Here is a 576,716-nt window from a genome sequence, read left to right as displayed (position 1 = left end):
CTACTAAAAATACAAAAATTAGCCAGGTGTGGTGGCACGCACCTGTAGTCCCAGCTACTTGGGAGGCTGAGGCAGGAGAATCGCTTGAACCTGGGAGGCAGAGGTTGCAGTGAGCTGAGATAGTGCCACTGCACTCCAGCCTGGGTGACAGAGCAAGACTCAGTCTCAAAAAGCAAAGCAAAACAAAAAAAACCCCAAAAATACAATTCAGTGGTTTCCAGTATTTTCGCAAGATTGTGCAACTGCCACCACTGTCCAATTCCAGAACATTTTCATCATCCCAAAAAGAAACTTCATACTCCTTCCCTCTCCCTTTTCTCTCTCTCCCTAACACCAGGTAACCACTAATCTACTTTCTATCTCTGTGGATTTACCCATTCTGGACGTTTCATATAAATTGGATAATACAATATGTGGTCTTTTGTGTCTGGCTTCTTTCAGTTAGCATAGTGCTTTCAGGGCTCATCCATGTTATAGCAAATTGTTATGGTTTGGCTGTGTCCCCACCCAAGTCTCATCTTGAATTGTAACTCCTACAATTCTCACATGTTGTGGGAGGAACCTGGTGGGAGGTGATTGAATTACAGGGGTGGCGGGTCTTTCCTGTGCTATTCTCATGATAATGAATGAGTCTCATGAGAGCTGATGGTTTTAGAAACGGGAGTTTCCCTGCACAAGCTCTCTCTTTGCCTGCTGCCATCCATGTAAGACGCGACTTGCTTCTTGTTGCCTTCTGCTGTGATTGTGAGGTTTCCCTAGCAATGTGGAACTGTAAGTCCATTAAACCTCTTTTCTTCCCAGTCTCAGGTATGTCTTTATCAGCAGCATGAAAATGGAGTAATACGCAAGTGTAACTACTTCATTTCCTTTTTTAAAAAAACAGCTTTATTGAGATAAAATTCACAGACTACACAGTTAATCCATTTCAGGTGTATGGATTTTTTTTTTTTTTAAGAGATAGGGTTTCATTGTGTTGCCCAGGCTGGATTACAGTGGCTCTTCATAGGCATGATTATAGCAAACTGTAGCCTTGAACTCCTGAGCTCTCTTGATTCTCAGACCTCAAACTTTCAAGTACCTGGGACTATAGATGTGCACCTCTGCACCTGGCAAAGTGTACAATTTGATGGTTTTTAGTATATTCACAGATACAACCATTGCCACAGTTTATTTTAGAACATTTTTATCACCTCAAAGAGAACGTGTACCATTTAACTTTTACCCTGCTATCTCCCTGTTCCCCCCAAACCAAAGAACTACTAATCTACTTTATTTCTCTATATGTGTCCCAATTCTAGACTTTATATGAATGGGATAATACGTGAACTCCAGTTTCTCTGCATCTTCACCAACACTTGTTATAATCTGACTTTTTGGTTTTACCAGTCCTACTGGGTGTGAAGTGCTATGTCACTGTGTTTTTTTTTTTTCATTATTTCCTAATGAATAGTGATGTTGAGCATCTTTTGATGTGCTTATTGTCCCTCTTCTTCTTCTTCTTTTTTTTTGACAGAGTCTTGCTCTGTCGCCCTGGCTGGAGTGCAGTGGCGTGATCTTGGCTCACTGCAAGCTCCGCCTCCCGGGTTCACACCATTCTTCTGCCTCAGCCTCCTGAGTAGCTGGGACTACAGGCACCTGCCACCATGCCCGGCTACTTTTTTTTTTTGGTCTTGTTAGTAGAGACAGGGTTTCATCATGTTAGTCAGGATGGTCTCAATCTCCTGGTCTCGTGATCGACCTACCTCGGCCTCCCAAAGTGCCGGGATTATATTGTCTATTTTTATATTTTCTTTGGAGAAGTGTATATTCAAATCCATTGCCCATTTTAAAATTTGGTTGCCTTGTTGTGTTTGAATTGTAAGAGTTCTTTATATATTCTGGATATTAATCACTTATCAGTTATATGATTTGTAAATACTTTTTCTCATCTGTGAGTTTTCTTTTTCACCTCTTGATATTATCCTTTGATGCACAAAACTTTAAAATTTTGACAGAAATATCTGGACCTCCTGTTTGTCTAGTTTTTTCCTTTGGTTCCATGTACTTTGTTTTATTTAGGAAGCCGTTGCCTAATTGAAGGTCATGAAGATTATACCTGTATTTTCTTGTAAGAGTTTTGCATTTTCATCTCTTACATTTAGATCGTTGATCCATTCTGAGATAATGTTTGTGTATGGTGTGAGGTAGGCAGTCTAACTTCATTCTTTTATTTTATTTTTTTTGAGGAGGGTCTCACTCCTGTCGCCCATACTGTGCAGTGGCACAATCAAGGCTTACTGCAACCTTGACCTTCCTGGGCTCAGGTGATCCTCCTGCCTCAGCCTCCTGAGTAGCTGGGACTACAGGCGCACACCACCATGCCCAGCTAATTTTTTTTTTTTTTTTTTTGTAGAGACAGGGATTCACTATGTTGCCCAGGCTGGTTTCAAACTCCTGGGCTTAAGCAATCCACTCACATCGGCCTCCCAAAATGCTAGGATTACAGGTGTGAGCCACCACTCCCGGCTCCACATTCTTTATTAGGATTATGTTCCATTATTTATGACCAAAAAAAGTAAAATAACACTGGCTTTAAAAATGATATAAGTCTATTTTTTGTCTTGTATAAAGAAGTCCAGAAATAGCCTAGGACTGCTTTGGTGCTCTGCAATATCAGAGAACTAGTTTTTTTCTGTATTTGTTGCCTTGCTATTCTCAACATGTGGCCTCTTCCTCGTAGTCTTAAGTTTGCTGCTTGTACTCCAACCATCTCATATACATTTCCAGCCAGGAGGAGGGAGAAGTGCCTAAAGAATAATGTACCCAATTCTTTTTTTTTTTTTTTTTTTTTGAGACAGAGTCTCACTCTGTCGCCTAGGCTGGAGTGCAGTGGCACGATCCCAGCTCACTGCAAGCTCCACCTCCTGGGTTCATGCCATTCTCCTGCCTCAGCCTCCCGAGTAGCTGGGACTACAGGTGCTTGCCACCATGCCAGGCTAATTTTTTGTATTTTTTTAAGTAGAGACAGGGTTTCACTGTGTTGGCAAGGATGGTCTCGATCTCCTGACCTCGTGATCCACCCGCCTTGGCCTCCCAAAGTGCTGGGATTACAGGCATGAGCCACTGTGCCTGGCCCCCAGTTCTTATAAGGACATTTCCTAGAAATCACACCTAATACTTTTATTCATGTCCTTTGGCTTGAACTAGTCACATGACCCCACTTAGCTGCAAGGGAGGCTGGAAAACATAGTCTTCCTTCTGATATGTATTTAGCTAAAACTTATGTATTCTTTTACTGGGAAGAAGGAGTGAGAGAGGATATTGGGCAACAACCTCCCAGGCCTGTCACAATGATCTAAGTGAGGTTCTTTTACTCCCTGCTGCTGCAGTTTTCTTCCCCGCCTCTCTCACTTTTCCAGTGAATTATTATTATTAAGACATGATTCAGGGTCCCAGGGTAGGGATCACCATATACCCAGGTTCTTCTTTACCATCCTGGGAGAAGGACAGAGGTGGGGTGGAGCCAGTTCAGATCTTCCCAAAAAATGTGCCTTCTGCCCATGGTCATCCCAGGCTGAGGCCCAGGGTATAGGGCAGAGAGACTTGTACACATGCTGGTACCATTCACAAACAGAGACATCACCCCCTTGTATGTATGTATGTATGTATGTATGTATGTATGTATTATGGAGTCTTGCCCTGTCACCCAGGCTGGACTGCAGTGGTGCAATCTTGGCTCACGGCAAACTCCATCTCTCAGTTTCAAGTGCTTCAGCCACCTGAGTAGCTGAGATTACAGGCAGCTGCCATCGTGCCCAACTAATTTTTGTATTTTTAGTAGAGACAGGGTTTCATCATGTTGGCCAGGTTGGTCTCGAACTCCTGACCTTAAGTAATCCACCAGCTTCGGCCTCCCAAAGTACTGGGATTACAGGCATGAGCCACTGCACCCGGCCATGCATTACCTCCTTTAGCAGTCGTTGCCTTCTTGAAGTGGTGGAGGTCCAGGTATTTCTGCCAGCCATTTCTGGTCTGGTTCTGGTTGGGGAAGCACCTGTCAAAAGGGGCAGTCCTGTAGTTCTTGATTTTGGTCTTGATGTCTTTTGCCATGGTGCAGTTCTCAGCTCAATGGCTACTCTCTGCTGTCTTCTTTTTTCAGAGACAGGGTCTCAGGCTGGAGAGTAGTGGCATGATCATAGCTCACTGCAGCCTCAAACTCCTGAGCTCACATGATCCTTCTGCCTCAGTGTCCCTGGTGGGACTACTGGTGTGTACCATTGCACCCACCTTATTTTCTGCTTCTTATTGATAGTCTGGTATATAAAAAGGCTCATAATTCTCTTCCTATTGTATTATTTTTTTCATGTTATATGCGACATCTGAGTTATTACATTCAGGTGGTTCTTCTCTTTTAATATGGATCACTAGTATTCTTCCTTTCTCCTTGATTAATTTAGAACCTTTCTATTTTACATAGGCTACCCATAAGGTATTTGAAGATTTTCATGCTGGTGTGCATTTACCTTTTCTTTTTTTGCTATCCACATCATGCTTGCTGCCTACATTAGATGCTTTCAAAATGTACAGCACTGACTGCTGACTAGTGCTGCTGTGTGTCTTAACGCTTTATAATTTACGGTAATTGCACTTAGATGTAGTTGTAATGTGTGAACTCCTGTAGTGATGTAGAGAACACTTTAGTTGTATTATTTACTTTGTTTGGAAAATGGATGTGTTTGCCTGTACTATGTGTTCCCTCATTGTTTTAAAGCTTTAAATATATAATTGTGCTGAGCTTAAAATGGTATTAAAATATCTGTTGCATTTTATTCGATCAAAAATTCTCAGCACCTTTTACAGAATATTAATTGGCTAAGAGTAATACTGTTTGAAGCAAGAGGCTGTGAAAGGAAGAATAATGAGCCATGACTAAGGAGCTGTTTTTATTTAAATTGTCAAGATTCGTTGTATTTCCAGAGGTTCTGCCTTGATCAAAGTCTTTAATAACCACAAGTAAGTGAAAATGCATTTTTAACACAAACTCTGTACCGTATTCCATGAAGGTAACTTGAAGAGCCATTGCTTTTGTGTGGTAACTGATCTTACCAGAGTAGATTAGTTTAATTAATAAGCTAGTTTTTATAATTAAAGTGTAATTGGAAGAATAATTCATGAACATGCTGTTGATGGCCTGAGTGTTTTCACTGGTGCTACAGTGCTGTCATCAGTGTGTGCATTGTCCTGAGAGTTCCTCATTGTGGCTCCGGTAGGTGCTTAGAAGCTTTAGGCTTGACCTCTTGACCCACAGACACATTTCAACCTTGAATATACACTTTCCTCTGAGTGTGTGTTGCTGTGTTTGGATACTCTTACTAAATTATGACAGGTTCTTTTTTTATGGCAAGATATTTTATTTCCAGTATTTTAAAAATATTTGCTCAAGAATTTAGGAAAATATTCATGGTTCATTTTATAAAGTAGGAGCATATTCTTGATCTATCCAGAGAGGATGTCATTGAGAAACCTAAGGATATGAGGCTTCTGGCACTGGAAAATAGGGCTATTCTTCAAATGCCCCATTGTCATGTGAAAACAAAGCATAATACTATAAATGTCTTCCTTTCCCCCAGACTACTGCCTGTCTTTATGCTAGGTGAGGTTTGTCTCAACAAGTTTTTCATTCCAAAGTTAATATTTTCAAAAATAGTCTTTTTAATATTATTCATACCTGAACAGAATTATTATTGTAGATTTTCTGTGTGGTAGATTTTCTTACTGTGGCAGGTTTTCTGTGGCCTGGCAACATTTCAGGTTGTCTAGGCTGATTGCTGCGTGGATTTTTGATGTAAGAGTAGAATCGACTGAAGAATTCCTAACTTGAAAATTGTCTCATAACAGATTACATAATTTTGTAGTTGAATACACAAAATATGTGCAGATGATCATATTTAAATTTATTCAGGTCTCTTATACGTAGCGTGTGGACTTCTAAATATCCGTCACTCAGTCTCTTAGAGAAGAACCCTCTAGAAGACAAATAGAATTCCACCTTTAAAAATTGGAACACATTTGAACACCATAGAAAAACGATTGAGAATCATAAGGAAAGCATACCTGTAGTGTTTGTGGGCATGAATAAAGTTCAAGGAATGTAATGAAGTCATCTTGTCAAAATAGTGCTTTAATTTTCAAGCAGCCTTTTTGGAGGTGGGGGAGGAGTTTAAGGCAAATTGTCAAATTTCTGTTAAATGTTTGCAAGAAAATATTACCTTGTAGTTAATGTCTCTACTTTTCAGAGTACCTTCTTATAAGACCCTTCATGATAATAGGACAGATAATAATAACAAATGTTTATTCAGAGCGACTTACTCAAGGTCACATCACCAAACTCAGTGATATATTAAGACACAGGTCAAAACAACATTATTACATTTTCATTAGGGGCCAGGCAGAATAGTAAATTATACCAAACTCAGAGTCAGGTGGCAGGCTAAGGTGAACAGCTCCCTTGTCATTCTTTCTCTACATACCTGCCAAAATGATTATTTATTTATTTTTATTTATTTTTTGAGATAGAGTCTTGCTCTGTTGCCCAAGCTAGGGTGCAGTGGTGTGATGTTGGCTCACTGCAACCTCCGCCTCGTGGGTTCAAGTGATTCTCCTGCTTCAGCATCCCTAGTAGCTGGGATTGCAGGCACTCGCCACCATGCTCCGCTAATTGTTTGTATTTTTACTAGAGATGGGGTTTCACCATGTTGGCCAGGCTGGTCTCAAACTCCTGGCCTCAAGTGATCCATCAGCCTTGGGCCTCCCAAAGTGCTTGGATTACAGGCATGAGCCACCATGCCCAGCCCTCAAAATGATTATTTAAAAAGATAAATCAGCCAGGCGCGGTGGCTCACACCTGTAATCCCAGCACTTTGGGAGGCCGAGGTGGGTGGATCACGAGGTCAGGAGTTCAGTACCAATCTGGCCAAGATGGTGAAACCCCGTCTCTACTAAAAATGCAAAAAAATTAGCCGGGTGTGGCGGCGGGCACCTGCAATCCCAGCTATTCAGGAGGCCGAGGCAGAGAATTGCTTGAACCCAAGAGGTGGAGGCTGCAGTAAGCCGAGATCACGCCACTGCACTCCAGCCTGGGCGACAGAGTGAGACTCTGTCTCAAAAAAAAAAAAAAAAGATAAATCAGATCATATCACTCCATTGTGTAAAACCTCCCAGTGGCATCCAGTTGTTTATATAATATACTTATGTCCATTCCTCTCGGGCCATGCCATTCATTTAGTTCCTTCAAGATACCAAGCTCATTCCTGCCTCATAGCTTTTTAACTTGCATATGCTGTTCCCTCTGCATGGCTGGCTGTTTCTTGTCAAGTTCAGACAGTCATAGAGGCATGAGGTCTGAAGCTTCACTGCCCAGGATCAAGTATTTAACCTCTCAGTGTCTCAGTTTCCTCAACTGTAAAAAATTATGGATAATTTAGGTAAATATACGTCTTAGTGTTGTGAAGATTGAATGCATACACATACAGTGCCTCATTTATAATAAGGGTTGGCTATACAAGTCTCATTCGGATATCACCTCCTCAATGAGACCTCTTTTGGTCATTTAATCTAAATTAGCCACCTGGCCCCCAGGCACATAATGCTTATAGTTATCTGAAAACTTTTTATTGTATATTTATTTTCATTTTTATGTCTCTCCCACTATAATGTAGGCCCAAGAAAGCGAAGATATTTTCTGTCTGTTGTACTCCCAGTGCCTACAACATGCCTCATCACTATGCATTTGTTAAGTGAATTAATGAAAGTCAGGTCTACCCCTTTGTTTTTTTTTGAAGTGGGGATCGAGTCTTGCTCTGTTGCCCAGGCTGGAATGCAGTGGTGCGATCTTGGCTCACTGCAGTCTCTACCTCCTGGGCCCAAGTGATCTTCTCACCTCAGCCTCCGGAGTAACTGAGAGTACAGGTATGCACAACCACGCCCAGCTAATTTTTGTATTTTTAGTAGAGACGGAGTTTCACTGTATTGGCCAGGCTGGTCTTGAACTCCTGATCTCAAGTGGTCCTCCCGCCTTGGCCTCCCAAAGTCCTGGGATTGCAGGCATGCACCACTGCACCCAGCCTACCCCAGGAGGTCTTCATGAGTTCCATAAGACTGAAAGGCAATTTATGTTGTTTAGTTAAGGGAAGATGTTCACATGTATACCTAACACACATGGTAGGGGCTTGTTGGGAATGGTATAGAGAAGTAGTCAATAAAAAGGGGTTGAGCCGTGGTATAAAATACATATTTTACTTTTTTTCTGTTTTCTTTTTTAAAATTTCTGTTTCTTCTAGCTGGTGAGTTCACGTCCCTATACATAAGCCCATGAGCTTACTTGTGTCTTTAAATCTGAGGACAGCTGATTGCCCCTCAGCATTATAAAGTTAGAACTTTGGCCAGGCGGGGTGGCTCATGCCTGTAATCCTAGCACTTTGGGAGGCCGAGTTGGGCAGATTGCCTGAGCTCGGGAGTTTGAGACCAGCCTGGCAACATGGTGAAATCCCGTGTCTACTAAAATACAAAAAATGAGCCGGGAATGGCGGCGTGTGCCTGTAGTCTCACCTATTCGGGAGGCTGAGGCAGGAGAAAGCTTGAACCCGGGAGACGGAGGTTGCAGTGAGCCAAGATCACGCCACTGCACTCCAGCCTGGGCGACAGTGCAAGGCTCTGTCTCCAAAATAATAATAATAATAATAATAAAATAAAGTTACAGCATTATTGAGCTTCTTCTAAAATAGTGTAAGTAGAAAGTGCTGATATGCAATTAGATACTCAGCGGTATTTGACAATTTTAGGAATCAGAAGGATGGTGAGGGGTGGTCCAAGATCCAGAGTAGGTGATCTGAGACTAGGAATTTATGAATTGTCAACTGAGTCAGGTTTGAAAGCAATATTATTATTTCCTTATATCTGTAACTCAGCCTCTTTCCTCTTTCTCAAACTCTTCCTACTTTTCTTCTGTTATTCTCTTCCTATTCTTGTAATCTTTGTTGTTTCTCATTGTCTTCATTCCCATGTATTCCTTCTCATGTACCTAATGGAAACCCAAATGACATTTCCATTATTGTTCTTTGGTCCCTCGACCCAACATGCAAAATCAAATTTATTATCTCCACAGATAAAATTCCTCCTCTTTTCCCTATTTCTATTAGCAGAATACTGTTGTAATGACTGCCCTGGCTTAAAACCTTTAGTAATTTTTGACATCTGTCTCTCCTCCATCCCCAACAATCAAACAGAAACACATTCTATCTTATATAAATCCTGTCTTCATTCATTATTAACTCGACAAAGATTTGAGTTCCTGTTCTGTGCCAGGTACATTGTATGGTCGTTCCCTTCTTTGTATTTAACTACCCCAATTCAGGATATCAACACATTATACTTTGCCTAATGAAGTAGCTTTGTAACCTCCCCCCACAACCTCATATTTCTTTTTTCCAATCCAGTCTAACTCTACTGCCATGTTAATTTCCTTGTACTTGAACCATGTGATTGGCTAAACTGTATTGCCCTTTTAGAACATAGTTCACATTTTCTCACATCTATGACTTTGTTCATTTAAGTTATGTCTCCAGCTTCCTGAGGGCAAGAACTTTGTTTTATTTACTGTAATCCTCAATACCCAGACAGCACCTGGCATGTAGTGGGTACTCAATATTTGTTGACCAGGTTGGTCTTGAACTCCTGGGCTCAAGGGATCCTCCCCGCTTGGCTTCCCAAAGTGCTGGGATTATGGGTGTGAGCTACCACACCTGGCCCTCTCTGGAAGCTTTTTCTGATCTTCTGTGTATTTATACCTGTGACAGAACCCTCTTTCCTTTTTTTTTTTTTCTGTATCTGTGCTGACTTTGTATATATGATGTGTTTGCTGTAAGGTTAATATACATAGTAAATTAACAAATATTTATTAAGTTCTTTTTTAATTTCAAGTATTGTATCTGGGTACTTGAGACAAAAAACCAGTAGAATGGAGTTCCTTTCAGTGAATTTACCATCTACTGGGAGATCAATCCATGATAATAGTAAAAGTAAGCAGTGATAAAAGCAATCTTGGGATGTTGTGGAAGCCTAGCCCATTCGAAGGGGATGGATAATAAAGAGAAGGAAGTAGGATGGGGAAGAAGAGGCAATTCTAGGCAGTCACAGTAAAGAGCCGCATAACCGGTACCAGTGATTAGAGTGTGAATAAAGGGGAATGGTGAGAAATGAAGCCAGTAGTGAAGGGGCCGGTACTGTTGTAATTGAAGAGGCAGTGTTATATTGTTACTGTTATCCTTTTTGTTGGGGGAAGAGGAAATATTTGGATGACTGATTCCCTGTAGAACCATCAAGAGGAGCTGAAGTGAGCAAAGGCCAAGTAAATTTATGGACTGGTCATAAATTATTTTTTGCCATTGGCTATTTGTCACCATTGGCTGTTACCAAAGGGTATTTATCACCTTGGCTACCCAATTCGTTGAGAACTCTATAGATACCTAGAAGTCTACCCTGCATCTTACTACTTTGAGATGACCACTTAAGATTCTTAAGTTTTTTCTATTATTCACCCCCATGTTTCCCTCCCTCCCTCCATTCCCCCCTCCCTTCCCCCTTCCCCTCCTTCCCTCTTCCCCTCTTTCCTCCTTCCCTCTTCCCCCTTTCCCCCCTTTCCGCCTTCCCTCCTTTCCCCCTTTCCCCCTTCCTCTCCCTCCCCCCTTACCCCTTCCCCTCCCCTTCCCTTTCCCCTTCCCTTCCCCTTCCCTTCCCTTTTTCTTTCCCCTTTTCTTTTCTTTTCTTTCTTTCCCCTTCTTTTCTTTTCTTTCTTTCTTTCTTTTCTGCTGTTGAGAAGTCTGATGCCGTTTATTACATATCACAGTTTTGTGGGTGAGGATTTTGGACAGGGCTTAGCTTAGGGATTATTCTGCCTGCTCCATATGGTATTAACCTGGATCCATACAGTGTTAAGTGTCATCTCTTCGTGTTATTCAGCAGGTGACTAGGCTTGTCTGGGGTGTCCAGGATGGCTTTGTTCATATGCCTGGCACCTTGGTGTGGGGATGTCTGGAAAGCTGGACTCAGCTGGATTCCTCTGCCCTTCTGTGTAGTCATGAGACCTCTTTTTTTTTTTTTTTGAGATGGAGTCTCGCTCTGCCGCCCAGGCTGGAGTGCAGTGGCACGATCTCGGCTCACTGGAAGCTCCGCCTCCTGGGTTCACGCCGTTCTCCGGCCTCAGCCTCCTCAGTAGCTGGGACTACAGGTGCCCACCACCACGCCCGACTAATTTTTTTGTATTTTTTGTAGAGATGAGGTTTTACCTTGTTAGCTAGGATGGTCTCGAGCTCCTGACCTCGTGATCCACCTGATGAGACCTCTTTTTAGGATCTGTCCATCAGGGTAGTTGGACTTCTTACATGGGGGCACAGGGCTCCAAGAGACCAAAGTAGAAGCTGCCAGTCCTCTTAAAGTCTAGACCCTGAACTGGCATACCATCACTTTCACTGTTCTCGATTGGTCAAGGCAGAGGCCAGCTCAGATTCAAGGTCAAAGGAAATAAACCCCACCATTAATGGGAAGGAAGTGTCAGGTAATTTGCAGCGATCTTTAATCTGCCACATTACTCTTCCATGTGTTTTCCATTGTTTTGTTATATTTTTCTGTTGCTTGTACTCCTCGTTTTTAGATGATTTCCAAGATGAAGAAGGAATAGGAAGGCCTATTATTTGCCATCTCTAAAGCCTGGTAGTTTTTAAGGTGTCTGAAGATAATGGGTGTGGTAGAGACAGAGGCAAGGGCAGTTAATTAGCCAAGACTTGATGTTTTCCTCATCTTCTATACAGTAACTTTTTTTTTTTTTTTTTGACATAGTTTCACTCCATCATCCAGGCTGTAGTACAGTGGCACAGTCTTGACTCACTGCAACCTCTACCTCCCAGATTCAAGCAGTCCTCCTGCCTCAGCCTCCTGAGTAGCTGGGACTACAGGCATGCATCGCCATGCCTGGCTGTTTTCCTCATCTTCTACAGTAGGACGTAGGGCAGTACCTAGTACATATATAGTAAGCTATACAGGAAACACTTGTTCAGTTGATTTGAATTCCTTCATACCAGATTTTACACACACACACACACACACACACACACACACACACACACACACACAGAGATACCCATACCCACCCACATCCACCCCCACCACCCCTACATACCTGCTTAGACAGTAAGAGTTTTCAAGATTAGGTTTACTACATTGAAAATAAATCAATGAGAATTAAAGTAAAAATATGTCCAGCTAAAAGAAAGTTCATTAATTGATTGAAAACAATTTTTTAACAATTGTTTAAAAAAAATTTTCAGAAGAACCATACCATTTGGTCGCATAGAACCACCTTTTTGTCATGGGTCATGATAAAGAATTGTGCTAGTGCTCATGTTTTAGAGTTGTCAGTAGCTGTCTACGTTCTTCCATTCTTCTAACACATTTCATGCTGCTGTTTCTAGGTACGTATGTTGTTCTGTACGGGCAGAAGGCATGCAGCCCTAAAGCGGGTAGGGCGGAGAAAAGATGCATAATCAGGCCAGCAAAAGAGGGAAACAGATGGGTTGTGGGAGATGACCCTGCCCCCATGCTGTTTTTGTTCTGGCTGCTGTTGATCATATGTGAATCAGCAGCCCAGAAACTGGAGTTACTGATTCTTTGATAAAAAAAGAAAGTATGATCTTAGACTCAGTAGAGTTATAAATTACAACTCTAAAAAGTGATTCAAGTTTTACAGTAAATACAATTACAGGAGTATTCAGGAATTGGTAAAGGGGACTTAATTATGATGGCTATACCTCAACATTTTTGGGTCTTGTCTCTAGATTATCATAGTTTACGAGATTTTATCCTGTGGGCTCTTTCAAAATGAATAGAGAGTAGTGTGTTTGTTAGAGAAATAAATCCAATGTGTATATTTTATGCCAAATTAGTCTTTTGTCAGTGCTTGTATATGACTTCTGGTCTATTTTCTAATCTCAAGGTTAAGGAAACCTTGCTGTGTCTCACTGAGTCTTCCCATCATTCTGTGGAAGAATCTTACTTTTTAAAAAATACTAGGAGAATGTTATCAAACATATACAAATGTAGAGATAATAGCATAATGAATTTGTAAATACCTAATAACCAGCTTCAACATTATCAACATTCTGCCCCTCTTGTTTTATGTATTCTTCCTCACTCCCTGCCTCATGGCCTTGATGGAAGGATTTTATTGTATAGTATAGTTTAATATTGGTGTTTTAAAGGATGTATCCTGAAACTTTTGAAATCCCCTAAATTAACAAATAGCACTATATAATTTACCCAATAAAAATATTTGGTAAAGTGTGTGTGTGTGTGTGTGTGTGTGTATGTGTATAGATATATGTGTAAATTTTAAGTGATCTCTTTAAGCCCTTAATAATTCTGTAAATATGGAACTTAATTACAGAACTATTCTGAATCGAACACTTGCTAAAGCAGTTTTTCAGATTGCTTATTTCTTTTATTCTGGTTAGTAGTAGGCACAACCATGGGGTTCAGGTCTATAGAATTTGATATTCTTATTTTCTTTCTTTTCTTTTTGCATTGTAATATAGTATCAAACAGTCCTTTCTTTAAACTATTAAAAATGTATGTGTTCTGTCAGGCAAGGTGGCTCACGCTTGTAATCCCAGCATTTTGAGAGGCCAGTGTAGGGCGATCGCTTGAGGCCAGGAGTTCGAGACCAGCTTGGGCAACATAGTGAGATCTCGTCTCTACAGAAAAGTGAAAAAATAGTCAGGTGTGATGGCACACGCCTATAGTCCTAGCTACTTGGGAGGATCACTTGAGCCCAGGAGTTTAAGGCTGCAGTGAGCTATGATCATTCCATTGCACTCTAGCTTGGATGGCAGAGTAACATGCTGTCTGAAAAAAGAAAAAAAAAAAAGTATGTGTTCTAAGAAACACCTTTTTTTTCCCCCCTGGGATGGGTATCACTTCGTTGCCCAGGCTGGAGTGCAGTGGCATGATCACAGCTCACTGCAGCCTCAACCTCCCTGGGGTCGAGGTGATCCTCTTACCTTAGCCTCAGGAGTAGCTGAGACTGCAGACGCACACCACCATGCCTAACTTTTGTGTGTTTTGTAGAGATGGGGTTTTGCCATGTTGCCCAGGATTGTCTTGAGCTCCTGGGCTCTAACGATCTGCCCACCTTGGCCTCCCCAACTGCTGGGGATTACAGGTGTGAGCCATTGCGCCTGGGTGAAACATTATTTTTAAAACTTCCTTGGCTGGGCACAGTGGCTCACACTTGTAATCCTAGCACTTTGGGAGGCTGGGGCGGGTGGATCACCTGAGGTCAGGAGTTCAAGACCAGCCTGGCCAACATGGTGAAAACCCATCTCTACTAAAAACACAAAAATCAGATGTAGTGTTGCATGCCTGTAATCCCAGCTACTCGGGAGGCTGAGACATGAGAATCACTTGAACCTGGGAGGCAGAGGTTGCAGTGAGCCAAGATCGTGCCACTGCAGCCTGGGTGGTGGAGCAAGATTGTCTCAAAAAAACCCCAAAAAACCCCCCATAAAAAAAAACAAAACCAAAAAACCAAGAACTTTATTTTCTCTTTATGCTTAGCATTGGACATGGACTTGGGTTGGCTTTCTTTTGGGGGGCCATTTTTTTTTACAAAGTTTCTTTAAATCATTTTCTAGAAATACTGGTTATGTTCACTAAATGCATAAGAGCATCACAAACTCATGAAGTTAACTTCATGCTTCATTAGAAAAATACTGATACCATGTGATGGATTTTTATTGTCTCTTGGGAATAGTAACACATGTAAATGCTAAATCTCTGAATTCCAGCAATAATAATAATTCAAAGTAGTAGGAAGAAGTTTGTTCTGAATTAGTGAAAAGTAAATTAAATAATTTACTTCATTTTAAAGAATATATGGTTTTGGCGAGGTACAGTGGCTCATTCCTGTAATCCTAGCACTTTGGAAGGTTTAGGTAGGAGGATCACTTTAGGCCAGGAGTTTGAGACCAGCGTGGGCAACATAGCAAAAACCTCATATCTCCCCAACCCCTTGCAAAAAAAAAAAAAAAAAAAAAAAAAAAATGTCAGGCATGATGGTGTGCCTGTAGTCCTAGCTACTTGTGGGACTGATGGTGGAGGATCACTTGAGTCCAGGAATTCAAGGTTGCAGTGAGCTATGATCGTGCCACTGCACCCTAGCCTGGGCAACAGAGAGAGACCCTGTCCCTTAAAAAAAAAAAAAAGAAAGAAAAAGGCTGGACTCGGTGAGCTCTCATGCCTGTAATTCCAGCACTTTGGGAGGCCAAGGCAGGTGGCTCATTTGAGTCCAGGAGTTTAAGACCAGCCTGGGCAACATGGCAAAACCCCATCTCTACTAAAAATACAAAAATTAGCCGGGCCTGGTGGCGCATGCCTGTATTCCCAGTTACTCGGGAGGCTGAGGCAGGAGGATTGCTTGAGGCCGGGAGGTGTAGGTTGCACTGAGCCGAGAACTTGCCACTGCACTCCAGCCTGGGATTCTTTCAAGCTCAGTAATATAAGTTTACTTAGTGAATTTTTTTTTTCCCAAGACATCTAAAAATAATTGTGATAAAAAACATATGTAACTTTAAATTCACCTTTCCTCCTGCCTTGGGAGCTCTTAGATAATAAACTCACCTTTTAACCACTTTTTTTCCTTCTTTTTAAAATTTTTAAAAACTATTTAAAATTTTTTTAAAAAAGAGACAGGGTCTTACTATGTTGCCGAGACTGATCTGGAACTCCTGGGCTCTAGCGACCCTCCCACCTCAGCTTCCCAGAGTGCTAGGATTAGAGGAGTGAGCCACTGCGCCTGGCCACCTGGCACTCTTTTATATTACCCTGCCCCTGCTAAATAGCAGAAGATTTTACTTAATCTCACACCAAGTTATAGTATCAGAAATATCAGTTAAGTCTGAAATAATGGGGTTTTGCTAAGTTAAGAACTTTTTATATGAAACCATGATTCTAGCGCATCTGTTTAGCTATAGTATTTTAGTGGTATGAGGCTTGATGTTTCCTGTCCTTGACTTCCTAACATTATTTTTAGTGTTTCTGTATGTTTCATGCAGTCTTCCTTGTGTCATCCAAATTTTCCCCAAGACATGTCTGTCGTGGTTCCCTAGATTATCTTTATGTATCTTTCATTTGCTTCTCTCTTTGTTCAGTTAACAACTATTAGAATGCTTGTTTTGTGTTAATACTTTTGCAAGGCCCATCTACTGCATACAGAGTTGTTATTGTTGCAGTTAAATTTCTTAATTTTCTTATGAGAGGTCTGAACTCTTACAATCCATAATGATTTAACAGCTGTTTATTGAAAACCTGTTACTCTATGTGAAACCACTTTTCCTAAGTCCTAGGGCTGAAGTTTTGATACCATTCTATTTTCCTTTAGAATAAGGAGGTTAGTTCTCAAGGGGTCCTTGAATGTCATAAAGTTGAAGTCTTTTTTTAGTCTGAAAGGCTGCTGCTGTTAAAAGAAGCAAACATGCTCTTTCAGAGTCAGTGACAAAGAATATTCAGCCGGATGGATTAATCCTGTGTAACAGTTGTTTTTTTTCCCAGTACACACAGAGACATGGTTCAAACCATAATAAATCATAGACAAGATGGAAAAGAATTCTTTGAAGTTTAGATTCTGAATTTTGTTGGTAGACATTTGTTGTTTTGTAATTTCTAAAATTATTCAAACCCTAAAAGAAATCCTTTTCCCATTGTTTGCCCATGCTCAATTACCCTTGAGAATGTTGAGTTCCTAATACTGAGTTCAAATTTTTTTTTTGAACTTGTCTCCCTTATATCTTCTTCCAGTCTCTTTTGGAGTAGAGAGTCCTTAGTATCTTTTTTCTTCATAATAATATCTCCCTCATGTTAATTACTGTTATCTGGATCTTTTCCAGTCCAGTTTATTTTCTGTGAAATGTATCAGCCAGAACTACAGTCAGGTTTGGGCACACTATTGCTTTACTTGAAGTTAGATCATAATTGTCTTTTTAGTTTTTAGTGCCTTTCTTTACTTCATGGCTGTTCAATATTTTGTTGGTTTCTTCAACTAAAGCAAGTTAGATTAAAGTCCTCATAAAAGTTTGCAAGGAATGCCCAGGGGATCTCACTTCATAGATCAGAAATTATAGTCTTTTTATTATAAAAGCCATGTAAGTATTTTAGAGAAAATTTGGAACCTTAAAGAAAATTTTTTCATTGTCCAATCAAACAGAACCCCTCTTTTGTGTCTTGGTATACTTCTTAAAATCTTTTTTCTTTGTATAATATTTTAATATATGAGTATGTAGTTTTATGTCTTACTTTTTCTTAAGTGTGGCTTTAGAATAAGCATTTCCCACATTAGAAATGCTTTATAAAAATTATTCTTAGGGCTGGGCATGGTGGCTCACGCCTGTAATCCCAGCACTTTGGGAGGCTGAGGTGGGTGGATCTTGAGGTCAGGAGATCGAGACCATCCTGGCTAACATTGGTGAAACCCCGTCCCTACTAAAAATACAAAAAAATTTAGCCAGGCATGGTGGTGGGCACCTGTAGTCCCAGCTACTCGGGAGGCTGAGACAGGAGAATGGCGTGAACGCAGGAGGTGGAGCTTGCAGTGAGCTGAGATCACGCCACTGCACTCCAGGCTGGGCAACAGAGCGAGACTCTGCCTCAAAAAAAAAAAAAATTATTCTTACTAACTACATAGGATTCAGTGAGTGGAGATATATATATATATATATAAAATTTTTAAAAATTTATGAGGTTTAATTGGTTCATGGTTTTGCAAGCCTGTACAAGGATGGTGCCATCAAGGAGCTTTTATTCATGATAGAAGGTGAAGCAGGTGCAGGCATGTCACAGGGTGAGAGCAGGAGCAAGAGAAAGAAGGGGGACAGTGCCACACACTTTTAAACAACTAGATATTGGAAGAACTCACTCACTATCATGTGGACAGCACCAATCCATGAGGGATCTGCCCCCATGACTCAAATATCTCCCATCAGGCCCTGCCTCCAACACTGGGGATTGCATTTCAACATGAGATTTGGGTGGGACAAATATCAGAGTCATATCATTCTGCCACTAGTCCCTCAAGTCTCATGTCCTTCTTACATTTCAAAATACAATTATTTATTCTCAGTAGTCCCCCAAAGTCTTAACTCATTGCAGCATTAATTCAAAGGTCCAAAGTCTCATCTGGAGATAAGTTCCTTCCACCTATGAGCCTGTAAAATCAAAGACAAGTTATTTACTTCCAAGATACAATGGGGATACAGGCATTGAGTTAACATTCACATTCCAAAAGGGAGAAATTGGCCAAAAGAAAGGGGCTACAGGCCCCATGCAAGTCTGAAACCCAGCAGGGCAGTCATTAAATCTTAAAGCTCCAAAACAATCCTTGACTCCATGTCCCACATTCTGGGTACACTGATATAAAGGGAGGGGTTCCCAAAGCCTTGGGCAGCTCTGCCCCTGTGGCTTTTCCACGCTGAGGTTGCATGCTGCTGGTGGCTCTACCATTCGGGGGTCTGGAGAGCAGTGGGTTCTAGCTTACTTTACAAAAGGCTTTAAGAATAATGGTAGTTTGCCAGTGATGTAATTTAAAATATTAGCATCGGCATATACTCCAGTGGCATAGTTTGTCCGTGTCTATTAGACTGTTCTCAAACTGCTGCTATAAAGAACTGCCCAAGATTGGGTAGTTTATAAAGGAAAGAGGTTTAATTGACTCACAGTTCCACAGGGCTTGGGAGGCCTCAGGAAACTTACAGTCATGATGGCAGGGAAAGCAAACACATCCTTCTTCACAAGGTGGCAGGAAGAAGTGCCAAGCAAAAGAGGAAAAGCCCCTTATAAAACCATCAGATCTTGTGAGAGCTCACTCACTATCATGAGAACAGCATGGAGGTAACCACTCCCATGATTCAATTACCTCCCACTGGGTCCCTCCCACAACACATGGGGATTATGGGAACTACAGTTCAAGGTGAGATTTGGGTGGGGACACAGCCAAACCATATCATTCTGCCCCTGGCCCCTCCCAAATCACAGGTCTTCACATTTCAAAACACAAGTATATGTGTCCAATAGTCCCCCAAAGTCCTAGATCATTCCAGTATTAACCCAGAAGTCCAAGTCCAGAGTCTCATCTGAGATAAGGCAAGTCCCTTCCACCTATGAGCCTGTAAAATCGAAAGCAAGTTAGTTACTTCCTAGATACAATGGGGGGTACAGGCATTGGGTAAATACACCCATTCCAAAGGGGAGAAATTGGCCAAAACAGAGGGGCTACAGGCCCCATGCAAGTCCAAAATCCAGTGGGGCAGTCAGATCTTAAAGCTCTGAAATGATCTCCTTTGATTCCATGTCTCACATCCAGGTCATGCTGATGCAGGAGGTGGGCTCCCATGGCCTTGAGCAGCTCTGCCTCTGTGGCTTTGGAGGGTACGGCTTCACCCCTGGCTGCTTTCATGGGCTGATGTTGAGTGTCTACAGCTTTTCCAGGTGTATGGTGCAAGCTATAGGTGGATCTACCATTCTGGGGTCTGGAGGATGGTGGCCTTCTCACAGCTCTACTAGGCAGTGCTCCAGTGAGGACTCTGTGTGGGCGCTCCGACCCCACATTTGCCTTCCATACTGCCCTAGTAGAGGTTCTCCATGAGGGCTGTACCCCTGTAGCAAACTTCTGCGTGGACATCCAGGTGTTGCCATACATCCTCTGAAATCTGAATTGAGGTTCCCAAACCTCAATTCCAGACTTCTGTGCACCTGCAGGCTCAGCACCACATGGGGGCTGCTGAGGTTTTGGGCTTGCACGCTTCGAAGCCACAGCCTGAGCTGTATACCTTGGCTCCTTTTATTCATGACTGGAGCTGAAGCAGCTGGGACTCAGGGCACCATGTCCTGAGGCTGCACAGAGCAGGAGGGCCCTGGGCCCATGAAACCATTTTGCCCTCCTATGCCTTTGAGGCGCTGCTGTGAAGGTCTGTGACATGCCCTGGAGACGTTTTCCCCATTGTCTTGGTGATTAATGTTAGGCTCTTTGTTACTTATGCAAATTTCTGCAGGTGGCTTGAATTTCTCCCCAGAAAATGAGTTTTTGTTTTCTATTGCATCATCACGCTGCAGATTTTCTAAACTTTTATGCTCTGCTTCCTCTTGAATGCTTTGCCGCTTAGAAATGTCCTCTGCCAGATACCCTAAATCATCTCTCTCAAGTTCAAAGTTCCACAGATCTCTAGAGTAGGGGCAAAATGCCACCAGTCTCTTTGCTAAAGCATGGCAAGAATCACCTTTATTTCAGTTTCCAACAAGTTCCTCATCTCCATCTGAGACCATTTCAGCCTGTACTTCATTGTCCATACCACTATCAGCATTTTGGTCAAAGGCATTCAACAGGTCTCTAGGAAGTTCCAAACTTTCCCACAGTTTCCTGTCTTCTTCTGAGCCCTCTAAACTGTTCCAACCTCTGCCTGTTACCCATTTTCAAAGTTGCTTCCACATTTTCGGGTATCCTTATAGCAGCATCCCACTCTATCAGTACCAATTTACTATATTAGTCTGTTCTCACATTGCTATAAAGAACTGCCTGAGACTGGGTAGTTTATCAAGGAAAGAGATTTAATTGATTCACAGTTCCACAGGGCTGGGGAGGCCTCAGGAACTTACAATCATGGTGGAAGGAGGTGCAAACATGTCCTTCTTCACATGGTGGCAGGAAGGAGAAGTGCAGAGCAAAAGAGGAAAAGCCCCTTATAAAACCATCAGATCTTGTGAGAACTCATGAGAATAGCACGGAAGTAACCACCCCTGTGATTCAGTTACCTGCCACCAAGTCCCTCCCATGATATGTGTGAGTTATGGGAACTACAATTCAAGATGAGATTTGGGTGAGGACACCACCAAACCATATCATCATGGTACCATCTAAACTTTCCATTTTTTCTTCCATTTCCAGATTGCCATCACGAAAGCCAAAGTGGATTTCTCCAGTGTGGTGTGCCTGCCCCCTTCCGTCATTGCTGTGAATGGGCTGGACGGAGGAGGGGCCGGCGAAAATGATGATGAACCAGTGCTCGTGTCCCTATCTGCGGCACCCAGTCCCCAGAGTGAAGCTGTTGCCAATGAACTGCAGGAGCTCTCCTTGCAGCCCGAGCTGACCCTAGGCCTCCACCCTGGCAGGAATCCCAATTTGCCTCCACTTAGTGAGCGGAAGAATGGTGAGTAGATACAGAATTATTGCATTCCCTGATTTGAACCAGGATCTTCATGTTTATAATGTTACAGATTCATACTTTATTTGATGTTCCGTGAAAGTTCCTAATAATCTTAACATTTCTTGTAAAATAGATAGCTGTAAGTTAAAGTGATCATTGTAAGTCCAACATTTCCTGCCTGGATTATTATAATTTCTTTCTAATTTCTCTGCTTCCCTCACCCTATTCCTTCCATAAATTCATTAATTCAGCATATATATTCATTAATATCAATGTATTATAAACTATGCTAAAATTAGGGATTAAATGGTAAACAAGCCTCTGTCATTAGGAAACATACTCTATCGTATAGCCTTGTCAGAGTAATCTTTTAGGACTTCCTAGCTTACAACTTTTCAGTGATTGCCTTGTGGGATGAAACAAAAACCAAATAAATGTCTTGCCGGGTGTAGTGACTTAGGCCTGTAATTCCAGCACTTTGGGAGGCCGAGGTGCACAGATCACCTCAGGTCAGGAGTTAGAGACCAGCCTGGCCAACATGGTGAAACCCTGTCTGTGCTAAAACTACAAAAATTAGCTGGGCTTGGTGGCACGCACTTGTAGACCCAGCTACTGGGGAGTCTGAGGTGGGAGGATCGATTGAACTAGGAGGCGGAGGTTGCAGTGAACCGAGATTGTGCCACAGCTCTCCAGCCTGGATGACAGAATGAGACTCTATCTCAAATAAACAAACAAACAAACAAATAATAAATAAGTGAATAAATTTCTTGGCATGTTTTATAAGGCTTTGCAGAATCTGGTCTCTTTCTTTTAACATCTTCTCTTACGCCTCTATTCCTAGTATTTGTTCCAGCCCATTAAACTGTGTTAAGTACTGTTTAAAAACCATGTACTCATACCTCAACCTTTTTTTAATTCAAAAAATCTATAATTTGTTATGGAATATTTAAGATTTGAGAAAATGTATAAAGAGGCTGGGCGCAGTGACTCATGCCTTTGAGAGACCGAGGCGGGTGGATCTCCTGAGGTCGGGAGTTCGAGACCAGCCTGACCAGCATGGAGAAACCCCGTCTTTACTAAAAATACAAAATTAGCCAGGCATGGTGGCACATGCTTGTAATCCCAGCTACTCGGGAGGCTGAGGCAGGAGAACTGCTTGAACCTGGGAGGCAGAGGTTGCGGTGAGCCGAGATCGCGCCATTGCACTCCAGCCTGGGCAACAAGAGCAAAATTCCATCTCAAAAAAAAAAAAAAGAAAAAAGAAAAAATGGATAAAGAACAATATAGAAAATTGTGTGTTCAAATACCACCCAACTTATGTACTTTGCGTAAATCTTCATTACCCCTGGAGGAAACTACTAACTTGAATTTGGTATTTCATTGCCAAATATGTCTGTATTATTTACCCATGTGAATATATTCTTAAGCAATATATAATGTTGTTTCTCATGTTTTAAACCTATATATGAGAGAAAATTATGTGTTCTTCAGTAATTTGTTGTTCAGTATTCATTTTCCTTGTAAGTTAAAGATATTCTGTATTTTCTTCTAATTCAAGCTGTTAATCCCCACTTATTGAATAGTTCTACTTTTTCCTACTGATCTTTAATGCCTGCTGTATTCTGTCTGTGCATGAGTTAGTTTTTAGGCTCTCTTTTCTTTGACTGGTCTCTCTGTCCATCTCTGTGTCAGTACTACCTTATTTTAGTTATTGCCTAATAATTAGTCTTTCTGTCTGTTAGGACATGTATCTCCTTACCTTTTTCTTTTTCAAAGTTGTCTTGGCTATTACCCTTTTAATTTTCCATGATTTTAGAATTGCCTTACCAAGTTCTGCCAACAAAAAAACCCTTTGGGATTTTTACCTCCAACATTTTATTATGAAAAAATTTAAACGTAAAGTAGAAAGAAAAAAAAAAAGAAGTAGGAAGAATTTTACAGTGAATACCTGCGTGCCCATCTCTTAGATTCTACCTGTAACATTTTATAAAACTTGCTTTATAACACAGATATCTATCAATCTAATCTTTAAATTAAATTTTTTTTTTTTTTTTGCAACAGAGTCTCACTCTGTTGCCCAGGCTGGAGTGCAGTGATGCGACCTTGGCTCACTGCAGCCTCCGTTTCCCGGGTTCAAGCAATTCTCTTGCCTCAGCCACCCGAGTAGCTGGGATTACAGGCATGTGCCACCATGAATGGCTAATTTTTGTATTTTTAGTGACAGGGTTTCACCATGTTGACCAGGCTGATCTCAAACTCCTGGCCTCAGGTGATCCGCCCTCCTCGGCCCCCCAAAGTGCTGGGATTATAGGCGTGAGCCACCACACCTAGCCCTCAATCTAATTTTTTTGATGTATCCTGAAGTAAATTGCAGACACTAGTACTCCTGTTATGGAAGTATAACATAAATACAAAATAACCCACAACTTATAAGTGTTGTTATTATCACAAAGTGAGTACACCTGTTATTAACTACTGCTTAGTGAGGAAATAGTAGTAGTCCAGAACTTTCCCCACCTTGTGCTTCTTCCCAATCAATACTCCCTTCCCCTTGCTCAAAGGAAACTACCATCCTGATTTTCAACACTGTGGTTAGTTTTTAAACCTTATAAAAATGGAGTCATACAGTGTGTATTCTGTTGGTGGTTTCTTTTTGTTTTTGAAATTTGTTTATGTTGAATTGTGTGTGCTAGAGTTTATTTTCATTGCTGTATAATCAGTTCATTGTATGAATAAAATGCAATTTATTTTTCCATTTTACTGTTCCTGGATGTTTAGGTTGTTTCACTTTGGGGCTATTATGAATTATGCTGCTATGGAATTCTTGTATGTGTCTTTTGGTATACTCGCTGGGATTTTTATTTGAAATATGTTGTTTATAGGTAAGTGGGGAGAATGTAATCCCAGCATGTTGGGAGGCTGACATTTGAGGATTGCCTGAGCCCAGGAGTTTGAGATTATAGTGAGCTATGATTGCACCACTACACTCCAGCCTGAGAGACATAGTGAGACCCTGTCTCTTAAAAAAAACAAACAAAAACAGTGGGTGGGAAAATACACATTTTTAAATATTGAGTCTTCCTATCCATTACTTTGTTTTATCTCTTCAATTAAATAGGTTTTCTTTAATGTCTTACAGAGTTTTGTGAATGTCTCCAGAAAAGTCATACAAATATTTATTAGTTTTGTTCCTGGATATAATTTTTTTTTTTTTTTGTAGATGTAAGTGGTATATATATATTTTTGAGACAGAGTCTCACTCTGTTGCCAGGCTGGAGTGCAGTGGCGCGATCTTGACTCACTGCAACCTCCGCCTCCCAGGTTCAAGTAATTCTCCTGCCTCAGCCTCCTGAGTAGCTGGGACTACAGGTGCGCAACACCACACCCAGGTAATTTTTGTATTTTTAGTAGAGATGGGGTTTCACCATGTTGGCCAGGATGGTGTCTTGATGATCTCTTGACCTTGTGATCCGCCCACCTTGGCCTCCCAAAGTGCTGGGATTACAGGTGTGAGCCACCAGGCCCGGCCTTAAATGGTATATTTTTATACAATATTTTCTGTCCCATGCTGGTGTAAATAAATGTCAAGGCTTTTCAAAACCCCTATTTCTTTTCTACGTCTGTGTCCTCCATTTGGGATACGCTTTCTCTCTCTCACTCTTCTTGAAGCCTTTCCTAACTCATATTTCGTGTTAGATGCCCCTCTTTTGGTTTTCCCAGTTCCCAATTTTTTTTTTTTTTTGAGACGGAGTCTTGCTCTGTCACCCAGGCTGGAGTTCTGTGGTGTGATCTCGGCTCACGGCAAGCTCTGCCTCCCTGGTTCAAGTGATTCTTGTGCCTCAGCCTCCTGAGTAGCTGGGATTACAGACATGCGCCACCATGCCCGGATAATTTTTGTATTTTTAGTAGAGACGGGATTTCACCATGTTGGCCAGGCAGGTCTCGAACTCCTGACCTCAAGTGATCCCCTCTGCCCCTGGCCTCAACCTCCCACAGTGCTGAGATTACAGGCGTGAGCCACTGTGCCCTGTTGCCCTTTATCAACCTACTTCATCACCCTATATTGTAATTGGAATTCTTTACTCAGCAATGAGTGAGCCTTTGAAAACTGAAATCAGACACTGCTACGCTACTCTCAAAACTCTTCAATGCTTTTCTGTGAGGCTTATGATGAAATCATAGTACTTATGATGTGGCCTTGGTATTCTCTCTGACATCATTTCTTTTTTTTTTTTTTTGGGAGACAGTCTCGCCCTGTCACCCAGGCTGGAATGCAGTGGTATGATCTCAGCTCACGGCAACCTCTGCCTCCAGGGTTCAAGTGATTCTCATTCCTGAGCTACCGAGTAGCTGGGATTACAGGCGTACGCCACCACGCCAGGCTGATTTTTAAATTATTTTTATTAGAGATGGAGTTTCACCATATTGGCCAGGCTGGTCTTGAACTCCTAACCTCAAGTTATTCGTCCACCTTGTCCTCCAAAATGCTGAGATTACAGATGTGAGCCACCATGCCCAGCCTCTGTCTCACATCATTTCTTACCCTTATCCCTTAGCTCCCAGGCACACTGACTTCTTGCTGTTTCTTGAACACATCAAACCTATTCCTATCCCAGGGCCTTGTACTTGCTGTGCTTTCATTGAAGTTCCTGCACAAATGTCATTTCCTCAGGGAGGCCTTCCCTGCTTGTCTTCTCTAAAATAACACCTCCTGTTACTCTTGATCCTGCTTTTTCTTCAAAGCCCTTATTATTATCTGTCATTGTGTGTGTGTGTATATTTGTGTGTTTGTGTTTATTGTCTATTTTCTCCTCTTTAATAGTTATTTCCTGAGGGCAGAAACTTTATTTTGTTCACTGGCATATACCCAACTCCTGGATCATAATAGGCACTCAATAAATATTTATTTATTTTATTTTATTTTATATATATTTTTTGAGATGGAGTCTCACTCTGTCACCCAGGCTGGAGTGCAGTGGCGCAGTCTCGGCTCACTGCAAGCTCCACCTCCTGGGTTCACACCATTCTCCTGCCTCAGCCTCCCGAGTAGCTGGGACTACAGGCGCCTGCCACCACGCCAGGCTAATTTTTTGTATTTTTAGTAAAAACGGGGTTTTACCGTGTTAGCCAGGATGGTCTCGATCTCCTGACCTCGTGATCCTCCCGCCTTGGCCTCCCAAAGTGCTGGGATTACAGGCGTGATCCACCGCGCCTGGCAATAAATATATTGAATGAATCAATGAATGGTTTACATGTTTGTTCCACTACAGGTAAGAACTCTGTTTTCTCAGTGGAGTAGAAGGCAGCTGTTGCTGTTGGACCCAAGGTGTTTGTGTATCTTCAGCCTTTTTCTCTGAAGTGTTTCCACTTAGCATATAAATTAACTGAAATCTTTCCCAGCAACTCTAACTTTCCCTTAGTGTTTAAGCTCCTGAAAGAATAGTTTACAGTCATTGCTTTCTCTACTTTCTCATATCCCAGAGACTCAACTGCTTTATGGCTTCTGTCACTACCTGTCTTCAGAAACTGCCATTGCCACAGTAATTTGTGTTCTTTTTGTTGCAGATCAAATAAGCCCTCTTTAGTCTTTATGCTACTTGACCTCTTTGCATCATTTGACATGGTTGGCTTCTCCCTCAGACTTGAAACTTTTCCTCCACGGATATCTACGACTTAACTTTTTCCGGCTTTTTAAACTCTACCTTTCCAGCCACTCCCTTTGCCATTCAGAGCTTTTGCTATCTTTCTCTGCCTACCTCTTAAATTTTCTTACTCTCCAGCATTCAGCTCTGGAGGAAAGAGGCTGGTAAGAAGATTGTTGTATTTTACAGTAGGTTTTTGCATGGTCATTTGTTTGGGAGGTAATGATAGGAGCAGAAATGAAAAACCTTTGAGAAGATTGTGAAATTGGAAAGTGTGGAGTTCTAGAACAGAATAAATTCTAGAGTTAGAGGAGGTGCTTTTTCATGAATGGGTGTACCGTGTGTTGAGAGAGTGGAGTGAGAAATGTACTTCTTTGATCTGTTTCACATAGAAGCATGTATCATATAGAAATTCAGTGGTGGCCGGGTACGGCGGCTCACGCCTGTAATCCCAGCACTTTGGGAGGCCGAGGTGGGTGGATCACTTGAGGTCAGGAGCTCAAGACCAGCCTGGCCAACATGGTGAAACCCCTCCTCTACTAAAAAATTAGCTGGGCATGATGGCGGGTGCCTGTAATCCCAGCTACTTGGGAGGCTGAGGCAGGAGAATCGCTTGAACTGGGGAGAGGGAGGTTGCAGTGAGCTGAGATCACACCACTACACTCCAGCCTTGGTGACAAGAGCAAGACTCCATCTCAAAAAAAAGAAAAAAATGGCCGGGCGTGGTGGCTCATGCCTGTAATCCCAGCACTTTGGGAGGCCGAGGTGGGTGGATCGCCTGAGGTCAGGAGTTTGAGACCAGCCTGGCCAACAGGGTGAAACCCCGTCTCTAATAAAAATACAAAGATTAGCCGGGCGTGGTGGCAGGTGCCTGTAATCCCAGCTCCTTGGGAGGCTGAGGCGGGAGAATTGCTTGAACCCAGGAGGCGGAGGTTGCGGTGAGCCGGGAGATAGCGCCACTGCACTCCAGCCTGGGGAACAAGAGCAAGATTTCATCTCAAAAAAAAAAAAAAAAAAAAAAAAAAAAGAAAAAAAAAGAAAAGAAATTCAGTGGGTTAGCAGAGGTACCTGTGGGGCAGTAGGCAGTCAAGGTCCTGACACCTTCATTTCCTAAACAGAACTTGGAGCCTTAAAGAGAGGAGGTGCCTTTGGCTAACCCAATCTTTACTGGCCTAATTGTAAAACATTGATAAAAACTTTCAAGGTATATTTTAAAATATTACTCCTCTGTCTTCTAGGCTGAGAACTTAGGTCTAAAAGATAAAGTTGATCTGCTTGTGTATCCTATCTAGCCAGGGCTTGGAGAAGCCTGGAAACATCTGTCTAATGAACTAAGCCCTTAGGCTTCAGCTCAAGGAGTTCTGGCATCCATTGAATCAGTATATCATAATGGAAAGTGATTTCTTTTACCAATTATTTTATATATATAAAAAATATTATATATAATGTATAATAATAATGGAAAGTGATTTCTTTTACCAATTATATATATACCAGTTATTTTATATATATACCAGTGATTTTATATATATATAAAATTGGTAAAAGAAATCACTTTCCGTTATTTTATGTGTATATTTATTTATTTATTTATTTATTTTATTTATTTATTTTTTTTTCAAGACAGTGTCGTGCTCTGTTGCCTAGGCTGGAGGATAGTGCTCACTGCGGCCTCGATCTCCTGGGCTCAAATATTCCTCCTGCCTCACCCTCCTGAGTAGTTGGGACTACAGGAGTGTGCCACCATGCCTGGCTCAGTTTTTATATTTCGTATAGACAGTCTTGCTATGTAGCCCATGCTGGCCCTGGCCTGTATTTCCTCTTTTGTGAAGTGGCAAGTTAAGTCTTTTGCCTACTCTTTCTATTGTATTGGTTTTTTTCTTTAATAAGAGTTCTTTAAATATCTGGAATACTAGTTTGTTGTTGCTTAAGTGTATTGCAGACATCTTCTCCCACTTTGGGGTTTGTCTTTTTCTTTCTCTTTATCCTGTCTTTTGATTAAGAATCTCTAAATTTAGCTGGGCGTAGTGTATCATGCCTATAATCCCAGTGCTTGGGGAGGCCAAGGCGGGAGGATGGCTTGAGAGGCCAGGAGTTCAAGACCAACCTAGGCAACATAGTAAGACACCCTCTCTCAAAAAAATGAGCCGGGCATGGTGGCTCATGCCTGTAGTCCCACCTACTCAGGAGGCTGAGGCAGAAGGATCACTTGAGCCCAGAAATTCAAGGTTACAATGAACTATAATCATGCCACTATACTCTAGCCTGGGTGACAGAGCAAGACCCCATCTCAAAACAAACAAACAAAACACAAAAAGAATTTCTAAATTTAATGTAATTTATATGAGTCTTTTATAGTTTGTGAGTTTTGTGTCTTGTGTTTCTGGAAATAATTTTTCATATGGGAATAAGGTAAGACACAAGTTAATTTTTTTTCAAGTGGATTCCGTTTATTGAAAATACTCTTCTTTCCCCACTAATCAACAGAGCTACGTCTTTCATATATCAAGGACTTAGCTATGTGGGTATGTTTCTGAGCTTGCTATTTGGTTCCATTGGGCTATTTGTGTATTCCTGCCCTCACAGTTTTAATTACGATAACTGTAATAAGCCCTGTTGTATGGGAGAAGTAAGTCCTACCACCTTGTTCTTGTTCAAGAGTTTCATTCTTGTCTGTTCTTGGTCATTTGCATTTCCATATAAAATTACTCTGGGATTTTGATTGGAATTGCATTGCATCTATGAACCAACTTAGGAAGAACTGATATTTTTAGAATATTATACTGTAAATACATATTTTCCACATTTATTTAGATCTTTTGTAAGGTCTCCCAATGGGTTTTTAAAATTTTTCTCTGTGATGATCTTACACATCTTTAGTTAGATTTGTTTTTAGACACTTTGTGTGTTTTAATGAGATTGTAAATGTTGCCTTTTACAAAAATTTTATTTTCTAAATGTTGTTGTTGATCTCAGATATTGTTCTGAGAGATGTAAAGGTGCAGTTCTATGTGTGTCTGTAATCTGAGGTGCTGGATAGGATTGGAAGAGCTATGTAAAGAAAAGTAAGCAGGAAAATGGGAGTGAAAAGGGCCTTTCCTCTTTCACAGTGGTTTTTCTCCTCCTTTATGTAAGATTTAAGAAGTACCAGTTTGTTTTCACATGTGCAGCCTGTGGAATAAAGGACAGATCATGTATTTTTTTCTGTAAGGGTACGAACTGTATCCTTTCATGCCACAATGTTGCACAGGAGGTTCTAATTAATTGCTGGGAGAAGTAAAAATTTTGAGTGGGCAGTTTCTGATCCAAATTACAGTATTTCTTGGGGAAAGGAAAGAGATTTGTTAATTATATTCCTCAGAAAGCCTGGTTTTCAAGGATTTTGTAGATTAGGTCGCCCAGTTGAAAATCCTCCAATCTTAGGCATGTCAATTGATTAAATGATTCTGTTTATAATGTGACTTAGAGAATTTCGTAACCTACTTCATTCCAGTACTTAGAGATAATCAATTTCTCATTCTTACTTATTCATCACATGTTATGCTAGGCCCCTGGAGAATAGATACCAGATAGAGTTCCTGCTCTAACACAAAACAAAACAAAAGCAAAAGCCCAAATTCTAATGGATCTCATCTCCCAGAGAAAATCACTGTTAGTATATGGTTTATATCCCTCCAGTGTTCTTGCAAATGTGTGTTTTTAAAATAACTGAGCTAATACTACAGACCCAGTTCTGTGTCCTGCTTTTTTCATATTACTGAAATATTTTTATAAGTAGCCTTTTTTAATGGGTTGCATAACATTCTGTTCTGTGCCATCATTTATTTACTTTCTCCTTAGTTGGACAATTGAATCATTTTCTGTTTTTCACACTTACATTAATATTTGGATAAATATCTTTTAAAATGTTTTTTGCATTTCAGATTATTTCCTTAGAAGTGGAAATATTGGCTTAAATAATTTGACCATTTTAATGTTGGAAAAATTATTCTGTGATTATTAAGATCTTAACACTTAGCACAGTGTGCTAAGTGTTGGAGAGAGAGTAATGAACAAGATAGATAAAGTTCTTATTGTCATGGAACTTCTATAGTTCCATGAAAGAAAAAGACTCAACAAAGAGTTAGATGAGCTAATTCATAGTTAGAAACTTTGGTAATTGCTTTTTTAAAAAACAAAAACACAAGATATTATAACAGAATAACAGATCTAATAGTGAGGGTTTTAATGTAGCGAAGGCTTCTTTGAGGAAGAGACATTTAAGCAGAGATCCAAAGCATAAGTAGTGGTTTGACAAATGAAAGAAGTAATAGCGTGTGTGAAGACAGGGGTAGGGGGTGGGAGGAGGAGGCAGAGGTTATTGGGGAAAATTGTCACAAAGGAACTGGAAGAGTACCAGTATATCAGTGGAGGGAGTTTGGGAGGAAGTGATGTGAAATGAATACTTTATTTCAGACATAAAGTATGAATGAGCCATGATCGTGCCACTGCACTGCAGCCTGGGCAACAGAGTGAGACCCTGTCTTAAAATAAATAAATAAAAATCTTTAAAAAGTGAGCTTAAACTATAGCTGTCACCTAGGCTGGGTGCAGTGGCTCACGCCTGTAAACCCAGCGCTTTGGGAGGCCGAGGCAGGCTGATTATGAGGTCAGGAGTTCGAGACCATCCTGGCCAACATGGTGAAACCCTGTCTCTACTAAAAATACAAAAATTTAGCCGGGCGTGGTGGCAGGCACCTGTAATCCCAGCTACTTGGGAGGTTGAGGCAAGAGAATCGCTTGAACCCGGGAGGTGGAGATTACAGTGAGCTGAGACCGTGCCACTGCACTCCAGCCTGGGCAACAGAGCAAGACTCTGTCTCAAAAACAAACAAACAGAAAATACACACACAAACACACACACAGCCATCATCTATCCTGGGTCTAAGGAATAATATACCTGTGGTAATGTGTGATCCTCCCAGGTTTGCAGGTCTTGACTCAGTACTTCATCAGCAGTAGGTTGTGGTCACAGGAAATGGAAGCTGCCTCAGGACCTGTAGCAACTTGCCTGCATGCTGGGTTATGTTATCTTTTGAGTGGTGCCCAATACGAGGTGTCTAGGGGAAAGTCTTAAGTGGTTGGAGCCCATGACATTTGGGTACGATGACTAGATTTTTTGTAGAGCTGAGCCTCAATAAACTCATGCGTACGCTTGTGAGAACTCAAATCAGAAATGGGCACAGGAACTGGATTACATTTCTGTGCTCTGAAATCCCACAGAGTTCATAAAAATACATTTGTTGCTTTTGTGTATACATGTGTAAATTACATTTTATTATGGAAATTGATATTAGTGAAATTGACAGCTTTCTGTGGTTAAAGATTATCCTGTAGGTGAACCAAGGTTCTCTGTTTTTCTGATTTCTCTTATTCATTCCCTATAATTTCAGCATTTTCGTTCTCATTGACTTAATATTCCTGAGGGTATTATTGTGAATGTCTTTGTTTATGTTAACTCCATACTTCAATACTTTATGTAGTTTTCTAATAACACCTTCAGTATGTGTTCTAATGAAAATTTTAGCAGAGCACCTGCCCTTTCTGGGTAGGTAATTATTTTTTTTTGTTATGAACTTTTCCTATGCCATTTGAATTTCTGTGATAAATAAGGGCTTTTCATTCCACTTGGCACACATTTATGAATGCTGTCATGTATGTCAGACACTGAGCAAGATTTGAGAATGCAGAGGAATTTTTTGTTTGTATGTTTTTGGTTTTTTTTTTTTTTTTTTTTGAGACAGAGTCTCACTCTGTCACCCAGGCTGGAGTGTAGTGGCACCATCTCAGCTCACTGCAACCTTAACCTCACGCATTCAAGCAATTCTGCCTCAGCCTCCCAAGTAGCTGGGATTACAGGCATATGCCACCATGCCTGGCTAATTTTTGTATTTATAGTAGGGATGGGGTTTCACCATGTTGGTCAGGTTGGTCTCGAACCCCTGATCCACCCACCTCAGCCTCTCAAAGTGCTGGAATTACAGGTTTGAGCCACCGCGCTGCCTGGCTAGAATTAAGCCACGTGGTAAAGAACAATAATGGAGGCAGGCACAGGTGCTGGGGGAGCCTAAAGGAGGGGTAGTTAGCATATCCATGGAGGCTGTGAGAAAGGTGGGGAGAGTGCCGGGGATCAGAGAAGGCTTTATGGAGAAGGCAGCACCTTAAACTGAATTTTCAAAGAGAAATAACAATCAGTTGGTAACAAGGATGGTTTTTAGTAGAAACAAGGCCGAAGAGAAGGAGCACAGTGCTCAAGTACACACTACCACCTGTGAAATACTCCTTTCAAAAACTTTAACCTGGGCTGGGTGCGGTGGCTCACATCTGTAATCCTACCACTTTGGGAGGCTGAGGTGGGAGGATTGCCTGAGCCCAGGATTTCAAGAGCAGCCTGGGCAACATGATGACAACCCCCATCTCTACAGAAATTTTAAATATTAGCTGAGTATGGTGGCATGTACCTGCAGTCCCAGCTACTTGGGAGGCTGAGATTGGGGGATCGTTTGAGCCTGGGAGGTCGAGGCTGCAGTGAGCTGAGATCACTCCACTGCACTCTTGTCTGGGCAACAGAGTGAGACCCTGTCTGGAAAAAAAAAAAATAAAAAAAAATAACCGTGAAAATTTGAACACCGATTGTTTAACTGATATTAAGGAATTTATAAAATTTAAGTGTGAAAATATTATAGTTACGTTAAGAAAATAGTTGTTGTCGGCTGGGCGTGGTGGCTCGTGCCTGTAATCCCGCACTTTGGGAGGCCAAGGCAGGCGGATCAAGAGGTCAAGAGATCGAGACCATCCTGGCCAACATGGTGAAAACCCTGTCTCTATTAAAAATACAAAAATTAGCCAGGCGTGGTGGTGTGCACCTGTAATCCCAGCTACTCGGGAGGCTGAGGCAGGAGAATCGCTTGAACCCGGGAGGCGGAGGTTGCAGTGAGCCGAGATCGTGCCACTGCACTCCAGCCTGGCTACAGAGAAAGACTGTCTCAAACAAAAAATACAAAAATTAGCCGGGCATGGTCGTGGGCGCCCGTAGTCCAGCTACTTGGGAGCCTAAGGCAGGAGAATCGCTTGAACCCAGGAGGTGGAGGTTGCAGTGAGCTGAGATTGTGCCACTGCACTCCAGCTTGGGCGACAGAGCAAGATTCTGTCTCAAAAAAAAAAAGATTGTTAATAACTGCCAAAACTGTTAAACAACTTAAAACTAGGCTGGGTGCGGTGGCTTATGCCTGGATTCCCAACACGTTGGGAGGCCAAGGCTGGTGGATCACTTGAGGCCAGGAGTTCAAGACCAGCCTGGGCCAACATGGTGAAACCCCATCTCAACTAAAAATATATATAAAAATTAGCCAGGTGTGGTGGTGGGTGACTGTAATCCCAGCTACTTGGGAGGCTGAGGTATGAGAATCACTTGAACCTGGGAGGCGGAGGTTGCAGTGAGCCGAGATTGTGCCACTGCATTTCAACCTGAGTGGCAGAGTGAGACTTTGTCTCAAAAAAAAAAAGGCTGTGTATCCTGCAGTATAATGTCCCTTTAGAGTGAATTAATAGAGACTGTAGATCATATCAAATTTGTGTTGATTAGCTAGTTAGGATTAGAAGCAAAGCTTTTGTTCTATTGGAAATTAAGATCATTATCTCTGATTTCCTTGGTGGTATTAACTTGAAGTCATCTTCATTTGTGCAGAGCCCTTGTTAAAGTTTACTTTAGTTCTTTTTCTATGAAGTGTTACTAATTTGCACAAAAAATAATGGAACTGAAGCTTTCACAGGGGTTCAGACTTTTAGAATTGTGAAATTTGTTTTAAAGTCTGTTTTCACAATGAATGTTGCTGTGCTAATACTCTTGAGAGTAAATGCAAAATCTTAGCAATTGGGAAAGATTACATTGCTTCTTGTTTAATTTTTTAAAGATTACTGTTTAAAAAATTGTTTTTCTTTTATTTAGGTCTTTTTACCTCAAAGTGCCAGTGAGATAGTGGGTGTGGAATTGCTAAGAAAAAGTCAAATCAACTGAGATGTTATGTTTATTTGTTATTCCTATCACATGACTCTCAATATCTCCTGTGGTGCTGGAGTATTGACACTGTGGCATTACATTCTCTCTTCTATGGCGAACAGTTTTGGCAGGAGGGAGACAGCCAGCCCTCTGCCCTTCCTACCATCTTCTGTGCAGGAATCTTAAAGTTTATATTTATTTTCCTGTAAATACCGAACTGTGAAAACTTGTTTCATTTGAAAACCCTCATTACTAGAGAGACAAAGTAAATTTAACAAAGACCAGGTGTGGTGGTTCAAGCCTGTAATCCCAACACTTTGGGTAGCTGAGGCAGGGGGATCACTTGAGCTTAGGAGTTCGAGACCAGCCTGGGCAACATGGTGAAACCCCATCTTTACTAAAAATACAAAAGTTAGCTGGGTGTGGTGGCATATGCCTGTAGTCCCAGCTACTTGGGAGGCTGAGGTAGGAGAATCGCTTGAACTTGGGAGGTTGAGGCTGCAGTGAGCTGAGATCATGCCATTGTGCTCAGTCTGGGGGACAGAGTGAGACCTAGTCTCAAAAAAAAAAAAACAAAAAGAAAAGAAAAAACCTCTCACACAGCAAATTATACAGCCCACATAAGGACCAAGGAATGACTCAGTCTTCTCAACCTTTTAGGGATGCTTTTCCCTTAGTTGCTAACCTTTGACCAGACTGTCATGTAGACTCAAAGTTGAAATTTACCTGTTTTTCCTAAGTCAGTTTGAAAATTTGGTTGCCAGAAGGGGCCAGTGAGATGCTTCTGCTTTCCCAGAGCAGCATTTAGCCCACACTGGCTGCTACTCATTGCCTGTTGAGTCATTCCCACAGTTCTATATAGAGCTTTTCTGGCTTTTCTTTTAAACATGATGTTCTTGGAGTGAGAAAGGAAGGAAGTTTTTCTCTCTTGTACTGACTCTCCCTCACCCCAAATTTGCATTGCTTCTCTTTACTAATAACAAAATATTGCCTTCAGTCATTCTGAGACTATTGTCTCTCTTAAGGTCTCCTACTGCTTTTATTTACCATTTGTTTACTATGTAAGCATTAAGGTATTCGCTGGGCTATTGGCAGCAGCCAGCTTTCACATACAGGCTGATAGTTAACGAGAAAGATTGAAGAATTCTAGATAAACACACCAAACATGGATTCTTAGTTTCCAACTTTAAAAAATTCAGTCAGATAGACTGAAAGTAATCTTAATATCATTGTTATGAATATCAGTTAATGAAAGGTGCTGTGGGGAGCAGTGGCTCATGCCTGTAATCCCAGCATTTTGTGAGGTTAAGGTGGGCAGATCGCTTGAGCCTAGGAGTTTGAGACCAGCTACTCAGGAGGCTGAGGTGGGAGGAGCACTTGAGCCTGGGAGGTTGAGGTTGCAGTAAGCCACATTTGCACCACTGCATTCCAGTCTGGGCAACAGAGTGAGACCCTGTCTCAAACATACAAAAAAAGTAAATGAAATCAAATAACATCAGTATACTGTCTATTCACAGACCGTATATCTAATATAGGCACAAGTAAGAGGCTCTTTTAGGGGACTGACAGATCTGAAAGACAGATTACAGCTCTGGAATGTATTCAGATGACTTTTTGAAACAGATATTTTAATTGGAGTGGGGGTGGAGAAATAGTTGAGCTTCTGTAGTTAAATGTTCAACTTCCTTAGCCTGTTATCTATAAATACCACAGATAAAAAAGCCGTTGGAATTCTTTTTCAGAAAATTTATGCAGCTTACATTTTGTATATATGTGTTTATATGTGTTTAATCTTCTTCCCCACCTCTCATCAATGGGTCAGTAATTGGACTGCTTCTTTCATGAGCTTGAGTTGTTTGGATTGTGTTTAATCTGTTCCACTAAACTGCATTAACAGCAGTCTCTTATAGTGGGATTTTGAACAAAACCTCATCTTCTCTTCTTGAGAGGAAAAAAGCAGTTGATCTGTTTTCTGAAAGTCTCTTTATATATGTCTCTCCCCTCCCCCAGAGACGAATAGCAAGGGGAGGAGCTTGCTCACTGTTCTAACCACACTTAGTATGTCTTAACTGGAGAGCTTTTTGGTTTCCTGTCGGCAGTAATTCAAATCTGTGTCATCTTGACTCGCCTGAAGGGTGGATAAATTGGTAACTGCACTGAGAAGGGGATATTCTCACAGTCTGATTTGAGCATAAGGCATCAGATTGAATTTGTGAAAGCTTTCAAGACAGCTTTTCTCCTGTGACTTTGACTTTCTTCATTATATTTGTGGATTTTTGTTTCTGGAAGAATCCGTCATGACTCTACTGGAACCTGAGATGTTAATGATGGCAGTACAGTCAGGTAATTCACATAAATCCTAATTTCCTAACTTGCTAATAATTTCCTACAAATCTTATTTGCCACAGGCTTCTTTAAAAAAAAATGGGTCATATTTGTACTAGGAGTGGACAGAAATGGGGAGGAAGAAGTGTACTGCATTTTCAGTTTTTTATTAATTTTTCTCTCATTGCAAATTCTCGTTATTCTGACAGCTTTGAATTAGATGGTTACTGGTTTTAAGATTATTCAGTTGCGGAGACCTGTTTGAGAAAAGAAACTATTTGTCTTCTTTAATCAAGTGTTGTATTGTCTGTGGCACTGTTTTAAATGAAAGACAATTAAATTGCTTTGCTGTTTTATACATTGTTGTCTTTAATCACTAGTCTAGACTCTATGTTTTTATGAAAGCATCTTTAAATTTTTTTTCTTAGCTGTTCTTTCTTGTTTGTGGTATAACCTTTCTGTACCATCTTTTGGTTCTGTGGAAATGCCCTTAATAACACATAGGATTAGGACTAAATTTTGGAGATGGGTAAGTTTGAGCAAAGAGTCAGTCAACACAAGGCAGGATTTTTGAAATTTTATCTCTAAAAACAGTTTTCCAATTCAGAGTTTTTAAAACCCTTTTAAAAATATAGTTAGTTTTCAGTGGTTTCTTTTACTTTTAGTGTTTTTACACTTGGAAGTCAGATATCTAAAAATAGGGAATGTTCTTTTGCTATTTTTAGATCTCTACTAAAATGTAATCTGTAGTGTTTTCTTGTTTCAGAGCATATCTTAAAAGATTCAGACAAGTGGCATTTGGGGACCTCTTCCCCATCCACTGGCTTTCACTCAAAGGAAAATAAGACTTCTTGGTTCTGGCAGATACTGTCTCTGGCAGAATTGGTCTCACTGTTTTCCTTGGGGAGCATTTTAGGTAGTATGTTGAAAGACAGATATACATCAGTTGAAGACAGGATCAGATGCTATCTGGTTAATAAAGCTTATGATCAGGGAAGGGGCAAAGAAGACAGATACCACTACCATTTTGTTCTTTCTGGTTTTACTAATATGACCATAATGAGTCATTTTTTATGCATATAGGCTATGTGTTTCAGGTTGCCTTTCCTTTTCCTCCTACAGATCTATTGAGCTTTGTGTTCTAAACAAGATAGTGTGCTTATCTGAATGTTTCCCATCTGTCTTTGATGAAAAAGCTCCCAGTTAAACTAATTTGGATTTATTTATTTTTCCTGTCTATTCCAGTTCTCTGCTATGTGTGGGCAAGTGCCTATTTTATCTTGAGGGGTAGATTTTAGCATTTGAACTCTCTCCCTTTTTAAAATCACCTTGTTACTTACAGATCATCTCAGTCCAGTAACTTTTCTTTATAAAGGTTAAAAGATTGTTTGCTTTCTTCTCAGGTAGTCTCAGTGTTCTCAGCCTTGAGAGGGAAAGGGACATACTTAATATTTTCTTGTCTTGCTTGCTAAGAGCTGTTTTTCCTTCGTCATGTGTTGGGCAGGGCTAACCACCCATCTGTTGGACCAGCTACTTCATAAAACTTTTAAAGGTTGATAGTAGGTGAAATGAAATTGACAAGAGTGTTGGATGCAGGTAGAATGAAGGGTCTGCTGTAGTGTGTATGTGGACTTCTTTCTTTTGTTTATGTTCGTAAAAGTGGAGAGACTCTGGATATAGAAAGGGTAATAGCAAACTGATATCTCCAGTACCTGTCTCCTATATGATCAAAAACATTAACAATGTGTTGGTTTTGTAAAATTGCTACTGTTTTGTTCTGAAGTGCTGTAGGCATTAGCTGGATTGTAACAGTAATATGACAGCTGTATAGTAAAATACTGTCTTTCTTTATGATAGGAAATGAAAAAGCATCTGTTATGAAGCCTCAGTGAACTAAAAGCCATTCTCTGAAAAGTCAAGACTTTTGGGCTTTATCAGTAGATAAACATGAGCCATAGATTTTCTAACAATAGAATATTTTAACCTATATGAATATATGCTTTATAGGTGAGACTGCTATTTAATGAGAGTTTTAAAGTAACTAAACCTTGTTGACAGAATTCAGGATGGAAAGTTTTACCCTAAATAAAACTTCAGGATATTGAATATGATAGCAAAGTTCCAGGGTATGTTTTATATTTATGAACAATTTTCATTTGAATATTTGGAGCTTGGGGGTTTTGGTGAGACATGTTCATGTATGTTATATACAAACTTTCAGGCCTGGCATGGTGGCTCACACCTGTAATCCCAACACTTCAGGAGGCTGAGGCAGGAGGATCGCTTAAGCCCAAGAGTTCAAGACCCCATCTCTACAAAAAAATTAAAAAAAAAAAAAAAAGCCAGGTATGATGGTGCCCACCTGTAGTCAGAGCTACTTGGGAAGCTGAGGTGGGAGGATCGATTGAGCCCAGGAGGTCGAGGCTGCAACAAGCTATGATCATGCCATTCTACTCCAACTGGGGTGACAGAGCAAGATTCTGTCTCAAAAAATAAAACTTTCATCCTCCTCACTGCTGGTGGTCTCTTACTGGTCCTTTGGAACCAGCCAGATGTATATGTCTTCCTAATTAGATTATTAGCTTCTCAAGGGCAATATATTAATCTATATATTGGCTTCTGATACTGGCACATGGTACTTAGTATTTTTGAATGAATGAGAGTGATGAAATTTGGATTGTCATACTTTCCCTGATAAGTATAAGCTTTTAAATCAAGATTTTATCGAAGTATTTTGAGATCTGTTCTTATATTAAGAAATGAATCTTCTACCCACCATCCTGTATTTTAGCCAATCCTTGTCCAAAGCAGATGTTGTTGAAAAATAGCTTTCAAAGTTGGAATTCTTTTGCATCTCAGAATGTGCAGTATGTCATGTCTGCCTGTGATGTTTATTGCTGAATCTAAGTGTTCTAATCAAACCACAGTTAGAGCTTTTCTCACTACTATGGAAACATATCTGAATCATTTTGTTTAGATAATTAATGATCTAAGATGGACATTATGGGGCCGGGCGCGGTGGTGCACGCCTGTAATCCCAGCACTTTAGGTAGCCGAGGCAGGTGGATCATTTGAGGTCAGGAGTTCAAGACAAGCCTGGCCAACATGGTGAAACCCCATCTCTACTAAAAATACAGAAATTAGCCAGGTGTGGTGGTGCATGTCTGTAGTCCCAGCTACTTGGGGGGCTGAGGCAGGAGAATTGCTTGAACCTGGGAGGCAGAGGCTGCAGTGAGCTGAGATTGTGCCACTGCACTCCAGCCTGGGCGACAGAGCGAGACCCTGCCTCAAAACAAAAATAAAAACAACAAAACAAATAAGATGGACATTGTGGAATTTCAGAAGCTAAGTCTTAGGGAATATTGGGGCATGGTACTGACTCTGGTGTGTTTTAGAATGGAGAAATGCTAGGACTTGGCTCTTGACAGCTAATGTGTAAGGCTTTGACTAGACAGGCCCTAAGGTGTATCCATCTAGTGCAGTCCTCTTAGTTATAACAACAGCAGGACAGAATTCACTTGTAGAGAGAACAATTGAGACAGTTCCTTAGGTATGCTTTGGTCCCATGACATAAATCTGATCTTAATGAGGCATAGTTAGGGAGTCACTTTGTTTTTTCTCTCTCTGTCTTGTGCATGTATGTATGCACACCCACACATTTGTCCATGCACAGGATGTCTCTGGAAGGACCACAGAAGCTGGTAACACTGGCTGCCTCAATAAAGGGGAATAGAGAACTGGGGGACTGGGGTGGAAGAGACTTTTTGTTGTTATTATTATTAGAGTACTCCATAAATGCCAAAGAATATATAAAGTATTATAAGATTTGATTAATGCACACCTACTAACCAGCCTAAGAAATACAGCACAACCTATACACTCAAGTTTTCTAAGTGTTCTGTTTGATTTATCCTTCAGAAAATGCTTTTAAACTGTGTACTTTAAAATCTTTTTGGTTTTATACCACATACATGTTATCTATTTGAAAATATTTGTTTTATTATTAAAAATATTTCTTCAGCACTTTGGGAAGCTGAAGTGGGCAAATCACTTGAGGTCAGGAGTTCAAGACCAGCCTTGCCAACATGGTGAAACCCCATCTCTACTAAAAATACAAAAGTTAGCCGGGCATGGTGGTGGGTGCCTGTAATTCCAGCTACTTGGGAAGCTGAGGCAGGGGAATCTCTTGAACCCAGGAGGTGGAGGTTGCGGTGAGCCGAGATCGCACCACTGCACTCCAGCCAGGGCGACACAGCAAGATTCCATCTCAAAAAAATAAAAATAAAATATTTCTTCAGTCCATTTAGTCTCTCTTTTCCTTGATATCTGTGTACTTAAAATTCCTGCATTTTTTTTAACTTCTATTTCCCTAATCATTACAGTTTGTTTCTGCACTGTATGTTTTAGAATAGTATGGGTCAAGAGGGGAGTGGCAATTAATAAAAATGAGGTTAAAAGGAAGTATCATAGGGCAGATTGTGGACATATAAGTTTTTCCCTTTTTGATAGTATGTTAATTCTTTAAGGAAGGTGCCCCATTTGGGTTCACATCACTCACAGGTCTGTAGAACTGACGAAAAACTCCAGATTGCACTAGCAATACCTACTTTTTGGATCTCTTAATGCTCTAAATCTTTTGGCAAGGGCTACAATGGAAGAAGAAGAATTGTCTTGGAATACATTAACACTAACGATAGCTGATGAGCTTTTAAAAAATTGCAAAAAAAAAATCTCATAATGTTTTAAGAAAGTTTACAAATTTGTGTTGGGCCACATTCAAGCCATCCTAGGCTGCAGGATGGACAAGCTTGCTCTAAATATTAATGTAGCCTTTAAAAGAACATACTTTTTTTTTTTTTTTTTTGAAGCAGAGTTGCACTCTTATTGCCCAGTCTGGAGTGCAATAGCACAATCTCGGCTCACCGCAACCTCCACCTCCCGAGTTCAAGCGATTCTCCTGCCTCAGCCTCCTGAGTAGCTGGGATTACAGGCATGTACCACCATGCCCTGCTGATTTTGTATTTTTAGTAGAGACGGGGTTTCTCCATGTTGGTCAGGCTGGTCTCGAATTCCTGACCTCAGGTGATCCGCCCGCCTCTGCCTCCAAAAGTGCTGGGATTACAGGTGTGAGCCACCACGCCTGGCCACTTAGTTTTATATTTAAGGGATTTTAGAGTTTGAGAGAAACATTAGGTAGAAAATTCTTGCCCTCCACTTTAAGATGAGGAAATTTACCCATTTCAAAGAAACCATCAGAGGCCTCTAATAAATGAGATTGTTTATAATTTTTCCCAAAGATCTTGGTTTTCTTTGGGCTTTTCCATTGCAAGATTCTGTCACTACTCAGAATGACTCACATCTTAGGAGGTGGAGATAAAAACCAGTGCCTGGGTATTCACCTTCCACCCGCTGGGAAGTGGAGTCAGAATGCGACAGGCCTCATAATTCTCCAGTGGGCCTCCATCTTATCTTACTCTGTATTCCCTGGTCTTGGTAATCTCATACTTTAATGATGATCTCAGAAGACAGGTAGGTAGACAGACAGCTGTTGTCATCAGTATTCTGGCTTACATCTTCCTGCCCCTTCTGTGACTCATTGATTTATCTGAAGTCCCCTTAGAGTTAGGACGCAGATCAAAGAAATTTGAATTCATTTGTCAGTCTGCATCTTTTTTTTTCCTCCTTTTTGTTTGTTTTTGGATGAGGCAAGCTGTCAAGACCAAGAACTACAGTTTTAGCTTTATTAAAACAGTGCCAAATTAAATAAAGACGAGACTCATAAAGTCTTGTTTTTTTGGAACTTCACTTTTATGATTACCACATGCTTTTTTTTTTTTTTTTTTTTTTTAAAGATGGAGTCTTGCTCTGTCACCCAGGCTGGAGTGCAGTGATGCGATCTTGGCTCACTGCAAGCTCCACCTCCTGGGTTCACTCCATTCTCCTGCCTCAGCCTCCCAAGTAGCTAGGACTACAGGCGCCCGCCACCATGCCCGGCTAATTTTTTTTGTATTTTTAGTAGAGACAGGGTTTCACTGTGTTAGCCAGGATAGTCTCGATCTCCTAACTTCGTGATCTGCCCACCTCAGCCTCCCAAAGTGCTGGGATTACAGACATGAGCCACTGCGCCTGGCCCACATGCATTATTTTTTAAAAAGATTTTCTTTATAATGACAAGGAAAATAATGCTAAAAAACCACTCTGCCATCAATGACAAAAAAAAAAAAAAAAAAACTCCACTTTCTTTGCCTTGCACTCGTCAAGCTAAAGGGCAGTATCAGGCTGAGCTCATGGTATCAGAGGTCTGGGGCATTAATCTCATGGCAAAGTCGCATAAATGGCTGATGGTGGCAGTACGGTGAGTATAGAGGGCCTAGAAAAGAGGACTATGTGACAACTACATAGCGCAAACAAACTCAGTAGTGAAATTTTTATAGTCTGTCATAATTTAAAAGTATTTGTGTGTGTGTGTGTGTGTGTGTGTGTGTGTGTGTGTGTGTGTATGTATGTGTATCTTTGAGGCGAGGTCTTGCTCTGTCACCTAGGCTAGAGTGCAGTAGTGTGATCATGGTTCACTGCAGACTCAACCTTCCTGGCTCAAGCAATCCTCCCATCTCAGCCTCCCGAGTAGCTGGACCACAGGCGTGTACCGCTGCACCCCAGTATTTTTTTTTCTCCTCCCCTGCCCCAATAAGTTTTTTATTCTTTGTGGAAATGAGATCTTGGTGTGTTGCCCAAGCTGGTCTCAAACTCCTGAGCTCAAGCAGTCCTGCCACCTCTGCCTCCCAAGGTATTAGGATTACAGGTGTGAGCCACTGCTCATAAGCCCCTTAGCCTTATGTATATTGTTTGATTTTCACAACAACTTGTTGCAGTGTCTGTATCTTCACAATTTACAGAGGAAACTGAGGTTCAAAAGCTTAAGGACACACAGTAAGAGATGGAACAGGTGTTTAATTCAGCTTTTTGAGTTTAAACACGATTACATGATCCATTTAAAATTAATCAGGTCATATCCCTCCTTGCTCAGAACCTGCCAGTTATTCTCATTCACTGAAAAAGCCACAGTCCTCATACTCGTCTACAAAGTCCCACATGAACTGCTTTGTAACTCTGATTTTATCTGCTTCTCTTCTCTCCCTTGCTTGTTTTACCCCAACCATATTGGCTTTGTTTGTTGTCCCTGAGCACCTTAGCTCGCATATCAGGGCTTTTGTACTTGTTATTCCTTCTATTTAGAGCACGTTTCTCTGAGTAGCCTCATGGCTTGTTCCCGCATCACCTTGAGATTTTTGATCAGATGTTACTTTTGGGCCCGTTATGGTGGCTCACACCTATAATCCCAGCGCTTTGGGAGGCCGAGTGGGGAGGATCACTTGAAGCCAGGAGTTCAAGGCTAGTCGGGCATCATGGTGAGATGCTGTCTATGTGAAACAGCAACAACAACAACAACAACAAATTAGCCAGGCATGATGGCATGTGCCTGTAGTACCAGCTACACAGGAGGCTGAGTGGGGAGGATCAATTGAGCCCAAGAATTTGAGGTGGCAGTGAGCTATGACTGTGCCACTGCACTCCAGCCTGGGTGACAGAGCAAGACCATGTCTCTTAAAAAAAAAAAAAAGTTACTTTTTTAGTTAGGCACTCCCTGACCATCCTATTTTGTAAAACCTTGCTTTTATTTTCCTTCATACCACTTATTTGCAGAATAGATAGTTCATTTGTTTATTGGTTGTGGCTGTCTCTTCGTAGAATGTAAGTGCCACAAGGAGGATTTTTTTTTTCCTCTTTGATTTTCTGCCTTGTGTATAAGAATACTTCGTGTATCGTAAGCACTTAATAATTGTTGAATGGGTGATTTAGCAAAATCATTAGGATATTTTTTAGGTTAAGTATGTTCCTGAGACTATGCCTTGTAAATATTTGTATAGTGTGCCCTAACTGAAGAGGCACTACAGTATAGCGCATTGGTTTTCAAAGTGTGGTCTGAGGACCCCTAGGTGTCCTTGAAACATTTTCAGTGGATATGAATCAAAATTTTATGTATTTATACTAAAATGTAATTTCCCTTTCTTACTGTTGTTCTTTCATAAGTGTACATTGTAGTTTTGGTTTTTTATATTTTTATAATTTTTATTTGAGACAGGGTCTTGCTCTGTCGCCCCCTGCTGGAGTGCAGTGGTGGGATCTCGGCTCACTGTAACCTCTGTCTCCTGGGCTCAAGCAAACCTCCCCGACAGCTTCCTGTCTAACCCAGGAGTTCAAGACCAGCCTGGGCAACATAGCAAGATTCCATCTTTACAAAAATTTTTTAAAAATAATTTTTAAAATGTGGAATAATGTTTACCACTTATCTCTATAATTCTAGAGAAGTGGCTTTGAGGCTATACACTAGAATATGAATAACTTTCTCTGAGTAGTGAGATTTCATAGGGGACATTATATTTTTTCCATCTTTTGGGTTTTCCTGTATCTTTCTGATTTTCTATGATGAGCATACATTTCTTTTGTATTCCAATAAAGCTTATGTTGGCTGGGCACAGTGACTCACCCCTGTAATCCCAGCATTTTGGGAGGCTGGGGCGGGCGGATCACTTGAGGCCAGGAGTTTAAGACCAGCCTGGCCAATATGGCAAAATCCCATCTCTACTAAAAATACAAAAAAATTAGCTGGGCGTGGTGGCCCATGCTTGTAATCCCAGCTACTTGGGAGGCCGAGGCATGAGAATTGCTTGAACCTGGGAGGTGGAGGTTGCAGTGAGCCGAGATTGCGACATTGCACTCCAGCATGGGTGACAAGAGCAAAACTCTGTCTCAAAAACATACACACACACACACGCACAAAAATAAATAAATAAAGCTTATATTAAATTGTGTGTATGCACATACACAGGTAGGTACAGTTAAAAGAGGAAGAAGATGGATGGAAGCATAATGATTAGGAGATAGAGCTGTTAATTTGGAACCTCTGCAGTCAAAGTGCTCCCTCCACTGACCAAATACTGCATGATAAGGAGGCACTCCATCTCATTAAACTGTTCCCTCTGACCAGTTGAGTTTGTATAAATCTCTTTTACATTTTTGCCTTTGTTTCTATTTTGTAAGATTTATTGAAATTTATCTTTGCAGTGTTTGTGTTAGGCCATGTTCTTGGCAGAGCTGTGGCTCCTTCCTGTGTACACTCATTTACTCTCAATTTGCTGAACCTCTCAGAAGTTTTCTGTCAAAAAACAACACGTTAAATTTTTTGTTGGCTTTTGTTGGGTAAGAATAATCTGATTTGTTGTAGGCATAAAATGGTGGTGTTAGTATACAATGTTTTAATTATTTTTTTGTGTAGCTTTTATTTTTGAGCCAGGGTCTCACTCTGCTGCCCAGGGTGGAGTGCAGTGGCATAATCACAGCTCATTGCAGCCTGGACCTCCCCAGGCTCAGGTGGTCCTCCCACCACAGATTCCTGAGTAGCTGGGACTGCAAGTGCACATCACTAGGCCCAGCTAAAAAAATTTTTTTTAATGAGAGACAGGTTTTCACTATGTTGCCCAGCCTGTTTTAATTTTTTGAAAGTGCATTTCTGTAATATATTTTGCTCATTGACTATAGGGTGTGAAAATTGTCCTTAACAATTCATGATGCTGTATCTTTCTGATTTTCTATTTTTCTGTTTTTCCTTGCAAATAGGATCTTGAGGAACTAAAATATTAATTAAACTTGATTTTTTGAACTGTTTTCTTAGTATCTTCTCTTGGGAATCGATAAGATTATATTCCTCAAATCAATGCCATAAGACTAATTTATTTGGTTATGTAAAGTACTGAAAACTTAGGTATCGACATTAATTAGGTTACTCAAACAGATACTATGTCCATATTCTTCTAACACCTTGCTACTCAAAGTATGTTCCAAGGTCTGGCAGCCTTTGTATCACCTGGAAGCCTATTAGGAATGCAGAATCTCAGACGCCACCTCAGACCTGCGGAATCACAATCTGTTTTAAAAAGATGATTTGCCGGGTGCAGTGGCTCACAGCTGTAATCCCAACACTTTGGGAGGCCGGGGTGGGCAGATTGCTTGATGTCAGAAGTTTGAGACCAGCCTAGGCAACGTGGTGAAACCTCATCTCTACAAAAAATGCAAAAATTAGGCAGGCATGGTGATACACACCTGTAGTCCCAGATACTTAGGGGGCTGAAGTGGGAGGCTCACTTGAATTTGGGAGGTCAAGGCTGCAGTGAACCGTGTTTGCACCACTGTATTCCAGCTGGGCCACAAAGTGAGACCCTATCTCAAAAAAAAGATTGTCACATGCATATTAAAGTTGAGAAGTTCAGTTCCAAAAGATATTTTATTTTTATTTCCCAAGATGCTATGAGATGTGTTGGATTTATATGTGGGATTTATATGATGTCTAATTAGTATGGAAGAATAGGGTAAAACAGGAAACAAAAAAGAAAACCTGCTCCTAGTATAGTTCTCTGTGTTAGATAAACGTTCACAATTTGACAACTTTTTTTTTTTTTTGCCATTTTTCTTGATTTTTCAAAGAAAGAACAAATAGGCTTATTTTTGGCATTCTAGAATGTTTAACTGGGAAGGATCTTAGACATGACCTGATAACAAACCTTGGTTTTACAGGTGAACAGACGGGGGGCTAAGAATGTTAAGTGACTTACCCAAGATCATATAGCGTGGACTCCCTGTGACCTGATTTTCAAACTACTGATCTTTGGAACTCCTGTGCTACCCCTCTGTGTTGCTGAAGGCCATCTGTTCTTAGTTGGTTCTATTGATGTTGGTTGAAACCATCCTGAACATACCTGTGGCTGGGCACAGTGGCTCACGTCTGTAATCCCAGCACTTTGGGAGGTTGAGGAGGGCGGATCACTTGAGGTCAGGAGTTGGAGTCCAGCCTGGCCAACATGATGAAACCCCATCTCTACTAAAAATACAAAAATTAGCAAGGCATGGTGGTGCACACCTGTGATTCTAGCTACTCGGGAGGCTGAGGCAGGAGAATTGCTTGAACCCTGGAGGCAGAGGTTGCAGTGAATTGAGACCACACCACTGCACTCCAGCCTGGGTGACAGAGTGAGACCCTGCCTCAAAACAAAACAAAACAACCATCCTGCACAATTATGAGTGAGAGTAAATCCAACACATCTGACAGCATCTTGGGAAAATGATAAGGCTCACTTTCTTCTTTCCCTTCAGTGTGAACTCATGTAATAACTTCAGAGAAAGGCATTTCCCTGCTGTCTGGAAGTTGAACTCCTTCTACAAACTGGTGGAGCTTGCTGCCCAGTCCTGTGCCCTCCGAGCTGAGGGGAAGGCGTGGGGATTTTCTGTTCTACTGAAATGGCAGGATTATGTCATAGCAGTGGTTTTGAGTGTTTAGAGGTAGTGTTATTTTAATTATTTTTCTAACTGTGGTTTAAATAAAAACTTACAAATCAGGAAAGAACTGGCTATCTGTATGTTAAAAAAATTAAGAGAGGGCTGGGTGCAGTGTCTCATGCCTGTAATCCCAACACTTTGGGAGGCTGAGGGGGGTGGATCACGAAGTCAGGAGATCGAGACCATCCTGGCCAACATGGTGAAACCCCATCTCTACTAAAAATACAAAAATTAGCTGGGCGTGGTGGCGTGCGCCTGTAATCCCAGCTACTCAGGAGGCTGAGGCAGGAGAATCGCTTGAACCTGGGAGGCGGAGGTTGCAGTGAACCAAGATTGTGCCAGTGCACTCCAGCCTGGCCAACAGAACAAGACTCCGTCTTAAAAAAAAAAAAAAGGAGAGAGAGAGAGGGAACATTGACTCTTACCTTGTACCATACACAAAAATTCATTTGAGGTCGGGCGTGGTGGCTCATGCCTGTAATCCCAGCCCTTTGTGAGGTCAAGGTGGGTGGATCGCTTGTGGTCAGGAGTTGGAGACCAGCCTGGCCAACATGGTAAAACCCTATCAATACTAAAATACAAAAATTGGCCAGGCGTGGTAGCGGGCACACATAGTCCCAGCTACTTGGGAAGCTGAGGCAGGAGAATTGCTTGAACCCAGGAGGCAGAGGTTGCAGTGAGCCAAGATTGCACCCCTGCATTCCAGCCTGGGTGACAGAGTGAGACTCTGTCTCATAATTAATTAATTAATTCAGGCTGTGGGATACTGCTCAGCAACTTTTAAAAAGGGGCAAATTTTAAACGTTTTAGAAATAAAACACCCTGAACGACTCTTGAGAATTACTCTGAGTGAAAAAAGCCAATCCTAAAATGTTACATATTGTATGATTCTATTTATATAACATTCTTGAAATGACAAAATTATAGATATGAAGCACAGATTGGTTCTTCATATTGTCAGGGCCTATGGATGGTGTGGGGCTGAAAGTAGATGTGGCTATAGAAGGTCAATGTGAGGGATCCTCAGGGTGATGGAAATGTGTATGTTGACTAACAGTGCCAGTATTCTGGTTGTAATATTGTATGGTAGTTTTGCAAGATGTTATCATTGGAGGGAACTGAGTAAAGGATACATGAGCTCTTTGTATTATTTATTATGTGAATCTATAATTATCTCAGAATGAAAAGTTTATACATGAGCTGTTTATTATTTCTTATTATGTGAATCTATAATTATCTCAGAATGAAAAGTTTAAAAACTACAATTTGGCAGCTTTTTAAAAAGTTAAACATAGATCCTGTGACCTAGCAATTCTACTTCTAGATATATATCCTAGAAAACTGAAAACATTTGTCTGTGTATTTTTACACAGACAAATGTTCATAGCAGCTTTTTCAAAATAGCTAAAAAGTGGAAACAACCCACATGTCTTTCAGTTGATGAATAAACAAAATATGGTATATCCATACAATGGAATATTATTCACTCATAAAAAGAAATCACTGTTGATATATGTTATAAAATGAATGAACCTTGGCCTTGTGTGGTGGCTTATGCCTATAATCCCAGTACTTTGGGAGGCCAAGGCAGGTGGATTGCTTGAGCCCAGGAGTTTGAGACCAGCCTGGGCAACATGGCGAAACCTTTGTCTACTAAAAATACAGAAAAATTAGCCAGGCTGGTGGCGTGTGCCTATAGTCTCAGCTACTCGGGAGGCTGAGGCACAACAGTCGCTTGAACCTGGGAGATGGAGGTTGCGGTGAACGGGGATCAAGCCACTTGCACTCTAGCCTGGGTGACAGAACGAGACTCAGTCTTAAAAAAAAAAAATGATGAACCTTAAAAACATTTTCCAAATGAAAGGAGATAGACATAAAAGGCCACATATTGTGTGATTCCATTTAAATGAAATGTCCAGAACAGGAAATGGAGAGTGACTGCTGATGGATACAGGGTTTATTTTTGGGGCAATGAAAATGTTCTGGAATTAGTTGCGATAAACTATAGAATTATGCACTTTGAATGGTTGAATTTTATAGTATGTGAATTGTATCTCAATTTTTTAAATTGTGTGAGGAAAAAAATTCAGGTTTCTCTAGAGTGACAGCAGATCAGTGATTGCCTGGGGCTGGAAGTGGAAGGAGAAATTGAATACAAAGGGACACAAGAAAACCCTAGGGATGAAAATATATCTCTTTATTGTCGTGGTTATACAGGCATATGCAATTTTCAGACGCTTTGAATTGTACACTAGGTGAAGTTTATTGTGTCTGAATTGAAGTTCAATAAAGTTAGTTTTTAAAACTTATAATAAAGTTATCTCTAGTTGTTGTAAGCTTAAAATGACCTTTAGGTTAAAATTATCTTATCTCTTATTAATTATAAGGCCAACAACTATTGCAAAAATTACCTCATAGAGTCTGACTTCCGTTGCTAGTTTCTATCCAGTTTCCAAAGTGAAACTAGATTGATCACTTTCACTCAGACTTTGCTCTTAGGCGTTTGTACTAGCCTGACTCCATTATTGTACTTTTCAGAACCCATGAGTGGGTGTGATTGTGATAACATTTTTTTTAAGTTTATGGAACATTCTGTTGCTTTTATTTCTTTTTTGCTTTTATGTACAACAGAAAAATGTCTCAAATTGGGTATAACAAATCAGCGTGATTGCCTTTCACCTCCACTTTGGAGTGCTTTGAGCCAGTTTGGACACAAGGAGGTTGGAGTTAAAATGACTCCTGAAGGAAGTAAGCAAGCATGAGAAGAGAGGGCAGCACTGGTAGGTAACGCTAAAACAACATCGCCTTCATCTCTCAACCCTGATCTCTTTCCAAGAATTGAGCTGACTAAATGAAATATTACACAAAACCCTCCAAGGTTTGAGAAGAGTCCTAGAGGGTAGTCTCTAAGTGAGAAGGACCATCTCTATAGGTGGCCCTGAGTTTTATCCCCAAATTTCCTTCTACGCCATGTACCCATCCTCACTCATTTTTCGGGTCCCACCAAGCCTAAACTCAGGGGTAGTTTTCCATTTAAAATTCTGCCTCACAGGTGGACACATCTTTTTTATTGTTTCCCTTAAGCACAGATTAGACTAACTTTATTAAAAGAGACCATGCAGGAGCATCCCTTGAGACCGGGAGGCAGAGGTTGCGGTGAGCCAAGATCCTGCCACTACACTCTGGTTGGGCGACAGAGTGAGACCCTGCTTCAAAAAAAAACCCCAAAAACAAACAAAACCACCACCACCACCAAAAGCCTCCAAAACAAAAATCACAAAAACATAAAAGAGTCATATGTCTAGAATATCGAATTCTAAGTGGATTTTGTAAGAATTCCAGCAAAAATAAATATATTTAAAATGATAATAGCTAACACTTAGAGTTTACAGTGCATGAAGAGGAAAGACAGACACTGGTTTTTTTTTTTTTTTTTGGAGACAGAGTCTCACTCTGTCGCCCAGGCTGGAGTGCAGTGGCACGATCTTGGCTCACTGCAACCTACGCATCCCGGGTTCACGCCATTCTCCTTCCTCAGCTTCCTGAGAAGCTGGGACTACGGGTGCCCGCCACCACACCCAGCTAATTTTTTTTGTATTTTTAGTAGAGACGGGGTTTCACCTTGTTAGCCAGGATGATCTCGATCTTCTGACTTTGTGATCCGCCCACCTCGGCCTCCCAAAGTGCTGGCATTACAGGCGTGAGCCACCGTGCCTGGCCTGTTTTGTTTTTTTCTGTACTCTACTACTCCTTTCAACACTCCACCTCTGATGACATCAGATGTGTAGGTTTTGTTTTTTTTTTTTCCCTCACCAACAACCAATTCTCCAACCATCTGGTCACCAACTGGATATTCTACAATTTAACTCAATTATGACATTAATTCCCTGGAGTTAGTGCAGACCCCCACAGGTTAAGGGCTCAGGCCCACAAGATTTCCCTGAACTTCAGATGCCAATCGATAGTGGTGGGTCCTCGGGTTATCCACAACTTCTGTCTGAGTTGGCTACAAATCAGAGGTTTCCACAAGCCTCTCCTCAGGTTGGATCATTTGCTAGAACGACTCACAGAACTTATGAAGGCCCTTTACTTAAATTTGTCAATTTATTATAAAGGATAAAACTCAGGAACAGCCAAATGGGAGAGAAGCATAGGGTGTGCTATGAGGGGGTTATGTGATGCTCCCATGCCTTCTCTGGGCATACGACCCCCACAACACCATCTGGGTTTATCAGTCTGGAAGCTCTCCAAACCCTGTCCTTTTTGGTTTCTATGGAGTCTTCATCATGTAGGCATGATTAATGACATCATTGGCCATTGATGAGTAGGTCAATCTCCAGCCCCTCTTGCATCCCCAGAAGTCAGAGTATGGTGGGGCTGCAAGTTCTAATCCTCTAATCACATGATTGTTTTCCCTGGCAACCAGCCCTCATCCATAAGGGCTTTCCAAAGTCAGCTCATTAACATAAACTCAGGTTTGGTTGAAAGGGACCTGTTATGAATAACAAAAGACGACTCCTTTTACCTTTGTTATTCTTAGGAAATTTCAAGGTCCAATTTTAGGACCTCGGTGCCAGGAGTGAAGACGAAGACCAAATATATATTTATTATAAATCACAACATTGCAATGTGGCAGACCGTGTACCAAGCTCCTTACGTATATTAACTCTTACTCTTTGCAACAACTGTGTGAGATGGGTGCTCTTATCCCATTTTACGGCTAAGATTGTACCCAGCTGGCCTGGGTTAAGAATCTGTGCTCTTTACCACTATACTATATTGCCTTTCATGTGAACTTCAAGCCCTTTTTCGGACCCTGTATGTTAGCTGTTGATAGGCTGTTCTAACTTGTCTAGGTTCCTTTGCTCCATTCTCCCAGTACTTAGCCTACCTGACTTTTTAGTCCCCCTTCCCTTCCTGTTTTATCTTTCCCTGCCAGAACACTACAACGTAAATGTAAAAAACAAAAAAACCCTCCAACTTTTTCTTCTTTTAGAATATGTATTTTAAGGGGCCAGGCACAGTGACTCACACCTGTAATCCCAGCACTTTGGGATGCCGAGGCAGGAGGATTGCTTGAGTCCAGGAGCTCTAGAACAGCCTGGGAAACATAGTGAGACTGCCATCTCTACAAATAATGAAAAATTAGCCAGGCGTGGCAGTGCACACCTATAGTCCCAGCTGCTTGGGAGGCTGGGGCAGGAGAATTGCTTGAGCCCAGAAATTCGAGGCTGCCGTGAGCTGTGATTGCACCACTGCACTCCAGCCTGGGTGACAGAGTGAGAGCCTGTCTCAAAAAAAGGAAAAAAAAAAAAGAAAAAAATTATGTTGTCCTAGACCTTCTTTCTGCATAGGAATGGCCTTCTTTTTTAAAAAATAAATTTGACATTTAAAAAAAGCTCTTGTACGCTGAGCCCTAACCTTTGCATAGAAGCTTCCTTGTTTTTAACTGTGACTGTTGTACCTGTTCACAAGGATTAGAAGGGATGCTGTTTTGAATTAGTCTAGTAATATTTCTGACTCTATACCTATGGCCAAAACCAGTGTCATATGCTTGAAACTAAGCAAAACTTCTAGCGTGTCTTGCCATAAACGTACATTAGACATTTTTTCCATTGTAGCTAATAGTTTCTGTGGGTTGGAATTAAAATTAAACCTGTATGTATATCTTTAGAGTAGGAACATTTGCTGTGTGAAGGTCCTTGTTGGCTCTGGTAAGAAAGAAGTTCCCTTGCTTATTCTCTTCCTTCTCTTCTGAGAAGGCTTTCAGAAACTTTTTTCTTTTTTTTTTTCTTTTTCCTTTTTCCTTTTTTTTTTTCCTTGAGGCAGTCCCTCGCTCTGTGTCCCAGGCTGGAGTGTGATGGTGTAATCTTGGCTCACTGCAACCCCCACCTGCCAGGTTCAAGTGATTCTCCTGTCTCAGCCTCCCAAATAGCTGCGACTACAAGGCACCTGCCACCACAGCCGGCTAATTTTTGTATTTTTAGTAGAGGCAGGATTTCGCCATGTTGCGCAGGCTGGCCTCGAACTCCTGACCTCAAGTGATCCACCCACCTTGACCTCCCAAAAGTGTTGGGATTACAGGCATGAGCCACCGTGCCTAGCCCAGAAACTTCTTAACAGCTGAGTTTTATATCAGCTAAGTCAGTCCTTGAGATGTTTGCAAATAATCTTCCATTGCTTTATCCTGAAGATCCTCTTGCATGTAGGCTTTTGGTCAACCGATTCAATGTTACTAAATATATGTTTAATCCCAACTAAGGTAGGTAGTTTGGATGTTTTTAGAAAAGTTTGAATTTGAGGAAATAGTATATATATGTGTGTGTGTGTGTACAGAATTTGTCACGTGCTAGATGTTGCGTGGAAGTTGTTTGAGAATCTACTGAAAATGTGGTCGCCATCTGCACAGGGATTATATTCTGGTTTAGGTAGTTCAGAATAAGGGGTTAAATAATATCTAGTCCTGCAGTCAATATTTGTCCTTATATACTAGTAGGCGAGTTTCCTGATATGCATGGCTGCATTTTCTCTGTTCCTGCCTACCTCTTCAACTTTACCTGCTGCTGTTTTCTCTTTGCTTTCTAGGTTCCATCTGCCTCTCTGTTTTCTAGGTTCCTCTGCCACCTGAGTTCAAACGATTCTCGTGCCCCAGCCACCCAGGTAGCTGGGATTACAGGTGCATGCCACCACGCCCAGCCAGTTTTTGTATTTTTAGTAGAGATGGGGTTTTGCTCTATTGCCAGGCTGATCTCCAACTCCTGGCCTCAAGTGATCCACCTGACTCGGCCTCCCAAAGCGCTGGGATTACAGGCATGAGCCACCACACCCGGCCTAGTATGTGATTATTTTATGAGATTTTTGGGGGATTTTAAATGTATATTTTTCTCACTAGACTGTAAATGCTATAAAGGCAGGTGTCTTATTTTTATTGTTTTAGCATTTTATATCCAGGATTTTATTAGGGTGCTTGATACATAGTAAATGCTGAGTAAACATATGTTAATGAATGAAATAAATGAATATGAAATATTGGAGAAGGCCGGGCTCAGTGGCTCAGGCCTGTAATCCCAGCACTTTGGGTGGGTGAGGCAGGTGGATCACAAGGTCAGGAGTTGGAGACCAGCCTGGCCAATATGGTGAAACCTCGTCTCTACTAAAAATACAAAAAGTAGCCAGGCATGGTGCTGCTTGCCTGTAGTCCCAGCTACTCGGGAGGCTGAGGCGGGAGAATCGTTTGAACCCAGAAGGTGGAGGTTGCAGTGAGCCAAGATTGTGCCACTGCACTCCAGCCTGGGCGACAGAGTGAGACTCTGTTTTAAAAAAAAAAAAAAAAAAAGGAAGAAATATTGGAGAAATTGAGGAGAAACCATTTCATTCTGTGTCCAGGTCCTTCAACCCAACTATTTCTCCAAAGAAATGTTTCCCTGAAGAGCATGTACAAACCGTTCCTTTGTAAGAGGTAGGAAGGGCTGGGCCTGGTGGCTCACGGCTGTAATCTCAGCACTTTGGGAGGCCGAAGCGGGTGGATCACTTGAGGTCAGGAGTTTGAAACCAGCCTGGCTAACATGGTGAAACCCTGTCTCCACTAAAAAAAACATACAAAAATTACCCGGGTGTGGTGGCTTGCATCTATAATCCCAGCCACTCAGGAGGCTGAAGCAGAGAATCGCTTGAACCCGGGAGGTGGAGCTTGCAGTGCACCAAGTTCATGCCATCGCACTCCAGCCTGGGCGACAGAGTGAGACTCTGACTCAAAAAAAAAAAAAAAAAGAAAAAAAATGTAGGAGGGACATTTTTGTTTTTGGCCATCTGTAACTCCCCCCTCCCCACCATTCATTTTAAGAAACATGATTCTCAATTCTTAGGAAATTATAAAGATATATAAACCACAGTTTTCATATCCACATTCCTGAATGGATACACCTCTCCCCAGAGTTGAATCAGAGATTTCTCTTTTTAACTTTTATTATTTATTTATTTATTTAATTATGTATTTATTTGTAGAGATGGGATCTTGCTCTGTTGCCCAGGCTGGAGTGCAGTGGCGTGATCTTGGCTCACTGCCAACCTAGGTTCAAGCGATTCTCTTGCCTCAGCCTCCCGAGTACATGGGACTGCAGGCACATGCCACCATGTCTGGCTAATTTTTTTGTATTTTTTAGTAGGGATGGGGTTTTGCCGTGTTAGCCAGTCTGTTCTCTATGTCTTCACCTCACTCAGGTGATCTGCCTGCCTCAGCCTCCCAAAGTGTTGGGATTACAGGTGTGAGCCACTGTGCCTGGCCTCTTTTTAACTTAAAAAAAAAAAAAAAATTATTACTTTAACTAGAGACAGGCTCTCGCTGTGTTGCCCAGGCTGGTCTCAAACTCCTGGCTCAAGTGATTCTTCTGCCTCAGCCTCCCAAAAATGCTAGGATTACAAATGTGAGCCATCACGCCCAGCCCAAAAGTTGTCTCTTATTAAGGAGCTAGCACATATTTAAAAGCACTACATATTTTGCCTTACTGATTAGTGATTTTATTTTTTTATTAATGTACTTAGTTTTGTTCAGGATTTGGAGATCATTGTGGCATATTTAAGTCAAAGGACTCATTTTTTTTTTTAAATGGCAAGCATTTTGTTTTTTCCTTTTCTTTTTTTCTTTTTCTTTTTTTTTTTTTTTTGAGATGGAGTCTTCGCTCTTGTTGCCCAGGCTGCAGTGCAATGGTGTGATCTTGGCTCACTGCAACCTCTGCCTCCTGGGTTTAAGTGATTCTCCTGCCTTAGCCTCCCAAATAGCTGGGATTACAGGCACACACCACCATGCCCAGCTAATTTTTGTATTTTTAGTAGAGATGGGGTTTCACCATGTTGGCCAGGCTGGTCTCGAACTCCTGATCTTAGGTGATCCGCCCGCCTTGGCCTCCTAAAGTGGTGGGATTATAGGCGTGAGCCACCGTGCCAGGCCTGCAAGAAGTTTAACAGCTCAAACTCAAACCAAGAGTGTTAGTGTTTTAATATTTCTGCTTCTTGTCCGTTAATTCTTACCTCCTGCATCTCAGAATACTTCTAAGGTTTCTAAGATTGACACTTTTTGTGAGAGATTTGGTACTCCTGAACACTTTTGGCTTAGAGTACTCAGTTTCAAAAATTGTTTTCATAAGCTCATCAGATGGCTTTAAACTTGGTGTGGTGGTAGTGGGATGAAAGTGCCACAAACAGACTTCACTCCTTGTAAAACTTTCCTTTCTTCTAATTATTTTGTTACTTTAAGCTTTCTAAATTGTCTGTGTTACCTAGAAATTTCTTTTCATAGCAAAATAGTTACATAAAATAAAATTTAGAGAATTTATAGTTTAACAAATGTTCTTAACTAATCATGATAAAGATGGATCAGTTAAAGTTTACAAATTACTTTTAAGATGCACATTGCGAAGTGGTGGTGTTATGGGTATGAATTTCTTAGCTTTTCAGGATGTCATCCTTTTAGCCCTGTAGCTAAAACTCAAGAGGCTACATGTTCAACCATAAAACATTAGCCTCTGCCAACATTACGTCAGCTCCACAAAACCTCACTGGCTAATTATCCCTTGGGACTAGGACATGGATTTGGCAGCTTGTGAAAGCTGCTTTTTCCAATTTCTCCCTTACTGGCTGTGACATATCCCAAAGGAATGAAGTTGAGAAATAATCATCTTTCGAAAGCTCTCAACCTCTCATTCCCACAGTGGTTCTCATGGTTAGGGATAGATGATCCTTTCTTCCACTTGAGGAATCCCTTTAGCTTATGATGTATTCTTTCAGTAGTAACCAAGGTACCCTGAGTGGAAGGATGATGGCAAGGATCCTCATTAGGTATGTTTCTAGGTGATTGTCTATAAGGAATTTAATGCTTCTGTTAGGATCTTCTTTATATTACCAAAATTGAAGAAGCTGGAAGACCAGCATTGGGACCGATGTGTGGTTATCATCTGTGTCCATTGACATTTGCTGTAAGAATTAGTATTGCTCATTTAACATCTCCTTTTGATGAGCACCTGTAAAACAACTTTTTTGAGGACACTCTTGGATAGCAAAAAGAACTGTATGATCTTAATCTCTTTTAGCCTCAGTTTATTTCTCCTAAAATAAAGATATGGTACTTGGCCTTATTTTCCTCACAAGGGACCGTAAGGATGGAAGGAGATGACACATATGAACTAATTTCATAGTGACCTACTAGTCACCCTATATAGTGGGCCCATTCTAGGCCTCATCTCACCTGTTCTATGTTCCCTCCTCGTTCTGTACTACTTAGGATTTTTCACATAATCTTGGTTTACCTAAGCATAAAATAAATATATTGGAAAAGTATTGGATAGTGCACAGCCTTAAAAGGAAGGCTGGATAACACAGTTCAGAAAATGAGCAGAAACTGAGTGAGGCAAGACATAGTAAAGACCATGTAATGGGATCAGTTGGCTGAGGACTCTATCTAGCACTGCTTGCTGGACCTTCTCTGCCACTGCTGCTGGCCTGGTCTCCCATGAACATCTGTTACTATTGGCACTGCCACCAGTAGGCACTTGCCACAGTGCCATGAATAATTTCTGATTATATTTTCCACCTTTGTGTTATTCTTTCAATATTCAAAGATCTACATAGGAGGATCTGATTGACTTGGGTTATATATTTGTGAACTAGATGCCAGGGAACAGAGAGAGGGAATTTCTGTTACTGTCAGTTCCTGTAGTGGGAAAAGGTGACTGCCTTCCCCCGTCTTAGAATTTCCTCCAAATAGGAAAGGTATTCACATGTGATACATGTATATGTATCTATATCCCTGACCGGTTTACTGAGTTCTAGATTCAGTTAATCCACTAATTCTTCCCACCTGGACATCTAAATGACTAGTGTGCACTTAAAACTGATATCGCTATTCTCGGTGACTACTCCCAACCTGCATTCCCTAATTTATAGTGCCAGTTGCCCTAGCCAGAAAATTAGGAGTCAGTCTCAATTCCTCCTTTCTTGTCGTACTTGTCATATCTATTTGACTTGTGAGTTTTCTAGATTTTACCTCTACCTTGACTTCTTATATTTTGTCTCTCTGCCCTATATCATATTGTCAGCATTTTTCTCTGTGGTTTCAGGGGACTTGTTATTGGGCTCCCTGGCTATAGTTCAACTCTCCTCCAATCTGTCCATTCAGCTGCCAAGATACTTTCGCTAACTACCAATTCTAATCATTTTCTTTCTCCTGCTCAGAATTCTTCCATTTCTTGTGGGGTAAAACTTAAGCTATTTTATTTGTCTGGTCTCTGACTATGTGGTTATCTCATATCACTTCCAAACTCACAGTCCCCAGCAGTACTGACCAGCTTTTGGTTCCCAGAACACTTCGTGCTTTTTTTAAAAAAAGCACATATATTCCTTTGCATATAACCGTTCGTCTTTCTGCTTGCCAGCCTTCTGGCCTCACTTCAAGGGCTGTCTCTTCTGAGATGTGTGCTGTCTTTGATTCCCCCAGAAACTTCAGTGCCCCTTCTGCTGTGCTCTCCTTATGTTTACTGCATACCACCAAAGACTGATTGTTTGCTGTATTTTCATTCCTAGCAGGTCTCATTGTTAGAAGTATGGCCCCTTTAAAGCAGGGGTGGTATCCAATTTCTGTATTCCCAGTTCCTAACACATAGCAGGTACATAATAATTTTTATTTAATGATTCAGTGAAAGCACTTTGAGAAGTAAAGCACTGTACACATGATATTTTCATCACTGGCATTTTCTTGTAAGCATTTAGGACCTTTTGAACTCTAAAATTCTGTTTTGTATTAATCTGTTTCTGGAGAACATTTCGGGTTTTATTTCAATCAATTATTTATCTGCAGGTGGCCAGAGGTTCAAGAACCCTACCAGCCCCTCACATGAGCTTGCCTTCTTTGTGATCAGCCTTATATATTCCTTCACCGAGAAGTTGCTTAAATGTACTTTCCTTTAGTTTTCCCAGCCTCTCACCTAATGTACATTTTAATCCTGAATCATGATTTGCTTAATGTGTGACACCATTCCTTACCCCCAGCCACTAATTCAATCAGTTTACTTTAGTTGTCCTAGTTACCGTAAATTATACAGTGGCTGGGACCTTACACTGTATTGGTACTCCAGAGACTATCTAGAGAATCTGGAGACATATCTGTCAATTTGACTGGATTGCTGGTTCTGCAGTTCTTTTTCTCTCATCCCACAGCTCTCATTTGGGTTCTGTACTCCCACTGGGGGCCTTGGCAGAGCAAACAGTATTAACTTCACTTTTTTTTTTTTTTTTTTTTTAAAGTACTTGGCTGCTGTTTCTTGATTTACTGCAGTGGGAAGAATACGTTTTGATTTTTTTTTTTTTTTTGTCTTGTTCCTCCCTCTGAGGGAGCCTGCGTCATTGAGAAATGTTTAACCTCATGGCCTTGCACTGGGGCTGGAAATTTGCCTAAGGGAACTTGAAGTTGGCAGTATTTTTTCTCAAATTCCTCCTTATGAGGAGGGGGATTTCAGCAAGACCTGCCCAAACAGGAAGATGTTGGGAAATTTTTAGTAGCAAAGCTGTTGCCATTAGATTACTGAAAGTATTTGAAGAGTTTTCTGGAGATAAGCTTAGGTATTTTGAATTTCCACTAGGAGAAAGCAGTAGCTTCTATCAGGTATAAACAAAAATTCAGGCCGAGAAACTTAGCTTTTCAGTTGTGTGGTATGTTGTTATCAGAAAACTTTGACCAGCTGGATGAGAAGGAGAAGCTTACCAGAAAGTTTAGAAACTCTCACTTAGGGAAAATAGCCTCAGGCTGAGGCAAACCTCTTTCGGCTATGGGGAGAATTTGGCTTTTTATCAATCCTGGATTATCCTAAGAGTAGGTCATAACAGGGATATTTTTGACAAATCTTTCTTTCAAATACTTAATGATATTGGCATTATATTCTGTTTACAAAATACTTAGTTGACACAAACAAGATATTTGCCCAGTAAGAGTTAGAATGGATGATCTTTTGTGCCCAAAAGTGATTTCCCTAATAGGGGAAGGTGTGAACCAGGAAATATTTAGAATGTGACCACCTCTGCTTATTTTAATCTTTGTATCACAGATGAGGAAAAGTTGTATAGTTGTTTGCCAGTATGAAATTATAAGCTGAGCAGGCACTGGACCCTGGCAAAGGAAGAATTGTATAGTTAAACAATTTGTGGCAGCTTTGTGACTTCCTCGAAAATTGGAAATAATTACTCAGTACTAAATACAAATACAAGCATTCCTGCCCACTCTAAAAGATACTGTCTGCCATCTTTTCTTTCTGTGCAATGTATTTTCTGCTGTTAGCATGGATGTTTGAGGGTTGAGCTGTTGATACCAGCACCTTGTTAAAAGCTACCGTGAACACAAAGCATATGATAATCTTAGAAACCAAGTTCTTTTTTTTTTTTTTTTGGTAGAGGCAGAGTCTCGCTATGTTGCCCAGGCTGGTCCTGAGCTCAAGTGATTCTCCTGTTTTGGCCTCCAAAATTGTTGGGATTACAGGTGTGAGCCACCATGCCCAGCCAGAAGCCAGACTCTTACTTTGCAAAAAAAAAGTACCCTCAAACCACAGTTACAATGGAAAGAACATATTACTAACATTCTTCCACCTTAAAGAAACTTCCACTTGAGAGACAACCTCAATTGTGAAGCCAAAGATTTCAATATGAACAGAATACATTATATCCATAGAAAGTGGTAATGAGTCTAAATGAATCCTTTTTTTTTTTTGGAGACGGAGTCTGTCTCTGTTGCCCAGGCTGGAGTGCACTGGCATGATCTCAGCTCACTGCAACCTCTGCTTCCCGAGTTCAAACAATTCTCCTGCCTCAGCCTCCTGAGTAGCTGAAATTACAGGCATGCACCACCACGCCCAGCTAGTTTTTTTGTACTTTTAGTAGACATGGGGTTTCACCATGTTGGTCAGGCTGGTCTTGAACTCCTGACCTCAAATGATCTGCCCGCCTCGGCCTCCCAAAGTGCTGGAATTACAGGCATGAGCCACTGTGCCCAGCACGTAAATAAATATTATTGGGAATAGACAAACACATTTTTTCACATCCTATCAGCATCTGTGATTTATTTGAATTTTTGTTATTTACTTAATCAAATTGGGGACGAATCTAATTGTCTTCAATTGCTGCTAGGAGAAACTTATTTTTCCCTAGAAGCCACTGTGCTAATCTTAGTAACAGTACCTGTGCCCAGGTACTGTTCTACGTACTTTATATATAAATCAACTCTTTTTTTTTTTTTGAGGTGGAGTCTTGCTCTCTCTTGCTCTGTTGCCCAGGCTGGAGTGCAGTGGCTTGATCTCGGCTCACTGCAACCTCTGCCTCCCGGGTTCAAGCAATTCTCATTCCTCAGCCTTCCTGGTAGCTGGGACTACAGGTGTGTGTCACCATGCCTGGATAATTTTTGTATTTTTAGTAGAGACGGGGTTTCGCCATGTTGGTCAGGCTGGTCTCTAATTCCTGACCTCGTGATCCACCCACCTTGGCCTAAGGTGCTGGGATTACAGGCGTGAGCAACTGCATCTGGCCTAAATCAACTTCTTTAGTCCTTGAAATAACCCAGTGGTTCTTAATCTAGGACAATTTTTTTTTTCTTTCAGAGAGGGCCTTGCTCTGTCACACAGGTGGGAGTGCAGTGGCACCGTCATAGCTCACTGCAGCCTTGACAGGCTCAAGTGATCCCCCCAACTCAGCCTCTCTAATAGCTAGGACTGCAGGCACCCTTCTAATTTTTTGTATTTTTTTTAGAGACAGGATTTTGCCATGTTGCCCAGGCTGGTCTCGAACTCCTGGGCTCAAGTGAGCCCTGGCGCCCAGCTGGGAAGTTTGTTTGTTTCTTTTTTTTTTCTTTTTGAGATAGGGTCTCACTCTGTCACCCAGGCTGGAGTGCAGTGGTGCAATCACTGCTCACTGCAGCCTCAAACTCTCAGGCTCAAGTAATTATCCTGCCTCAGCCTCTGAAGTAGCTGGGACTGCAGATGCATGCCACCACGCCTGGCTAATTTTTTGTAGTTTTTGTAGAGATGGGGTTTTGCCTTGTTGCCCAGGTTGGTCTCGAATTCCTGCGCTGAAGTGATCCACTTGCCTGGTCTCCCAAATTGCTGGTTTTACACGTTTGAACCACCATGCCTGGCCAAAGGAGAAGGTTCTAAGATTGTAGTATGCTTCTCTTGGGGCATAGCAGCTTTTAACAAGGTGCCAATGGAGACCGTAATGTATCCTAGTCAGAATTCACCAACCATAATAAGCAGAATCAGCATTTCTTATATGTGGTCATTGAAGAATTAAAATAATGGTGTATTCAGCAATATTTCATTGACATATTTTATAGAGCACTTTTTGTGTGTCACATGTGCTTGCTGGTAGCTAGTACACTCGGTTAGCTGTTTGCTAATAGTATTATGCTACTATATTTTTAAACTCTCCTTAAACAGTGAAAATGGTGATAAATGGGGGTCATTAGTTTTAGAGACTTGGTATATAGAAAAACAGTAGTTGATAAATGCAGCAGTCAGAATGAGCTAGTTGAATAAAGTCATGATTCATCACCCCCCATTTAGAGAATTGTTATTATTTGCCTAAGATTCTTAACAAGTAGGTTGGAATAAGTCCCTGAACATCCAACCTCGTTGGGCACTGAAGAAGCCACATCTCCTTCAAATGCCAGTGAGATGTAGATTGTAAGATATTGGGGATAAATACCACAGTTTCTTAATAGTAAAGAGCTGGGTGTTCAGTTCCCATTAATGTGTAAATATTGCATAAAACTGAGTTATGTTGGGAAGTATAAGTGTGCATCTGTGCACAATCTTATTTTCTAGACTACTTGGCAAATTACCTTACCGCAGAGATCATTTTTGTGGGGAAGTTCACTACAGTGGGAAGCAGATCACATTCAAGAAGGGATTATATTTTATATACTATATTTTATCAAAGAATTGGTGTCATAATGCACTTTATTTATTTATTTTTTTTTGAGATAAGAGTCTCGCTCTGTCGCCCAGGCTGGAGTGGCTGGAGTGCAGTGGCACAATCTCGGCTCACTGCAAGCTCCGCCTCCCGGGTTCACGCCATTCTCCTGCCTCAGCCTCCCAAGTAGCTGGGACTATAGGCGCCCGCTACCATGCCCGGCTGATTTTTTTTGTATTTTTAGTAGAGACAGGGTTTCACCGTGTTAGCCAGGATGGTCTCGATCTTCTGACCTGTTGATCCACCTGCCTTGGCCTCCCAAAGTGCCTGGATTACAGGTGTGAGCCACCGCGCCTGGCCAATGCACTTTAATAATATAATCTATGTTATATCTACTTTTTCTTTATAATTGTCTTAGTTCATTTTGTGCTGCTGCAACAGAATACCTGACACTGGGTAATTTATTAAGAACAGAAATTTACCTCTCATAGTTCTAGAGGCTGAGAAGTCCTAAGATCAAGGAACCAGCAGGTTTGGTTGTCTTGTGAGGGCTGCATCCTCTGCAGGGGAAGAAGAACGCTGTGTCCTCATATGGCATAAGGCAGAAGGGCAAGCCACCCGAAAGCTGTGTGAAGCCTCTTTAATAAGGGCTTTAATCCCATTCATGAGGGAGGTTCCCTCATAGCCTAATCATCTTTTAAAGGCCTCACCTCCTAATACTATCACGTTGACAACTCCTGAATTTTGGAGGGGACATATTCAAACCATGGCATTACTTATTGAACAGTAAGATTAGCTACCATGTATTGACTACTTCTCTTGTATCGGGCACTTTAAGTAGTTATCTCATTTAACTCCAATAGCAATTCTTTAAGATAAGTAAAATTTTTACTTTGCAAGAAACTGGAACCTAGCTGATAAATGCTGAAGTTAGAGTTTAAACCCTTGACCTCAAAACACCTGACTATTAAACCATGTAGTCTCTTGATTAGATACAGTATGAGAGAGGATAGATAAGACTCATAGATAATTTTTTAACTTCATTTTGACATAAATGTTGATACCTACAGTCTAGTTGTTATCGTTACCAGGGGCTAATTTTGAGTTTGAGGTCTTTCCATTTCCCTTTGCCTGAAAGTTGGCAATGATGATAAATTACTAAGAATTCAGTAATTTGTGAGCATCTGTTGAAAGACAGTGGACTAGATGCTGTGAGTATCTGATAATGTTTATTGAGTATCCATTGCATAGAGCTCTGTTTTATTTTGTGGCCAAAAAAAGTAAACAACATGGCTAATCCTTTTCCTCAAAGAGCTTAGCATTCGGTTGGGGATAGATATAGTCATTATGCTACAAAATAAGAGAAACTTTATCCTGAAGGTACAGCAGGTAGAGGATCAGCTTTTTGAGGCTAATCAGAGAAGGTTTCTTAGAATAGGTAAGTTTTAAGCCATGTTTGTAAGATGATGGACATGAAGGGGTGGCAGGACTGAGTTTCTTCAAAGATACTATATCCAGAGAATTCATTCCAATTTGGAATGTTTCATAATTTAAAAAAGAGTGGCATGGCCTTTGTCACACATCTTGAGGTTCATTCTAAGTTGAGGATTCTGATCAAATCCTCTTCAAGTTTCTCACTTACATAAGTAACTGCCTTCCTCTTTCCTTGTCATTTAGATTGCTTACATTTGTGTGGGTGAAGTTTTAAGATCTAGTTTCAGAAAATAATTTTCAGTTCCTTGTTTTCATAAAAATATTAGAATTAGAAGTAATGTTAAATTGTTTTTCACCACTCATCTGGTTTTATTAATCGGAAAAGGTACTGTTTCCTAACAGAAAGGCTGATGTGATGTACTGACTTGTTTGGAACCAGCCATGGCCTAATTTCTGATTAGATATAGCATTTATCTTGAGATTATCTGATAATTTAAGTCTTTGTATTTTTTTAGAGACCAGGTCTTCCTCAGGCTGGAGTATAGTGATGTGATCATAGCTTAGTACAGCCTTGAACTGTTGGGTTCCGGTGATCCTTCTGCCTTAAATTTCCAAGTACCTGGGATTACAGGTGTGAGCTACTATGCCCAGCTACAAGAACTTGAGTCTTAAGAAATTTGAGAAGTCTAGGTTAATTTTTTTTCAGCCACAAAGCAATTAGGTAGTCAGTTATGAATTTTTATATCTAATTTTCAATTATAAAATATTTGTTTTCTTAAAATAATGAACTTATGCAGAGAAGGCTCATCATCCTCAGTTCAGTTTTGAACTTTCTTTACCATTTACATTTAAAGCTGTGAAATTAATTTTATATAAATTTAACTGAATCTTTTGAATTAATCTATGAAGTTTCAGGCAGTTTATTATTTTTTAAGTATCCTGGGAATTTTTTTTTTTTTTTTAAACTTGAGACAGTCTTGCTCTGTTGCCCAGGCTGAAGTGCAGTGGCACGATCTCAGCTCACTGCAACCTCTGCCTCCTGGGTTCAAGGGATTCTTCTGCCTCAGCCTCCTGAGTAGCTGGGATTACAGGCATGCGCCACCATGCCTGGCTAAGTATTTTTAGTAGAGATAGGGTTTTGCCTTGTTGGCCAGGCTGGTTTCCAACTCCTGACCTCAAGTGATCCACCTGCCTTGGCCTCCCAAAGTGTTGGGATTACAGGCGTGAGCCACTGCGCCCAGCCAGTATCCTGGGAAATACTGATGCCTTCTTTGCAGTACAGCCTTGATAAAGACTATTTGTTGTTGATCAATAATATTGGAGTCTCAAGCTAAGTATATGTGATAAAGGACACTCCACTCTAAAAATAACATTATGGGCTGGGCGCGGTGGCTCACACTTGTAATCCCGGTACTTTGAGAAGCCGAGGCGGGCAGATCACTTGAGGCCAGGGGTTCGAGACCATCCCAGCCAACTTGGCAAAACCTTTGTCTCTACTAAAAGTACAAAAGTTAGCTGCGCATAGTGGCACATGCCTGTAATCATGCCTGGCCCCCAGACTACATTTCTGATTTTGTTGACAGTTCATAATGTGGAGAAATTAATTGTCAGGTGACATCTGAACCACTTAAAAAGAGTAAATGGTGATACATTATGGGATGATCACACAGTTGGGGTGAAGCACAAATGAACAGATTTCTAGCCTTGTTAGTTCAGTTCTCCTGCATCTAAAGTGAAGAACCTGCCTTTGTGGTTTCTTTAGACTCTTCTTGATGATACACAGTACAGCTTGGAGGCCTTTAAGCAGAATAGAGCAGAGCAGGGAGGCACAGGTTGTTCAGAAGCTTTACTAGCTGCTGGTTTCCCTGTGTGTAGATGAGGGTGTGTGGGTGTATTGGGGAAGGGGGATGGGAAAAGTGGAGAAGAAGGGGGAGCAAGTAGGTATCCTCTGTGACACTAGGAAGGAAAAAAGATCCTAGCGTTTCCTGGAAGCGTGACAGTTAATCTACAGAGGACTGTCTTCATAAAGGAGATTGTAAACCACCAATAAAAGAAAGCAATATGAAAGAATGTTATTATTTCTCTTTGTAGGCATAGACTTTTACTTTAATGAAGCATAAAAAAAAAAAAATCATAGACTGGGCCGGGCGCGGTGGCTCACGCCTGTAATCCCAGCACTTTGGGAGGCCGAGGTGGGCAAATCACAAGATCAGGAGTTCGAGACCAGCCTGGCCAACATGGTGAAACCCCATCTCTACTAAAAATACAAAAAATTAGCTGGGTGTAGTGGTGAGCGCCTGTAATCTCAGCTACTAGGGAGGCTGAGGCAGGAGAATTGCTTGAACCCTGGAGGCGGACGTTGCGGTGAGCAGAGATCGTACCATTTCACTCCAGCCTTGGGGACAGAGTGAGACTCGGTCTCAAAAAAAAAAAAAAAAAAGGACTACTTGAAAATCTTGTCCAGGTTTCCTCTGCTTCTTAAATACTTGTTTTTGGGCTGAAGTGTCACACCTGGTTTTAATACAAAGGGAAATTTATGGGGAAAGTTTAAGTAAAATCAGTTTGACCCTTAAGGTGTCAGGTCACAGAGAAGACATTTTCTTTTTGTGTTTTATGTATGCCTTCAAAATCTTTAAATGACCAGTGTTGCTTTCAGAGTCATTTGTAAGAAATAAACATTTTAAGAGGTAGTTAAAACATTTTTGAAGATGTAATTATAGGGAGGAAGGAGTTTTAAAATTTGGTTAAAAATTGTTTTTTCACAGATAAGGAGGTATTAAAATTTTTAAAAAGTTTTCTTTTGGCTTGAGAAATATCTTAATTTCTGTGCTGCTTTTCTCTTGGAAGGCATAATTACTCAAGTTACAGCCAGTTAGGAAACTCTCCTTTTATCTTGATTTTTCTGTTTCAGAAAGTTCTGCTTGTAGTCTGTGGTCAGTCCATAGTGTGCTCTGGCACCTCTGCTCCTCAGTTTTGTGTTCAGGCTGCTTATCAGTGCTCTGTGTTGTCTGTGTTCTTTAAATGACTCAGTATTAGTCAGAGAATCAGAACAAGGAATCCAGGGAGAGATTGTGGCTGGTTCCCTATTTTGGGTGATAGATTTTATTTAATTTACTAGGTCATGTAATGCAGGCAAGATGTTAACAGTTTGAGAAATCCTAAAGGAATGTAAGTTCCAAGCATGACATCTTTACGAGAAAAACGGTTGCGAATTCACTAAGATGTGAATTTAGAAATGTTAAACAGATCATTTTTATACCTTTCTTTCCCTTTTTTTCTACCCTGTGAATATTTTTGTCTGTGTTGTGGGACATCATTGTCTGTTCTAAAAGTGGAAAATTAATAATAAAATAAAAGGGACGATTGGCTGAACATTCTGTATACCCAACACACTGATTATTGATTGATTGATTAAATTCACCCTAAAACCGTATAAATTTGGTCATATTATCTTTATTTTCAGGTAAGGAAATGAAAGCTCAGAGAGGTTAAGTAACTTACTCAAAACCAGAGTTGGCAACAGGTGATAAGAGCTAAAATTTAAACAAAGGTCCGTCTGATTTCAAGTGCAAATTCCTAGCCACTGTATCATCCTGCCTGTGGCCTGCTCCTGAGAGGTAGAGATCTGCATAGGTCTTGGCCATACAAAAAGACATCTGGTTGGTTGTCTTGGGTGCTTTGATGGTTCATTTGTTTACTGTCTGTGTCTGTCTTCTCCCTCAGCACCTACCATATGCATGACACATACTCAACAAATATTTATTGAATGAGGCTGGGGACAGTGGCTCATGCTTATAATCTTACCGCTTTGGGAGGCTGAGGTGGGTGGATCTCTTGAGCCCAGGAATTCAAGACCAACCTGCGCAACACGGTGAAACCTCATCTCTACAAAAAAATGCAAAAATCAGCTGGGCATGGTAGCTTGTACCTTAGTCCCCGCTACTTGGGAGGCTGAGGTGAGAGGATCATCTCAGCCCAGGAGATCAGGGCTGCAGTGAGCTGTGATCATGCCACTGTACTCCATCCTGAGCTACAGAGTGAGACCCTGCCTCAAAAAAAAAAAAAAAAAAAAAAAAAAAAAAAAAAAAAATATATATATATATATATATATGAAGTGTGTACCGTTAACTGTGGAAAATAGAAGCATGCTGACATTTTGTTTGGTAAATTTTTGTAAGTGCATGCTATATTTGTAAATATAGTAAAGTGCATTCTTTTTTTTGACACAGGGTCTTACTCTGTCACCCAGGTGCTGGAGTGCAGTGCTGTGATCTTGGCTTACTGCACCCTCCGCCTCTCAGGCTCAAGCAGTCCTCCCACCTCAGCCTCCTGAGTAGCTGGGACTACAGGCATGCGCCACTACACCCATCTAATATTTTAAAAATATTGTTTTGTAGAGACTGAGTTTTGCCATGTTGCCCAGACTGGTCTCCAACTCCTGAGCTCAAGCAGTCCACCAGCCTTGGCCTCCCAAAGTGCTGGGATTACAGGTGTGAGCTACCATGCCCGGCCAAGGTACATCTTAAACTAATATTTATCAGGTTTGTTTATGGCATATGTAGCCTTTTACATAAGAAGAAAAGATTTACTACCCCATGCGATTTCCTTTTTTTTTTTGAGACAGAGTCTCTGTTGCCCAGGCTGAAGTGCAGTGGTGCGATCTCAGCTCACTGCAACCTCCGCCTCCCAGGTTCAAGCGATTCTCCTGACTCAGCCTCCTGAGTAGCTGGGATTACAGGTGTGCACTATCAAGCCTGGCTGATTTTTGTATTTTTAGTAGAGATGGGGTTTTACCATGTTGGTCAGGCTAGTCTCGAACTCCTGACCTTGTGATCCACCTGTTTTGGCCTCCCAAAGTGCTGGGATTACAGGCGTGAGCCAGCCTGACCCATATGATTTCTGAAGATTATTTTCCTCTTCCTCACCAGCCTCTCTGCTGCTGTCTTTGTCCCTCTTTGTTTCCACACTGCTGTCCAAATGACCTTTCTCTATTTCTCTTTCTCTCTATTCTCCATTCCTCAAGTAATTGTTATTTTCATAACTTTTGCTTTTGTGCGTTCCTCTGCCTTTGGTTGGAATGCCCTTCCCATCTTTTTGGTTTGACTTAAACAAAAATGATTTTAGATTTCAGTGCAGGTGCCTTCTCTCCTCCTGGAGGCCTTCTCTAACTCTCCAGCCCCAGCAAGGTCCCCTCTTCTGTGTCCTCATCAGAGCACTTATCATGCTGAGGGATTGTATAAATAGTTACAAGGCTGTCTCCGTTTCTTGAACAGCCTGTAGTGTCAACTCCATTTGGGCAGGTGTTTCACCTTTCTGTGTCCACAACACCTGGTACTTGATAGGCAGACAGTAAGTATTGACAGAAAAATGAAACAAAACAAAGGGTGTAGCTTTTCCAAATCCCACCATAGATCTTAGAGAACCATTCCATTTTAGAGATAGAGGACACCTTGTCTACTCCAGCCACTCCTTTGTAGAGATTAGTAATATTGCTGGAAACCAGGACTCCTGACTCAGCCTGGTGCCCTTTCTTGAGAAAAAGATTTTTGGCTTATTATAAAGACAGTAGTTATTTAATGTAACAAAAGGGAGAAAGAGAAAATAGATTGTTCTATTCCAACCACCCAGATGGTGACTGTGCTTCTACTCTCTCCTGTGCATATATAGAAACATGTATATGTATGTGTTACATAATTGTGTGAGGACAACAGCTCAAATTTACTGAGTGCTTATAGAATGGGCACTGTTTTAAGTCCTTAAAATGCATTTATTATGGATCTGAGGTGAAACTGTTACTTTCATTTGACAGATGAGGAAATGGAGGCATAGAGATGTTAAATATCTCAAGGTCACAGCAGCTGGTAAGTGGTAGAGCCAAAATTTGAACCCAAGCAATCTAGCTGTAGAGCCTTATTATTATTATTATTATTATTATTATTATTTATTTATTTATTTTTTTTCTGAGACTGAGTCTCACTCTGTGGCCCGGGTTGGAGTGCAGTGGTGCAATCTTGGCTCACTGCAACTTCCACCTCCCAGGTTCAAGCGCTTCTCCAGCCTCAGCCTCCCGAGTAGCTGGGATTACAGGCGTGTGCCACCACACCCGGCTAACTTTTATATTTTTAGTAGAGACCGAGTTTCACCATGTTGGTCAGGCTGGTCTCGAATTCCTGACTTCGTGATTCGCCCTCCTCAGCCTCCCAAGTGCTGGATTACAGGCATGAGCCACTGCACCCAGCCAGACAGTGTACTTTTTTTTTTTTTTTTTTTGAGATGGAGTCTCGCTCTATCGCCAGGCTGGAGTGCAGTGGCTTGATCTCAGCTCACTGCAACCTCCACCTCCCCGGTTCAAGTGACTCTCCCCCCTCAGCCTTTCAAGTAGCTGGGATTACAGGCGACCGCCACCACACTTGGCTAATTTTTATATTTTTAGTAGAGATAGTGTTACACCATGTTGGCCAGGCTGGTCTCAAACTCCTGACCTCAAGTGTTCCATTCACCTCGGCCTCCCAAAGTGCTGGGATATCAGGTGTGAGCCCCCACACCCAGCCCAGACGGTGTACTTTTTTTTTTTTTTTGAGACGGAGTCTCGCTCTGTGGCCCAGGCTGGAGTGCAGTGGCGCAATCTGGGCTCACTGCAACCTCCACCTCCCAGGTTCAAGTGATCGTCCTGCCTCAGCCTCCCGAGTAGCTGGGACTACAGGCGCCCGCCACCACACCTGGCTAATTTTTTTTGTATTTTTTTTTTAGTAGAGACAGGGTTTCACCGTGATCTCGAGACGGTGTACTTTTTAAAGTATTTATTTAATTTTTATTTTTAGTAGAGACGGGGTCTCACTGTATTGCCCAGGCTGGTCTTGAACTCCTGGGCTCAAGCAGTCCTCTCACCTCAGCCTCCCAAAGTGCTGGGATTACAGGCGTGAGCTACTGTGCTTTGCCAAGCCTGTACTCTTAACTATGCATAATATCTTGTAATCTGCTTTTTTTTAAAAAAAAAAAAAGTTGAGATCAGTTTATATGCAGTAATAGTCACTTTTTTAGGGGTACAGTTCAGTGAGTTTTGCTAAAAGGTAAACCACCACCTTTTATCAAGACATATAGATTATTTCCATCACCTCCCAAAATTCCATCATGCCTCTTTGTAGAGTCTCCTTCCCTGTTTCCCAGCCCTTGGCAATCACTGATCTGATTTCTGCCTGTTGTTTTGCCTTGAAGCCTTCTGGCTTCTTTTAGCATAATAGTGCTTTTGAGGTTCATCAGTGTTGTTTCCTGTAACAATAGTTTATTGGGTTTTAAAAAATTGCTGAAGTAGTATTCTGTTAAAGGGGTGTACCATAAGTTTTTTTTTTTTTTTTTTTAGACTGAGTCTGGTTCTGTTACCCAGGCTGGAGTGCAGTGGCATGATCTCGGCTCACTGCAGCCTTCGCCCCCTGGGCTCGAGTGATGCTCCTACCTTAGCCTCCTGAGTAGCTGGGATTACAGGTGCACACCAGTATACCTGGCTAATTTTTTAAGGTTTTTGTAGAGAAGAGGTCTCACTATATTGCCCTGGTTGGTCTTGAACTCCTTGGGTTCAAGTGATCCTCCTACCTTGGCCTCCCAAACTGTTGGGATTACAGGCATGAGCCACCGCATCTGGCCTGTATATAATTTTTTATTCCATTCACAAGTTGAAGAACACTTTTTGACAATCACAAATAAAGCTGCTGTGAATATTCACATATAGCTCTTTTTTTAACCTAGTAGTTTTAATGACATATTAATTACAATTAATATAAAATAATAATATCTCTCTTTATTACTAAAGTCACATGAACTAAAAGGCATTTGAGTTTATTTTTATTTTAGAGACAATAGAAAAGCGCTTACTTTTCTCTAAGCCAATAGATAAGAGCTCTTTAATATAATTTGGTAGTGAAATACCACACACACGTGACACATATAAACCATATAGGCATAGAGACACACAGAAATCTAAGATCTTTCATTTACCAGTTTTCAAATAGTTTCTCTCTCCCACTTTAGACTATCAATTTCGATTACCTGCTTCATTCCCCTGAAGAGTTGTTAACTAGGCAACTCTAAATTCACATTTCCAAAGACACGCTTCTTAGGTGAAACAAGGTAGACAATTTACATCAGGCACAGAACTGAGACCTAAACACTATTATCCAAAGACAATGTACAGTTCTTTATGTGGATGTATGTTTTCACTTCTCTTAGATAAATACTCAGGAATAGGATTACTGGGTTTTATGGTAAGTGTAAATTTAACTTTATAAGAAACTCCCAAACTGTTTTTCTACGTAGCATTATCGTTTTCCATCCTCCTCAGTAATGTCTGGGAGTTCCAGTTGCTCCTCATCCTTGATGACAAATCATTTATTGCTGGTATTTGTATTCTGACAGTAGCCAAGTAACAATCTCCACATGCTCTTGCTGGAAAAATTGTTGCTTAAATTAAGGATTTCTCATGTAAATTTTTCCTCTTTCATTTTCCTTTTCCTTTTCTTTCCACTTTATAAATATTTACTGAGCAGCTTACAGTGCAAGGGATGGACGAGCATCAGTGATTTTACTCTCAAAGTGCCCCTGTTGGCCCTGTGAGTAGAGGTCATGACAGATGATTGTGACACTTTTGATTCTTATACTTTACCTAGTTTCCTAGTGGAACAGATTGATCAGCATAGAGGTTTTCATTTTTGTGTCTCTATACTGCATGCCTCGCTTAGCTTTCAAGTGTGAGGAACCTTGTAGGAAGAAGAATATGGTGGCACATCTGGTTCCAGCTGTGCTGTCAGCCTTAATATCTTCCCCCTTCTGTTTAGGTGGAAATGCCAGTGTCATGGTGGCCTTTGTTTTCATAATCAGCTGGGTAGATTTTTCAGTTGTCTGTTAGTGTAGCTGTCCTGATTTCCTTCCTAATGATTTGAATGATGGGACTGTGACATACAAGGAGTAAAATCAAATGGTGAGGTAAGCTGAGGTCAACAAGATAAGGGTTTGAATCCCAAATTTTGGTGGGTTGTCACTATCGTGCCAATATATTATCTCTGACTCTAGCCAGCATCTTAAGAGCCTATATTGTCTTTCTAAAGGAAAGGTCAAATATGTATTGAACTGTATCTTCTTTTAACTATTTTGTCAGCAAAGTGTTTACAAATTGGTGAGAAGTGTCCATTTGTTTTTTCATTCATTGAGTACACTTGCCAGTTAACCATTACGTTTATGGTTCCCACATCAGTACTGTGATAGGACTTTTTTCAAAGTAAATTCTTCCTGAGTTTTTCCTTTGGTACCTCCCCCCTCTGCTTTTTGGTATCTTTTATCTTCAAACATTTTAAAGATGAATGTGTCCAGTAAAATAGTGTTGTGTTATAGCTCCTTGTTCCACTTTGGGTGCAGGCTTTGTACAAGAAGGGAGGGAGGGCAAGAGAGAGAAGAGGGAACCTAGTCATGTGATACTGCTTGTCTGGCAGAAGCCTTTTGGTTCTGAGCAGAGAAACCAACTGTTTACTATTTTGGGTGAATGAGGTTGGTTGGTTGCTATGAGCATTTTCTCTAAGGGAACCCTCTCCTCTTCCAGCTCTACACATTGAAATCATCTCAGTCCTGCTTTTTGGCATTTGGATAGAAGAGGGAGGTGTCTGTGTCTAGGCCCAGTGCTGACGGGAAGAAATGTTTTGCCAGTAGAGTTACTGATTCTGACCTTCTGCTGTCACTGCTTTTAATGCCCCACTCCCTAAGTAAACTTGGGATCTAACTGTTCTTGCAACCCTTTGCACTGTAGAATGAAGTGCCCACTTTAACTTAAAGAGCAGGGCTAATCAGATCTTCGGCAAATAATAAATGGCCTCTTTAAGGAGAGAGGGAAGGAAGAGTGGTTTATTGCAGCATTGGCCTGTGGAGACTCGCATCTCCTCCAGCATGCTGGAGGAGAAGACCAAGATTCATCAGTCCACCTGCAGGATTCTGCCACTCTCGTGGATTGTCCTGAAGCCGAGAAAGGACAGCTGTTACTCAGCAGTGTGCCTGACCCATTATCACAGTTTGCGGGAAGGTTCGAGTATTTGTGCCTTTGGGATTTGCATGCTTTTGTTTCCTTTCAAACTTAACTGCTGTCTTTTATCCCAGTCCTATTTCTCTGTAGCCATCCAAGCTTTGACTTTGGGTGGTTTATTCTCCCAGGATTTGTATTAAAGTTTGTTGAGCACCCAACAAATTGATAACTGAACATAGTACTGTAGGGTGCATTTCATGACCTGGTGGAACAGTGATTAGGATGTTTCACTTTCTTACTCCTTTTTTCCCCACCGTGCAGAGCTCATATAGCCAAGCCTAGATTGTGGAATAAGGGAAGAAAAAACTTTTCTTTAATAAGGCGGAATTACTCTTTATGTGGGTCAGATTCAATGTTTTATCCATAAAATGCACTTTGGCCTTAGGTACTATACAAATGGGAGCTATTGATGATCATTTCAGTTTCTTCTGTCTGTTGAATACTTGAAAGTAGATAGATAACCCTTTAAGGTTTATAACACTAAGACATCATAATTTAAAATAAAATAACACTTGGAAGGCTTTTTACTTGTATTGCATCTTAGTTTTGCTTAGGGTGAACAATTTGGACTGGTCTTAACAATATTAAAAGAGTTTGCCTATGTGAACAGCCTTCTTTCATAGTCTTGGTTTTTTTTTTTTTTTTTTTTTAAGACAGGGTTTCACTCCTGTGGCCCAGGCTGGAGTACAGTGGCTCAGTCATGGCTCACTGCAACCTCCACCTCCTGGGCCCAAGTGATTCTCCAGCCTCAGCCTCCTGAGTAGCTAGGACTACAGGCGTGCACCACTGCACCCGGCTAATTTTTATATTTTTTGTAGAGATGGGGTTTTGCCATTTTGGCCATGCTGGTCTTGAACCCCTGGCCTTAAGCGATCCTCCCGCCTCATCCTCCCAAAGTGCTGGGATTACAGGCGTGAGCCACCGTGCTCGGCTTCTTTCATAGTCTTATACTGCAGGAAAAGAAAATCCTTTGGGAGTAGAATGGACACATTTGAGTTATTTAGGAAAGTTCACTTTTAAATTTGAGGAAAATTCTTTTAGAAGAGTTCTAGGTTATGAAAAAAACGACAATAGGAGCTTTATCCAAATCCTGTCAAATATGAATAAAAGAGAATTGTCAATATTTTCTTCTCCTATCTTGGAAACCCTAATTATCTACTATCAGAATTTATATACAACGTATAATAATTATGTAAATGCTACTTTTCTAAAAACTTAGACATTTCTTTTGAGTTTTCCAGATTTCTTTGGGATTTTAATAATTTTAACAGGATGATTTGAGCCTGTGGAGTCAGCAATGAATGGACACATCGAAGACGAGATGGAGTGATTATCTCCAGTTTGCAGAGAGAATATTTTTTTTCTTCTTTTCTTTTCTTTTTTTTTTTTTTGAGATGGAATCTCACTCTGTCGCCCAGGCTGGAGTGCAGTGGCGCGATCCCTGCTCACTGCAAGCTCCGCCTCCTGGGTTAATACCATTCTCCTGCTTCAGCCTCCCGAGTAGCTGGGACTACAGGTACCCACCACCATGCCCAGGTAGTTTTTTGTATTTTTAGCAGAGACAGGGTTTCACGTATTAGCCAGGATGGTCTTGATCTCCTGACCTCATGATCCGCCGGCCTTGGCCTCCCAAAGTGCTAGGATTACAGGCGTGAGCCATCGCGCCCAGCTGAGAATAGTTTTAAGAATTGGTTGAGAGGCAGTTGCTTTTTCTTTGAATATCTAGAACTGTTCTGGACTAACGTCAAAGAAACACCATGGCAACATTAAAGGGAAGATTATTTGAGAGGCAGGGGGATAGTGTGGCTTAGGACTTGGGCTGCTACCTTTGACTTTGTAATTCAAAAGATTGTAATGTTCCAGATTTTCAATCTGATCATTAAAAATATCTGTGTTACATGCAAAAAAACCTATAGGCAATAGAGATTCAGGCTTGTGATAAGTAGGATCAGAATGGTAATGTTAGATAACTACCCTAAGCAATTAACTACACTTTTCTGATTTTTTTTTTTTTTTTTTTTTTTTGCGACAGAGTCGTGCTTTGTCTCCCAGACTGGAGTGCAGTGGCGCGATCTCTGCCCACTGCAACCTCTGCCTTCAAGCGATTCTCTTGCCTCAGCCTCCCGAGTAGCAGGGATTACAGGTGCCCGCCACCACACCTGGCTAATTTTTGAATTTTTAATAGAGACAGGGTTTCACCATGTTAGCCAGGCTGGTCTCGAACTCCTGACCTCAAGTGATCCACTCGTCTTGGCTTCCCAGAGTGCTGGGATTATAGGAGTGAGCCACCATGCCCGGCTACTTTGCTGATTTTATAGTGTGCTTAGAACCTTTCATTTAGAATTCTGTATGTTGACTCAGTCTTGAAAGGACTCAAATTATGGGCTGGGTGCAGTGGCTCATGCCTGTAATCCCAACACTTGGGGAGGCTGAGTCTGGGAGGGTCACTTTAGCCCAGAATTTCGAGACCAGGCTGGGCTTCAAAGTGAGACCCTGTCTCTACAAAAAAAAAAATGAAAAAATTAGCTGGGCATGGTGGTGTACACCTGTGGTCCCAGCTACACAGGAGGCTGAGGCTGGAGGATTGCTTGAACCCAGGAGGTAGAAGCTACAGTGAACCATGTTCACGACACTGCACTCCAGCCTGGGTGACAGAACGAGACTCCGTCTCCATAAAAAAAAAAAAAAAATTCAAATTATGTCTTCTACAGATACACATTATTTTTTTAATTGCTGTCATTTTGTAAACTGCACAAGAGAAACAGATTTTGCCTCAAATGGTAAAAGTATTAAGAATATCTGATGTCCCTGCTTTTGGGCTGAAGCAGGTGTTCGAGGGACAAAGATCATTCTTCCTTGTAATACTCAAAGATACCCAGTGAAAATGATTGTGTCTTGTGTTTTATTATTATAAATTCTTAATATTTTCTTTTTTATAGCTTTATTTTCCTTATTAATAGACTTTGGCATCAATCACATCTGCATGAATTTTTTTTCAGGACTGAGCCATCATGAAACGTTGGTGTTTTATGATTTTATACAACCTCTGATACAGTATGAATGATGTTAGATCTATGAAAGATCTAACATCAATCAGTATTGGTATTGATATAACACAATATGTTAGCCACAAGCCAAATGTACCCATTGAGATTTGAAATGTGGCTAAAGCAGTGAGGAGCTGAATTATTATTACTTTTTTTGAGACGGAGTTTTGCTCTTGTTGCCCAGGCTGGAGTGCAGTGGCGCCATCTTGGCTCACTGCAACTTCCATCTCCAGGGTTTAAGTGATTCTCCTGCCTCAGCTTCCTGAGTAGCTGGGATTACAGGCGCCCGCCACCGTGCCTGGCTAATTTTTCGTATTTTTAGTAGAGACAGGGTTTCACCACGTTAGCCAGGCTGGTCTCGAACTCCTGACCTCAGTTGATCCGCCCGCCTTGGCCTCTCAAAGAGCTGGGAGGATTACAGGCATGAGCCACTGCACCCGGCTGAATTTTTAATTTAATTAAAAAAAAAGAGAGAGAGATGGGGTCTCACCGTGTCGCCCAGGCTGGACTCAAACTCTGGGCTCAATTCTGTCAGCCTCCCCAAGTAGCTGGGACATGTGCTGCTAATTTTATTTGATTTTAATTAAATTTAAATAGCATGTGTGGCTAGTGGCTGCCATATCTGATAGCACAGTTCTAGACCCTTCCCAGTCTGACCCTAGTCAGCCTTCCTTCTGTTACTCTTTTTCACAAACGTAATGCTCCAGCTAAACTGGGGAGTGTTGGCTGTGACCTTAACCTTGTAGATTTCCTACCTCCAAGTCCTAGCTCATGTTGTTCATCTCTAGTTTATGAAGGCCTTCAGATAGCTTATATGCTGTTGCCCTGTGAAGCTTACCTAATCCCTTTTGTACTCTAGTAATGTATTATCTGCAAACTCTTAAAGCACTTGTAACGCTATCTCTGATTGTAGTGATTTGTTTTTCATTTCTCATATTCTCTATTATATTTATAGATTCCTCAAGGGGCTTATGTGGTTTTGATGGTTGTATGTGTGTGATAGGTTTAAGTTTTTCTTTCTTCTTTTTTTCTCCATGGTGTCTAGCAAAGCATTTTTATACATGGTAGGTGGTTCATATGCATTAGGTGAGTTAATCTACTGAGATTGCTGATTGTTACTGTGCTTCCTGGCACTAGAGGGCAGTATCATATCCATAAGCAAAATATGAGGTATTTATCCCAAAGTGACAGATACGTTTTGAGCACTCTGTCCTAATTCAGTTTTATTCAGTCTCATTAACGATTCTGGCCTCCAGAAGGAACTCACATCTGTTCATTGTCAGTGATATTAATAAATAACCTTTTTCTATAAATATCTTGATTAGATTCAGTGTATGTTGGACCAGGAGATAGTGAGATTCTTTCTGAGAAGAAACTTGGTACATCTGAGAAACACCAGTCAAGGCATTAGGTGTCAGAGATTAATTCCTTGAGGGCAGAAGCCTTTTTGTGGTAGGCAGCTAATATCCCAGTAGTGGTCTGGTAGTCAAGAACCCAAAGTTCTTGGTTTGATCTTGCCAGTGGTGAACTTGGCTAAGTTGCTCTAAGCTTGGCACACTAGTTCTTCTCATTGTGTAGTAGTGGGTATAATGACTAATGACTGCAGTTCTGGCTCATAGGGTCAAATGAGATATGTATGAAAGTAGCTTTGTAAAGTATTATATAAATGTATAGTGGTGTTTTCCTTCTCAGTTCCTATGTCATACTTAGTACCAACGCGTACACAAAATAAGTGATTACTTATAAATATTTATGACATTAATTTGAAAATTTTAGGTAAGGGATATACTGTGGTAAAGGCTGTACTCACCAAGGCTGCATACACTGAGAGGTGATTATAGTCACAATAGTGGTTAACATATATCCTGTCCTTAGATGTTATTTAGCCTCAGAGTGAACTGTGTGATACACACACAAACACACACAAGTATATATGAAGTTTACACTCTTTTGTTAGTCTCTTGTGTAGTGAATTTATTTTTGTACACCTGCTACCCTTCTCTTTTGTTTGTTTTTGTTTTTTGAGACGGTCTCGCTTTGTCACCCAGGCTGGATTGCAGTGATGCAACCTTGGCCCACTGCAGCCTTGACCCCCTAGGCTCAAGTGATCCTCCCGCCTTAGTCCCCCAAGTAGCTGGGACCACAGGCAAGTGCCACCATGCCCAGCTAATTTTTTTGTAGAGATGGGGTTTTGCCGTGTTGCCCAGGCTGTCTGAGATCAGGTGATCCACCAGCCTCAGCCTCCCAAAGTGCTAGGATTAGAGGCGTGAGCCACACTGCACCCGGCTCCCTGTACCCTTCTTAATACGAACTTAAAGTGTTCGTAATGAGCCAACCGTTGTAAGGTTTTTGGACTTCTTATAAAAAGCCAGATTCAAATACAGTTGTTTAGACAAAAATGTCTTAGTATGGAAATATGCATGAGCATATTTTCCTGCCAGATTTGTGGTTAGAAAAGAAGCAAGTTTTCCTCCTAGAGTGGAAGGAAGAAAAAAACAATAAAGAAAAGAAGCAAGCTATTCAAGAAGAAGGTAGTATAGTGGTAGCTTTTTGTTGAGACCAGTCACCAGCCTGGAACTTTCTTTAGTAAATAATTAGATTCATTGAATAAAATGTTCAACCGAGCTTGATGCAATCTCATAGTTACAAAACACTCTTGCCAGAGAAAGTTGCAGTCTTAATATCCGTAATCGAATCATTTCCTGTTCAGGCTTGCAGGTGGGGAACAATCTGAAACTGCAGTCCTATAAGATTAGTTATAAAGAAAACGCCTTGGTGGGAGAAGCCTTGATGATAATATTGAATAGACAGCCTAACAAGTGTGGGGATGAAGAAGGTACACCAGGATCCTGGGACTAACCAGATTTAAAGGCGTAAGTCGGGATCTGCAAGCCCACTCCCTTGGGGTGATCTGAATAAAGCTACTCTAGGGCATTCAGGTATGTGCTGAACACACTCGGGCAGTGAGCCAGGCAGATGGCTCATTCCTGCACCGACCTTCGAAGGCCTGCCAGGTTGAAAAGCTACCACTGGGGAGGCATGGCTGTGCTCTAGCAAGAACAAGAACGTGCATTTCATGTAGCATTTGGTCCTTCCCAGTTGAGGGAGATGCCTTAGGACTAGGTTAATCTCTGAGTGCACTTAGGGCTTGGGATGTATTCTCACAGCCCTTGCTCCTCCTCCATCTTAGAGTTTATTTTTACCATCATTGCAACCTCCTCTAAGTGATTCTTCCAGACCCATAGTTAGCCTTTGAGATTCCGCAGTTCTCCTCCCTACTCTTCCCCACCTTGTCTTCATTGAGACCCACATTTTTAGGTTTGACTAAACCTTCCATCTAGGAATAGGTAGGAGGCTAAGCAATTTAGGCCGCATTCATGTATCCTGTCATTTGCTTCACTGCATCTTCATGGCTGTGGTAAAGGAAATTTAGGTGTGATACACTCCTTAGGCTTCACTGCCCTGCCCCCCTTTCCTTTTGCCCTTTTGATTTTTTTTAATCTGATACTCAGGCTCTCCTCCCCCCTTCACACACCATTGGAGTCTCCTAAGCTATTTCTGTCAGTTTAATGATCCCCAGCTGTTGCCACAGTTCGGGCTGTTTTCATGCCCAGGAGAAGCATCGAAGAGGCAGAGGAAAAGGGGTCTTGTTTGTTGTCTGTCCCACAGTGTGTAAAACAAATAAAATTCATTTTTCTGAAACTACTAGTGAGATTCCTTAGGGATGGATGTTAATACTGGGATGATTTGAAAATCAGGAGGAGGAAAAGTACATGGTAGTATCAGGGACATTTTTAAAATAAGCATTCTGCTGATAGGTGTGGCACTCTGCATCACTCAGAATTATGCTAGAAAATTGAGGTATGTGGTATGGAGGAATTATTTGATCACTTTGCATTCTTTTAGTTTTTTTTTTTTTTTTTTTTGAGACGGAGTCTCACTATGTTGCCAGGCTGGAGTGCAGTGGCGCAATCTCTGCTCACTGCAACCTCCTACTCCCAGATGCAAGCGATTCTTCTGCCTCAGCCTCCCGAGTAGCTGGGATTTACAGGCACGTGCCACCATGCCCAGCTAATCTTTGTATTTTTAGTAGAGACGGGGTTTCACCATGTTGGCCAGGATGGTCTCGATCTCCTGACCTCGTGATCCGCCTGCGTCGGCCTCCTAAAGTGCTGGGATTACAGGTGTGAGCCACCGCACCCGCCTCTACTTTTAGATTTTGAGCTGGAATTTCCCTTCTACTCATGTATGTTGAAGAAGTATCTAAATTAAAAGAATTCTGTAATAGGAAATATATGGAAATTGTTTCTGAAGTATCCAGAAAAGGCATTTATTTAAGTTCTGCTTTAACTTAATGCAGGTTTGTTTCGTAAAATTTTGTGCAAAACCTGCAGTAATGAAATGTTCCATTTGCAAATTCAACCACACAGACTTCAGGAAATACTAAGTTGCGGTACTTATAACATGAACTCTTCTACAGTTACACATACCTTTGCTTTTGAAAAGTCTTTACTAAACCTGGGGGATGTGGAGTGGGAAAATCCTACAGTAGTTAAATGGGCTCCTAATGTATTATAATGATCTGGCTTCTCCTTTATGTGTTTGATCTTGAGAATTTTAACCCATTCCAACAAGTTTAGCTGATTTGTAGCTTTTACGCTCAGACACTACATGAAGTTTAATTTTATGGATTTCATTCTTCCACAGAGAAGACAAATTTTGCTGCAGACTTTATCAAATTTTATTTTTAAATTTTTATCTTTTTGAGTCAAATAGCTAAAATTTTACATCATTTAGGACTTAAGAGTGAGAATTTACTGTTTTTTTTTCTTTATCCATAGAAAACTTGATACATAAACATTTGAATAAGCTTCAGATTGTTTGTCTATCTAATTATCTATCTATCTATAACCCAACCCATATGGTCTAATTTTTAATCACCTTTCTATTCCCTACTGCTTCCCATAGAAAAGGGCCAGGTGTAGTGCCTCATGCCCAATCCCAGCAAAGCCTGTAATCCCAACATTTTGGGAGGTTGAGGCGAGCGGATCACTTGAGTCCAGGAGTTTGAGACCAGCCTGAGCAACATGGTGAAACACCATCTCTACAAAAACAAACCCCAAAAAAGCAAAAATTGGTCAAGCATGCTACTGTGCGTCTGTAGTCCCGATTACTCAGGAGGCTGAGGTGGGAGGACTGATTGAGGCCGGGAGGTCAAGGCTGCAGTGAGCCATGATCGCACCACTGTACTCCATCCTGGCGACAGAATGAGACCTATCTTTTTATTTTAATTTTAAATTTTTTTTTTTTTAATTGAGACAGAGTCTCACTCTGTCACCCAGGCTGGAGTGCAGTGGCACTATCTCGGCTCACTGCCAGCTCTGCCTCCTGGGTTCATGCCATTCTCCTGCCTCAGCCTCCCGAGTAGCTGGGACTACAGGCGCCCCCCACCACACCCGGCTACTTTTTTGTATTTTTAGTAGAGATGGGGTTTCACCATGTTAGCCAGGATGGTCTTGATCTCCTGACCTCGTGATCCACTCGCCTCGGCCTCCCAAAGTGCTGGGATTACAGGCGTGAGCCATTGCGCCTGGCCGAGACCCTATTTAAAAAAAAAAAAAATTACTTTAGGTCTGTCATAGTAGCTCACGCCTGTGATTCCAGCACTTTGGGAGACTGAAGCAGGAGGATTGCTTGAGACCAGGAGTTTGAAACCAACCTGGGCAATATAGTGAGACCCCATCTCTACAAAAAATTTTTTTAAAAATTAGCCAGACATGGTGGAGAGCGCCTGCAGTCCTAGCTATTTGGGAGGCTGAGGTGGAAGAGTCACTTGAGCCCAGAAGTTTGACATTACAGTGAGCTGTGATCCTGCACCACTGCATTCCAGCCTCGGCAAGAGAGTGAGATCCTGTCTCTGTGTTTTGTTTTTTTGAGACGGGCTCACTCTTGTTCAGGCTGGAGTGCAGTGGCACAGTGGTGGCTCACTGCAGTCTGGGTCAACAGGCATACACTACAGGCACACACAACCAGATGTTGTCTCCCTGTGTTGCCCAGGTTGGTCTCCAACTCCAGCTCTCAAGTAATCCTCCCACCTTGACCCCCACAAAGTGCTGGGATTATAGGCACAACCCACTGTCCCTGGCCTAATTTAATTTTAAGGAAAACAATTTTTTGTCACTTTTGGTTTGCTCTAGAATGACTACCCTATTCCAAGTTTTGAATCTGTACAACAAAGTTGGGTGCAGAATGTCAGCATCAGTGATACCAGCAGGGATTAGCAAATGAGATTCAAGGCTGCCCATATTTTCTCAGTGAATGGGCAGAACTAATGCAATAAGGAAAATGCTGTTCTTGGTGCCTTTAACTTTGGAAGGGAGTGTTCAGATGGCCCTACCTAAAAGTGCTAAAGGAAGCACATTCCCAGTTTATCTCCATCCTGTTCAGGCATCTGGTGCAAGTGCATGCTATGCCCAGATCTTACATGATGGAGTTGGTTGCACATTGCTTTATAGATCCTCAGGAAAGAGACTGATGACATTGAAGTAATTGGCACTTTGGGATCTGTTTGCCACAATTAGAATAGGAGGTCACATCAAGGAGGGAGATGAGCAGCTACCCAAAATGAAGTGGTGAGCTTCAGATTTTTGAGGATGTGGGGAATAATTTTTATTTATTTATAGTTATTAATATTTTTATTATGACTGTGGCATAAATGTGATATAGCAGAAAAAGCACAAGCTTTGATATCAGGCCAACCTGTGTTTGAACTCTGGCTCTACCTGTTACCACCTGTGCAGCTTCTTCATCTATGAGATAGACAGTACATATCTCAAATAGCCATTGAGATGAAATGAGTCACCGTAGTAGTACTTCTACCCAGTGACAACGCAATGTAAGAGCTAAACACATTAGAGTCCTCATTTCTTTTTTTTTTTTTTTTTTTTGAGATGGAGTCTCGCTGTGTCACCCAGGCTGGAGTGCAGTGGTGCGATCTCGGCTCACTGCACGCTCTGCCTCCCGGGTTCCAGCGATTCTCCTGCCTCAGCCTCCCGAGTAGCTGGGACTACAGGTGCCCACCACCAAGCCCAGCTAACTTTTTGTATTTTTGGTAGAGACGGGGTTTCACCGTGTTAGCCAGGATGGTCTCGATCTCCTGACCTTGTGATCTGCCTGTCTTGGCCTCCCAAAGTGCTGGGATTACAGGTGTGAGCCACCGCCCCTGGTCAGAGTCCTCATTTCTTCTATTTTAGTTTTCTTTTCAAGGCAAGCCTTTTCTCAGTGCCTTTGCACTTGCAATTTCTTATGTCTGGAATACTCTCCAGATCATTTTTATGGTTTGTCATATTATTTAGGTTTCTGTCCAAGAGTCATTTGTCTCTTCAAAAGGGCCTTCTCTGTGTACCCTATCTAAAATTATCACCACCCCTGTCACTCTCTGTTCTCTTGTTCCACTATATTTTTCTTCACATAATGTACTCCCTGAAATTATAATATGTACACCTTATTTATTATGTTTTCCCTGCTAGAGCATATGTTCTATGAGGGCAGGGACCTCATCTGTCCATGTTGTTGTTTTATCGCCTATAAATATTGACCTTATCTGTTCATGTTGTTTTATCACCTATAAGTATCACCTATACATATTAGTTCAATAAATGAATGAACGAGCCAACTGACAATCTTCCTAGTGCCCGAAAAGAACCTGTGGCCGAATGCAGGAAGGAAGTTGTACCAGGAAGCAAATGCTCTCTGCTTTTGTGGAGTGGATGTTCCCACACTGAGAGCCAGATAGGCAGTAGTCCTGTGACGTCCTCTTACGTCCTTTTAGACTTCTTCCTGTCTCTCTGTCTGGGAAGAGCCCCTTTGACCTTTATTTAGTATTTGTTGTTATTTTTTGAGACAGGGTCTCACCCTGTTGCCCAGGCTAGACTGCAGTGGCATAATCATGGCTCACTGCAGCCTCAACCCCTCAGCTTCCGGAGCAGCTAGGACTACAGGCAAGGGCTACTACACCTGGCTAATTTTTTAAAAAAATTATTTTTTGTAGAAATGGGGGTCTCCCTGTGTTGCTCAGAAAAGTCTTGAACTCTGGCCGGGCATGTTGGCTCATGCCTGTAATCCCAGATACTCGGGAGGCTGAGGAAGAAGAATCGCTTGAACCCGGGAGGCGGAGGTTGCAGTGAGCGGAGATTGCGCCACTGCACTCCAGCCTGGTGACAGAGCAAGATTCTGTCTCAAAAAAAAAAAAAAAGTCTTGAACTCCTGGGCGTGATCCTCCCACCTTGGCCTCCCAAAGTGCAGGGATTACAGGTGCAAACCATCATGCCCAGCCTGAATAACCTTTAGATGTGACCACCGTTATCCTGTTAAAATCTCGATTCCTTTTGGAATTAGAACATAAGCATTGTTTTCAGTCTCCAGAGTTCTACTGTGTCATATACTCTACATGTTCCATACTATTCACTGAAATCACCTGGATTTTCCCCTAGTTAGTAAGTATGTAGATCACTTTTTTCCATCCATATCAGCATGTCATGCTGATAACACTATCAATATAGTGTCATTTTAAAGCAGAGGAGTGGGGGTGCAGTGTTTCATCATGACTGTAATCCCAGGAATTTGAGAGGCCAAGGTAGGAGGATAACTGGAGGCCAGGAATTCAAGGCCAGCCTGGGCAACAATGCAGGACCCCATCTTGACAAAACATAAAAAAAAAAAAAAAACATACAGAGAACTGGTGTGTTTTATGAGAAAAGAGAGGTGGTTGAAGATTCAGGCTATACATTCAGACAGAGCTGGATTCCAATTTCTGCTCTACCTTTTACTTTATGACCTTGAGCAAGTTGCTTAATCGGTCTAAACCTCAATTTCCTCATCTACAAAATGGTATAACAGTTGTATCGTCTGCATAGCTTTGTTGTGAGAATTAAATAAGATGATGCATGCATGTTTACACCATTTTATAAGTTATTACACAATATAGAGACCTTTCACTTGCATATTTTAGTAAGTTAGATTTTCATAAGCTTATTCTTTGAAAGTTACCTGGTTAGATGTATAAGTTGCCCAGGTTTACCAGCCCAGGAACCTACTTCATTAATCAAGAGCCTGCGTCCTTGACAGTATTCAGATTAAATAGAAGATATCTATTATATTTTGGTATTATAAGAGTATTCCTTATCAGAAATGTTTGAGACTACAGGTGTTTTGCATTTTGGATTTCTTTCAGATTTTGGAATATTTGCATTATATATTTGCTGGTTGAACATCCATATCTGAAATCTGACATGCTCCATTGAGCATTTCCTTTGAGCACCATGTTGATTTACAGGAATCATTTATAGGAATTGATAATTTCTTTCTCTCCAAGAGATGGCAGCATTTCAGTTTGAAAAACCTGACATTTGTTGTGTTTCATAATTGATTCATCAATTTTTCTAAAGCTAGAGGCAAATCCATGTTTTTTATTTTATTTTATTTTTTTAGGAGCAGAGGTTTAATAGGCAGAAGAAAGGGAAAGGAAAACAGCTCTCTCTTGTGAGAAAGAGGGGACTTGCGAGAGGAAAGGCCGGCCAGCAGCAGCGGATGCCCCAGATTTTATAGTCGGGTGTGAGGAGGTGGTGTCTGATTTACATAGGGCACACAGATTGATTTGATCAGGTGTGATGTTTACATAGTGAGTGGGGAAGGCTGGTTGCCCCACCCTAATCTTATTATGCAAATGCATTCTCCCCTTAGCTGGCGCCATCTTGTCTGCTCCTTACTGTATATGTGGCTGGCAGAGAAGGGAAGGTGGAGCCTTCATTTTGAACATGATTAGTTCCAGGTAGTTCTTTCCTGCTGGCATTCACCCGTGCAAGCGCTCAGCTTGCTTATCTATTTCAGCAGCTCAACTTTACAGGCTGCTCTTTGTTAGAAAATGATTTGGGGCTGCTTTTCATTAAAAAGGAAAACCTTACTGAGGACTTCCATACCCTCCCTATCTGCCTAAGTAATTTCTTAACTCCTGTATCATTCACTCCTCTGGAATGGTAATGCTAACTGCTGTTAGGGGGTGTTGGACAACTCTTTCTGGCTCCTTCCTGCTGAAAAGGGGCATTGTGTGTGGAACAGCAGCTAGGGCTCCTCCTGGGGTCAATCTAAGGGTCTTCAGATGAAAGGTGTGTCCATGTGTGATTCGGTGTACAGCACCATTTGGAGTTTGATTGCTGTCGGAGCCATTCCGATGGGTTGTAACACTGGTTTGCCTCCACCAGATGTTGCATGTTGTAACAATGAATGTTGTACCTTGGTATCCCAGACGAGGTCCCCAGTATGAAGTGGCTGTGTTGTCTGGGGTAAATACTTGAGATTCGTTGTCTCACGCCAAGAAAATTTAGGACATGGACACATACGAGGAGTTTAGGAGTGGAGGTTTCATAGGCAAAAGAAAGAGAAGGAAAGAGAAAGGGAAACAGTTTGCTCTCGAGAGAGAGGGGACTTGCAAGAGGAAAAGGCCCTCCGTGGGTTTTGAAAATAAACTTTATTTGGAATGATTTTAGACTTAGAAGAAAATTACAAAGATAGTACGGAGAGTTCCTGTGTATCCTTGATCCAGTTGCCCCTAATGTTAGCATCTTACATAACTATGGTACATTTGTCAAAACTGAGAGATGAACATTAGTACATTACTGTTAAGTAAACTCCAAACTTCATTTGGATTTCATTCGTTTTCCCACTAATGTCGTTTTTCAGTTCCCAGATCCAATCTAGGATACCACATTGCATTTAATCATAAGATTTGTAGATGGTTGGTCAATAGAATCCCAAGGAGAATTTACTTTCCTTTCTTCACCCCCACTTCCTCCTTTTTATCTTAACTTTGGATCTGAAGCTCAAGAATTTCAGCAGCTCGTTTCTCTGGCAAAAGATAAATGGACCTTTCTGGATCCTTTAACAACTATTTTGGTATTGATAGCTTAGAATTTCAAGAGCATGCTTTTTTGAACACTCAACTGTATATTTGATTTTAATAATGAATGGGTACTGATTCTTCTGCCTCTCTCTGAAGCTTGCTCTTTATAATTACCAGAGCCTGCTTCACTGACTACATGTTCCTAAACTGCCTTCCAAAGAAAAATAGTTCCCTTTCTTTTTGTTTCCCCTTTCCTTTTTCATTCCTTTCCCTCCTCTCCTTCCCCTTTCCTTTACCCTTCCTTTCATCTCTCCGCATCCCCCACCCCCGACCCCCACCAAGAACAACTTGGGATGTGATTTAAATAAGCGTGGCTTGATATAAGATCATTTTATCTTGCAGAATAAATTATCTTGTTGGAGGTGTGGTACCAGATTACTTACAGTTCTTACTTTGCCCTAGGGAAAATCTGATGTAAAAGCCTCTAATGAAACATATGTAATCTGTATTATAATTTTACAAATCACTTTTCATGTACATTGTGGTCTTTTGAGTTTCAAAGGGTATATGGATTAGTTTTCAAAATTGAATTATAGTGAGAAAATTGAGGAAAAAAAGATAAAGTTACTTGATTAGGTAGCAACAGAGCTAGGATTGGGACCTCTGTGTTCTGATTCTTTCTCTGATGTCTTTTGGTCTCCCCTTAGAGGTCATTTCTTTTTATTATTATTATTATTTTTATTTTGAGACCGAGTCTCACTCTGTCACCCAGGCTGGAGGGCAGTGGCGTGATCTCGGCTCACTGCAACCTCTGCCTCCTGGGTTCAAGCTATTCTCCTGCCTCACCCTCCCGAGTAGCTGGGATTACAAGTGCCCGCCACCATGCCCGGCTATTTTTTTTTTTTTTTTTTTGTATTTTTAGTAGAGACAGGGTTTCACCATGTTGGCCAGGCTGGCCTAGACCTCCTGACCTCACGTGATCTGCCTGCCTTGGCCTCCCAAAGTGCTGGGATTACAGGCATGAGCCACCGCGCCTGGCCAGAGGTCATTTCTGTAGGTGTATTGCATTTATTTGGAACTTATATATAAAACCAACCCCACATTCAGTGCTGTTAACCCTTTACCCAGAAATCAGTTGAGTTGACAGTAAACCCTTTCTGGTTAAGGATAGGGCTAATTATAAAATACATTGGGCCTTTACAATGCTTTTGTTTATATTAAAAACAAGCCAGAGAGATGTTTTTGGCACAGTGTACACTGTGCTTACCCATTCAGGCTGGTTTCACAAGTTGAAGGAAGAAAATTATCATGAAAAGGACAAGAGAAACTTAGTGTTTAGGCTGCGCGGTGGCTCATATCTGTACTCCAGCACTTTGGGAGGCCACGGTGGGTGGATCATTTGAGCCCAGGAGTTCAAGACTAGCCTGGGCAACAGGCGAAACCCTGTCTGTACAAAAAATTAGCCATTTGTGGTGGTGCGTGCCTGTGGTCCCAGCTACTGAAGAAGCTGAGGCAAGAGGATCAATTGCTTGAGCCCAGGAAGTTGAGGCTGCAGTGAGCCAAGATTGCACCACTGCTCTCCAGCCTGGGTGACAGAGCAAGATCCTATCTCAAAAAACAAAAAAGAAAAGAAACATGTTTAGAAATAACATTATATGTAAGAAGCAGGAGAGGAAACAATTCCATTGGATGCTCTAGGACAGGGTAGGGCTCAAGAACCAGAAAGCAAGAGAGGTAATCAAGCCAAGTTAGGGAACACAGAGACATCTGTCTTCTCTTTCGTATCTTTTTAGGCTGTATCAGGACAGACTCGTGGGCGCATATTAGTAGGGGCCCAGAGGAGTCTTACTTTTGGGGAATGTTATCAGGAAATAGCTTGAAACTTTAATACCAACTGATCATGAAGATAAAATACTTTCAAGACCCCCCCCCCTTTTTTTTTTTTGAGACGGAGTCTCGCTCTGTCGCCCAGGTTGGAGTGCAGTGGCGCAATCTCAGCTCACTGCAAGCTCCGCCTCCCGGGTTCATGCCATTCTTCTGCCTCAGCCTCCCGAGTAGCTGGGACTACAGGCACCCGCCACCACGCCTGGCTCATTTTTTGTATTTTTAGTAGAGACAGGGTTTCACCATATTAGCCAGGATGGTCTCAATCTCCTGACCTCGTGATCCACCCGCCTCAGCCTCCCAAAGTGCTGGGAATACAGGCGTGAGCCACCGTGCCTGGCCCAGACGCCATTTTTATGTACCCTAGTGCTATCCTGCATAGAAAGGATCTTGTTTCTCTTTTTCTCTGACTTCCAGTGTTGGGCAGTACCATCTTTCTGCTCTTATGATAACTGAAAAATACATAACTATTTTAATTGTTGTTTTAAAGAAACAAGCAATTCTTTTTATTTTTAATGTACACATGTGTCTCACACAAAAGGCCAGGTAAGACTTGAATTTGCCAGTAGTAGGGCATGCCCACTCTTGGCATGTGTGCTAGCTAATGTTACACTTGTCTAGATGTTAGTGTCTTTCTTAAAACATTGTAATTATTCACTTTTTTTTTCAGACGGAGTCTGGCACTGTTGCCCAGGCTGGAGTGCAGGGGCACAATTTCGGCTCACTGCAACCTCCGCCTCCCAGATTCAAGCCATTCTCCTGCCACGGCCTCCCCGGTAGCTGGGATTACAAGCATGAACCACCATGCCTGGCTAATTTTTCTATTTTAATTGAGATGGAATTTCACCATGTTGGCCAGGCTGGTCTCGAACTCCTGACCTCAGGTGATCCGCCCACCTCAGCCTCCCAGCATGCTGTGATTACAGGTGTGAACCACCACCTTAGATGGCTTTTGTATCTTAAAGACAGGGCCCCTTATTAGAGATACAAATCTGTGTAAGACATGGTTCTCATTCTCACAGAACTCCTAGCTCTAATGGATTCAAAGTGAATAATTACAATGTTGGCCGGGCGCAGTGGCTCACACCTGTAATCCCAGCACGTTGGGAGGCCAAGGCAGGGGGATCACCTGAAATCAGGAGTTCTAGACCAGCCTGGCCAACATGGTGAAACTTCGTCTCTACTAAAAATATAAAAATTAGTCAGGCGTGGTGGCACACACCTGTAGTCCCAGCTACTCGGATGGCTGAGGCAGGAGAATAGCTTGAACCTGGGAGGCGGAGGCTGCATTGAGCCAAAATCGTGCCACTGCACTCCAGCCTGGGTGACAGAGCAAGATTCCATCTCAGGAAAGAAAGAAAAAAAGCCATTTGAATACATGGATTGAATTATGGGAACAATCAAATCAGTTAGGATATAGTGTCTGTTTTCTTTGGAAATACTCTTCACACAAATTAGAACTTACTTTATGTATGTTTCCCTCATGAAACTGTAAACTCACTGAAGGCGGGGCCTTCAGTCACTACTGTATCCCCAGCAACAAACAGAGTATCTGGCATACAGTAGGCCCTCATATTTCTTGAATGAATGCAAGGAAAGAGAGGTTGGGACAAGGAGCTAAGGAAGAACTGAATAAGGCATGGATGTGAGGTAAGTATATGTGCTGACCAACTAGTACATGAACTCTAGAGCATCCAAGCAAGTGAGAGTAAAGTGAGTAAATGACACTGTGTGCCTTAACTTACTTGTTTTTATGACTTCCCCTGAAATCTCTACTTTTCAAAGAGTTTTAGTATCTTAAACAATTGACTGTATATTAATATAAAGAGCAATGTGAAAAGTTTATTATCATATAACATTAAAGAAGGAAATACTGGAGAGTTCAGGGCTCTCTCATATCCTTTTTTCTTTTTCTGTAAAATATTGATCACAACTTGAATTTATTTGTTTGTTGTCATTGATTTGATCTCTGTTGTTCCACTGGACTGAAAGCTTTATGTGAGCAGAGATCATAGGTGTATCTAGTACCTAGCACGGGACCTAACACAATAGTATTATGTTGGTGCAAAAATAATTGCAGCTTTTGCCATTAAAAGCAATGACAAAAGCCTCAATTACTTTTGTGCCAACCTATAGTTGTTTAGTAAATACTTGTTAGGTGAGTGAATAGAGAAGATCTCTCTCCACACCCTGATTCCCAATCCTTATATTGGTAGTGATGCTGGAAAGTAACCCAGGCAGCAGAACTTGAGTAGCAGCACCTGCTTCTGGGGACACCCTTCACCTACTTTTAATCATGCATTCTAAGAATGAAACTGGTGAGTGTTCTGAACAGCCTTTGGTTCTAATTGATAGGCCATGTGGTTTTACAATTTGGGTGCCACTAAATGATTTTTCAGGCATATAGGATAAGTAGAATGTAAAATACAGCAGTAAAATAGGTATAATTCACTGTTGCAAAGATGGGTATTCTAATTATCTGCATGCTGAGCTTCACTTAAGGCTAGCACCCAACCTGTTCCTTCTCTGACCTTCCTGGTAAAACACATTCCCTAGTTTGAAGCTAAAAGTATTGGTGTCTGTTGCTGAATTAAGTTGCATTTGCTTATTTTTTCTGGGACTGGTGCCTGAAAATTAGAGAAAAAATATACCAATTATTAGCAGATCAAGCTTTAGGAATTTATAGGAGGCTATGAACTTAGAGTAAGGAAATACTATCCGAAACTACTTTTAACAGTTAATATTGGCTGGGTACAGTGGCTCACACCTGTAATCCCAGCACTTTGGGAGGCCGAAGTGGGAGGATTAACTGAGCCCAGGAGTTCGATACCAGTCTGGGCAACAGTGAGACCTCATCTCTACAAAAAAATTTAAAAATTAGCTGGGTGTGGTGGTACAAGTCTATAATCCCAGCTACTCAGGCGGCTGAGGTGGGAGGATTGTTTGAGCCTGGTGGGTCAAGGCTGCGGTGAGCCGTGATCATACCACTGCACTTCAGCCTGGACAACAGAGTGAGAACCTGTCTCAAAAAAAATAAAAACCAGTTAATATTTATTAGTAAATGTACTACACTGTATATAAAAGAGAACTTAGAAGATACTGCATCATATCGTATGCATTAAATTTAGATAGAAAATTCACAGAAGTGCATCTAGAGATAACAGATTTTATCTCTTTATTGGGTTGTTCTTTAGCCATTTTCTTCCCCTTGACAAACCTTTAGTGGTAGTCTACAAATACATTTTATGGAAGAAGTATGTTGGAAAATGAAATTTCTCTCCTGTTGGAAACTTTTGAACAAATTAACAATTTTTAGCCAGAGCTTGGGGGTCCATTTTCACTGCTCTTTGTCCTCTGCTCCAGGAGCTATGTGTGAATTTGTTGTGGTCTCTGTTGCCCTGTGTCCTGCAGGTCCTGGGAGGTCCATAGCTAAGATGCCAAGACACCATGGAAGCTGGGAAATGTGTTGATAATTTGTGACAGTGGATATCCCTGGTCTGTATCCTGTTCTCTAGATGTCTGAGTTTAATGCTAAACTTCATGAGATGGGAGTTGACACCTCCTAGAAGTGTTCACATGATTGTTTATTAAATTATTCGTTTGTTAAAAAGGAATTTGAGAAAAAAATTATTTGTTATTCATTCTTAAGTTTTTCAATGTGAAAAATATTAAAAATGATCATGGAAATAATAACATGTTTATTGTCAAAAAATTTTAACTTAAAAACTGAATCATTGTTCAAAACACAGCAAAAGATGATGTGCCTTAAAACAGTATCAGAGGAAAGGCTACTTGCTGCTTATTAGGTGGATTAAACCTGCTTCGCACTATTTACTTGCCATGATCTATCATTGGCATCACGAACATGGGTGGAGCATATTTAATTTCTCCATATAAAGTAAGCTTAAATTAGGCCAAATTAGCATTACATAGGGTAGCTCTTGACATGGCATTGCGTTAGAATTACCTGCTAAGCTTTTTAAAGAGATGAGGTCTAGGCCCCATTCCAGACCAATTAAAAACCTTCCCAGATGATTTCATTGTGAAGGGTAAGGGTTGAGAATCACTGGAATGAGAGAAGGATTACAGGGATAAGGATACAGAATATTTGGTTCCAGTCCTGGCTTCATTTCCTAGTATTTTGTTGAGGAATTTTGTGACTATATTAATAAGGCATATTCACCTGTAGTTTTGTTTTGATGTCTTTCTCTGGCTTTGGAACCAGAGAATAATACCAGCTTCATTAAATGAGTTGGGGAAGTGTTTTCTCCTCTGTTTCCTGGAAGAGTTTGTGAATGATTGGTATTCTTTTTAATTTTTAATTTATTTTTTTGAGACAGTTTTGCTCTGGCACCCAGGTTGGAGTGCAGTGGTGTGGTCTCAGCTCACTACAGCCTCGACCTCCCAGATTCAAGTGATTTTCCTGCCTCAGCCTCCCGAGTAGTTTGGACAACAGGCACTTGCCACCATGCCTGGCTCATTTTTGTAGAGGCAGTTTTGCCATGTTGCCCAGGCTGGTCTCGAACTCCTGAGCTCAAGCAATCCACCTACCTGGGCCTCCCAAAGTGCTGGAATTACAAGCATGAGCTATCACGCCCAGCCAGTATTAATTCTTAAGTATTTGGAGAAATATATCAGCGAAGCCTTCTGGACCTGGGCTTTTCTTTGTGGGAAGATTACTATTTCAGTCTCTTTACTTGTTATACATCTATTCCGATGTTCTATTTCTTTCTTCAATTTCAATAATTTATGCCTTCCTAGGAATTTGACTATTGCATTTCTTTTTCTTTTTCTTTTTTTGAGATGGAGTCTTGCTCTGTTGCTCAGGCTGGAGTGCAGTGGCATGATCTCGGCTCACTGCAACCTCTGCCTCCCAGGTTCAAGCGATTCTCTTGCCTCAGCCTCCCAAGTAGCTGGGATTACAGGCGTGTGCCACCACATCTGGCTAATTCTTGTATTTTTTTTTTAATAGAAACAGGGCTTTGTCATGTTGGCCAGGCTGGTCTTGAACTCCTGACCTCAGGTGGTCCACCCTCCTTGGCTTCCCAAAGTGCTGGTATCACAGGTGTGAGCTACCACACCCGGCCTCCTTTTGCATTTCTGATTTTTTATGTATTTTCTGTTTTTTTCTTGGCAGTCTAGGTAAAGGTTTATCAATTTTGTTCTTTTCAAACAACAAACTTTTATGACTATTGATTTTCCCTGTTGTTTTTGTTTTTTGTTTTGTTTTGTTTTTTGAGACGGAATCTCGCTCTTTTCACCTAGGCTGGAGTGCAGTGGCACGATCTCAGCTCACTTTAACCTCCGCCTCCCGGGTTCAAGTGATTCTCCTGCCTCAGCCTCCCGAGTAGCTGGGACTACAGGCGCCTGTTGCCACACCTGGCTAATTTTTGTATTTTTAGTAGAGACAGGGTTTCACCATATTGGCCAGGCTGGTCTCGAACTCCTGACCTCAGGTGATCTGCCTTTCTCGGCGTCCCAAAGTGCTGGGATTACAGGCGTGAGCTACTGCACCTGGCCTGTTTTTCTGTTTTCTGTATCATTGCTTACCACTTTAATTTCCTTTTTTCTACTTAGCATGGTTTAATTTGCTCTTTTCCTAGTTTCCTTTTTTAAAATTAGCTGAATTTCATATTCATCTAGTTTCTTAAGGTAAAGGCTTACCGCATGTATTTCAGATCTTCTTTTCCAGTGTAGGCTGTGAATTTTCTAATATAAACCTATGAGTTTCCCTCTAAGCACTGTTTCAGCTGTATTCCAGAAATTTTGATAAATTGTTTAGTTCAAAGTACTTTCTAATTTCTCTCATTCTCTTTTGACCCATTGGCTGTTTAAGGGTGTGCTCTTTAATTTCTGCATATTTATGAATTTCCCAAATTTTCTTTTGCTGTTTATTATGTTTCTTTCTTTATATATATACATATATATATATAATTTTGGAGATGGGGTCTTGCTGTGTCACCCAGGCTAGAATGCAGTGGTACAATCTCGGCTCACTGCAACGTCCACCTCCAGGGTTCAAGCAATTCTACTACCTCAGCCTCCTGAGTAGCTGGGATTATAGGCACCCGCCACCATGCTTGCCTAATTTGTGTATTTTTAGTGGAGATGGGGTTTCACCATGTTGGCCAGGCTGGTCTTGAACTCCTGACCTCAGGTGATCCACCTGTCTTGGCCTCCCAAAGTGCTGGGATTACAGGCGTGAGCCACTGCGCCCAGCCATATATTCTTTATATACATAATATTTATAGAGATGGGGGTCTTGCTATTTTGCCCAGGTTGGTCTCTGACTCCTGGCCTCAAGCGATTTTTCTGCTTCAGCCTCCCAAAGTGCTGGGGTTGTAGGTGTGAGCCACCATGCCTGGCCTGTTTTTGATTTCTAATTTAATTCCATTGTCATCACAGAATGATTTTAATCCTTTTAAATGTACTGAAACTTGTTTTATTGCTTGGTATGTGTTGTGACCTGGGGAGTGTTCCATGTGTGCTTGAAAGAGTGTATATTCTGCCATTGTTAGGTGGAGTGTTCTATATGTTTGTTAATTCTGTTTGGTTGATGGTGTAGTTCAAGTCCTATATGTCTGCATTAGTCTGTTTTGGGTTGCTAAAAGGGGTACATGAGGCTGGTTAATTTATAAAGAAAAGAGGTTTATTTGGCTCATGGTTTTTCAGGCTGTACAAGCATTGCACCAGCGTCTGCTCAGCTTCTAGAGAGGCCTCAGGAAGCTTTTACTTATGACAGAAGGCAAATGGGGAGCAGGAGTGTCACAGGGCGAGAGAGGGAGCAAGAGAGATCCCATGCTCTTTTAAACAACCAGCATGCACATGAGCTAAAAGAGTGAGAACTCATTACTTGCGGGGAGGGCACCAAGCCACTCCCAGGGCATCTGCCGCCATGACCCAGACACTTCCCACTAGGCCCCGCCTCCAACATTGGGGATCATATCTCAGCATGAGGTTTGGAGGGGGCACACATTTGAACTGTTTCAATATCCTTACTAATTTCTACCTAGTTGTTCTGTCTATTGTTGAGAGTGAGGTAGATTGCGATTTTTAGAGGAGATAAACTCAAATACTCCTTATTCAAAGTTAGTTAAATAAGCACCATGCAATTTATTAAAATGTAGAAATGCTCTAGTATTAGTTGTACCTTACAAATGCCAGAAATGACATCTATTAATTTACTTTCTAGTATACTGGGGCTATTTTAATGTTTTTAGTGTGAAGGTCATTGTTAATTCTCATGAAAACGGATGCTTTCAAACTTGGCTCCAACCAGACCAGTCTTTCAGTTGATTGTTTCTGGATAGCAATTTCCCCCCTGAAGTGTGACAGCCTCCAGAGTTGGAAGCCAAATATCTGAGTGGGGGAAGAGAAAAGATTTTTGAGAAGGCTTGTCTGCATTTTGGTCTCCTCAAGCATATAAACCTCATTAATTTTCAAATGCAGCACTGTTTTGGCTGGCATATAATTTCTAGTCCAGGGGCATTTCCTTTACTCATCAACAAGTTTATTTTGGAGCCTTTTCTAACATAAATATTCTGAAAAGTGGTGGCCAAGTTTATTGTCATTTGATTAGAAGTTTCATGAGAAAAAGACTTGTCAGTATTCCTGAGTTACAGCTCAGTTAATGAAATGTCCCTACGGTCTGAGAATCTTCCTTGAGAGGACTTAGCTGGACAAAAGATTATGTGGAGGGAGGGGTCTTGTTTTTTTGCTGTCCTGTTCTTCCCATACTAACCCCACCTTCCTATTCTTTTCTGCTTCCTCATAATTTATACTTTATCTTCTGATTGTAGAAGTCTTGGTGGAATCAATACATGTATAAGGTAGGAACAGCTACCAACTGCATGTTTCCTTTCTAGTGAAATCCAGGACAAATGACCGGTGGAAGAGCTAGGCTTGAGAACTCCACTTCTTACTCCTTTCTTGTTCCAGTCTTGATTGACCCAGCTGTTTGATGTGTTCATTTCTTGGGTATTACCCCTCGAATCCTATCAACATCCTTCCATGGTCTTACAGGGCAGAGATATATTAAGGTCACTCCTTGGCTTTTCCCCCACCCCCAAAGTAGCTAGTTATTCAAATAGCAATTGATGCCTTTGTTTGAGGCAGGTAAAAAACTTGATTATTTCCATGGAGAGTGAAGAACCTAGGGTTTTTCACTTTATGGTTGAGTTTCTTTTCTTTTTATTCCATTCTTTTCTGGCAGGCAACTCAGTTGATTCACCACCCGTCAGCTCTAAAGACATCTGTTCATCTATGTATAGGTTGTTCACACAGGCCCATTTAGAAACATGATATATTAAATTTGTGGAAATCAGTAACAGTAAAGGATTAAAGACTTATGCTTGTATACAAATAAATATTTTTGTTGAGTCTTTATTGGCTTGGGGAATGATGAGCAAATCTAAGTAGTGATATACAATGACATAGAAAGATGTCAAAATTCCTACTCTCCTAAATCTCCATAGGCTTATACTGTCTGTGAAAAATCACCATTTGTTTCAGATATTTCTCGGTGAGAGTGGATGTGTATTAAATTTATGGCCTCTGAAATTTATTCCTGATTTTGGTAACTTTGGCAGTGAACACAGAACATATGGCTCTGTGGTATTTACTGAAAGTAGGTTATTAAATAATTGCTTCTAAAATGAATAATCCTAAGGTCTGGAAATGTAAAGTCATTTTGTTTAGAATGCTTAGAATTAAGAGGAATTAATAGACCAAGGAAACAAAAACTCCATATAAACAGCTGTTTCTTTATAGTTGGAAGTCTTAGACGATGGATCATTTTTAGTCGACACAGATAAACATAAAGCAGATAAATTATAAAACAAAATGAATTATAGGTTGACTGCCATAATTCTGAGTTTACCGCTTCAGTCTTTTTTCCCCCTCTTTGTAACCATTGAAGGTTATGCAGTGCATAAAACAACACATACCTAAATCAGGTTATTGCAGTACCCAAGATGATACTGATACAGGATAATTCTGTTAATTTGAGTGGGGAACTTTGTCAGATGTCAGATAAGCACAGAGTTCAAAGTTAACTCCTGGGAGGGACAAGATGGAATTTTCAGATAACTGAACTTTAATTTCATTCAGTTTTAGAGATGGAAAAGGTTTATTAGATAAGCTTTCGTCTTTGTACTGGAGCTGTATATGTATGTGTATAAATATATATATATATACATGCATAATATATACACGGTTGTGTATATGTGTATGTATATATAAGCTGAATATGCCTTTACTGTAATCTCCACAGAAAACTTGAATCAAATTTATTAAATGTGTTAGCTTTCATAAATTTAAATTTTTGCGTTCATGAAGCAAGAAGTTTTTCAATCAAGAAGTTTATGTAATATCCCTATGGCCCTATTTATATATGGTTTACTTAAGAAGGCTAGTGGTTAATATTTCAAAATTATTCTTGGATAATAGCCATTGCTTATGTTATTGTTTCTTTGAAGTGTTCAGACTTACTGAATTGCATTGTTCCCTTATTCTCTGAAATAAAATTAATTTGTCACATTTAATAATTTTCTAACAGTTCATCTTACACTGGGCTTTAGAAACACTCTAAAAGATGACAATTATTTGCCCTTTTTCTTAGATTTTATCCTGCTTGGCTCTCCTTTTTCTTTCTGACAAAGAGGCACATTGCATATGATCAGGTGCCTCCACTTTAGAGTCACAGAAATGTGGGTATGAATCCTAGTTCCAGCACCTTTGAGCTGTGTGACAGAAGGCAAACTTTTAAAGGTCTGATTCTTAGTTTCCTCATCTGTAAAATGGAGATAATAACTGTAGCATGCTCACAGGGCTTTTTTAAAGGATTAAATAAGTTAAAAGCATGACAGTCACTTAACACAGGGTCTGACACATAGTAGCACACTCATTTATTATTTGTGTTTTATTAATGCAATTATTGTTGCTGATCTATGGTTATAATTTTTTTCTGAAATCAACTTCCTAGAGTAAATTTGTTTTACTGAAGTTGATCACCTGAATTCCTTTCACTCTGGTCGAACCATCCGTTTTAGCCCCTTTGTCTGTCTCACCAGAGAATAAACCCAGGTGATCACACTCCACTCCTGTTATCACAGTAGAGCAGGCTTTCAGAAGATCTAGAGAGGCAAAGTAAGGAGCCCAGGTTTTGGAATCAGAATGCTTGTCTCCAAATCCTGTTCTACCTCTTATTAGTGGGATAGCCTTAGGTGTATTACTTAAACCTGCTGGGCCTCACTTTGCTTCTTGGTAAAATAGGATTAATAATACCTATCTTGGCCAGGCACAGTGCCTCACACCTGTAATCTCAGCACTTTTGGGAGGCTGAGACGGACAGATCACTTCAGCCCAGGAGTTCAAGACCAACCTGGGCAACATGGTGAAACCCTGTATCTACAAAAAAAAAAAAATTAAAAAATTACCGGGCATGGTGTCATGCACCTATAGTTCCAGCTACTCCAGAGGCTGAGGTGGGAGGATCTGTTGAGCCAGGGACGTCAAGGCCTTGGTGAGCTGAGATCGTGCCACTGCACTCCAGCCTGGGTGACAGAGTGAGACCTTGTCTCAAAAAATAAAACACCAAAATGTATCTTCATATGGCTGTTACGAAGAGTAAGTTAAAATATAAAAGAATGTAAAACAGTGTCTGGCACAGAGTACGTGCGTCATAAATGTCAGCTATTATTGTAACTCCTGCTGTTTTTATCGATTGAGTTCTCCAAGGCTTTGTTCTTAACAATGTTAATTTGTAAAATAATAATAGCCTCTTGGTTCAGTTTCTCAGACTGTTTGTAACATCCTTTTGAGAACCAGTTCAGTACAAGAAACCATTGTTGAATGCCTACTATGTATTAAGTGCTATGGGGGACATATATCAGTAAGGGATATTCTCTTCTCTCCAGGAACTTATAAACTGGTAGGAGAAGTAAGATGTTCAAGGGCTACTATTACACAAGGCAAAATATTATACTTTTCCCTAACATATAAAAGGTAGCTCACAGGAGGCCTAGAGTAACTGAATGCTGTGGAGTGAGTGGGGAAGTTCAGATGAGCAGGGTAGGCATTTCCAGGTGAAGTGAATAAAAGAAGTAGGAAAAAATTCACGGTATTTGAGGAAGAGTAACTGGCCAGGCTTGATTAAGATAACTTGAAATGGGAGAGAGACACTACAGGCAAGGACACAGCCAGGGAGCTACCACTGCAGCATGGGAAAACATGGCAGGGTAAAATTGATAAGAGGGGAGTGTGAGTGTGAGGAGGTAGAGTTGAAGTTGGCCCAGACATCTAAAAAATACTGGGAAAGTTAGTGATATCATTAAAGAAGTAAGAAGGATGGGAAGGGGATTAGGTTTTTGGGAGGAAAACAAGTTTGGCTTTGGATCTACTGAATTTGAGATGTAGGCAGGCGCATGGTTATGGTTCTGCGATTCTTGGACGCCTCCCTAAAAGCTGCTCTGTGGATAGAAAAAGGCAGATATTAAGATGATTCCCAGTAGATTCTGGTTCCTCTCAGATGTGACTTGGAAGGCCCCTACACCTGAAGACTTAATTATGTAAGGAGGCTTTCCTTGGCCCGTGGGATCCTCCCAACCCTCCTCCTCTGAACATTTTCTTTTTTTTCTTTCTTTTTTTTTTTTAGACGGGGTCTTGCTCTGTCGCCCAGGCTGGAGTGCAGTGGCACGATCTCAGCTCACTGCAACCTCTGCAGTTTCTCATTTAGTCTCTGAATGACAGCTGTGCCATCGTCATTCTGTGTAGTTTGTAGTTGTAACACCCTTTAGGTTTAACTGGCTTTTGAAAGAAAGATAGTTTTTTTTTTTTTTTTTTTTTTTTTTTTTCCTGAGACAGCATCTCACTCTCGTTACCCAGGCTGGAGTGAGAGAGAGTAGTGTGATCTCGGCTCACTGCAACCTCCGCCTCCCAGGTTCAAGCAATTCTCCTGCCTCAGCCTCCTGAGTAGCTGGGACTACAGGCGCGCACCACCACACCCGACTAATTTTTGTATTTTTAGTATAGATGGGGTTTCACTGTCTTGGCCAGGCTGGTCTCGAACTCCTGACCTTGTGATCCGCCCGCCTCGGTCTTCCAAAGTGCTGGGATTACATGTAGGCATGAGCCACTGTGCCTGGCTGATAGTTGATTTTTAACTTTAAAAAAATCCCTATTAAGTTTTTTCATTAAGCAGTATTGCCAGAGTGAAAATAAGAGAAACACCCATCAGTCTCCCCTAGCCCGGATGTGCTTTGAGTCATCTAGCTCAATTGTTTCACCTCAACAGAAAAGGCTCTAAGTGAAGAGAAAGAAGAAAAACAGAGGCATATTAATGGTAAAATATTTTCTAGGCTAGAAAAAGGCATTGCTTGGTGAAATGGCTATAATTTTTAGATACAAAAGAAAAAGAGTTTACAAATAGTACTTCCTGATCTGTGTGAGTAGTTCTTTAATTCACTATACTTATGGTGGTAAACATTTGTTAAGCGTAGAGCATCTGGAAAGCTTTTTTTGCTGGGTGGTGGTCCTCGTTATGATATTTTGAGTTTGGAAGAGGTGTTTTTAAAAAAGTTTTAGGAGGAGGACTCAGTGTTTTGGAGGTTTTGAGCAAAAGGCAAGACTCTGATGCTTTGTGGATTGTTATCGCCCTGCAAGACCCTTCGCAACTTCCTCTCACCGCCCACAGCAGAATACGGAAACTCTGCTGTATCAGGCCACTTCTGCAATTACAGACAGTTGCACTTTAAGGGGACCCTTCTTTCACACTACATCCTTCTGTTTTTAGACTTTTTTTGCATTTGAAAATGTGTTTTTGGAGGTGGAATACCCAACTGACCCCTCATCTCTCCTCTCTCTCTGCTGCCCTGCAGTGCTACAGTTGAAACTCCAGCAGCGCCGGACCCGGGAAGAACTGGTGAGCCAAGGGATCATGCCGCGTAAGTGCCTCTCTCTCTCTCAGCATTTGGTAGATTGCTTTTAGGACATGGCTGTGTTGACCGAGTATGCCATGGGAAGCATCTAACATAAAACAAGGATGATGGGTTTTATTTTCCACTCTCTTCTTTCTCATGACTTTCCAAGTTTAGAGCTCAATCACTAAATAGTTAAGATAACTAATTGATCAAGTTCAGTGAAACAAACTGTGTTTAAAGGGTCAAACCTGGTTTAAATTAGGTGTAAAGGGTGCCACTGAATTTTCCTTTACTTTGGAATTGCACCTTTAAAAGAGTTTTCACTCTGTTATACTTCCCTTTATAGGAGGGGCAGATCTTGAGCTGGGGTATTGTGAGGAAGAACCACTTCTCCCATATGCTTTGCCTTCATGTTCTGGTTCTTAGGAAGAGAAACCTCTTTTCTGGTATTTTGAATCAACCACAGTTTTATGTAGAGTGAGATCCTGAGATACTCTAAGGCTGGCCTGGGCGTGAGCATGGCTGAGTAGAGTCGTTGATGGTGCTATCACGGCACCGGGCTCAGTGGGTGCAGAAGTCCATCCCTTAGGGGAAAAATGAAACCAAACCTTGGAATCTGTTAGAAGTAAGGAAATTTGCCTTTAATACCAACAGCATTATAAACGGAGCTGAAACTGGAGCTGGTGAGGTTTTGATCTTTCGGACATTTCTTTTTTAAATCATCAGCAAAGAACATAGGCTCTCTCTCTTTTCTGTTTGTATGTTATCACTACTTGGATACACTGTAAGTCAAAAAACAATCATACAACTTCTGGCTTCATGGTGGGAGAACTGATGTTTTTCACTTTAACTCATTGTCTGCTGGCTGACTGCTACCATATTTTCCTAGCTCTCATTCATTCATTCATTCATTCAAAATCTTTGAGTACCTAATATGTGATAGTTGATGCAGCAAGATAAATCCGGCTCTTGCTCTCAGGTGATTTATATTTAGAAGGGCAAGACTAGTAGTAGACAAGAAATTTCAGAGCAGGGATCACCTTGAAATGCAGTTGGTAAGTTCAGAGCCTGGTAAGTACTATCAAGTAAATTAACTGATTGGTGTGTTAATAAGTAATAGGAATAAGATGGGGTCACTTTGAATAAGATGTTCAAGAAAGGCCTCACTGAAGAGGAAAGATTTGAGCTGAGATCTAAAGGATCAGATGAAGCTGGCCATTCAGAAAGCAGGAAGAGGGCTCAGAGAGAAGAAAAAGCAAGTGTCTGGGCCTGGTGCAGGCCAGAAGTTGGTGTGTTTGGAGATCATCAAGTAAGCCAGTGTGGCTGGGGCATGGTGGAGAGAGAAAAGGGGCAAGTGAAGATGGGTAAGGTGGGCAGGGCTAGAGCCAGGGCATTATCACCCACATGGAGGAGGTGGATTTGGCTTTTAATTTTAATTTTTTTTTTTTAAGACGGAGTCTTGCTCTGTTGCCCAGGCTGGAGTGCAGTGGCACAATCTGGGCTCACTGCAAGCTCCGCCTCCCAGGTTCATGCCATTCTCCTGCCTCAGCCTCCCAAATAGCTGGGACTACAGGTGCCCACCACAGCGCCTGGCTAATTTTTTTTTTTTTTTGTATTTTTAGTAGAGACTAGGTTTCACCGTATTAGCCAGGTTGGTCTCGATCTCTTGGCCTCGTGATCCTCCTGCCTCGGCCTCCCAAAGTGCTGGGATTACAGCCTGAGCCACTGTGTCCGGCCTTCATTTTAATTTTTAAGAGATGGGGTCTTGCTATGTTGCCCAGGCTGGACTCAACCTCCTGGGCTCAAGCAATCCTTCTGCCTCAGGCTCCTTAGTGGCAGGGACTACTGGTGTGCATCACCATGCCCAGCTGGATTTGGTTTTAAGTGCAATGGGAAGCCATTGAAGGCTTTTAAGCAAGTCAGAATGGACCTACCACAATAGTGATAGGGTCCATTTCTAAGAGAACCTTATAACAAGTGTAAGAAGCCTGGGGTCTATTTCTTTTAACTTTTTTTTTTTTTTTTTTTTTTTTTTTGAGACAAGTTCTTGCTCTGTCATCCAGGCTAAAGTGCAATGGCATGATCATGGCTCACTGCAGCCTCCACCTCTCTGGCTTTCAAGCAGATCTTCCCACCTCAGCCTCCTGAATAGCCCTGGGACTGTAGGTGTGAGCCATCATGCCTGGCTAATTATTTTTACTTTTTATAGAGATGGAGTCTACCTATGTTGCTCAGACTGGTCTTGAACTCCTGGGCTCAAGCGGTCCTCCTGCCTAACCCTCCCAAAGTGCTGGGATTACAGGTGTGAGCCACCTTGCCCGGCTTGGGGTCTATTTCTATCCTAAACATCAGCCCAGGGAGCTTAAGTCCCAAATTAATCTTTTTGTTTACTGCAGTTCACTGCCAGACTATTTACCTACATTTTGCTGTCTTCTGTGGCCCTCCAGTGAAGGACTCTCTACCCCCAGTTCTTAAAGTGTTAGGTGGCTTGTTCATTGTATCAGCAATGTGATCAGGTAGGGCAATGCTGTGCTTTACAATACACTCCAAACCTCCCAGTCCGTACTGTGGAGAAACAAGATAGCTATCCAGTTTCTCATCTACTTGTCCCTTTCACCAAGGACATCATATACTTAGTGTCTACTTTGTGCCTAGGGTAGTCCTAGATGCTACCAAGATTAAAGAAGTAAGAGGCATGGTACCTGCCCTCAAGACATTGAACAGCCAAAATTTGGGCTGCCAAAACGTACCCATACACAAAATAAAGAGCAATTCAGTGCTGACACATGGGCTACTAACTGTAATTACAGCACTAATTCTGAGAGCATAGTGCTACTTCTCAGGACCTGTAGTATGTTCAGGGTCTAAAAGCAGTGCACAGATTGAGTGCCCTGCTTTCTTTTTCCTGTCTTTCCTGTAGTAACAGGGGCTACTGGAGATCATTGTTTAATAGGATTTATCTATTAGTCTCCTTACTTAGCATTTCTTGTAATATTCTATGTTGTTAAGACAAATGGGCCAGGCGCGGTGACTAACACCTATAATCCCAGCACTTTGGGAGGCCGAGGAGGGTGGATCACCTGAGGTCAGGAATTCCAGACCAGCCTGGCTAACGTGGTGAAACCCCGTCTCTACTAAAAATACAAAAATTAGCCAGGCATGGTGGCGCGCCTGAGAGGCTGAGGCAGGAGTATTGCTTGAACCTGGGAGGCGGAGGCTGCAGCGAGCCGAGTTTGCACCACTGCACTCCAGCCTAGGCAACAGCGAGACCCCATCTCAAAAAGACAAATGATGCTTTGGTTATTGCGGTTATCTGCTTATATGCTTGTATCTCCTGCTAGACTATGATCTCCTTGAGAAAGTATCATTCATGTATATATATATATATATATGTATGTATATATGTGTGTGTGTGTGTGTGTGTGTATGTGTGTGTATATATATATATATATATATATATTTTTTTTTATCAGTCCCGTCCCCAGTGCCTGGCACTGAATGAAGGAATGAATGAAGACAGCCAGTTGTAAAGTACAGTGTGTGCATGTGTATATGAGAGAGAGAGTCTGACAAACTGAAATAGATACCGCTCTATTGAAAACCTGTTGGAATTCTGGGCATGGAGTTTGAAACAACACTCCCATTCTGTCAGGAGCCCGGATTGTAAAATTGTCCTGAATATCTAATTGTATACTTTGGGTTGTTCTCTGTGTCTGTGAAGTGAGAATAATTGCCTTTCCTGTGGGAATAGAAATGACCTGCTTCTATGAGAATATTGCATTTTCCCATATACCAAGATCCACCTTCAGCTATGGACATAGTCTTGTTATCAGCTTTTCTAGAGAAAGAAGTAGGTAAGAAATGCTTAGATTATGAGAGAGAATGTTGAGGACTGGGAATAGTTTCAGGTGTGAATTTCCTCCTCATTTATGTCCCTGTTGGTACATGGATAGGGTCTGGTGTTCCCAAAAGCGAGGCTCTTTTTTTTTTGCCAGACCCCTACCTAGTGAGTAACCCTCCTTCACCACTACCCTGTGTCCCCCAACTCCTTTTGTAATCTCCAACATCCTCTGCCGTCCCAACACCCCGTCATCCTGCTGACTCCCACTAACCCCACTCCTCACCCTCCACTCCATATCTTTTTTTTTTTTTTTTTTTTTGAGACAGAGTCTCACTCTGTCACCCAGGCTGGAGTGCAGTGGCGCGATCTCGGCTCACTGCAGCCTCCGCCTCCTGGGTTCAAGCAATTATCTCGCCTCAGCCTTCCCGAGTAGCTGGGACTATAGGTGTGCACCACCATACCCAGCTAATTTTTGTATTTTAGAGATGGAGTTTTGCCATGTTGGCCAGGGTGGTCTCGAACTCCTGACCTCAAGTGATCTGCCCACCTTGGCCTTCCAAAGTGCTGAGATTACAGGCATGAGCCTCCACGCCCGGCCAGCCTGAGGTGTTTCTGAAAACAGCTCTCAGATTTAAGTTTGTTGTACAACTTAGGAGGTAGGCAGAGCCCTCAAGCCGAGGGAATGGGCACGTTAGTTATGGCTGTATTTTGTCTCATCATTTCTGGTTGATATCTTTTATCAAATTCTTCTCCTTTGAATTTTGCTGCCTCCAGGAAGGAAAAAAACCCATCTACCTCATCTTCCAGAACACTTGCACATAGTTACCATGTAGGACTGGCTGTCAGTCCTGACATCGTCATATCTGTAGGACACAGTGTGCTTCAGTGGTTCCCTTCCCTTCAGGGTTGTTCTGTTTCTATATGTCATTCAGTGTTGGGGTATGACCTTTCCATAAAGTTGAAGGGATTAAAGAATCCCCTAATTCCTATATACCTCTCTGTACTGCTTGATATGCTGTGTTCATAGCATCTCAACTGTGAGATATAGAAGTTGGTTTCTGATGTGCTATTAAACAAAATCATTTTGCAGTATTCTTTATTCTCATCATGTAAACATAAGTTTCAAATTTAACGTCACTTAACTCTACCAAATACAGAGTGCCAGATAGCAGAGGCTTGTATAGTCTAGGCCCTAAATTTTCACTAATGATGTCTCGCACATATCTTGAGGGATAGGACAGATGGCAGAGATAGGGAGCTGGTCTTGAAATCCAAAGATTAAGACCAGGAATGCCACTGTATCCAGGATGAAGACTCACAGAAGAAACTGGTCATATTTGGTACACTTTGTTCTCAAAGCTTCCCCTGCAGCCTTTCTCTTTGATGTTTAAAGGTGTACAAGGTCATAAGGTTAAGGTGAAAATTTAAGAAAAACGTTCTGGCATGAGAGCTGTTGCAGAGGATAACCTTTCAAAGGAAAACATGGAAGTTTTTCTGACCTAGACAAATCAGAAGAGGGTCTCCTGTATTCTTTCTGGATGTGAGAGAAGCTTGTTTGTCTCTTGTCAGTCTTTTATAATTGAGAATCCTTGAAATAAAGCATATAGTACCATGTTTCTAATGCTACAGTTAACCCTCAACTTATTATTTTCCCATGTGCAAGTAGTAGAAAAACCTTGAATAACACGTGAGGAAATAATTATTTTTGTCGTATAGATCTTCGAAGACCTTGCTCTGTCTTCTTGACAGAGCTTGTTTTTTTCATTTTTAATGATGTTCCTGTGTACCCATAGCAGAGTTAAAATTTCTTCTTAAAAGTGCCAGGATTGATTACTACGGTCTCTCTCTGTCTGAAGTTGCATTTCTCTCTCTCTTTTTCTTTCTTTCTCTTTCTTTCTTTCTTTCTTTCTGTCTCTCTTTCTTTCTTTCTTTCTTTTTCTTTTCTTTCTTTTCTTTCCTTTCTTTCTTTTCTTTCTTGACAAAATCTCACTTGCTCTCCCAGGCTGGATTGGAGTGCAGTGGCGCCATCTAAGCTCACTGCAACCTCCGCCTCCTGGGTTCAAGCGATTTTCTTGCCTCAGCCTCCCAAGTAGCTCAGATTACAGGGACCGGCCACCACGCGCAGCTAATTTTTGTATTTATAGTAGAGACGTGGTTTCGCCATGTTGGCCAAGCTGGTCTTGAACTCCTGATCTCAGGTGATCCGCCCACCTCAGCCTCCCAAAGTGCTGGGATTACAGGCGTGAGCCACTATGCCTGGTCCTGCAATTCTTAATGATGTTTTTGTTATTTGTAACTTGGGAATCGTTAACTTACATTATTCTTCACCAAATATGCAACCTAGGTTTCAACATTCTTTTTCCTGAGTACATGTGAATCAAATACATTTTGGTAAAGCTCTTTTAAAACTAAATTTTTAAAAAAATGGATTAGGTTTTGACTCACTAATGAGATGTTCAGGATTTAGTAACCAGTAGACAGAATCTAGGACCTTAGGCTAGCCCAGTTTGTGCAGAGATGACAAAAGAAATCAAAGGATACAGAGACTTCAACTTATTTTATGATAGGCTGAGCCGATACAGTAACAGTAATGGTGATAATAAAGATATAAAATGAGCCAAAAGAAAACTTTTTAAAATTTGTTTATATATATTTTTGAGACAGGATCTGGTTCTGTTATCCAGGCTGGAGTGCAGTGGCGCAATCTCAGCTCACTGCAACCTCTGCCTCCTGGCTCAAACCATCCTCCCACCTCAGCCTTCTGAGTAGCTGAGACTACAGGTGCGGGCCAGCACGTCCAGCTAGTTTTTGTATTATTAGTAGAAGTGCGGTTTTGCCGTGTTGCCCAGGTTGGTCTCAAACACTGGGCTCAAAATGATCTGCCTGTCTCGGCCTCCCAAAGTGCTGAGATCACAGGCGTGAGCCACTGCAACTGGCCTAAATTTAATTTTATTTATTGAACAATCCCCCAACCAGAATAGGTGCAGAGAGGCTCCCCTGAATCTTTTAAAATAGTATTTTTTTTTTTTTTACAGAAGTTTCAGTTTCACAGCAAAGTTGAGCAGAAGATATGGAGATTTTTCATATACCCCCCTGCTAAAAATTATAAGTAATTTTTCGTTTTTTAGTTTTTATAACCCCTGGAAAGATAAACCAACTTCCTAAATCTTCAGTGTTTCTCGTAATAAGACCAGAAGGGGTTATGATTTGACATTGTCACTATCAGGCTATCTTTATTAAATACTTCGATGGGCTGAGCCTGGTGGCTTATGCCTGTAATCCCAGCACTTTGGGAGGCCGAGGCCAGCCTGGTTACCATGGCGAAACCCAGTCTCTACTAAAAATACACACACAAAAAAATTAACCAGGCGTGGTGGTGCATGCCTGTAGTCCCAGCTACTTGGGAGGCTGAAGCAGGGGGAATTGCTTGAACCTGGGAGGTGGAGGTTGCACCACTGCACTCCAGTCTGGGCGACAGAGTGAGACTTCATCTCATACATACATACATACATACATACATACATACATACATACATACATACTGGGATACCATGGGATCTTTTTGTTGTTGGTGTTGTGTCCCCCAACTCCTGTTGTAATCTCCAACATCCTCTGCCACCCCGACACCCTGTCATCCCACTAACCCCACTCCTCACCCTCCACTCCATATGTTTTTTTTTTTTTTTTGAGACTGCATCTGGCTCTGTCACCCAGGCTGGAGTGCAGTGGCGCGATCTCGGCTCACTGCAAGCTCCGCCTCCTGGGTTCACACCATTCTCCTGCCTCGGCCTCCTGAGTAGCTGGGACTACAGGCACCCGCCACCATGCCTGGCAAATTTTTTGTATTTTTAGTAGAGACGGGGTTTCACCGTGTTAGTCAGGATGGTCTCAATCTCCTGACCTCGTGATCCGCCCGCCTCAGCCTCCCAAAGTGCTGGGATTACAGGTGTGAGCCACCGCACCCGGCCGCCATGGGATCTTTTCTCCAAGTTATGAATTCAAAAGAACTAGCTGCTAGACCAGCCCTGTCCAATAGTATGTTAAGTGAAGATAGAACTATTTCTATAAGACTAACCATTAGCCGCATGTGCTGTTGAACATACTTGAGTTGAAAAACTGAATTTTAATTTTTATTTAATTTTAATTAATTTAGATTTAAATAGGCACATGTGGCTATTCTAATTAAATAGTCACATTTGGCTAGTTGCTACTGTATTAGAAAGTGGAGTTTTAGGCCAGGCACAGTGGCTCACATTTGCAGTCCCAGCACATGGGGAGGCCAAGGCAGGAAGGTCTTTTGAGTCCAGGAGTTTGAAACCAGCTGGGGCAAGATAGACCCCCATCTCTCCAAAAAGTTTTTAAAAATTAACCAGGCATGATATCACATGCTTGTGGCTTCAGCAACTTAGTAGGCTGAGACAGGAGGATGGCTTGAGCCTTAAACCCAGAAGGTCGAGGTTGCAGTGAGCTGTGTTCATGCCACTGCACTCCAGCCTGGATGACAGAGCAAGACCCTGTCTCAAGATAAATACACAAATATATACATACATGCATACGAACAAAAGAAAGAGAGTCTTAGACCTTGCTCTGTTACTTAGGAGTTGGAAGACTTTGGGCAACTCAGTAACTTTTCTGAACTCCCAGTTTCATATAGTTGGGATAATAACCCATCTTAAAGGTTACCCACAGAATTAGTTACCCATGGAGTGATAACTTACCCACAGAGTTAGTTTGGAGATCAAATGAGATGATGTATTGTTCATGCTTTTGAAATGTAGGAAGTAATATTCTCATTTAAGAATGGAGGAGCTTGGATCCACCATCTTGATGTTGTGACTATGAAAGCAGCTTTAATACACACACACACACACACACACACACACACACACACACACACACACACACACACACACACCTACCTCTAAGTTATGTCAAAACTAGTATTTAGGAATGGAACTGGGCTGGGTGTAGTGGCTCATGCCTGTAATTTCAGCACTTTGGGAGGCCAAGGTGAGTGGATTGCTTGAGCTCAGGAGTTTGAGACCAGCCTGGACAACATGGCGAAATCTAATCTCTACAAAAAATACAGAAATTAGCCGGATGTGGTAGCAAGTGCCTGTAGTCACAGCTTAGGAGGCTGAGGCAAGAGGATCGCTTAGCCTGGGAGCTGAGATTGTGCCACTGCACTCTAGCCTGGGCAACAGAGTGAGACCCTGCCTCCCTCACACCCCCACCCAAAAGGAATAGGAACTGTTTTCCAATAAATACAGTTCTTAATTTTACTTTCTTTCCTATCAGTGGATTAAAAGACAATTGCTATAAATTGTTAGAAATCAAAGAACCACTAGTCAGCATGGTACTACTCTGTTAAGATCATTCTCCTTTTGGTCATATATTAGCAGGACTATCATTTTATGAGCTTGCCCTCTTCCTGGGAGTAGATGTTTCTTTTTAACCTCTTTCTCTTGAAACCAAACAAACAAGTGGCTGTGTTAGAAATGTTTTTAAATTTCTGGGCAACTTACCAAGAGACAGAAATGTTTACCAGTGGGAATGCAGTAGTGATTCCAGGGCAGATGAGGGTCTGGTTTGAGAGTGATCTGTCCTCCATCCCCACTCCTATTTTTTTTAACAAATTTTTTTTTTAACTAAAATTGTAGGTTTCAAGAAAATATCACTTGTTTGCTTTTAAGTGGAGTGTTACACTATCAAAGACATTAAGTCTCAGTGGATACTTCATCAGTGAGTGAGTTTGGGTGGGGACTAAGGCAAGGGCAAATACTCTCTCTCTCTGGGCCTTTATCATCTCTCATATGCTCTAGTCCATTTGGGAGTTACTGAAAGCTCTGTGTGATCATCTCTCAACTGCTGCCCCTGTGTGTCAAAGAAGTTTGGCTATGATCCACCCAGTGCCCCTTTCCAATAGGAGCCCAGAAAAGGCTTTCCCCAAACCCTGCAGTTGGCCCTCTGCCCCAGTCCGGTCAGTGCCCTCGGACTCCCGCTTCCGTCAGAGCTCAGTTGCAGGATATGGTGGTGTAACCCATTTGGTGATCGTTTTCTTATCTTTTCATTCTTTAAGAAGCAGAGAACCCTACCTAGTGAGATGATGTGTCCTCACTACAGGAATGTGACTGTGTAATTGTAGTTGAATCCCTAGTTTAAGTTGCATTTGATAAACATCACAGTGAAACATGTTTTCCAGAAGTGAGGCTGACCTGATCCCTAGAGTTGAAGCTGAGAGAAAATTGTGTTAGGTATGTGGCTTCAGGAATCTTCTCTTTTATCACAGGAGAAGGCACATCAGTCCCAGGCATTTTATGTTGCATTTGTGTCAATGTCCTTGTCTCGCTTCTGCTGTTGTAGAGTGTGTTTCTACCTCAGTGATCAGTGACTAGCATAGAACCTCCTTCTTGGCCAGTTGCCAACAAATCCTTAAATAATACTCTGCAGTGAGTGGTGTGTTCATGTTCTGAGTGTATTCATGGTTCAGTCCGAAGAAGAATCCAACCATGAGCTGTGTTGAATAGGCCATAAAAAGTAGTCGTCATCATCTTTTTTTTTTTTTTTTTTTTTTTGAGACGGAGTGTTGCTCTGTTGCCCAGGCAGGAGTGCAGTGGGGCGATCTTGGCTCACTGAATCCTCTGCCTCCTGGGTTCAAGCAATTGCCTCGGCCTCCTAGGTAGCTGGGATTACAGGCGCCTGCCACCCACGCCCGGCTAATTTTTGTATTTTTAGTAGAGACGAGGTTTCACCATGCTCGAACTACTGACCTCAGGTGATCCGTCCACCTCGACCTCCCCAAAGTGCTGGGATTACAGTCATGAGCCATTGTGCCTGGCCGAAAGTAGTCTTTTTGATATGAGTTCTTGTTACAGTTTGATGTCTAAAAAGTACAGCAGGTGTTAAGTTTCATTAATAATTGGTTATTGAAGAATCTGAGATATCCAAGGCTAACTTCTTATCAAGAGTAAAAGAAGGTTATAACGTCACTTGTAGGTACTACTCAACTATTTTACCTGAACAATACACATCTTAATCACATGCCCAAGGGGAGTCCTGATAGATAACTGATGATGGTGGTGATTTAAAAGTCTTCAGGCCAGGCGCGATAGCTTATGCCAGTAATCCCAGCACTTGGGGAGGCCGAGGCAGGTGGATCACGAGGTCAACAGATCAAGACCATCCTGGCCAACGTGGTGAAACCCCTGTCTCTACTAAAAATACAAAAAATTAGCTGGGTGTGATGGCACACGCCTGTCGTCCCAGCTACTCGGGAGGCTGAGGCAGGAGAATCGCTTGAACCTGGGAGGCAGAGGTGGCAGTGAGCCGAGATCACACCACTGCACTCCAGCCTTGGCTACAGGGCGAGACTCTGTCTCAAAAAAAAAAAAAAAAAAAACTTCAGCCAGGTGGGATGTTATTTGCAGGAGGGCACAGGTGATCTGGAATTTGTATTCTAAACAGATCACTTAGACATATTGATTATGGGGACTTCAGAAAGAGGCAGTAGCTTTTTTTAAAAAATTGGTTTGCACTTTGCCAAAAAGTATACTGGAGTGAAAATAGACTGATCCAGGGTCTTAGACTGGGCTGTGGTATGAAAGCTAGATATAAACATGCCTGGCCTATGTCAAAGAGAAGGCTAGAAGGTCAGATTCAAAATATTTGACCACTGGTATGTTAACCTTTTGGAATTCCCTGTGTCGATACTCGTGCTAAATGAGATTGTGTGCTCACCTGTCTCACTCTTGAGCCTCTTTGGCCATCAGTGGGTCAAGAGCAGGAGACGCTGGAGCAGTTTGCACTCTTGGGAAGGAAAAGATTGAGCATCCTGCGTCTCCACTTCTTACATTCATTCTTGGGAGTTGGTCTTCCTGCTGGTTTGGGTGGGGGTGATAGCCGGTGCCAAAACAGGGGTGGTGGCAAGCGTGCATACCAAAACAGGATGTGTATGAAGAACCCTTTATGACTGCTAGTTTGGATCGTTGCTTGCCCCAGAATATGCAGTCCCTTCTCCACACCCCGCCACCCAAATTCTTTCATTGATTCACATGAACTTAATTTTGGTGCTCATTTATCATGGTCAGTCTCTCGAACTGTTGACAACTCTTTGGTTGATGGTCTTTGTTAAAGGATTTTTGTAGGCATTTTTAGTGTGTCAGCTAAAAACAGAAAGACAAAAAATGGAAGTCAAGCCCGGTCCAATTAGCTCTCAGCATTTGACTCCATATACCTGCTGTTTCTTCCAGAATGGTAATAAAGGAAAAAAGCTACATCAGTAACAGCCCTTAAACTTAACATAGCTTCTAGCAGATGGCAAAGCACTTTCATTTTAATGCTAATAATTACCCAGTGCAGCAGTTAGTATAATTGCCATTTTGCAGATGAGGCTACTGAGCCTCAGAGGGGTCATGGGACTTGCTGTAGGTTACACGGGCACTGAAAGATAGGCAGACCCAATCCGGGTTTTCTGGCTACAAACCCTGTGCTAATTCCTGAAAGTCACAGTTTATACTGGTTCTTGTCCACATTGGAATTTTTGTGATGATAGCCTGCTATGCTTTCGCCAAAATTTCAACTTTAAAAAATCTTTGAAAATTGAAGAGGCTGGGTGTGGTGGCTCAAGCCTGTAATCCCAGCACTTTGGGAGATTGAGGTGGGTGGATCACTTGAGGTCAGGTGGTTGAGACCAGCCTGGCCAATGTGATGAAACCCTGTTTCTACTTTAAAAAAAAAAAATTAGCCAGCTGTGGTGGCAGGCGCCTGTAATCCCAGCTACTTGGGAGGCTGAGGCAGGAGAATCACTTGAATCTGGGAGATGGAGGCTGCAGTGAGCCCAGATTGCACCACTGCACTCCAGCCTGGGCGACAGAGTTAGACTCCATCTCAAAAATGAATAAATAAATACACTATTAAAAAAAAAAGAAAATTGAAAACAGCATCAAAGCTGGATCCATAGTTGGTGAGATCAGGTGGTGGAAGTGTCATTTGTAAGCGCTTCAGTACAAGTGCTTTCAGGTTGCTGTGCATTTGAAGGCCATGGGCATCTTTCTTCTTCTGTCATAATAACCCTTTGGTACATTAGAGGTTCTTGATTTCTTTTGTGCCATGTATTCTTCATAGGGAATCTTCCATATCCTCTCAGAGTTGTCTAAGCAAGCACCTAAAATTCACATAGTTCCAGGGATCTATAGCTGCTCTAAAGTGGGTACAGTGTGCTCTAGGTTAAGAGATTCTGATCTACCCGGATATGGAATCCTAAGAAAAATCCTATCTAATGCTAGTGTCAACCCTTACACACCAGTGACACAGCCAACCTCTTCTGTCACTCAGTGTGTGAGGGACCCTCTCCATTCCCTGCACTACCAGTGAACCTCTGTGCTCCTCACCTTTTGGGTGCTAAGACCAAGGACTACATTTCTGTAGCTGCTTTCCATTGGGTGACTACCATGCCCCTGATAAAAATATCAGGGTGTGGAATCCATCCCATCTGAATTAAGCCCTAGCCAGGGTGTGAGGAAGATGGCAAAAAGCCCAGATTCTCTGACTCCCAGAAAAATATGCATTGCAATGATCCTGAAAGGAGTCCAGGAAATTAAAACTCTTTACCCACACAGCCAACAGAATTGACATTTTGAATCAAGCTATTGAGAAAATTCAGCAAGTCCTTCTTTACTAAGTGTAGTTTTAATCAGCACCTGGTGTTAGAGAATAAGCAAATAAAATTCTTACTTGCTCACCTCTTCTTTGCCTTTGTTAGATTAGGGAAGCAATGTTTTCCGAATTTAGTGGCTCTAGCATTACCCAAAGAGCTTACTAAAGATTATTCTTAAGGCCTAGGAATCTGCATTCCAAGAGATTCTTGCACACCACAGACATTTTCATGCAAATGATTCTTGAACTACACTTGGAGAAACCCTGGGCTGTGGACTGCTGGCCTCTTTCCCCTTTTCATTTTTAGTATGGCACAGAATATTTTTATTCTCTTCTTCCCAAGAGTTCTGAAGTAGAAGATTGCCCTGTCCCCATGATTCAAGAGTTAATGGCAAATTTCCGTACTTTTCTTTTCTTTTTTTTTTTTTTTTTTTCTCGTTTGGAGACCGAGTCTCGTTCTGTCACCCAGGCTGGAGTGTAGTGGCGCAATCTCGGCTCACTGCAAGCTCCGCCTCCTGGGTTCACGCCATTCTCCTGCCTCAGCCTCCAGAGTAGCTGGGACTACAGGCGCCCGCCACCACGCCCGGCTAATTGTTTTTGTATTTTTAGTAGAGACGGGGTTTCACTATGTTAGCCGGGATGGTCTCAATGTCCTGACCTCATGATCCACCCGCCTCGGCCTCCCAAAGTGCTGGGATTACAGGCGTGAGCCACTGCGCCCGGCTGAGAGTTAATGGCAGATTTCTAAGACAGCTGACGCTTTTGCATGTAAGATGACTGGGTGCAGAAAAATTCTGAGCGTTCATCTCCAATGCTTGGAAAAGCCTGGCTTGCCTGCCTCTCTCATAGCTTTGTACCATATCGCTGGTCATTTTTGGCAAGTCAGTTAACTGCCTAAAGCTGTATGAGAAACTAATGCTAGGGCCAAAGGATGTGGCAAAAGACTCAGTTAACTTTGGATGGAGTTTGATTATACAGTGACTCTCTTTTCTGCTGTGCTGAAGGGAAAAGAAATAGGAGAGTTTGTGCCCCTTTGACATTTTCTGAGGTTAGATCTGAAGCCTTCCCTGCTGTCTCATTGCCAATATTAGAGAAAATGACAAGGCAGCATTTATTTCCAAAGGAATAGCTAGGAAAAGATGGACAAACGTGAAAGACTAGATTAAAATCACTGTTGTCTGTTATTTATTTGGTAACCCATCATGCATTTTGTTTCATCTTGGGGTTTTTTATTTAGAGACAGGTCTAGTTCTGTTGCCTAGGCTGGAGTGCAGTGGTGTGATCTTGGCTCACAGCAACCTTTGCCTCCTGGGCTCAAGTGATCCTCCCACCTCAGCCTCCCGAGTAGCTGGGATCACAGGGGTGTGCCACCACACCCAGCTAATTTATTTATTTTTTTGAGACAGAGTCTCGCTCTGTTGCCCAGGCTGGAGTGCAGTGGTGTGATCTTGGCTCGCTGCAACCTCCGCTACCCGGGTTCAAGCGATTCTCCTGCCTCAGCCTCCCGAGCAGCTGGGATTACAGGCGTGCACCATCACACCCAGCTGATTTTTGTATTTTTAGTAGAGATGGGGTTTCACCGTGTTGGCCAGGATGGTCTTGATCTCTTGACCTCGTGATCCGCCCACCTCGTACTCCCAAAGTGTTGGGATTACAGGCGTGAGCCACCACGCCCAGCCCCAGCTAATTTTTTTGTAGAGATGGGGTCTCGCTAGCTTGAACTCCTGGGCTCAAGCAATATGCCCTCCTTGGCCTCCCAAAGTGTTGGAATTACAACCACACCGGGCATATCACACACTTCGTTTTCTATACTCCTTTACCTTCTGCCACCTCTTGATGAAATATATGTAAATAAAAAGATTTGGAATCAAAAGAACCAGAGTCTAGTGTTCATTCTGTAGTTGATTAGGATGTGATCTCAGGAAAGTCATTTCCCAACTGTAAAATGTGGAAAATAGTAAGTACTGAGAAGCTGAAGTGAGGTAATTTCTAACACATCGTGGAGGTTATTGGGGAAAACAAGGAGACCATTTTCAGCAAACCTGTTTATTTATGTTACCTCAGAAGCCTTTTTGTCAGTGTCAAGGTTCGCAGGCACCATTCTACTTTATTTCTTCTCATTATAGTTCACAGTTTTACAGGGTCCTGTGTGGCTTTGTCTCCCTGTGTTTCCACCCACTCTTCTTGTTTTCTGCCACCCTGGCCTCCTTGATGCCATGCAGGCAGGATCCCACTGAGAGCCTTTGCACATGCTGTTCTCTGCTTGGAGGGCTGTCTCCCAGAGGACTGCAGGGCTCACTCCCTTTTTTTACATCTCTCCTCCAATGTCACTTTTTTTTCCTTTTTTCTTTTTTTTTGAAACAAAGACTCACTTTGTTACTTAGGCTGGAGAGCAGTGGCTCAGTCTTAGCTCATCACAGCCTCAACCTCCTGGCCTCAAACAGTCCTCCTGCCTCGGCTCCCCCAAATAGATCGGACTACAGGTGCGCGCCACCATGCCTAATTTTTGTATTTTTCATAGAGACGGAGTTTCACTATATTGCCTAGGCTGGTCTTGAACTTCTGACCTCAAGCGATCTGCTTGCCTTGGCCTCCCAAAGTGCTAGGATTACAGGCATGAGCTGCCACCCCCAGCCAAATGTCACCTTATCAGAAAGTCTTTCCCTGACCACTCCATGTAAAATGACCTCACCCCATCACTGTCACTTATAACTTGCTTTATAGTTCTTCATAGCATATACTGCCTCCTACTGTGTTACATGTTTGTTTTATGTATATCTTTCTTCAATTGAGTATAAGCTCCACGAAAACATGAATAACCCAACACTAAAACAGGGTCCGACACATGTAGGCTCGCAGATATTTATTGGAAGAATGAATGAGTAATGAACTGTTAGCACATCTGTAAGTAACCTCTTAGGGGACACATACCTCTGACTCCACTTTCTCACTTCTTATTCACTCTTTAATCTGTTGCAGTAAGTTTGTGCTTCCACCAATCCACTGGCATAGCTCTGAGGCCACTGGCTATGTCCTAAGCATAAGTGATTCTCTGGAAACTTTATAAGCCTTATTTTGCCTGACTTCCCCACTGTTAGTGTCTCTCTGTCTTTCTGTCTACAGGCTTTTTCTTGAAGCTTACTTGGGGTAATAGCTTTGCCTCCTCCCCTCCTGCCTCTGTGGCCCTCCTCAGATTCCTGTGCTGGGTGGGCTCTCTTCATGCCTGTCCTTGAGTTCTGTGATTCTCCAAGACAGAACACAGTTTCTCCCCCACTTCCCTAAGTTTACTCGCCCTGGATCACCTGTCCGGGAGTGTTAATAGCACAACCATTCACCCAGTCACTCCAATTTGTTCTTTTAAGTGGCCTCTTGAACATTACTAGAGTGATCATAAAAATGCAGTCCTTGCTATTTTGCAATTTTATTGAAAAAATCAATTTTGTAAAAATCAGTTCAGACAAGGATCATCAATAGATGCTAAAACTGTTATTAGGCAGTTAGTTGTGGGAAAACAGGATTTTCACGTGGCATCAAAATGATACCCCATAGATTATGTGTTAATTACAAAGACAGATCTGGTGTCACCTTTCAAACTTCTAGCACCATCACTGGTTATACAGCCTGATAACATGTGCCCCTTGATGTTAAGAAGTACATATACCTATGTTTTCTTCTTGCCAAAAATGTTTAACCTAAATCTAATCATGAGGAAGCAAATTTAGAATACAGAACATTGTGCAAGACAAACAGCTTAGATACTTAAGTCAGTGTCATGAAAATGAAAAAGGTAGGGGTACTGTTGTAGATTGTGACCAAATTGACAACAACCAAATGCAGTGCATGATTCTTGATTAAATCTTGGGACCAGGTGTGGTGGCTCACGCCTGTAATCCCAGCAATTTGGGAGGCCAAGGCAGGTGGATCACGAGGTGAGGAGTTCGAGACCAGCCTGACCAACACGGTGAAACCCCGTCTTTACTAAAAATACAGAAAATTAGCCGGGCATGGTGGTGGGTGCCTGTAATCCCAGCTACTCAGGAGGCTGAGGCAGGAGAATGGCTTGATCCCAGGAGGTGGAGGTTGCAGTGAGCCGAGATTGCGCCACCGAGATTGTGCCATTGCACTCCAGCCTGGGCAACAGAGCAAGACTCCGTCTCAAAAAAAAAAAAAAAAAAAAAACAAAACCCTTGGCTTGGGGGGAAAATCTAAACAGCTATAAAAGAACATTTTGGAGGCAATTGAGGAAATTCAGATATGGACTGTAGGTTATATTGAATTAATTTTTTCAGGTGCGATAAAAGTATCTTAGTTATGTAAGAAAATGTCCTTATTCTTAGGAAATGCACACTGAAGAATTTAGGGGTAAAATGTCATAACTGATATCTGCAACTTTCAAGTGATTCCATAAGTGAAGAAAATTACGGTATATGAGAGAAAGAGAATAAATATGGCTAAAAGATAACTGGTCAATCTAGGTCAGAGTTATAAAGCTGTTCATTATTTGTTCTTTCAGTGTTTCTGTAGGTTTGAAAAGTGCAAAAGTGAGGGAGGGAAGGGAGTTGTGAGAGTGTGTATGTTGGGGGTAATGAAATTAATATATGGCAGTCACCAGGTGTATTCTTGATAATTTTTATTTATTTATTTGAGACAGGCTCTTATTCTGTTGCCCAGGCTGGAGTGTAGTGGTGTGATCACGGCTCACTGCAGCCTGGACCTCCCCAGCTCAGGCGATTCTTCCATCTCAGCCTCCCAAGTAGCTGGGACTACAGGTGATTGCCACCATGCCTGACTAGTTTTTAAATTTTTCTGTAGAGTGGGTGCCGCCACATTGCCCAAGCTGGTGCCAAACTCCTGGTCTCAAGTGATCCACTGGCCTTGGCCTCCCAGGGTGCTGGGGTTACAGGTGTGAGCCACTGCACCAGGCCCTCATTTTTTTTTTTTTAAACATAAAACATCAAGTCAGAAGCAACTCCCCTGCCCACCTCCATGCAGTTCTGATTATATCCTTCCCTTGCCACATATCCCTCCTCTGATGAATGTGGTGGCTACATGTCGATCTCAGGATGCAATCCTTAATAGCACGTGAGAAATATCGTGCCACTTCCTTTGGGCTCCATGGTTTCTGATGAGAAATACGCTGTCATTCAAATTGTTTTTCTCTGACTGTAAATATTTTTTCTTTTAGTTTTCCAAAGTTTAATTATGGCTTATGTTACTATAAATTTTTTTCCAGTTATCTTATTTGGGGTTTAACTTGGCTTGTTGAATCTGTAGACTTACATATCTTGCCAAATTTGGGAAGTTTTCGGCAATTAATGTAAGAACTGTTTCAGCCCCACCCTCTTTTTCCTCTCTTTCATCACTTCTGTGACACAATGTTAGATTTTTTATTAAAGTCTCACAGGCTCCTGGGGCTCTGTTCTTTTATTTCCCTTCCCCAGTCTCTTTTCTTTCTGTTGTTCAGATTGGGTATTTCTATTCTGTATTCTGGTTCACCGAATCTTTCCTTTGTCTCCTTTATTCTGCTGTAATATGTTTGTAATATGTTAGGAGTCTCTGTATGTTCTTTCCTGTTTTAGCTGACCCTTTGAATCTGGTTCAGTAGGGAAGGTGGGGATGGTGCCATCTCGTTATGACCAGGTGGAAATAGAAGTTCAGGTTCCTCATTTGGCAGCCACTGACATTTGAGTTGGTGGTAGGAGAGGGACTTCTCATTCGGGGCGAGAGTTCCAGCTCCCAATGTAGTCTGTATGCACACCATGGTGGGAGTGCATGCTGTTACCACTGGGCAGTGGCGAAAGTCATGGCTCTCCACCAGCCCTCCTCTGACATCATCCAGCAGGGACTGGGAGAGGTGCCTTATGAATGCCAGATAGGGAGGGGTGTTTGTTACTGGCTGGTGGGAATGAAAGCAGCTTCCTACTTGGCCCTTTCTGACACCACCCCAGCCAAGGGTATTGGGGCATCTCATTACACCCTTGCAAGGATGGAAGTCTAGATTCCTAACTTGGCCTTTAGGGGGAGGTGGGAATGAGACCACCATTTTTTTCTGTGGTATTTGGAGTAGAACAAGTATCTAAAAGTTTTCTGTTGTGCTGGGCTGCCCTTTCCTAATCCTTTGGCTAGAGAGAACATATTTTGCTAGGGCTTTTTTTTGTCTGTACCCATTGGCATTTTTGGGTTGCCAACATCTTCAGCTTTAAGCCTGGATATATGAAGCAGAAAAAAAAAGGGAGGGGGTGGGGAACTTACCACCATGTCTCTTTTTTTGGGTCCCATGGTCCCTAGCTAGTTCTCTCCACCTTACAGAATCTACTTTTGCTTGTTTTATATAGAATGTTCAGAGTTTTAACTAGTACTTAGTGACAAAAATACAGAAAAATGTCTATCCCCTCTGAAGCAGAAGCCTCTACAGTAGTACATTAAGTTTTTTTTTGTTTGTTTGTTTTTGTTTTTGTTTTTTTTGAGACAGTCTTGCTCTGTCGCTCAGGCTAGAGTGCAGTGGCATGATCTTGGCTGACTGCAACCTCTGCCTCCTGGATTCAAGCAATTCTCCTGCCTCAGCCTCCTGAGGAGCTGGGATTACAGGTGTGCGTAACCACACCCGGCTAATTTTTGTCTGTTTAGTAGAGACGGGGTTTCGCCATGTTGGCCAGGCTGGTTTCGAACTCCTGACCTCAAGTGATCCCCCCCGACCTCGGCCTCCCAAAGTGCTGGGATTACAGGTGTGAGCCACTGTGCCTAGCCCATTAAAGTTCTTAATGGAGTGGGCCCAGCTTATTCTTCTAGCCACATTATCCTCACTTGAATTCCTTGGTTCAACCATATCAAACTACTTGTAGTTCTTTGTGCTTGCCTTGTTCTTTTATACCTTCATGTTTGTGTTCTAGTTCTTCCTTAGCCTCAGCTATCTCCCCACTCTTCCTTGTCTGGCTTTGGTGTTCCTATTCAATTCATTTACACACTGTTCCCCCAGGTTAAATTTTGCCTCTTTTGTCCTTTACAGCACCTTAAATTACCACTACTATTTTACTTCCATCTTATATTTGTCTCTTTTCCCCACTAGACCATCATCTTTTTGAGGACTGGGACCCCATCTGTATATTCTTATCCTCAGTGACTGGCATAGTGCTTACTTAAGGGCTGCTTATTGGATACATGGATGGATGGGTGGGTGGGCGGGCAGATGGAGGGATGGATGGGTGGAAATATTTCTAGTTTCTACCTCGTTTGTTAAATGGGTTTATTCCCATACACACATGTAGCCCTCATTGATATTCTGTGTATATGCTCCCTGCTTCCACACTGGAAAAAGAAACCCAGCAGGCTTGCCTGAAAGAAGGGCTGCTTGGACTGTGGCACTCCAGTGACCTCTATTAAGTGTATTATGTTCATAGCCTTTGAGTTCCTCTGGTTACAGAATTGTTGGTGAGCTTCTGGCGTATTATCAGAGATAGGAACCATCATTTTTATTACGATAACACCTAATAAAGCAACATTCAGACCTAGACACTTAATACATATTCCTTCATGATAGTGATGAGGAAATGAGGTTTCATAATGAATTGTTGTCATTCCTTGCTCAGAGGCATTTCTAGAACTGCTTGTGAATCCTAGAAGACTCATTTACCTACTTGTTTAAGTAAATCTGGAGCTGGCAAGGGAAAAGTGTTGGCTTGATGTCCTAAATTACCAAGGTAGGTTGGTTTTTAAGAGTGTTCATACTTACTCTTCAGTGCCAGATTAAATCAAGACCATTCTGGCCCTGGGGCCCCTGCGCTGTCATCACACATCTGTGTCGACACACTGAGCACAGCACTGAGCTCCTCCTTTGCTATATATTGGATGCCTGTGTGAGTGAGTGTGTGTGTGTGTGTGTGTGTGTGTATGTGTGTGTGTGTATATATATATATATATATATATACACACACATACATACATGTATATATTTTTTCCCCCCGAGACGGAGTCTTGCTCTGTCACCCCGGTTGGAGTACAGTGTCACGGTCTCGGCTCACTGCAACCTTCGCCTCCCAGGTTTAAGCAATTCTCCTGCCTCAGCCTCCAGAGTAGCTGGGATTATAGGCGCGCACCACCACGCCCAGCTAATTTTTGTATTTTTAGTAGTGGGGGGTGGTTTCACCATGTTGGCCAGGCTGGTCTCGAACTCCTGACCTCAGGTGATCCACCTGCCTCGGCCTCCCAAAGTGCTGGGATTACGGGCGTGAGCCACTGCGCCCAGCCTGGATGCCAGTATGTATTTAAAAATAAAGTGGAAACAGTTTTTCACCTTTTATGTCTTTAATTGACAAATGACCTCATTTAATTTAGACAGCAAACAAGTTAGGAGAGAAAGAAAATGGGTGCTGGAAAGAGGGAACAAAATATTAATTGGTAGTTGTAGCCAGCCAGGGGCGGGGTCCACATCTAGAACTGAAACTGTGATTAAGAATGACACACCTCTTGGCCACTTCTGTTCATTTGTTTTCTCTGGGGAGCTTGCTTATTTTTCCTTTCAGGATTTTCTGCACACTTCCTTTGTTCACACAAAGCCACACAAGAGCTCCAATGGAACCAGCTCCTGGGGCAGCAGGAAAGGATCGAGAACTGCCCTCTGATATTGAATATATATATTCTTATACACACACATGGCTCTTGCCTTTGCATTGGTCTTTGGGGGCTTCTCTTTCTAGAGACTGCTTTCTTGGAGTGTCTGGGAAAATGCAGTTTTGAGTAATACGCTGGCTCCTCCTGGCAAAGCTATTAAGGTAGCAGGGAGAGGGGAGATGGAGTCTAAGATGAATGCAGCCCTCGTAGTTGGACACACATTTATGGGGTAACTTTAAGTCCTTTTTTTCTTCAATTGGCAGAGGCCTAAACTTGGAAACCTATTTTCTGCTTCCTCGTGTCTTACCTCCTTGGCGTGGAACTTGAGGTGATCTGACTCCCCATTGTCATTTGCTCCTACAGTCAAGAAAGCCCAGGGCTTAACCTGTATCACTCTTACATCCCTTCACTAGGCTACCCTCCACATGGTGGCTTTTAACAAAGCTGGCGGGACACACACAGGAGTTGCCCTCTCCACCTCAAACCCCAGTGCACCAAGAGCACTTGCTGTGGCTACTCCAGCCTCTCCCCAGATGAACTGAGAGACACCCAGCAGGAAGTCCTGACACAAACCTGAAGGAAGAGGGGCCAGTGCTCCCTCCTCCTTTCACCTGGCAGAAGTAGCTGTTGAAATTGCTGAATCTGCTATCAGAGAGAAGAATTAAAAATGAGGAAAGAGGAGCACAGACTAAGCTGGCCTACTCAGGGACTGAGAGAAACTGACACATTTGTCAGAAGGTTTAGACAAGGGAAGAAAGGGAAGGCAGAACTAGACCTGGGTTGGGGTCCACCACTCGATGAATGAATGATCTGGCAGGTTACTGCATCTCAGCCAGTGTCAGTTTCATCACACATGAAATAACGGTCCCTGCCTCATGGGCTATGAAGAGGATCCAGTGAGATTATAATGTTATTATTACTATAAAATGAAACAGTCTTTTGGGATTGGTCATTATTATCTTGAATTCTTTTTTTTTTTTTTTTTTTTTTTTTGAGACTTTGAGTCTCACTCTGTCACCCAGGCTGGAGTGCAGTGGTGCAATCTTGGTTCACTGCAACCTCTGCCTCCCAGTTTCAAGCGATTGTTGTGCCTCAGCCTCCCGAGTAGTTGGCATTACAGGTGCCCGCCACCACACCCAGCTAATTTTCGTATTTTTAGTAGAGACGGGCTTTCGTCATGTTGGCCAGGTTGGTCCTGAACTCCTGACCTCAGGTGATCTGCCTGCCTGAGCCTCCCAGAGTGTGGGATTACAGGCATGATCCACTGCACCTGGCCCTATCTTGAATTCTTTTCTTGGTCTTCGTTTCTGGTTCTTCTGACCAGCTATTGTGTCTCAGCTTCTCCAACTTGTCTTCTAGTATCAGTGCCAAAGGCTGTTACGTGGTGAGCTCCAGGTTTTGAACGATGATTCTCAATGCTTGAGAGCCCTGGGGCCCCTCAGACGGGTCTCTGAACCCCTCTTCTGAGCCTTCTTTGCCTTGGTCTTTACCTAGTGCTGTGGCCAAGTTGACTCTTGTATGTTGCCTGGACTCAGATATGCATCTAAACAGTGTGTGTCATTGAACATTGAAGCTACCTTGTCCCCCTACCCAACAGTTTCTTTTCTTCTGTCTCTCTTTTTTTTTTTTTTTTTTGAGACAGAGTCTTGCTCTGTCACCCAGGTTGGAGTGCCATGGAGCAATTTTGGCTCACTGCAACTTCTGCCTCTTGGGTTCAAGTAATTCTCCTGCCTCAGCCTCCCGAGTAGCTGGGATTACAGGTGCCTGCCACCATGCCTGACTAATTTTTCTGTATTTTTAGTAGAGACATGGTTTTGCCATTTTGGCCAGGCTGGTCTTGAACTCCTGACCTCAGGTGATACACCTGCCTCAGCCTCCCAAAGTGCTGGGATTACAGGCTTGAGCCACCATGCCCAGCCTCTCTTCTCTAACTTTTGAAGAAGTTAAGAAATCAACACAGAGGAGTGGAAAGAACTCTAGGTTGAGGGTGATACAGAATTAGGTTATATCTTACAATTCAGGACACTTAAAAAAATTAGGTTATAATCTTATCCCTGCTATTTGCTTGCCTTTCCTTTTTGGCCCTGTCCTTATCTATAAAATGGGATATTACCTACCATGTAGAATGATTAGGAATATTAAATTAGCTAACAGGTTTAAAATATCTAGAACAGTGCTTTCCATACAAGCATCCAACAGATTTTAATCCCTTTCTTGCCATTACATGAAAATGTCCTTAATAGGACCAAATAGGAATTCATATAGAGTAATCCTTCCTTATTCCTGAGGAACACATGCCAAGACCCCCTAGTGGATATCTGAAACTGCAGATGGTACCAAATCCTATATGTACTGTGTTTTTTTTTTCTATACATGTGACCTATGACAAAATTCGATGTGTAAATCTGACATAGTAAGAAATTAGAGCAATTTTAACAATACACTGTAATAAAAGTTATGTGAATATGGGCCCACTCAAAATACTGTAACATTTTTGGACCTTGGTTGGCCTAGAATAACTGAAACCATGGAAAGCGAAACTGCAGATGAGGGGGACTATGTATGCTGTAGCCATTTCACCTATCACCTGTCCTCCACTAGTGGTGCACCACCCTTTGTACATGAAGATGATGTCCTCAAGATGTTCTGGTGAATTGTTCTTCTAGAAGTTGGGTTTGTGCCTTACCCTTTGGGGATAGCCAGTGTGGGTTGTTGAGGCAGCAAGTCAGCCAGGGTTTTAGACAGAGAATCTCTGGCTGTGGTACAGAAACTAGCTGGCCTGTGAGTGAATCAAGCCAGTGATTCAACCAAATTACAGCATTTGGTGACAGCAACACCTGAATATATCGACACATATACCATTTGGTTCAGGGCACTCTCACTGGTGCTTCTTCCTTACAAGGGTTCTGAGAGGTGGGCAGATTCTCACTCTGGAAGAAAATTAGACCCAGAAAGCAGTCAAAACCCATGTCACCCAGCAGTAATTGGTAGCACTCAGTACTAGAACACAGATCCCTTGACTGTCTATCCAGAACTTCTGTGACGTTTCGAACCCGGTTGAGAACCAGAATTCTGGCTGTTTAGATGAAAGTTTAGAGCTCTGCCGCAGAATCCTCCTGTCCTCCTGTCACTAGTCACCTTGTGTCCGTTTCTTACAGAATACTCACTAATTCATCGAGTGAATAATTATTGAGGGTATACTGTGTGCCTGGTATTCTAGGCACTTGGGGAATGCTGTGAGTGACTAAAAAAATAGACAAAACCCTTGCTGTGCTCTGATGGGGGCATGTTGTAAATGTAAATGTGGGAGACTGAGAGTAAACAAGAAAAGTATGTAGTATTCCGCCTTTTTTTTTTTTTTTTTTTTTTTTTTTTTTGAGACGGAGTCTTGCTCTGTCTCCCAGGCTGGAGTGCAGTGGCACTATCTTGGCTCACTGCAACCTCTGCCTCCTGAGTTCAAGTGATTCTCCTGCCTCAGTCTCCTGAGTAGCTGGGATTACAGGCACCCTCTACCATGCCTGTACAAAAATGTTTGTATTTTTAGTAGAGACGGGGTTTCACCATGTTGGCCAGGCTCGTCTCGAACTCCTTACCTCATGATCTGCCCACCTCGGCCTCCCAAAGTGCTGGGATTGCAGGCGTGAGCCACCATGCTCAGCCAGATACGTAGTATTTATATAAAGACTGTCAAGACAGTGATGAGTGCTGCGGAGAAAAATGAGGCAGAAAAGGAAGCTGGGGTGGGGTGTACAGTGTCCGTTTTCTCTTGATTCTTTGTACTTACTGTCTCATGCATGTGCTAAGCTTTCCAAGAGCCAAGGTTACGTGTGATGCATCACACCCGGGTTCCTGCAGAGCTGGACGTTTGGAGTTGAGCTAGCTTTATACAGTAGAAGCAGGTGCAGGGGGTGTCTATTTACCCACTGAAATGCCCACGACCTGCCCATGTAAGAAGTGGGGAATCCTGGATAGTGCCCAGGTAGGTTGGGGAGGTAACCTGTACTGGTTTTTCTTTGATGTTATTTGTTAAATCTAGAGCTCCCCCTTCTGTTAGAAGATGGGATCTCAGTAGTATTTTTAAGACTGTAGTTTCTTTTTTATCTTAAGATTCACAAAAAATTTTTAAAAATAAATACCACTGGGACAATTGAAGCTTTCTTCTGGGACTGCTGTTGCTGAGGCCCAGCCCCCTGCTGGGGGTGGAGAGGAAGGAGGAAGAAGCACAACGGCCCAGGCAGGATAGGGTCCTATCTATGCTCTCTTGCTACTTTTAGCAGCTCCTTAACCCTGCACTCCTACCGCAGCCAGCAGCCTAGCAAAAGTTATCTCTGCTCGCAGTTTCACAGCTCTTTGGAAATTCTAGGGCAGGAGAAGTGAAACTGACCACAGTCTTATAAATTTCTCTCTTATTGCCTCTGTTCCCTACTTGAAGTGAGTCAGGCCTTTCCCTCTCATCCTCAGAGTGTCTTAAGTTGCTATTTGTCCTTACAGCAAAGTTTTTGACAAAAGGAGTCAGACCCTCCATTCATGGTGCAGCCTTTCTGGAGGCTCTTGGTTTGGTCTTGCCACCTGAGTGTTGTTTGCAGAAGTCGAGACTTGTGGTCTTTGTGTGGTATCCCCAGAATAGAGCTGAGCCCTTCGTGTCAGCTGTCGGTTGTGTGTGTTCCTTCACATACAATTGCCATGGGGTTCTTTTAGTCCTTAGAGATGAAATTCAAGTTAATTTTAGCAGCACTATAAATAACAAGTGCAGTGAAGAAGGAAATAGCGCCGAGTGGACATATATCTTTTTGGTTTTAACTGTCCCATTGAAACAGTTTGGCCACTTTATGATTCCTCGTGAGGTTGAGGCAGTAAGGTTAATTTGGCATGCATCTGTGCCCCTTCCTGTGTGCAGGTGTCCTGAGAATAATGTGAGGCCTAGCAGGCGTTCTTGGAGTCCTAGCTGAAGGGGGATTTGCGGTTGACGGTCCAGTCATGGGCCAGGGTGTTTGTTAAAGTTACATTCCATGGGTGCACTTTATACAGCCCAAGCTTAGGCAGTGACAGTTCCCATTAGGAGTCATATTTTGGTTTCTACCAAGACTGTTTGAATGGGGTAGCTAAACCATAAAGATACATGCTTACTCAGGTGTCGTTGCCTTCACTTCAACTGATATTTATAGTACTACTAACAGTAACGTGATTTTTTTTTTTTTTTTGGGGGGGGATGGTGTCTCGCTCTGTTGCCCAGGCTAGAGTGCAGTGGCACAATCTCGGCTTACTGCAAGCTCCGCCTCCCAGGTTCACGCCATTTTCCTGCCTCAGCCTCCCTTGTAGCTGGGACTTCAGGCGCCCACCACCACCACGCCTGGCTAATTTTTTGTATTTTTAGTAGAGACAGGGTTTCACCATGTTAGCCAGGATGGTCTCAATCTCCTGACCTCGTGATCTGCCTGCCTCAGCCTCCCAAAGTGTTGGGATTACAGGCGTGAGCCACCACGCCCAGCCAGTAACATGAATTTAAGATGCCTTCTCCACTGAATATCGTAGCACTAGACATGATGCTTCGCTTGAAGGTAATCTTTACGGTTCTTCTCTCAACAGCTTTGAAAAGTCCAGCCGCATTTCATGAGCAGAGAAGGAGCTTGGAGCGGGCCAGGGTAAGGTACCTTTTTCCCCCCTCAGAACTCCCAAAGAGCATTTTCAGAGCTCATTGCATTGCTGGCTATATTTCCATTTAGAGCTTTCCATAGAACTCTGAGGCCAGAGCCTGCTAGACTCTAGGGCCAGCCCTGGCCTCGTGGTTTTAAATGGAAAGCTCTGCTTCTCCTACTTCATCCCTTCTCTCATTTACCTCCCATGGTGATTATATGGAACATGATTGGAATGAGGTTTCTCTTTTTGTACATTTAAGGATATGGAATGATCACCCGATCCTCCTTCCCTGAATTTTGGAGTGCTTTGGAGACCACTGGTATTTCCCCATCTTTAATTCCACTTAACCTTTTGTAGATGTTGGGACACAAACATTAGCCAATGGAAAAGCTTCCCAAGTCCGGGGTTACACTGGCCACACCTCACAGGATGGGCATTCCAAGGGGCAGGAAACCTTCTTGGTCTCCATCTGCCCAGAGTAGGTGGTATCCACTTGACTCTTGTGGAAAGCAGAAACTGGCCCACACTCCAAGCCCAAGTTTTCTGCCGCAGCACCTTACTTGCGTCCCCATCCCAACTCTGTTTCAGTTCCCCAGGGGCCCCTGAGGAATATTCTGCTGCCCAGTGTGGGTAGAGATGGGGAAGTCACCAGAACTTGCTTCCCCCTCACACTCCCTTTACTTTTTCCTTTCACATAAAATCATGGGAAGATAATCCCCCTAGACAGATCATAGGCTGCATCTCCTTAAGACCCACGGCTATTTTATTTTACTTTATTTTTTGAGACTGAGTCTCACTCTCAGTCTGGAGTGCAGTGGCGTGATCTCAGTTCACCGCAGCCTCCGCCTACCAGATTCAAGCGATTCTCCTGCCTCAGCCTCCCAAGTAACTGGAACTACAGGCTCCCACCACCACGCCTGGGTAATTTTTGTATTTTTAGTAGAGATGGGGTTTCACCATGTTGGCCAGCCTGGTCTCAAACTCTTGGCCTCAAGTGATCTGCCTGCCTTGCCCTCCCAAAGTCCTGGGATTACAGGCATGAGCCACCACACCCAGCCTCACAGCTATTTTAGAGTCTCAGAAATATTTACCTCCAAGACTTTTTTTTTTTTTTTAAACTTTCTTTCATTCCCCTCTCCCCAGAAAATCATGATTAATTCTTAGAGTAAGTGGGAAGAATGAGGTCATGGGTCCTGGGAACCAAAGGAGTAACAAGCAGCAGTGGTTTAGTTTGCTGAGAGCACTGGAGAGTACAGTGTTGGGGGAAAGGATGGCGTTGCCTGTGCGCCTATTCAGTCAGAAGACTGGGCACCATTTACTTGACTGCTTCTCAAATAGGCAGGGACTAGTAGCGCTGATTAGAAGAGTCTGTTTTATTGAGCACCTTTATGTAAGAGGTTGTATCTGTTTCTTTTTTATCCTCACATCAACTCTTATGAATTAGGTGGTATTATCCTCATTTTATAGATGCAGCTAAGAGAAGTTAACTCACTTGTCCAGCCAATAAGTGGCAAAGCTGGGAGTCAAACCTTTGTCTGTGGATTCTAGATTTTTTTTGAGCAAAATGATTTTATTTCCTAACACATGGTAACCATAACGTTCAATTTGCTTACCATGCACATCTGTTCACAAATGACTTCCACATTACAATAACTACTTCCATATTTACACATGTACTAAAAATTATCTTAGTTGAGATATGAAACATGAATATATTGGATTGGTTATAGCAGAATTTGCTTTACTTAATTCTAAAAGCTTAAAGCTTTGAAAAGCTGCTACTTTTGCATCTCATACTTCCAGATGAATAAGACACAGCAATATCAGCTCGTATTCAAGAGAAGTTTCATTTCTTTTTCTGGTGTTGGAACCAGCTGCCCACATCTGTGCGTGCTACATAAGGCAGCTATACATGGTGGTGGGAAAGCATCCACAATGGCTTCAGCTATGTCAGGATCACACTTGAGGGGCTCTGAGATGCTGTTGTATTTACACAACTGATTGTTTTGTTTTTCTTTTTTTGTAATTTTAGAGGTGGGATTTTGCTATGTTGCCCAGGCTGAATTCCAACTCTTGGGCTTAAGCAATCCTTCTGCCTTTGACCTCCTGAATAGCTGGGATGTGTAGGCATCTACCACTGTACCTTGTCAAACTGATTTTGTTCCTTCAGTTTTCTTCGACACAAATGTGCTTCAGTGGTCATGAATGCCTTTAATGATATCAGTTGCAAAATCCGTATCTTTAAATTTGGCCCTGAAATTTCTCTGGTTTTCCATCAGAGACCTTATACCCTCTAAACCATTCCAGAGTAGCCTCTAGGTAGTCAGGTTTCAGCCATTTGACATAATTAATATGTTTACTATTTGTCACAAAGGATACAACTCAGGAACAGCCAGGTGGAAGAGATGTGTAGGTATGTGGGAAGGGACGAGGAGCTTTTGTGCTCTCTCCAGGTGAGTGTGTCACCCTCCTAGCACCTCCATGCCTTTAACAAACCAGAAGCTCCTCCATATATTTTCTTAATCAGTACTATATTCTACCTCAGTCATGGCCACTGGTCAGAGCTTCAGATGGCTTAGAGAATAAGTCTTCCAGTGTCATCTGTGAAGACTTGCGGCACCTGCTCTACCAATCTCTGCTGCAGCTGAGGCAGTACTTCTGCCCACTGCACGTGGGGTGATAGAGCCAGAGCCCACAGTCACTTTAAACCATCTCCTGGATTGCTCAGCCTCCCCTGGGCTGGCACAGAGCTGCCCAGCCAGAACAACAAGGCAGCAGATGGCTAGGTGAGGACAAGTCTTTTTTTTTTTTCTTTTTCTTCATTTTTTTCCAGTCTTTACCTTTACTATATATAATGTCCTCCGAGGCTTCATTGCCTAGTGTCCTTTGGCTTGTCTTATCCTATGCTGGTCTTGATCCACTAATGTTCTGTGGTTTGAAAATGTTGGTGCAGAGGTTAAGAGCACAGACTCTATAGAGTCAGGTCCAGGGGAATATATATATTATAATTAGCCCCGTTTGGTGGGATGGCTCTGTGACTGTTGAGGGACTGGTTTAGTTTGCCCAGAGTCTCATAAATGCAGAAATTAGGACATTGGACTTTGAGGAACTAGAGCTTTGCTACCATGTGTCAAAATTAGTATTCCATTTGGCAGCCATTCAAAATGAATGGAAAATGCCCATGAGATCATGCAGTGTTACAGTTTTTTGGGGTTTTTTTTGGCTTTTGGTTTTTTTTTGTTTTTTGAGACGGAGTTTGGCTCTTGTTGCCCAGGCTGGAGTGCAGTGGCGCAGTCTTGGCTCACTGCAGCCTCCACCTCATGAGTTCAAGTGATTCTCCTGCTTCAGCCTCCCAAGTAGCTGGGATTACAGGCGCCAGCCACCACATCTGGCTAATTTTTGTATTTTTAGTAGAGACAGGGTTTCACCACATTGGCCAGGCTGGTCTCAAACTCCTGACCTCAGGTGATCCACCCACCTTGGCCTCCCAAAGTGCTGGGATTACAGGCTTGAGCCACCGTGCCTGGCCCAATGTTACATTTCTTAAAGCAGGATATAAAATCATATTCAGTGTGATTACAGCGCTGCAAAGTTAAGCCTATTTTCTGCATGGAAGAATAACTAGAAACAGATATCCCAGAATACTAAGAGTGGCTGATTAAAGTTTATTTTATTTTATTTTTCTTTCTAGTTTTCTAAATGTTCTTTGCTGGACATATATTACTTTTATGGTAGTAGAAGTAATAGTTTTTTAATAGATATATTGTCAGTCCAGCCTCAGAGACACAGATGGTCTTGAAGGATGGTGCCCTTCCTTGGCAGGTGCAGTTGGATTTTGGTGTGCTCTCCCCAGGCCTCCTCTTGCCTCTGAACCCTGCAGTCACCAAGTTAAGGTTGTGGGAACTGCAGAGGTGGTCAGCAGCTACCACGGCCAAGGCTGCTGTTGTGATCCATGCCATAAGCCTGTGACCTGGATTTGAGAGTTTCTTGGTGTGTTTTTTCTGTAGACAGAGGACTATCTCAAACGGAAGATTCGTTCCCGGCCGGAGAGATCGGAGTTGGTCAGGATGCACATTTTGGAAGGTGTGGAGATTGGAATTGCTTTTCCATCTAGATCCAGTTCTCACTGTGTGTACTCACTACTGCACTACCCATTTCCTTCCTGCCTCTTTCTTCTCCCATTTCTGTTGGCAGTGGGTAAGCCAGAGCCTTAACACCGTACGACAGCTGTGCCATGGTAGCTGCCACTGGTCTGAGGGACTCTCAAAAAGCACAGTCACATGCTGTTAGTTTGGCTTGGCCTCTTCTCCAGGGTCTCACCATCCCTTGGTGTGAGATCGCTTCTCTCTGCCAAAATCTGTTTTGTTTTGTTTAAGACACAGTCTGACTCTGTCATTGTGATTGTAGGCACAAGCCTCCATGCCTGATCTAAAATCTCTTTTTAAAATACACTTACTTACTTTTTTATATTCATTCATTCAGTCAGTCATTCACTTGGCATTCACTTGAGTGTCTGTGATATACCGTGCTCCACCCAATATTATTCTAGATGTACCCACCTGGCCCCAGCTGCACATGTCTTTCCCTTTTTTTTTTCTTCCCCCGCTTTTTTTTTTTTTTTTTTTTTGTGATGGAGTCTTGCTCTGCTGCTCAGGCTGGAGTGCAGTAGTGTGATCATGGCTCACTGCAACCTCTTATCTTCCAGGTTCAAGCGATTCTCCTGCCTCAGCCTCTCGAATAGCTGGGATTACAGACGAGCACCACCACACCCAGCTAATATTTTATATTTTTAGTAGAGATGGGGTTTCACCATGTTGGCCAGGCTGGTCTCGAACTCCTGACCTCAGGTGATCCACCCACCTCGGCCTCCCAAAGTGCTGTGGTTACAGATGTGAGCCACTGCGTATAGCTGTCTTTCCACATTTTTAGTGAAGAAAAGGTTTTGGCTCCTGGAAGCAGCATAAATATATTTACTTATTGTTTGTCTAGTGTTTTTTTTTTTTTTTTTTTTTTTTTTGGAGACGGAGTCTTGCTGTGTCACCAGGCTGGTGTGCAGTGGCACAGTCTCGGCTCACTGCAGCCTCCACCTCCTGGGCTCAAGCAATTCTCCTGTCTCAGCCTTCCGAGTAGCTGGGACTACAGGCACATGCCACCACGCCTGGCTAATTTTTGTATTTTTAGTACAGACAGAGTTTCACCATATTGATCAGGCTGGTCTCGAACTCCTGACCTCAGGTGATCCACATACCTTGGCCTCCCAAAGTGCTGGGATTACAAGCGTGAGCCACCACGCCCAGCCGTTTGTCTAGTTTTGAGCTGTTTTTGGGGCTGGAAGAGAACTTTTCTAGTCTGAGTCTCAAATTTTGCAGACAAAGGCACTAAAAACCAGAACAGAGATGTGAATTGCCTCAGTAACACAGCAAGTTTGAGGGAGAGTGGAGACCATTCTGTCATCTGTTGCTGCTTCCATTCTGTAGCTCCACCTCAGAAAGTCTTCTGGGCTTGCCTCTGCCTGGTTATAATTGTGTGTGACTGTGCACTGCCTGGTCACAGTGGGAACCCCTTCTCTTGTCTTTGTGAAACTTCAAGACAGGCCACTCTTCTCTGCTTGGAATATGCTTACCGTTCTGACAGTCACTCCTCTTGCCCAGGAGGAAGGAGAGCTGCTCTGGAGTTCCCGGGGCAGAACCACGTCCACTCATATATCTTCCTGCACCCCTTTCTCTCTCATGGGCAGAGACCTCGGCTGAGCCATCCCTCCAGGCCAAGCAGCTGAAGCTGAAGAGAGCCAGACTAGCCGATGACCTCAATGAGAAGATTGCACAGAGGCCTGGCCCCATGGAACTGGTGGAGAAGAACATCCTTCCTGTTGAGTCCAGCCTGAAGGAAGCCATCATTGGTGAGGAGGACCCAGCCACCCTGTGTGAGAGGCAGCTGAGATGCAGGAGGGGAGGGAGTGCCAGGCTGAAGCAGAATTGGGCTGAGGCTCTTGACTTCTTAATCTTTGACTTCCTGCTTAGCCTTGGGAGAACCAAGGCACAGAGTTTGAGAGCCTCATGCACAGGTTGTATGAACTTGGGATAGTGCCTGTTGCTTTAAGCAACAGGGACATACAACAATAAATAATAACAGAGGCCTTGCTCTGTTCACTTTCCATCTTTGTAAACTCGGGTTGCTTCCTCTTTCACAGAGTAGATAGATGTCAGGATCAGTGTGTGTGAACATGTGGAGATGCCAGCAATTAGAAATCTGTGTCATACTCTTTATTAGTGAAGTCTCTTCTTGGAGACTGGCCCTTTCCACGGATATTTCACTCAACAAATACTGATGGACCCAAACAGTGTGCTAGGTGCTAAGGCCACAGCCCCACAGGGCAGACCAAGTTCCTGTGTCCTTATGGAGCTCACACCTAGGAGCAGGTAACAGGCAGGTGAATAGGCAGGATAGAGAAGCTGTGCTGGAGGGAGCACAGGGTACTTTGGAAACACAGAGGAGGGTCACCCAACCTGGTTGCATCAGGAAGGGTGCAGCTGTCAGAGGAGGTGACAGCCAAGCCTGGGGCTGAAGGATGAGTAGGAATTCATGAAAGCGTGTGGGAGAGGGTGGGACGAGGGAGGAGAGGACGGTGCTCCAGGCAGGGAGAACAACCCTAGGACCTGATGAGAAGGCACTGGAAGGGAGGGTGTCAAGATGAGAGGTGGGAGGCCAGGTCCTCAGTGATTTGGTAGTCTGAGGCGGGAGGATCACTTGAGCCCAGGAGTTTGAGACCAGCCTGGGCAACATGCAACATAGGGAGACTCATCTCTACAAAAAAAAATCAAAAAATTAGCTGGCTGTGGTAACACACACCTGTAATCCCAGCTGCTCAGGAGGCTGAGGTGGGAAGATCGCTTGCGTCCAAGAGTTCAAGGCCGTAGTGAGCTATGATTGTGCCACTGCACTCTAGCCTGGGTGATAGAGTGAGACCCTGTCTCAAAAACAAAAACGAGGTGGGAGCAGTAAGCACAGTTCAGGACGTGCAGGGCCTCTTGGCACACTTGGGAGTTTGGACTTGATTCCTTTAGTGTAAAAGGGAAAAAGCCGTTTTTCTCTGTATTTACACTCAATACAGAATACTTCTGGTGTTGGTATTCTGGCATGGTATTACCCCACATACCAAGCAGTTCTCCAGTGGACACCAGCTGGGTGTCCTCCATTTCTTTTCAGATGCCATCTACCTGCAGATAGCGTCTGATCCCACAGGTTGAGGACTCAGTCCCACAAGACTTAGCCCCACTTCCCATGCTGGTCCCAAGCCCCAGATTATTTTACATTTGCTTTTAACGAACTAGCTATAGATTGGGGTTCCCATACCCTCTCCTTGGGCTTGATAATTTGCTAGGATGGCTCACAGAACCTGGGGAAACACTTCACTTAACATTTGCTGGCTTATTGTAAAGGATGCAGAGGAACAGTCAGAGGGAGGGACGGATGGCACAGTGTCGTGGGGTGCCGGGGGAGTGGTGGTATTGGAACTTCCCTGCCCTCTCCTGGCCTTCACCCTCCCAGTAGCTAGAGAAACTCATCAAATCCTGTTATCCAAGAGTTTTTATAGAGCTTGATCTCAGAGCCCCCACTCCATGTCCTACATACCCACCCCCACTTTCCTGGAGGTTGGTGGATGGCGCTGATATTTCCAGTCCTCTAATCCTCTAATCACTTGGTGTCTCTGGTGACTGGCCCAATCCTTAGTCTCTCCCAGATTATCACATTAGCATAAGCTCAGGTGTTGTGGAAAGGGGCTTGTTATACATAACTGAAGATACTTCTGACCTTAAGGAAATTCCAAGGGTTTTAGCTGCTCTGTGATGAGAACTGGGGGACAAAAACCAAATATATTTATTATCCTACTCTTAGATTTTGGTGATAATTGGTACAGACATGTCTCCTTCGCTGCGGTGGGCCCAAGATCCGATCCCTGACAAGACAGCACCTGCCTGCCCCTCCTGAGGCAGCTGTGCCTTCAGAGAAAGAGGCTCAGGGTTTCCTCTAACATGAGTTTTAGTTTTGGGCAGAGGGGAAACACTGCAGCAGACCCCCAACGCATGCTGAATTAGGCTTTGGGCCCTGATTAGAGGTGACTGGCAGTTTCTAGGGCCTCCTCTGCATTGTAGCCACCCTACTGGAGGCTGGCCCACACTGGGCCTGGAGGAGCCCTTTCCCCATGTTGATACAGTAGCTCTTATAATTCACAGATTTTCCCTGGCGTTCATCCTGCCTCATCTCAGTGGTTTCCTCCATGTATTCCTCAGCAGCCCCTAGTTATAGGCCAGTGTAGGGGCCAAGCCAGTTCTGGATGCTGCAGCCAGCCACAGTCTGATAAATGTGTGCTGAGACTCAGCAGTGTGCCAGGCCGTGTGAAGTCCTGATGTCACAAAGATGAATAAAATATGACTTGTGCGCTAAAAGAATTCACGTAGGTCTGATGTGAGAAGACTAATGTATAAACAACTGATTTCTGAGTCTGGTTCCCAGTCAGATGCCAGTGCTGCCTGGTAGGAAGGCCATGGCCCTGTGACATTGTCTCTGAGTCACCTGCCTTGTGCGACTGCTTGCAGGATCACACACGATGATGGATGATCCTTGGCACCTAGAGAGACTCACACAATGGTTGCTGCTGTTGTCAGCAATAACACTCATTCTAGACCAGCTGGCAGCTGCTGTAATGTACAGTGTAACAATGGATATGTGTGTGTCAGTGCTGTGGGAGCTCAGCAGAGGGACTTCTCTCAGGGATGGGGACAGGTGTTGGTGGCCAGGGAAGTACCCACACCATAGCACGTCTGGGGGCAGCTTGGAGGCTGGGTCAGAGTTTGCCAAGTGGAAAAGGTGCAGAGGTACAAGAGGGAACAGCATGGGCAGTGGCTTGGAGGCCTGGCTGAACACAGCTTGTTTGTTTGAGGAATTTGGCAATGGGGTGATTGTTGGGGACTTTAAGGAGCACAGAGCATCTGCCAGCAAAAACCAGATTGTACAGTTGAGTAGGAGAGAAGGAGGTGGTGATGGCAAATGTAGCTCATTTGGTCAATAGTTCTGTGGAGAAGGAAAGCAGAGGCAGGTGCTGGCTTAAGGAGGGATTTTCAGGCTGGATGCAATGGAGCAGGTTTTTGGGCTGAGAGGAAAGAGTCAAGGAGATGAGAGGATGGGCACCTTCAGAGGAAGAGGAGGGAGGAGGACGAGGAAATGGAACCCTGGCTGAGGTGGAGGTTTGGCTCAGATAGGAGAGGCAAAGCTGGGAAGGAAGTTTGGCTCAGATGAGTGGGAAGGAAGCGGGCAGTGGGAGAAGGGGGAGCGGACCGTTCTGAGGCCTGAGAAAAGGGCTGATGGGGGTTGGGGTCTTCCCCACACATCTAAGCTCCCCATCCCACCCTTCCTCCAGGCCCCTCAGTTATCGTCAAGGTTCACTTTAAGTCCTGTCCTCCAGGAAGACTTCTCTGAGTCTCTCCTCAGTGTGCCCTTAGCTTCTGTGTTTTCTCTCTAGCAGAGCATTCACTGGGCTCCAAGGCAACTGGACCATAAACTCCTGGAGGGCAGGGACCCCATCTTTGTTCCCAGGATGTGACTGTGAGTGGAGAGAGAAATAGTCTGTAGTGACCCTGGCCTGTACCAGCCCTGGGTTTTCCACAGTACGGCCAGCAGCTTCCTTGGGTTGGACTAATCTGGGGGAAGCTACAGTTCCTCCACCCTTGCTCACCGTTGTCAGTACTGGCTGCCATGGGGCTGCTGTCCCAAATCAGATGCCGTTGCTGGGAGTAGGAGATTGTGGGGGAAATCTAGCCATGTGTCTGGCATGAAGTACACATGGTCAGCAAGCCCTGTTCTGTGTGTTGCATACTTGCCCCTGCTGGGACAGATGAGGGGACAGAGGAGCAAGCCACCACCACAGTCGCCAGTAAGGAAGAAGCTCAGATGCATCCTTCCCAGGTCCTGAGGGAGGAGAGAGCCTCAGGTCCTGGCCCTGGCCCTGGAGGGCAAGAGCTCCTAGGAGAGCCACTGCAAGGACAAACCCAGCCTGAGCCGTTGCACTTTGTTCCTCTTCCTTATCTGGGGTCTTCCCACACAGCATACTTCCCCAGGCTTGGGCGGCAGCTCACCCCTGCCTTCACCACTGCCTCAGTTCCTTCTGTATGGACGGCAGATCAGCTCAGAACCTGCCACCCCCACCTCTTCCCATGACAGTGTTGAGCCGGTGGCTCTGACAGTGACTCTTGAAATAGCCTCCTTGCCTCTGTTCCCATCTTTCCTTCCCACTGGGACCCCATGGAACAGAAGCTCTGTGCTACGCCCTCCTCCCCGGCCTCTGCTTCCCAGTTGGCCTCAGAAGGACTTGCATTCACAGTCATCCAGAGCTTGGCAGTGGGTCAGGCCAGGCAGTGACAGCCAGTAGGATGTTTTCTTCTGGTGCCCCACCTGCCCAGGTGTTGGGTCTCTGTGAGCCACTGGCCTCTAGAGGAGGTCACCACACCACCTCCATTTCACCTGTGCAGGCAAACATCCCCTTTCTGGGATACCCTCCATCTGAAGCCCAGAGCCAGGCTCCTTAGTCTGTTCCTGGCCTCTGGGGAATTCAGCTACACTCACAGGGCTGTTACCCAGGCTCTTCTGGTCCCTCGTTAGCTGGTTCAGAGCCCTCACTGCACCATCTGTAAGCATCATGGGGGAAGAAGAGAGTTTTGTGCAGTGTGGGATGAAGATACAGAGTACCTTTAACAATAGGGAGACGGTTGAGGTAGAAAGGTAGCCCGGGTCTCCCAGGGAGGAGCAAGGCAGGGAGGGACAACTTGACATTGAAGACTAAACATAGTATAGAGTTACAAGCAAGAGGCTAAAGGAGGCGTTTGCTCGGCCCATGAGGTCACTCTGATAGCCTAGGAGGCCTTTCTGGCCTCTCTTGCAGGGTCATGATGATGACCAGAGCTTTTTTGGACCAAGAAAGCAGATTGGCTGCTAGTCTCCTCGGCTTGCCTGCCTCACGGGGCATGTGGGCTGTGGGCCAGGCACTCTGCCTGTGGCCTGCGAGCCAGGCCTGTCCCTGCTCACCTGTTCCCTGGGCTGGAAGTGGAATCTCACACCAGCTTTGGGTTTCAGTGGGCCAGGTGAACTATCCCAAAGTAGCAGACAGCTCTTCCTTCGATGAGGACAGCAGCGATGCCTTATCCCCCGAGCAGCCTGCCAGCCATGAGTCCCAGGGTTCTGTGCCGTCACCCCTGGAGGCCCGAGTCAGCGAACCACTGCCCAGTGCCACCTCTGCATCCCCCACCCAGGTGAGTGTGTGCTTCCAGATGCTTCCCCAGCTCCAAGGTGCTAGGGCTGCGCAGAGTAAGGTCTCTCTCCTGGGCCACGGGATGCCTCCTGCTCTGGCACAGGGAAGCCAGGGGGATGCTACCCTAGTTGCTTAGGTGCTGGCTGCTTGAGCTCCCCGGTGGTGGGAGATGTGGGCAGCGGCCCCTCTCCAGCAGCCAGAGGTCAGGTGGAGGACGACGCTGGCCACGGCTGCCTTGCAGTGGGATTGCAAACGTCACTGGCCCAGTCTGTATTCATTTATTTGGAGCAGCCTGTTTTTCTTCAGTATATTCAGTTCTGTGACCTTTTCATTGCCTTCTCTCTTTCCTAGCTCCTCCTTGCTCCTGCCACCCTGGGGGTTGCTCTTCTCCTCCTCCGGTCTCTGCCCACCATTTGCCCTCTGACAATGGTGGCGTCTGAGGACCCTGTGTAGGGTCAGGGCAGGCTGGGCACACCCTACCTGGAGGTGGCCATGTCCTCACTTCCCTTTTTCCCTCTCAGGTTGTGTCTCAACTTCCGACGGGCCGGGATTCCAGAGAAATGCTTTTCCTGGCAGAGCAGCCTCCTCTGCCTCCCCCACCTCTGCTGCCTCCCAGCCTCACCAATGGAACCACTGTCCCCACTGCCAAGTCCACCCCCACACTCATTAAGGTACATTTCTGCCAGTGATTGTACCCTCCCCTTCCCTGTGCCCTTTGGAGTCCTGCTGTGACTTCATTCCAGCTGTGGGGACAGCTGTAGAGGGTGTGGTGCGTGTCTTCTCCCATTGGTCTGGGAGTTTCTTCCCGTTCTGTCTGCTGTCCATCATGACACTGGCTGTTGCAATCATAGCCACCAATTATTCATGGCTATGGGCTGGCCCTGGGCATTCCAGGTCCTCATTCCTGCTCTCATCCATGAAGTCATTCCCACACATTATGTCTTGTTCACTCAACAACTCCGCAAGGCAGAAATAGAGCCCTGTGCTACAAGAGAGGAGCTGAGAAGTGAAGTGACGTGGCCAGAGTCATGCAGGAGGTGCCACTGAGTGGTGTTCTCCTCCTTCAAGGCCTGGCCTGAAATGCCTGCAGGAGGCGGGGGTTACCACTGTCGGTGTGGGGGACTCTGTGCTGGGCATTGCTGGCCTCATGGACTGAGGTGTCTACTGTTAAATTCAGCTGCACCAAGAGCTCATGCAGGGTCCTCCCTGCTCCACAGAGCTGCCTGGCCACCAGGATCTCACCAGGATCTCGGGGACCCCAGCCCCACACCTCTGCCTGGCCCACGCCTCCCTGACTTGCTCCACCTGCACCCTTTGTGCTCTGTCCTTTCTTATTCCCCAGGCTCTCTCCTCACACAGACCCTGTGCCTGTCTTGGCAACCCCTGGCCATCTGAGCCTCAGGAGAGGCTGACAGTCTGCAGCCTGGGCTGTCTGGTGCTCGTGCTCTGGCCTTAGTAGGCCCCACTAGCTCTGGGAGCTGCCCGCCCTTCTTGTGGCACTCCCTGGGTCTGTCCCATGGTGACATCCCCAGTCCCGCCTCTGCACATGACCCTGTCATCTCTGCTGCCTCTTGCTTCCTCCATGTCAGAAAGTCACTGTGGCTTCCTGAATGTCAGCCTCCTCTTTCAGGCCTTGGGAGCAGTGAGTGGCCTCTCCTCCCAGCCTACCCCTGCTTTCAGCACTGCCTGCCCGGGTGCTGCCTCCTCAGTTAGTGCCTGTCCTGCACCTGCATTCTCTTCTCACTGTCAGCAGGTGTCCCTGCTTTTCCCCCAGAGTTCCTCCAATGTGCTTCTGGTCACACTCCTGTTGCCTTCCTTTGCCTACCACGTTTGGAAGAAGAGTCTGTGTATTTTGTCTACACATCTCTTCAGTCACCTCACCAGTGTACTGAAACATTATCTTCAGGGGCCTCAATCCAAGTCCCATCCCCACCACTGTGCTCCTGGCCCAGCTGTTGGGGTTCCCTCTCCTTGGTTGTGCTTTCCCTGCCTCCCTTCCTCCTCCCTTTAATTGGGGGTGCTCCTTAGGTTCTGCCCTCTGCCTCCTCTCTGCCTCTGCCTGTACTTCTTCCTGCTCCCCAGCCTGTGCTCACAGGCTCTCTGCGGCTCTGTTCCCTTCTTCTGGGGCAATCCTGGCCCCATAGCCCCGGCAGCCCTGCCCTTTCTCCATCCTTCCCATGCTCCCAGCAAAACCAGAACCTCTTCTGTGATCACTTCTCACCTGCCACATGTTCACTTTGTCTGTTCTTCCACTAGTGGGTCACCTGCCCAAACCTTCCTTTCAGTCCTCATTGCCACAAGGTCTAGACACCACCTGTTCCTACATCCAGCCTTGTACGCTTCTGTCTGCCATTCTCTGCTCAAAACTTCTCGGCTCTCCGTGGTCTCTCTCTGGCACTCGCTTGCTAACTCACCTCGTCCAACTGCGCCCTTCCTTGCTCCAAGAACAGACCTCCCATATATCACCTACTGGCCCTTCTTGGTCAGTTTGGGTCTTCTGACTCTCCTGGCCCAGTGGCTGTGCCAGCCGGAGGTCTTTGGGGGCATGAATAGGAGCTTTTGGAGTCCTGTGTTAGAACAAGAACAAGATCACATTGTGACTTTGGGCAAGTGACTTCTTTGAGCCCGTTCACCATTTTCAAGTAGACACGACAGTTCCTACCTGGCAGAATTCCGCCCAGCCCCAAAAAGAGCAAGAGAAGAGCAAGCAGCATTCTGGAGAGGCTTGCGTGGCCCCGTCTTTGGAAGGTGCCTGGTCTGGCGCAGCCCGAGCTCCATCAGTCAGCTGGGTTTTACCTCCTTATGTTCACCCTGCTTGGGGTCATGGTGATGTCTGTGCTTGAGCTAGAAGCTTTTAAGTCGGGAGTCAGGCACAGCCCTCTTTGTCACTCCAGCCCCTTTCCTGGCACATTTCTGGGCACATTTCTGCTTTTCACGGGGTGTACGGTCCCACAGGGAAGAGTGGAAATGGGCAAAGTGTGGATGGGGATGTCTTCTTGGAAGCCACACAGGTGTGGGGAGAGTTGCCAGCCCCACCCCGAGAAGCCTGAGGCTGCCCCTGAATGGCACCCTGTCTCCTGTGCCCTCAGCAAAGCCAACCCAAGTCTGCCAGTGAGAAGTCACAGCGCAGCAAGAAGGCCAAGGAGCTGAAGCCAAAGGTGAAGAAGCTCAAGTACCACCAGTACATCCCCCCGGACCAGAAGCAGGACAGGGGGGCACCCCCCATGGACTCATCCTACGCCAAGATCCTGCAGCAGCAGCAGCTCTTCCTCCAGCTGCAGATCCTCAACCAGCAGCAGCAGCAGCACCACAACTACCAGGCCATCCTGCCTGCCCCGCCAAAGTAGGCACCCGCTCCTCACTGCCTGCCCCTGCCCTCCCCGAGCCACCCTGAGCCAGGCAGGTGCCAGGTCTGGTGGGGGTGAACCTCACGTCTTTAAGGACCCACTGGTCTGGATGCTACAGAGTGGTCTGCAGGCAGGGCCACCCTAGCCTTTGCTGGGCCCTTGCCCCATGCCCATCTGTACCCAACCCTGCTGCCCAGGCTTGGGCTGCCACCTGCAGAGGCCACGGGCGAAGCTGCATGGGGCTAATTTCTGCCTTTTCTTCCCAGGTCAGCAGGCGAGGCCCTGGGAAGCAGCGGGACCCCCCCAGTACGCAGCCTCTCCACTACCAATAGCAGCTCCAGCTCGGGCGCCCCTGGGCCCTGTGGGCTGGCACGTCAGAACAGCACCTCACTGACTGGCAAGCCCGGAGCCCTGCCGGCCAACCTGGACGACATGAAGGTACATGGCCACTGGAAAACTTGAGCCACTGCCAGCCTGGCCCTTCCCACAGGGGTTGTCTGGGTGCTGGTTTTTAGGCAGGGAAGGCAGCCAGCCTAGGACCCACCGTCATGGAAAGCAGGGCAGGGCTTCAGGCTCTGGTCCCCATCAGACAGGGCACCTTGGACACAGCTCTGAGGCTGCCTGGAGGTGGTCATGGTGAATGACACCAGCTTCCTCGTGGTGGTTCCTGTTGTTGGCAGCACAGCCAGCATCTGTCCAGGCAGTCGCATGTCTCTTATCTTCCTCGACTTACGTGGTGCATGCAGTGTGAGAAGTGGGGATTGGTGCCCCTTTGAGGATGGTCAAGCTGAGGCAGTGACAGGAGGAGCTTGTCCACAGTCGCAGACCTGGTCAGTGTAGACAGGACTGTCCAGTAGCAACCCTGCCCGCATTTTCCCCTTTGCCGGTTAATGCAGAGCTCACTCTGCCGTTCAGGTGCAGTGTCTGCCTGGGAAGAGAGCGGCCTGTGATCAGGGCCACAGACTTGGCTTCCATCCTAGGGCCTTGGAGAGGAGTGGGTCATGCCCAGTGCCTTGCGTGTTTTCTCTGCCCCATCAGAAGGTGGATTGGACCAAGCTCTCCCTTGAGAACTTGTTCTCTGAACCAGGCTGGGCCCTACTTTCATGAGCTCAGTTTTCTCTTTGCAAAATACAGTCTGTTCCATTGAATATTTATTGAGCCCATGCACCATGCTGGGGGCTGGGGGCTGGGGACAGCTGTGGGCACCATGTACCAGCCCCCGTTGCCTGCATAGGTGGGGAGCATTTTAACCAGACCCCTGCTAGAGTGAGAACAATGAAAGAGAGGATGCTGTTGGCTCAGGTGGTGGGGGGCATTGCGCCCTCCAGGCTGCTGGAGGATTAGGGTAGTTGATGCATCTGAAGTGGCCCATGGGGCCCAGACTGCCCTTCTGCGTGGACCCAGTGCCCTGTGTCCAGCTGCCTCTGGCCTCCCTGACTCTTGACTGCCTTGCAGGTGGCAGAGCTGAAGCAGGAGCTGAAGTTGCGATCACTGCCTGTCTCAGGCACCAAAACTGAGCTGATTGAGCGCCTTCGAGCCTATCAAGACCAAATCAGCCCTGTCCCAGGAGCCCCCAAGGCCCCTGCCACCACCTCTATCCTGCACAAGGCTGGCGAGGTGGTGGTAGCCTTCCCAGCGGCCCGGCTGAGCACGGGGCCAGCCCTGGTGGCAGCAGGCCTGGCTCCAACTGAGGTGGTGGTGGCCACGGTGACCAGCAATGGAGTGGTGAAGTTTGGCAGCACGGGCTCCACACCCCCCGTGTCTCCCACCCCCTCAGAGCGCTCACTGCTCAGCACGGGCGATGAAAACTCCACCCCCGGGGACACCTTTGGTGAGATGGTGACGTCACCTCTGACGCAGCTGACCCTGCAGGCCTCGCCACTGCAGATCCTCGTGAAGGAGGAGGGCCCCCGGGCCGGGTCCTGTTGCCTGAGCCCTGGGGGGCGGGCGGAGCTAGAGGGGCTCGACAAGGACCAGATGCTGCAGGAGAAAGACAAGCAGATCGAGGCGCTGACGCGCATGCTCCGGCAGAAGCAGCAGCTGGTGGAGCGGCTCAAGCTGCAGCTGGAGCAGGAGAAGCGAGCCCAGCAGCCCGCCCCCGCCCCCGCCCCCCTCGGCACCCCCGTGAAGCAGGAGAACAGCTTCTCCAGCTGCCAGCTGAGCCGACAGCCCCTGGGCCCCGCTCACCCATTCAACCCCAGCCTGGCGGCCCCAGCCACCAACCACATAGACCCTTGTGCTGTGGCCCCGGGGCCCCCGTCCGTGGTGGTGAAGCAGGAAGCCTTGCAGCCTGAGCCCGAGCCGGTCCCCGCCCCGCAGTTGCTTCTGGGGCCTCAGGGCCCCGGCCTCATCAAGGGGGTTGCACCTCCCACCCTCATCACTGACTCCACAGGGACCCACCTTGTCCTCACCGTGACCAATAAGAATGCAGACAGCCCTGGCCTGTCCAGTGGGAGCCCCCAGCAGGTACCTGGGTATGGGAGGAACCGGGCAGGGCCCAGAGGAGGGTGGGAAGAGCGTCTCGCTACAGCCCTCTTGGGCCAGGGGCCCCCTCGTGCTGGACATTTTGTGTTTGCTTCATTTAATCTTCCTTCACCAGGGGGGTACTGAGACTTAGGAAAGTTAAGGGACCTGCCTCAGACCCCCTAGCTGTAGGGCGGAGCCATTGGTGAGCTCCCCACCTCTCTGGCTGTTGAGACTAGAACATTTCGGCACCTCAGCAGCAGGACTCCTGAGCAGCCCGTACCCAGGCTGGGCCTGCCCTAGTGCTGCTCTGTGGGGAGTGGCCAGTGAAGGTCAGAGGTAGCCTGCCCTGGGGAGAGGCTGTGGGGTTCTCTGGCCAGGATCCAGCTCAGGGTCCTCTCCTCAGAGAGGCTAGCTGTCCCCACCAAGGTGTCAGCAGCGGAAAGCTCCCTCAGCAGACCCTCTCTCAGCCCAGGCCACAGGTGAGGCTGCCCTAAGGCTTTATGTAGCCTCGTGGTCCTGCAGAACTTGGGGGTAGAGAAGACAGTGACAGGAACAGGTACCTCAGGATAGGAGATAGGGGTCCCTGAGCAGCCCCAAGCAGAGAAAGAAGCTGCAGAAATCTCAGGGGGTGACCAGCCCAGCCCAGAGACCTCTCCCAAACCTCAAGGGGCCACGCACCCCCTGCAGGGTTGAGGGCCCCCCATCCTGTATTCCTTCCTACCTAGTGGCTTTCATGAAAGCTCCCTAAAAGCCAGTGCCTCCCATCTTCCCTCCTAGAGTGTGAGAGGCCCTGGCCCTATCCCCACCCCCAGCCCCCCACCCCCTACAAGGCAGGTCTGCACCCCCAGCCCCCTGGCCACTGGTCCTCTCCCTGCTCTCCTGTCCAGCCCTCGTCCCAGCCTGGCTCTCCAGCGCCTGCCCCCTCTGCCCAGATGGACCTGGAACACCCACTGCAGCCCCTCTTTGGGACCCCCACTTCTCTGCTGAAGAAGGAACCACCTGGCTATGAGGAAGCCATGAGCCAGCAGCCCAAACAGCAGGTGAGGAAGGCGGGCTAGGCCTGGCTAGTGTTGGCAGCTGCCCTAGGCTGCTGGGCTGAGGCTCCTACAGCCCCACCCGGAGGAATAGGGGGCAGGCGAAGCCCAGCTTCAGGGTCAGAGAGGCCTTGGGGAGTGGGTTGTTAGGGGACGGGCTCCAGGAGTCCGGGCACACCCATGGGTCCTGTGGATCTGGCTGCTTATTCTGGGGCAGAGGGAGGGGCCTCATTCATAGTTCAGGCTGGGAGCCCCCATTCAAGATTTTTATCTTTTTTTTTTTTTCCTTTGTCCCACAGGAAAATGGTTCCTCAAGCCAGCAGATGGACGACCTGTTTGACATTCTCATTCAGAGCGGAGGTAACCCCAGGTCCCCTGCTGCCTCCCTGACGGCCTTCTCTGTTCATAGGTGTCTCTAGCCCTGGGTTGGTTTGTTTTTATTGAATGCTTCCGTGCGTGACCAGTCTTGGGCAAGCACTGTGGATGCAGTGGTGGCTGTGAGCCCTCCCGTCTCCAAGGCCTGGGTGAGAGGACCAGGGAAGGTGCCGTCCTTCAGCTGGAAGCACTGCCCCAAGGCCCTCGCCTGCCAATGAACAGAAGAGACATTTGCCCTTGTGGAGCTCACAGTGCAGCCTGGGGAGGTGGACAACAAATATAAGAAATAAGCAGATCATATGGAAGATCCGAGAGGAGCCTTAGGACAAAAATGGAGGGGAGGGAGAGGTCTGGGGAGCCTGGTGGGGAAGGTCCAGGATGTCTCCTGTGAGCAGGGGCAGCTGTGTGCATCTGTGCGGCCTCGGGGGTACCTGGCGGGTTGGAGTGGAGTTGAGGAAAGGGGAAGAAGGCCTTCGTGGCCAGATCATGCGTGGCCTCCTGGGCACCAGGGCAGGGTGGCTTTGGCTCCATTGTGTGGGAAGCCATCGCACAGCCTTGAGCAGAAAAGGCCTGGTCTGATGCAGGACCCAGGCGATAGTAGCTGTGCAAGGGCAGAAGCAGGGAGCCCCAGGTTGGGGGGCGACTGGAGAGCTGGGCTTTGGCCCAGCAGGCAGCAGTGGCGGGCAGAGGAGCGGCTGGAATCAGCCCCATTTGGAGAGAGCCAGGTTAGTGTCTTTATGGATGAAGTGGGGGGAGAGGGAAGGAACAGCCAAGGATGACTTCAAGGGCTGTGGCCTAAAGGGCCAGGGTGGAGTGGCCATTGATGGGGTGAGCTGGGGAGGGGGCACGTGTGGGACCACATTGCGCGGTCCCTGATGGGGTGTGTCACGAGACCGAATGGAGGGTTCACAGGGACAGTTGACATCAAGTGGCATTTGTGATTTGTGAGAGAGGTCTGGGCTGGAGGTAGGAGTTGGAGTGTTGTCACATCTAGATTGGCAGTTGGAGCTGGGAGGCTGCCCAGGGTGTGAGGTGGGGGAGCAGAGGTTGGGGCTAAGCCCAGCCTTGGGGGTCGGGAGGACAAGTAGTGGCAGGGTGTGGTGTCCTGGAAGCCAGCCGTGACCAAGGGAGCTGAGGACCGAGGCCTGGACACGGAAGTAGGCATCATGGGCATGGAAGTAGGCATCATGGGCACAACAGGAAGTCCGTGAGAGGCCTGGGAACAGGGTGGGGGTGGCCGTAGAGAGCTCTCTGGGAGGTTCCCCTGCAGAGGGGAAGAAGGAGGTAGGGCAGATGCTGGGCAGGAAACAGCGCGCGTCTGTGTGAGGGGACCCAGCTGGGAGTGGAAGATCCCAGATGACCCCGAGATGGTCCTGGGGAGGAGCTCACTGGCGGCAGCAGGCAAGAAGTCTGGGCCTGTGGTGCCGATGCTGGGTGGTGAGCGTGGACTTCTCTTTGAGTGTCTCAGTGGCTTCAGGAGGAGGAGCGGCTGAGGGGTGCAGGCAAAGTGGGAGCTCAGCCTGGAACCACAGCTCTACCAGAGTAGATTTGAGGTTGTGTGAATTTTATTTCAATTTAAGACAAGAGCTCAGTCACTGGTGTTCCTGTGAGGTCTGTAATTCTCAAGCCCTAGGGAGAATCCCTGGGTCCCTGGGGTCTGAGGCGCATCTCTCACCAGTGCAGGTGGCACTGAGACGGCAGGTATGGGACCTGCTGTGAGGACGGCTGGGCTGGGCGCTCAGGAGCGAGGCCTTGGTGTGAGCTTCAGGAGGTTCCAAGGGAAGGAGGTGCTACCCCAGAGAGATTGTTCAAGAAGGAAAAGGGAACAGGCTTTGAACTCTAGCTTCTAAGGGATGGCAGAGAAAGGGAGATGGTGGGTGTGGGTGCTGCCTGCCGCCAAAGGGACACTGAAAAGTGGCCCAAGAGGTGGCAGTGATGCCAGAAGCAGGTGTTTGAGGAGAGAGGTCTGGGCAGGTGGTGGCAGCTGGGCAGGCAGCGACCTCCTTGCCTGGTGAGAGCGGCTGCAGGGCAAAGAGTGCATTCTGCCAGGACAGGGGGGGCCAGAACCCACAGGGTTGGGGAGCAGGCCTGGTTTTTGCATAATTCTTTTTTTAGTTGTGGTGAGATAATAGAATTTGCCATTCTAACCATTTTTTAAATGTACAATTCAGAGGTATTAGGTCCATTCACAGTGTTGTGCAACTGTCACCCCTATCCACTCCAGAACTTCATCACCCCATAAGGAAACTGGACCCATTAGACAGTAACTCCCCATTCTCCCCAAGTCCAGCCCTTGGCAGTCCCCATCCCACTTTCTCTATGGATTTGCCTATCGTGGGGACCTCACAGAAGTGGACTCACAGTTTGTCCTTCTGTGTCTGGCTTATTTCACTCAGCATAATGTCCTCAGGGTCCATCTGTGTTGCAGCATGTGTCAGAATTTCACTCTTTTTAGAGGCTGAATCATACCCTGTAGTGCGGATACACCACATTTTCTTCATCCATTCATCTGTGGCTGGACACCTGGGCTGTTTCCACCCTTTGGATGTTGTGAATATCGGTGTGCAAGTGTCTGTCTTGAGTCCCTGCTTTCAGTTCTGGGCATAAACCTAGGGTTGGAATTGACGGATCATATGGTAATTTCTTCCTCTTTTTTTTTCTTGGAGACGGAGTCTCACTCTGTTGCCCAGATTGGAGTGCAGTAGCGCGATCTTGGCTCACTGCAACCTCTGCCTCTGGGGTTCAAGCAATTCTCCTGCCTCAGCTTCTCGAGTAGCTGGGACTACAGGCACCCGCCGCCACGCCCAGCCAATTTTTTTTGTGTTTTTTTAGTAGAGACGGGGTTTCACTGTGTTGCCCAGGCTGGTTTTGAACTCCTGAGCCCAGGCAGTCTGCCCGCCTCGGCCTCCCAAAGTGATAGGATTACACGCAAGAGCCAATGCACCCCGCCTCATATGGTAACTTCTGTGTTTAACTTTTTGAGGAATCACTAAACTGTGTCCACTGCAGCTGTAACGTTTTACATTCACACTGGCAATGCACAAGGGTTCCAGTTTCTTCACCTCCTCACCAGCACTTCTTATTTTCAATTTTTTGATACAAGCCATCCTAATGGGTGTGAAGTGGTATCTTAGTTTGCATTTCTGTCATTTAGTGACGTGGAACATCTTTTCATGTGCTGCCTGACCATTTGTGTATCTTCTATTGGAGAATGGCCGAGTCCTTTGCACATTTTTTTCGATTTTTTAAAAATTGTGATAAATCAGCTGGGCGTGGTAGCTCACGCCTGTAATCCCAGCACTTTGGGAGGCTGAGGCAGGCAAATCACGAGGTCAGGAGATCGAGACCATCCTGGCTAACATGATGAAACCCCGTCTTTACTAAAAAATACAAAAAATTTATCCGGGCATGGTGGCGGGCGCCTGTAGTCCCAGCACTTTGGGAGGCCAAGGCAGGTGGATCACGAGGTCAGGAGTTCGAGACCAGCCTGACCAACATGGTGAAAAAATTAGCCAGGCGTGGTGGCACGTGCCTGTAATCTCAGGAGGGTGAGGCAGGAGAATTGCTTGAAAACGGGAGGCGGAGGTTGCAGTGAGCCAAGATTGCCCCACTGCACTGCAGCCTGGGCAACAGTGAGACTCAAGTCTCAAAAAAAAAAAAAATTGTGGTAAAATACACCTAAAATTTACCTTTTTTTGTTGTTGTTTTTTGATAAAGATGGGGTCTTGCCTTGTTGCCCAGGCTGCTCTCAAACTCCTGGCTTGAAGCCAATCCTCCTGTCCCAGCCTCCCAAGTGCTGGCATGACAGGTGTGAGCCACTGTGCCCAACTCATCATAACCTTTTTTTTTTTTGAGACAGGGTGTCACTCTGTTTCCCAGTGTTGGAGTGCAGTGGTGCAATCTTGGCTCACTGCAACCTCCGCCTCCCGGGTTCAAGCCATTTTCCTACCTCAGCCTCCCGAGTAGCTGGGATTACAGGCGTGCACCACCATGCCTGGCTAATTTTTGTATTTTTAGTAGAGGTCGGGGTTTCACCATGTTAGCCTGGCTGGTCTCGAACTCCTGACCTCAAGTAATCCACCCCACTTGGCCTCCCAAAGTGCTGGGATTACAGACGTGAGCCACTGCACCCAGCCCATTGTAACTAACCATTTTTAAGTGCATGGTTCAGTGGTATTAAATACATTCATAATGTGTACAGCCATCACTGCCATCCATCTCCCTTTCTTTTGATCTCGTAAAACTGAAACTATCCCCATTAAACAGTAACTTCCCATTTGGCCCTTCCGCCAGCCTGTAGCAACTGCCATTCTACTTTCTGTCTCTATGATTTTGACTAAGTGCAATCATGAATTGTCTTTTGTGACAGGCTGTTGCACTAAGCATAGTATCACTTCCTTCATCCATTGATGGACATAGGTTGCTTCCACATTCTACTGTTGTGAATGCACTTATCAACACCTATGTACAAATACCTGAGACCCTGCTTCCAATTCTTTTGGGTATATGCCCAGCAGTGGAATTGCTAGATCATATGGTAATTCTATTTTTAAGTAAGTAAGTAAGTGTTGGAGGAACCTCCATACTGTTTTTCATAGCAGCTGCACCATTTTGCATTTCTACCACAGGGCACAAGGCAGCTGCACCATTTTGCATTTCTACCACAGGGCACAAGGGCTCCAGTTTCTCTGTATCCTCACCAATACGTTCTTAAAAATTTAATTTTATAGTAGCCACTCCAGTGGGTTTGAGGTATATCTCACTGTGGTCTCCTTCATGACTAGTGATATTGAGCTCTTTTCATGTGCTGTTGGCCATTTGTATATCATCTTTGGAAAAATGTCTGTTCAAATCTTTCTTTTACCTATTCTTGAGTCAAGTTTCGTTTTTTGTTGTTGAGTTTTAGAAGTTCTCTGTGTATTCCGGATATCACTTCTTTATCAAATATGTGATTTGCAAATATTTTTAAGAGTTTTATAGTCTTAGCTCTTACATTTAAGTCTTTGATCCGTTTTATTTTTGTAAATGGTGTGACTTGGGGGGTCCACCTTCATTCTTTTGCATGTAGATATACAGGCTTGGCTTCTGATATCCATTTACTCTCTTGATTGGCAGAAATTTCAGCAGATTTCAAGGAGCCGCCATCCCTGCTAGGGAAGGAGAAGCCATCCCCGAAGACAGTCTGTGGGTCCCCCCTGGCAGCACAGCCATCACCTTCTACTGAGCTGCCCCAGGCTGCCCCACCTCCGCCAGGCTCACCCTCCCTCCCTGGACGCCTGGAGGACTTCCTGGAGAGCAGCACGGGGCTGCCCCTGCTGACCAGTGGGCATGACGGGCCAGAGCCCCTTTCCCTCATTGACGACCTCCATAGCCAGATGCTGAGCAGCACTGCCATCCTGGACCACCCCCCGTCACCCATGGACACCTCGGAATTGCACTTTGTTCCTGAGCCCAGCAGCACCATGGGCCTGGACCTGGCTGATGGCCACCTGGACAGCATGGACTGGCTGGAGCTGTCGTCAGGTGGTCCCGTGCTGAGCCTAGCCCCCCTCAGCACCACAGCCCCCAGCCTCTTCTCCACAGACTTCCTCGATGGCCATGATTTGCAGCTGCACTGGGATTCCTGCTTGTAGCTCTCTGGCTCAAGACGGGGTGGGGAAGGGGCTGGGAGCCAGGGTACTCCAATGCGTGGCTCTCCTGCGTGATTCGGCCTCTCCACATGGTTGTGAGTCTTGACAATCACAGCCCCTGCTTTTTCCCTTCCCTGGGAGGCTAGAACTGAGAAGCCCTTACTCCTGGTTCAGTCCCACGCAGGGCAGAGGAGAGCAGCTGTCAAGAAGCAGCCCTGGCTCTCACGCTGGGGTTTTGGACACACGGTCAGGGCCATTTCAGCTTGACCTCCTTTTTTGAGGTCAGAGGGCACTGTCTGTCTGGCTACAATTTGGCTAAGGTAGGTGAAGCCTGGCCAGGCGGGAGGCTTCTCTTCTGACCCAGGGCTGAGACAGGTTAAGGGGTGAATCTCCTTCCTTTCTCTCCCTGCTTTGCTGTGAAGGGAGAAATTAGCCTGGGCCTCTACCCCCTATTCCCTGTGTCTGCCAACCCCAGGATCCCTGCCATTTTAGTGTCTTGGTGTAGTGTAACCATTTAGTGGTTGGTGGCAACAATTTTATGTACAGGTGTATATACCTCTATATTATATATCAACATACATATATATTTTTGGGGGAGGGGTGCGGACAGGAGATGGGTGCAACTCCCTCCCATCCTACTCTCACAGAAGGGCCTGGAAGGCCATGGCTCCTGGGGGCTGGATGCAAGGTCACCCTTGAGCTGTGTGCCACAGTGTGGTGCCCAGTCTGGCATGCAGCTACCCAGGCCCACCCATCACGTGTGATTGACATGTAAGTACCCTGCCACGGCCTATGCCCCACCTGCCCTGCTTCCTGGCTCCTTATCAGTGCCATGAGGGCAGAGGTGCTACCTGGCCTTCCTGCCAGGAGCTCTCCACCCACTCACATTCCGTCCCCGCCGCCTCACTGCAGCCAGCGTGGCCCTAGGACAGGAGGAGCTTCGGGCCCAGCTTCACCCTGCGGTGGGGCTGAGGGGTGGCCATCTCCTGCCCTGGGGCCACTGGCTTCACATTCTGGGCTGACTCATAGGGGAGTAGGGGTGGAGTCACCAAAACCAGTGCTGGGACAAAGATGGGGAAGGTGTGTGAACTTTTTAAAATAAAAACAAAAACACAGGCCTGTTAGTCCATCTTATTCAGTCCGTGGAAGGGGTGGGTAGCACAGCTGGGTCCCGGGTCTGTTGTGTCCCAGCATCTGAGGGGCCACGCAGTGCCTTCTAGACCACTCAAGGAAGGGCAGAACCTTGGACCTGAATACAGCTCTACAGCCCTAGCTGCACAGAAGACAGGCAGGTGCTTTCTCAAAGACAGACACAGTTTATTTATAAACCAAAGAGGCCAGGAGCCTACTAGCCACCCCCATCCCCTTCCCTCTTCCTGAGCACAGACATGGCTCCCCCACCTCCTCACGAGGTTTTTGGTACAAACTGTGGTTTGGCCTAGAGCATCCCTAAGGACCCTGGTGGGGCAGGGTACCCTCTGCTCCCACCACCTGGGATGTGCTGGGGAACGTGGAGTGGGGCAGCCTGATATCCCGGGGCCCCGGCCAGGGCTCTGGAGCTGCTCTTCCCTGGGCCACCTCAGACGCAGGCCCGAGGTTGGGCTGGGGAGGAGGGGGTCACCCGTCCACATCCCAGCTGAAGAGGTGGTGCTTCACCAGCATGTCCCGGACGCCCTCCTTCAGGGGCTGCTGCGCCTGCAAACAGGGCAGCCCCTCACCTCACAGGCCTTGGGCATGGCTGGGGTAGTTCCTAACCGCTGACACCAGCACTTCGGGTTCCCACCTTAGCCACCCCGCGAACGGTTTGGGCAGCTCCATCAGTGCAGGCCCTACGAGGCCCACACCACCCACCTCTCTCTTTGCAGGGAGCTCCCAGTCCTGGGAGAGGCTGAAGGCAAAGCAGCAGAGGACTCTAGAGGTGAGGAGGGGGTGGTAAGGCTCTTGTCACCCCCAGCTAGCCCTTCCCACCCCACCTCCATCCCCCAAGCCCAGTAAGGTCCTCACCGGAGCTCACACTTGATCTGGACCCAGCCTGGGCTGCGCAGGAAGGACCAGGGCTGGTACCACTTCTCCACGGTGGGCAGGCTGGAGCAGAGCACCTCCAGCCACAGGTGCAGCACCTGCTCACTGGGGACATGGCCAGGAGTGGGGAGCAGGGGCGGCTCCAGGCCCTTCTGGCTGCAGCCACGGTGGAAGCCTCTGACCTGTCTCTCAGCAGCTCCCAGACCACCCTCTTTGGGGAAGGACCTGAGCCCCTGAGGTTCTTTGTCCTTTAGGGTTCCCTGTAAGGACCCCCCCCGATGCGGGGCTGGGTCCCCCCACTCCAGGGCTCTCCTTCAACCCCTTTTCCACACTCACTTGAGCCCCACGCAGATCAGTGAGCGGAGCTTCACATCCATTTGTGCATGCACTGCATCGTGGGTCACGTTCACAGACTGCACGGCCTGGGAATGGCACCGTCAGCTGTCACTCAGGCTCCCCCACAGGCTAACCCCAGAGAGGTCTCTAGGGTCTGGCAGAGGAGGCCCCCTTACCCGGTAGAGCAGCTCCTCCGGGGTCAGGACTTTGCCATCTTCATCCAACCTGAGGGGACACCAAAGCTCCTGGGGTGCCGGGGCTGGGTCAGGCCCCGCCCTCCCACTGCTGGTGACCCCACCAGAAGAACCCGGGCCGAGTTACCTGAAGGTCTTACAGAGCACCAGACGGGAATACACGGAGGCAAAGTCTCTCTCGACCTCCCGGCCGGCAGCCTGTGGGGACAGCACACGGTGTGAGTGCAGGGACAGGAAGATGCTGGTTCAAACCCCCTGGGGCCGACTGGGCACCTGTCACCACGCTGCCAGCTCTTCCCATCCTCTCTGTGGGGCAGGAAGGACCTAAGATGGGTACTAGGGGGCACAGCAGGGCTGGTGCAGGGTGGGGGTCATGGGCCCAGCCACTGACTTACCTCCTCGATAAACAGCCAGGGGTGGCAGGCGCCCCCAAGCAGGGATGGCTTCTTCAGTCCATGTTCGAACAGGGCCTTAAGGGCCGGGCAGAGGGTCCCTCGCACGAGGTCTGTGACCCCCTCCGTCACCGAGTCATCCCCCGCGATGGAGTACTGATGGGAGGGATGGGTCTGAGAAAGCCCTGCCTGATGCCTGCAGCCAGTCACCCTCCTCTGTCCTCTCTGCCATGCTACAGGCCAGGACTCACTGGGCACGCAGGCCCTGGCTAGAAGGGTGCCAGCCGTGCCTAGCCCGCCCACCCCCCTCACCTCTTTGCTGCGCTCATCCAGGACTTCCACGAACTTGGCTGGAAACCAGCCTGTGGGAAAAACAGGCCCTGTAAGGAGCAACCACGAGGGCCGAGGACAGAGCAGACACAGCCTGCAGGCAGGCTGAGGCAGTGGGAAGCCGGCTCAGCTGCTTCAGGGACCTCAAGCCAGGCAGGGGTATAGAGGAGAACAGCCTGGTGGCGGCCAGGGTCACCCAAATCTTCTGTGCCCACCCCCTCCTCCCTCTCCCAGCTCAAGAGCAGACCAAGGACCCCACCTCGCAGGCCGTTGAGCTCCCCCACCCAGCAGTGCTCGTCCTTCTGAGACACGATCTGCACAGGAGGAAAAACAGCAGGAACCAAAGCTGGGTGCCCTGGGCCAGCGCCTCCTGCACCCCCGATATGACTCCTCAGCAACTAGGCCAGGCCAAGACCCCTACATCTTCACAAGAGAAGCTCTTGGCAGGGAAAGGGGTTGGGTGGGGCTTGGTGGAGGGAGTCTGGGGAACCCGCCACAGCCTGAGGACCTGGTAGCCCAGCGCCCCCAACGCACTGTGATGATGTCGTTCTTGCGGAAGCCCAGCTCGTCGTCGTCGTGCCGCTCAAAGTCCAGCAGGGCCTTGGCTCGGCGCCGGTGGCTGCGTGAGCATGCCACGTAGTTCTCGTGGTCCCGCTGGTGGCTCTCCATGCTGTAGTCTGGAGTCAGCTCCTGCCACAGTGAAAACAGGCCCACCAAGGGGGTTGGAGGAGTTAGGGCCGTGTCTGGTAGCAGCCCAGGGAGCTGGCGACTCACCACGCTGCAGTTTTTGGGGTCTGTGCACTGGAAGTGGCGTGCCACGCGCAGGATGGCTTCCCGGAGGTCAGCCACCAGTTCCGTCTGCTTGATGTTCTTGGCCTTGAGTGCCTCCAGGTCATCCTCCCCTAGGAGGCCCAGAGAGCAATGGTGACCACAGCCCACTCCAGGCCCCCGAGGAGGAAGCTCCACGTCCACATGAGCGTGAGGACAGACTCCCGCATGCCCACACTGCCTGGCACTCGCAGAGCTCTCACCAAAGAGCAGAGCAGTGATGGTGGACTTCCTCCGCTGGGTCCTGCGGCGAACAACCTGCACCAAGAGGAGTGGGTCAGGGTGGTCCTGGCCCCGGGAGGAAGAGAGCCCACCAGCCCTTGGCTTATACTGTCTCATCTGAAATAGCCTCTGACGCTGGCTCCAAGAATTGAAAACAGATAATCAGAGCTGGGTCTGCCTTCCTCCCAAACCGTGCCGGGATCAGAACCTGAGGTGCACAAAGCCTGAGGAGGCATGGATCACCCCACAGCTGTGGTCTGACTGGGCCAGGCTGGGGGGCAGAGCAGGAAGGGCTGGTTTGTTTCCCGCAGCCCCTGCGCTCTGAACTTCAAGGTGACCCCTCCTCCCCGTGTGCGTGGGTCAAGGTGCGGCCCCCGCATCCTGGGCCACCTGAGAGAGGTTGGTGAGGGTGCCGGCCCCCAGGAGCTGGCCCTGGTCTGCAATGAGATAGGCCAGGTGCTTGCGGCGCTGAGTCTCCACGGCCACATCGGTGAGGGAGCCGGCCAGCCGCATGGCCACCCCCAGAAGCAGCTCCGCGTCCTCCATCTGCGACGGGATATCCGATAGCGTGTTGAAGATGGAGGCCGAGTTCTCTGACTGGATCAGCTCTTCCTCCTGGGCCATGCCAGGGCAGGATGGGGGAAGAAGGTTGTCACTGCAGGGACGTGGCACTGAGCTGACCCCAACCCCCATCCTCAGGGACCCGTTTGCCTTGGCACAGTTGTCGGGGGCCAGGGGGCTGATCTTGCCTGGCCCAGGGAGGTCTCTTGCTCCCCTGCCCCCCATCTCGGGTGCCTACTCCTCAGCCTGAAGTGGGGCCGTGGAGCACCTTGAGGTGCAGCATGCCCAGCGTGAGCTGGAACAGCACCCGGGAGCCCTCGTAGAAAAACAGGTCCCAGATGCGCAGGAGCAGCTTGATGTCCACCACGCTGGCGAAGGCCGTGAGGAACCAGTGCAGTGTGATCAGGGACAGCTCTGTAAACACAGGAGCCAAAGCCGCTGGGGAGGAGGTGGTGGAAACCTCCCTCCCCGGAACTGCAGCAAGGTCCTCCCTGCTTAAGAGCAAAGGAGGGGAGGGGGCAGGGAACACCAGAGAACAAAAGAGCGACAAAGACCATGGTTGGGGGGCTGTGCCCTATCCCCACTCGGCCACCCGCCTGAGTCCTCCAAGCTGCAGAATGGGAGCCAGTGGCTCAGGGGCGCCTTACCAATGTCATGCTCCTGGAGCAGCTTGTCCAGGCGAGGCAGGTACTGGACAATGAGGTGGCGCAGGACCCGCTGGTCAGTCTGGACGCCCAGCAGGGTGGTGCTGAAGTAGGAGGCGGGGAGCAGGTCCTCGATGATGGCAGACATCATCCAGAAGGCATCCTCCTCCTCCAGGAACAGCAGGAGGCAGGCGGCCACCTGGCCAGGGCACAGGGACAAGGGCCTTCTACCCAGGTCTTTGTGCAGATTAGAAAAGGTGCCCCTACCCTAGGGAGACCAATTAGCAAAAGTCTCTTGGGGGGCACGCATGCTGGAACCCAGGCCTTCCCTGGGCTGCTTTCCTTGGCCTGCCTCAGTTTCACACCCCTTGGGGGGGCGCCTCTGCTTGCATAATGTGCAGCTGCCCCGATCTCCTTGGGGACGCCCCGGAGCGGGAGGCCACTCCTTGTTAGGGTCCTGGAGGAGGCCCTGGGGCTGCTGCCCCGTAGCGGGAGGCCACTCCTTGTTAGGGTCCTGGAGGGGGTCCTGGGGCTGCCACTGCCCTTTCTGGGGCTGTGCTCACCATGCCGGTGCCCTGGCAGTAGCCGATCTCTGGGTAGAGCCAGGCCAGGGCCCGGAGCACCCTGCGCAGGCGGGGCACCCCGATGCTACCCATGCTGGCGAAGCAGGCATTGCTGGGCATGGTGCGGAGCAGGTCCTTCTCGATCTGTCAGGCAGCCATCAGCACCCACAATAACAAGACCTTGTGACACCCTGGGAGGGAGGCAGACCCCAGGCGGGCTTCTCCCCCAGAAATGGGGATTCCTTGTGTTCCTGGTCAAGGTCACCCTCCTCCCTTCAGGGTCAGCTCCCAGCCAGTGTGGAGCTGGGACATCAAATCCAGCTGGGAAACTTCATGCCAGACCAACTGAAAACGTGTGGCCCGAGGCCTGGAGTCTATATTTAGAGTCCCCATCTGTTCCTGAAGTGGACCCGGGCTTGGGAACCCCATCTCCAAGCCCTTCCACAGCACTGATGGCCTTTTGGACAATTCTTTCTGTGGCCTGCAGAGGACCAAGGAAGGAGCAAATATCCTCCCCTACCCCACAACAAGGGCACACTCTAAGAACCCCAGGCAGGCTCCCTCTCTCCTGCGAGCCCACACAGCCTCCAGCTCTTCCTGCACAGTGCCGCCGGCCTCACCTGCTTGGCAGCGATGGTCTCATCGTTGGAGCTGTTCTTCACAATCTCGCGGTAGGACAGCTCAGAGTTCCTCTTCTTCTGCAGGGCCCCAGAGAGCCGCATCCACAGCTGAGGGAAGGGAGCCGCAAGGGCACTCAGTCTTTCTCGTGACACCTGATCATGGGGCCAAGACCCTCTCAACACCCTGTGGCCACCTTACCTGTGGCCTCATGCCATGTGGGATGCCGGCCAGCACCAGGGAGCGGAGCTTCTCAGAGCGGGGTAGGGAGACGGCAATCTTGTCCCAGGTGAGATCCCCTACATCGTGGTTATGGGTGAACTCCAGGTGGGCCTGCCACCGCAGCCTCTGTGGAGCATCCTCCATCAGAGGGGAGTTCGCCAGCAGATTGGAGCCAGGCTCATCACCTTCTGCCAAGAGAGAGCCAAGGAGGAAAGAAAAAGCATTCTCTACTACGTGTTCTCCAAGCACCCAAGCCTCCGTCTTCAGGAGGGTCTGAGCTTCATGGCTCTAGGCCAGCTCTCTCCCACCATATCCAGATTCCCATAGCTAATGGCTTTCTGACAGCTCCAGGTGAGCCTCTAACATGCACCCCGTGAGGAGCAAAGCTCTTCACCTTCTCCTCAAAGCCACTCCTACCATAGTACTACCCGGATCCAGAAATGACACCTCCATTCTCCCAATGCTCAGCCTAAACCTCGGAGTCACCTCTGGCTCCTCCCTCGCCCAGACCCCACACTCAGTCCATCAGCAAACCCACAGGATTCCTTTATGTCTCACCACCCCTGACCATGGCCCTTGTCCAAGCCATGGTCCTTCATCCAGATCACTGCAGTGGCCCTCCCGCTGACCTCCCTGTTGCTACCCTCACCTCCCAAAGGCTGCTCCCCTCAGCAGCCAGTGACCCTTCCAAAATGCAAGTCAGATCATGTCACTCTGCTCAGAGCTGAGACTTAAAGCCAAGGGCTTTCCAGCGCTCCCTCAGCTGCTTCCTCTGGGCCGTGCCCACTCTGTCCTCACCCCCTGCCATTTTCCTCTTGCTCTCTCCACTCCAATGACATGGTCTGAAAGGGCCACTTCAGGACCTTTTTATATATGATTTACTGCCCCTCTTCTCTATCCCTGGAAGTATTTTCCCAGCCCTTCTTGCTCCAGAATATTACATGTTTGTTTACTGCCTGTCTCCCTCACTAAAATGAGAACTCCATGCAGCTGAGACCACCTTCAGTTTTGTTCAAGGGCCTGCGGGGGATGCAGCTGTGGAGACTGCACCACCCACAGTTGGGTCCATGAGATATCTGTTGAATGAATGAGGTCAAGCTCTCCTGTGGCAGCCCAGCAACCCCTGGGTGAGCTCCACAGACAGCCTCGTCCTTATTCACCCAAAAGCCAATCCCTCAGCCCAGCTTTCAAAAACACCAACTTTAATGACTTTACCTACAGTAAAATGCACAAATGTTAGGTGTACATTTTGGTGCATAAACAAATGTCTGAACATTGTCCGCATCAAGCAGTCTCAGTTCCAAGGTGTAACAGTGAACACTCTGACTCCACTGACCCAGCCAAACACAGATACTTCCATCATACCAACAAGTTCCCTGTGTCCTTCTCAACCCAAACCTTTAACCTGCAAATACCTGCCTATGAATCAGAAGAACGAGGAAAACTTTTGTCAGAATTGGAAAGGTGAGTGACCTGAAAGTGATTAGTTGCAGTCAATTAAAATGTCCTAGCCACAGTTCTGGCCTGGCAGATGGACTTCCCAATAGCCCACTCAGGACCAAAAGGTCCATTTATAGTAGAAAACAACAGAAATGGACTAGAGACTCAGTTATAGAAAAGTAGTTATCCAAATACCGTATATTCATTATAATAGGGTATTATACAGCCATTGAAAATATGCTTTTTTCTTTTTTGAGACAGAGGTTTGCTCTTGTTGCCTAGGCTGGAGTGCAGTGGCGCAGTCTCAGCTCACTGCAACCTCCACCTCCTGGGTTCAAGAGATTCTCCTGCCTCAGCCTTCTGAGTAGCTGGGATTACAGTCGCACACCATCACACCTGGCAAATTTTGTATTTTTAGTAGAGATGGGGTTTCACCATGTTAGCCAGGTTGGTCTTGAACTCTTGGCCTCAAGTGATCCATCCACCTCAGCCTCCCAAAGTGCTGGGATTACAGGCGTGAGCCACCACGTCCAGCCTGAATTTTTCAACTTCTCTACAGTGAACACGATTGCTTTTACTGTCAGGTGAGGATCAGTAAAATTTATCTCAAAAAAAGCAGAAGTCTCCCATACTTATGAGAGTATCACCCTCAGATACACTCTGTCCTTAAATCTGGAACCCTGACGCATCAGAGCTCAGCCATCACAGGCCGAGTAATTCAGTCAGGGGAGCGGAGTCCTCCCCAAAGAACATCAGCAAGATGACACACAAAAGGGGCTCAAGTTTACCTTCCTTGTACACACGGAAACCAAACTCATCGTAGTAGAACTCTGGTTGCTCTGCTGACTCTTCCTTCTAGAATCAGGATGAGGTTGAAGTCAGTTGTCCGTCCCCTAGTTGGGGGCCTCAGGTCTGAAAGATGCCACCCACAGGGTTGCCTGCTAAAATCCCACCCAGCCTTCGGGCTCAGATCAAAGGCTACTCTTCCAAAAGCCACCTCTGGTTACCACGCAACCTTCTCTGAACCTTCTTCTAGCAATTTCTCAACCTTCTATTTTCCTTGCTCTTCTCAGAGGTCAAAGATAATAAAATCAAGGCAAGAAACATGTTTTATGCAGTTGTGTCCCTATAATACTGAGAGCATAGTGCCACAGTGGTTGATTCACACAGGCAACATGGGGCTAAGATACCATCTCTGGTGGGGAACTCATAACCCTGTGTGAGTTGGCCACCTCTTCCTGGGCAGCCTGCAGAGCTGGGTCCCCTTCATACAGCAGCGTGGGAGCACAGCAGGCTGGTGCCTGGCTAACTGCTATACCTGCGTGTACTTGGCCAAGATCTCCTGGGGCCATATGCTCGGAGTCAGGGCTGAGAAAGGGCCACAGGCAGGTGTATGGCTTCCTAAAACCAAAGAGGACCAGGAGAACAATCAAGAAAATGCAGAGGCAGGCCAGGCGCAGTGGCTCATGCCTGTAATCTCAGTACTTTGGGAGGCCGAGGTGGGCAGATCACCTGAGGTCAGGAGTTTGAGACCAGCCTGGCCAACATGGTGAAACCCATCTCTACTAAAAATACAAAATTAGCTGGGCGTGGTGGCACATGCCTGTAATCCCAGCTACTCGGGAGGCAGGAGAATAGCTTGAACCCAGGAAGCGGAGGTTGCAGTGAGCAAGGATCGTGCCATTGCGCTCCAGCCTGGGCAACAAGAGCGAAACTCTGCCTCAAAAAAATAAAAAAAAATAGAAAATGCAGAGGCAAAATTCAAATCAGGAAATACCCTCTCCCTCTAAGAGCACCAGCATTAAAGGGACTGGCCCATCTCAAGCGTGCTGGGTAGGGAAGGAGCAGAGTGAAAGAAACCTCCTAGAAATCAGCAAATTTCTGGAGAAGAGGGGGAAGAAACAGCAGCACATTACAAAACATGACCAAACTTCATCTTCCGGCCTCTTTCTCCACCTGAGGAGTGCAGATCTGCGGGTTGGAGAGCTGGAGGAGGAGAGCTAGAGAGCAGAGCTGAGAAGAAGTTTTAATAACTTTCTCAGCCAGCCAGAAGCCTTCCCTACCATCTCCACCTCTCTTATCTGGATGGTGTTTTATGGAAAACAAGCCACCTTCCATCCCTCTGGCTCCTCTGTGAGAGCTTCAAACCCCGTTTCCAAGACCAGCCCCTGCCTCTACCTGACATTGTGCTGGTGGGCTGGCAAGTCTTCTGCAGCTCCAATCTTAGAAGTCTCCTATCCTGCTATCTTAGAGCTGGAAGGCTCCTCAGGCTTCATCTGGTCCAGAATCATCTGCCCTGTTAGAAGAGAAAAGAGGAAAGTCATTCTATTTTTATTTTTATTTTTTTTTAGACAGAGTCTCGCTTGGTCACCTCAGGCTGGAGTGCAGTGGTGCAATCTCAGCTCACTGCAACCTCTGCCTCCTGGGTTCAAGAGATTCTTCTGCCTCAGCCTCCCGAGTAGCTGGGACTACAGGGTTGCACCACCACACCTGGCTGATTTTTGTCTTTTTAGTAGAGACGGGGTTTCACCATATTGGCCAGGCTGGTCTTGAACTCCTGACCTCGTGATCCCGCCCGCCTCGGCCTCCCAAAGTGCTGGGATTACAAGCATGAGCCACCGCGCCCGGCCAAGCCTTTACTTCCTTTTACTTCTAACCACAGAATTAAAGGCTCTCACTCTACGAAAGGAAGTAGGTGACAACGAGGAGATGTGGTTGAAAGATTTCAAGACAAGTTACATTCCAGTTTTTGAAATCATATTTACCTAAACCTGGCACTGAAGAAAAATTTACTTTTGCCATTTTTCACACAATGAGAATTCAGAAATGACAGTTGCTATCCTGGTCCATAACAGAACCTATTCTCCATGCTATCTGCCATGGAATTCTGGTGTTGGGAATTCTAGATAAATCGGGAAGAATTAGGTAAGTGAGAAGCAAAAAAGAGGAAAATCAAACCACCACTTCAAAGGAGCTGTGAAAAAATCCCAGTTCTCTTTAAAGACATACAAGTGTGGGGGCAAAAATAGCTCCTGTGGGCAGCTCAGCTGTGTCCCGGCCTCTGCTCCTGCCCCAGACACACACTGGCCAAGCCAAGTTTAGGATAAAGGCCACAACAGAACATTCCTGACTGTTACAGAGGCTTCGGTACCCAAATGGGAGAGACGCTCCCTCCTGCTTCCAGACATGCCTGCTGAGAACCAGATGGCAGAACCTGCTTCCCCAACAGGCCAGCCATCCTGGTTGGTTGGTTCTGTGTGAAGAGAATGGAATTTTAATGTCTTCCTTCAGTGTAAAATATATGTGATATAGGGTTTCCCTCAGAACTATGAGCTGGATGATTACATATTTTTACATTAAAGAGACTGAGCCAGAAATTTTAAAAAGCATGTCATGTCATCATTCAATCCTTACAACACATTCATTCCTTACACAACAGAAAATAAGCCTAGAAGAGACTGATAGTTTCCAAATGGACTCCCAAAACTTTGCCCTGCCACACCATGCAACCCCACCCTGTGAAATGACGGCGGACACATGGCCACCAGCTAGATGGCCCTGGGAATGGAACCCAGTGCTCTATTACGCCTCCTGCTGGCTTGGAGCCTGAGATGGCAAATGGCTGTGGCAGAATAACCACGTGTCAGCTTTGGGAGGGAGTGGGCTCAGCGCTCATCCTCTGCACCATGATTAAAAGTAAAGACATCTTGGCTGAGCGCGGTGGCTCACGCCTGTAATCCCAGCACTTTGGGAGGCTGAGGTGGGCGGATCACTTGAGGCCAGGAGTTTGAGACCAGCTTGGCCACCATGGTGAAACCCTGTCCTACTAAAAATACAAAAAAATTAGCCAGGCATGGTGATGCATCCCTGTAATCGCAGCTACTTGAGAGGCTGAGGCACGAGAATTGCTTGAACCCAGGAGGCAGAGGTTGCAGTGAGCCAAGATCGCACCACTGCCCTCCAGCCTGGGTGACAGAGTGAGACTCTGTCTCAAAAAAAAAAAAGTAAAGACATCTCCAGTCCAATCCTAGCTCTGCTACTCGTGTAGCAGAGTGGGCCTGTGCCCACTTGTTATAACCGTGGGCAAGTTTACTTCACGTCTGTATCAGTTTTCGATAGAATGGAATAATAATACCTATGCCTTACTGTGGTTATGAGGATTACATGAGCTGATGCAAATAAGGCCTTTAGCACACTGCCTGACACATATAAGTACTCAATAAGTATCAGGCAATTAGTAGTCCTAAAAATTTTTAGAAAGTTATTGTTAATATATGGACCCTCCTCATTGAGGTATACTAAAAACTATGTTGAACCATATTAAATTGCCGATATTCATCCATTACAGCCTAGAAAAATGACAACTGTGTATGGTTCAACATAACATGTCCCAGTCGAGAGCATGAGAAAGACTCCTCACCACCATCGGCCCCAGAGGCAGGGGTTTGGTTGGTTGTTCTGAAAGGGCAGAGTAAAAGTGTGACGGAGCACCTGCAGGCTGCTTGTAGCAGAGAAATCAGCTACATCTGGCTGTGGAGGCCTGAAGGGGCTGGGAAGGCCCACTCAGGAGTCCCTCCCCTTTCCTGATCTTGGCTGTCCTCCCACTCATTCATTCATCAGCAAATGGGGACTGAGCACCCCTAAGAGCCAGGCAGCTAAGAGCTGGGACAGAACAGTGGGGGAAAAAGTCCTGACCCTTACATTAGAGAATCAGATGACAGGCTGGGCCCGGTGGCTCACGCCTGTAATCCCAGCACTTTGGGAGGCCGAGGTGGGTGGATCACCTGAGGTCGGGAGATTGAGACCATCCTGGCCAACATGGTGAAACCCTGTCCTACTAAAAATACAAAAATTAGCTGGGCGTGGTGGCGTGTGCCTGTAGTCCCAGCTACTCAGGAGGCCGAGGCAGGAGAATCACTTGAACCCAGGAGGCAGAGGTTGCAGTGAGTTGAGATGGCGCCACTGCATTCCAGCCTGGTGACAGAGACTCCGTCTCAAAAAAAAAAAAAAAAAAAAAAAAAAGACAGAATTGGATGATAAACACAGAAATAGATTGTGATAACTACAATGCTGTGAGGAAAAATAAAGGTCAAGGTGTGGAGACTATCAGAAGAGAGGGGATTTATATCAAGCGTTCAGGAGAAGCTCTTTAGAATATGGGTTAGGGACACCTGAGCAAAGACCAAAAGGAACTGAGGGCTCATGGCTACCTGAGGGAAAGGAGATCCAGGGAGAAGCAGCCCCAAGTTGGGAGCACACTGGGCACGCTGAAACAGCCGCAAGGCAGCCAGCAGGCTGGAGGGGCTGGGGAATGAGAAGGAAAGAGTGGGAGGAAACAGCCTGAACGGTGGGAGAAGATACAGCAGGGGCCTACGAGGCCTCACAGTGTGGTGGATTCTGGGCTTCATTCTCAGTGAGCTGGGAAAGTAGGGGAGGGCTCTGAGCCCTCTCTGGCTGTCTTGCAGAGGTGGTGGTGGACATAGAGGAGGCTGTTGGATTAGTCAGGGTGAAAGGTATGTTGACTTTCCTGTGGTGGGAACACTGAGAAATGGTCAGATTATGGATATATTTTATCATTTTTTTTTTTTTAGAGACAAGGTCCCTCTATGTTGCCCAGGCTGGTCTTGAATTCCTGAGCTTAAGTGATCCTCCTGCCTCAGCCTCCCAAAGTGCTGTGATTACAGGTGTGAGCCACCACACCCAGCCAGATTCTGGATATAGAGTCTGCAGGGTTTAGCTCTTTAATGCTACACACACATATAAACGTATGTAATGTATATAAGTATATATAAACACGCCACTTCTCCCACTGGCTATAAAGCCCAGCCGGATGTGAATTGTTAAGCTGGGTGGGCAGGTTTTTCCTGCCTCTGGTCGCTATGGAAACCTTCCTGAAAGCAGCCATCTGGGAGTTGGCAGGAACAGCCCAGAGAGTTAGCCACGTCAGGGTGGCTGCCCTCCTGTTGTCACAGGAGTACTGAGAGGCAGAAAGTTGAAAAACAGGATTGATTTAGGAACCTTTGAGGAGCTCTAGAAAGAATTTTTCAAAATTAAATGTACATACTCCCTAGTTTGCTAATCTTACAATTTCCTATAAGGCAAATTTTGTTTAAAAAGCACAGAAGGTCAGATCTTACTATACACCCTGTTTTCCCACATCTATGGGGAGGGGCAGAAAAGGTTCTGTCCATTTCCTGTGGTCTCTTCATATAGATCAGAGGGATATGGCCCCCCATTCACTCTGGTCCTCCTGTCCTGTCCTGTGTCCTATTTTCGTAACAACACAGCATGGTTGCTACTACTACAGAGATGGTTTTCTACAGACATTTACCATGGAACGTGAAAGCTGTAAGCAACATAAGCAAAAATACTTTTTTTTTTTTTTTTGAGACAGAGTCTCACTCTGTCGCCCAGGCTGGAGTGCAATGGTGCAATCTCAGCTCACTGCAACCTCCACCTCCCAGGTTCAAGCGATTCTCCTGCCTCAGCCTCCCGGGTAGCTGGGATCACAGGCATGTGCCACCACGCCCGGCTAATTTTTTGTATTTTTAGTAGAGTTGGGGTTTCGCCGTGTTGGCCAGGCTGGTCTCAAACTTCTGACCTCAAGTGAGCCACCCGCCTCGGCCTCCCAAAGTGCTGGGATTACAGGTGTGAGCCACCGCACCCGGCCTGAGCAAAAATACTTCTAAGAGGCCTCTGAGATGCTGAAGACTGCATTTCCTCTGTGAGGAGGGGAAGAGGACACTGGACGCTATCGATAAAAACTCACCTAGATAGAGAAGCACAAAGCCGGGAAAGTCCAAGAAAGGCTGGAGTAAAAAAAGATTAATGTGGCTTCTATAGATGCTAAAAAGGGGTAAAATCAGACAATAAATGCTCAAAGAAACATGAACATTTTTTAGAAAAGGAAAAAATATATGAATACCTTTTTCAAGGTAAGGGTACAAAATACTGGTTTTCTTCCTGGTTTTTCTCCTTGGCGCCTATTCTTCAGCACACCTCTAAAATGTACGTGGCTCCAATCTGGCTGCTACGTGGGCAAATAGCTTGTAGAGAGACAAGAGTGGATGCTTGCAGGCAAGTGTGGCGTGCAGAGGAAAGATTACAGAGAATGAGGCTGAAGTGACAGTGGAGAAAAAGAGAAGTAACAGATTCAAGACACAATCAGAGGTAGAATCAACAGGCCTTGCCGCAGAGTTGGATGTGGGGAATGAGAATGGGAGTGGCCACAGGCAAGGCCTAGGTTTCCAGTCTGTACTCCTGGGCTTATGATGATGCCATTTCCTAATATGAGAGAAATGGGAACAAAACAGGTTTGGGGAGGGGGGAAGTTAAGAGTTACGGGGCAGGGGCTGGGCACAGTGGCTCATACCTGTAATCCCAGCAGTTTGGGAGGCCGAGATGGGCAGATCACCTGAGGTCAGGAGTTCGAGACCAACCTGGCCAACATGGTGAAACCCCGTCTCCACTAAAATTACAAAAATTAGCTGGGCGTGGTGGCAGGCACCTATAATCCCAGCTACTTGGGAGGCTGAGGCAGAAGAATTGATTCAGCCTGGGAGGTGGAGATTGTGGTGAGCTGAGATTGTGCCACTGCACTCCAGCCTGGGCGACAGAGTGAGATCCTGTCTAAAAAAAAAAAAAAAAAAAAAAGAGTTATGGGGTAATTTAAATGCTTATTTAGAAATCCAAGTGGAGCTGTTAAGTAGGTGATTACATCTATAAATCTATGTTTATGGGGAGATGTCAGAGGTAGAAATGTCAATTTGGGAGTTTTTCATTCATCTATCCAACCAACAAAAAAAATTTTTTGCAACTACTATATCCCAAACACTGTTCCATGTGTTAGAGATATAGCAGTAAAACAAGATGGACAAAGTTCTTGCTTTCATGAACCTGCAATTTCTTCTGTAAAATGGAAATAATACCTATACTACTTATGAGGTTAAGTGAGAAAATGTAGTACTTGTAACAATATTCGGCACACGGCATGTGCTTAATAAATGCCTGTTATTATTAGTTACAGAAAACAGACAATAAATATGTAAATAATTTCAGAATAATAATACATGCCATGAAGAAAACAGAACAATAGGTTACAAAGTGGCAGGTAGGAGTGGAGGGGTTATTTTTAATTGGTGGTTGGGGAAGGCCTCTCTCAGGAAATGACTTTTCAGCTCACACGAGAATAACGATCAAGTCTGTGAAGATCTAGAAGAGTAGTGATAAGGGGGATAGAGGCTAGATAGAGAATCATGATCTCAGAATTGGAGAGAACTTTACAGTTCATTCAGTACAACAAACTTTGTGATCCCAGCACTCTGGGAGGCCAAGACAGATGGATTGCTTGAGTGCAGGAGTTCAAGACCAGCCTGGGCAACATGGCAAAACCCTGTCTCTACTAAAAATAGAAAAAAAAAAAAAAAAAAAGCCCAAAAATTAGCCGGGCATGGTGGCGTGCGCCTGTAGTCCCAGCTACCTGGGAAGTTGAGATAGGAGAATCGCCTGGGCCCGGGAGGTCGACGCTGCAGTGGGCTGAGGTTGCACCACTGCACTCCAGCCTGGGCAACCAGAGTGAGACCCGGTCTTCAAGAAAAAAAAAAGTTGTTCCTCTGCTCTTTCTGCTCATGTTCCTCCTGGACAAAGTTAGGGAACAAGCCACATGCTATTTATCTTCACGGTTGCTCAGCAACCTTCATTCATCTCTAGTTGACTTTTCATCATATTTCCTTCAGCGATACTTTCAAATCATTCTCATAATTCTTCTGAAACCCAACTACTCTCTGCTGCCACTCACTCCCAGCTGAGGGACTGTACTCCAGCTTTAACGAAGCTCAGCTTATTAGACCTAAGCTTCCTCAACTTCCTTATTCTCCGTGTTAAAACTGCTTTTCACCTGTTTTCTCTTTCTGCCCGCCCTCTCAGAAGAGAAAGTGGTTTTCTTCCTTCCTACGTTAAATTCTCCACCCACGAGAACCTTTCAACCCATTTCCTTTATACTCTTTTCCTTTGTGCATCTTCAGTCTTTTCTTCTCCAATGGCTTCGTGTCCAGTGCAAATACTTAGATCTCCTGAACCCTGAATTAAACAAAACAAAACAAAGCAACTATCCCTGTACCCACTCAAGCAGTTACCTTTCTAGCTCTTATCCCTCTGCCTCACTGCCATAATTTTTAAAAGCGCCCATGCTTCATCAATCAACTCACTCCTTAAGCTTTTCACCCTAGCTTCTGTCACCACCTAAACTGGTTTCTAAGGTCTCCAGTGATTTCCTAGTCATTATTTGGAATCCAGTTCCTGTGGCTTCATTTCCTGAAACTCCCTGAAGCATCAGACTCTGCTGACTTACTTTGGTTTCTTGAACTGTTCAATGACTCTGAGGGCACAGACCATATTGTTTTTTCTTCTCTATTTAACTGCTTCTTTACTGCCTCTTCTTTCTCCAGACCCCCAAAAAAGACATTCCCCACATCAGTCTTCTTTCTTTTAGTCCATTCCTAATGGATTCCAAATGGGGAGTCCATCCCTATTCTGAATGGGGATTTAGCTATTACTGTCATATAAATTACAAATCTCTATCTCTAGCCATGACAACATAATTTCCAACTTATTGTTGGATAGCTTCATTTGACTATATACCACAACACATTAAAATATGTATTTCTTTTTTTTTGAGGTGGAGTCTTGCTCTGTCGCCCAGGCTGGAGTGCAATGGTGCTATCTCGGCTTACTGCAAACTCCGCCTCCCAGATCCATGCCATTCTCCTGCCTTAGCCTCCTGAGTAGCTGGGACTACAGGCGCCCGCCACCACGCCCAGCTAATTTTTTGTATTTTTAGTAGAGACAGGGTTTCACCGTGTTAGCCAGGATGGTCTCGATCTCCTGACCTCGTGATCCGCCCACCTTGGCCTTCCAAAGTGCTGGGATTACAGGCGTGAGCCACCGCACCTGGCCAATATGTATTTCTTTTTAATTTTTTTTTAATTTTTGTTTATTTATTGGAGATGGGGGTCTCCCTATGTTATCCAGACTGGAATACAGGTGCACACCACTGTGCCTGGCTTAAAATCTGTGTTTCCTCAATAAATCTATTTTTATTCTATCTCAGATGATTCTTTTTAATATTCCTGTTTCTTCTCCCAAGACATTCAGATCCTAAGGTTTAGGGTAATTTTTGGTTCCTTTTTTTTTGTCGTTGTTGTTGTTGTTAGAGACAGGGTTTTGTTCTGTTGCCCAAACTGAGTGCAGTGGTGGGATCATGACTCACTGCAGCCTTAACTTCCCAGGCTCAAGCAATCATCTCTCCTCAGCCTCCTGAGTAGCTAGGACTACGGGCGCATGCCATCATGACTGGCTAATTTTTATTTTTAGAGACAAGGTCCCACTATCTTGCCCAGGAAGGTCTTGAACTCCTGCGCTCAAGCAATCCTCCCACTTTGGCCTCCCAAAGTGTTAGGATTACAGGCATGAGCCATGATGCCTGGCCTTGGCTCCTGCTTTTACTCTCACATCAAATCAGTTGCAAGTCTACTGATTTTACCTCTAAAATACCTCTAGCATCTCCATCTCCATTTCCACTGCCTTAATCCAGACCCTCCCTGCCACTTTTCTGGGCCACTGTCAAAATCTCCTAAAGATTTCTGTGTCTCCAGATTATCATTCCGTTTATGTTAAACAAAGAGTAGGTTAATATCCCCTGAAGCACAGCTCTGATTCCATAGACCCCAATCTCTTTTTGAGTCAGCTCTTATTTTCCCTTCATGTACCCTAAGCTTTAGCCAACTGGGCCCCTCACTACTGTCTCAACATGCCTCTGTGCCTTTATTTATATTGTGTCCTCTGCTAAGAAGGCCACCTTCCATTTCCAAATATCCAGATTCCATCCCTCTTTCAGTGCTTAGCTCTGAAACACCACTTCTGTGAAGCTTTCCTTAGTACTTCCTCTCAACATTTACTTGTTCCTACTGACTTTTTTTTTTTTTTTGAGGCAGAGTCTCGCTCTGTCACCAAGGCTGGAGTGCAGTGGCGTGATCTCGGCTCACTGCGAGCTCCACCTCCCGGGTTCACGCCATTCTCCTGCCTTAGCCTCCCGAGTAGCTGGGAATACAGGCACCTGCCACCACGCCGGGCTAATTTTTTATATTTTTAGTAGAGACGGGGTTTCACCGTGTTGGCCAGGATGGTCTCGATCTCCTGACCTCATGATCTGCCCGCCTCGGCCTCCCATAGTGCTGGGATTACGGGTGTGAGCCACTGCGCCTGGCCGTTCCTACTGACTTCTATCTCACTTTACTAGTGTAGGTGCCTTATCTATAAACTGAAAGCTCTTCAAGGGCCGAATCCTCATTAGCACCTACTACAGTACTTAGGGATTTAATAAATGTTTGAAGTAGTAATCGCCTGTTTCATGAGATATTTAATTACCTGTTTTATGACCTACACAAATATACCTTCCATAGTATTTCAGGACTTTCTGAAGAAATCTGCCTTCACCTTTATACAGTGTTACTGTGGAAGCAAGAAGGCCTGGGCCTGACAACTTGTTCTGCCACTTGGCTGTGTGGCCAATTCATCTTCCATAACCTCAGCTTCCCTATCAGTAAAATTAGGATAATAGGTACCTGCAGAATAAGTGAAAAAGTTCTTAAAACCCCTATCACATGCTTGGCATAGAGACCCTATTTTCCAAAGATGGGCTAACACAATATAACGTATCTCACATGCTCTTCTTCAAATGTGACGAAACTTCTCCCATTGAATGGTGGGGTCTACGTCCCATCCACTCCCCGTGAACCCAGGCAAACCTCTGTGACTCCCTTAACCAAGAGAATATGGTGATATTGTGTAGCTTCTGAGGTTATGTCATAAAAATGTCATGCATTTTCACCTTGTTCCCTTGGGAGGTTAGCTCTTAGAACACACCTGCCATGCTGTGAGGTAGGTAAGGTAACATGGAGAGGTCACATATAGGTGCTCCAGCCAACAGTCCCAGGTGGGACCCAGCTGACAGCCACCATCAACCCCAAGACATCTAAGGAAACTTTAGACATGACTCCAGTCCCACCTAGCTGCAACTGCTTGAGATACCCCAGGAAAAACTACCTACCAACAACCAATCCCCCAGCAAGAGATAGTAATAAAATGATTATTGTTGCTTTAAGCTGCTAAATTCTGGAGTGATCAGTAAACAGCAATAGATAAATGGAAGAATTGGTGCTATGTTGTAGCTGTTAACATAATGCCATTTTAAATTTCAGTCTCCTCTCAACTCTTACTTTTTCAGATTGATGAGTCCTAAACTTATCCTGACCTCACATGGCAGGCACCACTCTTATTCTCTCATTTCACATCATGAGTGCTTACTCTGTGTCAGACCCTAGGCTAGATCCATGTCTAGATCCTAGACAGGACAGTGAACAAAACAAAATCCTGTCTCTGTGGAGCTTTTATTCTGATCTGATAGAAAGACAAATCTGTAATATAAAATAAGAATTATTATTTGAGACAGCGTCTGACTTTGTCTGCCAGGCTGGAGTGCAGTGGCGCGATCTTGGCTCACTGCAACTTCTGCCTCCTGGGCTCAAACCATCCTTCCACCCCAGCCTCCTGAGTAGCTGGGACTAAGGCACATACCACAATGCCTGGCTAGTTTTTGTATATATTTTTGGTAAAGACAGGCTTTTGCCATGTTGCTCAGGCCAGTCTTGAACTCTTGGCCTCAAGGAATCCTCCCACCTTGGCCTCCCAAAGTGCTGGTATTACTGGTGTGAACCACTGCGCCCGGCCCCAAGAATTATTAACTTACAACAAATTGCACAATAGTTTACATACATGTTGGGTAGTAATAAAGGGCTCTCATGCTTATTTATCATTTGTTCTTTTCCAGAAACTAAAGGACTCCAGTTATTTAGCTTCTAGATTTACCTTTTAAATTTGGAGTAATAATATAATACTTCAGTTTGTATTTCCAGTTCCTAAATGCACTATCTTGCATCGTTAAAATGCCTTGTAGCCGGGCATGGTGGCTCATTCCTCTTATCCCAGCACTTTGGAAGGCCAAGGCAGAAGGATCACTTGAGCCCAAGAGTTTGAGACCAGCCTCGGCAACATAGTGAGGCTTCATCACTACAAAAAATTTAAAAAATTAGCTGAGTGTGGTGGTGCACACCTGTAGTCCCAGCTACTTGGGAGGCTCAGGTGGGAGGACTGCCTGAGCCCTGGAGGTGGAGGTTGCAATGAGCCAAAATCATACCACTTCACTCCAACCTGGGCAACAGAATGAGGCCCTGTCTCAAAAAAAAGAAAAAGAAAAAAAAAGAAAAGCTTGTGCCTCTTTTCTGATGGCTTATATAGACTAGTAAAATGTTTCTATAACCTTTCCTAATTACTTGGTTCTTCCCAATATCATGCTAAACCATTATCATGCTAAAACATTGCTTATATTATGTGAATCAATGGGGGAAAATACAATTTACAAAAATAGAAGCTGCAGCAACTTGTATTTTTAATTTATTAATTTATTTTTGAGCAGGGTCTTGCTCTGTTGTCCAGGCTGGAGGGAAGTGGTGTGATCACAGCTCACTGCAGCCTCGACCTCCCAGGCTCAAGCAATCCTCCCACCTCAGCCTCCCAAGGAGTTAGGACTACAGGCACACACCACCACGCCCTGCTAATTTTTTGTTACTGTTGTAGAGAGGGTCTTACTATGTTGCCCAGGCTGGTCTTAAACTCCTGGGCTCAAGCAGTCATCCTACCTTGGCCTCCCAAAGTGCTGAGGTTACAGGTGTGAGCCAGACCTGTTTTTATGATTATAAAGTTATAGGCTGGGCACAGTGACTCATGCCTGTAATGATCACTTGAGGTCAGGAGTTCGAGACCAGCCTGGCCAACATGGTGAAAACCCATCTCTATTAGAAATACAAGAATTAGCCAGGTGTCGTGGGGCGTGCCTGTAATCCCAACTACTCAGGAGGCTGAGGTGGGAGAATCGCTTGAACCCGGGAGGCGGAGGTTACAGTGAGCTGAGATAGTGCCACTGCACTCCAGCCTGGGTGACAGAGTGAGACCCTGTCTCAGAAAAAAAAAAAAAAATTATAGATATTCATGGTTAAAAAAAGCTAGAAAATGTACAATTAATAAATGAATAAAGAAATAAATGCCAGAATGTTTACTGATTATTCCTGGGTGGTGCAGATAAGTGTAATTACTTAATCACACACACATACAAATACACACACAGCATAAAAAAATGTTAATCGTCACACAAGAACATTTCCAGCACTGTATAAAGTTCTCTTGGACAGCACTTCACTACATTATACTGCCTCTCAGGACTAGGTTCTGTAGTAGGTACATTTAGTCTTTGTCCATGGGATTATAATTTCATTGACCAGACAGACACATAAAATGGCAAACAACCCAAGGCCAGTTAATAAGAGAGACCAGGCCGAGCACGATGGCTCACACCTATAATCCCAGCACTTTAGGAGGCCGAGGAGGGTGGATCACTTGAGCCCAGGAGTTTGAGACCACCCTGGGCAACATGACGAAACCCAATCTCTACAAAAAATACAAAAATTAGCTGGGCGTGGTGGTGCAAATCTGTAGTCCAAGATTACTCAGGAAGCTGAGGTGGGAGGATTGCTTGGGCCTGGGAGGTGGAGGTTGCAGTGAGTGGAGATTGTGCCACTGCATTCCAGCCTGGGTGACAAAGTGAGACCCTGCCTTAATAATAAGAACAGAGACCACAAATACTACCAAAGTTCAAAGAAATAAAGAGATAACTACAGGTTGATATGGAAAAGCCTTCATGAAGGAGGAAGATATTTACTTAATAACTCACTGAGGGATATGCATATGCTGCAGCAGGCACTGCACGGGCCTGAACTGAGCAAGACTTAGGGAGACCACAGTTTAACAGAGATAAACAATCCAACAGTCAGTCACCCTCCACCCCACATCTTTCATTAAGTAGCTGTGTTACACAGGGACTCTGGTCCTTATGAAGAGGTGATCTCAGACTTCTAGTCTTGAAATGCTGGGATCCAAAGAGAAGAGGAAAAGAGAAAGGCACCAGCGAGTAAGGGAAGCAACAGAGAAAAGGTACGAAGTGGACAGCGTGAGCTAGATATTCTCCTAGAACACAAAGCAGACCCAATGGTGACTTTGTGTTGAGGAAATACTCATTCAATCAACATATGTTTATTGAGTGCCTATTATGTACCAGGCACTGTTTTAAGTGCCGGGAACACAGAAGTGCTCAAAATAGATAGAAATCCCTTCTTTGAAAGTCCCAGCATTCTAGAGGGGAAAGAAGTAACTTAAAAAATTAATAAGAGACCACACTGTATGTCAGATGAATAGTGCTATAGAGTAAAATGAGGCAGGAAGAACCATAGGCACTTTCAGGAGCTGCTATTCTAAATTAGGTGGTCAGGGAAGGCTCAGTAAGAAAAATCTGAGCAAACACCTGAAGAAGGTGAGGGGCTGATGGAAGCAGAGGTCCGAAACAAAGAGCAGCACATACGTGGTGAAGCGGGAATATAAGAGACTAGGTTGGAAAAGTGAGGAAAAGCAGGTAAATCTTCTAAAAAGAACTCTAGGTCTCGGAGTCTGCAGATTTAGATTTCAATCAGAGAATCATGATCTCAGAATTGGAGAGAACTTTACAGTTCATTCAGTACAACAACCCATTAGATTATTATTATTGGTTTTGTTCTGTTTTTTTTGAGACAGAGTCTCGCTCTGTCACCCAGGCTGGAGTGCAGTGTGTGATCTCAGCTCACTGCAACCTCCGCCTCCTGGGTTCCTCTTCTGCCTCAGCTTCCTGGCAGATGGGATTACAGGCATGCGCCACCACACCCGGCTAATTTTTTGTATTTTTGGTAGTAGAGATGGGGTTTCGCCATGTAGGCCAGGTTGGTCTCGAACTCCCACCTTCAAGTGATCTGCCCGCCTTAGCCTCCCAAAGTGCTAGGATGACAGGCATCAGCCACCGTGCCCGGCCATATTATTATTTTTAATACACACAGGGTCTTGCTGTGTCACCCAGGCTGGAATGCAGTGGCACTATTCCAGCTCACTATAACCTCAAACTGTTGGGCTCAATCCTCTCACCCCAGTCTCCCAAGTAGCTAGGACTACAGGCACACACCATCATGCCTGGCTAATTTTTCTTATTTTTTTGTAGAGATGCTGGTCTTGCTATGTTGCCCAGGGTAGTCTCAAACTCTTGGCCTCAAGCGATCATCCTGCCTCAGCCTCCCAAAGCAGTGGAATTACAGGCATGAGCCACCACACCCAGTCCCCATTAGATTACTAAACCCATATTACTCCTCCCAGGTGACCATCTTGTCTTGGCTTGAACAATTTAGTGGATGTATCTATTTCCACATACCAAAACAGTCTGTCACCTGTGGATAGCCCTGCCTTAGGCTTTAACGTGGGCAGAAATCTGTTTGCTAGTAATATCTACTCTTTGGTCTTTTTAGGGGTACTTTGTATTCTACATACTTCAGACATTTGAAGATACCCACATCTTCTCCAAGATTTCTCTCCTCTTCAGGTTAAAGTTAGCTGATTATTTTAACTTTTGTTTTTTTTGAGACAGGGTCTTGGTCTGTCACCCAGGCTGGCGTACAGTGGCACGATCACAGTTCTCTGCAGCCTTGACCTCCCAAGCTCAAGTAATCTTCCCACTTCAGCCTCCCAAGTAGCTGGGACTACAGGCACATGCCACCATGCCCAGCTATTTATAATTTTTTAAGTTTTTTTTTTGTAGAGACAGGTTCCCACTATGTTGCCCAGGCGGGTCTCAAACTCCTTAGCCCAATGGATCCGCCTGCCTTGGCCTCCCAGAGTGCTGGGATTACAGGCGTGAGCCACGACACCAGGCCTATTTTAACTCTTACATGACATGACCTCATGCCATGTAAAAGTTAAAGGTGTCTCAGCTGCAAGCCACCAAAACTGACTTTGGGTAACTTAAGTTATGAAAGACAGGAATGTATTGGAAGGATATGTAGTAGGACATAAAACCAAGGAAAAGCTGAAGACTCAGCTCATTGAAAACAATAGCAGCTCTAGTGCCCAGATATTAGGAATTAGCCTGTGGTTGTGATGAAGGAGCTGCAACTGTTTATTGAACTTTTGTTACTGTGTCATTCAACCTAAGATTCAAATTAAAGGAGGAAAGCATCTATTTGCCTAACATCTGTTGGCCTGACCTGGGCCATGTGCCTACCACCTAGTTGGTCAGGGATGAACTGTTCTCCAAAGCAAAATGGAGCTGTTATCCCCAGAAGAACCTGGATTGGATGCTAGACAGGCCAAAACAACTTATGTCTACTAAATTTTCTCAAAATGTGATGCTTCAAATTCCACATGATCTAGATATGGAGGAGCAACACCAGGGCACTGTCTGCACACATGCTGCATGACTGGGAAAGTGACCAAATGCGTGCCTGTTTCCTGCCGGACAGTGATGGTCACAAACATATTTGGTTATTCCTATGACAATCAAAGAAAATGTGTGCAAAATGCTTTGTAAACTCGAAGCTAACTGTAGTACTTAATACCGTAAATGCTTGTCACAGCCATTTTATATAGATTTTATCTTCAAAACTGCTCTATTTCTTGATTATATGCTAAATTAAAAAAAACAAAAAACTATGAAGGTGGAGATTATGAGCATAAACTCTAGAGTCAGACTAAGTTCTAATCCTGACTCCACTCCACCAATCTTTAGCAAATTACTGTTTCTGTCACTGTTGTCTCACCTGTAAATGGGCATAATACTAGCAATACATAGGGTTGATGTGAGGATTGTGAGTTAATACAAATAAAATTCTTAGAACTGTGACTGGTATATATAGCAAACACCTAATACATATTAGCTATTATTATGAGTAGCACTAATTATTCCATTTTTGCAGGTGAGAGAAATGAGGCATGACAGATAACTTGTAAGTTCTCAAAGTTTACAATGGTAAAGCCAGGCCGGGTGCAGTGGCATGCACCTGTAATCACAGCAACTCATGAGATTAAAGCAGGAGGACCTCTTGAGCCCAGGAGTTTGAGGTTTCAGTGAGCTATGATCATGCTACTGCACTCCAACCTGGGCAACAGAGCAAAACCCTGTCAATCAATCAAGCAAGCAGACAAGCAAGGAAGCAAGCAGCAGAGCCGTAAGTTGAACTTCATTGTTGGTGCTCCGACTACCATACTGTTTTCAAAAGACAAAAAAAAAAAAAAAGTGGTAATTTGACTTTAACCCTATCCTCAAGTCACATAATTAAGGATATTTACAAACGAAACTCAAACACAAGAGAGGGAAAAGGGAAATGATCTGTTCTTTCATATCTTGTTTTTTTTTTCCAGTTTTTTGAGACAGGGTCTCCCTTTGTCACCCAGGCTGGAGTGTGTGGTGTGTGGTGTGATCACAGCTCACTACAGCTTCAATCTCCTGAGCTCAAGTGATCCTCTTGCCTCAGCATCCTGAGTAGGTGGGACCACAAGCACACGCCACCATATCTGGTTAATTTTTAGAAATTTTTTTGTAGAGGCAGGGTCTCACCATGTTGCCCAGGCTGGTCTTGACCTCCTGGGCTTCAGTGATCCTTCCACCTCAGCCTCCCAAAGTGCTGGGATTACAGACATAAGCCCAGCCTGTTTCATGTCTTTAGAGTGTTAGCTTGCAGGCTAATTAGATATCTAGAGAAGGGTGAGAAAAGTCACATAATTTTGTTGTAATGAAAAAAAAAAATTCTCTGTCTTAATTGGAAATTATACCCTTTCCAAGATAAGATAAGACTTTTGACACTGAATTGGGGGTGTCAATCTCTTTTTTTTTTTTGAGACAGAGTTTCACTCTTGTCACCCAGGCTGGAGTGCAATGACATGATCTCGGCTCACTGCAACCTATGCCTCCCAGGTTCAAGTGATTCTCCTGCCTCAGCCTCCTGAGTAGCTGGGATTACAGGCGCCTGCCACCACACCCAGCTAATTTTTGTATTTTTAGTAGAGGCAGGGTTTTACCATGTTGTCCAGGCTAGTCTCAAACTCCTGACCTCAGGTGATCCGCCTACCTCGGCCTCCCAAAGCACTGGGATTACAGGCGTGAGCCACCACAACCGGCCTATCAATCTAATTTCTGATATCAGTTACTCTTGCTGATAAAGCTGTTTAATTATTCCAAAGCAGTTAACCTCCCAAAACAATTTACATCATTAGTAGAGAGAAAAACAAATACAAAACATGTATCACACTTAGAAAAAGCAGAAATATGTTTATCACTGCAAAAGAGGCATATATTAGAAGAGACAGTTAATAGTTAACTGTGCCTACTGAAAAGAGATGAATGTATCTCTCCTCATGTATAAATGGTGAGCATAAATTAGTAAGCCTAAATTTTCAAAAAGGGGAGGTGATTATATATGTAGCATTCAAACAATGGTGCTGTCAAAATCAGTTCATAAGCCACACTGAAAATCTAGCCTTGTTATTTCAGTCATATGCTACTACTGATAGTACTGGTACCATGTGTTTGTTTGAGGCAAGGTCTCATTCTCTTCCCCAGGCTGGAGTGCAGTGGTACAAACATGGCTGACTGCAACTTCGACCTCCTGAGCTGAGCCCAAGCAATCCTCCTGCCTCAGCCTCCCGAGTAGCTGGGACCACAGGCGCACATCACCATGACTGGCAATTTTATGTTTTTGGTCGAGATGGCATTTCGCCATGTTGCCCAGACCAGTCTTGAACTCCTGGGCTCAAGCAATCCTCTACCTTGGCCTCCCAAAGTGCTGGGATTACAGGCGTGAGCCGCCGTACTGGGCCCCATTCAACAGATATTTATTGCTCACCTACCACTGTTCTAGGAGATGGGGGTGAGGTGGTGAACAACACAAAGCCCCTACTTTCATAGAGCTTACATTGCAGGCAAGTATTACAAAGAAGAAATTGTAGCTCAGTTACCAGATCTGTCAGACTCTAAAGCCTATACTGTATCTTTCAACCATGTCATCTCTCAGTGGATACAGCTTTTCCCTAAAAGTATATACCTAAGCACGCAGTCTTGACACTACAGTCTAGACCAATTTAAGCTTTCTGTCTGGTGGCAGTCCAGTGACATCTTCACAATAAAGTGTTCCTTCCCCAACTCTCAAACTATAAAAACCGCCCTATTGGCTGGGCACGGTGGCTCACACCTGTAATCCCAGCACTTTGGGAGGCCGAGGCAGGTGGATCACGAGGTCAGATCAAGACCATTCTGGCTAACACGGTGAAGCCCCGTCTCTACTAAAAAAAATACAAAAAATTAGCCGGGCATGGTGGCAGGCGCCTGTAGTCCCAGCTGCTCAGGAGGCTGAGGCAGGAGAATGGCGTAAATAAACCCGGGAGGCAGAGCTTGCAGTGAGCCAAGATCACGCCACTGCACTCAAGCCTGGGCGACAGAGGGAGACTCCATCTCAAAAATAAATAAATAAAATAAATAAAAATAAAAATAAATAAACCATCCTATCAGGCCAGGTGTGGTGGCTCACGCCTGTAATCCCAGCACTTTGGAAGGCCTAGGAGGGCGGATCACGAGGTCAAGAGATGGAGACCATCCTGGCCAACATGGTGAAACCTCGTCTCTACTAAAAATACAAAAATTAGCTGGGTGTGGTGGTGCACGCCTGCAGTCCCAGCTACTCAGGAGGCTGAGGCAGGAGAACTGCTTGAACTCGGGAGGCGGAGATTGCAGTGAGCCGAGATTGCCCCACTGCACTCTAGCCTGGTGACAGAGTGAGACTATGTCTCAAAAAAACAAAAACAAAAACAAAAAACACAACTGCCCTATCAGTGGGAAACATACATTGACATGTATAAACTACCCTCTCTCATTAATCTCTAAACTACCTGAGGGCAAGATCCATGTCTTAGCCATCTTTATAAGTCTAGATGATGATATACACAGTAGATATTCAATAAATCGTTGAGAGGAATTCATGAGAGTAGTTTTAACAGAGTTGAGGGTAGAAGTCAGACTGCAATGAATGAAGGAGTAAATGGAAGAGAAGAATGTAGAGTCTGCTTCTTAAGGACAAGTCTAGAAAGGAAAAGCAGGAGAAATGGTAGTAATTTGAAGGGAAATATGATCACAGGAAAGTTTCATATATTTTTAAGAATGAGAAAGACTTGAACACAGTTGTTGATAAGGTAGTACAGCACAGACAAAAGAGCAGAGTTTAGAGTCAGGTAGACTTAAATTCTGGCCCTGTCACTTACAGTGACCTGTGACAACTAGTGTTTGGTAAGCAGAAGGCATCCAATAAGTGGTTTCAATGATTATTACTACAGGTAGGAGTGGTGTTCTAACCCCTCCCACATATCTTGTGCTCCAGTCTAGATTCCCTAAGTCTGTGTATAATATGTGATGGCAAAGAAACAGGATCTTTTTTTCTTCTGTAACACTCATTGTGCTATTCCCATTTCCTTGTGACAGTCTGCATGAGCTCATGAATGGCTGCTGTGGAAAATTACTGACGTCACCAGCTGAATAACAGGCTATCTGGAGAGTAAGCAGATGAAACTGATGTTAAATTATCAAATGTACAAGATTTTGGGCTCCTGCCAAAACCTTCATTGAGAACTAAGAAGAGAAAAACTGAAAACACACAGAGCTTTTTTTAAGCTTCTGAGCCAGCAGGCTGTTCCTACATCCACTCCAGGCATAGAAAGATGGCTGTAAAATAAAAGAGCTGATTATCTCCTCCCTTCCCTTCTCAATATTTCACCCTAATGTCGGGTTCATTTCTGTGAGGTTCTACCCTAGTTCACTTTTCTATCAACCTGACATGTTTCCAAATTCACGAGGTATGCGTTTTTATATTGAAGCAATTGTTTGTTTACAGCCTTTTAATGTTCTGGTCATGGGTTATGTTAACCTATTACCCATATCTGATCAATAGACACCTCACCCTCTCCCCTCCCAGACCACACACCTCCACGCTTAAAAAGGGACAGGAAGGGCCAGGCACGGTGGCTCACGCCTGTAATCCCAGCACTTTGGGAGGCCGAGGCGGGCAGATCACGAGGTCAGGAGATCGAGACCATCCGGCTAACACGGAGAAACCCCGTCTCTACTAAAAATACAAAAATTAGCCGGGCGTGGTGGCGGGTGCCTGTAATCCCAGCTACTCGGTAGGCTGAGGCAGGAGAATCACTTGAATCCGGGAGGCGGAGCTTGCAGTGAGCCGAGATCCCGCCACTGCACTCCAGCCCGGGCAAGAGGGAAACTCCCGTCTTAAAAAAAAAATAGAAAAGAAAAGAAGAATTACAAATTAATCACCAAGAACAGAAATAGTGTAAAAACAAAGATGTAATTCAATTGTTTAGAGTGCAGAGATAATTGGAACTAAAAGAGCAAGAAAAGCGGGAAACATATGTACCTATAAACCTAATCACAAACCTGTCACAAAAACTACGAGTAAACGAGTCGAAGTTGAAAATGCAGTTTTTGTGAATCAGAGTCTGATTTGACTTGAATTTACTAAGAAAGAATAAGAAAGGTGTAGAATATTCCAGGACATCTCTATCCCACCGCAAAACAAAAAAGAGCCATCAACCCACCACAAACGTGCAGCCTGAGACTGGAAGATACACTAGTCACCCAGTCACTGAAAACAACCTTTGAAACATCTTTATTTTTCTTTCCAAATAAAAAAGAGCCTAGGTCAGTAAACTAAGTATGAGAATAATTTTCAAAATTCCAGTCCTAACCACACCGGATGATTCTGGCTAACGTATGCCTCAGTTTCCCCCGTGCTAAAATGCAAACACACCGGTGTTCCGAGTCTCGGCCTGGATCCGAGCCCGGGTTCTGCACCTGGATCTGAATCTTAAAGGGAAAGCCTTTAAGTTAAACCTGAGGAGTTAAACCTGAGGAGGAGTCTGCAGCTGTCCCGGTGCCAGAGCCAGCCAGGCTCTTTTTAAAAAGCCCCCCGCCTCAGGCGCGGTTTTTGTAAAACCGCTCCCGGCTGCCAGCGCGGTGGATTCCGGCTGGCGCCCCGAACACCTGAGGTGGCCTCGGCCGTCTAGGGGAGGCCGCACCGGAGGACGCAGCCGACCTCCCCGCCCCGCCGCGTCCCCGGCCCCCATTCCAACGGTGACGCGAGCAAGGTCGGCCCGGCGGCTCTCCGGCCCGAGGCGGTGCTTCTCTCGTGGGCGCCTTCGGCCCATACGACCCTCGGTCGGACAGTCCGACCACAGCCGCCCCGCAGCCCCCGCCTGAGGGGAACTTGTAGGCGCCGGTGGGTCTCCGCTGACTCCCGCCCCGCACTCACCTGCCCCACGGGCCACCTCAGCGCCAATCCGGGTCGGGTTAGCAGCTTCCCCACTCGCACCCAGTCAGCGCTCAGCGGCGCCTAGGCGCACGCGTGGCGGGGCGTGGCATGGGCGGCCGCGGGTCATGCTGGGGGCTGTAGTCGTTCCCGCCCACTAGGCGGGGCGCGTCCAGGGGCTTTGCGCCCCCATCCCAAGGCCAGCATGCATAGCAATGATTTCTTCGTCTGCACCGCAGCCTGAGAAGCTTGGGACAGTATGGTGTGGACCAGCAGTCAGGGTGGGAGATAGACGCTGCAAATAACTTGCTAATTTTTTTTTTTTTTTTTTTTTTTTTTTGAGATGGAGTCTCGCTCTGTCACCCAGGCTGAAGTGCAGTGGCGTGATCTCGGCTCACTGCAACCTCCACCTCCCAGGTTCAATCAGTTCTCTGCCTCAGCCTCCCGAGTAGCTGGGATTACAGGCGCCCGCCACCACGCCCAGCTAATTTTTTTGTATTTTTAGTACAGTATTTTTAGTAGAGACGGGGTTTCACCATGTTGGCCAGGCTGGTCTCGAACTCCTGACCTCAGATGATCTGCCCGCTTCAGCCTCCCAAAGTGCGGGGATTACAGGCGTGAGCCACCGCGCCAGGCCGGAAAACGAAATTTTCTGAGTACCTTCTGTGTCAGATTCTATGCTGTGCAATTCCCATCTCACCAACCCTCACATCCACCTAGGCTTCATATCACCTTTCTAGGGACTCCTAACCCTCGTGCTTCCACTAAAGCTATGTTTACAAACATCAGGCTCTCCTGGTTCAAATGAAACTGAGCATCAGCCAGGGAAAGAGGGCATTAAGTGTCCAGGTGTCTGACTTCAGCTGAGCAGACATTTCATCAGTTGCCCCAAGTTCTGCCCAGAACCTGACATCTGGGTAGTTCTGATGCTGGAGTCCGTGTGAATTTAAACCAATCTTAAAGAAAATACAACAGCCTGGGTTAACAGAGTGAGACCCCGTCTCTACAAAAAACAACAAAAAATGAACCACGTGTGGTTGTGTGTGCCATAGTCCCAGCTACTCAAGAGGCTGAGGTGAGAGGATCGCTTGAGCCCAGGAAATCAAGGCTGCAGTGAACTGTGGTCATGCCACTGCACTCCAGCCTGGGCGACAGAGCAAGATCTTGTGTCTATATATATATATAAAAGATATATGAATTATATTATATATAATATATATGAATGTATATTATATATAATATATATGAATGTATATTTTATATATATACATAAATGTACATTTAATATATATATGTTTTCCAGTGAACACGCAGACCACCCATCAAATTAAAATGTTACATGGGAAAATCAGATTACAAAGTTGCATACAAGTATGTAAATACAAAAATAAAGGAGAATGGAAAAGGAAAGAAGACAAGAGATGCACCAACAAATCCACCCATTCAAATAGTCCAGGAAGAAACCAGGTCAAATCGCCAATCACTGGAGATCATTAGTCTAACAGAATTGTTAGGACAGGAACAAGACTGTTATTTCCTTATTTTCTATGAGGAAATGTATTAACTAAAATCCATGGTATCCTATATCCCCAGTATCTGTTATGTAATATAAATTCTCACATTACAGATAAACTGATAGTAGTTGCTGCCTCCAAGTTGCCCATAGCAGAGAAGGAAGTAGACAGAATATCTGGTCAGAGTCCAATGACTTAATTTCCTTGTGTCAGACTTAGTATCAAGATTTTTTTTGTTTTGTTTTTTCAGATGGAGTCTCGCTCCGTTGCCCAGGCTGGAGTACAGTGGCATGATCTTGGCTCACTGCAACTTCTGCCTCCCAGGTTCAAGCAATTCTCCTGTCTCAGCCTCCCAAGTAGCTGGGACTATAGGCGCCTGCCACCACGCCTGGTTGATTGTATTTTTAGTAGAGACGGAGTTTCACCTTCTTGGTCAAGCTGGTCTCGAACTCCTGACCTCAGGTGATCCACCTGCCTCGGCCTCCCAAAGTATTGGGATTACAGGCGTGAGCCACCACCGCACCCGGCCCTTTTCAAGATTTTTTAAAGAGATGAATAGAGTAACTCTTTCTGGAAGTTGAGCAAATGGCTCTATGCTATCCCTGCTTGCTTGCTATACTAGCCTATGTTCAGAATTTGGTTTTCAGAATTGTCTTCTATTGTTTTTCCAAAAGGATGAGCTCTTCTCTTAGGTTGGCTTTAAGTGACAAGGGCTCGCTGTCACCCAGCCTGGACTGAACTCTTGGGCTCAAGTGACCCTATCGCCTCAGCTTCCCAAGTAGCTGGGACTGTAAATGCGCATCATCGCAACCTGATTTCCTGGCTACTTTTAAATAAAACTGGAACCGATTCAGCCTCCTCTCCCTCACAACATTCCTAACGAGGCAGTCTTCCAGCTTCTGCCTGACCTGGGGGATTGAGTGTAGGTTGCTAATCTCAGTGGTTCCAATGTCTGGCCCCAAGCCAGTCTCAGAGCCTTAATAATGGGTATTGAGCTCAGTGTGTCTCTTGGGGCAACACACAATCAAGTCACTCTTCCTCCACCTGGCAATATTTGAAGTGCCGACGAGTTTTCTTCTGTATAGGATAAAGAGCCCTAACATTCCTCCACCACAAGATCTTTTTGGAGGATGGCTCTCCAGTTCATCTCTATTCCTCAGACTGGGTATCCAAAATTGAATGTAATGCCAAGAGTGCGGAGCAGTAAGCCTCTGGTAGCTTTTTGGGCACTGGACAACCATTAACACCTCCTAAAACAGTCTTCTCTCAGTTCTGGTGCATACTGAGTTTAAGATTAACTTATTTACATTGATCTTTATTAACTTTTTCCTCTAGTTTAGGACACATCATTTCAGCCGATTTAGGTTAGAGATGAAAACTTATTTTACCAAATAAACATACTTGTTAATTCTCCCAGTTTTGTGTCATCTGCAAATCTGATAAACAAAAGCTTCCATTTTCATCTATGCCGAAAAATATGTAGGATGAGAATGGGCTAAATAACACTAGTGCTCTCCTGGCAGGTAGGTAATTAACTCAATCTTTGGCTACAGTTGCTTCAATCAGCTATAAATCCATGCAACAAGGAAGTCGGGCGCAGTGGCAGAAGCTGGAAGACTGCCTAGTTGCCAAGTATCTGATGTGCTCTTGCTATTGGAAATACAACAAGGAATGACACAGACAATGTTCTTGTCCAATGGCACTTGCTTACATTGTAAACAAGTAAAAAAAGAAAACAAGATTAGGCTGGGCGTGGTGGCTCATGTCTGTAATCCCAGAACTTTGGGAGGCTGAGATGGGCGGATCACTTGAGGTCAGGAGTTCAAGACCAGCCCGGCCAACATGGCAAAACTCCATCCCGTCTAAAAATACAAAAATTAGCCAGGCATGGCGGCAGGCGCCTGTAATCCCAGCTACTTGGGAGGCTGAGGCTGGAGAATCGCTTGAACCTGAGAGGCGGAGGTTGCAGTGAGCCAAGATTGTGCTACTGCACTCTAGTCTGGGTGACAGAGCAAGCCTCAACAACAAAATCCATGCAACAAGGAATAGACTGTCAGCGGCCCTGATGAAATCAATATACTCAATTAGCATTTCCCTGCTGTATAAGCCTCTTCAAAAGATGAAATGAGCTTGGGCACAACTTCAGCTCAATCAGCCTGATGGTCACATCAGGGTTTGGTTCTTTTTTTTTTTTTTTTTTTAAGTATTTACTGTAGTTCCAAACTTCATCACTTATACTAGCCAAAAATAACCGAAATAAAAGGTATCTGACCATTGACTCAATCACTGAGTCCAGGTTATTTTGCTAGACCTAGATCAAATTCACTTTTAGAAGACAGGACCAGAAATTTCTTGCTACTTCACAAGCAAATGAACACGTGAAAAGGACTAAACTTGAGGCAGCTGGAAAATATGCCTTGAAAGAACAGAGATCAAGTATGAACTACATTTACTATGCAAGAGCAGAGTAAACTTCAACGCTCTTTGTTTTTGCATTGTTGAGAAATGTGAGACTGAGAAACGGGAAAGCACCATGGGAAGAAGAAAGTGCTGTACTAATTTAAGGTAACAATTCTCGAGGTAAAATAAGGCATTATAGTAACACAATTTTCATGCCTCAGCAATTAACAATGATTTTCGTTTAATTCTCTTCCAGCTCTACAGACATAATTCTGCTTTCACCTTCATCACGCTTTCATATGGTTTTAACAGGGGATACACCTCCTCTTCTAAGAATCTCTGCACCTGCCAGAGGAAAGCAAATACAAGACAAAAGAAAATGTTAAGATATTAGCAGATAATACCTTTTCCAATGTCAGGGGATACCACTGAAACCTAATTTGATGAAGCTTTTACTCCAACACTGAGCTTGTTTTCCTCAACTGCCTATCAGGAATTTCTGCCTAGACACAGGTGATTCAACCACCATGCCCACATGCTCACCAACCTTTCCCGCAAACTGGCCCAGCCTGTGTTCTCTCAGGTGGTTTCACCATTTCCATCCAACCTAAAAATCACCACAGCTTCTTTCCTCCTGCTTCCCAGCCCTCTTCAAGTAGCTACCAAGAGCTTAACCTCCTCTCCCTCCCCGGTCTGTGTCTCTCACCACTGCCTTCACTCAAGCTCTCATCATCTACTGCTTGGCCCATTGCAGTAGCCTCCTTATTGGTCTCCTACCTCCAGTTTTAGTCTTTTAGCCCTCAGTCCTTGCACGTACTGCTTGGTATCATAATGACCTATTTACAAGTATTCACCGCTAAGTTTTGAGCTCTCTGAAGATGAGGATTATCTATTCATCTTTGTATTTTTTTTGAGACAGGATCTCATTTTGTCACCCAAGCCAGAGGGCAGGGGAATGAATATGGCTCACTGCAGCCTTGACCTCCTAGGCTCAAGCTATCCTCCCACCTCAGCCCCGAGTAGCTGAGACTACAGGCGCACGCCACCACACCTGGCTAATTTTTGTATTTTTTTGTAGAGACAAGGTTTCACCATGTTGCCCAGGATGTTCTTGAACTCCTGAGCTCAAGCAATCCTCCTGCCTCGGCCTCCCAAAATGCTAGGATTACTGGTGTGAGCCACTGCGCCCAGCCTATCTATTCATTTTAAAATCCCCAGAATTAAATACAGTACCTGAACACATACTGAGCACCTAGTATATACTCAGGCATTTCAATCATTACAACACTGAGATATTTACTTTTACCTTCTCAGCCAGTAAATGCCAGAGGTTACGATTTAACCCAGATCCACCTGACAATAAAACCTAATTCTTTGTCCATTATACCACATTCTCAAGACCAAAAGATAATTCCAAAAAATCTACACAAAGAAATAAAGGCAGCTCAAAATAGCGGCATCTTGGTCAGTTGTGGGGGCTCATGCCTATAATCCCAGCACCACTGCACTCCAGCCTGGATGAGAGACTCTGTCTCAAAAAAACAAAACAAAACAGAAACAAAACCGAAATATCTAAGTTTTAGCCAGCAACCTGCTCTGATTTTCTTCTAACTAGGCCCATTCCCACCATACCTCCTATAAAGCAAAAACATCAAAGAGAGTACCCCAGGTTCTGCAGCCCAGCAGAAAAGAGGCTTCTTGGAAGCATTCTGATGTTTGCTTACCTGCTGGGAGGCACGACCAGTGAAAGAAGAAGGATCCAGTAAATGATCCAACTGGGAGTGAATGGGACTGAAGTAGGCATCAGCCTGGATACGCTCTATGAGGTCATTGTCACCCCCTTCCTGCTTAACCACAGAAGCTGCCTGCTGAGAAAGCACTCTGATTTTCTCATGGCAATCCTGGGAAGACAGTGAAGTATTGTCAGTTCCCTACTAACAGGGCGTTTGAACACTTTTAAAAAGTCATCAGATACTTCCCATCCATGCAGTCTACACAGCTCTACACAAAACCCCTCTAGGCTGAGGTGGTTCCTGTGTCTTTCTGTACCAGGGTCTTCTCAACTCTCTGCCCACATCTTAGGACAAGCCTGAAATGGATGCCCACCTTGCTCTAGCCCTCTTCTGTAAAGCCTCATGAATCATTTGCTCGTTTCCTGCTCATTTCCTACAGAATGTCAGACCTCATTACTTCACTAGGAATGGACTTTTCCTACAAGTGATTAAGTAATTCACTTTAACAAATTCAGTTCACCAAAATCACCCTCCATAGATGGCAGATTATGGCCACTGCTCTGTACCATTACTGTGACTGAAGGTAATGACATAAACACCTTCATCTGCTCTCCTTCACGGAGAAGAGAGCAGGACCAAATGTGCACTCTCAACTTATCCAGGAACATGAGGGGTTACAAACCTGGCGGCTACCTCCAGCTTTGACCATGGCCATGATGATGTTCTCTGTGGCCATGAAAGGCAGCTCTTGCCGAATGCGCCGTTCAATTACCTATAGGAAAAGATACGGTGAATGACCAAGAAAGGTGCCTCAAGGTTAAAGTCATAAACACAGCAGGATGTCAAACAAAATGCACAGCACAGACACTAAGTACCACATTATGGAGAGAGTAACAGGTTGTTTTATTCTATATGATGTTTTTTCAGTTTTCTTACTAACTCAGACTTCGGATTTTTTTTTTCTTTTTTTTTTGAGACAGAGTCTCACTCTGTCGCCCAGGCTGGAGTGCAGTGGCGTGATCTCAGCTCACTGCAAGCTCCGTCTCCTGGGCTCACACCATTCTCCTGCCTCAGCCTCCCGAGTAGCTGGGACTACAGGCGCCCGCCACCACGTCCGGATAATTTTTGTATTTTTAGTAGAGACAGGGTTTCACTGTGTTAGCCAGGATGGTCTTGATCTCCTGGCCTCGTGATCCCAAAGTGCTGGGATTACAGGCGTAAGCCACCGCGCCCTGTCAGACTTTTGATTTTTAAAAAGGAAATATTAACTTAAAAAAAGTTGCCACATAGGAAGAGTTTTTTTTTTTTTTTTTGAGATGGAGTTTCGTTCTTGTTGCCCAGGCTGGAGTACAATGACACGATCTCGGCTCACCGCAACTTCCACCTCCTGGGTTCAAGCAATTTTCCTGCCTCAGTCTCCCGAGTAGCTCGGATTACAGGCACCCGCCAACACGCCCAGCTAATTTTTGTATTTTTAGTAGAGACAGGGTTTTACCATGTTGGCCAGGCTAGTCTTGAACTCCTGACCTCAGGTGATCCGCCCGCCTCGGCCTCCCAAAGTGCTGGAATTACAGGCGTGAGCCACCACACCTGGCCTGAAAGAATTCTTAAAACCCCTATTTGTTACATATCAGTGCTCAGCCTCAAGAGCTAAGTATAGGAGAAAAATGAACCCATCTGCCTCAAGTACTTAAAAACAGGCAAATGGAGACATCTACTCTGCCTAGTCACACCAGAGCTGATGATTCATGCTGCTAGATAGTTTAAGGCAATTTAAAATACTTCTTTTTCTGTTTCTATAAATGTGTCTATGAATTCCACAGAGCTAGTTCCCTAGAGCTTATGAACTGAAGGATGAGCTCGGGTGGGAAGAATGCCTATCGGATCAGAATACAGCTCCCTCAACACACCCCAGAGCACCCTCCCTCCCACATTCTAACCCCTCCCTAATACTTTACTTTTTAATTGAGGCTTCTTACTTTGGGGTACACGACCAATCCTTCAGAAATGTTCTGCAGCGTATTCAATATAGTATCTGCGGTAAGAAATGCCTCGGCCAAACAGATCCGTCTAGAAAACAAATAGCCATTCAGTATGTCTTTAAACAAATAATTTCAGTGAAATGCAGAGTGTGTCCCAACAAGTTGCCCTACTGACTGTACTCTCTGGATAATTTCCTTCAATCTTATGATTACCCCAATAACCTCATGACCCTCAAATCTGTCACCTCTAGGCCAGACCACTTGCTCAAGTGCCAGACCTCATACCTACTGAGACGTCCACCTGGTTGATCTATAGGTACCTCAATCCCCAAACTGAACTCAGCCACTTTCTCATTCCTCCTACTCACCATTACATACCTGCCATTCCTCCCTTGTAGCTCCTGCCTCAATAAATGGCAGTAGTGCCCCACTCACCAAGCTCTTTATACTCACTCCGGTCAACCACCAGGGCTGGGCTGGCCAGTCTGCCTTCGGCTCTGGATCTATATCCTTCCTCTCCATTTACATGGCCACTGCACCAATGTGGCCTCAGACTTTTAAAGTAGCCCCTAACTTGTTCTGACATGATCCCTGTCTCCTTACAGCCAACTCTCCAAACTGTTGCTAGGGTCTTTTAGCAGGCAAATCAGCAGACCTACAGGGTCACACCTTGCTAAAAAGTATTCAATGGCTGACTTCTGAATGAGTTCACATGACTTATTTCCAGAGATAAATCGTGGATTATGCACAGATCCCAGAAAGCTAGGTTTAACTATACATCCGTATCCACTCAAGAAATTCCAGCAAAATGCAAGCAGGCGAGAGTAATGCCAATCTGCTTTAAGTGAGTATATACATAAAACAGAAAATGATGCGCATGTTGGCACCTCATCAGTAGTTACAAATTATTTCTGACTCATCTCATAACTAATCAAGATGTCATTGTGCCTAGACACCACAACTGACATCTATCTGCCTTCAGAAAAGACCCAGAAGACCTTTCATAAACTGGCTATCTGTGACCATGTCCTGCCCCACCTCCTGGCACATGTTGACTTCATTCCCCAGGGCTACTCAAGTAGTAGTAACTCCCTCAAGTGTGTTTTCTCCTGCTTTGTGCCTTTATAATGCTCCCGATCTTGTCTTTAAAATATGCATGTATTTCTTAAGTCTTAAGGCATCACCTCTACTGTGAAGCTTTCTGACTCCTCAAACACTATTCCTTCCTCTTTGCTCCACAGTACCCAGTACACACTCCAATTGTAACACTTATCACACTGTCCTTTTTATGTTTTTGCCTCCCTGCTAGACTCTGGGATCCTTGGGGATAAGGAGACTGTAGAGATGCTCAAATATGTCCTTTTACTTCTAGGTCTCTCCTTGAGACCTCCACTCAACTTGGTGTATGTGATGTCCCTGTGCCACTGACCGGTTGGCACTATCATCCAGTGTGCGTTCAAACCACTGGACAGATGCTGTCTGTAGCGGGTCCACGACGAGGGTCATAAGGTGGCGGGCAAGACTGCAGCAACGTTCTGAACGCATGGGATTCCGCTTATATGGCATCGCACTTGAGCCTGCCCATGTAAAAAAAGGACAAGATGCAAAGGCAGAGAGACTTCAGAGGATAGTGAGTAGGCAAGCATGCTGAATGAGCTCTCAGCCCCCATCCACAGCCTTCCAGCAGCTCTGTGTACTCACAGGTCTCTACACAGCACTCACCAATCTGCTGTTTTTCAAAGGGTTCCTCCATCTCCTTGAGGTTTGCCAGGAGGCGTATGTCGGTGCAAATCTGGGGGAGGTAGGGGAATAAGCATCACCCCACACTGTCAGTGTGCAGGAGAGTCTGGGAGCTGTGACTGGCTGATGAAGGAGATGAGCTCTTAGGTGTGCTGTGGCTGAGCTGAAGACCAGCGCATCCTCCCAAAGAGCTCCTGCAGAGTATCTTACTCAGACTCCTCTCTGTTCCCGAAGGACTGGGATGACAAATTCAAGGAGCATGAAAACGCTTTTGTGAAACACTGCTTAAGGCATCATGGAAAGAAAATCACAAGACTAATTCAGGATGGGTGCGGTGGCTCACACCTGTAATCCCAGCACTTTGGGAGGCTGAGGTGGGTGGATCACCTGAGGTCAGGAGTTCGAGACCAGCCTGGCCAACATGGTGAAACCCTGCCTCTACTAAAATTAGCCAGACATTGTGGTGCATGCCTGTAATCCCAGCTACTTGGGAGGCTCGCTTGAACCCAGGAGGCGGAGGTTGCAGTGAGCCGAGATCGTACCATTGCACTCCAGCCTGGGCAACAAGAGCGAAACTCCATCTCGAAAAAAAAAAAGATTAATTTAATACACCACTGAACAAGATGGATGTTTTGCAGTGCTTGGGATAACTTTAAAGAAAATGCCAAAACGAGTCTTCCCCTTAAGGGTTTCATTTACAGACCACAAATTATTAAAACTAATGTAAAATATTGCTTGAGAGAGATGGTTAAGTAAAAGTCTGAGGTTAATTCAGTCTGTCTGTGGTGCCCAAAGCTCCTGTCCCCACCCCACATGCTGCCACCACTCACCTTGTGCACTGATGCCCCCAAGCTAGCCAGCACAGACAGTATTTCAATATCCACTTTTCGTGTATATGTCTGCCCTGTGATGATGAAAGCTCTAGGAATAAGTACAAGAGAGACTTAGGTTAAAATATTTTAAAGCCATTGCAGTGGTGCATGACTGTAGTCCCAGCTACTTAGAAGGCTAAGGGAGGAGGACTGCTTTAACTCAGGAGGTTGAGGCCAGCCTAAGCATCATTGGGAGACTCTTATAAAATAATAATAATTCAAAACATGACTCTGTCAAACAAGGAAAAACACATCCTAAAGAAAAGCTTGGTCTTATTGGTATGCTAAGTTATACTCAACCAGTGGACCTGAGTGGTAACTTGCTCCTGGAATAAACTATTCTTCCACCCTTTTCACTAATACTCAGGACAATGGCCTGACTCAAGAAGGATACACGGTGCAACGTGCCCATGTCTGGCCCCAGCCCAATAGAAATGCCTGGGAGAAGGAGCCATGGTGGAACCTGGTGGACCTCAATGGAAATGGTCAGATTTAGCCTAACCTGTTGGGGGCCCTAAGTAAAGAAACAAAAATGGTAACAACATGGATAAAGGTATTCTAAAGAAACCAGAAGTAAATCATTTTCTTTTTTCCTATAGATTATACAAAAAGAGAATGCAGGTCAGGCATGGTGGCTCATGCCTATAATCCTAGCACTTTGAGGCTGAGGCAGGTGGATCGCTTGATCTCAGGAGTTGGAGACCAGCCTGGGCAACATGGTCTCTACAAAACAATACAAAAATTATACAAAAACAATACAAAAATTAGCCAGGCATGCCTGTAGTCATAGGGGGCTTAGGTGGAAGGACTGCTTGAAACTGGGAGGCGGAGGCTGCCGTGAGCCGAGATCACACCGCTGCACTCCAGCCTGGGTGACAGAGTAAGACCCTGTCTCAAAAACAATAATAAAATAAAATGAAATCCAGAAAATATGTCAGCAAGACGATTAGGCGAAAAAAAAAAAAAAAAGAATCCAGATAGTTAGAAAGTAAAACCCAGGATAGAGACAGGAAAAAAAAAATGGGTAGAAGAACAAAGGAAGAAAACGGCAAAAATTGTAAGGTCAAATCTGCAGGTATACTGAATATAGGACTTCCATCAACTTAACAGGGAGGCCAACACATTCCCATTTACCTACCTCTTAAATCCTGCCTTTTCTGTCACCATCTTGTCAAGCTGCTCTACCTTGGAAAGAAAAGACACATCCTTATAATAATCCATGTGTCCAGTGTGAGAATGCCTCAACCTGTCATCCTACTCAGGTCTTGCTCCCTAACCCCCACAACTTCCTTCTAGTCGAAAGACCCCACCCATCACACAGTCAATCTCTCCTATCATCCTCAAAGGCAGCCTTGTCTCTTAGGCTCCACCATTGAGTTTCTGTGTCCTGCAGGTCACTTTCAGAATACCTTATGGTCATCTCCCTCAAAGAGCTGCAGGAAACTGGCCTGAGTGCCAGTGGTGCCCTTTACTCCCCGGAAGCGCAGGTCATCTCGGACACGCTTCAAGTTCTGGAGATCCATGCAAAGATCCTGAATCCAAAGACAGCAACGTTTCCCAACTGTGGTCAGCTGTGCAGGCCTGAAAACCCAAAGAGAACACACGAAAGTCTCAGACCGAGACCTTAAATCATCAAGGTTTCATTGCTTCTTTTAATAACCACCATTACCCCTTGGAGGGAGAACAATTTAAGTAAGAGAGGGAGTAACTGGTAAAGATAAAACAAGAGCTAAAATGTTTAACCAAATAATCGTTACGGAGATTCAATGTCATTTACAAATAGTCAAGGAGTATGAAACTAAAAGGCGATTGGCATAGTACTTTCTTCATCAAGAGGCAATTTTTAAATTATTATTATTTCTAGACTGGGTCTTGCTCTGTTGCCCAAGCTGAAGTGCAGTGGCATGAACATAGCTGACTGTAGCCTCGACCTCTGGAGCTCAAGTGATCCTTCTGCCTCAGCCTTCCATGTAGCTGGGACCACAGGCACGCAATACCATGCCTGGCTAATTTTTAAATTTTTTGTAGTGACAGGGTCTCACTTTGTTGCTCAGGCTGGTCTCAAACTCTATGTCTCAAGCGATCCACCTACTTCAGCCTCCCAAAGTGTTGGGATTACAGGCATGAACCACTGTGATGCACGGCAAGAGACAATTTATTATAAGGGCAGGGACAATGTCCCTTTTGTTCATGGCTATATCCACAGACATTGGTAAGAAATACATTAGATACTCGTGTAATATTTGCCAAGTATCTGATGTACTCTTACTATTGGAAATACAACAAGGAATAACACAGACAGGGTCCTTGTCCAGTGGCACTGCTTACATTGTAAACAAGTAAAAAAAGAAAACAAAACAAGATTAGGCCAGGCGCGGTGGCTCATGCCTATAATCCCAGCACTTTGGGAGGCTGAGACGGGTGGATCACTTGAGGTCAGGAGTTCGAGACCAGCGTGGCCAGAGACAGGTAAAACCCTGTCTCTACTAAAAATACAAAAAATTAACTGGACATGGTGGCGGGTGTTTGTAATCCCAGCTACTTGGGAGGCTGAGGCAGGAGAATCACTCGAACCTGAGAGGCAGAGGTTGCAATGAGCCGAGACTGTGACACCGCACTGGGCGACACAGCCAGACTCTGTCTCAAAAAAACAAATGAAAAAAAAGAAACAAGATTAATTATTGAGATTTTAAGTGCTAAAAGAATAAAAGAATGATGAAGGTAATGGTGATGGCTGCTCTAGATTGGAAGTAGAGGAAAGCCTTTGTGAGGAGTCAAGATCCAGTGAGGAATAGTCATGCTATGGAGAACAGCTACACAACACACATAACCAGAGGACTCAAACACAGCAGCTAATGGCTTTGTTTCCAGCATTAAGCCTAAATCAAAGTAGGGTGCCATGGCTCATGCCTGTAATTCCAGCACTTTGGGAGGCCAAGGAGGGCGGATCACCTGAGATCGGGAGTTTGAGACCAGCCTGACCAACACAGAGAAACCCCGTCTCTACTAAAAATACAAAATTAGCCAGGCGTGGTGGTGCATGCCTGTAATCCTAGCTACTCGGGAAGCTGAGGCAGGAGAATCACTTGAACCCAGGAGGCGGAGGCTGCGGTGAGCCAAGATTGCGCCATTGCACTCCAGCCTGGATGACAAAAGCGAAACTCCATGTCAAAAAAAAAAAAAAAAAAGCCCAAATCAAGCCACTGAAGGTCTGTTTCTGAACATAAAACATAATTACGAGGCCAGGTGCGGTGTCTCACGCTTGTAATCCCAGCACTTTGGGAGGCCGAGGCAGGTGGATCACTTGAGGCCAGGAGTTTGAGACCAGCCTGGCCAACATGGTAAAACCCTGTTTCTACAAAAAATACAAAAACTGGCCAAGTGTGGTGGTGCACACCTGTAATCCCAGGTACTTGGGAGGCTGAGGTGGGAGAATCGCTTGAATCCGGGAAGCTGAGGCTGCAGTGAGCTGAGATCACACCACTGTACCCCAATCTAGGTGACAGAGTGAGACTCTGTCTCAAAACAAAACAAAAAAACAAAATATATAATTATGAATAAGTTGCCCTAATGTCCAATTTCTTTCTTTTTTGAGACAGGGTCTCACTCTGTCACCCCAGGCTGGCACGCGCTGGTATAATCACAGCTCTTTGTAGCCTCAATCTCCTGGGCTCAAGCCAACCTCCTGCCTCAGCCTCCTGAGTAGCTGGAACTACAGGCACAAGCCACCACACCTGGCTTTTTTTTTTTTAAAAGCCATGGTCTCCCTATGTTGCCCAGGCTGGTCTCGAACTCCATGCCTCAAGCTATCGTCCTGCCTTGGCCCTGCAAAGTGCCGAGATTACAGCCATAAGTCACTATGACCAGCCTAATTTCTTTCTTCTTTTTTTTTTTGGAGACGGAATTTCACTCTGTCGCCCAGGCTGGAGTGCAGCGGTGCGATCTTGGCTCACTGCAACCTCTGCCTCCAGGGTTCAAGTGATTCTCCTGCCTCAGCCTCCTGAGTAGCTGGGATTACAGGCATCTGCCACCACACCCAGCTATTTGTGTATTTTTAGCACACACGGAGTTTCACCATGTTGGCCAAGCTGGTCTTGATTTCCTGACCTCGTGATCCACCTGCCTCGGCCTCCCAAAGTGCTGGGATTACAGGCGCGATCCACTGCGCCCGGCTGCCCAGCCTAACTGCCCAGCCTTATTTCTTTCTTTCTTTTTTTTTTTTTGAGGTGGAGTTTCGCTCTGTCACCTAGGCTGGAGTGCAATGGTGCAATCTTGGCTCACTACAACCTCCGCCTCCCAGGTTCAAACAATTCTCCTGCCTCAGCCTCCCGAGTAGCTGGGACTATAGGCATGCGCCACTGCATCCAGCTAATTTTTTTTTTTTTTTTTTGTATTTTTAGTAGAGACAGGGTTTCACCATGTGAGCCAGGCTGGTCTTGAACCCCTGACCTCAGGTGATCCACCCGCCTTGGCCTCCCAAAGTGCTGGGATTACAGGCATGAGCCACTGCACCTGGACCCAGCCTAATTTCTAATAGATAACCTAACCTATTCCAAATGGAATTTCTTTCCTCTTAGGCTAATGACACTGACAGCTAGGAACATCAAGGCATAACACTAGGAATGTCCATAGGAGGCACATCACAAGCTACAGTATATCCCTAAAATTAATCTTACTGTTTTCCTTGTTAACTGCTAACAGATTATTGGTATAAGCAAAGAAAGAAGTAAATTAGCATGGACTTGTTCATGGCAGCATTATTCATAGTAGCCAAAAAGTAGAAATTACCCAAATGTCCATCAGTTGTTGACAATTGGGTAAATGAAACATGGTACAACCAATGGAACGTTTTTCAGTCATAAAAAGAACCGAAGTTCTGATTCAACATGGATATTGAAAACAGCAAAAGAAGCCAGACACAAAAGGTCACATATTGTATGCGATTCTGTTTATATGAAATGTCTAGGCCGGGCGCGGTGGCTCACGCCTGTAATCCCAGCACTTTGGGAGGCCGAGGTGGGCGGATCACGAGGTCAGGAGATTGAGACCATCCTGGCTAACACGGTGAAACCCCATCTCTACTAAAAATACAAAAAATTAGCTGGGCGTGGTGGCGGGCACCTGTAGTCCCAGCTACTCGGGAGGCTGAGGCAGGAGAATGGTGTGAGCCTGGGAGGCGGAGCTTGCAGATCACACCACTGCACTCCAGCCTGGGTGACAGAGCAAGACTCCGTCTCAAAAAAAAAAAAAAAAAAAAAAAAAAAAAAAAAAAAAAAAAAAAAAGGTCTAGAATAGGCAAATGCATACATACAAAAAATAGATTAGTGGTTGCCGGGGGTGGGGAAGGGAGGCATAGGAGTGACTGTCAGTAGGCACGAGGTTTCTTTTTGGGATGATGAAAATACTGTGAAATTATATAGTGGTAATGATTGCTTAATTCTGTGAGCATAGTAAAAACCACTGAATTGTACACTTTAAAAGGGTGAATTTTGTTATGTAAATTATATCTCAATAAAATTTTTTTAATTGCATGAACTGACACACTAAGAGGATGCCTACACATCAACACCGTTTTCTGAGTTCCTAATGGCTAGGAACCCTGGCAGCCAATCTCTTCCATTATGCTAGCTCCAGAGGAACATTAGAATGCTTCTGTATTCGCTGAGCACTCTCCCGGAGGTAGGAAAGGAAAAGGAGCTGTAACACAGAGGAAGGTGGGTGTGGAGGGAAGCCACTTGCACCGAGCACTGATTCGAGCACTGATTCCTTCGTATGAACAAGTACTTCAGGCTACTGCTACCGATAAGTATAGGCCCTGCCTTTAAGAAATATGAAGTTCAACAGGCTTTAATAAATTATCATATCCTTGATGCCACAGCAATACACCATCAAAACAGAAGGCAGATGCTAATATACCACTACTCAAACAACATCACTCAAAACCTGTCACTAGCACTCCAAAATTACACCATCGGCCTTTTAAAAGGACTTTATTCAGTCATCACAAAAATACTTGCATACTTTAAATATAAAAATACAAAAAGTATGGCTGGGGGCAGTGGCTCACGCCTGTAATCCCAACACTTTGGGAGGCAGGGGTGGGCAGATCACTTGAGGTCAGGAGTTTGAGACCAGCCTGGCTAACATGGCGAAACCCTATCTCTCCAAACAATAAAAAAATTAGCCGGGCATGGTGGTAGGCGCCTGTAGTCCCAGCTACTAGGAAGGCTGAGGCGGGAGAATCATTTGAACCCAGGACGTAGAGGTTGTAGTGAGCGTGAGCCAAAATCACACCACTGCACTCCAGCCTGGGCAACAGAGCAAGACTCCCTCTCCAAAAACAAAAAACTCAAAAAGTAGAAAGAAATTTAATTTTCCTATTATCTCATAAACCAGAGTAATCAACATTTACATCATGGCGTACTTTCAACCAATTTTTGTGCAATTTATAAACTGTCTTTGTTACCATAACATAAACCTAAGTGCATTTGCACATTAGATCTTGTAAGCATCATTTAAATGGTTGCATGTTATTCCAACCTATGGATGTATGAATACTATGCCTTACTTATTCTCTTATTATTGAACATTTAGATTTTTTTCTTTTTTTTTTTTTTGAGACGGAGTCTTGCTGTGTCACCCAAACTGGAATGCAGTGGTGCGATCTTGGCTCACTGCAACCTCCGCATCCCGGGTTCAAGTGATTCTCCTGCCTCAGCCTCCTGAGTAGCTGGGATTACAGGCATGCGCTACCAAATCTGGCTAATGTTTGTATTTTTAGTAGAGACAGCGTTTCACCACATTGGCCAGGCTGGTGGTGAACTCCTAACCTCAAGGGATCTGCCCACCTTGACCTCCCAAAATGGTGGGTTTACAGGCGTGAGCCACCACACCCGGCCCATTTAGATTGTTTCTAATGTTTACTATCATAAAGAATATTTTTCAAGGCTCTTGATATGTATTTCCCAATGTTTCCCAAATGAACTGTTAGATTTACTCTCTCAGTGGATATCAGGCTCATTCCTTATAAGCATCCCAAATTACTTATATTTAAATCATGTTTTCAGATTCTTCACCTCAAGGTTACTGTGGAAAACAGAGAACTCAAGAAGCAGCTGAAAGCCATATGCACATAAACAAGAAGTAATCTTATCACTTACTGGAAATGTGTGAAACCTAATGTGGGTAGACTGGCTCGTTCCTTAGCAAAGTCGGCAAGCCGAGAGATCACTCTGGCAAGCTACGAGAAAGATCATGTGATAGAAAGAGGTTGAATTCAGGTTGTGTTCATTACATAATTAGGAACAAAACTTTCAGATAATTTTGTATAAAATTAGACCGCTAACTCATGAAAGGCAGCAGCCATATCCTTCCATCTTTGCACCCTAAAGTGCCTGGAAGAGTTCACAGTAACCAAAATTTGAAAACTGAGTTGACTACCTAAAATGTCATGAACTATTTTAAGACCACGGCAGAAAAACAGAACAAAATCATAATCCTGACCCACATATCCCAGCAACATGCCTTTGGTTGCACTCTCTTCGTTTAAAAGCCTATGCTTGGGCCGGGCGCGGTGGCTCATGCCTGTAATCCCAGCACTTTGTGAGGCCAAGACAGGCGGATCACGAGGTCAGAAGATCCAGATCATCCTGGCTAACACGGTGAAACCCCGTCTCTACTAAAAATACACAAAAAATAGCTGGGCGTAGTGGCGGGTGCCAGTAGTCCCAGCTGTTCGGGAGGCTGAGGCAGGAGAATGGCATGAACCCGGGAGGTGGAGCTTGCAGTGAGCTGAGACTGTGCCACTGCACTCCAGCCTGGGTAATTGAGCGAGACTCCGTCTCAAAAAAAAAAAAAAAAAAAAAAAGGCTATGCTTTAAAAACCATTTAGTCTTTTAAAGAGACAGCTGGGTGCGGTGGCTCACACCTGTAATCCCAACACTTTGAAAGGCCAAGATGGGTGGATCCCTTGAGCTCAGGAGTTTGAGACCAGCCTGGGCAACATGGCAAAAACCATTTCTACAGAAAATTAGCCAGGTGAGGTGGCATGCACCTGTACTCCCACCTACTTGGGAGACTGAGACAGGAGAACTGTCTGAGCCCGGGAGGCGGAGGTTGCAATGAGCCTTGATCACGCCCCTTGACAGAATGAGACTCTGGCTCAAGAAGAAGAAGAAAGGAGGAGGAGGAAGAAAAGAAGAAAGGAGAAGAAGAAACAATTAGTTCTACAGATTAAACATAGGGTTGTCATTCACCTGAAAAAATGATAGTCTATGTAAAAATTTACACTGTGTTGATTTAGTTGTAACTGGTGCCTATCTCCTAACATAGGGAATCTAGGGTTGGTAGGAAACATCTGCCAACTCCTTACCTTTGGCAAAAGCAGGTCAAGTGCATTTCTAAGAATAATCAAGTCCTACGAAAGAAAATGCAATGATCTTATATTTAGCAGCTTTGCTCAAACAATATTATTACGTAACACTTTTTGGCCAGAAAGGCTGGGTTGCTCAGCTACCAGCCTATATCACCACTACCAACCCACTAAGCATGCCAGAAAATACTAACACAAGTTGTTCTTTCCTGATTACTGTTTGAAAAGCACACCAGCTTAACAGTACTACTGGGATCTGTAAGGAACAAAACCTTTATACTTATAAAGCCCAAGGTACATGGTATCTAAGATGACTGAAGGTTGGGCATGGTGGCGCATGCCTGTATTCTCAGGATTTTGGGAGGCTGAAGCAGGTGGACTGCTTAGGCCAGGAGTTCAACATCAGTCTGTGCAACACAGCAAGACTGTCTCTCCAATATTAAAAAAATTCTCAATTAAGAAAAAATGACTGGAAAATGTGCAAGACAACAAGGTTTCTATTTTCCCAGAGAGGAGGGCTTGAGCTTCTGAGAAGCTTCCATATGGCACATTCCATTACTTTCCTCCCGTTTTCTTTTTTTTTCTTTTTAAGATGGGAGTCTCGCTCTGTCGCCCAGGCTGGAGTGCAGTGGCGCGATCTCAGCTCACTGCGAGCTCCACCTCCCGGGTTCACGCCATTCTCCTGCCTCAGCCTCCCGAGTAGCTGGGACTACAGGCACCCGCCACCACGCCCAGCTAATTTTTTGTATTTTTAGTAGAGACGGGGTTTCACCTGTGTTAGCCAGGATGGTCTCAATCACCTGACCTTGTGATCCGCCCACCTCGGCCTCCCAAAGTGCTGGGATTACAGGTGTGAGCCACCGTGCCCAGCCTCCCCCATTTTTCTTGCCTACAGTTGCTAACAAGGAAAGGAATGACCCAGAATATCAAGGTTTAGGAAACATAAAGCTGCTCGTGAGGAAGGTAATCTCGAGATGTACATATTTCAGTTAGCTCCAACACATGTCGATATTAAACGGTAATTGTTGAGCCCATCCACACAACTGGGTACTTTTTTAAAGGATTTTGCAAGTAAGAAGACTGTTCTTCTCCCACTATCTGACTCGCCAGTTACACAAAGATGCCTTTAATTATGTTTCATTTAAGACTAAAGAAAGCATTTGGAGGCCGGGGGCAGTGGCTCACACCTGTAATCCCAGCACTTTGGGAGGCCGAGGTGGGTGGATCACGAGGTCAGGAGATCGAGACCATCCTGGCTAACACAGTGAAACCCCGTCTCTACTAAAAATACAAAAAATTAGCCGGGTGTGGTGGCGGGCGCCTGTAGTCCTAGCTATTTGGAAGGCTGAGGCAGGAGACTCCAGCCTGGGAGACAGAGCGAGACTCCGTCTCAAAAAAATAAGAAAGCATTTGAGGCAACTTAAAAATTACTGGCTTATTCTCAAATTGGACGTTTATCTGGAATCTAACTTCAACCTCCATGGGTATACTCTGATTAAGAGCACAAGCTAGGCCAGGTACGGTGGCTCACTCCTGTAATCCCAGGACTTTGGGAGGCTAAGGCAGGAGGACTGTTTGAACACAGGAGTTCAAGGCCATTCTGGGCAGCATGGTGAAACACTGTCCCTATAAATATTTTAAAAATTTGCCAGGCGTGGTGGCTAACGCCTGTAATCCCAGCACTTTGGGGGGCTGAGGAGGGTAGATCGTCTGAGGTCAGGAGTTCGAGACCAGGCTGGCCAACATAGTGAAACCCTGTCTCTACTAAAAATAAAAAAAATTAGCTGGGCGTGGCGGCAGGCGCCTATAATCCCAGCTACTAGGGAGGCTGAGGCAGGAGAATCGCTTCAACCCGGGAGGCAGAGGTTGCAGTGAGCCGAGATCGCGCCATTGCACTCCAGCCTGGGCAACAAGAGCAAAACTCTGTCTCCAAAAAAAAAAAAAAATTTTTTTAATTAGCCTGGTGCAGTGGCACATGCCTGTGGTCCCAGCTACTCAGGAGCCCGAGGTGGGAGAATCACTTGAGCCCAGAAGGTCAAGGCTGCAGTGAGCCATGTTCGTGTCACTGCACTCCAGCCTAGGTGACAGAAGCGAGACCCTGTCTCAAAGTATTTTTTTTGAGACAGGGTCTTTGAAGGACTTCAGAGTCCTTCAAAGGTCTTCAAAGGATTTCACAAGTCCTTTGAAGGCCAGGCACAGTGGCTCATGCCTGTAATCTCAGCACTTTGGGAGGCCAAGGTGGGCAGATAACCTGAGGCTAGGAGTTCAAGACCAGCCTGACCAACATGGCAAAACCCCTCTCTACTAAAAATACAAAAATTAGCCAGGCGGCGTGGTGGCAGGCGCCTGGAATCCCAGCTACTGGGGAGGCCGAGACACGGGAATCAATTGAACCTGGGAGGCAGAGGTTGCAGTGAGCCAAGATCACGCCACTGCACTCCCGCCTGGGTGACACAGCAAGACTCCGTCTCAAAGAAAAAAAAAAAATTCCTTTGAAAAATTACCTCAGCCATTAAAATGCTAAGGCCTTGGCTTACATCCAGCAAACCAATGCATAAGCAGGATCTGTAGGTCTTATTTTATAGAGGTCATTTGGTGCTTACAGTTTAGATTGGAAGCACACTAAAAGCTGAAAAAATTCCTCAGCGTTTTCAACCAAGATACCTTTAAAAATAAAGATCTGGCTGGGTGTGGTGGCTCACGCCTGTAATCCCAACACTTTGGGAGGCTGAGGGGGGTGGATCACGAGGTCAGGAGATCGAGACCATCCTGGCTAACACTGTGAAACCCCGTCTCTACTAAAAAAATACAAAAAAATTAGCCGAGTGTGGTGGCGGGCACCTGTAATCCCAGCTACTCGGGAGGCTGAGGCAGGAGAATGGTGTGAACCCAGGAGGCGGAGCTTGCAGTGAGCCGTGCCACTGCACTCCAGTCTGGGAGACAGAGGGAGACTCTGCCTCAAAAAAAAAAAAAAAAAGATCTATAGTGTCACTTCCTCAACTGGACAACATCAAATAAAATTGACAAATAGATTCTAGAGACTGAGTTTTAAGTATAAACAACACAGGCGCCTACAGTATTGTCTCCAACATAGCAAGAAGTAGCACCAAGGTGAATAATGCCTGCAGCTTTTGGACAGCAGTGGCCAAATGTGTGCACGTGAGCCATCACATCATGTCGTAAACGTTTCTCTTCCTCAGCTGCCATCTTGAAGTCGATGTTGTCCAGGTTTGATTTCATCTCCTGGATTTGTTCATCTGTGATAGGCAAACCCAATGTCTGCAGAATAGGCAAAATAAAATAAAATAGTCTCAGTGTCACAGTTATTTGAATGAAGTGACACCAAGGAAAAAAAACTGATTCATGTTAGCAGCACTACCCTATCTCCCAACCCTTAAATTAAAATTTGAGGCAACCAAGTTGAAAGTACACTGGCCAGGGGTAGAGGGGTCGAGGTGGGGTGGGAGAGACCTTCTCAATGAATCATGGTAAAGTATACTATAACAAAGCTCCAACAGACCAGCCTGGGCAACAACGGTGAAACCCTGTCTCTACTAAAATACAAAAAATTAGCCAGGCATGGTGGCGTGCACCTGTAGTCCTAGCTACTCAGGAGGCTGAGGTTGGAGAATCGCTTGAACCCAGGAGGCAGAGCTTGCAGTGAGCCAAGATTGCAGCACTGCACTCCAGCCTGGGCAACGGAGTGAGCCTCTGTCTCCAAAAAAAAAAAAAAAAAAGAAAGCTCCAATAAATAAAACAACAACATAATCCTGCTCTTGACTGTTCCTTCTGCCTGAGACCTCTGCTTGGTTCACTCCCTCACACATTCTGGTCTCTGGAATCAAATGTCTTCTTCTCAAAGAGGTCTTCCCTGACTTCAATGTAAAACACACTCTGTGTCACTCTCTATCCCTTTAGCCTGGTTTTATTTACAGCACTTATCACCACATGACATTTTTACATATTTATTAACCTGTCATTTCCCTCTAGAATGAATACTTCTTGAGGAGCTTTGTTTTATTTATTGCTTAATCCTTAGTGCTTGGCATGATGGTGGCCATTTTACTTAGATGGATTTACAGAAACCAAATTTAGAAATTCTGTAAGTAGTTTTGCCAGGAAATTATATACAGCAAATGGGTGCAACTGAAAGCAATTCCAGGAGATATTGATGAGAAAATAAACACATTGATGTCTTACATTCATCCATCACTGGAAAAATTAGGCTGCAAAAAATAGCTGGCAGCCCACAGGCAGCTCGGAACTTAGATCCAAGGGCTGAATATAAACAGTGGTGAAACTGATTTAAACCTCACTTGAAACTTGCAAACAGTGACTCCGGGAAGGATCTTGCATCTTAGATCTGTTTTATCCAAGAAAGGAGCTACTAGACAGATATGGCTATTTAAATTTAAATTGATTAATTAAAAAGTATTGGAAAATATTTATAAGTAAAAAGTCAGGCCAGGTATGGTGGCTCACATCTTTGGGAGGCCAAGGTCGGTGGATCGCTTGAGTCCAGAAGTTCTAGACCGCACTGGAAAACACAGTGAGACCCATCTCTACAAAACAACACAAAAATTTGCCGGGCATGGTGGCGTGCACCTCTAGTTCCAGCTTGGGAGGCTGAGGTGGGAGGACAGCTTGAGCCCAGGATGCAGAGGTTGTAATGAGCCAAGAGTGTGCCACTGCACTCCAGCCTAGGCGACAGAGCCAGACCCAGTCTCAAAACCTAAATATATAAATAAAAGTAAAAAGTCAGTTTCTCAGTCACACTAGCTGCATTTCAAGTACTCGGCAGCCACATGTGGCAGAACTGCCTGGAACCTTTACAGTCACAGAAGACATGACACCTCTGGGCTCCTTCCAAAGCAAAGCAGCAGAGGGCAGCACGGCCATACTGCTTCCTCCCCTCAAGCAATTTATCTTTTCAAAATTCATACTTTCCTTACTACAAATTTTCTGCATTCCTCCTAATCTCTTATTCTCCAAGTTTTTTCTTAGCTACTAAGTTATTATGCAATTTATGGTAATTTTGACACCCTAACAGATAATCCAAAGCCAAAATTGTATGCATTTCAGGCCAACAGAAAGAACACAGACTCTACATTCCAATTCCAGCTTGAAGCCATTTACTAGCTTTGGCGACCCTGGCAAAGTCTTGAGTACCACTACCCTCATCTACAGAATAGAATATCAGATGAAATAGAAAGAGTACACACTAGTACATCACAAACCACAACACATAAGGTCTACTACTATCGCTATCTACGCCAAGAGTTTATTAAGTTGATGCTTCATTCTTCCATCTGTAAAACAGGTACAGTCATAGTATTTCATACCTACTCTTCAGGGTTGTTTGGAGGATTAATAAGCAACCATGTGTAAAGGGTTAAGACCCGGATCTCAGAAGGCACTGTCTGAATGTCTGCTGTTATTGTAGTGTATCGCCCAATATTTTGGAGGGCAGTGATAAGGGGAGGGAGGGAATCTAGAATGAAAGCTTCCTGTTTGGAGAGTTCCATGGTACAGGTCCTAGGCCCGAAGTCAAATTGTTTCCATGTTTACTGTGCCGTTTGAGAGGGCATTGCCAACTTGCTCGTTGTGGCACTTTCCTCTGAAACTTGAGGAGAAACATTATCGCTCTCTGGATCACCTTCAGTTTGCTTCAACTCTTCTGGAGCTATTTCTGAAACCGCTGGGCTAAGAAGTTCTCTATGCAGCCCTTAGAAAAGAAATTATAAACCCCGTTTAATAAACCCCTACCCGGAGTCTTCTCCTAAGAGGCAAAGCGGAGGCCAGTGAGGCGGAAACGGTGGCCTAGAAAACAAGCATTCCAGTCCTGTCACTAACTACACAGGCACTGTGGAAAACCAAGGGGCTACGTGCTCAGCTCAGGCTCTGGACTGCACCCAGGTTCAAATCCCAGTTCCGTTCTTAATAGCTGGATGGGCTAGGGCAAACAACAAGCTGTCCGGGCTTTGTTCTCCCCTGCAATGTGGGAAAAACACCATCAAGCCTGCAAGATCTTCATGGATTACACAAGAAAAGATTAGTGAAATAATGAGCACAACAGTACGAAACAAGCGCTCGGTGTCTGTGGTTAGCGGCGTACTCCTGCGGGGATGGCCAAGATGAATTCCCTGAAACTACAGGCTGAATTTCTCCCAGCCTCCTCCGCGTCTCGAACCCTCTCGGACTAAGAACACGTGAGGCAACAGGTGGCGGCTCCCGGATCTCCTGCCCTTGCTTTCCTGGGGCCGCAGCTCCTCAGGACAGAGAACACCCAGCCGAAAATAGCCGGGCCGCAGCTCCGGGGTGGCTAAGCCCAGCCCGGAACAGAGCCCGGCACGTGCTGGGGCGGGCCCGTCCCTCCCGGCCCAGCCCCTCAGCCCGGGATCCGTTACCTGCTCGGCCTCCGCCAGCCACAGCCACAGCTGCCGCCATGTCCGGAATTTATACCTGTCGCTAAACACGAAGCACATCTCCGGGCTGGCATAGCGGGAGGCAAGAGGTGAGCGGTAGCTGTCGGGCGAACCATGATCGCCTCCAGCTGCCATCCCAACCCTGCGACCCCGCCAGGGTGGACTGGACCAGGGAAGAGCGGAAGCGGAAACCTGGAGGCCAGGGCAGGACGGGGCGGGGCGGGACTTCCTTCACGCGGTCCCGCTCTGTGGGTTCCGGGCGCCCTGGGCGCTGCCGGCTGCGGAGAATGCCGGCTGCGGAGAATCTCGGCTGCTTCTGCCTGAGAATTGACTTGGTTCGCTTCTTTGACCAGAAACATGATTGATGCTTCCTACGTTACTTAGCCGCGCTACCCTTTAGTTTTCCTGTCTGAAAAGAGGTACATTAAGACTTCCTTGGCCGGGCGCGGTGGCTCACGCTTGTAATCCCAGCACTGTGGGGGCCCCAGACCGGAGGATCGCTGGAGGCCAACAGATCGAGACCAGCCTGGGCAACACAGGGAGACCCTCCCGTCTCTAAAAAACAAAAAGCAAAAAAAAAAAAGGCCTGCCTTTCGGGTTGTGCGGATTCAGTGTTAGAGCGGTGTCTGGCACACTTGGAAGGCCGTGTGTACGCTTGCTGTTACTCTTATTACTGTCGCCCCACCCACTCCTGCCCGCGGCGCACCGAGCTCGGCTCTAAGGAGAAATGAAGATACCCAAGGGAAATCGGCATTTACTGCGCCCCCAGTGAGCCGGCTGCGGTGGCCTACGCCTGTAATCCCAGCACTTCGGGAGGTCGAGGCAGGCAGATTTCCTGAGCTTAGGAGTTTGAGACCAGCCTGGGCAACACGTGAAACCCTGTCTCTACTAAAATACAAAAAATTAGTCGGGCATGGCGACCTGTACCTGTAGTCTCAGCTACTTGTGAGGCTGAGACAGGAGAATTTCTTGAACCCGGAAGGCGGAGGTTGCAGTGAGCCAAGATCGCGCCACTGCACTCCAGCCTGGGCGACAGAGCGAGACTCCGTCTCCAAAAAATAAAAAAATTAAATAAATAAATAGAAATAGAAACACTCAAATGCCCCCCCCCTTTTTTTTTTTGACAGGGTCTTGCTATATTGCTCAGTCTGGAGTGCCAGTGGGGTGATCACACAGGAAAGGGTTCATCTGGAGCTGTTAAGAGCCAGGTGTCTCAGCTGGGCACGGTGACTCACGCCTATAAGCTCAGCACTTTGGAGGCTGAGCTGGGCAGATCGCTTGAGTCCAGGAGTTGGAGACCAGCCTGAGCAACATGATGAAACACTGTCTCTACAAAAAATACAAAAATTAACTGGGTGTGGTGGTGTGCACCTGTAGTCCCAGCTACTTGGGAGGCTGAGGTGGGAGAATCACTTGAGCCCAGGATGTTGAGGCTGCAGTAAGCCATGATTTTGCCACTACAGCTTAGGCAACAGTGAGACACTGTCTCAAAAACAAAACAAACGAAAAGAGCCGGGTGCCTGCACCCTCTCCACCTGCACTTAACTCCTAGCTCTCTGCCTTTTACGTGAGGAATCTAAAGACACTCAAGCCAGGTGTGGTGGCTCACGCCTGTAATCCCAACACTTTGAGAGGCCGAGGCGGGAAGATCGCTTGAGCCCAGTACTATGCTGCTTTGAAATTACCTGTTTCTGAGTGCCTTACTAAAATGAGACCTGTGGAGGAATTCCAATTTTAACTCCCAGTTTATTTGCTGAGAGTTAACTTCACTTTTCCAATAACCATAATATTTCTAGACTATTACAAGTACATGATTAAGGACCAGGCACGGTGGCTCACACCTGTAATCCCAGCATTTTGGGACGCTGAGGCAGGTGGATCACCTGAGGTCAGGAATTGGAGACCAGCATGGCCAACATGGTGAAACCCCATCTCTACTCAAAATACAAAAATTAGCCAGGTCGTGGTGGCAGGTGTCTGTAATCTCAGCTACTCAGGAGGCTGAGGCAGGAGAATGACTTGAACCCAGGAGGTGGAGGTTGCAGTGAGCCGAGATCGTGCCACTGCACTCCAGCCTGGGCAACAAAGTGTGACTCCAACTCAAAAAAAAAAAAAAAAGTACATGATTAGATCTCAAGCTTCAAGATCTTTTCTTTGACAATAACTTCTTTTCCAGTCACCTTCCCATTCCTGCTTTCATTCACAAATTCACTCAAAAAGCTATGGAACACCCATGACAGTGTTCTCCCTCCACACCTCTGGGCTTTCTTAGACGCTGAGTGACCTCCCGGCTTCTTCTTTTTTTTTTTTTTTTTGAGACAGAGTCTCGCTCTGTCGCCCAGCCTGGAGTTCAGTGACATGATCTCGGCTCACTGCAAGCTCCCCGTCCCGGGTTCACGCCATTCTCCTGCCTCAGCCTCCCTAGTAGCTGGGACTGCAGGCGCCCACCACCACACCCGGCTAATTTTTTGTATTTTTTTTAGTAGAGATGGGGTTTCACCGTGTTGGCCAGGATGGTCTCGACCTCCTGACCTCATGATCTGCCCTTCTCGGCCTCCCTAAGTGCTGGGATTACAGGCGTGAGCCACCGTGCCCGGCCTCTTTTTCTTTTACTTTTTTTTTTTTTTTTTTTTTTAAGACAGAGTTTCACTCTTGTTGACCAGGCTGGAGTGCAATGGTGTGATCTCTGTTCACCGCAACCTCCACCTCCCGGGTTCCAGCTATTCTCCCTCCTCAGCCTCCTGAGTAGCTGGGATTACAGGCATGCGCCACCACACCTGGCTAATTTTGTTTTTTCGTTGTTTTTTTTTTTTTTTTTTTTTTTGTAGAGACGGGGTTTCTCCATGTTGGTCAGGCTGGTCTTGAACTCCTGACCTCAGGTGATCCACCCACCTTGGCCTCCCAAAGTGCTGGGATTACAGGCGTGAGCCACCATGCCCGGCTGGATGCTGAGACCTCCTGGCATCTCTTTCAAAACTCTTACCAGAATTCAGTGTTGCTTGCCTTGCTCATTGATGGCAAACTCGGTGGGGCAAGAGATCATGTCTGTGTTCCTGGCACTGAGCCCCAAACCCGGCATAGCATAGGTGCTCAGTAAATGTTTGCTGGATGCATAAATGCTGCCCCAAAGGAGCCTAGCCCAGTAAGAGAAATAACGCCCACAATAGCCATGATACAAGTTAGATTCTGCCACTATACTTCCTCTTCCTCCACACTTCCTCGGTGTCCTCATCCCCTGGCTTGTTCATGCCTCCACCTGAACTCCAGAGTTAGCTGTCAGAATTGACTAGAGTGCCAATTTCAGAATATTCAGGCCATCAGAGAAGCCTGTCAGTCACCTGGGCTGGTCACTGAAGTCTTCTTCCACCTCCCCTCTTGAACTGCAGAGGACTGGTTTTGGGGGTGAGGGCAGTCACAGTTCTGGAAAGATGAAGAATTTGCTCCATCAAACTCCCCACTCTGTTTGCAGAGTGCTTCCTGGCACTCATTGCTTTGATACACTGTGATAAATTTACTTTTCTCATTTTCCACCCATGCCTCTTGTAAAAGGGGAAAGATTTATATAATCTGAAGAGAAACCAGAGCACGCACCCATGCCCATTGTAAACTCAGTGATCTCCTCAGTCTTCTAGGCCTCTGTTCTTCCTCTGCTTCACTTTGCTGTTACTTTTCCTCCTCCTAACAAGTTTCTACCTGAGTCTTCTTCCTCATTCAGGAAAAGATCTTGCTTGATCATTTTGTCTTATATCTTTCATCACCCCAGTTCTGTTTCCCTTCTCCTCTGATTTTTTTATTTTTCAAGACCTTGTCTCAGGCTGTTTAGTTTTTTAGAAATGGGGTCTGTCACCCAGGCGAGAAGACAGTGGCATGATCATAGCTCACTGCTGCCTTGAACTTCTGTCCACAAGCAATCCTCCCACTTCAGCTTCCCGAGTAGCTAGGACTACAGGCACGTGCCATCGCCTTCGTCTAGTTTTGTTTACTTATTAACTTAGAGACGGGGTCTTGTTATGTTGCCCAGTTGGTCTCAAACTTCTGGCCTCAAGTGATCTTCCCACCTCAGCCTCCCGAACGGATGGGATTACAGACATGAGCCACTGCAGTCAGCTCCTCTGAGGGTTTTGTTTTTAAATGCCTAGGTCTCTTCCACTATAGGAACGTCTTCACTTCCCGTGGTAACTCCTTAACATGGAGTCCTCATTTTCTGTCTGCCTTTTCACCGACCATTCCTGGCGCTACCACTTATTAGCTGTGTTACTTGGGGAAGTTACTTATCTTTCAGCACATAAGTCTTCCCACCTATAAAATGTGACTGATGATCCCAGGTGTTAGGTGCAAGAGCAAAAATAGACGCTGGCTCCCTAGCTCACTGTCTGGGACTCCTGTGCTCAACAAATCGTTCCCCTCCCCACTTTTTTCTTTAGCACTGAGGTGCAACTTCTGCTCTCTCCCCTTCTTCCAAATCAAACTATTATTAATTACCAATAACCTTCTCTAACAGACCAATCAAAATGTCCTTTTCCATAATATGTACTTGTTTGCCTCATTAAAGGTGTGGGGTATCATGCAGGGAATGGAATAGACAAGGACAGTACTGGTAGCAAAATTTCCCAATGTACATCTTTATGTCATTTTGACTTTTGAATCAAATAGGTTTTTTTTTTTTTTCTCTACTCATTCGTCCCTCCTGGCTGATTTAAGTATTTAGCATTTTTGACAATTTCCTTCCTGTCTGCTTTGAAAACTAAACTGTCCTGATTTTACCCCTACTGCTCTTGGTCGTTTTTTTTGTTTTGTTTTGTTTTGAGACAGGGTCTTGCTGTGTTGCTCAGGCTGGAGTGCAGTGCCATGATCACGGCTCACTGCATCCTCAACCTCCTGGGCTCAAGCAATCCTCTTGTCTCAGCCTCCCAGGTACCTGAGACTGTAGGCACACACCACCATGCCCAGCTATTTTTGGCAGAGATAGGGTCTTGCTATGTTGCACAGGCTGGTCTTGAACTCCTGAGCTGAAGTGATCAGCCCACCTCAGCCACCTAAAGTGATGGGATTACAGGCATGAGCCAACATGCCCGGCCTCTTAGTAACCTTTTGAAGAGGCTTCTCCTCTCACTCCTGGAAAAGAAGTAGGGGAGGTTTCCTCAAGATTTAATCCATTTGGGAGGCTGAGGTGGGCGGATGACTTGAGGTCAGGAGTTCAAAACCAGCCTGGCCAACATGATAAAACTCTGCCTTTACAGAAAATACAAAAAAAAAAAAAATTAGCTGGGCGTGGTGGCAGGCACCTGTAATCCCAGCTACTCAGGAGGCTGAGGCAGGAACATTGCTTGAACCTGCGAGGTGGAGGTTGCAGTGAGCCGAGATTGCACCACTGCACCCCAGCCTGGGTGACAGAGTGAGACTCCGTCTCAAAAAAAAAAAAAAAAAAAAAAAATTGATTCACCTTTCCTCCCTTGGACACGCCTTGCACATCTGCAAGACTTACCTTCTGAGTCCACAGGTTCTCCAGTTTTGATTCTTGATCTTTAAAGGCCGCTGTGTAGACACTTCCAGCTGGCTTTCACTGTTACCTAAAGCAACATCTCTAAATAGAAATTTTTTTTTGTTTCTTGAGCCCTAATTCAATGAACACGTCTTCTGAGTGTTTTGTTTTTATTTCAAGCTTTTAAAAACCTAATTTCCCGCCCAGGTGCAGTGGCTCACGCCTGTAATCCCAGCACTTTGGGAGGCTGAGGTGGGAGGATCCCGTGAGCCCAGGAGTTTAAGACCAGCCTGGGCAAGAAAGTGAGACCCCCATCTCTATAAAAAATTTTTAAATTCATCATTTTTTCTCTGAGACAGGGTCTTGCTCTGTCCCCCAGGCTGGAGTGCAGTGGCACAACCATGGCTCACTGCAGCCTTTGCCTGGGTTTAATTGATCCTTCCACCTCAGCCTCCCGAGTAGCTGGGCCTACAGGTGCACACCACTACACCTGGCTACTTTTTAAATTTTGTAGAGAGGGTCTCACCATGTTGCCAGACTGGTCTTGAACTCCTGGGTTCAAGCAATCCTCCTGCCTCAGCCTCTTGAAGTGCTAGGATTTTAGGCGTGAGCCACTGCACCAGGCTTCATCAGGTTTATGCTTTGAAATGTATCATCCCTGCAATTACATACAGAATGTATTGGAGATGGGGGTACTGAATATCAAGTGAGAAACCAGCCAGGCTAATGCAGTGAACTGGTTAAGACCTAATGGTGTAGGTGATCTAGCGTGGACAAAGGAAGTGGCCAAAGAAAGGAGGAAAAGAGATGAAGAGGTACAATCAACCCAGCTTGGTGAAGAATTAGTTAAGGAAGGAAAGGAAGCAGCAGAGTCCAAGAATCCTCCTAGGTTTTTAGGTTTTATTGTTGGGTGGATGATGATGTCAGTTACTACAGGGTTGGGGGTGGGGCATGCAGACAGGTCAAATTCTGCTTTGGATTTATTGAGTTTGCAGTATCATTAAGATAAGCTAAGTGCTCCCAGCACTTTGGGAGGCCAAGGCAGGCGAATCATTTGAGGTCAGGGGTTCGAGACCAGCCTGGCCAAAATGGTGAAACCCAGTCTCTACTAACAATTCAAAAAAGTTAGCCGGGCATGGTGGCGGGCGCCTGTAATCCCAGCCACTGGGAGGCTGAGGCAGGAGAATCGCTTGAACCCGGGATGCGGAGGTTGCAATGAGCTGAGATCGTGCCACTGCGCTCCAGCCTGGGCGACTGAGTGAGACTCCCGTCTCAAAAAGAAAAAAAAAAAAAAAAAGATAGCCAAGTGCTTGGAAATGTTGAGTAGACAATTACATATACAGGTCTGGAGCTCAATGGTAAGGGTTGGATATGAATTTAGGAGTCATTCACACATAGATGGTTAAAGCCAGAGGCTTTAGGCCCTGGAGCAGGTGAACCTGCCCTTTTTGGTGCTTATATTCCAATAAGGGAGATGGAAAATGAAGAAATAAGACAATTTTATGGAGTGGTTAAGTTTTATGAAGAAAATATAGCAAGACGAGCATAGATAGAAACAGGGTGGGTTTGAGAGTTGTGACAACCATTTTTGGATAGGATAATCGGGTAAGGTCTCACATTTGGTCAGAGACTAGGCAAAGATCCAGGGGAAACAGCATTCCAGGCACAAGAAACAAGTGTTAACAGCCTTGAGGGGGCATGAGCTTGGTGTAACTAAGAAAAAGGAATGGGCTGGCGTGATGGCTCATGACTGTAATCCAGCACTTAGGGGGAGGCCAAAGTGGGAGGATCGCTGGAGGCCAGGAGTTTGAGACCAGCCTAGGCAAAACTGCAAGATCCTGTCTCTAAAAAAAAAAAAAAAAAAAATTCTTTTTTAATTAGCCGGTCATGGTGGTGCATGCCCGTAGTCCCAGCTACTTGGGAGGCTGGGACAGGAGGATCACTTGAGCCCAGGACTTGGGGGCTGCTATGAGCTATGACTGTGCCACTGCACTCCAGCCTGGACAACAGAGTAAGACCCTAGTATACAGCAAACAAAGGAGGGCCTGGGTTTGAGCACTGATGCAACCCAACATTTCCTGGCTAGGTAAGAGGATGAAAGTATGAGAGATACAGGAGACAGAGGAACGCATCAGAAGACAGAAGGAAATCTAGGATTTGTGGTCTCAACAGGCAAATGGTCATGTCCACTGGACTTAGGGAGATTGTTAGTGACCTTCAAGAAAGCTATTTTAGTGAAATGATAGGGGTAGAAACCAGATTGGAAGACCGTAAGGGGAAGGGAGAACATTTCTGGAGAGTAAAAATGTGGCAGCAGTTGGTAAGGCAGTAGCTGGAATATGAGCTTTATCATGGGATGGACTTGAGCATGTGGAGGGAGCGAGGGCCCCAGTGAACACATGGAGAGAGAATGGGTAACGGAGGTAAAAGTTACCAGAAGGCAAGAAAGGAAGGATCCTGAGCAAAGAAGGAAACAGAAAAAGAAGGGAGACAGATCTTTCTCATAGTGTGGAAGCAGGAATTTGAGGGCATTTTTCTGATATCTCTAATTTTATCTGTGTACTAGTAGGCAAAGTCTTCAGTTGAGAGAGAAAGGGGGTTAAGATTTGAAATCAGAAAAGGTCTTAAATTGGGAAGGGTAGCTGCACATGGTGGCTCACTTTTCTAATCCCAGCACTTTGGGAGGCTTAGGCAGGCGGATAAGGCCAGGCTGGGCAACACAGTGAGACCTCATCTCTACAAAAAAATTAGTCAGGTGTGGTGGCACACACCTGTAATCCTAGCTACTCCAGGGGTTGAGGCAGGAGGATCACTTGAACCCAGAAGGTCGAGGTTACAGTGAGCTATGATCACACCACTACACTCTAGCGTGGGCAACACAGACCTTGCCTCTAAAAAAACAACATAATTGGGAAAGAAGTGGTAGAGTGAGCTGATTAGAGGAACACAGGTAGCCTGCTGGACAGTGTCAAGGTCTCACTGGGGGGTAGGTTACAGTTGATTTACAGGAGTCCTCATATGCCCTGTAGTGACTTTTTTTTCCCAGCAATGCTGGGCTGCTTTTGGGTGCTGGGGGACAGAGTTTTTCCAAAGTGGGAATGTGGTCAGACAGGTGTCAAGAAAACAGAGCGGCAGGTAAAGTATGGGTATTAGCAAGCGTGTTACTGAAATTACAGGCTACAGAATCTAAACCGGATTAGGCGGGTATGGTTGATGAAGTCAACATAGCCAGAGGAGTGGGATCCAGTTGGAAGGAGAGGAGGTCATGGTCCAGGATGCTGAAATTAGTGACTCTGGGGGGGAGCAGTTTTGGGTGAGCATGGGTATGTGTGACTGGGGTGGGCTGGAGGAAGGGTTGAGAAGCCCAGGTTATAGGTGGATTTTCCATGTGGACACTAAACTCACCCAAGGTGATGGAAGGACACATCTCTGGTGAGGAAAACTGGGTCAGACGCTAAGGTCTAAACAATCACCTTTAATTCTACAATATATTACTCCTTAGCCATTTACACATTTTTAAAATAATTCAAATTTAAAACAAAGCCTTTGGTAACAAAGGTCTTTACAGTCTCTGCAGTGATCTGTATTCCTCAATAAGAGCACCTACCTGTGACAGGCAGGCCCTCCGTGTTTTTGAACATCTGGTGCATCTCTTCTTACCCGTTTTTCAAGGTTTACTTCTTTTGTGGTGACAGACGGGATGGCTCTACCACTTTGTACAACAGGCGTTAAGATCTTTTCTCAGAAATCCAGGGATTTTTCAGCAGACGCAATTGGGCGTCACTTTTTTTTTTTAGACGGAGTCTCGCTTTGTTGCCCAGGCTGAAGTGCAACGGTGCGATCTCACCTAACTGCAATCTCTGCCTCCCGGGTTCAAGTGATTCTCCTGTCTCAGGCTCCCAAGTATCTGGGATTACAGGCACGCACCACCACACTCGGCTAATTTTTGTATTTTTAGTGGAGATGGGTTTTCACCATGTTGGCCTGTCTGGTCTCGAACTCCGGACCTCCAGTGATCTGCCCACCTTGGCCTCCCAAAATACTAGGATTACAGGCATGAGCCACTGCGCCCGGCCTTGGTATAACTTTTGAATCCAATCTAGTCTCCTATTTTGGTTTCACCCGTGACAATGAGTTTCAGTTAACAGAATGCATATACATCACATGCTTAGAATAGTGCTCAGCTTATAGTAAGCACTCAATCAATGCAAACTTCTATTGGCTACTTAAATTATTCTGAGCCGGTTGGGCACAGTGGCTCACGCCTGTAATCCCAGCACTTTGGGAGGCTGAGGTGAGCAGATCACCTGAGGTCAAGAGTTCGAAACCAGCTTGGCCAACATGGTGAAACCCTGTCTCTACTAAAAATACAAAAATTAGCCGGGTGTGGTGGCGCGTGTCTGTAGTCCCAGCTACTCAGGAGGCTGAGGCAGGAGAATCGCTTGAACCCAGAGGCAGAGGTTGTGGTAAGCTGAGATCACGCCACTGCACTCCAGCCTGGGCGACAGAGTGAGACTCCGTCTCAAAAAAACAAAAACAAAAATAAATAAAAATAAAAATAAGAAATTCTGAGCCTCAGCTTCCTAATGATCTTTCTCACAGCATTCTGAGAATAAAATCAGATACAAAAGCATCTGGAAATGAGTAAGTATTAGTTCCTGTCCATTCTTCCTCTTTACCATTCTAGAGGTGTTTCACAATTACGTATCTCACAAGTCTGTATTTTAGCAGCTAACCATAAACACATCGGAGATGGGGAAAATCTAGCCCAATGGTTGCGGTTATCATGCTCCTCAGCAGTGTTGCGGCACCCGAAGCAGGGCAGATGGGCACTCAGCATGGCATTTTCTGGACAAAGCTAACTCGCTGGTTATCATCCCTGGGCACTGCAGCAGTGGGATGCAGTAGAACTCTAGGCAGGCCTCTTCTCTCTTCTCATGTTCTCATTCCAAGTGCAAATTATGATTAAACAAGACAACAGCCAAAGGTAGAAGGAGAACATTAATTTCTCTTAGAGAATTTGAACCCTGCACTGTGGCAGACCATGTTCAGCATTGGGGCAGGCGGTGAGCAGCACAAACCAACCAGCCAACCCAACAACCCTAACAAAAACATGACAAGACAAGGTAGACAGAGTTGCGGCCCAAATTCAAATGTTGAATTTCTGACAGCTTTTACATGGGAGCAGGGAGAGAAGAATAAGAAAAAATATATAAACATTCAACAAATGAGCAAATTAAACTGGCAGAATAAAACAGGAAACCACAATAGTAAATGCTTAGCAGCCAAACACATTTATTAGTCTTTTTTCTTTTTTTTTTTTTTCCAGGAACCCAAAAATATTTTGTAGTTATAATGTAAGCAACTGAGTTGCACATAATACAATCATATCTTTCCAAAATAAAATAAAATAAAAAAACTAAACAAAAACAAAAATAAGCTGTTTAAAAGCCCAAAAAAACCCTTCAGAAAACTCTTATATATGCATTACATCATCTCTCAGTTTTAATGAAATGACGACGACTTAATTCCTTATTACTCAACCTGTCACAATCCAATAAAACACCACCCTTTAGTTTTTTTTGTTTTTGATACTTTTTTTTTTTTGAAATCCAGCATGAGAAATACAGTACCTGCTATGGCAAAAAATACACATAAAATGCAACTTTTCAGCTTATTTGTACATTAGTAGAGTTTAACATTTTATTGTTTGTTTTTTTAAGTGAACCAGTGATTTTAAGTACCACTATACTAAAAAGGAAAATAAAATATAGAAAAGGGGGCCCAGCCTGCCATGCAAGTGCACCTCTAAAGTGCCTAGTTTCTGTGTCCATGTAAAACCAGTAATATGAGGAGCAATTTCAACATATGGGAGTTTGATTAAACCTCTATGCTAAAAAAAAAAAGACAATGCCACATCCTCCCTTTTCTCCCCCAGGCGTCCTTAAATCCCATTATCTACTTCCTCTATTGCCCATCAAAGAGAGAAAAGAAAGCCACCAAAATAATATCGTAAAAGCAACTTCAAGTATAAGAAAAAAAAAAAACACTTAAAGGTAACTTGCAGAGAGCATCAATATGTGCAGCTGATTAGTCATTTTTACAGGTTTTGTTTCTGCTGACAGTGTTTCAGATGAGAGGATTTTTGCTGTACCTTCCTGTTACCTGTTTGTGTGCAAAGTTGGAAAGCTGCCTTTTAAAAAATCCAGCCTCTTTTTGATGCCCTTTTCTGCACCTTCTGTCTAAAGGGGGCAAAGAGAGACGTGGAGGGAGGAGGAGAGGAGGAAGGAAGCCGCAAGTCACAAATAATTAAAATGGTACTTCTCTACCCCTCCTCCTCTGCTACGCCCCCCAGGTCCTCCTGCGTCTCTGTGAAGTGACTCCCATTATTCACTGTTTCCTGATTTGGTAGGATGTATTTTACTATGTAAACATAGCCCCCTAGGATTATGGAACCCAAAGCAGCATTTATATCTCCATCTAAATGGAGACAGATAAAATAGTCCAGAAACCTCTCCTCAGGTTGCTTTTGTTGTCTGTTTTTTGGTTATGCAAAACAGGGATGAGGTGGGTGGCGGGGAGGGCATAGAATGTGAAGTTATAAGCACATAGTGGAGAGTTAGGAGTGGGAACAGTTGAGCTGTTGTATCTGCTTTTTATTTTTTTCCTCCCAGAAGGGTTTTTTGTTTTTTTAAAACCTGTTAAAAATGTTCCTGCACCTTAAGTCATACTGAGATTAAGGCCAAGGGTGCAGAATCTTGTGCACGTGTCTCTGTGAGCACATTCACGGTGCATGCACCATTTTTGATGTCTTCTGTGAGATCACTGCATACACTTTGGTCACTGGTGTGTGCAAAGGGTGGTGGTGGGGGGAGTGTCCCAGGAAAGAAGTGCAGAGATCAGCAAAGCCCTTTGGGAGCATTGTATAAGAGATACAAGGGCAGGCAGAACCCATGAGGGATCAGAGACTGATAGAAAAAGGGCCTCCAGATAAACAAAATAAATAAAATTCCAAGGTCAACAGTGCCCAAATCAGAAGGTGGGTGGATAATATGCATGCACTTATAATCAAGCTTCTTCCTTCAAAGGAAGTCGTCACTATACAAGATCAGTGAGATCCAACTGAAAAGGGCTTCTTGACTAGTAAAGGGTTTATCTTAAAGATGGGGGCGAAGGGGATGTCTGCAAAGAAGCAATTCAAAATGATCCATTCCACCCCTGCTTCATGGGTGCCCAAATCTAGGCAAGCAATAGCTGACAGATCCACATGAGCAGCATTTGTTAAAAGCATTTCCCTCTACTTAATGTCGCTTCGAGCTCATGGAGGGGGTAATGGAAGAGGTGAGGATGCACATGGCTTTCAGGGTGGTTTGCACGTCTCCTTACACAAGTTTCCTCCCAAGTAAGAAATCAGTACATTTCCAGAGCATAACAAAGTGACAAGGCTATGGATTCTACAGCGCAAACCAAAATGCCAGGGACTACATCCTTCTGTGAACTACAAAATGATACTGAGTTACTCAAGGGGTGTGTGTGTGTCTGAACCAAGAAAGGCTGAGAGCTCCAGGTATTGTGTGGAGAACATTCTGGAGTCCCTGCAGGGGATGGATCTTCTGGAGTAGAGAAATTCAGACACTTCTTACCCTGGCACTAGATTGCTGGAAGAGATGGCAGCTATTTAAGACAGGGTTTTTGTGTGTGTGTGTCTTTTGTTTATTTTATGTTTTTGAGTTGAAGTCTTGCTCTGTTGCCCACACTGGAGTGCAGTGGTGCAATCTCGGCTCACCGCAACCTCCGTCTCCCGGGTTCAAGCAATTCTCCTGCCTTAGCCTCCCGAGCAGCTGGGACCACAGGCGCGCACCACTGCGTCCGGCTAATTTTTTAGTAGAGACGGGGTTTCACCATGTTGGCCAGGCTGGTCTTAAACTCCTGACCTCAGATGATCTGCCCGCCTCAGCCTCCCAAAGTGCTGGGATTACAGGTGTGAGCCACCGCGCCCAGCCAAGACAGGGTTTACATACTGGTCTGCTGTCACTGTGTGGGAGGCAATGGAGATAACACCCCTCCAACACAAATGCAAACCGGCTCCCCCGACCTCCTCTGCTCTTTCTTCTTAAACATGAAAGAGTAAAGATCTGAAACTTCTGATGGCTTAAAAACAAAAACCAAAAAAATACAAAAGAAGAAAACATATTTTAGGGTTACTTTCACAGCAAAGAAAATGTTTTTTAAAGTTATCCTGCTATTTACATGTTCATATTTTAAAAAGGATAATCCACTGATGTCAGAAAGGAGAGAGGAGTTAAGGGTTTACATTGCAGGGGGAAATGTACCTCGAGGTATTATTTTGTGTGAGACAGTTGAAACGTCAGGATTTTATTTTTTTGTTGTTTTTTTTGTTTAAAGGCAATCTAACAGATTGGAACCCTGATAAAATCATGCCTGTGCAGCCCTGCACAGGCACGAGGAGACTGTGATCAAGTCTGTTACTCGTTACAGTACTGTGAACGTCAACAAGAAGAATTGCTGCATGGAAAACACTGAATATAGGCAGAACAATCTCTTGCTTACGATACTGTGTGTTGCAAATAATGCCTAGACCAGAGCAATGCAGGCGCTATGATTCATCACAGGCAAGATCAACAAAGGAATTGTTAGGACAAAGAAGAGGCTGCATGCAGACCTCCCCTGTCGAAACACCTCGCAGCTCATTGGCTTCATACAGCCTGCCAAATGCAAGGGAAGCAGAGAGAGGGATGGTGGGTAGGAAGAGAAAACTTTTTTGCCTGACAAGCAACAGCCCTCTTCCCCACAAAGCAGGACAGTTCCTTATAACTAAGAGTAAGTTCACTTAAACATGATTAAAAAGGAAGAAAGAAATATTAAAAAGGAGAGAGGAGGCGGAGTTTTTCAAAATTGACCTAAAGATTAACTTTCAGGTCAGCACGAGTGAAGCGTGGTTTCCTGAGCTTGAAGGGCTCTGAATTCAGGAAAGGATGAGTACTTTTTCCAGAGAACACTGGAGCCTGTGGAGTTCCATTGCTGCACTGGATTAACACTGCACGGCTAGGATCAAGAATCCTGAACCACATTGGTTGACAGGAACTGCAGGCCCCCTGGAATTTACCTGGCCATCAGACCTGCCAGCAACAGTGGCAAGAGGACTCAGAGGTCTTTATCTCACTGTGCTGACCTTACCACATTCGTCTCTCACTCCCCTTCCCCTCCAGGACACGGGGACACCATGGACACAGAAACTGGAGAACAAGGATGCAAAGCTACTCCCTTCCCCTTTCTGCCCTCTCCTCCCCACCCCCTTTGCAGAATGCATAGTTACAATTCACCTTACAACATAAAGAAGCGACGATGACCACATGTGGGACTTTTTTTTTTTTTGAGAAAAAAAAAAATCCAACAACCTCTTCTTAAATTCAGTATCAAAATTCACATTTGCATAATAATACATTTCAAGGCCATGAGAGAGGAATGAGAGCAAAGCGCAGAAGCAGCATCTCTCCTCCCTGTGTCTTCCTGAATGAAGCTGAAGGAATCGAGCGGGAGGGACTGTTCTCCTCTTTGGGGGAGCTCTGAGGAATCATGGAAATGGCCCTTAGCATTTGCTTGATATTTCTTTAGAAGATAGGAGTGGGGAGAAGAGGTGAAATTGTTTAAAACATAAAAACAAATAAAGACACTGCAGATTTCTGTGTTCAACTATAATAGCTCTGAAGAAATAAAATATGATTTCAGATTTTTCTCTTTTCTTTCTCAAACACTTCAATCTTAACTCTTCAAAACCCCTTTTCCTTGTGTGTAATACCCTGTTTGCATCAACAGCAACGTGATGTGACGCCCATGTGGGAATGTAATGGCCGCCTCAGGACACAGACTCAAAGGGTAAAAGCGTGCTGCCCGCTCTGCACACGGCAGAAGCTATAAAATGCCTTGTTTACATGCATGAATGTGTCACAAGTATCACCATATTCCAATTCTCCAGTGCTTACAGAAAAACAAAAAAACAGCCACAGCCACATGAGCACAAACATACAGACAGAGAAAACTAGGGAATGCAGATGTGTAAACCTGCGCTCTTGGACTAACGTGGGTCTGCGTCGCCTGGGTACCTTCCCCTGTCTCCTCTCCCAAGTCCCAGAATCTCTTCCACTCAACTCTACACTGTGCAATATTGATGCTAATGAAATCTCAACAGCTGCTCCTGGGACTTCCAGGAGGAACTTTGACTTCCCTAATGACTTAAGCTGACCGTCTGTTTGTTTGTATCCAACGGATAGCCTCTTCCTAGAACAGACGGTCTCTGTACTCACAAAGGCACATTCAGAAATACTATACTTAAGTAATTCCTTAGACAAAATTTAAAAAGGGGGGTGGATGATGTTTTAAACACATTTATTCCAACTTATCCCAAAATTTCTGGCAAGAAGTGTCATGCTAAAATGCATCACTTGGTGAGAAACTATACTACCTTTAAAAGGTATGTAACTTCTTAAAGGGTTCCAAAGGTTTTTATTTTGTTTTGCCTAAATACCCACCTTTCCCATTTTTGGCGAACACACATAGGATGTACTGTCCTCCTCTCTATAAAGCTCTTCTGTAGGGCTAGTCCTGGCAATAAGGCCACTCCACTTTGCCTCCAGTCAACTTTTACAGCCACCCCTCTGGGAGTTGTACACACCTTTCAGTAGCCGAAGGGGAAGGAACGCCAGATTCCGGAAGGCGGGAGAGAAAGCAAAGCACTTCCTTTCACAGCTCTGCTACAACAGCATCGTAAGCCACCTTGACAACTTTCTTTTGCAGCTTACTGTGAGCAGTAAAGAGGAATTTCCCTTTTTGAAAAAAAAGAAAAAAACAAAAACCATCCCAACTTGTTGATATTGGCTAGATATGGGTCAATTATAATTGGGAATTTGTTTCCAAAGCAATGATTTACAGTTTAAAAATGAAGTTGAGGCACAAAGTGCTTTAAACGGACACTATTTATTCTTTATTTAAAACAGAGTACTTCTTGCCTATTTATCTGATCTTTCCCCTCCCATGAACAAGACAAGCATTTGTCACAGTGAAGAACTGAAGACTGAGCTTTTTGCAAAGACCCTTTGGCCAAGGTAGTACCATTTTTCCTGGCCATGTACAGTTTCTTGTTAAAAACAAATTCAGGTATATAGCTAACTGAAAAGGGAACGATTTAAATTCGGTGAGGCAAACACTGGCAGTTACTGCAACTTTCGTTACTTTTTTGGGTGGCGGTAGGAGGTTATGACAAGAGACTGATAGCTTAAAAACTACTCAAATATTAGGGGTATGCCACAGTCACTCGGGATCTGGTCCCGGTGGCCACACGCATGCGGGCAGTGTGGGTGCTGAGCTGCTGGAGGAGTAGCTCTCCACTCCCTGACCTGTGTCCCCCTTTACCACCTCGTAGGTTCATGGCCTCTTTCTTCAGAGGCATGGGGTGGGGAGGTATGGTGAGCAGGTTAGGGAGGGTCAATGTTGAATTGTTATTGTTATTACTATGTTCACAGATTCTTGGAGCTGATAATTATTTCAAATCTAAAGAATGTGATATTTCCACCCCCTTTGTCAAACTTAAGAAAGAAAAAAAAACACTATCACTGACAAATAGGGACCATTTCTGAAAATACACACACCTTTGGCGCTGGCCACAAACCCACAGACTGTTATCACAGGGTCTGCACTAACTCTGGAAATCTAGATAATATTCTGTTTTCTTACAGAATGACAATGTCCTCAATAGCATTATGTGTATCTGTGTGTTTCTTGACTGTATGGACTCCCTGTACTTGCAGATAAAGAAGTAAATGTGGTGTGCAGCAGGGTTTGTGAGTTCCCTATTTTCTTAATGACCATGAGGTCTGAAGACTGACAATTCATTGTATACACACAGACCAGAATATTTTCATCCGCATCATCACGCGGCTTTAGTTGTCCACTCACAGGAGGAAAAACACAATTAAAGAACAAGGCTTTTTTTTTTTTTTTTTTTTTTTGCAGCAACACTAAGAAGTATAGTTAATGCATACACATGAAGTGTGACAAAACTTGGCAAAAACACTGCAGAGGAAAGTTTGATTTTTTTTAACCAGCGAAAAATTTATCTCACTTCTAAAGATCTTATAGATACTTAAAAATAAAAATCTCAAATCTAAAACAATAACCTATAAAGCTTTAAATGTTGAATTTTAACTCTGAGGATGGGGAAAAAACGGATCTTTTCTACATAAAGACTCAATTGTTCCCTAATCTTAGAGATGGCTATTAAAGCCAAGTCTGCTGAAAACATCCTGTTTACTCTGCAGAGAAAAACAGGCTTGGCGTAAGCATTTTGCTCAGCATGCAGACATTTTCATTCTGTTTTAGAGAAGAGTCAAGATGGCAGAATATAAAAAATGAAATTAAAAAGTACACAGCATCTGAGGTCAAAATGGAATCTGGCTGTTAACCTTACAAAAATCACCCCCTCACCCAAAAAAAAAAAAGTGGTAAAAATGAGTGAATAGTTGCAAAAAGTTAACAGCCTATGAGCTTCTAGTTTCTGCGAGATATATGTGTTAATAAAGGTGCTTCCAAATTCTCAGGCGGGAGTTTTATCTTTTCCTTTCTTTTTCCTCTTGCATACCTTCTATACCATATTCAACCCACAGGAGTTTGGAAGAACCAATTGCTAACTTATGCTACATTCATGTCAGAAGAGGTGGGAAAATTCTTACAACAGGAGCCATACTCATAGGAAATCAAGTTGCTATAAATAAAACTAACTAGCAATAAATGGATAAATGATTTATTGGGGGGACACTGATTAAATAATTTGGTTTGGAACCTTAACTTGCAACACTGCTAAGTAAACTCCTATGAATGTTGTAAATGAAACACGTCCAGGGTTGGGGACTGAGGGATCAGAGATGTTACATGAGCCATCCATTTCTTCACAGTGTCTCAGAGATCTGAACTCTTTTCAACACTTAAAGTTAGGTCATGATACTGGATCTAATTGACAGCAGAGGTCCTCTGTCTGGTGTGAGACACCCCTTTCTCTATTAGTGCTTCTTTTCTTTTGGCTACTCGTGTGGTAGGTAGAAACCAAGTTCGTGATGTTCAGGAGATGTACACGCCTCTAAGCCACTAGTAATCAAGTGTTTTAAAAAGTAGTTAAAAAAAAAAAAAAAAGGGAAAGCTCAAATTAACATAATCAAAATGTTTTTAAAATAAATCTATGTAATGAGAGGTGACCAGCAAGCCTGTATCTATGCCAGAGTGTGGTAGAAGAGAAGAAGGCACTCTCACTGAATTTTATAAGTATACTGAAGTCACCTAACCTCTTAGTAGACATGGCTCTTGCCAAAGAATACCACGGAAAGAGCTCTTCTCTTCCATGACATCCTCACCATATCCTGTTCTTAGGTCACTGCCAACCAATAAAGCAAAGCTCCCAGCAAGTTGACAAAAAGAAGGGGGAGGTCTGGGGGAAAAGGGGAGGAGACGAAGGACAAGAGCAGAACAACAGGAACCCCTTTCTATTTGCCCAAGACAAAGAGACTTTCCAAATCACTGCAGTTGTCACAATTACACACCTGGAGGAATCAATGCACAGTAATGGAGGGCACACAACACAGGAAGGAACTTGGCATTCTACATTATTGAGACATAAGCATATTAACTTGCTTGACGTTTGTTTATTTATTTTAAATTCAGCCCACTGCCTTTGGGGCCTGTCCAGAACCACTCCAATTTCCTTTATGGGTGAGTATCTTACATCTGTGGAGTGACTGGACCACACGCACACACATGTGCGTCCCCCTTGCTCAGGATGTCTGGGTGTATGTACGAAGGCACTAAAGCGGTTTTAGAGAAATTGCAGGCAGCAACCCCACCCACTCCCTTTACCTGTCGAGCTGGAGTTTCTTTCCCACTGGGAAGCTTAATGTTTAAAAGAAGCTGTGGTCATGCTTGGGAATTCTGACCCCTGGCCCCAGGAGGGAATACAAAAGAATTCAACATCACCAAAAACTGAAAGGAAACACTCCACATCTCCGGCTAAGGGATGGGGATAATTAAGCAGCAGATCTTCAAAACAGCAATTAAAACGAGCACAACAGTAGCTGGGAGCTAAAAAAGTAAAATCACTTGTTCCTTATTAGATTCTTCTATATTTTCTCCTCCTCCCAAAACAAACGGAGGTAAGACAGACATTCTTCATTAATAGGACAGTCCATAGATAATTTTCCTCTAGTAATGCCTATATTTAAAATTTGTTCCAAAAATTATTAACCTATATTTCCTAACTCTTTACATAGATTCTCAGCAATCCAACTGTACTATTTTACAGATTACTTTTTTTTTTTAAGCTGTTGTTTCTTCCTTCCTTCCTTTCTTTTGTTGCTGGGGTTGTAGGGACAAGGAGAAGGGTTCCTTTAAAAAAATAAAAATTACTAGGGGAGATTTCAGTTCAGTCTCAAATGGAAAGGAACAAAGTGATGGCATTCTCATCTATATACACCAAACACTCTCCCATTAAACTACACACAATTTCAAAAGAATCCATGATCGAGCTCTTACAAAGCTTAATCCTTCTCCCATATTTTTAAGATAATGAATTTACCTGTTGCTGCTAAATTGATAATTTTTAAAAAATATTTCTATGTGTTTTAAAATGTGTGATCCCCAGTATGACAATAATGTTTGGAGACTTTTCTTTTTACATTTTTTTAAGTAAAAATTGTTTAAACTTTCTGAAGTTTCAGGAACTTGTAAAAGTTTATTAACAGGAAAGAAACAGCCATCTCTCTAGGATAAGATATGGTTAAATAAACCATCTTCAAAAAACTGGCTTCCTACCCTAGAATTCCTGAGAATGCTTGCAAATTTTAAAGCAGGAAAACAAATGTTAAAAACAGAAACAAAAAACACTGTTAAATGCTCCCAGAGTTAGTCTTCATCTAAAATATATATTTATATGTATATATATACGCACTTTTTGGTCTTTTTTTTTTTTAAAGTTTTTAGTTTTTTTCCCTTTAAGCTTATGATGGAAGAACATTTTAGCTTCTCATGTTTATTTTTACATATTTCAAATCCCTCATTATGTCTTGTAAACAAGAGGGGCTCTAGCACCCGGCTTTCACCGTAGTATCGTAAGGAACTCAACTAACCCATAGTGCAGGTCAAGGAACCAACAGGCAGGAGGAGAGGAGGGTGGGGCAGGACACAGCAGTGAACCAAGAGCGGCAGTGGACAGGGTCGCCACTGGCTCGCAGGAGCCTTGGGATATGCTCCTGGCCCAGGGACACTAAGATTTAACCTTCTCTAGATGTCTGAATACAAGCTGCTCTTCACCTGGTGGTCACCGCACGACAGCACTTTGCTCCACACAGAGAGCGGTCAGTGGGGGCTGCTGGAAGCAGAGCTTTTGCATGGGGAACAGTGGTGGAAGGGGCACGGTGGTGATTCAAATTGGAGAGCAGGAAGAGGGCATGCTCAAGGCACCCAGCGGGGCCACGTCAATGCTGCAGATGCCAAGTGTGACCACCTACCCACAGAGGGCTCATGCAGGCTTGTATATGTGAACACTCACTTGAGTCATGCCTGTCAATCTCTTTTGAGGCTAGGTTAATAATCAACAGGGTAAGCCAGAAGGGCTACAGAATTTCCCATTCTTTGTCTCACAAAACCACTGAAATGCAAATAACTTGTTTTAGGCTTTTCGTATACACACCCACCCACCCACCTACACACAGACACAAGCTAAAAAGTCAAATACATTAGGCATTGTTGTATTGTATCCTTCACTGAAGACGCTAAAGAAAGAAAAACTCCCTTGTCCTCAATAGCAGCAAGTTACAGAGGACAGTAGAGGTCTGCTCCCACCAAGGGTTGGAATGGGCAGGTATTTGCTGGTACAAAATGTCGGCACTTTATGTTAAACAGTATAATGCAGACTGGGATGTCCACACAAGTGCTAGCACGTCACCGGCATCCATCCCCCCACCCTATCTGGTTTTTCGCCCCCTTCAGGTCTGCTATAATTCTCTTCACAATAAGCAGTTTGATACATTTTGATTCCAACATAAGTACATACATGTTGGTGATAACTGTAGATTAAACATTGACCCCTGTTCGGCCCAGAGTACTACTACATTGATGCTTAAAAAAAAAAAAAAGTATTTAAATACCGAAATAAAAAAAGCAAAATTACAAGGTGGGGGGAAGAGGTCAAAAACCAAAAAAAGGTGCAATACTTAAAAGTCTTCGCTAAGTTATACCTGCCTAAGCAAAACCACATACACAGGAAATACACAACACAGAGAAACGAAAGGAAACGCTTGAAGTACAAACTGGTTTAAGAACATTCGTTAAGTAAACGTTTCTGTCAGTGATGGCCTGGTGCTGTAATGCGCCGCGGCCTGGCACAGGTAACGCTCGGCGAGAAAGGAGCAGAGGGAGTAGCTGCAGATGCTTTCAGGAGGCTGCTCACCACTTATTCTTTTCTGTTTTCATAAAATGAAAAAGAGAACCAACCAACAGAAATATGTAACTCAACTTCACCTAATTTTTTGAAGAATTTCTCAAACCTGATCATAAGGAAAGAGGGAACAAAGTTTCTCTGTTTTTGAGACATCGCATCATCAAAAGCTATCTTCCGTTCCCATTTCAAACTAACGAAAAGGCCTGCATGAAACTTAACAGATACTCAGATGTGCCTGGTGGCCACTCACTTTAAAAAAAAACAAAACAAAACAGAAATAAACACACCGTTGCTCCAAGAGGTACCTCCTGCTCTAGTTTTTTGGACTTGGCAGTGCTCCACTCTACTGCTAGGTCAAAAGAACAGCCAGAGAAACCCCACATTCAGGCTAAGTTGCAAATGGAAAGGAGCTCCCTGCTTTCATCATTAAAAAGCACTCTGTTCATCTTAATGCAGCCCAATGGAGTTGCTTTAGTAGCAGTGGCTCTCCGGGCCTGTGTGTTCTCATAGTTAAAAAAATAAAATAAAAAGCAGATGGGCCGGCCAGCCAGCCTGCAGACTGTCAGCGATGCAGCTTTCTGAGAAGTCAGGGTGGGGCAGGGGAGAAGGGAAGAACACAGGCACACACACAGAGACAGAGAAGGATGCACGCGAATGCACATGAACACACGTGCACACACACACCAGAACGAGCATGCCTGGGCAGTTACATGTGCCAGAACACACTGGTATTTATCAACCAGCCAATCACAAATTTTTTCCTTTTTTTTTTTTTTTAGGTTTTTTGTGTTTTTGTTTTTAAAGTGAGGCTCCGTCAAGTCTTCCCTCCCCCCTCCCCCAACAATTCTTTTGAATTTCCCTCCCTCCCAAACATGGTAGACCTAAGGACGGAAACACACCCAGTGCAAACAAAGTTAAAAAGCTATTTTTTTTCAGTATATATGTTTCTTAGCAACAACTTCCATATAACATGAAAAAAGTGAAAAACTAGAAACTAATTTTTTTAATTTTTTTGTGTTTAAATTTAAATGGTATGTGTACTTGCTTCACATTGTCTTTCTAGGTTGGCGTTCATGATTCAAGTATTTCAAGAGTGATATGTTCTCTTTTTGGATTCATATTCCAAACGAAAAAACTGAAGTTATAAGGGAGGCAACTATGTGCTCAGACAGTCTGTCAATGACCCACCTTTTTTTCTCTCCGTTTTCTTTTTTCCTTTTAAAAATGTATTTATTGCAAGTTGAAAAAAAAAACGAAAAGGTCAAGTTAGTGCTGCTGCTGTTCCAAAAAAGGTCACGAGGTCAGAGTTGAAAGTTCTAAGTTCAGATTGAATCCGACCCTCCTCCCAGAAGGTCACCAGGTAGTAAAGGAGCAGGGCTGCCCATCCTATGGGGATCTTCCACCGTTGGGACTCCCCATAAGCTAGAAGAATAGTTTGGGGGCCCCCACAATGAAGCGCCAGCAAGATCGGCCCCGCTGCTGCCACCAGCGCTGCTGCTCCACTGCCCGAGCCCAGTGGACCCACCAAAAAGATTCAGAGCAGGTCCCACGGGATCTGACTGGTTCTGGCCGGTCTCCAGCGACTGCCACCCCGCAGCTGGCGCACTTGGGGTTGCTGCAGGTGTAGGGGGCTGAGCTTGTGCCAGAAAGCGGCTGACTTCATCATCAGTGGCAAACTCAGCAAGGATGGTAGTGTTTCCCAACACACACCTGGAAGAAGGGAGGGAAAGAGAGCTATGGATCTCAGGAAAATCCTAAAGCATACAGAGGGAGCGACTACAGTCCTTGACATTCAATGTGCAGTCCTTTGACTAGAAGCTGCCATATCCATGAATGCTTTTTAGAATGCAAAGTCCAAGCTCCACCCAAGACCTCTGGGTCCAGAACTTGTATTTCAACCAGACCGCCAGGTAATTAAGAAGTAATGATGTAAAGCAACAGGGCATCACCAAAGCTCAGGATAACCAAGGACTACTAGAGAATACTATATTCTGATATTTCTTGGTGTATGGAATTTATATATTCTAGACAACTTAGCTATCAAGAAAAACGTGTGTGTCTGTGGGGGGCTAAGAGGGATGACTGAACTGGCAGAGGACTCTGATACTGTAATGGTAGATACCCGTCATTATACATTCGTCCAAAACCATATACTGTACAAGGCAGAGTGAACTCTAATGTAAACTACAGACTTTTGGTGATAAGGAGGGGTTCAGCAATCTTGACAAATGCACCACTCTGGTGGAGGATGTTGATAATAGTGGAGGCTATTCTTGTGTGGCAGCAGGCGATATGACAGAAATCTTTGTATCTTCCTCTCGATTTGGCTGTGATCCTAAAACTGCTCTAAAACAAAATAAATAAAGCCTTAGATAAAAAGGAAAAAAAAATATGGTCTCTTTCTTTCCCCATGTGAGTTATGAGGCAAGAGACCATACCCAAAGCATTGAAGCAACCTGGCTTCAGCCCCCGGAAGTGCTGCTCTTTCTCAGGGGCTCCTCGCTGCCTGAGCCCCCTCATCCCTGGCTTGCAGTGTGTCCGGCTTTCTGTCATGGCATCTGCAGCCAAGGGCAGTCAGGTCTTCTCCGTCCACCAGTTTGACAGTGGCAGGGAAGGGGATGGGCAAAGTCTGATCTAGCGCCACCTAATTTAAGCAAAGACCCTGCTACCCCCCAAGACCACAATATTTCATCATCTGCAAAGAGGCTGGAGTAAGTAGCTAGATTCTATTATGAAAAACAATGGCAATTCTATTAGCTGTGTGTTTTTTTTCTTTTTTGAGATGGAATCTTGCTCTGTCACCAGGCTGGAGGGCAGTGGCATGATCTCGGCTCACTGCAACCTCTGCTTCCCAGGTTCAAGCGATTCCCCTGCCTCAACCTTCCCAGTAGCTGGGACTACAGGCATGCGCCCCCACGCCTGGCTGATTTTTTGTGTTTTAGTAGAGACAGGGTTTTACCATGTTGGCCAAGATGGTCTCCATCTCCTGACCTTGTGATCTGCCCGCCTTGGCCTCCCAAAGTGCTGGGATTACAGGCATGGGCCACTGCGCCCGGCCCTAGCTTTATGTTACTTAGAATTTACTCACTACTTCACAAATTATTTACGTTTGGAATTCTGACGACTGGCCTCTGATATATACAGGACAATCCAAGCTTTGGTGGAAAAGACCCGGCACCTCCACACTCTCCACACTCGAGACTTGCAGATGCACGTGTGACGGTGCCATTCTTCGTATATGTTCTGGTGCACCTTTAATTCAGCAGCTGCCAGAATACTCACGGGTGCATCTTCATGCATGATTGTCTATGTGGGTGTAGGACCGAATACTCACATGTGCAGTGCAGTTTGGGCCTTGGCCGCCTCCTGTTTGGTGCTGTATCGGATCAGGGCAGTGCCCTGGGTTAGATTCAGATGGAATGTCAGCAGTGGGCCATGCTGCATGCAGATCGTTCTCAAGGTTGACCCATCAATCTAAGGAGTAATGACATTCATGAGATAAAGACTGGAGGTGGGGTGGAAAAGGTACATTTTAAGATATTCAAAGCACTGGCTGAGACCTAGTGTGCCCATTTTGCAAATAAAGTTTCCATAAATGCAGCTCAAAACAAAAGCATATGATTCAGCCTATGGTCTGTTTTAAGAGATAAACAGGTGGGAGTGTTAACTTGTAGAGTCAAAAAAGGACAAAAATGAGATGGTATCCACGTAAGAATGTAAGTTAACATTCTTAGCATCACTGCTCATGTATTCCTCTGTAAAGAGAAAGACACAGACAAGAAAAGCACTACTAAACATCTGATTATTTAAAATGCTGATGGCTGACCTGGTTCATAGCCTATTCTAACACTGTCTTACCCCTACTTTGCCCATCTCAAGGTGAGACTATTTCTGCCTACTTCTCTATCTCCTGTGCTGACATCAGGCATTTTGACCAAAGGCTGTACTCCTCACCCCAGTTAGACTTTCACCACTTAAGATCTTCAGCGATTAGGGACAATTTTCCTAACCTATGAGTTGGATGAACAAACTTATTCACTCTGATTAACTTATTTTGCATCAAGATCTTTTTATTTATTTGTTTTTGAGACAGAGCCTTGCTCTGTTGCCCAGGCTGGAGTGCAGTGGCACAATCTCGACTCACTGCAACCTCCACCTCCCGGGTTCAAGCGATTCTCCTGCCTCAGCATCCTGAGTAGGTGGAATTACAGGCACACACCACAACTCCCGGCTAATTTTTGTATTTTTAATAGAGACGGGGTTTCACCATGTTGGCCAGGATGGTCTTGATCTCCTGACCTTGTGATCCACTCGCCTCAGCCTCCCAAAGTGCTGGGATTACAGGCGTGAGCCACCGCGCCTGTCCCATCAAGATCTTAAATAGGTATTTAAGATCAGTCCACCATTTCAGTTCATTTCTTTGGAAGATAAACAGATTACTATTGAATAGATTAAAAAGCTGTACTACTGGTGGCAGTGGTAGACACCCTGCAGGATGAAAACAGGCAGTTTCTCTGTAGTTCTTTGCAGAAAATGATCACAGAAATGCTCTTAGCATTGTTTTATAAGTAACAATAGACTACACAAGCATGTCAGCATATGCCACAACAGACTTTTTAGGATAGATGCTCTCTAGATAAATTTTAGGTGATGAAAGAAAAATTATCCAGATAAAGTAGTCCCCTTTTATCTGAGGGGAACACCTTCCAAGGCCCCCCAGTGGAGGCCTGAAACCACCAATAGTACTGAACTCAAAGTATACTATGTTTTTTCTATACATACATACCTAAGACAAAGTTTAATTTACAAATTAGGCACAGTAAGAGACTAAAATAGAAAAGTTGCCAGGTGCGGTGGCTCACGCCTGTAATCCCAGCACTTTGGAAGACTGAGGTGGGCAGATCACGAGGTCAGGAGATCGAGACCATCCTGGCTAACATGGTGAAACCCATCTCTACTAAAAACACAAAAAAATTAGCCAGGCATTGTGGCTGGCGCCTGTAGTCCCAGCTACCTGGAGGCTGAGACATGAGAACGGCATTAACCCGGCAGGCGGAGCTTGCAGTGAGCGGAGATCGCGCCACTGCACACTCCAGTCTGAGCGACAGAACAAGACTCTGTCTCAAAAAAAAAAAAAAAAAAAAAAAGAAAAGTTATAACAATATACTGTAAGTTATGTGAATGTGGTCTTTCTCTAAAAACATCTTAATATTTTTTGACTATGGTTTGACCAAGGGTAAGAAATCATGGGTAAGGGGGTGACAACTGTATCAAGATTTGCTTTTTTTTTTTTTTTAAATTCAGAGATGGGGGGGGGGTCTCACTCTTCTGTCACCCAGGCTGGAGAGCAGGTGACTTGCTCTTATAACCTTTTAAGCTATGATAGAGATTAGTCTGCTTTTAGGAAGCTTTGATTTTAAAATTAGTTCTAACCCAAACACGGCCACCCCCATATTCATTTTATATGGATATATGTATATAATTAACATTTTTTTCTTTGAAACAGCATCTCGCTCTGTTACCCAGGCTGGAGTGCAGTGGTGCAATCTCAGCTCACTGCAGCCTTCACCCCCGGGTTCAAGCGATTCTCCTGCCTCAGCCTCCTGACTGAGGTGGGACTACAGACACCCACCACCATACCCGGCTAATTTTTGTCTTTTTAGTAGAGATGGGGTTTCGCCATGTTGGCCAGGCTGGTCTGGAACTCCTGACCTCAGGTGATCCACCTGCCTCAGCCTCCCAAAAGTGTTGGGATTACAGGCATGAGCCACCACATCTGGCCAGCATTTTTCATAAGACAGAACAAGTGAACAGCCGATTAGCCTGCCCAGGCTTCTTTCAAAACAGTGCATCTCTTACTGCTTCTCTCAATCTCATCATAACATCATCACCACATTGTGTGACAACTCTTAGAAAATAGGAGGTATACATAGTTTTGAGGATGGTCATACAAGATTCTTCATATTTCAGTCAACTATTTGCTAAAGAAATAACTTGGAACTTAAAAAAAATTTTTTTTTTTCTCTGAGATGGAGTCTCGCTCTGTCTCCCAGGCTGGAGTGCAGTGGCGCAATCTCGGCTCACTCCAAGCTCCGCCTCCCAGATTCACGCCATTCTCCCGCCACAGCCTCCCAAGTAGCTGGGACTACAGGTGCTCACCACTACACCCGGCTAATTTTTTGTATTTTTAGTAAAGATGGGGTTTCACCATGTTAGCCAGGATGGTCTCGATTGCCTGGCCTTGTGATCTGCCCGCCTCGGCCTCCCAAAGTGCTGGGATTACAGGTGTGAGTCACCGTGCCCGGCCGTAACTTGGAACTTTGAGCTGAGTTGATTCGATACAGAGATTAAGAGCTGACCCACACCCTCCCTCATGTTAACTGTATTTAGGAAATTGTTTACCTCAATGTGCACCTTAAAATACGAGTCCTGTGATTTACTCCCTACAAATGGGCAAATGTATTTAGGAGATGTATTTCCCCACAGAGAATCATAATATGTGTTAGCATATTAAAAGGCCTAAGAAGTCTCAAAGTGAAAAAATCTGCTTAGTTTTGTTTAACCAAGTATACATGTCAAACACATTAGGCCAGAGACCTAATCATATCTCATGACAACACTCTGGAAAATGTTGGCTTAATAAAGTGTGCATGAATCCATATATGAATTAAATGCCAGAGAATGCATTCTATATGTCAAAAACAGGAGGCATAACTGACTCCTTTTAACAAGGTGTTGTAAAGGTTGTGATGGACTCAGTTTTGATGAGCCCATTTAACCTCGTTCAAGTGCTCAACATAATGCTTCTGCAAATACCTCAGTTATCTAGCAACCAAGGTGAAAGGCAGAGTGGCTTGGTGCAAATGAAGCTCCTCCAATAGAAAACCACCTAGAGGATATGGTCTGATGAGAGCAAATTATAGTAATGCCATCTACACGTGAAGAGGATAATAGACGGAGAGTTAAACACACCCATGTAGCTTTTTTAATTTTTTTATTTTTTCAGATGGAGTCTCGCTCTGTCGCCAGGCTGGAGTGCAGTGGTGCAATCTCAGCTCACTGCAACCTCTGCCTCCTAGGTTCAAGTGATTCTCCTGCCTCAGCCTCCCGAGTAGCTGGGACTACAGGCGTGTGCCACCACGCCCAGCTAATTTGTGTATTTTCAGTAAAGATGGGGTTTCACCATGTTGGCCAGGATGGTCTCGACCTCTTGACCTCGTGATCCATCCACCTTGGCCTCCCAAAGTGCTGGGATTACAGGCGTGAGCCACTGCGACTGGCCCCATGTAGCATTTATAAACTATGAAGTCAAATGATCTCTTCCACTGGAGAGATGGATGGTTAATTATTTACAAAGCACAAAAATGGTTAATATGTTTTAAGAGGGAGAAAATACTGAGGTTTTGTAACTAAATGATGCATGAGATCAATATTAAGAAACAAAGAACTTAGTTGAGAAGGGAAGACACTTTCAGGGATAGGGAAGTATAGGTTCAGGTCTTCTTGGAGAATTAACACAGAAACAGGTAGCTTTTGGGTGTCCTTAAAATACTCCCTTTTCCACTAGGTTCCAGATACTAACATGCACATCTGTATAGCAAATCGTGTCTACTACACAGAAATCACCAGAAAATACCACCCTACTCTGTTTCTTTTTTTCTCTTTCTCTGCCCCGTAAGATCTGCAGAAACCCACTCTCTAGTGGGTTTTACCTAGTTTTATAAACTAGCTTATAAAACTAGCTTTCACTTTTGTAAACTGTATGTGTTATCATCATCTTGAAGGCAGGCATGAAGCCTAGTGGCCAGCATCAACCCTTCTCCAGAAGTAGACTGTGAACCTTGGGTGGGGAGGGGACACCCACTCCTGTAGTCAGGACCTCTTTGCAGTGATCAGGAGATGAACTTTCATATCTGCCAGCCTCCCACATCTATTTCCCTCTCTCTCTTTTTTGAGAAAGGGTCTTGCACTATTGCCCAACCTGGAGTGCAATGCAATGCAATTCTGGGCTCAAGTGATCCTCCCACCTCAGCCTCCTGAGCAGCTGTGTGCCACCATGCCTGGCTAATTTTTAATTTTTTGTAGAAACAGGGTCTCATATTGCTTGGACTGATTTCAGACTCCTGGCTTCAAGCAATCCTCTCGCCTTGGCCTCCCAAGGTGCTGGGATTACAGGTGTGAGAAACCAACCCCCATCTTTCCCTCTTTTTTGTTTTTTTTTTTTGAGATGGAGTCTCACTCTGTCGCCCAGGCTGGAGTGCACTAGCGCAATCTTGGCTCACTGCAAGCTCCGCCTCCCGGGTTCACGCCGTTATCCCGCCTCAGCCTCCCGAGTAGCTGGGACTACAGGCGCCCGCCACCATGCTCAGCTAATTTTTTGTATTTTTAGTAGAGATGGGGTTTCACCACGTTAGCCAGGATGGTCTTGATCTCCTGACCTCGTGATGCACCCGCCTCGGCCTCCCAAAGTGCTGGGATTACAGGCATGAGCCACCGCGCCCAACCTTTCCCTCTCTCTTTTTTTTTTTTTTTTTTTTGAGACGGAGCCGCTACCACGCCCGGCTAATTTTTTGTATTTTTAGTAGAGACGGGGTTTCACCATGTTAGCCAGGATGGTCTCGATCTCCTGACCTCGTGATCCGCCCGCCTCGGCCTCCCAAAGTCCCTCTCTCTTAATACAATCAAGTCCTATCTAGAAAACTGCGAGAAAGCATAATTACCTGTGGGGTGAGATTGTGAAGAACCAGCCAGTAACTAGGACGAACTGAGCCACCATCACTCCAGGTAGAGGCTATGAGCAACCAGAAAAATGGTTAGGAAGAGAAATAAAACAAAAACAAGAAAAGCCATGAGGGAGAAAGATTTTCATGTAGCTCACATTTCTTCTTTGCTTTTATAAATTCTCTTTTCCACTGGACTCTGACCTTCTTTTTCTCTTCTACTGGTCCCTGACTCCTCTGCACTTTTATGCCTGATTTGCAAGACAGTATTTTCCTCCCAGTGTTCTCACTCTGCCATTTTTACTCATTTTACTCCATCTGTCCCTTGGGAGTTCTTGGGTCCCTTTGCCTTATACTGACTGCGACTTTCACTCACTCAAGAGGTACCTTTTCCTCTACCAGAAGAAAAAGCAGACAACCATGACTTCCTCTCTTGGGAAGACCTCTTTGTGTCTTCACCATCTGTGTTAACATAAGCCCCTTGTGGATGAACAATGGTGTTCCTTTAGGCAGATCCTCCTCACCCGAGGCGAGCCGTGAGTCCTGTGTCCCCCACCCCCTGACTGATCGGGGTGCTGTGCTGCTCCAGGGAGATGATGGTTTGGGGTTGGTCAGACCAGGAGGTGGGCGGGGCAGCGGTGTAGTGTTCCTGGAGGAAATATGGTTTTTCCACATCTTGTTGGAGAGATGAGTGGGGTTGTGTCCTATGGGATCTGGGGACCATGTTGATTTGTAATCAGGGAACTTTGCTGTAAGAAGAGAAAATTAAGGAAGGAATAAGGTTAGACAGTTCACTTTTGTTGACAAATACACATGAGTTTTATCTACATACACATAAATACATGCACATTTATATTCTAAAAAGTAATAGTACACATTTTAAGCACAGCAATACAAAATAACACTGTTCTTAGAGCATAACGAACAGAAAATTTTCAGTGACTACTACTCTGAATTGATAGAATTATCATATGAATTAAAGATTTAATAAGATAACCAATTCTCTACTGCTTTCTTAGCTAAAAATGACTTGAAAAGGAGGACACACTCAAGGAGAAAGTCTTCCTAAAGATACCAGCTTCTGGGTAACAGTGAGAATGTGAACATTAGCAGAATAAAGTATTCTATAAATAATCATTGACTGAATAGAAAGTAATTAGTAAATTACACTTTTCTTGTGCCTTGATCCAGTCTATTAGATATTGATGTTCACACAGATTCTTTAAAAACAATCAAGAAATATTCACTAAGGGCTTACTATGCATACGGCACGAAATCAGTGCTGTGAGGAATAGAAACAATTATCCCTGAGAACCTCAAGCTCAGACGGGAACACAGAACAGATGAGCAACAGAAGTGGTGACCCCGACATCATCACGTAAGCTCAATACGCAGAGGGGATCAAGAACGCTGGGCTTGCAGCAAAGGCTTTATAAAGACAGCTCTTGAAGGATTTACATAAATGGATGGGCACAAAGAAACAGGAATGTGTAAACCAAGGTTCAACATAAACTCTCTGTGTATGGAATATGTTCCCCCCCAATTTTGGTTGAACAGTTCACAGGGGCAGAGAGGTAAAGGAGGTTACATATCAGGAGTTTTTGCAACTGATTCAGCATGGAGTGTTTAAACTACTGTGATAGTAAATAGAATGGAACAGAAGGAATGGATATTTGAAATATGATTGCAGAATAAATCACTAAAGAGAAATGATAACTGCCTGGATCCAGGGATGGAGAGAGAGAGGAAAGAGGAAGAAAATACTGAGGTTTTGTAACTAAATGATGCATGAGATCATTATTAAGAAACATAACTGAGTTGAGAAGGAAAGACACTTTTGGGGGTGGGGAAGTATAGGTTCAGTTTTAGACAAGTCTGAGGTGATTCTTGGGCCATCTCTCAGATGAATTTTCAACTGTTGGAAAAAGACACATAGTTCAATCTGAGATATGGGCATTTATAGGTGTAAAAGAGTTGGGTAACCAGAGTAAGTTTTTACATGTAAAAGAAATCCTACAAAAGTGTAATGTAGGGTGGTAGTTCAAAACCCGGAATATTGAGATGTCTCCTTTACATACTTGCTCAGAACTGAGGCAAGTTATATCTGCTCTCAGAACCTCACTCAGTTTCTTTATCCACAAAATAGGGGTAACAACAGGACTTACTCACAGCCTTTGGTGAAGGTAAAATAAAAATTAACGTGGAAGGTTTAGCATGATGCCTGGCCTGTGGGATCATTCAGTGAGTGGTAGGTTATTGTTGCACTGCTGATATGACAGAGAGGTGGGAAGGAGAACAAGACAATGTGTAGCCCACTAGCCTGCAGCGTCTTCGTAGTTGGACAAAGGTCTACTTTATTTGCTTTTGCCTGGGCAAAGCACGTAAGTCATAATGACTTTAACAGCTTAAGGTCCGACTTGTGCAAACTAAAGGTGCCAATTACTAATATGTCTACCAATCAGTAAGGCACTATGCTCAGTGAGTGACTTCAAAGCCTTTATTATATCCACCAACTTTTCCATTTCCTAATATCTTTTAAAAAACCATGAGGAACTTACCAAATGATGGTAAAATGAATCAAGGTCCCTTTTTTTTTTCCTTTGGCCATCTGCCCTTAGCCTTTGTCTATAAGTGGGAGGATTTTTAGAGAAAAGCTAGCTATTATTGGCTATCTTAGGAATAATAACCTGGCCTTCACTGGTTCTTCTCATGACCCTTGACTTCTTGGCAGCCTTGTTAAAAGAGAAGCATGTGTGTCATTAGGACGTGACTCCAGCCCTCTGGATATGCCAGCTCCCTGCAGTTATGTCACTACCGGCCTCATCCCAAAGCTGTATCTGGCTCATCCTTCCTGAGACTAGAAGTTCCTCAAAGACATAGCAAACAGAAAAGGTGTGCTTCCATCTATACTGACCTATGCTACTGAACTTCTGTAAGAGTATATCTTATGCCAGTTTCCTTTATAAAAGGGAACCTGATGAAAAAGTGCTAACCAAAGGGAAACAAAAAATTCACACTCATACCTGAAGTGCTATGAACGTTGGTAAAGGAGTTGTCAGAGGCACTGTAGGGCCAGGCACCAGGTGAAGGCAGCGAGGTGTTGAGGGAAGAATTAGACCCTTGGGTAACAAAGAACAAGAAGAAAATACTGAAGATAAATGTCAGTATAACCAGTGAAACCTTGAGAGTATTTTGTTTAAACTTCAATAGAATGGAGGACAAAATATGTCTCACAAATAAATGTGAAAAGCAATCTTTTTACATTTTTTGGTTAAACTTTTAGGTACCAGCAAGTACAAATGAAGTCACAAACTGACAACTATGAAAATGCTGGGTGTTGAACATGTAATAGATGCTTCGCTCAAGTACCTGTGGTGTTATCCCGCAGCAGTTGGTGGTCAGTATCTACAATGGGAGATGTGGCTGTACCCCCCAGCACACTTCCTGGGGTGACATAGGGGTCAGATTCAGGGTCAATGTTTTGGATACCTTTCCATGGCACTCCTGGTTGGAATTCTGAGACAAGGAAAACAAATATTAGAGAAGGAAGGTCGTTAAAAAAAAATGATATAGTACTTTTTTTGACTTAAGAAATGGGTCTGTGAAAAGTATAAATACTGAATTTATTGTCTCTTAGATTTTCATCACAAAATTAAGGAAAAAAAAATCACCATGAACATACTCTTGCCAACAGCACCTTTGTTTTATCACACTGTCTGTGGCAGTCAACTGGAAGCCACAGCTCATCAGAGCCTGTCCCCAGTAACCTGATCCTCCTGCTCCCAGGAGACTTCAGGGCTGAAGGCAGGGAAAGCAGGAGTAAGGACTCTGGTGTTCACAAGAATCATCCCAGCATCTAGGCCAAGAACCGGTGAAAATATGGGCTAGAGATCAGTGCTCTTTCTCATTTTCCTTACGAGATGTTGGCCAAAATGCAAAAAATGTAATACAAATGATACTGCTACATAGAATGCCCAGGGATAACCAGCAGGGATAATTTAGCTTAGCAAAAGAAAGCCTAGAATATACATAAGGGCTCGGAATTTTTTTATTGGTCAATTTAAATCATTTAAAAATTTTAAGGCTATGTGACACAATAAACTTTTATTTTCCAAATCGTGATGAGAAAGAGCAATGTGTATTATATATGAACGATCTGCATTATACAGTTCTACTTTGGCCGGGCGTGGTGGCTCACGCCTGTAATCCCGGCACTTTGGGAGGCCGAGGCGGGCAGATTACCTGAGGTCAGGAGTTTGAGAACAGCCTGTCCAACATGGTGAAACCCTGTCTCTACTAAACATACAAAAAATTAGCCAGGCGTGGTAGCAGGCGCCTGTAATCCCAGCTACTTGGGAGGCTGAGGCAGGAGAATCGCTTGAACCTGGGAGGCAGAGCTTGCAGTGAACCAAGATCGCACCACTGCACTCCAGCCTGGGTAATAAGAGCAAAACTCCCTTTCAAAAAAAAAAAAAAAATTCTACCTTAATAAAACGAAACTATACATATTCATGTCACAAATACGCATGCACAGAAAGAGGTCTAGGAGGATATATATTTATGGAATTGCTGATTTTAATTTTTGCTTTATTAAATGTTCTCATTTTTCTATCATGAGAATAGATTACTATATCCAACAAAAGAGAGGGACAGAAAGAAAAGAATTAACAAATAATCTCATTGCAATCGCTACTGCATACCTAGAAGCTAACTGGTAATAAACACTTGCCTAAGAACTAACAAATCAATTCAACAGACACTTCAAAAGAACCCATGTTACAAGGCATCCTATGCATGGGACGAATGCGAAGTCCCAGCTACAATGTCACTTATCCCCAGATTCCCCATCTAATGAAAATTTTCTATCTTCCCACAGCACATGCCTTGCTTCTAACAGACAATTATTGAATGAAAAAAATGAAAGCAAGTACCTTAGTAACATGAGTCACAAAAGCAATGTATTCTGAACCTGAAACTGACGATTACAAAACAAATGCTATCCTGGAAAAGCATTTCCTAGACAATACCTGGAGGCCAACTGGCATTGCTGGATTTACTTCCGATTTTATTTGTTGGTGGAGATTTGGCAGGTAACCAGCTATCACCAGCAGGACCCGTATGGCCACCCAGTGTGTCACCAGGGATGATATCAAACTGGTTGTACGGTGACCCTCCCCGGGTTTTACCAGGGGCCACTATAGCGCCTGAGAAAAGAGAGGAAATTAAATCATCCAGAATAACTCCTATGAATAGAACTTGTCTATTTTTTATTCGCTGGAATGCAAACAGTCTTCTGAAGCTGATGGAGTATATACAAACAGCACTGGAATAAGAGGTTGCATTCGAGACTCAGCACATAATTACTAAGCAGCATGACCAACAACAAGTCATTTCGCCTCTCTGAGCCTCTCAGTTCCTCACTTAGGCACACAGGATTGTTCTCATGCTTGAATGTTCCTTTCAGTTTTAAAATTCCATGGTCTTATGAAATTAATGTAACGTTCACATACTAGGAATCTGACCATTATCCCTAGTTTCTATGCTAACGACTCAAGAGTGAGAAATGGGGAAAATTCTAACCATTTGTAGTACATAAGAAGGTTTTAACTAAATTTCTACTGATGCTATCCACCCAGGTTCTTAAGGGCTGGCTGATCAGGCTTAGATCAGCTGGAAGCAGCAGTGTAAACAGAGAGTCCATTGGAGGGAAAAGCATCTGCAATTGCTTTAAATTCCAACGCAATGAGATGGAATTCCCGCCTAGGGTCTTTGCCAGCACAAGACCAGCAATGAACTCTGCAGCTCTGGGATCCGTGGCCTCACACATGAAGAACAGCAAATCCTTTGTAACTGGTTTCCTGAGAGCACTTCAGTGGTTTTGTCGCTGCCCCCATCATGCATTTTATATGCTATGGGGCAGGAAAAGAATTAAAAGCTTAAAATTACCTTGAACTAACAGAACATGCACTTTGAATAAAATTTTAGGTATCAGTGAGATACCAGTCTACTTATTTCTCAAATGAATTTTACATACTATATTGGGTCACTTGATCTATTCTTAGGATGCTGCTTGTGAAGGGATAAAATTATTTCCAGGGTGATGCAGCCTAATGGGAATATTATCAAAACTACCTCCATCTCAGCTAAGAGGGCATTTACTTTTCTGGAGCCACTGACAAATCTGGCTCAGAGGCACATTATGGTGAAGCAGTGGAAAATGACAAGCTCAATTACTTTGGGGATTGCTAAGGAAATGGGAAAACATGATCTATAAGCTCTAAAAAGGCAAGTAGAGATTTTGCCTTCGAGATATCCTCTCACATGCCATTTCATATTTATTATCATGCACCTATCATGTCTTTGGGGACAAGGGGACCTGGTGAATCATCAGCCTAAGAAAGCATTGAAAGTGCCCAAAGCTGTAGATATCAGTGGGCTTATTCAGTCCACAAACAGATTTTACAATTTCAATAAATCATTTTTGACTTCATGCCATGAAACCAAATGATAATGCTTAGGGATGGCAGGCAGAGAGCTCCACGTGGCTATTTCACCAGCCTCCTGGATGGGCTTATTAAAGAGTGGTTTATAAAGGAAACCTGAAAGGCTTCAGACTGAATGACTTGGCTGGGGCTGGGGCCTGCCAGGGCGCTGCAGCAGGAACAGCCGGACACCTATTTATACTTGGTTCTCATGGATACAGTTAAGTCCAAGTGAATTACTGTCAAATGAAACAAACACTGAAACAAAGGCTGAAGGAAGGTTCTGAGACCTTTTATCTATTTTACAGGAAATGGAGAAGCCCTTATAGAGAGAAACTGAGAGGAAAAGCCGACCAATATCACGACCAAAGCCTGCAATGCCCTTAAATGCTGTCTTGCAGACACTCTAATTCACATAGAATAAGAAAGCTTTGTGAAAAGTTCAAATCTCATGTATTATGATCTACTAGTCCTCTTTTGGAGATTAAAAGGCAGGAAAATTTTTTAAAGCCGATCAATTTATTATGGTTCAAACAACCAACAAGATAGGTATTGTTATGATCCCTTGCTCCGCAAAACAAACTCAACAAGCTGACTTTGTTCCCTCAGCCAACTTATTAGGGTTTCACCTTGGTGGGTGCCCAAGTTCACTGCTACCACCCTCAATCATGGTGGCTGAAAAATTCTGCTCCCTTTAATTAGAACTAGTACTTTATATTTCTTGTAATTCAACATACACATGACTCTGACCTTCCTCCACAGGCAATCATAGGATTCAGGAGGAAAAAGAATACCAAGTTCTGTACTTCAAAATAGTCTTATAAGATGTTTCATCAAGACCTGCTGTGGGTTGGGGGCTCTAGCTTTCAGTGCTTCTCTTACCATTTTTGTGCATATTGGCTTCCTGTGTGGCTACAGAGGGCAGCCCCTCCATCATGGAGGTCCACTGTTTAAAGCGAGACTCGGTTCCAGCCTCCTTCCCACCAACCATGCCATAGTCCACGCCGCCAGAGCTGAAGCCTAAAAAGGAGAAGACCACATTTTATAAGTCTCCAGCATCAGTACCAAGAGTTCTGAAGCAGAGTCCAGGAATGCCTTCAAGTGTCATTCAAAGACTAATTCACAGAGTTTCTCCACTCAGAAACAGGTATTTTTGATTCCAAGCTTTGATCTTGGCTCTTGCTCGCTAAATAAGTGATGTCTCTCTGTGAAGGTGTGAAGATGTGTATGACTGCCATCGATCAGGTCTGTCTCAGTGCATTCCTGCACGCCCTTTTTCATTTAGCTGACATTTGTGCCAGACAGGATGCTGGGGCCAGCCACTCTCAAACTGAGATGGAGAAGACGACATCCAGCCAATGCAGTGCAAAAGCAGCAACAAAGCTGTAGTCAGGGTATCTTGGGGGAGGAAAGGGTTTGCAGAAGGAAGATGTGATCTAGGGCCTCAGGGAGGTATTTGGGGAAGTCAAGCAAACCAAGTATAAAGCTCTGACTCTTGATAATCAAGTGTGTTTAGGGAATGGTGAGACATTCAAATGACTCCAATGGTTAGCTAACTCTGGGATGAAGTGAGGCGGAGAGTGGTGGGGGATGAGGAGAAATGAAGTTGTGTCATGTAGGGTCTTTATATATTAGGCCAAGGAGTTCGGATCTTTTTTTCTCTAGGATAAGAAGATAGTGAAAATTTTAAGCATGTAAGAGGATAACTAGTATGTATTTTAGGAAGAGAATTGGCAGCCTGAGTGTGGGGTGGGTGGAGGTCAGGGCAGAATCTGAAAGATAAATTTGAAAGTAGTCTTTAAGCAATGAGGAAGACACCAAAGCTTGAGTTGGTGGGTAGTTCGAGATTCTGAGCTCACTTTGCCAAGAGCCCCAGGTAAGCTTCAGGGGAAGAGTCTTGGTGGGTAATGTGTTCCCACTGCACAGAGCTGGAGAGCTGGAAGCCACACAGCAGAATCTGGATGACGGAGTCTAACAGGGTCCGTCATCCATTTGGGTCAGAATGTGTGTGACACCTGTTCATAAAAACTCTCAAAAAAGTAAAATAAAGGACTAAAATGATGAAAACAGGGGAGGGGGAGAATAATAAATGACCATAGAAAAATGAGAATGAGCCACAGGGAGCGCAGAGTGGCAGCACGAGCGCAGGCATCCCAGGGATGCGAGCAAGCCTCCCACCACGGCAGAGCCAAGCTTCTCTGCCCCAAGATGTGCAACTCCAGCCAGGCCAGACTCCACACTATACCCATAAAGGGTCCTCAATTTTCATCTCTCCAAATCCCACTAAGGGACCAGGTTGTGTTTTTCCTCCCCTGTGCTTATCCTAGTTGTCTGGGATAGTTTTATAAACACATAATAAATCAAGTAAAAGTCTAACACCTTCCTGACCCATGTTCAAAATGTTGCTATTTATATAAAGAACAGTGTTCTTTCACACTCTGTAACCGAATTCACTAGTTCAAAATGATTGGAGAGTGGAGGGTGGGGGTGGGGAGCAGAAATCTTTAGAATGAGATGAAAATATTTCAAATGAAATTATTATTATTTTGGAGATGGAGTCTCTGTCACCCAGGCTGGAGTGCAGTGGCACAATCCTGGCTCACAGCAACCTCCGCCTCCTGGGTTCAAGCAATTCTCCTGCCTCAGCCTCCTGAGTAGCTGGGACTACAGGCACACCACAGCCATGCCCAGCTAATTTTTTGTATTTTTAGTAGAGACGGGGTTTCACCCTATTGCCAAGGCTGGTCTAGAACTCCTGAGCTCAGGCAATCTGCCCACCTCCGCCTCCCAAAGTGCTGGGATTACAGGCATGAGCCACCGTGCCTCGCCTTATTTATTTATTTTTTTTAAAGAAGAGTTTGAGGCATTTTTAAATTTCTTTCATCCTGGGTAGCAGAAATGAAATTAGATTGCAGGACAGGGAGGTTGCAAGGAACAAAGGTTTTCTCTGACATAGCCTTAATGGCCTAAGCAGGTTGCTCCTTGAGTAAATTACACTTCTGCCTTTGAGAAAACCAGGCCAAGGTGCTTAGATTCCAGGCCACCTGAAAGCTCAGTTCTAATCATTGAGAAAGAGTTTTTGGAAATAACCTAGGATTGTGGCAAAGATTAAAAAGAATACTAGCATTATTAAGAAGAGGAGGAACCATTCCTTACACATTAATTTTCTTTGAAGTTACTCTAAAATTTCTATAAAACCCATAGTGAATTAAATTTCTTTTTTTCTTTCTTTTCTTTTTTTGAGACGGAGTCTCACTCTGTCGCCCAGGCTGGAGTGCAGCGGCACAATCTTGGCTCACTGCAACCTTCGCCTCTGGGTTCAAACGATTTTCCTGCCTCAGCCTCCCGAGCAGGTGGGACTACAGGTGCCTGCCACCACACTCGCTGATGTTTTTTGTATTTTTAGTAGAGACGGGGTTTCATCGTGTTAGCCAGGATGGTCTCAATCTCCTGACCTTGTGAGCCGCCCGCCTCGGTCTCTCAAAGTGCTGGGATTACAGGTGTGAGCCACCGCGCCCAGCCAGTGAATTAAATTTCTTTAATTTCAGCTGCTTAGAGCTTTTTTGGTGACAAATGAAATGCAGAAAATTAAAGTTATAGAAAAAAGGCAAAGAAAGAAAAAAAGCGAAAAAAGAGAAACATAAGAGGAAAGAAGGAAAGAAAATGAATGAGAGAAAGAAAGAGAAAGAAAAAGTAAGCAAGCAAGGAAAGTCAAGAACCTTAGAGAAAGCGGGCACTTTTCTCATTAGAGACTTGGGGATCAAATGCCACCACAGTAGGGCAGTCCCAGCGCTGCCTCACAAGGTTTGGTCAGGAAAAATAATCCAAGGGGTCAGAGAAAGAATAGGTGAGAAAATTGCCTTGAAAGGTTCAATCTACAAACCCCAAAGTATGAGAGGAAAAATCAGGCGAAGACGGACATAATTTTCTTTGATGTCACGTAGTAACCGGCCTGACGCTAGGATATGGAATGTGTCTGATGCATTTTGATGGAAGGAATTCTGGGACACTGTGCTCTAGTGGGTGCACTAACAAAGAAGAGATGGTGCTTCGCTAGTGACCTTCGGCTATTTACAAGCTGTCATATCTCTAAACCCAAGAAAATACTGACTGTATTGTACTTTCCACTACAGCAAAACAAAATTTCCTTAGTCCACCAAGTGGTTTCCCTGAAATTTCTCACGAACACAGAGCTTTAGCTCAAATTAAGCCATTTAGCTCAGTTCAATGAATATTTATGGACAGTGTAATCTGTGCCAGGCCCTGTGTTAGGAGCTGAGGTACAAGTAGAGGTAAGACATGCCCCTTGCCTGTCACCTGCTTTTATCATTCATGCAAGGACAACCCTTTGCCTGCCTCATGCGTCTTTGCTAGAATTACTCTCTCTCATTCTCCACACACCCTAATTCATGGTCTGTTCATGACTTTTGGCTCCATTCTTACATCCTTGAGGAAATGCTCTTAAATTAACTTGTCCTTACACTGATCCTGCCTTCACTCTCTCTGTTTACAGTTCTGTTTTCTGCTTCTCTTTTTGCTATACATTAAAAAACAAACTAGTTTCTATAATTATTTTTAAAAAATCACCCATAATTGGCCATCCTAACACAACTGTTCTAAGTCCGTGTCCACACGTACACCTGGTATCGACACAATCATAATTGCAGCATAGATACAATTACTCTTCTGTCATTTTTATAATCTCCAATATTTATTCAGCTTTACTTTTCACAGGGATATACCAAATAAATATTACAAATTTTGATAAATTTTAAACATAAAAAGTGAAATTTTATCAGAAGTGCATTTTCTAAGAAGATGAATTACTTTGTTTCTAAATGAGTTCAGATATCCATGGTAACCAACACTCCTTACTATAATGAGAATTTTCGCTACTATCTTATTTTAAATTTCTTTGTTGACATAAAGCACTATGAAATTTGACTCATATAAATAAGTAGATGGGAACAGAAGGAGTCTTGTTATAACTTACTTCTCGAATTTCTTTTAAAGTATATGTTCCCTCCCCTAGCCCAGTAACACAGATACTAAAATATAATTTTTAGATAGGTCATTATCACCTAACAATTCAATTAGGTATTCTTTCTCTCTGTCTCCCTCTCCCTCTCACTCTCCACCTCGGCCTCTCAAAGTGCTGGGATTACCAGGCATGAGCCACGCACTCAACCTCAATTAGGTATATTTTCAATTTTGCTAAAAGGACAGAGTTAGAAACCATCTGTTTTACAAAAGAATCAGTAAGGATTAGTTAAGCAGTCATTAGTCATTCAAATTCTTAATTTTGAGATAATGTAACAAAGAGGCTTTATCAAGACATATTAAGAAACTTTCAATTATTCTTGCTACTCTTTCACTTAGAGGTATCCTTTTTAGTTCAACATACTTAGCATCAGGAAAACTGAAAGACTGTTCATTTCATTACATCTTCGGCATTTAATTTATTAGAAAAAATTTTTTAATTTCTATATATGCTTTAAATATATTTTCATCAAATAATCTATTCAAAACAGGCAGCCAAATCTAACTTTCAGACCTAAAATGTATTCTTCAATTCAAACAAATATAATAATGCTAACTAAGGAAAAAAAATTATTTCTGAGACAGAGTCTTGCTCTGTCGCCAGGCTGGAGTGCAGTGGCATGATCTCAGCTCACTGCAACCTCTGCCGCCTGGGTTCAAGCTATTTTCCTGCTTCAGCCACTCCAGTAACTGGGATTACAGGTGCACACCACCACGTCCAGTTAATTTTTTGTATTTTTAGTAGAGACGGGGTTTCACCATGTTGGAGGCTGGTCTTGAACTCCTGACCTCAAGTGATCTGCCCTCCTCGGCCTCCCAAAGTGCTGGGATTACAGGTGTGAGCCACTGTGCCCAGACAGGAAAATTGTAAGTGAAATAAATGACAAAACACATCTATCTTATAAGGCAGATTATAAATGGTCAGGTCACAATTAAAATGAGACCTAATAATGTTTATCTATTATTTAATAAGTTAACAAATATAGAAACAAGCTAATAAGTCAATATTTCTCTTTAATATGGAATAATATAATGCATAGCTAAATTTACAAGTTACTTATGAAACAGGAGTATGACAAAAATAATAAAATTTCTTCAGTAAATACGTATATATGTGTAGGCTTAACTCTGATCCTTTAGCCATTAGAAGTAAGAAAGAATCGGCCAGGTGCAGTGGCTCACACCTGTAACCCCAGCACTTTGGGAGGCCACGGTGGGCAGATCACCTGAGGTCAGGAGTTCAAGACCAGCCTGATCAACATGGTGAAACCCCATCTCTACTATACAAAAATTAGCTGGGAGTGGTGGCATGTGCCTGTAATCCCATCTACTCAGGAGGCTGAGGCAGGAGAATCGCTTGAACCTGGGAGGTGGAGGTTGTGGGAGGTGGAGGTTGGGCGACAGAGTGAGACTCCGCCTCAAAAAAAAAAAAAAAAAAAAGAAGAAGAAGAAGAAGAAGGAAATACAGCATAAGGACACCTTTGTTAGTAATCAAGGGAGGCCCCCCCCATGTTTGGTACCCTGGTGTTTTGCAGCCCAGATGAGCACAGAGCTGACCTTCTTCTATATCAAGTGCAAGAAAAGTTATTTCGAATTTAAGTCAGTTATCAGGCAGATCATCTTTAAGAATGAAAACAGTTGGTGGAAGCTAAGGATCTACAAAGTAATTCCGTTAAAATATCCAGATCAAGATCAAGAACACCTTGAAGTCTTTGCTCACCCCCTGCACGTGCAGTAGGAGGATCACGGGGTTGGCGCACAGTCAGCCGCTGCCATTTGTCCAGGGTCACACTGTCACCTAGAACCAGCAATTTCAAGTCTTCCCAACTCTTTTTTTTTTTTTTTTTTTTGAGATGGGGTCTTGCTCTATCACCCAGGTGGGAGTGCAGTGGCACAATCTCAGCTCACTGCAACCTCCGTCTCCCGGGTTCAAGCGATTCTCCTGCCTCAGCCTCCCCAGTAGCTGGGATTACAGGCGCATGCCACAACGTCCGGCTAATTTTTGTATTTTTAGTAGGGACAGGGTTTCACTACATTGGCCAGGCTGGTCTCGATCTCCTGACCTCGTGATCTGCCTGCCTCAGCCTCCCAAGGGGCTGGGATTACAGGTGTGAGTCACCGCGCGCGGCCCAACTCTTGTTTTTTGAGTGTGCGTAGAACAGTATCTTCTTTAGAAGATAAATTCTAAATGTTGTAAGTTTGAGATGAAACTGTGATGGTGTGTGGTATCTTTTCCATTTTAAAATTTTATTTTGAAATCACTGTTTCCTCACCAATTAGATTCTGCTTACAGCATCTTTTCCAGTTCTGAAAGAGCTATGATTTGCCTGCCAAAAAATTCTTGAAGAATGTTAAAGGCATAACCTTACTTGTTCTAATTCTATTTAAATCAGATGAAATACTAATATCAAATGAATTTTTATCAATCTGCATTATAATTTTAGTTCATTTTTTCTATAGAAGGCAATTTTATTAATATGAGTACACTAAAACATTTCAAACTAGTACATATTTTAACAGATCATAACCTCAGCCATGTGTACCACTCACAGCATGCACAAGCATTTAAATAGGGTTTTAAAAATTCCCGGTGGTAGGAGAGCAGTTTGCCATTCTTACACACGTATTGAAAGACTGCTTTGGAGCCAGAGAAGTTAGAGGCCTGTCTCTGCTATTTAGTAACCATGTGGTGAGCTCTGGAAACCCACTGAAACTCAAGAAGCCTCAGATGTCTCATCTGTAAACCAGGGATAAGAATATTTACCTACCTTGTACAGCTGACATAAAAACGGAGGGTAATGCAGGCGCAACCCCTACCACAGGCCTAGAGAGGTAGATTTCTAAAAAGGTAATTTTCTCTACTAACAACTTACCAGAACCATATCCAGGTATTGGCCCTTTGGTTTGAAGGTCTGGGAGCCCCACATTCAATGCGTTGGGTACCATGTTGTCCAGATGCGGCTTGGGCCCAACAGGATGAGAGGGCGAGTGCTTCATGCCTGGCTGCCTCTGCTGCTGCTGCTGCTGCTGCTGCAGTGCACTCACCATTCGAGCCAGCTGAGGGCCAAGAGAGACGGACACGTGATAAGCACGGCCCCGAACTTCCCAGGAAAAGACTGTGCCCGGTTCTTTGCCATCAGAGGCTAAGCCGGGATGTACTCCTCCAACACAGCACTGGAGGGACCCTGCCCACCCACGTACCTGCTGCTCTTGCTGTTGGCGTACAGCTTGAGAAATCTTTCTCTGGTTCTGTAACAACTGCTGCTGTTGCTGCTGCTGCAAGAGAAGCTGACATGCCTACAAAACAAGGGGGAAAGACAGAAAACCAAAGTTTCCTGAGATTGATTTACTGAGGACACCTAAAGGGTCTGTGCACTGAAGTACAGGTCACACAATCAAAAGTATCCAGGAGGGAAGTAACACCAAATTCCCGGTCTCTTGGTTACGTTTTCCTCCAGTTGAGCTGACAACCCTTAAGCACACTCCATAGTTTGCAAAGAAGTGTGGACTAGCACCCTTTGAACATAGAAAGTGGCAAAGATGTGGGAAGCAAATCAAAGCTAAAGTAAAAAAAAAAGCAAATGACCTTTTTAGCCACAGGAAGAAAATCTTCTACTTACCAACTGAAACTGGGGAATTTGTGGAAGCTGGCTCAGCATGGCAATTTGTTGAGGAGATAACTGGGGCCCCACATTGAAAAGACCTGGACTCAGGCCACTGTTGGGAAACTGCTTGAGCATTGAGGCAGAAACCTAGCCAAAAAAATAAAAAAGAAAGAAAAGAAAAGGAATCTTCAGAATTTATCAAAATAAAACTGTTTTTCTGTGAAAAGATTCTTGATGAATCTAAAGCAAGAGTTGTCAAACTTTTCTGTGAAAAATATATAACAGGAAAAATACACTCAAGTGTTAACAATGATTATCTTGGAGCAGTGAGATTACAACAGTTTTTAAATTTTCTTCTTAGACTTTCCAATTTTCTACAATAAAAAGTATAAATTTTATATTCAGGAAAACATCTTCAAGAAAAAAAAATTGATGACAATATGGCTTTTATCCAACCAAGAAATTATTACTGGAAATGTGCCATAAAACAAAACATGCTACATTGCATAAAGCTAATAAATAATACTTACGTGAAAGTATTTCTGTGATACAAGTAAGACAAATATATTAACTTGTAAATAGAAGACATGAGTTTCAATGCATGGCTTCTGATAGCAAACACCCACAGAGTGGCAGTGTAAAAAAAGAGCCAGCATCAAAGAGCCTGGAAGGTCACTGACCCGGCAGGGTCCTTCTCCCTGTTCTCAGGAGTGAGCTAGGCGAGGCTGCAGGAAGCTCTGGCGACAGAGGATTCCCTCCTATCTTTGGTTTGCTCCTCTAAGATGATTTAAGTAAGAAGAAGTGAGTTTCCCTGCACCCTCATCTACTGAACCCACTGGACTAGTTGGGGCCATGGAGAACAAGCTTAAGAACGTGTCCGTGAGTGCCAAGTAGTGTAGCACAATGGCCAAGAATTTAGTCCTAGAGGCTGGGCACAGTGGCTCACACCTGTAATCCCAGCAGTTTGGGAGAATAGCTTGTGCCTAGGAGATTGAGAACACCTGGGCAACATAGCAAGCTATCATCTCTTTAAAAAAATAAAAAGGTTAAAAAAAGACTTTAGAGCTGGGTGTGGTGGCTCACGCCTGTAATCCCAGCACTTCGGGAGGCTGAGGTGGGTGGATTACCTGAGGTCAAGAGTTGGAGACCAGCCTGACCAACATGCAGAAACCCCGTCTCTACTAAAAATACAAAATTAGCTGGGTGTGATGGCGCATGCCTGTAATCCCAGCTACTAGGGAGGCTGAGGCAGAAGAATTGCCTCAAGCTGGGAGGCGGAGGTTGTGGTGAGCCAAGATGGTGCCATTGCACTCCAGCATGGGCAACAAGAGTGAAATTCCATCTCAAAAAAAAAAAAAAAGACTTTAGTTCTAGAGGCAGACTGCCTGAGTTTGTAATCCCAGCTCTGCCTGCCTCCCCAGTTTTGTTTTTTTTTTTTGAGACAGGGTCTCACTCTGTCACCCAGGCTGTAATGCAGTGGCGTGATCATGGCTCACTGCAGCCTTGACCTTCCGGCTGGTCTCAAACTCCTGGGCTCAAGCCATCCTCTCAAAGTGTTGTGATTACAAGTATGAGCCACCGCTCCCAACCCAGCTCTGCCATTTCTTTTTTTTTTTTTTTTGAGACGGAGTCTCACTCTTTCATCCAGGCTGGAGTGCAGTGGTGCTATCTTGGCTCACTGCAAGCTCCACCTCCTGGGTTCACGCCATTCTCCTGCCTCAGCCTCCCGAGTAGCTGGGACTACAGGCGCCCGCCACTGCGCCCGGCTAATTTTTGGTATTTTTAGTAGAGACGGGGTTTCAACGTGTTAGCCAGGATGGTCTCGATCTCCTGACCTCATGATCTGCCCGCCTCGGCCTCCCAAAGTGCTGAGATTACAGGCGTGAGCCACCGCGCCCGGCCCCAGCTGTGCCATTTCTAAGCTGACTCAGAGCAAGTTACTTATTTAGCCTTTCTGACCCTTACTTTCCTGATCTCCAACTGGAATGACAACAATATTAACTTCAGTCATTATTAGATTTTATGAGTTAATCAATGTCAAATGCTTAGAGATGTCCTCCATACATGTTCACATTATTCCACAGGCTGATTCTTCAAATGTCTTCAGACAATGATTACAGTTCCCTTGCATCTCATCTTCAGGCTCAATATGATCAGTTCTTTCACCTGTATCTCCTTCCATTTCTTGGTGAAAAGCCAAGAACAGAAAGGTATTTTCTAGAGTAGTCTAACACCAAGTAGACCCTAAGCATTCTGTTAAAAGCTGTGCTTTCATTAACAATGCCTAAGATGTCAATTTCTCTGGTGATCGTAACTCCTGATTCACACACTAAGCTTAATGTTAGTTAAAATCTATAATATTTAAAAACATGCTTTTGTTCCCTCATGTAATATTTAACCCCTGTAGCTGGGTTTTTTTAAATGATTTTTAAAATTTATTTTTATTTTTATTTATTTTTTTTGAGATGGAGTCTCGCTCTGTTGCCCAGGCTGGAGTGCGGTGGCGCAATCTCGGCTCACTGCAAGCTCCACCTCCCAGGTTCACGCCATTCTCCTGCCTTAGCCTCCCGAATAGCTGGGACTACAGGTGCCTGCCACCATGCCCGGCTAATTTTTTGTATTTTTTTAGTAGAGACGGGGTTTCACCATGTTAGCCAGGATGGTCTCAATCTCCTGACCTTGTGATCCACCTGCCTCGGTCTCCCAAAGTGCTGGGATTACAGGCGTGAACCACTGCACCCAGCCTATTTATTATTATTATTTTTAGATAGAGTTTCACTCTGTCGCCCAGGCTGGAGTGCAGTAGTGTGATCTCGCCTCACTGCAAGCTCCACCTCCTGGGTTCAAGCAATTCTTCTGCCTCAGCCTCCTGAGTAGCTGGGACTACAGGCGCGCACCACCACACCCAGCTAATTTTTGTATTTTTAGTAGAGACGGGGTTTTACCATATTGGCCAGGCTGATCTCGAACTCCTGACCTTGTGATCCACCCGCCTTGGCCTCCTGAAGTATTGGGATTACAGGCGTGAGCCACCATGCCTGGCCTTTAAATTTTTATTGATTTTTTAATTTGAGCTTAAGACCTTACGTATATCTTTATGAGCATGGCATATAGAAGATGCTCCATAAATATCTATTAAATGAATGAACCTCTATCATATTTAACTTCACAGTCACCCCACCAAGTTCTTGTTGATCCTATTATTCTACTTATTCCCAGTTTGTGTTCCCCCATCCCGTCACGGATGGGAATGCTGAACTTGATAGAGCTGAGGATAATCTAGTTATATGCCGCTAAAGCTTCCTTTCAATATGAAACGATCAGCCTAGGAATCGTCAGTTACTAATCCACACAACTGTTTAAATGTTTAGCCAATATATTTCCATCTCGTCCAAAAGAGAGAAGTTGTCAAACGGCCTGTTAAAGTAGAGTACAACAACTATATTGTTCTTCTATGCCAGTATTTTTACCAATCAATGAAGGGAATGTATGAAAACTTGTTAGCAAACTATGATTATTGATTACTGCCATACGTACTCAAAAGCAATCGTCTTGATAATCTAGATTCTTTCCTGGAATTGGGACCAAGTTCATTAATCTTTTAGCTACTTTTTCCTTATTTCTCCTTTCAGAAATCATTTTAAAAATTTCCCCAGGCTGGACATGGTGGCTGACACCTGTAATCCCAAGCACTTTGGGAGGCCAAGTCGGGCAGAGATCACTTGAGGCCAGGAGTTTGAGACCAGCTTGGCCAACATGGCAAAACCCTCTCTCTACTAAAAATACAAAAATTAGCAAGCGCCTGTAATCCCAGCTACTCAGGAAGCTGAGGCACGAGAATCGCTTGAACCCAGGTGGCGGAGGTTGCAGCAAGCAAAGATCGTGCCACTGCACTCCAGCCTGGACACCAGAGAGAAACACCATAAGGAAAAAAAAAAAAAGGCCGGGTGCGGTGGCTCACGCCTGTCATCCCAGCACTTTGGGAAGCCGAGGCAGGTGGATCACGAGGTGAGGAGATCGCAACCATCCTGGCTAACACGGTGAAACCCCGTCTCTACTAAAAATACAAAAAAATTAGCCGGGAGTGATGGCGGGCGCAATGGCGGGCGCCTGTAGTCCCAGCTACTCGGGAGACTGAGGCAGGAGAATGGCATGAACCCGGGAGGCGGAGGAGCTTGCAGTGAGCCAAGATCACGCCACTGCACTCTAGCCTGGGCAACAGAGCGAAACTCTGTCTCAAAAAAATAAATAAATAAATAAATAATAAAAAAATTCACCATTCTCCTCAATTTCTTATAGTGGAGGGGTGCTTCTTTCCCATTTCTGATCTGAGGCTCCACACAGAGGACATCCACCTTTATTTTATCATAGAACTTAAGGCCCTTAAGGCCTCTTTCTCCTTCTTGGAAGCAAACCTGGAGAGAGGACTGCCCCATTCCGGTGACTCTGGGTTAAGGTTGGAATTCGGTATTAGGAAGTGCGCACGTTCTCCATTATCTGCTTTGTTGGTAGTAAAGAGGGTACTGTGGCCCCAATATGTTTTCCTCTTTTGCCTTAAACATTCAGAATGCGGGCAGGAAAGATGGGTGTCATTAAACTCCCCTCGAAGACTCCCAGCACTCCTCAAAAATCACAGACAGGGAGGGCTCCACAATTCTCTTCACAAATTCTTTCTCTGCTCTAGGATCTGTCTTTTGGTTTGAACGTCCTTCTTCTTAATATAAAAAACAAAAGCAACAAAAATTTTTACCTCCACGCTGTAATCCCTGGGCATTACACAACTAGTTCAAGGCAATGATTCCTTTCCTAGTCACCAAACTGCATCAAACCAAACTCTAAAGGTTCTTTTAATCTACCTCATTTTTTTTGCAAGTCTCAGCTTTCTCTGTGTTTTATTCATGCTTGCTTTTACCCTTACTATCCATCTTCTGAAAATGTCCCATTATAAACTAAGTTAATCAGAAAGCTTCCCCATCTCCATTGCATCTTCTCATTTTATCATTCTTTGGCATCACGGTCAGAGTTAAATTCCTCAGTTTCCTAATACTTTTGAGCCACCATCTCTGCTACATTCTCAAGACTACATGCCTATCTTTTCTTTCTTTCTTTTTTTTTTTTTTTTTGGAAATGGAGTCTCACTCTGTTGCCCAGGCTGGAGTGCAATGGCATGACCTCAGCTCACTGCAATCTCCACCTCTCGGGCTCAAGCGATTCTCCTGCCTCAGCCTCCTGAGTAACTGGGATTACAGGTGCCCGCCACCACGCTTACCTTTTTGTATTTTTTAATAGAGACGGGGTTTCACCATGTTGGTCAGGCTGGTCTTGAACTCCTGACCTCAAGTGATCCACCCACCTCGGACTCCCGAAATGCTAGGATTACAGGCGTAGCCACCATGCTTGGCCCATCTTTTCTTTGACACTCTTCTAGTCTATAAACATTTGACCAAGTTCAGGTTTCCTGTACTAGGCTCACCAGCTCATTTTCTCTCAAGACCTGTCACTTTCACTCCACCCATCAACTCTGTCATTTTGGAAAGTACTCTAATTTCAAGTAATAGTTCCCCCCAGCTGCTTCCTCTCTATCCTCTAAGAGATGCTGAGTGTTACCAACCAATTTAAAAATCTGTTTGACTTTCTATTTTAATAGGTGTACTCCAAGCAGACGTGAGCACCAAGTGAGCACACCACTACGGGGCATGCTGCCTCTGCACCAGTTTTAGGGCGAGCATGAGGAACACGACCTCCACAATTTCCCCCAAATAACAACTCCTCTTCATCTCTGCTCTGAATTCACACAAAATGTCACCAGTGTGACTTAACTTACTGTCTCTGATATAATAATTTCAAACTCACTATAATTTGAGTCTGGGGGAAAGGAGGGTGAGTATAGATATATTCTGTGCTACTGAAACCATGTTCCAAACCGGATTCTTATCCCACTATACCTCAAGGATCCATAAAATCTTATGTACCACCTTCAGTGTGAATCCTAAATTCATCTGAGTTAGCGACTGTATTTGGTAACATAGTGTTGCCCATAAATTCATGCCCACTGGGAACCTCAGAAGGTGATCTCATTTCGAAATAGAGTCTTTGTAGATGCACTCAAGTTTAAGACGAAGTCATACTGAATTAGGGTGGGCCCTAATCCATTAACTGGTGTCCTCATATGAAGAGGGAAATTTTGAGACAGAGAAGAAAAAGCCATGTGAAGATAGAGACACATACGGGAGAACATCGGATGATGATGGAGGCAGACAGTGGTGATTTCAGACTGAAAAGCCTCCAGAACTGAGCTCAGGTTGATTGATTGATTGATTGACTGATTGACTGATTGATTGATTTTTTGAGACAGGGTCTCACTCTATTGTCCAGACTGGAGTGCAGTGGCACGATCATGGCTCACTGCAGTTTCGGCTTCTTGGGCTCAAGTGATTTTCCCAATTCAGCCTCCCAAATAACTGAGACTACAGGCATGCACCACCATGCCTGGCTAATTTTTGTTTTTTTTGTTTTTTTTGTAGAGATGGGGTTTTGCCATTTTGCCCAGGCTTGTCTCGAACTCCTAGGCTCAAGTGCCTGTCTCAGCCTCCCAAAGTGCTGGAAGTACAAGTGTGAGCCACTGTGCCTGGCCTTTTTTTTTTTTCTAGGTAGAGCAGACACTTTGGTCATAAAAAGATCTGCAGCACCCAAGTCTCTCACACAAAGTTAACTGCACTTTCCCAACAATTCTACCTTTGAAATCATTCTGATATGCATCTTCCCATGACTTAATATATATTAACTGCGCTCAAAATACATGTGCGGCACAGCTATTGATGCTCAGGCTCCAGCAGTGAACACAGCAGGCCCAGACCCTGCCGCTGTGAAGCTTATTACACTCCTAGGGGCAGGGCAGACAAGGAGCAAGCATGGGAGACACAGTAACAGGGCAAGAACCCATTATTCCCCACCACTCCCCTACCCCCCTCCGTCCGCCCTCAGGCATTCCTACTACTCAAAATTAGCTAAAGAAACCACCAAAGTAAAACCTGCCCGTGACCCAGCAGTACCATCGAGAAATTCATCCTGGGAGACAAACATGAGAATATTATAGCAGGCCAGGCACGGTGGCTCATGCCTGTAACTCCAGCATTTTGGGAGGCCAAGGTGGGCAGATCACGTGAGGCCAGGAGTTCAAGACCAGACTGGCCAACATGTGAAATCCTGTCTCTACTAAAAATACAAAAATTAGCCAGGCATGGTGGCTGGCAGCTGTAGTTCCAACTACTTAGGAGGCTGAGGCAGGAGAATTGCTTGAACCCGGGGGCAGAGGTTGCAGTAAGCTGCGATCACGCCACTGCATTCCAGCCTGGGCAACAGAGGGAGACTCCGCCTCAAAAAAAAAAAAAAAGAAAAGGATATTATAGCAGCACTGCTCATAACAACAAAAATCTAGAAGCAATCCAAATGTCTATGAACAGTAGACCTGGTAGTAGAATAGGTAAATTATGGTATAGTCATATAATGGAATATCATATGAACCATAGCTGCCCAAATCCACATGGGAATATATTTGAAATAATACAAGTAAAAATAGCACAACAAAAGAAGGAGGCTCTATACTATATGGGTTAAGTGCAAAAAAGGCAAAATGAAAACAACAGATTGTTTAAAGACAGAGAGACACATGCAGAAAGAATATAAAGAAAAGCATAGGAAAGTGATCTTTAGAAGCCACCAGCTCGTATGTTCCATAAACTGACAATTTTAGAGACAATAAAAGTGTAATTTTTGAGAAATTCCTATCCCAGCCTTGCTCAACTTCTCCTTTCTTGGGATTGCAAATGTACTGTCCCTCTCCAAAGAATACAGAAGGACCAGGGAAAAGCGCCACTAGGCTCCAGGCAAACACCTGTTCACGCCTGCCTGGGCTGCAGAGGAATCACGGTGGTGCAGGTCTGCACATTCTCCATTTCAGGGAGTTAATTATTCTGGCTTAAAAGCCCTTCAATCTCCTGCTGGACTGGAGAAAGTAAAGATCTTGTTGCAATCAATATGGCATTTAACAAAGCACTGCAGGTGCAAAATGACAGCAATTTAAAGTCAGGACAAAAGCCTGCTGGAATATGTTACTTTCTTAATATTGTATTTGAGTAACTGGAGGAAACAGGCATGGTAGAAACCCAAGGCCCGGAACATTTGTAACAAATCTTAGAAGTTTCAGTGTCAATCTTTTTTTTTTTTTTTTGAGATGGAGTCTCACTCTGTCGCCCAGGCTAGAGTGCAGTGGAACAATCTCAGCTCACTGCAACCTCCACCTCCTGGGTTCAAGCGATTCTCCTGCCTCAGCCTCCTGAGCAGTTGGGACGACAGACGGGTGTGCGCCACCATGCCTGGCTTTTTTTTTGAGACGGAGTCTTGCTCTGTCGCCCAGGCTGGAGCGCAGTGGCACGATCTCGGCTCACTGCAAGCTCCGCCTCCAGGGTTCATGCCATTCTCCTACCTCAGCCTCCTGAGCAGCTGGGACTACAGACGCCCGCCACCACACCCAGCTAAGTTTTTGTATTTTTAGTAGAAACGGGGTTTCAGCATGTTGGCCAGGCTGGTCCCGAACTCCTGATCTCAGGTGATCCACCTGCCTTGGCCTCCCAAAGTGCTGGGATTACAGGCACGGGCCACTGAGCCCGGCCTCAGTATCTTCTATGTTTACATTAACTACTGATTGCCCCTATAATGTGGTCAAAAGGAATATAAAATCTGGTATTTCTCAAAACCTTTTAAAATATTAACGTGCTTTGACCCAGAAATTTCATTTTGGGCAACTAAATTTAGAAAAAATGTGGGCAAAGGATTATGTATAAGGATTTCTCTGCAGCATTATTTGTAACAGGGAAAAATTAAAAACAATTTAATACTCAACAGTGGGGGAAGGGAATGTTAAGTAAATCAAGGTAAATCTACCTGATGAAACATCATTATGATCACCGTGAATGCTACATAGCAACAGCAGAAAATTCAAGGACACAATGTTAACATCAGGTTCTAGTGGCCCTGAGTGCAATAATGTGAAAAGCATCCCTGTATATGAATAGTGTCTGAACAGGGAATTAGTAAAAATAATTCCTGTCATTGTATTTGGGTTGGAGGTTTCTTAAAGAATTTGTTTCTCTGCTATCCAGACTGTGTGTGGGGTTATCTTGTCTTTTTCATTTTTTTTTTAAGACAGGATATCACTGTCACCCAGGCTGGAGTGCAGCGGTGTCACCATGGCTCACTGCAGCCTCAACCTCCTGGGCTCAGGTCATCCTCTCACCTCAGCCTCCCAAGTAGCTGGGACTACAGCATGCACCACCATGCCCGGCTAATTTTTTGTATTTTTGTTAGAGACAGGTTTTGCCATATTGCCCAGGCTGGTCTTGAACTCCTGGGCTCAAGCAATCTGCCCATCTTGGTCTCCCAAAGTGCGGGGATTATAGGAGTAAACCACCGTGCCTGGCCTTTTCTTTCTTCAGAGTTACCCAACTGTTTCATTTTTTAAAAATACAGAAATGTTGGGAAAAGACAGAATAATCCAATATTTAATATTCTGCTCCCAGTATGCATTAAATAAATAAAACAAAATTTAAAAATGGAGGGAACACAAGTAATTTTCTTTTTTGGGTAGAGCAGACACTTTGGTCATAAAGAGATCTGTAGTACCCAAGTCTCTCACACAAAGTTAACTGCCACTTTCCCAACAATTCCACTTTTGAAATCACTCTGATATGCATCTTCCCATGACTTGATATATAGTCACCGAGCTCAAAATACATGCCCTGCTCAGGCTCCAGCAGTGAACACAGCAGGCCCAGACCCTGCCACTGTGAAGCTTATTATACTCCTAGGGGCGGGGCAGAGAGGGAGAAAGACAAGGAGCAAGCGGGGCGGGGGGTGGGGGAGTGACAGGGCAGGCTGCACACTGTACGTAGCTGCCCTGAGAAAGCTCCTAGGGAAGGTGGCAGAGAAGCAGAGAGCTGAAGGAGATAAAGACTGAGCCATGCTGCCATCTGGGAAGGATGTTCTAAGCGTATGCTTGGTGTGTGGGGGCCACTTGGCTGGAGCAGCATGAAGGTATGGGAGAGTGACCTGTACTTGTGGGGAAGTGGGATCACCAGGAACCTCAAAGACCAGAGTAAAGACTTTGCTTTTGCCTTGCATTCTCAGCGAGAGAACCAGCCACGAGGGGATTCCCGCTGAAAGAGTAACACAACCTGCCTTTTGTTTTAGCACAGTGCTGTGCAGAACTTCCTGCAACGCCGACACGTTCTACATCTGTGCTGTCTGCACAGTGACTACGAACAAGATGTGGCTATTTAAGTTAATTAAAATAAAATTTAAAATTCAGTGCTTCCAGTCCAGTGGCCACATTTCAAGGGCTGATGTGGCTGACGGCTATCACACTGGACAGTGCGGTGTCAGAGAATCAGTCTGACTCAGACTTGAGACAGGCAAATGTTGAGCCGAGGCAGGGTGGGGAACAGGCAGGAAGTCACTGCAATAACCTAGACAGAAACGGCGGTGGCTTGGCCAGGGCCTGTGCTGTTGAAAGTGGTAAAAAAGGATCTGCTTTTGGATAAAGGTTTGAAGGGCGGTCTTACTGATGCAGTGAACATGGTCACGAGCTCCAAGGTTTTTGGCCTGAACTCCTATAGGATGAGAGTGCCATTTGCTGGGAGTTAAGGGGATGTTTTTGAGGGCAGTGTGGGGTGAGATCAGAAGCTGTGTTTTGAACATGTTAACCTGTAAGGCAACCTATGAGTAGTCTGTGGAGTTGAGGAAAAATGATGTGGGCTGAAGACACAATTTTTGAATTCAGTGCTTAAAGTCATTCCACTTGGTAAGATCACCTGGCACTGACTACAGATGGTGAGGAGAGGTTCGAAGGTTGAGATCTGGGACATTCTGCTGAATATGTATTGAGAACTTGAGGAGGAACTTGTAAAGGAGATGGAGAAGGAGAGGCAGATGGAGAACCAGTGTAGTAGGTGTCCAAAAGCCAAACACAGGAAGTGCTTCAGAAAGGAGGGGAACTCTGTCAAATGCTGCTGATACACTGAGTAAGAAGAGACTAGAGAACAGATCATCATATTACGCAACGAAAAGATCAGAGGTGACTTCCACAAGAAGGTTAATTCCCACTGTCGCTGCCTTACCTAGACTCCTGTACTAGTCCTGCAACTGCACTCCTTTGCTCTAGTACTCCTGCCATTCAAACATGTCCTCTATATTACTTCCAGTGTTTGTTTGTTCCCTCCCTCCCTTCCTCTTTTTTTCTTTTTTGAGACGGGGTCTTGCTCTGTTGCCCAGGCTGGAGTGCAGTGGCTTGATCGTGGTTCACTGCAGCCTCGCCTCCCAGACTCAATCTATCCTCCCACCTCAGCCTCCTGAGCAGCTGGGACTAAAGGTACACACCACCATGCCTGGATCATTAAAAAAATTTTTTTGTAGGCTGGGCGCGGTGGCTCACGCCTGTAATCCCAGCACTTTGGGAGGTCAAGGGGGGGTGGATCACTTGAGGTCAAGAGTTCCAGACCAGCTTGGCCAACATGGTGAAACCCCATCTCTACTAAAAATACAAAAATTAGCCAGGCATGGTGGCACGTGCTTGTAATCCTAGCTACTCAGGAGGCTGAGGCACAAGAATCACTTGAACCCAGGAGGTGGAGGTTGCAGTGAGCTGAGTGAGAGAGAGAGAGAGAGACTCTGCCTCAAAAAAAAAAAAAAAAAAAAAAAAAAAAAAAAAAAAAAAAGCTGGGCACAGTGGCTCATGCCTGTAATCCCAGCATTTTGGGAGGCCAGGGCGGGTGGATCAGGAGGTCAGGAGTTCGAGACCAGCCTGGCCAACATAGTGAAATGCCGTCTCTACTAAAAATACAAAAATTAGCCGGGCATAGTAGCACACTCCTGTAGTCCCAGCTACTCGGGAGGCTGAGGCAGGAGAATCACTTGAACTTGGGAGGCGGAGGTTGCAGTGAGCAGAGATTGTGCCACTGCACTCCAGCCTGGGCAACAGAGTGAGACTCCAACTCAAAAAAAAAAAAAAAATTGTAGAGATGGGGTTTTACTATGTGGTCCAGGCTGGTCTCAAACTCCTGGGCTGAAGCAATCTGCCTGCATCAGCCTCCCAAAGGGCTGGGATTGCAGGTGTGAGCCACTGCACCCAGCATCTTCTAAACCTTAAATTTTCCTACATCACTACTCAGCTGAAAAATCTTTAATAGTATATTGTCTACAGCAGTGGCCAAACTGTAAGTGCACATAAAGATCACACGGGGGTGACTAAGTCCCAAAGCCACCTGTCACAGAAGATTGGTGGAGACCTGGGAACTGTGTCTTTAAGTAGCAACCCAAATAATGGTTGTAAACCACGTTGAAAAGGATTGGCCCATAGGGCCAAGTCCCAAATCCTAAGCAAAGCAAACACCTTTTCCAAATTTGGTCCCATACTTCTTGTCTAGTTCCTTTCTTTTCTATTCTAAGACAGTGTGTGTGCATTTGTGTGTACGTTTCAACAAGCTCTAACTAATTATTCAGACTAACTGCCTTTCCCCCAAATGCTATGTTCTTCTAGATATTATTGCCCCTTGCACATGAGGCTCCTGCTGCTTAGAAGGCACTTTTAATCTGGTGTGCTCAGAAAATTCTGACTCATTCTTCAAGACTCAGACGTCACTGCTAGTGTGAAGGCTCAGCCGATTACCCAAACTCTGTTAAACATTTCTATACATTTATCACACTATCTGCTGGGAATTCTGCTATCACCTCCTCCTCACCTCAACCTACCCCTCTGCCACCAACTCCAAGAGGCTGCAGAGAGAGAGATGGCATTTTCTCCATCTGTGCACGATGAAGACATTATCTAACATGCTACAGATATTTGATAACCATGAATGACTGTCAGCCTGATACCAAAGGATACTGTAAAGTATGTGTATGCTCCAAGACTTAAGAAGACACTGCCATTGTAGAGTGCCAGGGAAGTCAGAAATGGCTCTGTCTAAAGGACAAACCTCTACCTGGGGCTTGAAGGATGACTGGAACTTAGAGGGAAAGAAGAGGAGAGGTGCCAAGGGGACACAGTCCCAGACTCCCAGGCAAGACCTTGGAGAGGCAGTTGGTGGTGATGACGGGGAGGCAAGGAAGGGGTGTGGAGAAACCTGACCTCCCCCACTAAGAAAGATACAGACTCAGAATATTAAAACTAGAATTTGAAATCTATAGATGATCTTTTCAAATAAATATTTTAAGCCCTGGTCTTAAAGGGCATTTCAAAAAACAAAACAGGCTGGGCACGGTGGTTCATGCCTGTCATCCCAGTGCTTTGGGAGGCTGAGGTGGAAGGACTGCTGGAGTCAAGGAGCTTGAGACCAGCCTGGGCAACATAGCATGACTCCACCTCTACACAATTCTTAAAACCAGCCAAGCTTGGTGGTGTGCGTCTGTAGTCCCAGCTACTTGGAGGCTGAGGAGGGAGGACTGCTTGAGCCCAAGAGTTTGAGGTTGCCATGAGCTATGGATCACACCACTGCACTCCAGCCTGGGTGACACAGTGAGACTCTACCTCCAAAAAATAAAAATAAATAAAAACACAAAAACAACAAAAACTGAACCTTTACAACCTGCTGGTTGGATCTAATAAGCGCTCCCATCTTCTTTTAAGGATGAAACAGACTCAAAGCTTGGTTTATTAAAATAACATTCTAAGGAGGGACTAAGGCCACACACTGAATCCTTGCATGAGCTTATCAGCTATTACTCTATCCTCACGCTTGCTTTCTCACAAAGGGGAACAGGGAAAGTATGTGGTAGACTAACACAAATCTCTCACCTTTATCCCCAAAACAAAGCACCATCTCTTTGCACATCTCCTACTAAGGGACAGACCTAAATGGTTCCCATGGTATCCAATGGACTATGTCCTACACAGAGCTGCTCATGAATAAGAGTTGAATCCAGGAGTCTCTGCTACTTCATTAGTTCTAAAACTCCCCCTAGAGCACCTAATTGCTATGTTGGCATATAGCTCCTCAACATTTTCAGAATAATCCAGAATCTGGCAATTCTCGTTTTCTGTTTTTTTTTTTTGAAATGGAGTCTCGCTCTATAACCCAGGCTGGAGTGCAGTGGCATCATCTCGGTTCACTGTAACCTCTGCCTCCTGGGTACAAGCGATTCTACTGTCTCAGCCTCTTGAGTAGCTGGGATTACAGGCATGTGCCACCATGCCCAGCTAATTTTTGTTTTGTTCTTTATGCCTGGCTAATTTGTGTTTTTTGGCAGAAACAGGGTTTCACCATGTTGGCCAGGCTGGTCTCAAACTTGTGGCCTCAAGTGATCCTGGCCTCAAGCACCTTGGCCTCCCAAAGTGCTGGGATTACAGGCATGAGCCACTGTGCCAGGCTGAATTCTCTTTTTATCTTTGGGTGAATCCTTGAGGGCAACCAGCCTCTGAACATTGACACATCAGAACTTATAAAGTAGTTTTAATTATATGCAGTTTCAAAAAATATAGTTAGAAAAATAGGAGATCTAAAAGGAATAGAATAATAAGCTTTTCATGCAAAAATATCTACTTTGTTGGTATGCATGATGAAATAAAAAATGAGATTTGAGATTTTGTTCTAAAAGTCTTGATCTTTGGCAGCTAGATATTTCATATTTTACTCTACTTGATCTTAGCCAAAAGGTCAAGAAAAGATGGCTTTTTCATATTTTATGCTACTTACTATCATTCTTTTTATGCCCACAAAAATCAGTTAACAACTGGTAATGATCTGAAATGGTCTTTCATTTTGAATTGCAGGAACACAAAATTGCTTACCTGGGGGGAAATAAACTGGGGAGGCACTTGCGCCCGGAGACTGGGAGAAGAATTTAGTGGCTGCACTGGTGTGTGCAGACCTCTCGATTGTGCTGTGCTGTTTCCAAACAAACCATGACTACCGCCCTGTAAACAGAAAAGCAGCAGTAAGGCTTTTTGTTAACATAAGAAAATGCAAGTAAGAAACAGTTCTGGTCTTTTAGATCCCTCAGAAGAATCACAGGCTGTGTTCGATGGAATAACAGAATTTTGTAACTGAGAAGTTCCTTATCTTAGAAGGCTTGGGGCAATTACTCAGATTGACTCATGGGCACCTGTACAGTCTGAAGAACTCTATAAACGGAAAGGGTTCAATTTCATCAAATATTAGGAAAAGTCCTACATTCTTTTTTGTGAACCAAAGATATAGGCAACATAACATTTATTTCAAGTACTCTTCTTTGCGATTGGGTTTACCAAATTTATTCTCAAGCTTTATAATCTGAGCTCCATCTTGAAAGGCACCTGAGTAAAAATGCAGCCTTATGAATAGTTATCAGTTGTATTTATAAAACATTATGATGTGATTTCTCTGCCGTCCAAGAGTGAGCCTAGCACCCTTCCTTGTCCTGGATCTGCTCAATCCTTTCTTTGACAGATGAGGAAATGTGACTCAATTACCCAGTGAGATAAAAAAGGAAGAAAGGGAGAAAGTAAAAACCATTACAGGGACACCAAAATAAACATTACTCACCTGTAACTTCTCATTCAAACACATATCAGTCTAGTTAAAAATAAGCTGAACTCCCTCCTTTCTGGAGGCCCAACTCACTGGAGCACTTCTACACTATTCCAATGAGATAACTAAGAGAGTTGGGTTATATGGTGGCCCTTCCTTTCTGACTCGTTTCTAGCTGAGAAAAGTCCTTCAGCGAAGAAACCATATTTGATAATAATGCAACACTGTGTTCCCTCTGCCTGAGGTTCTTTCTGATACCATCTTCACTTGACCTCTTCAAGGCCCAGCTTGGAGGTCATCCTCATCAAGGAAGTCTTCCCCAAAACATCTTCCTGATTTCACATTCAGATTAACTGAGCCCACCTCTTCAATCTCAAAACGCTTTAAAACTCATCAAACCACACTATAGTTATTTTCCATTCTGTCTTTCTACTGTTAAATCTTTCCCTCTTCGTATTCCCAGAACTCAATAAATCCCCAGTCTGTAGGGTGAATATATCATCTGTAAATATCCATGACCCACCAATTCCACACACCGGAAAATATCCCACTGAATACCTTCAGCAAAGACAGCTGCATCACTGCTTATACTGAGTATTATACATATACCCTGAATTGAAATCACCACCATTATCATAACCCTGGAATCACATGGATTAAGGTAATTTTAAAGAATTTTGTAATGGCTTCATTAAAACCTAGAATACTAAAAATACTGTGATGGCTTAATGATTAAAAAATAGATTAAGGGACTGCTGTAGGGAAATTAGTGAACTTAAAAGCATTGAAAATAAAAATGATTCTAAACATAAAGTCGAAATGGCAATTAAAATCTGTGTATCTCGTAAATCAAAGATCCATCACGAATTTTATGTCTCCCAAAGGGCTGTTTAAACATGAGAAGACCTTTAATTCTAGAAACTCTAAATCTCTACTGCTGCTGTCTTACCAACACACAGCCCTAACTTTCCTCAGATCGTGGTAGTCAGTAGCTTCGCCACCCTGACATCTCCAAGAAAACAGGAAACATTTATTTCACCAAGGATATTCTGCTACGATCTTTCTCACTTTATCATCAAAGTAATGACTTAGTTATTAGATGTCAATTATTCACGACTGGTCCTTGGACGGTGGGGTTACTGGTAACTAAAGTTCCTGCCAGAATCCATTTTTTGGCAAATACAAAATTGCTTCCTGAGGGTCATTCTAAATTTCAACCTCTCCTTTAATAACAAGCATTGAAAAGAATTTACTTTTTAAGCTCCTGTAAAATCAATTCCTGCTTTCCTCTTCCCAGTAGACAATTTCCACCCTCCCCCACCATAGGTTTTAGGCTTTTCATTATCAAGTGACCCTACAGCCACACAAAGCACTATGATATATCTGGAATGGACAATAATATAGGTAAGTCCACAGTAGTTGATCAAAAAATGCCTCGTCTGTAACTTAATATGGAAGCTGGGCATCACAAGCTGCTCATTTTCTTGGCCCCAATATAGCTATTTTTGCACAGTGATGTATTCAGGGGCAATCATACAGATTTGGTCTTTAAAAATATTTAGAAATTAGGAAAAGGGTAATCAAAAACTTATAAAGGCCAGGTACAGTGATTCACACCTGTAATCCTACCATTTTGGGAGGCTGAGGCTAGGAGTTCGAGACCAACCTAGGCAACATAAGCAAGACCCCATCTCTAAAAAATAAACAGGAGAAAGGCTGGGCGCGGTGGCTCACGCTTGTAATCCCAGCACTTTGGGAGGCCAAGGCGGGCGGATCACGAGGTCAGGAGATCGAGACCATCCCAGCTAACATGGTGAAACTCCGTCTCTACTAAAAATACAAAAAATTAGCCGGGCGTGGTGGCGGGAGCCTGTGGTCCCAGCTACTCAGGAGGCTGAGGCAGGAGAATGGCGTGAACCTGGGAGGCTGAGCTTGCAGTGAGCGGAGATCACGCCACTGCATTCCAGCCTGGGCGACAGAGCAAGACTCCATCTCAAAATAAATAAATAAATAAAATAAAAAATAAAAAATGAAAAATAAACGGGAGAAAAAAGGCACTTGTATATGTGCTAATGCAGGTTTGTGTGGCTATTACTAAAGCTCTACTGTTGTACAAGAGGCTTTTACAATTACCTGAGTCTGGTGGTATTTGCTTCAACTATACTGTTTAACTCAAAAAAGCATACAAATTAAAAACAAAATTACCAAGCTAACCAAAATCTGTGATTTGGAAAATCGAAATCTTAAATTTTATTAATATGAAGTATATTAAAATAATTCTGTAAGAAAATAGTCTTTAAAAACCATGTCCATATTTAGATAGAATATGTGCACAAACCTGGTTAACAATGGACTTTGTAGCAATCTACAGATCAAAAAAAATAAGAAGAATGACCTTTTTTTAGAGCCTAATGCTCGGCTAGTTTGGCTGGTCTACTATACTAATTTATGTACTAATAGCATTTGATAATCATGTGATCCACCACATTTACAATCACCATTAACTGTGAATGTTATGCCTATTTCATGTTTTCTATACCTCGATTCAAAATAAAAGAACCCCCAAAACATCAATATAATAATTTCTTCCCTGTTTATATAAACAGTATATATCCATGTCCTCTGTGGAAGCAGTAAGGAAAATGATGAAATATAAAGGAAGAAAATAAAAAATCAGTTGTAACTCCCAATCCAGAAATAACCAACCGAACACATGGATATAGTATAATCCATTTTTTAAAATGTGCTAAGGCAGCAATTAGAAAGCATATAAGAGACCTATGTGCAACTTAACTGGTGTCAGAGGTATTGCTTCACATCACCCTGTAACGTGTATGTGGAAGTTATCATATGGAGACAGAACATCATCATGTATGCATCATGTGGATGCAACTAATAATTACAAGTTGTATAATTAACGTCCTCCCACAACGTCCTGAGGTGAAGGTCACAGTGACAAGTAAGTGGTCACAGAAGTATGGCTATCACTGCTGGGGTTATTGTTGCAAAGGAATTGTGACTCCAAAGTCCTGGTTTTCTCCACAAAAACTACAACAGAGCTATTGTGGGAAGGCAGGCAGGGTCATGCTGTGCACCCTCAGGCCTGGCAAGGTGAGGAGGCATGATCCTCCCAGCCCTGCCTGTCTTGTTTCTACTGCACAGCCCTTCCCTGGAGGGTTGCCAGATCCAACCCCAGGTGCAATGAAACACTGCTGTGTCTCAGCAATACCCATTCTTCCCAAAGCTTCACCGTTTACTATTTAAAGTTACCCTTCTCCGGGTAATTACTATATTTTACACTTAAAGACACTAGATTTCAAGATGCCATAACCCACAAATACTTAATCATACTAGTTTTCCTATTTTTAAATTAGTAGGTTTATTAAATTGAAAAGATCTCCAAAGTATTACATATCCAATCTAATGTTTAAAATGGCAAATGCGTTAAGTTAGATTGTCTAAGGTACTTACGTAGCCTCTTTAACATTTTCCTTAGTCAGTTATTAGTTTACTTATTAAATATGAACTTATGATCAAAAATGAGAAGACAAAAAAAAAAATACAGGTTTAAAATAAAATCCGTGTTGAAAAACATGAAGAGAGATGGGTTCTATGGGCTGAAAGATCTAGAACCTACACTTAATATCATTCTGTGCATTCAGTAATCAACAAATTTCCCAAGACAGACAAATGATGCAATAAACTGCAGACCAGGACCAAGGCGAGGCCATAGCCAAGCAGTTATAAATTTGAGAGGCCTCCTTACTTGTCTAGCAGCGAAGTTTTGGGGGTTGAGCCCTGTGCCGATTGCTCCAAGGCTGACGTTGGGTAGTGTGGAACCAGAGGGAGACAGCTTGTAGCTGGGAGAAGGGGAGAAGGGAGAGCAGGGAGCCTCATCCCCAAGGCACCCATCTTGATTGGAGAAAGGCAAAGTCAGCTGAAAAGTAGTAGGAGTTAGCCAATCACAACGAGTGTTGGTTAGTGAAGCAACAGAATGCAAGAAGGGAAAAGAGAGAAACACTAGCAATAAACAAAGTTAGAGTGTATTAGCAATAACCGAGGATGGAATTTGGATCTGATAATAATCTTTACACTTGGCCCAACAGACACCATCTGTCATCTTCTTTGATATAGATTTTTCTTTTCCTCTAAGTTAGTAACACGTTCTGTCCATTGCATTACGATAAAAATTGCCAGACACTTTATTTTTACGCGTCTAATATTGATTACTCTAGCAATGTGGCTGCTGAAACAGAAGCCAGGCCAATCTTGTGAATATGTTGCTGTCTGGACCAGCAACAACAGTGTCAAAACGTGCCAGATTTAAAAATTTTGGTTTTAACTGCTTTCTGAAGACCAGGAACACAGCAAATTGGTATTCTGGATCAAGATATAATTCCCACCATTAGAAATGTTAAACATCAAAACCAATAGGTAGAAACTGCTTGGTTAAATTAGGTAGATGAGAATTTGAAAAGTATACCATTGTAACTAAACACAGATCGCTAGGAACTGGGGAAAGATAACAACAGAGTTATCTCAAAACTAGAAGAAGGCAAAGCCTTAGGAGACATGGAATATTTGCACAAAATCCCAAAATTTATTTTGTAGCTGCACAGCAGCGGAAAAAAGAATGCAGAGTAAGTTTATCTCTAAAATTTCCACACTTCATGAATTTCTCAAAACTCAGATTTTCTAATACACACATGCTAAAGACAGATGGTTCTTGCTCTTGCCTGATCACCTGTTGACATCAATGGTTTTCAGGTCACCACGTTAATGCAGGTGATGTTTGTGTTTTGCTCATCTAGTTCAGTAATTCTATGCTTCCTCTAGAATCAATTATCAAAAGACAAATGGGAACCAAAGCGGTTCTCATGAATTACTATCTTAAACAAAGGATTCAACTCACCTTCTCAAAATAAGGCCCACTATCTGTGGTTCCCATGTCTTTGGAATTAGGTGGACGGAACCCAGATCGATCCTTCCTCATGATATCATTAAAATCCCCGAGATTCATCGCTCGCTTGTCCACATCAAATTTTTTATCTGAAAGGCTTCCTGAAAAGTAGCATACACAGAGTGAAAATTTCCAGAATCAATGTTTCCCCCATGAACCAAGAGTGACCTGCCCCACTATCCTCATGGGGGTGCTGGGTATAAGCTATTAAGATTTCTATTTCTGGGGATAAGACGAGACAAACTCTCATTGGTCCAGGCTGCTGGTGTTTGTCCCTGGAACACACATGGGTCCTTTTTATTTATTTATTTATTTTAAAAAACAAAACAAAACATGTATCTGTTGTAGTTTGTTTTCCATGGAAGACTGAAAGAGCCTTAGGGATAACCTGGCAAAAATCTCGCTAAGAAAACATTTAGACTGGATACTGATGTGTCCGATGAACACATCTTGCTCATAAATTCAAATGTCCTCAGGGAGAGAAGTTGTCTGTTTTTGCTATTTTAGCATCATCTAGATAAATGGTCTGGGTGAAACATAGTTACAAGGAATAAAAAGATCAAAGAGGCACAGCGGTTGCCCTAAAATTTAGAACTTAAGAGCTGATCACAGAAGATGTGTCCACATTACCTACACGGTGCAATTTCCCAGGTGCCATAACTATACCACTTTTCTTTCACAACTCTATAAATGTGCTGTCGTCTGCTGATATAACCAGTGCTGCCCCAGGAAACTTATGTTTTAATTATTCTCGTATTTAGAAATATCATAGATCAAAGACTACCTACTTCCTTTACTACCCAGAATTATTTTCATTTCTTCTTAGTTTGATTCTTTTCAAGTTCCTCAGGGTGATCAAGAGCATTACTATGAAAACCCCACAGACTAGTGGCTAACACCGTTTCCACTCCAGTTGCAATGTGAGAGTTTGTCAATAATGAAGCATCCTGGTACAGACAGGACTGGCAACTTGAGGGCCACATCTGGCACACAATTTATTTGGCCCCATAGAGCATTTTAAGAGACCCGAATTAGTTCTGACATATAAAAATCAGGGCTGGGCACAGTGGTTCACACCTGCAATCCCAGCACTTTGGGAAGGCGAGGAAGGTGGATCACTGGAGGTCAGGAGTTCGAGACCAGCCTGGCCAAAATGGCGAAATCCCGTCCCTACTAAAAATACAAAAATTAGCTGTGCGTGGCGGCACACGCCTGTGATCCCAGCTACTCGGGAGACTCAGGTGGGAAAAATCGCTTGAACCTGGGAGGCAGAGGTTGCAGTGAGCAGAGATCACGCTGCTGCACTCCAGCCAGGGTGATAGAGCAAGACTCTGTCTCAAAAAATCAGTAAATAAATACAAAAATCATAATGCCAGTATATATCTGAATTTCTGGCCTCTCCTGAAAGACTTGTCATAGCTCAGCCTGGATTCCTCCAGAGCAGCAACTGCTAGGAGCAATGCAAGGCTGATTCTTCTAGGTGGACGCTCCACAGTTAACCTGTGGCCACCTCGTCCCAGGTTTTTTTTTTTTTGAGACTGAGTCTCGCTATGTTGCCAGGCTGGAGTGCAGTGGCACAATCTCGGCTCACTGCAACCTCTGCCTCCTGGGTTCACGCCATTCTCCTGCCTCAGCCTCCGGAGTTGCTGGGACTACAGGTGCGCCACACCATGCCCAGCTAATTTTTGTTATTTTTAGTAGAGATGGGGTTTCACCATGTAGGCCAGGATGGTCTCGATCTCTTGACCTTGTAATCCACCCACCTCGGTCTCCCAAAGTGCTGGGATTACAGGCATGAGCCACCATGCCTAGCCTCGTCCCAGGTTCTTGTACCTGGCACACATCACTTATTTACATTCTTTGCTGACTGCTGTAGACATGTGAGTTTTCTATCCCTGCAGTGTCTAGCACAGTACCTTACAAAGAGTAAGTGCTCAATCAATGTCTACTGAACTGCACCTATCCCTACTCAAATTGGGCAGGAGATGCCAAAAGGACACTGTAACACTGATATACTCCATTCTTTTCAGTGGAGTGATACACACCTACAGACAAATCCATTTTGCTGCTTGGATTATCTTCAGTCTGACTCTGAAAAATAAAGAACAGATGAGAGAGAATTAAGGATGCACATCTTTGAATCAAAGAAGTGGCATTATTCACCTGAGAGCCACGTCTTACTACTGGCACCATAGAAGGTTCTCTGAAATGAACTTGATGGTAATGAAGACATTAACATTTTTAATATGCTAGCTTGATTGCTGTTTGGGCCTATCTTCCTACAATTCAGTTTTCACATACAATTAGTCTCAATAAGTCTACAAAGAGAGCAATAGATAAACAGCTGCCTGAAGAAATAAACCCCCATCCTTAAGTTCTAGTCAGCCCAGGATCAAATTCCATGAGTGGCCGCCAAATAATGACAACTTCTTCTCGTGACTTGTCAAGTCATCAAACCTTCAACTGTGCAGCCAAGTCAAGTCATTTGTCTTTTGGCAACCAGGGACAGGGTGTCCCCACAACATTGCCGAGAGATAAAGAAATCAGAAATTCTACAAGAATTCCCTATGTAATTAGTCCCAGTATAGTTTTTCTAGTTTCGTTATCGTTGCCTTTTTAAAAAATCATAATATGAAAACTAGTACAGTAATGTGGTCGGAAACAATTGCATAAATTTTAAATGCCTCTTTCTTCTCTATCCTCCTAAGGAAAAGGACAAAATGACTACACATTTAAAAGCCATAACCTTTAAATGTTGGAGTATGTCATTAATAAGAATAGAAGAGAAATATTACTTAACTCAAAAGACCAAGAACATTGCTTAACTAGTTTTTAAATCTGTAATTTTGTACTATATGTGGCAGTTGTCTTAAAATTTGTATTAATATTAAACCTAGAAGTTGGGATATGTTATACATTTGAAAAAAATAAAACTTACCAGCAATCCCATATTTGAAAACTGTTTGGCAAGAGGATTCATCCATGAATCATTGTTTCCTCCTTTGAGTGAGCACTACAGAAATGAAACACGGAACCTCAGAACCAAATAATTTATTTCAGCCTCCTGAGTTTTATTAATACAGACTGAAAATGTAGACTTGAGTTTACCTTTTTAAGTCCTATTTCTCTTTAACTAAAATTATGTTGATATTTTATGTTAGTTTAAATGATTAATAAGCCCTAGTTATATCTATGTTTTCATTTTTATAAAATTCACCACACTGAACCAGAAGTAACTGGAAAAATACATGCTCAGCTGGTACTTTTGCTTTTCAAATAGAAAGAAGTCTGATATGATTTTCTAAAATAGAAGTTTTGCACACGACTACTTTCACTTTCATTAGGCTGCTCTCCTCGTAACCCAAACTGGTTTATGTTAGGAGAAAACAGTTTGATGTCAGTGCGTGTCATTTGGAAAGGAGCCTATTTAAACTGGGCATTATAAGGAACTCATAGTGCTTCCTCTGTTTGTTTCACAGCATAAAAGACATTGGTCCTGGTGGTAAAGAGACCTAGTGGAAGACACCATTGCTGATCTCCTGGGCAAAGTAGGGCAGAGGTAGGTTTTAATTTTTTAATGGGACAAACTAGTTTCTCCCCTGAACAAGGCACTGACCATGAGCTCCACTTTCACTTCTGTGAGGGAAGCAGGGGGAACTACGAAGAGGATTGGGTGGGGTGGGGCTTTGTGCAGTTCTGTATTTCACAGGTGAAAATTCTCTATGTTGTGATGATAGCTATCTTTTTTTTTTTTTTTTTCTCTGTCACCCAGGCTGGAGTGCAGTGGCGCCATCCCAACTCACTGCAAGCTTTGCCTCCCGGGCTCACACCATTCTCCTGCCTCAGCCTCCCGAGTAGCTGGGACTACGGGCACCCGCCACCATGCCCGGTTAATTTTTTGTATTTTTAGTAGAGATGGGGTTTAACCATGCTAGCCAGGATGGTCTCCATCTCCTGACCTCGTGATCCGCTTGCCTCGGTCTCCCAAAGTGCTGGGATTACAGGTGTGAGCCACCGCGCCCAGCCCGTGATGGTAGTCATCAAATCAATTTTATTATCCTTGAAAGTGATGAAGTACTTAAGTTTAGTACAGGTTTTTTTTGGTGTGTGTGTGTGGGGCGGTTTTTTTTTTTGAGACTGAGTTTCGCTCTTGTCACCCAGGCTGGAGTGCAATGGCGCGATCTCGGCTCACTGCAACCTTTACCTCCTGGGTTCAAGCAATTCTCCTGCCTCATCCTCCCAAGTAGCTGGCACCACACCCAGCTAATTTTTGTAGTTTTAGTAGAGACGGGGTTTTGCCATGTTGGCCAGGCTGGTCTTGAACTCTTGACCTCAGGTGATTCACCTGCCTCAGCCTCCCAAAGTGTTGGGATTACAGGCATGAGCCACCGCAGCCAGCTAGTACAGGTTTTAAGGTCAAAAAAGCCCTCACTAGAGGGAGGGGGGAATGGGGAGTTACTGTTTAATAGGTACAGAGTTCAGTTTTGTAAGATGGAAAGAGTTCTGTGGATAGATGGTGGTAAATGGCAACATAAGTATGTGAATATACTTATTGCCACTGAACTGTACACTTAAAAATGTACACTGTGGTAAATTATATGTTATATGTATTTTATCACAATTTTTAAAAAAACGCCCTCGGTATGTAAAGTCAGAATCACGGGTACTGGGGCTGAAAGAGTCAATTCCCAATTAACTTAATTAATTAAATCTTGGTTGTCACCCTAGAGAGGTATTTATTAGTCCCTTTCAATCAGTTAATTTAGTCTCATTGTTAATTTGTAAATAACCAAAAGAAAGCCAAAATCACACTAGACAACCTAAGAGTGCAAGGAATGCTGAAAAGTTTGCTGAATAATTCCTTCTGTGACTAAAGAAATAAAAGCTCTTAATAGAAGAAAAACCATAAGTGACTGCTTAAGCAAAACATCTCTAAACAGAAACAGACTGTATTCTTATGCTATAAAAGAAAGAGTCATCTACAAAATTAGTGTCCTATAGGCAAAGGGCAAAGGGGATGAAGGCCCAATCCTCAGACATGGGAAGGCCTCTAAGATGGCATCTGGTATTTGAAACGTGGGAGAATATTAGCTGTGAACCGTTTCATAGGGTGCCAAGACTCTCATGTTGAAGTTAAGTATTGGATGCCCATTTCGTATTTCCACTATTTTATTTGTCAAACGAAAATCTGGAATTGAAAAAAGAGAGGGTCTGCCAAGACACTGGTTCAGGCTCAAAGACTACTGTTGTAGATTGAAAACCAAAGTCCTCATCAAACTGTGATGAGGACTTTCACACAGAAGGTGAAAAGTTTAGTACACAACCTGGTACATGATGTAGAGAAATCATCTAGCTGCTAGGCTGGGCGCAGAGGCTCACGCCTGTAATCCCAGCACTTTGGGAGGCCGAGGTGGACGGATCACGAGGTCAGGAGATCGAGACCATCCTGGCTAACATGGTGAAACCCCATCTCTACTAAAAATACAAAAAATTAGCCGGGCGTGGTGGCAGCTGCCTGTAGTCCCAGCTACTCGGGAGGCTGAGGCAGGAGAATGGTGTGAACCTGGGAGGCAGAGCTTGCAGTGAGCTGAGACTGCACCACTGCAGTCCAGCCTGGGTGACAGAGCAAGACTCCGTCTCAAAAAAAAAAAAAAAGAGATATCATTAATCATTTAGCTGCTATAGCACACAAGTACTCACTGGTATTTCATTTGTCGGGAGAAGGGTTCTGGGTCTTGGAATTTCCCAAATCAGATAAAATCCAGACGTGCTGATTGCCACGGGAGAAGCCAGTATTATCTTCCTTTGGATTCCCTCCTACATATCTATGGGGATTTACTGGAAGGACTTCTCTGGCTTTAGAATGCAAAAGCATTTATAAAGTATGCCTTGAGAGCCTCCAACAGATTATTATAATGTGGAAACTAAAAATGAAAAATATCTCGTATCTTTGAAAACTTCATTTTACCCACAGCAACAGTTTTATAGTTCAAGGTTTCAAGGTCATGGGAAAGCAAGACGAAGGGTAAAAGGGAAGTAGTTATTTGTTTCCAAGAAAATATTTTTCCCCTTACTTAGGACCTTGAGGACCCCAGTTGCCTCACACCTTTCATTTAAAAATCCTCAGTTCTGGCTAGGCATGGTAGCTCCCGCCTGTAATCCCAGCACTTTGGAAGGACAAGGCAGGAGGATTGAGCCCAGGAGTTTGAGACCATCCTGGCAACAGGGCGAAACCCTGTCTCTATTAAAAAATACAAAATTTAGTCAGGCATGGTGATAGTTCCGGCTACTAAGAAGGCTGAGGTGGGAGGACTGCTTGAGCCCAGGAGGTTGCTCAGCGAGTCGTGATTGTCCCACTGCACTCCAGTCTGGGTGACAGTGGGAGAACTTGTCTCAAAACAAAAACAAACAAAACAAAACCTCAGTTCTGCCTTCTCAGAGTGAATGAGCAAGTGCGAGCATTTCTAAGCAGGCTACCTTCATTTGTTTCTTTCCTCCTTGTCCCCAGCTTGCTGAGTTGTGGGAGGAAGCACTGCCCTGAGAGCCAGCGGTGTTCCAGACTCCTCCATCCTCCTCCTCTTCCCAGCTGGGATGGCGAGTTCCTGTGACTGGCCCGTCACTCTCCCCCCAGCCGTCTTGCATAGATTTGGAATCTTTAAGGAAAGAATGAATTAACTCTTTGCAACAGCTATATAAAACAATCATCAGAATAATAATTCCTTGCAGATGCAGCATTTACGTGTCTTTGTAATTTTATCTACTCCATCTCCATGGCAAGACAAACATTATTACTCATTTTTTAGAGAGCAGGAAACTAAAATCCATAAAGCTTCAATGATACACAGAAAGTTAACAAACCATAGAATCAAGGCCTCCTGATTTATGGATCAATGCTTTCTCCCTTGCACAAAGTTGGACAGGAATTTCAAAACTGAAAAGAACTTATCACAACATTCCTGGCAAGAAATTTCACATCTCAATTAAGATAAATCCGTTCCTCTTAATGAACATGGTTTACTGTAGCCCTAGTTTTATCCTCCATTCAGTATGTACTTTATATACAACGGACACTATAAATACGAGGTATGATAAAGGACAACTGTCTAGCTTGCTTGGGGTGAAGCAGAGACGAACAGAACACGAAAAGGAGGAAAATTTTTTATAACATTTTTGAATATTAGAATTATGGTGAAAGAAGAAAAATTCACATATAGCCATGGAAATCTAAAATGTATTAGAACTACACACTTGAAATGTATTAGATACTAAAGAGGCAAAGAATATATACGTAGTGGTTTTGAAAAGACAGAAGGAAAAAATGTGAGGAAAGGAGAAAGGAAAGCAGAGAGAAATCCAAGAGGCTTTAATGTTTGAGGAAGTGGGACATCAGTATCCCATTCTAAACAAAGATCTTTAATTTGAAGACTGGAATAAGTCCTTAATTCCCTCCGAAAATACTGTACAGAATCAAAACATACTTTGCAGTAATAATACTGTATAAAATGATGAAAGAAAAGGAAACACATTCTCTTGCCTGGAAACTTCCATCTGCACCTCTACTCTCCCATATGACAGGACATTTATGAAAGTCTTCTGATTTGTACATAGCTTTATATGAAGAGTTTAAGGGCAGAAAATTGGCTCTTCCAGGCCTTTCCTTGAAGGACAGCTGTCACCCTGTAGGATCAGGCCTATGATAGACAAGTAGGTTTGGGCCAAGTACGTAAGGCACAGGGCAATTAATTTCTTCTAACTGTGGCATCTCATCCCCCAGCAAGGCCCAGGTGAATCTGACAGTCTCCCAGTGGGGTTCATTGTAGCCACAGGAAGGGGCTGTCTGTGCACAAGGGGGAGGGTTGGGATGCTCCTCTTCCTGCTGCTGGAAGTGCTGCTAATAACCAGGACTGCTGCCTCTGTATATAGGATTATAAATTTATATAATACCATATTTATGATTTATATTATACAAGCATAGGCTTTATAGCATCCACTGACAAGCAACACGAGTTAAAAACCCAATATAAATAACACACTGACCCCTTTAGAAAAATGAAGACATGCAAGTGAACCTTTCTTTTAGAGAGACAAGCTAAACTTCTAACAAATGTTTCTTACAGAAAAGATAAGAGAGGTCTAATTTTTAATCATAGGATTCATAACATCAAATTTAAGACAGGCTACAGAAGATCACAGGGTAACTGTCTCCATCAACTGGTAGACTATGATGGTTTAGCCCTTTCTTCCGCACATTACACATTTAACTTACCCACAGAAAGGATGTGTGCTATAACTATAGATGATCCTGAAGAGTAGAAGACATTTTTAGAATCTGAGGAAAAGTGGTTTTGTGATAGAAGAGAGGTGATCCTGAGGTTGGGAAAGACACATGAAAATCCTGAATATACTGCTAAAGGATCTCTTTGTGCCCAGGGTCTGATTAACATCTTCTTGCAGCATTTTGGGTCTATTTCAAGTCTACTAGATTACATTTCCCATGATGATACGACTGATTTCACAATAGAAATAATGATAAAAACAAAATTTTCATAAAGCTAACTATTTTAATGAGGTCGAGGAGATTCATGATTTTTAAAATGTAGTCAAATTACTACATATACACACATGTGAATTTCCAGAATAGAGCTAATATCACATTCCCTTATGTGGCACTGTAAGAGTACTGAATATAATGTGATAAACTTAACAGAATTTATCTTCTTGTTTGAATTTTGGTCATTCCAGAAATGTTCATTATTTAATCAAAAGATAATCCCTTAAATCTGCTTCTATATGGTAGAAAAGAGATGTTGGAACATTTTTAAGAAAGTTACAAAAATAAGTGGAAACAGGCACCTGAATTTAGGAACAGTCAATGAGACATTCCATAGCCTCAGTCCAGAGTTCTGCTCATTACTGTGACCACACATCACCAGCTGGATCAAGTACAGCTTAGATTTTAGATTTTCAATGATTCTGAATAAGTGTGACGTTCTTCATTTAAAAAATTGAAGTGAAATTTATGCCAGGTTTAAAAAATCTGAAATGCTCTTATGTGGAAGAGAGACAACGGCAAAGGAAGGTGCAGAAGGATGAAGTCACTGGGCAGCATAGATCGTGTTCCACATCAAAAGCCAGGAACTCTTGTTTTAAATTATACTAACAAGTAGAAATGCAAGCTAGATATGGTGAGCACACAGTCACTGGGCTAAAAGAGCATCACATCAAAATTATAATTCTGTCCAGATACTAAATTTAAAACAAAATTAACTGATGATTTTTAATTCACCTTAAACATTTTAAGAAACGCCAAGCCAAGCCACAACCGTTTGCTATTAACTAATTATTTAACACTCAAGGTCCTGAATCTCATAGAATCAACAGTTTAAAACTAAACAGCCCTCACCAAAATGTCAGATTCTCAAATCTGACATTTGACAAACATTTAACAAAGAATCCCGGCCGGACACGGTGGCTCACGCCTGTAGTCCCAGGACTTTGGGAGGCCAAGGCGGGTGGATCACAAGGACAGGAGTTCAAGACCAGCCTGACCAACATGGAGAAACCCCATCTCTAATAAAAATACAAAAATTAGCCGGGCGTGGTGGCGGGCGCCTGTAATCCCAGCTACTCGGGAGGCTGAGGCAGGAGAATCGCTTGAAGCTGGAAAGCAGAGGTTGCAGTGAGCCGAAATTGCACCACTGCACTCCAGCCTGGGTGGACAAGAGTGAAACTCCGTCTCAATTAAAAAAAAAAAAAAAAAGGATCCCTCAAAAATGAAAAGCTTCACACTTACTAGGCTTCATGGCATTGGGAGCGTTGGCGGGCGTGTTCCCCCAGCCTGTGGTCGATGCTCCTGTATCATCCATCTCGCCCCACCCAGGACTGCTTTCATTTGGCTCACCCCAAGCGGAAGTACCATTATCTGGAGCAGGTGGTGTGCTTTTGCTCCAGACTATAAAGAAAGGAAATGTCTCTAAGAATCATTTGTTAAATGAAATGCCATAATATCCAGTGGGGTGAAGGTGGAAGGAACAGGCATGCCTATATTCTCTTGGTAGAAATGTAAATAGATTCAACTTTCATGTGAGGGGTATTTGGCAATGCTACTTTTTAAAAAATCCGATGCACATTAAACTTTTCACCCAGTAACTCAACTGCCACAAATTTTTTTTTTTTTTTTTTTTTTTGAGACAGAGTCTTGCTCCATCCCCAAGGCTGGAGTGCAATGCCGTGGTCTTGGCTCATGGCAACCTCCACCTCCCAGGTTCAAGCGATTCTCCTGCCTCAGCCTCCCGAGTAGCTGAGATTACAGGCGTGTGCCACCATACCCAGCTAACTTTTGTATTTTTTTTTTTTAAGTAGAGACAGGGTTTCACCACATTGGCCAGGCTGGCTTCAAACTCCTGACCTTGTGATCTGCCTGGCTCAGCCTCCCAAAGTGCTGGGATTACAGGCATGAGCCATCATGCCCAGGCTGCCAGAAAATTATACCATAAATATACTTGTAAAAATAGGTGAAATTACATGTATAACAATACTCACCGCATCACTGATAGAAAAAATTTGGAAACAACCTAAATATCCACCACAAGGGGACTGGTTAGACCAATTGTGGGTCACCCATAAAAGAAGTACTGTGTAAAGGCTGGGCACAATGGCTCACGCCTGTTATCCCAGCACTTTAGGAGCCAAGGCGGGTGGATCTCCTGAGGTCAGGAGTTCAAGACTAGCCAGACCCACATGGCAAAACCCCATCTCCAACAAAAAATACAAAAATTAGCTGGGCGTGACGACGCATGCCTGTAATCCCAGCTATTCGGGAGGCTGAGAAGGAGGCTCACTTGAACCCAGGAGGTGGAGGTTGCAGTGAGCCAAGATTGCGCCACTGCACTCCAGCCTGGGAGACAGTGAGACTCCCTCTCAAAAAAAAAAAAAAAAAAAAAAAAAAAAAGAAATACTGTATATGAAGCAATTAAGCAGCAGACTATGTGCTAAAATTGGAAGCTATAAGTATAATGAGAAAAGCAAGGTGAAGAACAGTATACGAAGTACAATCCCTTCTCTGTAAAATTTTTGAATGGGACACAAACTTCTAAGAGATTACCTTTGGGAAGAGACCCTAGGGGTTAAGATTATTATGATTATTATTATTATTATTTTTTGAGACGGAGTCTTGCTCTGTCGCCCAGGCTGGAGTGCAGTGGCGTGATCTCAGCTCACTGCAAGCTCCACCTCCTGGGTTCACCCCATTCTCCTGCCTCAGCCTCCCGAGTAGCTGGGACTACAGGCGCCCGCCACCACGCCTGGCTAATTTTTTCGATTTGTTAGTAGAGGCGGGGTTTCACCGTGTTAGCCAAGATGGTCTCGATCTCCTGACCTCATGATCTGTCCGCCTTGGCCTCCCAAAGTGCTGGGATTACAGGCGTGAGCCACCGCGCCTGGCCAAAGATTCTTTTATTGACTATCTTTTGCTTTTCCACACAGTTTGAAGGTTTTTGCTATGTGGATGTAGCTTTTTAAAATTTTAGCAGGTTTTATTCTGCATGGGGAGCCAGTGAGAAATCTTCATTTCCTTCCTCATTCTTTTCAATACTTGAAAAAAGAATGAGTTAAAAGTAATCATTTTTCTAAGAGGCCACAAATGGATTAGCTGAACACCAGAGGTGTACTCGGAGAAAACTGATTCTTGGCTGGGCACAGTGGCTCATGCCTGTAATCCCAGCACTTTGGTAGACTGAGGCGGGTGGATCACCTGAGGTCAGGAGTTTGAGACCACCCTGGCCAACATGGTGAAATCCTGCCTCTACTAAAAATACAAACATTAGCTGGGCATGGCAGTGGGTGCCTGTAATCCCAACTACTCAGGAGGCTGAGGCAAGAGAATCACTCGAACTTGGCACGGAGGTTATAGTGAGCCGAGATCGTGCCACTGCACTCCAGCCTGGGCAACAGGGTGAGACTCTGTCTCAAAAAAAGAAAACTGGTTCTTAATATTATGATTAATTTTAACTAAAAAAAGACTGAAAGGTGCAGCCCCCTTAATTTGTTGAACTATATGCTCTATAGGGACATTCAAGTTGACAATGACAAACTAAGAATGGCATTACCATTGCTACTTTTACCAGGTATGATGTTTCCTATTCAAACAGTGACGGAAGAAAGTTTAATTCTGGGCAACTGACTATCCTAACAATCGCTCTTTTTTTTTTTGGCAACAGGGTCTCGCTCTGTCTCCCAAACTGGAGTGCAGTGGTGAGATCATAGCTCCCTACAGCCTCCCATCTCCAGGGCTTAGGCGATCCTCTTACCTCAGCCTCTAGAGTAGGTGGGACTATAGGCACATGCACCACACCCGTCTGATTTTTAAAAAATATTTTTGTAGAGACTGAAGTCTCTCTAGGTTGCCCAGGCTGGTCTCAAACTCCTGGGCTCAAGGGATCCTCCTGCCCCAGTCTCCCATAGTGCTGGGATTACAGGTGTGAGCCATCTCACTAGGACTGAGATAACAATCTCTTATACAAAGTACTCCCATTCCAGAGGTAATCATTAAAAATCATCCAGAAAGAGACTGAAACCTTCCAGATCCAGCTTTGCTTCAGCATCATCATGGCCTTTGGAAAAACACAGAATTATTTCCCTTTGCTGGGGAAACAGAAGCAGAGACGTGTCCATGGGTAGAACCAGAATGGAAATCAGGTCTATTTCTGCTACTACTTTAATTCTTTATTTTAAAATCTAGAACATAGTTTGTTTGGCAAGATATGTCTTTTGGATTCTGCAGACCAATACAATTACAGAAAAATAATTTTGGGGACTAACACAGGGTTGTCATCTTTTCCTTTTGCCAAGAAAGAACATTAAAATGTACTACCAGCATCTGCCATCACTAGCATTTTATAAAAAGAGGTTCTGTTAGCAACAGAGTAGAAACTGTAGGAAAGCATCTCAGAACAAAACTAAGTTGAATAAATTCACCTAATAAAAATGCCTTGGTCTAGGATTCCTTTTCTTCATCAAAAGCTGCAAGAGAAAGCCACTGCTTACCTGATGCCGATTTACTGGTCATTGGGGTGGGCAGGTTTGGTTCTCGAGGTGCTGGGCCCCCTTGGGAATTCTTATCCCACAGATTCACATTCTTGTAGTTATAACTGTTAGGGTCTCCCCATGCTGAAGTGCCATCATCAATGTCCATTTTCCGACTAATTGACTGTGGGGATGGCTCTTCCCAACCACTGGGTTCCTCATCCTTAGGTGTTGCAGGCTGTGGCCCGCTGCTCCAGCTGGAATTGGAAGGTCGAACGTTGCCTGGAGGTGGTGGGGGTGGGCCTCCCCACGAACCAGAAGCCTCTGGTTGCGGTGGCGGTGGCTGCTGTGGGGGCTGCTGCTGTTGGTGTTGTTTATTCCAGGAATTGGGCTGTCGGCCCGTCTCATTCCATGCTGGGGATCTTTTGCAATCCTCCCACCCACCTTTTGAAGCTAGGCTTGCATTGCCACCATTACCCCAAGTCCCGATTTCATTCTGCCCTCCTTCACCCCACCCAGACACAGGTTTACTTGCAGAACTTTCCCAATTGCTGTTTTTTGTCTGATCGACTTCCTCTCCCCAACCATTCTTTCCAGAAGACCATCCTTGATTGGGCTGGCGTCCACCTCCCCACCCCTGATCCTTGCTGGGATTCTCATTCCAAGAGGAAGGTGTCTTTTCATCAGGTCGTCCTCCTCCCCAGTTGGAAGAGTTGTTGTTCTTGTAGTCATTCCAGCCTCCTGTGTTCTTGGGGTCTTTCCACTCTGTAGAGGCTGAGAGCTCCCCCCATCCAGACTTCATTTGATTGCTTTGGCTGGGTGCATCTCCCCAGCCCCCTGAGTTCTTGGTCTGTGTGGCAGCGCTCTCCCACCCCTCAGTTCCTTTGTCAGATTTCCCCTCAGGCCTTGGCACCTCTTCAATGTCCCACACTGTGTCCTGCTTAATTTGAGTTTGGCCCCAGCCAGTGTTTGAGAGCACCCTGGGGTCCAAATCAGTTCGGCTCAAAAGAGTCTGCAAGACAGCCTGACAATCAGGATGTGTGGGCCTGTACGACCGACGGCCAGAGTTATGACTGTCACTACTTCCTGCTTTGTGGTTGCTTCCAGTGCTTTGACCTCCAACTTCACTTCCTGTGGAGCTGGAAGATCTTCCCCAACAGGGAGCCTGGGCATTGCCTTGGTTTTCAGGGAGGGGGTGGCCCTTTTGATTGTCCCATGCTCCAGTGCTAGAATTTGGTTGGTTTGGACCACTCCATTCTCCAATTTTCAACTCATCAGACCCAGTCGGCTGTTTCCATTCTCCCTGAGAGACCCCAGATGTCATTTTGTTCCCTTCACCCCATTTGTTGTCATTAGAGTCCTGGGGGCCAAAGTTCCAGGACCCACCCGTAGACCTGTTATTGTTGTCCCAAGAGTCATTTTTTGACCCAGTTGATTTCTGAACAGAAGCTCCTTTCCAGGAGTCCTCTCTCTCTTTTCCATTGTTCCCATTGTTTCCAGAATTGCTTTGTCCAGAGACTGTGTCAGTTCCAGAAGGCCCCCTAGCTGCACCCCAAGATCCAACACTCCCAGTCTTTCGATCTCCAGTGCTTTGTGAAGGGGCATCAGTGCTCCTGGAGGTGTTCCCCAAGCCCATTCCAAAGGGCATTCCCTTATTCTCCATGGGGTTTGGTGAACTTAAGTTCAAGGAGTTAGTGTTTCCATTTTTTGGTCCATCAGTGTTATGAATTTGAGCCTGTTCTCTGCCAGAGACAACAAAATTAACACCCGCATTTTCCATCTTTGACTGCTGTTCCCTGGATGTCTGACCTACTGTGCTAACCTGTGCACTGGAATTACTATTATCTGTTTCCAATGCCCCTTTCCTAGAAGTTCCTTCTTGGACCAGTGCTGGCCAGGCAGATGGGTTGCTATTTGGGTTAAAGTTGCTGAAGCCAGAGCCAGGTCCAATTCTATCCTGACCACTCACATTCCTCCAATTTCCTAGTCCATTGTTGTTCTCTGTAGTAGAGTTGGAAGATTGAACAGATTTAGCCTTAGGGTCAGATTTCCAGACCCCAAGATTACATTCGTTCCCAGAACTTGCAGACTGGCACTGGCTCCCTTTTCCTTTGTTACTAGTGGTGCTTCCTGGCAGAGTGCTCTTCTCAGAGCCAGGGTTCGAGGCACTGTTGTTATCGGTGGTGTTTTCGGAAGAAGATTCAGTGTCTTTGCTGGCAATACAAGGCCACTCTTCCATGTCAGACCCGTCTACAATCACCTTGTCCCAGATGTGAATTGGGTTGGGGGAGGTGCCGTTGTTGGAGGAGGCTCCCGAGCCCCAAGTGGAATTTGCATAATTTGAAGCAGCAGCACCTCCAAGGGTTGAGTCTGGGGAACAGATCATCTTATTAATCACAGCTTCAAATGCATTCATTACCCATTAATCCCTCAAAGGGGCTCTCCTTTGAGCTCTGCCCTTAGGAGAGCTGATCACATGCCAGTTTCTCTCAACCCAGTTGCTTGTATCACAACTGTCTTAGTCATCTCTTTTTTTTCATTTGCCTTGTGTTACACCGGTTAAGTCTAACTTCATATCTCTCAAAGCTACGTCCTTTGCCATTCCTATTGACAGAGAAGGGCCTTCTTGTATCTTGGGACAAGGCAATAGCAATGGCACTCTAAACTTGCTCTGTATCTTCAACCTACTCTACACACCCCTGGCTGGAGCAATCTTTCTAAAGCACACTTTTGATTATATCACTGCTGTATGGAGAACCTTCAACAGTTCCTTAGTGCACAAGAATAAAGCTGAACTCCTTGGCCTCGAATGTCATCAAGATGTTCCATGACCTGGGACCAACCAACTTTTCTAGTCTTATCTTCTACTACCTCCTATGTAGATGTCAATATTCGATACTACTTGACATTCCACAACTTGTGCCTTCTTACTCTGGCACCATTTCACATTGGCACCTACTGTGTTTTCCTGCTGAATTCACACAGTGAAATTTACTCATCCTTCTGGGCCCAATTCAAGTGTCATTTCATCTGCGAAGCTGTTTTCAAGCTCATCACCTGAAAATAATCTTTCCCTGTCTAGAGCCATTTTGCTCAGTGCTGTGGCACCATGTTCACAACTTTCCTTCCCCATGTTAGCGTCTTTTAGGCAGAGACCCTAACTTGCTAACGTCAGAATTCCACACAGCAGCCAGCACAATGCTGCTGAGTAAGCATCTGCTGAACGATGAATACCCACTGAGCCACTGAGCTAGGTGCCCAGGGTGGCAGGGGTGTCACACGAGTATGAATTAGGCAGAGTTCACAACCCCAAGGAACTTAATCTGATAAATGAGTCTGGCTCACCATATATTTTGGTGGAATTTACCATATTTGGTGGGAAAAACATGTTTTTAATGAGATCATTTCTTCTAAATTTATTTTGGCTTCTTTAACCAGGCAGCTTTTAATCAATTTGAAGTTTCAAAAAGTATTATACGGAGGCATAGAAAAATAAAAAGCATAGAATCCGAAACTCGAGATTTAGGGGCCTCCTCCGTTTTGATAATGTGGACTCTGACTCACACTGGACCCCAGTCTCCACCTAGGCCTGGCTACACTCGGCTGCAGAAACTCCGCCTGACAGCGCCTGCCCCTTCACATGCTTCCTTTTGCAGCTGGTTAGGAGAGCCAGGAAGGAAAGGCCATGGGTAGGGCTTATCTCTGCAGGAAGTCTGTGTCACCACGAGGTTTCTTTCCATCCTTACTCTGCACACAGCAAGATGGTGACCAAATTTTCTAGGCAATTATTTGTTCCAACTCAGAACTCAAATAAAGCATCCTACTGGTGACAACCATCAATTCATTGTCTTTGCCAATGCCTAATGGTATTCAAGCTCTGAATTTTAATATCACCCCAAAAGACATTTTAAGTTGAAATCTGTTAATAAACTTTAAAAGATATTTAGAATTTCTTAGCTGTTAGTTGACTTAGTATTCATCTATTAAAAACTCTCACAACTTTTTTTTTTTTTTTTTTTTAAGACGGAGTCTGGCTCTGTCGCCCAGGCTGGAGTGCAATGGCGCGACCTCGGCTCACTGCAAGCTCCGCCTCCTGGGTTGACGCCATTCTCCTGCCTCAGCCTCCCGAGTAGCTGGGACTACAGGAGCCCGCCACCATGCCTGGCTAATTTTTTTATATTTTTAGTAGAGACAGGGTTTCACCATGTTAGCCAGGATGGTCTCGATCTCCTGACCTGGTGATCCACCCGCCTCGGCCTCCCAAAGTGCTGGGATTACAGGCGTGAGCCACCGTGCCCGGCCAAAAACTCTCAAAACTTCTAGTAGAATTCTTCAGCTAAATATCCCTTATTTCTATATGCAGTTTTTAACAAAGCTCAAAATCCAGGGCCCACAAAAAGAAATAGTGAGTTTAAAAATCTAATTTAAAAACTATAGTATTATTTTAGAATCCTCCGAAGATTCTATATTGCAATGTAGCAAATCATTTTCTCTATCCTCCTAGCATTCTGGAAACATAACACAGGCATCTAAAGATTCGCCTTCGCACAAGCCCCATGTCCAATTATGCCCTGAACACATATGACGGTGGAACTATGGAGACTCAAATTTATAACACTCTAGTCTGAGAAGGAAAAAAGGCCCCCAAAATAATGAGCAACAGCAGTTAAGTTAGCCCTCATGCCAAGAGCACACACTTATGGAACACTAAACCTCAGTTCCAAGAATCACCAATACACATCGCATACTAGGATCCTCTCTCATCTTTTGACTAATCCCAGTGGTTTATATAATGAATGGCTTTCCTGGACTTTACACCAAGCAATGCAAACAAAGTGCTCTCTCTCTGTCAAGCTGCCATGCATTCGATTCACAGGGTGCCTTACCTGGCGCAGGCCCACTCTCACTCTGCAGCAGCGCTCCTGTCACTTGTGCGTTGTTTGGGTTTGCTCCAGGTGCTGTGCAGGGAGGAGGCCCTGCCCCACCCCCAAGGAGCATGCAGGACGGTGGAGGGGGCTGCCCACGTTTTAGTAACACTTTGTGGTCCTGCTGGCAACGGAATCGCGGCGGCACCTCCCGAGGCATGTAGCGGGCGGCGCTTGGCGGTTGTCCGTTCGGCACTGCCACCCTTTTGGCATTGTTGCCACCATTGACTGGTGGCGATGGAGAGCTGCCAATTGGGCTGGCGGCCGTTGGTTGGCTTAAACTTGGTTTCGTCACTTCGGGCACTAAAAGAGAGGGGTTGGGAAACAGTCTTTGAAATACATCAAATACATTTTTTCTAAAAATTTTAAAAATAATTTTATTATTTTATTTAGAGATGGGGTCTTGCCATGTTGCCCATGCTGGTCTCGAACTCGGGCTCAAGGGACTCTCCCACCTTGGCTTTCCAAAGTGCTAGAATTACAAGAGTGAGCCACTGCGCCTGGCCAAGATTATTATTATTATTAATTTATTTATTTATTTATTTTTGAGACGGAGTCTCACACTGTCACCCAGTGTGAGTGTCGCCCAGGCTGGAGTGCAGTGGTGCAATCTCCACTCACTGCAACCCCCGCCTCCCGGGTTCAAGCAATTCTCCTGCCTCAGCCTCCCAAGTAGCTTGGATTACAGGCGCCCGCCACCAAAACCAGCTAATTTTTTGTATTTTTAGTACAGACAGGTTTTCACTATGTTGACCAGGCTGGTCTTGAACTCCTGACCTCATGATCCGCCTGCCTTGGCCTCCCAAAGTGTTGGGATTACAGGCATGAGCCACTGCACCCAGCCTATTTTTTATTTTTTTGAGATGAGGTCTTGCTGTATAACTCGGGCTGGAGTGCAGTGATCTTGGCTTGCTGCAACTTCTACCTCCAGGGCGCTCAAGTGATCCTCCCACCTCAGCCTCTTGAGTAGCTGGGACTACAAGGCATACACCATCATGCCCAACTAATTTTTTTTTCCTCCTCTAGAGACAGGGTTTTGCCATGTTGCCTACCTAGACTGGTCTCGAACTCCTGAACTCAAGCTATTTACCCACCTCGGCCTCCCAAAGTGCTGGGATTACAGGTGTGAGCCACCACACCCAGACCCTGGCTAAGATTATTTGTAAGAAAGCTTACATGGTACCAATTCTAACAAAGTACTTCTCCTTTTACTCTACTCTCAAGGGACACAGTTTTTCCAAATTCTCCACAATCTCTTCAGTTTGCTGAAGGTAGGATGAAGGTGGCGGCTGACAGTGACAAGAATTTAAACACAGCAAGGTCATGGAATACATTCCATTAATTAAGGCGGAGAGGGAAGCAATCAACATTCACTCCCCTAAATCAACAGTGGAATTAATTCCCTGAAGTGCTGCCTAGAAGAGTTAAATGTCCATGGCAAAGTCCTTGGGAAAGGTTTCAAGCCTCAGTCCAAGGGTCCCTTCCCTTCATCCACATTCTTAAAAGATCTACCCCTGAGTAAACTTTCTTGAAGCCCCTGGCCTAGGTGGGCTAAACATTCGTCCTAAGTGCGCCTGGAACACATCACCCATCTCTCTCTACCATGAAAATTCTCCATTCAAAAATCCATCTATCTCTACCACCGAAATTCTCCATCTACAAGTCCCATCTCTCTCTATCACGGAAATTCTCCATTCACAAGTCCTTCTCCCTCCCCAGGCCATGACTTCCTGAGGGCAAGGACCCATCTTTCATCTTTTCTTTCTTCCTTAGGGCATGGCACAGAGTAGACTCTTACAAGAAACTCCAGGCCTAGAAAATCACAAACTCAGCTTGGTTCTGGTTTCTACAGCTACCTGGACTCAAAGACTTGCACCGCTCTCTGTGTAAATACTAGAAATGTTACAAACCTTTTTGCTTTTGTTAAAAAAAAAAAAGTGTTTTTTTCCCAATTCTTTAAAATAGAAATTTCAAAATGTAAATACTTTTTCTGTTTACTTTAAATAATTTGATTTTTTTAAACTTAATTTTTAAAATGGCCCGCACACAGCGTGGGAATGTCGGGGCAACCGTGAAACCGCACTCTGCCGGACCCTCTGGCTCTCCCCGTCGAACATACAGAGAAGGCTCTCTTAGATCTGTACCTCCCTCACTGCATGCTGCCAGAAGATCACTACCCTCTCCATAAAAATCTACCTGGCAAATAGAGGCTGGAAGTCATACAGAAATAATCATCAAGCCTGATAGTTCGGATGATTCTGAGGCCCAAATCCCTGCCTCCCAGGGTAACGTCAGGACCAGCTCTGGGGGTAGTACTGCTTTGACTGCTAAAATGATGCAGGGCCAGCATGTTGCTTGCTGAACTGGCTCCTTTATGAGAGAGATACATCATCAGAAATCAGGCGGCCCAATCTATGCCACTACTGGACATTAACATACTGTGGGTGACAGGAGAAAAGAGCAGGTGCCTGCAGCAACTTCCAGGTGACCCCATGTCTAACCTCAGCTAATCACAAAGCAACACCAGGCCTCCCAGTAAGGGGAGGGGGAGTGGAGGTCAGAGGATCCAAAATCTGATGAGCAGAATAAATGTGTGACTTAAGAAAATAAAATCAGTCGGCCAGGCACGATGGCTCACTCCTGTAATACCAGCACTTTGGGAGGCCGAGGTGGGTAGATCACAGGGTCAGGAGATCGAGACCATCCTGGCCGACATTGTGAAACCTAGTCTCTACTAAAAATACAAAAATTAGCTGGGCGTGGTGGCATGCGCCTGTAGTCCCAGCTACTCAGGAGGCTGAGGACGAGAATTGCTTGAACCTGGGAGGCGGGGGTTGCAGTGAGCCGCGATCGTGCCACTGCACTCCAGCCTGGGCCACAGAGCAAGACTCTGTCTCAAAAAAAAGAAAAGAAAATTAGTCATTATCTAATATTCATGACCTATAACGACAGATGGATACATAACTGGTAAATGAATGAATGAAGATTATTTAATATTAATTTTCTATCTGTTACTGGAGGATTCTATAGCACAGGGCATTCGCAATCCCCTTTTATCTTATTATGAGAATAAACAAGAAGTTGGCAGAGACTGGAGAAATTCATCCCAACTGGTTTTTAGGACGGAAAGAGCTATGTTTCTGTAAGGCTGCCCTGCTATAAAAGGTCTAGAATCTTCATTATAAGTTAACCAGGTCTACTACATACTTTTAACTCAATCCAGAAAAACAACAAGACATGACAGAGTGACCTGCAGGACTGAGGGCTGAACACCAGTTTGACTCACTTTAAAACATTCACAGCACTGTTTCAACCGAAGAAATTTGGTAGGTATCACGTATCATGTAAGATTCCTTGCAAAACTTCCTCAGGGCACTTTCCCACCACATCAGAGACAGAATGGATTGTAAATGATAAAGTCATTATAAAATGGGAACACACCTCAACCACTTTCCTCCCAATACAGTGTGCTCTGGCTCAGGAGATTAGTCATTCAAACTCCAGGACATCATGTACAAATAGGTCAAAGTATAAAAAGAAAAAAACAAAACCTCCACGAAACAGTCAGAAAACGCCCAAGACACCACCTTAGTCATAGCAAACTGTGTTTCAGCACCTGAATGAATTCTTACTCTATTTTTTAAATCACACCTTTCTGTGAATCCAAGAATGTTAAGCTTTTAAAGGCCAACCAGAATTGCCGGCACTAATTGGAGAGCAACGCAGCTTTTCAGGCAGGATGTCTGATCCAAATTGACTCCCAAAGTCCAAACTTAAGACATCAGAATCAGTGTGCATCACCCATCATCATGGTCCAGAATGTTAGACGATAAAGGGCAAGAGAAGCTATCATTAAAAGTCTGAATATGTTACTTTTCAGGCTGTCTCTTTTCTGAATCTTAAGGATTTGTAAGTTGTGCAAGTTTTTCTAAAGATGAGCTGTTCAAAGTAAGTGCATAGTTTCTTATTTTCCAGAGGAAAGGTTTGTGGCTTAAACATGATCTCAGTACTATAGGGAAATAAAAACATTGTGGGGTAAAAAAAAAAAAAAAAAAAAGGCTGTGTATCCTATTTTCTAATTTCCATTCATTTACTTCTTTTTTTGTTTGTTTTTTGAGACTGAGTCTTGCTCTGTTGCCCAGGCTAGAGTGGAGTAGCAGGATCTCAGCTTCCTGCAACCTCCACCTTCCAGGTTCAAGTGATTCTCCTGCCTCAGCCTCCCGAGTAGCTGGCGTGCACCACCACGCCTGGCTAATTTTTGTATGTTTAACAGAGACGGGGTTTCATCATCTTGGCCAGGCTAGTCTCGAACTCCTGACCTCAGGTGATCTGCCTGCCTCAGCCTCCCAAAGTGCTGGGATGATAGGCGTGAGCCACCGCACCTGGCCGTCCATTCATTTACTTTTTTTTTTGAGGCGGAGTTTCGCTCTTGTTGCCCAGGCTGGAGTACAGTGGCGTGATCTCGGCTCTCTGCAACCTCCGCCTCCCAGGATCAAGCGATTCTCCTGCCTCGGTCTCTCAAGTAGCTGGGATTACAGGTGTGCACCACCATACCCGGCTAATTTTGTATTTTTAGTAGAGATGGGGTTTCACCGTGTTGGCCAGGCTGGCCTCGAACTACTGACCTCAGGTGATCCACCTGCCTCAGCCTCCCAAAGTGCTGGGATAAAAGGCATGAGCTACCGTGCCCGTCCTGCATTCATTTTCTTTTAAGAACCATTTACGTGCTCTAATAATTGAATCTCCTCCCCTTCCTCATCCCATTTTTCTTATTCCATTCTTGTATCTCACAGTTTAAACTTCCAATTGCCCCTATTTCTGAAAACTCCAATTAGATGCTACTTTTTCAGATAAAAGGGCTCTTTAAGAAACTTCCGAACCAGGCAGGGTTCTGAACACAGCAGCTGCACAGAACTAGTACAAACTATTATTTCCTTTAACTATCTCAATGGTATCAAATATAAAAAAGAATGACCTAGAAATGTTTTTAAAGTAGTAGTTAAAATACAAACAAGGCCTAGAAAAGATATTCTAGGCTGAACATTTTAAATCTGATGACATGCAGTGAGCGGTCAATGTGTACTGAACAATTTTCAGTAACCTCTCAGCACTGCCTCTATTTCTTTACCTTCCACTCCCTCCTCAACCCAACACACACTGGCTTTTGCCTTGAACATCTCCCTGGAAGTTTCTTTGATCCTCATAAGTCACTAGTGATCTTTGTTGCCAGTCTAACCAGCCCATTTTGGACCTTTTCTTCTTTGGTTTTTCTGCAGCTTCTGACACCACTCATCATTCCCTCCCTCCCATTTCTGTGAGACGTGCTCCAGCTAGCGCTTCAGCTCTTCCTTTCCTCTTCCTGTGTGGGCTTCTCCTACTCTTGATCAGGGTGGATCAGCAAACTTTCTGTAAAGGGCCAGATAGTAAATATTTTAGGGTTTACTGGCCATATGGTCTTCATCACAACAACTCAACTCTGCACTTGTGGGGCGTGTAAACATATGAGTGTGGCTGTGCTCCCATAAAACTTTATTTACGGACAGTGAAATATGAATTTCCTGTGATTTTCACATGTCTTGAAATATTGTCCCCATTTTTTCTCCAATAAATTAAAAAACGTAGAAAATATTCTTAGCTCATGGGCAGTACAAAAATAGGCAGTGAGGCCAACTTTGTCCACGGCCATAATGGCAACCCTGGCTTTTGACTGGAGAATGGCAAATGAATTTGGCCATAAGTAGTGGCTTAAAAACAAAACAAAACAAAACAAAACAAAATCAATGTGACGATAGGGTCTGCACCCTTTCCACATTTCAGTTCCTTGAGTACAAACTCTTCCATGCTCTGGCTTTAACTACCACTTATCATCTTTCCCTTCCTCTCAAACTTGTTTCCTAGCCCCAATCTCATTTCTTCACCCTCAAAGAATGAACTTACCACCCAATCAGCTGCTCAAGTCAGAAACCTGCTTGGTATCTTAGACTTCTCAATGTTCCCCCACCCACATATCATTATCCAATCAACATTAAGTTAAACTAAAGCCTCTCTCAATTCCTGGCTAACACAGTGAAACCCCGTCTCTACTAAAAATACAAAAAATTAGCCAGGCGTGGTGGCATGTGCCTGTAGTCCCAACTACTCAGGAGGCTGAGGCAGGAGAATCGCTTGAACCTGGGAGGCGGAGGTTGCAGTGAGCCAAGATCATGCCATTGCACTCCAGCTGGGGCAACAGAGCAAGACTCTGTCTCAAAACAAAGAAACAAACAAACAAACAAACAAACACCTGCATTAATAGACATACAGTATCCAGGAAGGGATTTACAATTCCTGCACCACACTATGAAAAGGAACAGAGAGCAACCTCCATGGACCATGTGGAGTTCGAGCCAGATTGGGCAAGGAATTTGTCAACTCAGGAAGGTTTAAACACCTGGGTTCCTAATCAGGTTCAAGTCCTCATTACCTCCTATTTGGACTATTTTCATGCCAATTTATTGGAGCCACATGTCTTGTAATACCTCACATTCATTCACTCTCTTAGAGGCAGCCAGTTCCATCTCTGAACAAGTGGCTCCCCACCACTGTGTTAGAACACACAGTGTTTCTACAAGGTGTGAGGGGTGCTGTAAGTAGTTTATAAATTATTTAATGGGGGGGACCCCTCCAATATTAATAAATGAGAGTAGACTCAAGGTTACCCTGTACTCACTGTACTATGCCTTCTGAAATAGGCTCAAAACAAAGAGTGGTAGCCAATGTCCTGCAATGGCCCATAACCCCAGCTATGCTGATGGAGAAGGTGCTGCTCTCAGCTGTGTCCCAGTGGCAAAGGACAACACCTAAAAAATTTAACTTCTACTGAGCTAGAAGCTTTTCCCTGTTGGCTTTGACTCACCATTGGTGCTATCTGAAGAGTAAGTTTCACTGAACAAAATATCTGACAGATAATTACCAAGGAACTGTTAAGTGTCAGGCACTAGAGCCCTTCAAATTTTTGAAGACAGTTACCTGAGGTTCCCCAAGCAGGAAGCCTTTCCCTGGGAGCTCAACGAGCCCAGGTGTTTAAACCTTCCTGACTTGACAAATTCCTTGCCCAATCTGGCGCGAACTCCAGAAGGTCCATGGAGGTTGCTCTCTGTTCCTTTTCACAGTGTGGTGCAGGAAGTGTAAATCCCTTCCTGGATACTGTATGTCTATTAATGCAGGTTTGTTTGTTTTTGTTTTTTTTGAGACAGAGTCTCGCTCTGTTGTCCCAGCTGGAGTGCAATGGCATGATCTTGGCTCACTGCAACCTCCGCCTCCCAGGTTCAAGCGATTCTCCTGCCTCAGCCTCCTGAGTAGTTGGGACTACAGGCACATGCCACCACGCCTGGCTAATTTTTTGTATTTTTAGTAGAGACAGAGTTTCACTGTGTTAGCCAGGAAGGTCTCAATCTCCTGACCTTGTGATCTGCCCACCTCGGCCTCCCAAAGTGTTGGCATTACAGGCGTGAGCCACCGCGCTCGGCCTATTAATGCAGTTTAAGATCATCTTATGCTGATAAACTCTCATTAAAGCCAGCCATCACTCTAACATCTTTTTTTGTTTTGTTTTTGAGACAAGGTCTTGCTCCATTGCCCAGGCTGGAGTACAGTGGCATAATTATGGCTCACTGCAGCCTTGAACTCCTGGGCTCAAGCAATCCTCCTGTCTCAGCCTCCCAAGTAGCTGGGATTACACGCCTGTGCCACGGTGCTTGGCCCCTAACATCTTCTTAACAAGGCTCAATATCTATGTCCAACCTCCTCCATTACATAGTCTATGCAATTGGGCTTTTTAATCCTAAACTTAATCCTAAACTTCATCCCTGTTAAATCTGAACGATTACATCAATCCATCAAACTCTTTTAGTTCTACTCTAAAATCCAACGAAGGAGGATATTAGCTTCTACCTTAAGTGCTTTCTATTATTTGATACCTGGTAGCAAGCCAGCTCTAGCCTATGTCTTCACATAACCTCCACTTGAAATCTCTACCCTATTCCTCACAGAATTCTCACATTTTTTTTTAATGGTGGAGAATACAGGAAGAATATATAATGAATACACTACTACTCTGAAATACAGAAAAATCTCACTTCAGTCCTCTACACAACCAGAGACTTGGCACCAACAGTCTTTTCTTTGTGCTTCTAGCAACTGTTGGGGAAAGATGGGTAGATTCAGAGTGAAGGGGAGATTGCCTGAGGAAGACACCATCTTTGGGGAAAGGAACACGTTCCCCAGACATGTCAGCTGAGGTAAGAGAAGAAGAAGGAGATTTAGAGTACCAAGGTGGGCTTACTGGGAATAAAGATGAAGATGTGGCTGTAAACCTAGACCCAACAATAGAAAGGTCAGGCCCTCCCTCTGTTTACAGTCTTAACATACCCCAGGGACAACTGGTATTTTTACTTGCTGTCTAACAATTAAATCCCTTAGGAGACTGAAATGGCCTCTCATCTCCCTTTAGGATTAGTTTATGTTATCTTTTGATTGGAGTGGTGGGAGGTAGGGAGAGTAGGGAGACTGTGAAACTGTATTTCATTACATAGTAGGTATGAGAAAGCCCCCATTTGGAAAAAAAAAAATTTGGTGGTGAGTAGAAAGGAAAGTTTGATTTTTAAGACTGGTAGAGGAAAGAAGAATGTGTTTGAGAATAGGTCTGGTACCCCTCCCAAATTTTTTCTGTAAGAAAAGATGCCTAGGCTGGGTGCGGTGGCTCACACCTGTAATCCCAGCACTTTGGGAGGCCGAGGCGGGCGGATCACGAGGTCAGGACACCAAGACCATCCTGGCTAACACAGTGAAACCCCGTCTCTACTAAAAATACAAGAAAAAAAAAATTAGCCGGGCATGGTGGCGGGTGCCTGTAGTCCCAGCTACTCAGGAGGCTGATGCAGGAGAATGGCGTGAACCCGGGAGGCGGAGCTTGCAGTGAGCCGAGATCACCTGGGTGACAGAGCGAGACTTTGCCTCAAAAAAAAAAAAAAAAGAAAAAAAGAAAAAAAAGAAAAGATGCCTAACAGATTTTCTGTTTCCCAACACCACTTACCATACAGAGGAGGAGCTCAGTTCTACAGCACAACTAACACTTGGCTTTGCAAGCATCAGTCTTGTGGCCAGGGCTAGGAACCCAACCACCATGTTGCAGCAACCAGAGTCTAGACTACCCAGGAAAAAATGCCAGTTTTCTTATCTGCTGTCCCCATAAATCATCAAAAAGCCCTACAAATATAAATACTTAAGTGCCCAAATCCTTTTCTAGAAAGTATGTTGGTTTAGAAAGTATGGGCACTGTACCAGTATGGATAACACTATTTCTATGGTAAAGTATCATTTATATTTCAAGCAAGTAATTTACAAAGATCCTTTCAAAATAAAGCCTACTTCTGGGCTGAAACTGAGGAAATGTACAAGGGCAGATACTATTCTCTGTAACCAATTAATTATAACTAATAATTATGGTTTCTTTTACACATCACTACAAACTCCCGGACTACATTCTCCTTTGAAATGTCTTTTGGTTAGAAATTTATTATAGTAACGCCTAGTCATACGAGAATTTATTTTCCATAACTAAGTTTCCTAAGAAATTAGCACTGTCTTATTACTCTTTCATCATTGTGTGACAGGCTTTGGTCTGGTAGTCCAACAAAACAAAACAAAACAATGAAGAAACCAATCATTACAGGGCTTCCCATCAAGCCTTGACCTCCCCGTCACCCCTGTCCTCCTCCAAGTCATCACAGTCACATCTAATTCCCTTCATCTAAGGCAGTGATTCTCAACTAGGGACATGTACTGGGGTCACCTGCAGAGCTTTTCAAAATACATCTGCTAGGGCCATGGCCTGGGACTGCGTATTTTGACGATTTTATGCAAATGATTCTTATGCATACCTAATTGAGAAATACATATTTAAGTAGGCAAGGAGAGGAGCTATCTCAAAGAATTAATTCTCTCATTCTGAAGGGGAAATGAACAAAAGTGTGACAATCACCAGACAAAACTACATGATCAAAATTAACAGGCGAGCAAGAAGCCAAAACAACATGGACTATTAGATTGAGAATGACCCAAGGGGCACCTGCTTCTGTTTACAACATGTCACTATTTTTTAGCAGAGTTAAGCTACTCAAAATGTATTATCTTTTAAAAAAGCATATTCTAAGTTTTAGCTTAGAAGGCAGAGTAAACATCCTAGGTACAATATTCCATTATCAGACTCAATGCATGCCATGGGTCAAGGTGGTGGACAAACTGCTGTAATTCCCATCTGTTAATTAAAAGCTGTTGTTTGTTTTTTGCTATTATTCTTTAAAAAAAGTTTTGAAAAGGTTCAGTTCACAATCATGACCCATATACTTTTTTTTTTTTTTTTTTTGAGACGGAGTCTCACTTTGTTGCCCAGGCTGGAGTGCAGTGGCATGATCTCGGCTCACTGCAACCTCTGCCTCCCAGGTTCAAGCGATTCTCATGCCTCAGCCTCCCAAGGAGCTGGGATTACAGGCATGAGCCACCATGTCCGGCTAATTTTTTATTTTTAGTAGAGATGGGGTCTCAGTCATATTGGCCAGGTTGGTCTCAAACTCCCAACCTCAGGTGATCCAGCCTCCCAAAGTGCTGGGATTACAGGCGTAAGCCACCGTGCCCAGCCATGACCCATATACTTTTTAAAACAAGGTATTTACTCTTTTGACTCCTAAAAAATTTAAGGCCAACTAGAAACACCAATACAAGTATTTTCAATTTGTCATTACTGCTCCTCAGTGACTGCAAACAACCCACCTTAATTACTCTACGCCCACCCTCTTTTCAGTGGATTGGAGGCTGAGTCAGCAACAGTGTAAAAGCTAAACACAAAAGGTTCTAAATAATTTAAAAAGAAAAAAAAAATCTTACCTTTGGTTTTTTGTTCCGTGACCTGCAAAATAAACAGATAAAAGTAAATGAGATTTGCTTTTTAATTCAGTACTGTATTTTCAGACTACTTTAGTCTGATAACTCAAGTAATCCAAGCTGTCAGGCACACAGGCATAGCTGAAATCCAGAAAAAGGAGCTGGGAGTCAGTTCAGACATCCTTCCAGAGACTATGGCCATATGTCCAGCTATAATTTACATGACCACCATTAGGAAGAATAGTAAAACTTAAAAAAAAAAAAAAGCATTCCACTCATTATATGATGAGGTCCCTGTACTGAGAATGCTACTTGGATTTTGAATGCTATGACTAGAGAAAAATCACATGAATGTGGCCCAGAAACTAAATTAGCCATAGACACAAAAAGATTCCCCTATGAGTACAGACACAAACACTTGATCTGAAATCTAAAAGCAAAACCTCAGGGACTCATCATCAGAGGCATCAGACGTCATGGTCAGAAAGCAGGATTCAAAACCAAACCTTGTCACTTTCTGGCTATGAGACCCCCAGTTTTCTATTATCTATTGAATGGAGATAATAATAGTATAAACCCTGCAAAGGACTCCTGTAAGGATTAAATCAGATATGCTATGCAGTGCTCAATAAATGTTTGCTGTTATTATCAACATTTATATAAAATAGCATGAAGTACAGCAGTAAGATTGAAATATGTAAATTTTGGACAAATCAAGGGTGCTTTGTTAAAAAAAGAAAGTATCTCTTTATATAGTAACTAATACATCTATGGAAATGATTAACCTAGAAGGTTGGACAGGCTGAATATAGTAATGGACTTCAGAGAGTTTGGAAATGATGATTAGGAGCCTTATAGAAAACTGCTTCTGATATTTTTAAGAGGGGAAAATAAAGGAGGGCATCTAATTTATAACAATAAAACCACAAAGGTGATGCACAAGCAAAACATCCAAAAGGAACTATGCCATCGTTCCAATAGTGGTTACATTAAATTTTTGAGATCGTGGGTGATTCTGACCCATTTTCCCAACTGTTAATCTTTTAAAGCATTTTTATTTGGTTATCTGACTTTTGTAATAAAAATATTCATATGGCAAAGAAGAAGTCTGATGATTTGTGGCTGGTAATCGTACTGGATTACGGCCATGGGGGTTCACAAAAACACAATCATCCCTGGAAGAAAGGTCCTGTAGCTGACCAGCCCACCTCGCGATGGATCCCAGCACACCATCAGACTCTAAATAAGAGTTAAAGGATCTGCCTGTAGAACTTCCTGGTGTGTTTCCTACATTCCTGTGTTAAATGACAAGCTAATTCTATTACAGTGAATTTGTGGAATCCAGCATCTTAAAAATGAATGTTTCCCAGTACTGTTACGGAGCTCAATTCTACTGAAAATATTCTTGTATAATTTTTCTACATCTTTACTTATCCAAGAATGAACGACATGCAGCCACATACCAATTCCCGAAGGCAATTTAGGTTTTATATCATTGTAACTATTTCTTAGAATGCCATTTTGAAGATCAGTTATACAGGAAGTCAGTGCCTTCCCATTGTAAGCAACAAGCCCAAATAATGTCAAATATGTTTTATCATGTGGGTTCTGTTAAAAGCTGTCCCCCAGACGGCGAGAAGCTGGATGATCAAAGCATGTGTTCTGCCAACGCTAAACAATGCTCCTTTAGCAGCATCAGCCTAAATGCATGTGAATGGAACCCTTCTTTGACACCTCTCTCATGAATGGGTATCTACCAGTTTACTCAGTGATGGCTCCAGGAAGAGCCAACTGCTACAACCAATGAACACTGGAAAAGGCTCATGCTTAATTTCTGTGTGGAGGTAATTTAGTTTTAGCTTTAAGTAAGTGCCAATTCTTCAAGAAAATTATGTTTCCACCTTCATTCTTGACCATTCACTTATTAAACAATTTCTGAGTGATTATCTTGCACCAGGCACTGCCCTAGTTACTGGCCATACAAATACAAATAAAACCAAGAAACTGAGAGTCAGTCTAACAGTGAAGATGGACACAAAGAGGTGGTCAAAAAGCACTGGGGAAAGCAGCATGAAAGATGTGGAAGCCCTTAGAAGAGGCACCACAAATGTTTGCGGACCGAATGAATGAACCACTGACCACATGATAGATCTCTGGCACGTTCTCCACGATTCTTTGCATCATAGCACATTTTATGGCTCCTAGCTGAGGTGATGTCTCTACAATAAGGTTGGAAACCACGAAGATAATCACATGGTAAGCTTTGTGCTCTCCTTAAAACTGCTAAATCAGAATTTAATTCTGAAATTATGCAATGGTTCAGTATAATAAAACAAGATCAAAGGCCACGCATCAGCCTGCGTCAGCCTAGATTCTATGTCAAGCTGATCTGGAACATTTTTGAGCAAAAACGATAGAATTTTTATTGTTCATAAAATTAATCACTTAAAAATTTTATTTACGGTAATTTTCCCCTTTGCTATCACTTCTTCATCAGTTCTTAATGCAGATGAAGGCACACAGGAGAGACTGTCCAGCTACATAAACTACATTCTCTGCATAAATAATCTCATTCACTCTCAAGTACATTCACACCATCTTTATTTTAAATCATTTTTCTTTGTGGAATCCAATAAAAGTTTACAGAGGCCTATTTTATTAATCATTTTAGGTATTGATATTTGTAGTTTAAGAAAACACTGTTATGTATGTTAAAAATGAAGAAGGAATATATACTCTCTAAATCACTCTGTTTGGCATCCTCTTGTTAACAGCCTTTGCTCAAGTACCTTGGTACCCAGCCTATTAATCACTCATCTCCATAGACTGCAAAATCCGATTTTTGTATCAACTTAGTAGAGGAAATGTGTGAGTGTCCTAAGGAAAGAAAACTTTCACTGAGGTTTAATCTCACATCCCTCCAGTTGGAGGTGGAGGGTGCAATGTGTGCGAGGCACGGGGACAAGAACCCAGAAACCACAGGGGCAATGCTACAAACACCCACAGCTGGTGGACCTGCATACTGCAACCTCAGTGACAGGGCATGTGGCCACGGACGCAAAGGAAAGTACAAAAACATCTCTGGGTTGTTATCTGACTTCTATGGTTTTTTTTTTTTTTTTCTAGACACAAGATCTCACTCTGTCACCCAGGCTGGGGTGCAGTGGTGCAATCTCCACTCAATGCAACCTCCCCCTCCTGGGCTCAAGTGATCCTGCTACCTCAGCTTCCAAAGTAGCTGGGACCACAGGTGTGCACCACCACACTCGGCTAATTTTTTTTGTATTTTTGTTGGTAGAGACGGGGTTTTCATGTTGGCAAGGCTGGTCTCGAACTCCTGGACTCAAGTGATCCCGCCTGCCTTGGCCTCCCAAAGTGTTGGGATTACAGGCATGAGCCACCACACCAGGCAACCTGGCTTATTTATTTAGACTTTTCACTCCAGAATTTTAGGCAATTCTAACAAACTCAGGTGAGAAGCAACACATTAGAAGCAGGTACCCTGACTGCATGAAGATGTGATGGAGAATATACCACTATTAATAGAGACAAACACAATTAAAAGCAGACAAAATCTTAAAGAGCACAGCGGTCTATTATAGCACCAAATAATAATGAATGTTCCTTTTAATTAAGTCATGAAGAAAAGATAAAATTACATTTCATATATTTAACATAGCAGGGACATATGCAATCCAATTCAGAAACTATTTTCAGAATTTTTCTTATGCTGATACTCACAAATTATTATTTCAATAATCCAAAAAATTGAGTTATGAGAAACGCTATATCCAATAATGCTGGAAAAACGTGCAGTGTTACACTGGCTTGTGTGTGACTGCCTTGACTGTCTTCTAAATCTAGAGTTTCCTCTGAACCTTATCACAGTTTCTTTCTCCCTAAACTTAGCTTCAATTAACTAGCACCAGGGCAGGGACCCTCGAACCTTTCCCACAGTAGGCCCTGCTTCCCAAATGCTTTACATAGCAGTAACAATACCTGACAGAAAATCACCTTACCTCCAAAAAAGGTACCAAAGCAACCCTGCTGAGCCAGAGCCCAAGTTAAGAGATGCAAAAAGAATGGTAAGGTGGGGAAACAGGTAAGATCAGACAACGGACAGGGCAGAGGGGCATGCTCTGAGGCAAACAGGGAGGTAAGGTACATTCTAACCACTCTGCCTTGGACAACTCTGCCGGACCAACCGCTCACCTGAGACCTGACAGGTGACAGCCGTTGGCCCTTTGCCTTTTTTCTTTTAGCATCTCTTGTTTTCTCTAAGCAATTCCTCAAAGCCACACAATGCCATATCCTCCAAAGCACTACGTGGGCTCACTAGATCCTTTCCAAGAGGGGTTTCTACTTGTAATTCTCCCAAGGTAGACTCATCTAGACAACAGCACCATGGGTGGAACAAAAGAACACCGGGGCAAACCTCCAGCCAGTTTTTAAAAGCTATTCTATAGGCTTGCTTAAGAAAATATAGATTAAATTAATATACAAATAAGGAAATACGACAAGAGTTGAGAGTTTGAAAACTCTCTTCCCTTTCTAATACTGTTTACTGTTGTTTTCAAAAACTCAGCCATAGCATTATTTAACATCTACTTTGTGGTAACAAATGCAGACCTTGAACTTTCTCCCACTTCCAAATATAAAAACTTTTAAGTAAACACATGTCTCAAGTATCATTATTGGGATATCAGGTATTCAGGCCAGGTGCAGTGGCTCACACCTGTAATCTCAGCACTTTGGGGGGCCAAGGTGGGCGGATCACGAGGACAGGAGTTTGAGACCAGCCTGGCCAACATGGAGAAACCCCATCTCTACTAAAAATACAAAAATTAGCCAGGCGTGGTGGCGTGCGCCTGTAATCCCAGCTACTCAGGAGGCTGAGAGAGGAGCATCGCTTAAACCTGGAGGCGGAGGTTGCAGTGAGCCAAGATCACGCCACTGCACTCCAGCCTGGGTGACAGAGCAAGACTCCATCTCAGGAAAAAAAATAAAAGATATCGGATATTCAAGCCAAGACAGTTTCTTGTTCTGGATGCTGGATGCCTAGCAGATATAAAGACAGACTTAACTGATTAAACCTACCTTCTGAGTGGCTTCTTTTTTCTTTTTATCCTCTTTCTTCCTTTTCTTGTCTTCCATTAACTGTTCTTCCCTTTCTTGCTCCTTCTCTCTATTAAAGTAACATCATAACAGAAGGTTATACATCTATATTCACAATCCATTTCCGCAGCAAATTGAATGCTTGTAAGTGGTGGGCAAGACGACATTTCATCTCTGTGACTGAATAGAACACAGTATTTCATTTAAATCAAAAGGATCCATAAAACTCACATTTAATTATTCCCACATCTTGGTTTGTCACCTCTTTTGTAAAACATGACATTAAGTTTGGTTTCAAAGAAGCCTATTAAGGTAAGCTTTTATAATATCTACCTAAAAGAATACACACACAAACACACACACACACGATTAATTTCCACTCAGCAAAGGACCTGATTTGAATATGACAATATCCAGATGGCTTCTGGGCAGTATTCCTCACAGATAATGCAGAATATATTAACTCAATTATGGTACATATGTATTTATCATAAATTAGGTATTTTCCCATTTCATCTTCAGAGTGGTGAACATAAAGCTCTATGTTCTGTATTCTAAATTTTTTCTCTATATGTATTAATACTATATGTTTTATATATTTTCTATTTGTTTTCTATATTTTCTATTTCTATTTCTATTTTCTATTTTTAAGGCAGGCACTGATTGTCCTATAAATCAATGTATTCCAGGACAGGCGTGGTAGCTTACGCCTGTAATCCCAGCACTCTGGGAGGCTGAGGCGGACAGATCACTTGAGGTCAGGAGTTCGAGACCAGCCTGGTCAACATAGTGAAACCCCGTCTCTACTAAAAATACAAAAATTAGCCGGGCATGGTGGCATGCTCCTGTAGTCCCAGCTACTCAGGAGGCTGAGGCAGGAGAATCACTGGAACCCGGTAAGAGGAGGTTGGAGTGAGCCAAGATAGTGCCGCTGCACTCTAGCCCAGTCAACAGAGCCAGACTCCGCCTCAAAAATAAATAAATAAATAAATAAATAAATAAATAAATGTATTTCCTATTGGGTGAATTCACTACTATATCTTCCTGTACACATGAATTAAGACAACCAGGTTTTGCTCCACTGAATTAGAATAAAAATGGTACACAATCATAAACATTCTAGTTGGAGAAATGTGCTGAATCTGAAGAAATTAAGAGACTATAATTTACAGCACACATTTGAAAAGTAACATTTATTGGAATGCTGTCAACTTTCACTCTATGTATCAACTGGGAAAAAACATACACTCAACCAACTGCAGTAACTTCAAAGCTCACAGTGGGAAACCCCAGACTCTATGCTTATGGAATTTCATCGCTGGAAGGAGACTTAAAGATCTAGTTCCCAGGTCCTCAGAATACCGAACAGATAACAAATCCATGGTTTCACAGATATCACCTAGCATAAGGCCGAGTTACAAGTGAGTCAAATTAAAGGTTAAGTGAATAACAGGTTTGCAAACACGGCAAAATCATAAAGATGGTTCCCGAAGGACTCAAGTTTGGGAAGCGGAGATCTAGTTTAACATGCTGAAACTATACAAAAGGAACCATGGATGAAAACTGAGGTGGGCTCTCGTGAATACATAATGTCTTATTTATAGAAAAAAAAAAAGACTTAAAAAACTTTTTTACCTACATGTTGTCACTGACTTTGTCCGCATTCAAATATTAGCCTTTCTCCTTCTGCACCTCTGGGTATAAAGATATAAAAGCCTAATACGCAAAATCCACACAACCAAGGAGGAGATTTTACTGAAATTTCCTTAGGTCTTATGCTGGATTTCTTTGGAGTCAGATTGTGTGCCTCTGTCTAGGTGTGAAACACGCGGAGAAAATCCGCCTGCAGCAGCAGTGCCCTCCTTTAAGAAAATGGATTTACAAACACTGGTAAGATGGATGTTGATCATCTCAGGCAGGCTGGCCACAGATCCTGTTATATTTGGCTCTAAAAGCCTTTTGCTTCCTCTGGCTGCAAGTGGAAGGAGTGGATGGGGTTCCTCATGCCCATGTTGCTGTAACTTGGCTTCCACATTTTACAGTGAAACCAACTACAGGAAAGTAGCAACCACAGCCTGAATATTTCCTGTTTAAAGATTTGGTGTTTACAAAAAAAAAAAAGGTATTAGGTTGTCATTTTTTTCTAAATCTAAAATTATTCTAAAATTAAAAGTTTACTTTAAAAAATGCAATGTTAGCTGGGCGCAGTGACTCACACCTGTAATCCCAGCACTTTGGGAGGCCAAGGTGGGTGGATCACCTGAGGTCAGGAGTTTGAGACTGGCCTGGCCGACATGGTGAAACCCCATCTCTACTAAAAACACACAAATTAGCTGGGCGTGGTGGCATGCACCTGTAATCCCAGCTACTTGGGAGGGTGACGCGGGAAAATCGCTTGAACCTGGGAGGCGGAAGTTGTAGTCAACCAAGATCACACCATTGTACTCCAGCCTGGGTGACAAGAGCAAAATAAATAAATGAATGAATAATAAATTAATAAAATAAAATGTAAAAAAAGGGGTAAGTTTTAATCAAACACGTTCTTCAAAAACAAACCTTTTCAAATATTGTCCCTATAAACAGGCAATTAAGGGAAATAGATTGAAATTCATGCTCAATAGAAGTAAATTCATTTCTAAAACAGATATATTTCAAAGCTTTCCAGGTGACAGGCTATACTTTCACCCTGTTTTTTGTTTTGTTTTGTTTTTTTTACCATGCATCTTGGTAGGAGTTAGTCTTCTTTTTAAATTTCACTTCCTTAGGAAGAATCTACTTTGCCAAATCTGGCTTAAAAACCTGCCATTTTTAAATCAAAAATTTATAACAATAAATAAAATAGTGTGAGTCTCACCTTTTTTCTAATTCAGTAATGTTCTCTATCTAGGCTGCACATTAGCACCATTTGGGGAGCTTTAAAAAAATCCAGGCCGGATGCAGTGGCTCACGCCTGTAATCCCAGCACTTTGGGAGGCCGAGACGGGTGGATTGCGAGGGCAGGAGATCTAGACCATCCTGGCTAACACAGTGAAACCCCATCTCTACTAAAAATACAAAAAATTAGATGGGCGTGGTGGCACACGCCTGTAGTCTCAGCTACTCGAGAGGCTGAGGCAGGAGAATTGCTTGAACCCAGAGGCAGAAGTTGCAGTTAGCCAAGATTACACCACTGCACTCCAGCCTGGGTGACAGAGCGAGACTCTGTCTCCAAAAAGTAAAATAAAATAAAATAAATCCCTGTTCTGAGTGACAGCCCAAGCAAAGAGCAATGGGCGTCTATGTGGAGAAGGCGTCCATGGGGGTGGTGATGGAGATGGGTTACATACAGGAGACTGATGGACTATTTAAGTATATTAAGAATAATAGGGATGGGCGCGGTGGCTCACGCCTGTAATTCCAGCACTTTGGGAGGCCAAGGCGGGTGGATCACCTGAGGTCAGGAGTTCAAGACCAGCCTGACCAACATGGAGAAACCCCACAGAGGTTTAAAATACAAAATTAGGTGGGCGTGGTGACACATGCCTGTAATCTCAGCTATTCAGGAGGCTGAGGCAGGAGAATTGCTTGAACCTGGGAGGCGGAGGTTGCGGTGAGCCGAAATCGTGCCACTGCACTCCAGCCTGGGCAACAAGAGCGAAACTCCGTCTCAAAAAAAAAAAAAAGAAAAGAAAAAAAGAATAATGACAGCCATGTTTCTCACTGTTGAGAAAATAAGTTACACAAATGGAAGAAAATGGAGAAAACTCAAATGAACTCTGTGGGGTTGGATCTAAATTAGTTATTGACGTGAACTCATGGTTTCCAATATATATAGACACAATAAATATTAGCTGTAAGTTTGTGTACATATGTGAGTATATATTCCTTCACACACGCACGTGCGCATGCACACACACACACACACACACACACTCATTCCCTTAGCTCTGTCACTCTGAGGGCTGGAGAACAAGCAATATCCAAATAACAATGAACACACTTAGCACCCAGTTTTGTGGCTTCTATTCTTCACTAAATAAAACCAGAGTTCTCTGGAACAAGAGCTAATTCTGGGGGTAGGATAAGGAAAGTACAAGATGAACCTGGAATGTACATTTGCCAAGAAGCAAAAGAGTGCTCAAAGAATGATGGGATCCGTCAAATGACCACAGACGACAGTTTGAAGTGCTCCTACAAGCTAAATCTGGAACAACATCAACATCAAAATAAGTAATTATAGTAAGAGGCTATAAGCCATCGTATAAAATAGGAAAACACAAGTTCATACAGAGAGAAATAAGCAAATGAATAAATTGAAATGAGGAATGGAATAGTCACATAGTTTCAAAACACCTCCCCATAAAATACTTGTCATAAAGGGTTGAGAAGAGTAATTACGTCAAGGAGAAGCCTGTCAAGATACCACCTTAATCAAGTAATCCATGTGAACATGATCAGCTATGGGACAAATTCAAACTGTGAGTTACATGACAGGATGCTGTAAGAAGAACACAGCATTGATTCTATGAGTCCTTTTAAATGTGTTTAACCTGAATACCATCAAAGGAACCATCAGACAACTCCACATTCAGAGGCATTCTACAAAATATACTGGCCTGCAATCTTCAAAAGTTTTAAGGCTGTGACAGTCAAGGAAAGATTGAGGAATTGTTCCAAATGAAAGGAGACTGCAAAGACCTAACAACCAAATGCAATGTGCGGCAAATCTCACACCTTGAATGGAGCTGAAGAGTAAGTGGTGGTCATGAATCGGTGCGTTAATTTTTTCCCTTTGATGGTTATATTGTGGTTCTACACCAGAATGTTCTTTTTGTTAGAAACAGACTATAGTATTGGTGAAAGGGCTACAGGTGACAGCATTGGATCAGCAGTTAATTCTCAAATGACTCAGGGGGAAAAGAGGCTTTTTAAAATCATACAGATTCAAACTCTGTAAGTTCGAGATTGTTTCCAAAAACAAAAGAAAATATAAACAACAAACACAAAACTATTGCTCAGGCAGTACCCCAGGTCAATTACATAGAAATCTCCAGGGATTTTCAGAAGTCCCTCCAAGTGGTTCTAACATGTAGCTAGGGTTGAGAAACTGCTCTAAATTCTTGTTTATACCTACACTTGAAAACGTTATTACCTGATTTATGTCTCAAAAATCAAACCTCCCATCACCTGAGCCCAGGAAGCTGAGGCTGCAGTGAGTCATAATCATGCCACTGCACTCCAGTGTGGGCAACAGAGTGAGACCCTGTCTCCAAAACAAACAACAACAATAAAAAACCCTCCCATACAGCAACAAATGCAAATGCCAGGTGACTAGGTGGGTCCTACTTGATCATCAATTGCTTCTAAGTATGAAGGGCAAGAGAAATCATTCATATTTTCTCTCATCTCTAAATATACAGCCAGATGTAAAACTCATCACTTTCAAATTATTTAATTCATTCAACAAATTCAGTTAAGTATTTACTGAGTCTCTACTATAGCTTCCAAAGCAATACTACGGGCACCTCCAATTCCCTAACTTTGTGCCAAGAATAGTTTATAGGTGCACCCAGCTTCCAGGTACATATGGAATACAAAGCCCCTCAAACTCCTTACAGCCCAGCCTGGGACTGCTGCTAGCCCAGTCCAACCTCATCTACTTACCCCAGTGTGCTGTACTAATCTTTTCTCTGGGTGTCTTGACCTGAAAAGGTTAGGAAGCATTGTCTAGGGGAGCTGGGGGTTTAATATTGCCTCTGCAGGGGACGAATGTGTGGGAGGTACTGTGCAGGCAGGCAAAAGATAAAGCAAGTGCAAACACCATAATCTAGAATAAATCCTGAATGGTAAAAAGCCAAACTACTCTTGAGAACCTCTCAGGTGAAGAGCGAATACAACAGTGTTTTCTTCTTAATTTTTTACAATAATAGTAGAGAAAAGTAGAAGTGACTTGTACCTGAATAGAAAATACCCAATATTCGGCCGGGCACAGTGGCTCATGCCTGTAATCCCAGCACTTTCGGAGGCTGAGGCGGGCAGATCATGAGGTCAGGAGTTTGAGATCAGCCTAGCCAACATGGCGAAACCCCATCTCTACTAAAAATACAAAAAAATTAGCTGGGCATGGTGGCGGGCTACCCAGCTGCTTGGGAGGCTGAGGCAGGAGAGTCATTTGAACCTGGGAGGCAGAAGTTGCAGTGAGCCGAGATCGCGCCACTGCACTCCAGCCTGGGAGACAAAGCGAGACTCGGTCTCAAAAAAAAGAAAGAAAAACAAAAAAAGAAAATACCCAATATTCACAATATTCACTTAAGCTGAGGCATAATAAGACTGTCCCGCATGCAAGTTCAGAACACCAAAAAGCAATGATGCTGACATCCCTAGGAACCGGCTGCATCCCAGAACTGAACACTCCAATGGTCTGAGACCATGCAAAGGGAAAGCTAAGAGCTTGGAGCATCTGTAATTGGCATTCAAAGCCATTCATAGTACAGTTCTAGCTTTTACATTTTCCTCATTCGGCATGCCTGACAAAAACCATCCTCTTTAATGCCCATCACACCTTACCCTAGTGGCAAGTCCTAGCTCAATATCCACTTGCTTCAACAGCACCATCCCCAGTAACTCCAACTCTAGAGAAACTTGCCTTCTTCTGCAGACCCCACAACTATTGCCCCGTCTCTTGTTTGGCCCTCAAGGTCTCAAGGCAGATGACACCGGTACTGGCAGCATCAGAGCACCTGAAGTGACTTTCTGCGGCATGACTGCTTTTACCAGGGTGGTAACAGGCACAGACAGGAAGGCACAGACTGACTTGGCTCTCTTCTACTAGGATGTCCAGGAACTGACTCATTCCTTTAACAAACATTTATTGTCTAATATGAGCCAGGCACTTTTCTTTTCTTTTTGAGATGGAGTCTTGCTCTGTCACCCACGCTGCAGTGCAGTGGCGCAATCTCAGCACACTGCAACCTCCGCCTCCCAGGTTCAAGTGATTCTCACGCCTCAGCCTCCTGAGTTGCTGAGATTACAGGCGCCTGCCACCACGCCCAGCTAACTTTTGTATTTTTAGTAGAGACGGGGTCTCACTATGTTGGCTGGCCTGGTCTTGAACTCCTGACCTCAAGTGATCCGCCCACCTTGGCCTTCCAAAGTGCTAGGATTACAGGCGTGAGCCACTGCGCCCGGCCGAGCCAGGCACTTTTTCTAAGCACTGGAGATCTGGCAGAAACAAAACCGAGCTTTGGCTCTCATGTGACTTACATCCCAGTGGGGGAGAAAGGCAACAAATGAACAAGATATACAACAAGATGCATGTATAAAATACACAGTTCAGGCAACAACAGTGCTCAGGAGAAGACAGTTCACCTGACAGAGAAGGAGAGAGGTGGGGAGAGGGCAACACCTTCCATATAATAGTTAGAAAAGGCCTCTGATACAGTTGCATGAGAACGGAGACTCACTGAGGTGAGGGATGGGGCCATGTGGGTATCTGGGGGTGAACATTCCAGACAGAGGGAGTGGCAAATGTCAATCAGTGAGATTGGTGTATCTGAGGAATGGCAACCAGAATGCAGTACAGGGTGTAAGGGAGAAGGTGGCAGGGACGACACCAGAAGCAGGATTCGGGGGTTGGGGGCGGGGGGATCTCCTTACAGGGAACGCATTTTTTAAATTAACCAGCACATATTTTCTGGTAATTGAATAAGGAATCAAATTGTGACTGGTGAACACAAGCACCTAAATGCAAAACTTCCAAAACCTCTCATTCTCAGTTTCAGTCGGGAGGCCCGCCTCTCTCCTCAGCTGTCAACCTTGCCATCGGGGGGCTGGCCTGCTGCACCAGAGCACCCGCCACACTAGAGAACGGCGAGTCGAGTGTGTGTGCGTTTCCCACGGCTGAAGCCTCTGAGCACAAGGGAAGGGGAATGAACCTTCCTTTTCTCCCTGCCCTATGTCCGTGGCACAAACACCAGAAACACAGTAGGGCCTCCAAGTAAATGCTACCAAAATGCATCATTAAAGAGTGAGCAACACTTTCTACCCTCCCGGGGGAGATGCGTTTAAAGAACAGCCTCAAAACAACGAACTACATCATCTAATAAACATGCTGAGTGTCTATGATATGCCACGCACTGACCTGTGACACAATGAGGATATAAGACTGGGCAAAAGAAGGATGGTCCCTGCCCTCAGGGAGCTGACATTCTAGACGGGAGACAGAAAAAACACACACACAACACCAGGCAATGCCATGATGACAAAAAGCTGGAAAGGGGCCAGAGTGTCTAAGAGGGAAGAGATGGGAAGACGGGGCTGCCTTCCATGAGGCATCCGTAGCGGGCATCTGTGAGACAGGGACATCCAGACTCCTCCATAAAGAAAGCCATCTGGGAGATGAGTGACCAGGCCAAGAGAAGAGTAAGTCCCAGGGCCTAAGATGGGAAAGTAAGTGCTGGGTGTGAGTTTGGGGGAAGGGAGATGGCTACCCCCACTTCTTCCTTCTCTCGGCAGCAAGCCTCCCCAGACACACACCCACACCTTCTCTGGTTTTCCGGCTTACTTGGTAGTCACCCTCATCTACACCAGAAGAACTGGGCACCGTGGCTGCAAGTTTCCCTTCCGCCGCATCAGTTCCCTCAGTATTTCAGTGCTCACTTGATGCCAGGCACCAGGCTGAGGCTGAGAATTCAGCAGCAAACAAGATGCAGTGCTGCCTGCTTTCCTGGGGCTCTCAGTTCCACTTTTTAAATAGTCCTACCTCACCTCACAACCCAGACAGCACCTTCAGGGCAGAAAATGTGCTCTCCTTGCTCTGTTCCCTGTCTCTACCACACTTTGGAATACTCTGAAGACAGCCTGCAGTGCCTTTGCTGTTTTGAAAGTACCAGGATCTTGGATGTGTGAATTCAAGCTTGTGATAATCCAGGTTAGAGATCAACTTTTGTTTTTGTGACAGAGTCTCATGCCATCTCCCGAGTGCAGTGGCACAATCTCAGCTCACTGCAGCCTCCGCCTCCCAGGTTCAAGTGATTCTCCTGCCTCAGCCTCCCGAGTAGCTGGGATTACAGGCATGCACCACCACGCCCAGCTAATTTTTGTATTTTTAGTAGAGATGGGGTTTCACCATGTTGGTCAGGCTGGTCTCGAACTCCTGGCCTCAGATAATCCGCCCACCTCGACCTCCAAAAATGTTGGGATTATAGGTATGAGCCACCATGCCCGGCCAAGAGATAAACTTCTTTCCACAAACTAGAGTCATGACCAATGGTTGCTGTCTGCATGTCTCTGAGCCCATCGTGCCTCAAACATGCAGGAGAGGCAGGGCTGACAATTTCACACTTGAACATATTAATCTCCACCTGTAGGCTGATGGGAATGAAAGGATGATAAGAACCTTAATTCAGAAGAACAGCCAGGGTTCATCTTGACAGGAAATGGCTCCACATTCCCAGAAGCATCTTCCCTTCCATTAAAGTCTGGATGACTGGCTGTAACAGCATCAAAACCTATCCCTGACACCCTGTGATCAGTAAGTGTGGCAGCACCTTCGGTCCTAGTTCCAACTCCACAAAATCAAGGCAGACAGACCGGAACAGGAAGACAGCCACCCAACACGGGAACTATGCCAGAAGTAAACTAATACTGTAAAAGATTAAAAAGAACTCCACAATAAAAAGGAACAAACCATTAATAATACACCAACTTGGATGAATCTCCATGGAATTATGCTGAATGAGAAAAGCCACTCCCAAAAGCGTCATACTGTAGATTCCATTTAGATAATATTTCTGAGATGACAGGTGGTTGGGCGCCAGAGGATACAAAGGGGGGTAGGGTGAGGCAGGAGTGGTTATAAAAAATGGTGACACTAGTGACCCTTGTGGTGACAGAACTGTCCTGTATTTGATGGTGGTGGATACATGAACCCACATGTGATAAAATTGTATAGAACTAAACACATAGGCAATTAAATACAAGTAAAACTGGGGAAATCAAAATTTGGCAGATCGTATCAAAATCTGGGTTGCGACATTGTACTATAGTTCTGCAAGAAGTTACCATTGGTGGAATGGCATACAGAATCTCTCTGCCTTGCTTCTGGCATGTGAACCTACAATTATCTCAAAAATTTCAATTAAAAAAAGAGAGCTTCAAACATTGACTCATCTTTTGGTCTCCTGTTTGAAATTTTGTCAAGGACTCCTACTTTAAACCATTTTCCTTATGAAAGTCACGTTAAGAGTCAAAAGGAATTTGAGAAATCATTTAGTCCCCACATTACAGAAATAGATTTCCAAAAATATTCTAGAATCTACACTTCATCTTAACATGCTCAAATTGTTAGTTTAATCGATCAAGTATTCCTTAAGTACAGCAGGAATAGACAGATAGCCACAAGGGTATTTAAAATGCTCCTCTGACACATAATTCACAATACAATTCTTTTCCCAGGAATTTTAGTGGTGTACTAGTCACTGAGCTATTATCTCACTTTGTGGTGGTATCTTCATCAGCTCAGTCAACACCAATTCCAAGCCCCTCTGGCCTATTTCCAAGACTCCTTCACAATTAGAGATGAGGATGTGATTTATGCTATGCCAATAAGGTGCATGTGTGACTTTACCAGAGGACACACAGGGCACCCATCTTCTCAGAGAGCGCTGTAGGGATGACGTGGTCCTGGAGCCTACCCCTGTAACAGCAATTTCCTGAATGTGCAGGAAAAGAAAAAAGCTCCCACGGGACCCCCAGTTCCATGGTGTGGTGCTGGGCGTCACCTGACCCTCAGCCTCTCAAGTACCATTTAATAAACCCACACACCAGTGAGAATGAATTCTACTATCTACATACTAAGGACTCTGCCCAATACAGATTTAAATAGGGGTTTTCAAAATGCACCTAAGACATGTGACTTGTATGAACATTATTTCCTTAGAAAATAAAAGGTAATCTTGGCAACTTATAAAACAGTAAGAAAATAACTAGCCACAAAACCATTGCCAATTATAACTAATTAAGGATTAATGACACCACACGCAAATTTGGGGTAAGAAAAATTAACAAAGGAGTACAATGAAAAGAGTTAAGCCAAGTGCTCAAAGTATCCACTTAAAATGTTTTTAATTAAAAATGCACACACACAAAAAGCATGTTGGAACATATCCATTCAGGCAGAGGAAATTACATAGTACGGTACTCCAAATATGTATATTGGATTTGTTCTTAACATTTTTTTCATTTGCTGGATCTGAGGGAATTTAATGGGATGCTAATGTAATTTGCACATATTAAATTAGCAGACAAGGCCAAATAGCACTAGGGCATAAAAATCATTCTAAGTGGCTTTTAAGAAGAAAACAACATTAAAACTAGAAAGATTAAGGTAAATGCATTTTTAATTAATTTTAAGGGATAAAGAAATTTCTCCTGCCTTCAATTTTATTATGTGACATGTGATAGGTAACACTTTTATATGTTGGTAACAAAATGTAACACAGTTCCTTCTACATTGTGTTACCTTCCTTTCTGAGGCTGTGTAAAGCAATGCTTCTCAAATTTTAATGGGTATCTTGTTAAACGCAGATTCTTATTTAGAATGCTGTGGGACAGGGCCTACAATTTTCCATTTCTAATAAGCTGCTGGTCCCTAGATCTTTGAGCAGCACACGAGTATGCACTTGGTTGTTTCTTTTCAAGAAAATATAGAATTGTAGTCATTTCTTAGTTAAAATCTCATTAATATCAAGCATTTGCCTCATTATTTGTATCTGTGTTTCAATGTGTAATTACAGTATAACCTTAGTGAAGTTTTTGTTTGTTTTGAGACAGGGTCTTGCTCTATCACGCAGGAATGCAATGGTGTGATCATGGTTCGCTGCAGCCTCAAACTCCTGGGCTTGAGTGATCCTCCTGCCTCGGCCTTCCAAGTGGCTGGGACTACAGACATGCACCAACATGTGCAGCTAATTTTTTAATTTTTTGTACAGATGGGGTCTTGCTATGTTGCCCAGGCTAGTCTTGAATATCTGGACTCAAGCAATACTCCTGCATCGGCCTCTCAAACTGTTGGGATTACAGGTGTGAGCACCGCACTTGGCCTGGGAAGGTATTTTAGATTAAACAACTCGTGTAGCGTAGACTTTGTGAAACTCTACTGAAACGATGACATTAGGAATAGCTAGGACCAATCTGTGCATGTGCAGGCAAGAACAACTGCCAGCTGGATGACAGCAAATGAAAGGCACCAGCCATCCAAGGGTGGCATCCACTGTAGGGTGAATGCAGACTTCAGAGATGTCAAGTGAGTAAAAGAACGTGAGGCTCAGAATCCATGAAATATGGCAATAGACTTTTGCTGACATAGCCCTCTGACTCCAAGCTTTTCATGAATTTCCCAGTTTACGTATTTTAAGGCATATGCAAGGAATTGGCTTGTCTGGAATTACTCAAACCAAATAAAGTAAGATAATTTTTTTTTTTTTTTTGAGACGGAGTCTTGCTCTGTTGCCAGGCTGGAGTGCAGTGGTGCGATCTCGGCTCACTGCAACCTCCGCCTCCTGGGTTCAAGCGATTCTCCTGCCTCAGCCTCCTGAGTAGCTGGGACCACAGGCACATGAAACCACACTGGGCTAATTTTTGTATTTTTAGTAGAGACGGGGTTTTGCCATGTTGGCCAGGATGGTCTTGATCTCTTGACCTTGTGATCCACCCTCCTCGGCCTCCCAAAGTGCTGGGATTACAGGCATGAGCCACCGCGACCGGCCGATAATTTTTTTTTCTTTTTTGTGACGAGTCTTGCTTTGTCGCCCAGGCTGGAGTGCGGTGGCGCGATCTTGGCTCACTGCAATCTCCGGCCCCAGGGTTTAGCAATTCTCCTACCTCAGCCTCCCAAGTAACTGGGACTACAGGAACGAGGCACCACACCTGGCTAATTTCTTTTAATTTTTTTTTTTTTTTGAGACGGAGTCTTACTCTGTTGCTAGGCTGGAGTGCAGTAGATCTCAGCTCACTGTAACCTCCACCTCCCGGGTGCAAGCGATTCTCCTGCCTCAGCCTCCTGAGTAGCTGGGACTACAGGCGCACACCACTACACCTGGCTAATTTTTTGTATTTTAGTAGAGACAGGGTTTCACCATTAGCCAGGATGGTCTTGATCTCCTGATCTCGTGTTCTGCCCGCCTCAGCCTCCTAAAGTGCTGGGATTACAGGCGTGAGCCATCGCGCCCAGCCACGCCCGGCTAATTTTTGTAGTAGCAACAGGGTTTCGCCATGTTGGCCAGACTGGTCTCGAACTCCTGTTATCAAGTGATCCACCTGCCTTGGCCTCCTAAAGTGCTGGGATTAGAGGCGTGCACCACTGTGCCCAGACAGCTATTTTTAAAAACTTGTTTTTACTTTCCAAAATTCTATGTGGCAAAAGCTATAACCAACAATTTGAAAGCTTTTTCCCCGCAAAAAATTTCAGGGTTAGAATGGTGCCTGAAGAACATTTGTCTCATGCTTTACATACTCTAGCTGGGCAGCTCAGCAAACTCGAACAAGGAGAGATGTGGCTTCCTACTCAAACTTAGTGCAGCTGGGTAGGAAGTTCTTCATAGTGCCTTGAGAAATGTCTCCTGATAGCTTTGACTCCCTGGTCCTAAAACTTCCTTTTCAGAACACATGGAATAAGTTCTCCAAATATGTGCAGTTATCCATGATGCATCCCTGAAACACTTTTAGTTCCTTCACACATTCCACTCACGACCTGGTTTTCTATCCCTTTACCACTGGGATCATTATCCCTTAAACATGTTCCAGTTTGTCTGCCCTCATCCAATTACCGGGCAAGGCAACCAAATAGGGTGGGCCTGCCACTTACTTGTCCCGTATGATATGCCGCTGCTAATACTGTTAAAGAGGTCATTTGCTTTCTTGGAAATCACATCTTACTGAGTTACAGCCACCTAACACTCCTGTTTTTTCACAATATTGCTAAGTCACTTTTCCATGACTGAGTAATTATGTATCTCTATTAATACCGTCAGTGCCAGACTGTCAAACTGCCATCACCACCTCTCCTGATCTTCCCTGCACTTCAGGAAATGGCCTGGAACTATATTTTCCAGAATCCCATTCCCTGTAGGGTTCCAGGTTAGCTGCCACCAAGGAGAGGTACCCTTCTTAGATCTGGAAAGCAGAAAAGAAGTCAATATTCTCTAGAAACAGTTGCAAAAAGACACATAGGCAACAACAGGCAGGACTTTCCTATTCTGCAGCAGCTTCCAGATCATCTAAAGCCATAGCTGCACGCAACTGACATGACTGCTCCTCTAGGAATATGCACTCTAATTTCATCAACAATAATAGGAGCCTTCCTGAACTTCTTTCATCAGACTTTCCAGCGGTTGTGTGAACCTTCGATTCCCTATATTAAAATCTTTCCTATTTGGAAAATCAAATGGAGCCTACCAAAAAGGTTACCAAAATTAATAAGTGAGTTTAACAAGGCTGCAAAATACAAGATCAATATAAAAAAACTAATTACATTTTTACATACTAGGAACAATCAGAAATAGAAATTTAAAAAAAGATTCCATATATATGTTTCAAAAACTGTGAACACATAAGAATAAATCTGACAAAAATATGCAAGTCCTGAATATGTACACTGAAAACTACAAAACATTGCAGGTAGAAATTTTTAAAAACCTACGTAGGTGAAGAGATGTACCATGCTCATGAATGAAAAGACTAAATATTAAGATGTCAATCATCCTCCAATTAATTTAGATTCAACAAAATCTTTATATTAAAATCCCAGAATTTTTTTGTAGAAATTGACAAGTACCTTCTAAAATTCATATGGAAAAGCAAAGGATTCAGAATAGTCAGCAACTATAAAAAGAACCAAGTTGGAGGACTTGCACAACCTGACGTGAAGACTTATTATAAAGTTAAAGTGATTAACACAGTATGGTACTGTCTTATTTTTCTATAGACAAAAAGTTCAATGGGATAGAACAGAATCCACAAATACACTGATATATATATATAGAGAGAGAGAGAGACAACCAATTTTCAAAAAAGCTGCAAAGGTAATTTAGCTGAGAAAAGAGACTGTTTTCAACAAATGATGTTAGAATAACTAGTAGGAATATCTTTAAAAATGAACCTCAATTTGTACCTTGGCAATATATAAAAATTAATTCAATGAATCATAGAACTAGATGTAAAATCTAAAATGATAAAACTTCTAGAAGAAAACATACAAGAAAATCTTTGTGACCCTGTTAGAAAAATTATTTTTTTGACACAACACCAAAAAACATGATCCATAAAAGAAAAAACCCTGATATATTGGACTCAAAGTTAAAAACTTCTGCTCTTCAAAAGACATTTAAGAGAATAAAAAGATTAAGCCACAGACTGAGAAAAAGTTATCTGCAAATCACTTATCTGACAAAGAATTTATATACACAGTATATAAAGAACCCCATCTTAAAACTGGGCAAAAGAGGCCAGGCACGGTGGCTCACACTTGTAATCCCAGCACACTTGGAGGCCGATGTGAGTGGATCACTTGAGGTCAGGAGTTCGAGATCAGTCTGGCCAACATGGTGAAATCCCATTGCTACTAAAAAAACAAAAATTAGCCGAATGGTAGTGGTGCATGCCTGTAGTCCCAGCTACTAGGGAGGCTGAGGCAGGAGAAATTGCTTGAGCCTGCGAGGCGGAGGTTGTGGTGAACCAAGATGGTGCCATTGCACTCCAGTCTGGGCGACAGAGTGAGACCCTGTCTTTAAAAAAAAAAAAAAAAAAAAAAGAAGATGGGCAAAAGATTTGAACAGACACTTTGCTAGAGAAGACATACATGTGGCAAATAAACACATAAAAAGATATTCAACTTCTTTAGTGATTATGAAAAAAACAAATTAAAGCCACAATGAGATGTCAACACACTTGTACTTGTAGAATGTCCAAAATTAAAAAGACTCACCATTCCAAGAATTAACAAATGGAACTCTCTCATGGTGGGAATGTAAAATGGTACAATCACTTTGGAAAACACTTTGGCAGTTTCTTAAAAAGCTAAACATACACCTACTATATGACCCAGCCATTCATTGCCTAGGTTATTGACTCTAGAGAAAAGAAAGCATATGTCCAACAAAGACATCTAGATGAATATTCATAGCTTTATTGATAATAGCTGAAAATGAGCAACTGCCCAAATGCACATCAATAGGTGAATGGATAAACAAATTAAGGTGGAATATACAACAGAATGCTACTTACTCAGCAATAAAAATAATGGACTATTGTTAAACACAACATGGATGAACCTAAAAATAACTATGTTGAGTAAAAGAAGCCACACAAAAAAGAGTACCTACTGAACAATTCCACTTGTATAAAATTCTAGAAAATGTCAACTAATCTATGGTGACAGAAAGCACATCAATGGTTATCTGGGGTGGAGAAGGGGCAGAGAAGGGTGGCAGAGAGGGGTGATAAATGGGCAAGAGGAGACAGAGGGTGGTGAAGGACATATTAACTATCTTTTGCATACATCGTTTGAAACTTACCGCATTGTAAATGTCAATAATACCTCAATAAGGAGGTAAAAGGAAAAACAAAGGAGAGAGAGAGAGAAAAAAAAAAGCCGTTCCTACAGGGATACCTGGAATGGCCCATTTCCCTGGCAGAACCCTGAATGACACAGCCCCATAAGTGAGATCCCTTTATCAGTTGAAATTTCACCCTGGGTGTGCACACTGTTCCCTAAGATCACAAATCTGTAAATCAGAACTTCTGCACAGATAATGCTCCTAGGATGGGTGCCAAGTTTCATTTTTCAATGCAATGAAGCCTCTTGTAGAAAAGAGCTTAATAAGGCAAATGTCTGAATTTTTAGAGCTGTTACCTTTACATCTCATTGTTTTAATTCTCCGGAGTGCTGTAAACTACCAGCATCTTCACTGAACTTTCCTTCGATCAGTAATACCTATATTATGTGTTTATAAGGCAATTGAACCAAAGCTGTTAATTTTTTAACCATTCTTACAGTTTTGCTTGACTTCAAAGGACACCTTAGGTTCAAAGGACACCTTAGGTCTTAATGTAAGATTTAGTGAATAAATCTTTAACATCACCTCACACCTCACATTTTACTCCTGAAAGTACTTTCCTATACATTACAATTAATATGCCATGCTTCTAACAACAGCCTGAAATTAGGAGTGGTTTTACAAATATCCAAACAGGCTAAGAAACAGCCTCCTGGGGCTGGGCGCAGTGGCTTACGTCTGTAATCCCAGCACTTTGGGAGGCCGAGGTGGGCGGATCACGAGGTCAGGAGATCGAGACCATCCTGGCTAACATGGTGAAACCCCGTCCCTACTAAAAAAAATATACAAAAAATTAGCCAGGCGTGGTGGCCTATGCCTGTAGTCCCAGCTACTCGGGAGGCTAAGGCAGGAGAATCGCTTGAACCTGGGAGGCGGAGGTTGCAGTGAGCCAAGATCACACCGCTGCACTCCAGCCTGGGCGACACAGCAACACTCCGTCTCAAAAAAAAAAAAAAAAAAAAGAAACAGCTTCTCAACGAGGGCTTATACCACATACTCTAACATACATACATACATACATTTATCTATTTGTTTATTTATTTATTTTTGTTTTATTTTATTTTTGAGACGGAATTTTGCTCGTTGCCCAGGCTGGAGTGCGATGGCACAATCTCGGCTCATTGCAACCTCCGCCTCCCGGGTTCAAGCGATTCTCCTGCCTCAGCCTCCTGAGTAGCTGGGATTACAGGTGCCCACGACCACACCTGGCTAATTTTTTAGTATTTTTAGTAGAGACGGGGTTTCACCATGTTGGCCAGGCTGGTCTCAATCTCCTAACATCAGGCGATCCGCCTGCCTCGGCCTCCCAAAGTGCTAGGATTACAGGCATGAGCCACCACTCCTGGCTCACATACTCTAATATTTATAATCTGGAACTGCTAAAAACTATGTTTACACCTTAAGGGCCAGACCAACCCACAAAAGCCAGAGCAGCACTCTACCGTCAGCACTTGACAGCGAAGAAACTAAAAAGAAGATGAGGAATAGCGGTCTTAGCTATGGCCTTGGAAAGAACTATTCTCTACAGAAAAGTGATGAAATATGGCTCCTAAACAGGAGAGAAAAGAAGTTTATCAACCAGAATCCACAGCTCTGAGGCACATATTATTCAGGAGAAAAACTGAGAACTTATAACAGTAACTGGTGGGACAGCTCTTCTAAACATTCAGGTGTTTTCCTTTTCATGTTGCATTTTTTTATCTGCTTTCCTCCACACATGGTTCAACACAGTTTTTCTTTTCTATTGAAAGAATAAATAATAACTGACCTTTGAAATCAGATTGCTAGCAGTTCAACATCAAAATCACAGTAAATTGAAATTCCATTAAAAGGTAATTTTAGGACCAGGTGCAGTGGCTCACACCTGTAATCCCAACACTTTGGGAGGCCAAGGTGGGCAGATCACTTGAGGTGAGGAGTTCAAGACCAGCCTGGCCAACATGGTGAAACCTCACCTCTATTACAAAAATACAAAAATTAGTCAGTGTGGTGGCATGCACCTGTAATCCCAGCTACTTGGGAGGCTGAGGCAGGAGAATCGCTTGAACCTGGGAGGCCAAGATGGCGCCACTGCACTCCAGCTTGGGCAACAGAGCCAGACTCTGTCTCAAAAAAAAAAAAAAAAAAAAAAAAAAAGGTAATTTCAGGCTAGGTGTGGTGGCTCACGCCTATAATCCCAGTACTTTGGGAGGCTGAGGTGGGCAGATTGTTTGCACCCAGCCTGGGCAACATGGCAAAACCTGATCTATACTAAAAATACAAAAAAATTAGCCTATAATCCCAGCACTTTCGGAGGCTGAGGCAGGTGGATCACTTGAGGTCAGGAGTTTGAGACCAGCCTGGCCAACATGGCAAAACCCCATCTCTAATAAAATACAAATAATAATAATAATAATAATAATAATAATAATTAGCTGGGTGTGGTGACACATGCCTGTAGTCCCAGCTACTTGGGAGGCTGAGGCAGGAGAATGGCTTGAACCCAGGAGGTGGAGGCTGCAATGAGCTGAGATTGTGCCACTGCACTACAGCCTAGGTGATAGAGTAAGACTCTGTCTCAAAAAACAAAAACAAAAACTAGTGGTTCTAGGAGGCCTCCTGCCTCTCAACACCAGGAAGGTGAGCACTCAACTAAGAGCCCCTCCCCTCAGGCTCTGGGCCCTCCTCTCTCACTGACCAATGACCAAGTCTCTGTCAGGGCTGCATATGCACACAGAAGAAATGGAGCTAAATAGTGTGCATGAAGATCTTTAAAAAGCATTAATCACAGGCAAGGAATCAAAAAATAAGTGAATTCAAACAATGATACATTTGATTTTCCTCTGACCATGTGTTCTCAACTCTAGGAGGATGCATATCCAGTTAACAAGATTGGAGGAGACTTGTAACGCAGTCCATCAAGGAAGGTGATTTTTGCACACCTTTCCAGATCTATGCTTTAAGAAAAAACCAAGAATTTTATGTTAGAAAATAGATGGAAGACATGTGGACTCTGCTCCTGAGATCACACGCTATCTACTGCAAACAAGTGATCTGACGGCAGGTGGGCTTCCTGATTATGCTGCACTACTGTCATTTTATTAAGTTTGTGTCTGTTATTCGAATCCTGGAAATCCTCTGAGAAAGGGTGCTATTTGTGACACTTATCTTGGTATTGAAAAAAATCGGCAGACAAGAAAATCAACTCTGAATTCAAGACTCCACAGGTGACAGTCGTACCCTACTTCTCAATGCTCTTAATTTGTGCTCTATTTTCAGAATAGTAAAAATGGAAAGTCGTGTTCTTGTGTGCCAGCAGTTGTCATTTAAATTTAGCAAGCTGAATAATAATTGAATTACCTTGACGAAAATGTATATTTCTGAAAGATAAGCATGTTTAATAGTAATCAAAAACTATAGAGTAAAGCTGACTTGTGAACTTACATGACCCAATTCTTCAACTAAAATTATACACCAGTGAGAAAATGACTTCAAATCTAAAAAGTGATTTACATACAGCATTTTGATAACAACTAAGCCAACATTTACCTGTGTTTAACTCTTCAGGATCAGTTACAGGATGCCCAGTTCCATTTAAAATGACATCCAAGTCTCTATACACACAGTTCAACACCTAATTTCTACTTAGGTAACTCAGGGGAAATGTTCTGTGAATGATCTACCCCTGTAATCTTTAATAGACAATCTCAGTAACAGCTATCCCAACTATGTTCTTCTCCTTCTTTTTTTTTTTTTTTTTTTTTTTTGAGACGGAGTCTCACTCTGTCGCTCAGGCTGGAGTGGAGTGGCACGATTTTGGCTCACTGCAACCTCTGCCTCCCAAGTTCAAGCGATTCTCCTGCCTCAGCCTCCCGCGTAGCTGGGATTACAGGCACACGCCGCCACACCTGGCTAAGTTTTATTTTATTTAAAAAATTTTTTTAGTAGAGATGGGGTTTCACCATGTTGGCTAGGCTGGTCGTGAACTCCTGACCTCAAGTGGTCTGCCCACCTCAGCCTCCCGAAGTGCTGGGATTACTGGCGTGAGCCACTGCACCCGGCCTCAAACATGTTTTTCTGAGAGGACACTTCAGGTTCTCTTAAGCTATCAGAAGGATTTTTTTCTCCTTTCAGTTGAGCATTATGCTTTCTACACATCATTGATCTAGGGACTGTATTAGTGAGCGCATACAGTATTTTTGTATTTCTTTGTGTCTCCGGACCCTTCCAACACCTTCTTCAAAGTTCTTTTGCCTCCATCTCTCAAAATCCTATACTCAAGCATGGTCAACTGCAATAAGCACATGCCTCTTCCAAGGTGCTCCCCTGCTACACCGCAGCCAGGCCAAGAGAAAAAGCACAGCCTTTGGAGTCTGACACTTCAAAATCAAATTTTACGTATCTTGGACACTACAATGGTAGGAGCTTGGGCAAATTATCTGGCATCTAAGTTTCTGCATCTGTAAAATGGGAGCTATATACTACTTATCTTGAAGAGAGGCTGTGTTGATTAGAAATAATGGATGGAAAGCACCTAACAATACAAAGCACATGAGCTGCTACTGCTTCTGGCAGCAGGGTCCACCTCCTCCTCCACATCAAGCACCTACTCTGCATCAGCAAAGAAGGTGATGAGTAACAGAGGGACGAGGCACACGGCGCCCGGAGAAGGCACTCAAGAACCACACACGACTTCATAAGATCAGACCCATACCTCATACCTTGCGTGAAAATAAACTCCAGATGGATAAAGTATTTAAACGGGAGGAAGAGAGGAAGGAAGGGAAAGGAGAGAAAGAAGAAAGCTGGGAAGGCAACCATTAAAGCATTTGAAAAACCTGTGGCTGATTTTTCTTTTCATAATGCAGAACGAACAAAGACTTTCTAACTATGATACAAACTCAGAAGCCATAAACAAATGACAGCTACATCTGACTACAGAAATGCTTTAAAACAAGTATTATGATAGAATCCACCAAGGTCATTGTTGCTAGGGGAAAAAAATCAGCATTTATATCTCAAAGAGCTAGGTTTCATAATACATAAAGAACTCCTACAAATCAACAAGGAAAAGACCAACAATACAAAAGAAAAATGGGTGAAGGAAATGAACAGACAGTTCACAGAAAAGGAAAGATAGCCTTCTAAGATATAGATCAACTGCATTCTCTATAAGGGAATAGAGTATTCAAAGTATACCAAGACAGGCTTGGCATGGTGATTCACACCTATAATCCCAACACTTTGGGAGGCTGAGACAGGCACATTACCTGAGGTCAGGAGTTCGAGACCAGCCTGGCCAACATGGTGAAACCCCGTCTCTATTAAAAATACAAAAATTAGCCGGGCATGGTGGCTCATGCCTGTAGTCCCAGCTACGAGAGGCTGAGGTACGAGAATCACTTGAACCCGGGAGGTGGAGGCTGCAGTAAGCTGAGTTCACACCACTGCACTCCAGCCTGGGCAACAGAGTAAGACTCGGTCTCAAAAAAAACAAAACAAAACAACACCAAAGTACACCAAGATACTGCTTTTCACTGACCAAACTGGCAAAGACAAAATTTGGTGGTAACACACAGTTACCTTGTGTCCAAGGTAACACAGAAAAAGGCATTCACATATACCATTGCTGATGAGAATATAAACGGGTGCAATCTCTGTACGGGACAATTTGGCAGCTACCTATCAAAATGAAAGTGTACAGTCTTTGACCCAGCTATCCTATTTTTAAGTATTTATCACAGGAAAAGAATTACACATGTGGGAAATTATATATGCAAAGGATATTCACTGCAAAATATGTTTGTAACGGCAAAAGATCAGAAACAGTCCATCAATTAGGGGACTGGTTAAATACGTTATTATACCTTATCCACACAAGAGAATACTATGCAATTATAACAAGCAGTTCTTTTTGTACTAAGGAAGATAAGTCTTCAAGATAAGGTGTTAAGTTTTAAAAGCAAGATGCAAAAAATGTGTACTTGATGATATCATGTACGTATGAAAAGGGGGGCTTTTACGCAATTTTTTATATGTGAACAGAGATTCCTTGAAACAAAAAACTGGCCGGGCACAGCGGCTCACGCCTGTAATCCCAGCACTTTGGGAGGTCAAGGCAGGCGGATCACGAGGTCAAGAGTTCAAGTCCAGCCTGACCAATAAGGTGAAACCCCGTCTCCACTAAAAATACAAAAATTAGCCAGGTGTGGTGGCACACGCCTGTAATCCCAGCTACTCAGCAGGCTGAGGCAGGAGAATTGCTTGAACGCAGGAGGCAGCGTTTGCGGTGAGTCGAGATTGCGCCATTGCACTCCAGCCTGGGCAACAGAGCAAAACTCCGTTTCAAAAAAAAAAACCTAGTATTACTACTGAATCAGAGAAGGAAATGCTATTGGCTGTAACACAACTATATACCTTTTTAAACTAGATGCATTCAATTTTTAAAAATATAATACAGGTTGGGTGTGGTGGCTCATGCCTATAATCCCAGCACTTTGGGAGGACAAGGCGGGTGGACTGCTCAAGTCCCAAAGTTTGAGACCAGCCTGGGTGACATGGTGAAACCCCAACTCTACAATAAAATATAAATATTAGCTGGAAGTGGTGGTGCACGCCTGTAGTCCCAGCTACTCGCAAGGCTGAGGCAGGCGGATTGCCTGAGCCTGGGAGGCAAAGGTAAGGGTGCAGTGAGCTGATATGCCACTGCACTCCAGCCTGGGCAAAAGAGCACAACTCCGTCTCAAAAAAAAAAAAAAAAAGAGAGAGAGAGAGAATACAGCAAGACGTTACCAATGGGGGAAACTGCATAAAAGGATAAAAGAGATTATTTCTTACAACTGCATTTGAATATATAATTATCTCGAATTTAAATAAAAACTTTAAGTAAAAAGAAGATAATCCACTGTATTTGAAAAAGATATGGATCTGGAAGTCAAACGAGTGGTCAAGACTGGAATGCTGTCCTGAGTTCAGAAGAAAGGCCACCTTAGGCTTTGCCACAGGGACCCTAGGATTCCTCCTTGAGAACTCCCCATTTCCTCACACAAGCCCCATTCCTCCTTGGCCCTCTGGCTCACGTACTTCCCTGCCTGGACTGCATTCCTCCTTTCTTCTGGTCCTAGTAAGGCCTTCAAATAGCCACAAAACTTCCCTTTCATCTATGCATCCCCTTTAAGCCCCTTTTATTCCTGACACCTCAGCATTCTGTAGAGCGGTACGCAGAGGCGACTTAAGATTCCCCAAACATGTAGATGTGGGTTGCCTAGAGTGGCCATCAATTAAACCCTCCTCAGCAATAGACCGCAAATGGGTAAGTAAGAGGTTCCAGGGACTCCCTATTTTTACTTTTAGGAAGGGACTACGAGACGGCGTGAAGACAAAATACTGCCCAACAGAGATGGGTCAGAGAGGTCTCCAGACAGCAAGACTTAGTTGGTCTCCACTTTTCCCAGGGCTTAAAGTGAGTTAGATGTAAGTCATCCTACCTTCTGGTACATTTTAAAGTAAAAAATGAGATGGGTGGGCCAGGACAACATCACTTCAGGACAGGAAGCATTAAGATCCTTCCATTCAAGCCCCCCACATATGGACTCCTTGCTCACCAAGTGACCATCTCATTCTCCTACACAGAACACCTGGGTAAGGACAGGTATTTGGGCAGAATGTCCAGTGGGAGCCTTGGAGCAAGCAGCAGCAGGAAAGTAGACAGGAGTCAAAAAAAAAAGAAGGGGGGGGGCAATAAGAAGGTGGGCCAGGTGTGGTGGCTCACACCTGTAATCCCCGCACTTTGAGAGGCCAAGGCAGGAGGATCACTTGGAGCCCAGGAGTTCAAGACCAGCTTGGCCAACATACCAGAACCCCCGTCTCTACAAAAAATTAAACTAGCTGGGCATGGTGGCACACACCTGTGGTCCCAGCTACTCAGGAAGCTGAGGTGGGAGGACCACTTGAGCCAGGGAGGTTGAGGCTGCAGTGAGCAGTGATTGTGCCACCGCACTCCAGCCGGGGGAACCAAGCAAGATCTTGTCTCAAAAAGATAAAAAATAAACAGAAAACAGAGGTAGCCAAAAATCTTCAGCTAGATTAATTATCTGAGAGAGAAAATTAACAACTAAACGTATCTGCATTTATCTAGTTCCTGAGCACTCAACTGGTGTAGCAACATTGTTCCTGAAATAGCTAGACACTCAGGCTAGACAGTCGAGATCTATCTTAGGAACCCAGGTACGTACTACAAACCATTCATACACCTCAAAGAAGGAAACAGTTGCCCTGACAAAAAAGAAACTACCCGCCATGCTGTGTCACAAGGAATGGTGAAAGAACTGGAATCTTCCACACATGGCCTGGACTCAGTGCCCAGACCCAAGAAGGAATGCTACAGGTATCGATAGAGTTGGGAGGGAGGGGCAGGGAACATCCCAGACACCAGGGGGGATGCCATCATCAGTAGGAAACCTAAAGCTTCCCAGAAATAAATAGCCAAGCCTTCTGGCTAAAGGCATGTGAGGCGGGGCTTTGGGTGAAAATGTCCAGTTGTTAGCTCTCCCCCACATGCCAGCTTCAGCTTCACATTTTTCCCTTACTTCATGGGACGTGTTCTGGGCCCTTACCAAATTAGACCAACGAGTCCAGTCTTGAAAAGCTAACAACTGCTCTCCAAACACACCAATTTCCTTTTTCCTAAAACAAAGGCTTTAAAAGGGAAGGGAAAGTGAAGAAAGCAAGCGCCTGCCAATTCTCCTGGCCAACTTGGGGTTTCTATAGTTAAGCTTTCCACTGTTCTACGTGCATCTTTTGCTTTTTTAAAAAACAAAGGTGAAAGGAGATGGGAAATGAAACACTGAGCATCAAAACTAAACTGTAACAGTGCTAACCAAAAGGTTACAAAAATTTCTAAGAAGATACAGTGATTTAAGCAAACACTTGAACAATAGAGTGTACACATACTTATAAAACTATTCAGTGCCTCCAGCAGGGTAGATTCAAACAGTGCCCCTCCCCCCCTCCTCCCCACCAATCTCCCATCTAAGTCACTCTAAAGCTGACAAGAGTGACAAAGGCACCCCAATGGGGTGGGATGTGGAGGGGGCTCAAACCTCCACCCCTCCCTCAAAGGGAATGGAAAATGCACCTGAGTATACCTGCTGCCTTGACTTAAACTCTAGCTCCTGGTCACACTGGGAATTACATTCTGGCTCTGGCTCCATGACCACTGTGGGCTGTCCATGGCTATCAAGGGTTTGGGGATCCTTCAACAAGGATTCCCTGCTACACACTCCATAAGCCCAGAGTAAGCAGTATAGATTCAGAGCTCGGGAAGCCACAGCATCCAAGCTAGGACACACTGAAATGCTGCCTAGAGAAGCTCCACCCCCATCTACTACCGCAGCGATTCTCAAGGAGTTTGTAAGCTCTATCATAATTTGTTGCTAATAAAATCTCTAAGTTTACAAATGATCTGTATGAAACAAAGGGTCTCCCTCTGCAAGAAAACCCATTTTTCCCCCATGCATTCATTTAGTGTCCTCCATAGGCCACGCTTTGTTCTGGGTACTCAGGACAGAGGAGAAAAAGACCAAAATCATGCTTACATTCCAGTAAAGGGAACAGGCATTAAACCAGCAGACTGATGAATATGAGGATTCCAGTAGTAATCAATACTAGAAAGAAAATAAACCAGACAGGGTAATAGGACAGAATGTAGAGAGGACGGGGAATGGGTCCTTCGGATAAGGTGAGGGAAGGGGGGACATTTGAGAACTCAATGCTGAGAACAGGCCATGGGGAAGAGCGATCCAGGTAGAGGAAAGACAGACCCAAGACATGGGGAACAGCCTCATTTGAGTGTGAAGCGCAGGAAGGAGGTCTGGGTGGCCACCACGGACACCAATTTCCTCAGCCAAAGGCAGCAGGGCAGATGGAACAGATGTGGCGTGAGGGGCACGGTGAATGCCTGAACCATACAGACCGGGAGGGAGGGCCCCTGCTATCCTTTCCAGAACTCATCCTTTCCTTGGGCTGCAATCAAAGAACTTCCACCCTCCTGCTGGCCTCCTGTCTTCATTCCCAAGCCTAGACCTTTGCTTAGGTCATTCCCACCTCCATAAATGACTTTCTTGCTCCTTCATATACCTTCCTACTCCAAGCTCTCCTTTTCCACAGTGTAGTCCTGAAAGCATGGAGCACTTACTCGTTCTTTAAAGCAAGTATTTACTGCCCATCTACTAAGTGCTATTGGTCCTGGGTATAGATACAGAGGTGAACCAGACATAGCCTGTCTTCAAGGGGCTCAGCCCGGTCTCCCAGGGAGAGGAACTGGTAGGTAAACAAATCCTATACAATGGGTGACTGTAACAAAGTCCATTTGACTTTTCATTAGGTAACAGCCTTTGACAGCAACTTAATAGTTTTGTGCTTGTGTGTATGATGTCATCTGCCTAGCTCAGCCTGAAAACTCAAGAGGCAAGTGAACCTGCTTCTCAGAATGCCCAGGAAGTTCTAATTTATGCCTGCTTCTCCTCAAAAGTGTCCCACTGTTGCCAATGACTCCATCCTTCCCATCAGGATCAAGCCAACATTCTTGGCTGGCTCTTAAAAGCTCGACATTCACGTGGCCTCAACTTTTATCCCCATCTCCTCTCCTATGTCTCCCTGAAGAGACTTGTACTCGCTGTTACCAGAATCCAACTGTAATCTGTCACCTTCTGCCTTTCTTTGGTCACCTTGTGCCGCCCATGCTTGGTCCAAGAAAGGCACTTAAATAAACGCTTGTTAAACAAAGAAATAAAAAGAATGTCTGTCAGTCTTTACCAGCAGCTAACTTGAGTCTTTTGCCTCAGCCAGGTGCAGTGGCTCCTATCTGTAGTCCCAGCACTTTGGGAAGCCAAGGCGAGTGGATCATTTGAGCCCAGCAGTTCGAGACTAGCCTGGGAAACATGGCGAAACCATGTCTCTATTAAAAAAATACAAATATTAGCCAGGCATTGGGGAGCATGCCTTTACTCCCAGCTACTCAAGAGGCTGAGGTAGGAAGATTGCCTGAGCCCAGGAGGTCGAGGCTGCAGAGAGCCATGATCATGCCACTGCACTCCAGCCTGAGTGACAGAGTAACACCCTGTCTCAAAAAAAAAAAAAAGAAAAGAAAAAAGAAAAAAAAAATCATCTCTTGCCCACAAAAGCTCTCCAGGTAGCACTTCCTTTTCCTGTTCAGAATGCCTAGTTCTTGCTATCACTTGGTAATCAATGAGTTATTATATTAAAAAATTTTAAAAATCATTCCTAATATTATCAAATTGGGTCATCATCTCTAAGAATATTACAAGCACTTTGATATTAGTAGCCATAGTCTGTAAAGGACAGTATAAAGAAATGTCAGCCATTGTAACAATCACAGTAGAATTCACTGAGACAAATACGTTTTGTCCTCTTTAAAGCAGTTACCTTGGAGGGTTCTGTGCTTATTTCAGTAATTTTTTTTTTTTTTTTTTTTTGAGATGGAGTCTTACTCTGTCGCCCAGGTTGGGGTGCAGTAGCGTGACCTCGGCTCACTGCAACCTCTGCTCCAGGTTCAAGTGATTCTCCTGCCTCAGCCTCCTGAGTAGCTGGGACCACAGGCACACGAAACCAGGCCCGGCTAATTTTTGTATTTTTAGTAGAGACAGGGTTTTGCCATGTTGGTCAGGCTGGTCTTGAACTCCTGACCTCAGGTGATCCACCCACCTCGGCCTCCCAAAGTGCTGGGATTACAGGCGTGAGCCACCGCACCAGGCCTCAGTAATATTTTCTTGGTTCAAACTGTTTTGAAACTATTTTCAGACAGACTAAACCAGTGCTGAGGCATCTTTTTCAGCATCTGCATAGTCTACTTTTTAAAAGCAACATGGATTTGGATGTGTAAATTCTAGAAGACTAGTTTAAAAAGAAATTAATGTACACAGTCACATTGTTTGTCCCTTCCCAACACTGCCTTACATGTAGTAGTAGGTTTATGGTCCTCACTGTGACCAAAATAATGAGCAGGGTGCCAGGAGCCCAAGCTCTGCCTCTGACACCCCACGAGACCTGGGCAGGCCACTCACTTGCTTGGGGTCATACTTATGGGAAAAGAAACTGGGCTACACAATGTCAGGTTCCTTTCAGCACTACATTTTATGGTGCTTTTAGAGAATTAGTAAAAATCCAACTTCAACAAAACAATAATTTGGGAACTGCTACGTAGGACATGTGTTAAGAAGTAGTCTCTACTTTTTTATTCACTACAAAAAAGGTTGATGCTAATGATGCAGTAATGAAGACAAGGAACAATGAGGGAAATGCTTCCAAGGTTAGGAGGAATTTTCAGAGTATGGAAATGGGCTCCTGGAAGGATATACGGTACACCTAGCCAGAGCAGACGACTTACAGGAAAGGAAGACAAAGGTACAGCTGCATCGGTCAGACAGAAGGGGCTGTACTGGAATACAGGAATTTTTAGGAGGGCAAATACCTGTGCGCTGTGGGTTCATGGTATCAAAACCTCCAATTTGGGACTGATGGCAACTCAAGGAAACGAAGTAGGATAATTCATGTTTGTCTTTTAAGGAGGGGTGGTAATACAGAAACCACTATGAGAATTAGGTTTCAACTGAGTATGTACGTTTTCAATATTATCTTTCCTGATGAATACTAGAGAAGGCAGCAACCTAACATACATTATTTCCAGTTTAATAAGTAGATTTTTTCTCCTGGTTTGGCTCCTTGTCAGTATTTTTACTGAAGTAGTTAAATGCACAGCAAGAGAGACTTTCTAAAAAATTAGAAAGAACCACTTAATATAGAGGTGTTGCGTTTTTGTTTCTGTTTTTTTATTTTTGAGACAGAGTTTCACTCTGTCACCCAGGGTGAAGTGCAGTGACGCCATCTAGACTCACTACAACCTCTGCGTCCTGGGTTCATGGGATTCACGCTTATGGTAAAAACTGATTCACCAAATGGTCTCTTCCTACTTTTAGTTCAACAAATATTTATCGAGCATATATAATGTGCCAAGCTCTGGGGCACAGCAGCAAGAAAAAAAACACTGACTTAGTTTCTGCACTCATGAAACTAAATAGTGCAGGTGGGGAAAGAGGCCTGCTATAGAGAGTAGCACATACAAATGCTCATGGAGACTGTGGGTGCCATAAGGGAAATGAGGGGCTGGGAGTGCATGCAGTCGGGGAACAGACCTTGCCAGGGAGGCCAAAAGGGTGTTCCCCAGGAAGTTACAATTAAACTGAGGCCCAAGAAAGAAAAAGCTGACTAGGTAAGAAGCAGAAGGGGCATCTAACTAGGGGGAACGGCATGGGCCAAGGCTATGCAGCAGAAAGCAATCTGGCTGTTGAGGAGCTAAAATAAGACCTGTGTGGCTGCATCACAAAGATGAAGGGAAGCGAAGTGTGAGATGAGACCAGGCTTGTAAATGAGCCAGACCACTCACGTCCCTGCAAGAATTTTCTTCTTTTACCTGAGAGCATAGGAATCCACTGATGGATCTGAAGGGGAGGAATATCAGATTTACATTTCAAAAGGTCACTGGCTACAGAGAACAGAGCATGTATGAAGGAGAAGCTGAGATGCAGCCCATGCTGAGCTGGTGGCTCTGTTCACGAGGTATTAGTCGAGGTCCACATAGGAGACAGAAATCACACTCATGATCTTAACATACAGATTGTAATACAAAGAATATAAAAAATTGTTAACTAGACATAAAGTTATTAACTAGTCACTGAAAAGGGGAGAGAGAGAACACTAAGGTACTATAGAGGTGGGAGCTGCCCCAGGGCTGGGGGAACAAAGGGAAGAGGCTTCCATGGAGCTTTGGGCCAGTGTCAACACCCCTGAGGATGCAGCGAAGATGGACCTCCAAGTATTGGGAAAACTGCAAAATGGATTCAGGTGCATCTACAGGAAGGAACTGCTGCTGCTGTGGGGCAAAAAAGCATTGCTCAAGTGCCCTCATGGGAACAGGAAGCAGCAAGTTCCTTCTTCCTTCTCCGGCCATGCAGTCACCCTCTCCTGCCCCGTTGGCACTGCCTAAGGAAGAGCCAGGTGGCAATGAGAAATGTGGCTGGCAGGATCCCAGCTTTAAAAGCACACACAGAGAACGGGGGCTTGGGGCTGAGAAACACACACTTAACTGATAAATCACACATGAAAAATGTAGCTAGCCAAACTGTCACCAGCTACTGTGCTTTTCCAACATGGCTGAATGACTCACTAATCATATGTATCGGATCTAGGACACCAGTGATTCTAAGATACATCAATATTTCACGTGCCACTAAGAAAAAGTGACACCAATTAAAGTGACTCAATGCTAAGTCTCCATAAATTGTTAAGATACATCCTTATTTGAAAGATGTTAAAAGGTTAAAAAAAAAAGAAAGCTAAATATTCTTTAGTAAGGTGTCAAACTTGATCAAAACAAATCATTGCACAGAAAATTATTACAGAAGAAACATCTGGGTAAGTAAAAAATATTGAAAACTAGGAGCACCAAGGGAGACCTGCTTTATTCAATTTTTTTGTTTGCTTTTAACTTTTTGAGATAATTGTAGATACACATGCAGTTGTAAGAAATACAACACAAGGCTGGGTGCGGTGGTTCATGCCTGTAATCTCAGCACTTTGGGAGGCCAAGGTGGGAGGATCGCTTGAGGCCAAGAGTTTGAGACCAATCTGGGCAATATAGCAAGACTCTATCTCCACAAAAATAAAAAATAATTAGTTGGGCATGGTGGTGTGTGCCTGTAGTTCTAGCTACTTAAGAGGTTGAGACCAGAAAATCATCTGAGCCCAGAAGTTCAAGTGAGTTATGATCATGCCACTGCATTCCAGCCTGGGCAACAGAGCAAAACTCTGTCAAAAAACTCTGTCCAAAATAAAAAAAAAAACCAACAGAAAGAAAGAAGGCAAGGAATACCACACAGAGATTCTGTATGCCCATTACCCAGTTTCCCCTAATGGTAATATCTTACATAACTATAATATCCCAACGAAGAAACTGACATTGATAAAATCTACCAACCTTATTCAGATTTCACCAGTTTTACAGGCTCTCGTTTATGTGTGTATTTAGTTCTATACAACTTATAACCAACACTCCAGTCAAGAGAGAGAACGGTTCCATCACAAGGATCCCTCATGTTACCCTTTTTTTTTAAATGTTTTATTTTTTGAGATGGAGTCTCCCTCTAGTCCCCAGGCCAGACTGCAGTGGCGCAATCTCTGCTCACTGCAACCTCTGCCCCCTGGGTTCAAGTGATTCTACTGCCTCAGCCTCCCGAGTAGCTGGGGCTACAGGTGCGCACCACCACGCCCGGCTAGTTTTTATATTTTTTAGTAGAGATGGGGTTTCACCATGTTGGCCAGGCTGGTTTCAAACTCCTGACCTCGTGATCCGCCTGCCTTGGCCTCCCAAAGTGCTGGGATTACAAGCGTGAGCCACCGTGCCCAGCCTGCTACCCCTTTATTTATAGCCACAGGCATCTTTCTCCTCGGTACCTGTCTACATCATTTTTTTAAGGAAGAGAGCTTACATATTATTCTCTCATTATTTGTCATATGAACCCGAGTTCTTTTTCCATATTTGAAGAGTTATCAGTTGACTTTGGATTAGCTATTCCTATACAGTAGTGCACTGCAAAATGAGTAAAGACTTCCCCCAAAAGCAGAAATCTTGGCATCTTTCCAAAGCCCATCATTTACTAGCTGTGCGATCACTGCACTCTATGCAGCCTCCCAGGCGCTCATCATTTCCTCCTGAACCACTGCACCACGGGATGCTAACTGCTATTATTATCACTGTGATTGTTATCAGCCTGATTATGTCTCCCTTGATCCAGTTCTGCCACCCTCTGATACATTTTCTACAGAGCAGCCAGAGTGATCTTTCTTGAAATGGAATCCAAACTTGTCATTTGCTTGCTTAAAATCCCTCAGTGGCTTCCCGTGGCTGGATGGGCCAAGTCTCATCTCCTCGGTCTGCCACACCAGGGCCTGACCCCACTTGTTCTCCAGCCCCTTCAGGTCCAAGTTAGAACCCACTTGTCATCTCTTTTCCCGGGGTCACTGCTCGTATCAATACTTCTCAGACTGAGGGTGCCGCCTCCTCTGGGAAAGCCTCCCTGATGGCCTCTCACTGCAGGCTTTGTGTCCCTTCACCATGTGCTCTTTGACTTTCCATTATGGTAAAATATATGTAACATAAAACTTACCATTTTAACTGTGTTTAACTGTACAGTTCAGTGGCATTAGTACTTTATTCAGTTTTCCCACAAGTTTATTACTCCAGGTGCGGCAGGAGTTTAAGTCTTAATACAGAAAAGTTTTCCATAAAAGAGAGGAAGGAGAATATCAGAAGTTATACACGAGAAGACATAAAATCTCATTTAACAGGAAGGTTAAGCTATCACTAACAGTTGAGACCTGGCCTGTTTAATATGGTAGCCACTAGCCACATGTGGCAACTGAAATTCAATTTAAAAATTAGGGCCAGGCGCGGCGGTGGCTCATGCCTGTAATCCCAGCACTTTGGGAGGCTGAGGCAGGCGGATCACTTGAGGTCAGGAGTTTGAGACCAGCCTGGCCAACATGGTGAAACTCCGTCTCTACTAAAAATACAAAAATTAGCTGGGTGTGGTGGCACGTGCCTATTAATCCCAGGTACTTGGAAGGCTGAGGCACGAGAATCACTTGAACCCAGGAGATCACACCACTGCACTCCAGCATGGGCAACAGAGTGAGACTGTGTCTCAAAAAATAAAAAATAAAAATAAAAATAATTAAAAACAAACAAACAAAAAAGAAATACCCAGCTGTGAAGGGCAAGAGGCAGGAGCAAAGCTGCCCAGCCACAGAGGACACTATGCATGCTGGAAGTATGTAGAAACTCAGTACACAAGAGATCACAACCTTAAACTGTGTCCATACCCAAAGGCCACAAAAATTCCAAACTAATCTGTTCCCAAAGGTATGCATTTTAAAAATAATAAATCCTGGCAATAAGGATACTCACTAAGGAGAGTGCTAACAGCACTATGTATAGAGGCTAAGAATGAAATGGTTAAGAGGCTAGGCTTTCCAGTGAGGGCCACGTTGCATCCTGAACAGGCGTCAGCTAAAGGGATGCAGTGGGCAGGGCACGTCTGACAGGGTCCAAGGTCACAGAGGTGGTAGGTGGTAGAGCCAAGTCTGTTCCCTAGGGCCTGTGATCTTGACCACTCCCCAATGTTGAGGAAACTGCAGAAGCAAAAGCATTAAGTTGTGAAGCAGTGGGTAGCTGAAGCCTTAAGTACAACTAAGTAAATGAGAGGAGATAAATCTATAACTCCAAGATAAGCAAGGTCAAATATAAAGGGCTTTCAGGCTAAATTTGAACTTCATCTTGGTGAGGAACCATGGAAGGCACCTACTAAGCAAAGTAATTAGACAACCACATTTGTAATTGCAAAAGCGAACATTTGAAATAAGAAAGACTATCCAGCAGGAGAAGAGACAGACGAAAGGAAAGAGGAGTTAGGAAGCAGCACACAGTAATACGAAGAGTTCAGGCTTTGCAGTCAGTCTGCCAGCATTAGCCACAATGTAGCCTGGGGCACAGGGTTCCCCCTCCCAGAGCCTCAATTTCCTGACATATAAAATGGAGATATCTCCCTAACAGTTTTGTTGAAGAACTGGCCCATCCAAGGACTGCTGCCGGAGTTCTCCTGGAGACACCCTTCTGCTGTCCCGTTCTGGGACGGCTGGCTCTAAGGACAAGGAAGCAAAGCACATGCAAGCATGTCCGCAAAATATAGAGAAGGGAGGAGTCCGAGGCTTCCTAGTAACTTAGGCCTCTAAGATCCTCTTTGGGTTTAAAAGTGTGAGCTGGGTTTAGGTTGCTTACAACCCAGAGAGCCACAGTAAGTTTGTGGCAAGGACGACAAATGATATACGTAAAGCACCACATATCAGCTACTCAATACAGGTGGTGTTCCTGAACTACTAGAATAGTTCAGGCATGGGAAAAGCACTCAAACTAACACATGAACGATGAGAATAAAAGAAAAAAAAGAACAGGCCGGGCATGGTGGCTCATGCCTGTAATCTCAATACTCTGGGAGGCCAAGGTGGAGAATTGCTTGAGTCCAGGAGTTAGAGACCAGCCTGGCCAACACGGCAAGAACTCCTTTCTACAAAAAATAAAAAAAATAGCTGGCGTGGCGGCGCACACCTGTAGTCCCAGCTACGTAGGAGGCTGAGGCTGCACTGAGCCAGGAGCATGCCACTACACTCCAGCCTGGATGACAAAGCAAGATCCTGTCTCAAAAAAGAAGAAGATGATGAAGAAGAAATCTCACTAAGATATTCAGGAAGCAGTATTAAAAGGGCTGGTAACTGACTAAATGTGGGAGGGAAGTGAAAAAGAAGAGTGTAAGACAGTGGTTTTCAGCAAGGATGATTCTGCCCTTCAGGAGACATCTGACAATATATAGAGACATTTGTTTGTCATGACTGAGGTGGCAGGGTGCTAATAGCATCTAGTGGGTAGAAGGCTTAGGAGGCTGCTAAACACCTTACAAGGCACTGGATGGCCCCCACAACAAAGAATTACCCAGCCCCAAATGTCATTTCCAAGGTTTTGAAACTCTGGTCAAGCATATTTCCAGGTTCCTGGACTAAGGTGACAGGTAAAGAATATTTTCCTTACAATTTAATTAAGTTCTAGGAAAGACGGTTATCAATGAATGTTTGCTACCAACAATATGTTAATAGTTTCTGAAGCCAGTCTTTATTTAAGCCCTAACACCGTCTCCACTGCAGTCAAAGGGGCAAACTTAAATAGTGTAAATGAGTTTAGATTCTACACCAGTGTTAACAACTGAAAGCTGTGCGTATAAAATGGTAAAGAAAATAATTTTTACCAAAGTGTTAACAGTTTTCAATGAATAGAGAAGCAGAAACTGATATACAAACTCCCTTACCAATTTTAAGAAAAAGACTGTCCAAGCCATGTTATTTTCAAAGCTGTTTTTTAAAGATCAAATTTTGCATGTTGAACAAATAACATTACCAGGCTTGCTCAGTGAGGGGGCCAATGCCTGGTGTTAGGATGAGCATCATCTGTGCCTATATTCCCACAGAATCTGAGAGACAACAGCTTTTTCATACTCACTGTCTGTCTCATCTCACTTGACTACTTGATCTGTGTAGTGAACTTGTACCACAGATATTTCTATCTCTGTTTTATAGTTAAACCCTTTCAGGTGGGGGAAGGAAGCGAGGTCTCTAGCAGCCTGGGAGTTGGGGGGAAGGCACAAGGCGGGCATCCCACAAGCAAGGGTACAAGGTCTCCAACAGTGGTGATGCAGGCCTGCAGTTTGCAGGTCACCAAGTATGCATGTGTTCACATCTGCATTCTCTCTTTTTTTTTTTTTTTGAGACAGAGTCTCACTCTGTCACCCAGGCTAGAGTGCAGCGATGCAATCTCAGCTCACTGCAACCTCCGCCTCCTGGGTTCAAGCAATTCTCTGCCTCAGCCTCCAGAGTAGCTGGGATTACAGGCAACTGTCACCATGTCCGGTTCATTTTTGTATTTTTAGTAGAGACTGGGTTTTACCATCTTGGCCAGGCTGGTGTTGAACTGCTGACCTCGTGATCCACCCACCTCAGCCTCCCAAAGTGCTGGGATTACAGGCGTGAGCCACTGCGCCTGGCCTGCATTCTCTTTATCCCGGAGAGGTGGAAGTCTTTCTTCCCACTTTGCAAATGAGGAAACCGAGGCTCAGAGTACTCAAGTGAAAATCTCTTGAGATACACAACTAGTGACTGCAGCAGGGGCTCCTCTCACTGGGGGTATGCTTCTTATGCATGCCATGGCAGGTTAGCGTTAAGAATGCCACCATTCTGGGAAGCCAGGGGCAGAACTACCACCATGTCCTGAACCGAGGTTCAGAGCCTTTAAGTAAATTACAGAGTTTTTACTCATAGTAAGTGCAGAGATGAGGCGTGAATCTAGGTTTGTTTGTCTGATTTCCAAGCCCATGTTCTTATGGTGAGATAAAGGTTTGGGCCTTTTCAACTGCTAACCAACCAGATGACTGCATGTTCAGACAGGCTAGGAAGAAATAAAAGCTGGTTTTATTATTTTGTTCTTACTATCCATTAACTAAATGGATATTGGTAGAAAGGGGCAGGTATAAGCTATCTTTAGAAGTTTCTGTTCTAGAGAATAAATTGGACTCTCTTAGCCAATTATTCACATTTTGAAGTCTTATCATTAGGAGATTAGGAACAGTAAAATTAAATGGCTGACAGGCATGAAAGCTGAAAGAGAACCTAATGTGGGAAACATTTTCCATCTGGCTCAATTACTTAGTTGCCAAAAAATAATAATGATAATAAAATGAACAGGGGATAGGCATATTGTTGCTCTGATAAAAATGTTGACGGTGCTTTCACATGCCACTAAAACCTCCTTCAGGCTGCTCTTGAGATACACTGTCACGTCTACAGCGGCAGACGCCTCTCAATGCCAATGTCATGGGACAAACAAGGATCACTAGGTCTTTCCTTTCCATGTTTCAGGCATCTCTCATTGGCAAAGAATTCAAAACGCATTTAAAAATAAGTACTCAGTGCCTGAATTACTTTTTGGATGGAGATGACATTTGCGTTATTTTTCCACTCTTAAAAAATAATAAAACTCCTGGAGAAAAATTTTTATTACATATTTAATACATATGAAATAACTTTTATATACCCCCCACTCAGCTTAAGGAATAGAACCTTTCCGGTACTCAGAAGCCCCCTGTATAATCCCACCTTTTCCTACTCCACAAGCGTTAACTTCCCCCTTAACTTAGCACTCCCTTGATTGACCACACCATGCTTGGTAACCTAAACAACATTTCAGTTGTATTTCTGAGTTTCTTAAGTGGAATTTTATCACTTTATTCTTCTGCAACTTGTTTTTCTCACACAATGCTATGTCCCTAAAATTCATGTAAATGTAAAGAGTACCACGCTGTATTTATACATTTGCCTACTGATGGGCATTAAGGTTTCCAATTTTTGCCAGGACAAGCCACATTGCTGCACACATCTTAGGGCATGCCTCCTGTACATGCATACAACTCTTCTGTGGGGTAGGTTACCAGCCCACAACTGAAACTGCTGGCTCATAGAGTGTCCATGTTTTCCAACTTTACTAGACATTGCTACACTCTTTTCCAAAGTGGTTACAACAATTTACACTCCCACCATTAAAGTAAAAGCTCCTGCTATTCCATAACCACACCAAAACTTGTTTTTTTCTTTTTTTTTTTTTGAGATGGAGTCCCACTCTATTGCCCAGGCTGGAGAGAAGGGGCGCATCTCACCTCACTGCAAGCTCCGCCTCCCGGGTTCCCGCCATTCTCCTGCCTCAGCCTCCCGAGTAGCTGGGACCACAGGCGCCCGCCACCACGCCCGGCTAATTTTTTGTATTTTTCTAGTAGAGATGGGGTTTCACCGTGTTAGCCAGGATGGTCTCTATCTCCTGACCTCGTGATCTGCCCACCTCAGCCTCCCAAAGTGCTGGGATTACAGGTGTGAGCTACTGCTCCTGGCCGGTATTTTCTTAATTCTTTTAATTTTTGCCAATTTTATGAGTATAAAATGGGACCTCATTGTGGTTTAACTAGCATTTCCTTGATTACTAATTAAGTTGTATTTCCCCCTCCACATTTATTGGCCATTTGGATTTTCCCTACTGTGAAATTTCTATGTTTCTTTTGAGCATTTTTTTCTTCTACTAGGTCTTTTTCTTATTGATTAGTAGGAGTTCTGCATTGTATTCTGGATATAAATCCTCTGTTGATCACATGTACTGAAAATATCTTCTCCTAGCTTGTCTCTCACTTTGGCCATAATGTCATTTGGTGACTTTAAGTTCTTATCATGATATAATGAACATGTATCAACTTTTTCATTCTTGTTATGTTTATTATACATATATATATATATATATATATTTTTTTTTTTTTTTTGAGGCAGGGTCTCACTCCATCGCCCAGGCTGGGGTGCAGTGGTGTGACCACAGTAGAGGTGCCCACGAACTTCTGAGCTCAGGCAGTCCTCCTGCCTCAGCCTCCCAAAGTGCTGGAACTACAGGCGTGAGCCACAGCGCCCAGCCACATTATCCTGTTTAATCATCCCTGCTCCAAGGTCATAAATATTCTTCTATATTTGTTCCTAGAAATAATAATTTTTTTCATATTTATCTGAATCCATTTGGTATTTATTTTTGTATGTGGTGTATGACTTGATCCTTACAAGGCAAAGACATTCATGTGAAGACAGAGGCAGAAACTGAAGTGATGCAGCTCTAAGGCATGAACGTGAAGGACTGCCAGCAACCAGAGGCTAGGAAGAGATGGGGAGCAATTCTTCCTAGAGCCTTCGGAGGTTGAGTAATTTTGGACTTTTAGCCTCCAGAACTGTGAGAGAATAAACGTCCGATGTTTTAAGCCATTCAGTTTGTGGTATTTTGTTACGGCGGCCCTAAGAGACTAACGCAATCCATATGAAGTATCCCAGAGCACTTGTCGAAAAGTCCATTATTTCCCCAACTAAACTGCAGTGTCAACTGTCACCTCTCCCTACTGTCAGGCCAGTTCCGCCACAGAGCAAGATTCCATGTACGCGTGGCGGTCTTGTCTAGGCTTCCCACTTACGTGCTGACCCACCTCAGCCCCTGCATCTACACCACACTGCTCTTCATTACTACAGCTTTACGGCAAGGGATCTAGCAGGTTAAATCCTCCCACTTGTTGTTCCTGTTATTTCTCTTTTCCATATAAATTTTAAAATCATCTTATCAAGTTTCAGAAAAAAAGCATGGAGTTTTTATGGGAATTACTTTGAATTTATATACCAATTCAAGAAGAATTGACATTTTTTAAAATAATTGAGCCTTCTTAACCATGAATATGACAAAGCTCTGTCTATTTAGATGTTAGTTTAATGTCTTCTGATATAATTTTACATTTTCTCCCATGAAGGTCTTGTCAGGTCTGGTCCCACATTTCTAGTATTTTCTCTTGGTACTATAATGGTATACTTTTAAAAATTATATTCTTAAGCAGGGAATCGTTTAAATAAAAAAGACAAAACTTTGCTGATCTTTAGAAACAGTACCCAATCATATACTTACACCAATAAGTTCTTTAATGAGCATCTCATACAGAAATCAGATATTTTAATAACTATATTAATATCTAATATGTCCATGCTCAAAAAAACAAAAAATAAAAAATTAAAAAAATATATTTCTGGGCTCATTATGTGTTGGACATTGCCCTAAATGTGTAAACCTCACTTTCCTGAGGTAAATTCTATGAAGCTCACTGTACAGTTGAGAAAACTGAGGCTTAAAGAGGTAAAGGCCCAGGAGGCAGCTCTGGAAACGGAAGCCAGCATGTGGCTCTACTGCATTATTTCTTAAGTACTATTGCGTGGATCATCCCTTCGTCATGACAGATGAGAAGAATAAAATCCACCTTAACCTCAGAACCCAAAAAGACTTTCCCAATAATCAAAATCCCTTCTGGCTGCCTAAATTCATTTGGTGAGTTCTGCCAATCAAAGTAGCATTGAAACTTACTGCACTTGTGGATTCAAAACTACTTTTCTGATTAATTTAGAATAAAATGCTCTCCAGATGATAAACACTCAACACTTTCAATTACATTTTTAAAGTAATTAGATAATACAGTAAACCAAGAATGTCATAAAACTAGTATTACTGTTAGGCAGTGGTAGTTTCCAGATATTTTTTCAATTACTTTCTTAAAAATGCTCAATGCTTAACTGTCAATTTTCAGATTAATGACTCATTTTCAAGATTCAGTAATGGACTTCACCTAGATCCCAAAGCTTCTAGGTTGATGATGATTAGTGTTTCTATGGACAAACCAACAGTGAACCATTCTAGTGATTTTCAGTAATTACATTAATATATATCTAAATTCTTTCTTAATCTATAAGCCACAGAATCAGCATATCTAGAATACCAGTAATCTTCTGACCTTAGCCAATACCAAGTAATCCCTTTTCAGTACTGGTGCACAAAACTTTGGTCTCACCTTATATTAATGGATAATCTGTGAACACCATCTACTTAATTACATTTGTTTGCTTACTACAATGCTACAAATATTTATTAAACTTCTACTAAGTGCTTGAGGTAATCAGTGAATGCAACAGACAAAAGATCCTAACAATTTTCACTATGAGGTGGGAACTCAGCACACTCCAGTATGGCCCAGTAGTGGTCAGGAACAGTTGATCAATTTATTAGATCACATCTGTGGAACACACCTGAGATTATCATTGTGAAAATTAACATATGTTAGGCAAACTGCTCTTAGCTACATAGTTGTATACTGTCTTCAAAATGGAAAAACTAAACCATGATGTTCAGTAAGATAAAAATGTACCTGTACTTTCACAATAATAACTGATGAAAGTGTTTAATGTCATTAATTTCACTGGATAAGTGAAATTGAAGGTTAGAAACCAACTATATTTTTCCTATGCCCATTTTAGTGAACTGTTGGTATCACTATAAAAACCAAGTAATTGGCAACTTATTAAAAATAGAAAAAGCAGCAGTGCAGCAGAGACAGAACAATGGCAGGTGGCCTAAGTACAGCAGAGCTTCTTAGTAGCCACAGGCAGCTCTGTCACTACCAGAGTCAATTATTCTCACAGAAGAGCATCAAGGAGGCCAGGCAGCCCCCCTGGGTCAGTTACACATGTATCATTTAGAGATAACATCCTGCTTACAAATAGTGGTGCAAACATTGAAACCCAAGTTCCACAACTGCTTTTGCAACACATAAAATTTACGCTCGCTAGTCACTTGTTAGCATTTTTGGAATGCAGTGGGACAGAGGAAGCAGAAGGTCAGGTCCGTAGCCAGGAAAATGTACACTGTCTGGACTCTGTTAGTCCCTGGGGACTAGAGTGGCAGGGGATGAATCTGTAATGACTGGCCCTGGCTACTGACCACAGCATCCCAACAAAGGCAAAAAAAATTGAACCTACATGCCTGGTTTATCCCAATGGTCCGTGAATAAATGCCAGAGGCTTACATTTCACAGGACTGACCAAAATTCACAAGTATGTAAAAAGTTCCTGCCCTATACCTCCTTTTCCTATAATTAAACAACAAAGAACCCACAGAGTCTGAACACAGTACAGATGGCTTATGAAATACAAACGACAAAATATTCATATCCTCTAAAAATTAAAGAGATGTGGTGGCATATAAAGACACAGAGTTAAGTATTTTGCTCAAAACTCTGCATTATAAAATGTTTCTCCTTTCTCTTTGCTGTCTTTTTCTTTTTGATTCGCTTTCATTTATTAAGAAGCGAATAGGGATGAAAAGTAGAGGGCTGAGGAAGGTGATGCTATTTGGGTGGGGAGATGGAGAGAAGGAAAACTGAAGGAGGAAAGAAAAAGCAAAATAGACACATCATAAAGGGCAATAAAAGAACAACTAGAGGCCCACGCCGATGCTGGACACCCTCCTCCCTCTCTGACTAACAGCCCGAACCCTTTTAGCATTCTACATCACCGAACCCTTAGAAAGATGGGGCTAGAATATTCAGTGGTTCCTGAAGGTACTTCTCAGCAGCACCTGCCATGTGGCAGGAAATGAAAACAAAACAAAACAAAATTGGCAGAAGCAGAAGGCCTCACCACATGATTCTGTTCTGATGACTGAACCTCAGGCTGTATAAGGAAAGAAAACACTGGGTCTCAAAATTTCATTTTAAATACAGAGCTTATTATAACTAAAGAATTACCATAAGTGGTATCTATCAAAGTAATCAAAGAGTTTTTTAGGCTGTTTTCCCAATTCTATTTTACCTTCTTCAGTTTTCCTTCTCTCCATCTCCCCACTCAAATAGCACCCAAATGTACAAAATTTGTACATTTTTGCATTTTTATGACATACCTGGAAGAGATTAAAGCAGACGCAAGGAGTACTCTCATGAAGGTGACTTTTGTTACGGAAGGGCAAATGGCGGGACATGAAATGATGGAAAGAGCAAAGTGGGTCATAGAACCAAAAACAACCCTGGTGGGAATCCATTAAGGGGGTGGGCCAGACCCTGGACAGGGGTAAGCCTGGCATGCTGTGACATATTAGGTCTTTGCAGAGTGTCCTGACACCTGGCTGGGAAGCACCCATAGCTTAGAACCAAAAATATGTTTTGAGCTACCAGTTAAGTTTGCTCACCAACATGGGATCACCAATAACTACTTCTCTCTACTATACTCAACAAGACAGGCTGATGATCAGTGGCCAGCATTTTTTGAAACCTGCTACTGAGCTAATGCAACCTGCAAGGCTGAAGCCCATTCAACACAGAACTTGGCCTTATCATAGTCTAAGACAATAGGCCTGACGTTCTCCTCACTAAATTCAGTGTGTTCGATCAAACATTAGTGAAAACCTGGGCAAGAAGGAAAGGGCTAGCAAGAAAAGACAAAATGTGTGGAAATAAGACGGATGGAAGCAATGCTGACAAGCTGTAACTTTGGAGATACCTAGTAGTGCAGACTCTGAGGTAAACGGTCAAGAGCAGAGCTCCTTCCACCTGCAGTTATCCCCTCCACGCAGTCTACTCCTGGCCCTCTTCCAGCAGGCACTTGACACATGGACTCCTCTGATACACCTTCAAGGACTAGGGATCCCTGTGGCCAGGGACACGGAGGAAATATTTTGGTCTTCGTGAAGCTATGAAGGTGTTGATCCAACACTGTGGGCTATGTATTTCAAAACTGAGAAACAAGTCATTCGTTATCTTAAGACAACACATAAATCGGATTTATCTTAAAGAAAAGGGTTGTCTCTTTCTGAAAGATGGACTCCTTTTTGCTTCACAGTTTTCAAGCACATCTCCTGTCCTACATGCATTTATATATAGTTACAGCAGCAATGGTTTATTTACATTCCTCCACTGACTGCAGAAAACCACAATCTATTTGCAATTATAATACCCTAAAAATAAGTTATTTGATTCTTTCAAATGTGAAAAGTAACAAGTGGCAACATTCTTGTTAAAAACTCATATAGAAAGTTGGTCATTTGCAAAACAGGTCTGCCAAAGGCAAAAAACAAAAAACAAAAAACAAAAGAACAAAAAAACAACAACAACACATACACATTTAGAGGTTTTAAAAGCCAATTCTGGTTTTTCAAGCAGGGTATACAGAAACAAAACATCAAATTAAATGACTTTAACTCAACTAGAAGTAGGAATTAATATTATTCCTTTCTCTGACATTCAAAGCTCATCAGGCGAAGTTCTCAAAACAGTATTTTCTTGGCTTACACTACTTGAGACAAAAGTATTTCCTAGTGATTAACATTACGTGACCCTTTCAAACCTGAGCAAAGCTTGCCTAACTATTCTAAAATGGTATTACAAATTGAGTGTTCCTTATTGAAATGTCTGGGAACAGAAGTGTTTCAAACTTTTTCGGATTCTGAAATAGTTGCATGAAATTTACTGGTTGAGCATCCTGAATCTGAAAATCTGAAATCCGAAATACTCCAATGAGCACTTTCAGTATTGTGCTGGTGCTCAAAAAGTTTCAGATTTTGGAGCATTTTGGGTTCTAGAGCATTTTGGATTTTCAGATTCGGGATTCTCAACCTGTATTTGAAAATGGAGGCTGGGTGTGGTGGCTCACAACTCTAATCCCAGCTACTCAAGAGGCCGAGGTGGGAGGATCGCTTGAGTCCCACCAGCCTGGGCAACACAGAGAGACCCTGTCTCTTCAAAAAATAAAAAATTAGCCAGGTGTAGTAGAGTACGCCTGTAGTCCCAGCTTCTCAGGAGGCTGAAGTGGGAAGATCACTTGAGTCCAGGAGGTCGAGGCTGCAGTGAGCCATGATCATGCCACTGCACTACAGCCTGGGTGACAGAGTGAGACTCTGTCTCAAAAAAAAAAAAACAAAAAAGAAAAAGAAAATGCACCAATCACCACATAAAAACAACGTTAGTAGGCCAACCCTTGAGCAGAGAAAAATCTGAAAGTAAGCCAGTATTTATCTCATACTGCTCAAGTTCCAGCCCTATATGGCACAGACTTTCAGAGACATGTTCCCTATTCTCCATCTAGTTTTTCACAGCACTCTAACAAACAAAGCCACTAAAAGCAAAACTTCACAACAGAAAGGTAGCCAAATTTTTTTTAAAGATTCTAAAGTGTAAGTGTGCAAAAATGTATACAAGGCAATTTTTAGATTTATAAAAGCACGAATGATAACCTAAACGTCCCTCAGTGGGAGCTACCATTTACCAGGTGCTTGCCATGTGCCACCCACAAGTATAGCACCCTACGTGTATCACCACGTGTGATGCTCACAACAGCTCTGTTAAATGGGGATGAGACACATCTCCAGCCTGCAGATAAGGAGGCGGAGGCACAGTGAAGTTGAGTAAGATTTCAGCACAGTTGCTGGCAGGGCTGGGATACGAATATAGAGCTTGAGCTCCCACCACCATCACATTCCACTGCCTCTCATGAGAGGGAACTTAAAGAAATGATGGCTTCTCCCAATAACACAAGGCCATGCAGCTCTAGTGGCAGGGGTTTTGACCAATGACCATTGTAATTCCCAGGAATACAGTGTGCCTGTGCCTAGCATATCATAAATACTCAATATGACCTACAACATATATTACATATACATTCATACGTACATAAATAAAATGCTTAAAAGGGGGGGCTAAAATAAGAAATAGGGAACATTTAATTTTATGTACTTCTCATGATTTAAATTTTAGGCAAGAATATTACTTTTTAGCCGGGCGCGGTGGCTCACGCCTGTAATCCCAGCACTTTGGGAGGCCGAGGCGGGCAGATCACCTGAGGTCAGGAGTTCGAGACCAGCCTGGCTAACATGATGAAACATGATGAAACCCTGTCTCTACTAAAAATACAAAAAATTAGCTGGGCGTGGGGGCGCACGCCTGTAATCCCAGCTACTCGGGAGGCTGAGGCAGGAGAAACGCTTGAACCCGGCAGGCAGAGGTTGTAGTGAGCCGAGATCATGCCACTGCACTTCAGCTTGAGCAACAAGAGTGAAACTCTTGTCTCAAAAAAAAAAAAAAAAAAAAGAATATTACTTTTTAAATTATTTTAAAACTTTGAAACAATCTCAAACTTATGTAAATTTGCAAGAATAGTACAAAGAACTGTCTCTCCCCAGAACCATTGAGGGGAAGTTGTCAACTTGAGGCCCCGTCACCCTGAATACTTTAGTATGTGTTTTCCAAAAAAACAAAACCAAATCACTAGGCCAGGGACTGTGGCTCACACCTGTAAACCCAGCACTTTGAGAGGCCGAGTCGGGCGGATCACTTGAAGTCAGGAGTTCAAGACCAGCCTGGCCAACATGGTGAAACCCAATCTCTATTAAAAATACAAAAATTAGTCAGGTATGGTGGCACATGCCTTAATCCCAGCTAGTCAGGAGGATGAGGCATCATGAGAATCATTTGAACCCAGAAGGCGGAGGTTGCAGTGAGCTGAGATTGTGCCACCGCAGCACTCCAGCCTGGGCGACAGAGCCAGACTCTGTCTCAAAAGAAAAACAACAACAACAAAAACCAAACCACAGTCCTACATAACCATAATACAACCATCAAAATCAGAACATTAACGCTGATACATTTCTATCATTAAATCCTCAAGCCCCATGCAAGCTTCGTCACCTGTCCCAGCAATAGCCTTTATAGTAAAAAGATCGAGGTCAGAATCACATATTGCATTTAGTTGACATGTCTCTTTAGTCTCCTTCAGTTTAGAATCATTCTTCGGTCTTGCTTTGACTTTCATGACCCTGAAATTTTTGAGGATCACAGGCCAGTTATTTTGTAGAATGTCACTCCAACCAGGTTTGCCTATCATTTCCTCATAATTAGATTGAGGTCATGTGCCTTGGCAGGAACACTGCAGAGGGAATGGTGTGTTCTCTTTGCATCCTAGCAGATGGCATGATTTCAATTTGTTCCACTGCTGGGATTACCTGGTTAAGGTGGCATCTGCCAGGCCTCTCCATTGGAAAGTTGCTCTTTTTCTCCTTTGTAATCATTAAGTATTTTTGAAGAAGTACTTTGAAATTTAGAGAACCCATTCTTCAAATGCTGAATTTACTGATAAGTCCGTACATAGGTTTTCTTACAAAGTAGGTGAAGCTGTGTGAGAACTCTTAGTTTTCTTTTTTATTCAGCAGGTTCTAATCCATGACTATCACTTCTTAAATTTTGAAATAAACTCAGATTTGGCCAGTGGGAACCCCTTCAAACTGACTCTGGGTCCTTTTGGCATGTTTTCATCACTCTTTGAAGACTTCTTTGCTTTCTAACCCAAGATGTTCCGGGCTCATGTTAAACATTCCTGCTCCAATCCTATAATCAGCCATTTCTCCAAGCAGCTGGGGTTCCTTTTAGTGGAAAATGGGATATAGAAGCCAAGATCTAGAAACCTGATACACTCACTGCTATTGGAATACTGCTGTTCCCAGGCACCCTCCCCCTCTACTACGAACAGAACTAGGAAACAGATGTGCGTATGTATGTGCACACACATATGCATATAAATACACATGCATGCATGCCTTTTGCAAAGATTTTATTGCTATTTTTATCGGTCCTTATTAAAATCCAGGCATTCACACCAATACTTCTGATTCCGATCTAGCATCACAGGGTTAATTCTAGCTGTCTCCTTTCCAATATCTGTAATGTTCTTCAACAGTGAGAGCTGCTGGGGGCCATTATCCTGAACACACTTATTTCATCAATCCTCCTATATTCAACCAATCAATACAGGAAGGGCATCCCAGAAGCAATGGATGCCCTTCTCACCTCTCCTGGGCTCTGACACAGCACACCAGACCCTCCCTCCTCATCCTACTCAGGCTCTGATACCCCTGGCCAGGCCAACACCTTGCTGAGCCCACTTAATAGCCTCTAGGACTGAACTGTTCAGGAAGGAAAAGAGAGAGAAAAGAAGAATGCTTTTAAAATTAAAAAGAATTAATGTAAAAATGTATTTTTTAAAGAATATCAGTTAAGTTAGAACTTGTAATAATTCAGACGGCCAAACTAAAGTTCAACTTTGCATCATCTATGAAGAACAGGTTTGTTAAGTAAATTAATAGTGTAAACAAGCTTGTAACCCAGATATTTAACCTACTTAAGAAAACTAATTGTTTTCAAGCACTTTAAAATCACTGGGCATGTACTTGCCTTTAATTATTGTCTAATTACAAATGACTTCTATTTTCTTCGTTATAGCTTTGATAAGCCTTCTGATTATGCTTTAAGAATTACAACTTAAACTCAATACAGTTTAGATCCTTTAAAAATGTCTTTATTAATCAATTGGTTTTTCAATTAATCACCTGAAGTAAACTTTTTAACCATTCAGTGATTTTTCTTTTTTAGTTAATCTGTCATGTTGCTTAAAAAGAAAAAATGGGCCAGGCATGGTGGCTCATGTCTGTAATCCCAGCGCTTTGGGAGGCTGAGGTGGGAGAATCACTTGAGCCCAGGAGTTCAAGACCAGCCTGAGCAGCACAGGGAGACCCTGTCTCTGTTAAAAGAAGTTTTATTTAATTAGCCAGGCATGGTGGCTCATGCCTGTAGTCCCAATTACTTGCGTGGCTGAGACAGGAGGATCTCAGCTTGAGCCCAGAAGGTCGAGGCTGCAGTGAACTATGAATCGCACCACTGCACTCCAACCTGGGCAACAGAACAAGACTTGTCTCAAAAAAAAAAAAAAAGAAAAGAAAAAGAAAAACGCCTTTCGGCTGGGTGCGGTGGCTCATGCCTGTAATCTCAGCACTTTGGGAGGCCGAGGGGGGTAGATCATGAGGTCAGGAGTTTGAGAACAGCCTGGCCAACATAGTGAAACCCCGTCTCTACTAAAAATACAAAAAATCAGCCTGGGTGTGGTAGCAGGCACCTGTAATCCCAGCTACTTGGGAGGCTGAAGCAGGAGAATCGCTTGAACCCGGGAGGTGGAGGTTGCAGTGAGCTGAGATCAAGCCATGTGCTGCGCTCCAGCGAGGGGCAACAGGGTGAGACTCTGTCTCAAAAAAAAACCAAGAAAAACACCTTTCAGCAGCCAGCCAGGGATGCTCCCAAAGACCTCCTATTCTGCACACCATCAGCACAGTCTCATTCTCCTGTTGTTTATCATGAATGCAGTGCTGAGGATACCATAAAGCCAGCAAGCCGTTCCCGTCATCTGCATCCATATTTTAAGACACTCCACTTTATAATACAGGGATTCAACCAATCAATTAGCAAATCATTCTGCACTGTGTTTAAGGCAGCTTGGGAAGAGAAGAAAATTTTGGTGGAGTTACAGCACCCAGTTCCTCCACCTCCTCATGTGTACATGGCTGCAGCCTGGTCACTGAGCTGTCAGCACTCCTTTTTTCTTATGAAGATAAAACCATCCTCCACATCAGGTTGTTGGGAGGACTAAATGAGGTAATGGAAGTGTGTGCAGCATAATAGGCACTTAATGAATCAGTTCATGTCCCTTCCCCCCGACCAGAGCCTTATGGAAAAACTCAGCATGACTCAGAGCAATGTTTTAAAATTTGGTTACACAGAACCTCAGAGAGAAGCTACTGCAGAGTACAGGTCATAACTGCGAGCCTGAACCGCATCTGCCCTATCACTGCCCCGACCCAAACAAAGGGAAACCAGAAAAAAACATCAGCAAGAGTTCCATAATCTAAAAATGAGCAACCAACTCAACCCTGCCTCAGGAGAATAGAAATATTCTAGGAGAAAGAAATGAACAAATAAGCTGTTTTTTCTACCCTGACTTCCAAATAAAGGTGGCAACAAGTCCTAGAGACTCCAACGAGGCCCAGTTTTAGGGTCCTGGACCACTGAGGCACTCATTTATTCAGTGGTGGGTTATCTGGTTTTTACCTCTAGATCTATTAAGTACCAGTAACTATTAGGATTTAACATGTGATAGAAGAAGATCACATTATTAAAAATCCATTAGAAAGCCCCACCTCTACAAAAAAATTAGCCAGGCATGGTGGTGGAGCCTGTAGCCCCAGCTACTCAGGTAGCTGAGATGGAAGGACTGCTTGATCCCGGTAGGTTGAGGCTGAGATTGTGACATTGCACTCCAACAGACTGAGACCCTGTCTCAAAAAAAGAAAAAAATCCATTAGAGGTAAGCAATTTTTAAAATCAAAGGTGTTAACAATATGATGCACTATGGGCCAACCTAGCAGTGTATTAAAAAGAAAAAAAAAAAAGGCTGGACGCGGTGGCTCACGCCTGTAATCCCAGCACTTTGGGAGGCTGAGGCAGGCGGATCACGAGGTCAGGAGATCGAGACCATACTGGCTAACACGGTGAAACCCCGTCTACTAAAAATACAAACAAACAAAAAAATTAGCTGGGCGTGGTGGTGGGCGCCTGTAGTCCCAGCTGCTGGGGAGGCTGAGGCAGGAGAATGGTGTGAACCTGGGAGGCGGAGCTTGCAGTGAGCTGATATTGCGCCACTGCACTCCAGCCTGGGCGACAGAGCGAGACTCCGTCTCAAAAAACAAAACAAAACAAAACAAAATAAAGCTGAGGATGGTGGCTCATGCCTATAATCCCAGCACCTTGGGAGGCAAAGGCAGGAGGATTGCCTGAGGTCAGCAGTTTGAGACCAGCCTGGGCAACATCAAGGCCCCGTCTCTACAGAAAAATTTAGCCAGGTGTGGTAGTGTGCACCTGTAGTCCTAACTACTTGGGAGGCTAACCCAGGAGTATTGTTTGGCTCCAGTTTGAGGCTGTAGTGAGCTGAGATCGTGCCATTGCACTCCAGCCTGGGTGACAGAGCAAAGCCCTGTCTCTAATAAATTAAAAAAAAGAGAAGACGACAAAGGCCAAAAAGCTAGTCCCTAATAGTGAATCAAGCAGAGCTGGAAAGGTCCCAGCAGGTTAGACATTTCAAACACGTGGCCTCAAAGGAAAACACTGGGATCAGGAATTAATCTAAGAATTCTCAGTAAATAATGCCAGATGATCTATTTGCTCTATATTTTCAATATCTGAAATATCTAAACTTCCTTGGCATGTAAGATGATGTGGTTTTGGTGTGTTGTTTCTTTTAAAACCATTATAATTTGTTTACATCCAAGAAAATATAGTGGCAATCCTTCCAAATTGCCTCAAGAGCAAAGCCAGACATTTAAAAAATGCAAACAAAAAAGGTACCATGAACATACATTGTTGTCTCTGCAAATAATTCTTCTTCACACAGAAGGATAAAGCTGTCTGCATGTGTCATTTGCAAAGCCTCTGCGCTTCCAAATGGCCTCCAAGCAAAATTTAAAGGAGGGCTCCCAGCAAAATTTAAAGCAGGCCTCCCCTGGGTTTACAAAGGGCCTAGACCCTGAGTGATACATCACAGGACTCAGACGTCCTCCCCAAACCACTGCAGATGCACCAGTGTTCTGCAGCAGGAAACACCAGTTCACCTCCTTTTAGGGACCATAGTGCCTAAAAGTCTCCCCTTCCCCAAGCTGGTGGAGGGGCCAGCCACTCTGGCTTTTCTTCTCTATTGGTGGGGGGAGGACAAGTAAACACAGAAGCTGCTACAGCTCAGAGAATTCACAGGCTGATTGCATTTAAAGCCTTTCCCAATTGTGAGATGTTAGGCATTCTTTGTTTCCTATTAAAGGACATTCAAGCATGTGCAAAGCAGGAGGGGAAAACTAAGAGTTCTGTATCAAGGACACTGCTACCTGAAATACAGATATTTCTTCTAAAAGGGAGGAGACAGTTCACAGCCCCCTTCCACACCACGCCAAATATTTCTTCTGGAAGGAAAGCTGGCCCAGCAACTTCAGGAAGCTACTGCAATGCTACCTGGCCTGGGAGAAGTATTTTGTCTGGTTTCTTCCTAGGGCAGAATACCATAATGCCCAAGCACAGAAGCTCAGCAGCCGAGGCCATCGGGGTCACTTCCTACCTGTGTAGCCTCGGGCAACACAGTCTCTCCGCACCAGCTCACAGGGTCTTCATGAAGATGAAATTAGTTAGCACAGGTAAAGCACACAGGAATGCTCTGCCCGGGGTTTACCACAGGAAGTGCTATCTTCAGCCCTTCCAAGATGTAAATTCCCACCTCCTCCAACCCAGACTCCTTCTTCTTTTCCTTTTCTTCAGACCATTTGCCTGCCCCTGGTTCTTTTATTCTCAACCTAACACGCACTGTCATGCATATTCACCAGCATTCTCCAAAGACCTTGCCCCCTGGTTATCCCACACTACCTTTCTAAGCCTATCCTCACGCAACCTCAGACAAACCCCAACCCCAACTAACTGTGTTCTTCACCTTCCCTTGCTGGGAAAAAAAAAAACCCTGCACAGCCACAGATCACTGCAATTACATATAACGCATCTCCTCTCTCAGTGAAGCTCTTAGGGCTGGCAGCCGGTTCTCTTTGCAGTCTTTCTTTTTTTTTGGAGGGTGGGTGGCGCTGTTCCACATGTTTTATCTTACTTCAAGTTCTTTTTCCCACTCAGACTTCACCTCCTATTCCTACTTTACAGAAACAGTGAATGCTTCCCAGGAGAACTCCCTCAAACACCCTTCCCTCCATTTCCATATTTACTTTTCCTTCTCTGAGGCTAACCTGTCATCTAGGCAGCAAATCTCTCCCCATGCCTCAGGTCTCTTCTCTGTGGGGAGATTTTTCTCCCCAGGACATCCTCTCTTCCAGGTACAAGTCAACTAACTTTATGAAGTGCCTACGGAGTGCCAGGCTGCAGTCCACAGATGATGGAGGTAGAGCTCATCCTCACGCCTTCAATGCTTACCTCTCTGCTAGCTCCTTCCTATTTGTGCTTCAGAAGGGAAGCCCAACCAGGGCAGCATTTTTCAATCTATTTTTGTTCACTGCTTTATCCCCAGAGACCAGCATAGCTCCTGGAGCATATGAGGCACTCCATAATTATTTGCTGAGTTGTTTCAAGTCATCTTTGATTCACTTATTCATTCAACAAATGATCACTGAGCACCCTCTGTCAGAAGCTGTGCAGGTCCTGGGGTGACGCTGATGAACACCGTGAGTTCCTGCTGGAGAACTGCTCAATGTATTGCCAGGGAGAGACCCAAAAACCCTTGAGGAGACTTTGCCACGCGACAACAAGAAGCAGGATGAACAATGCGCTCGGCTGCTGGGACTCACTGCAGCCCGATGGATGCCAGTGCTCCTCAAGGCCAAATCTAACTGCCCTCATTCAGGGCTTCCCAAGCTGACCGCTGGGGCGCCGGCCCTAAAATCCTTCCTTTTCGGGTTTCTCTTGCACCATCCTTTTTCCTGTTCTCACCCTGCTCCTCTGAGCAACTCCTAAGGGAGCACTGTCACTCCCATGGCCTAAAGGACCACCTCTGCATGTAAGTAAATGGCTTCCAAGCTTCTGCCTTGAGCTCCAGACCCTTATTTCTGCCTGCCAAGTTATATTAAATGTCTGGCAAATCTAAACATGTCCAAAGCCAAACACATTGCCTTCTACCCCTGCTGTTCATCCCACCACATAGCCCAAACCCCTGCTCTACCCACTGACCGCCTACCCCAATTTGTGGCATCATCGCTTCCCCCAGCCTGGGGCTGATCTAGGACCCCTCCCTCTTTCTCACCATAGCTGATGGACTCATCCCACTTCGGAAGGAGCTCAAAAATCTGGTCTTTACTTTCTTTTTTTTGAGGCAGAGTCTCGCTCAGTTGCCTAGGCAGGAATGCAGTGGCTCGATCTCGGCTCACTGCAGCCTCTGTCTCCTGGATTCAAGCGATTCTCATGCCTCAGACTCCAAAGTAGCTGGGACTACAGGTGTGCACCACCATGCTTGGCTAATTTTTGTATTTTTAGTAGAGACGGGGTTTCACCACGTTGGCTAGGCTGTCTCCAACTCCCGACCTCAGGTGATCCACCCGCCTTAGCCTCCCAAAGTGCTGGGATTACAGGCATGAACCACCACACCCAGCCTGGTCTTTCCATCTTTATGGTCACTACCTTAATTTATGTTCTCCACTTGTCCCTCTTGCTTTGACTGCCTGTCCCTTCCACCGGATCCTTAACATGAAAATGAGTGGAGGCAAGTTTAGTTTTTAAAACTGCTTTCTACGGGATAAAATCCAAATTTCTGGGCCAGGCATAGTTGCTCACACCTGTAATCACAGCTGGATCTTATCTCAGCACTTTGGGAGGGCAAGGTGGGAAAATCACTTGAGGTCAGGAGTTTGGGAGCAGGCTAGGCAAAAAAGCAAGATCCTATCTCTAAAAAATAAAAATAGGCTGGGCGCGGTGGCTCACGTCTGTAAGGCAGGTGGATCACTTGAGGTCAGGAGTTTGAGACCAGCCTGGCCAACATGGCGAAACCCCGTCTCTACTAAAAATACAAAAATCAGCTGGGCATGGTGGTGCATGCCTGTAATCCCAGCTACTGGGGAGGCTGAGGCAAAAGAATTGCTTGAACCCAGGAGGTGGAGGTGGCAGTGAGCTGAGATCGTGCCACTGCACTCCAGCCTGGGCAACAGAATGAGACTCTTGTCTCTAAATAATTAAATAAATAAATAAGCTGGCCATGGTGGCACACATTTGCAGTCTTAGCTACTCAGGAGGCTGAGGCAGGAGGATCGCTTGAGCCCAGGAGTTCAAGGTCACAGTGAGCTATGATCACACTATTGCACTCCAGCCTGGATGACAGAGTGAGAACCTGTCTTGTTTAAAAAAAATAAAAATAAAACAAATTTCTTAGAATACAAAACCAATCAAACTACAACTCCAAGCTACCCTTCTGCTCTCCTCCAAAGAGTTAACCCTTGTGCCCCACTAATATCTCACCATTTCCCACTCTCCCATTCACTCCCTAACTCTTTGTCCTTGTTTATTCTATTTCTTCTGCCTGAAACAGAGCAGGGAAGAGACCTGGGAAGCATCCAATTCCAGTAATAACAATAATGAAAACAGTAGCTAACGCTGACCCAAGCAACATGTTAAACACCTGAAACAAGTTCTCACTGAATCTTCACGATCACTCTTCGAGGTGGGTACTATTACTATCCCTTTACCAATGAGAAAACCGGGGCCCACAAGACGGCACAGCTGCTCAACACTGGGCTGATCTGACCACACAGCTGTCCTGACTTCAGAACCTCAGTTCTTAACCACTCCACCACACCAAGCAACTCCTATCTGCCCATTAAGACCCAGCTCAGATGTTTCCTCCTTGGGGGAGACTTTCCCATTCCCTTCCTCTTCTCTATCCTCAAGGATTCCGAAGCGTCGTCTTTATTATGGGCAGCCTCATTGTGTGTCTGTCTGTTTGCATTACTGGTTGAGTTCCAAAGATAAAAACTAGGTCTTTTTACCTTCTTGTTTCCAGCACTATACAGTGCTTGACACATTAGATTTGTTCAATAAATACTGATGCAGTAAACACATCTTTCCAATCACACAGGACCTAGATTATACCAAGCTCCAATTCAAGTCTACCCAGCATGCCAATGCTTCCAAACACCCGACACAGCTAACCATAACCTCTCCTCTCCTCCCCTCTCTGCCCCAGCACTCTTCGAAAAGGAGAAGGAGCAGGCCTTGCTGGGGCAGCCACTCCCACAACCAGCTGATAGCATTATCACACCAGGGCAGGCCAGAGAACTGCTGGCCATGGCCCTCCTGATTACAGGAGTAAAGTGCATCCAAGAAGCACCTTCTCTCCCTGAGACAGGGACAGAAGGGACATTTGATGTGGGGTTGCCAGATTTAAGGTCTTTGTCATTTAAAATGCAACAGCCGATGATGGACATAAAAATTAAAATGTACATAATATGACAGAAAATCTGCCATGGCCATTTTCATAACTCATGAAGAGCCAACAGGTTAAAATGTATACAAGTAACACAGATATGTAAGTTTTATAACCTACTTGCCATTTTACATAACCTCCAAGACTGAATCAGATAAATTTTGCTGTAAGTTTTGAGTACTATTCTAGATGCTACAACTGCTCAGCACCTAATGGAGTGGGCTTGGTTTTTCTTTTTTCAGACACGAATGTAGAATGGTTATCTGCTCACAGCATATTCAGATGGAACAAAGTAATTTTTTAAAAGGATGAGTCATGAAATCATTATCTTGGTAGTCAATAAATAAGAATGAAGGAAGGTAGTCCCAGACTTGAAATAAGGTTTATTCCTATGAGTGAGGCTAATAAAACCAGCAAGCACATACTTATTGTAATACATACTAAGAGATGGTCTATAATTAGGATGTGGTTCCCAAATGCCAAACTTTAGCACCTGTGATGATCTGTGGGAAAAAGGAAACAATGTAATCATTTTCATAAAGCTTTATTCAATTTAATGAGATGGCTCTTATTCTGAGACTGTTCATTCTACTTTTTTGTTAAAATTTTTTTTTCTTTGAAATGATGGTAACAAATGGTAAGTTTCAAAAATGCCTTTACTTGGCAAATTTCAAACTAGTAACTCATGATGGACCCCAATGTGTCTTTTTCAACCTTACAGTTCCCTGAAACCGAAGTCTGGGAACCAACATATTAAAGTGTTTGAAGAGACCTGGGAAACACCCAATTCCAGTTTGCTTAAGACCCAGTTTTAGAAAGGGATAATTGAAATGGAAAGCTAATCAAGCATTTCCCCAAGTGGACACTAAAAAACAAAAACCTGGCACTTTGAAGATTTTATATACACATCACTAAGATTTCCAATGCACATTCCCACCCTAAAGACGTTAAGAAATCCTGTAGCAAGGAAAGGCCAGTTTAATTCAGTTTAATTAGGAAAGAAACCTCTTTTTTTTTTTTTGGGCAGACAAATCTATTAGTACCCCAACAAACAGCGGGAAATGCTGAACTAATCAAATGTAATGAAGTGTGTTCTGAAAACAGAACATATTACTAGTTCAGAGATGTGCCTTCGTGAAACCTGGAAGCTGGAAGACAGCACAGCAGTGTTTTCCATGAGGCTTTTCCAAAAGAGAATACATAATCTGGTAGCTACAAAGGTGTTTCCCACTTCAGTTTCTCTAATATCTGGGGGAGAAAGTATAAACACATATTCATTTCTCAATATAAATATATCAATAGCCACTTCTCAGAATGGATGGCCAATTCGGTTTGATCAGAATGAGATCCCCTGGACGGGGAAGACAACACTCTGGGCATCAAAAATATCCATCTTCTACTTGCTGAAGTAACAAATTAACGTTTTTTAAAAGTCACTAACAAATCTGGTTGATATGATAACTGAGTGGGACTGATAAATGATTCTTAGACCAGCAAAAGTGGGGATCATATGCTGAAATGGGGCAACTCATGAGTAGTGCCTTCTAAATGTTTTGAAACCATGGTAAGACAACCCTCAGTGATCATTAAATCAATTTAGTGGGTTGGAATTAGCTTGTTAGGGTTTTGTTCTGTACCATACAAAGTGGACTTAAAAGACTGTATCTGACTACATACACTTATTATCAGAAAGTAAATACTTCTGTTTCAGCATAAACATTCACATGTCTATGGGTTTCAATACAAATTGAATTTTTTATAGTAGAGCCAATCAAAAAGTTTAAAAGCCACTGTTCTACGCTACCTAATTATCTAACTAACTTCAGTTTATAAATGGGAACTTCTTGGCATTAAAAGAACAGCAATTATTTTCGGTAAGCAGAGGGGTAAAGGAAACAACAGCAAGAAGAGGCAGCAACTGATCACAAGCTTCGCTGCCCTGGGATCCTGGAGGGGAGCACACGCGATCACCTGCTAGGTCTCTGACCTTACTAAGGCATTAAAGGGCATTATTTCTGCTCACCACTATACAGTCTGGTTTTTATAAAAGCACAAATGAATAACCAAAATGCACTTCTAAAGAAAAACAAAAATGTAAGAAGTCATACTGATTAAACAAACAAAAAACAAGATTGAATAGCTGATATCCCAAACTCTGACAGGGCACTTCACAGAAAAATAAGCTTCTCTATGTCAACTGAAATGAAATCATGTAGTAACCAAAAACCAGCACTTACTCTCTCCAGTGTGAACAAGGTTTGATTCCAAGCAGGATTCAAGATCATTTCTTTATTTTGTTTTATTTTTTTTTGAGACACAGTGTTGCTCTGTCGCCCAGGCTGGAGTGCAATGGTGTGATCTCAGCTCACTGCAACCTCCGCCTCCCAGGTTCAAGCGATTCTCTTACCTCAGTCTCCCAAGTGGCTGGGATTACAGGCGCCCAGCTAATTTTTTGTATTTTTAGTAGAGACGAGGTTTCACCATGTTGGCCAGGCTGGTCTCAAACTCCTGACCTCAGGTGATCCACCCGCCTCAGCCTCCCAAAGTGCTGGGACTACAGGCGTGAGCCACCGTACCCGGCCAGATTCAAGATCCTTTCTATCTTTACTGGTTATCACTTAGATGGTCTAGTTGACAGCTGCAAAGCAGTCTCAATCAATGAGATAATTAAATGAAAATCTTTGAACCTGCTTTTTATAAACTGAAAAAACCCACCCGTATTTAGTAAATATGCGTTCAATTGGCCCAGGTCGGCAAAAAGTACACAATGAGTGTGACAATCTGGGCCTAAACGGAGAAAAGTGAGATAAGAAAAGTGAGAGACAAGCACAACATAATTAGCCTGGTGGCACCCTCTCCCACCTCACACCTCCACCACACAGGGAGGCTGGGACACTGACTTAAAGCAATCCTAACTTCATCCCCCCAACCTGAAGCCACCACCTCACTGACTCCAGGGAGTGCAAAAGAAACTCACAAACAGTAACAGGAATGCTCCCACCCCTCCTGCTGGATCTGTTTTTAAGTGTAAGCCTCTGCACCAAGCATTTCAGAAACATGGCACAAACCGGTATGTTTAGGAACTTCTACCAATGTACCATTCTGCTGACTGTAGCCCAAACACTATTTCAAATTTTGGAATCGTGTACTTTCATAAAAAGTTTGTCTCCTCACATTCAAAATTAGAGATTTGACCCTTCTAATTCTAAAAATTCCACTAGGATAAGCCAACATGTATTCTAAGAAACACTAATCCTGTGAAATGCTTTGCGATGGTGCTAAACCATTTTGGGTATGTTCAGAGTGCATATCCGCTGTACAGTAGCCTATTTTACTTCGCATAACCCTCCCTGTGCTGTCCAACAGAGTAGCCGCATGTGGCTACTGTGCACTTGCAATGAGACTAGTGCCACTCAAACTGAATTTTTAACTGTATTTTAATTAATTTAAATCTAAAAACTGACACTTATTTCCATTGCTGGAAAACTTTTTTATGTTTGGAAAAACGTGGGTATGTGAACCTACTTTTCCATGAAAAAGTAGTAAGTTTTACGAAATCTAAAAGCAAATCAAGTATTTCCAACGAAAATTTTATGTTTGAACTGAAATGTGTTGTAAGCCTAAGATACACACCAGGTTTCAAAGTCTTGGTACAAAAAAAATGTAAAATGCTGCGTTAACATTTTAAAATCAATAATATGTTGAATTGACAATATTTTACATAAATAAAGTCGATATTACTGAAATTAATTTCACTTATTTCTTTTTATTTTTAATTTTTTTTTTTTTTTTTTTTTTTTTGAGATGGAGTCTTGTTCTGTCACCCAGGCTGTAGTTCAGTGGCGTGATCTCGGCTCACTGCAACCTCAGCCTCCCAGGTTCAAGCAATTCTCCTGCATCAGCCTCCCAAGTAGTTGGGATTACAGGCATCCGCCACCACGCCCGGCTAATTTTTGTATTTTTAGTAGAGATGGGGTTTCACCATGTTGGCCAGGATGGTCTCGATCTCCTGACCTTGTGATCCGCTCCCCTTGGCCTCCCAAAGTGCTGGGATTACAGGTGTGAGCCACCGTGCCTGGACTGTTTACTTTTTTAATGTGACTCCTGGAAAATTTAAAATAACACATGTGGCTTGCATTCTGTTTCTACTGGGCGGTGCTGGTGCCATCGAATGATTCCCAAACCAACACTGGAACACCTCCCAACACCAGGTTCGGGAATGTTGCCATAACCAAATACTTTTCTTCCTGTGCAGCATTTGAACTGCTGCCCACACCTGTGATCGAACAGTTCTTCCCTCATCTTCTGTGATGAGGAATGACTGTCCTACAGAGCCACCGTTCTTTTTATCCTTTCCCAGGTCCTCTTTCTCTTCCCGTCCCCAAGGTCTCATTCTCAGTTCTTTTTTCTATTCTTTACACTCCCATGGTGACCTCATCCTCTCCCTTAGCTTCGACTATCACTTCCACGTGGAAGCCTTCCAAGTCTTTATCTCCACTTCTGACCTCTTTCTCAAGCTGCAGATCCACACTGCCAGCTGCCTGCTAACCAGTTCCATTGCCAAGACCCACCAAATTCTCCAATTCAGTAAGTCTGACCTGGAATGCGTCATCTTCCTTTTGGTTGAAGATTCCCATCATTCACCTTAAAAACCTGGTCCCTAGTCGCATGGCCATAGCCTTATAGCAGGACCTTTCATAACAGCCCTTTTATCCCCTAACTGGCCTGCCTGTCTCTCAATTCTTCCTTTAATCAGTGCCCCCCCACCAAGTCCTCCTCTGCACCACTGCCATATCAAAATTCTCACTGCACTGCCATCAAATTTTCAACAGGTCCCCACCGTCTACCATAGCAATACAAACTACTCAGCAGGCACTCAGCTCCTGTACACGTGTGCAACCTCCCCTCAATCCTCCCTGGACACACCTAGTCCTCCTCCACCTTCCTCTAGCTAATACAGCCTGCCATGAGTCTACTCACCACCATTCTGCCCAATCTGTAGGGTTCCACTCAAATACAAAGTCCTCAACAAAGCTTTCTCTGATCAACACAGTTAAAATCAGTGTCTCTCCTCCCTCAAACTCCTTTGGTACTTCTAATAATCACTATGGTAATGAGAGTATATGGCCTTATCTTTATAAAATAGTATAGTATTCCCTTAAGAGCACTGAACAGCACCTTGCACTGCATAGTACAGGTATGCCATCTTTGGACACCTTACCAAAGAAATCAACTTAAAAAGGAAAATCTTGCCAGGTGTGGTGGCTCACACCTGTAATCCCAGCACTTTGGGAGGCCGAGGTGGGCGGATCACAAGGTAAAGAGAACGAGACCATTTTGGCCAACATGGTGAAACCTCGTCTCTACTAAAAATACAAAAATTAGCTGGCCGTGGTGGCACATGCCTGTAATCCCAGCTACTCGGGAGGCTGAGACAGGAGAATCGCTTGAACCCGGGAGGCAGAGGTTTCAGTGAGCCAAGATTGTGCCACTGCACTCCAGCCTGGCGAGCAAGACTCCGTCTCAAAAAGAAAAAAAAAATTTTTTGGTAAATTTGGAACTACTGGTAACTCTTAAGTATTTATCTCCAGACCGGGCCTGTAATTACTCCAGCCTTTCACCTGGATATCTCAGGATTCAACGATTCCAAAACTGAACTCATAATCTCAACCCCACACCTGTGCCTCATCTAAATGCACCCTAACTCAACGAATGGTGGCACCATTCCCACAAGAAGCCAGCCAGAGACACAGGTGTTATTTTACATTTCTCCAACCCCATCTTCTCATACCCAATGACCAACTCCTCCGAAATCTTCCTAAATGCCTCTGGAACTCATTCATTTGTCCCCAACTCTGTTGTCAGTCCAGGCCACTATGACCTGAGATTACTACAGTATCATCTGGTCTTACGTGCAATGTCCCAGCCAGTTTCCACAACACACCAGAATCGTCTTTCAAAAATCCAATCTGAACAAGTGACTTTCCCACTTAAAACCCTTCAACTGTTCTCAGGAAAAAGACTTTCAAACGTGGCTTATACACTCTTCTGCATCTGGTCAAGGCTTAGTTTTTCAGCTTACCTCTCATTTCTCAGATTATTTCTTCCCTTAAGCACACGACACTCCAACCATGTCAAAGTACTCTCTATGCTGTTCCCCAAATATGCCAATGTCCACTAGTGCCCCGTGGTCTTTGCAGAAGCTGTTATCTCTCTAGGTGTCCACCCTTTGTAACCCCCCAACACCCTGAGCACCAGCCAGCCCCTTGCATCTATTCTCTAACTTCAGCAGTCGTGTCTGGAGAAAATCTTCACACTACTGCTAGGCTTGTACTTGTACTTATCAACACCTGGCATGTGAAAAGCACTCAGTAATTATTTGCAGAATGAATGAGTAAACAGATCATTTTCTAAGTTTTTTAAAAAACAAATTCCAACATCAATGAATGAAAGCCATTTTTCTGTCACCCATATTAATTCAACAGCATTGTATAAAGTGGGCAATGGACCTAAATTTTCATTTTGCCCATTGAGTCAAAACTGGCTGTTGTGCACGGTGGCTCATGCCTGTAATCCCAGAACTTTGGGAGGCCGAGGCAGGTGAATCACAAGGTCAGGAGTTCGAGATCAGCCTGGCCAACATGCCGAAACACTGTATCTACTAAAATATACAAAAAATTAGCTGGGTGTAGTGGCAGGCGCCTGTAATCCCAGCTACTCGGGAGGCTGACGCAAAAGAATCGCTTGAACCCAGGAGGCGGAGGTTGCAGTGAGCAAAGATCACGCCACTGCACTCCAGCCCGGGCGACAGAGTGACTCCATCTCATATTAAAAAAAAAAAAAAAACCTAGTAATAATTTGGTCAAATAAACAGAATTTACATGTGTGGGCCCAGAATAATCACAATGAGGGAGAAAACGCTGTATTCAATGTTCTCCTTTGCCTTGTAAACTCTAAGACCAATTCATTTGAAATTGCTGAGAACCTTCTGATGCAAAGCACAGAATGTATGAAAAACAGCCAAGTAAACGTGGATACAACACAGAGGCACAGCCTGAAGGAAACTGGAGAGTTATGAAGAGACGACATCAGACCACAGGAATGTAGGGACTTGAATAAAAAGAAAAGGCTCCGTGCTGCTCCTGTCCTTGTGCAGGCTAAAGCTCTGTGCAATCACTGTACAGGCTTCATGATCCTGGTAGCCATGAGAAAGAACAGAGCCATTCTGCGGGGCCATAAAAGCCTTTCTGGTTCATTCAACAAAGGGAGATACAGCAAAGGGGAAGGAAACACTTACTAAGCAACAAGACTAGGTGCCCAGCCCTCACATATAGCATTTCCTTTATGCGTCGCAACAATATATTATCCCCATTTTGCTGGTGAGGAAATGAGCCTACCATCGTCACACAGTGAGTCCTGGTGACCTTATACTCACACATTTTCACTCAACATCTACTCCTGCCAAGCCCTGTTCTAGATGTTGGGGATACAACAGTGAGGAAAACAGATAAGGTCTCTGCTTTCAGGAAACCGGATAGCATTGTGGAGACGTACCATACACAAATAATTTCAGATGGTGATACAATTTAGGAGTGTTAAAAAAGTAAAATTGAAGGATGTGATAAAATAACTAGGAAGGCAATTCCAGGTTGCAAAGTTCTCAGAGGTAATGCAAAAGATAATTTTGAAGAGATAGTGCACAGAGCTAAAGACAATGTTTAATAAAGTGACTATCAAGTCAAACCTTCAATGAAGTCTCCAAAACTACCAGAAGCAAAAAATTACCACTCATTCCCTGATTATCAGAAAAGATAACTAAGGAGTTATCTCAGTCATAACCTAAAGCAGTAAGTTATATAGTTAGTCACCAGATGGCAAATATTTCCACATGAACCAAACTATTGAAGGCAATGGGCCAAATTAATTCTTAGATGCCCCAGCACCTACATCAGTGCTTAATAAATTACTGCTGAATAAATATATGATGGAAAGGAAAGAAGAAAACAATGTTAAGATGTCACTGCCATGAGTTAAATAAATCCCTTTTCTGGCCAAGTGGCTTCAATTCACTCCACCCTAACCCCGACACCCGTCTTAATCACAAGAAGCAGGTGAGGAAAGTGGGATTAGAGTAAATCCACGAACAATACTGTACAGAGAAACAATTAGCATATGCTGTCCCTCTCCCCAGCCACCAGACAGAAACAAGTTCCACTTAAAGAAGTCTAATATCTAAATAACTAAAAATTATTAAATGGGGTAATTATTTGGCTTTTTTTTTCTTTTTTCTTTTTTTTTTTTTGAGACGGAGTCTCCCTGTACTGCCCAGGATGGAGTGCAGTGGCACAATCTCGGCTCACTGCAACCTCCGACTCCTGGGTTCAAACGATTCTCCTGCCTCAGCCTCCCGAGTAGCTGGGATTACAGGCAGGCGCCACCACCCTCGGCTAGTTTTTTTGTATTTTTAGTAGAGACAAGGGTTCACCATATTGTCCAGGCTGGTCTCGAACTCCTGACCTCGTATCCACTCACCTCGACCTCCCAAAGTGCTGGGATTACAGGCGTGAGCCACCACGCCCGGCCGGCTTTTTTTTTTTTTCCTCTTGAGACAGGGTCTAGCTGTTTCCTAGGCTGGAATGCAGTGGCACGATCCTGGCTAACTGCAGTGTCAACATCACTCGCTCAAACTATCCTTTCACCTCTCAGCCTCCTGAGTAGTTGAGATGACAGGCGTGAGCCACCATGCCCAGCTAATTTTGTTTAAAATTTCTTGTAGGGACAGGGTTTTGCCATGTTGCCCAGGCTGGTCTCAAACTCCTGAGCTCAAGCAATCAGCCTGCCTGGGACTCCCAAAGTGATCACAGGCGTGAGCCACCACGACTGGCCTATTTGGCTTCTTTAAGAAATTTTAAAACAAGGACCCTCCTAATGCAGATACTCAGATACTTCTGTAACCTGCTCTGAATATTGCACATAAACTGCCAAGTTGTGACGATCTGTTTACCAATAATGCTGACCTGGTACTCCTTGAGGAAAGGGACAAAGTACATTCATCTATCTGCATTGCCTCAGGGCTGTGTCCAGCTTAAACTGCAGATGATCAATGATTATATGATCTGAGTTATAAAAATTAAAATCTTCCCAAACTTTTCAGTCATGGAGCAGCTGGGTAGGGTGAGGAGCAGCTGAGTAGGGTGAGGACCACCCTTATTCCTCAGGGTGGTCCTCAATAGCCAGAGCTGCTCAGCCTGCTCTGCAGAACCTGAAGGTCTCATCATCGCATAACTCTTTTAGTGTCTCTTGTAGAGCTGAAGAGCTGGAGAAGCCTTAGAAGTCTCTGCTTCAATGTTCGGAAGTTTATTTTTAAAGGACCATCCGAGTGGCCACACAGAATAACAAATGGCCATTCACAGCTGAAGAACAGAGCTGAGTTTGCACCATATATCAAAGATGCCAAAGCTTCCTTTCTGGGAACCAGATGGAATGACTGAAAAGCACTTTAAAATTGAGATACCACTTCTGATGAACGCTACCAATTTTTGTGATCTTTCAGTCATGAACCTGTGACATTTTTTTCTGAAACAGAGTAATGTTGTGGTATTATCACTAGTCGATCCAGCATTAGGAAATATAGATTGGTGGGGGGGGGGGGGCGGGCAGTTAACAGGGATTATATTCACTTTCTCCAATAAGAAACTTCCTCTGCATATGCCATCTCATTTTTAAAAAGTAAAACTACAACGTGCAAGTTCCAACACCCCTGGATATTGCTCTTCATAACATCGGCCACATCTTTAAAGTTTTTAAAGCTTCAATTCACAGTACTCACAGAAAGAAAACTTCAACAGAAGGCACAAATTAAATACTATCCATCTGCACACTTAATTGATTACTCATTTTCATTTCCTTCTGGATGACCATCGTGTTGGTGAGCCAGAAGGATTGGCTCTGCAGGATCTGAGATCCAAAATGGCAGTCGAGCTATCAACTCACCAGAGCCACAATGCTTCCCATACGTGAAGCCAGGTCTTATTTATCTCACCTTTTAATTATCTAGGGGAAAAGAATATTTATAAAAAACATTTCAAAGAATCAAATGGCATTCATTGTATCATTCTCTGTTCTGCCTAAGACAGCAAGTACCCTGCTCTGGTTCCTCCTCTCTGCAAACTGAATTAACCTGCCATTCATATGTTTACACAGCCACAAAAACAAGATAATGGCAAAACATGGAAAGCCTAGGTTTTCTCTCCTCTTCAGTAAGACCAACTTTAGGAAATAGGTGTAAAATGAATCATATAACAAGCAAAGCCCCAAAAAAGTGCTTTCATTTTCAGAAAAACAGCAACAAAAATCAGAGCTGATTTTCCTTTAGGTCTACCACAATGCAACATTCTCTATCACTAAGGTAATTTCTCTATCTTTTCCCTTTAAATTCAAGCCGTAAAAAAATTTAGAGACAACTTTGTTCCAGACTACCTCTTTAATGTAATGTTTCCAATCCTTCTTACACAAAAGCTGAATTTATATCATCAAAAAATTTACAGTGAATCTAAACAGTCACTTCTGTATTTATTACCATTACTAACATAACAACATTAATTTTTTAAAATAATAAAATCCTTGCTTGTTAGAGACAGAGGGCTTTAATTATCTTATGTATTCAAATGGAAAGTCTTTTTGTTAAATTAGCGTGAAAGTCCCTTCATCTACACACAATTGGCCCAAAGAAACAGGCCATTTTCAGCACAAGAGGCCAATCCATTTTAAGAGTGAATAAAGCTTTTGAAAGCACCACACACCCTCTTCCAGACTGTCAAATTTTCAAAATGGTCCAGCATTTTTTCCACTTTATCTTTTTTAACACTTTCAGGCCCAGTAAGCATCTCATAATTAGATTAATTAAAAAGGAAACAACAAAAAACACTGCTCCTTTCTGATCAAAATTATTCCATTTATGCTTAATTAGCTTTAATCCACGTCTACATATTTAATGATGGGGATATGACAATTCAACCCATTTGCATATTTTAAATGCCTTTTCTAAACTATACTTTGTAACAGATTTAGAAGAACAGTCTCTTTCTCATGCCAATATGCCACAGCATAAATCAGGAGGATACAAATTAGGAAAAAAAGAGAAAAGAAAACAAGGCCTCTCAGAGCCAGGGATGTGCTCAGGGGGGTGGAGTAATTTACCCAGGGGTGGGGGCAATTTACCCGCCACATCACAAACTACAATCCTTTCAGCCCACCAGACCGAGAAGCATTACATCACACTCTCACAATGATAGGGGGAGGAGGCTCTGAGAAAGCAAGTTTTCAGCTTTCTTTCCTCCCTGCTCTCAGGCTTCCAGAATCCTGCATTAGGAGTAATGGAATTTAACTTCAGGCACTGCACAGCTTCAGGGGTTACTAACAATCACATAGACTGCTACTTATACATGTGACCCTAAATGACCACTTCGCAGTGGATACATGGCCGAAACAGGCAACCACACACCCACACGATGAATTTATGCTGAAAAACCCAGTTTTGCATCTGTGTAAAATTAAACAAAAATTTTATTTCGTGAGGAATGAAGAAGGCTAATACACAGGGAGAACTGATAAAGAAATAATTTCTAATCGCGGTGAATAGCTGTTCATATCTTTAAAACACCATGTTTACAACATAGTCCTACCCTTTGGTTGAATCCAGGATCAAAATAAAAGCGCATCTGGCTGCACATTTGAGAACACACACAGAGACCCAGTGCAAATGAGCGCGCGCAGAAAGGAGAGGGGTGAGCCACATATTGCTTGGGAGGTTTTCAAGCAGGGGAATCTACAAACCCCAAACCTCCTGGTGTTCACCCGCCCCCAACCTGATGTTTAAAATGTATTAGGTCTTACTTTAGGTTTTACATCTCTCTAGGAAGGAGGGCCCAGTTTAAAAAATAAAAAGATAGAAAAAGGCTTTCCCGTTCTAGGGCTTGCCCTCCCAGATCCTTTGTCGGCCTTAGCAGCCGAAAGAATGCAAACCCATTTATATTTATGCAAATTTTTGCAGCAGATTTAAGGGGGGAGGGGGAGGTCTGTGTTTTTTAAAAACCTCTTTCTAAATAGCAAATTTCCAATTACTCGCAGCTTCATTTATTGCAAGATAGAAACGATGATGAAAATCTGCATATACATTAAAAGTGCAATTAAATCACTTCAAAATCTAAATATTTTACCACGTCTTTTCCATTTCTAAAATGCCGAACCAAAGTACATCACGGGTCTGATTTACACAGATCCACGAAATGTCTGAAGCCAGTCTCCATGCTAGACAAATGTCTATTTGCAACACCACCAGTGAAAACGGTTAGACAAGATCCATATAAATCAATTGGTTTAAAAAAATTGAAAATATTTACCAACCTCATAAAGTGCAGCAGTGCTTAAATCCAGCAAATTGAGGCATACAAGGTAGAAATGGAAATGAAAAAAGGTCCAAAAAATGAATTCTTTTTGTCTATCTGTTTTTTTGTATTTTAAATATTCAGAAACCAGCAGAGACTCTGTCGGCCATTTTGGCTTGAACTAACTCTCACACACTCTCCCTCTTGCTCTCTCTCTCCCTCTCTGTCTCTAAAGGAAGCAGCTTTTTGTGACCTTCAAATAGAGGCAGATCATGTGACTTCGGGTAGGTTTGTCAATCAGGAAAGGGGAGGGAGCTGGAGCTGAGACTGCCTTAAAGGGGAAGCAGCCCTTTTCCACTCACTTTCATTTGTGAAATGCTGTTATCTCATACTCTCCGCCTACAGACACTGCATGTGAAAGTGGCAACAGCATAAGGGTAACAGATGAACAAAACAGAAAAACCTTTATTGGTTTATAGAAATATGCTCAGTTGCTAACGATTCTTACAGCTCCTGGATCTTCTCCTGGCTCGCTTGCTAGTTATTCTCTAGATGTTTGGGCAAGCACAGGCTGGCAAACTGCTCTGTAAAAGGGGCTGAAACACAGCTCTACCAAACAAGAGGCTTTAGCTTTGAAAGAATGAGGTGAAATATAGGGCACGACTGATCTCTAAGAAACTCCTAAAATGTATAGAAAAAGACTGAAAGAAACGCACAAAAGTATAAACTGAACTGCAATTCAGAAAGGTTAAGTGACTTATCCCAAATCACACAGCTGAACAGCTGCAGAAGAGGAACTGGTTTCCCAATTCTGAACTCTACACTTATTGTTTTGCCTGTATGTGTGTTCAGTACCTCCTCCCCCCAAACCCAAATAAAAACTATGCTTCAGCACTGCAAACGGAGTTTCTCTGGGCTAGGGCAGGTCTGAGTCATCTTTAATCCCCTCCCCCACCGCAGGAGGTAGCTCTGCAGCTGAGGGAGACTAGGCACTAAATTAAAACCTACCTGGTTTCCACCACTCCTAATCCCTTCTCCTTCGCATATACATCTCCACTCCTACCCACTTAAGAAACCCAAGCTCGGTTTGCATCTCCAGCCCCCGCGGCTCACAGGCTGTGTAACTTCACTGCTAACAGCAAGTAAGTCAGTCCCTTACCCATCCTCCCACCCTGCCTGGCCTCCGTTTTCTCATTGGTAGCCGGCGGAGATTGGGCTTCCCTAGATGGTATCTTTGGTTTCTTTCACCTCTGAAACTCTGCACTTGGCTTCTTTGAGTAGTTCTGTTCATCTTTTCCTGGCCATCTCAAAAGTTCGCCTCCACCCTGGGAAGGCTTCTTGACCCTCGCAGTCCAGACCAGGCCCTCCTGTTAACACTCCCATAATATCCTTTACTACTTCTTCAGAGCAATGGTCATAATTGCAATTTATGAAAGAATGTGCTTAACATTAGTCTTCCCCAGGAGACTGTAAACTGTATAAGGAAAAACACCACGTCTTCACTGCTCTGTGAGGCTCCACACCAAACACCACATAGGAGGTAAATAAATGAATAAATCAATGACTTGGACCCTATTCAGAAGGGCTGGGCTGAGTAGGAGGAAATCTGCCGCCTGAATATAAAAAATGTAGGGGAATGAGGGTCACATAGTTCCCAGAAACTCGCATTCATCTATGTTTTAAGGACGGCTTCAGGAAAGAAAGTAACTAAAATGGTAAAAAGCGCATGAGGCCGGGCGCGGTGGCTCATACCTGTAATCCCAGCACTTTGGGAGGCCGAGGCGGGCAGATCACCTGAGGTCGGGAGTTCGAGACCAGCCTGACCAGCATGGAGAAACCCCGTCTCTACTAAAAATACAAAATTAGCCAGCGTGGTGGCACATGCCTGTAATCCCAGCTACTAGGGAGGCTGAGCTTAGCAGGAGAATCGCTTGAACCCGGGAGGCGGAGGTTGTGGTGAGCCGAGATCGCGCCATTGCACTCCAGACTGGGCAGCAAGAGTGAAACTCCATCTCAAAAAAAAAAAGAAAAAAAAGCGCATGAGAATGCCCTGTGACTATCGACTCCACCTATCTCTATAAGCCAGAAAAGGGAGGATTCCCTAGTGTGCTTCTCCCATAAACTAGGCTGCCATGCCAGCCAGCAGACAACTGATGGATTCTAGAAACCTGGCTTTCCTTGAAAAGGAACCTACGAATGCTTGTAAAATCCCACACACTTGTTGTCATCCTGGCTTCTGGGTCTTTATACAGTCTCCCGCCTTTGCTCTTTCCACTCAGATATGACGACAGGAAAGGAGCTGTTTCATGGCAGGCAAAGGCCAATGCCTGGACAATCTGGCAGCCTGAATAGCTGTGGCTTAACAAGCTTCCACTGTCTTTGCCTAGCACTGAGTGAAATAGCCAGGCCCTGCACTGACAATTGAGATGCAGGAAAAAGCAGGAAACTCCTAGAATGGAAATTCTGATTATTTAGTCTATTTTTATCCTTCCAATACCTTCCAGATGAGTTACTGAAAGCCTACTTGCTTGTAGCTGGCTCGATTTGTAAAAATGTGTGGAGACTGAACATCCACCTTGTTTTAATTTGTGATGGACATGCTTTCTTTATGAAACTGAACTTTGCTAAGTCTCCATTCCCCAGTGTAGAATATTATTGTATACAAATATTTATATGTGTTGCCTTGTAAGTGTTAAATAGCAAACTGCATGAAAAGTTTGGAAACAGAACAAACATATTTTAAATAAAATATTGGTTCTAATTTCAAGTAATATGCTGAAAACATATATATATATATATTTTGAGACAGAGTCTTGCTCTGTCACCCAGGCTGGAGTGCAGTGGCACGGTATCGGCTCACAGCAACCTCCACCTCCTGGGTTCAAGCGATTCTCCTGTCTCAGCCTCCTGAGTAGCTGGGATTACAGACACATGCCACCATGCCCAGATAATTTTTGTATTTTTAATAGAGACAGGGTTTCACCATGTTGGCCAGGCTGGTCTCGAACTCCTGACCTCGTGATCTGCCCACGTCAGCCTCCCAAAGTGCTGAGATTACAGGCATGAGGCACTGCGCCCGGCCACTGAATATTTTTTCCTTAACCTCCACATCATCTTTTCTATGCAATACCTCTAAATTTAATACAATTAGTCTAATCGTTTATCTAAAACAAACAAGTGCAATAAATACATTATTTCTCCCTTGTGTTTCCAGACATAATAGATTCTGTGATAGATTTATTATACTGTTTTCATATTAACAATTAGACAATATTTTAAAATTATATTATTGTGAGGTAAGGATACAAAGAAATAAATTTTTTTTTTTTTTTTTGAGATGGAGTCTCGCTTTGTCGCCCAGGCTAGAGTGCAGTGGTGCTATCTCGGCTTACTGCAAGCTCCGCCTCCCAGGTTCACGCCATTCTCCTGCCTCAGCCTCCCGAGTAGCTGGGACTATAGGTGCCTGCCACCACGGTCAGCTAATTTTTTTGTATTTGTAGTAGAGACGGGGTTTCACTAAATCACCTCGTGATCACCTTGTGATCCGCTGGCCTCGGCCATAAAAATTATTTTCTAAAACTAAAAACAAGAACATTCAAATGACTGTTATCTTTCAAAGCTGGCACCTTTGGAGGTTACATACCATTCCTCAAAATATTTTTATCAGAAAACATGATTGGCCAGGCGTGGTGGCTTATACCTGTAATCCCAGCACTTTGGGATGCCGAGGTGGGTGGATCACTTGAGGCCAGGAGTTCGAGACCAGCCTGGCCAACATGGCAAAATCCCGTTTCTACTAAAAATAACAAAAATTAGCTGGGCATAGTGGCACACGCCTGTAGTCCCAACTACTCAGGAGGCTGAGGCTCAAGAATCACTTGAAGCCAGAAGGTGGAGGCTGCAGGTTGCAGTGAGCTGCAGTGAGCAAGGTCGTGCCACTACCCTCCAGCTGCGGCAATAGAGCAAAACTCTGTCTCTAAAAAAAAAAAAGAAAAAGAAAAAAAAGAAGAAAACAAGATTGAAAAATAACTGAACTGAGTATTTAACTCAAAAATCTAGAAAAAGGCTGGGCGTGGTGGCTCACGCCTGTAATCACAGCACTCTGGGAGACTGAGCCAAGCAGATCACCTGAGGTCAGGAGTTCAAGACCAGCCTGGCCAACATGGTGAAAACCCAATTCAAAATACAAAATTTAGCTGAGCATGGTGGTACATGCTGGTAATCCCAGCTACTTGGGAGGCTAAGGCAGGACAATTACTTGAACCTGGGAGATGGTGGTTGCAGTGAGCTAAGATCATGCCACTGCACCCCAGCCTGGACAACAGAATGAGATTCTGTCTCAAAAAAAAAAAAAAAAAAAAAAAAAAAAAAATATATATATATATATATATATATATATATATGTTCAAAAATCTAGAAAAAGAGTTAATAAACCCCAAAAATGAATAAATATAAAAGCAAGGCTGGCCATGGTGTTGGCTCATGCCTGTAATCCCAGCACTTTGGGAGGCCAAAGTTAGAGGATTACTTGAGCCCAAGAGTTTGAGACTGGGCAACAAACATAGTGAGATCTCGTCTCTACAAAAAAATAAAAAAAATCAGCCAGGCTTGGTGGGGTATGCCTGTGGTCCTAGCTACTCCGGAGGCTGAGCTGAGATCACGCCACTGTACTCCAGCCTTGGTGACAGATTATATATATATCTGTTTTGTTGTTTTTGGCACAGATATAAAGTAACAGCCAAAAAAAAAAAAAAAAAAGGAGTAAACTGAATTAATAAAAACAAAAACTAGGCCAGGCGTGATGGCTGACACCTGTAATTCCAGTACTTTGGGAGGCCGAGGGTGGATCACGAGGTCAAGTGATCAAGACCATCCTGGTCAACATGGTGAAACCCCGTCTCTACTACAAATACAAAAATTAGCCGGGCGTGGTGGCACGCACCTGTAGTCCCAGCTACTCGGGAACCTGAGGCAGGAGAATTGCTTGAATCCGGGAGGTGGAGGTTGCAGTGAGCGGAGATCACCAGTAGAGCGAGACTCCATCTCAAAACAAAAAACAAAAAACAAAACCAAAAACTATATTTTGTTTTAAAACATTAAATAAATGTAGATAATTCTGTCAAAAATCTGATCAATTGAAAGAGAGAAGTCACAAACATTAGGGCTGAGAAAGAGGATATCATAACTGCAGATTTAGAGAAAATCTTTTAACTCATGCTAGAATTATATGTAACTTTACATAAATAAACTTGAAGATTAAATAAGATGGATGATAGTCAAAGAAAACAGAAGTTACCAAAATCAACTCAAGAAAAATTAGGGGAACAACAACCCAGAGCAGAAATCTCTAAGATCTTCAAAGAATGAGCCACTAAAACAACAGCAAGCCCAGTTTTCTAGGTGAATGCTATCTAACTCTTATTGAACAGATAATTTCCACATTATCCTTACTGTTCCAGGAGGTGTAAGGATAAAAGGAAAAGCTTCCTACTTTCTTCCATGAGGATAACATATTCTTGATATGAATTTGGACTAAGATGGTACAAAAAATAAAACTAAACTAATGTTCACTTGTGAAGACAGATGCAAAAATACTAAGTAAAATATTATCAGACAGAACTGAGTAGTTTTAAGAGAATAATTCATTATGACCACATAGGCTTTACACCAACAATACTACACCAACAATACAAGGATGGTTAAATTACAATGATACAGGGACAGTTAAACTAGCTACTAACATTAATCTTCATTTGTTCAATAAATATGTACTAAGTACTTTCCCTATCAGACTCTGTGCTAAGTGCTAGGGATGCAGCAGTGAAGCAGAAGGTTCTCGTCTATATGGAGCTGACATTCTCACAGGAGAAGGAACTCACTGAGAAGGGAATAAGCAGTTTGACAGGATATAGAATAATTGAGAGAGGCTCACTTTAGATAAGGTGCACAGGGAAGGCTTTTCTCAGGAGCGACATTTAAGCTGAGTTGAAAAGCAGATGTTTAGGCCGGGCATGGTGGCTCATGCCTGTAATCCCAGAACTTTGGGAGGCTAAGGCAGGCGGATCTCTTGAGGTCAGGAGTTCGAGGCCAGCCTGGCCAACATGGTGAAACCCCCATCTCTACTAAAAATAAAAATAAAAATAAAAATTAGCTGGGCATAGTGGTGCGCCTGTAATCCCAGCTACTTGGAAGGCTGAGGTGCGAGAATCACCTGAACCCAGGAGGCGGAGATTGCAGTGAGCTGAGATGGCGCTACTGCACTCCAGCCTGGGCAACAGAGAGATACTCCATCAAAAAAAAAAAAAAAGAAAAGAGAAAGAAAAGCAAATGTTTGAGTGGTCAATAAACAAGAGAAATGATCAGGAGGCTAGGACCTGGGAGCAGGGGATAGAGGCATGAAATGAATCTCAAGAGGTAGGAAGAGCTAGATCATACTAAGTTCTTCAGTCCACAGTAAAGATTTCACTTTTGGAATAGTGGAAAGTCACAAAAGAGTTTTCAGCAGGAAAAGAAAACAGCGCCATTTTATCCATTAGTTGCTTTCCACTGAATGCCTAGGGTCCATAAGCTTTGCAGAGACTTAGAAAAATGTTTGGGATCTAAAAAAAATACAAGTTCAAAATACAAACAAAAAATTTTGACCACAAAAATTAATAAATGCTTAAATGTCCTTTATAACCACTCAGCAGTCCCATTCATTGTTAAATTTAGCATTTATGGCCAGGTGCGGTGGCTCACGCCTGTAATCCCAGCACTTTGGGAGGCCGAGGCAGGCGGATCACAAGGTCAGGAGATCGAGACTATGCTGGCTAACACAGTGAAACCCCATCTCTACTAAGAATACAAAAAATTAGCCGGGCGTGGTAGCATGCACCTACAGTCTCAGCTACTCGGGAGGCTGGGCAGGAGAATCGCTTGAATCCGGGAAGCGGAGGTTGCAGTGAGCCGAGATTGCGCCACTGCACTCCAGCCTGGGTGACAGAGAAAGGCTCTGTCTCAAAAAAAAAAAAAAAAAAATTAGCATTTATAAAATGTTCATCACATTTGAAAACAATTCTCACCTTGCAAAAATTCCTATACATACATATATATAAACATACATATATAGATACATGTATGTGTATATATATACACCTATATAGGTGTATATGTCATATATAGGTATATGTGTATATATACACATATATGTACATATACAGGTATATGTGTGTATATATACACATATATGTACATATATAGGTGTATATATACACACATATATGCACATATATAGGTATATATGTATACACACATATATGTACATATATATGTATATATACACAGATATATGTACATATATAGATATATACACCTATATATGTATGTTTATATATGTATGTATAGGAATTTTTGCAAAGTGAGAATTGTTTTCAAATGTGATGAACATTTTATATACATATATGTATGTATGTTCATATATGTATGTATAGGATATATATATAATATATATATAATATATATATTATATATATAATAAATATATAATATATATATAATATATATATTATATATATAATAAATATATAATATATATATAATATATATATTATATATATGTATTTTTCCCCCTTGAGATAGGGTTTCGCCCTGTTGCCCAGACTAGAATGCAGCAACACGAACATGGCTCACCACAGCCTCAACCTTTCAGGCTCAAGTGATTCTCCTGCCTCAGCCTCCCAAGTAGCTGAGACCAGAGGTGTGTGCCACCATGCACAGCTACTTTTTCAATTTTTTATAGATGGGGTTTCACCATGTTGGTCAGACTGATCTCCAACTCCCGGGCTCAAGCAATCTTCCTGCCTCAGACTCCCAAAGTGCCACGATTATAGGCTTAAGTCACCATGCCCAGCCCCTAAATATGTTACCTGTTAAGAAGTCTGAGATACTTATGAATTAGTTACTTGTAGCCAAAGAATTTCAGAAGCAGAATTATGAAAAATTCTTTTAAAATGTGACAGCAAAAATAAATAGATAAATCCACATATTTAATATGGGATATGTCTACGTATTTAATATGATATGTGAGTACCTTTTAATTTTTCCTATAAACACGGGATGAAGCCTTCAAAACCTCCTAACGTGAGTATGCCAAGGACCCTTGGGAGTCTTAAAACCACTCTGGTAGAGATACAATCAGATTTGTATTTCTGGAAGCTCTTCCTGGTTTCTGTATGGAGAATACACTACCAAGGATCAAGAGAAGCAGGAAGAAAAGTCGGAAAGCCACTGTGGCCATCTAGGTGAGAGAGGGTGGCTAGAGACAGCTGGGCAGTGGAGGTGGAGAAAAGTATGTAAGTACGCAGTATATTTTGAAGGTAGAAGTGATTCTATTGTAAGATAATTGGTACTTGTTAAGTATGTAATCTTGTGACAATGAAATATCGTAAGGCCAATCAATTCATTCAAAAATAGGACTCCAGACCAGGTGTGGTGGCTCACACCTGTGATCCCAGCACTTTGGAAGGCCGAGGTGGGTGGATCATGAGGTCAGAAGATTGATACCATCCTGGTCAACATGGTGAAACCCCGTCTCTACTAAAAATACAAAAATTAGTTGGTTGTGGTGGTGCGCACCTGTGATCCCAGCTACTCGGGAGGCTGAGGGAGGAGAATAGCTTGAACCCGGGAGGCAGAGATTGCAGTAACCCGAGATCATGCCACTGCACTCCAGCCTGGCAACAGAGCAAGACTCCGTCTCAAAAAAAAAAAAAAAAAAAAAAAAAAAAGATTCCAAACTCTGGACTCACCATTCATTCATGCAGTCAACAACCATTATTTGTTGCACAGCACCTACTATGTAGTAGGTACTATGCTAGGACTAGGCCCAGGGGCATACAAAAACGATTAATAACACCTCAAAGGAAAGAGAGGCATGTAAATCCATAATTAAAATATAGCAAAGTATCAAAATGAAAGTATAAATAGAGATATAACATGGCTGTGCTATGGGAATAAAAAGGGTAACTGCTGGGAGAATAAGAAAAGATTTCACAGGGGAGGAGGTGAGAGTTTGAACTGAGTCTCAAAGAATGAGTAGGAGTTTGCCACGGAGAGAACCTGGGAAAGGCAAAGGCTTTTCCAAGTTTTACCAACTTCGGTACTACCAAATCATGGCAAGGAGGTAGGCTGACAAGAAAAAATGTCAATGGGAGAGCTAAGCATTTCTGCTATTCTTACTCCCAACAAAGTCAGAAGATAGAAATAATAGCCAAAACTATGTTAGATCTCCAATGCAACCTAAATCCAACAATCTCTGGATTCAGTTACAAATTAGAATGTTAACATTTATACTATTTAAGTTAGAATGCTAGCAGGCCTTTTAGGGAACAGTTTTTCTCAAATTCCTTAGAATTGAACCTCAAAAGTTAAATCTGCATTTGGAGGAAGCCTTTCTTGACACTCCAGGCTGAGTCCAGTACCCCCCCATCTGTGTTCCAAGGCACCTCGTACATACCTCTAAAGCAGCGCCTTCATAGCCTGTTATGATTAACCACTTAATTGGCGTTTCCCCCTCTAAACAATGAATCCTTAAGAGGGCAGAGTATGTAGCTTTTATTTCTGGGTCTAGCACAGAAGAGAAATTCAATTAATATTGTGGAATGAATGAACAAATAAGCAAAGGAATGAATGGATGAATACTATGAACCTAGGTACTTTTAGGCTGTAAAAGAAGACAACACTTATCCTACAGTTCAGAGATTAGACATATGCATGAGGCAATCAACAAAAAAGTGTAAGATAAATTATTAACTGTATGGTTATGCTCTAAGAGAGACCAGTTTGAAAATGGAGGCACTACGGCTTAGATCAGTTGGGTTTCAACAGATAGATAAGACCAGAATGGTTGAAACAGATTTGCTTTGCTCTGAAGCTAATTTAAACCTGCAGGCCCCCTCACTTTCATGGGCCCCTCCTAAAGCTCTAGGAGGGATCCTAACAAAGTGCCCAATTATCCCGTATTTTTTGGTTACTGTTTTTTGTTTTTGGAGACAAGGTCTAGCTCTGTTGCCCCGGCTACAATCATGGCTCACTGCAGGCTCAAACTGCCAGATTCAAGCAATCCTCCTGTCTCAAACTCAGCCTCCCAAGTAGCTAGGACTACAGGTATGTGCCACCATGGCCAGCTTTTTTTTTTTTTTTTTTTTTTGGTAGCGATGGGAATCTATGCTGGTCTCAATTTTGGGGTTCAAACAACCCTCCCACTTTGGCCTCCCAAAGTGCTAGGATTGAGCCACGGCACCTGGTCTGAAAATTTTTATTGTGGTTAAAAAAACACAAAAAACTGATCATCTTAACCATTTTTAAGTGTATAGTTCAGTAGTGTTATGTATATTCACTCTGCTGTGCAACAGATCTCCAGAACTTTTTCATCTTGCAAATCTGAAATTCTGTACACATTAAACAACAACTTCATTTTTTTCCCCTTTCCTCAGCCCCTGGCAACCACCATTCTACTTTCTGTCTCTAAACTGACTGCTCTAAGTACCTTGGATAAATGGAATTATATATTAATAGTATCTGTCCTTCCATACCAACTTTCTTGCCATTATGGTTCCCCTTGTGTCAATGGACTTATGAGTGACTTCGGCCATTCTAGAGATCCCCCTAAGGAAACCTTAAGTTGAGGATACTTTTGTTTCGGGTTCAATGGAATAAACTAAATTTATGTGGTTTTCATAAAACTGTGTATGGTTGAGATAATGTTAACCATCAATGTACAAAGAGCTGTTACTAGGTCAACTCACTCTATCATGACTGAAATATGCAGGGCCAAATTATGTTATGATATACATATGTCAATTCAAAGGCTATTTCAGATTAGCCAATGTACAAGAAACAGTGAAGCCTGGCAATTTCATAGTGCATATATAAAAGATATTCAATAGAGGTTTTCCCAAAATTGCTAACAATTTTTTTTTTTTTTTTTTTTGAGACAAAGTCTCACTCTGTCGCCCAGCCTGGAGTGTGGTGACACGACCTCGGCTCACTGCAACCTCCACCTCCCTGGTTCAAGCGAATCTCCTGCCTTAGCCTCCTGAGTAGCTGGGATTACAGATGTGTGCCACCACGCTTAGCTAATTTTTGGACTTTTAGTAGAGACGGGGTTTCACCATGTTGGCCAGGCTCGTCTCAAACTCCTGACCTCGTGATCTGCCCACTTTGGTCTCCCAGAGTGCTAGGATTACAGGCATGAGCCACCATGCCCTGCCAACACTTTTACAAATTTATATGATGTTACCAATAACAAGTTGTGAGGCAGAAAGGAACTTAATAACAAAAAACATATTTTGGTCTACCATGCTATAGGAAGCACTGAATTATTTACCTATTTTAGAAAATATCACAGAATAGGGAGGGATGATCAAAGAGTATAGCACAAAAAAAAAAAAAAGAGTATAGCATGGCCAAAAAATGTAGGGGAAAACATTTCACAGCCATGTGTTAGGCAACCAATTAATACAAATATTACATTGTTTTTCTGAATTTTGTGGTATTTGTTAATTTTTTTAAGTTGCCATTTTTGTGATTTATCTCCTCTTTGTAAATAAATATTCACTTTTGAACCTAGTTTTGTCTTTGAAATTAGTTTGCTTTTTCTTAAAGAGTATTCCCACAAAAGCCGGATTTGCAGCTAGTCAGAAAGAAGGATTTCTTTGCCTGCCCAGAGACATGTAAGGGAGAAGGAAACCAGACTTGCATGGAAGACCTTCAGGAGAGCCCCTGGCAGGAGCAGAAGTTCCTTTGAAAATATGCATAGACAGGCTAATAGCATCTTAGGGAGGTCCTTAGAAGAAAAGGTTCAGACTTGGCTAGAAAGGCATTTTCTGCCCAAAAACAAAACAAAACAAAACAAAACAACAACAAAAAAAACCACCCAATAACTGATAACTGGCTGATACAGTTTGGCTGTGTCTCCACACAAATCTCATCTTGAACTGTAGTTCCCATAATCCCCATGTGTTGTGGGAGGGACCCAGTGGGAGGTAACTGAATCATGGGGGTGGTTACTCTCATGCTGTTCTTGTGATAGTGAGTTCTCATGAGATGTGATGGTTATATAAGGAGCTTCCCCCCCATTGCTCAGCACTTCTCCTTTCTGCCGCCAAGTGAAGAAGGACATGTTTGCTTTCCCTTACGCCATGGTTGTAAGTTCCCTGAGGCCTCCTCAGCCATGTGGATGTGTGAGTCAATTAAACTTCTTTCCTTTATAAATTACCCAGTCTCAGGAAGTTCTTTATTAGCAGCATGAGAATGGACTAATACACTGGCCTATAGGTAGGATGCTTAAGGAGAACGAAGATAAAATCAGGTCTGTTGGAACATATTCAAGAAAGGACTGAATCTAAAGTTGATGACTGGGCATGGTGGCTCATGCCTGTAATCCAAGTACTTTGGGAGGTTGAGGTGGGAGGACTGCTTGAGTCCAGGAGTTCAAAACCAGCCTGGCAACATAGTCAGGCTTTGTCGCTACTAAAAACAAAAAAATTAGCCAGGCATGGTAGTGCGTGCCTGTAGTAGTAGCTACTCCAGAGGCTAAAGTGGGAGGATTGCTTGAGTCCAGGAGGTGGAGGCTGCAATGAGCCATGACCATGCCACTGCACTCCAACCTGGGTGACAGCAAGAGACCCTGTCGCAAAAAGAATTTTTTTGGTTGAGGCTTGAGTGAGCCCAAATTGCACCATTGCACTGCTTGGGTGACAAAGTGAGACCGTGTCTCAAAAAAAAAAAAAAAAAAAGAGCCGGGGGGAGGGGTGGGTGCGGTGGCTCACACCTGTAATCCCACCACTTTGGGAGGCTGAGGCAGGCGGATCATCTGAGGTCAGGAGTTTGAGACCAGCCTGGCCAACATGCTGAAACCGTGTCTCTACTAAAAATACAAAAATTAGCCAGGCGTGGTGGTGGGTATGTGTAATCCCAGCTACTTGGGAAGCTGAGGCAGGAGAACAGCTTGAACCCTGGAGGCGGAGGTTGCAGTGAGTGAGCCAAGATCGTGTCACTGCACTCCAGCCTGGGCAGAGTGAGACTCCATTTCAGGAAAAAAAAAAAAAAAATTTTTTTTTTTTTTTTTTGAGACAGAATTTTACTCGTTGCTCAGGCTGGAGTGTAATGGCGCGATCTCGGCTCACCACAACCTCTGCCTCCCAGGTTCAAGCGATTCTCCTGCCTCAGCCTCCTAGTAGCTTGGATTACAGGCATGCACCACCATGCCTGGGCTAATTTTGTATTTGTAGTAGAGACCAGGTTTCTCCATGTTGGTCAGGCTGGTCTTGGACTCCTGACCTCAGGTGATCCACCCGCCTTGGCCTCCCAATATGCTGGATTATAGGCATTGAGCCACTGTGCCTGGTCAAAATAAAATAAAAAAAAAATTAATTAAAAAAAATAAAGTGGAACATGACATGTTAACATGTTAACAATGCCCTTTTTTTTTTTTTTTTTAAAGGCAGAGTCTCACTCTGTCGCCCAGGCTGGACTGCAGTGGTGTGATGTTTGCTCACTGCAACCTCTGCCTCCCAGGTTCAAGTGATTCTCCTGCCTCAGCCTCCTGAGTAGCTGGGATTACAGGAGCCCACCACCACACCTGGCTAATTTTTTTTTTTTTTCTTTTTAGTAGAGATGGGTTTTCACCATGCTGGTCAGGCTGGTCTTGAACTCCTAACCTTAAGTGATCCACCTGCCTTGGCCTCCCAAAGTGCTTCAATGTACCTTTCTTCTGCTGATAACAGATAAAATATTCTGGAATTAGGCTTTATAATACCACCACCTCAGATTTCAAAGTGAGTGTGTAGAAGAGGGATTCTTAACAGTCGATGGGAACTTATTCATTCAACATATATTTATAGATGCTTTTTGTGCCAGGCACCTCTCTAGGCAGTGACCAAGACAACAGAAATCCATCCTCATAGAGCCGAAGATCTAGCATAAAGCTTTAACCTGATCTTTTCTGCCTTGAGCCTCCCCTCCCCTTATTTTATTTATAAAATTAAATAAAATAAAAAAATAAAATAAAATTGTGAAACACATTATCTATTAAAGTTACCCTTTTCTTTTCTTTCTTTTTGTTTTTGAGACAGAGTTTCGCTCGTTGCCCAGGCTGGATTGCAATGATGCCATCTCGGCTCACTGCAACCTCCACCTCCCGGGTTCAAGTGATTCTCCTGCCTCAGCCTCCCGAGTAGCTGAGATTACAGGCATGCGCCACCACACCCGGCTAATTTTGTAGTTTTAGTATAGACGGGTTTCTCCATGTTGGCCAGGCTGGTCTTGAACTCCTGACCTCAGGTGATCTGCCCGCCTCGGCCTCCCAAAGTGCTGGGATTACAGGCGTGAGCCACCGTGCCTGGCCTTTTTTTTTTTTTTTTTTTTTTTTGAGACAGGGTCTCGTTCTGTCATCTATTAAAATTACTTTTTTTTTTTTTTTTTTTTTTTTGAGACAGGGTCTTGTTCTGTCACCCAGGGTAGAGTGCAGTGGTGTGATCTTGGCTCACTACCACCACTACCTCTCAGGCTCAAGTGATCTTGAGAAGCTGGAACTACCGGCACACAACAACACGCTCAGCTAATTTTTCCATTTTTTATAGAGATGAGGTTTGGCCATGTTGCCCAGGCTGTTCTCTAATTCCTGAGCTCAAGCAGTCCTCCCATCTCTCCCTCCCCAAGTGTTGAGATTACAGGCGTGAGCCACCATGCCCGACCTTGAAGTTACTCTTACTGTAATTAATCCATGGTCCACGCATCCAAGAAAAATCAAACAAAATAGAATTCAGAATTTATTACGATTCTGAGACTTCTGGGAAAAAAAGACGTTGTTAGAGATTTTTTTTAAAGTAATGTCAATGCAAATTACAAAATTTATTAGCAACTGAAAGTTCCCCAAAGATCTAGTACAAAAAAATGTTGATGGTTTTACAAAAACTCCCAGCAGCAAAAATTCCATGAGTATAAACTATCATCTACGGAACCTCTTTGTGGCATTTTCAAAGTACCAATTAACTTGAAAAGAAAACTCACTTCCCCCAAAAGCTGTTCAAGATTATACAGAAAAGCCAACTATTCTTCTGATGTCTAGCTTACTACTGTGTAATAATGATTGAGTTTACAGAGAGTTCAACTTGCTACTTCTTAATAAATTTATTTCAACATGTACATATTGTAATGGTTTAAAGGGGGAAAAACTGGAGAAAACCTTATGGTGTAATACACAAAATTAAAACGTTAACAACAACAACTTTCCTATGGCCAAATACCAACATTTGTGTTCTGAAGATGATTATCTATAAAATCTATGATTTGGAAATATTTTTACTTTGCCCTGTGTTTAGGAAATGCTATAGAGCTGCCCAGGGTTTTTAAATAAACACCCAAAAGAATGGTTCCCAAAAAGTTTAGTGCCTAATTGGGTAGTCAAATATGAAACAAGAAATATGCTAATAAAACCGGGTGCGGTGGCTCACGCCTGTAATCCCAGCACTTTGGGACACCGAGGCAGGCGGATCACGAGGTCAGGAGATTGAAACCATCCTGGCTAACACGGTGAATCCCCGTCTCTACTAAAAAATAGAAAAAATTAGCCAGGCGTGGTGGCGTGTACCTATAATCCCAGCTACTTGGGAGGCTGGGGCAGAATGGCTTGAACCTGGGAGGTTGAGGTTGCAGTGAGCCGAGATCGCGCCATTGCACTCCAGTTTGGGCAACAAGAGCGAAACTCCGTCTCAAAAAAATAAAAATTGGTATTTGGCTTCAAAATTAGAACAAGTGATCTTCCCACAAACCTTTAGACCATCACAAATATAAATAAGACCAAATCAAAAGCCCGTCTGCATTTTATCTATAATGACCTCTCAAAAAGCATGGTCAAACACAATCTATGAGCAAGTACCTGCTTAGCTGCTTTTTTAAAAGCTGTCATAGTTTTAATATTTACTCCTGCAGTAAACACGTCATGCAATTAAAGCTGTGTAATTTTAATGTAGTAATTATATGGCAATAAACTTTGCTTGTCTGATTTGCTAATATAACTCTCAAAGACAATATCCCAGAAAAATGATTACATTAGATAGACTAATAGTAAATAAACCCCATGGAAACAATACACATAAAGTGTTTACAGCTATATACATTATAAATCTTATTCACATACAAATACCAGAATTCAGCACAACTGATCTAGAATATTAATAGTTTAGCACAGATATTTCTCAATATCACAAGTCAATTATTTTTCAAGAGCTTTCTACATATACAGCTACCTAATCTGCCTCTTAATAGAACTTAGTTCTATTGAAATAAACATCACAGAAAATAATTTTTTAAGGTTTTGGGAACCTATGGTCAAAACATTAAATGGGGAGATAAAGAAAGTGGCACAGATCAGCTAATTACATAATTTTAGTCCTAATCATTACAAGAATCTGCTCTGTGACCTTGAGTAAGTTACATTAGTCATGTGCTCTACCAGCCTCTGTAAGTGAAATGGGCTGTTTGTACAGGCTAATACCAATGAATGAGAACCATTTGGAAAAAAATTAAGTTAGATCTCTGCCTCACACCATATACAAAACTGAGTAGCGAATCAATTAAACATCTAAACGTAAAAACTAAAATAGAAAACCTAAAGATATTTTATCAGGTTAGGATAGGAAAGACTTCTCAAGGCAAGCATAAAACATGAAAGCCAGAAAGGCTGATTTTGCTATATAAAAATTTAAAAAGTTTGTTGGCATGAAAGATATCTAATGTTAAACAATAAGGACTGAGAGAAAATATTTAAAACATCTCAACAAAGGTTAATAATATCTAAAATGTATAAAGGGCTCCTACAAAGCTATAAAAACAATCCAATAAAAAAAGGAAAATATATATAAATAGGTGAGACACAAAATAAAAATAAATGGCCAATAAACTAACAAAAGATATTTCAACTCATTAGTAAGCATAAGAACATAAATTAAAACAAGAGGCCAGGGGTGATAGTGCATGCCTGTAATCCCAGGACTTTGGGAGGCTGAGGTGGGAGGACTGCTTGAGCCTGAGCCCAAGAGTTTGAGACCAGCCTCGGCAACATAGTGAGGCCCTGTTTCTACTCAAAGCAAAAAAAAGTATCTGGGCTTGGTAGTGCGTGCCTGTAGTACAGCTACTCAGAAGGCTAAGGTGGAAGACTGCTGGTGCCCTGGAGTTTGAGGTTGCAGTGACTTACCTCACTGCAGGTACTACTGTGTTGTCTAGCCTGTCAATCAGTCAATCAATCAACCAATAAAAATAAAGATATAAGAATAAGAATGTTTAATAAAATATTATTTGTAGTAATCAAGGAAGTGAGGGCCACCAAAATATCTCTTTTTTTTTTTTTGAGACAGAGTTTCACTCTTGTTGCCCAGGCTGGAGTGCAATGGCACGATCTCGGCTCACTGCAACCTCCGCCTCCCAGGTGCAAGCCATTCTCCTGCCTCAGCCTCCCTAGTAGCTGGGATTATAGGCATGTACCACCACGCCCAGCTAATTTTGTATTTTTAGTAGAGACGGGGTTTCTCCATGTTGGTCAGGCTGGTTTTGAACTCCCAACCTCAGGTGATCCGCCTGCCTCAGCCTCCCAAAGTGCTGGGATTACAGGCATGAGTCACCGCGCCTGGCCCAAAATATCTCTTAGAGAAGAATGACTGTAGTATATCCATTCAACAGAATGTTTGACAGACGTTTAAAAGAATGAAATAGGCTGCACCAGGCGGTTCATGCCTGTAATCCCAACACTTTGGAAGGCTGAGGCAGGAGGACTGCTTGGGCCCAGGAGCTGGAGACCAGCCTGGGCAACAACGTGAGACCTCATTTCTACAAAAAAAATTTTTTTTAATTAGCTGGGTACGGTGGTATGTACCTGTAGTCCCAGGCACTCAGGAAGCTGAGGCAAAAAGATCCCATGAGCCCAGGAATTCAAGATTACAGTGAGCTATGATCGTACCATTGCACCCTAGCCTAGGTGACAGAGTGAGACCTTGTCTCAAAAAAAAAAAAAAAAAAAAAGAAAAAGAAATAGACTGAAAATATCTCAAATTACAAAAGTTAAGTCTTAGAAGAATGATATTGGGAGAAAAATCAATTTAATTGTTGTTTAAAAATGTACAGAAAATGTTTAGGAAGATTAGGAAGGGAAGGGTTTCACCTTTATTTATTTTTTTTTTAATTTTTTAATTTTTTTTTTAATGTTTTGAGACGGAGCCTTGCTCTGTCACCCAGGCTGCAGTGCAGTGGCACAATCTCGGCTCACTGCAAGCTCCGCCTTCTGGGTTCACGCCATTCTCCTGCCTCAGCCTCCCGAGTTGCTGGGACTACAGGCGCCCGCCACCATGCATGGCTAATTTTTTGTATTTTTACTAGAGGCGGGGTTTCACCATGTTAACCAGGATGGTCTCGATCTCCTGACCTCGTGATCTGCCCGCCTCAGCCTCCCAAAGTGCTGGGATTACAGGTGTGAGCCACCGCGCCCGGCCAGGTCTCACCTTTATTTCTACAGTCACAATTACTGTTTGAATGTTTTCTGACAAGCTTATATTACTTTTATTAAAAAATTACTCAGTTCCGGCCAGGTGCGGTGGCTCACGCCTGTAATCCCAGCACTTTGGGAGGCCGAGGCGGGCAGATCACAAGGTCAGGAGATCGAGACCATCCTGGCTAACACGGTGAAACCCCATCTCTACTAAAAATACAGAAAAATCAGCCGGGTGTGGTGGTGGGCGCCTGTAGTCCCAGCTACTCGGGAGGCTGAGGCAGGAGAATGGCGTGAACCCGGGAGGCGGAGCTTGCAGTGAGCCGAGACTGTGCCACTGCACTCCAGCCTGGGCGACAGAGCGAGACTCTGTCACACACGCAAAAAAATTACTCAGTTCCTAGATTCCCTATCCAGACTGAATCATATTTACAAAGTATAGTAATAATCATTTGCCAACTGCAGTTCTGAGATTTAAAAAAAATTTGTTTTGTAAATATTTTTATTCTTGTTGCCTCAAACAAAGGAACACAGCACCTTTGCTCACAGCACCTTGTGAGAAGATTGATTTCTGCTTTATCACTTCAGTATGTAATAGCTGACCAGGCCCAGAAGAAAACAGAAATAGAACAGAATTCATCTGTGAAAAGGCCAGGCAGTATGAGACTTGTGAAAACAAAACAAGGGAGAATGGTAAGGATACGACACATGGCATTCCAACTTGCTGGGGCTGTTTGAAACTCTCAAAGAAGTACAGTTTGTATAACATAAAACTTGTGGGAGAATCTGCCCAGCAACATTTCCTGAATACCTAAATAAGCTGATTCAGGATAGGGGTTACTAGAGAGGTTTTTAAAGATAAAGACTGGTTTGTTTGAGAAATGGATATCCTTTATAGTACAGAACTTCCACCTGTTTTTTTAAAAATAGGCTTATGCCATTTTCATTGTCTCCCCCAACTCCCTCTTTTATTTATTTATTTATTTATTTATTTATTTATTTATTTATTTATTTATTGAAGATGGAGTTTCGCTCTCGTTGCCCAGGCTGGAGTGCAATGGCGCGATCTCAGCTCACTGCAACCTCTGCCTGCTGGGTTCAAGCAATTCTCCTGCCTCAGCCTCCTAAGTAGCTGGGATTACAGGCGTGTGCCACCACGCCTGGCTAATTTTGTATTTTTTTACTAGAGACGGGGTTTCACCACGTTGGTCAGGCTGGTCTTGAACTCCCAACCTCAACTGATCCACTCGCCTTGGCCTCCCAAAGTGCTGGGATTACAGTGAGCCACACCACGCCTGGCCTACTCCCTCTTATTCATGAGACTTTGATTTTGACAACTGCAGTTTTACTAACCAGAGTATTTTTCAAGAGCATAGCTTCCAAGGATGGCAAAGGGTGTGAGAGAGTCGGTAAGATCTGGGTTCAAATCTAAATTGCATTTCAAGCTGCATTACCATGGGCAAGTTACCTACCCTGATCTCTGTGTGAAATGGAGATGAAATGGTGTAATGAGTGGAAATGACAGAGTAAAACATATTTAAGCAAAGTACCTTGTGCACAGAAAACTCTCGACAAATGGAGTTATAATTTTTATATGACAGACCTTTGACCAGAGTGTGGGGGTGGAGGGCTGTGCAGTGGACACGGAGAAAAGCACCTGAAGTGTTTCTCTTGTCATTCTACTGGGACTAGATGTCTGGCATTCTAATTTGCTAAAGATGAATTGATTCCATCAGCCCATGCAAAATGTAAGTGCATTTGATAGAATACAGCAAAGTTAGGATTTATATTGTGAGCTATTTTTAAAATTGCCTGGTTAGCAAATTAAACCAGCTGTGAAAATATCCTGGTTTCCATTCACAACAAATACAAGACGAGCCATTTTCCTTTAATGAATCTGGCCTCGTGGCAGCATAGTCCATTCTGCATAATTTATTCCTAAGGGTTTTAAAGACATAATTTTCTTAAGACAGACCAAAATTAAACTATTTTCTAGGAAAAAAAATATGAGTGAGAGAAGTTTCTCTGTATAGATTTTTGGTAAATTCCATGAATCACTGGCCCATTCAATTTAGGAGACTAATGTCTGAATAAAAAATAGTAGTTATGTTAGTACTTTAAGCAGCCTTAACTGTTTTTCCTTTAAAAGGGCATATGAAAAACCAGTCTGCTCTGCAACACAATTTTTCACATTCTATGACGGAGAGAGGAAAAAAATTCACTCACTGCTATCAAAAAGCTACCCAACAGACTCCCAACTTCAGGTTTAAAACCAGTCACCCCTGGCTGGGCACGATGCCTCACACCTGCAATCCCAGCACTTTGGGAGGCCGAGGCAGGCAAATCACCTGAGGTCAGGAGTTCAAGAGCAGCCTGACTAACATGGTGAAACCCCATCTCTACTAAAAATAGAAAAATTAGCTAGGTGTGGTGGCGGGCAACTGTAGTCCCAGCTATTTAGGAGGCTGAGGAAGGAGAATTGCTTGAACCCAGGAGGCGGAAGTTGCAGTGAGCCCAGATTGCACCACTGCACTCCAGCCTGGGTGACAAGAGTGATACTCCGTCTCAAGAAAAAAAAAAAAAAAAACCAACAACAAACCAATTACCCCTTAAGGAGTTAGGGGAGAGATCCTGAATTATTTAGAATGTTGGCTAAGTTATATTATTTATAATTCCTGTTCCTTTAGAGAAACAATTTGTTATTTAAACAAAGATCAGCAGTGTAAATAACCAAATGGAATAGAATTTCAGAAAGTACCATTCAAATATATTCACACTTAGATTGCAGGGAAATGGTCTATTAGTTTAGTTCACTTCAGAAAGACATTACTGAGAAAAGGATGTACCATTTTATACTTTCTTTGGAAATCAACCAAACAGAATTAGTTCAATTTGGAACATACTGAGCCTTAAAGCCTTTGCTACAACATAACATAAATTTTGATTAGGCGAGTGTGAAAAACTGTAACGCTAACTTTCTTGTCCTTCCAGTTAGTTGGTCTATAAATAGAAGCAATGCATTAACAGCCACCAAAGCAACTGGTGAGTTCCCCAATGTCTCCAACGTATACATCTCTGACAAACACGCTTATCAGCACGTTGAACCAAAGTGTTTCCGAGGATCTGTAATAGGACTCTTTTTAAATAAACTGTGACTCACTGTTTGCTTTCTTCACCAGGAGGTGGAGTCTTGCCATGCCCTTCCATTACAAAATCCTCCTGTTCCACCTGCAAAGGCAAGCACCACAGGTCAGCAGCAGTCAGTAACTACAATGCGACTCACTCCAAGAACCCACACCTGCCCTGTGCAGAACCACAGGGCCGTTTCACTGTGGTGCACAGAACAGAAGCCTGGGCCAATGGTTTTCAAACTTCTCCTTGAGTGATTAGATCTGCAGAAAAAAGGAAACATGTTGATCGGCAAAACACATAACTCTGACAAAGGATTAGCATCTAGAATATAAAAGAACGGTGATGAATCAATGAGACAAAGACAACCTACTAGAAAAATCTGCAAATAACCAAGCAGGAATTTCACTGAAGAGAACACATAAACAGTTTCTAAACATATGAAAAGATATTCAATCTCATGTCAGTCAAGAAAATGCAAATTAAAACCATTTCACAACTACTAGGTTGGCTAAAATTAAAGTCAGGTAATACCAAGTGTTGACAAGGGTATGCAGCAATAGCAACTCTTATCCACTCCTAGTGGGAGGGAAAACTGGTATAGCTACTTTGAAAAGCAGTTTTGTCAGCCAGGCAGGGTGGCTCACGCCTGTAATCCCAGCACTTTGGGAGGCCAAAGCGGGCAGATCATGAGGTCAGGAGATCAAGACCATCCTGGCCAACATGGTGAAACTCCTTCTCTACTAAAAATACAAAAATTAGCTGGATGTGGTGGTGTGCGCCTTTAGTCCCAGCTACTCAGGAGGCTGAGGCAGAAGAATTGCTTGAACCTGGGAGGCAGAGGTGGCAGTGAGCCGAGATCACGCCACTGTACTCCAGCCTGGGCGACAGAGCAAGACTCCGTCTCCCCCAACAACAACAACAAAAAGTTTGCATTATCTATTACATTTGAAGATGCATTTACTGTACACATTAGTAACTGCACTTACTTATAGGTATATACCTAGAGAAGCTTTTGCACATATACAAAAGTATTTATAGTGGAATTATTTTTAACAGACAAAATAGAAGAATAAACATCTGTCAACAGTAAAATAGATAAATAGGCTATGGTGTTTTCAGAAAATAGAATACTATATTGCATGAAAATGAATGAACTACAGCTACACACCTCAATCTGGGTGAGTTACAAAAAGGTAATCAAGTGAAGGAAGCAAGTCACAAAAGAATGCATATGTAGTATGATTCTATAAATATCAAGTCCAAATATATATATATATTTTAGAGCAAACTGAAGCAGTATATATATATATTTTTTTTTTTTTTTGAGATAGAGTCTTGCTCTGTTGCCCAGGCTGGAGTGCAGTGGCGCGATCTCGGCTCACTGCAAGCTCTGCCTCCCGGGTTCACACCATTCTCCTGCCTCAGCTTCCCCAGCAGCTGGGACTACAGGCGCCCGCCACTACGCTCAGCTAATTTTTTTGTATTTTTAGTAGAGATGGGGTTTCACCGTGTCAGCCGGGATAGTCTCGATCTCCTGATCTCGTGATCCACCTGCCTCGGCCTCCCAAAGTGCTGGGATTACAGGCGTGAGCCACCACGCCCAGCCAGAAAATATGTATTTTTAACCATATGTATGTATATATAGGCATACATACATATATACATGCTTTTATTTTATTATTTATTTATTTATTTATTTTTGAGATGGAGTCTCGCCCTGTCACCCAGGTTGGAGTGCAATGACGTGATCTTGGCTCACTGCAACCTCCACCTCCCAGGTTCAAATGATTCTCCTGCCTCAGCCTCCCGAGTAGCTGGAATTACAGGCGCCTGCCACCACGCCCAGCTAATGTTTGTATTTTTTTAGTAGAGACAGTGTTTCACCATGTTGGCCAGGATGGTCTCGATCTCCTGACCTCGTGATCCACCCGTCTTGGCCTCCCAAAGTGCTGGGATTACAGCAGTGAGCCAATGCGCCCAGCCCATGCTTTTATATTTAAAGATATAAAGAAAAGGCTGAGGGCTATGGCATGACCCTGTAAGTCCCAGCTACTTCGGGGCGCGGAGGCAGGAGAATCAATTGAGCCTAGGAGTTCAAGACTGTAGCGCTCTATGATCACACCTGTGAATAGCCACTGCACTCCAGTTGGCAACACAGCGAGACCCTAAGTCTTAAAAAAAAAATAAAGAAAGCCAATAATTTCTTAATATTAATATTAATTAATATAATTTCATAAATGGAATTATTCCCTTTCTTTAATAATTATAATTTAAATTACTAATTTTATTTAAAAATTAAAATTTATATTAAATACATATACATTATTTAAAAAGTCAAATAACATTAATACTACCGGCTGACAAACAAAAACAGTACTTTCCACCCCTGCCCCACCCTCACAACATAAGCCTCCATCCTCCCTTCCTCACAATGTAAGTTACCGTTTTTGTTCAACTCAATATTCAGTGCTAACAGTGCTATTATGTAGTAAATATATACAGCTGAATCATATGGAATGCTATAATTAAATTTCCTTTCTTGTATAATTTTGGTTTCCCTGGAACTAATAATTACCACTTCCTCTTCTTATTGTTTTTTTTTTCTAGCTTAGTATTTGTTATGTATTTTTCATTAATTCATCCTCAAACTCTCCAACAGAACTGTAAATCTCCTCTTAATCAGTTCAAACACTTCAGGTAATCTATCAGTTTCACTCCGCCTTGGAGACACCCTCAGGGGTTTCTCCTGCTCCGAACTGGATTGATTGCTTTCTAGGCCACTGAATCGCTGACATCTCGCTAGGGATGTCTCCTACTCTTCATCTCTGGAATGCCCTCCTCTTTCTCCTACGCTGGAGCATCTGTTTCCCAGATCCTCTGTCTCTTTTACAGTTTACTCACCGATTCAGGTGGAGTATATATTCCAGTGATTTCCTGATAAAAGGTATATAGAAGGTGACTTTTTTTGAGACCTTGAATGACTGAAATGTCCTTGTTTTATCCACACATATAACTGACACATAAAAATGTTTTATTTATTTTTATTTTTTTTGAGATGGAGTCTCGTTCTGTTGCCCAGGCTGGAGAGAAGTGGTGTGATCTTGGCTCATTGCAGCCTCCCCTCCTGGGTTCAAGCGGTTCTCCTGTCTCAGCCTCCCGAGTAGTTGGGACTACAGATGTGTGCCACTACACCTGGCTAATTTTTTGTATTTTTAGTACAGACAGGGGTTCACCATGTTGGCCAGGCTGGTCTCGAACTCCTGACCTCAGGTGACCCATCTGCCTCAGCCTCCCAAAGTGCTGGGATTATAGGTGTGAGCCACCACACCCGGCCATAAAAACATTTTTTTTACCCACATATTTAATTAAATATAAAAGTTAAAGCCAGGCATGGTGGCTCACACCTGTAATCCCAGCAGTTTGGGAGGCTGAGGCAGGCGGATCACAAGGTCCGGAGATCAAGGTCATCCTGGCCAACATGGTGAAACCCCATCTCTACTAAAAATACAAAAATTAGCCGGGTGTGGCCGGGTGTGATGGCTCATGCCTGTAATCCCAGCATTTTGGGAGGCCAAGGCGGGTGGATCACAAGGTCAGGAGATCGAGACCATCCTGGCTAACATGGTGAAACCCCATCTCTACTAAAAATACAAAAAAAATTAGCCGGGTGTGGTGGTGGGCACCTGTAGTCCAAGCTACGCAGGAGGCTGAGGCAGGAGAATGGCATGAACCCAGGAGGCGGAGCTTGCAGTGAGCCGAGATCGTGCCACTGCACTCCAGTCTGGCAACAGAGCAAGACTCCATCACAAAAACAAAAACAAACAAACAAAAACGTTGAAGTCAGTAAACTTTTCCGTCCAAAATTTTGAGGGTGATGCTCCGTTGTCTTCTAGCTCCCATAGCTGCTACACAGAAGCTCATTATCATTCTAAGTCCTAATGTATTGCATGTGTCTTCTCTAGAAACATTTAGGTCCTTATTTTTATAGTGGTAAGAAAGAAAGAAAAACAAAACCAAAAACAAAAAACCCTTTTAGGAGCTTTCATTTATCCTTAGTTTTTAAAAATGCAAACCACTAAGCAAGGTTCTTTTTTTATTTATTGAACTGGTGCTAGGTAAGTACTTATAATCTAGAATCTCTTGTTTTTCAGGTTTGGGACATTTTCTCTACTTATTTGACAGTTTCCTCCCTTCCAACTTCTGTTCTCTCTTTCTGGAATTCCTGTTATTCAGTGTTGAATCTCTCAGATTAACTGATTTGCTTTCTTTCTTCTTTCCTTTCTTTCTTTCTTCTTTCTTTTCTTTCTCTTTCTTCATTTTTGTGTCTGAATGAATCTCTGAGATTGATTTTCTTCTTTCTTTCTTTCTCCATTTTTGTGTCTTTGATTTTTTTATTTTAATTTCTGGGAGGTTCTCTCAACTTTATTTTCTAAAACTTTTAACATATGTACAATTTCTGCTATTTTAATTGAATTTTTAAGAGCTCTTCCTCATTCTTTGAATATTCCTTTTTCCAGTCTCCTGTTCTTGTTCCATTATAACAATATCTTCTCTCATCTCTGAGGATATTCTAGAGAGTTTTTGTTTTAGGTTTTTTTTTTTTTTCTTTTTTTTTGAGATGCAGTCTCACTGTTGCCCAGGCTGAAGTGTAGTAGCATGATCTCAGCTCATTGCAACCTCTGCTTCTCCGCTTCAAGAGATTCTCCCTGCTTCAGCTTCCCGAGTAGCTGGGATTACAGGCGTGCATTTTTAGTAGAGATGGGGTTTCGCCATGTTGGCCAGGCTGGTCTCAAACTCCTGACCTCAAGTGATCTGCCCGCCTCAGCCTCCCAAAGAGCTGGGATTACAGGTGTGAGCCACGGTGCCTGGCCTATTTATTTTTGAGACAGAGTCTCACTCTGTTGCCCAAGCTGGAGTGCAGTGGCGTGATCTCAGCTCACTGCAACTTCCACCTCTCTGGTTCAAGCGATTCTCATGCCTCAGCCTCCTGAGTAGCTGGGATTACAGGCGTGAGCCACCACACCCAGCCTGTTTTAGTTTTCTTCTGCTCCCTACATTGTCTCTGTTTCCTCCAAGTTCCTCTTTTGTCTTTGGTCACCATCTTTCATTCATAGATTTTTATCAAATGTCTGATCATCCTTGTCTATCCACTGATATTTAAAAGCGAGACCCTAAAGAGCTTGATTTTGGGTGTATGTGTGTGTAGGAGGGGAGGGGTAAGGGAGAGTTTCCTTATCCAGGGGTTAGCTTTCTGGAGGGTGATCAGGAAGGGACCTGCCCATTTAATTAGGACCTTCAGATGCCTACAGCTATACATCCTCATCTATTTCCCCCTCCTTGGGCTATTTAATTACCCCAAAAAGACATCCTTCAATCCTCAACCTGACAGATATAAGTCAGGCTTTCAGTGTTCTGGGAATGAATTTGGGAAGAGCTGGTAAAGTCTCATATGTCAGCATGTAGCCTTTTATGTAAGTTCTGTTTCTAATTAGGTACCTCACACCCACCCTCAGCTTTTCCTGAGGTTCAGCCTTTCCAGTCTTCTGCCAGGTGGGCAAGGGTAGCGGTCTGTGGATATGAGGAAAGCGTATCTGGGGCCTTGCTTCTCATCGCCTCTTCAACCCATCTTGCTGTTTTTAGTGTTACTCCAAAAGCTTCCCAGCTTCCAAAACTTTGTCGGGCATCTCTTATCCTCTTCATCTCTTCTTCTATTCACTTTGTTTTCTGGTGGATTTATGCTTGCTGAAATCATTTCGTAAAAATATATATTTTTTTGAGATGGAGTCTCGCTCTGTCACCCAGGCTGGGGTGCAGTGGCACGATCTTGGCTCACTGCAAGCTCTGCCTTCCGGGTTCACGCCATTCTCCTGCCTCAGCCTCCCAAGTAGCTGGGACTACAGGCGCCCACCACCACGCCCGGCTAATTTTTTGTATTTTTTAGTAGAGACGGGGTTTCACCGTGTTAGCCAGGATGGTCTTGATCTCCTGACCTCGTGATCTGCCCGCCTTGGCCTCCCAAAGTAAAAATAATTTTAGTGGCACTTTAGAAGGGAGCAGCAGACATTAATAACCTGCCTTAGTTTACCATGTCAAGACTTACTCTTAAAACCTTTTTTGACTCTACTTTTTCCACCCCACTGAAACTATTTTCAATTTTTTGTTGTCTTTCATTTTAAAAAAAATTATTTTATACCAGGTGCAGTAGCTCATGCCTGTAATTCCAACACTTTGGGAGGCCAAGGCAGGAGGATGGCTTAAGCCTAAGATTTCAAGGCTGCAGTGAGCTATGATGGCACCACTGTACTTCAGCCTGGGTGACAAAGTGAGACCCTGTCTCTTAAAAAAAAAAGTACAATTTTTTAGTTTTGACACATACATACACATGAAATCATCACCACAAACAAGACAATGAACATACCACCCTAAAAGTTTCATCATGCCCCTCTTTAATCTTTTTTTTTTTTTTTTTTTGGCGGGGGAGGGAGACGGAGTCTCGCTCTGTTGCCAGGCTGTAGTGCAATGGCGCGATCTCGGCTCACTGCAACCTCCGCCTCCTGGGTTCAAGAGATTCTCCTGCCTCAGCCTCCTGAGTAGCTGGGATTACAGGTGTGTGCCACCACGCCTGGTGAATTTTTTTTGTATTTTTAGTAGAGACGAGGTTTCACCATATTGGCCAGGCTGGTCTCAAACTCCTGACCTCGTGATTCGCCCGCCTTGGCCTCCTGAAGTGCTGGGATTACAAGTGTGAGCCACCGCGCCCAGTCATCCCTCTTTAAGCTTCCTCTCCTGTGCCCCTGCCTAGGCAACCACTGATGAACTTTCTATCACTATAGATGCAGCTGCATTTTCTGGAGCTTCCATAAGTGGAATCAAACAGTATGTACTCTTTTTCTGTCTGGCTTCTTTTACTCAGCATAATCATTCTGAAATTCATCCATGTGGTTTCAAGTGTCAATAGTTCATTTTCCTTTCACAGCTGAGTAGTATTCCATTGTTCAGAATGTATCACAATTTGATGGGTGTTTGAGTTGTTTCAATTTTTGCTACTGCAAATAAAGCTGCTATGAACACTCACATATGTATTCTTTTTTATTGAGTAAATACCTAGGAGGGTGTATTAGTTTGCTAGGGCTGCTGTAATGAAGTATTTCAAATCTGGTGGCTTAACAAACAAATTTTTTGTCTCACTGTTCTAGAGGCTAGAAGTCCAAAATCAAGGTATTGGCAGGGTTGGTTCCCTCTGAGAGCTGTGAGGGAAGGATCTGTTCCAGTCTGCTCTCCTTGGCTTACAGATGGCTGTCTTCAGTTTCACATGGTATTTTTCCTATTTGTGTGTTTCTATGTCCAAAGTTCCCCCCTTTTAATATGAATACCAGTCATACTGGATTAGGGCCTATCCTAATAATCCCATTTTAATTTAATTACCTCTGTCAAAGTCCTATCCCCAAGTAAGACGACATTCTAAGGTTCTGGGAGTTCGTATTTCAATATATGAATTTGGGGGGTAGGGGGAGCAGACATAATTCAACTCATAACAGAGTAGAACAGTTGGATCACATGGTAGTTACATGTTTTAACTTTTTAAGAAGCTGTTTTCTGGCCCGGCGCGGTGGCCCACACCTGTAATCTCAGCACTTTGTGGGGGGCAAGGCGGGCGGATCACAAGGTCAAGAGATTGAGATCATCCTGGCCAACACGGTGAAACTCCGTCTCTACTAAAAATACAAAAATTAGCTGGGCGTGGTGGCAGGCGCCTGTAATCCCAGCTACTCAGGAGGCTGAGGCAGGAGAATTGCTTGAACCCGGGAGGCGGAGGTTGCAGTGAGCCGAGATTGTGCCACTGCACTACAGCCTGGCAACAGAGCAAGACTCTGTCTCAGAAAAAAAAAAAAAAAAAAGAAACTGTTTTCCAACGTGGTTGTAGCCATTTTACCTTCCTTCCAGCAGCGTATGAGAATTCTACTTGTCCCATGTCTCATCAATAGCAGTACTTTGTGTGGACTTTTTAATTTTAGCCAATTCTAATCATGGTTTTAACTGCACTCATGTTGAACATCTTTCTATGAGCTCCTTTGCTATCTGTTCTCTGGTAGTGTCTTCAAGTCTTTTGGCCATTTTAAAAATCGTTTTATTGAGATATAACCTATATGCCATAAAGTTCACCTGTTTAAAGTACACAATTCAGTGGCTTTTATTGTATTTACAGAATTGTGCAACCACTACCACAATCCAATCTTAGAACTTTTTCATCATTCCAAAAGAAACTACTTACATAACAGCAGTCACTCTCCATTTTGCCTCCCTTTCATCCTCCTTCTGAGGCCCAGACAACCACGAATCTACCTTCTATCTCTACAGATTTGCCTCTTTTGACTTCTCATATATAATTGGAGTGACATAATATGTGGTGTTTTGTGTCTGTCTTTGCTATGGTCTGAATGTGTCCCCCAAAATTTGTGTTGAAAACCTAATCCCCAGTGCAATAGTGTTGGGAGGTGGGGCCTTCTGGAAGGTGTTTAGGTCATAAGAGTTCTGCCTGCATAAATTCACGCTGTTATAAAAGGGCTTGTCAGGGACACACTGTCGCTTTTTGCCCTTCCACCTTTTGCCACGTGGGGACGCAGTATTCCTCCCTCTTAGAAGCAGGGATTGGGGCCTCCCCTGACAACAGATCTACTGGTGCCTTGATCTTGTTATTCGCAGCCTCTAGAACTATCAGAAAATAAATTTCTGTTCTTTATAAAGTACCTAGTCTGTGGTATTTCGTTATAGCAGCATAAACAAACTGAGATACTGTGGAACCATCAACCATCCATCTCCACAATTCTTCCATCTTTTCCATCTGAAACTCTGTACCCCTTAAACAGTAACTCCCCAGTCCCTGCTCCCCCGAGTCCCTGACAAGCACCATTCCACTTTCTGTCTCTATGACTCTGACTCCTCCAGGTACCTTATATAAGTAGAATCATATGGTATTTGTCTTTTTGTCACTAGTTTGTTTCACTTAGCATATGTCTTCAATATTCATCTATGTTGTAGCATGTGTCAGAGTTTCCTTCCCTTTGTAAGGCTAAATAATATTCCATTGTATGTATATACCACATTTTGTTTATCCATTCACCCTTCCATGGACACTTGGATCACTTCCACCTTTTCGCTATTGTGAATACCTCTAAGTAATATTTAATACAGTAGCCATCTCCGCCCTTTTGAAAATCTCTGCCTTGTACTGGACCATCTTCTGTCATTTCTTTTCCTCTCTCTCACCCAATCTTAGAGGCTTTGGATTTATTCCTTTGACTTAGAAAACGTTTCTTGTTCGGGCACGGTGGCTTATGCCTGTAATCCCAGCCCTTTGGGTGGCCGAGGCAGGCGGATTATGTGAGGTCAGAAGTTCAAGGCCAGCCTAGCCAACATGGCGAAACCCTGTCTCTACTACAAACACACACAAAAAATTAGCCAGGCATGGTGGTGGGCGCCTGTAATCCCAGTTATTCGGGAGGCTGAGGTAGGAGAACTGCTAGGGGGAGGAGGTTGCAGTAAGCTGAGATTGCGCCACTGCACTCCAGCCTGGGCGACAGAGCGAGACTCCATCTCAAAAAAAAAAAAAAAAAAAATTAGCCGGGTGTGGTGGCACATGCCTGTAATCCCAGCTACTTGGGAGGCTGATGTAGGACAATGCTTGAATTCGGGAGGCAGAGGTTGCAGTGAGCCAAAATCATGCCATTGGTCTCCAGCCTGGGCAACAAGAGAGAAACTCCGTCTCAAAAAAACGACAGCATTTCTCACATATTATTACATGAAAGCTTCCTTCACATCATTCAGTCATCAGCTCTAGGGCCATCTCTTTGATCCAGGGTGATCTTCCCCTACCAGCCCAGCTGAAATACTTCCAGTCACTCCCCAGCATCACACATATCACTACCTGAAAGGCTTATTTGTTCATGTGTCTTATTGTCTGTCTCCCCAACCACGAATGCAAACTTCTTGAGGCAGAGACTTTGAATGTCTTATTCACCAGAAGCCTGGCACAACAAAGTTGTTTGACCAGGATGTGCCGACTTTCCCTTTCTCCTACTACTCCCTAAGCATTTATTTCCCTAGGTTCTGCCCTTGGACCTCTTTCTTCTCATTCTGCCACAGCCATTTCATCTAATCTCACAGTTTCCACTATTAAATTTGAGTGATCCCAACTCTGTTTCCATCCCTAACCTATCACGTTTCCAGCCCCACAGTTTCATCAGGCTGACGTTGCCATGCAGATTATATGCCAGTATTTCAAACTCTGTGCTCCATACAGACTGCATCCTATTCACTCCCAAACCTGCTTTTTTTTTTTGAGACAGAGTCTCGCTCTGTCACCAGGCTGGAGCATAGTGATGTGATCTTGGCTCACTGCAACCTCTGCCTCCTGGGTTCAAGCAATTCTCCTGCCTCAGCCTCCCAAGTAGCTGGGACCACAGGAGGGCGCCACCACACCCAGCTAATTTTTGTATTTTTAGTAGAGAAGGGGTTTCACCGTGTTGGCCAGGATGGTCTCAATCTCTTGACCTTGTGATCCGCCTGCCTTAGCCTCCCAAAGTGCTGGGATTACAGGCGTGAACCACCATGCCCAGCCGATTTATCGTTTTCTCTTTCCTCAACATCGAATAAATTGCTAAATCCTACCCATTTTATAAATATCTCCAACCACACCCTCTACTGCAGGTACTGCAGTTAAAAAGAAAATGTATATATTTTTTGAAAGCTGAGAAGTCAGCTGATATAGTGGATAAAAGAATCAATATTTAACATGGTCTCAACAGACTAAGGAGATGGGTGGAAGCTCCTAAATTTTTTTTTTAATTGAAGTATAATTCACAAGCAGAAAAATACACACACTTTAAGTGTAGGCTCAATGAATTTTATTTTTATCTCATTTTCTCTCTACTTTTGAGACAGGGTCTCACTCTGTCACCCAGGCTGCAGTGCAATGGCACAATTATGACTCACTGAAGCCTTGACGTCCCGGATTCAAGTGATTCTCCCACCTTAGCCTCCCGAATAGCTGGGACCACAGGCCTGTGCCAGCACACCCAGCTAATTAAAAAAAATTTTTTTTTTTTTTTTTTGTGGAGCTAGATAGGGTCTCTCTGCCCAGGCTGGTCTGAAATTCCTGGGCTGAAGTGATCCTCCAGTCTTGGCCTCCCAAAGTGCTGGGATTACAGGCATGAGCTACTGAGCCTAGCCTTAATGATTAATTTTAGATATGGTTGTACCTTCAAGCAACATATAGATTGAGACAGAAAATTTCCATCTCCCCAGAAAACTTCTACATGCCCCTTCCCTTGAAGATCGCCCTATTACTATAAATGGGATTGACATGTTCGAAAGCTTAATATCACTGGGATCTGACAGTATGTACCACTTTTATATCTACCTTTTTTCACTCGGTATAATGTTTCTGAGATTTATCCATGTTGTTACACTGATCAAGAGTTCTTTTTTTTTTTTTTTTTTTTTTTTTTTGAGACGGAGTCTTGCTCTGTCGCCCAGGCTGGAGTACAGTGGCACAATCTCGGCTCACTGCAAGTTCTGCCTCCTCGGTTCATGCCATTCTCCTGCCTCAGCCTACCAAGCAGCTGGGACTACAGGTGCCCGCCACCATGCCCGGCTAATTTTTGGTATTTTTAGTAGAGACAGGGTTTCACCATGTTAGTCAGGATGGTCTCGATCTCCTGACCTCGTGATCCGCCCGCCTCGGCCTCCCAAAGTGCTAGGATTACAGGCGTGAGCCACTGCGCCCAGCCAAGAGTTCAATTTTTAAACTTAGTAGTGTTCCACTGCACAGACAAACTATAATTTGTTTATTCATTAGACAGACAGCTGGCTATTTCCAGTTTGGAGCTGCTATAAATAAAACTGCCATGAGCATTTTCATATAATGTGTTTTTGCAAATCTATGCAGTCATTTCTATGGAGTATACACCTAAGAGAATGTCTGCCTTATAGGGTGGAAGTTCATTTAACATTATTTAGAAGCTTATGAAACAGTTCTTTAAGTGGCTGTACCATTTTACACTCCTTCCAACAATGTCTAAAAGTTCCAGTTGCTCCACATTCTTGCCAACACCTGGTATTATTAGTCTTTTGAACTGTAGTCATTTTGGTGAGTGTATAATGGCATTACATTACGGTTTTAATTTGTATTTCGCTCATGAATAATGTTGAACATCTGTGTTTTCATAACCATTTGGATGCCTTATTTTGTGAAATGCCTAGTCTTTTGTACATTTTTGAGTTGTTTGACCTTTTCTAACTGATTTTTGGTAATTCTTTACATACTCTGGACATGAGACTTTTATTAGAAAGATGTATTGCAGACTTTTATTAGACAGATGTATTGCAGGCCGGGCGCAGTGGCTCACGCCTGTAATCCCAACACTTTGGGTGGCCAAGGCGGGCGGATCACGAGGTCAGGAGATCGAGACCATCCTGGCTAACACGGTGAAACCCTGTCTCTACTAAAAATACAAAAAATTAGCTGGGCGTGGTGGTGGGCGCCTGTAGTCCCAACTACTCAGAGGCTGAGGCAGTGAGGCAGGAGAATGAAGTGAACCCGGGAGGTGAAGCTTGCAGTGAGCCGAGATGGGGCCACTGCACTTCAGCCTGGGTGACAGAGCAAGACTCTATCCCCCCAACAAAAAAAGATGTATTGCAAATGTTTTTTCCCAATCTATAGTTTTCCATATTCTTATTTGATTTTTTTTAGAGTCAAGGTCTTGTTCTGTCACCCAGGCTGGAGTGCAGTGGCGTGATCATAGCTCATTGCAGCCTCAACCTCCAGGGCTTAAGTGATCCTTCCACCTTAGCCTCCTGGGTAGCTAGGACTACAGGAGTGCATCACCACACCCAACTAATTTTTAAAAATATTTTTGTAGAGTCGGGGTCTTGCCATGTTGCCCAGGCTGGTTTCAAACTCCTGGCCTCAAGTGATTCTCCCGCCCTGGCCTCCCAAAATGCTGGGATTATACGCATGAGCCACTGTGCCCAGCCTTTTTCCACATTCTTAATGGTGTCAGTTGTTTAGCAGAAGTTTACAATGTTTCATGAAATTCAACTGACCAACTGTTCTCTTTTACAGTTAGTGCTTTTTGCATGTTACCAAGAAATGTTCATACCCTCCCCAAGGTTATGAATGCAGACATCTCTTGTGCGGCCATCCAAAGGCTTCAACGTTTTAGCTCCCACAGTTAGCTCTGTGATCCACCTCAAATTAAGTTTTATATATAGTATGTGACATAGAGGTCATGGTTCATACATTTCCATGTGGTTATCCAGTTCCTCCAGCACCTTTTCCTCACTGAATTACATTAGTCTTTGGATAATTTTTTTCTAATCGTGAAGTCTTATACTTTAGGTTCAAAAGAATCAATTATACAACTATAAGATGGGCAAGACCAGTATAATAGCAGTGTATGGACAATGTGGTTGACTTCTGAAAAAAAGAAACACTTCTTGCTTATTTTAACTGATAACATATTTTAATATCCTTTGAAGCTTATTTTGACCATGTGATTCAACTCTAGTCAAAGAGATGTAAGCAGGATGTAAAGTCCAGCTTCCACAAAGTCTTCCTAAGGAAATGGCAAGTTCTCTCCTTTCTGCTACACGGAACACAGTAAGAATTGTTATTGTTATTTTTTATTTTAGCCATTCTAGTGGATGTGAAATGCTATTTCACTGTGGTTTTGATTTGCACTTTGCATGCTTTTTAAAGCAAAGATGCCTAAGCCCTATCCTGGGCTTCATGAAACAGAATCTCAAGAGTTAGAATCTGGTGGCTGCGCACGGTGGCTCATGCCTGTAATCCCAGTACTGTGGGAAACCAAGGTATGAAGATCACTTGAGGCCAGGAGTTCGAGACCAGCCTGGGCAACATAGTGGAGACCCCTCTCTTAAAAAAAAAAAAATTAGCTAGGCGTGGTGGCACTTGCCTGTAGTACTAGCTACTCAGGAGGCTGAGGTGGGCGGATCCTTTGAGCCTAGGAGTTCAAGGCTCAGTGAGCTATAATCACACCACTGCACTCCAGCCTGGGTGACAGAGTTAGACTTCTGCTTCAAAAACAAAAACAAGGCCAGGCGCGGTGGCTCACACTTGTAATCCCAGCACTTTGGGAGGCTGAGGTGGGTGGATCATGAGGTCAGGAGATCAAGACCATCCTGGCTAACACGGTACTAAAAATACAAAAAATTAGCCAGGCGTGGTGGTGGGTGCCTGCAGTCTCAGCTACTCGGGAGGCTGAGGCAGGAGAATGGCGTGAACCTGGGAGGCAGAGCTTGCAGTGAGCAGAGATTGCGCCACTGCACTCCAACCTGGGCGACAGAGCAAGACACTGACTCAAGAAAAAAAAAACAAAAAAAAAAAAAAAGAAGAAAAAAACAGCTGGGACCTGGGATCTCTATTTTCTTTACAAGCACCCCAGGTGATTCCTATGCAACAGTAGGCAGACTACAGCTGAACTAAGGGGCAGTCAGTCAGAGGAGGGAGAACCAGTGAATTTTTAAAATTCTCTTTAAGAGGTAAGGCACTTATAGACTACAGAGTAGGATTACAGCTGAGGAAGGAGGAAAGGGATTGGCTTGGGAAAGGGTTACACAGAGGCCCTCAACCATTAACTATATCCTTATTTTATTTCTTTAAAAAAGAGAGAAATTTGATCCCAGCACTTTGGGAGGCCAAAGTGGGGGAATCACTTGAGGTCAGGAGTTCGAGACCAGCCTGGGGGCAGCATGGTCTCTACTAAAAATACAAAAATCAGCTGGGCATGGTGGTGCATGCCTGTAGTCCCAACTACTCAGGAAGCTAAGGTGGGAGCATCGCCTGAACCCGGGAGGTGGAGGTTGCAGTGAGTTGAGATTGTGCCACTGCATTCCAGCCTGGGCAACAGTGAGGCCATCTCAAAAAAAAAAAAAAAAAAAAAGGACAGAATTTGAGTTCACCACCCATGGAAAGAAGTTAACTCCACTTTGCTCAATAAATTCATTAATTAAAAAAAAAAGAAGAGAGAGAAATTTGAAGCAAATATGACAAAGCAAATATGTTAAATCTTGTTGATGGTTAAGTGGATGTATCTGTTATTTTATTCTCTGTACTTTGCTACATCTTAAAATTTTTTCCTCATGACAAAATCTTACCATGAGAAGTAAAACTACAAGAATAAAGAATATAAAAATATAATTATTGGCTGGGCGCAGTGGCTCATGCCGGTAATCCCAGCCTTTTGGGAGGCTGAGGCAGGCAGATTGCTTGAGGTCAGGAGTTTGAGACCAGCCTGGCCAATATGGTGAAACCCCATCTCTACTAAAAATACAAAAATTAGCCAGGCATGGTGGCATGCACCTGTAGTCCCAGCTTCTTGGGAGTTTGAGGCAGGAAAATTGCTTGAACCTGGGAGACGGAGGTTGCAGTGAGCAAAGACTGTATCATGACTCCAGCCTGGGCAACAGAGCAACACCCCATCTCAAAAAAAAGGGAATAAGATAGAAAAAAAATTACCATCTATTCAACAACCACTCTCTCAAATATATGAAGACTGCTCTTAATATCTTTCTTAGAAATCTGTGTAAGTGGTCAAGGACTGGTATGGTCACTTTCCAATTACCAGGGACTTGAGACTTCTATTTTGTTCTTCCATCTTCAATATGTTTCTTCCACTTTGTGTTTTAAGATGGTTGCTCCAGTCCCAACCTTCATGTCTGTGTTCCATGTAGCAGAAAGGAGAGAAGAACCTGTCACTTACTTAGGAAGACTTTGTGGAAGCTGCACTTTACATCCTGCTTACATCTCTTTGACTAGAATTTAATCACATGGTCAAAATAAGCTTCAAAGGATATTAAAATATGTTATCAGTTAAAATTTGTGGTTCTATAGCTAAGCAAGAAGTGGTTTTTTTTTTGTTTCAGAAGTCAATCACATTGTCTGGACACTGCTAGTATACTGGTTTTGCCCATCCTATAGTTGTATAATTGATTCTTTTGAACTTAAAGCATAAGACTTCACAATTGGAAACAAATTATCAGAAGACTAATGTAATTCAGTGAGGAAAAGGTGCTGGAGGAACTGGATAACCACATGGAAATGTATGAACCATGACCTCTATGTCACGTACTATATACAAAACTTAATTTGAGGCGGATCACAGACCTAACTGTGGGGGCTAAATCGTTAAAGCTTTTGGATGACAATAACAAGTATTGGTGATGATGCGGACAAACTGGAACCCTCGTGCATTTCTGGTGAGAATATAAAATGGTGTAGTCACTTGAAAAACAGTTTGGCAGTTCCTCAAAAAGTTAAACCATATGACCCAGCAGTTCCACTCCTAGGTATATAACTAAGAGAAATGAAAATATATTCCACACAAAAACTTGTACACAAATGTTCAAAGCAGCATTATAATGTTCATTTCATAATATTATTAATGTTCATAGCAGTCAAAAGGTGGGAATCATCCAAATATTCATCAACTATTGAGTATATAAATAAAATGCAGGCCAGGCACAGTGGCTCGCGCCTGTAATCCCAGCACTTTGGGAGGCCAATGCAGGAGGATCACCTGAGGTCAGGAGTTCGAGACCAGCCTGGACAACATGGTGAAACCCCATCTCTACTAAAAATGCAAAAATTAGCCGGGCATGGCAGCATGCGCCTGTAATCCCAGCTACTCAGGAGGGTGAGGCAGGAGAATCACTGGAACCCAGGAGGCAGATGCTGCAGTTAGCCAGGATCGCACCACTGCACTCCATCCAGCCTGGGCCATAGAGCAAGACTCCATCTCAAAAAAAAAAAAAAAAATGTGTACACCCATGCAATAGGGTATTATTCAGCCATTCAAAGGACTGAGGCACTGATAATGTGCTATAACATGGATAGCCTTGAAAACGTGATGCTAACTGAAAGAAGTCTCACATCACATAGAAGGAAAACATACTGTATGATTCTATTTATATGGAATGTTCAGAATAGGTGATTCTGTAGAGATGGAAAGATTAGTGGTTGCCTGTGCCTGGGAGGAAAGGGAATAGAGAGTGACTGCTAATGGATACAGTTTCTTTTTGGAGTAATGACAATGTTCTTAAATTAGATGGCAGTGATGGTGGTACAACTCTGTGAATACACTGAAAAACATTGAGCTGTATACTATAAATGGGTAAGTTTTATGGGATGTAAAGTATACCTTAATAAAGCTGCTGAAAAGGAAAAGGAAAGAACATCCAAGTTAATTCTTTTCTTTCCTTAATTTACCTTTATTTTTACTTTTTTTTAGTACTTTGAATTGCTGTTTGGGGTTTTGTTTTGTTTTGGTACTTTGAGAAAGTGAATTCTTATCCATGCTCAGGTTGGACACAGTCTGAAATATTTCCTACAGTTCTATACTTGAGCCTTTTCTCATCTGCCAGCCCCATCTATTCCTATATGCTGAGAACTCCTAATACGTATCTTGATGTCCTCTCTCTCTACTGAGCTCTAAAATGCCTACTAATTTAGTTTTACCTGGGCTGCCTGCAGGTGCCTCAGTATTTCAAAATCCACACCCAGTTAAAAATAACAATAACAGGCCAGGCGTGGTGGCTCATGCCTGTAATCCCAGCACTGTGGGAGGCTAAGGCAGGCGGATCACCTGAGGTCAGGAATTCGAGACCAGTCTGGCCAACATAGCGAAACCCCATCTCTACTAAAAATACAAAAATTAGCTGGGCATGGTGGTGTGTGCCTGTAATCCCAGCTACTCAAGAGGCTGAGGCAGGAGAATCTCCTGAGCCTGGGAGGCAGAGGCTGCAGTGAGCTGAGATCATACCACTACACAATAGTCTGAGCAACAGAGCGAGACTCCGTCTCAAAAAAATAATAACAGTAACAATAGCTACATCCAATACCTTGCTCTATCTCCTATTTCACATGGCATCATTTAACCCACTCTTTGCAGATTTGTGCTCTCCTCCCATCCTTCCTGTATGCTTCTCCTGTCAGTCCCCTCCTCTGCAGACCACTGTTACTGCCTTATTTCAAAAGCCTTCCTCAGTCTTCTTGAGGGGACTCCTAACTCTCCTAACTGGTCTCCGTGTCTCCATTTTACAGCCTGTTGGTAATCATTTCTCCACACTCCTGCCAGGTCATTCTTTTTTTTTTTTTTTGAGATACAGTCTAGCTTTGTTGTCCAGGCTGGAGTGTGGTGGTGTGATCTCGGCTCACTGCAACCTCTGCCTCCCAATTCAAGCGATTTTCCTGCCTCAGCCTCCTAAGTAGCTAGGATTACAGGCGCCTGCCACCATGCCCGGCTAATTTTTGTATTTTTAGTAGAGATGCGGTTTCACCATGTTGGCCAGGCTGGTCTGGAACTCCTGACCTCAAGTAATCCACCCGCCTCGGCCTCCCAAAGTGCTGGGATTACAGGTGTGGGCCACCAGGCCCGGCAGGTCCATCTTTCTAAAATATGCATCAGATCATCAGGTTTCTCCCCTGCTTAACATCCTTCAATAGTTCCCTATTGCCTGCAGGGGTTCTGCTTCTAACTCCATCTCCAGGGTCTCACAGACATCTCTCAATGCTCTAACCATCTCTTCTCCGGAGAAATGTGTGGCTCTGAATACGCACAAAGCACCCTCTCCCTTCTTAGGGATTCTTCTATACCCAGGTGACTTTTCCAGTAAGTTTATCTGACATAAGGAAACAGTTGATTACTCTGCCGTGTAACTTGTCCAGGATGGAGTATTGAACTACTATGGCCTCTGGAGTCAGACAGGCCTGGAGTTCAACCCAAATGATGTTGCTTACCAGCTATGTAAACAAATGGGGAAAGCACTTGCGCTGCATGTTTGCTTTTCCAATCTGCTCTTAGAATACCAAAATCCATGAAATCTTGTTATCACTTTTGCTAAAGCAGATCCAGCCTAAGGTAGAGATATCCTAAGCTCTGGAAAGCAAAAGACTTTATTAAACAATGTGTAAATCTTTTTTCTCTGCATCACCTACCAAAACACAAACAAAACAAATTGCCAAGTTCCTAAAATACTTCTGTGTAACACTTTTCTTGACTAAATGAGCACTTAATATTAAGAACAGATCTTGCAGTTCTTTGTCAATGAAACCAATTAAAACAGATCATTCAAATACTACTGTGTATTTTATGTCTAAGTTACCCTATTTAACTATCTTTAATGTTAAGCAAATCAACAGATGACTTTATTCTCTGTAGACAAAGACTACGTTTACTTGCTGCCTTTGATAATGATAAAGAATGTTATATTAATAGCTAAAATGTTAGCTTCCTGATTCAGTAAATATTTATTTGCAGTAATTAGTAGAAACACGTGGGTACTTAAATATATAGCTATAAATTTGAAACCCTAGAGCTTACTTTTATTGTTTTATTATAAATATTTAAATATACAGGCCAGGCATGGTGGCTCATGCCTGTAATCTCAACACTTTGGGAGGCTAAGGTGGGAGGATCTCTTGAGCCCAGGAGTTCAACACCAGCCTAGGCAACATAGTGAGACCATGTCTCTACAAAAAGAGTTAAAAAAAAAAAAATTTAGCTCGGTGTGGTGGCATGCATCTATGGTCCCAGCTACACGGGAGGCTGAGGCAGGAGGATCCCTTGGAGCCCAAGAGGTTCAGGCTGCAATGAGCTGTGTTCAGGCTACTATACTCCAGCCTAGGCGACAGAGCAACACTCTGCCTCAAAAAAAAAAAAAGTATATATACACACACACACACACACACACAAGATAAACATACACAAAGGTACAGAGAATATGATCACAGACACCCAACGGCTCAGCTCTATAACAAATTTTATTATATCTGTTTTAGATTTCACTTAAAAAATGAACATTTCAAGTCTAGAGCTACAGAATCTCTACAACTAGTAAGCTAACATCAACTCATTTAGAATATCGACCTAAGTTACATTACATTTAAAGTGAGAAATGGCTACAGAGTTTAAGCATTCTAATCTATCTTTGTTAAGAACCATAAAGAAAGATTACATCAGGTCTGGAGACCGTGCCAGAAATGCCAGTCCTCGCCTCCCAATTCATTTGACCTTCTATGGGATCTACTTCCTCACCTACGGTTCTTGCTCTCCTAACTCCTGAGAACTCAGGACCCAATGGAAATCAGTCCACAGGCTGAAGTAGGCCTATTAAATCCTCTTTTCTTTTAGAGAAGCTGAATGTAAAGATACAGATATTCTAGTCTACCTGCCCTCTCTACATCAACACCAGTTATCCTAACACAGCAAATCATAAAGTAAAATGTACATCTCATTTCCCTGCTTTAAACGTCTGCTGCTTTGGTTGGCTGCAGTGGCTCACATCTGTAATCTCAGCACTTTGGGAGGCCGAGGCAGGAGGATCACTTGAGTCAGAAGTTTGAGACCAGCCTGGCCAACATAGTGAGACCCAGTCTCTACAAAAAAAGTAAGAAAAACTAGCCAGGCATGGTGGCACACCTGTAGTCTCAGCTATTCCGGAGGCTGAGGTGGGAAGATCACTTGAGCCCATTAAATTCAAGGTTTCAGCAAACCATCATCACATCACTGCTCTACAGCTTGGGCAACAGAGCAAGAACATGTTTCTATTAAACAAAAAAAAATTTGCTACTTCAAGGTGTCAATAAGGTTGCTAAAATAAAAATAAAATAAAATAAATTTGTTTAATCTGTTGTCTATTCTTGAAACTCTTCAGCCTAAGATAATCTGGGCTCTGCCATGCCCCCGTTTCCCTGGCACCCAACACTCTAGTCGCTGTGTGGTGGATGAAAGATGACCTCATATTTAAGGTCAGTCTTCCCACTGAAAGGTGGGGTCTGTTTCTCCTCCCCTTGAGTCTGGGATGGTCCTGTGACTTGCTTTAATTCAACAGACTGGGGAAGAAGCAAAGCTGGGTGACTTCTAAGGCTGGGCTTAAGGTGTCTGCAGCTCCTGCACAGTTGGAATGCTCCCTCCTGAATCCCTGCCACCATGCTGTGAGAAACCCAAGGCATGCAGAGGTCATATGGAGGAGAACCTTGGGTCAACAGCCTCAAGTTGGTCTCCTAGCTGACAGCCAATACCAACTGCCAGCCATGTGAGTGGGCCCTTTCAGGCATTTCTGGCCAATTGGGCCTCCAGATGACTGTAACTCCAGCCAATACCACTTTGGAAGAGAAGAACTGCCCTACTGAGCCCAGGAAAACACAGAATTATGAGAAATAAAATGCTGTCTTGGTAATGGAGTCTTAAAAATATATGAAAACTTTATTTTTTAGAACAGGTTTAGATTTACAGAAAAATTAGGAAGATAGTCCATTTATCCGGATGCAGTTTCTGCTGTTAGTAACATGTTACCTTAGTATATCTGTCACAATTCATGAACCAATATTGATACATTATTATTTATTTATTAAACTTTAAGTTCTGGGATACACGTGTAGAACATGCAGGTTTGTTACACAGGTATACATGTGCCATGGTGGTTTGCTGCACCCATCAACCCATCACCTACATTAGGTATTTCTCCTAATGCTATCCCTCCCGTAGCCCCTCAACCCGATACATTAACTAAAGTCCATAGTTTATTAAATTTGCTTAGTTTTTACCTAATGTTCCAGGATCCCATCCAGAATACCACATTACATTGTCATTGTGTCTCCTTAGCTGTCTCTTGGCTGTGAAAGTTCCTCAGATTTTTCTGTTTTCCTTGAGTTTTCAAGAGTGCTGATCAGGTATTCTGCAGAACATCCCGCTAGTGGAATTTGTCTGATGTTTTTCTCATGATTAGACTGGGATAATGGGTTTTAGGGAAGACAACTAGAAATTGAAGTGCCATTTCCTCACATCGTACCAAGGGTACAAAGTATAAAAATGACTTATCACTGTTGATGTTGACTTGATCGCCTGACTTTAGGGTTCTCCACTGTGTGAATCCACACTTAAAGAGTGGAAAGTTATGCTCCACATCCTTGAGGATAGAGTATTTACTAAACTTTTTGCAATTATTCCACTCAGGAGGTTACAATGGTGGTTTTAAACCACTAAGTTTTGATGGGATGTAACAGACATCAAGATATCTGAAACACAATCAAATTTTTCACCATCTCCCATCGCATATTACCTATTTTTTTTTTTTTTTTTTTTTTTGAGACGGAGCTTTGCTCTTGTTGCCCAGGCTGGAGTACAATGTCACGGTCTCGGCTCACCACAACCTCCGCCTCCTGGGTTCAAGTGATTCTCCTGCCTCAGCCTCCCGAGAAGCTGGGATTACAGGCACATGCCACCATGCCCGGCTAATTTTTTGTATTTTCAGTAGAGACAGGGTTTCTCCATGTCGGTCAGGCTGGCCTCGAACTCCCAACCTCAGGTGATCCGCTCGCCTCGGCCTCCCAAAGTGCTGGGATTACAGGCATGAGCCACTGTGCCCGGCACATTACCCCTTATATGCTATACACAGTTCCCTCTGCATATAATAGCCTTCTCCCCCTCACCCATCCAACAACAAACCAATAAAAACCATGAAACCCGTCTTTCTACAATGCCCAGTTCAAGTGTTCCCTCTCCATTGTGGACTTCCTTCCAGAAAGAATTCATTGCTTTGCCCTAGGCACATATTTAATATCAGTATCATAGCCTGTATGGTATGGTTACCTCCCTCAACTAGGTTAAAAGTGCCCGAAATGCAGAGACCATGTCTTACATAAATAACTTTGCATGCCTGTACCTACGACATCAGCAACTAGTAGGTGCCCAATAAATGTTTGTTGCATTAAATAAACTGAATGACTATAAAAGTATGTCATTTTTGATAATATCTCAATAAAAAGAAGAGATGATACAAATAAACAGCTTAGTTCAGCATGTGTCAGTAAATCCACAATAGAGCTGAAACCTCCCAGTAATGTACAGTTCCACTATGTGACAGCGAAACCAGACACTAAGAAAAATGAGCATTACATTTAACCAGTCAAAGCCACATGTGACAGATAAAATAGTAGTATCTGTTTTCAGATCAGTGTGATAATATAAGCACATAAATGCCAAATAAAATAGGTCACATGAATTTCTCTCTACGGGAATCAGGCCAATGAAGCATATACATATCCGTGCCTCCGGATTTCCTATGTCATCAAAGACTTTTCACAGAATATATATATATATATATATATATATATATATATTTTTTTTTGAGACAGAGTCTTGCTCTGTCCCCCAGGCTGGAGTGCAGTGGCGCGATCTTGGCTCACTGCAAGCTCCGCCTTCCAGGTTCACGCCATTCTCCTGTCTCAGCCTCCCAAGTAGCTGGGACTACAGGCGCCTGCCACCATGCTCGGCTAATTTTTTTGTATTTTTAGTAGAGACGGCGTTTCACTGTGTTAGCCAGGATGGTCTCGATCTCCTGACCTCGTGATCCACCCGCCTTGGCCTCCCTAAGTGCTGGGATTACAAGCTTGAGCCACTGCACCCAGCCTTTTTTTTTTTTTTTTTTTTTTGAGATGGAGTCTCGCTCTGTTGCCCAGGCTGGAGTACAGGGGCATGATCTTGGCTCACTGCAACCTCTGCCTCCCAGGTTCAAGCAATTCTCCTGCCTCAGCCTCCCAAGTAGCTGGGACTACAGGCCCCTCGCCCTCGCCCTCACCTTGCTTTTATTGAGATGGAGTTTCACACTGTCACCCAGGCTGGAGTGCCGTGGTGTGATCTTGGCTCACTGCAACCCCTGCCTCCTGGCTCCGTCCCATCCCGTCCCATCCCGTCTCGTCTCATCTTTATTGAGATGGAGTTTCACACTGTCACCCAGGCTAGAGTGCAGTGGTGTGATCTTGGCTCACTGCAACCTCTGCCTCCTGGGTTCAACTGATTCTCCTGCCTCAGCCTCCCAAGTAGCTGGGATTACAGGCACAGCTGGGATTACAGGTGCATGCTAACAGGCCCAGCTAATTTTTGTATTTTTAGTAGAGATGGGGTTTTGCTATGTTGGCCAGGCTAGTCTCAAACTCCTGACCTCAAGTCATCTGCCTGCCTCGGCCTCCCAAACTGCTGGGATTACAGGTGTGAGCCACTGCACCCAGTCACAGAAGGTAATTTTCATATTTAACCTCTAAAAATGTGGAACAATAAGACAGATCCATGGGTAACTCTGTTAATTTGATTCAATTTTATCTCTCACATACACAGCAGAAAAATTAAATAAGCCCTGAAGTGGTCCTTGGGAAAAATGTAAGAAATATTCACTGTTCCTCCAAAGGATATGTTCAGAGGCGTCTGAAGTTTTACATTAACAATAACTCTGTCAACTTGTCTTCCTTCAGCATTTACAATAGAAGCTTTCACAACAATAGCAGAACTCTCTTTGAGAAATTTGTTAGGTCATACAAAATTGCAATCTGGTGACCATTCAGGGAAAAAAAGCTCGTTCTAAACTGATGTGAAATTTAACATTCTTTCTTCCTGCCTCCACTTTAAATGGTTGGAGCTCCAATAATTAAAACAAAGAATAAATAATAGTTTAAGGAGTCAATTCTGTGTATCAACACCCAGCACAGTTCCTAGCACACAGTAGGTGCTCAATAAATATTTGCTGAATTAATCAGGAGAGAGGAGGGGAGGAAAGGAGGCAAAAATAAGGAATTTTGCTTGTGCATAATTCAGGAATGATCTATAATCTGTTTACAGCAGTCTTTTAGAAACCATCACCTGCTTTATATCTTTCTGGCAGAGAAAAAAAAAATCCCTAAACTCAAGAGGTCAAAGTCTACATTTCCCAACTCCCGAAGAATATATAATCCTAATCCATCTCTGAACTTCAATAAACATCTCTCTCCAAGAAAATGTTACGGAAGATGCTGCACAGTTTCAGAGAACACTCTTCAAGAGGAACAGCAAAATTCACTTCCTCCAATAAGACTTCTATACCGAGCTGGGCACGGTGGCTCAGCCTGTAATCCCAGCACTTTGGGAGGCTGAGGCGGGCGGATCACGAGGTCAGGAGATCGAGACCTTCCTGGCTAACACGCTGAAACCCCGTCTCTACTAAAAAATACAAAAAATTATCTGGGCAAAAAATTATCCGGGCGTGGTGGCAGGCGCCTGTCAAGTCCCAGCTACTCGGGAGGCTGAGGCAGGAGAATGGCGTGAACCCAGGAGGCGGAGCTTGCAGTGAGCCGAGATCTCACCACTGCACTCCAGCCTGGGCAACAGAGCGAGGCTCCGTCTCAAAAAAAAAAAAAAAAAAAAAAAAAAAAAAAAAGACTTCTATACCAACCCTGCCCATTCATAAGGGCTCCTGATTTATACTTGCACAACTTACCTGGATATTTTGTAAACCATATTGACCGTTTATTCATTTGTTAACTATTCTTTTTTTTTTTTTTTTTTTTTTGAGACGGAGTCTCGCTGTCGCCCAGGCTGGAGTGCAGCGGCGCAATCTTGGCTCACTGCAAGCTCCGCCTCCCGGGTTCACGCCATTTTCCTGCCTCAGCCTCCCGCGGGGGACTACAGGCGCCCACCACCACGCCCGGCTAATTTTTTTTTTTGCATTTTTAGTAGAGACGGAGTTTCACCGTGTTAGCCAGGATGGTCTGGATCTCCTGACCTCGTGATCCGCCCGCCTCGGCCTCCCAAAGCGCTGGGATTACAGGCGTGAGCCACCGCGCCCGGCCAATTCATTTGTTAACTATTCTTAGCACCTTTTCTACAACTGCAATTCCAAGCCTTTCCTCTTAATAGGAAATCAAAACTTGTCATTTCAAGTCTTCAACTGTGTACTCTACACTCTACCAACTACAATGACTTCTCTTTCGAAGGCAATACAAAGAAAAGCTGAACCCACTTTCTTTCTTTCTTTCCTCCTCCAAAACTCCCTCCGCCATTAAACAAGAGTCAGAAGAGCAGGATTTGGGCCTGAGCTCAGGCATTACTGCAGTACGAGGCCCGTTAAGCCTGGGAATCTGAGAAACCTTTTTCTAACTGCACTCTGCCTTCCTCCACCCATTTCTTCCCTCTTTTCTCAAACATGCATAGCCCTCTTCCATTTTAAAAAAATCTTTCACTTGAACTTAATCCTCCTCCTCATTGTTCTCTCTTCCATTTATTTCCAAATGTCCTAAAATTGGGTGGTGGACTATAGTCATAACTCATTTTTAAAAATCATTTAATTTCTCTTTAACCCATAAAATTTGGTTTCTGCACCTCCTACTCCAATTAAATGGCACCCTTGAACACCAGTAAGTTATTTTTAGAAACTATCATAGAAAATTTAAAACATGTACAAAGTAAATACAAATAAACTCCTATGTACCCATCACAACACTTCAATAGTTGCCAACATTCTGCCATTCCTGCTTCATCTATACTTCCATGTATTCTCCACTCCATTTGATTGTCAGTTTCACCACATAAAACGTACCTACACTGTAACCATTTTTATTGTAATTATAAACAATTGCACCCCTATCAGACACAGAACATCTCCATCACCCCCTAGAAAGTTTTCTCATATCCTTTCTCTTTAATTAGTTCTTAAACAAATCCAGGTGTCTTTTCTCACTTGTCAACCTCCTTGATTCTTGGCAGCATCTGAAGTTACTGAGTGAGACTTTCTCTTGAAATTCCCCTTTTGATTTCTATGATGCAAAAGGATCTCAATCCATCCTCGAGTCACATCAGTTTTGGCGCCAAAATACACCTCAAGTCTGTCTTTCCTCCACTTCCAGTAACACCCATGAATGTAGTCCTACCCGAACAGCTGCACGTGTCTTCTCACCAGGCTCCCTGTTTCCACTCTTAACTCTTTCCAATCCACTGTCCAGACAGCAGCCAGAGCCACCTCTTAAAATGCAAATCCTACACATCACATCACTCCTCGAGTGAACAGCCTTCAATGGCTGCCCTAGGCATGGAGAATAGGTCCACGTTGCACACTGTGGCCTCTGAGGTCTTGCAAGGTCTCTGTCTCTCTCTCTAACCTCCTGTCACACTTGGCCCACAGGTTTCTGAGAGTTCTTGGAAGAGGCCAAGAGCTTTTGCAGCTGTTTCCTGTGTCTAGAACACTGTTGCTTCAGCTCTCCACACAGCTGGCTCCCTTGCCCATTAGCTTCAGCTGAAATGTCCCCGTCTCAGAGAGACCTTCCTTGACTAGCTACGCTCTTCCTCCCAGCTGCCCTGCATGACATGGCTTTATTTTTTTCATAGTACTTACCATCATTTATAATTATTATCTTTATTTATATTTATTCATGTCTCCCACTAAAATGAAACCGCCTTGAGAGTAGGAACCGTGTATTTTTGGTTCACTGTTGTATCCCATGATAACACGTGCTTAAGAATTATTTATTGAAGGCCAGGCGCAGTGGCTTACACCTATAATTCCAGCACTTTGGGAGACTGCGTCAGGAGAATCACTTGAGCCCAGAAGTTCGAGACCAGCCTGGGCAACACAGCAAGACTCTGTCTCTACCAAAAAAAAAAAAAAAAAGAGCCAGGTGTGGTGGCACACACCTGTGGTCCCAGCTACTTGGGAGGCTGAGGTGGGAGAATTGCTTGAGGCTGGGTGGTTGAGGCTGCAGTGAGCTGTGAGCTGTGAGCCGTGAGCCGTGAGCCGTGAGCCGTGATCATACCACCACACTCCAGACTTGGTGACAGAGAAAGATCCAGTCTCAAAAAAAAATATTGAACAAAAATAAATTCAGCTGAAAATCACTTTTTGGTAAAAAATTCTCTACTTTTCCTCAAAACCTACTACCTTTCCTAATGGCCTTCTGTTAACAGACATCCACAAACTATGTAACCACAGCAAAATGACAAATTCCAGCCATACATTAAATCATTCCAAATATAAGATTTTATTGATTGATTGATTTACACCCTTGGAGGAGGAGAATGGACTGACCCCTGCGAGATGAGATCAGCCTCCAAATATAAGATTTTAAACAAAAGCAAACAGGAGGAAAAACATAAGAACCTGAGTTAAACTAAGGCTGATGAAGTTGAAGTTATAATCTAATTTATAACAGAAGCATCCACTTAGTGCAAGTATAAAAAGAATGTTCTCTTATTCTTGAGTCTAATTCATTCTGAACTGATAAACTATTCAGTAATTGAAAAATCAAGAAAGCTAGTCATTTATTTTTCCAAAAAGAAGTTGAAAACTGAGTTTATGGCACAGTAATATATTCTATACCAGTCTAATTACATGTTCACCAAGCAATCTCCCAATTATACCTTCTCTTTCCAGGGAGAAAATGTACTAGCCAGAAATCCAATCTTCCTTTTTTTTGAGGCAGGGTCTGGCTTTGCTGCCCAGGCTGGAGTGCAGTGGCATGATCACAGCTCACTGCAGCGTCAACAGCCCTGGGTACAAATGATCCTCCTACCTCAGCCTCCTGAGTAGCTGGGACTGCAGGCATGCACCACCATGCCCAACTAATTTTTGTATTTTTTGGAGACAGGGTTTTGTCATGTTGCCTAGGCTGGTCTCGAAGTCTTGAGCTCAAGCGATCTGCCCGCCTCGGACTCCCAAAGTGCTGGGATTGCAGGCATGAGCCCCAGTCTTCCTTAACATTATATTTCACTATCAATTAGTAAATTAGGATCTGGAGGAAGGGTGTATATGTACCTCAGAAATTCTGGGGTGTGTGTATCTTGGGTGTCCTGGGTATGTGTGCCTCTGTGTGTGTGTGTGAGGGAGATTCCTAGATCGTGTGTGTACCTCACAGGCTCTGACTAACCCTACATCAGATTCAGGGTCTAGATGAGTCTGATGAAAACCTATAAGCTTCTGCTTTAGCTACGGAAAGAAGAAAGAAATCTGGTGATATGGGAAAGGAAAACCAAGAGGACAGGATGACATCTGTCCCTCCACCCAAGCCATGGACTAGATCATAGCCCCGTAGAGGGGGCATTCAGAAAGAAACGGAAAGAGTTGTTTTCAGAGCTCCCAGGAAGAGCTACAGACAATTCTGAATGGACAGAGAGGGAAGTAAAAGTAATACTAAGGGTCTCATGTAACTATGTTAAGAAGCAGCCAAGGAAAATCAGCACATGGAGCCAGATATAGACAAAAATATAGATAAATATTTATATATAGGATTTATATATAGGATTAATATATATTTATTTTTATTTATTATATATATTTACATACAAGATTTGATGATAACACTCCTTAGGCTTTAGATTGAAAAAACAAAGCAAACAAATTACCATTTAAAAATTTATAATACGTAGCCATAAAAAAGAATTAAATCATCCAGGCATGGTGGCTCATGCCTGTAATCCCAGTACTTTGGAAGACCTAGGTGGGTGGAATGCTTGAGATCAGAAGTGTGAGACCAGCCTGGACAACAAAGTGAGACCCCGTCTCTACAAAAAATACAAAAATTAGCCAGGTTTGGTGGTGTGCACCTGTAGTCCCAGCTACTCAGGAGGCTGAGGTGGGAGGATGGTTTGAGCCTGGGAGGCAGAGGCTGCAATGAGTCAAGATCGTATGACTGCACTCCAGCCTGGGCAATAGAGCCAGGCCCAGTCTAAAAAAAAAAAAAAAAAAAAAAAAAGAATTAAATAACGTCCTTTGCAGCAACAGGGATACAGCTGAAGGCCATTATCCTAAATGAATTAACACAGAAACAGAAAACCAAATGCTGCATGTTCTCACTTATAAGTGGAAGCTAAACACTGGGTACATGTGGACATAAAGATGGAAATGGTGGACACTGGGGACTCCAAAAGGGAGAGGGAGGGAAGGGAACAAGGGTTCAAAGACAAGCTCTTGGGTACTATGCTCACTACCTGAGTGATGGAATCATTTGTACCCCAAGCCTCAGCATCACACAACATACTCATGCAACAAACCTGCACATGTACCTCTGAATCTAAAATAAAACAAAATAAAATTTGTAATAGAAAAACACCTAAAAATTACCAGTGACTGCCTCTGTGCAGCAGGAACAGGGGACCAGCTTTGACTCCTGACTTTATATACTTCTGATTTTTTATAAGCCTATAGTAACTTTCATAACAAACTTTAAAAGACATAGTATTAGTGTTCTAAAAATAAATTATAAAGTTCTCTGTAGTTCAGTAAAATTGTTTTAAATTAGCATATAGGATTAAAAAGTATACTGAAAAGAAAAAATATTTCTCAATCTTATGTTAGGTTCTAATTTAACTCAATTGAATTTTTACAGTCATGTAAAATGAAATACCCATTCGACTCATCCACAGCCTCTACTGTTCAATTTCTACCCAAACTGTACCTTTCAGTAATTTACTGACCTTGGAACTGCTTTCTTCCGATACTTCTCCCTCATTGGTTTGCATGGGAACAGATTTTGTGCAAAACTCTGCAGAAACACAAAAATACTGCCTAAAAGAAGAGAGAAGAAAAAAGTATGTAAGGAATTCAGGGCAAAAAAAATTTTTTTTCAAAGGTTTAGACTGGAATTCTCTCAATAAGGCCACAGATACTGTGAAGTAACTTTGACTAACTTTGTGTGTGTGTTTTGTGTCTATGCACATGCATCTTAAAGGTAAGAAAGGGAGGGAGAGAAGCAGGGAGGGAATGTTTCCCATCTTGGGGGAGAAGGGTAGATAGGAAAGGTTTCCAGCATTGGGATATTAATAGCTCTAGATTTCTTTCCCTATTTTATTTGGCTTTTGGCAGAGGTGGTGGTGAAATTCTTACAGCAGACACTGACCTGCAAGAAAGTATGGCAGTGAGCAAAGCAGCGCACCTGTTGTTCCGCCCCTGCAGGTCACAGTGCCTGGGTATTAGGCTAAGGCTATTGGAATTGGCAGGGTTTCCCGGCCTTATAATTTATGAATAACGTTCCTGCTTTCTTTATAACTGAAATTAAAGTACACTATAATGGCTGGCCCCACTTTTCATTTTTAGGAAATGTGCTTAATAAACTAAATGTCAGTTCATTTATTTTTATATGAGACTATTTATAGGGCAAGACAGTAAAAAGTAATTAAGTTTTCCTCAAAGAATAAAATGAGTCAAGAAAAAGTTTGTTAAAATTTTATGAATTAAAATGTACCAAAAGGAAACTACTAAAAATTTATGCAACATTTTCAAGAATTCATTACACATGTAATTATTGAGGAATATTTTTTTTTTTTGAGACACAGTCTTGCTGTGTCGCCCAGGCTGGAGTGCAGTGGTGAGAGTTTGGCTCACTGCAACCTCCACCTCCTGGGTTCAAGCGATGCTCCTGCCTCAGTCTCCCAAGTAGCTGGGACTACAGGTGCCTGCCACCACACCCGGCCAATTTTTGTATTTTTAGTAGAGACAGGGTTTCACTATGTTGGATAGACTGGTCTTGAACTCCTGACCTTGTGATCCGACCGCCTCAGACTCCCAAAGTGCTGGGATTACAGGCGTGAGCCACCGCTCCTGGCCCTATTGAGGAATAATTATTCAAATGACACGAATCTCCATTATAATACAGGTATGAATATTTACAAACCTATCAGCTACTCTAAAGCTCATAGCTACAAAACATAAAAACTAAAAAAGGCCAGGTGCAGTGGCTCATGCCTATAATCCCAGCAATTTGGGAGGCTGAGGCAGGTGGATGGCTTGAGCTAACGCGTTCAAGACCAGCCTGGGGGCGAAACCCCACCTCTACCCAAAATACAAAAATTAGCCAGGCGTGGTGACACATGTATGTGGGCCCAGCTACTTGAGAGGCTGAGGTGGGAGGACTGGTTGAGTCCAGGAGGTCAAGGCTGCAGTAAGCTGTGATCACACCACTGCACTCCAGCCTTGGCAACAGAGTGAGACCCTGTCTCAAAAAAAAAAAAAAAAAAAAAAGGTAAAAAGATGCTGGTAGTGTATGTTTTTTGTGTGTGCAAGAAAAATCTATTAATGCACAACGCTTGATGATCTGTTTTGGTGTAGGCTTCTCTATAACCAGCCAAGACTCAAGGCTAAGAAGGCACTTCCAGGAAGCTGTTGCCTCATCTACTGGGTGGGACGGGGTTACCAAAATATCTACTTTGCTCACCCACCTAGCAAGGTCTTGTTGGGAACAAATGCATATTTATGTGATGTGAAGGGTAAAATCAGTACAGTAGAAGCTCTCAATTGATATCCATTCACTTGCTCCCAGCTTAATCAACATTGCCCATCCTCTCTGTAAAACACATGAGGGATGCTCACAGCAAGTGAAAATAGGCTTTCTCTAGTTGATTTTGTCCCTCACCTATTTATCACAGTTGTGCAAAAAAAAAAAAAAAAAGTTCTCTTTCTATAAAAATTAGGTTGATAGCATTGGAAAAACTCAATAACTTATCCAGAAAGATTTTATGTGTAATTTGCTTCACAGATGTCTTTAAGTTCTCCTACTTCACTGAAACAGAGACTGCATTTCTCTGTTTCATTATAGGCATAGCTGAACCAGATGATGCATTATAGGCATAGCTGAACCAGAAAAACTCCTTGGAACTCCATTCATGCTTGCAGGCCTGTGCTCAGCACACTCCTTGGTCTGGTGCTGTACTGTCTGCTTCCTCCAGACCCACGCTCCATTCTCCGCCTAACTGTGTGCCCCAGGGGACACCATCATTGGGCTCCTTATCTTCTGGCTGCTGGCTGGGCTAAGCCAGTGGGAGGCACTGACTGGAGACAGGAGGTCGGGAGAGGAAGAAGGGATGGCAGTGGTTGTTTCTTCTATGAAAGGGCACTTCTCTCAACTTGCTGGCTTCTCCTTCAGCTTTAATCTTTTTACTTTCATCCTTTCTGGATTCTCCTATTTGGCTGTTCTATTTTTCTTAAGTCTCTTTCTAGCTTGACTTGCCTGGCTAAATTAGTTTTTTCCTTCTCTGACAATCACTGCTATTTCCCATTACCGACTCCTCCTCCCTATCCCCCAACACTGCACACTGTCATCTCTCCTCCCCCATGCTATCACCCTCTACCCAAGGCTTTAACCAAGACTTCTGCCCCTCCACTCACTTCTTAAAATCCATCGGGTCCCAATAAGATCCTACCAAGGCCCAAGTCTTACCTTCTCTACTACTACAGCCCTCAGTTTTCCAACATGTTAGAATGGAAATAGGGAAACCAACAAAGGCTACTGAACCACCCAGTGGCTGACAACAATTGGGAACCTTACTATTGCTAGACCTGAAGCGGAAGGGGCAGTGACTGGAACCTGGAGGGGGAGCTGTGGCCGTCACTGAAGAGTCCAACAGACCCGAATGCTTACGGATGTGTGACCTTGAGGGAATTTACTCAATTTGTCTCAGTCTCAGCTTCCCTACCAAAACTTGGGAATAGTAGTTATTCTGAGGATTCACTGACAATGTATTTGCACTTGATACATAATAGGTACTTAATAAGTACATGGAGATGACCAACTCACAAGACATTCTCTACTCTGAATTCTTATTCTTTCAGGGTCCGATCCCCAGTGATCTCCATTTCCCTTTGGACATGCTGTGAAAGGGGAATGCTTCTTCCTGGCTCCTGAGTTTCCACCTTTGGCTCCTCTCCACCCGCACACAATCCACTCCAGAGAAGGTAACAGGATCTTACTTTAATGGTGAGTTTGGAAGGAGAAACAACGTAGGTGGAGCTCAGCCCTGTCTTTTCCTTCCTTCTGGAAACCAGCTGCCCCAGGAAGCCTGCATTCTCCTCTTCTCCTCCACCCATAAACACAGGACCCTCACAACTACCCGTGAGCAGGTCAGTCTGTGTTATTATGAAGTTCAGTGTTAAGTTCACTGGCCTGTAGATGTGTCACATTCTCCAATACAGCTTTTTTTTTTTAAGCCCGGCCCCTCTGCCCAGTGGCACACATAATAGCAGTGGCAGCGGGAATGGGTGGTCCAATACCGCTTTATTAGTCAGAGAAACAGTATTTTGGTCTCCCAAATGCCCTCCTTTTAAAAAGGAGGGAAAAATGAAAAGTGTAACAATTTCTCGCTGCATATAAGCTTTTAAAAAGGAGGACATTTGGGAGACCAAAATATAGAGAGCCCAGTCAAGGGAAGGAGAGTGCTATTTATTGGGTCTCAAAGACCCTAACCTCTGGTGCGTGGCACCGAAATTTTGATAAATAGACACGAACTAAAATTCAAGGGAGTAAAATACATGTGGCATTTTTGAGGCTTCTGTTAAGGCCAGGACTTTGGGCCTTGGACTTTAATGAGGGGGCACAGTATTTTCTTGTAGAAGTTTATATTAGGCTTTTTACTGTTGTTTTTATAGTTATACACTAGCTTGTAACTATTGAGGCTGAATTAGAGGTTTATAAACCATAGGCACACAGTATTTTGACCTTAGCAGCGACTGTAGTTATGGCAACTTTGTCTTCACGTAAGTGGCTGTTTCTATAGAGACAAGGCTGCGTACACTAGGCACATAAGCCTTAGCAAAGGGTTGGGGGCTTTGCAGGCTTCATCAAGAAACAAGCCACAGACGGTTGTGGCGGTGGTGGTGATGCTGGTATTGAAAGCTCATTTACATATCAGCTGTGCAGGCAGTCTCAGCATACACTGGCTGCTCTGGCCTAGCAAGCAAATGCCAGCTGTGCTGGCCTCAGCAAAGGGAATAGGGCATTAGTGGGCTTGGGTGGCTTCAGTGTACAGAAGGCTGCTGCTTGACCTTGAATTATGCCGGCACAGCTTTTCCTAAGCAGGCATGGCTGAGGAAAGATTAGACTTCAGGGAAAACAGACTTTCTTCCTACAGGCCTTTTAGACATCAGAAAGTGGAACAATTACTCGCTGCATATAAGCTGCAAAGCAGCTGAATTTCAAATAGCACACATGCATTACAAAACCAGTGAAGTTCTTCCTTTAAATTGCTTGTGCTAGGTTTATATAGGTGATTCAAAAGGAAAATGAAAATTAAGAGGTTTCTGGCTATACAAGGAAGGAAGGAAGGACGGAAGGGAGGGAGGGAGGAGGGAAAGGAGGAAGGAAGGGAGACTGGCATAACCCTGGCTGACCTAGACTTACTGGTTAAGAACAATGTACTAAGAAACAAAAGCTAGGGAATGCTAGGGGAGGAAAACTTTTTTCCCTGCTCCTGATGCTTCCTTCCACATGGGACAATATCCAATTTTTCATATTCCTGGCCTTGTATCCCTGACTCAGGCTGTCAGGGGTGAAGTCACTTCTCTGATGAGTGTGTTTGGAAGAAGAAACCAGGCTTGCATAGTCCAGCCCTTTTCTCTCCCTTTTCCCTTGGGGGCACCTGTTCTGCTCTGCTCCTTTTGTTGGCTAGGAGGCAGGCGAGAAGGCAGGTCTATTCCAGACTAGTGTTGGTGGGCGAATAAACCTGTTAAGTCCTGCAGTTCAGTATTAAAAATCTGCTTGCCCTTAGATTTAAGCCAGTTCTCCTATGGCAACTTTATGAATGATAAACGTGAAACTTTGATCTCCACCTATCTGCCTTACTCCTTTGTGCTAAGTCTCTGTTGGTTCAGAACTTGAGCAGGGAAGAGAATATTACTTATTGGATACCCTTTGATCTCAACTTGTATCTAAAACGTATCCTCCTCAGAATTAAGTTCAGTTTTCCATATCAGCCTTGTCTTCCAAATTATTCCATTACCACAGCATTAATCACACACTTTTACTTCCTAAGCTTTTCACTAACCTCATTTCTAGTTACTCTCAAAGCACCCTGTATTCTGCATTCACGCAGGCAAATCTTTCCATTCTCAGCACACAACATGCTAATCTCTCTCTATGTATATCCTAGTCCACACCCTACTGGAAACCCCTTCCCCTCATCACCAATCCACATCTCTACCCTTCTAATATCTATTCAGTATTTTTTTTTTTTTTTTGAGACAGGGTCTCACTCTGTCACCCAGGCTGAAGTGCAGTGGCATGATCATGGCTCAATGTAGCCTCAGCCTCGCTGGGCTTCCCAAGTAGCTGGAACTACAGGTACACATCACCATGCCCAGCTAATTTTTGTATTTATGGTAGAGTTGGGATTTCACTATGTTGCCCAGGCTAGTCTTGAACTTGTGAGCTCAAGCAATCCACCTGCCTAGGCCTCCCAAAATGCTGGGATTTAGGTGTGAGCCACAGTGCCTGGCCTCCAGTCAATTTTTATTTCTAAAAATCTTTCCTGATTAAAACGATGTAATGTGCCCACTTACTAAATGTCATATTGATACCCATTTTTATCTTTGTCCTTTATTTCACTTGCTCTCATTTTTTGTTGTTTTGGAGCTGTCCTTAGTTTTCAATGTGTTTCTTGAACAAACCTTGATAACATTCTTGTTTGAAGGCATGGCTTCTGGTTGGGTCTAGGGCAACTTTACTTTCCTTTTGACAAAACAGAAGGTAATAAGGTAGGCAATGCAGAAGTGTGCGGTTAACTAAGGGTTCCATGTAAGAAGTGACAAAGTCTAATGTATCAGTGCTAACAGAGTCACAAAAAAGTCAGGGCAAAGCCCACTTACATGAAAACTAGAGGGGTGAACAAGTCATGCCAAAGTGACAAGTCATGTCCCCTCATGAGATGATGAGACAACACACAAGTGTTTATGTATGCATGTATGTATGTATGTTATCTATGTATGTATTTAGAGACAGAGTCCCGCTCTGTTGCCCAGGTTGGAGTGCAGTGGCGCGATATCAGCTCACTGCAACCTCTGCCTCCCAGGTTCAAGCGATTCTCCTGCCTCAGCCTCCCAAGTAGCTGGGACTACAGGCACGTGCCACCACGCCTGGCTAATTTTTGTATTTTTAGTAGAGACAGGGTTTCACCATGTTGGCCAGGCTGGTCTGGAACTCCTGACCTCAAGTGATCTGCCCGCCTAGGCCTCCCAAAGTGCTGGGACTATAGGTGTGAGCCACCATGTCCGGCCGACACAAGTGTTTTCTGTTTTTGCACATCACTTCAACTTGGAGCAGTCACCAGTCTGTGACCTGCGGTAGGTGGTGGATAGTCTTGACCTGGCACAGTGCTTGCTACACACATGACAGGACTCAGCAAATGTTAAGAACTAAATACAAGTAATGTCCTACAGTACCTGTGCAAGTTCTTCCAGGAAAATTGCCAAATATGTTAATATTTTCAAAAGCCCTCCAGGATCCAGCCCTCGCCTGTCTCTCCAGCCTCGTCTGCCTGGTCTCTGTTCCATTTGTTCCAGCCGTAATGAACATCTTACAGCTTTGCCAATATGGCAGACTGTTTCAGGTTTCCATGTTTTTGTTGCTATCACTCCCTCTGCCTTTCCCTCCTCTGGTGCCACAAGGGGAGACCCTACTTTCCAATCAAGGCTCAGCTTTTATGAACTATTTCCTGATCCATCTCTAGGCAGAAATAATGATTCCTTCCTCAGTGCCTCCAGTGGATCTTGTTTGAATTATATTATGGGATCTGTAACACTTTATTGGATTTATTTACTCAAACAGATTCCTCTATGTGATAAGGATTAGACTGTCAACCCCTTGATACCAGATGCTATATCTTGTTAATCTCTGTATTCAGTCTACTTAAAACTGTGTACCTGGCATTTAATATGTATTCAATAAATTTCTATGTAAGAATGACTGAATTAATCAATGACAGTGCTTTTTCTTTAAAATGCAATAGATATCAATTCAATAAACATTTACTGTGCCTCTACCACATGCCAGATGGTGCTGGGATACTGTGTTATGCTGGAATGAGCTGTGGCTTTGAAAATGTAGAACCGTTCTTCTTTGTCAGTTATTAGCTGTGTGGTCTTGGGCAAGTTATTTAACTTCCTAATCCTGATATTTTCATCCATAAAGCTGTGCAGGAAAAGGTGTTATAAAGATTAAATTAAACAATGTGTGTAGAACTCTTAGCAAGGTGTCTAAGAGCATTTTATCTTATTTCTCTATACTACTGAGGCTGAATTGGAGGTTCAAAAACCATAGGCCACACAGTATTTTGACCTTAGCAGTGGCTATGGTTATGGCTACTGTCTTCAGGTGAGTGGCTGTCTCTATAGAGACAAGGTGCATACACTAGGCACATAAGCCTAGCAAAGGGTTGGGGAGAAATTCATCATGAATTTCTCATCCTACCCTGGGCCCCTCATATTAGCTCATATTAGCAATCCTACCCTGGACCCCTCATATTAGCAAGTCCTATCATTTTTGCTTTCAAAATTTGTTTCTCAGATCCACCCACAATTCTTCATTTTCACTGCTGTCATCCTTTCTTGCTTGTGGGGGCCTCTTTTAGGCATTGAAAATAGGTTAGCTCCTTTCCAAGCAGTCTCAAAGGGTTTATATATTAGTAAAGGAGACAGATACAAATAAACAACTTTAATATAAAATATTGAATAATTTATTACTGTAATAACAACAGGTGCTCTTAGAATACAGATGAAAAAGAAATTCTGCCAAGGGAGTTTGGGAGAAGAAGACAACAGGAAAAATACAACAAGAAGAGTAGATAGTCACATTCTTCTCCCTGCTTCCAAGCTCTAAAAAGAGAAAAGCATCAACCAAGGCACAAAGCCACGAAAAAATACTATATATATATATCTAGGGAAAAGAAAATGGTCCATTAAGGCTTACAGATAAGGATTCACTAAAAAAGCAGCCAGAAATGTTGACTGGAATTAGGTTTGAAGGGATCTGTGGGACAACATCTGCAGCAACTGGATGCCATGAGGGCTGTTTAAGCAAAGGCGTGACCTGAGTAAATCTATCGTTCAGAAAGTGAACCCTGGCAGTAATGTGGACTACAGACCGCAGCAGGGAAAGGTGAGAGACAGAGACGCTAGGGGAACACTCACATAAAATTCACATAATCCTAATAACTAAGTTGTAGCTTTCTAGCATGAGGCACCAAATGTCAGTATCCATCTAAATACCAGTGCTTTTAAAAGGCACCTACCATATAGTAGGAAAGCAAGGGGCTGGTATGATGGTCACCTTAAAAATATCTTTCTGTAAGAACTTGGTAAAAGGGCAACAATGTTTTTGAAAAAGTACTTTTCTTCTTTTTAAGAAGACTATTGCCAATACATGGTAGATATATATTTTAAAAACTTACCTTTGACAGTACCTGGGGCAACACAAGCCCGTGAAGATGAGTCTAGGTTACATTCAGTGCAAAAAACCACAACCCTGAAAAGAGAAAAAAATCACTATGAACTGTATGCTCATAGCAAGATGCCACATGAAACAGTGGCACAGGCAGACTTGTGGAAATCCAGCTCCTCCTTTCACCAGCTATTGTTTCTAGGCCCGCAGCCCAACCCCTCAGAGCTCAGCTTCCTCAACCAACACTGGGAACAACACCACCACCTTCTTCATAGGGTTCTTTTGAAGTTTAAATGAAGTATGTGTAAAACTCTTAGTACAGGGCAGGATACCAAACACATGCTCAATAAAGGCAAGTGGTTATTAATATTAAGGCTTTGTACAATCAAGGGCATCACCCTCTACCCAGGTGTTTAGGTCAGACCCTGACATCCGTCATGAATTTCTCACCCAACCCCTCATATCAGCCCATCAGCAAGTCCTATCATTTCCTCTTTCAAAATCTGTTTCTCAGATCTACCCATAATTCTTCATTTTCACTGCTGTCCTTCTTGCTTGTTGGGGCCATTTCGCTGGTTCTCTGTTCCTACTCTTGCTCCTCCCCAATCCATTCCCCCATAATGGCTGGAACAGTCTCTTCAAAATCAATTCATAGCAAGTTGCTAGTAAATGCAGTAAATATTTTATTTATTCCATGATGGAATCTCTCTCTGAAATATATATTCATGTATTTGAATACAGAGATATAGGAATATATATTAAATGGCCAGCAACTTCATTTTACAATGACACAAACAAACGCAGAAGGAATGCTCCTCAAGGTTGGAGCTACCTATGTGTGTGTAGGTGCTCAAAGCAATGGCGAGCCCAGCAGAGGCTCATCTGGGACCAGCATCTACACCGCTGTCAGAAAGCTGGCACTATTTGGAAGTTGGCCCCTTAGTTTCACAGTCAACCCAATACTTCTGTCCAAGACAGCGTGCTCCATTCCCCACAGCTAGAGATTGTAAGTCAGGGCTTCAGACCCACGTTAGAGCACAGTGCTGAGACAGTGCTGCAGGGAATCTGAAAGCACCTCACTGCCCTGCTATCTGTCGTCCCCTCTATTTGACTTACTTTATTTAATAGTGTTTGAATCAATACATCTCAGATGGAACTGTGATGAGAATTAGAAATATTTTGACTTGTCTCCCTATCTCCCTACTGTACACTGTGTCACAGCAGTCTTTCTTGCTAAAGAGCAAATTTGACCTCTGGGTATCTCGCCACCTAAATTCAGTCAATAACTACCTTTAGGGTAAAATCCAAGGCCTCTCCAGACCCATTATCACTTCATGACTGCACAGTTTCCTTACTCACAACACACACATTAATGTCTGAGAGCCCTCTGCCTATTCCCTTCCCCTTTTCCTTTAGGTGTTATCTCCTAGAAATTTTCTGTATCCTCCCTGGTTGGACAAAGTGTTCCTCCTCTGAGATACACATTATATTGGTAATATCCACGGGTCCATTTTCTTCACTCAGCAGGAGCTCCTTGATAGCAAGGACCATGTCTGACACACCTTTGAATTTGGTATTGGGTAGAGTCCAATAAACATAAGCTGAACTGAATCCCAATGGGATCCCAGCAATTCAGTACTTGAATGTGGATGGGTCCCCTAATTAAATGCATTGGTAAAAATTGAAGTTAGCTGCAACCTCCAAGATGGGTCTGGCCCTTACAGAGAACTCGAGGCTACGTGGTTATGTCTGACCCTCAGCACTTCAGAGGACGACTGGATTCATTAATTTTTTGTCAGCCGCAGAGACTATCAAGAGAATAACACTAATTTTTAGTTCCCTATTCTGATTAAAGTTTCCCGCTTAGGTTAAAACACAGCCTCTTCTCTGGATCTATCATTAGTCCAAATAGTGTGCCAACCCTGTAAAGTTGTTCATTACATGTCTCCTTAACAGACAAGGCTAGAAAGAGACCATGCCACTCAGTCCCTAGCCTGCTTGGCAGTGAGTCTCAGACACTGCCTGTATTCAGAAGGGAGGGGAAAAAAAGAATTAAGGTAGAGGATAGGTAGGCTAGGGAAACTGAGCAGTTTTCCAAGTACTCTTGAATCCAGGTTTTACAGAACAGCTGCATTACTTTCTCTGCCAGGCTGTGAACCTCTGTATCAGGTACACACGTATTCAAAATAAACATAAAAATTAATTATAAAATCAACATTTGAAATTATCTAGTTGAAGTTACCTACAGCACTATTTTCCTTCCAAGGTATAAATAGCGGCAAATTCCTCCACAATTGCTTTGAAATGCTCAGAACTACACGGTAATCCTACCATCTGATCAGGTACAGCTGCAGCAGTAAAACTGTGAACCACTCCAGTTTTCTCTCTTCTCTTTCAGAGCAGCCAAACTAGTCTTGGAATTCATAGAAGGGGTGGGAATGTTCAGTGGATCTTGGATTAAATCAATCCCCAGGTCCTGCTAAACTGCAAGCCGTCTGCAAGAATTCCTCTAGGCTGGGCGTGGTGGCTCACTCCTATAATCCTAGCACTTCACTTTGAGAGGCCGAGGCAGGAGGATCAGTTAAGCTCAGGAGTTCGAGATCAGCCTGAGCAACAGAGGAAGACCCTATCTCTACAAAAAAATGTAAAAAATTAACGGGGCATGGTGGCATGTGCCTGTAGTCTCAGCTACTAAGGAGGCTAAGGCAGGAGAATTGCTTGAGTCTGGGAGGTCAAGGCTGCAGTGAACCATGATTACACCACTGCACTCCAGCTTGGATGACACAGTAAGACCTAGTCTCAAAAAAATGAAAATAAAAATAAAGAATTCTTCCAAAGCCAAGTACCTAACTAAACTCACAAGATTTAATTAGAACTAAATCTTTCCTAGAGAATATGGCAAGTTGAAAGAAATACATATTCAACAAACTATATTTATTTTGCTGGTATCTTACTAGTATCACCTCTGAGTATGGCAGGGTTTTAATTTTCAAACTTGACTATTCAGCACAATTATTTTACATTTAAATTCTCATTTTAAAAATTCAAGCAGTATAGAGAGGCTCTTAACCAATGTCCCCTCTCCTTCCATTCCAGTCTTCCCAGGACTCACCACTCCTATCAGTTTGATATCCAGCATAATTCTTGGGATACAGATTATTAAGAATACACTATAAACTTTTAATTGAGTCGCAAATAACTCTGAAAACCCTGTCTGCCTACATTGTTGGCAACTGGCCTAACTTCAAGCAAGACGTCCAGAAGAGATGTCTTAAGTGAGGCAGCAGATGTGAGGGAGGAGCACAACACCAGCAAGGAGGCCTGGAAGGTCTTCCCAGGAAGCAAGAGGGGATGCCAGGAGACTTGGTGGCAGACAGGAGGGTACCACCCATCCAGCTCTGTGAGCAGGGCACCCGGCCCAAGCAGACAAGAAGATACCTAGTTAATTAAGTAACACAAATAATAATATCAAAAGTTTAAGGAGGCCACGTGTGGTGGCTTACACCTGTAATCCCGGCACTTTGGGAGGCAGAGGTGGGCAGATTGATTGAGCTCACGAGTTCAAGACTAGCCTGGGCAACCTGGTGAAACCCCATCTCTACAAAAAACACAAAAAAATTAGCCCAGCATTGTAGTATGCACCTGTAGTCCCACCTACTCAGGAGGCTGAGGTGGGAGGATGGCTTGAGCCTAGGAGGCAGGGGGTGCAGTGAGCCTAGATCACACCACTGCACTCCAGTCTGGGCAACAGAGCCAGACCTTGTCTCAAAAGGAGCACAGGTGGAGGTAGATCTGCTAGAAACAGATGGTTTTATTTAGTCCCCATACACAAGAGATTTACCATCATTCCAAGACCTGGAAATACTATCTTTGCAGTTTTAGGCCACTCCCTACTTCACTTCAACGCTTTGGAAGTTCTGTAAAAATACTGTCTGTCCATTCCTAAAAACATCCTCTTTAACCTTAAAATCTGTTCTAGCTATTGCGCTCCTCCTCCCCTCTTTCCCTTCCTAGTCCAGCTTTTGTTGTTGTTGAGATGGAGTCTTGCTCTGTCGCCCAGGCTGGCGTGCAGTGACGCAATCTCAGCTCACTGCAACCTCCACCTCCCAGGTTCAAGCAATTCTCCTGCCTCAGCCTCCCGAGTAACTGGGATTACAGGTGTGTGCCACCATGCCTGGCTCTATTTTTAGTCGGGGTTTCACCATGTTGACCAGGCTCCTCTTGAACTCCTGACCTCAAGTGATCAACCCTCTTTGGCCTCGCAAAGTGCTGGAATTATAGGCGTGAAACACTGCACCTGGCCTAGTCAAGCTTCTAGAAAAAGCAGTTTATATTTGTGGTCTCAACATACTAATTTCTCATTCACTTATTAATCATCACAACTTGATTTCTGTCCCTATCAACCTCAGTGTCAATGCAACGGATACTATTCAACTGTTCTTCCTTTAATCTCTCTCTAGCATTTAAAAGTCAGAACCATTGTCTAAAAATAAACACAAAATAAATAAATAAAAATCCGAACCAGAACCACCTGAAACCTGTCATTTGGGAGCTCCTTTCCTGTCTTAAGAGTAAGGATACTGAAGATCCAGCCACTGGGCCAGGGGCATCCTGTTTTAGTTCCTGGTATCCTGGCTGTGTCGGGTCCTCCTGTTCCCTTGGGTCTGCAACCAGCCTTCTTATCATGGGCAGGGTTTGGGGTGGGTGAGACAGTGAAAAGCTGCTGCTACAGCTGCTGCTGTACATGGCAGACTGGGGGACAGGGTCATGGAGAGGGAACCAAACTCAACTCTTGGCTTCACGGATTGAACTCAGTTCTGATGCCCAATCTGACATGGAGCAGGTTTAGTCCCTTCACCCACCCCCCTGGAAGGGCCCACGGCAGTACTTTGGCTACCTCTTGGTCTGTTTCTTTCCAGTCTGTTTCACAGGACAGTTTTTTTTCTCCCTGTCCTTTCATTACTCGTGTATTCCTCCTCCGGAGTCCACACCTCCCTTTCTCTTTTTATTACACATCCATCCTTTTGCTTTCTCTTTTTTGAGACGGAGTCTCACTCTGTTGCCCAGGCTGGAGTGCAGTGGCGCGATCTTGGTTCACTACAACCTCTGCCGCCGGGTTCAAGCAATTCTCCTGCCTCAGCCTCCCAAGTAGCTGGAATTACAGGCGCCTGCCACCGCGCTCAGCTAATTTTTGTATTTTTAGTAGAGTTGGGGTTTTACCATCTTGGCCAGGCTGGCCTTGAACTCCTGACCTCGTGATCCACCCGCCTCGGCCTCCCAAAGTGCTGGGATTACAGGTGTGAGCCACTGCGCCCAGCCTGGTCTTATGCTTTCTCATAGATACACAGCTTCCCCCTGGATCTTGATGACTCCCAAGTCTTTCTCTAGTGCTGACCTTTCTTACAGTCTTTAGAACTATCTACATAACTGCCTGATGCAGCTCCACCTCAGGTGCCACAGGGCCCTAAAATAAAACAACCCTCCCCCAAAGCGTGTTCTTCTGCCTCACTTGGGAATACTGCCATCCCACTCAAATCAGAAGTCTGCGAACATCAGCAGTTCCTTCCTCTCACCAAACTGTCAGTTCTAATTCCCAACTATTCTAGTATATACTTCCTTATTCCTACTGCCACTGACTGCCCTGCTTCTGGCATAGCTTCTCACCAGTCTTATGCTAGTTATCTTTTCAACTGGTTTTCCTACCCTCAAGACCCACCCCTCCCCTACACCACTAGAATTACCTTTAAAAAGTAGAAATCCTTACTGCCTTTGCAATGTGCCTCAACCACCCTGTAGATAAAACCCCATTCCCACTGCGGTCGGTGAGGCCTGGTCCCTGCTTGCCCCACTGCCTTCGCCTCCAAAGCCCAATTGTTTTCCATTTCCCTTGGGCACCACGTGGTTTCGCGTGCCGTTGAACGTGCTGTTTGCACCTGGACTGCCTTCCCACGGACAGGACAAATTTCTTCCCAACTTTCAAGATGCAGGCTTAGGGAAACCTGTTCTGTGAAGTCTTTCCTGACTCCCTCTTCTCACAGGTGATCTGGACGGATCCTTCCCCTGGTGAGCAACTGCACTCAGAACACACTCTAGGCTTGCTTATGTGTGTGTACACTAGGAGGTGGTAAGCTTCCCGGTCTAAGGCTTCCTTATCACTGTCATTCAATATAGTGCCAGCACAAAGGACGTTCCCAATAAATTATTGTGGAATAAACACACACATTTTTACGAAAAAACTAAAATCAACTCAATACAATATGACATTCTGAGCTTACAAAAACAAAGCTGGGGCTTATCAGCTGTAACAGTCTATGAGGGCAGTGTACTACTTGCACAGCATCCCCAGACTTCCTGGGAGAAGCAGTGAAGGAAACTTTGGGACTGATGGTAGGACCCTGGCACAAGAATGTTAATCTGATTTTTATGTCTTGGAAGTCAGGAAAGGTTGCCTAAGGAAAACAAACTCAGTCCAAAGTATGAATGACCAGAAAGACTCATACCCAACCTTGGGGTATTAATCCAGCTTGCTCAACTAATTTATGCCCTCCAGCCTGGCCCCAGAATAATCTGTCAATTCTTTAACAGAAAAGGCTTGAGAAAGTAAGACTGCCTTCTAAAAGCCTAAAACAACTGCAAATCACTTACAGGTAGAGGCAGGGATGGTAGGGAATTCACCGGGGGTTACAAGAACAGCAGAGGCAGCTACTGAAACAGCAGATTCAACTCAACCAGCTTTACTGAATGCTTACTAAGTACATGGCACTGTGCTCAGCAAGTTTTCAGAGCAAGGGCCTATGTCCAGGTTTTATTGCAATTGTTGGTCACATAAGAATTAAGCAGATTAGAGGTAATAAATATGTTAACTGGGTTGACTTAATCATTCCATATTATATTCATAAATCACAATATCACTTTGTACCCCATAAGTATATGCAATTATAATTTGGCAATTTACATTAAAAATTAAAATTAAAAGACATAATTAAGCAGATTAACATGTTAACTTTTGTGACCAATTTATTGGTGATTAAAGAAAAACCTTTGTTCTTTTTCTATATTGCATATTGATTTTATAAGGTGAGATTGTTCACAAATTTTAGATGTATACTGCTTCTCCAATTAACCAGTGAGTTGAACATTGATAATGATGATAGTAATATGAATAATCATTAACAATTGTTTATGCTGTGCCAAGCACTGTGTACCTTGGAAGTCTCATTTCAGATCTGATCCCCTTTTTCAGGGGCCTTACACTATATATAAGGAGAAAAAAGCTAAGCGCTAAGCTGAGTGGCACAGAAGTTTAGAGAACGTAGAGAAAACGGTGAGCTAGATAACCTGTGCCGCCTTCAGAGAGAAACTGGGATTCCAGCTGGAACTGACAGGATTTGAAGCAGGTGATTCTCAAACCCTTTTGTCTCAGGATCCCTTTACACTTACGAAAATTATGGAGGACCTCAAAGAGCTCTTGTTTATCTTAATTTTAATTATCAATATTTGCCATACTAAAAATTATAACTATGAAACATCAGAAGTATTAGTTCATTTATTCGGCCAACAAACTTAAGAAAAAAGCTCACTATCACTGATCATTAGAGAAATGAAAAACCACAATGAGATGCCATCTCATGCAAGTCAGAACGGTGATTTTATATTAAAAAGTCAAGAAACAACAGATGCTGGCAAGGCTGCAGAGAGATAAGAATGCTTTTACGCTGTTGGTGGGAATGTAAATGAGTTCAACCATTGTGGAAGACAGTGTGGTGATTCCTCAATGACCTAGAACCAGAAATACCATTTGACCCAGCAATCCCATTACTGGGTATATACCCAAAGGAATATAAATCATTCTATTATAAAGATACATACACGCATATGTTCACTGCAGCACTATTCACAACAGCAAAGACATGGAATCAACCCAAAGGCCCATCAATGATAGACTGGATAAAGAAAATGTGGTACATATACATGATGGAATACTATGCAGCCATAAAGAGGAATGAGATTATGTTCTTTGCAGGAACCCGGATGCAGTTGGAAGCCATTATCCTCAGCAAACTAATGCAGGAACAGAAAATCAAACACTGCATATTCTCACTCATAATTAGGAGCTGAACAATGAGAACACATGGACACAGGGAGGGGAGCAACACACACTGGGCCTGTTGGCTGGGGGTGGGTGGCGGCGGGAGGGAGACATCAGGAAAAATAGCTAATGTATGCTGGGCCTAATACTTAGGTGATGGGTTCACAGTGCAGCAAACCACCATGGCACATGTTTACCTACGTAACAAACCTGCACATCCTGCACATGTACCCTGAAACTTAAAATAAAAATAATAAACTATTGCTTTTTAAATTAAAAATGGTATTTCAAAGGATTAAAAATTTGAGGACAGTGGCACTGTTTTACATCTTTGCAAATTTCTTTAATGTCTAGCTTGAGCAACAACAGCTGCACCCAAATATATACTTTTGCATTCAATCTTTTGCAGTATCACATGTCTGGAAAAACTCCAACGTGCACTCATGGGAGAATGAATTTAAAAGGCATACAGCATCTTAGTATTATTAAAATAGTTGTGACCTTCCGAAAGGGTCTTGGATGGGAGGAAGGAGCACACTTTGACAAGTGTTCATCGAAAAAGATAAAGAAAATGGTCTAAGCAAGCAAGAGCTGGGCAAGAAGGAAATGTGTGGCTCCTAAGCCCTAACTTCCAAGAACACAAACCCCTACTCTTAACAGCTCAGCTACAACCAAGCTAACCTCCGTGGTGAATCTCAGAGACAGAGATGGCCAGGGCAAGGCAGGGTTCTGCCGGGCTGTGCAGGGTGGTGCTGACAGCAGTGCCACCAGGGAGGCTCTACTGCCCTGGGCAACATTCTCTGGAGGCCACGTCAGGTTTTCCTCTCCAGAGCCTCCACTGTGCTCTCCTGCTAGAAGAGAAGCTGTAAATGGCTTACCAGAACTGCCTTGCCATGGCTTCCCGGGGCTGTGTTTACTAACTGCAAAATCATCTCCCTGCTGCAGTCTCAAAGTCTTCAGACATTTCTTGATCTGGCTGTCTTAAAAAGCAAATTTAACATCAGCCACGTAGCCAGGTTTTCCTTGCCAACAATCATGTGAGTTTGCTATTCTGTTCCTGTGCATCTTGCGCACTGTAAAAACAGTTCCTGGAGCATCATATGTCATGGATCTAGTTGCCATAAACTGAAAACATTTTCTTCATATTTTGTGGCACAAACTAAAAGCATTCTGGATGCGGTTTGCATACAGTCCATCTCTGGCCAAAAAAGAGGTTTAAATTTACGGATAAACAGAGAAAGGGGGGTAGCCACTGCCTTAGTTAAGCCATTTTATTATCAAAGTCAACGTTGGATAGTGTGTATTTTTTAATTTAATTTTTTCCTGTGATTAACGTTCTGAAATTATCCTGCAATAAGTATAACCATGTTCATTTTATGTAGCGAGCTTAAATTTGTCTAACAGTATTTTATAGCTGACAGAAGCAGAGAGGAAACAGAAGCTTCTTTTTGGTCTCTTAAAATAAAAATAAAAAATAGAAACAGTCATGAATCTATATAGTTTTTCAGTCTTTTTTTATTTTTTAGTAAACATATTCATTAAGGCCCCTTAACAAGACGGGACAGATCATTTTTAAGTCAAAGTGAAACTAAAACTTTAAAAGACATTTCTGCTTCTGGGAATGGTAAACCAGGTAATGAAGACCAACCATTCTGCTGAGGACAGCCAGAAAGTCTGGATAGAATATTTAAAAATTTTTAAAGGCAGAGGAGTACTAATAAGTTAGCTAAGAATTGCCATACACAAAAATCAAATTCCAGGTGAACTGTATACTCAAATGTGAAAGATAAATAATAAAGCTTTTAGAAGATAATATGGGAAAATGCTTCATAGCCTAGGGGTAGGGAAGGATTTCTTAAATAGGATACAAAAAGTACCTAGTATTAAAAACCCGACAAACATGACTACATGAAAATTAAGAATATTTGTTCATCAAAAGATACCCTCCCTCTTTTTCCAGCTGGAACCATGGAGGGTGTAGAAAAGAAGAAGAAGGTTCCTGCTGTGCCAGAAATCCTTAAGAAAAAGTGAAGGAATTTTGCAGAGCTGAAGATCAAGCGCCTGAGAAAGAAGTTTGCTCAAAAGATGCTTCAAAGGGCAAGGAGGAAGTTTATCCATGAAAAAGCGAAGCACTGTCACAAGGAACATAGGCAGATGGACAGAACTGAAATTCGAATGGCAAGGGTGGCAAGAAAAGCTGGCAACTTCTATGTACCTGCAGAACCCAAATTGGCATTTGCCATCAGGATCAGAGGTATCAATGGTGTAAGCCCGAAGGTCCGAAAGGTGTTGCGGCTTCTTCGCCTTCCTGAAATCTTCAATGGAACGTTTGTGAAGCTCAACAGGGCTTCAATTAACATGCTGAGGATTGTAGAGTCATATATTGCTTGGGGGTACCCAAATCTAAAGTCACTAAATGAACTTATCTACAAGCGTGGTTATGGAGAATTCAGTAAGAAGCGAATTGCTTTCACAGATAACACTTTGATTGCTCGATCTCTTGGTAAATATGGCATCATCTGCTGGAGGATCTGATTCATGAGATCTATACTGTTGGAAAATGCTTCAAAGAAGCAAATAACTTCCTGTGGCCCTTAAAATTATCTTCTCCACGAGGCAGAATGAAGAAAAAGACCACCCATTTTGTAGAAGGTGGAGATGCTGGCAACAAGAAGGACCAGATCAACAGGCTTATTAGAAGAATAAACTAAGGTGTCTACCATGATTATTTTTCTAAGCTGGTCAGTTAATAAACAGTACCTGCTCTCAAATTGAAAAAAAAAAAAAAAAGACAACCTCGAGAAAACGAAAAAGCAGGCAACATAAAACCAATAAAAGGCCCATATTCAAAATAATAAAGAGTTCTAACAAGTTCTAAAAGAGAAAAAGATAACCCAACAGGAAAAGGGGCAAGAGGCTAGATGAAACATGTCACCAAACGATGACAAAAAAACCTAAATTATCCAAATGGCCAATAAACATAGGAAAAGGCATCTAGTCTCAGTAGTAAGTAAGGGTGATGCAAAAGAAAATCATAATGATACACCATTATATACCACAATGGCTAAAAACATCAAAGTCTGATATGATTAAGTGTTGCTCGGGCTATGGAACAACAGAAATCTTCACACACTACTTGTGTGAATGCAAATTATTACATCTACTTTGGAGAATGGTTTGGCTTGATTCTCCTAAAGTTACAGCCACATGTAACAACATGGACGAATCTCGCAAACCTAAGGACGAGACACAAAAGGAGATACAGCATATGACTCCGTGTGTTCAAAACCAGGCAAAACTATAATGTTTACAGGGACATGGACAGTAAAAATAGAAAGGAAAATAAAGAAATCAAAAGAGTGGTTACCTGTAGGTGGGAGAGGAAGGACTGTGACTAGTGAAGGTCACTAAGAAGGGGCTGTTGGGCCGCTATAATGTTCTATTTCCTAACCTCAGAGGTGGTCGTTTTAAAATAATTCATTGTTTTACATTTGTACTTTATGCACTTTTCTGATTGTGTGATATATTTCACAATTAAAAAGATTTAAATCAAAACAAAAATAAAATTAATACAAAAGGAAAAATGGTATTTTTGGTATAACTTTAAAAATTAGATCACGGAACCCAAATTCCTCGGATGGCCTGCCAGGCCCTTCATCCTCAGCCTTGTCTTTCTAGTCTCATTCCTTACCACCCATCTTTTCTCACAAGTAGTCTGCCACACTTGCTCTCAATAGTGTGCCTTCTTTACCTTTACTTGTGACACTTCTCTGCCTAGAAAACCATGTAGACATATCCCAATCACCTTTCTGCAGACTAGCTACAAGCTGTTATTCAAGACACAGCTTGGGTGCCTCTCCTCTGAGAAACCTTTTCAGGAGACAGACTCCAGAGCCAGACTGATTGGTCTAAATTCCAGGTCTACCATTCACTAGTAGTGTGCGACTGGTCAAAGTACCACACTCAGTTTTGCGGCCTTCTCGTCTGTAAAACAGGGTAAGGGGTTGAAGTGAAGATTAAATGAGTAAACATGTAAAATTTTTGGAATGTGCCTGGAACAGAGTATGCACCAGGTAAGTGTGAGCTATGATATCATCAATACACTCTGACACCCTCCTCTCTGCTCCCCACTCTACCTTGTTAGATCCTCTGCTTCTGGGTTCCCATGGCCCAGAATTATAGTTTTTTCTTGTATACAGCCTTTATGGACAGTTAACTCCTCAAGAGCAGAGACTAAATCTTTCACATCTCAATCCTCCACCATCTTGCACAGTGCCTGGCAGGTAGCAGATATTCAGTGAATATTTGCAGAATGAATAAACTGACTCCAAATTTGGATCTACATCACATACAGAAGTAGTCCTTTGGTGCTGCTCTATCCTGTGTGTACACCACAAAATGGAAGCATACTCTTGACAGGTTTCCTATGGCAATAACCTGAGAATACAGGTGTAGACTCCCTCTGGATAGCAGCAAATGAGGGTAATACTACTTGTCCTGTCTACTTGTTGTAAGGCTACTGTAGGGCTCAAATGGTAATGACTATGAAAACCATTTTTTTTCTTCCCTGAGACGGAGTCTTGCTCTGTTGTCCAGGCTGGAATGCAATGGTGTGATCTCCGCTCACTGCAGCCTCTACCTCCTGAGTTCAAGTGATTCTCCTGCCTCAGCCTCCTGAGTAGTTAGGATTATAGGCACCCGCCACCACGCCTGGCTAATTTTTCTATTTTTAGTAGAGACAGGGTTTCACCATGTTGGCCAGGCTGGTCTTGAACTCCTGACCTTGTGATCCACCTGCCTCGGCCTCCCAAAGTGCTGGGAATACAGGCATGAGCCACCGGGCCCAGCCTTCTTTTTTTCTTTTAAAAGATAGACTTGGCTGGGCGCGGTGGCTCATGCCTGTAATGCCAGCACTTTGGGAGGCCAAGGTGGGCAGATCACATGAGGTCAGGAGTTTGAGACCAGCCTGGTCAACATGGCGAAACCCTGTCTCTACTAAAAATACAAAAATTAGCCGAGTGTGGTGGCACATGCCTGTAATCCCAGTCACTCGGGAGGCTGAGACAGGAGAATTGCTTGAACCTGAGAGGTAGAGGTTGCAGGAAGCCAAGATCGTGCCACTGCACTCCAGCCTGGGTGACAAAGTGAGACTCCACCTCAAAATGTAAAAAATAAAGAAAAAAAAGAATTATTACTCATAATAGCCAAAAAAGTGGAAACAACCCAAATGTCTTTTTTGTCCTTCAAGTAATCAATAGATAAACAAACTGTGGTAAATCTATCCAGTAGAAAACTACTCACCAATAAAAACGAACAAGCTACTGATACTACAACATGAATGAACCTCAAAAATATTGTGCTCAATGAAAGCAGCCGGACTTGAAAGACTACGTACCGTATGATTCAATTTTCAGGGGCTGCCTGGGGCATGGAGTGGGAAAAGGGACTGACAGCACTTGGGCAAGAGGGATCTCTTTGGGTTGACGGAAATGTTCTAAAACTGGGTTGCGAATGATGATGGTACAACTGTATAGACTTTTTTTTTTTTTTTTTTTTTGAGACAGGGTGTCATTCTGTCGCCCAGGCTGGAGTGCAGTGGCACGAGCAGAGCTCACGGCAGACTCAAACTCCTGGGTTCAAGCCATTCTCCTACCTCAGCCTCCCGAGTAGCTGGGAATACAAGCACATGCCATCATGACCAGCTAAATTAATTAATTAATTAATTTATTTATTTTTATTTATTTATTTTGAGACAGACTCTCACTCTGTCGCCAGGCTGGAGTGCAATGGTGCGATCTTGGCTCACTGCAACCTCCAACTCCCTGGTTCAAGCGATTCTCCTGCCTCAGCCTCCCGAGTAGCTGGGATTACAGGCACGTGCCACCATGCCCAGCTAATTTTTGTATTTTTAGTAGAGACGGGGTTTCACCATGTTGGCCAGGATGGTCTCCGTCTCCTGACCTCGTGATCCACCTGCCTCAGCCTCCCAAAGTGCTGGGATTACAGGTGTGAGCCACCACGCACAGTCAATTTTTTTATTTTTATTTTTTTAGAGATGGGGTCTAGCTGTGTTGCCCAGGCTGGTCTCTTAACTCCTGGCCTCAAGCAGTCTCCCCATCTCAGCCTCTCAAAGTGCTGAGATTGTAGGTGTGAGCTACCACAACTGGGCAATTTACTATGTTTTAATTGTATATCTAAACTGGGTGAAGTTTATATATATGATGTATATAAATTATACACAAATAAAGGTGTTTTGTTATAATGCAAATACCTGGCACTCTTTTATAACTAGCTATGATTCTCACATATTTAAAATCTCATCCACACATGTGAGGCCAAATCATGTAAGACTAAGACAGAAGTCAGCTTTTAAAAATTAAGAAATAATTAAATGTCACATACTAAATATCTTAAAAACCCAAACTGTCCTCTCTATACTTATTTTCCAAATAATGAATCCTAATAAGGGACAACAACAAATAATGATCCTGATAAGCAGGCTTTCACTGTCATTTGTTTATTTCATCCCACCTGTACAAACACACACTTTGGCCTCATCTGCATTTATAATTGCAAACATGAGTATCTGGCACAATATCCCCCTCCTTGTTTTTGTCCAACAGCAAGCATAAGAAAAAGGTAAATCAGAAAGCATAGTATATAATGTTTTTTTTAAAAAAATATATTCATATGATAAACACGATTTCTAAATAGGGTTTAAACTAACCCTTAGAAATTAACAGTTCTTTTATACACACAAATGTACCATAGTACTTCAGATTAAATTCTGCAAGTCCTAAAATACTATCCAAACTAGTTTGCTGAACTGGAATTGTTAAATTGGATACTGCTTAAAGTAGGTCACTGGCTCGGCCATGAAAGTATTTGGTAATGCAGAGATCTACTTGCAAAGTCATCTGTCATAATGAGATTTGACTTAGACAAAACCAGAGAAGCGACACCGGTTGGGTGTCAATTGTCAGCTGTATTTTATTCAAATAAATCTCATTTTAGATTTATCTCACTGCAGATTCTTGAACTGGGAAATAACAAGATGAAAGAAGTGTTTTCCAAAGAGTAAATCTGGTGTCCATGTTTAGAAAATGCCTCTTTGCTTCCTGTCCTTTGTCCCACACATCTACTCAGTCTCTAAAGCCCATTAATCCTTCTTTTGAAATGTCTTTCAGCTTCATTCCTTTCTCTCCACTTCTATTCTCACCACTGCAGTCCTAATTTGAGTCAGGAGGCTTTAAAGGACAGGAAAACTAGAAAAAAAAGCCCAACTAGAGACCATTAGAGTAATCTAAAAGGGGAGTGAAGAGGACTCAGTCTAGAGCAATGGTTCTCAAAGTGTGGTCCCCAGGCAGCAGCAACAGCACTTGGAATCCTGATAGAAATGTGAATATTCAGACCTTATCCCAGAACTGGTGAGCCAGAAATGCTGGGGGTGGCGCCGGCAATGTGCTGTTAACAAGCCCTCTGGGTGATTCTGATATAGGTTAAAGTTTGAAAATTAGTTATTTAAAGAAGAGGGGCCAGGCGCAGTGGCTCACGCCTGTAATCCCAGCACTTTGGGAGACCAAGGTAGGCGGATCACAAGGTTAGGAGATCGAGACCATCCTGGCTAACGCAATGAAACCCCATCTCTACTAAAGATACAAAAAATCAGCTGGGCATGGTGGCAGATGCCTGTAGTCCCAGCCACTCGGGAGGTTGAGGCAGGAGAATTGCTTGAGCCCGGGAGGTGGATGTTGTGGTGAGCCGAGATCATGCCACTGCACTCCAGCCTGGGCAACAGAGTGAGACTCCATCTCAAAGGGAAAAAAAAAAAAATGCTGAAGAGAAAGCAATGGGCCCAGATGAGGAGAGAACTTGGGGACCTGCTGAGAATGTCTTCCACAATGTCCCTCCAATCTCCAAACCACCCTATCAAAAAAGAACTCTTCTCCAAACCTATCTCTAGGTGTTACTGACTTTTGATACCACAACCCTCTACAGTGCTTAGGTTCAATCTTCCTTCCCCCAGTCTCCATCCAATATAATACACTCATCCCTCAGTATCCTTGGGAGATTGGTTCCAGACCTTTGGTGTATACCAAAATCCATGGTTGCTTAAGTCCCTGAAACAAAATGGTATAGAGACTGGGCACAGTGGCTCATGCCCAAAACCCGTGTTTAGGGAGGCCAAGGCGGGAGAATCGCCTGAGGCTAGGAGTTTAAGTTCTGCCTGGTAAGACCCAATAATTAAGACTCCATGGCTATAAATTTTTTTTTTTAATTAGCCTGACATGGTGGTGTGCACCTGTAGTCCTAGCTACTAAGGAGGCTGGGGCAGGAGGATCACTTGAGCCTAGGAGTTCGAGGCTGCAGTGAGCTATGATTGTTACCACTGCACTCCAACCTGGGCAAGAGACAGACTCTGTCTCTAAAAAATAGGCCAGGCGCAGTGTTCACGCCTGTAATCCCAGCACTTTGGGAAGCCAAGGCAGGCGGATCACTTGACGCCAGAAGTTCGAGACCAGCCTAGGCAACATGGCGAGACCCTATCTCTACTAAAAATACAAAAAAAATTAGCTGGGTGTGGTGGCACAGGCCTGTAATCACAGCTACTCAGGAGCCTGAGGCACAAGAATCATTTGAACCTGGAAGGTGGAGATTGCAGTAAGCCAAGATCACACCACTACACTCCAGCCTGGGCAACAGAGACCCTGTCTCCATAAATAAATAAATAAATAAATAATAAAAATAAAATGGAGGGGCCAGGCGCAGTGGCCCACGCCTGTAATCCCAGCACTTTGGGAGGCCGAGGTGGGCGGATCATGAGGTCAGGAGATCGAGACCATCCTGGCTAATATGGTAAAACCCCATCTCTGCTAAAAATACAAAAAAATTAGCCAGGCATGGTGGCGGGCGCCTGTAGTCCCAGCTACTCGGGAGGCTGAGGAAGGAGAATGGCGTGAGCCCGAGAGGCGGAGCTTGTAGTGAGCTGAGATTGCACCACTGCACTCCAGCCTGGGCAGCAGAGCGAGACTCCATTTCAAAAAATAAATAAATAAAATAAAATGGAGAAGTATTTGTGTATAACTTATGCAAATAACCTAATGCCCCCTCCTTAGGTACACATCTTCCTGTATTCTTTAAATGTAATCTCTAGGTTATTTATGATATCTAATACAATGCAAATGCTATGTAAGCAGCTGTTGTACTGTATTATTTAGGGAATAATGTCAAGGAAAATAGTCTATATGTGTTCAACAGAGACGCAATTTTTTTCCTGAATATTTCTGATCCATGATTGATTGGAGTCATGGATGTAGAACCCATGAATATGGAGGACCACTGTACTAATCTTGTTGAGGCTCTAGGTAGTCAAGGAAAAAAGACACATACCACAATGTGGAAAATTATGATTAAAAGAGTGCTTCAAATCAGTGGAGAAAAGATGAATTATTCAGCAAATGATTTTTTAATAACTGGCTAGTCACTGTGGGAATCCAGAACAGGAAGCTATATATTCCTTAATGTTTTTTTTTCCTTTTTTTTTTTTCGAGACAGAGTCTCACACTATCGCCCAGGCTAGAGTGCAGTGGTGCATGCGATCTCAGCTCACTGCAAGCTCTGCCTCCCAGGTTCAAGCAATTCTCCTGCCTCAGCCTCATGAGTAGCTGGGATTACAGGCGTCCACCACGGTGCCCGGCTAATTTTTGTATTTTTAGTAGAGACGGGGTTTCACCATCTTGGCCAGGCTGGTCTCAAACTGCTGACCTTGTGATCCATCCGCCTCGGCCTCCCAAAGTGCTGGGATTACAGGCGTGAGCCACCGTGCCTGGTCCTACTTTATGTTTTCTTACTCCATATATCAAAATAAAATTCCAGACAAATCAAACACATCAATTTAAAAATAAAAAGAGCTGGGTATGGTAGCATATGCCTTAAATCCCAGCACTTTGAGAGGCTGAGGCAGGAGGATCACTTGAGCCCAGGAGTTCGAGATTGCAGTGAGCTATGATCATACCACTGCACTCCAGTATGGGTGACAGAGTGAGACTGTCTCTTAAAATAAAAAAACTAAAAAAAATTAAAGAAATATGACAGTAGCAGATGAAACCATGGGTAAAAATATTTTTATAATCTTGAATTGAGGAAGACATTCCTAAAAGCATGATAAACCCACCCCAAGGGCATAAGAAATTACTAATACATTTCACTACATAAAAATCTAAATCTTTTCTATGACTTAGAACAATTTTGATTAAAAAGTCTGATAATGCAAAGGTGTGTAGACAGGCACGATCATATGCTGATGGCAGGATGTAGAGTGCCTTTCTACAGCACAATATGACAACATCTGCCAAAACCTGAAATATGCATCTCTTTGATATAGTAATTCCCCCCTTTTTATTTATTTATTTATTTTTTGAGACAGAGTCTTGCTCTGTTGCCCAGGCTGGAGTGCAATGGCGCAGTTTTGGCTCACTGCAACCTCCGCTTCCAGGTTCAAGCAATATTCCTGCCTCAGCCTCCTGTGTAGCTGGGATTACAGGCACCCGCCACCGCACCCGGCTAATTTTTGTATTTTTAGTAGAGATGGGGTTTCACCATGTTGGCCAGGCTGGTCTTGAACTCCTGACCTCAGGTGATCAGCCCATCTCAGCCTCCCAAAGTGCTGGGATTACAGGCATGAGCCACCATGCCCAGCAGCAATTCCCCCTCTAAGGGTGGATTTTACATACACTTACACACACACACACCTCACAAGTATACAAATGCATTTATTTAAAGTTGTTTTAATCTAACAACTACTTGTTAGATTAAAATAAGAGCCAGCCAGGAGTGGTGGCATACACCTGTAGTCCCAGTTACTTGGGAAGCTGAGGTGGGAGGATCATTTGAGCCCAGGATTTTGAGGCTAGCTGGGGCAACATAGTGAGACCCTGTCTTAAATAAATAAATAAGCCATTATAAAACATTTTGTATATCTTAATCCCCTGTTGGTCAAAAATATACAAATAAATATATAAAACATATATATTCATTATACATTATCTGTGTGTATATATAATGTATACAATGTATAATACTGTGTGTGTGTGTGTGTGTGTGTGTGTGTGTATGATATACCTGAAAGCATGGAGAAAAGTCTGGCAAGACATCCAACAGCCTTTAAAAATAGGTACCTTTGGCAGAGTGCGGTGGCTCACACCTGTAAATTCAGCACTTTGGGAGGCCTGGATCACTTGAGTCTGGGAGTTCAAGACCAGCCTGGGCAATATAGCAAGACCCAATCTCTACAAAAATATTTTTAAAAATTGGCCGGGTGTGGTGGCACCCACATGTAGTCCTAGTTACTCGGGAGGCTGAAGCAGGAGGACTGTTTGAGCCCAGTAGTTGAAGACTGAAGTGAGCCATGATCACACCACTGCACTCCAGCCTGGGAAACAGAGAAAGACCCTGTCTGGCTGTCTTAAAAAAAAAAAAAAAAGGACACACCTGAGGAATAGGATGCAAGAATTTTCCATTTTCTACTTCATAAACATTAAGTTTTTACAAAGAGCGTAAATTGCTCTTATAATAAAAAATAAATCTGATCATGTCATTCCTTTTTTCAAAAAGTTCAAAAGCCTTCCAGCCCACAGACAATACAGTCCAAACTCCCCAGTGAGATGTAAGGATGGTCCAGCTATGCCACCTGACACCTAACCCATCACCAGGGTGAACTCCCCTGATGGGGCAGGTAAGGATGGGGTCTCTGTTCTCCCTCCTCCGCTGTATCTTTCCTGAAGCCTGGTGCCATATGGTCCTTAATGGTCAACTCTGATAACCTTTTGTGTCATTTGCAAAGCTTTTGTCATAATGGAGCACACTGCTACTACATTCCAACTTGTTCTTTTCAGAACAATGTTGACAAAGCTGTTCAAATAAATTAATAAATTTCTTCTCTGCTTTCATGGAGAAGTAAGTTCACATGCCAATGTGTAGGTGGATCAATAAAACCTCCCCTTCTAAAAGCCAAAATCTAACATTATGCTTTCTGGCTAATAAATATTAACTTTTTTTATAGACATTCGTTGGCATATATCTGGCATAGTATGTAACACATGACTATAAAAATTACAGTTGTTTAGGCGCAAGAGAAGACTGGGGGAAGTTTTCTTAGAAGTGATGAGAGGTGGAGCCAGTTTTGTGATCTCCTTGGCTGGGGCATAATGGATGATGCACACTGAGTAGCTGGACAACATCTTGATGAAGTCCTACCATTCATCTCACAAGCCCAGACTCATGTTGCTGTCAAGGTAAAGAGATATCACACCACCTGCATGCTAGTGCAAGTTTGATCCAGGGCTCAGTTAATAAAAACATCCTATCTCTGCAGGAAATGTAGATGCTTCTAAAAGAGGTAACGCTATGTGGGAATAACAGATTGTCTCCTCTGATTATCCATAACAACCATGGTTTCTTAGTATTCACTGGGTATTACCTGTGCTTTACTCTAAGCTGTTCCTTATGGCCAATGATTGTCCTCACAGACTTCCTAAGAATTGGCCATTGGAAGAGTTCCCTGTGGCTAAAGATTTGGAATCTGAAGTCTCATAAAGTTTTGGCCATGATCCTGGCATTGAGTGGTTGACCATTTACCATAAGAAGCACCAATGTGTTCAATACAACAGATCGTGCTTTCTGAAGCTCGTCTCATAGTCATGTTTATATGTTTCTAAGACAATCAACTCAGTAAGACACAAGGATTTGGGGCTGGGGATAGGAGGGGTGCAGAGGAGCTACACTGCTTGGAAGGCCTAGGCTAAAGTCACCAGCTTAGTTACCTGGTGATGACATGGATGAGCCACTTTATCAATAACATCTGCCTTGAAGCATGAGGGTTACAGGTTGTGGTACTTGTAAATTTTGTTGATATCCATCTCCCCTATCAAATGGGGTACCTTATTCATTTCTGTATTAACAGTGCCTGGCACAGAGTAGGTATTCAGTGAACGTTGGCTATATTAATGAAGCACAGGTATAAGGAAATACACATCATATAATAAAGGGGCAAGTGAGAAAAACTGATAATTGCCTACTAGATGGCATGAGGTGGTAAACTCAGTTACTTAAAGGATAATGTTAGGCTGTGGGCTCAGTCACAATGTAGGTCAGTTAAATTTATGGGTGCTTCATGGTCACAAATCATGGTTACATCGTAATCATGGCAATTGTGGTAATATCATTATTTGTTTTGCAAATGCCTGGAATCCAGATTTGGCCAGAGGTAAACTTAGGTTCAATTAGAAAGCTACATTTCCCAACTTTTCTTAAGAAGAGAGGTGGCTACATGTCACAGCTCTGGTCAATCATTAGATGAGGCACACCTTTTATACCTCACTTGGGAGGGTGCGTGGTCTGAAACGGAAGCAGAGAAATGGCCTTGCCACCATCAAGGATGGATCAAAGGAATTTGAGATATTAACAACACTGGGAGTGACTACTTATTTCCCAATTTTCTGGTGTGTAGGAAAAAATAAATCTTTATTTGGTTGAAGCAAAGTTGGATATTCCATTACACAGAGCCTAATTTATTTCTAATTGATAAAATCACAGAGGTAGCAAAAAGAGTTATGAGGCTGCTGTAATAATCTATGTATCCTAATAACTGAATGAGTAGTCAACTTCTTTGTGGTAATATAATTGTAAAGATTTCTGGAGTGTACGGCATCATGAAACGACAGCACTCTAGCTAGCAGCTTCAATAATGATTTGAGATGATCTAACCAAATCAAAATGTTTGGAAAGAGTGTTGATGCTTACATGCTCTCCGAGACATACTGCAGTATCATCAGCAATAAGACCAACTAAAACAGAGCAACATCCAGCCTCATACGAAATTAGCAAAAATCTCCTCTCAACTACATGCAAGTGGTAATCAAAACCAAGTGGAAAAGAAAAACTGAAAACATTTCAAAAAGCACCTGCAGAAGAATGCTACTATTCCAGCTGCATATTAAACTTCTGTTTATCAAACATGTTCAACATTCAACATCTGGCCTTTCCACAAGCTAGTGCTTACCAATGAAATGCTAAAGAACACTTTTCGTTTAAGTAACAGCCACTGGGAAATCTTAAGCCAACTCAAGGGCAGTTTGGTTGTAGTTCATATTTACTTCTGAAGAAATGAAAGTGAAACAGCTGTTTTAACCTTCAATAATTTATACACAAAACTCTCCAGCCATGGGTACTACACATTTAAATTCTGGGCTTCACAACACTTTCATCAACTTCTTCTTCAAACTGTTTTTTTTTTTAAATATTTAATATACAGTATTTTCTCCTGTACTTGAGTATCTGCTATCAAAATACTATATTTCATCAATTTTGAGATTCATGGTTTTTTTTCTTTACAAGTTAACATTTGTGAAATCCGGACAGATTTTACAATTAATGACATCTTACAATTAATTGGCAGCATTCTTTCTTTCTTTCTTAATGGAGCATAAAATACAATATGTCTTAGGAATGATGGCATCTTAAATTCCACAAAATATGGTAACAGCAATCCCTAACATTTACTAGATGCGTACTGTGTAGGACTCATAGTGCTTTACATATAATTCATCTGCTTATCAAAGCATTCCATGAAGTAAGTACTACTGTCATCCTGTTTTTAAAATTATTTTTATTTTTAATTATTATGAGTACATAATAGTTGTATACATTTACGTGGTACATGTGATGTTTTGATACAGGTATACAACATGTAATGATCAAATCAGGGTAACTGGGGTATTACCTCAAGCATTTATAATTTCTTTGTTAGAAAAGTGCCAATTCTACTCTTCCAGTTATTTTGAAATATACAATAGATTATTGTTATCTACAGGCATCCTATTGTGCTACCAAATACTAGATCTTATTCATTTTATCTAACTGTATTTTTGTACCCATCAACCATTCCCACTTGTCATCCTATTTTGTAGAGAAGGAAACAGAGAAGTTAAACAACACAGTTCACTAGCAGTACAGCTCAAACTATCTGACTCCAAAGTTTAAGCTCTTAACAACTGTCCTAACTGAAAGCTCAAAAATACTATTCTACTTTTCTCCATTCATAATAAAAATGGTTTTTATTTCAAAATGTTTTTGTTTTGCCCTCATCCTTGACAGATGGTTACTTTTCTTCCAGCACTTTGACGATGAATTGTCTTGTGGCTTCCACTGTCACTGAAAAGTCAGCTATCAGTCTGCAGTCTGCTTTTTCTCTCAGGACTGTACTAGGATCTTGAATTTGCCAATGTATCCAGGTGATATTTCTCTTTCTTTACCCTGCTTGAGCTTCCTGATTCAGACGATTTAGTAATTTCATCAATTTTGGAAAATGTCTTCAAATACTGCCTCTCCCCCAGTGCTTCTATTCTCCTAGAACTTTGATCAGATGTTATATGAAACCTTCTAATTCTATCTTCCATGCATCTTAACCTTTCTTTAACATTTTCTCTGTCTCTATGGGTTTTATGTGGACAATTTCTTTAGCTTTATCTTCTAGTTCAGTAAGTCCTGCTTCACTTGTGTCTAATTTGCTTTAAGATTAGACTTGTCTACTAAATGCCAAATTCAATGATGTTGTTTGCTTCTGAAATGGTTATTTTTTCATTCTTATTTTCTTAATTGATAAAAATTGTATTTATCATGCACAGCATGTTTTCAAGTAGCTATAAACTGTGGATGGCTAAACTGATGAAATGGTTCTTTTTCAAATATATCTGATTATTATTATTTTAGCTAGTCAAATACCTCTATAGTGGCATACACCAGTTGCAAAACCCATCCTTGACATACAGGACTTTTGGCCTGATTATTCCTGATAGTCTCAGTTGCCATCTTACACCTTAAAGTTAATTGGCAGCATTCTTTCATTTACAATTTACAATATCTAATTACATTTACATTACATTTACAGTATCTGTTTTTAGCCAGGCATGGCGGTCTGCACCTCTAATCCCAGATACTCTGGAAGCTAAGGCGAGAGGGTCATTTGAAGACCAGAGGCCGGCATTTTGAGACCAGCCCAGGACACAGAGCAAGACCTTGCCCCTAAAATAGTACTAAAAAATTAGCCAGGCATGGTGGTGCATACCTATAGTTCTGGCCACTTGGGAGGCTGAAGTGGGAGGATCACTTGAGCCCAGGAGTTTGAGGCGGCAGTGAACTATGATTTCACCACTGTACTTCAGTCTGGGTAACATAGCAACAACCCATCTCTAATTAATTAATCACCAAAACCATAAAAAAACACAATTTATTTCCTTAAAATATTAAATATTCTATGTTCAGTTTCCAATAATTACAATATTATAGACTTTTCAAATCTGTTTTTTTTTTTTTTTTGAGACAGAGTCTTGCTCTGTTGCCTAGGCTGGAGTGCAGTGGTAGATCTCAGCTCACTGCAACCTCCGCCTCCCAGGTTCAAATGATTCTCCCACCTCAGCCTCCCAAGTAGCTGGGATTACAGGCACATACCACCATGACCAGCTAATTTTTGTATTTTTAGTAGAGATGGGGTTTCTCCATGTTGGCTAGGCTGGTCTTGAACCCCTGACCTCAAGTGATCCAGCTGCCTCGGCCTCCCAAAGTGTTGGGATTACAGGCGTGAGCCAACACGCCTGGCCTCAAATCTGATCATTTTTGTTGGTTCTGCTGACTCATTCACTGTAGCTCAGTGTTTTGAGTGTTTTGTGACTCTTCATTTTCGACTTCTGAATAATTTTATTTGTGAGACATATTTGAGTCCTAAGTAAGGTGTATTTTTCTCCTGAGAAGATTTATGTTTCTCTGGCAGGTTCCTGGAGGCACTACTAACCCAAGAACAATTTAAATTTTACACTGCACAGATAGTATGAATTCAAGTCTCACACCCATACACGGGCCAGTTTGTGGTTATAAATTCTCAAGGAAAGTTTTTTTTTAAGTTTCATTATAAAAAATGCTAGACACAGAAGTAGACAATAATATAATGAACGTTCAAGTTCCCATCGTCAGCTTAAATAGTTAACTCCCGGCCAACACTCTTTCACCTGTATCCCTTATTGGTATCCCTGCCTTCACATTAGTTTTAATGCAAGGACATTTCATTGATAAATACATTGGTAAATACCTATCTCTAATATATTTTTAAAAACCGTTAAAAATTTATAATACCATCATTACACTTTAAAAACATTAGTAACAGTCCCAATACCATCAAGTAATCAGCCAGTATTCAAACTTCCAACTGTCTCGTAAATGTCACACAAGACTTTGCTTTGCTGTGCTTTTTTTTTTTTCTTTGCAATTTATTTGTTGAAGACCCCAGAGCTTCACATAGTCTGGATTTTTCCAACTGTACCCGACGGTGGTACTAATATGCTGCTCTGTCCTCTGTAATTCTTATAAATTACTATATAGCTCTAGAAGCCAGATCTGTTTGTATAGGAAAGGGATGGTATATGGTTAATGTAGTGTTAGCAAGTGGTATCCAATAGCTTTTTAAAAAAATATCATCATGCTTTGGGAGGCTGAGGCGGGCGGATCACGAGGTCAGGAGATCGAGACCATCCTGGCTAACACGGTGAAACCCTGTCTCTACTAAAATAAAAAAAAAAATTATGCGGGTGTGGTGGCGGGCGCCTGTAGTCCCAGCTACTCAGGAGGCTGAGGCAGGAGAATGGCGTGAACCCGGGAGGCGGAGCTTGCAGTGAGCCAAGATCGTGCTACTGCACTCCAGCCTGGGCGAGAGAGTGAGACTCCGTCTCAAAAAAATAAAAAAAACTTTATTGGTATTCAGATTGTCTCATCATTGGATGAAGAGAGTCTTCTCTTGTATGTTCTTTGGTTCTTTTGATGTGATCCTGATCACAGTCTTTTATGACTTCCTTGTTATGTGGTGTAACCGGTTCCTGTATCAGTGATTTCTCCAAATAACCCTGCTTCCTGTTAGTGAGAATTGGTATTCCAAGACCACAATTTGGGGACTAGGGTTACACACTGCTACTGGTCACTGTTTATAGGATTTTTCAATTGAATGGGTTAGGAGGTGTTTTTTGTCTAAGATAAAATATATAAATAATTCATACCACAACTTGTAATTCAAAATTAAGTTAATCGAGAGAATGAGAAGATAAGTCAAAGACTGGGAGAAAATACAAAGATATATCTGATAAAGGACTGTTATCCAAAATATACAAAGAATTCTTAAAACTCAGCAATAAAAAATAAACAACCTGATTAAAAATGGTAAAAGACCTGAGCAGACACCTCACTGAAGAAGACATACAGATGGCAAATAAGGATACGAAAAGATACTCAACATCATATGTCATTAGGGAATTACAAATTAAAAAAAAAAAAAAAATGAGATGCCACTACACACCCATTAGATGCCCAAAATGCAGAACACTGACACCACCTAATGCTGGTAACGATATGGAGAAACAGGAATGCTCCTTCATTGCTGGTGGGAATGCAAAACCGTATGGCCACTTTGCAAGACAAGTTTGGTAGTTTCTCACAAAACTAAACTTACTCTTACCATTCAATCCAGCAATTGTGCTCCTTGACATTTGGTCAAATGAGGTGAAAACTTATGTTCACACAAAAACCCACACATGGTGTTTGCAGCCGCTTTATTTTTATTTACTAAAACTTGGAAGCAACTAAGATGGCCTTCAATAGGTGAATGGATAAACTAGAGTACATCCAGGCAATGGAATATTATTCATGCTAAAATGAAATGAGCTATCAAGCCATGAAAAGATGTGAAAAAACCCTAAAATACATACTACCAAGTGAAAGAAGCCATCATGAAAAGGCTGTGTGATTCCAACTACATAACATCTGGAAAAGAAAAATCTACGGAGACAGTAAAAAGATCAGTGGTTGCCAGAAGACAGGGAGATGGAGGGATGACTAGGTGGAGCAGAGAAGATTGAGAGCACTGAAACCACTTTGCATGATTCTATGATGGATACATGCCATCATACATTTGTCCAAACCCATAGAATGTGCAACACCAAGAGCGGACCCTAATGCAAATGAACTTTGAGTAATAATGGTGTACCAACATAAGTTCATCATTTATAACAAATAGACCTTTCTGGTGTGGGAGGTGACACTGCGGGAGGCTGGCAGGGACACAGAACAGGCAAATATGATAACTCTATACTTTCTGCTTAATTTTACTGTGACCCTAAAACTGCCAATTAAAAAAAAAAAGTCTTAACGCTGGGCGCAGTGGCTCACGCCTGTAATCCCAGCAATTTAGGAGGCTGAGGCGGGTGGATTATTTGAGGTCAGGAGTTCACAACCAGCCTGGCCAACATGGTGAAGCCCCATCTCTACTAAAAATAAAAAAATTAGCTGGGTGTGGTAGTGTGTGCCTGTAATCCCAGCTACCTGGGAGGCTGAGGCAAGAGAATCGCTTGAACCCGGGAGGCGGAGGTTGCAGTGAGCCAAGATCACACCAATGCGCTCCAGCCTGGGTGACAAAGTGATATTTCATCTCAAAAAAAAGAAAAAAAAGTCTATAAAGAAATCAAGTTAACAGGGTTTTATTTAACCTCTTTTATTTTATATTTGTGTCTCCTTTCACCCATGTTGGGAATCTGGATCTCAAAACAGTGGAAATTATAAAGTACCACATAATTACTCATTTGTTTTTTTCTGACAATATACACTCAACAACAATCTCAAAATAGTACTAACAAGATCACTGGTATGTTCCACATGAGTACAGTTGAAGGACTTTGTTGTTGTTGCTACTGTTTGTTGCAGTTCTTTTTTCACTCTCAGGGCATATACCCACTAAGAATGTAAAGTTCGAATTAGTGAGGTTTAAAATTTAGGTTTACTTGTTTCTCATTTTCCATTTTAAAAAGCTATCAACCATATTTAAGGCAGTCTAGCTTCTCTCCCTGTCCCCTCTACCCTATTTCCTTCCTCCTTCTCTCATAATTTTTAAGCTTGTATGATTTATTCTTCCATTAAAAAAATATAAATTGGCTGGGCAAGGTGGCTCACACAGGTAATCCCAGCACTTCAGGAGGCCAAGGTGGGTGGATCACCTGAGGTCAGGAGTTAGAGACCAGCCTGACCAACATGGTGAAGCCCCGTCTCTACTAAAACACACACACACACACACACACACACACACACACACACACACACACACACACACACACACAAAAGTAGCCGGGCATGGTGGCAGGTGCTTATAATCCCAGCTACTCAGGAGGCTGAGGCAGGAGAATTGCTGGAATCTAGGAGGCGGAGGTTGCAGTAAGCTGAGACTGCACCACTGCACTCCAGCCTGGGCAACAATGTGAGACTCTGTCTCAACAACAACAACAACAACAACAACAAAGAAAACAAAATAAATAAGTTGCAGATACTGAGATCAAAATATGTAGAAGCTCTTGCATTCATAGTAAGTGGAAGAACAGAGCACAAACACCACTGGGTCTGTAGTCAGAAGGCCCGGTGTCCAGTTCCTGCTTCACCACCTATTAGCTGGCCTTGAGGAACTACCTAATTTTTCAGAGCTTCAGTCCCTTTTCTGTATGATGTGAAAAATAGTAAATATCCACCTTATAAGGTCGCTGTGAGGATGAGACGAGATAGGAAAGTCTTTTAAAGGTAGAACTTTTTATGAGTTCATCCTTGGAGTGAAGGCTTCTGAAGATTAGCCAAAAATAATTCCGTTTATTAAAAGTTTCTTTCACTCTTAAGTACAAGGTAAGCAGGAATAATTTTAAAAATATTTCTTTATTAACAAAGGACCCTCGAGAAATAGGAGAGAAAAGCTGAACTCAGAGTTCCCAGCATCTCCCAGGAGGACCAAGAGGTCCTGAAAAGTATTATGTCTGGTCCCTAGTCTGGGTCACCAAACGCTGTACATCTGTAACGGAGATGGAGGCCAAGAGCAGCCTCTGTGATCAGGGCCCTGCCTACATCTCCAGCTCCTCTCCTAATTCCCTGCCTCCCTCTCAGTCTCCAGCCTCACTAGCATTCCCAGGTCCCCCAAGGCTTCAAGCTCTTTCCTCCCTCAGGACCTTCACACATAGCTAGCCCCTTTGCTTGAAGGCTCTGGATCCCAGTGATCACCTGGCCAATGCCTACTTTTCCTTTAAATCTTTGCTTAAATGTTACTTTGTCAGAAAGGCCTTTCTGTCCTCTCAGACTAAGCCAGGCTCCCCCCAGTTAATCACTCTTACAGCTCCCTGTATTTTTCCTAAAATGCACTTACCAGTGTTTGGAATTACATATATAATTGTCTTTCTCCCACTAGAAAACGGTCAGTTTAGCATGTGTGTTTCTTATTTCTTTATTCTCATTTCCTAGTACCATGCCTGGGATTACTCTGGTGCTCAGTATGTGTCAAATGAATAACTGAATTAATGAAAAGCTTAACATATCATGTATAAAACGGCTGAATTAGATCCTGAACACTGGGAAAGAAGGCAGGACCAAGTTGTTACATACTGAAAAAAATTTCTACATTCCAGAGTCTTCCCATAAGGGGGCAATATTCCATTCTCCTCTAACTTGATTCATAATTTAAATATACAATCATTCTAATGATATATTTCCATCTCTTATCTATAATGAGTTTTTATGATAAAAATATCCAGAAACACATTACTTACACCAAACACAAAACTAAGCTTTTCACTAGTGATGCAGTATAAGCTGAGGATATATAATAAAGCAAAATTTTCCAAACACAACACCAGGCCCTCCTAAAAATGCCAGGAAGAAGGCTTGTGTCTGTGAGAGGGGAGCCTACAGGGACGGGGGACCTGGAGATAAAAAAAGACTTAAGAAATACATCAAACAAATGCTATAATGATAATCTTTAAACACTGCCTGGTTTTTATGTAGCTGGAAATATGAAAAGCTTATTAGCATCTCTCTTCACTGGACATGATGAACAAAGTATGGCAGAGAGAGGACAATCAATTTTAAAGGTGAGTTAAGGCTTCATTTTATTTCTATCTAAAACCTTTGTTTTCCTTTTTCTCTAACAACAAACGAAAACACTCCATATTTCACAGAAGAAAAAATTGAATTTCTCTCCATTCAAATTCAAAGTGAAAGAAGACATCTTTTGAACTCTACAGATATTCTGATAAGTATCTATTAAAAAGTCTGTCATCCATTGTTCAAGCATCCAAATGTGCCTCCATATATCCTTTCCTGCTGAAAAGAACGAGAGCTCCCTGAAGAAATGACTGAGGGCTGAGACAGAAGATGCATAAGATGAACCTAAACATATCATCATACCAAAAGGAAGGACACTATAAAAAGTCTTCAGAAACCAACTTGAAGGGGCTCCTCTCACTAGTCAAGGATGGGATCATTTGAGCATCAATAAAAAATAATCATTGCAATGGATTCACATCTATGAAATATGATGAAATCCATCAGTTCATAATGAAATAAATATATTTTAAGACCTTACTGGTCTCTTTTGGAGGATACTAGGGAATCAATTTATTATTATGAAAACTGATAAATAAGAGAAAGAATCAATCATTTAATCTGCCTTTCCTAAATGGAATATACCTCAGATTAACCACAGAGTGGATAAGAGACTATTTCTGGCCAAGCATGGTGGCTCATGCCTGTAATCCCAGCACTCTGGGAGGCCGAGGCAGTAGAATTGCTTGAGCCCAGGAGCTCAAGACCAGCCTGGGCAACATGGCAAGACCCCGTCTCTACAAAAAAAGTAAAAATTAGCCAGGCATAGTGGTGTGCACCTGTGATACCAGCTACTAGAGGGGCTGAGGTGGGAGGATCACCTGAGCCCGGGAGGTTTAGGCTGCCATGAGCCATGTTTGTACCACTGCACTACAGACTGGACAATAGAACAAGACCCTGTCTCAACAACAACAACAACAACAACAACAACAACAACAGCAACAACAAAAATAGCTTCTCTAGCTAATAAACGAAGACAAATGACTTAGGATATTACCATTTTGTAAACCCTAATTAACATATCTTAGTATTGCTCTTCAATAGCTGTTAACATCATAATAAGATTAGATGAAACAACTGGTTATTATGTGCCTCTTGATGGAAGTAAACACCACCTCCTATAAAATATTCTTGCCAAAAAAACCCAATCTGAATTAGATCAAGCCTCCTCTGGATATAACTACAAGTTTACATAAAATTCAAGGTAAAGGAACACTCTTCCTTGCACTCTGAATGGACACAATTAGCAAAATCCAGAATGTAAGAAACTATAGGACAAACAACCAAGTTTCTTTTTAAGATAAATTGAGGGGAAGAAGAGTGAGGGAAGCTACAGATAAAGAAGCTTAGGAAACATTAACCAGATACTATGTTGGTCCCTTTTTTTGGATCCTAATGCAAATAAACCAAATTTAACAAGTAAAACAAATTTTTAAAGTCTCTGAATTTTTTGTAATATTAAGGAATTATATTTTTAGATGTGACAATTGTATAAGGCTTAAGTTTTTTTTAAAAAAGTCCTTGCCTTTTAGAGAGAGACACAGGATATTTATGAATGAAATATGTATGTGTGAGGGGCTGCAGTCACCTGAAGGTTTGTCTGGGGCTGGAAGATCTTCTTCCAAAACAAAGTGCTCACATGGTAGCTGTTAGCTGGAGTTCCTCTCCATGTGAGCCTTTCCACAGGCTATTGAAATGTCCTCACAACACAGCAGTCTGACTTCCCTCAGAGCAAGTGCTCTACAAGAGGGAGGCAGAAGTTGCAATGACCTAACAACAGAAATCACAAACCATCCTTGCCACGATATTCCAGTGGTTACACAGGTTAGCCCTGTTCAGCAGGAGAGGGGACTACACAAAGGCATGATACCAGGAGGCAAGGACCACTGGGCCATCTTGGAGGCTGGCTAGCACACCAAGGCACTTAGAATTAACGTACATGCACCAAACTCCTGAGCATGACTTTCAAAACCCTTCGTCATCTGACTCCTACTGCACTCTAACCTCATTTCATCCCACCCTTTCTCAGCCCAATAAACTCCAGCCTTCCTAGCCTCCTCCTTCTCCTCAAAGGTGAGGGATTTGTACCTATTTCAGAGCCTTTATATTAACTGCTCCCTCAGACTGGATTAATTCTCTCCACTCATCATTTTATCATCCAGATCTGAGCATAAATAGCACCTCCTCAGAGAGGCCACCAAGTCTAAAAGGCCATCTATCCTCTTTCTGTCCCAGAACTCAATTTTTTTGGCAGAACACTTATCACCGTCTGACATTTGAGCACATCTGGCTCAGTGTTAAACTCTCTGGCACAATTAGTCACTACGGTTAACATACCTTTAACCTTCAAATGCATAACCTAGCCCAACACCCTGGCCTTGCAGTTGTGGAAACTGCTCAGCTCCAAGGACCTTGTCCTTCAATCTGCCTCACTCACACTCTACCATCATCAAACTCAGCTCATCTTGTGTCACCAAATTCAATTCACGGTGTGATTATTTTAGCTCACTGGCTCAAGCGTCCCATGCAAACAACTTTTCAACTGCCATGGGTCCTTCTACCCCTTGACCCCATTTTCCTTCTCCTGACTTAATTTTTCTCTTTAGCTTAGATTACATAGTTAATCATTATAATCACTTACTTGCAAGAACCTTCAATTCGCTTCCAAGGTCTCCTTCTCTCAAACTCCACAATCCCAGAACTCAAGCAACTCCCTTCTCCATGCCAAGAATACTGATGAAAAAGCATTTAACTTGGCAGGTTTACCATAAATTAAAGGTCAGGCAAATGGGCACTCAATTTAAATTGGCAGTCTAACTAGATCTCTTTAGCAGGCTGGCTCTCCTACTCTCCCCTCTGCAAGAAGGCTATTTCTTACTTATTTTCCCCTCCTCCCCAACCCTTCCCTGCCTTTTAAGCTAATGTCAATGACTCTTCATTGAGAACAAAAACACCATAATACAACGATCTGCTATCTCATGACCAGTTGTATAAACCTACCTGAATCTGCATCAATTTTCCCCTCTTTCCCCTATTTCAACAGAAGTGGCCCTCCTCCTTTCTAAGAATACTTATGCTCCTGATCCCATCCCCTCTTACTCATAAACTGCAATCTTGCAATTCTCCCCTTTTTCCTCCACCAACCTTCACTCACTGTTTCCTGGATCACCCCCACGTGCATACATGTTCTAGTATGTCCCATCTTAAAAAGATAAACAAAAATTATTCTTTGACTCTATATCACTCTTCAGCTAATACTCCATTTTTCTGCTCCCTTCACAGCCAAACTTCATCAGAATTAAAAACCTGCTATCTTTCTCATACTTTCTCACCTCCTATGCAAGCTCTGTTAAAACCATTCCGACATGACTTCTGCCCCTATCATCAGCAATATCCATGCTGCCAATCCAATGAATAGTTCATGTAACCCTTTCAGCAGCACTCAATTCAGTTAATTATTCCCTCTTTTTTAAAATGATCTCTTCTTTTGATTTCATTCAACCAATAATTACTGAACACTGTCCTGGCCAGTCACTGTTCTGGGATTGGTGAGGGATACAGCAGCTTCTAGGGCACCACACTCTCCTGGCTTTCCTTCTATGTCTTTGACTCCTCTCCTTCACCCTCCTCTGATTCTATCCTTAAATGCTAATAGTAATTCAGAACTTAATATCAAGCCCCCTTCTCTTTACTTTCTCCTTAAACAATATTCTCCATTCTCATGGCTTTTATTATTGTCTTTATAATGAAAACCTTCATATTTATATCTGTAGTTGGGAACTTTCCTTGGAACTCCAGTTCTCCTGTATTCAATTACTTAACTTGATATTCCCACTTGGGTGCCCCAAAGCATCTCGGACTTAATATAATCAAATTTTAACTCTTGACTTCCCCCCAAAACATTCCATCTACTTGAGTAAATCTCAGTAAATAACACAATATACAGCTTTCAAGCCAGAATTCTGGATTTCTATGCCTTCCTCCACTCCCACTTCTAATCCACCGGGAAGTCCCACAGAGTCTGCCTCCAAAATACATCCCAAATGTTTTCACTGTTCTCCATTTCTCTGACTATTATCATCTCTTCCCTAAACTATGGCAATAGCTTCCCCATTGGTCTCTCTGTTCCCAGCCTTGTCTTCCTCCAATCTTTTGGATACATACCTGTAAAAATGCAAATTAGACTGGCTTACTCCCTGCTTTAAGTCTTCAACAGCATCATACTGTAAAAGGAATCAAACCTGAACCCGTTCTTTTTGTCTTCAAGCTCTTAAGCAACATGGACTCTGTTTACCTGCTCTCCAACATCATCTATCCATTCTTCCTCACTCTAATACAGCCCCAGTGACCTTTCCATTTCTTGACTATGCTAAGACTTGCTCTCCTATGGCTTGGTACATGCTATTCCCTCTGTCAGAAACACCCTCTCCTCTGGCTGGCTCCTTCTCAATTTCCAGTCTAAACTTAAATGTGAACTCTCAGATCTTTCCTGACCATTGTATCTATAATAGTTCTCCCTGACAGTTTATAACACAGGTTTTATTCATTTTCTTCATAGCATATAACATTTTATAATTGCTTATTCATTTATTTAAAACTCACTTTGAAAATTTACTAACATATACAAAAGTAGAACAAGCAGTAGAATGAGCCCAAAACTTCTAGGATTTTTGTTTTCAACTACTTCCCCGGCTCTACTGTAAGCACCAATGAATAGAGACTACATCTTTTTCTCTCATTATATATACATCCAGGGCCTCGCACTGCGGCTAGCTTGTGATAAAAACTCAGTATTTTGTTGTTGTTGCTTTGAATGGGAAGCAAAGTTAAAGATGACTCTAAAGAGAATAATGGCACCACCGAGAAAAGTGACACAGGAAGGAGAGTTCTGAGGACAGTTGTTAATTTATTCATCAGCCTACTGGCGGCTAGGCTCTTGGCTAAGTATTGGGTTTCAGAGATAAACAAGAGAAAGTCTTATCCAAAGTCTTGAGTAGAAAGATACAATAATAGGAAGTATGTATTGAGGGCCACCTATGTGCTGGATAGAGCTGAGCGTTTCAGAGATATTGTCTCATTTAGTTCACAAGAACCCTATAAAGGAGGAACTATTATTATCCACATTTTGTACCTAAGGAAACTGAGGCTTAGAAATATTATATAATTGGTTGCAGGTGACAAAGCTGGAAAGTGGCAAAGCCAGGTTGAGCACTTAGGTTATCTAATTCCAAAGCCATGCCGCTAAACAACACTGAACTTGCAGATACATATTATGGTATAGAGCATTATGAAAAACGTTTCAGCAGAGACATGCACAAGGTACAATGGAAGCAAGCAGGGAACTCTGATGAGGAGAAAGGGCGGGAAGGCTCTTCCAGAGGTGACCTCTCAGCAGTCTGAAAGTTTAAGCAGGAAATTGCTAGGCAATGAAGTCCAAGGAAAAAGTATGTGCAAAAACAACAAACAAACAAAAAAACACGCAGACACTTAAAGGAACATCATGTACCCTGGATACATTGAAGAATTACAGTTTTATTTTTTAAAACTGAGTGTAATGAATAACACTGGGCTAGGGCTTAGGCTATGAGACAAAAGATGAAGCACTATGAGAAAGTTATGCGTGGGCTGAGCGTGGTGGCTCACGCCTGTAATCCCAGCAATTTGGGAGGCCGAGGCGGGTGGATCACTTGAGGTCAGGAGTTCAAGACCAGCCAGGTCAACATGGTGAAACGCACCCCCCCACACACTAAAAATGCAAAAATTAGCCAGTGTGGTGACACACACATGTAATTCCAGCTACTTGGGAGGCTGAGGCAGGAGAAACGCTTGAACCCAGGAGGCAGAGCTTGCAGTGAGCTGAGATTGCACCACTGCACTCCAGCCTGGGCGTCACGGCGAGACTCTGCCTCAAAAAAAGAAAAAGTAAGTTATACATGAAAAAAAAAAAAAAAAAGAAAGAAAGAAAGTTATACATGAAACACTCTGAAGGCACAAAGGAGGCAGGTTCTTTGCAGCCTAGCAGGAATTTGAGAAGACTTCACAAAAGAGATGTGGCTGAGCTGGATCCTGAAGGGCAAATTAACTGCCTGAGGATAAGAGGGCAGGCAAGGGAGTGACTTGCACAAAGCCATGGACATCTGGTAAAGCAAGGAACACTTGGGGAACTGTGAGAATTTGAAGTTGGATATGGACAGATTTGGAAAGAGTGGGTTACAGGTGAGTGGCAGCTGAGTGCAGATGTAATCTTCAATGTCACTGTATCTTATCATAAGAAATGTGGATTTAATGTTGTGTTTAAATAGCAGAGTGACATAATAAGATTAGATAACTGCTTAACAAAAGTGCTTCAAAGCCACCGTTACTAAAACAGCATAGTCCTCATACAGGAATCTATAATCAAACAGAATGCAAAAATAAACCTGTGCATACTATACATTGAAATCTGATGTATAATAAATGTGGCATTTTGAATCAGTGGAGAAAGGACAGATCATGCAATACAATGCCCTAGGGACAACTGGTTATCCATTAAAAAAAAAAAAATTGGCTGGGCATGGTGGCTCATGCCTGCAATCCCAGCACTTTGGGAGGCTGAGGTGGGAGGATCACTTACGGCCAAGAGTCAGGAGTTCGAGACCAGCTTCGGCAACATAGTGAGACCTGTGTCTCTACCCCCCAAAAAAAAAAAAAAAAAAGGCCAGGCACGGTGGCTCACGTCTGTAATCCCAGCACTTTGGGAGGCCAAGGCAGGCAGATCATGAGGTCAGGACATCAAGACCATCCTGGCTAACACAGTGAAACCCCATCTCTACTAAAAATACAAAAAATTAGCCAGGCGTGGTGGCAGGCGCCTGTAGTCCTAGCTACTCAGGAGGCTGAGGCAGGAGAATGGCGTGAAGCCGGGAGGCGGAGCTTGCAGTGAGCCGAGATTGTGCCACTGCACTCCAGCCTAGGCGACAGAGCGAGACTCCATCTCAAAAAATAAAAAAATAAAAAAATAAAAATTAGCCAGGTGTGATGGTACATGCCTGTAATTCCAGCTACTTGGGAGGCTGAGGTGGGAGGATCTCCTGAGTCCAGGAGTTGGAGGTTTCAGTGAGCTATGATTGTGCCACTGTACTCTTGCCTGGATGACAGAGCAAGACCCTGTCTCAAAAAAAATAACCCAAAAATAAAGTTAGACCTGCTTCTTCATATCATAAAAAATATCTATATATACTTAGATTTGGGATTAAATAGAAATAATAAAATAATTATTTTTAAAACAAAATTATATTTCATGGAGTAGAATATAAATTTTATAGGAATTTCTCAGTTAAAACTGGAGACTTCCAGGAAATTTTATTCTGGTGGCAGACTAATGTGGGCTTGCTTACCAACATTCAGGTCATTACATTCACCCTGCTGGAAAAGACCAGAAGCACCGGTCTATAAAAATGGTCCCCATACCTTGCTGCTTATCAAGGCCACTTGGAGAGCTCTGTAACACCCACTCGCCCACCAGAAGCATCTTAGAGCTTCCAGGATGAGGGAGAGATCTTCCTTTAATGAAAGCTTTCATTTGCAAAGTAGATATTGCCCGGGCACGGTGGCTCATGCCTGTAATCCCAGCACTTTGGGAGGCCAATGCAGGCAGATCATTTGAGTTTAGGAGTTTGAGACCAGCCTGGGCAACACGGCGAAACCCTGTTTCTTTTTCTTTTCTTTTTTTTTTTTTTGAGACAGAGTTTCACGCTTGTCGCCCAGGCTGGAGTGCAATGGTGTGATCTTGGCTCACTGCAACCTCTGCCTCCTGAGTTCATGCGACTCTCCTGCCTCAGCCTCCCAAGTAGCTGAGATTATAGGCTCCCACCACCATGCCCAGCTAATTTTTGTATTTTTGGTAGAGACAGGGTTTCACCATGTTGGGCAGGCTGGTCTTGAACTCCTGACTTCAGGTGATCCACCCGCCTCGGCCTCCCAAACTGCTGGGATTACAGGCACGAGCCACCGCACCTGGCAAAGAAACCCTGTTTCTACTAAAAATATAGAAATTAGCTAGGTATGGTGGTGCACACCTGTAATCCCAGCTATTTGGGAGGGTGAGGCACGGGAATCACTTGAACCTGGGAGGTGGAGGTTGCAGTGAGCTGAGATCGTGCCACCTTATTTCAGCCTGGATGACAGAGTGAGATCCTGTCTCAAAAAAAAATAAACAAATAAATAAATAATAAAAAGTAGATACTGCTTCTCAGTAGTAATTAATTGGTGATTAATCATAAATAATTTTCTTTTGAGACAGGGTCTCGTTCCATCTCCTGGCTGGAGTGCAATGGGACAATCAGGGCTCACTGCAACCTTGACTTCCTGGGCTCAAGTGATCCTCCTGCCTCAGCCTCCCAAGTAGCTGGGACTACAGGCATGTGCCACCACATCTGGCTAATTTTTAAATTTTTTGTAGAGACAGGCTCTCTCCCTATGTTGCCCAGGCTGGTCTTGAACTCCTGGCCTCAAGCAATCTTCCCACCTCTCAAAGTGCTGGTATTTTAGGTGTGAACCACTAAAACCAGCCAATCATAAATAATTTTTATTAAGAAACTGAAAAACTGCTTTAATGAAAAGTCTTCCAGTAGTACAGTAGTATGGAGGCTTCATGAAAGAAGTTTCCACTACTGTATCTAAACTTTACCTTTAGCTTGACAATGTGTATCTTTAAAGCCTTAAAAAATATCCACATACTCTGTGACCCAGCAATTCTTATGGAAATTTAGCTAAGAAAATAACTATGGATGTGTGCACACATAGGTGTACAAATATATTCACTGCAATGTTGTTGACACTAATCAAAAACTGAAAATAAGCTACAACCAGTATGAGAAATTATTAAGTACCTATGTAGTGAAAAACAATGCAGCCATTAAATATGAAGTCTACTTACTGACACAGAAAGATAGTCACAGCACACACTGAGTGAGCAGAGCTGATCTCAATGCAGTATGTATCCACTGACATGAAAAAACTTCTCCAAGTGTGTATACACACACACACACACACACACACACACACACAAAAGACTGCCATCAAAATGTTAACAGTGGTTATCTCAGCGTAAGAGGATTACAGTGATCATGGGCTATGTGTATGTTCTGAATTTGTCTACAATAAATATTTATTACTTGTGTAATAAAGGGTTTTTTTTAAAGATACCTGTATTCAAGTCCCATCAAACAGAGTAAAAGCAATGAAAAACTGCTTGTAGCCCAGCAAATGCAAAATACTGAATCACCGTACGTGTGATTCAGAAATAAAAATTTTAATGGTTACTATAAGAAAAGATATGCAAGGTAAAGGTCAGCAGTGGGAATTGAATGAGATCTCAACTTCTGCTTCAGGCCACGATGAAGCAACTACTACCAGACTTGCCCTCCCATTATAAACAACTAGAAAATTGGACAAAACATATGAAACAATGACTTCAGGCAGTGAAGAACAGTTAGCACTGTGATTTCTGAGAGAAAGGAACCAAAGAGGTGAGTCCTTGAAGGCTCTGGCTTTCTGCTCGTGGGCACTTTGCAGACCACGGCATGGGAGAGAGAACCTATGCAGACTACCGTGAGCAAAATAATCAGAGGAGCCTGAGTTCAGGGTTTGTAGGGGTTGAGGAAGCTGGGTTTCCAAGGCAGGATACCGTATAGGAAGAAGTGCCCCGCCTCCCCTCCCCTCCCCTCTCCTCTCCCTCCCTCTTTCTCCTCTCCTCTTCTCTTCTCTCTTTTCTTTTCTTTTCCTTTTCCTTTCCTTTTTTCTTTTTTTCTCTTTTCTTTTCTTTTCTTAGAGATAGGGTCTTGGTACTTTGCTCAGACTAGTCTCAAATTCCTGGGCTGAAGCAATCCTCCAAACTCACTCCTCAGAGTAGCTGGGACTAGAGGTGCACACCCCCGCACCCAGCTAAGAAGTGCTGGGTCACAGGGTATGTGGATATTTTTTAAGGCTTTAAAGATACACATTGTCAAGCTAAAGGTAAAGCTTAGAAACAGTAGTGGAAAGTTTTTTTATGAAGCATCCATACTACAGTATTACTGGAAGAATTTTCATTAAAGCATTTTTTCAGTCTCTTAATAAAAATTACTTTTGAGTGGCTGGTTGTGGTGGCTCACACCTAAAATACCAGCACTTTGAGAGGCTTAGGTGGGAAGACTGCTTGAGGCCAAGAGTTCAAGACTAGCCTGGGCAAAGGGAGAGAGGCTGTCTCTACAAAAGAAAGAAACAATACAAGATAGGGATCTTTAACAATACAACAGAAAAGCATCTTTAAGGTGCCAAAAGATAGAAACTGTCTATCTAAAATTTGATATCCAGCAAAAATAGCCTTCAAAAAAGATGGAAAAATAAAGAGATTTTTCAAGAACAAATGCTGAGACAACTAATTGCCACCAGGTCTCTACTAGAAGAAATCTGTGGCCCACTGAATGACCATGGCTCACTGCAGCCTCAACCTCCCCAGGCTCAAGTGATCTATCTCAGCCTCCTGAGTAGCTGGAACTACAGATGTATGCTGCCATGTCTGCCTAATTTTTGTATTTTTTGTTGAGATGGGTTTTTGCCATGTTGCCCAAGCTGGTCTTGAACTTCTGGGCTCAAGCTATCCTCCTGCCTTGGCCTCCCAAAGTGCTGGGATTACAGGCGTGAGCCACCGTGCACAGCCTAGAAGAAATCTTTAGTACAAAAAACGGTGAAGCTTTTCAGGCTAAATAAAATAATACAGATGGGAACTCAGATCTAAATAAAAGAATAAAGGGCCTTGGAAATGGCAAATATGTGGGTAAATGGAAAATTCTTTTTCAGACTTTTTGTCATTAAAAGCAAAATTGGTAACAATGAATTGTGGGACATTTAACATGTCGAAGTAAAATGTATGACAATAGTCCAAAGATATAATGGGAAAATGAAAGTGCACTTTTTGAAGTTTTTACGCTATAAATGAAGTGGCATATTATTTTAAGGCAGACTGCATAAGTTAAAGATGCATATTTTAAGCCATAAAGCAACTGTTATAAAAGTAAAACAAAGGTTTATAGCTAACAGAGGAGATGGAATAGTAAAAAAGTAATCAAAAAGAAGCCAGGAAAAGAGGAAAGAATAAACAGAAAACAGATGGGATAAATAGAAAACAAACAGCAAAATGATAAACTTAAACCCAACCATATTAAAAATGACATAAATGTAAGTGGTCTAAACACTTCAATTAAAAAACAAAGATGGTAAGATTGGACTTTAAAAATCCAACTATCTACTATCTAAAATAAATTCATTAAAAAAATAAAGACACGAATAAGTTAAAAGTAAAAGGAAACAAAAAGATATACAAATACATAAATAAGCTGGAGTGACCATATTAATATCACACAATATAGGCTTCAGGATAAGAAATATTACCAGGGATAAGGAAACGTTCTATAATTACAAAGGGCTAAATTCACTGAGAAGACATAAAAATCCTAAATGTGTATATACACATAGTTACAGAGGCTCAGGATGCATGAAGCAAAAATGAACAGAACTGAAAGGGGAAATAGACAAATCCACAATTATAGTTGGATATTTCAACACTTCTCAGAAACTACATTATATCAATGTAGAAAGAAAATCAGTAAGAAAAAAAAATATATATATATATATATATATATATATGAACAGAACCAACAATCAACTTGGCTAAATTGACATTAATAGCACACTACACCCAAGAATAGCAGAACATACATTTTTTTCAGGTACACATAGAACTATTCACAAAGAAGACCATACAAATCATGACAGATCTCAAAGGACTGAAATTGCATGTTTTATGGTAACAGTATTTTTCTTTGAGACAAGGTCTCGCTCTGTTGCCTATGCTGGAGTGCAGTGGTACAACCACGGCTCCCTGCAGCCTCCACCTTCCAGGCTCAAGCAATCCTCCCACCTAAGCCTCCCGAGTAGCTGGAAATACAGGCACACACCACCATGCCCAGCTAATTTTATTTTATTTTATTTTTTTTTGAGACGGAGTCTTGCTCTGTCACCCAGGCTGGAGTGCAGTGGCGTGATCTCGGCTCACTGCAAGCTCCACCTCCAGGGTTCACACCATTCTCCTGCCTCAGCCTCCCAGGAAGCTGGGACTATAGGCACCCACCACCACGCCTGGCTAATTTTTTTGTATTTTTAGTAGAGACGGGGTTTTACCGTGTTAGCTAGGATGGTCTCGATCTCCTGACCTCATGATCCACCTGCCTTGGCCTCCCAAAGTGCAGGGATTACAGGCGTGAGCCACCGCGCCCAGCCATTTTCTTTATTTTTTATAAAGTCTCATATGTTTCCCAGGCTGGTCTTGAATCCTGGACTCAAGCAATCCTCCCACCTCAGCCTCCCAAAAGTGCTGAGATGACAGTCATGAGCCACCATGCCTGGCCCACCATCTTGAAATGTACTAATTTCATACACTCTAAAGATAGTTTTTCCATATGTATACCTTTTATTTACTCTTAAATTATTAGCTTGAACTAGTTACCATTTTCTTTTCCTTTTTTTTTTTTTTGAGACAGAGCGACCTTCACTCTGTCACCCAGGCTGGAGAGCAGTGGTGTGATCTCAGCTCACTGCAGTCTCTGCCACCCAGGTTCAAGCAATTCTCGTGCCTCAGCCTCCTGAGTAGCTGGGACTACAGGCACACGCCATCACATCTGGCTTTTTTTTTTTTTTTGAGATGGAGTTTCACTCTCACTGCCTAGGCTGGAGTGCAGTGGCACAATCTCCACTCACTACAACCTCCACCTCCCAGGTTCAAGCGATTCTCCTGCCTCAGCATCCAGAGTAGCTGGGACTACAGGCACATGCCACCATGCCCGACTAATTTTTTGTATTGTTTTTTGTTTTTAGTAGAGATGGGGTTTTGCTATGTTGGCCAGGTTGGTCTCGAACTCGTGACATCAGGTGATCTGCCCACCTCGGCCTCCCAAAGTGCTGGGATTACAGGCATGAGCCACCGCACCCAGCCCTGGCTGCTAATTTTTGTATTTTTAGTAGAGATGAAGCGTCACCATGTTACCCAGACTGGTCTCGAACTCCTTGCCTTAAGAGATCCACCTGCCTCAGCCTCCCAACGTGCTGGGATTACAGCTGTGAGCCACTGTGCCTGCCCATATTAGTACCACTTAATGGTTTATTTCTACTAAGTTGATTTTATAGTTAAGTTTCCCTTCATTGACCAGTATTTTTTCCTTCAGTTAACAACTAGTGGCTCTTTGTAATGTCATAGTTCCCAGCACCCCCAAAACCCCAATAAAAGACACCACTAGATTCTTGTACTCTACCAGCCAAAGCTTGCCATAAGATCCTTAAAAATCTCTAATCCACCCCCAACAGTTTCCAGCCATATTAGAGAAGCTCCTGTTTAATGCAGAGTACTGAATCCTAAAAGGCTCCACAGGACTTGCTGTCCCTAAAGGAAGACAAAGTGTTCTTGACCTTCACTTAACAAAAAAAGTGTTCTATATTACACTCTGCAAAAACAAGGACTCTGAGACTCTCAGCTAGGAAACAGGCACCCTGGAATCCCAATGACCATTTCTGCTGTCCCACATATATGGCTCTAAATATAAGGATTGGAAAAAAAAAAAAAAAAAACAAAAAACCAAGGCCCTATGTATGTGTAGGGTGTGGGGCAGTAGGGGATAGGAGTCTGGGAGTGACTGCCTGTTAGGGACTTGACCAAACAACTTGAGACTGAATGTCCTTATGTAGAATACATGTCAGGCAATACTTATTACGTGTGCCCTCATCTGAAAGGAAATATCTTATAGCCTCATTATGACAAGCAAAAGTGATTTCTGATCTTTTGTTCTAGCTTATGTCCCAATGCTCTATACCTCCACTGTGAAGCCAGCTTTTTTTTTTTTTTTTTTTTTTTTTGAGAGAGTCTCGCTCTGTTGCCCAGGCTGGAATGCAATGGCACAATCTTGGCTCAGTGCAACCTCCGCCTCCCAGGTTCAAGTGATTCCCCTGCCTCCGCCTCCTGAGTATCTGGGATTTCAGGCACGTGCCACCATGCCCGGCTAATTTTTGTATTTTTAGCGGAGCTGGGGTTTCCCCATGTTGGCCAGGCTGGTCTCAAACTCCTGACCTCAGGTGATCTGCCCTCCTGGGCTTCCCAAAGTGCTGGGATTACAGGCATCAGCCACCTTGCCAGGCCAAAGATAGTTCTTGACTAAGTTAGTGCTCAATAAAAGTTTTTGAACTGAACAATAAAAGAATGTGGATTCCATATTAAGACAAAAGTTTACACTTTCCCAAAAAGGACATTCATGTTTAAATGCATTGTGATCTTCTTTATTATGGATTTAAGAACATAAATAATGTCAACAACATCCTTGGGAGTAATTAGTAGGATGACATCTGCATCCCACTGCCCACATGCTTACCTTGAGAACAACTGACTTGGTGAAGGAGCCAACACCCCGTTTCTTAAGTAAGTGCTCCGTTAGGGAAACCTCATTGTCAAATATATTATATGCTGTTTTTGACTCCTAAAAATTATTTTTCATTAAATAGATCAATAATTTATATTTCAATCTCTGTGTCTGAATAATACTCAGACACTTTCAATCTGTCACAATTAATATTCTTAAAAAATGTATCTTGTAATCCCAGTGCTTTGAGAGGCAGAGGTTGGATGATCGCTTGAGTCCAGGCATTCAAGACCAGTCTGGGAAACACAGTGAGACCCTGTCTCTACAAAAAGATTTTTAAAAATCAGTCAGGCGTAGTGGTGTATGCCTGCAGTCTCAGCTTTCCAAAAGGCTGAGGTGGGAAGGCTGAGCCTAGGTGTTTGAGGTTATAGTGAGCTATGATAGCGCCAATGTACTCCAGCATGGGTGATGGAGCAAGATCCGGTCTCCAAACAAACAAAAAGTATTTCATTAACAGTTCAAAACCATGCAATCTGAACAAATCGCTCTAGAAATAAAAGCTATAACTGCCAGTTAACACAGAAAAGGCCATCTCCATAATTTAACATACAATGAACACAAAATCAATCCAAGTGGGGTTATAATGCCTAATCAGAATTCCCCAAACTGTCCCCTGGAATGTCTGAGCTAAAGAAAAAAATTATTTTAAAAGGGTCCAAACCTTGTGGTCAGAAGCTGGAGGAGTGAGGGGCGCAGTAGGGCAAGAGAAAACTTCTGCTTTTCCTTTATACTTCTGTACCATTTGGAGTTTCATGTTATCGTAAGTATATATTCCCTTATGGTAATACCAAAGTCCAAATGACACACAAGTATATGTTACTTTTTAAGCTTCCACATTCGCTGGTAATAGGAAAAGTCGGTCCAGAGAAAGCATGTTGCACCTTCTGAAACATTTCTATTTGAGATAGGATAGATATTACATGAAGTACTGTACATTTTAAATCTCTTTTACTCGGCATTTATTAACACGAGGTACCTCCGAAAGGAGAGAGGAGAAGAGGGGAACTATGAGATCCTTCATATAAAGCCAGCAAGGAGTAGGAAGTATCTAGTGGAGGTATCAGGGGACAGTGGCAACTGCCTAAGGTATTGAGCTTTGTGAAGAGGTGTCCTAATTTCTATTAACTGGCCTATAGAGAAAGAACAGATTTAATCTTACATCCTGTAGCAGAAAGAAAAAGGAAAGTGGGTTCCATTTTCAGAGAGTAACAAATGCTAGCAAACATTAGAGCTAAGAAAGTAAATACAGTCTACAGTCCCTTACCCACAATTCCAAAATCCAAAAACTTCTGAAAACCAAAACTTTTCTGGAATTCATTGGTGGTGAAACCTGATGGGAATTTAATTGGTGGCAAGGTCTGACCTGAACTGACATGAAACTATTTATAGTCTACCCACTTTAGACTTTAGTCATAGCTTTGGCTGCTGAAATACTAATGTATCTGACTCTGAAGTGCTGCCTCTGACCCTGCAGGGGCATTGTATAACATATGGTAAGTGCATCTTATTAGTTTTCAAAAAAAAAAAAAAATCTGAGCTATAAAATAAGTTTCTGATAAGGATTGTGAACCTAAAAATGAGTTTTTATTAAAATGATCATGTCAACCTTCCTGAAATATACCATTTTTTTCTTAAAATACCTGTAAATTAATTTGAATTCTTTTCCTCAAACTTAAAATATTCTACTTTGAATATCTATAAAGATATAACTGTATTATTAGTTACAATATTTTATTCCACTTCAACATTAAGTCTTATTTTAACTTCTTTCTGAAGGAAACACTGAAATCAGCCTTTAGCAGATGGTATCAGAATGGAGTGAAGACAAAGTTAAAAAAGCAGATCTCTGTCAACGAGCTTCACCCTTTCTTTTTATGTTTAAAGAAAAACAGCATGAGATTTTCTGATGTATCAAAGAACATTAATTTCAAAAGTTAACAAATCCCAATTTAAGTCATTAAAAGAATCAAATCAAATAAAAAGTCACAAAATCCAAGAAGTTACTAAATCACAAAATAAAAGTCAAGTAATAGAACAGCTACAAGAAATGAAAATTATATACTTTAGCCCAGTTACTTATCGATTTTATTATACGAATAAATGACAAAGGCACAAGGAACACGCAAAACTCAAATGTCTCTCTTAGAGAAAAAAACTATAAAGCCAGATTAAAGCAAGAACTAAGACATAAAACTAACAACCTATAATTAATTACAATGAAGGGTATTTTAGAAGATAGGAAAAAATAGGCACAGAATGAACACTTTAATAAACATAAATACAACACTTGTACCTACATAAAACATAATTAGTTAAAATTTTTTCTTTTAATATACACCAATCCTCCCAACTCCCCACCTCCTACAACACAACTAACATGCCAGAAACACTCCAGCCAAATAGGAACCTCATTTCATAACTGATAGCCGTGAAAATCTCTTTTAATAAATGTGTGGTATAGAAAAGAACCCCTAATTATTTCTGTCTAAAAGAAGCTCTCGGCCGGGCGCAGTGCCTCAGGCCTATAATCCCAGCACTTTTGGGAGGCCGAGGTGGGTGGATCACCTGAGGTTGGGAGTTCAAGACCAGCCTGACCAACATGGAGAAACCCCATCTCTACTAAAAATACAAAATTAGCCAGACATGGTGGCACATGCCTGTAATCCCAGATACTCTGGAGGCTGAGGCAGGAGAATCGCCTGAACCTAGGAGGCGGAGGTTGCCGTGAGCCGAGGTCACGCCATTGCACTCCAGCTGGGGCAATGAGAGCGAAACTCCATCTCAAAAAAAAAAAAAATTAAAAAAAAAAAGCTCTTACAAAGTTATACTCAAAGAAACTAAAGACTGAAAAATAACACAAAATATTCCTTAAAACAACTTTTAGGCCAGGTGCAGTAGTTCACACCTGTAATCCCAGCACTTTGGGAGGGTGAGGTAGGAGGATCCCTTGAGCCCAGGAGTTTGAGATCAGCCTGGACAACATAGGGAGACCCCATCTCTACAAAAAAAAAAATTTTATATCAGTCAACCTGGTAGTGTGCACCTGTGATCCCAACTACTCAGGAGGCTGAGGTGTGAGGGCTGCTTCAGCCCAGGAATTTGAGGCTGCATGCAGTGGGGCATGATTGTACCTGCACTACAGCCTGGGCGAGACAGCGAGATACTGTCTCAAAAACAAAAAACAAAAAACTTTCATAGCAAATTTGTGGCTAGGTCCTGGAAACAAAGGATAATGCTACCTTTACACTATTGTTTACTAAAGTGTGGTTTTTACTCTCCATGAAAAATATGTGGTCATAAAAATAGTATGTATGGAATTCTAAATTAATCAAAAATAAAAATTAAAAATTTCAATGCAAATTTCAAGGTAAAAAGTCCACCTCATATATATGGATTTAAAAGAAAAATCTGGCAAGGTGCAATGGTTCATTCCTGTAATCCCAGCATTTTAGGAGGCTGAGGCAGGGAGGACTACTTGAGGCCAGGAGTTTGAGACCAGCCTGGGCAACACGGCGAGACCTCATCTGTAGAAATAAAAAATAAAAGAAGATTTTCCTGTTGTAACCTTCCTTTTACTTAAACAAAACACAGAATTGAAAGAAAATGAAAAGAAAACAAGACAACGAAAAGTTACTAAGATACTAAACAAGAACATCCAGATAAAGAACAAACCAAGAGGCCGGGCGTGGTGGGTCACGCCTGTAATCCCAGCACTTCAGGAGGCCAAGGCAGGAGGATCACCTGAGGCTAGGAGTTCGAGACCAGCCTGGCCAACATGGTGAGACCTCCTCTCTATTAAAAACACAAAAATTGGCTGGGCATGGTGGCGCGTGCCTGTAGTCCCAGCTACTCAGGAGGCTGAGGCAGGACAATCACCTGAACCCAGGAGGCGGAGGTTGTAGTGACCCGAGATTGCGCCACTGCACTCCAGCCTGGGCAGCAGAGTAAGACTCCATCTCAAAAAACAAAACAAAACAAAAGAACAAACCACGTAAGTAAAAGAGTATCCACTCTATCTACTATAAGGTTCACTATTCACTATAAAGGAACTGTGAAACTATACAGTTAACTAAAAAGATGAAATTAAAGAAAATAAAAGCTGAAAGCTAAAAATCTAAGAATTCAAGCCATAAGAATACTTTTTTAAAGTGCTTATCTTTCTGAATTGGGGGTGGGATGAGGTTAATAGGATCTTAGGGTGCTGGAAAACAAAGACTATGGAAAAACAATTTTAACCCCTTTCCCCCAAAAAAGAATTTGACCCAGTGATTAAGGTGGCATATGATAGAGTGTATATTCCAATCTACTTGGTTCTATGGACATTCTTTGGTTAATGACATAACATATCCACTGTGATGGTTAATTTTAGGTATCAACTTGACTGTGTTGAGAGATCCCTAGATGGCTGGTGAAGCATTGCTTCTGGGTGTGCCTGGGAGGGTGTTTCCAGAGGAGACTGACAGGTAAGTCGGGGAGTGAGACTATTGCCCTCAATGTGGGCAGGCACTATCCCATTGGCTAGGGGCCTGAATGGAAAAACCCTGTAGAAGAAGGGTGCATTCTCTGTCTCTTCCAGGATGGGATTCCCTCCTCCTCCTGCTCTTGAACATCAGAACTCCACGATCTTCAGCCTTTGGACTCTGGGATTTGCACCAGCAGCCTCTTGGGGCTCTCAGGCCTTCAGCCTTGGACTGAAAGTTACACCACTGGCTTCCTTGGTTCTTAAGCCTCTCAACTTGGGCTGAGACACGCCTGAGCTTCTCTGGTTCTCCGACTTGCAGACGGGCTACTGTGGGACTTCTCGGCCTTCATAATCACAGGAGCCAATTCTCCTACTAAATCCTCTCTCATGTATCCATACAAATATATATTCTGTTGGTTCTGTCTCTCTAGAGAACCCTAATATATCCAGAGTCAAGGCATCTCTTTGAACTAGGGCATTCACATAATTCCCACAGTACAAGACAAATACAGATATGCGCTCGTGCTACTGGAATTCAACATCGTATATGAATAGCTTTTAATTAAACTTACGAAGGCATTATAAACTGTACAGGTAACAAAAATCAATTTTACATACTTTGTATCATGCAACATATTTTTGACAGAGTGATATCAGTTTCTTTACACAGAAATTAATTAGTTGATTATCATGATGTGACAAGCTTCCACATTCTAGCCTGGGCAACATGGCGAAACTCCATCTCTACAAAAAATACAAAAATTAACTGGGCATGGTGGCATGTGCCCGTAGTCCCAGCTACTCAGGAAGGTGAGGTAGGAGGATCACTTGAGCCTTGGAGGTTGAAGTTGTAGTGAGATGAAATCATGCCACTGCACTCCAGCCTGGTGACAGAGTGAAACTCTGTCTCAAAAAAAATTTAAAAAGAAAAGAAAAAAAAAAGAAAAGAAGCTTCCACAGTTAAGAGTGCAATGTAGTAAGGAGAAATGTACAAAAGTATTCAAATATCAGTAAGTTTATAATCAAGTTGGAGGGAGACTATCACATAAAACCAAGCTTTCTTAAATACTTCAGTTCAAATTTTAAATATAAACAATAATATATACCAGCAAATATAGAGAAGCATTCAAACTAAAGTTATTTTTCAAGATACACACCCCTAAGAAGTTTTATCCTTATCTTAATCAGGTTACCAATGAAAATACTTTGCAACTCTTATTTTGTTTCCAAACTAGTTTACAAATCACACAAGGAAAGCTGCCTTATTACACTGAGCTCATTTTGGACCTCAAACAGTATTACCCAGATGAGAAATCACATATCCAGACCTGAAAACATACTCCTGGTTGCTCCTCAAAATCAAATCCATCCTGAAAGAAGGAAGATATTCCCCCTACGGAAATTCCAAAGAATATCTCATACTCTGGAAGCAACCCCTAAAGAATTCCTGATATTTTAAGAAAAGGCAAGACTTCTGCTTCCAGAAAAGGTGAAGTAACGAGAGCAATATTTATCCTCATACCTGAAACAACTAAGAAACTGGATGAAATATATAAAACAGTTTTTAAGATACTGGCCACAGGCACCATGGGACAGTGATGTGATCCCTGAGACACGGCAAATGAAGAAGGTGGCCTATGACTGGCCTAGCTTGCTGCCTAGGGAAAGTTTCCCAGTCACAGAACAGGGAGGGAAACCCAGGGGGAACTCAGAGGAATACCTTTACTTGAGGAGCCAGAGCTAGATTCTGAAAAGGCCAAGGAATCAGAATTTGCAGCATACAGTAGTACCAAGAGAGAAAAGAGCTGCACAGAGAAAGAACTCCAGAGATCTGTAGGAGACCCTCTGAGTATTCAGCTGAGTTCAAAAACAGCACGTTTATGTGAGAAAACTGCCCTAAGCTGGGGAAATAACTACCCAAAATGATTAGAAGAAACAATCCTTGGAACTCACACGGGGCCAGGAATTGTGCCTAATCTCACCAGACAGAGTAAAAACCATCATTCGTGGGGCACTAAGTAGAAGACTCAGAAGATTCAGTTGCTTCAGTAGTGAAGAACATTAATCCAAAGTACTGTTCTGCTTCCATCTAACAGAGCTTAAAAGCAACACCCAAATGGATCAAACAGCGTCGATCCAGAACAAAGCTCAATAATATTTACAGAGATACACAAAGATCCACCATCCAATAATATAAAACTTACAAAGTTTAGCATCCAATAAAAATCACCAGACATGAACTGTATGCCAACAAATTAGAAAACCCAGATGAAATAGACAAATTCCTAGAAAGACACAAACTACCAAAACTGACTTTGTAAGAAACAGAAAATCTGAATAGGCCTGTAATAAGCTAAATTCATAATAAAAAAATTCCTATAAAGCAAAGCCCAGTGCCAGGAGAGGTGGCTGTAGTTCTAACAATTTGGGAGGACAAGGTGGGAGGGTTGCTTGACGCCAGGAGTTCAAGACCAGCCTGGGCAAAACGGCAAAACCCTACCTCCACAAAAACAAAATAATTAGCTGGGTGTGGTGGTACACACCTGTAGTCTTAGCTACTCAGAAGGCTGAGGCAGGACGATCACTTGAGCCTAGGAGTTCAAGGTTACAGTGGGCTAAGATCCACTCCAGCCTAGGCAACAGAGCTCACTGGGGAATTCTATCAAATATTTAAAGAAAAATTAATATCAATTATTTACAAACCCTCCCTCCACCCCCACCCTCCAAAAACGAAGGGAACACTTCCCAATTCATTCTATGAGACCAGTATTACCCTCATTAGAAAAAGACACAAGAAAAAACACACACATACAAAAACAATGCTATAGACCATTATCTCTTATGAACATAGATGTGAAAATCCTTAACAAAATATACTAGCAAGTCAAATATAGCAATCTATAAAAAAGGATTATAGGCTAGGTGCAGTGGCTCACGCCTGTAATCCCAGCACTTTGGAAGGCCAAGGTGGGCAGATCACCTGAGGTCAGGAGTTCAAGACCAGCCTGGCCAACATGGTGAAACCCTGTCTCTACTAAAAATACAAAAATTAGTCGGGTGTGGTGGCACATGCCTATAATCCCAGCTACTCGGGAGGCTGAGGCAGGAGAATTGCTTGAACCCAGGAGCCAGAGGTTGCAGTGAGCCGAGATCGTGCCACTACACTTCCACCTGGCGACAGAGTGAGACCCTGTCTCAAAAAGAAAAAAAAAAAAGGATTATACACCATCACCATGTGGGATTTATCCCAGGAATGCAAAGTTAGCTTAATATACAAAAATCAATGTAATATACCACATCAGTAGAATAAATAACAAAAACTACATGATCATCTCAACAGAAGCAGCAAAAGCATTTAACAAAATTCAATACCCTTTCTTAATAAAAATGCACCGAAAACTAGGAGTAAAAAGGAACTTCCTTAACCCGATAAAGGCCATCTTAAAAAAAAAAAAAACAGCTAACATCATACTTAGTGGCAAATGACTGAAGATCATAGTGGTCCCCCTGAGACCAAAAACAAGATAAATATCCAGGCTTGCCACTTTTGGCCAACATTGTACTGGAGGACAATTAGGCAGAAAATGAAACAAAGAGCATCTAGACTTAAAAGGAAGAATTTAAACTATCCCTATTTGCAGATGACATGATCCTGTATAAAGAAAATCCTAAGGAATCCAATGAAAAACTATCACAACTAATAAATGAGTTCAGCAAGTTTGCAGGACACAAGATTAATGTATTAAAATCCATTGTATTTCTACATATTAGCAGTGAACAAACCAAAAATAAAATTGTGAAAACAATTATATGTAAACTAACATTGGGCTGGGTGCAGTGGCTCAGGCCTGTAATCACAGCACTTTGGGAGGCTGAGGCGGGAGGATCACTCGAGCCCAGGAGTTCGAGACCAGCCTAGGCAACATAGCAAAACCCTGTCTCTACAAAAAATTAAAAAATTAGGCAGGCATGGTGCCGTACAACTCTGGTCCTGGTTACTCAGGAGGTTGAAGCAGAAAGATCACTTGAGCCCAAGAGGTCAAGGCTGCAGTAAGCTGTGATCGTGCCACTGCGCTCCAGCCTGGGTGACAGAGTGAGACCCTGTCTCAAAAACAAAAACGAAAAAAAAGAAAAAAAGAAAAAGAAAAAAGAAAAAACCTAACATCAAAAAGAATAAACTCTTAGGAATAAATTTAACAAAAGAAGTGCAACACTTATACTCTGAAAACCATAAACCGTCGAAATAAATTAAAAATGATCTGAATAAATGGAAAAGCAGCAAATGTTCATAGAGCAACATTTTGTTTAAATGGCAGTATTTGCCAAATTGATCTGTAAGTTCAGCACAATTTCTATCACAATCTCAACTGACTTCCTTGTAGAAATGGAGAAGCTGATCCTAAAATTCATGTGGAAATTCAAGGGATCCAGAAGGGCCAAAACAATTTTGAAAAAGAACAAAGTTGGAGGACTCAAACTCCCTAATCTCAAAACGTAATACAAAACTACAATAATCAGTGTATTGTGGTAATGGCATAAAGACAGACATATAGATCAATGGAATAGAATTGAGAATCTACAAATAAACCCTCAATTACAGCCAATTTCACAAGAAAGTTGCCAAGATAATTAAATGAATTAAAAGAATAGTCTTTTCAACAAATGGGGCTGGAAAAACTATATATCCCCATGCAAAAGAATTAAGTTGGACTCCTCCCCTACACCATACACAAAAATTTACTCAAAATAGATCAGAGATATAAATGTAAGAGTTAAAACTATAACAATCTTAGAAGAAAATATAGAATTAGATCATTGTGACCTTAGGTTAAGCAAAGTCTACATAGATATGCCAAAAGCAAAAATAGCAAAAGAAAAAAAAAAAAGATAAACTGAACTTTATCAAAATTAAAAGTTTAGTGCATCAACCTGCAGATTAGGAGAAAATTTCACAAAACGTGTCTAAAAAGGGATTTATATCTAGATATATAAAGAAATATTATAATTGAACAATAAGACAAGTAACCCAATTTAAAAATGGGCAAAGGATCTGAATAGATATTTCTCCAACAATAATATACAAATAGCCAATAAGTGCATGAAAACATGCTCAAAATCATTAGCGTTCAGGCAAACGCAAATGAAAATACCATTTCCTACCCAGTAGGATAGCTGACAACAAAAGTGCCAGACAATGAAAAGGATCTGGAGAAACTGGAACCCTCATATACTGCTGGTAGGATTGTAAAATGGTGCAGCCCTTTTTGAAAATAGTCTGGTTGTTCGTCAAATGGTTAATTTAAAACAAAAATAATAATATATGGCCAGGGGCAGTGGTTCACACCTGTAATCACAGGACTTTGGGAGGCCAAGATGGGCAGATCACTTGAGGTCAGGAGTTTGAGACCAGCCTGGCCAACATGGTGAAACCCCATTTCAAGTAAAAACACAAAAATCAGCTGGGCAGCTGGGCATGGTGGTGGATGTCTGTAATCCCAGCTACTCAGGAGGCTAAGGCAGGAGAACTGCCTAAACCCAGAAGGCAGAGGTTGCAGTGAGCCCAGATCACGCCACTGCACTCCAGCCTGGGCAACAGAGTGAGACTCTATCTCAAAAAATAAATAAATAAAGTAAAATTTAAAAAATAACATATTGTGGGATTTATAACATACGTATAAGTAAAATGCATAACAATAATACAAAACCTAGGAGGGCTGAAATGGAGACATATAGTTGTAAAGTTTTCTTTTTATTTTTGAGACATAGTCTTGCTGTGTTGCCCAGGCTGGAGCGTAATGGCACAATCTCGGATCACTGCAACCTCCACCTCCCAGATTCAAGTGATTCTCCTGCCTCAGCCTCCCAAGTAGCTTGGATTCCAGGCGCCCACCACCACGCCCAGCTAATTTTTGTATTTTTAGTAGAGACAAGGTTTCACCATGTTGGCTAGGCTGGTCTCGAACTCCTGACGTCAGATGATCCACCCACCTTGGCCTCCCAAAGTGCTGGGATTACAGGCGTGAGCCACCGTGCCCAGCCTAATTGTAAAGTTCTTATAACGAAAGTGATACTATACTATTTGAAGATAGATTGTGGTATGCAAAAGATGCACGTTATAAATCACTAAAATAATACACAAAGAAATACAGCTAATTAACCAAAAAAGAAGATAAAATGAAATTTAAAAATACTTAGGGAAAAGGAAGGCAGAAAAAGAAGAAAAATAAATAATATATGAGCAAGTAGACAGCAAACTAGTAAAGATACTACCAACCATCTGGACCTAATTGACATTTATAAAATATTAAATCCAGGCCAGGCACAGTGGCTCACACCTGCAATCCTAGCACTTTGGAAGGCTGAGGCAGGTGGATCACCTGAGGTCAGGAGTTCGAGACCAGCCTGGCCAACATGGTGAAACCCTGTCGCTACTAAAAATACAAAAAAAAAAAATTAGGCAGACGTGGTGGCGCATGCCTATAATCCCAGCTACTTGAGAGGCCAAGGCTGGAGAATCGCTTGAACCTGGAAGACGGAGGTTGCAGTGAGCCAAGATCACACCATTGCACTCCAGCCCGAGCAACAAGAGCAAAACTCCGTCTCAAATAATAATAATAAATCCAACAACAGCGGACATACATTCCTTTCAAATGCACAAATAATATTTACCTAGATAGACCATATTCTGTACCATAAAACAAATCTCAATACATTTTAAAGGATTCAGTTATACAAAGTGTACCAAAAAGAATTCAAATAGCATAACCGGAGGCTACTATCCTTGGAAAAGTCGGCTTGCAAAAAGGTTGGCTCTTGGGTGGCATCTGGGAATCTAAATTTCAGGATTGTTTCCACCATTCTCTAATTGATAAGGGTGGTTTACTGTGTCTAAACTCTACCTACCATGCGGTTCATGCAGAACACCTGTTTTCCTACTGGGAGCCTGAAATTTTGGTTCATGCTAGGTACCAAACTAACTCCTGATAAAAAGCCTGGATTCCTAGGCTCAGGCAAGCTTTCCTAGTAGACAACACTTCACACATATTGTTACAACTTGTTCCTGGGGGAATTAAGTGTGTCCTGTATGTTCTACTGGGAAAAGACTTTTGGAAGCTTGCACCTGGGCACCTGGCTTCTACCAGCACCTTTTCCCTTTTAATTTTGCACTGTATTTTTTCACTGAAATAAATCTTAGTCATGAGTATGACTATATGCTGGGCCCTGTGAGTTCTCCTAAGTAATCACTGAACCTAGGGATAGTCTTGGGGACCCTAGAAACACAAAGTCTATTCTTTGGTACAATAAAATTAAAGTAGAAATCAATAACAGAAAGATATGTAGAAACTTCCAAGTATTTGGAAATCAAATAACACTTCTAAATAATCCATAGGTTGGCTGGGCATGGTGGCTCATGCCCGTAATCCTAGCACTTTGGAAGACTAAGGTGGGCCAACATGGCAAAACCCTGTCGCTAATAAATTTATAAAAATTAGCCGGGTGTGGTGGCACACACCTGAACTCAGGAAGTGAAGGTTGCAGTGAGTGGAGATTGTGCCACTGCACTTTAGCCTGGGCAACAGAGTGAGACTTTTTGTCAAAAAAATAAAAATAAATAAAAAAAATAAAAAAAAGTCGTGCATTTTTTATGTTAAAACTTTTTTTGCTAAATTTAAAAAAAAAAAAGAAAAAAAAATGATGGCCGGGCACAGTGCCTCACGCCGGTAATCCCAGCACTTTTGGGAGGTCGAGGCGGGTGGATCACATGAGGCCAGGAGTTTGAGACCAGCCTGGCCAACACAGTGAAACCCCGTCCCATCTCTACTAAAAATACAAAACTTAGCTGGGCAATGGTGGTGTGTGCCTGTAGTACCAGCTACTCAGGAGGCTGAGGCAGGAGAATCGCTTGAACCTGGGAGGCGGAGGTTGCAGTGGGCCGAGACTGCACCAGTGCACTCCAGCCTGGCAACAGAGCGAGACTCCGTCTCGGGGGGAAAAAAAAAAAAAAAAAAAAAAACTCTATCATGACCAATGGGGCTTATCCCAGGAATCCAGGGTTGTTTAATGTTCAAAAGTCAGTCAAAATAATTTACCATGTTAACAGACTAAAAAAGAAAAAACATATTTTAATATATTTTAAAAAGCACATCCAATGAAACAATCTCCATTCCTGATTAAAAACTCTCAGTAAACTAGGATTAAAAGAGAAATTCTGGAACCTGATAAAGTGCAACTATGAAAACGCACAGATCATACCACAGTTAGTGATACAAGACTAAATACTTTCTCCCTAAGACACAGGAGAAAAGCAAGAATGCCCACTCATATCACTTCTGTTCAGCATGGTACTCGAAGTACTAGCCAGGACATTAAGGTATGAATTAGAACTCAAAGACTGGAAAGTAAAATTGTCTTTCTTTGTAAATGATATATTTGTTTAAAAAAACATCGAAATCTATAAAAATGCCATTAGAACTAATGAATGCAATTAGCAAAGTCTACTTAATTCATTATCATCACAATCATATCAGTAAGAACAAACTATTATCCAAATGAAGGAGGCGTTACTTAAGAAAGGCTTTCAGGAAGACAAAGTTTCGAGAAGGCTTTTTGAGAGTAAGGGGGACAATGAATTGGCAGCCAGAAGCAGGGAGAAAATTTTACATAAGTCAAACCTTTATAGAGCATGGGGACAAAAAGAGAGAAAATAATATGGAAAACAGAGAAAAGATTGTACAGAAGGCAAAGATTCAAAAGAAAGAAATGACAGTTGATAAATGGGAGCAGTAAACGAACTTGGCTCGAACAAAGGTGTTTGGATTTCACACAGTAAGGACAGGTTGCTAAAGAAAGGAAAAGAAAATAGTACGTAGGAAATGTTTTCTGGGGAGAAACTAGAAACAAGACAACTGACTAGAGAGCTATTTAAATAACCCAGAAATAGACCAAGGATGATTTAGATTCAGGATGGTGGCATGAACATAAAAATGAGAAGGTCAAAGTCCAAAGCCACAGAGAAAAGAAAAACTAAAGGATATGGCAATGTTTCCAGATTCAATGTGTCAGAATTTCAAGATTCAAGTACTGGGCAGGTGGGTTGCCAGCGACAGGGTATCCAACAGCATCACGCCTCCCCAGACGGAGGTGAAGTAGGGGCCCCTCTCCAGCCTCCAGTTACCTTTCTGAAAAGCACCCTGAATGATAAGCCCAAGGTCTGAAAAATAGGAGGTTAAAGCAAAGCAAGAGAAAATGACATGAAATACACATTTTTCAGTACAGTCAGTCAGTCTAGAGACTGTCTGCTTCCAAAGCTAACGTGCTGCATCGGTTGAGTCCCGGCTCTCGCCAGTTCAGGAAGCGCAGGGTGGCGCCACAATGTGCTGAAGCCGAGTCACAAGTTTTGGAGGACAGGTAGAGGGCCCCCTTTTTAAAGTTTTCAAACCATCCCTTACTGGCTTGAAATGTGATGTCTTTTACATCTTCATTCATTCTTCTTGTCTTTGTGATTTCGACCAAGAGCCTTTTTTACCGTTTATGTTTTGTTTTTGTTTTTTGGTGTTGTAAAAGTAGTATTTTCCCCTCTGAGCCTTTCGGCTACATACTGGGGTGTGGGGCATAAAAAGATCTCTTTCTGAAGCAGTCCACAGACCCACCTGCATGGTTTAAGCTGGAATCAGTAAGTATTGTGGCCTTTTGTTTAAGGCAATTGAGCCAAACTGCAAGATAAAACACTGTAAATTTTAAACATATTGGTGTAAAAATATAAAACTTGTATAGTAAAAAGAAGGTTGACAAAACTGACTAAAGAGTAGATGGTGAAAGATTAACTTAAAATCTGTTGTCCATGGTACATCTAACAGGAAAGTCTTTATTTAGAAGGTCTATAGAGATAACATCTGAGTAAAACCTCTCCTCAGGAAAAGGATATTACTGAGCATGAGACACCATCAGCAGGATTTTCACAGGAGAAAAACATTTAGCTCCTCAGAGAGCAGCTGTTTCATCTTTTACTTTGGATTGCCTTCCTCCACATCAGAATCTTGTACCCAGCAAGTACCCAAGACATTTCTCTTGATATGCTGACCAGGGGGTCTCCAGGTTAGAAAGCCTGGTCCACTTCCAGTTTTTGAGGCTCGAGATAGATATATATATTTTTAAATAAAGACATGCCAAAACAGCATTATGAAAATTCTGGGCCAGGCAAGGTGGCTCATGCCTGTAATCCCAGCACTTTGGGAGGCTGCGGATCACCTGAGGTCAGGAGTTTGAGACCAGCCTGACCAACATGGAGAAATCCCGTCTCTACTAAAAATACAAAATTAGCCGGGCGTGGTGGCACACGCCTGTAATCCCAGCTACTCGGGAGGCTGAGGCAGGAGAATCACTTGAACCCAGAAGGCGGAGGTTGCGACAAGCCGAGATGGTGCCATTGTACTCCAGCCTGGGCAACAAGAGCGAAACTCTGTCTCAAAAAAAAAAAAAAAAAAAACTGGCATATTTTTAATGTACACATTTAATAAATCAACACCTTTAGGAAAAAAATTCAATGTAACTGTACTATTCACAAGATGATTAATAAACATGTTCCCTTGTCATAAACCACAGATAGTGTTACCTGGTAAGAAGTTTAAAGATATAATCAGTATCATCTTTCAATCCTGTGACTTTATCTCTATCTCGACTGTTTACACCTACTATGTGCAAACCATTCTAGTGAGTGCCATGACAAAACAAAGTAGCATAAACTCATTTTGAGCTCAAGGTATCCAAGATGAGAACCCATGACTTCTTCTTACTCTGTTGAGATACTACAAGGAACTTCCAATGAGTATAGTCTACCTGTGCCCATGGGAGGAATCTGGTGGCCTTGCCCCATCAAATCTGCTACCATCTCCATTCAAGCAACTTTCATTTTTCTTTCTCCGCTGGGTGCTTCCTGTATATCTTTTAATAGATTATAGATTTTTCTTTCTTTTTTTTTTTTTTTTGAGACAGGGTGTCACTCTGTCTCTCAGGCTGGAGTGTAGTGATGCAATCCTAGCTCACTGCAGCCTCCAACTCCTGGGCTCATGCAATCCTCCTGCCTCAGCCTCTTGAGTAGCTAGGACTACAGGCATGTGCCATCATGCTCAGTTGATGTTTAAAACATTTTTTGTAGAGATGGGGGTCTCACTATGTTGCTCAAGCTGGTCTCGAACTCCTGGCCTTAAGTGATCCTCTTACTCTGGCTTCCCAAAGTGCTGGGATTACAGGCATGAGCCACTGCACCCAGCCTGATTTTCTATCTTACTTAAAGGTGTTGCCTTCTCAACCTCGTCCTGCTTCCATTTTTCTCTGTCCTTTCTCTTCCAAACATCTTAAACTAAACTGCATTCATTACTACCATTCTCCCTATCATCACTTAGCTCCTTAGCCCTTTGTTATGTAGATCAAATACATACACAGAACTTGCAGAAATCGGCATTACCATAAGTCAATTAACATCTTGTGAGTGTAATCAGCACTACCAGAGCATAATCACTTCTTCCCATCTGAAAAATATCAAGCTCTGAATATGCAAAGCTGAGAAACATTAGTTTAGCCAACAAGGTATGGACATCCTGCAACTGAAAGCAACTTAGCGGAAATAGAATGGAAGATGGCTAGAGATGGGGTGGATGGGGAAAGGAGGCACTACTTAAGAGTAACAGGGAGAGAAAAATGGATAGGAGGAGACAGAAAAGGAAAGAGACATTGAAAACAAATAGGAGTAAATGAAGGAAAATGGGCTACATTTTTATCCAATTAATCTCCCTTTTTCAAATCTGGTTGAGAATTAAATTAGATTAATGTTAGCTCAGTGAACCACTTGGAGACTTGGAGATATGTAAAGACCTTCAAGCTGTAGGAACTGTCTTTCCCAGAACATATACCAGAGGCCCTTCTGGGTAGTCCTCTTTTCTGATTTCCTCTCTTTCACTGGTTCAGTGTCTGATCCATTTGAGATGGTATCAGCACTCACCTCAGGTGATCTAGAAGTCACTTCCTTTACACTCTCTGCTCCTACAGATAAGCTTAAATGAGTCACCACTTTCTAATTCCACCTAACATGATTTGCATGGGTATAGGTACACCACTGAAGCAAGTATATTAACTAGAAGTGACAAGTGCCGTTGTGGTTTATGATTATCTTCTCTGAATGGTACTCTACGCCTTTATGAATTCAAACATACAGAGTCAGATCATTATTCTAAGGTCATTTCCTGTCCTAAACTGCAGTGGAGTGAAAGAGGCTGAGTCTGACATACCATGGTTCAACTGTAAGTCAGCTGTTAGCCCTGTACCCTAATGCCAGCCTTGTAAAGCATACCGCTGTGCCGGTCATCTTCTCCACATACTAAAAATGCTCCCCCATGCCTCTACACAGGCTGTTCCCTCTGCCTGAAATGCCCCTTTCCTCCACAACTTAGTGCGAGTGTCACCTTCCCTGGGAAGGCTTTCTCAACCTCCCCATCGTGATGACGACCTTCCTTTTCATGCCCGCAGCACCTCTTGTACTGTCTATTACAGCACTTATTACGCTAAATGGCACTCATCTGTGTCCACATCTGTCTCACCCACCTGGCTGTGCATTCCTTGGGAACAAAGCTCTCCTTTCGCCCCACCTCTGTAGTCCTGGCTCCTAGCACAGCATTCAGCATGTCTATGCATTCAAATGTTTAGTGAGAGCATCATCATGTCAAGCCCAAGCATAATTTCTTTTCTTTTTTTGGAGACGGAGTCTTGTTCTGTCACCCAGGCTGGAGCTTAATGGTGCAATCTCAGCTCACTGCAACCTCTGCCTCCCAGGCTCAAGCAACCTTCCTGTATCAGCCTCCCGAGTAGCTGGGACTACTGGCGCGCACTACTACAACCAGCTAATTTTTTTTTTTGTAGAGATGGGTTTCACCATGTCACCCAGGCTGGTCTCGAACTCCTGGACTCAAGTGACCTGCCTGCCTTGGCCTCCCAAAGTGCTGGCATTACATGCATGAGCCACCGAGCTTTGCCTAAAATGAGGTTTTTTAGAAATTCTATTTTAAATTCTCTTTCTTAACTTCATTTGAAAAAATATTTATTGAGGACCTACTATGTGCAACTCACAGTGCTAGATGTTGGTGACACAAATGTGAATAAAACAGAGTATTTTTATTCATGTAGCTATTTTCCAGAAGGGGAAATATAATATACGAATTAAATAATTATACAATTGATATCTTCTAATGTGGGGTGGGGTGATTAGGAAGTCATTAAAGAGGAGACACACACACTGAGCTCAGGATTGAAGAGGCATTAACTAAGGTTGGGCCTGCGGGCTTCCAGCTGTGAGAACAGTATGCTCAAGGAAGGGACCTTGGGTACTGAAGAACACACATTTCAGGAACTTGAAGAGGGTCAGTATGGTGAGAGTACACTCAGCAAGGGGGAAGACAGTAGGAAAAGAGGCAGGGGACGCTGGCAGAAGCTTCACTGGGCAGTCAGTGAAAAAGGCAAGAACAAGAATTCAGGTTCTTATCAGGGTCTTTAGGCCTCACTGACAGTTTTGTTTTTGAGACAAGGTCTCACTCTGTCACCCACACTGGAGTGTGGTGGCACAATCTCGGCTGACTGCAACCTCTGCCCCCAGGCTCAAGCTAGCCTCCCACCTCAGCCTCCCGAGTAGCTGGGACTACAGGCAGGCACCACCACGCCCAGCTAATTTTTGTATTTTTTGCAGAGACAGGGTTTTGCTATGTTGCCCAGGCTGGTCTTGAACTCCTGAGCTCAAGATATTCACCCACCTCAGCTTCCCAAAGTGCTGGGATTACAGGCACGAGCCTGTGCACCCAGTTATTAACAGTTTTAAGTAGGGGAGAAATATGATCAGATTTACACTTGTTTTTTAAGTAAATGTTTTAAATTAAGATATATACAGAACACATCTGTAGTTTTAAAAGATTATTCTCACTACAGTTTCAACAATTCTCTGAAGCAGAGAAGTTCCTACTTGCAAAAGTAAAAACTAAGACTCTGCAAAGCTAAGTAACTTACTTCAAGTTATTTATTTAACAAACATTTGAGTGTCTACGATATGACAGACACAGTACAGTATGTGCCTAGGGATGCAAAGATGACTACAACAGTCTCACTTAAGAAATTTGCAATCCAGCGGAAGAGACAGATTAAGAAACATGATATAATGTAGTCTATGTCAGAAATGAGTAAAGTCTAAGAGAACAGAGAGAAATTAAATCTTCCTAGGAAGAATTAATCATTTCACCTTTGTGTTAAAGGGGTATTTTTTTTTTTTCCATACTGTAGTTTTTGAATTTTCAGTCATTCCTGCGCTTGGCACCCAGTATGCACTCAAGCAAATGTCAGCAATACAAATGAATCCAGGACTTTTGACTCCTAATTCAGAGACTCTCCAACTCTGCCCTAATTCTGGAAGACTTGCATTAATTACAATAATTATGGAACTATTTTGGAGCTCTACTTTTGAAGCTGCTTTCGGAGCCTGTTTATAAACCACAAAGAAAGTCAGTCTCATTAAAACTGTCAAACTTCATTAATGACCCAACCTGAAAATCCATAACAATATCTAAACATAGTTTGTTTTTTTTTTTTTAAAGAAAATCTCCAAACACATCGAGTGGTATATGTTAAATACCTAAAGCTTTTAGTATGTCAGTCATACCTCAATAAGGTGGTTTGGGGGAAAAAGAAAGCACAAATCGACATTCAGAGGATGGTGAAATGCTCCCATGAAGACAACCAAGCAAATATACCATATACACCTTCGTAATTCATGATCTCTGTACTCAAAGGACTTACATTTCAGTTTCTAACTAGAAAGACAAAGCATAGCACATAAAAAGAATAAAAGAGAATAGAAGGTAACATTTGTTCATTTATTTAAAACATTTACACACTGCCTACTACTACACGCCTGGTCAGAAACTGTTCTAGGGATACAAAGCGGGTAAGATAAATGCCTGCCTTCAAGAAACTCAGTCCTATGGGGAAGTCAACAATACACAGGCCAGACATGGTGGCTAACGCCTGTAATCCCAGCACTTTGGGAGGCTAAGGCAGGCAGATCGCTTGAGCCTGGGAGATCCAGACCAGCCTGGGCAACATAGTGAGACCTCGTCTCTACAAAACATGAGCCAGGTGTGGAGGTGCGTGTCTGTAGTCCCAGCTGTTCAGGAGGCTGAGGTGGGAGGACTGCCTGAGCCCAGGAGATGGAGGTTGCAATGAGCCATGTTTATGCCACTGCACTCCGGCCTGGGTGACAGAGTGAGACCCTGCCTCAAAAAAAAAAAAAAAAAAAAATACAATACACAGCGTTGCTATTAAGCAGGTACACACAAATGAGAACACTGAGGCTGTGTACAGCTGCCATCAATTCTAATTCATCAGACACCGATTCTTATTGGTCCATGCTTTATCTGTTGTTAAATATTGTAATATTACCTCTGATTATAACGCAAATTGGTAAAGACCGTAAGTAATCACTATATGAAAAAAACAATGACACCAAAAAAATTGTTAAAAGTTTTCAGAGAATATGACGAGAACTTAAATTTTAATCTTAGGGTCCCCCTTTGATCTTGGGGTCCCCTTGTGTTTCTTGGCAAGGAAGGTTGGCACATTTGGATAAGGAAGCTGGTTCTAGGTGAGGGGAATAGTAGCCAAAAGACCAGTGGCTGGAATTACCCAGGTATGGCCCTTCAACTATGTGGAGAGCATGGTTTAGAGTTGTGCTGTCCAACATGGTAGCCACTAGCCACATGTGGCTACTGAGCACTTGAAATGTGGTTACTCTGAACTGAGATGTATATGAGTGAAAAATACACTCCAGATTTCAAAGGCTTAACTAGAAAAAAGAATGTAAAGTATCTCATTAATAATTTTTACCAATTACCTATTTAAATGTTAATATTTTGGATATACTGAAGTCAATAAAATGCTATAAAAATCAATTTCACCCCTTTCTACTTTTTTAATGTGGCTACTAGAAAATCTATACATATGTGGCTCATATTTGTGGCTTACATTCGATTTCTATTGGACAGTGCTAGTCCAGAAACTTTAAATAACAAGCTAAAGCATTTAAACCCTCTAGGCAATGAAACACCATTGAAGGCTTTCAAACTGTAGTGCCTGTGGTCGATTTGGGAGGGAGCAGGAAACATAAACAGAGCACTGTTTCAGGAAGATCAGTGTGGGGGCAATCTGCAGGGGTGAGACACTGGAGGCAGTTGTCAATGTCAACAGGCTGCAAAATGTCAAAGGGTAAGTAGGCTCAGCTGGAAAGTATACAAGGTCTTTAGAAGCCCCATGATGGGTGGAGGGAGGAGGAAGAAATCAAGAGCAGGTTGAAATACAGGAAGAATAACAGCCGCAAGTGCCGACCCCAGCCTGGACAACCAAGGTGCAATACTTGTGGGACTTACAGTGAGCTTAGCACAGTTTAGTTTAGATCTAGTCTGGCTTAGTGATAAGGGCTTCCAGGCAGAGGTACAATTCAGAACAGGATTGGTGTCCTCTTCAGCAATTTTGGAATCTATCTCACTGTGGCAAAACTTCCAACAGTGAGATCAAGTCCCAGAGGAGACACTGAAGACGTAGGCAAGGCTACCAGAAACTACAGGATAGGCTGGGTGCGGTGGCTCACGCCTGTAATCCCAGCACTTTGGGAGGCTGAGGCAGGTGGATCACAAGGTCAGGAGTTCAAGACCAGCCTGGCTAATATGGTGAAACCCCATCTTTACTAAAAATACAAAAATTAGCCAGGTGTGGTGGTGCGCACCTGTAGTCCTAGCTACTCGGGAGGCTGAGGCAGAAGAATTGCTTGAACCCAGGAGGCAGAGGTTGCAGTGAGCCAAGATCATGCCACTACACTCCAGCCCGGGCAACAGAGCCAGACTCTTGTCTCAAAAAAAAAAAAAAAAAAAAAAAAAAACCCAAAAACAAAAAAACTACAGGATAGCAATAAATAACAAAAGCAAAAACCCAGACTTACAACACAGCCTACAAATATTTACTGGAAGTCTGTTGTATGCCTGACACTTGGCCAGGCTCTGGAGATACACTGAGATTCAGGACCAAAACAGACATGGTCCTGAATTATGAATTGTGGTGAGAGCTATGAAAAAATAACAGGAGCTCTGCCAGTCTTAACTGAGGGTGGACGGGGGTAGTGGGACGAGAGCATAAAGGAGGGCCTTTCTGAGGTGACAATTTAATCTGAACCTGAAGTTAGCTGGGTAAAAGCTAGTGGGGAGCAGAGCAAGGACAGCCCAAGCCAAGAGAGCGGTGCAGGTGTATACAAAAACAAAAGCCTTAAGGCCGGAAAAGGCTTGGGCAATTTGAGGAACTGAAAGAAGGACCTTGCAGTTAAGATGCTCAGAGAGGAGGATGGGGTGTAAAAGAAGTGAGAGAAGGTTGGGGAGGCCAGAACACACAGAGCCTCATAGGATAAAAAGTAAAATCCCAAACCGGCCTGAGTGCAATGGGAAGTCATAGAAGGGTTTTGACCACAAGGAAATGGTACAATCCTAAAGGGGGTCTAAGTGCTCCAACTACCCATGCTCCTCTCAGGTCGCTGGATCCGGGCTGGCTTGGTAGCAAAGGGGCAGCAGCCAGTATCGTAACTAAGTAGCAGGATTCCAGGTTTGAAATAACAGAGTTTATTATATGGCCCTCCAAATGCTCCAGGGTTGCAAACTTGAGAGGATGATGGCACCACTGAAAAACACTAATAATAACTATAAGTTATAGAATAATAATTAATAGAAACTAACAATAACAGAAACTAATGCTAATGGGAGGCATTACTTGACTTTCAACATACTGAGTACGAAGAAGTAGCAAAGAATGCCAGCCGGGCGCGGTGGCTCATGCCTGTAATCTCAGCACTTTGGGAGGCTGAGGTGGGCAGATCACCTGAGGTCAGGAGTTCGAGATCAGCCTGGCCAACATGGTGAAATGCTGTCTCTACTAATAATACAAAAATTAGCCAGATTTGGTGGTGTGCGCCTGCAATCCCAGCTACTTGGGAGGCTAAGGCAGGAGAATCGCTTAAACCCGGAAGGCAGAAGTTGCAGTGAGCCAAAATCACACCACTGCACTCTAGCCTGGGTGACAGAGCGAGACTCCATCTCAAAAACAAAACAAAAAGAATGCCAGCAGGTAAATATGGATTTTGTTTTGGAGTATGGAAGAGAGGTGAGGCATGGATATGTAGGCTAGCATATACAGAGGTGACAGTTAAGTCTCATAAATAACACTTAAGAAGATTAGAAAAAGAGAAAAATAAAACAATAAAAGGAGCCCTTAGTAATTGACCTTAGTGTTTATCTCTGGGATAGAAGTCAGGAAAGGAATGATGCCCCAAAAGGTAAGAAGTTTTTCTAACAGTACGATGTTAGAAAAACTTAAGAAAAGGCAGAGAGTTAAGAAAGCTGACTGGGCACGGTGGCTCATCCGTGTCCTAGCACTTCAGGAGGCTGAGGTGGGAGTTTGAGACCAGCCTGGCCAACATGGTGAAATCCCTAAGGTTGGGAGTTCGGGACCAGCCTGGCCGGTCACTGTGCTAGCCAGGATGGTCTCGATCTCCTGACCTCGTGATCCACCTGCCTCGGCCTCCCAAAGTGCTGGGATTACAGGTGTTAGCCACTGCGCCCATCCAGCAGTGTATAAATGTTTTAAATAAATGAACAAATGTTACCTTCTATTCTCTTTGTACTAAAAATACAAAAATTAGCTGGGCGTGGTGGTGCGCGCCTATAATCCCAGCTACTTGGGAGGCTGAGGCAGGAGAAGCGCTTGAACCCAGTGAAGTTGGGAGGGGGGAGCGGGGCAGAGGTTGTGGTGAGCCGAGATCATGCCACTTCACTCCAGCCTGGGTGACAGAGCGAAACTCTGTCAGAAAGACAAGAAAGATGGATGGATGGATAGAAGGAAGGAAGGAAGGAAGGAAAAAGAAAAGAGAAAGCCGTGATCCAAAGGGATGGGACAAGGGAGTTTTTTTTGGAGTGATGGAACCGTTCTGATCCTGACTGTGTACATTCATGTGTGAACATTCACAGAACTGTAAACACACATAAAAAGTCAATATTACTGTATGTTATTTTTAAAAAAATGTTTAAATGGATAGGAGTTGTCAAAAAGGATTGGCTGCTGCAGGGAGACAGAAAAGGATGAAACCTGAAGAGAGAGTTTTGGAAATTTTTTTTTTTTTTTTTTGAGACGGAGCCTCGCTCCGTTGCCCAGGCTGGAGTGCAGTGGTGCGATCTCAGGTCACTGCAGCCTCCGCCTCCTTGGTTCAAGCAATTCTCGAGCGTCAGGCTCCCGAGTAACTGGGACTACAGGCGTGCGCCACCACACCAGGCTAATTTTTTTGTATTTTTAGTAGAGACAGGGTTTCACCATATTGGCCAGAATGGTCTTGATCTCCTGACCTCATGATCCGCCTGCCTCGGCCTCCCAAAAGTGCTGGTATTACAGGCGTGAGCCACCACGCCCGGCCAATGTGGGAAATTTACCCACTAGGTAATTGGCAACCTTGGAACAATCTGGCTGCAAAAGTTTAAAGAATGACTGTGTAGTGAAGACGTGAAGAAACGGAAGCAGCCAGCATAGACTGCTCTTTCAGAACTCTGGAAGTGAGAGGAACAGAAGCTCAAACATGATAGTAGAACGGAGAGATCCAGCAAACTGGCAGAATTTTCCAAGACCCCATGAGTTGCTCCATTTAAGTATTTTTTCAAAACGCGCATTTTGCACATGAACTAGTCATTTTTTTATTGTCCTGTTAAACTAAAACTGCACAATTCAACGACTAAAATGAATCCGAAATCTACACTTTGATTCTGCTCCTTAGAATCAAATGTCAGTCAACTAACGTTTTCTGTGTTCCCACTATGTGGCAAGCACTGTGCTGGATAGAAAAATGAGTAACACTTAGTCCCTGGAAGAGCACACAATTTATCACAATACACAATAGCCCGGGACTGGAGCAGAGATCTGCACAAACGGCTCTAAAAGCCTTGAACTCTTGAGCTAAAATGTATTTTTACAAACTTTATAAAAATTAAACAGGGAAGAAATAAGATGTACTTTTGCAAAAATGTTATTAATTTCTAAAAGCCAAGAATGAGCTTAATGCAAACTTTTTTTTTTTTGGAGACTGAATTTCGCTCTTGTTGCCCAGATTGGAGTGCAATGGCACAATCTCGGCTCACTGCAACCTCCGCCTCCCGGGTTCAAGCGATTCTCCTGCCTCGGTTTCCTAAGTAGCTGGGATTACAGGCGCCCACCACCACGCCCGGCTAATTTTTTGTATTTTTAATAGAGACGGGGTTTCACCATGTTGGCCACGCTGGTCTCGAACTCCTGACCTCAAGTGATCCACCTGCCTCGGTCTCCCAAAGTGCTGGGATTACAGGCGTGAGCCATCGCCCCCAGCCTAATTTAAATTCTTAAGTTAGGTATGGGCAACCTAATCATCAGTGGTATTCTCCTTTTCTATTCCTCTCTACTTTTCAGTGCCCTTTCTCCCTCTGATAATTCAGGGAGGAGGCAAAATGAAACACGCGTAGGCTCTCAAACCAGACAGACGTTGAGACTAAACCTATGCCCTGGAACTGCATAGCTGTGTGGCTCCTAGAGATCCCTTTTCTCAATCATAGAATAGTAATGATACCTACCCCACAGGCTTGGGCTAAGAATTAGGGGAAAAAATGTAAAAAGGCTGGCATAGAGTAAGCATACAATAAATGTTAGCTAATATTATTACTGCCATTTCAACAAGTGGTATTGCTCCGACTTGAAAACATTTTTAAGGCCAGGCGCGGTGGCTCACGCCTGTAATCCCAGCACTTTGGGAGGCCGAGGCGGGAGGATCATGAAGTCAGGAGATCGAGACCATGCTGGCTAACATGGTGAAACGCCGTCTCTACCAAAAATACAAAAAAATTAGCCGGGCGTGGTGGCGGGCGCCTGTAGTCCCAGCTACCCGGGAGGCGGAGCTTGCAGTGAGCCGAGATTGTGCCACTACACTCCAGCCTGGCACAATCTTTGAGACTCTGTCTCAAAAAAAAAAAAAAAAAAAAAAATTTGAGACTCTGTCTCAAAAAAAAAAAATTTAAGTGCTTCCATTTGAATGAGGGAAATTTTTTTCAAGGGCATGACATTTATATGTTACCACAGAAAAGCAGCTACGGAATTCCTATCAGAAACCACTCTGCTCAAATAATGGTGTTTGGGATAAGCCCTTAATAATAGTAAAGAACTAAGAAAATATAAAAGTATTATTATCATCATCACCACGTCCCACGTGGGACAAGCCAGTCTGATTTGTATTCTGGATATTGGTGAGTGTGTCTTCGTGCAAGTGGGCACTACACAGCCCTCCCACTACCTGCCTACAGCAATGCCGCACGCTGCAGAGACAATGCGCTAAAAGTTCCGCTCTATAAGAGGCATTTACACAACACTACCCAAAACACATCTGTACTTTCGAAGCCAAGATCACTGATGAGTCTCCAAATCAAGAGAAACCTTATACTACTGAAATCTCCCACAGCGAAGAGAGAAGTGGCCTCTATTAGTAAACTTTCACAAAATGCTTACGTCTATCATTTCTACACACTTTCTATATATACTTAACTGTTGGTGGGGGCACTAATGTTTCATTCACTGATACTTGGCTTGTTTTATTCACTATGAAGAAATATCTTTGGCCAATTTTGTATAATTTTGCTTAAATTATAATACAAATGACCAACTTGAAATTCACCATCCTCTCGTTCAATCTCTAGCACTGATGCTAAAAAGTAATAAAACAGCCAAAACACATGAGAAAGCACGAACTTAAAGTCCCAGGCTGGTAACCTGAATTCCAAAGAATTCAGAATAAGCTGGTCCTTAAGGCGCTTGACTAGAGGTGACCGTTACTGGACGTCTTTAACCACTACAGCGTGTCTCGCTGGATCGGATGTCCAGCCTCCACAGCCGAATAAACCGGTAGTCTGGAACTGAAGGGCACCGGACCACGGGAAGGTGTAAAAACACTCTCCGTGCCCCTCGTTTCCTTGTCCAGAGTCTGAGCCGCCTCCCCAAGTGGCCGCACACGCAGGGCCCTGGCGAGGGGTGTGGAACGCATTCACCTTGTCACGCAGGTCCTGCACACAGGCCGGGACGCTGCGCAGGGACCCGAGGATCCGAGGCCTGACGCCTCCCTCTGCCACCGCCAGCCAGGGGCGGACGCGCCTCCGCGGGCTGGGAAGGTGTCCCCGCGCCGAGGCCCCCCGGAGACGGGAAGCGAACTCGACTCGGCTGGGCCAGCCCACCCGGAAGCCCTCCCCCAGCTCACACCTGCTGGCGCGTGACGCCCGGAGCCGCGCGCGCGCCCGCCAGTGCCTGCCCGGCCGTTCGGGGCGCCCCGGCCCGCGCGCCGGACGTCGCCCCGAGTCCCTCCCCGCCCCTCGACTCAAATCTCGGCGGCGCCCGCTCCCGCGGAGCGCGCGCTCAGCGCCGCCGGCCGCACCGGCCCCGCGCGCGCTCATGCCCCCTCCCCGGCCCGCTCCCCGCCCCACGCGCGCTCCCTCGCGAGGACACGCACACGCCGCGCCTCCGCTCACCGCCCCGGGCCGCGCCGCGCGCCCCCGGGGGCGTCCTCGCCGACCCCCGGCCGCCCCGCGCCGTCCCGGCGGGGCGCGGGGGAGGGGAAGGACGGCGCGGCCGCCGCACCTCACTCACCGCCGAGCCGTGCCGGCTCCGAGTGCGCGGCGTTTCGCTGTGAGGCGAGGCGCGCAGTCCCCGCTTCTCCGCAGACTATGGAGGCGACGTCGTAGGGGGGACTGAGGGGCGCAGGGGTCACTCCCTTCCGTTTCGCCTTGCAGCAGCACGGGGACCCCAAAAACTAAAAACAAAATAAACAAACTTTCCCCTCCGCATCCCTCCCCCAAAACCACAACACAAACACTCGGGGGCCCGCCCAGAGCCCCACTCCATTGGCCGCAGGGAGGATGCTTCCGGCTCTCACTGGCTGGCTTTTGTGCCCGTCAAGCTGTCGTTCCGCCCCTCCAATTCCTCGTTGCTGCCTTCGCCCCTCATTGGTTAAGTGCTTCCCGTTTAACGAGCTAGGATTGGCTGAGCTGCCTGAGCCAATCATGTGGGGACACACCCCCTCAGCATCCCAGAGGCCGATTCCTCGGTCGAGGACCCAGAGAGACTCAGGGGAAATTAGAGCATGATGGCGGCCGAGGTCGCTTGGCGCAACCATCGTCTTTTTTTTTTATTTTTAGCTCATTAGTGCCTTGCCTCAGCGCTGTTTCCCTAAGCTCCTCTCTCCAACCAGTACTGCCCTATAACGGAATCCATACGTGCCGGCTCCTTGATTTATCCCCTCCGAAGTGCTGAGTGTGGGCTGGTTGTGCGTCATTGGACTGTCAGGATGTCACTCCCCAGTCAAATCTTCAAGCTATTGGTGGAACAGCAAGAAAGCCCGTCCAACAACAAGGGCTAATACCATTGGTTTGACTCCACTGTGTTATTTCCTGGCACCTTATTGGGCAAATAGGTGCGTCAGATCCGGATTCGCTCTGCTACGGTTAATTGTTTACTGGGGATTTGGGGTCAACTCTGGTTGTTTGGCCAGTAGTTGACGATAATAGTGACTCCCTTGCCTATTTTATGCCAAGTATTGGGCTGCTTTCTTCACAAACATTATCTGGTTAAACCTGGGAGTAATGCAGTATCCAGTTTTTATAGATGGGAAATTAAGGCTGGCAAAAGCTTAGAAAACTTGCCCAAGGTCATCCAGATACAGAGTCGTTGGTGGGCCTGGCATCTGGTCCTGGGTCAAACTGCAGAGACTTCACTCTTTTTATTATGCTTTAGTGCCTCCACCTTAGACAATGTAGTTGTCAGCCAACCTAGCATCTTAAAAACGTTTCATTTGGAACTCAAAGTCTTCAGTCAGTTTCTGGAAGTGACTTTGTTGGGGACTTACTATGGAGAGGTTGTCATTGCCTCCACCACATCTTCCTCCCCAGGACCCATTCCTCTCCCCTTTAAGTTAAGGTAGACATTTCTGCCTCCTTTTATGTGAAGCCTAGGCGCCACTCGCAACCCCTGACCAACCATCTACAACTCATTCTTTGGAGAGAGTCCTCAAGAGCTGGAAAACTAGGAGAAATCAAGTCTAAAGAGAGAGACAGAATAAATCGTCTTAGAAATGAATAATTTATTGCATGCAAAGAGAACAGCCCTTCAGCTCCTGGAAATCTTCCAGGATAATTGATGGTGAGCAAGACGTGTGCTCCTGGCTGGTGGCCACTGGGTTCTTTCCCTATAGCAGCATTCATCGAAGTGAATCCAACATTTCAGCCAGAGGAGGGCAGGATGCTTAGGACCCATTGCCAGTGAGCTTTTGCGACCGAAATGATCTCCAGGAGCACAACGCTGGACTCTAGCCCACATTCCATCTTGGGTAATTAACATTTTACCGTCCCAAATCCCCATCCCCTGTAGCTTCAGTGGGATCACCGCCCTTATTTCACTTCCTGATCCAAGCTGTTATGTAACCTCCTTGGCACTGCTTTAATAATAAAACAACCATTGTAACATAGTAACAATGCTCAACACTTAAGAGCCTTTCAGCAAATGAAGCCAAGGTATTTCATAAACGTCAATGAAGAGTAAGTGGCATGTATTCCTAGGGCAACTGCAAGAAGGACAGAAGAAAGGTCATGCGTCAAATTCTAATACAGGTTGTAAGAACGTGAATCCTTAAAATTGTATGCACATACCCCATATTTGCCTTCCAGTATGGGGATTCTGAACTCAAAAACACAATGAATGAGAAACATTCAGAATCTAAAACCTTCCTAATCTTCAAAGTTGGTTGCTTGGACCCCTATTTTAGCACTTAAGTTGGTGCTTGACTTTCTGGGTAATTGTTTGATACATTTCAGTTGTAAGTACCTTAAAGCAGATGGTTTCTTTTTCATCTCTGTGTCCTTCACATTGTTCTGATCGTAAAAGGCCCCCAAATAAATACTCAGTAAATGTTTAGTGAGCATGTCAGGCACTTTTACTAAGTTACAAAGGCTATGCAGATGAGTGATACACTCTCTCTTCCTTCAAGGACCTCAGTCGAGTAGGGGTGTCCAGCAGATAAGCAGATAACCATGATGCAGTGCTGTGAGAAGGTGCCCTGGAAGCAAATGGTAGGGACATGGGACTCTATCTTGGGAGGGACAGAAATGGCTTCCTGGAAGAAGTGAAACCTTCAAGGAGAACTAAAGAATGAGTTACGGTTAGCTAGGCAAGAGACCGGTGATGTGTGGTGACCTACGACATTTGCTCTCTGGTGGCAGGGAGCAGAATGGGAATATCCAGAGATGGCCAAAGCCTGTTCTTCTTAGAATCTTTGTCCATAAAGGCCTCAGCAATTTGTCCACTCCACCTCATTGTGCCTTCCCTCCCAGAGACAAAACAAATGTCTGAAACCTTCTCCTATTTGCCCACTTGAGAATAGGAAAATAATTTCCAAATAAGATGGCCGTTTTTCTGATCATAAAAGTAACATTGAGGCCAGGCACATTGGCTTATGCTTGTAATCCCAGCACTTTGAGAGGCCAAGGCGGGAGGATTGCTTGAGGCCAGGAGCTTGAGACTAGCTTGGGCAACACAGGCAGAGCCCATTTCTACAAAAAGAAAGAAAATAAATAGTTGCGCATGGTGGCCTGCGCCTACAGTCCCAGCTACTTGGGATGCTGAGGTGGGAGGATTGCTTGAGCCTGGGAGTTCAAGGCTGCAGTGAGCCACACCACTGCACTCCAGCCTGGGCAATAGAGCAAGACCCTGTCTCAAAAAAAAAAAAGTAACATTGAGTAAATATAATATTAACTCAATATTTAATATTCTGTATTTCAGACAATATAGAAAGTTATAAAGTAAAAGCCTCCCATAGTCTGTTAAATCCAGACACTGTTAAGGAGACTATCTTCCCAGACTCTTTTATGAACAGACCCACAAATGAGTTTCTTCTTCCAACAAACAGTGGGATGTGGTTCAGGGTCTTTTCTGGGCTCTGAGAGCTCTCATCACCCAGAACTGCGGCTTTGGATGGAACCTGCCCTCGCTTTCTATACTTACAGGAAGGAAGCCAATCTGTCAATCAAATATTTATTGTGGAGAAGATGGGTTTCAATTCCTGTCACAGCCAATGGCAGGACTTTTGGGGCTTACTCAGCCTGGTGTGAATGTTAAGCCAATGATTGGGGTGAGGGCGTCTGCACTGTAGGGCTTACAGGCATGCCTTGGTGCCTGTGGAATCAACTCATACCCTGAAAAGGCAGCCCAGGTCAGAGAATGCTATGCCAGGGTGCTCTCTTGTGCTCGCTCTCATTTCCTCTCTGCATGCTACTTGGGGAAAATATTTTTCTGTTTGTTTGTTCCAACCCACCCAGCTTTCAGAGTAAAAAGACTCGTTAAGCCCTGCACACTTGTATGCAGGCCAAGTGCACTATGTTCTTGGAGCGCTGTGCTATTCTTAGCACTCTATATGTGGTGTTCTATACAGTTGGCTTTTTGCTGGAGGGGAAGGCAGATTTCATGAGTGATAGCTGCCTTGGCTGGCTACCAAAAGTGCTCTGAGCCATCTCAAGCAACAGGCCTTCCTTTTTTCCCTTGAGAGGTTGTGTTGTGATCCCTGCCCTTGGCTTGGACAAATTCCAAGGCAATGGGAATTTTTGTGAACAATTCTGCAATAACCCACAAGCTGGGGGAAGGGGGGATAGCAAGCTGGATCTGCTCCAGCTCTAATTTCTGTGACACAGAAGAACTCCTTCCGCCCTTTGCACTGGCCCCTCATAGCTATGAAGAATTTGGAAGTGTTCATTAAGCATTCTCCAATTCTTGAAGCTTATAACAATGGGAAGATCCCTGTAAAGGAATCTGATCCAAAAGACAAGGGGACAGCTGACAGCTGATACTGCTTGCTTGGGCAGTGGGTGTAGCCATTGCCAAAGACCAAGAGCAATGAGGCAGGGAAACTCTCTAGAGAGGGCTGATTACAGAGGGCATGCTTATAAGCATTTATTGCATGTCTGGGAGCATTTACTGTGCAACACATCCCTTGTGTCTGTCTCACCTTCTAAATCACCTATCATTTTTTATGACCACACTTCCTGAGAAGCTACTTAGTTAAGCAGCAAACACTGGACCCCCTCATGTGTGCTGGCCAATGCTAGACACACAGGAGGCAGCTCACAAGAGAACCAGGATTATGGTTAATAATAACTACCCTTTGGTGGACACTTGCTGTGTGTCATACACTGTACTGAGGGCTTTACGTGGATTATGGCTGTTAATCTTCACAACAACCATTGTTATCCACATTTTCTAGATAGGAAAATGGAGGCACTGAAGGGCTAACTAACCCATCGTTGAACCTAGGCGGTCTGACTCCAACGAGTAAGCTCTTGTCCACGCTGCTACATTGCCTCTGGGATGTCTGACTTGGGAACCCCACAGTGCAGCTGGGGAGATGACCAGCCCTCAATGAACAGTTGTCCTCGTAGTCTTTAGTATCTCAGCCCCATCCTCTTTACCCCCTATAAACTCAAGGAAAGAAATACACCTCTTTCCGGCTAAATTACTGCCTCCGGTGGTCCTTCCTCCACGTCCCAACTGAGATCTGGCTTTTCTCCCACTCCCTTCAAATAGCTTCCTTCCCTTTCTTCTCTATTTTCTTATCCTAGCTTTTTAAATAATGGCCTGCGGCCATCTCCACCACCAGGAATGCTCTCTCATTCTTTCTCTCTCCGAACCTGGCTTCTAGCCCTAACTCTACTGAAATTCATTTCTCTAAGCTCATCTATAACCTTTTTGTGGCCAAGATCCAAGAGACTTTCTCAGTCCTTGTTTCCATGGCTTCACCAATACGTTTTACTCTGAGAATCTTTTCTTTGCTTCCCCAAATAGCCAGCTTTCCTCCTACCTCTACAACTGTTCATGCTCTTTTCCCTACCATCTCTTTCTCTAAGCTCCTTCAAAGGAGTCTGTCTGCACTTCTCTCCTTATGTTGTCTCTGGGGGTGTGCGATGCTCACAGGACTCAGCAAGCTCAGCTGGGTCATTATCCTACTTTCACCTCTAAGATGAGAATTCTATCTCTCCATCTCCACCCTTCATTCTGCAGCTTGTTTGCTGCGTGACTTTTTGCAAGTCACACAAACTATCTAAGCTTCAGTTTCCTCGTTTCTAAAATGAATATATTGAATCGGATTTGTTATTCTCCACCTAAGATAATGATAAAACCTAACATTTTAAACCACATACCAGGCCAGGCGTAGTGGTTCATGCCTGTAATCCTCCCAGCACTTTGGGAGGCAGAGGCAGGTGGATCATGGAAGTCAGAGGTTCAAGACCAGGCTGGCCAAAATGGCAAAACCTCATCTCTACTAAAAATACAAAAATTAGCTGGGTATGGTGGCGCGCACCTGTAATCCCAGCTACTCAGGAGGCTGAGGCAGGAGAACTGCTTCAACCTGGGAGGTGGAGGTTGCAGTGAGCTGAGATCGCGTCACTGCACTCAAGCCTGGGCAACAAAGGGAGACTCCATCTCAAATTTAAAAAACTGCATACTATGCCAGGCAGGACTAAGTGGAAAATGAAAGCATGGGGTTCTGTGTTCACAGGTTTCATGCCCATGAAGCCAGCTCTAGTACCAGCCTCTGCTCCAAGCATTGTATATGTATGAGCTTATTCAGTCCTCATAGTAACTTTCTGAGGTAGATACAGATGAAGAAAGTAAGGCAGAGATAGGTTAAGCAGTTGCCCAAGGTCAGTTTTTAATTGGTAGAATTGAGGAAAATAACACTTGCCTGTTGGGGCTGTTGTGAGACTCATGGGTGCAGGTGCATAGGGAAGGCTGGTTCCTGTCCAGGGACCCCTCAGCCCGGCCATGCCCATTCTCTGGCAGAGAGTTTGTCCATGCGGTTTCTGCTGCCTATGATGCCCCCTATTCCTCTGCCTGTCCCCAAGTCTACACTTTCTTCAAAGCTCAGTTCAAGCCCCTCCTCCTCCTCTGAGGGGTTTCTGCAGCTGAGGCAGGCCCACATCTCCCTTCCCCTGGCAGATTTCCTGAGCACCCATAGTGAAGGCAGCCCCCTCCCCGCCTTAGGAGCACTCGCTGGCCTTTGCGTACTCCAGGCTCAGTAATAACCAATCCTACAAGGCCAGAGGAAAAACTTTTTTCTCCATATCCTTGGAGCAGCTTGCTACACCAGACAGGAAGGCTTTGTGGGCAAAACCTATATTTGAGTTATCTGAGTCTTCACTGTGTCCTCGATAACTGTGATTCTCATAATTCTCCTAAAAGAGTTCTGTCTAGGCTCTGGACCTTTCCCTGGAATGCCTTGCCTCATTGTCCCCTCCTCCATTCACTCCTCAGGTGTCGGCTCAGAGATTACCTCCTCCTCCAGGAAGCCTACCCTGTTCTTCTCCCCCAGGTTAAGTGCCTCCTCTGGGCTTCTTTACATGCTGTGCTTTCCCATCACAACACTTGCCTCCCAGTATCCATCTTCCTAACCATGTTCTGAACATTTGAAGGTAAAGGCCAGGTCTATCTTATCACAGTGCCTGGAACACAGTAAGTTCTCAATAAGTTCGTTTGAACAAATGAATGAACGAATGAATGAATGAAAAAATTAAATGTTGAGCAGGTGCAGTGGCTCACATCTGTAAGCCCAGCTACTTGGGAGGCTGAGGTGGGAGGATCACTTGAGCCCAGGAGTTAGAGACCAGCCTAGGCAACATAGCCAGACCCCATCCCTAAAGTTTTTTTTTTAATTAGCTGGGCAGGGTGGTGCATGCCTGTAGTCCCAGCTACTTGGGAGGCTGAGGCGGGAGGATCACCTGAACCTAGGAGTTTGAGGTTGCGGTGAGTTATGATTATGTCATTGCACTCCAACCTGGCAACAGAGACCCCATCTCTTAAAAAAAAAGTTGGTGAAAACTCTGGGCTCTGCAGGCATCTCAGCACAGGGCTTGGCACCTGATGGGTGCTTATGTACATTTATGAAATGGGTGAGAACAAATCCAGAATTTCTGTTCAGAAGAAGCCTTAGTGGCAGCGGTCTGGTTGGAGGAGTGAGACTAGTGAATTTCTCTTGACAGAACAATGACAAGGTAAACATGAGAGTTGAGAGTCCGTGTTGGGAGCGGAGGCATAAAGGAGAGGTGTCCTAGGCCAGAGGTCAGCAAGCCCAGGCTTGAGGACCAAATCCAGCCCACTGCCTGTTTTGGCACAGCCTGTGAGCTAAGACTGGTTTTTGCTTTTGTTTGTTTGTTTGTTTTTGAGATGGAGTCTAGCTCTGTTGCCCAGGCTGAAGTGCAGTGGCATGATCTCAGCTCACTGCAACCTCCACCTCCCAGGTTTAAGCAATTCTTACGCCTCAGCCTCCCGAGTAGCTGGGATTACAGGCATGTGCCACCACACCAGGCTAATTTTTGTATTTTTAATAGAGACAGGGTTTCACCACGTTGGCCAGGCTGGTTTCGAACTCCTGACCTCAGGTGATCCACCCACCTCGGCCTCCCAAAGTACTGAGATCACAGGCATGAGCCACTGCACCTGGCCGGTTTTTGCATATTAAAAGAATATTACTACTTTGTGATACATGAAAATTATGGATTCAGATTTCAGTATTCATAAGGTTTCACTGGAACATGGCCACACCTGCTTGTTTCTGTACTGTCTAGGGGTGCCTCAGTGCTATGACAGTAGCTGCAACAGACACACTGAATGTTCACTTTTTGGCCCGCCACAGAAGGAGCTTGCAGATCCCTGTTTTGGCCGTCTAGCTGACCTAGGGGAGGAAGGACGCATGCTGCCAGCCAGCCACAAGGTGTCAGCCTCTCACCATGATGCTGCCAGCCGTGTGGGCTTCTCCAAGTTCTCCAAGGCTTCTCTCCAGGGCCACCTGCGCAGGACCAGGACTGTGGCCCCTAGACCCCGTCCCACCAGGCTATAGTCACTAGTGTGAAAGCCAAAGACATCAAGGCGGGGTGTGGAATCTACATGAGGAGTACAGGCCTGGCTTGGGAAGCCCCATGGCCTGGAGAAGGGTTGGCAGACTTCTCCGGACATGCTCTGTTTCTTTGATTTAGGTTTTATTTGTATTTTGTATACAAAAGATTCTCCAAACAAACTAAAATTGTTTATTTCACCACAAACTATCAATCCAGAAAGGTTGTGGGACTTTTGCACAACCAGATAAGACCGCAGCCCTCTAAGGATGAACCTGCATGAGGGGAACACAGGTCCCTGCCAAGCAGAGTGGCTCCGAAATGGCATCTCTGGCAGGTTTTCTCTCCCTTTCTGTCGAAACCTGGGCCTTGGCCAGGTGTGGTAGCTAATGCCTGTAATCCCAACACTTTGGGAGGCCAAGGCGGAAGGATCACTTGAGGCCAGGAGTTCAAGACTAGCTTGGGTAACATAGTGAGATCCCATCTCTACAAAAAAATATTGAAAATTAGGGCAGGAGCGTTGGTGCAAGCCACTACTACTACTAGCTACTTGGGAAGCTGAGGATGGAAGATCTCAAGGAACTCATTGAGCCCAGGAGTTTGAGGCTGCAGGAAGCCATGATTATGCCACTGCACTCCAGCCTGGGTGACGGAGCAAGATCATCTTAAAAAAGAAAGAAAAAAGAAACCTGAACTCTGTAGCTTCCTTCAGGTGAACAAGCAGTTAGCCCTGTGTGCCAACGATTCAATATGAAAGTGGTAAATTTCACAGGGAATTAAGGGGGAGGATCTAGGAGAGAAGATCCCAAAAGGAAAATAAGCCACTGGAGGTCACACCCCTGGAGGCTCCTCCGATGCCCAGCTGTTTGCGTCAGCCCCTGTGCTAGGTGCTTCACGTGGTTACTCTGGAGAGTCGTCTCGAGATCATCCCCATTTGACACATGAGGAAACAGGAAAGTTCAGGGATGTGAAATTGCTTGCTGGGGTCATTAGCTGTTCGGTGGCAGAGATAGGATTTCAGCCCTTGCCTGCCTGTTCTGAAGCCTGTCCTCTCTATGCCATGCGCCCCCGCCAAGGTCATGCAGGCATACCACTTCAAAACCATGCCTTCCTCGCTCACCATGGATCCCCAGGCCAGGCACCCAGCAAATATCCACCGGATGAATAAATGGGTGCAGGCCTGCAAGCACTGCAGCGAACCTTTCCCTGTGCAGTCGCCTAACTTCCAAGACACTTCCAGGAAGAGATGAGGCAGAGAGTCAAAGCTGCGAGCAGGAAATAAGAATCATGACGCATGGTTTTCCGCACACCATGGGCTCTTTTCCCCTTGCTTGTACCCACAGCACTGTGGGCACCGCGGACATACTGCCTGTTCTTGCCTTTTGCTCCTTTCCTCCCCCAGCTCCCACGCGCTTGCTGGCTTCCGTGGCAGGCCCTAGCCCATCTCCTTCTATTACGTGGACATCTGCTCCTAAAGCTGCTTTTCAGTGGCTGCAGGCAATGCCCTAACTTCTAGCCATTTTTCTAAATGAAAACTTGATTCCAGCCGGCTGTCACTGTCAAAGTGCTCTAGGACGGTCCAGATAACCAGATTCTAGCCCTTCCTGCGACTCATTGGGTGACTTTGGACAAATTTCCTCACCTTGGGCCCTCCTTTCTGTGCTAGCTTTTGAAAGGAAGCATGCAGACAGGGCCATCCTTGAGCAGCTAGAGGCCTGCAGGCCCAGTGCCACCTAGTCTGGACCACCCAGGAGATGAAGACCATGCACTTAGGACAGACGAAGAAAGGATAAGCCTTCCTAGAGGAAAGGATTAGATCAGGAGGGACTTTTGATAAACCCAGTCCTTAAGAAATTAAATCACAGTAGAACCCCATTTGGCATATATGGTATTAGAAGTCAGGAATGAGACAGAAAGGGTCATGATCAATCCTAGAACCTCTATGACACATCCTGTTTATTCACCTGGCTAATTCTCTGTACTGAATGGCAGTCAAGTCTTCAATCATTTAACAAATAGGTATTAAGCATATATTGTGGTTGCAGAGCTGAGCCAGGCAGGTGAGGCACCAGTGCTCACAAAGCCCGCTCTCCAGGCTCAGGAACCCCAAGGACAGATGGGTACCTATCGTGCCAGGCAGCAGCACATGGCATCTAGAAGCAAGGCTTTCCTCAGTCCCTAGCTGGGAGAGCAGAAGCTGCAAGGGGAAGGGCGAGAAGTCCAGGCCTGCCTAACTGTGCAAGGTCTCTGGGCTGATCTCACGGTTACTTAGCCCCAGAACATACTCACGGCTGTGCCTGCCCTTCTTGCCCTTCTCCTCACTCAACCTTGGACTGGCTCTGCTCACTGAGCTGGGGGTACCTGTTTTGCAGCAAACCTCTTGCCCCTGGAACAGCAGTGCAGATGATCAGCAGCAGCCACTACGTCCTTTGGGCAGGGAGGCAGGAGTGTGGCGCACTGCCAGATGAGAAATTGCATCCCTAGCGCACGGCAGGGCTAATTAGCTGCTAAGGGGGCTTTGTCAATGTTCACTGAGAATGTGGCCACGATAGGCAGGTAGCGATTCCTGCTTGGCCTGACTTGAGTGTGGAAGGCTCTCTGCTGTCAGCACTGGCTGCTTTTGGAGGTGGGTCCACCGCTGGGCACACACAGGTATGTGCAGTGGTACTGTCTGTGCAGGACGTAGCTGAGCCTGAAGGAAGAGGGACAGACTGGCAGGAAACCTGACAGGGAGCTGAGTGGAGTGAGGCAGATGTGTGTACATAAACACACCTGTCATAGGGAATATAAGGTGGTAAAGAACTAAGAAAGATAACCAGAACAGAAAGGAAAGATGCTACTGCGTCTCCCAGGAAGCAGCGTCTCAGGCAAGTCAGCCAACCTCTCTGGGCCAGGGTGCTGTGTCCAAGGTACCCAGGGCAGAGAGTGCATTGAAACACTTCGGAGAAGTGGCCTGTGCAGGCCACCAGGTCAGGACTGTGAAGAAAAGAGCCAGTGCTCTCAACGGGGGCACTTTTACCCCCCAGGGGACATGTGGTAACATCTGGAGACATTTTTGGTGGTCTCATCTGAAGGAGTGCTAGTGGCATTTAGTAGGTGGAAGCTAGGGATGTTGCTAAATGTACTATAATGCACAGGGCAGCCCCATCCCCAACAGAGGATTCTGCAGCTCCAAAGCATCACCATTGCCGAGACCCTGAGCTCAAGGAACAGGCTCAGACCTGCATTCTCTGTGACGTGGGATCTGGGGAGAGTTGTGTGCCTCCTCATCTGAAAGATGGGGATAATGAACCTTAGCCAGGCTGGGCGTGGTGGCTCATGCCTGTAATCCCAGCAGTTTGGGAGGCCAAGGCAGGCGGATCACCTGAGGCCGGGAGTTCAAGATCAGGCTGACCAACATAGTGAAACCCTGTCTCTACTAAAAATACAAAAATTAGCCAGGCGTGGTGGCGCGTGCCTGTAATCTCAGCTACTCAGGAGGCTGAGGCCAGAGAATCACTTAAACCCAGGAGGTGGAGGTTGTAGTGAGCTGAGATGATGCCACTGCACTCCAGCCTGATCGACAGAGCAAGACACTGTCTCAAAAAAAAACAAACAAAACAATTACTTGCACTTCTCATCATACAACTTTATGAGACCCACTCCCCCAATACACAGGAAAACTGTTAACCTTTCTAAAGGGCTCTTTCTTGAGCTTTTCTTAGTTTGAAACCTTCATGTTACTAAAGCATCTAGCATGGTGACTGGCATATAGTAGGTGCTCAATAAATATGAAAAAGAGAAAAGCAATACAGTAGTAAACAAAAACAAACAAAAAAATAGCCTGGCCGGGTACGGTGGCCTGTAATCCCAGCACTTTGGGAGGCCAAGGCGGGCGGATCACAAGGTCAGGAGATCAAGACCAACCTGGCTAACATGGTGAAACCCTGTCTCTAATAAAAATACAAAAAAATTAGCCAGGCATGGTGGTGGGCACCTGTAGTCACAGCTGCTCAGGAGGCTGAGGCAGAAGAATGGCGTGAACCCGGGAGGCGGAGCTTGCAGTGAGCCAAGATCGCTGTCACTGCACTCCAGCCTGGGCAACAGGGTGAGACTCTGTCTCAGAAAAAAAAAGAAAAAAAAAAGAAATAGCCCACTTTCCCCTCTTTGGCCAGTTTCTTCCATATCTCTGGGTCTCATTTTTTGCCTAGCCTTTCTATAAAGTTCTACACAGGCAGAGGGTAGTGATGTTAACAGAGGCTATCTTGAAAGCCCTCGAGGGGTCAGGGATAAGATTAAGGACAGGTAGCTAAGGAGATGGGAAGTTTTGCCAAATCCCAAGGGGCAGGCTCCCAGATCCATCCAGAAGTCCTGTGCTTACTGCCCTTGTGGGGCAGAAGCAAGCGTGGCGGCCACACCAGGGGCTCAGCTCACTGGGAGGTTAGGTTTCCCAAAGAGCTGCACCAGCTGTGAACACTTACCCTACAGAAGCTGACTCAGAAAGTCAGACAGCAGCTTGGTGGTGGTGTGGGGGTGGGGGTGGGGGCCAGTGAAGCCAGACCCCAGCCCCGAGAGTGCTGCCTTATCCTGTTCCTCCTAGAGCCCTTCCAATGTAACCAGCCTTGCAGAAGCTGCTGTGCAGGGACCAAGGGCATGATCCACCCTTGAACATGCCATCCAACTGGGAGGGCCAGATGTACCCTTGAGATTTGATGAGTAAGAGACTGCTTCACAAAGTATGTGCAAGTGCTGGAACAGAGGGCAGGCGTACTCACAGCTGAGAAGCCAAGAGGCAGAACAGAGTGGGCCGGTGCCTAGGCAGACAGGCAAACATGAAGAGCTGCATTTTGTGAGTTCAAAATCCTTGCCATCTCGGACTACAGTTTCTGTCTCAAGCCTTTTGGAGCGGGGGGTGCTGACACCATCTTGTCCACACTGCTATAAGGACGAGGACACAGGCCAGCAGGGAGAGGCACCCTGCCTGGGCACTCCTGCCTTGTGGCTGGCCCTCTTTCCACTATGCCAACTTGCTTCCTAACATATGGTCTCCCCATCATTTCTACCAAGAAAGTGTGAAAAACGCCATCTTGGCACATGGAGAAACTGAGGCAGAAAGGAAGGCCTGGCTCAAGGCTGTGGTGACTTGGAGATTCCAATCAGGGATCCTCCCAGATTAGATGTCAGGGCAGGGGAGGGACCTGGGTGTGCTTTGGGCCTAGAGGAGGTAAAGGGACAAAGCAGGGCCTGCTCTTCTGGCAGGGGAGGCACAGATGCCCTTGGCTGACTTGCTTGGAGACCGGTCCCTTCCCCAAGCTGCCTCCCTAATCCCCAGAGACACCCACCCTCCACACCAGAGAGTGATCTCTTTGCCCCGTTGCAGTTTACACATGTCATGTCCCATACCTTCAAGGTGTCCCCCTCGAGCTGAGGTGTAACACCCCCACACCCCACCTCCCCCCTCTCTCCCTTCCCTCCCCTCCAGAATGAGCTCATGCCACACTGCCTGGCCTTGGTGCCTAAGGAAACACTTCCCAGAAGCATTTCACCTTCATAAAAGCTCAGGGAGGTGGGCCAGAGTCCCTTCTCCACACGCCCTGGAAGCCAGCCTTGGGATTAACAGAGAAGACCCTGGGGACAGGCTCACCCTTCCTTTCCCTTCCCCTCCCCACTGCCAGAGAGATTGCATCTCCTCAATGGCCGCCACATGTGGTCCCCACTTCCTGCTTCCTCAGAAGCAATGCCTGGCTCCCGCAGCCCAGCCAGAGTGGCCCCTTTTCTTGCTCTCACATCAGCTGCCTTGCAGACATCTGTACCCCTCCCCCAGGTGCTGGTAGTGTCCTAGGGTTTTTTAGAAGGAAAGAAAGAGGATGAGAGTTTGGTTCAGAGGTCAGAGGGCAAGAAAGTCCGCTGCATGGCTCTTCCACAGGGCTTGGATCCCCCATCGCCCTGCCGGCAGGGCCGGCTCACAGAGTCTGCAGTTTGGCAATTTCTCCCAGGTCCATTCACAAACTCTCCTCGGCCCTCTCCAGTCACCCAAGTGGGGAAGGCAGAGTGGAACTGCTTACTGGGTCTCCCAGCTCAGCCTCATGGCCATTAGGCTGACCTGCTCTGGCGAGGCACAGGCTCCTAAAAATGGCCTGACTCTCGCAGGAGGCAAAGGCCAGTCTGGCCAAAGTGTAACCTGGAGGCCCTGGTTGGTGAAGGGGTCCGAGGACCCTGTTAGAGTTGAGGGAGAAAAGGCAAATGCTCCTGTCCTCAGGGCCCAGCCTCCCACACCCCCAATCCCCTCTCAGCCAAGCTCCCTCCCTGCCTTGGGCTGTAAACCAAAGTTTACTGACTGAGGGAAGGAGCAGTCCCAGGTAAAGGCCCTGTAAGGACCCCCACATAGGCCCGCAGCAGGCAGCAGCCGAGGAGGTCTCGACCACTCATGCCGAGACTGCCAGGACGGCACTGGGCAGGGAAAAAGAGACCTCAGTGCGAGCGCTCTCAGAACAGCAGTGTCAAATTCTGCCCCTCACTGCGGGAGGCCGCGGGATCTTCCCCTCATTCAAGTCTAGTTCAGGAGCCTGCAGGGATGGGGCCAGGAAGGCCACTGCAGCCAGTGCCCCTGCAGTTCCAGCTGCACCTTACATCTGGAGTTCAGAGGCTAGAGCAAGACTGGAACTCGGGATCCCAGGCTCAGGGCCCTGCCCTCTTCCCTTTTATTCCACCAATCTCTTGGGTGGGGAGCGGCGTGGGGAACCAGAAGCACCAGGAAGCCTGGGAAAGGAGAAGCCACTGCAGCTGCCCCAGACACCCCACCCCATAAAGGTTTAAAGAATGGGCCCTCACCCCATCTGGCGATCAGCGGAGGGGGTGGGGCACAAAGGCGAGCAGACACTGGTCAAGCTTCCACTTCATGTAAACAAGGAGGCCGTGGCACTGACCCCCGCCCAGCCACCGACAGTCCGGTGGAGGCGTGTGACTGAGATGCTTCGGACCCTCTCATTTGGGATCCAGCGTCCCTGAGGCCAGGACGGAGGCTGTAGGGCAGAAGGCCAGTTGGTGTCTGATGTGCAAACTGGTGCAGTGTGCGACCTGCGCTCTCCACGGCACAGGGCAGGGCAGGCAGGCATCCACACGTCCTGCCCACCACCATCCCGCAGCTCAGGAAATCACACAGTTGCTAGGCTTGGCAGAACTGGGACTTGTTTTACCTGCAGAGGCAAGGGACAGAGGCGGGGAAGGATGTAAGTGAAATGCTTGGTGGATTCAGCTTCAGTTCCTACCCTGTGTGCTGTCCACATCTCCAGTTGAGGGGCTGGGGTCACTGTCTCCCTCCCAAGCTGCTGATCTGGAAACCAAGTCAATAGGGCACCCGGGAAAGTAGAAGGGAAGATTCTGCCTGTCTCAGCAGCCTCAGCAGGAGCCCCACTGGGTGGGACATCAAGGTGACAGCCATCTCCTGACCAAAGAGGGGTCGGGGAAGGATCCAGGCTGCAGAATCAATGACAACAACCATCAAGTCCAAAGTCTTGGCTGCTCTGTCTACAGACTAGCCATTCTTTTGTTTCTTTACTTTTCTAATAAACTTGCTTTCACACACACACACACACACACACACACACACACACACACACACACACACACGCGTCTAGCCAAGAGGCCGCTCACTACCAGCTAGTACATGCAGCTCCACCGCCTGCAAAGTAAGACTGCGGTCCTTCTCTCTGGTTCCCCTCCCGGGCTGCCCCATTCTACCGTGAGATGCCCACAGCTCCCAGAGCCAGCCAGCGACAGTGCCAGAACCTGGCCTTCCCGGTCCAGTTCCAGCTCCTTCTGCCACAGGCCGCCTAGGCTGGAAGAAGGAAAGCTGGCGCCTCAGGAAAGGCTGGCGCTGGCCAAGAGCTGCCACCGTGGGGTGGATCACACTGCTTAGGACACGCCTTTGAAGGGAGGACGGAGAAGAACGCGCTGCCTGTAGGGAGGGAAGGGGGAGAGAAAGCTGCCCCCCGCCCCTAGCCAGAGAAGCTGATTTCTCCTCTTCCCCAGGCCTCTACCATTCCTTCCCACTCTCTTTACAGTCCTGAGATGAGGCCTGTGGTTCCTTTGGCTGGATTCCTGCTCTCGGACCTCCGGAGGGAGTGCAGGGAAGTAGTGAGGCAGGCCTGACACCTGCAGGCCTGCGAGGTGTCGGGCGCTGGAGCGGGGAGCCCATGTCCTCGGAGCGCTGGCTGCCTTTCCCCAGGTGGAAGGCACTCGTGTTATTTCCTGCCAGTTCCCCTCCACACAGCAAGGGCTGCCTCCCTGGTGCTCACACAACCTTCCAGTATCACCTCAGCTGTGAATTTAATTAAGGCCATGTCTGCCTCCTCTCCTGGGCCATGAGCAGGACCCACTGAACAGAGCCCAACTTGGAGCCCTGCCCTGCCACACAGGCTGCTGCTCCTGCCCACTGCACTGTGACCCACGGCCTCGGGCCTCATCCATCCAGGCAGACTGAACGAGCTCTTCAGGACTGACCACAAATCCAGCTGCACCCTCATTAAGGGTGTTCCCCCACCTTTGGGCAGGAGGCTACGCCCCAAGGGCTCCATGGCCAAGGCGCTGGGGGTCACTTTCCGCAGTGGTGCCGAGCTCTGCTAGTGGGATGAAATGCGGCCGTCTTAGAGTCACTCACTGCTGCAATGGACACATTCGTCCCCATTTCCTCCCATCAGCTGGTTTGATTTGCGTGGCCCACTAAGCAGATGTCAGTTCCTCCCCAGAGGCAGCAGCATTTTGGAGGCAGGTAAGCAAATCAACCTCCAGATCGTTAAACAGGGGAGGCGGTGTAGCTGGGGGTGGGATGGTGGGGGGTGGTGGTGGGGGTAGCTGCTTCCCAAGCCTGCACACCACCCGGCTGGCTGCCTCCGGGAGAAGCCTGGCAAGGCAGGGGCAGGGCCCGTCTTCACCAGCACCATGCTCCCCACTTTTTTGTACGGCAGGGTGAAAGCCTGGAGACAGCACCTAGACTCAGAATTCATTTCCTAGCCCCGGACAGGACAGAGAAACTGGCTTGGCTTGAGGACAAACTCTGTGTCCCTTGTCATTCCCTGAGTGCTCACATATTGGGAGCTAACCACGTGTGGGGAGTCAGCCCTGCTCAGGTGAACAGGGAAGGTATATAAATGGCCAGAATAGTCTTTTTTACAAAGTATGCGTGGCCTGGGAGCTTCAGAGGTGACGCCAAGGTGGAGCTGAAAACGGGTGCAGGGTGGGAGGAGGGGCCGCTCAGCGGAGCGGAGCCATGTGACATAAGCATGGTGTGAGGGTGGCAGCCTGGGGCACTCAGGACCTGCAGTCAGTCTGGTTTGCTGGCAGGTGAGGTGGTGCGGGAGAGAGGGAGGCAGAGGTCACCCACATGGAAGCCATGACAAGGACAATGATGTGCAAACCGCATGCACAGGCTCCAGGGCTTCGCATTCCCTGTATCTGGAAGAGTCTTCCCTCAGATGTCCACAGGGCCCTCTCCTTCCATTGAAGTCTTGCTCCGAGGCTCCTTGGTTAGAGAGGCCTTCCCTGGCACCCTTTATAGAAGGGTCATCCTCCCCTAATCCTCGTCTCTCCCCAGGGTAACAGGCTCCATAAAAGCAAGGACCATGTTCATTCTGTTCACAGCTGTGCCAGGAACTTAGAGCAGGGCCTGGCACAGAGCAGACACTTTGTAGACACATATTTATTGAATAAAATGCATGAGACAGCAATGGCGAGCTACTTAGGGGTTTAGCACAATCCTAGTAACAACAGTAATAACAGCAGCAGATGCACCAGACGCAGCAAGAGCAAGAGAGAGATCTGAGACCTGCGGCCCCAAGGGATGACACAGGAGAACAAGTCCCCCAATCCAGCGGCCCGGCAGCCACAGCTCTACAGAGCCAGACCACACTGCCAGCCGGGGGCTCAACCACACATAAATCCAGGGACCCCAGGAGAGTTCTGGAAAGGGACTGTCACTGCAGGTCACCTCAGAGAAACTGGGAAGCAAAGCACAGGCCCAGGGACTCTGGGGCAGGAAAGGACCCCGAGGCACTCTGGGAAGCAAGTTGCTGCTGTCGTCTTCCTCTCGGCCCCCACAACACCGTGGGAAAGGGCTGGTCCTCTATTTGGGGCTCTGGCTCTTCCAAACAGTTTTTTGTTTTGTTTTGTTTTGTTTTTTGAGACAGATTCCTGCTGTGTCACCCAGGCTGGAGTGCAGTGGCGTGATCTCCACTCACTGCAACCTCCGCCTCCCGGGTTCAAGAGATTCTCCTGTTTCAGCCTCCAGAGTAGCTGGGACTACAGGCAAGTGCCACCATGCCTGGCTAATTTTTTGTATTTTTAGTAGAGACGGGATTTCACCGTGTTAGCCAGGATGATCTCGATCTCCTGACCTCATGATCTGCCCACCTAGGCCTCCAAAAGTGCTGGGATAGCAGGCATGAGCCACCACGCCGGGCCCAAACAGTCTTTAAAGGTGCAGGGAAACGGTGCCGATCCTAGCCTTCTGGAGATGGCCATGATATCTGCAGAAGGCTGGGGAGGCAGGAGATCACACCGCCCTTTCTCCCTGGGCAGCCACGGACACAGGGCCTGGCCTCTCTGAACCTCGGGGGTCTCATTGTGAGATGCTGTCATCAGGCAGGATGGCAGCGAGGAGGACGCCAGTTCCATGTGACGGAGTATGGCACCATGTCTCTCGCCACTTCAAAAGTGTTGGCCATTTCCCAGTCATCTCCCTGGGGGAACTGGGTCGGGTCTCAGGCACAGCACAGGGATCTCCTCCCCTAGGCTGGCAGCACTCAAAGGGCAGGGCCTCATCTGTGTTTCCTCAGTCGCCACGGAGTCGGCTGGTCTGAGGACCCTCTGCACTGGGGAGCTACACTGGAAAATGAGGGCCCTAATTTAAAATGCAGATTCCTAAGCCCTGCCCAGTGGTACAGACTCTATTTGTGGGATTTTATTTTTATCTTTAAAAATTCTATTACTATTATTTTGAGATGGAGTCTCACTCTATCACCCAGGCTGGTGTGATCTCAGCTCACTGCAGCCTCTGCCTCCTGGGTTCAAGTGATTCTCCTGCTTCAGCCTCCCAAGTAGCTGGGATTACAGGCACCTCCCACCATGCCCAGCTAATTTTTGTATTTTTAGTAGAGACAGGGTTTCACCATGTTGGCCAGGCTGGTCTCGAACTCCTGACCTCAGGTGATCCACCCGCCTCGGCCTCTCCAAGCGTATTTGTTGCATTTTAAAATTTGTATTTACTTTTACTTTTATTTTTTTGAGACAGGGTCTCTCTGTCGTCCAGACTGGAGTGCAGTGGCACAATCACAGCTGACTGCAGCCTCGACTTCCCAGGCTCAAGTGATCCTCCTGCCTCCACCTCCCAAGTAGCTTGGACTACAGGCACACGGCACTACCCCCAGCTAATTAAATTTTTTTTTAAGAGATGGGGACTTGCTATGTTGCCCAGGCTAGTCTGGAACTCCTGGGCTCAAGGGATCTTCCCAGCTCAGCCTCCCAAAGCACTGGGATTACAGGCATGAGCCACCTCGCCTGGCCTCGTTGCATTTTTACCAAGGCTCTCCACTGAGGCTGCTCTGTGAGTTTGGGGGTCCCTGACCCAGGGAGCCTGTGCGGAGGGCACAGAAGCTCCAGAATAAGGGATGAACACTCCCAGCAGGAGGCGAGGGCGGAGGGAAGATGTAGAAGGAAGAGGCGCCTAGCTTCTGCCACTAGAGTGCGCCGTGAGCCTTGAAACCGCTGGGCACCCCTGGCCCCCAGCTGGATCCCCAGCCGGAAAGGAGGAAGCAACTTCCCTAAGGTTCTCCCAAGGGCCACACCTGGGTTTGCAAAAATTTGCATGCTGTTTGACAACTATATACTCCTTATCAAGCAATTTTACAGGCTGTCAGCTCTGAGCTTTTTCTATTTTTTCTCTTATGACAGAAACTGTCATCAACCCAGGTTCTCCCTTGACAAGAGGACAGCAGAGACAGAAAGAACAGAGGCAGAATCTGAACTCCAGGGGACCTCGGAAACCCTCAATGGTGCACTCCCCCCCCTTCTAGATGAGGACACAGCCCCAGGGAGGGGACGGATGTGTCCTGGGTACAGGGAGCAATGTGTCCCGAATTGAGAGCCAGGTGGCAGCTGCTCTGGGAGGTTCTGAACATTTACCAGGGGAAGGGGACACTTTCCCTGCATGGGGGTCCAAAGGCAGGAGCTCAGGTTCTCACTGATTCCCACCGTGGGTGCCCCATGCTGTCAGGGGCCCACCTTCTCACACATGCAGTCCTGGCTGCTTAGCTGCTGCTGCCTGAGGGGAGACACTGAAGCAGCCCCACTTGGCCATGGTGTGGGAAGCTGGAGGCCGTGAAAAAGGGCCTCTTAGGAGAGGAGCTCCTGGCCAGGCGTGGTGGCTTGTGCCTATAATCCCAGCGCTTTGGGAGGCCCAGAGGTAGGAGGATCACTTGAGGCCAGGAGACCAGCCTGGGCAACATGATGAGATCCTGCCTATACAAACAATTCAAAAAATTAGCCAGGCATGGTGGCACACACCTGTGATCCCAGCTACTCAGGAGGCTGAGGTGGGAGAATCGCTTGAACCCAGGAGGTTGAGGTTGCAATGAGCTGTGGTCGCACCACTGCACTCCAGCGAGACGCTGTCTTAAAAACAAACAAAACCAGCAAAAGACAGGAGAGGAGCTGCTGCTTCTCCCTCAGGCCTTGGGAGGGAGAGGAAAGGTGCGTGAATTTCAGGGCTGCAGGTACTGGGCGCCCACCCAGGTGGGCAGAAGCCTTACCGGAGGAGGCTGCTCTGTGTTCGTCTAAAGGACGGACAAGGAACGGGATGATGGTTCCGGGCTTCCCCGGACCTTCCTGGCTGTCCGTGCCCTCGCCCTCACTATTCCCTCTCTCTCTCTATCCCAGCATCAGGTGCCCTGGAGAGGAGCTTCCCAAGGGCACCGTCTGTGTCTGCAAGGCTGGCTCCTGGGCACTGTGTGCAGACACCAGAGAGCGGCAGCAGGGGCAGGGCCGCCGTGACCACCCGAGATGTGGGAGCAGGGACATGGATGTGGAGGGACACGCAGAAGGCAGCGGGAAGGGACAAGACAATGGGCTTTGAGTTTCCATGGAAACTGCACCTCAGGGCGAGGGGCTGAAGGAAGAGAAAGCTTCCACTCCACTTCAGTCAGGACTCGGGAAATAGTCCTTGCTGCTGTCGGCTCGCCCCCTCCTTCCCCTCTTCCCCCTCCTTCCCTTGCCAGGTGTTCACCATGGCAACCCTTCCTCCAAACCAGAGGTACAGAGTAGCAGCAGCAGCAGCAGCTGGTGTTAGGGGAGCCAGGGAGCCCAGGAGGAATGGGGATGGGGCCAGCCACCCCTCCCCTGACAGAACATGGCTGTGCCCATGCCTGGTCTTGAATCCTGGCCTTACTACCACTTCCTGTGACCTGGGACCACTTCATTCACCTCTCCGAGCCACCTGCCACCTCTGTGCTTGAAGGGTGGTTGTGGGGGCAGAAGGGGAGAGAGAGTGCCTGTGCAGGACCTGGCAGGCCAGCAGCTCAGTCAACGTCTCCAGGCCAAACGGAAGGAACGCCCTGACACTCCCACTGTGCCCACAGCCACAGAGGCGCCCAGGCCTGTTCCAACTCCAAGAAGCAAAGTTAGCCAACATTTCCTGAGCACAGAATGTGTCAGACTCCAAAGCAGTGCTGGGGAATTAGCAGAGGGGATGACACTTGTGCTCCCTGCTCTCACACCATCACAATCCGGTTAAAGCTGGTGTGCAGGAATGCAGGAGTCCTGGGAGCCCTTGGGCCGGGCACACAAGACCTCAGGCCCTGCCATCGCCCACCTGGCCAGCCAGAGCCCAGTTCTCATCACTGGGCTCCACAGTGATGGAGGGAGAAACCCCACCATGGAAAGTCCCCTGACTCAGGGATGCAGAGATGAGAAAGGCACCGCCACCAGCCACCGGAAAGGCCACCCCAGAGACTGCTGCAGAGAGAGACATAAAGTCCAGGGCCTCCTGGGGATCCCAGAGAGATGCCCAGAAAGACACTGCCATGGAACAATCCCACCCAGGGACAAGCAGCTGGGCAGACAGCACTCAGCAGAGGGACGTGGAGAAACCAAGTCGGACTGCCCGTCACAGAGACAGGAAACTGGGTCAGGGCACCAGTAGGGTACAGGGGAGGGTGGGGTGTGTCTAACCAGGTGAGATCCTGACAATAGGTGATCTGGCAAGGAAGAAGATTTGCTAGAAAGGGCCCTCAACTCAGAGCCAGGGTCGAGCCGCAGCCATGCACCCCACTGTGCGGAGCCCCCGTTTCTTCACTTACAAAGGAGAAAGTTTCTCAGCTTATTTGATTTCTTGGGTTACCATGAGGGCTAATCTGAATGCCTTCTAGCAGTAGCATTAGAAGCTCTGAGACCCCTCCATGCCAAGCCTGGAATCCTTCTCTTTTTTCAGAGAAGAGGAAAATGAAACTCAGAGCTGCAGGACTTGCCCAAGGCCTCCAGGCAGCTAACGGCCGGGGCCAGAATGGGAACCAAGGACCCCGGAACCCCAGAGCTCCTGCCCTCTCTGTGCCCACAGATGGAATCTACTCCTCTGCAGGTATGAGGCAGTGCTCCTGGATAAGAGCTGATGCGGGGCCAGGGCCAGAGGCCTGGGGAGGCACCAGGCCAGAGGGAAGAGGGCTCACCTGAGATGTCAGCACTGGAATTCTCGTTGGGCCTCTTCCCCGTCAGAAACTCCACTTCAGAGAAGGTCTCGGTGGAGACAGAGCTGGCCATGCCATTGGGCACCGCAGGCCTCTTGGCTCGGCGACTGAAGAGCCTGCTGCTGAAGCGCCTGGCGGGGGCGGCCTCCCCCCGGGCCGCTTCTCCCATGCCATTTCGGCTGGGTGCCTCTCGGGATTTGGGCTTCAGGTCTCTGTGCATGTGAGAGACCATCCTGCCATCCTTCCGGCTCAGCTCTCCCAAGGGGATGGGCTCCACGGGGGGCAGCACCTGCTCCACCGTAACCAGGTCTTTCAGGAAGCTCTCCAGGCGCCGGGCCGACTCGCCACCGCTGGCGCCCTCCTCCTGCCCCTCCGGGTTGCCACCCGCCTCCCGCTGTTGCCGGGCAGCCCAGCGCATCATCTCCCCAGGCGGGTGGCGGCAGCCTGACACCAAGGCGTACTTGGGGTTGATAAGCTTTCGAGCCACAGTGGAGGAGTAATGGAGGCCAACCCTGCCCGCCAGGCTCAGCTGCCGGTACAAGTCCACCTCCTCGGAGATGGCGTACAGCTCCCGGAACTCCGTGTCAAAGGGCTCCACGTTCTGCCCTGTCAGGAGCAGGAGGAGGTTTCTGTCCACATGGGAGGAACTCCAGGTGAACCTGGGAACGTGGGGACAGAAAAGCAAGACACATGTGCCCAGGCCTCTCTCTTGCCCTGCCCCCGCCCCCACCTGCCCCTCCGCTGTGGCCAGACCCTTGCTGCAGGTGTACGGCTCCTTGTGGGCCACACGCTGGACTGGACTCCCTCCACCCACCCGTAGCCTCCCTTTCCCCAGAGCTTGGCCTCAAATGAAGCAAGCAGGCAGTGGGTGCAGGGAAAGAGCATGGGAAGTCAGGCCTGCATTCAAACCTGGTTTATATTCTCGTGTGCCTTGTAAGCTGGGGCTCCCAGGACATATGTTCACAGGGTTGTTGTGAGGCGCAAATGAAGTAACTCATATAAAACATTTAGCTCAGTCCCTGGCACAAACACACATTTAAAAAATAGTAACTGCAGCTGCCACTATTATGAATATTATTCTACTCTGTATTGGTTCTTTTCTGATTTTTTTAAGCACTTAGTGTCTGCAGAAACTCATACTCTGACCATGTGACAGGACTTACCCTGCTATTCACTGTTTCATGTGCTCAGGTCTCTCTTCTCGTCACCTATATTTTAATTTACTTGGAGGGCAGAGATTACACAGATACAGTCTCTCGTGTTCCTGGTAAATTATTTTAAAATCAGAATTCTGAGGCCAGGCTCACACCTGTAATCTCAGCATTTTGGGAGGCTGAGGCGGGCGGATCACTTGAGGTCAAAAGTTCGAGACCAGCCTGGCCAACATGGTGAAACCCCTTCTCTACTAAAAATACAAAAATTAGCTGGGCATGGTGGTAGGCACCTGTAATCCCAGCTACTCGGGAGGCTGAGGCAGGAGAATCGCTTGAATCCGGGAGGCAGAGGTTGCAGTGAGCCGAGATCACGCCACTGCAGTCCAGCCTGGGCAACAGAGCAAAACTCCGTCTCAAAAAAAAAAAAAAAAAAAAAAATTCTAACGACATTCCCTGCACACCACACCTTCCCGTTTCTTTCCAGATCTGGTGCATCCCACTTCCTGCTTGTCCTACCTAATGACTAGCCTCAAAATGCAACCGGCTGCAAATGGACCATGAAAAGCAGACAGTGCGTAATGCCTAGGAAGAGTTGACCCTCTTTCTAGAATAATCCATCAACCAGGAAGTTTGAGGGAAGCGATTGGGCAGAAAGCTGTCCTTTGCTATTGCGTCAGATGATCCCTGTTACAAACTCATGATGACGGAGGCTCCAGTCTGGCATCTTCCTGAACACCTACCTGGAATCAAGGCCTCCTGGGCCCTTCTTTGACCTGGCGCAACTCACCTGTAAGATCCAGTGGCCACTTTGTCACCATCCACCATCAGGAACCTTGATGACAGGGTCCCCTTGATCCTCCCCATGGGCATGTAGAAGCCGACGCCTGTCACAGAGCGGACACGGATGTTCTGTTGGGAAGAGTAGAAGGCCCTGTCACCTGGGTTGGGCCAGCCTCCGTGCCAGGTCCTTGCTTCTGCAGAGGAAGAGCCCCCTTGTGTATGGACCCTGCCTGCAGGCTCCTGTCTTCACTAGACGCTCTGCTTCCTACAGCCTTCCATAGGGAACCCTCTTTGGCGAGCAGGAAGAAGTCCCCAAATCTTGCTTCAGGCATGGACAAGCCCAGGGTGGTTCCTGCCTCTTCTCAAAAGGCCCCAGAAGAGAACAACAGCCCTCACTTTGAAGTCAGTTATTCTGCAGGCTAAGCACCCCAGGACCAGCCCAGAGCTGCCTCCTTCAGTCTCAGCAGCCTAGGGATAAAATTGAAACTGGGCATATGATTCAGTAGTTAACAGTAAAGCCAAGGTTAAAGGCTTGACTTTCAACAAAAGGAAAGGTGTTGAGATCTTGAAGTTCGCCTGAGCCCCCATTCAGGGAAGAGGCAGAGGGGAGCTGCAGGACGGGACAGAGGTAGTCTCTGTCTCATCTCCTGTCCACTTTCCACCCCAGTGGTGCAACTTACCCGAATCCGGAAGTCAGTGAGCTGCAGGTCCTGACACATCTCCAGGAAATACTTCACTCCTGCCTCATCCAGGATGATGTACACTGGGACCCGGCGCTTACAGGCAGCATCCACAATGTCTTGAAAGATATCACCATCAGTGAAGAGGTCCATGACCACAGCAATGACCTGGGTGGGGAAAGGCACTGGTGAGGCACACGGTGTCTACACACCCACAGAGGCATGCCCTGCTCAGATGGTACCACCTCGCCCTAGGGTCACTGGTGGCCAAGAGTCAAAAACTCCACCTGCACCATTCCTGGAGTTCCACGTCCCCCGACCTTTGAGCATATCTGAGCCCTGGAGATGGGCCTGGGGGTGCAGGCCGTGTGCTTGTACTTCATCCTGGACAAATCCCCACCTCCCCATCCTGGGGGTCTTCCAGCAGCTCTTAAGAAACTGTATCAGGGCCAGGCGAGGTGGCTCACACTTGTAATCCTAGCACTTTGGGAGGCCAAGGCAGGTGGATCACCTGAGGTCAGGAGTTTGAGACCAGCCTGGCCAACATGGTGAAACCCTCTATTAAAAATACAAAAAATGGGCTGGGCATGGTAGCGGGCACCTGTAATCCCAGCTACTTGGGAGGCTGAGGCAGGAGAATTGCCTGAACCTGGAGGCAGAGTTTGCAGTGAGCCAAGATTGTGCCGTTGCACTCCAGCCAGGGCAACAAGAGCCAAAAAAAAAAAAAAAAAAAAAAAAAGCCAGGCGTGGTGGCAGGCACCTGTAATGCCAGCTACTGGGGAGGCTGAGGCAGGAGAATTACTTGAACCCAGGAGGTGGAGGTTGCAGTTAGCCGAGATCGTGCCATTGCACTCCAGCCTGGGTGATAGAGACTGTCTCAAATAAATAAATAAATAAATAAAATGGAATAAAGAAGCCATATCACGGGAGATCTAGGGGCCTGAGGAAAGTTGCTCCTGACACCCTAGAAAAACAAGCAGGCACAAGGAGATGCCATCACTGAGATGCCAGGGGTGGGTTCATCTCCGTGAACCACACATCTGCTCAAACATCACTTTCTCAGCAGGCCTGGATGCGCTGATGGCCTTGCAGCTGTGCGAAGCTCTGTGCTTCCCCAGGCACAGATCCAGGCAGAGCTCCGGCTGGCTTGGATTCCCTTGGCCTTCAGGTGTCCATCCCATACTACCCCATCCTCAAATCAAGGTCATTGCTCAGGACCCTTCATTTACAAAAATCAGTCCTGATTATCCACCCTGGAAGGCAAGGTTTATGCAGCCTGAGGCAGCTCCACCTTTCTAACCACATCTACTTCCAGCTTCCTACACAAACCATGCTCCACGCTCCAGCTGAAGGCTTTCTTATTGGCCCAAACACCCGGCGTGTGATGCTGAGGAAAAGTCCTCGGCTTTGGGGTCGGAGAGATTTTGTTTTAACTGTGGATCCACCACTTCCTAGTTGTGACCTTAGGCAAGTCACTTAACCTTAATGAGACTCTGTTTCCTCATCTGCAAAGTGAGGATACCTTGTATTTTACACTTTTGCCCTGAGGATTAGGGATAACTTTGTAAAGCAGCAAACACAACCTCTGGCGTGTAATAAGTCCTCAGTAAACGGTAACTGCTATACAGTCCAGGAAGTCGGTTTGCCTTCAAAACTGAAAGCACCGACTCTAAAGTCAGGCAGACCAGGCTGGTATCCCCATGCCACAGCCGGCCCAAGCTTCTTTGGCCGCAAAATAGAGCTAATAACTGCACCTATCTCAAAGGGTTGTCCTAGGACTTAGTGAGATGCACCATGAAAGTGCGAGTGCAGGGCCGGGCATGGTGGCTCACGCCTGTAATCCCAGCACTTTGGGAGGTCGAGGCGGGTGAATCACTTGAGGTCAGGGCTTTGAGGCCAGCCTGGCCAACATGGTGAAACCCTGTCTCTACTAAAAATACAAACATTAGCCAGGCATGATGGCGGGCACCTGTAATCCCAGCTCCTGGGGAGGCTGAGGCAGGAGAATCGCTCATTGCAACCCAGGAGGCGGGGGTTGCAGTGAGCCGAGATTGTACCATTGCACTCCAGCCTGGGTGACAAGAGCGAGACTCCGTCTCAAAAAAAAAAAAAAAAAAGAAAGTGCTGAGTGCAGCACCTGCCACCAGGACCAGGTACGCTCAATCAGCCTCCGTCACGGGGGTGTCACCACCTTCACATGTGTGCTCTGCCATCACCCTGACTCTAAAGACTCCTGTGCCCTGCCCTACACAATACCATTTAAAGTTCTTCATAGCTCTTACATTTTGAGAAACAAAAACAAAAACAAACAAAAAAAACGTTTTATCTGAGGAATCAGAGACCTTTTAAATTACCAGGCCCAGAGAGGCATTTAAAATGTAACAGCAGCCAGATACAGTGGCTCAAGCCTGTAATCCCAGCACTTTGGGAGGCTGAGGTGGGCGGATCACTTGAGGCCAGGAGTTTGAAACCAGCCTGGCCAACATGGTGAAACCCTGTCTTTACTAAAAATACAAAAATTAGCCAGGCGTGGTGGCGGGTGCCTGTAATCCCAGCTACTCAGGAGGCTGAAGCAGGAGAATTGCTTGAGCCAGGAAGGCGGAGGTTGCAGTGAGCCAAGATTGTGCCACTGCACTCCAGCCTGGGGGACAATGAGAGACTCCATCTTAAAATAAAATAAAATAATAAAATAAAATAGCAGTCATGTCTCACTCTCCCTCAAGCTAAATAATTACTATTATTTAATAAGTGGCTTGAAGCCACTTGCTGTATGAGGCCTCTAGACTGCCTCTAAGTAGCCATAAAATGCTACACACTCCATAGTTCAACAAGGTAGGCTGGGCACAGTGGCTTACACCTGTAATCCCAGCACTTTGGGAGGCTGAGACAGGAGGACTGCTTGAGCTCAGGAGTTTCAGACCCACCTGGGCAACATGGCAAAACCCTATCTCTACAATACAAAAATTAGCTAGGCATGGTGGCACATGCCTGTAGTCCCAGCTACTTGGGAGGCTGAGGCAGGAGGATTGCTTGAGCCTATGAGGTTGAGGCTGCAGTGAGCCATGATAGCACTACTGCATTCCAGTCCAGCCTAGACGACAGAGTGAGACTCTATCTCAAAAAAAAAAAAAAAAACAACAACAACAACGTATAGTCAATCACTGACAATGTCATTTCTGTAAACCAATGAGACTTCCTGACCAATGGCTTTGGTTGTCCCCCCTCTCCTGATTTCATCCTTTTTTCTTTAAAAACTTGAACCTCCCCAAGGAAACCTGGAAGTGTGTCCCGGGATGCCATCCTAAATCTTGGCCCAAATAAACTCTCTATACTAATTTTGCCTCAGAGTCTTCCTTTGAGGTTGATATTGTGATAATCATTCATGAAGGGAGAATGAATTCTTTCTGAGCCCCACAGGCAGAGAGAGGACCTAAAGACAGATAAGCTACAACGCTGATTTCAAGGGGTTAATCCAAGTGGAATGATAAGACCTTTGCACAAAATAACTAAGACATGAGATAAATGAGATAAATGCCTTTAAGAGCATGACATGTGATGTGGGTTTGGGGTGAGTGGGTGAGTGGAGAGATTACTTCTAGCCAGGGGAGAATAAGACTTTACCAAGGAAGCTGAACTGTGAAGGATGGGAAGCCTTTGGCACCCAGAGAAAGGAACAGGAGGAAAATTGAGCAGGGAGGTTGTCTGGGCTGCCTTGCACGAGTGTGTCCTGCACATGGGCACTGGCTGAGGAGGGGAGTGGGAGCTGCGTCTGCCCAGGGAAGGGTCACCTTTTTCTAATCTACGTACAGGTGTCACGTGGCCTAGCAGGGGCCTGCAATGGGAGCATTTCAGGGAAAGGGCACAGCACAAACAAAGGTACCGTGCCAGTTAATTTTATGTGTTCGCTTGGCTGGGCAAACATTATTCTGGATGTTTCTGTGAGAGTGGTTTTTTGGATGAGGTTAACATTTAAATCACTGGACTTCGAGAAAAGCAGATTACCCTCCATAATGTGGGTATGTCTCGTCCAATCCACTGAAGGCCTTACTAGAAGAAAGACTGACCTGCCCTGGGCAGGAAGGAATTCTGCCAGCAGACTGCCTCTGGGCTCAAACTGCAGCTCTTCCCAGCATCTCCAGCCTGACAGCCCATCCTATAGGCTTTGGCCTCGCATCTCCATTATCCCATAAACCAATTCCTTAAAATCAATCAATCTCTGTCTCTCCGTGGATCTCGCTTACACACACACAAACATGCCCATCCAGTTGGTTCTGTTTCTCTGGAGAACCCTGACTAATACAGGCACTGAGGATGGGAATTAACATGTACTAAATACTTTCAGTGCACTCTAGGCTGTTTCCTGTGCTTTAGGTAAATTTTCTAATCTGATCCTCACAACTATTTTGAGAAAGAGTTATTCCCACTTTACAATTGAGGAAGTAAACACATAGGGGGCAAAGTCCTATGCCCAAGGTTATAAAGCTGCCATGTGGCAGAGCAAGGAACTCAGTCCTAGGTGGCTCCAGGGTCTTCATTTCACTGCTTCCTAGAGATGGGATTGCTGGGAGGTACTTCAGAAACACTGAATCAAAAACTGGCTGTTTAAAAAGACTGAACAAGATAGACAAACTTCTGGCAAAACCGACAAAAAAGGAGGAGATGTAAATAAAATACTGAATGAAAAAGAAGAAATTACTACAGACATAATAGAAATTTAAGGAATTGTAAACACGGGAAAAAGAATATTAAGGCCAATTATCTGCTAATGCAATTGAAAATGCACATGACATGAGAGTTCACTTAAAAAAGTGAACTCAAAATATACCATAACCAAGTAAAGTTTATCCTAAGAATGTTAAAGGTGACTCAACATCAGAAATGGTATCATTTTAATTTAAAACATTTATGGGGTCAAGAGGAGGAAATCATAATTATCTTAATAATTTTACAAAGTATTTAATAAAGCTAGATCCCTACTTGTGATTATAATTCTCAGAAAACAAGGAATAAGACGGATCTTCCTTAACTTGGTCAGCTCTATCTACCAAAAACCCACATGAAACATTTTACTTAACAGAGAAATTTATGATGTACTCCCTTTAAGTCTCAGGCAAGTGAAGGATACTCACTATCACTACTATAGTTCAACATAGTATTGGAGGTCCTCACCTATGCAATAAGACAAAAAAAAAGAAAAAAAGAAAAGAAATAAGAGACATAAGGATTAGAGAAGACAAAACTACCAGTATTTAAGAATACAATTTTCATAGAAAATCCAGTAGAATAAAGAAAAAAGCAATTAGAATTAATAAGAGAATTCAGCAAAATTGCCAGATCCAAGAAAAACTTAACAAAAACCAATAGCCTTCTTCTATTCCAGCAATAATCAACCAAAAGAAAGAAAAAAGGAAAATAAAAGAAGGAATGAAAGAAAGAAAATAAGATCCCTTCACAGTTAAAACCTAACCACATGGCATTTGGAAATAAATACCTTCAGGAAGAAATATTGGAAACTCTGCTAAAGGGCATTTTAAAATATGTGAATAAATGAAGCAATAAATCATGAAAAGATAATATGATTTAATATTTTAAAAATCGAATACTCTCCATATTAATAAAATTCAATGCAATTCCATAAAAAGCTCAGTAAATGTTTTTGAGAAACTCAAATACTTGTAAGATATAAAGAAGAATAAAGATCCACGAATAGCTACATCCATTTTGAAAAAGAAAAACTAAAAGGGAACACTTGTCCTATAGAGAGTAAGGCATACTACAGCACCATAGCAATAAGAATTGAATTACTTGTACTACTTAAGTAGGAAGGAACTGACCAATAGACCAATGGAACAGAATGGTGAGACCTAAAGTATACACACAAACACATATATACATGTATACCCACACACATACACAAAACTTCATGTATGATAGGGTAGAATCACAACTCAGTGGAGAAAAAAAATGCCCTTTAGCAGATGCAACTGGGAAAGCTGGCTTACTACATAGAGAAAAATAGAGGTGGATCCATCCCTACTTCACACCACATGTAAAGGAAAATTTCAGGTAGGCTAAGTACTTAAATGTGAAAGATATAACTAATAAGGGAGTTGAAGAAATGCAAGAAATTATCTTCAGGACATGGGGTAAGAAAGAATCTCTTAAACGCACAAACCATGAAGGCAAATAAAATTACGCTAATAAGTATGTAAAAAGGAGCAGTCTTTTTTTTTTTTTTTTTTTTTTTTTGAAACGGAGTCTTGCTCCGTTGCCCAGGCTGGAGTGCAGTGGTGCGATCTGAGCTCACTGCAAGCTCAGCCTGCCGGGTTCACACCATTCTCCTGCCTCAGCCTCCCGAGTAGCTGGGACTACAGGTGCCCGTCACCATGCCTGGCTAATTTTTTTTTTTTTTTTGTATTTTTAGTAGAGACAAGGTTTCACCATGTTAGCCAGGATGGTCTCGATCTCCTGACCTCGTGATCCGCCTGCCTCAGCCTCCCAAAGTGCTGGGATTATAGGCGTGAGCCACCGTGCCTGGCCCTTTTGTTTGTTTGTTTGTTTTTGAGATGGAGTCTCCTTTTTCACCCAGGCTGGAGTGCAGTGGCGCGATCTCAGCTCACTGCAACCTCTGACTCCCAGGTTCAAGCGATTCTCGTGCCTCAGCCTCCCGAGTAGCTGGAATTACAGGTGCACACCATCACGCCCAGCTAATTTTTGTATTTTTAGTAGAGACAGGGTTTCACCATGTTGGCCAGGCTGGTCTTAAACTCCTGACCTCAAGTGATCCACCTGCCTCGACCTCCCAAAGTGCTAGGATTTCAGGTATGAACCACCGCACCAGGCAAAATAAGCAATCTTCATTAGTAATCAGAAAAATTCAAATTAAAACAAAGAGATGGCTGGGTGCAGTGGCTCACGCCTGTAATCCCAACACTTTGGGAGGCCAAGGTGGATGGATCACCTGAGGTCAGGAGTTCGAGACCAGCCTGGCCAACATGGTGAAACCCCGTCTCTACTAAAAATACAAAAATCAGCTGGGCGTGGTGGCACATGCCTGTAATCCCAGCTACTTGAGAAGCTGAGGCAAGAGAACTGCTAGAATCTGGGAGGTGGAGGTTGCAGTGAGCCGAGATGGCACCACTGCACTCCAGCCTGGGTGACAAGAGCAAAACTTCATTCCAAAAAAAAAAGAAAAGAAGAGATGAAAGGAAGAGACTACTTTACAACTATGAGATTAATGAAAAATCAGAAAGTTGGATAATCCAAACTATGAGATTAACGGAAAATCAGAAAGTTGGATAATCCAAAATATTGGTAGGTGGAGGAAAGGGGACCGTTGTCACTGCTGGTGGGTGGGAGCACTGGTGCAGCTATTCTGTAGAGCAACAGGCAGAAGTTAGTGGATTTAAGCAAGTGCACAGCTACAAGCCAGCAAAGCCACTCTTGGCCGTGCACCCCTGGGAATCTCTTGGATCTTTGCACAGGTCTATATGGGGGCCAGAACAAAGATGTTGCCTGCATCTTTCTTTGGGATAGCAAGGAGCTGGCAATGACTTAGATGTCTATTTCTAGAAGACTGGGTAAGGAAAATGTGAGGAATGTGATAGAATGTTTTACAGCAGACAGAAGCAACGAACTAGTTCCATGTGCCGTAACTTGGATAATTCCATTTAAAATGGATAGTTCAAATGAAAATGTTAAAGAGTGAGATCTATAGCCTAATACCACTCATGTAAATAAAAACACACTACAGGCCTCAGCGACATGTGTCCACTCTAAGCTGGACACCTTGGAGTGTTTGGAAATGAGAGGACAGTGAACTCTGGCCTAGACAGCATGTGGGAGATAAACTATCAGGAGCACTGATAGATAAACTATCCCAGCCCTTTGGGAGGCCGAGGCAGGCAGATCACCTGAGGTCAGGGTTTGAGACCAGACTGGCCAACATGGTAAAACCCGTCTCTACCAAAAATACAAAAATTAGCCGGGCATGGTGGCGCACACCTGTAATCCCAGGGAGGCTGAGGTAGGAGAATGGCTTGAATCTGGGAGGTGGAGGATGCAGTGAGCTGAGATCATGCCACTGCACTCCAGCCTGGGCAACAGAGCAAGACTCCATCTCAAAAAACAAAACAAAACAAAAAAGCACACTGCATAACATAACACTGCATACTTTTCAAGGATACAAAGATGTCTGAGGACATATGCTGAACACATGAGGGTGGCTGCCTGTGGAAGGAGAAAGGAGTGGGAGGGAAGGAGAAAGGTAAAGTAAGAGGCCTTTCAAGGCTCTCTGGTGGCATTGTGCCGTGAACTAAGGTGCACAATCAGCTCTTTGCACCTGGGGTCCAAAATAGCCAACCAACCAAACCAAAATCACCTTCGAGTCCTCCAGCTGGGCTGGCACACTTCAGGGCAGGTATGGGGTAGGTATAAGGGTGAAGGTACATGGGCTGGATACGGAGGGTTTGAACACAATGTACAGAGTTCTGGCTTCATTCCACCAGCAATGCAGTTTCCAGGGCTCTGATACTTGATCGCCATCTCCTAGTGCTGATAGTTTATCTCCCACGAGCTGTCTAGGCCAGAGTTCACTGTCTTCTCATTTCTGAACACTCCAAGGTGTCCAGCTTAGAGTGGACTCATGTCGCTGAGGACAGCTTGACCGGTTTGCAGAAGCATGTCTCAGGTTCACAAGCTTACTTTTGCTTTGTGGTTGAAAAATTAAGCAGGGAAGCTGGCCTGTCCTAGCCCCACCTGCCTAAGGATGTCAGGAGAGGCAGCAGTCCCCACAGCCTGGCTTTCGCGAGTCGGACTGTGACGCCCTGGTGCGAGCCAGCCATCTGTGTCACTACCAATTAAACAATGAAATATCTGAAGTAGAAAAAAAAATGAATTGCTGGCTGACTCCTACAATCTAGTTGTGGAGAAGTGATAATTACCCTCCGCTTTGGTCTCTGAGGGCCCTGCTTTGACATTCAGCTCCGCAGTGTCAGGCCCAGGGGAACCACCTCCCCACTCTCTCCGCTTGGGTCTTTCACTGAGCACGTGATTCTCCACACCGAGCGGACTTCAAAGCTCCCAGTGTAGATGGAAAATCGGGTTTAAAAACATGACATCATGGGCTCAGAACCCAGGGAAGCCGATTTTGTTGGGGGAGGAAATCACGCCCCCTCCAGCTGGCTGCCCACCCCCGGCGTCCTTTACCTGGTTACCTACTGACGCGCAATGCCTGGGGAGAGAGGTTGATTCGAGGTGGCAGCAGTTTCTATAAGCTGTCGCAGGCGCATTGGCAGACAGCTTCTGATGTTGTAAGACTTCTCATTGGGTGTTTGATGAGCTCAACGTCTCCTCATCTGATATCCTGCCTGGGCGGCAGGATGGGGAGTGAAGGCCGGGAGGGAGCCTCCAAATGCCCCTCTCCTGCCATTCAGCTTTAATTAAACTGCCGGCATTTCCAATTCTCTTTCTGGACTCCGTAATTACCGTCAGATAACAAAAACGACAAGAGGGCTCCACCTGGCCCCTGCACCCCACGTGTGTTTGGATGACCCAGACTAGAGAAGGCATGGCTCTGCCAGGTGTCCACATCCACAGAGCCTACTGCAGCTTGGACGTGTCCCTCAGCCACACAGGCACTCCCCAGATCAACATCCTCCTAGTCACTCTGGCCAGAAGCCCAGGCCTCCTCCTCCTCCCCACCGACCAAATCCCATCAGTCACTGAATCCAGCGGGCCCCACCCCGGGCACCCTCTCAGGGTTAATCCTTTCTGTCCCCACTGGTACCGCCCCAGCTTGGACCCTCCTCCTTTCCTACCATGCTTCGATGAGCTTCCTAACTGCTCTCTCCTACTCACCTCTGCCCTCCAATTCATCCTCCACAGCAGGATGCAAACTGAGATGCATGGCCAGAGAAAGACAACACCATCCGTCCCCTTGCCCTGCTGACGTGGAGCTCAGGACTCGGGCGGGTGCGGCTGCTGTTGCCTGCAAAAAGCCCCAGCTTCACCCCTTCTGTGGGTGTGAAAAAGCAAAAGGCCACAGGCCAAGCTTGCTGATCTCAGTGGGGCCTGTTGGTGACAGTCACTTATCCTGGGGAAGGAAGGGAAGCAGCTAGGGACACTTTCCCACTGATTACCTACCCATGTGCGCCTGGGGCTGAGTCACCTCCCACGCCTGCCCTGCCTGCCTCCCAAGGGCTGTTGGAAGGCTCGGATGAGATCATGCCCACGAAATCCCACAAAAACGCTGTGCAGTTATGAGGGATCGTTATAAGGCAAATGGGGGGAACTCCCCACATCTGAAGCCCTAAGTCTCTCAGGGTGGAAAGGATAGCAGCTGAGCAAACAGGTCAAACTGCTGTCTCCCAGAATGGCCGCCTGTGTGGCAGCCCAGGGGAGTTAGTCTATCTGGGACCAGAGGGCAGTTCTTCCCTTTCCCACGGAGGGTAGAGCTGGGTCTGCCTGCAGCCTCTGACTCACACATCTCCAGCTGTGGAATCTCCTTTTCTGATCTCCCCAAGGAGAGGATCAAGGTCTACGGGGCAGGTTGTCAAACTTCAGTGTGTAAAGAATCACCTGGGAGCAGGGATGTGGGTATGCCTATTGAAGATGCAGATTCCAGGACCCCATCCTCAAAGACTCGAATTCAGCAAAGGCCCAAGAAAATGCATTTTGACAGCAGCCTCCGTCTTCCACCCCCATTCAGGTCACTTGAATGCACGAGGGGGACGTCCCACTTTGAGTGAAGGCTGCTGCGTGCAGGATAATATATGGTCTGGAAGCAGAAAGTCACACGGGTTGTTTGGCTTGGAGTGAGTCATCTACTGGGTCTCAGTTACCTCATTTTAGAGTGGGGAGGTGATGCCTTTACAGGGCTGTTCTGAGCTTTAAATGAGATGCTGCAACAGCGCGGTACTTGTCCTGCTGTGAGCGATGGGTAAATGCAGGTGCCCTCTTCTCTCCTCAGTGATGGAGCCCAGAACAAAGGGGCCACCACTTCAGGAGACGGGGCGAGAAAGAAGGAGACAGCCCGTGGGGGGCCCGCTGAGCTCCCGAGGAGCCAGGCAGCCCACGCCTCCCGCGGCACAGACATCAAGGTGGGGATGTCGTTCCTCTGCTCAATGCCGGGCCCAGCAGGCCCTGCCAATGGTGCTGATTAAAGCTCAGGGAACACGACACTTCCAGAAAGGGCAAACCTTGAACTAATTGAGGGGAAGGGCAGCCCAATTAAGGAAGAACCCACATGGTGAACCGTTCACCCAGCCATACCAGGTGTCTACACCCATATGCTGAATGTCGCAACGCACGGCTAAGAAAACCGCCGCCAGAGTAAAGTATCTCAAGGCAGGCTGCGGGGAACCAGTGCAACTTCTAACTGGCACAGCTGCCACCAGAGCACAGAAAGGTGCTCTGTGGAGACGATGCATCCAGGAGAGGGTGTCGTAAGTACTCTGGGTACACTGCAAAGACTGTCACCAAGACTGCAACAGACCCCATCTGAATTATCACCAATGTTTATGCCAGTAGAGTGGGAACCACTAAACAACAAACTTTCTCTTAAGTTCCCCATGTACATACCCTGGGGAGAGAGGAGGAGAGGAGGAGGACAGGAGGAAGAGAGGAGAGGAAACAAGGAGGAGAGGAGAGGAAACGAGGAGGAGAGGAAACGAGGAGGAGAGAAGAGGAGAGGAGAGGAGGAGGAGAGGAGAGGAGGAGGAGAGGAGAGGAGGAGGAGAGGAGGAGGAGAGGAGAGGAGGAGGAGAGGAGAGGAGGAGGAGAGGAGAGGAGGAGGAGAGGAGAGGAGGAGGAGAGGAGAGGAGGAGGAGAGGAAGAAGAGAGAAGGAGGAGGAGAAGAGGAGGAGGAAGAGGAGAGGAGGAGAAGAACAGGAAGAGGAGAGGAGAGGAGGAGAGGAAGAAGAAAGGGAGAGGAGGAGAAGAGGAAGAAGAGAGGAGAGGAGGAGGAGAGGAGGAGGAGAGGAGGAGGAGAGGAGGAAGAGAGGAGGAGGCAAGCAGGAGGAGGAGAGGAGGAGGAGGAGAGGAGGAGAGGAGAGGAGGAGAGGAGGAGAGGAGAGGAGGGGAGGAGAGGAGAGGAGGAGAGGAGGAGAGGAGAGGAGGAAGAGAGGAGGAGGAAAGGAGGAGGAGAGGAGGAGGGGAGGAGGAGGGGAGGGGAGGAGAGGAGAGGAGGCTGCACGGCTGCCCGCAGGAGGGGCTCCTGCTGCAAGACCCCCACAGAACACCCCTTTAACTTCCTCCATCCCTGGTCTCTAGATTCACATCGATCCAACAGTAGGGAAGTGTACTGCAGTGGGGAAAGTGCCACAGATTCCACGCTGGCTGTGAGGCCTTGTGCAAGTTACTTAAGCCCTCTGAATTCCACCTGTAAAATGAGGCTACTTCATGGTTCTATGAAGATGAAAAGAAATGTGATCAAGCCTAGATAAAATCTTGCCTGGTGCCTGCCCCAGCTGGCTGAGCTCTGCCCTTCCTCTGGGACAGGGCCTGACACACAGTAGGTGCTCAGGGTCACCGTGCAGCAATGCTAGTTCACGCTGCCCTGACTGTTCCCCTCTTGGCAGACGGACCCCATCACACAACCCAAGTGCCCTGTTTCCCTGCCCAAACACTCAGCGGCTCCGGACTGCCTACAGTCAAGTCCAAGGCCCTCAGCTTGGCTGCAGACCCTTCATGTGCTTCCAACCCAAAGAGGCATTTATCCACTTTCTCCCCAGATAATCAGCTCATACCCCACAAGATTATTTGACGTTCTCCAAACTCACCCAGCAGGCCCCGGCTTGTGCCTTAACTCACACGGTCACTCTCTAAGCCTGTAGTGATGGGAATGCTCTTTGTTGAGGTCCTTGTTTCACTCTTCCCAGGGCTGTCCCAGGATTGTCCTCTGTCCTCAGTCCCCAGTGTAGTGTGTGCCTTCCCTAGGACACATGTCTGCCCAGGGCTGTGTCTGTCTAGGCACATGAGGGTGTCTCCCCATCTATCCAGGAGGGGTGGGGGACAGAGCCCTGCCATCGATCTAAACAGAATGCCTCCACATAGGGGGCTTCCCTTGGGGAGCTGAGATGTGGCTTGGGCCTGAGTCCTGGTCCATCAAGAGGGCAGAGCCAAATCCAGAGCTGCAGTAGCATCTTTTTTTCTTTTTTTTTTTTTTTTTGAGATGTCATCTCACTCTGTTGCCCAGGCTGGAGTGCAATGGTGCAATCTCTGCTTACTACAACCTCTGCCTCCCGGGCTCAAGCAATTTTCCTGCCCCAGCCTCCCGAGTAGCTGGGATTACAGGAGTATGCCACCACACCTGAGTAATTTTTATATTTTCAGTAGAGACGGGGCTTCGCCATGTTGGCCAGGCTGGTTTCAAACTCCTGACCTCAAATGATCTGCCCGCCTCGGCCTCCCACAGTGCTGGCATTACAGGTGTGAGCCACCGCGCCCGGCTACAACAGGGTCTTGTTCCCCACTTGGAGGCGAGGCTGCCCCCACCCCAGCAGCAGAGCATCTGTGCTTCGTCCGCTGGGGCTTCCCGGCTATCTGTGGCCGCGTTCCATTGTCTTGGACTCACTAATTAGACATCATAAAACACTGGGCTCCCTCCCTACACTGGCAGCAGCGGAGCCCAATTCCACCCAGCCAGGCCGCTTCCTCTCCCAGAGCCCTCTACCTCAGTGTGGGGCTCTGATTCTGACCCTGCAGGTCAGGTCTCCCTGCTGCGCCCCCTGGGGCTCACTCCCTGTCGAGCTGATCCAGTGAGGCCATCACTTTCGACAAGGTTGAATGAAGGAGGGTGTATGTACAAAGGAGACCCAGGCTGGCTCTCCAGAGGAGGAAGACAGATGGCACCCATGTGAGCAAGGCCAGCTAATTCAGCTGTGAAGAACCACGTGTTGTGACCTGCCAGGGAGTAGGCAGAGCAATTCTTTGTAAGATCCTAGGCCAGCTTTTCCCTGCCCCACGGCAAGCTTCTGGGATGACTTTCCCGGCACTAAGTTGGTGTTAATTAGTGAAAATTATCTAATGCAAGCTCATTTTAACATTAGCTTAAAGCCAAACATAATTAGAAAGATAAATCAGTGGCTAAAAAAAAATCCAAAGAAGATACACAAGCGATTTTTAGGATCATCTGCTGGTTGGCGTTACTAGCCTTGAGCTCTCAAGTACATGGACAGAGCGAGGCAGGGCTCAAGAAATATCTGTCGAGGTATTTCTTGATTGATCTATCAGGGTAAGACAAATGGAGTTGGCAGTTTGCCTGGGAGGTGCTGAGACGCAGCAAGGATAACTCTGTGGCTATTGCCAGATGATGTTACCTGGGAGGGCTTCCCTAGGGAGGCAAGTTGAGAGTGCAGGGAGGCATATGATTGAAAGTGATCAGGAGGGCATTCAAGTGATGGGAACAGTGTGAGTCCACATGTCCTGGGCCTCCAGTTTTGTACACAGCCTGCCCCGCCCTTCCACAACTGGCTGATTCAGCCATCAATTCCCAGGAAGCCGCTGTTCACCTGGAGCTCAGTACAGGTGCACAAGCCTGAGAATCGACGCATCTCAGTTCCCATCTAGCGTCCTATTTACTGGTGGTGTGACCTTATCCTCTCTGAACCTCAGTTTCCTCATCCGTAAAATGAAAAGCTGCTAGATTGTTGTAAAAAAATTAAATGGAATAGGCTAGGCGCAGTGGCTCACGCCTGTAATCCCAGCACTTTAGAAGGTCGAAGAGGGTGGATCACTTGAGGTCAGGAGTTTTGAGACCAGCCTGGCCAACACGGTGAAACCCCATCTCTACTAAAAATAAAAAATTAGTTGGGTGCGGTGGCTCACACCTGTAATCCCAGCACTTTGGGAGGCCGAGATGGGTGGATCACCTGAAGTCAGGAGTTCAAGGCCAGCCTGGGCAACATGGCAAAACCACGTCTCTACTAAAAATACAAAAATTAGCCAGGTGTGGTGGCACACGCCTGTAGTCCCAGCTACTTGGGAGGCTGAGGCGGAAGAATCGCTTGAACCCAGGAGGCAGAGGCTGCAGTGAGCCGAGATAAGAGTCACTGCACTCCAGCCTGGGTGACAGAGCAAGACTCCCTCTCAGAAAATAAAATAAAATAAAATAAAATAAAATTCTAAAAGGGCTGGCATTTGCCTAGCATTTATATGCCCAATAAGTAATAGCTATCAATATCCCCACCCCTACCACTGTGCTGTAATTTAGTTTCTTTTTGTCACCCCCCCATTAGACTTAAGGCAGAATTCTCACCGTACTCCTCTGTAAATTTCTGGTTCCTGGCACATAGTTGGGTCTCAGTGAAACATGGTGAGTGAATGAGCAAATGCAGGGAATCTCCAGGCCGTCTGGGAGCCCTCCCAGGCGGGTGAGTTAGGGAAACTCATAGTCTGTCCTCAATGGCCCACTGAAAGGTAGAGAGTTCTGGGTCCCACCTCCGCACCCCCATCTCCTGACTCACTGCTGAAAAATAAATAAATAAATAAAATAACACTTATCCGGAGCCTCCCACATGCCTTGCCAGGACTGCAAGGAGCCCAGCAGAATGATGACCGGCGTGCAAGCTGTGCCCCGGCATGCATATGTTTCCAGATTATTGGAAACCTGGGCCAGAGAGACTAATAATTAGAAAAGCCATAGGCTCTCTTCCAGGGCTAAGATTATGGGATCATTAGCAAGTCCACAGACTCTGATTTCAGAGAATGAACAAGGAAACTGGGAAGGGCAGCAGCTCCAGCTGAGGCCAGCTGGTCATGGCACCTGGCATGGTGTGTGGGGGTGGGGGCAGGCAGAGATAGCTAGAATGACTCAGCCTGGGGGGTGGCTCAGGACAGCCCCAGGAGCAGGGGCAGGTGGTCAGCTAGGACGCAGCCCTGGGCTCGTTTGTTCTCTGCCCTGCTCCCCACCTCCCCCAGCTTGGATTGGAAGCTTGTCCCCAAACAGGCTCTGCTTTGCACGCTCTAAGAAAAGGGAGGCAGATCTGGCCACCAGCCAAGGTGAGGCAGCATCCCTGGGGGTGAGAAGATGGGGGGACTGACAGTTGCTGGGCTAGGATTCACTTCAAGGTCTCAGCCTGTCAGGGAGGGGCGTAAGTCCCAGGGGGCCAGAAAGTGGCCATAAAGAGGACAATCTAGGTCTCTGGAGAAACTACCTGTACCCAGTTTCCCTGTGTTACCTGCCTCAATGTCACTAGGCAGGAGGAACCCTCTTCCCCAGCCTTGGCACAGAGTGGACCAGCTGGCAGTTGTGTACTTGTCTGTCTCTAGAACTGGCCCAAGAGCCTCCCAGGGCCTGGCTGGCGACATACAGACTTTGAATGTTTCTGCAAGTTTTAGAGGAAGAGATGGCCCCAGAGGACAATTCCCAAGGGCAACTGCCGTGGATGGACACCACTTTGAGCTGAGACCTGGGTGGAATCTCCCCCAGCCTCTTCTGAGTTCTGCAACCTTATGCTTTCCTGGAGCCTCAGGGAAAATATCTCTTCCTTTGCAAGGTGCTGAGGGTTGGATTAACGAAACGAAATGGCACGCAGGGCACCGATCCCGTCACTCAACATTAGCCCTTCTTCAGAGAAATCCCTTTTACTGCACGCATCACTCACCTTTCTCAAAGTGCTTTCTCATAGCCTTGAACTAGGTTCTCAGAACAATTTGTGGAAATAAGCAAGAAGGCAAGAATTATCCCCATGTTAGAGATGCAGAAACAGAGGCCCAGCAAAGCTAAATGATGTACCCCACGTCACCCAGTGAGCTAGGAAAGAGATGGCCAGGGCAAAAATTACGATTCCCAGGCTCCAGGCTCCCAGCCGCATGGGCTCCCTCCACCCGCCAGTGGCCTGGACTTTTGGAGACCTCCACCCAACAGAACTGGCTTTGCTACCGTGAACCTTCAAGAGAAGGTCATGAAGTTTACTGAGGCCCCAACTTCTACTTTTGAACTTTCTGGGAAACACCCATCCTCAGAGGTTCAGGGACCCAAAGTATTGGATTTCAGAGGAGCCAACTCTCCCCTCCCTCTTCCCCAAAGAGGGAAACACAGCCCAAGGCAATGATTACATCAGGGTTAACCATCAGCAGCCCCACCCTCTTGTTCCAATGAAAGCTTTAGTTCTCCAGAACTAAAAGAACTTGGGGAGTCTTTCCAGGCTGCCCTGGGGCTCTCTAGGCTGGGCCTGTGCAGCAGTCTGGCCCTTCAGGATGACCGTGTGTGGGGAACATCCTCAGGGGACCCCCGCTTTAGGAACAAGGAAGCCTCTGCACCTTCCTGCTTTATCCCTCTCTGCCCATGTCAGATCCCAGCATAGATCCTGGGCTGAGGATTCCAACGCCACAGCCTCCCGAAGGCAGCTCAGAGGCCGGCAGAAAGCTGCCCTTACCAGCCACGGCCCACCACCACCAAATCAAGGCCAACAGATCAATGCAGTGAGCGGGTGGGAGGGCTGTGGACAGCCACTCCTGTCTCGCTCAAAGGTGGAAACAGGAAACACACCGGCACAGGGTCTTTGGCCCTCCCAATTCCCCTACCTCTAGTCTCCTGGGTGGGGCTCCCTAACTTCTGGGAAGAAAATTTGGCCACCCTTCCCTCCCCTGCTCTGCAAAAAGGCAGAGATGACAGCAGTTACTTTCTAAAATAATGAACATTTGTATGATACTTTCCAGTATCCTCAGTTTTCACACATGGTTTCTCCCTTGTTTTTCTTATCTTTTTGGTTTTTTGTTTTGTTTTTTATTTATTTATTTTGAGATAGAGTTTCACTCTGGCACCCAGGCTGGAGTGCAGTGGCGAAATCTCTGCTCACCGCAACCTCTACCTCCCATGATCAAGCAATCCTCCTACCTACCCAGCTCAGCCTCCAGAGTAGTTGGGACTACAGGTAGACACCACCACATCTGGCTAATTTTTGTACTTTTTGTAAAGATGGGGATTTGCCATGTTGCCCAGGCTGGTCTCAAATTCGTCAGCTCAAGCGATCTGCCCACCTCGGCCTCCCAAAGTGCTGGGGACATGAGCCGCCATGCCCCACCCTCCCTTGTTTTTCAAAGCCATCCAGGAAGCTCAGTATTATCTTCCCCATTTTATCAGCCAGGAGCTTTAGAGAGGGAGGTGATTTGCTCAAGGGAACACAGTGAGTAAGTGGTCAGATGAGGGCAGAAATCAAGACCTTTCAACTTCAGAGTCTGTCTTCTGTTTTTGACATGAAGCTGGTCCATTGCTCAGAAATGCCAGCTCCTGGGATCATTGATCAAGCATAAAAGAGAGAGACTCAGAACCCAATAGCCAATTCGTCCAGGGCTTACCAGGAATACCTGGACAGGCCGGGGCAAGATCCCAGAAAGGCTAAGAAGTGCTTATTCTCTGGAGCTGCAGCTGTGCCATTATCCACCAGCCTTAATGCAGCAAGGACTCTGGAACTGCCCAGTGCCTCTGAAACAAAGCTCATGTGGCATGGCCACTTGCAGAAGGGTGGAACGATTAGGAGTGCATGGGGCCTGTGGGTCCCTGGGCTGCCTGAGAGGCCTCTTCTTGCTCTGTGAATTTAAATCAGGCTTTTAAAAGGCAGCTTAGGAGCTTCTAGATAAAGTCAATTGTCCCCCTTAGATGGAAGGGGAGGAGGATAATGGGAGGAAAGAGGGAGGCAGGAAGGTATTAGGAGCAAGTCAAGAATTGGGACCGGCTCTCAAACAAGGTGGTGAGGTGACTAATGAATGTATTGCTTGACTTTCAGAATTCAAAAACCAGTAACATTTTTAAAAATTACATACTTTTTAAACTAGGGTTTTTTGGGGCATCTGCTTCATTGCAGCATCTCAATGTCCAGCAAAGTGCCTGGTATGGAGAAGGCGCTTGGTACTGTTTGCCAGTGTAGCTGAATGAGGGAAATGTCATTTGCAGTTAATGGGGAAAGACAGTAGGCTCCACTCAGGGGCCAGGCCCACCATATGCAAAGCTGAGTCTTTTGTGGAGTTGAGCTGATGACTCCAAGACTTTGCCATGCCCGGGGGCATCTGTATCCCAGCTGTTCACCATATCCTCCTCCCACCAGCTGCCCAGACCTCAAACCAAGGCTGCTAACCTCAGCCAGCCATGCCTCCTGCTCTGGAGCCTTTCCCTAAATCCCCTGATGCACCTCCCTCCCTGCACCCCTTATCCCCAATTTAGAGCATTCTTCTCTCTGCTGCCAGCCAGCTTGTTACGATGTAGATTAAAGGAGTTCCCCAGGGAATGTGCAATTCCATGGGGACATCTCCAGACACCTGCTTCCCCAGAGGGACAGGCGGCCAATAGAAGACAGTTTTCAATTCTCTAAACAGATAATTAATCACCTGTGACAGTCAGAGCACTGTTCGGGTACCGGAAAGGAAATTGAGAGAGTAAGCCAGTCTCTCTTTTCCAAAGTTCCCAATCCAGGAGGGTCAAATGCACTCTCCCAAAGCAAACTGTGTGGACCTTCTGGATTGAAAATTAAATTGACAAAATGCCAAGGCAGAGGTGGCTTCTTAGCGAGGCCTTGAAGGAAAAGGGACAAACCCATCGACAGGCAGAGGTGGGTTAGGGACCAGCCTGGCTGGTTACCCTCCTTCCTCAACCATTCAGGCAGGCCTTTTCCACTAACTACAACAGGAATAAAAATAGAAGCAGCTCCTAGTTAGTCATGGTTACCTACTCCAGCAGCCTCCCTCTCCTAGGTTGTGTTTACAATCCACATGGGGTCACTGGCGTCACTGGTAATCCCAACCAAGGACCTGGGGATGTTGTGTAACCTCCTTGTCCTGCTATGAAGATAAGTCATTTCACCCTTTTGGAGCTCAGAGGGAGCCTCTGTGTAATGAAGACAAGACCCTGCCTTACGCAGCTATTGAGGTGCCAAGGAGATTGGACAGTTTGTGATAAACCAAGATGAGCTGGTTAGCTGGGTCAATGGTGCATTTGGGTGTGAGCCAGGAATGCAGGGGTCAAGGGTCAATCTTTGAGAAGCGGATGTGGTAAACTTGCCTCTGTTCCCAAAGCACAAGGCAACGTTCTCTAAATCCACCCAGCAGCCTCAAAATTGGATGCCGCTGGTCACAAGGGAGCCTGGGCGCAAGATGGGCGGACAGCTTCGTGCCATCTCAGCTTCCTGCTGTGTTCAGACATGCCTGTAGACAGGTCCTCGGCATCAAAGGGCCTTCCCTAACCTGGTTTAGGGGCTGGGCTAGTGCCCCTCCCGCCACGCCCTCTGTCCAGCACTCCTCAGACTGTATTAGATGATGGATCAGCAGAAGATTAGGCTATTTAAAAGCAGAGGTGTGTTTTAGGTATCTGCTTTCCACTAAAGTATGCTTGGCACATGCAGTAAACCTCTAAATATTTGTCCAGTGGCCAAACGGATGCACAATCCTTCCAAGTTGCCATCCCATCCAGATTGGTCCCCTTACTCTGGCTTTGCAAATAAGAACCAAGAGTTTCCCAGTCTACACATGGTCTTGCTGTGAGTCCACTCCGGGGAAGTTACGATGACCTGAGCAGCCCATGCATCAGCAACTTCCCCTGGTCTTCTTTGTTAGCGTAGCATAGGTCAGGAGATCATTTTTGGGTCCCTAAAGACGCCCTTTCTGCCTGTAATTTAAGTAGACAAAGTCCCTCATTCAGAGGCACCCAGGTAAGCAGATGACTCAAAAGGAAACAAAACAAAACAAAACAAAACAAAAACAGCAGGAAAAAACCCCGCCCCACAAGTAAACAGCTGAATGGCGATTTGGGAAGGGCTTTCTGACATTTGCAGAGGCCCAGGGTACAGGCCGCTCAGCCAGACCTCCTCAAAGGCCCTCCTACCAGTCCACAAGGCCCCTGCTGGGCTGTTTCCTCACTGGTCCCCATCCTCAGCCCCTCCCCCCTCACCCCCCATTCATGTTCTCCTAATTTGGCTCCTTTCTCCATATCCCTGAGTACCAGGTATAGAATCACCCGCTGGCCTGTGACTGTAGGCACGGCAGCCACGGGCAACTCCTTCTGAACCTTACTTTCCTGTCTGTGATTCAGGAATCAAAATGATAACACCTTACAGGGTTATTCTGAGGATTAAATGAAATAAAATGCAAAACTCTGGCACACAGTTGGATGTGTGCATGTCCTGCTGCCTCCCCTCGGCAGTTCCCCCGTGTCCCTGCACATAAACCAACTCAGTCTGCCCCACCTGGCCTCACAGCAGCCAGACTCTCACTGGAAACAAAGGAAACTCCCTCCCTCAGGGCGAAAGGGGAGGAGGAAGGATCTAAGTTAATGGCCAGGGAAGGCTGCCTGCCAGCTGGACAGGCTGGCGTGGGGGTGGGGGACAGGCAGTGGTCAGAAGGTGCAGTCCCTAGAGCAGAAGCTGGGTTTTTCTAGAACCAAGTGACCTCTGCCCACGTGACCTCTGGGCAAGTCTCTTTCCTTCTCTGTGCCTCAGTTTCCTCACCTGTAAAACAGAGTCAATCTCTCTGTCCCAACTTCTTCACAGGGTCTTCGGGAAGAAGAGGCTGTGCAGACAGGCAGGACAGTGATTAAGGGTGGGGACCCGGAGGTCCTGATACTTGGGTGGGCACAGACAGTGTCCAACACTGTTGCTTCCTTGGGCGTGGCTGCCTGCCTTGGGCCCAGTTTTAGGGTCCCCAAACCAGGCCCCACACAGTACTCACCTCCCCCCACGACAGCTCTTTTTACCTGCCAATCAAACCTCCTTGCTTTTTCGAAGCAAAAAGCTCTCTTACTGAAACAGTGCCCATTCCAGTTGACCCTCTCCCTTTCCAATTCTGCAACTCACCTCCCTCAGGAAGCCTTCCCAGATTAGGCACATTCAGCCTTAAAAACTCTTTTCTTTCCAGCAGAGCCCTAGCATTTGTTAAGCTCTTGGAGGGCAAAGCCACACCGTGTATCTTCTTCATGGCTAGGTAGTGCCTGGCACACAGTCAGCCCTCAGGAAACCACTGGTTAAACCTGTACTTATTGGATGGGTTCACAATTGTTAAAAGTTTCTGTTGTTAAATATTTAAAGAGTCAAAAATACCTCACTATGCAGGAAATAGTCCTGTCATCCCACATGGGACTAGATGCCTCAGTGGCCAGAAGTCCAGTCTCCCCCTTCTTGTAACAGGGGTACACCACCTGCACTCCAGGTTGTGACCAGGCTAGCTTCATTCAAACCCCTTGCTTAAATGGACTGCACCATTATTTCAGACACTGGGGCAGTGTAGCACAGTGGTTAAGAGCAAGGGCTTTGGAGTTTGGGTCCTGGCTCAGCCACTTACTAGCTATGGAACCTCTGGCAAGAAACTTCTGAATCCGGATGTCTTTTTCTCCAAAAATAAGGAAAACACATATTCACCCGGTTGTTGTGAAAAGCTAATGAGAAAATGCAGGTGAGTCATTAACACACTGGATGGCACATACTAAATGCTAAATAAATAGAGGCTTTGTTAGTATGACATCACGAGACTTGACCCCTAACCCCAGCTGCAGCCTGTATTGCCGCCTACACCCTTTTTCCCTCTTCTGTGTCCAATCTTGCCTTTTTCTTCTGCAGAACACAATATACAAAGAAAACTCAGTCAGACAGGGAGGAATTATAGAGAGGGAGGGTAGAAATGTGCGCAGTGGAAAGTTAACCCTTCCTTCTGGTAGCCAATGTAGCCAACTATCTAGATCACCCCAACTACCTAGATCACCCCTTCCAGGAAGATGAGCCTGAGCACTGGTCTTTCTAGCTCTATTTTCCCTCCTCAGGCCTCTTCAGCCTCGAGGGGAACCAGGACTCCAACCTCACTCACTGAGTGGAATTCGAGTGGTGAACCCAAGCCACTCCTGTTGTATTATTCTGAATTGGGCACCAAAAGCTGCTGCTGTTTCTTAACAAATCTCAGTGTAGGGCAGCCAGAGTTAGCAAATAAAAGTACAAAACGTTCCCATTCTATTTGAATTTCAGATACACAACGAAGAATTTTTCAGTATCAGTACGTCTCATGTCATGTTTGGGATAAACTGATACTAAAAAGTTATGTGTTGTTTATTGGAAGTTCAAATGTAGTGGGGCATCCTATATTTGATCTGGAAGCTGCCCAGGACTCCTACCCAAAGGCATAAAGATTAAAGACTTCCACCTGTTCCACAGTGGACTGGCCTCACCAGCCACCCTGGAAACAGCCCCTCCTTCCAACTCTCAAGCAGGACACATATGCTAAGTAGGAGCCCTTTCCTGAGCTGCCGAGTCAGGTGACCTGCTGTGCCAAGGCGCCCAGCACAGGGCCAGGCACACAGTAGGTGCTCAATATACCCCGTCCCCCATTCATTCCAGGCAGCTGGGGCCTAGTACCCGGCCCAGGAGAGGCTGTGACTGTGAGGGCGCCAGCTCAGCTTTGACTATGGGAGGAGAGGGGTGGTCCAAAGAGCAGCATGGCAGAGGTGGGACCGGGAAGGTCACCGCCACCCACTCCCTGAAGTTGTTTTGACGATCACATGAGAAAGCGGCTCGGGATATGTTCTGGGCAGCACGTAGGTTATCATCAAGACCTTTGAGTGGTGCATTTTAACCACAGGGCCTCGGCCCCCAGTCTTCCCTGGGGAGGAAGACTGGACAGGGAAGTTTCAGAAGTACAGAGCAGAGCCAGTGCCTCTGAACGCTGGAATACCGACGGCTGACATCTGTCCAGCACCTTGTAATTTGCCAAACACGTTCCCAGCCATTCGCTCTACAGGCCTCACTGCAGCCCCACGAAGGAGGGGCGGGTTGGGGCCCATTTTCCAGAGGGTGCTCAGGGCGGCCTGCCCCGGGCCCTGCCTGGGAGGTGGGGCCCGGTCCAGGGGACTGGGGCCGAGGTCCCAGCGGTGTGGGGGCGAAGGCGGGGGCCTACCTTCTGGGCCTGTTGGATCATCTGCCTGACCACCTGCTTGAGGTGCGGCGCCTTCTCGTCCTTGGGCGGGTGGGTGAAGAGCGTGACCCGGCTCACGCCGCGGTAGAAACCAGTGTCCGTCCAGCCCAGGTCCAGAGGAGGCACCTCGGTGTCGGAACGGTCGGGCCAGTAGGCCAGGGACTCGCCGGACTCAGCCGGCGCCGGCGCGGGGGCCTTGGCCTTGGCCTTGCTCTTGCCCCGGGCGTTGGCGGCGGGGACGGCGTCCTCGTAGGGGCTCCAGGCGGCCCGCAGGGCCTGGCGCTCCGGGCTGGAGAGGAAGTCCCGCAGCTGCTCCTCCTTGAGCCGCTCGCGGTAGGCCTGCTCGCCGCCGCCCAGCAGCGCCTCCAGCGCGGCCCGCCGCCGCTCGCAGTAGTAGAAGGCGGCCTGCGCCTCGGTCACCTTCTCGTTCACGTGCGCCTCGTCCAGGCAGTTCAGCTGGGACTCGGCCATGGCGCCCCGGCTCCGGCCCCGGCCCCGGCCCCGCCGCGGTCCGAGGTCCCACAGCCGCACCTGGAGCCGCCGAGGGGCGGGGCGCCTCACCTGGCCGCGAGCTCTGCCCCGGCCCGTCCCGCCCCGCCCCGCCGTCGGGGAGCGGCCAATCCGCGCGGGCGTGGCCGTCGGGCGGGGAGGGGCCGCCGCCTCCGCCGGGCTCGCCGGGACCTCCGGGCGGCCTGGCGGACGCGGTCGGGCCCGGGCCTGCAGGGCCCACCAGCCGGGGCTGGAGTCCCTGAGGGGACGCCCCCAGGGGGCGGGGCCGTCGCAGACCCACGTGCGGGCTCCGGCCCCGACTCCTCCGCGGGGTAAAGGTTCGCTGTCCGGCCCTCGCTGCCATCCGCCCCCGCCGGCCGCGTCGCGGGTACGAGTTCATTTTCCGCGCACGTGGAGTCCGGAGCACGTGTTCTGGCCCAGTCGCCTCTGGGGCCGCCGAGCTGACCCCTTCCCCGTCGAGGGTCCGGTGTTGGTGGGGGAGCCTGCTGCAGGACGGGATTGTGACGGCTGAGGAGCGGGCAGTGGGTGTGCAAAAGCGAAATGCTAATGAGAGCTCGAGCTCCCCACCCTTGCGTCCCAGTTCTGAGATCAGAGCCCTTCTGGGCTGGGAGTCCAACACCTTCACTGTAAAACTTTCTTTTAAAAAATAGCTATCCAAACAGAAATGATGTAAAGAGCAGCAGTGGAATTCCCCCCGCCCCCACCTTAATTTGCAGTAGGGTGTGTGCTGTCCGTGTGTGTGTGTTTGGGCAAGATAGGCTGCCAGAGACATGATTACTATATTAGTGATTCAAAATATATGTTTGAGCTCAAGGAAGGAAACCGCACGTGCGTGCACACCACACACGCACACACAGCAGCAGCAGCAGCAGCAGCAGCGGTGGCAGCAGCTCTGCTGTTTCCCATCGGATTAAATACAATCGTCTTAGTCATTAACATATTATGTTGTTCATGCACTGCTCTACAATTTGATTCTCCACATTCAAAATATTTTCAGATCATAACAACTAAAGGTTCACATTTCTCTCATTTTATAGCGCAGCATCTCAGAGCTGGAAGGAGCTTTTCAAGCTCCTCCAACCCCCTCATTTTACAGTTGAAGAAATTGAGGCCTAGCAACGTGTGCGTTGCCCAGGTCTCCCGTGAAAGAGGCAGAGCACGGGGACTGCAAGGTTTCCTGTCTTGGAGGTCTTTCGCTGACATCACGGCCGCCTTTACCCTTTCTCCTTTTCTTGTGAAACGACAGGTTATTGGGGACCTGGTTTTCACCCCAGGGGATTTGAAAAGGTCACTTACCATTTCTAGGCCTTCCTTTCATGCTCTGGAAAAAATGAGAGTTAGATTTTCAAATGTCTGCACATTATTGTTATTAATATTTTTTTACAATAATCAGTTCTGGCATCCTGTGTCAGCCCAAAGATTGGGAGTGGTGAGCAGCGAGGTGTCTTCACTCCTGGTAATGCTCCACTCTTAAGTACATATAGACAGATTGTGTCCTTAGATGGGAGGGCACTTAGTTTATTACGACTTGACGCCCTACAAGATGCCAGACTCAATAGTCTGGAGACACACAGGAGCTCAGGGCAGTGGGAGAGACAGACAAACACAGAAGAGGATAGGAGTAATGAGAGTGGTTTCTTTGGGCTTTTTTTGTTTATTTTGTTTTGTTTTACTTTGTTTTGTTTGAGATGGAGTCTCACTCTGTCAACCAGGTTACAGTGCCGTGGTGCAATCTTGGCTCACTGCAACCTCTGCCCCCTGGGTTCAAGCGATTCTCCTGCCTCAGCCTCCGAGTAGTTGGGGTTACAGGAACCTGCCACCGTGCCCGGCTAATTTTTGTATTTTTAGTAGAGGCAGGGTTTCACCATTTGGCCAGGCTGGTCTTGAGCTCTTGACCTTGTGATCCACTCGCCTTGGCCTCCCAAAGTGCTGGGATTACAGGCATGGCCCAAGAGTGTTTTAATAAACACAGTCAGAAATGCTTTGGGAGCAAATGGGCTCAACAAACATTTACTCAATGCCTACCATGTGCCTGGTACACAGTTTGCACCCAGTGTACATTTCTTAAAGAATTTGAGCCAAGAGAAAGCTATGTGGAGGGAGCTTATGGGAATATGAAGGAAGGAGCAATCTGCCCAGTGGGAACTGGGTAAGAAGGGCTTTGTCCAGCAAGAAGGGATTTCAAGTGGAGCCTAAAAGGAGGAGAAGAATTCAAGGTGGAGAGAGGGAATGAAGACATTATAGGTGGAGGGACTTGAAACTGAGTTTAGTCAGAACATTATGCTGGCATTGGGCTTATGTGGACTCAGTCACTTCAAGATACCTTTCAGAGCCTTAGTCTCCTCATCTGCAAAATGGGATAATAATGCTTAACTCTCCTGACCTCCCACATTGGTGTAGGGATTAAACGAGAACACTTGTTTGACTTAATTAGTACTCGTGTATCCCTGGTAGAAAGTGGTTTACAATAGTGCTTCCAAAATTTTACTGTGCAGCCAGGGGGCTTGTTAAAATGTAGATTCTGATTCAGTAGGTCTGGGGTGAGGCCTGAGACTCTGCATTTCTAGCAAGCCCCCAGGTAATGCTAGGAGTGCTGGTCCACTGACCAAACTTTGCATGGCAAGGATATCAGAGATGGTAAATAACAGCGTGAACTTTCATATCACAGAGTCCTGGGAATGAATCCAGCTTTCCTAATATTAGCTGTGTGTCCCCAAGAAAGTTATTTTTATTTTCTGGGCCTTTGTCTTATCATCAGTGAAATATGGGCAATAAGTCCCACCTCAGCTGGGCGCAGTGATGGGCCAGTAGTCCTGGCTACATGGGAGGCTGAGGCAAGAGGATCCCTTAAGCCCAGGAGTTTGAGTTCAGCCTGGGCAACATAGTGAGACCCTGTCTCTTAAAAATGAAGTCCAACCTTACTAGGTTATTTGAGAAGGGAAACAAGTTAATGGATATAGACCACTTAGAAGAATGTCTGGCACAGGTAGCAGCCAGTAAAGGGCAGCTAGTGTTAAAGTATGGGAAGATGGGACTGGAAAGAGGGGGATATGGGGCCAAATTATGGATAATTCGACTTTAGGTCTATCCAGTGGTTAAAGGGCAGCCAGTGAAGGTTGTTGAGACTGATATGGTCATAAAAAAAGTAGCAATTACTATGTGCTAATTATTTTATGTACACTTTAAATGAACCCTGTAATCCTATTAGAAAAATTGTTAGCTGAGCTGAGTGGCTCACACCTGTAATCCCAGTGCTTACGGAGGCCAAGGTAGGAGGATCACTTGAGCCCAGGAGTTTGAGGCTGCAGTGAGCTATGATTGCACCATTGCACTCCAGTCTGGGCAACAGAAGAAAAGAGAAAAAATGTTATCCTCATTTCACAAGTGAGAAACCTGAAGCACAGAGAGGTTCAGTAGCTACTCTAGGTCACCCAGCCAGTAAGTAGAATAGGCAGAATTCAAACCCAGACCATCTGATTCCAGAGCCCGCCTACCTAACCATTCTGCTACACCGCCTCAGTCTGGAATGTTAGAAAGAGATATTAGAAAGAAAAAGTATCCCCCTTGTTTAATAATTAATCCAACCAACATTTGCTGAATGCGTAGCTCTGTGTTAAGGGTTAGAAACCATTTGTTTATTTACCAAAAACTCATGGAGTCTTACCAAGCGCAAGGCCCGTTTCCAAGTGCAGGCTCTGAGCAAAACCAAGTCCTTGCCCACCCGGAGCTCACATTGAAACAGAATGATTAAGGCATGGTTTTTGCTCTCAAAGACCACAAATATTATGTGATGTGATTTGCAGTTGGACAGAAGGTTAGAAGCAGAACAGAATATTTTAGTAACAGTTCACATTGGAAAAGGTCTTTCCTAGATCTAACTAATATGAAATATTGCGGTTGTTTTGTGATATTCACCTTTATGTACCAATGACTTACTTATTCAACCAACAGTTGGAGGCAGTTAATAGATAAGCAGTACTAGATAACACACTTGACTCTGATAATAACACAGATAGATAACACGCTTGCCTCTGAGAATAACACGGAGGAATCAGACATGATAGCTGGCTGCCCTGGTGACTCTCTTAGTTTAGCTGGGAGTCAAATTCTCACAGCAGTCTTTACAAGGCAGGTTGATAAGTGATACCGTGCCACTCACAGAGAGGTTGCAGGCTATGGAGGCCTTTTAATATACAATTATCTAATTTGACCCATCCCCCTTTCCCCAAATCTGTTGAAGTACTCCGTGAAACGGATTATTGTGAGGTGTCACAGATGAATAAGCTGAGGCTTCTGGAGGGGAGACATCCAGTTCAAGATGATCCACTGGCGACTGGAAATACTGGGATGCATTTCCACATAGCCTGATCCCCAGGCCTTCCACCCTCCGGCCCAGCAAAATACTCTGTGCAATGTGATTGAGATTTTTTTTTTTTTCTGAGACAGAGTTTCACTTTTGTGGCCCAGGCTGGAGTGCAGTGGTGCAATCTTGGCTCACTGCAACCTCCGCCTCCCTAGTTCAAGCAATTCTCCTGCCGTAGCCTCCCGAGTAGCTGGGACTATAGGCATGCACCACCATGCCTAGCTAATTTTTGTATTTTTAGTAGAGACAGGGTTTCACTATGTTGGCCAGGCTAGTCTCGAACTCTTGACCTCAGGTGGTCCGCCTGCCTCGGCCTCCCAAAGTGCCGGATTACAGGCCTGACCCACCGTTTCCGGCCGTGATTGAGATTTTTTTAAAAAAATCTCTTTTTAGAGAGTGGAAACTGATTTCTTTCAGGCACAGGCCCTATAGATTAAGCTAAGTAACTTCTTTTCCAGGGACACTCCATGAGGCCATGACACCCTAGGAAAGCCCCTGGTCCTCTCCCGGTCTCTCTGGTCCTGATTCTGGACTTTCCCTGAACTAGGTGGGGCCCGATCGTAGTTACATTTCCAACTTCGGAGGCCACCTTGCCCAAGGTGACTTCAGGCTTCCTGAGAACTCGCCCCTCCTCCAGCAATTCCCCGCAACCCTGCCTGGCTCCCTCCTCCTTCCTCCGGCAGACACCCTCCCCCAAAACCACCCAACTCCTGCCTGGGTACATGGCGGGAGGGATTCACCTTCCTCTCGCCCACCCGCCAGGCACTGAGGGCTGTGTGTTCACAAGATAAAGACATGACACCTTATAGTTAATATTAATTGTAGCTGTGTTCATCCCTGCACACTTCCCAGGCCCTCTTGCGTAATTTGAGTCCCAAAATAGCCCACTTCATGATATATTCTTAGTTGAGTTTTCCAGGGGTGACTTTTTTCCTCTGTAGCAATCTGTGTCATGAGCATCTCTACAAAACTTCGGGGGCTCTCTCTCTCATGCCTCTGTAAAATTCTTGGTTGGCCAGAGAGGGTGAGAGAGAGAATAAGGGGAAGGGGTTCCCCCAGGCCCACTGGGAGGAGAGGCAGAGATCCTAGGACTGAACGACTTAAGCAACCTTCCCGTCTGATCCACTCGACCGCTCCACAATACGCATACACCGAGGTCTCTCACCTGTGTCGGAACTCACCTACGGCTTTCATCTGTTCATTAAATGACTGTTTATGGAGCACTAATTATGTACCAGGCAAGTTCCTGCCCCCACAGACCTTCCAGACTCAGGGGCTTTGCTGCTTCTCCAGCCTTGGAGGTACAGCGGCTCCCAGTCCCCTGAAGACTCTGCCACTGCACTGTTTTCTCTGAATTGGTGATTCCTGTTTTTTGTTTGTTTGTTTGCCTCCCTGCCACTCCTTCTCATTCTCCTTCGTCCATCTCTGAAATGCGGTGTTCCTCGGGACCCTGCCCTGACCTTCCCGCCTTTCACATCTCGCCCATCCGTGGGCAACCTCGCTTCCCTGTGCTTGGATGACTCTAGCTCAACTCCAGAACCCTCTCCTCAATCCATGCCAGTTCATCAGGCTGCCTGCTGGTCATCTCCACTCACACATCCCCCAGGCACCTCCAACACAACTTGTCCCAAATGGCACCTGTCAGCCCCTTCTCCTATGCCCCCCAGGCATGCCCCTCCTCCTGGGTTTACCATGTCCAAAATGACCCAGCCCTCCACTAGCCAGCCTCCATCTCACCAGCATGGGAAACAGGGGCTCATTTTGACTCTTTCCTTTCCCTTAGGCCACCAGACCAGAAGAGGCTTTCTCTGGGCTAGGGTGTGATGTGATGTGGGGTGACGTGGTGTGTTTCCGTCACTGCCCCTCCCTCCTTCCCTGCTGCCACTCCCCACCCCTCCCTTCCCGGACATCCTTGCAAGAGCCTTGCAAGAGCCTCCTAACTGGGCTCCCTAACCGGATTCTCCCCTTAGATCTCTTCTAAAAGGTAAACACCATTATGTCATTTCCCTGCACAAAACCCTGCCAAGGGTCCCTATCCCTGCAGGCTACAGCCCAAGCGCCTTGAGGCCTTTTAGGATTCAGACCTACTTTTCTTCCCCTCCCCAAGCTTCTGCTGCTACCACGTGTTTCTCCCCAGCCCACGGGAGACTCTTCTGGCTCCTCTTGTCTTTAGCCTGGTGGTCACTCCCTCTGTAGAGTCTCTCCTGGGCCTCTAAGTCCGGGTGCAGGGACTTTCCTTGCTTCCCGCTAGACCTGTCTGAGCATCCAGGCTCTGTGTTCTCATGGTCTGTCTCCCCCAGCAGTTGTGAGTTCCTTGATGGCAGGACTGTCACATTCGTCAGGGTGTTCCCAGGCCTTAGGCCCTAACCCCTGGGCTTTCACCCGAGGTCACCCGCTTTTTCTTTTTTTTTTTTTTTGAGACAGAGTTTTGCTCTTGTCCCCCAGGCTGGAGTGCAGTGGCACCATCTCAGCTCACTGCAACCTCTGCCTCCCAGGTTCAAGCGAGTCTCCTGCCTCAGCCTCTTGAGTAGCTGGGATTACAGGCATGCCACCACGCCAGGCTAATTTTTGTATTTTTAGAAGAGATGGGGTTTCATCATATTGGTCAGGCTGGTCTCAAACTCCTGACCTCAGGTGATCTTCCCACCTCAGCCTCCCAAAGTGCTGGGATTACAGGCGTGAGCCACTGCACCCGCCTTTTTTTTTAAGGCGGAGTCTTGCTCTGTCGCCAGGCTGAAGTGCAGTGGCGTGATCTTGGCTCACTTCTCGGATCTTCGCCTGCTGGGTTCAAGCGATTCTCCTGCCTCAGCCTCCCGAGTTGCTGGGATTACAGGCGCCCACCACCAAGCCCGGCTAATTTTTGTATTTTCAGTAGAGACGGGGTTTCACAATGTTGTCCAGGATGGTCTCAATCTCTTGACCTCGTGATTCGCCCACCTCGGCCTCTCAAAGTGCTGGGATTACAGGCCTGAGCCACCGCATCCGGCCCCCTCACCCTCTTTATTGCAAACGGATTGGGAATTCTTTCTCAAAACTTAGTAGGGTTTCCTCTCTTCCCCTGCCGTAAATACCACAGGAACATAGAAATAAGAACCCAAATGCCAAAGACAACTTAATTGAACATGAGTCTTTTCAGCCATTCTGTTGCCCAGTGTGACTGTGTGTGTGTGTGTGTGTGTGTGTGTGTGTGTGTGACACAGAGAGAGAGAGAATGCATATGTGTGGTAGGGTGTACACAGTGGACCTTTTTTTCTTTTTAGAGACAGGATTTCGCTCTGTTGCCCAGGCTAGAGTGCAGTGACACAATCATAGCTCACTGCAACCTTGAACTCTTGGCCTCAAGTGATCTCACCTAAGCCTCCCGAGTAGCTGGGATTACAGGCTTCAGTCACCATGCCTGGCTCTGGTAGACATTTTTGATTATCTTTAAAGATGAAGAAGGATTTCGGCATCCATGTCCTCCCGGGAGGCATAGTCCAAAGGAGGCCTTTTCTCCAGCCAGTGCGGATGGAGGACCAGCATCAGGAAGAGAGAGGGTTTAATCCAAAGGCTGCCTAGGAAGAGGCCTAAGGGTTTGGCGCTTCTCCCCACCTGAAGACTCTCCGCACAGGGGTTGTTTGTTAGAACTACCCCACTGTGTGTTCCTGATGTGCATTGATCCAGAGCAAGAGCTGGTCACTGGAGAGATGACCGTGGCAGATTAGCTTGAGTTCTACCCTCTGGTCTTTAATGCTTTTTTTTTTTTTTTTTTTCTTGAGACAGAGTTTCGCTCTTTCACGCAGACTGGAGTAAAGCGGCATGATCTTGGCTCACTGCAACCTCCATCCCCCAGGTTTAAGTGATTCTCCTGTTTCAGCCTCCTGAGTAGCTGGGATTATAGGCACCTGCCACCACGCCTGGCTATTTTTTGCACTTTTAGTAGAGTTGGGGTTTCACCATATTGGTCAGGCTGGTATCGAACTCCTGACCTCAGGTGATCCACCTGCCTTGGTCTCCCAAAGTGCTTGAAGGGACAGGGGAGGATATTCTAGGTAGTAGCTGATGGTAGGGAAGCAGGAAAGTTATGTTCCAGCTCTAGAACAGACCTGGTACTGAGAGAGTTGAGTGGATGAAGAGTGAGTGAGTGACTGAGTAAATGTACTGCTCAAGGTAAATGCAGACGAAACCAACTGACTAGGTCATGGTGTGTGTGTGTGTGTGTGTGTGTGTGTGTGTGTGTGTGTGTATGTACATGTGTGTATGTAAGTACATGTATATGTGTGTACCAGTGTGTAAATATGTACATATATGTGTATTTCAGGGATGGGAAAATGACAAGGAGCCAGAAATACAGGTTGTCTCACAGATGCTCTTGAGTGCTTGAATTCCAGGCTGAGTTTGCATTTTGTTTTCAGCTGGGAGCCATGGAAGGCTGGGAAACTGGGGAATGGCAGGATAAAAATGGTGCTTGGGATGGATGCACCTGACCAAGAGCATGGGATGGACCTGAGGTAGGGAGAGCCCGCAGTGGGCTCCAGTGACATTTAGTGTTACAGAAAGAGGGCTGCTCAGGTTCTGAGACTAGGGAGGTTTCAGGAAGGAAGCCTCGGGGAGGCATGGGGTCTTTTCTTGCTTTCTCTAGGTAGCCACACAGGAACAGGGAGTCTTGGAGCAGAGGTTCCTGGCAGGCTGTGCAGGCAGTGCAGGGCTGCTTGTGTGAACAACTTCACCCACATGACAGAGGCAGAGTGCTTTTGAGTCAGACACACCTGACTCAAGGGAGTGCCTCCCCGCTTTATGGCTGGCAGCACCAGAAATATTTTTAGGCAAAGTTTAAAACAGCTCTGACCCCAACCAAGAGGCCTGGGCTGGAATTATTTCCTTAGTGTTTGTTCAGCCTTGTCCTTGGGGCCTGGAACCTGGACATTCCAGGGCACAGGACCTGAGTGCACTCACCCTTTTAGGGCAAGGCTGGCAGAGAGAGCACCCGTCAGAAGAAGGTTCAGCAAGGCTGCTTGCTCTAGGCTGAGGGTGGAATCAAAGATGACTTTGTGAAGGGGGTGGCCTTTTCCCTGGCCTTGAAGGCTGGCTAGGATGTGAACAGAGGTAAATAGAAAGGAAGGGGGCCCCTAGGTGGAGGTGGAGGGACCTATGTGAGCACAGTTACCGAAGAAGGAGAAAGGTGCAGGGGTCGAGGGCAGGTGCAGGGCAAAGTGCAGGGGTCGAGGGCAGGTGCAGGGCAAGGTGCAGGGGTTGAGGGTGGCCCAGATGTCTTGCCTCCATGCAGCCCCACCTCCAAGAGGCAGCTTGAACCCCAAGCTCGGGGTGGCAGGGGAAGGGCATTCTAGTAAAGCCAGTGACTGATCTGGGTGGGATGCATTGCAAAGCAGTGGAGAGCCACCAGAGGAAGTGACCTGGGATGCCTCTGACACCCCTGCCTAGCCTGGCATTCTTCCTTCAAAAATTATTCCTTTACTTGGCCAACACCCTCAGCACTCTGTCCCTTGCAGGTGGCCATCACAGGACAGGCGTACCCTGGAAAAGGGTGGGTGAGGTGAGGGAGGGGAGCTCTCCCAAAGTTGATGTGCTGTGTTGGCAAGTTATCAGTTTGATGGGTGCAGAGAGATTACCCCGGGGAGGGTGGAACACAGGACAGGCAAGTTTCAAAGGGAAGGAGGCTGTTGCAGCAACAAGTCTCATTGGGGTGGGGCAGGGAGGGGTGAAGAGGCTGTTTCTGCCAAAAATGGAAAGTAGTTATGGGTGAGGTAGAGGCTGGGCAAGACTCCTGGGAGGGCCAGGAACCTTAGGAATGGACCAAGTTTCTTCTCTTTTTTTTTTTTTTTTCTGAGATGGAGTCTCACTCTGTTGCCCAGGCTGGAGTGCAGTGGGGCGATCTCGGCTCACTGCAACCTCCGCCTTTCAGGTTCAAGTGATTCTCCTGCCTCAGTGATCAAGTGATTCTCCCTACTCGGGAGCTCCCTCTCCCAGCTCCCAAGTAGATGGGAATACAGGTGCGCCACCACACCCAGCTAATTTTTGTATTTTTGTAGAGACAGGGTTTCATCATATTGGCCAGGATGGTCTCAATCTCTTGACCTCATGATCTGCGCGCCTCAGCCTCTCAAAGTGCTGGGATTACAGGCGTGAGCCACCACGCCCAGCTGAGTTTCTTCTCTTTCATGCCCTGTTGCTTGGCCTGGGCCATAGGAATAAAAAGAATGAAGAAAGCAGTCGTGATGTCTCTCCCACTTGCTAGGCTCTTACCAAGTAGTTCCTATAATTTTGTTTACTTCTCATGACAACTCATTGCTATTATCCCCAGTTCTCTAGATCAGCTCAGAGTGTTCAAGAAACTTGTCCAGGCTGACAGCGTAAGTAGCAGAGTCTGGACTGCAGCCCACGTGTTTCTGACTCAAAGCTTGTGACTTTTCCACCTCTCCACATTGCCTGGAGGAGAGAAGAGAGAATAGTTAGAAAGGAGAGGAGGGACAGGGTGTACAGCTCAAGGGTGGGATTTTCTCTGCAGGGCCAGAAGGTTCTTGAATGCCCCAGAGCAAAGCTGTTAGCTGAGAGACCACTGACCCTGACACCCTAGAGAGGCTCACTCTATATGTAAAAGATGTGAATTTCTCCTTCTGCTCCCAGCCAGGAGAAAACTCAGTTGTTGAGTGGGGATGGAGAATGTTCCCTGATATGATGACTGCAGCGTCCTTAGCCACACTCAGACATTGCCCTGTTTGTCATGTTTGTATGGTGGTGGGGAGGGATCAGGAGTGGCCAAAACTTAAAACTGGACCCTGGAGGCAGAGACTGAGAAGGAAGTGGGAGTAAAGACCAGCTTCTGGGGGTGGGATGGGGTCCAACCTGTCTTCGGGGATTACAGGGGCCTCCTGTGACTGTGGGTACAGATGGTGGTGGGGTTGCTGTGCAGCCAGCAGGAGCAGGGGCTCCGGCACAAGGTCATCAGAGTGCTGAGTGGGTGACATGCATGGTGGGAGAGGGAGCCACCACTGCATCATGGAGATTCGGGCGTGTAGACAGGAGGATGGCAGCTAGTGCTTGGAAATGTCATATGGATTCTGGGAATGGGATTGGCATGAACAAGGCAGGTGAACGGGGAGCTGGGTACTGCACTGGTCCCAGCATCTGGGCCTGGGCAGAGATCTTATTGCAGAAGCAAGGGAAGAAGGTGGGGCTGGATCTCAGAATGAAAGAAGGAATAAATAGCAGACCCAAGAGGCTTATGCAGTGGCCCATATTGGAGGAGTCAGGATGGGTCCCAGCAACCTAGAGAGGGCTGGGCCTGTGCCATGGCTCCATCTGGGGCAGAAGGACCAGCAGAGCCCAAGAACTGGGAGACCCTGTCTGAAAGGACATCATGCTTTAGCAAGCTGGGTGTTTTAGGGACACACATTGCATCCTAAGTTTTCTTTTTAGGAAGCCTCGGTTCAGAAGAGGACCTAAGGAGCCCCAGGACTTGTGAATATTGATGTCAGAAGTGAAATTTCTCCTAGCAGAAGGGAGAATCTCTATAACTTTTTTTTTTTTTTTTGAGATGCAGTCTTGCTCTGTTGCCCAGGCTGGAGTGCAGTGGCACGATCTCAGCTCACTGCAACCTCCACCTCCCAGGTTCAAGCAATTCTCCTGTCTCAGCCTCCCAAGTAGTTGGGATTACAGGTGCCCCCCACCATGCCTGGCTAATTTTTGTATTTTTAGTAGAGACAGGGTTTCACCATCTTGGTCAGGCTGGTCTTGAACTCCTGACTTTAGGTGATCCACCTGCCTTGACCTCCCAAAGTACTGGGATTACAGGTGTGAGCCACTGCGCCCGGCCAATTTTTTTTTTTTTTTTTTTTTTTTTTTTTTTTTTTTTTTTTTTTTTTTTTTTAGACAGGGTCTTGCTCTGTCACCCAGGCTGGAGTGCAGTGGCGCCATCTCGACTCCTTGCAGCCTCCACCTCCCAGGTTCAAGCAATTCTCCCACCTCAGCCTCCAGGGTAGCTGGGATTACAGGGGCCCACCACCATGCCCGGCTAATTTTTGCTTTGTTTTGTTTTGTTTTGGGATGAAGTTTCACTCTCGTTGACCAGGCTGCAGTGCAATGGTGTGATCTCAGCTCACTGCAACCTCCATCTCCTGGATTCAAGTGATTCTCCTGCCTCAGCCTTCCAAGTAGCTGGGATTACAGGCGCCTGCCACCATGCCCAGCTAATTTTCACATTTTTA

At 44.2% G+C, this 576,716-nt stretch overlaps 5 protein-coding genes and 1 pseudogene across 38 annotated transcripts in view; 2 read left to right on the top strand and 4 right to left on the bottom strand.

Moving 5' to 3' along the window:
- Positions 1-157,858, top strand: part of MRTFA (myocardin related transcription factor A) — a 221,836-nt gene extending 63,978 nt beyond the window's left edge. For 3 of the 4 annotated variants that reach the window (XM_057300975.2, XM_034948324.3, XM_063603316.1), the window contains exons 2-14: positions 21,017-21,278; positions 104,808-104,873; positions 132,538-132,593; positions 136,596-136,671; positions 138,326-138,487; positions 143,716-143,891; positions 144,412-144,561; positions 146,980-147,233; positions 147,504-147,675; positions 148,693-149,703; positions 150,591-150,743; positions 151,037-151,097; positions 156,228-157,858. In XM_057300975.2, coding sequence (XP_057156958.1) covers positions 104,867-104,873; positions 132,538-132,593; positions 136,596-136,671; positions 138,326-138,487; positions 143,716-143,891; positions 144,412-144,561; positions 146,980-147,233; positions 147,504-147,675; positions 148,693-149,703; positions 150,591-150,743; positions 151,037-151,097; positions 156,228-156,745 — 2,796 coding nt within the window. In that variant the 5' untranslated portion in view covers positions 21,017-21,278; positions 104,808-104,866 and the 3' untranslated portion in view covers positions 156,746-157,858. Of the gene's footprint in view, positions 1-21,016; positions 21,279-37,042; positions 37,299-104,807; positions 104,874-132,537; positions 132,594-136,595; positions 136,672-138,325; positions 138,488-143,715; positions 143,892-144,411; positions 144,562-146,979; positions 147,234-147,503; positions 147,676-148,692; positions 149,704-150,590; positions 150,744-151,036; positions 151,098-156,227 lie in introns of those variants that run through there. The other variant, XM_034948323.3, reaches the window with a different exon arrangement.
- A 180-nt stretch (positions 157,859-158,038) lies between these two features.
- SGSM3 (small G protein signaling modulator 3) lies at positions 158,039-189,299 on the bottom strand. 16 transcript variants are annotated; one of them, XM_034948328.4, is made up of 22 exons: positions 188,439-189,265; positions 167,293-167,410; positions 166,433-166,515; positions 165,903-165,969; positions 163,654-163,862; positions 163,455-163,562; positions 162,835-162,978; positions 162,275-162,470; positions 161,896-162,041; positions 161,457-161,681; positions 161,048-161,102; positions 160,791-160,918; positions 160,551-160,706; positions 160,276-160,330; positions 159,999-160,048; positions 159,690-159,842; positions 159,422-159,492; positions 159,277-159,325; positions 159,101-159,186; positions 158,747-158,779; positions 158,594-158,654; positions 158,039-158,437 (listed from the first exon to the last, which is right to left on the bottom strand). In XM_034948328.4, the coding sequence occupies exons 2-22, from the start codon at positions 167,297-167,299 to the stop codon at positions 158,360-158,362; spliced, it is 2,160 nt and encodes a 719-aa protein (XP_034804219.1). In that variant the 5' UTR covers positions 167,300-167,410; positions 188,439-189,265; the 3' UTR covers positions 158,039-158,359. The 16 variants fall into 16 exon arrangements, 13 of the variants coding, with proteins under 13 accessions (XP_034804219.1, XP_034804218.1, XP_003814656.1 ...); XM_034948327.4 differs by having other exon boundaries at positions 158,747-158,920; positions 188,439-189,259; XM_003814608.8 differs by having other exon boundaries at positions 158,747-158,869; positions 188,439-189,230.
- Positions 189,300-189,757: 458 nt separating this feature from the next.
- ADSL (adenylosuccinate lyase) lies at positions 189,758-214,800 on the bottom strand. Of its 4 annotated transcripts, XM_055105381.2 has the most exons (14): positions 213,455-213,667; positions 210,123-210,326; positions 207,048-207,092; positions 205,837-205,916; positions 200,086-200,257; positions 199,815-199,861; positions 198,635-198,725; positions 197,787-197,856; positions 197,494-197,641; positions 196,062-196,152; positions 194,765-194,854; positions 194,074-194,250; positions 192,626-192,694; positions 189,758-191,655 (listed from the first exon to the last, which is right to left on the bottom strand). In XM_055105381.2, the coding sequence occupies exons 1-14, from the start codon at positions 213,605-213,607 to the stop codon at positions 191,512-191,514; spliced, it is 1,581 nt and encodes a 526-aa protein (XP_054961356.1). In that variant the 5' UTR covers positions 213,608-213,667; the 3' UTR covers positions 189,758-191,511. The 4 variants fall into 4 exon arrangements, with proteins under 4 accessions (XP_054961356.1, XP_008973372.1, XP_034804213.1 ...); XM_008975124.5 differs by lacking the exon at positions 189,758-191,655 and having other exon boundaries at positions 192,484-192,694; positions 213,455-213,690; XM_034948322.3 differs by lacking the exons at positions 189,758-191,655; positions 207,048-207,092 and having other exon boundaries at positions 192,484-192,694.
- Positions 214,801-224,225: 9,425 nt separating this feature from the next.
- TNRC6B (trinucleotide repeat containing adaptor 6B) lies at positions 224,226-514,213 on the bottom strand. Of its 12 annotated transcripts, none has more exons than XM_055105367.3 (26): positions 514,150-514,213; positions 442,363-442,436; positions 433,627-433,717; positions 403,365-403,432; positions 313,785-313,872; positions 308,691-308,712; positions 297,729-298,070; positions 292,864-295,212; positions 289,613-289,771; positions 286,297-286,472; positions 282,758-282,832; positions 281,865-281,910; positions 279,772-279,920; positions 278,626-278,796; positions 274,142-274,267; positions 259,315-259,446; positions 258,896-258,991; positions 258,568-258,751; positions 251,537-251,674; positions 249,200-249,376; positions 247,542-247,688; positions 247,196-247,291; positions 244,697-244,921; positions 244,173-244,243; positions 238,787-238,926; positions 224,226-237,162 (listed from the first exon to the last, which is right to left on the bottom strand). In XM_055105367.3, the coding sequence occupies exons 3-26, from the start codon at positions 433,669-433,671 to the stop codon at positions 236,775-236,777; spliced, it is 5,610 nt and encodes a 1,869-aa protein (XP_054961342.1). In that variant the 5' UTR covers positions 433,672-433,717; positions 442,363-442,436; positions 514,150-514,213; the 3' UTR covers positions 224,226-236,774. The 12 variants fall into 12 exon arrangements, with proteins under 12 accessions (XP_054961342.1, XP_054961345.1, XP_054961349.1 ...); XM_055105370.2 differs by lacking the exon at positions 514,150-514,213 and adding an exon at positions 451,320-451,558; XM_055105374.3 differs by lacking the exon at positions 278,626-278,796.
- Positions 440,533-564,193, bottom strand: FAM83F (family with sequence similarity 83 member F). 2 transcript variants are annotated; one of them, XM_063603315.1, is made up of 6 exons: positions 563,622-564,193; positions 539,757-539,924; positions 539,084-539,205; positions 537,125-537,801; positions 514,141-529,606; positions 440,533-442,436 (listed from the first exon to the last, which is right to left on the bottom strand). In XM_063603315.1, exons 1-5 carry the CDS (start codon positions 564,108-564,110, stop codon positions 529,557-529,559), a joined length of 1,506 nt encoding a protein of 501 aa, XP_063459385.1. In that variant the 5' UTR covers positions 564,111-564,193; the 3' UTR covers positions 440,533-442,436; positions 514,141-529,556. The 2 variants fall into 2 exon arrangements, with proteins under 2 accessions (XP_063459385.1, XP_003846175.4); XM_003846127.7 differs by having other exon boundaries at positions 514,150-529,606.
- On the top strand, positions 452,292-453,633 carry LOC106634263 (large ribosomal subunit protein uL30-like; annotated as a pseudogene).
- Positions 564,194-576,716: the final 12,523 nt, after the last annotated feature.

This window comes from Pan paniscus, chromosome 23 (assembly GCF_029289425.2).
Source record: "Pan paniscus chromosome 23, NHGRI_mPanPan1-v2.0_pri, whole genome shotgun sequence".
Lineage (NCBI taxonomy): Eukaryota > Metazoa > Chordata > Mammalia > Primates > Hominidae > Pan > Pan paniscus.
The sequence above is the reverse complement of the archived record's forward strand: the minus strand, read 5'-3'. Positions and strand labels throughout refer to the sequence as shown.

Excerpts from the sequence above, each read along its gene's own strand:
- SGSM3 (XM_063603317.1), bottom strand. Across the intron at positions 161,682-161,895 it reads TGGGCATGCTGCACCTCAAG|GAGGAAGAGCTGATCCAGTC; the intron begins GTGCTCCACGGC and ends GGCATGGCCCAG. Across the intron at positions 159,493-159,689 it reads CCTGGCTGTTTATCGAGGAG|GCTGCCGGCCGGGAGGTCGA; the intron begins GTAAGTCAGTGG and ends CTGTCCCCACAG.
- ADSL (XM_055105381.2), bottom strand. The coding sequence starts at position 213,607 with ATGGCAGCTGGAGGCGATCATGGTTCGCCCGACAGCTACCGCTCACCT. Across the intron at positions 197,642-197,786 it reads CTTTGAAAAACAGCAGATTG|GCTCAAGTGCGATGCCATAT; the intron begins GTGAGTGCTGTG and ends TTACATGGGCAG. Across the intron at positions 191,656-192,625 it reads AAAGCGTGATGAAGGTGAAA|CAAGTGCCATTGGACAAGAA; the intron begins GCAGAATTATGT and ends TTACAATGTAAG.
- TNRC6B (XM_055105367.3), bottom strand. The coding sequence starts at position 433,671 with ATGCAAACCAATGAGGGAGAAGTATCGGAAGAAAGCAGTTCCAAG. Across the intron at positions 286,473-289,612 it reads TCCCAATGCCATGAAGCCTA|ATTCCAAATCTATGCAAGAC; the intron begins GTAAGTGTGAAG and ends CTTTCCTTAAAG. Across the intron at positions 258,752-258,895 it reads GCCAACAGCAAGAGCAGCAG|CTGGCTCGAATGGTGAGTGC; the intron begins GTACGTGGGTGG and ends CTTGGCCCTCAG.
- FAM83F (XM_063603315.1), bottom strand. The coding sequence starts at position 564,110 with ATGGCCGAGTCCCAGCTGAACTGCCTGGACGAGGCGCACGTGAACGAG. Across the intron at positions 539,925-563,621 it reads TGATCCAACAGGCCCAGAAG|GTCATTGCTGTGGTCATGGA; the intron begins GTAGGCCCCCGC and ends TTCCCCACCCAG. Across the intron at positions 537,802-539,083 it reads GTGGCCACTGGATCTTACAG|GTTCACCTGGAGTTCCTCCC; the intron begins GTGAGTTGCGCC and ends CCACGTTCCCAG.